The sequence below is a fragment of the Rhamphochromis longiceps genome, linkage group LG2, assembly GCF_057381845.1.
Source record: "Rhamphochromis longiceps isolate RC_006_pf linkage group LG2, R_longiceps_female_GT1.1, whole genome shotgun sequence".
Taxonomy (NCBI): Eukaryota; Metazoa; Chordata; class Actinopteri; order Cichliformes; family Cichlidae; genus Rhamphochromis; species Rhamphochromis longiceps.
Genome location: NC_140558.1, coordinates 34,345,046 through 34,907,771, shown reverse-complemented (window position 1 = coordinate 34,907,771; position 562,726 = coordinate 34,345,046). Strand labels below are relative to the sequence as shown.

Sequence of the window (562,726 nt, the reverse complement as noted above, 5' to 3'; positions counted from 1 at the left end):
AGGTTTTTGGTTTCAGGATTGTTTCCTTGTACCGCTTCCTCAGTTAGGTTACTGTTTGTAGTTTTCTGATTTATGTCTAGTTTACTTGAGCTTCTGTGTATACCAGTATTTATTCTAGTATTATGAGTTTCTTGATATTTTAGATTCTAGTTTTAGTCAGTATATTTACAGTTATTGTTATTGGATTCTTTATATTTTGATTTATTAGTCTTGCCTTCCCTTTGTCATCCTCTTTCTTGTCAAGTCTTATTCTGATTCCCTGTTTAGTGGCGTCCTGGTTTATTTTGATTGTCATTTATTTCTAGTGTCTTGTTTTTTGCAGTTTTTATTAGATGTCATTAGCCTACAAGTCTACAGTGAAGGAGACCGTTGATTGGTCAAAAGTCTAGCCATCATTGTATCGTTGTGTATATATAGGCCTGCCACCACCCTTTGTCAGACTATTTGTGTATCTTTTATCTTGTGTTCCTCATGTTTTCCTACTACTTTTGCATTTCTTTCTTGCTATTCTGAAATCTTGCGAATACGACAACTCAAGAAGTAAGGCCGCTAGAATTTTCAAAGTTATACCATAAGTGCATGTACTAAAAATCTGAGAGGAGTTCAAATTCTGTTGACCTTGACACCAAGGTCAGAGGTCAAGTTTTCTTAAAATTTTGTGAATGCAACAACTAGAGAACGAGGCGACATTTCACACCATAGGTGTAACAACTAGGAGGCAGGGGGATAACACTGGTGGCTGCCAGTTTTTTTAGAGTCTGCATTTTGGGTTGTAATTCAGAATACATGACAAGGTCATTGAGAACATCTTCCAGGGTAGATGTTTGCAGAGACTCGGCTTCTGTGTTTACATGTGGAAAATGGAGAGGTTGTCTTGTATCATCAAAGATTCACTGTATTGCATAAATCAATGCAATGATATCATGTTGGCAACATCCATCTCTAATGTACTATAAGCAGCAGGGGACCTAAGAGATGCAAACTTTGCTGGAAGGCACTTTTCAAAGTTAACGTTGAGTAATTTGTAGTCCATATTGATATTCCAAGACACCAATCCAGGTGTTCCCCAAAGAATTTGTTCTCTGAGCTAGAGAGAGCATGGATAATGAATGAACAGCCCCAGATCATCCATTCAGCTGGGGCAGTGCGTGTACAGCATCCAGGTTCTGAAGAACTGTACTGGCCCAGAGGAAGAAAACATAACAACATGCACCTAGGGTGGTGAGCAGATTTCCTCTGTTCTCCTACAGCAGAGAAAAACAAAACACTACAGCCTTCAGGCCTGTTGTAGCTTCGCTTTTTAATTTCTTTAACCCCTGGGATCTGCCTAACGTACTCTGAAACAACACAACTAAACCCTTCAAAATCCTGACAGATTATGAGTAAGTGAAGTCAGGAGGGAGCGCAAGTCTTCCTTTCTTCGTTGGCTGTAGTGACATTTTAATGAAAACATTAAGATTAATTGTTAAAGGTGCAGACAGGGCAGCTGCATTTAATGAATAGAAATTAGTGGTAATTGTAGTCCTAAATAAACAGAAGGGCCTTATGTTAGAAAATATCATTTATAATGTGTTTTTGGTTTTTTCCATTATTGGCAGATGTGGATGAATATCTCATATTGGATTTCCTCTTGGTTCTCTTTGAGCCCTATCTGCGGGAGTGCAGACTGTCAGTAGGTTGTAAAGCACAATAGAGATATTTCTCCTCTTCCTTATTAATACTGCCATTATCTGGTGTCATACTGACCACCAGGTTTCTCTATGGCCAATTTAAAGTTGCAGAATAACCTTTTAAACTCAGTCCTGTACTCCTATACTTCAGTCTGGAGTGTGAATTTTCAAACAGAACCATAGCCCCGTGACCACAGAGTGATTTCAAACCGGAGTCATGTATCTCATTTATGCAAAAAAGGATGGATTGGGTTAGTGGTGAGGGTAAACGATATGCTGCGAATTCTCATAGGAACTAATAGGACAGCACTGCTTGACTGATTAACAGACTGCTTCACAGTGAAAAATGCTAAGATTTTTCTGGAATGTGTGTGAAGTTGCCAAATTACACGTTGGTAAAGTCAGGTGCACAAATGGAGAAGTGTTGCAAACATTGCATTTTGAAATAGAGAAGCCTCAGCAACCTGTTTGGAAATATGACTCATTAGTTGCGCCCGTGGCAGCAAGAAACACGTCAAATTTATGATCCTCCACTGTGGCTCCTTTAGGTCTCCTGATGGACAAACCAATCAAAAGCACTAACACACAACTCCTGTTATAATAAGTGTTGCCTCTAAAGACATGAAGGTTTTATTAGAGGTGTCACTGTGGTTGGTACTATAACTTGGATGTCATATTAACTAGTGCAACTTATGTGCTTAGGAGACATATTTACATATTTATCTTGAAGACTTGACATCAAAGCTTCAGGGCTGCATTTGCTTAGATGATACTGTGAATAACACACACTAACTATCACAAAAGTCACAAAGTCTAAACACACATTTTCTAAAAGACATAAACAAACCGTAGCTCTTTAAATATTCCCCACAGAGCTGAATCCATCAAGGATAAGTATGGGTGAATTATTTTAAACTGATTAGTTTCAGGGACAGCACAGTTGGACATAAAAGACTCTTTAGTTTATTTAGGATGGCGTAAAATAGGCGGTAAATTACAAATGCACTGTGGGCTTTTCAGTATCTCTCCACACTGGCTGCTGGTGTAGACAGCATCGCTGGGCCTGAGATCGAGGGGCTGTTCCATGCTGTTGAAGCTCGGCTCTGTATCAGTCTGACTGCAGGATGATGGACATGGCTGAGCAGCTCAACTCTGTCAGAATACATAATGAATGAGCAGTTGATGGCAAAGTAATGAAGGTGATAATTGAAAAGCAGTAATTCTGACATCTATTGCAGTCTTGGCAAGCTCATTTGCAACTAATTTCAAGCAAATTAGAGATCAGACAATTCCTTCTTGAGCACTGGCATCGCTGTTGAAATGATGGCAGTGCAAAGATATACTAGCTACTGTGCTTATTGTCACTAGCAGAGGCTGACAGGCTGATGTGAGCGTCAAATGCGGTTATAATCCAAACCCACTAGGGGGCAGTAAAACATTGTTTTAAGGTGTAAACGGTTCAAGTCATATTAATCACTAACCACTAGCGTGGTTTTTGTTAATCCTTTGGGCATGTAAGACCAAACAAGTTTTTAATTCTTAGAATTTTTTTGTTAAAAAAGAAGAAGAAGAAGAAGAAAGTCATCTTCTGATATGGCGCAAGACTAGTGAGGTAAGTCGTCCCATTGGGAATACAGTACAAGTTTCTTGGTTTTCACTTGTACCTGGGATTTCAGCTTCCAGGAAATGACAGAGACTTTCTGCACATTCCCAACATCTTTTGTTTTTTACCCAAGATGGCAGCCATTCAGCTAAGTTATGACAGGTAAATAAACACTAGATAGAGTGATGTGAGGCACACCGTTGTGCACGTATTTCTCTATATTAAGCACGATCACAACAAACACCTTTTAAATGACTGATAACAGAATGCAATATAACATTATAAACTTTTCTTTTGTAGAATGGTGTCTATATACAAAATATCTTACTCTCTGTCTTGTGTTGAACCTTCAGTTAAATGGTTAAAATGAGGTCTGGACTTTTTCCCACTACAAAATAAAACTTTGGCTCAAGGACAGTTTTTCCATTCCAGCAGTTTACCTTTGGTCAGCAGTGTTGTGAACTACTTTTCACCTGTTCCAGTTAAGGTATTTAAATTGAATCCAGAAGTATGCAGTAGTTGGGGTTGAGGTCAGCTGAGGTCAGTGAACACTATGAATATTTGTCACATTAAAGAGTTTGTCCTTGAGAGAGAGCTGTTGTGTGTGTATATATATATATATATATATATATATATATATATATATATATATATATCTCAAGATCCAGTAATATCAACTTCAAACTCCAGCCTGTAGAGGGCAGTGTTGAAATGTACCAGCAGTGAGACCTTTACTGTATTTATTTAAGCTTAAAACACAGAGTGCTGAATAACCTACACAACTCTGTAAATCAAGGCTGATAACATGCTAGTTATCAGCAATCCTTCCCTCCTTTTTACTCTGCGATCTTTTACTATCGCTGCACTTTTCTCCTCCTGTCTCTTTGTAATTGCCTTGCTCTAACACCCCCCCTCTCACTCGTATCAGCCCCCTTTTTGCCCTCTTTCTGATACTCTTGGTAGTCTCTCCATCTCTCTGACAGGTTTTGCAAAGAGCTGATAGGGGAGCAGAAAGTGGAACAGTGCTGTGAGTTTTAATGGGGCTCCCTGATAATCTCTAATCTGACAGCTCATCAAAGGCGACCGTGCTGTTCACATTCTGTCTTTCAGGGATCATTCGCCAGGTTGCATGTTAATGTAATGTAAAACAGTCATCTGTGCCTACAGCCTTGATAGTGTGTATTGCTTATATAGCACATTTACTGTATGATTCACTGCAGCACAGAGGTTTGACTGAAATTGCAGAAGCTACAGTGGTGGAGTTTGATGCTGAAAAATGGGCAGGTGAAAGGTATTACAGTGTTCCAGTATTTGCAGAACAAATGACATATTTCAGACACAGTTTGGTCTCAGCATACTGTAATGATATTTCAGAAGGCATCTCCAGATAAGTAACAGACTAAGGGGAAACCCGAACTAAAGAGTGAGGGGATACAGTGGTTATGCTATGCTAGGTGGGTTTTTTTCCCTTTAATTTGTTACCACCTGTTTGCGTTTATATTTTACCATTTTGCAGACATTTGTAACTATGTCAGGTTAATGTGATTCAGTTTCTCAACTCATTCACAGTACAGGAACATTAAGTGATAACAAGTAAAAGTAGGAAGTGGAAATATTGATTTTTTTTTTCTGTGCAATAGTTATTTCATCCAGTTCCCTGCTAAGGTGAAATTTTGTGTGAGCAAAAGTAAGACAAGAAATCAATGCAAACCACAAGTTACATTTAGCCAAGTGTCAGATGAAGAAAAAAGTAGAGTATGTGTAACAATGATTCAGGAAATTCATCATTATAAAACTTTTTTGGATCTGGTGAGCAGCAGGGGTTAAATGGGCGGGAATGATCATGAGCTTGATTTAATGAGCAAGTCAAGCTGATGAATACATAATAAAAACAAGTAGGTTAATTTGGATGTGCTGGAGCTGAGTATTGCCTCCACCGGATTATACTATACTACAAATAATAAAGTAAAAGCATCTGACTGTCCTGCTTTCTTTCGAATCACTGGGTTGCGTTCATTGTGCAGATATCAATAAAGCTTTGGTGGTGGAACTTAATAGCATCTGTTAAATACCTCAAACCACTTTCATCTGTAAAGTGATGGATCTTGGAGCGTGAGAAAAAAGAGTGATAAAGGACACAAAAACAGATATCATTAATAATTTAATAGAAGAAGCCCAATTAAATGAACTCCATACCCAGACATCATGAAAGTGTTATATTTACAGCACTGGTATCAGAGTAATTATGTAAATACAGAGTGATGATGCTGTGTGAATGTTTTAAAAGTACATAAAATGAACAAACTAAAGCCTGTGTAGAAGAAGACTTGCGGTAGCTGCTGAGAACTGCTGTGATATGAACATCTCTGTTAGCAGTGAGCTGAAACATAGGTGCCCTTGTGAACAGGCAACAGCAGGGGACCAGACAGGAAGCAACCCCTCACTGAGACGAGCGACTTCTTGCCATCTTAGCTGGTTGCCTGGCAGCTTCGCAGTCCCAACAGTGTTTAAAGTGCTAATGAGTGAGCTTTAGTGATAGGTTAGAGTTTTAGCTGTGCTAGTAGCTGTGCTGTCCCATTGAGGTCTGCACAAGGTCCACAGGTCACTTTTTCTATGGAGCCTACAAACTGCTGGGCAGCGTTTGAGCCTTTGAAAACAAAAACAGTCATTAGGAGAACAAGGGCAGCAGCAGAGATAGCTTTATATGGCAGTAGCTAAAGAGGGGTGCACTAATGCTGCCAAGGTGCTTGTTGGGGCTTGTCTAGGTTGCCTGGGTCTGACATTGTGTTTCCCAAAACAGCAACTGACCTCTAAAACATCACTGGCAGTACATATAATGTATCTTTCATCTTTGCTGAAATGGCAGTACATCTGTGCACACCCTGGGTGCTGCAAGTTACCACAATGAGAAGCATTCCTTCAGAGGGAAGAGTGTAAAAACAAGCACTTCACATACATGCAAACACTTCAGTCTTCATACCAAGTAACTTATAGTAATTAATTCAATACCTTAAAATGTGTCATTTCATTTAGGCTGATTCCCCTTCTAAGCAGAGGAAGCCGACTAGTATTTCCTTCAGCTGAACAGATCGTCATACTGCTATAACTGTTTTACTGCCAAGAAAATAACACAAGAGGAACCCAAAAAACAAATGTCCACACACCAGAATTCCTAATTAGGATGGCGTCGGTGGTAGGGGAGTGGATAAATGGTCAGTACTGTTCACATCAAATCTTTGGAGCCGAGTAAGCAACACCGCAGAGTTGCTGAAAATCACTGCTTTTGGGATAATGATGTCGGCTGATCAACGGTCCAGCTCTCAATGGATTAGCACCAAAAAAAGAAAAGAAAAAAGCAAGAAAAGAAAAAGAAAAAAACTTGTTCCCAGTGGTTTAGAGCTATTCTGATTTTACTCTTGACATAAACACAAACATTATCTTAGCTTTATGTTTACTGTACACACGCGAGATACCGTGAGATACCCTCATCTGATTGTAGGGAAGAGAGAAAATGAACATTTTCGCAACTGTTGAGCAATTAAGAGCCAGAGTTATAGAAATATATTTAATCTATCCTGTGCAACTGTGACATGTGTCTTTACATTCAAAGCTCCTTTTGTCTTGTCTTTGGTTGATAAAAATATTTGTCTTAATCAATTTGGTTTCAATTTGCTACAAGCATACTTTAAAACAGCAAGAATAAATGCTTAATGCAGAGTAACATAGAAGAAATAGTTTCACCTCTATTTGAAAAATAAAGACAACATTTTTTTGTTATAAATTATGTGGTTACGAATTTATGGAAGGTATATATCAAGACAAAGGGCATAGATTTTAGCCCATCTCCCCACCCAAACGGTCAGAGCTGTGAGGCTGGCAGTTCCTTCTTAGTTTGATCGCACAGCTCACTGGTGGTTGAAATGAAAGTTTGGTACGCTCAATCCATGTCCTGAAACACGCTTTATAAAAGTTTGACTAACGAGCATGACATTCACCACTAGCAACAGGGCAGGCAGCAGCAGAGTATAATGAGTGAGCTTGACATCGAGCACCTAATTGGTGATGCTGTGAGCTTATTGGATGTCACATGCGATGCCACATTGGTTGTGTGTGTTGTCTGTAGCACTAAATTTGCTATCAGATATCTACTAATGACACACTTTGTGTGCCTGAAAAACAATGTCGGAAAAAGAGGAGACTGGGAAGGAAGCCGGTGGCGGGAGACTGACAGGAGAAGATATATTATCAGAAGAAAGATGTAGCAGGTGGAAAGAGCCACAAGCTGCTTGCTGTTCTTCACATGTCTTTCTTATATATAAACTGCATTTATTTTTTAGTGATGGATCTTGCATGTGTGTGTTTTGTGCTATCATTCAAGGGTTTGACCTCTGCCTCACCCCATGTCAGGGGAGAATCATTACAATAAGCAACAGCACTAAAAATCAGGACCTCACTTTACAAAATTAAAATCCCCGAAGGGCTAAGTGGTGCTAAAACTGAAAGCATCTGGGCTTAGTCACCCTTCGTGTTGCCACAACTGTTAGAATGGGTTTTTTTGTCTTCATTTTAAAGAAGCACATCTAAATGTCTCTCTCTATGTAGCTGTGATGTCAGCTTTTATGGCCCCATCGCAATCAAAAAGTTCTATTGACCTCCGACTTCTGCTCAGGAGATGATAGTGATTTCTAGTGGATGGCTCACTGGGGAATGTGGTGATGGTGGCTTTCACATCACAAAATGACACAGGCATCAGTAACACAAATGACTGTTGCTGCACAATAATGATGCTGCCTGTATGAGTTCACTTTTCAGATTAAAATGTAGCTTTAATGGTTTTCAACTGACCTCTGTTTTATGTACTGCTTTCATTTCCCACCCCATCCCATCTAGCATGAATAGCTATTAGTATAATTTATGAACATCTTTAATTTAGTTTTTTTTTCCATTATTTGTTTTATTGTGAAGTGATGTAACGATCAAATAGAATTCAAAACTCATTAAAAGTAGTTTAATACTATTTAGTAGCCCATTCAACTAATATAGTTTTTTGTTGTTTGTTGTCAGAAACAGTAATGCTACATTTTTGTTAGATCATTTTGAAAAATGATTAGTAAAATATGGAAGCAAACAAATAAATAAAAATTCCAAGCCAATGTTTATTTGCAACATAAATTCATTTTGAGCTCAGAGCACAACCAAATTGTTCCAACTAGGATAACAATCTGCATTTACTATTCAGTTGTAGTTTTGTGGATATATATTGGACATTGGATATTTGGATCATTTGCATAAAATTGTATTTTTTGCATGGTTAATAAATACCCACGCAAGATGCATAGTAAGGTATCTAAAGCAATGCAATGATGATAACAATTACAATAAACAAACAAACAAATAAATACTTTCAATAATAATAATAAAATTCAACGTCATCCCCAACATTGTGATCATCATCTTTTGTGCTTATTTACTTGTCTGCTAATGGTTTTTTGTTTGTATTGCATCTATTATTGTTACTATTATTTGACTATTATCCAGTTCCTCCTTTCTACTGCCACCTGCATTCCCCTGTGGCTGTCTTCATCTTTAGTTTTAGTCTTCATCACATATAGTTACATATAGATTTTGGATTTTACTTGTTGTTTCTTCCCCTCATTTGTCAATGCAATCTCGGACCTCACCAGTTTCACCTATGTTCCCTTTCCACCTGTTTGTAATCACATATACTGCTGGAGAAAGGTACATAACAAATGGCGATGTTAAGGAACACAACGCTATTGTTGATTACTTCTTAGCTTCTGACTTTACATAGTTTCTAAAAATGCCCTGTGCACATATGTAGACATAGGTGTGCCATTCCATTATGAGCAAACTGTGTGATGTGGTGGTTGCAATGGTAACGTTTCAGAGGTACAAACAAAATCTGAGCTATGACTCTAAAACATATCAAATGTCCTGTGTGTACTACATCTACTAAAATTTTAATTTAAACACATTCTTTCCCAGCAGTTTAAACAAAATATTATTTACAAAGTTATATATTATTTTAAACTTTTATCCAGTGTCCGGTGTGTGAGTCAAAAGCCTCTGGGGTTCTTAAGGGATTTTGTAAAAAGTTATTATGAAATAGCTGATCCACTGATCCGCTGGTAGAATGAGCATACATCTCAGGAGAATCACCATGTCCACCGACTGATTAGGCAGTTGTCACATGAGGCCCGGTTGCCAAGGTAACTGTCCTCTGACACCTCCCGTTCTGATTCGCTTCCTGCTGCTCTCCGCTCTCTGCTCGCTCCTGCTTTCACTCTCCTGAAGTCATTTTGGATTTTTTTCTCTTCTGAGGGCAAGAGCTTGCAAACTTCTTGTGCGCTGTGTGTTTGTGTGTCTCCGTGCACGCAACTATCAATGAGTGTGTATGATTCTAAAGTTCAGTGTGTCAGTGACAGGGTGTTTCTGTTATCAGTCACGCAGTGTGGCCACTGTCTCCCCTGGTGACGGACTGTGATACCAATCTGTTGCAACAACAAGTCTGTCAGTACTGAGCAGGACACTCAAAGGGAAAAAAGAGCTGCTCTCAGATCATCCACCCTACCTCCAAGATCTTTACTTCACTTTCCTTTAGTCTTTTCTTCCAAGATATCACAATCCTTCCTTACATATTGTTTTATTTCATATCGTCCTTCATTTCCTTTGCCTCTTTAGTCTCCACCTCTGTTTTCTTCTCATATGTTAAAACTAGAAGGGAAAAGGTAAAAGGTCTGGAAATGGAGCTGATATAACAATTACAGTTTTCCCCACCAGAGAAGGTTAAAAAAAAATTCTCTGGAATGGGGCATAGAGAGATATCTGAACTGTATGTGGACATGAGAGGGAGGGAGACTACTTTTGATAAACTGACACACACTGTTGCAAATGACTGCAACCTGGAGGGAGATAAAGAACAGACAGAGAAAGAGAAGTCTGTGCCTTGGTGTGAGTTCCGAGTCACACCTCATAAAAAAGCTCCAGGGCATCTAGATCCAGGAGCGGCGGTCCCTCAGCCTCAGAGGGCCCCCCCTCCTCTTCCATCTGTGTGTGCTTGGCTGCCAGATGGATGCTGAGCTCTGTCTGCCCTGCATCAGAGCAATACAGACCTTAACTCACGGCTAATCACCTGGAAGTGTGTGCATTGCACACTATATTTCTGCTCTCCAGCTGTTATTTGTTTAGATTATCACCATCTTAAAATGTTATTTGTAAACCTCGCAATAAAATATGCTCGCAATATTACGACATTACAAATGCAACGACATGAATTTGCAAATGCAATGATATGGGGGAAATAATTCAGGATGTTGTGAATGTGCCCATAAAACTTATAATAGCCAGTCTTCCTGCTTTTAACGCGCTTGTTTCCTCTTCTGTTCTTTTCATTTGCATGTACTTCTCTCAAGCAGAATGATCATAAAGGACTGGCAGATCCAACAGGATGGCCACTCCTCTGTATGAGTCTAATTAAACACAGCTTTCTCATTGGTGCCCCTCCTTCTTCTCCTCCTCTAGCTTCTTTCTATTCCTGTGATGCACAGCGGGCTTATTAATTACTCAGGAGTTTACAGATCAGCAGGCTCTGTCTTTTTGTCATCCAGTGTATTAACATACAGGTACACATGGTTATCCATTCTATACAGTGGTGCTGACCCTCTGTTTGTATTTGTATTAATGAAAGGCTGCCAAATGACCTTTTGGTTACGTTTTTATTTTTTTCTAACCAGATGGTCTCCTGTGTTTTCCCGTAAGCGAGAGTGTGGGTACTACTTTGATGTGGAGCGTGGAGCACAAAGGTGCAGTCACTATCTGACTCTGACTCTGTTAGATTGAGAGGCAAGTACACACCCATCTCCTATCTTCCACAACAGTCAGAAAGATAAAAGGAGGAAGATAGAGAACCAAAAAGAAAGGTGCTAACAGACAAAAGCATGAATAGAAAGCACTAAGTCATGGCTTTACATGTTGCAAGATAACATGAATGTTTTATAAAATTTCAGTCAATAGTAATCATATTACATACACTCTTGAATAAAAGGCTAATATCCACTTGATGGATATTAAATTAGAATCACATTAGAAGTGAGAAAAGGGGAACTTCCACAGATTACACTACAGATGTCTCACAGTCCTTTCAGTTTAGATAAGATCAAGTAAGTCTCTGGGGTGCTGTCTGACCTTAGTATGCCTACTGAGTTGAGATCATCAACCGCTTCTCATGTATGTTTGTTAAAACACTCCATGATTTCCTCTGAGCACGTGCTGTGTATCTACAGGACCTTCACAGCAATAATATGCATTATAAACAAAACATCCTTCACAAGAAAGTAGAAGAGTTACTTTATTAGTACTTTAGTTAGTTCATATATAATGTGAATCTCTTGTTCCACCACAATCCAAAGGTGCTCTATTGCAGTGGTTCTCAAACTTTTCACAATGACTATCACTTCATAAAATTTATGGCTCTTAAAGTACCATTGTTATGAGCGACATTAAAGTACAGTAATATAGGCCTATTTAACACCATATACAGTTTACACAAGACAAATTTAATTTCTTTATGTGAATGTTATTTATTTTAACTGTCACTAACAGGATGTGACAAGTGATAATATTAACAACTGTACTGGATTAAAACATTCAGAGCAGCTGGGATATCCGGTCTTTAAGTGATGACATATGTATGCTTCCGGGTCCAAACTAATCTATGTTTATTAAGGCTGTTGTGTTTTTAACTTGTTTTAATGCTTTGTATCTTGTTCCATTTAATCTGAACAAGCCCCTAAAAACAGCCAGTGATCATTGACTCTATTCAACTTCAGCCTCTCTTGGCTTTTATTACCACTATTCATGAATAGCACATTTTAAAGCTCAGTTTTTCAAACCTTACGATGTAACTACAGTCCAGCCCATGCATTTTTCATTTTTCATTAAAGTAGAGGCCTCTCCATGATTTTCCACCTTATCACAGTAGAAGGATTTGTGTATCCCAGTGATTCTAGGACCCATGTTGCCAGGGGCAATTTGCCCCTCCTAGGGTGTCCCATGGACCATATTGGTCCTGGGTGTGAGGCCAGATAAAGATTCACACAACCGTTGTGCAGCAGAACAATTCAAGGGTCCAGCACACCCTGCCTGGAATAGGGTTACCAAGGTCCTACCCTGGAACCAGGCCCAGGGTAGAGTCCAAAGGGCGAGTTTCTGGTGGCCCACAACTCACTGGTAGGGACATAAAGGCTTGGTGCTTAGTGAATCAGGTGGCAGTAGAAGGGAGAGGCCTGGAGCTCCAATCCCCAGCTTCCAAAACTGTCTTATGGTACATAGAATGTTACCTTGATGGTGGGGCTCACCTCAACGCATAGTTTGGGCTCGTAGAGCCAGAGTCATTGAGGTGAGCCAGAGTCATTGAGGTGTGACTCTGCTCCACTCTGAAGTTGCCCTGAGTGAGAGGTGGAAGGCAGGGGTGGTTATAGCTGTAATCCCCAGGTTCACTGCCTGCAAGTTGGGGTTTTCTGCTTTGGAGAAGATGGTTGCTTCCCTGGAACTTTGGGTCGGGGACAGATCCTGACTGATATAGGCCAAATGACAGTTCAGAATACCTACCCTTCTTAGATTTACTGGGTGGTCTGCTGGAGTCTTACGCTTTTTAAGGTTCTTTCCCTGTTTAAGAAGGGGGACCGGAGGGTGTGCTCCAACTATATGTGTATTTTTGAGGGTGTATCGGAGTAAGCCCAACCAGTCTATATGAGCTTTGTGGACTTGGAGAAAGGATTCAACCGGGTCCCTGTGGAGGGCGCTCCGGGAGTACAGGGTGTCAGGCCAGTTGTTACAGGCCATTAAGTCCCTGTATAACGATAGCTTGAGCTTGGTTCATATAACTGGCAGTGAGTCAGAGTCTTGTTCATGAGTGAGGTGAGAATAGAACATGAGATTGACAGACAATGTCAATCTCATGTGGTGTGGATGCTGTATCAATCTGCTGTGGTAAAGACAGAGTTAAGCATAAAAGCGAAGCTGTCAATTTACCTGTCTGTCTGTGTTCATACCCAAAAGAATGAGGTCACAGATACAAGCAGCAGAAATTAGTTTCCTTCAAAGAGTGGCTGAAGTCTCCTTTGGAAATAGGGTGAGGAGCTCTTTGATACAATAGGGAATCACAGTAGAGTTGTTGTTTTCCTCTGACCCCTGGCAACAACAAGGTATTTCCATCCAGAGAACTGTCACGCACTGGATATTTTCTTATTTTGAGTCCATTCTCTGTAAACCCTAGAGATGGTTGCGCCTGATTAAAGCTTAGAATGCATGTGAAATTGAATTCCCTTGATATGATTTATACATACATTTATCAAAACAAATAAATAAATAAATAAAAACCTAAACTCAGAAATACATTTTTTTTGTTTTGCACACATTCCCATTGACGTGATTTTACTTTAGAGTTTGGTTTGGACTTACATTTGCACACTTTAATTTAAATATTATAAATAATATTTGTAAGTAAAAAATTACAGCACCTTGCTATTTTAATTATCTCTTCACGCTATCATAAAAGGAATTATTTTAAATGAGATCTTACTTAGCAAAATTAATTCCTCTAAATAAAACACTGTAATAATTTAGAATAGCAGAATAACTCAGGGAGTTTAAAAACATAAAAAGAAGTTGTTCATGTTGAGATCAGCAGGGGGTCCTCACAGACATTGTCTTTTTTTTCTTGTCTCTTGCTCGGTGATATTGTCTTGGAGCACTTAAAAAGCCGTGTTGGGTGGAGGTCGTAATAGAGCATAGGGCTCTTTTTACACTAACACAAGGAAAAATATGTGTTTGAGCCTAAATGTAATTTCTTGCACCATTTTGCTCCTATAACAATGAATACGAAATCTTCAACAATTTTTTTTGTTACAAAATCCAAATAGTTCTATGTGAATACCAACAGAATCAAAACCAAAGTTTTCTGATGTAATATTTTATCATCTTTCAATCTCTTGGTTTGGTTTTTAAAGGAAAAAACTTGTAATACTCAGTTTTTGCTTTACTTCAGCAGGCAGATGACTTTTTAGATGTTTTGATAAACCTAGTGTACACTATCTGCACGAAGCAGCAAATCATCTTAACTGTGAAAGTGGAAAAAAATGCACTAGTTTTTTCACATATTTATTCAGCAGCGTGTTTGCATTTACTTTTGTTGTTGTTGTTGTTGTTTCTCAAGTGTAAAACAAAAAAAGTAACTTTTTCATTTTATTTGATGTATGCACAGCTTCAGATTTTAAAAAACAAAGCCAAGACTGAGAATGACTGCTGTAAATACATCGGTCAATGTCAGTCACTGCGAGGTCTCACCAAGACCCTTAGACCTGTATTAGTTACACCAGTGTCTTTCTCGCAGTGACAACTTGTTTGCCGTCCAAATTACAGCGACACATACACGTTACATTAAGGGGACCAAAGCGTGGATAAGGGAAGTCGTGTGTCAAATTAAGAAAGCTGAAGTAACAAGTTGAAGTGGTGAGGGAGAGGAGATGAGATGAAAATGTAAGTACCAGAAAGAAAGGAGGTAGGCAGAAAGGCATGAGCTGGAGCTAAACAAAAATGTGTTCAAAGACAAATGACAGTGACAAATAAACAAAAAGCTACGTGTATGTTTACCTGGTGATCTGGTTGGTTGACAAAATCCTGCTGTGACTATAAGACTGAAATTGTGAGTGTCTGTGTGTGTACGTGGACTTTAAGTGTAGCAGGACACTGTTGTGTTTGAAAGCAATTATCTATGGAGCAGGTGTTGTCAGATTGGTGACAAGATTTTCAAGCCCTTGATATCACATTTCTGGAACAGGGGATCAAATTTCTGATCTGCAATGCCCTTCAATTTTAGGCCCCAATAAATAAAATAATAACAGTATGTCAAATAACAAAATAAGATCAGTATAGAAGTAATGAGAGCAGGTGGTAGAGTGCCATGTGGTCATTCAAAAGAAATTCAGCAGAGCAGAACGCTTTCTAGCTGGTACTCAAGGTAGAATGAAAGATGAAAAGAAAAAGAAGAACAACAGACAGTGAAACTCTGAGGAAACAAAAATTTACTTGAGCAGATAGCATGGACAGATGTCCCAAAATCCCATTACTCTGCTGTGTGTGTGAATGTGTGTGTGAATGGGTGGATGACTGCTTGTGTAAAGCGCTTTGGGTCCTTAGGGACTAGTAAAGCGCTATACCAATACAGGCTATTTACCATTACTCTGCTGTAAAACATTTAATTTTTTCACTAAATATTTTAAGACAATTTATGTTGATCAAATTATCCATTTCACTTTCTATTAATCCTATTTTACAGAAAGCGTCTGTTCTTAGATTTATAGTGTAAAGATTATTACTAATGAAGTTTGCACCTCTCCCTTACATTCAATGTCAGTCTTACTTTTACTGTTTTTAGCTAACTTGATTTTTACTTTTCTTTGTTTTGTTTTCATATATATATGTATATATATAGACAATAGACATACTCTAGATAGTGAACTGTTAAACTTATATGATTATGAATTCACCCATGTTAACATTTCCCCTTTTTCTACACTGAATACTTCAAAGTAGAAAGAGTGAGGCCTTAGCATACACTGGTTAGGCTGCTAAATACTGACTGTTTTTTGTGGAGGGATGGGAATGGAGAGTAGTTCAATTCCTTGGAATTGTTAGGCTGCTTGCCGATAAGTATCCTACTTATCGTTTCCACTCGCACTTGTACTGCAATCAGCTGATTTCAGTTTGTGTGCCGGAGGAGGAAAATAGTGACGGAGTCTGTGGAAATATCTTCTATTTTTATTCTACAAAAAAAGTGGAAACTGCCTCCAGGACAGAAAAAACTACATTGTATTTCAAACACAACTTCGTCTTTTCGCAACCATCTGAAAAGACAGCATGCTAACGCTAAGCTAGCCAACAAAGCAGAGTGATGTTAGCAGAGTGAATGCTAATCTCAGCACAGTAGCCAGGCCCTGAACTTCAACAGGTAACACACTGATGAGCAGTCAGGAAGTTTATGTTTCTTCAGTAGAATCACTCCGGCGATCACTTTGAAGTCTCCCTGTGCTGGTTTTCACCTTTACTTTGTGCTTTGTGTTCATAACTAAATACCAAGAGAAAGGGCGTGTGTCCTCATTAGGACAGGGATTTGTTTTGGTGTGTGGGACTGCAGCCTATAGGTTTATATTGTTAAATGGTAATCATGAAACATTAGAGAATGTTTTTCAGGTCATTTTACAGTGAAATGTACTTAATGCATTACTTTAAAGAAAGGTGTTCTATGCATTACATTACTTTTTTGAGTAACGACTCACTGATCACTGATCACGACAAGGAGGGGAAATATCTCTAACGTGCACAAACATCTAGATTTTAGACCAGGTCACACAAGTAATTTATGCCTTTCACTGGTAGAAATGAAGATATAGGCTTGCCATGCTCTAAAAGATCAGAAGCTGATGGCTAGCAAGCCAGGCACGTGTTATATTGTCCTGTTTAGCGTTTTCTCACACGTTGTGCTCAGAGATGTGCACTATTTTTGTAAATAAAACATAACAAAGAATGTGCTCATAGGCTACCTCTTATTGTACCAGATTGAGGTTAAGGTAAATGATGAGTAAAGAAGAAATGATTAATGTTAATCAGTCAAAATAAGTCAAATAAATGTTACACCTATAAAAATAAGCAAGTAAAAATGCATTTTTTTTCTTTTTCTTTTTTTCCCCTTTCTTTCCCTTCTTTCCCTTTTTCTTTTCCTTTTTCTTTTTTTTCCTGCTCATTCTGTTGGTTTTTGTTTTTTGCCCTTCTCCCCCGTCCCTCTTCTCAGCTGTTTCTCTTTCCCTCTTTCTTTCTCCCCTTCTTTCCCCCAGTCAAGTCTGTCCCGTATTCAGTAAATGAAAATAAAATAAACAATAAAAGGTGAATCAAATGGACCATTACGGCAAGGCTGGGATGGTCAATTTGGTAAAGGGAAGGTTACTTTTAAAATGTATTCCATTACAGAATACATGCCCCAAAATGTATTCTGTAACGTATTCCGTTACGTTACTCAATGACAGTAACGTATTCTGAATACTTTGGATTACTTAATATATTATCATGCTTTTTACAACAATGTGAACGTACTATTGCTGTGTGATTTATTACTATTACTGAAGGTCCGCGACTCCGAACTGTAGTAAAGGGACCTCTGACTAATACGGCGGGGTCCCTGTCGGCTCGTAGCCGAAAAATAGCTTTACTTTGTTGTGTGGGTCAACTTTTCTTGCGAAAGACAGAGGCAGGCGTTGAAAGGCTGCTCCAACGGAACTTATTGTTTTCGGAGGAAAACACGAACACGGTGTACAGTCGAGTCTTAATAGCTTACTTACAACTGGGCTCGTAAGGCACTCTTCTTGGCTGAAGTGGTTATTATTATATTTACATGCTTCCAGCTCCCGTTTTTCCTCCATGACAACTCGTACCTTTCCACTCCCCTTTTTCTCCCTCCTCGCGCTCACAGACCCATAACGTGTATGGCAGTCCATTCTCCCTGCAACACGGACTACACTGCCCATGATGCTACATTCTTTAGAGCTATGCTTGTAGCATTCTGCCTGTTAGCTTAGCACAACAACAACAACAACGAAAAGGCGCTCTCTCACCCAGGAAACACACAGTCGCAGAGAGAGAGCGCGTCGCCCTGTAACCATGGCAACCGTAACGCTGCCGCCTGGAACAACAGAACGTAGCTGTCAAACAAAACCCAAACAGTCCTGACCCGCGACAAAATGAAACGGGAAAGTACCGCAGTGTAATCCATTTATTTCAACAAAGTAACTGTATTCTGAATACCACCTTTTTAAACGGTAACTGTAACGGAATACAGTTACTCATATTTTGTATTTTAAATACGTAACGGCGGTACATGTATTCCGTTACTCCCCAACACTGCTAATATGATATGCAGAAATATGTGTTGACTCAAAGGAAAGACTGGATGTAAATAACAGTTTTCTTAAAGTGGCCTGTTACTGACATGAATGAAAATAAACTGATGAGCTTAAAAAAAAAGAAGAAGCATTTTTTAAGATAGATATAACAGATTGCTTCACAAAAAAATTCATAGGACAACAAAAGAAACCCAAGGGTTTTTTTGGTGGGTTTTTTGTTTGTTTGTTTGTTTGTTTTTTAAAGAAACCACAGTCTAAAGATCTCAGACTCAGTGGGAAAAGTAAGGGAGCATTTAAAATTATTTTAAGCGTGTTTCTATATGCTTTACAGTATCTGGCTGTTTGTTTGTACTGTGTCTGCTAGAGCTGGACAAAGCCATAAGTGTTCAGCGCTAATTAAATTTATATGGTTCATGTTACTTGTTTTTCAGCTACACTGGAGATAAGTTGATGAGGAGAGGTCCCAGCTTGTGTAAGCACGTGTGTGCACGTATTGTGTAAGCAGTTTCATACAAAAAGTGTTTCTTTGAGATAAATGGCATTAATGCTTGAAAAGTAGCTGAATCTCTCAGCATACCACGATCGATAACTAATTTGGTTTGGAAATGCACATCCTTGCCTTTGGATGCTAACAGAGTATCTTGGGCAGACTTGGAGCAATAATAAATTAAGGTAAAATATCACATGGATTTGGATTAGGTGTTACACACCCTGCAGATACAAGGTTAGCTCAAAATTATACATTTGAAAAAGGATAATTCAATAAACATTTAACCTATTAAACCCTTGAAAAAGTTTCGCCGACCAAGATTACCATAATCAAACTTTCTCTGTTAGAAATTGTTATGGAAGCAGTGAATGGTTAAGCAAGGGAGTAACATAAGTATGTGTCGATGAAAGACTGCATCCGCTGTAGATCACAGATACCAGCCACGCTGTACTGCACATCAATAGAGCCGATGTTCCTATCCACTAGTGGATCTGAACTGCTGTGACAGTGGGAGGAGATGGAGACAGATTGCATCGTTCCCTCTCCCAACTCCTTATCACAACAGCCACACTTATCTAGTCCCAGTGGAACAATGTTATTAGAAGCCTGAGTGAGCAGCAGAAAGAGAGACAAATGAGTGGAGATGCAGAGAAGGAAAACTATGAGAGGTGGATGGATAAAAGTTCATAGTCAAAGTCATGAATCAGGGATTAAGTGCTGGCAGCGAGAGAGAACACAGTGAACGAGTGTTACTATAAAAATCTATTGCCGGATCTTACAGCAGGTTAGCCAAAGAAGTAAGCCATGGCGACAAAAGGGTGACATTTGCTACCAGCATTACCGCTTTAAGTGCCCTTGCTGTCAAATGAAAAGTATGTGAAAAGCTGGCCAAAATGAAGACGGAGAATCCAAGCTGCACACAAAAACATCCAAGCAATGCCGTGATCAAAACCAACTGGACTTGATTTCCAGTGTTTGTTGTGGTAACATCATTTTACTATCTGCAAATACCTCTCAAAACAATTTAACGCTATTTCATGCAAAACAATTGATGCATACAGTAAACTGCAAATAAACCGCATTTTATTTTCACCCAAATTCTTTCCAGCGCCTTGAATATGAGGGGACCCCCGCCCAACTCAGCACAGCGACACAAGCTGAACATGTCAGCACATTTCTACTCATGACTTTCACTTTATTAAGTCTATCTTTCTACTTAACTGGCACTATTAGTAAAGGCAGAAGCTGTAATAGACTATTTTTGTATTCAAAAATACAAAACCTGGTATAAGGGGGTATAAAAATGACCAGTAAGCATCCAGTGGCTTAAAGCATATGTGCAGTATTTATAAAATACCCCAAAATGCTGCAAATCTAATTCCAGTAGAAAAAAATGTAAAATTGTATCTTAATAAATATGTTACATGGTGTGGTCATCAATCTTTAGCCCACATTGTTTAAAAGCTTCTTGTTTTAATGAAATATCCAGTCTGGGGAATCACATTTTTCCCCGACCCTTGTTAGAACAACACATAGCCATCAAAAACAAGAAAGAACTATTAGCCATAGTAATGCACACTTCATGGGAAAGAAATTGTGGGTGTAGCCAAAGTCCACATCGTTTGGGGTGTTTTTGCAGTATTTTTGCTCTTTCAATATATCATGTGATGTCAAGGAAATAATTGTTATAATTTCCAATTTCTTTTGCAGTAGTTAGTTTCCCTCCGGGCTTTATTGAATTGTTTTGAAAGCTGCAGCGAGAGTTGTGGTTCTGTATGATTTTCCAGCTGACTGTTATTCACGAGAGGATTGTTCTCAGCGGTCTGACAAACAAGCAAAACTTCTGCAGCTTTCCATAATTGGAATATAACTACAGCAGTGACAGAGCACATGTATTTTCTGTATTTTTAATGATTTTCCTCTAGTACCAAAAGGAGATTCAAATAATTTGTATTGCAATGCCCTTTGGGTTTCCCTCCCTTTATGTTTGCATGAGAGAAACTTTATAAATGTGAACCAAAGACCACAATATTTATGTCATTAATGCAAATGAAATTCATCCTCTATGCATGCCAAAGTGAAGAAAGAATAAAGTGCCTTGAATTTCTGTAGTTCTGCCGATGTCAGCCAAGTCAAGAGCCACTCAACAAAGTAGTGCACTCATTTTTTCCTACCTGTCAGTGGGAGGCTTGTGACAACAGAGGTCTGATCGTACTGAGGTAACACCCCCTTTTTAAATCTCATTTATACCCACAAAGCACACCCACAAAGGGGTGTTGGTGTTTCAAGGAAAATCTTTAAGAAGTGAATATATGTCATTGTTTTTCACTTTTTAAAAAAATTTGAAAGTTCTGTATCATTTCTTTTAGGATCAAATCCAGTGTGTCCTTCACTACTAGTAGCACAGCCCATATTGTTTATATTTGTGTATTCATAAAATGCTTTTTTGTTCTATGAGTTTTGTGCTTCAGTACACTGAGGTTGAAAAAAAGGCTACTACAAATAAGGAATACTTGTGCCACATATATGTGTGCATTCATCAGTATAAAAGAAGTATGTGGGGGATGCTTAAAGTTTTGCTCTATGAGTAATTGGCCAGATAGACCTGACCTTAAACACTCATCGCACTGTGGAAAGGCTTTTGCAGTCATAAAGTGTTTGAAGTCTATGACACAGAGACATCACACCACACTTCCATCAAGCCATCATTGCAGCCACCTTCAGATCTTGCTTGTTTTGGAGTCTTTAGTCTTGTCTTCAGCCAGTGGAATACGACTCAGTTGGTGGGGTGAGGTGATTGGTGAGACAGAAAAATTTCAGATTTCATCTGTTATGGCTCGGAAAGGTCTGTGGTAGACTTGTCTGCGTGTTAGTGATTCTTATCCTTGTTACTGAAGAAATTTTGTAAATCAGGAAAAATGCGACAGTCAGTATTTTCTGCATTTGTAGTGTTACTGTGAAGAGATGAAATCATCAGTAAATGGATGTGTGGAAGTCATATCTGTACAAGCAATAGAGGTATAGTCAGTAGATAAGGTGGTTTGTTTTTGGTCATTATGTCCTCCTCCTTTTTTTTCTTGACACTTCTCTTTTTTCATCAGTTTGGCAGATTCCTTTCCACAGCTCTACATTAAAAAAAAAAATCTATCTATCTGCAGTGTCTCTGGGGATTGAAAGAGGTTTGCATTTTAGCTTGATCATGAAGTTTTCTCTTGATTGACAAAGAATGAGAAGAATATCTACGTCCTGGAAAATATGCCTTACTTTCTGTGAAATAATAATTTTTTTTCCACAGTCTAAATTATTTTCTTTTCATTCACAAAGATTGAATGAATAAAAGAAGCAGAATACTTCTCTCAAAAGCTGTCAAAAGCTGCCAAAATATGCGCTTGCACAGAAAATTGAGAAATTACAATCACATGTGATATCTGATCAGAATTGTGCTGCTATAAAACAGGAGATCAGATATGATTCACACGTGTATATAAGTAACCCTGATCTGATTTGAAAAAGAATCTGATTTGTAGCATGTGACAAATGTGTTGAAAGAGCTATATCTAGCACATAGTTGTTGTTTTTTTTACAAAATTGTCAGGCGAATAGTGCAGTCCTGGCCCTTGAGTGTAGAATCTGTTATTATATTAGAAACTATGTCACTATGCATTATGTGAGTTTTCTGAATGATATGATTTCTAAATCTTGTTTTATAAGGTATATTTTTAGACTTTGTATCCTGTGTAAAACAAAGACACTAACATACTGAAGTATATTTTTGCTTTCACCTAAGTTTTATTTATAACAGGAAAGTCTAGTGAACAATTGTTTGTTTATGTGTACAAGCAGTGTGCGTGTTTGTGTGTCTCTGCATGTGTGTATTGGCTACCTGACTGTGGTAATGGCTGTCATAAATTAGCAGTAGGTCTTCATAGGGCCTGATAGCTGGTTAATCAGCTGTTATATTCCTCCCTGGGGGGGTTATGAGCACTTACAAATGATTACTTCAGCTGAGTGTGTGTGCCTGTGTGTTTGTATACACAGAAATGTGTGACTTGTCTATACTGCATGGTGATAACTATGGTGTGTACGTTCAAAATACCTGTTAACCTTTAGATCATGCATACAGTAATAGTGTGTGTGATGTCTTGCTTTCTTAATTATTGCCCTGGTAATTACTTCCTGTTTATATTTCCCTGTGCTTTGCTGCTTTCTCTGCATTTTCATCTAAGTGAATAATGAGGTTGTCAGCTCAGTCATTCTGTCAAGTATGCATGCTTTTTCTAAATGTCATTTATTTATGAATAACCATCTGGAGCATGTAAATATACTATAACACGTCAGTATTATAATCTAGTCTTTTGTGTGCATAGAGCCATTGGCAAATCTGAACAGTCCAGTGATGTATACTGGTTGTCTGTTCACATCTGTGGATTTTCTTCCTTGCCTTACCCATTGTCAGTGGATGCCCGTAGGTAAACTTTGTCTTTGAAAATATGTGTTTACAGCTTGCACTTAAGGTTCTAAGTTTGTTTAAAACATGTACGTTGGCATTCTTCCCTCTTGCACATCTGCATTTGTTCCTAATGAATCTTTTTTGTTTGTTTGCTTGTTTGGGTTTTTGGTTTTGGACTGGTAATCCATCTATGTAACAAGAAATGGAGAAAGAGAAGGCAACGGGTTCAGGTGCAGAAACATAAAGTAGCTTGATTTGTATTCTGCGTGTGTGAGTTTACGTTGCTGATTTTCACATATTTGTTTACACTGCGCACCCTGTGAGTCAGAGTGCTATGCAGGATTTATGCATTAGCAGGAGACTAATGAGCAGTCAACCTAAGAGCTGCTAAGGTTCCTTAACCATGGAGCTGATGTGACATTTACTTTGTTTGTGTTGTCTAATCAGATAGTTTGCCAATACATTGCTTTAGTAGTCTCTCGCATGGTTAATGAATAACTATGGGAGCATATGGGTGAAAGTGAAGCTTATAATTTACAATGAATACTATCACACTTGTTGTGTTATGTCAGTTAGACTGCTATACATGCAGGAGATTATCAAATATTTACTACATACAGCGCACAAAGCCATATATCAGGTACGCTGGTAAATGCGGACAATATGATATTAACTTACAAATGTAGACATGATCGTTTTTGCATGTTATATAGAGATAATTTATCAGAGTAAGTGCTTGGAAATACTCCTACTCGTTAAAGATAAAAGTGCGTGCCTGTACCCACACACATGCTACAGATACATCTTCATTAGACTTGTTATTAAGAAATGAGGCCTGGGGGTGTTATTGGTATCACTGGTACTGCTCTCTGATGTCTTTTCTTTTAAACCGGGAGATATGCCCCTTTCATCTCTGCTAAACTATATCTGCTCCTTGTCTCTCATGTCTAAGTAATACTAATAATAATAATAATAATGGATACTTTATTGATCCCCATGGGGAAATTACTTGTTTTTCTCTGCATTTGACCCATTCACTCAGTGAAGCAGTGGGCAGCCCACTAAGCAGGCGCCCGGGGAGCAGTGTGTAGGGACGGTACCTTGCTCAGGGGTACCTCAGGGTAGCCGTTAAGTGGATTCGAACCGCCGACCTTCCGATCATGGGGCGACCACTTTACCTACTGAGCTATCCCTGCCCCCCAAAATTACATTAACCCTAGCTAACATCAGACCAGATAGAACACATCACTGACTTTCACTGTGGGAGTTGAATACGGCCTATTCATCTTAGAAAAGTTCCCATTCTGTTTTATGCTGGCTTGCATTTCAACCAGCTAAAGCAGACAAATGTTACTGGGGTAGGGAAGGGTAATCAGGAGGACTGGGAAAACTCTGTAGTGCATCTGTCACATTTTGGCCTGATTACTGTGGGTTAACTAACAATATTTCCAAGGCCTGGAGCCAGGAGCTTTATGCTGAGCTGCTGACTCTGGCATAGCTTAAAGACTGGAAACAACGTGCAGCTGGTGTGGTTATGGCCAAACATAAAAAAGCTCACAAATTAAGACATATCATATTAAACGGTTTCTCTTTTCTTAAATCTGTGCAAAATCCAAAGCATAAATGTAAAAAATAAATAAATAAATGTTTTAAAGAGTGCTAGCTGCTGGAGTTTTTCTTGGCCACCTTAATACACTGATTTTGACATGTGTTTAGAAAGTTCAGTAACTCAATGAATAAAAACGTACTTGATTTATGATTGTGATCTTTTGTCAGCCTTTCACGGCAAGAATCTACCTTGTATGTACAGAGCAGAGGTTTTGCATTTATATTCATAAATATATAAATGCAGTAACTTTAAGCCAGGAATACTGACAAATGAATTAAATGAAATTAAATAAGTGATAGTTAATCATCTTGTCACTATGACTGCTGCATTATAAACAAATTGGATGATTTGCATAGGAGCAAATAGCTTTAAAATTGCTTGCAGCAGGCAGGGAAAAAACTGACCAGGAGATAAGGTCCCCTTCAGTGAGAACCTGTTCTGGATGCTAAGATAAAAATGTTTAGATTGTTTCTAAACAATATAGCTCCTTCTTATCTGCTTACCCAGAATCCCTCTTTGTGGGTGCTAGATTATAATATGGTGTGATTTTACTAAAATATTGGAGTGGTGTGAACAAACTGAACTATAAGAAGTCTCAGAGCCAAAATGTCACTTTTATGAAAGTGATTTAAATTGTGTTTTTTAAATTATATAACTAACTGCGTTTTTGCACTGCAGTGGACACTTTAACTTCTCATTATATGTCCTTTCTGGCAAGGACACATTACGCAGTCATAGATGTATCCAAGTTCTAACAAGTACAGACGGTAACGGTATTCTGTTATTGTTCCAAATATTTACATAAATGTATAAGCCAGCAACGGTGGGGACACAAGCCAGTGTACTCTTAGTGTCAGTCCTAAACCTGGATTAATACAGAGGGCTGTGTCAGAAAGAGCACCTGGTATGAAATTTTGGCAAATCAAACAAGCAAACATGCAGATAATCAAGTTAATCATTTGTGCTGTATATTGTATTGCATCTATTTTTTTTTCTTACAGATTATTTTTTACATTTATAAGATTGTGTGTTCTCATATTGTTCATCAGATATACACAGAGTAGACACCTGCTGTGAAGTGGTCGGAACAAAACTTTCAGGGAAACTCAACACAGCAGGAAGCCATCATATCTGTACAAGCATTAAGTGCTGCAGAGTCCCCATGAATGTCCTCTGTGCAATAACAGGTTGTGCCATTTGGGAGAATGGTTACTTTGTCTTTTTATTTGTTTTATGTAGTTTTATGCTGTTTTCACATAGTATGTTATGGCTGTTGTGAGTAATTTTTATACTGTTAAGACCACAGAAAAGATGTTCTATTCTATTCTATTCTATTCTATTCTATTCTATTCTATTCTATAATTTTGTGACTTGTTGCATGGAGCTTTTTCACAGGTTATGATTGGAATGATTAGCTATGATTGAAGAGATTAGAATGAGACTGAGAAAAACAATCTGAAAGTGTCCCAAATGTTGATTCTGTTCATCTGGATGTAGCGTTTTCAGTGGGAGAAACGTTTCGTCACTCATCCAAATGACTTCTTCAGTCTCAGCTGACTGCAGGTTTCCCCAACCTTATAAACAGTACATTTGCATAATGAGCACCATTGATGGACAATGGGCTGGTAGTTTCTTGATATTTAATATGCAAATTGTCATGACTACTGATCACTGATCAAGGGCTATGAGTACCATTGACAAAGAGTTGGGGAATGGCTGAAATCACAGCATGGATGGTGAAAGATGTACCCTTAGGCTCCCTTCTCAATTCAGAAATGGTCTTGCTCAGCATCTTTTTAGTACATTTTGACTGCACATTTGTGAGCTTTTTGTTATACATGAAAATAACATTGTTTTATTTTATTCATGGAGCATTATTATGTAATAAATGCTGATTATTTATTTCTGAGTAATTTTTGATATATTAACATACATGTATATTAACATACATCTACGCTGTATGTTAATAAAAATGCCTGTGTGACATCCGGGACACAGCTTTGACTAAGAACTCTCTTTTTGTTCTTACTTTATGGGTTTAAAAAAATACTGAGATGTATATCGTAGCCAGTTAAAGAATATCGAGATATGAATTTGGGGCCATATCACCCTGCATTAGCGCAGTGTGTTTTGGGGTTTGAAAGCCACAGAGACGCGGTGAAAGTACGTCTCAGCTGTTCTGATACTCCTGACACATAAGGGATCACTAAGGGTTTTTACTTAGGTAGCAGTTGTCTTTCTTCTCTCCTGGATCACCTGGAGCATAAAAAGAGCATTAAGACAAATCCGAAAGTGTAATTTTAATAATGTTTTGTTATCACTGTCTGTTTCTATGGTGGCAAGGTTACTCAAAGGAAACACAATTTGGGAATATAATGGTACCCATGGAGATTTGAGAAACAGTGTTTTTTTTGTTTTGTTTTTTCTAAAAAGATGTGTATTTTAATAAACTGTCAAGCATGCTTGTCTGTTATGAAGTTGAAGAGAATCCACACACAGAGAAACACGCTAATAAACAGTGTGAACCAGTGTAACTATGGCCACTGGCTTTCCTGTACAAAGTGATTTCTGACCTCGTTAATCTCCCTCTTTCTCTCCCTTTCATCAGGCTGCTTTCCCATTTATAAACATGTTTTTAATATGAACACACTCGTGCTTTGTTTGTACAGCTCTGTCCAATTTCCCATTCATATTTGATGACTCTCCTTGCTTAAACGATAAAGGTAATTATGGCCGAAGGCTAGCTTTGGCTCTGGTTCTGCAGTGCAACTGGAGCTGCCTTCAGCAAACAATCCTCTATGAGAAATGCGAGATAAAAGCCCGTTCAAGCCATCGGTACAACACAGTCTTTAGTCTGTTCGCTTTAGAGTTTGTTTCGTCAAATAATCTTTGACGAAAATGAAATGGCCAGATTTATATGCTTGAACGTGATTTTCACCTGCTGTCAACTCACACACAACCAGTGTCCTGTGCAGAGAAGTAAGGTTGTTCATGTTGCTGTTAGAACATTGTATACGCTAATCATATGCATACTGTACCTGGAGAAATATGAACTTTAAATTCATAGACGATGTGGTGATCATATACAGCACAGTGCGCTCAGTCGAAGTCTCAGCTAACCAAAGAGACATGAAAATATTTATATTTAATCGTTTTTTTTTTCCTGCACTAAACTGAAAGTGAAGAAATGATAGTTAGATACCCATCTCCAAGCCACCATTCACTATTGATTATTTGTCCTATTGATCCCCTTGTTTTCCAGTGTCTCTGTGTATTTGCCCTTAAACATAAATTTTGTTGCTGCTGCAGGGGACTGACTGAGTGACAGTTAACTTCAGCAACCGTCATAAATAGAAACATGAGATGAGCTCTTAATGAGAAGGTGCAAGGGTTCAACACCGACAGATACTGGATACTTCCAAGCTTGGAGGTGTTGGATAACACTATTATTGCACTCATGTAGTGCTATTTATCACCGTGGGAGGCTGTGATTGTGGTTATTGGTGTCTTCGCATCGCCTGTGTTTCCTGTCTATATATTTTTTAGATGGTTTCCTAAACTACTTCTCCTTAGAGTGATGATGCTATATATAAAACTGAAGGCCTTGTTTCTTATCCCTTCTCACCTTATCTTCTTTAGTGCAGTGGCTCCCACACAAGCTAGACACTGACACGTCTTTTTCTGAAGAGGCTATTTGTGTTTATTCTCCCATGAGAGAGATCGTACATCTCGTTAATTAAGATATGGGGAGCCTATGTATGCATGTCTTGGAGTAGTTAAAGAAATGTGCAAAAGAGTGGAAATGAGGAAAGGACAGGTTGCCAGCGAATCATAAGTCTGTGATGAGGGCTAATGAAAAGTAATTCCAGCTTAAAATAAGATGGGACTATAGACAAGACACAGCAAGCGCTTGTTTTATCCCCTACCTCTTTTGTCATTCCTCCCATGTTCCCTTCTTACTTCCTTCCTGCCATTATCATAAAGTCCTTCCGTTTTTGTCTCTAGCTCTCTCTTTGAAGGCCAGAAGCAGATAATGGGGAAAGTAGCGGCAAGCACTGAGGGTTTCCTAATACCCCTGAATGTGTTATTATATTTATCAGGCTGGAGACCAAGCTTGACAAATTTAATTAACAGCGAGGAAAGACCCTTTCAGTGCTTAGTATAAATGCTGTTAATGCTATTTTTCTCTGCTTGCATTGAGGAACTGCACTTCACTTTCTCCTTTGATGTGGTTTTAAATCCCCTTTTTGTTTCTCAAAGAAGCATCTACATTATTACATAAGGTAACAATCATAATTCCTGCCTAAATTTCCCACAAGAACAATATAGTGCCTGCCTGCCTGAATGAAACTGCACACTAATGACTACTATTGAAGGTGAATAAATAAAGGGTGCGCAGCAGTGAATAGTAGCAATGGTGTAAACTACCAGAGACATAGATATGTCTTTGGTCGCTTATGTACAGTACTGTGAAATATTCTTGAGCTAACCTGTATTTCTTTGTATTATGCTACGAAATTGGGAAATGTGTGTGATTTATTGAAACATGCAAACATACATGGAAGGACAAAAACAGAATCTGCACAATTTTAACAAACTTGAAGGTCAGTGTTTAGTATGACCACCTTTGTTCTTCAACACAAACTGAATTCTCAAGCCTTCTTTAACACTAGGAGTCCCAGGCTTCTACCTTTCTACCTTTAAAACCCACCACCAGCCAAATGGCTGGTAGGCTTTTAGCTAGGCTTTAGCTTCAGCCAAGTGGAAGCTAAATTGGCTAGTCATTCATATGTAAATTAGGTTGTTAGCTGGGAATTCTGGAGGGAGGGGAGTGGGGGTGTGTGGATGAGGGGGTGGGGGAGCTGCTAAAAGCTGTGAACTTCCTTTTGTGTTTCATCTTGATGCATTCTCAATCATCCAGGGAAATAAATCTCCAAAAGTCACCAACTTGGAGTGTTTCAGTTTGCCATCTTAGGGAGAAATCAACACACATGGGTGTATGTCCTTTGTTGCTGAGATTTATTGATAAAAACAGTACAAAAAACCAACCATTTGTACACATATTTACAAATAATAATAAAAAGTGAGTGAGTACATTTCAACATTTTCAGCAATCACTCACAATCCTGGCACTGCCATGGTATCTGTAGTCTGCATTTACCACATGTGTATCTGTAGCAGTGAACACATCGCACAGTGGCATGATTGTTCTTGCATTTGTGTTTGACCTGACACATGGCTCTTTTTCCAGGACTAGGTGTGGAGGGTTGTGTCCGAAGCAACTGTTCTTTTCTTGCCTTCTTCTCAGCTACATGAGAGTGAGCCAACTCTCTTGCAAGCTCCACCACATTTACATATGAATGACTAGCCAATCCACTAGTGGATTGAGGAATTTCCCTGCGAATCTTGTTGACTGTGCCGAGGATGGTGGTTTTCAGTCTAAGAAGTTTTTGCGCAAGTGAAAGCGATGTGAAAAAATTGTCCGTGGTAACATTTCTGCCCTTGTCTAGGAATGGTTCCATCAGCCTCATTACTACATTTTCAGAAAGTCTCTCCCCAGTGGGACGATTGGGGTCCTTGCCAAGATATGGGAAGACATTGCAAATGTACTTGGATTTTAGGTCGCAAGCCACCCAAAACTTGATCCCAAACTTGTCAGGTTTACTTGCAATATACTGCAGGAAACAGCACCGAGTCTTTGATGGGAAAAGCTGTTCATCAACGGTGATATATAGACCAGGGTTGTAGCACGTGATGCAGTTGGTGACCAATGATCCCCACACACTGGAAATTGCAGCGAACTTATCAGTCTTTGCTCGATTTGCTCCATTGTGGCATCAATCAGACCACTGGTATAATGTTGAAATGTACTCACTCACTTTTTATTATTATTTGTAAATATGTGTACAAATGGTTGGTTTTTTGTACTGTTTTTATCAATAAATCTCAGCAACAAAGGACCTACACCCATGTGTGTTGATTTCTCCCTAAGACGGCAAACTGAAACACTCCAAGTTGGTGACTTTTGGAGATTTATTTCCCTGGATGATTGAGAATGCATCAAGATGAAACACAAAAGGAAGTTCACAGCTTTTAGCAGCTCCCCCACCCCCTCATCCACACACCCCCACTCCCCTCCCTCCAGAATTCCCAGCTAACAACCTAATATACATATGAATGACTAGCCAATTTAGCTTCCACTTGGCTGAAGCTAAAGCTTAGCTAAAAGCCATTTGGCTGCTCTCCGGGTTTTAAAGGTAGAAAAAGCCAAATGGCAGTCCGTGGTGATGTAAGTGTTAAGCAGTCTTCAGAAATTGTTTTCCAGGCCTCTTAAAGGACATTCCAGAGCTCTTCTTTGGATGCTAGTTGCCTTTTAGTCTTTCCTCTGTCACTGCTTAGTAATGTTGAGGTCCAGAATGTGGGTCCAAACTTTCTCTGCATTGGCAACATCCATCCATCCATCCATCCATCCATCCATCCATCCATCCATCCATCCATCCATCCATTCATTCATTCATTCGCTTCTGCTTATCCTTTTCAGGGCTGCAGGGAGTCTGGAGCCCTGGACAGGTCGCCAGTCTGTCACAGGGCTAACTCACAGAGACAGACAACCATTCGTGCTCACATTCACTCCCACATTCACACCCATGGGCAATTTAGATTAATCAGTTAACCTATCCCCACAAACTGCATGTCTTTGGACGGTGGGAGGAAGCCGGAGTACCCGGAGGGAACCACCTGAAACACGGGGAAAACAAGAAAACTCCACACAGAAAGACCCCGGCCTGATGGTGGAAGTGAACACAGGACCGTCTTGCTGTGCAGCGCATTGGCAATGTGTTTGGGATAATTATTGTACCAAAAAATGAAGCCTTTGCCAGTCAGGTACTTTCCAGGCGGTATTTCATGGTGGATCAATCTGTCTGAACTTTTCTGCATATATCTTCTTCAATTTTTAGATCTACAACAACAACAACAGTGGATCTACAACACCACTGGCTGAAATGAAGCTGCAAACCATGACAGAGCCTTGCTTTATAGGTATACAACACGCTGTGACATGTTTTTCCTAACCTCTTCTGTGCATACTGACATCAGCTAGTGAAAAAACATTAGGATTCACTATAGGGCTGGGCCATATCATACCGTTCACGGTAATACTGGTATAATGTTGGGCAACGATAAGAAAATGAAATATCGCGATAGAATATGGGTAAAACCCTCATGCGCAGTGCCTTTGTTTTCATACGCACATGGCGGAAAAAGCATGGCGGCAACGGAGAATAAGAAGGGCGAAAGCAGATCGTTGAATGAAACAGATGAACCAGAATTGGTTTGTAAAAATGCTGCAACTTCAGCAGCTTTCGTCCGTCAGATACACAACAAAGCACTATTTTTGGTAGAGCATACTAGCGGGCCGTCATTATTACCGTGTTTTTTGGAAAACACAGCACACTTAAAATCAGTCCTTTGATTTTTCTGAAAATCGACAGTGCCCTTTTTAATCCAGTGTGAATTATGTATGAATTCTGGTTGTGTTTACTGACTTCGAAATGATTTTATGTGGCACACGGCGCTCGAAAATCTGTCAAATGTTTTAGTACGACTTTGCTAAGCTACAAAGCCGCACCACTTGATGGATTGTTGGAGCATTACGGCTATCTTAGGCAGGAGCCTCGCGGAGTGATACGTACTGTGCTTCAACATAATATTACCGTATTGTGTGTGTGTATAACCTCTTTTTAAGTTTTGTGGATATTATACATGGTTATGCTGAGGATATGTCGGCCAATTTCCACTGGAAATGCCTTTTGATTAAACTGTCAGCAAGGAATTTGCATTTGCACTGTTAAATTTTTATATAACTTTAATGCACATAAAAAAAAACAGCTGCTTGTTTAAGTGAAAATACATTAAGTACATTGCTTTCAGATACTGCTCATGCATTGCAGATGGTTTTTTTTTATTTTTTATTCTTTTTAGACGTGGCACTTCTTTTGTCTTTCACCTGTCCAGTTTCCCTGCAAGTTTAAGGATACACACACACAATGCATTTTGACTCAATGCAATCAATGTCCAAAAAAGGCCTTTAGTGCTATTGCTCACACTTTAAAAAAAAAAAAAGGATAATTGAAAGCAAAATATAAAGAAATTAGAGGTGGCTCAAGACTTTTGCACAGTACTCTATATATCTCAAAGCAGTCCTCTATAAGACTGATAGCTATATTCATATGACATTTTGCTCTAAATCAAGCTTTTCTTACTACCTGTCATCACCCAGACATATAAATGGACAATTGCTGTAAGAGAAATGCATGACTGATATTGCTGTCATTATTGTCATTAAATATGCATGCTGACCCCCACAGGAGACAAAGTAGGATATTTTTTTTACCCTGGTAACATGTCCACATGTTGTTTGTTATATGATAGATGACATGTCATATGCAAAATAAACAGTACCTCCAGGAAAGAACATTTCTGACTTAGTCAAAGTCGTCAAAGTTAGTCTTTTGCTTGTTTGATGAACCTAATTGCTATTCAGTAGTGTAGTATGCAGCTCAGATATTTGGTTTCTTATACTATAGATAGCAACTAAAGAAAAAAAATTACCACCAGCATATTTCTTGGCAACCCTGTACAATTTTCAGTAATCTGTGCTCTGGATTTGATGGGGTGGGGGTGGGGGGGCTTTCTAGTCTTTTTATACTAGTCTTTTTATACTTATCTAGTCAGTTAGCAGTAATTACAGATTACAGATGTAGGTAACTGCATCTCACTTAAAAAAAACCCAGGATGACAATTACCATAATTCAAAGCTCTGAGAATAATGGATGATACAGCCAACTCTCATATGTTTCAGGTTAAAATTGCAAAAAAACAAAACAACTTTTTTTAAATACAATTTTCCTTACATGTGGTAGAAAACAACCAACATGAGGACAAAAAAAAGATGTCAACACAAATCATTAAGAACTTGTGCTGGACTCAAGCTACGTGTCATGAATTTGAGTTTTGTAATTTTCTTTTATCAGAATTTTGTGGTTACCGTCTTTATATTTCGATTCTCAGGTTTTCTTGGTTCATGATCATTGTTTGCATTAATGTCTGTTCCTGCCTCTCCCGTGTTTCCATGCTGTGTGTAGCTTCTATGTGTTAGGTTACATCCGGTTTTTATGTTGGTAATTATTTGTCTCTCCTGCTTTGTTTTAGTTTTACTTCCTTTTGAGTCATTATGTTTGGTGTCCTCAGCTATTTTCCCACCTGTTCCCCTTTTCACTTGTTATCTGGTGTGTCTATATTGTTTGAATCTCCACAGGTACACATGATTGGCTAAATAATATATAATTTGGGTTTTGGCCTATATATCATAAATTGAAACATGAGAGGATATTAGACTGAAGATCTAGAGGATTCTAGTTTGATCCATAAATGTGATGCACATTAAATAAACAAACTGTGAAAGTGCATATCTGTATGCAGATGGCAGATGAGAGAGTCCTTGCCCTCCACCTTCTAATCTTTCCTTGTGTGTTGTAGATAAAAATGACTAATATATGCTGGTTGTCTTTCTGGCTATGAATGAGCTATTTTGGTTTTATTTTTGGATAGAACATCTCGCATGGATAGGACCGGTAATATTATGTCTCCAAACTAGATCTGGCTACAGATGACATCACTAGCTTGAGATGGAAGCACTCATCTGCCAGGAGAGTAAATCTAGAAATGCAACAAAAGGAAAGTCTTTCCTTGTGTAATGGAAAACTAAACATCACCTCATGTCACGAGCCAGAGTGGCAAGTCATTCAGTCTCTCACAAATTGATTGACCTCTCTGAAGGATTTTATTTAGCAACAGGCACCTGGGTCCACCAAGGGCCACTTAACAGTCGGGGTAGCATAGATTATAAAGCATCAGACATTACGTTTGAGGGTTCAGGGTTAAAAACAAACAAACAACCAAAAAAACCCATTGAGGAATTAAAGCTCTTTTCCATAGTATTTAGAGAAATTATTAACTTTATAACATTCCTGCCATACAGATCCACCTCTGTCATTTCACTTGGTGGAGATAGAGATGGGACCAATTTACATATTTATAGCTCTGTGCATACCGAAGAAGGGAGTGTACCGTCTATTAGAAAACATTACACTGGACTTTTTGTTATTGTAGCAGCACACACTGGATTCTTAGAAATATCAGTTTACAGCAGAGCCTGGAGCAAACACTCTTAAAGCCTAAACACTGTTTGCAGCAAGGAAATGTTGCTAGATGATAAATTACTGTGATGGATATTTACCATTAAAGATAAATTGGGATAGATACCGAGTAGGAAGAATGAAGAAGTGGTTCATTATGCATTAGCTACTCTTTATATTCTGGGTTACTTTGTTTAAATCCTAGATGCCAACCATAACAATATCCAATAAGAAAATTGTAATTTTTACATATTGTGTCCTTACACTACCTTGCATTGACACCATAAAGATAAGGTACATTCTGCAAACTTCTGTGCTCTTTATTTGCCTCCTGGCGCTTGGTGTAACTGTAAACTCTATTAAATTCATTTATGTGACCACTTATGTGACAAGAGGCAGAGGATTAGCTGTAGTATTCATCATCTATCTCATCTTTATGTTGAACAAGAACATTTGGAAATGTAATGTTTGAGCATTACTAAGAGGAGACAAAAGAGGAAGCAATGAAAAGGTTTAATTTCCCAGCTTGGCAGTGGCAAACCAAGTTAATTAAACTTTGCGTCCTGTGTAACATTTTAAATAATTTATTAAGGCTATTATAAAATGAGAGACAAATAGAGAGAGGGGCAAGAGGTGCTGCTTCACTTTATTATTCCAACAGTCATTTTATGAGGGTGGGGGTGAGGGGATAGGTTTGTTGGCTCCAAAAAAGAGCAATTTCTGCAAATGTAACAGGGAACAAGCGGTCTTTTGAGCTCAGACAATTCTAATATTGCTTAAAGATAATGACATGCATTATTTTGGGAGGTGTGCAAATAAAGCAGAAGGCCACTCATTTTGTTTGTGACTATATTTTCAATCAAATATTCTTTTTTGAGCAAAATTACAGTTTCAACAGTTCTTAACAGTGTAGAATGAAAGGAGTTGCTTTCAATATTTAATGGATGTGTAATTAAAATACCTTTTGGCATTTAAATATTGATCTTAAAATGAACACTTCATATCAAGGTAAAAAAAAAATATTTTTGGACGTACTGATTACTAAGTACATATTTTTTTTCAAAAACCTTGGAGGTTTCCATTTGTCTATACTGTAGGCTGGTTTGTTATTTCTGGGAGGCAAGAAGATCGTTTAAATGCTGCTAAGTAATGCAGAGGATTTAATAAAAGACTGAAAGCCTGAGCGCTTGTATTTTTGACCACACACTCTTTATCTGGGAACTAAGCTTTTCTCTCTTAAAATGTCAGAAGTTTGATGTCCTACGGTGTCAGCCCCTGGAGTCATTACAGGTTGGCAGCTGCCCACTCTGTAAATCAATACATTTGAAAAGATCACATTGTGTGTGTGTGTGTGTGTGTGTGTGTGTGTGTGTGTGTGTGTGTGTGTGTGTGTGTGTGTGTGTGTGTGTGTGTGTGTGTGGCTGTCATGCAGTGGATATACGTTTCATAACCCTAAATCATGCATTGCTCTCTCCTTACTGGCTTCTTTCACCTTCGCTATCTCTTTGAGAGGGTGTCACTCTTGCTAACTATCTAAAGCGGTGAAAAATGAAGCTGAGCTGAAGGCCCGCTTGAGGTCAAAATGTGCAATTTATCATTTCTCCAGGAGAATTATGTCTACTTTAAGAGTGAGGCTTGGTTTTGGTGCCATTCATTTTCTTTGTGTCATAAAATTATTTCACATTTTTAACTGCTGTGTTTTGAGCTCTAGCTGTGGATACATGTGCTCAAGGTTGAATGACAAAGCCATGCTAAAAAGCCATGCTGGTGGTGGCCAAAATAATGCGCTTTGGTGGTAACTGCTTAGTGCAACATCAAAACACATTCCTCACTTCAGTGTCACTGAAAGACAGCAATAAGAGACAGTTGGATTTATACATGAGGAGACACTGTGACACTTGCAAAACAAAGTCAGGCAGAGAAAGAGAAAATGTGACACAGGCAAGTGAGTGCACTGCACTATGATAGATAAACTATGTAATTCTTTGCCGCATCCCTGTATCTCCGCTTATGTCTGATTGTGGGAACAAAATAACCTTTCGGGAGTATCCACTCTTTCATTTCAGCCTTCAATCTAGACCTGAATACTGAATCTTGTAATACACTTGAGAGCTACTTGGATTTAATTCCTTGTGCCTTAGTCTAGTTTTTTTATGCTGCTCCCAATCAGCCTTTTTTCTTCTTATTGAATTTCTGACAAATGTGTTAAACTAAATCACGAACAACGTGTGAGGCGATCTTATTATCAAGGACCTTGGGGAGAAGCATTGTGGTTGAGGGATCAATGTGTTTGGGCAACTGAGAAAGAGACCGAAATGAGATGATTATTGTAATTCATAGTGAAGTAATCTTCTCCCATTAGTAATTTGCTCTTCTCAAGTTCCTGAAAGTGAAAATAAGACTGAGGGAAGAGAATAATGTTTGTCAGCCAGGATGTCATGGCTTGTGTCCTGTGCGCTGTCATATTTGTGCTTTGCTTGAGTGAGGAATTCAAGTAAAACTGCTGTTAAATGATCTACTGTTAAACAGTAGACCATTTATCAAAAGTCCCCGATTATAAACATTCAGACAGACACCAGAGTTTTTTTTTCTGCATTAAATGAAGCTTTGTTTTCTATAGATTGCATACTTTAAACTTTAGGCCATTGGCATATCTGGTTGTCAGCTCTTTAGCGTTGTTTGATTTGTGCAGGCTATTGGTAACTGTGAGCCACCAGTGAATTAAAAAAAATGGCTGATGAGATTTGCAAGTGGTTGCTAGCAGTCACTTTGAAATTAACTGCAGGCCTAAACCCCTAATAAAAACCTGTTCCTGGGCAAAATGTACATTCTCGATAACCAATTGACACAAGGTTCCTTGCTGTCACTAGGTGAAATTGCTGTAGATTAAACACACAATGCTGCAGCAAAAACAACCTTGTGATTTCTTTGATTCCCAAAAGTCTCACATATTTTGTGTGGAGCACACTAACTTGACTGCAAACACTCACCAATTATTCGCCATTATTAAACTGAAATGGAAAACTGTTACCTTCAAAGTAAAAGCTGCACCTTTCGAAATGTGTTTGCTGTAGTAGTAAGGCACAGCTTTTACCTTGCAAGTAAACTTTCTCCAGTTCCAATTTGAGTCACTAACCTTAAGTTGACAATTAGTGCATGATTGCAAAAGGACAACTTCCATTAAAACTATGGTCAACAGTGGCAATGTGCACTCAACCAAAGCAATGGCAAAGAGATTTGTTACTGTAAACTCTTGCAACCGATTTCACCAAATACCAGCCACCAGATTTGAGATAGAGAGCTGTGAAAAGTTGATAGTTGACACCTTTCTTTGTTTTGGCTTGGAAATGCAAGTGGGCTGTCTGTTAACTATAAATGGTTAATTGCTATATATATATATTGGTATTTTGGTTAATAGGCTCAGACTGGTCAAATGTAGATTTGGTTAAATATGTAAACAGCACAATATATACATTACTTTTCCTATATGTCAGTTAAGATAAGTACTTGGAATGTTAAAGGGTCCAACAATGTGGTGAAAAAAAAGTCCATTTTAAATTCTCTGAAGAAAGATTTGACTCACATTGCTTTTTTGCAAGAAACCCATTTGACAGATGATGAACACAGAAAATACTGTAGAGAATGGGTTGGTCAAATTTTTTTCTCATCCTACTCCACAAATAAAAGGGGGGTTATTACCCTTATACACAAAAATCTTCCCTTCAACGTTATAGCCACTCACAAGGACAATGAAGGAAGATATATATTGGTTAAAGGGATGTTGCATGGGGAAACTGTTCTCCTAGGTAATATATATGCGCCAAATGCACAGGATGGCGAATTTTATACGGTATTATTTAGTCAATTAGTGGACATGGACTGTGCTAATATAATATTAGCGGGTGACTTTAACTGTGCTTTATGCCCTAAAATGGATAAATTTCCCCCACAATCTATCTTGACCAAAAACTCCAAAGCCCTTTGGCAAATTATAAATGAGCTTGACCTTATAGATGTTTGGCGACACTATAATCCACTATCTAAGGAGTACACTTTCCATTCTAACCCTCACTTGTCAGCATCTCGTATAGATTATATTTTTATGTCCAAGTGTATCAGTCAGTTAGTTCAGCAGGTAAATATTGGTCATATAGGTCTCTCTGACCATGCTCCTGTTGTCTTAACCATTCAACCCATGAGACATATTGAGCGCTCTAGGTCTTGGAAGATGAGCACACTGTCTCTTTTGGATGAGAAATTTATACATTTCATAACAGAGCAAACAACAGTATTCCTAGAAATAAATGATAAAGAGGAGATAGACACGAGAACTTTATGGGATAGCTATAAGGCTTACATGAGAGGGATGATTATTTCATACACAAGTCATAAAAGGAAGCAACGATTAACAAGGCAGTTAGAGATCGAGAATAATATCAAAAAGCTGGAGAAACAATACTATGTAACAAAATCAGCTGAAACATTAAGTGAGCTTAATATTGCCAGGACATCTTTGCGTAATTTGATAATGCGAAAGGCTGAAAGAGATGTCCTTCTTGCCAGACAACGGCTTTTTGAATCAGCTAGTAAGCCTAACCGCTTTCTGGCTCGTCTTGCAAGGAATACTCCATCAAGTTCCTTTATCACAGCTATTGTGGATGTGAATGGTGAAAGACAAGTAGGAAACCGTCAGATTAATGAGTGCTTCAGAGAATTCTATACAAACCTATATCGATCTGAGATGGACATAACAAGGCTTAACTCAGGCTTCTTCCTAAACGACTTAGTATTCCCTCAGCTTTCTGAAGATCAGGTAAGCCTGCTGGAGTCACCCATAACAATGATAGAGGTGGATAAAGCTATATCTGCACTCCAGTCAGGGAAATGTCCTGGGGCAGATGGTTTCCCAGTAGAATTTTTTAAGGTAATGAAAATGAAGTTAAATAGTTTATTATTAAGGGTTTTTAATAAAGCATTTGAAGAATCGAAACTCCCAGAATCTATGTACCAGGCTAATATAACATTGATAGCTAAAAAAGATAAAAATCCAGAGTCATGCTCATCTTACAGGCCTATTAGCCTTCTTGGTGCTGATAATAAGATACTTTCAAAGATACTGGCTCTTAGGCTAGAAAAAGTAATGTGCTCTATTGTGCATGCTGATCAGACAGGTTTTATTAAGGGGAGGAATTCTTATAATAATACTCGACGCCTATTTAATATTATTCATTTTTTAAATTTTCATCAGATCCCTGGGGTTGTTGTTTCTATGGATGCCGAAAAGGCATTCGATAGAATTGAATGGGAATATATGTTTGAAATAATGAGAAGATTTGGGTTTGGAAAAAACTTTCTGGGGTGGATCAAAATTATATACAAATCGCCAATAGCATCTGTGTTAACTAACGGCTTGTTATCTTCCCCATTTTCACTGAGCAGAGGTACAGCACAAGGTAGCCCATTGTCACCACTATTATTTGCTTTGGCCATCGAGCCCTTGGCCATGGCCATTAGACAAAATCCAAGTGTTCTTGGAGTTAAAATTGGGGATAGACAACATAAAATTCTGCTTTATGCAGACGATATTCTTCTGACACTGACTGACCCGGTTAACTCTTTACCCGTTCTTATTAGGTGCATCAAGGACTTTGGTCTTATATCTGGATACAAAGTAAATTTTGATAAATCTGTTATAATGACTTTGTGTAGTGGAGGGGATAATGAACCTTTATATGTTAAACCCTTTCATTGGGCACCATCAGGTTTTGTATATTTGGGAGTTAAAGTTACACCAAATGTTGGACACTTATATAGAGAAAATATTAATGGAATGGTTCAAGATCTTCGGGAGATGCTGACAAGATGGAGATCACTTCCGATATCATTTTTGGGAAGAATAAATCTCATTAAAATGGTAATCCTACCGAAAATATTATATCCCACAGGCATGTTGTTTGCAATCTTGAAATCAGAAGATATTAAAGTAATTAACAAGGCTATGGTGGATTTCATTTGGGCAGGAAGAAAACCCAAAATTAAATTGGAGACACTACAGTTACCGAAAGATCTGGGTGGGTGGGGAGTGCCAAACATAGAAAATTATGTCCTCTCAATACAAGCGAGGATTCTTTCTTCCTGGATACATGAACATTCTGATCTGCCATGGCTAAATATTGAGGAAGTATTATGTAAACCATCCTCACCTGTTAACTTCTTAGGGAAACGTCTAAATGACTTACCTCACGTAATAAAGCATAACCCACTGATATATAATGCTATGTGGACGTGGGGAAAACTGAGAAAAATTTTTAACAGTAGTCTTCCGTTTAATATCTTGTCAACGTTTATAAATAATCCAGACCTTCTGCCACAAAACATAGGGTCAAGCTTTGTGGGATGGCATAAAGTAGGTGTAAAGAGGTTTTATGACCTCTTTAAACATGGTGAGTTTAAATCATTTGAATCCTTGAAGTCCCAGTATTCTATGTCAAAGACTGAGTTTTATAAGTATTTGCAATTGAGAAATTATGTGTTAAAAAATGCTAAAACATTACGAATCTCAACTGCCTCTTTTCGGTTGGAGAAATTTTTTTTGGATAATAGGGAGCATAAACATTTTGTATCAAAGTTTTATTCCGAGATTTATGCCCTAATCGAGGATAAACTGGCATGGTTGAGAAAATCTTGGGGGACGCTGCTTAAATGTGAAATAGATATACAGGCATGGGACAAAATCTTGCTCCTTCCATCCAAAATCTCTGTTTGTAACCGATTTAAAGAACTGCAGTACAAAATTTTGCACAATGTGTATATTTCTCCATATATTTATAGTAAGTATAATATGGGAATATCTCCAAACTGTCTCAAGTGTAAGGTCAGAGTGGGCACTAGATTCCACTGCTTGTGGGAATGTGCTATTATTCAGTCATTTTGGAAAGAGGTCTGCGCCAATATTAGTACAGCCATTGGTCATCAGGTGACAGAAAACCCATTAATGTGTATATTGGGATATATTCCTGTCTCACTGGTACAACATGAGCATGTAATTCAGTCACTGTTAATGTTGGCCAGGAAAAGCATTATGTTGAGATGGGGGGGGGCTGAGCCTCCCTCCATTTCTCTATGGAAGTCGCTCATCATTGAAGTTATGACTCTGATCAGGCTGGGACATTATATTGATGGGAGCTCCCGAATTTTTGTTTACAAATGGAAGAGACCACTGGAAGCACTGGGAGTAACCTATAAACTGGATCCTAGAGGACAACAGTTATGGACATAATGTTGTAATATTCTAGTGCTGTGTAGTGTTATTATTTTGGATGTGAACCAGTCTTATATTTGTTGGGGAAAAAAAGTTAAATAAAAGTTTAAAAAAAAAAACAAAACAAAACAAAAAAAAAAACTGCACTTTGTATTTACTCGGGGCGTCTTTGTCCAATATTAAACTCAGTGTGATTATATTAAACATGTAGGTGTCAAAAATATGCAGAAAACTAAGAAATCAGATACATTTTCTCAGCACTGTAATAAGGCAGCAATTATAGTGATTGTTTCTTCAAATTAATCCTGACAGAGCCCAACTCATAAAATCTCACCTAAGTTTAAACAAGTCTTCTTTTAAAAGTTTTGTAAGAGTTGCCTTCTGACGGCTTCAGCTGCTGTCTTTTGCTCCACTGATAAACCTGCAGTGCAAACACGCACTCACAGTCATGTTTAACAAGCAGAAACAAGGCAGCAAGTTGGCAAGATGAACAATGCTGCTGTTTTATGGGGAGATGTTTACTTTGGTAAAACACACTGTGCACAGTGTGTGTGTGTGTGGATATTCGTGCTTTTACTGCCTCAGACAAAGGAGTCTTCATTATGGATTTTTAGACTGTGCTCATAATGTAAAATGGGTACACACATTACAAGCTGGCATATATGTTGTCAGGTATAAAGAGTGGATTTCCACTCTTTCATATGTACCCTTAATGAGCTTTTTATTTATTCATTTTAATATAATTTTGCTGCCATTATTCCAGCTAGTGCTTCTATCCAGATATTTTTCAACTTTTCTATCAAACATCTGTCTACAACTGTGTTCAAAACATTCTTTGTTTTTCGTCTCGGGTCATTATATAATTTTGTTTTTTTTAAACTCTTTTGTCCAAATATAACACTTTATCACTTATCTAACTATGCATGGTCTTCATTTGTGAAGCAACTTAAAAACTGTCCAATAAAATGTATGCATCTTCAAACGATCAACACTTTACAAAAAGGAACGTGTGATGGCAGAGATACAGTTAAATATTTAACTACAATGTGCGATGAAATCCTGCCTGCATCTGCTGATGGAAATCAGAGTCTGAAAAGAACAAAAGCCCTTTTTGTCAAAACTTAGTGTATCAGCATTTTCTATCCTTCAAAAACAGAAGCATGTTACTTCAGTTGCACATTTTTGGACAAGGATGTGCAATTGTCCTGTGTCTGTACTTAAAGGTACATTTTAGTCATGTTTACAATACATTACAGACACATCTCCTCAAAAACTCAAACCTCTGAAGGATCCAGTAGGGATGGCCTTAGAGACTCTGCTGAAGTATTAAATCCTTATTGTTTTGGCAAGTAATCAGATACATCCACATCAGGACATCAAATCATAACATTTGTTTAAAGTGCAGAAATGTTTGAACTAAATACAATAAAAAGGACTTTATAATTTCAGAGATTCACACATCTCTTTGCTTTTTAAATAAAATTCAAAGGTTGCTTTTGACAGATTCAAATGTATTCAGTTGTTCTTGGTGTGCAGATATAGTTGTGGTCAGAAGTTTGTATACATTCATTACGAATGTCATGGAATTTTGAGTCTTTTGATGATTTCATTGAGCTCTTCTTTTTTCATAGTGAAATGACTGAAGTTCTTTGCCAGCATAATACGGATTTATTTGACTGCACTTTGACGGGATTAACCGATACTCAGAACAATGGGAAAGTTCTAGGACCTCGGTGAAGAACTGCAGAGTTACACAAGTTGCAAAGGTCTCTTGGAGCCATTTCTGCTGATTCCGAGATCCTTGGTTCAAACAATTATATGCAAGTACAAGTTATCAGTCCTCAACATTCATCTAGCTATCCAACTTTTGATAACACTGATTAACACATCTCATGGAGTATTAAAGTTTTTCACCTCATTTCATTGATAAATTGGTAACAGTCGGTTAAGTGGCGACTCTCCCATTAATTTGCCCTCAAGCCAGACTGTGACAATATGTACTACTCAGTTATAAAGTATTAGCCTTCGCTCTCTTTCATTAAATGCCTCGGACTACTGATATTGCCATTAGCTGATGGCTTTTCATCTAATTTAAATGCCTGAGAAAAACATGACATCTCGTTTGAATTTCAGTCGTCACCACAAAGTGGTTTCTTTCTGCCAGGTAGGCAGTGGAGCAGTGGCTCATGTGTATATGAAATAATTACTCAAGCTTGACATAATAACGGGTCTTCTGCAGAGAATATTGACTCTGCAGACTTTTGTCACCATATTAATGTACATAAATTTGTGTGACAGTGTGTATGTGAGAGAATTAAAATGATATGGCTTTAATATTTCATCCACTCTTAACATTTTGTTAATTTAGACTGAATTGTCTGTGTTTTGATTGACATCCCTATCAGTTGTGGTAAAAGGAGACTTGCTTTATTTGTAATTAAAGGTCCTTAAATTCCAGATGGTCCATGCGTAGATCGTAGAATGATGAAAAATGCGACAATTTTTGCAAGCAAAACATAGCATTTGTTTGTCTGTTACTTCTTTACTGACTAAAGAAAAAAAATAATCTGTTATTGTGTCATAGCCAGGTGAGGCAACAATCCCTGCAGGGCTATAAAGAAGTAGACTCTCAGCTTTTATTGACAAGGAGTCTCAGAAGACAACAGTCTTTGTTTGTATTTATCTGACCCTGACTTTCAGTTCTGCACAACACTTCCTATGTACCCAGACCTAGTATATGTGTGCAAATGGCAAATAAAAGGTTTTCGCCTTATCCTGTTATAGGCCCGAACGCCACAAAGTGGGGAAGTGAGGGAAGCAGAATACTCCAACCAGAACCACATGAGACCTGGGCATCCCCTCCATAAAACAGCAAGTGAGCAAAATCAACTAAACAGAAAAATAAAACCTGACCACCCCTGGACCATGGTATTTTGTGAAGCAGCAGTTAGTTCGATCTATGGACCTTGGTGACTGTGCAGCTGTCTTCTGGTGCAAGGCATGCTACCCCCTAGTCAGGACATCACTCCACACACACATCCACACAAACTGTCAATTTGGAATCTCCAAGCAACCCAGCAGGCATGTCTTTGGTCAGTGGCAGAACACCCACCAAGGGACACACACATCCTTCTTCCTGTGAGATGACAGTGCTAACTGCTGAACCACCACAACACCCATTCATACTCAGTTGCATGATTTTTACCCCCCGACTGTTGAAATGAAGAGACTATTATAACATCAACATTTTATTTTTACAGCATTTTTTATGAAATTTTGCTGAACGATAGATTTTCATAAGCTCGCAGTTATCTAGAGATATTATCCCACTCATACTTGAGCAGGTGGAAACTATTACATTAGCTGCTTCCTGAAAGGTATACTGTATTTGCAGTGTGTTTGTAGCTCGCCATGCAAGCTGGAATGACCATCATTATCTAGCTATACCCCACATGGTAAAGTTTAATGTAAAGCAAAAATCCACATGCCTCTGGAAACCTGCACTTAGAAATTATGCATGTGTTTCAATTTGAGGATAATTCTGTCATCATTTTGTTGAAATATATTAGAAATTCCTTCCATCCCTTCTATGGAGGTATGGATAAAAAGTATGTTTATGTAACCACAGCCTGATGTAGTTTATGCTTATCATCTGTACCTCAAAACCACATTGTTGTCTAAAACAAATGTAAAAGAAAAAAAAAGCGCCAGTCTACTGAGCTTTAAATATTCTTTTTTCTGAACCATGTCTGCAGCTGCATAAAATGTCAGATAGTAGCTCAGTAGCTGACAGCATCTGTGCCTATCCTCATCAGTATGTTAAATGCAAAAGAAATGAATTGGTAATGTCAATCAGTTGGGTGGGACTCATATTTTTTTCTTTGTGTGTGTGTTTTCTCTAATCTAATAAATGCATTTAGCATGTGCCTTTTTTTCAGTATAAATTATCATGAAAAAGTCCTGTCACAGTTTTGTGTCACTTTTACACTCTAAACAAAGAAGTTAAAGGGGGAAATCTAACCAAGTCCATCATTCCCTCAGGCCCTTTTTCAATTTACAGCATGGATTTCCCATGGTTGTCAAAGCTGGGTGAGACTGAGATGAAGGGGTTTGGGAAAGAAACCTGATGTGTAACAAGGCACTGGTGAGGCTTGTGTGGGTTCACCAGGGGGTTAGAGGTGGATGTACTGTAAAGTCATTTACAGTTCAGGGAGATAGCAAGAGAACCGGCATGCTGCTGTAGGTGGGATATGTTGTGGGGAAACAGAGAATGTTGATGTGGGAAGTTTAAGTAATTCTGCACCCAAATCGATTCCTTTTGGGTCAATAACTCACCCTTCTAGTGCTTAGATTATATATGTTTGTGTGTTTGTAGGCGTACATACTGGTCTCCTGTGAGATTTTAAAACTATTACCCAAGTCATTTATTCCTTTTTTCGTTTCAGGGGAAATAGGCAAGTCTTGTAGCCATTTCACCTTGGTATAACTGTACATTTCTTTATATATGTATGAATATATACAAATGGAAAATGGCCTCACATCAGAAAACTGTTGAATACTGCCTCATTTGCTATTCTTGTTTAAGAAAAGCGGCAACTTTCAGTCTCACTTTTTATATCCTGTCATCAGTTTATGGATTTATGGAGGGTGTGTTTTTGGTTTTTGATGGCAGTATCAGCTTTTCTTTTCTTTTCTTTTTTAAAGTGTTTTATTTATACTTTCATTTATAAAAAAAAAAAAAAGGATGATTTCAGCTGTATTTGCACTACCGCAAGCATTAAGAATTAAAGAGGAGTTATGCTTTCTTCTGAACCTACTGTATTCAAGTGTTCCTCTCAGGCTTTTAGCCTTACACTGGCCTTAACTCTTGCTGTGCAGCCAATAAAGATTTGGAAATTAGTTTTTTACCGAAGTAGACCTCAGAACATTTTCATTTAAGTTCAGCACAGGTGATTTGTTTACTTAGTAGGGGGCCTCCTCTCACTCAAGATGACACAGTGGGTGCATTTGGCTCTCCAGCTGTTAAGCAGAGGGAGCAGAACCAGTGCCAGAGACTGTGTTGATTGTCCCAGCACAGGTCACTGGTGGGGATAATTAATGGCAAGTTCCATGGATCTTCTCTGTATGAGGTAATGACACTGCAGTCCCCACTTTATATGGATTGCTAGTTAGAGTTCGTTACAACTCACAACTTCAGAGGGACAAAAAATCAGTCAGATAAAATGAGAATGTTTCTACTTGTCAGCACATGGTAATGTCAAGGCACATTTACTTTAAAATGATATTTGTAGATAACCTTCATTATTGATTTTTGAACCAAGAAGACACCTTCAGAGGCTCAATTTACCGTAAAGAGCAAGGAAATTCAACTTCGATTGTGTCGGTTCAAATCATTTGTCAGGGGTAGACATTTGTTCAAACACAAGTAAGAGAAATGAGACAACTGCAGACCGACTCAGAGAGTAATTAGAAAACGTGCGCACGGGTGAATGTCTCTGAGAAGACACACACACCGAGGGCAGGCTTGCTTCCTTTATTTATAGGGCAAAGCAGGTTACATAGTACTTCCTTTTTTAACAGAAGTTGAAGAGAGGTTAAACATTAAATCAGCTTATCTGATCTTTCACACACTGGGATAAGAATACAGAAGTATATCATGCTTTATCTGACATCACAGACACTGAAGTAAAGAATGCATCATTATATCATGCTTGTCAAACATCTCAGACACTGAGGTAAGGAATGCATCGTGTTTTCCTTTAACAATAGACTTGGTTAGGTGATTCTTCAACAATAGGCTTGGTTATGTGAAAATATATGAACACACAAAATATAAGGCATACTTGGTTATATTGTATTATAGAGATTTGGTTATAATGTATAATGTAGAAAATCTCTAACATCATTGATTTTTTTTTTAGGTCCTTTGTCTTAGATAATGAGAAAGAGAACTCAAAAGAGAAATGCCAGACTTTGGAGAATGCAGCAAGTATCTATTGACACCACCTGAGACCCAATGTCAGCACCCAGTTTGGCCATGAGAAGGCTCCATTTCCCTTGTCGCAGCTTAAATTAAGATTTTTACTGCTCCCTTTCAGTTCCACCATCTGCCAAATTTGAACCTCCCAAGGCCAGATACTCACAAAAACACACGCACACATACAAATTGTTGAACCACAAAATACTTGCTCCCACTATTCCATAATGACTTAGAGATGGGGATCAAGATGGAAATGTATTAAATGCACTGAAGCATTGAATACATTTCACACAAAGTAACAACCACAAGGCTGTAAATAAATGTATATGTCAGCTAGTTCCATATAGCCTGCATTCTGGCATTACACTCTATGCAGGGAGTTTGGCTTGTTGGGAGCCATGAATATGATTGCTTTTAAATGATAAATAGCCATGAGTACACACAGTATATAAAACTGAAAATTCAGAATGTCTTGGTTAACAATAAGCGTATATTCACAGTGTGCAATAACAGAAGAAACAGACTAGGAGAAGAAATTATTCTTAGAGCATTTATTTGAATTAATTTGCATTGTTTTGCCTGTTTGTGTCCATGCGTGTGGTTTAGACAGCTGCATGCAACTACACAGCATCTGATATCTTTAATAAAGGCTAGTTGGAAGAATATCTCATTAAATGCTCTGTCACAAGTCATTAATCAAACTTCATCAAGCAGACTTTATAAAAGTTTTAAACATTTCAGTGCCTATCCAGCTGCTCTGTACCAATAAAATATGCATAGAGTATGCATTGACTCCATTATCTGCCAGCTATTAACAAACTCAACTGTGAAAGATCTCGCTGGTTGGAGGAGAGCAAGTGAGATAAAGAAAAAGATGTGTCCTTGCTGTGCTGCTTCCATTGATGGAATGGTGGGTGATTGACTCAGTGACCAATAAAACTATCACGAGGTCAATGGAGGGTGTAAGCAGTTGGCTTTTGTGCACTTCCTCCTCTGACACATTAACAGTGTCAATTTTGCCCAGTGAATTCACAAAGACAGGAAGCCTCTGGCAGTCTGGCCTTGTTTACCTGTGACAGACAGCACGATTGTACCACTTTTAGCCCCAATCAATCACATAGACGGCTCGAACAGTGAGGTCTGATTAGGGCTGATGACTTTTATAGGCAATTTCTTCCCTCTTTAACCCATAGATCCAATTTCCTACCACATAGAACAGAATGTTGAAACCAAAAATAAAGGACCTCCAAAAATGACTTTGAACTTTGTGCTTCTTACATTATCTTAAAGTAATTTATTGTGTCTTTCATGTTTTAATCACTTTTCACTCCACTCAACCCAAAGCACCTTCAGCAAATCTGAGAAGTCTAGATTCTAACCAAATGTGACCAAGTCTTATACCCTCAGAGTGGACATAAAAAGTTAACTAAGACAAAAAAAAACCCAAACAGCTGAGAGTGAGCGTGTTTGACAGTGAGGGAATGAGCAGATGACAGGGTGTGAAAAAAGAGGTGACTATTCAGTACACAGGGATGGGAAAAGACACTGAAACCCACTGAATGATTGATGTTTGTCATCGTTTACTCTTCTGTGTGATTTTGATTTTGACTGTCTTATAACAAATACATTTACATGCAGCTAATTTGCATTAGCAAACATGTATAGGTTATGTTTGTAATCAACATGACAAGTTTATATTGAATATATCTTCAAACTGCCTTCCAATGCAAAATGTTCAGACAAACTGTCTCTGCAAAGCAAATTGATGACATATTTAATTTGTATCATCTTCTGGCAGATTAGCATTTAGCTGGTTATGCTCAGGCATCAAAAAGCACTGCAAATGTTGGGGAAACAGCATTCTTTTGCATAAATATTGAGATGTCCAGTGCCAACTTGGAAAATTAATTGAGAAATCTCTAACCTTAAAGTTCCTTTACAGGCTTAGAAACATTTGCAACTGTAGGATGTAAATCATGCTCTCTAGTAGAGATGTCGGTACTTTCAAAAATAAGAAGAATTGCTGCTCTTTTGCTGTCAAACGTTCTTAATAGCTAGCTCGTTCAGTAAATGCAAGTATTTCTTTACTCAAAGATGCAGTATAGAGATGTCTACAAAGATAAAGACACTGTTGATCCGCAGTCAGTGAAACCAGTGGCTGTGTTATGAATTTGACATAAATCGGTGTATTTTATTGATTGTCATGATTTTTTTTTATTTATGAATATTTTAATACAGTACTGATAACTGACCTCTTGCTCTGGCCAAAGCCTTTTTCCGGGTGCCAAAAATGCCTCTATGCATTAAAATGCATAAAAGATGATGGATGGGTGAATGTATATTGTTCACCTGAATATATGTATGTGATGTTCTACCATTGTGTATGAACATATATGTTAAATGTGGACATGTGTTTTTGCTGACTCAGGATCAAATCTTGTGAATGTGCATGTCTAAACAGTATGGATTACCTTTCTATATTTTAGTTTGTGTGCTCTTCTAATTTATATTTATTTAATCTATGGTTTTGCTATTTGTAAGTATACCCAAAGTAAAACATGCCAATAAATGAGAGCTTATGATTTTAAAATGTACAGACAGAAAACGGAGATCCTTAAAAATGTATTCAAACATTCTGAGTGGCAGAAATTAATGTGGTCTGCTACCTTCTAATTATCCGAAGAGGGAGGAAATATTGACCTGATGGGGCAGCAGGGTTGCAATTTACCTTCTTCAGCCAATGCTAGAAGCAGCTCAAGGTTTCGGAAACTATCAACTCTTTCCAGTGGACTTTCTCTCCAGATGTCACGGGTTTGTAGAGGTGAACAGCTGTCAGATGTGGAGCCCAGACTGAGAACATTTATTCTATAACTCAAACACAGTAAGAGATGCCTGGCATCATCAAACTGGCACATCTGTCATCCCCTGTCACAAGAGAATGGAGACTTCCAGACAGCTTGTCCAACAAACTGGACTGACTTGGCTGCTAGAAGTAGTATTTGTTAAAAGTGGAGCTTGTTAAAATTGGGCTGTTGTAACATTGCATCTTAGCTAAGGCGTGTTTGGATAGGTTTATTTCCAGTTTGGTCGCTTGCATAATGTAATGGGAAACATTTTTTCTGTCAGATTTTATGAAGGAAGGAGTTGTAATTTTGCAACTGTGCAAAATGAAAGGAGAGTGTTTGGGCTGCTGGGAGGAACTGGATTGGTGTTTAATATGATCATACTTGGCCTTTGTTCTGTTGCAAGATGTAATTCGATCAAACTTCTGTATTGCTGTCTGTCTGCCTTTCATCTTTGTCTTTGTCTGTTTATCTTGAACATGTGAGGAGATAATCTTAAATCTACACACTGGAGTTTACATAAGCATTTAATATACTGTTAAACTCACTATTAGCGAGTTGTGTCCTTTACTTTGAAATCGTAGTTTCACTCTGAATCAAATGGAACACCAAATCGCTCTTACACAGTTATGTGGCTTTTCGAAACACTCCCAATCAGTGATTTCACAGCAAGAGTTCTGCCTCTGACAGACAATAGAAACACAGTGATTGGGCTGAGGCCAGGCAATTTCAAACCCATGCAGAGGCATTACATCATGCCTCTTTTTTTAAAACCAAAAAGATAATCTACTGTTTACATACGTTAAAATAGTGTTGCATATTTATGTGTTTGTGAAAAGCTGCAGCAGGTTATTTGAATAATCAGCTTTTGTACTTGTTACTTACATTTTTATGCTTGCTCATTTCTTTCTTGAGCATTTTTATATTACAGTAGTGCTTTTTACAATGTGCGTTTACAATGTGTGTTTTGGTAAATGTCAAAACAAATGGAAAAAGTTGTTTTCACTTGTAGCTTAATTTATCTTAAAATGATATGCACACATATTTCAGTGTCATCCTTGTCTAATTAAGCTTTTATTTAACTGCTGAATCAAAAAGTATAGATTAAACTGGAGCTTTATCACTGATAATGCATTATCTATAAAATGTTCTTCAAGGTCATTGTGTTGATCATACAGACTACTTGGTAAAAAAAAAATGTTTTGGTATTTCCAAGAGAGAGGCTTGTGCTGTAGCAGTTCTACACTTTCATTAAAATCTGAATTTCTATGTGTGTAATTACTCTCGCATGGCTGCTTCACTGGCTTTTTTCATTTTAATCCCTTTACTCTAATGTGAAAAAGATGTGGAATCTGACATTAAAATATTTATGAGTCACTTAGTTTCTTAATTTTGTAGAAAAGGAAGTTATGGGTATGTAACTTTTAATTTACCCTATATGACTGTCATTAGGTTGATCGATCTCAACCTCTAAAAGAAGCCAGTTAAACCATAGCATGTGCGAAAGTTATTGGTTATCAAAGGATAAACACATAAATCTCCAGCGTGTGTCTGCTTATCTTCTTGTAACTCACGCTTAAGGAATTCAATCATTAGGCAAATATTTTTATTATTTATAAGTATATATTTAAACTGGCATTGGTAAGTTACTGTTATTTGTATTCTTTAATTTAACAAAACTCAATAACACTTTTATGCAGGATAATTCACAGACTGTAGGTTAACTGTTGTCCACCCAACACCAGAAAAGAGGGCTTGTTGTGTGTGGATGTGTTTGTTGCATGAATACAAGAATGATCTAAGATCAAAGTGCTGGGTTAGAACTGGTTAGTGTCTGTGTGGGTTTGCAGGAAGTCTCCATCGTGACTAATGTGTCTCTGCCACTAATTAAAAGACCGAACATGCACGCACAAATGGACACACAGTAACAGACTGTATATCCCTTATATCTGCCAAACCCTTGAGAAAGTAACGGCTTTTTATATGAAAGTAAAGCTCCCACTGATATTACTTGTAAGCTAAGACTCGCTTGTTTGTTCTCTAAAGCAATAACAAGATGAGATTATGCCAGTGCCAGTAATTGGTCAATAACAGGTGGGCATTCTCATTAACCCCTTCACATCCTAAACAAGCTTTCCCCCCCCTCTCTTTCGCCCGTCTACTCCTAAAATGAGATTTTTTTTAAATTTTTATTTTAATAAACAAATTTAAAAAGCAAAGTTACAGCTTATTTGTACTTGCTAATTAGCAAATGCAACCCTGAGGTGTAATCGTCTGTTTTGGCCGGTGTTATGTGTAAGTTAAGCTACTTTATGGTGTTGCCTCTTCTTCTTTTCCTTCCATTTTGTAAAGGGTTGGCTTTTCCCTGCGCGCGCACTCGCTGCCTTCTAATTAGCGCGCGCACTCAGAGGCAAAGGTGGAGGCTTGGCTCGTCGCCACGGCGCTGCTCAGAAGAAACTTGTGCGGTGGCAACTTTGACAAATACTGTTAAATGTCTGTCACATAGCTTAAATATTTTAAAGTATATGGTGGACGGGAACTCTCCCAATGTGTGACGAGGGCGAGGAAAGCGACAGCGGCGAGAGGGGGCACCTTTCCGAGTCTCCCTCCTCGCCTCTCTCTCTCAGACTTCCCCGAGGATCTCCCTCCTCTCCGCGGCCCCTAGACCTGTTCTCCTCCGCCTCTCCGCTGCTTGGGGACACCGACCCACCTTACCTCGCCTCTCCGGAGTGTCTTCACCCGTCTCCAGAGTACCAGGAAACCGGGGGTTCCACACACTTTACGCCGCCAAAGTTCCCCCAGCGCACCGGGGACACCGGCTCGCCGTTTCTCTCGCGGCCGGGTATACACATAGATGCGGTCTACGACCAGTACGATGACCCGTTTCCCAAGTGGAGGGGACGTGGTGCGGCCAACGCTGAGCGCTTTCAGCACCGCGGACAGAGACTGCACCGGGCTCCGGAGCTCTCGGACTATGGGAACCACTACACTGTTGAGCACATAGACACCGAGTTCAACTCCGAAACCCGGCAAACGTGAGTCCTCCCCCTCACCTTATATAATTAAGCCAGAAAATTAATTCGCGTGCCCTGTGATCACTGGCCTTGTGAAGAGTCCGTGGACTTATTTCTAAACTATAACCACAAACCTTAATCCACCTGGAATGTCAACAAGTAGAGGTCAGTTTTGAAAAGCGTGGAGGCAGGCAGGATTGACACTAAACCAGGTGCACCTAGCTTGTGAGGCACAGACCGACACTGCATAGACAGCACATTAGCAGACTTTTCAAATAAATGCTTTGAGTAATGTTATTGGTGACATATCTGAACTTACTGTGCTTTTAACATCACATGCTAAGATGTGCTGTTATCTGAAATATTAGTTCACTGTAAGTCAGTAAGTGGAATTTCTAAAGCTGCCACTTTCTCTTCCATCTCAACCTCCATTAAGCTGTGAAGTCTTGTATGTGCAAAATGCATATGTGAGGAAGTGAAGCCCTTACTACCTCCTTGTGTTCAGAGATCGTTAAATAGGAAACAGGGGCAGATTAAGGCATGTGACACAGAGCTGGAGCAGGTTGCAGAGATGGATTTCCGCTATACAGTGTACAGAATTATGTTTAGCTGTTTCCTGTATAACTACATATGTATTGAATTGTTTCAAACAAAGGAACACAGTTTTGGTGTATGCAGCCCACTGCATCAATTTAGAAAATGTCCAGAGGAAAAAAGTGGGATATAAATGACAATACTTAATGGATATTAATGTTACACTGCCAGCTTAGCTATGACTATCAGATATTGAGAATAACAGGCCTCAGAGTTTGGACTTTGATCTTCCCTGGTCTGGCTTTTTGATACCAGTGTTCAGCTTAACAGGCCTAACATGGAAGAAGCTCTCTCTGATGGCTGACTAGGTGAAATGTTGGACACATGTGTGCTCAGGTTTTGTGTGAAAGAGCTGGTTAGAGAGGCTGGACATGTCTGTTTCTCATTACCATTAAATTATGTTGAGTAACTCGACTTTGATCTTAAAAAAAATGACAATTTACTGTTTGAACTCTGTGTGTGGTTGACAAAAGCAGAGACAGAGAGCCAAGAGTGTAACTTTTCTCAGATGTGCATGTGTGTTTGTGTGTTTGTGTGTATGTGTGTGTTTGCCCACTGATAAAACACTAACTCATTAGTCATTTCTATAAAATTTGATTTCAAACCTGATTAATCTTTTCTTTCCTTCCTTCTTGCTAGTTCACCGGTAAATGACCTAACCTAATTGATTGCCTGCACAGATTATAAATGACTTAGTGCCTCAACCCTGGAAAGTTCAAGTGTGAAAAGAGGACACGTAAAAAACTGTTCATGCAGTTTACCTGGCTGAAAAGCTCATAGTGACAGTTATCTTATTGTATTTTCATTCTGTGTTAAGGCTTCATTGTACATTTCCAACACATTTTTTTGCTGCTTTGTGAGTAAAAAGCGTAAAAACGCCTTACGTTTGACTGTGAGTGGTTTAGCATATTTACTCCAGAAAGTAGCATTTACATTTGTTTTGTAGAGATATAGTCCAACCATGTATTTTATTTTTATTTTTATTTTTTTAATTTATGTTGTAGCTATTCATTGAGCTTGGCTTCCTGGCTTAGTTTTCCAATAATGCTTGTATAATATACATTTTTTAGCCACATATGATGTTTTTCTTTAAAAAAAACCCTGGTCTGTCCACCTGTGCATCACCCAAACTACGACTGAGGTTGAACTTTTACAATTCAGTGAGCTAGACTCAAGCCAATTAAGTGTCTGAGATCTCAAAAGAACTGTAGTTTGAGACATTTTTTTGAACAAGCACCACTGCTGTGTTAGAGATACTTGCGGCAATGGTGCAAGATTGCTTTTTTCTCTTTTTCTGTCAGTTTTGTTGCTAGTACAAGAGGGAGCTGTGTGATTGGACAGCCGCTCTCAGTGATCTGCAGGAGGCTCATACTGGGATCCACCAGCAAATTGGGCAGACTCAGTAATAGCTGCAGTTTCAGGATTTAAAAAAAAACAGTACTTACATTACTATAGTGAATAGTCTGATCACATTAAATGAAAATAAAATAGGTGCCATCACCACTGAATCTAAGCTTCATGATTTTGAAGCCATGTCCACTTTACAAAATGCAGAGTGTATACTTAGTATGAAACTGAGGTGGGTAGATTTAATAAAATAGTTTGAAACAACATTAAAGTACTCCAGTATAAAGTAAGTCATAGATTGATAACCAAAGCTCTTGGATAAATATTGTACTCTCCAAGAGGACAATTGTAGTCAGATGTTGGTTGTTTTAAAAAGCAGTTTTTCTTCCCTTCTTCTTCTTTTGTTAAATGCAATAAGTCTTTTTTGTCTTTCTTTAGAATTACCACTCTATGACATAGGAATTTAGTCTCAGACCCTAGATATATAAGCCAAAACACATATGTACACATGCCATGCTTTGATAATTTCTCTTCTTGTTCTGTACCTACATGTAGACATGGCTTCTCTCTGCCTGTTTATCTCAATTGTGTCTGGCTCTTCTTGTCTGCGTGACTCTCGTTCCACATTAAAATGATGACGGTAAATTTTATTTCAGAGCCGAATCACAAACAGCCAAAGATGGATGGAGAGGGAGCTAGAAAGGGACAGATAATGGCGATTCATTACCTGACTATAAGGTTATCTAAATGGGCTGGCAGCCAGCCTCTTTCTTCATTTATGAGAAATCCTCCCAATGTTTACAAATATCTCTGTAAGAATATCCCCCTCTGTATGTGTGTGTGTGTGTAAAGGTGGAGAAGACATTAGACACAACTTAGAGCGTAAAGGACTGACTCAACAAAACACACAATGACCAATAGGAAAAGATGCTTTTGTGCAGGAGTTAATAGATAGTACTTTCTTTAGAGCCACTGTATAGTGTCACCTTACATTACATTCTATTGTTAATTTAGGTTTTGTTCATATTCTGGTGCCCTAATGTGTAATTGTTCATGTTTCTGTATGGGGGGTGGGGGTTGCTTACTCCCACTGATTGGCAGTCAAGGACATGCACAACTGATTGTGTCACATTTGACTCTCTCTCTCTCCCCCTCCCTCCCTCCCAAACCCATACACACACTCACATGTACACACAAGATTTGTCCTGGTGAGCTCTCTTCATCTTCTCAGTTCCACATCCTTTGACACCCCTGGGGAATATTTCTACCTTGAACAAGTTTCCATTTTCACCATTTCCTTCAATTCAATGTCCTGCATTCTGTCCATGCACACGCACGCACGCACGCACGCACGCACGCACGCACGCACGCATGCACGCACACAATTACAAATAACTCAAATTCAAAATAACCTCACATGGTATTTTTATTACTTTTTTTCATTTTGCTGGCAGGTCTAATATGAATCTGGACCCCTAGTCATTTATAAGGTCACTGTATCATTTACAGCCATTTAACTCATAATAGCAGCATTATATTGAAAATCCTTTAACAGTCTTGTACATGGATAATACTACCCAATTATGGCTTTAAAAACGGTACCTCACCTCTGCTATCTCTCTCTCTCTCTGGGGAGTTTCAAGGTTTTTTCATTATCTGGGTTTCACCGACTGTCCAATCATACAGCAGACACAGATGCTACGGCGAATTTAATTGCAGTGGGTGGAGTACAATAGTGCTGATTTGGACAATTTGTAACAAAGTAGTTGGAGCTAGAGCAGGGCGATATGGCCAAAAATATTTATCACGATATATATTTGAAAATTTGCGATAACGATATAACCGACGATATAATTGATGCGAGACAAAATACAACTCCACAACATTACTAGCGCAAAAAAACAATCTTCCATTTATTTTCACTTAAACAAGAAGCTGGTTTTTATGTACATTAAAGCTTTATAAAAATGTAACAGTGCAAATGCAAATTCCTTGCTGAAAGTTTAACCAAAAGGCATTTCCAGTAGAAATGGGCTGACACAACCTGAGCATAACCATGTATAATATCCACTGAAGTTAAAAAGAGGTGCTTTGCAACATTAAACTGCAGTGTGCAGTACGTATTTTTCGGACCATAAGGTGCACAGGATTATAAGGCACATTAAGCGAAACAAAGCAGTCAGATAAATCAAACTTTATTAAACTCATTCTTCTTGCTTCCTCCACTTCTGTACCATTGATTCATTAATGGTGAATTCTCTGGCAGCTGCTCTATTCCCATGTTGTTGCAGTATATTAATGACTAACCTCGTATTGTGGATGGATTATCTCAGTTGTTCTCCTGACTGAAGTTTGGTCCGTTTACAGCATCCTGCCATGCGATTGCATTTGTCTCTAACTATCAGGAACTTTAACGTTAACTTTTATAAGTGGAAAAGTGTTAGTGTTCGTCCTCCAGCTTCACTGTTTATGTTATGCTAACATAGCTGTGTCGCTAGCGATCACGTAGCACATCATTATATACCAGCTAGCCCAACTTCAGTAACCCTACAAACGTCACTGCTGTTTAGTTTCCTGTCTTCATTTATGTTGGAAGTGATAGCAGAGCTGTACGTTTGATTTTTTTCAGAAATCTCTCAGTCAGAACATGCAATATCATGCTTAGGTAACTAGCGAAACTAGCGAGCTAACTTCCGCTAGCTTCCTGCTAACTTCTAACTCCGTTAAATGTAATAACTTTTGTTTTCTTGGATGCCTGGAAGTTAAACTTTATAGTTACACCTGGTAAAGCAGCAATGCTGATCGTTTTATTAAAGATGAAAGAATTTATACAGTTTTTAACTCTAAGTGATGCTGCAGTGTTGTTTGACCTGAAGAATACGGAGTTTAGGACCCAGATTACTCCCAGATTTAAGAGCATCTTAGTCCGACAAATATGACAATAACAACGGCCGCTTGCATGTTCTGCAAAAAAATGTGCTTTGTTGTGTATCTGACGGACAAACACCAAACCAGTTCCACATCACGGAAGTTGCACCATTTTTACAAACCAATTCTGGTTCATCTGTTTCACTCAACAATCGGCCATGTGCGTATGAAAACAAAGGCACTGCGCATGCGCGTTTTACTCCCATTCTATCGCGATATTTCATTTTCCTATCGTTGCCTAACATTATACCGGTATTACCGTGAACGGTATAATATGGCCCAGCCCTAGTTGGAGCACAATAGTCCTGATGAAAACTGTTTTGCACTAATGGACATGATTAAAAGCAGTTCTCTTCAATCTACTGGCACTGTGTTACTTCGGATGGTTGGACAAAGGTAGAAACAGACACTGTAAAGAGCAGGATGTGCATTTTTAAATCCATATCCATGCAAATTTCCAAGTGACTAACTCTTATTCACCAGTGTTCAAATGGTCACTTTGGATGACACAGTATAAGTTTGTCATTCTAAAGCTAGTTAAGCTGACAGCTTCATCTCTGCTTTGGCAATCACAGCTGTTGACCTGCCCAACAAAGAGATTTGACAACTGTCCATGGAGGACTTGGTATGATACATCATAGGCAAACAGATTTTAGCAGTCTTTCTGCTTGCCTTCAACATTTGCTTTCTTCCTCTCTAATTTTCAGTCACTTACTCTTCATCACTTTGTTGCTTCTTTCTCTGAGTCTTGAATTCCTTTGTTGTGTTCTACCTCCATTGCCATCTCAATAATCATTGTGGTTTTTAATGATGTAGTGTGTTTAACTGTCTTTACTGTCTCCAGGGTGGAAGCCATGCATCGCCGCCACACAACGTTGAGGGAGAAGGGGCGTCGCCAGGCAGTGCGGGGCCCAGCCTATATGTTCAATGAGCGTGGCTCGGCCCTCACTGCAGAGGAGGAGCGTTTTCTGGATGCTGCTGAATACGGAAACATTCCTGTGGTCCGCAAGATGCTGGAAGAGTCCAAAACCCTTAACTTTAATTGTGTGGACTACATGGGCCAGAATGCTTTGCAGCTCGCAGTGGGTAACGAGCACCTAGAAGTTACTGAGCTGCTGCTAAAGAAAGATGGTTTGGCTAGGATTGGTGATGGCCTCCTTTTGGCCATCTCAAAAGGTTATGTTAGAATCGTTGAAGCCATTCTCGCCCATCCTGCTTTTGGTGGAGGTCTGCGGCTGGCTTTGAGCACTTTGGAGCAAGAGATGCGTGATGATGACTTTTACGCCTACGACGAAGACGGAACGCGCTTCTCGCATGACATCACACCCATCGTCCTGGCTGCTCACTGCCAGGAATACGAAATTGTCCACATCCTGCTGACGAAGGGGGCTCGCATTGAAAGGCCCCATGACTATTTCTGTAAATGTTCAGAATGTGTGGAGAAACAGAAGAAAGACTCCTTCAGCCACTCACGCTCCAGGATGAATGCATATAAGGCCCTGGCCAGTGCAGCTTACCTGTCGCTCAGCAGTGAAGACCCTGTGCTCACCGCCCTCGAGCTCAGCAATGAACTGGCAAGACTGGCCAACATTGAGACAGAATTTAAGGTGAGGTGTCCTATTGGCTTTTCTTCATTCTTCTCTTTCTTCATACTTTACTAGTTTAAAAATAAAGATTTGTTTTGTAGAGATACAGATGTCATACTACAAATGTACACTAGTGTCTATAAGTTCAACCGCCAGCTATGAACCTTATTCTACCCGCTGCTTAAATTTGAAAAATGCTAAAAAGCATGTAAGTGGGTGGCAGGAAAGGGCTGAGGAGGATGAACAGATGTGTGAGCCAGGATTTGTTCAGTGATCCTCAGGCCAGAGAAGAAAAGTGACACAGAATCACAAGGGATCTCAAAGGGCTCTTTTGAAATGAGCGACTGCTCCCCTCCAGAATCCAAAAACTGACATTAGTGCAGTGGAGCACCATGGTGATTCCATGCCATATCAGTTTGAGCAGTTGGCACTAGCCCCAGTAATATTCCTCTCTCACTCTGTCTTTCTCTTGGTATCAAGGGATTGTCCTGCCATCTGCAGCTGTCAAGCCATATAAGGAATTAAAGGGAAAGAATGTAATCCAGTGTTTCTCCTAAAGTGCAACTACAAAAGCAAGAGTCAGACGCACTGCACCAAAACTCTAAAACTAAAGTGGTGTAAACCTTAACTGCTTTGTGGGGCCAAGGGAGAGTGGCCACCATCTAGTCATGAAACTGGGTTTTGCAAGCTTTAGCATACTTTAAGTATTAGATAAGTATTTGAGATATTTTCAACTCATTAACTGCCAGTGTTTAAAGATGAGCTAGAAATGTCAACATTAACCTATTCATGTATCCGTTTTATCACAGAACACAGCAGTTATTTCACAGCTCAGGTTTGTTTAAGCATCCATTAGCTCTTTAATCACCTTGAATATGCCCTCCACAAGTCGATTCAGTAGCATTTATCAACTCTAAATCAAGTGTGAGATAAGTTGACAGTTTTAAATAGTTTAGAAAATATACCTATATTTTTGTTCCACTGAAAGTTTGTAAGCTCTTTATAATAAAATTTATAAACCCTGTCCTGAATTGTTTTTTTTAGTTTTGCTCCAAGGGGAAGCTTCTTGTTGAATGCAGCTGCATCAGTGCAGATGCTTAAGTAAAAACAGCACATTGAACATTATTTTCAGGGATCTATCTTTTCTTGAGCCTGGTATTGTGATTGACTAAGGTATTTTTATTGGTCTATTTTTTTAAAGCTATATAGATCAGGAATATGCTGCTTTAAGAAAATATATGCATCTGACTCTTCCCCGCATTCCTACCAGTGATCACATCTTGAATGTATTTCCTAGGGCACTGTAGATTTTTATTACCCTTTTGAACTACCTGTTAGTAATTCAATGTGCCCTCAAGTTGTTGGGGGGGGGGGGGGGGAAGAGTTTAAAATGGAGCATTTTGCATTGTGAGAGAAAAATTCCTTTCTATGCTGCAGTCACCAAAACACACCTTGCTTCCATGATAATGAAACTGATGTAAAAATACTGATGTGAATGTACGTTAGTATTTGTGTCACTGTCTTGGTGAGGAATAATTTTAATTTCAAAAGCTTGGAAGTAAATATCATATCTCCGAAGGGATATTTGAGGTTTAAAGATTGGACGTTAGGATCAGGGTTAGAGGTGAGTGGCCTCTAAATGGATTATTTTGTGTAATATTTAATATTGTTTCTTAAAAATGTAAAGCCCATATCATTAATGCACTCCAACCCTGAACCTTTCTAAACATTACATGATGGAGATACATGTGGAAACATCAATGTCTGACGCAGTTGGACTGGACAATAAACACCCTTTAAATCCCGAGATCAAAGTCCAAATTCAGAATAGAGCAGCTCATGCTCCTCCTGTGTACACTGCACTGGCAGCTCTCTCATCTAAATCAAAAAGAGTATTTCCACAAGTGATAACATATCTAAAGAGGACTATTATCTTCTGGGTTAAATGTAAGAAAGGAGAACTTCAGACAGTGTGCCTAACTGATATTCCCTTGTTTTCTGTAGCTTGTACGAAAATGATTTGAATTTTTTTTCATTCTTTTTTAAACAAAAAAATCAAACCTGAGTTTGTTTGCTGGCATCTCTGTCAAGGCAGGATCATTGGTTTGTGCTCACTTTACACTGTGTGGTCAGGTGGGCATGCTTTGGGTAGCAGCTTGAGGTAGAGAGAGCTTATTTCCCCCTACTGTGCCAGCTCGTGTACGAGTCCCAAATCAGTTAGCGTTGGATATAATGGGTAAGGCATTCACTGAAAAACCAGAGACACTCATCCATTAGACTCGTACATTATATGTATACATTTATACTTGATCTTTTTTTTTTAAATTTCTAACGATTTCCTTGTTTTGTCAAGTGAGATTCACTTATAAGTGAAAAACTGTCTTCAAAGAAAAGCTGTGAGAACAGTTTTCGCTGCGATATTGGATCTGTCTTGTCTAAGCTTGCTCAGACCTGTGCAAAGGAGCTAGAGGGTATGCAAGTGTCAGTCGACTGTCTTTCTTCAGAGACTGACTGCACGAGTGGCTTGTGCAAGCTATTAGTAATGGCCTATGGGTACATCTTAAAGAAATCCTAGCAGTACTATGAATAACTGCATGTAAAATGTGCACTGGTGTGATTACCATTAGATGGTACTGAAGCATCTGGTGAACCAGAAAATGGCATGCCTTTGTGCACCCATGTAGTGCTTCATTCTCTTACCCTCAACACTCTTGTTAATAACTGTCATTGTTTCTCTGGTCCTTCCGCTTTCTACCCCCCATTTGTGTCTGATATTCAGCCTTTCTGCTTGTCAGTCTGTTCTGTCTCCAGACAAGTTAATGAGAAGGGCTCACCTGAGGGACCACAGTTGTGTTGGAGCTCATCTGTCTCATTACCATCTCATTATCACCCCTCTGTCTTTTTTCTCTTTGTTTTCTTGTCCCTTATCGCATCATCTTCTCATTAATTTAAAATATCAAGTAAGTAAGTAAGCTGTGTGTTTTTATGGAACTGTCACGGCGAGTGAGGTGAGCCGTGTGGAGGAAATGAAGGAGGATCCAAGTGCAGGCAGTCGTGAAGGTGTAAAGGTGGTTTATTGAACATGAAAGTAAATACAAACGGAAAATGGAGCTGGAACTAAACTATACTGGGAAACAACTAAACTACAAAGCACAAACCTGAATGAGAACGAGCAGAGGAGAATGACGATGGACAGCAGGGAGAGCACACGGATGTGACATGGTAGATACACAGATGACGCAGGGTGGAATACACAGACGGACCAGCAACAACAATGACTGAAGACATGACTTAAATACACAGAGAACCACAGGGGAATTACACACAGGTGGTGGACACAGCTGGGAATAATCAACAAGACGAGACAAAGGTAAAACTGAACACACTCACATGAGACGCAGACCTTCACAATAAAACAGGAAACAAAACACACTTTACTAAGACACAGACTAGACAGAGACAGACTTGAAATGACATATGAAACTAAACCCACATCTTAGACCCAGATAAACAGAACATGGAACTCTAATAATAGACATAAACATTACCATAACACGACAAGAGAACAAGAACACAATCCCTGATGCAAACTTAAATCAAAACACAATAAACTCAAAATACTGGGTCCAACGGACCCAGAACCGTGACAGTACCCCCCCCTCAAAGGGCTGGCTCCCGACAGCCCTAAACAAAATAAAAAAGCAGGAAGCACCAAGCCAGGGCGGGCGGAGGGGGTCCAGGAAGGAGGGTCCGAAACAAAAAACAAGGAGCACAGAGTCCAGAACCAAAACACAACTGTTCACTAGTCCATAACACAGTCAGGAGGCCAACTGTGCACACGGTAACGGCGGCGACGGGCAAACAGTTCTGGAGGCCAACTGTGCACACGGCAACGGCGGCGACGGGCAAACAGTTCTGGAGGCCGACCGTGCACACGGCAACGGCGGCGACGGGCAAACAGTTCTGGAGGCCGACCGTGCGTGCAGCAACGGCGGCGAGGAAGCAGGTCCGGGGGCCAACCGTGCAGACGGCAACGGCGGCGCGAATGCAGTTCTGGAGGCCGGCAATGCGGAAGGCAGTGGCGGCGCGTAGGAGGTCGTCCACGCAGAAGGCGGGGGTGGCAACAGAAGTCCGGAGGGCGGCCAAGATGCCAGCGGCGGCGACAAACCTTTTCCGGAGGCCGTCCCCGAAGGCCATGATGCCACCTTATAGGCCTGGAAAATGGCCGGCAGAGGCTAGGCGGAACAGGTCGAGCTGGCTCTGACGGCGGCGTGGCAACCACAGGACCAGGCGAGGCAGGACCAGGCGAGGCAGGACCAGGCGAGGCAGGACCAGGCGAGGCTGATGAGGATGCTGAAGCTGGACCAGACGAGGCTGAAGCTGAAGCTGAAGCGGAGGCTGGACCAGACGACCAGACGAGCAGCAGGCAGCTGAATGGGCCCCTCGGACCCTCCAGCGGAGACGGGAGGCTGGACGGGCCCCTCGGACCCTCCAGCTGACGTGGCATGAGGCTGGTGCGGTTCTCCTGAACCCCCAGCTGACGTGGCATGAGGCTGGACGGGCTCCTCGGGCCCTCCAGCTGACGTGGCATGAGGCTGGACGGGCTCCTCGGGCCCTCCAGCAGACGTGGCATGAGGCTGGACGGGCTCCTCGGGCCCTCCAGCAGACGTGGCATGAGGCTGGACGGGCTCCTCGGGCCCTCCAGCCGACGAGGCAGGACGCTGGCTGGGTTCACCTGAACCCCCAGCTAACATGGCCTGAGCCTGGACGGGCTCCTCTGGCCCTCCAGTGGAAACAGACACTGAAGCAGCAGGTACGGAGACCTCTGCCAGTGTGGACACTGGCTGGGACTGAGCAGCACAGTGGCTAAACTCAGGCAGCAACAGTGGGATGCAGTCCTCAGAGGGCTGAAAGTGTTCCCCAATACGCTCAGCAGAGGACTGAGGCGGACGGGTGAACTCACTTGAACTCCCAGGGGGTGCTGAGAGCTGAGACTGGTCAGGTGAGTTCTCCGGTGAGGCTGCTGGCACTGGCGTCTTGACCTCTAGGGGTCCAGAGTTGGCTGGTGACTGACACCCAGCCTCTGGGGAGGCCCTAGAGGGAGCAACTGTCTCTGACATGGCCAGCGTAAGAGAACCAGCAGATTTTGTGGTGGAGTGTGTTCCCTGCTTGTAATGAACAGATGAAAAACAGTTCTTTTCGGGTTGAATGGACTTAACTTGTTGTGCAGGAGGAGTTGGTGAAAATGATGGCTGAATAGGTGGCTGAGCTGATAATAAGGCTGATGAGTCTTCTACCAACCGAGCTATTGACTGGGCTATGGATTGTAACATAGTGTCTACTAAGTCTGGCTGAGACTGTAACTGGGCTATGGGTAGTGAGGCTGAATGTGATGGAGGTGACGGCTGGGCAGCTAACTGAGCTTCTGGCTGGGAAGCTAACTCAACAAACCCAGCCCCGGTATAAACAGTCACAAGATCTGGCGAAACAGACAGTGTGTCTTTTCCACTCACCACAGCCGGCAACTCAGGAGTCCTAATCTCCGGCTGTGGGGTGACGCGCCGGCGGCGCGATCGTTGCTTCCTCCCGGGCAAAACATCCGGCGGGCCGGGCAAAACATCCGGCGGGCCGGGAAAAACCTCCGGCGGGCCGGGAAAAACCTCCGGCGGGCCGGGAAAAACCTTCACCGCCCGGCTGGGTTGGGAAGCGGTAGCGGCTGGAGGATGGAGGTGAAGTTCGTGGAGAACGTAATCCTGCACGAGCGGATGCAAAGAGTCCAGTAGCCAGGGATAACAGGTAAGGAGGTGTCGTAGATCGGCTTCAACGGAGTGAAGAGGCGCCCCTCCCTCATGCTCAAGCAGCCGGTAAACCAACTTAGAGGCGGAGCGGATAACGGCCTCCTGAAGCTCCCTGGGTGGGGTGACTGCCGCTGGATCCATATCTGGCTGGTCCGTACTGTCACGGCGAGTGAGGTGAGCTGTGTGGAGGAAATGAAGGAGGATCCAAGTGCAGGCAGTCGTGAAGGTGTAAAGGTGGTTTATTGAACATGAAAGTAAATACAAACGGAAAATGGAGCTGGAACTAAACTATACTGGGAAACAACTAAACTACAAAGCACAAACCTGAATGAGAACGAGCAGAGGAGAATGACGATGGACAGCAGGGAGAGCACACGGATGTGACATGGTAGATACACAGATGACACAGGGTGGAATACACAGACGGACCAGCAACAACAATGACTGAAGACATGACTTAAATACACAGAGAACCACGGGGAATTACACACAGGTGGTGGACACAGCTGGGAATAATCAACAAGACGAGACAAAGGTAAAACTGAACACACTCACATGAGACGCAGACCTTCACAATAAAACAGGAAACAAAACACACTTTACTAAGACACAGACTAGACAGAGACAGACTTGAAATGACATATGAAACTAAACCCACATCTTAGACCCAGATAAACAGAACATGGAACTCTAATAATAGACATAAACATTACCATAACACGACAAGAGAACAAGAACACAATCCCTGATGCAAACTTAAATCAAAACACAATAAACTCAAAATACTGGGTCCAACGGACCCAGAACCGTGACAGGAACGTTCAAATGTGGGCGGGAAAAGTTAGAGCATTTTGTTGCTAACACAAAATGTTACATATGAACTTTTGTATGCTATTAGGTGCAATTTTATGACTTCAGAGGTATATTTATCTATTCATACAAATCTCAGTTAATATGCCCAGTCCTCACCATTTCCTTGGTGAATTAATTTAGAATTTATGCCATAAGTTTATATTTCTTTCATCTCACTTCTAAAGCTAGTATCCTGAAAGGAGCTGAATAATCTAATCAACCTGCTTGAAGTGCTGTACAAGTATACATAATGTGTTTTTGAGATTAAGGCAATGACCATGTTAGTGCTTTTGTGAGCCTCTATGACATATGGGAATCTCTAACATATTTCTAAGCGTCTGTGGATTTATTCATGTGTATTTTCAGAGAAGCATAACTGAAGGTACGTGTTTGTCCAAGACTGAGAAATAAGCTGCCAATCAGCAGCCTATTTATTCAAGAAGCCTCTAAATTCACATTATTCAAATCATCAGACCCCATTTTCCTTATTGTTGGTTTTCTCTGTGTGTCTGTTTTCTTTGCACTTGTTTTACTTAAACAATATTCAGAAGCTATTATTAACAGCATTTTCAGTGGCTGTCGTCCCCCCCCCCCCGCTCACATAAGAGAATAAAATGCATTCGGACACCATCACAAACTGACTTAAAGATAAAACTGAAGTCGAGTGCCCCCCCCCCCCCCCCCCCCCCCCCCTCTCCCTGCATTAGGTGTTAGGTTCAGGTATCACTTCTCCTAAAGAATAACAATTGCCTGGCTTTACATCAACTGTCAGTGCTGTATATTTGTATATTGTCATTATCATTCATTTCGCCCACTACATAAGTGACAAGCTGAAATTGAACTGTTTGACAGATTCAAATAAAAGCTTTTTGCTTTGTTGACATATTGATGTTATCTACTAGCTAGCTCCCTGACTGTACACATACATTTTGAATGTAATGTAAGACACAAGTTCATTTGTTTAAATCAAACTGGATGTTCAGTGTGAGTTAGGTTAAAACTTCTCATCCACTGGAGAAGATGCACAACATGTCTCCTTGCAGGAGCAATAGTGTTAAATTCGCCGCATATTGAATTGTTATGTGGGGACTGCTAAGGATCCATCAGAACTGAACCTTACTCCACAAGAAACCCATCAGTTTGTCATCTGAGCCTCTGTAGACACACATAGAAAAGCTCCAAATACCTTTTAGAAAGTAAGTGAGCAGTAAGAGAGGATACAATCAGAGAGTGGAAAGTGTCAATTAACTTTTATTTGAAATATAATTTTGCATGTTTTTTTTAAATAATGAAATATTGAGCAAAGCTGAGACAAAAGACAACAAAAAGGAGAGTGCCTCCATCTTACATTACATTACCTCCCCTGTCCCCTCTCTCTCTCTCTCTCTGATTGTGTCACATTTGACACTCTCTCTCTCTCGCTCTCTCTCTCTCTCTCTCTCTCTCTTTTCGCGTACCCCTCAGTTCACTCATCTGTAACCATTCTCACTCGGTTTCACACCGCTCTGTCTCCAATTTCAATCTCACAACACTGTCCTCAGTCTCAGTTGTCAAGGTAAAAACCCACACAACATGATTGGATTTTCATGCATGCGTACTATCTTTGTGTGTGCATTTTTGATGTCTGTTTAGCAATGAAAATACCACTGTTTAAGAAAATATTTTTTTTTACTTCTTATAGCCTGAAGTCCTATCTTTGAATAGGTTTGAGATAATAATTGATTTCTTTCATCTAGCAGCCTGAAAGAGGAAAAAAAATGTTTTTATTGCTTGTTGCCAAAGGGTTGGCTTCTTTTATTTTTTTAAATAATAAATGTAAGCAACATGGACCAAATTTGAAAATGTATTGATATTTTGTAGCTGAATGGGGTTTAAGAATGTGAACACACGGATTCTACGGAAGGAAGGTCACAGTTTTGTATTCAAGACTGACACTGTCCAGGTTGTGCTAAAAAGACCAAACTGTGGAGGAATATAAATGATGTTCTTGATAAGTATGTATATTAATATAAGGCACAGACATGCACATAAGTACTTTATGCTACCTGCTTAAAAAGTTGCACTGAAAGAAAGTTGAGAAAGGGGAGATGATAATTTCCTACTGTGTTTAATGCTAATTATTTTACTGAAAAGAACAATGTAAAAGCTTTTGCCTCAACACGGTGTAATAGTTTGCTTGAGCAGAGCACAAACATGGCGGTGAATGCATAATGATAATCATTCCTCAGGGACTCTAAATCTGCCAGAAGCTCCAGCCTACTGACTGCTTCCTGTTCAACCAACTGTTGCTAAACAGAATCAAGCAAAAGTGGTTGATAGAAAGAAAGCTAAGAGAGCACAGTGAGAGCCACGGGGTAAGAGATTGAAACTTGAACTTTTATTGAACGAATCAATTGTGCTCATTTTAACGAAGCTTTTAATAAATTGTTTCAGTTTGTAATAAACTGCAACTGAAAGTTAAGAAAAATAAAACTAGCTACTTCAGAGTATTCATTTAGTGTAATTACACAGTTATTAGGGTTTAGCAGCTTTAGGAAATTCATGAACATTTCAGCTTTATCTGAGCTGAGTTCATAATTTTTGAAGTGACTTTTGAAAACACTGAAAAAAGACATTCATCCACAACTGCTATGTAAGAAAGTACAGTAATAACTTTTCTATCATTGTGCCATATTTAGAGCATTCTGTTGTTGCTTCCCAGCTGGGGCAGCACAGTATGGTCACTGAAAGAACAGATTAAAGGAGTGGATTGGCCTACTTTATCCTCATTTATGCTCTTCTTCTGTTCTGTTTTTAAGTTTTTAGTCTTATCTGAAATAAAATTGAAATGTTGGGGATTTATTTAGAAGAATTCTGTTGTTTTTTGGCAGAATTGTGTACAAGTAAAATCAGATGCGTGGGAAGGTACTGACTGAGCATTTCAAAAAATGATACTGCAAAAGGAAACATCGAGATGCCTTCATTCAGTTGTTTGAGGACCATTTTATATATATATATATATATATATATATATATATATATATATATATATATATATAAATAAATCCCCTCTCGCCCTCTCGCCCCTGTTGGGCGGTCTATTCTTCAGCCTCAGGTCCTCTACCAGAGGCCTGGGAGCTTGAGGGTCCTGTGCAGTATCTTAGCTGTTCCCAGGACTGTGCTCTTCTGGATAGAGGATCTTTGATGTTGTTCCTGGGATCTGCTGGAGCCACTCGCCTAGCTTTGGAGTCTCTGCAGCTAGTGCTCCGATTACCACTGGGACCACTGTTACCTTCACCCTCCACATGTTCTGGAGCTCTTCTCTGAACCCTTCATATTTCTCGAGCGTCTCGTGTTCCTTCTTCCTGATGTTGCTGTCATTCGGAACTGCTACATCGATCGCTACAGCCGTTTTCTTCTGTTTGTCCGGTTGGTTAGGACCACCATTTTGTCCATCTGTATCTGAAAGTCCCACAGAATCTTCGCTCGATAACCGCTCAAACTGAAGATTTTTCCATCTGTGTGAAAAGGTAGGAAACGCCAGTTCAAGCCAAAAGATACAATGCTAACAAGCCACGGTTAAACATTGTAAAAGATTTCTAACTACCTGAGAAAACACAAAAAGAGGCAGGTGATTATTATGTAGGGACAGGGATGATTCTCAGGCTGTGAAGAATTGTACATTTTCTGCATCTATTTGTAACACCTGGTCAGAGGGCCCGGTGGCGCCAGTGTCCGGCAGCCTCGCCTCTGTCAGTGCGGCCCAGGGTGGCTGTGGCTACAATATAGCTTGCCATCACTAGTGTGTGAATATGTGTGTGAATGGGTGGATGACTGGTTGTGTAAAGTGCTTTGGGGTCCTTAGGGACTAGCAAAGCGCTATACAAATACAGGCCATTTACCATTTAACACCTATGTGAAAATTAAAATAAAATATTTTCCTTCTTTCCTCCCATCTGAAATACATTCACATCATCCACTCTCATGCAGAATGACTACCGTAAGCTGTCCATGCAGTGTAAAGACTTTGTGGTGGGTGTGTTGGACCTTTGTCGGGACACAGAGGAAGTTGAGGCGATTTTGAATGGCGACGTGGATCAGTGCCCGCCGAGTCCCTACAACCGTCCCTGCCTCAGCCGTGTCAAACTGGCTATCAAGTATGAAGTCAAGAAGGTAAGACAAAAACCGATTAGCTCGTTAAAAAATGTAACGAATTTTACAAATTGCATTAATTTGCAACATTAAAAATTAGTGTAAAAATTATTCAAAGAATTAGCAATGCAGTATGTAATGCCTTTTTTGTGGGATTAAATTATTTTTGCAGGAACTGTGAAAACATTTTCTGTAAGTAATAACTAAACAAAATGCCAACATAATACAAAAGACTACAAGAAAAAACGGTAATTGTTTGTCTCAGCAGCTTTATAGGTCTCTAAAGGTGAAGAGGCTTGTCACACAGTGTGTTTGACTTTGATACCTAATACTGGTGTTCATGTACTATGTCAACTTCTTTTTCTTTAACCTTTTCGAAAGGGCAGTACATCTGAGATATAATTGGAGCTCATTTTTTGGGTCTTTACAGTTCCAAAAATCCATTCGGTGTATGAAGAGTCAGATGTGGACAAGGCTTATGATAATTTTCTAGATATTTTTACTATGTGGTACAATAAACATTGTCCTGTAAACGAACACATGACAAAGAAAAAAAAGATAAAAAGTCCTTGGCTCACAAAAGGAATTATTAATGCTTGCAAAAAGAAAAACAATCTGTATAAACAGTTTATCAAAGTAAAAACAAAAGAAGTGAAACAAAGATATAAAGCATATAGAAATAAATTGACTGATATTATAAGAACGAGCAAACAACTTTATTATAGAAGAAGATTATATGAAAATAAAAACAATATAAAAGGAACTTGGGATGTGTTAAACAACTTAATTAAACAAGGATCTTCTGGAACATCATATCCTGAATATTTTACTGATGCAAATGGTGAAAATCACAACATGAGTAATATTGTCGATGGGTTCAATAAATTCTTCATAAATGTTGGCCCTGAACTAGCAGCGGACATCCCGTGTCATAAAAATGAAAATATCAGTAATATAAAATCAAATCCCTTTTCACTGTTCCTCTCAGCTACAAATGAGCAAGAAGTAATAAATATCACATTAAAATGTAAAAGTAAGTCTTCAATGGATTATCATGACATAAATATGTCTGTAGTTAAACAGGTTATTCTGAATATTGCTAGTCCCTTAACATATATCTGTAATTTATCATTTCAGTCCGGTTGTTTTCCAAAAAAAATGAAAATTGCGAAAGTAATACCACTATATAAAAGTAATGACAAACACAGTTTTACCAATTATAGGCCTATTTCTCTACTGCCTCAATTCTCAAAAATTCTAGAAAAACTTTTTAATTCAAGATTAGAAAAATTCCTTGAAAAACATCAAATAATAAATGTTGGTCAGTATGGTTTCAGAACGCAAAGAACCACTTCAATGGCGATAATTGAGGCAGTAGAAGAAATTACTGATACACTGGATAAAAATAAATATGCAGTTGGTATTTTTGTTGACCTCAAAAAGGCCTTCGACACAATCAATCACTCAATTTTACTGGATAAATTGGAAAGATATGGTATTCGAGGGAAAGCTGGTAACTGGTTAAAAAGTTACCTAACAGGTCGGGAACAATATGTTAGCATAGGGCATTACCATTCAGAGAAACTTGGTATTACATGTGGTGTTCCCCAAGGGTCAGTGTTGGGACCAAAACTTTTCAATGTATACATAAATGATATTTTTGATGTTTCTCAAGTACTTAAACTCATACTGTTCGCAGATGACACCAACATATTTTTCAGTAGCGATGATTATACTGATCTTGTAATGACTGTAAACAGGGAGCTAAAATTAATAAAAAAATGGATGGACATAAATAAATTATCATTAAATATAAATAAAACTAAAGCAATGTTTTTTGGTAATTTAAAATATAATATAGAATTACCAATTATCATTGAAGGTGTACCAATTGATAATGTGAGTGAAAACAAATTTTTGGGAGTTATAATTGATAACAAAATTTCATGGAAACCCCACGTCAGACACATAAAAACCAAAATTTCTAGAAGCCTCGCAGTTTTGAACAAAGTGAAACAATTCCTTGATAAAGATGCACTTCGTACTCTGTACTGTACCCTGGTTCTTCCATATCTTACATATTGTGTGGAAGTGTGGGGAAATACATATAAAAATACAACTAATCCATTAGTCACAGTACAGAAACGAGCACTGCGTATTATTCACAAGGCTGGTTATCTAGATCATACTCACAAATTCTTTCTTCAGGCAAAGTTACTTAAATTCCAGGATCTGGTTAATTACAATACATCCATAATTTTGTATAAAGCTTTTACTAAACTTTTACCGGCAAATTTACAAACTAGATTTGAAATTCGAGAAAAGGTTTATAATGTGAGAGGCTTTGGAGAATTCAAATTACCCAGAACTCGAACAACCCGTAAAGGCTTTTGTGTGTCTGTATGTGGTGTGAAAATCTGGAACAGTCTGAGTTTACAATTGAAACAATGCAAAAATATTCATAGATTTAAATTTCTCTACAAACAGTTGGTCTGGTCACAGTATACTCAATGATGGGTTTTAGTGTGCTCTGTAATGTCTGTCCTCTTACCATTGCTGGTATGGATTCCAAAATAAAAAAAAATAAATAAAGTGTGCGTATGTATGTACATATATGTACTTGTGTGTGTAGATATATATGTATGTATATGTATGTGTGTTTGTTACTTGTAGTTATTACTGCCTGTTACCTGTGGTAATGCAATTTATAATTTATATATTCTGTATTCAGTTATGAAGGCTCTAATTGTTGGTTGTGAGCTGCCGCTTAGATGCTTGTATCTGCCCGGGGCTGTTGATGGGTCTGTATGCAATGATGGGCGTAGCTGCGGGAAGTTTATTGTTTTTTTTTGTTGATGAGTGAGTATAGGGGTGGGATTTAATAAGTTTTCTTCGTCCCACTCCTTTTTCAGGCAAGTTTTGTTTTTTGTTTTGTGTATTTTATGTTCAATATAGGTATTTGTTGTGCCTGAAAATGAATAAATAAATGAAATGAAATGAAATGAATACCCAACCCCCAAAACACATGGGACCACGCAAGAAAACATGACCAATAATCCTCTCGTCATTTCAACTTTAAGGTCCATTTGTTGTTTGGAAGAAGACAGTTTTGTTGTATAATAACTTTGACTGCTTTGTAACTTTGACCTTTTGGACCTGTACATTTCCATTAAGGTTATTACACACACATAGGAATTCGAGTATTATCAGCACTGCCCAGAAGTAAAAAAAAAAAGTGGAATGAGACTCGCCACATACTTTTTAGTTGTTGTGTTAACATGGACACATTAATATAAGTGCAGATTTGTCAGTTTGGCTAAATCAAATTTTATTTATATAGTTCCAAATCACAACAACAGTCGCCTCAAAGCGCTTTATATTTTAAGTTACGGATCAAAGAAATAGTCAGACAACCCCTTTTTGAGCAAGCACTAGGAACTACAAGTAAGCCAGCAGTCTTAGAGCAAAGTGCACTGTTAGCGTGATATTGTATTATGAGGGGCCTGAACATTTAAGACCTTGTATGTGAGGTCCAGGACTATAAATTCGATTCTGGCTTTAACAGGGAGCCAGTGAATAGAAGCCAATATGGGAGAAATCTGCTTTCTCTTTCTAGTTCCTGTCAGTACTCTCACAGCAGCAATTTGGATAAATTGAAATTCAGAGAGGTTTTAGAACAGCCGATAATAATGAATTAGAATAGTCCAGAAATAATAATGCATGAACTAGCTTTTCAGTACCACTCTAAGACAGGATGTTTCCAATTTTAGAGATATTTGTAAAAATGCAAGAAAGTCCTGCATATTTGTTTATTATGGACATTTAAGAACAAATCCTGGTGAAAATATTGGTTTCAAGATTCCTCTTTCTGTTACTTAATGCCAAGGTAATTGTATCCAGAGTATCTGGTTATACATCACGTTTCTAAGATTTTTAGGGCCAAGTACAATAACCTCAGTTTTATCTGAATTTAGAAGCAGAAACTTCAGAGGTCATCGAGGTTTTCATGTCTTTAAGACATTGCTAGCTAACTGGTGTGTGGCATCATATATAGAAATAGCTGGGTATCATCTGCATAGCATAAAAATGTATACTATGCCTTCTAATGATACTGCCTAAAGGAAATATGAGCAATGTAAACAGAATTAGTCCTAGCAAGGAACAGTTTGGAAATCCATAATAAACGTTAGTGTGTGTAGTTGTGTAAAGAAGACTCCTTATTTACATGAACAAAGTGGAGTCTATTAGACAGATATGATTCAACCCAATGCAACACACTACCTTTAATTCCCATGGCATGGATAGAAATACATTATTTATTGCAGTTTAACATGTAACCCGACTTATTTCTAACTAAGCTAGTTTCTCTGATCTGTTTGTGCAGTATATTTCCAGTACAGTATGCTTGAGTGTTGTTTTGAATGTGGACTCACAGGACCCTTTTGTAAACAACTCACTGACCGGTGTGTAAAAGTTAATCCCTGCTGTGCAGAGGTGCTCAGGAAAATGTCAAACCAAATCCCTTTTCCCCATTTGGCCCTGCCATTCTCTCTCACTCACACGTGTTCCTGTCTGATCCTAATGTGCCTCATGTTTTCTTTAATCAGGTAATTCCCTGGTGTAGTTGTGCATGCGCACAGGTGTATTTGTATACATGTGTATATGTGTGTGTGTGTGTGTGTGTGTGTGTGTGTGTGTGTGTGTGTGTGTGTGTGTGTGTGTGTGTGTGTGCGCGCGCGCACACACGTGTGTTTTGGGCATTAAACAGGTTGCTTTTTTGTATCCTGTACAAGAGAGCATGACCAATACCAGGCAGCTAATTACACCAGGCAAGAGGAGAGGGAGGGTGTGATTGCCATGGAAACCAGGTGGAGCGTGACTGCATGTAGAGCATGTAGATGGACACAGGAGGCTTTCATGTCAGGGGTTATTGGTTTGATGGACTGATCAGTGGTAAGTTATAGTAACTGAATGGGTGGTGGTGTATGTATTACTGTTTGAGGCTTTTCAGCCATATGCAAATTGTATGTGTTTGTTTCAATCGGTGGAGGAAGCAGAAAATGTCAATTGTCAGCTCAGATAAATGTTCCTCAAACGTGATGATCAAGGGTCACTGGTGAAGTGATGGATAGGCATTGATTGACTGGGTGAACCCAATAAAGTGAACAGAAATCGAGGGAGAGCACACATGACCAGAAGTGAGGTGTTGCTGAAATCTTAGACGTGAATACAAAACACACAAACACAACGTTTGATTGTTCCACTAGCTGACTGCTGACTGAACATTGATTGCTTGGTTGTCCACATCCTTCCTCCAGCTGGAAGAAAAACATCCATCTTCTCCTGCGTTGTAAGACCTTTGCTGGCTTTCATTTATCACTGCCTTACTTAGAATAAACTCTGTAATTAATGTGAAAATGCACCACTTCTTATTGCCTTATTTATTTTGCACTTTGTATATTAAATTGATTTTCCATCCTGCTTGTTGCCATTTTTCTTTTTAAATGAATTCAAGTGGAAACCATAAACACAAATGTATTAAAGGTTGCCACTTGACTTCGTTTAGGTAGTAATATATTCAGATTTTTATGAATACACAATACTCAAGTACTAGAAATAGATATTCAGAATGGACACTAAGCTACTTGAGATACTTGGAAAAGTAAATTAGCACCAGATGCCCTTTCGCAAATATGTAATATTTAATCATGTCAATTTTACCCTCTTGGCATTTGTTAATTTAGTTGTATTGAAGTATCATGTATAGTATGCATACTTTTCATAATTAAAAACTGTAATTCCCCATAAAGGAAGTGCAGACCACTGCACCTGCTGAGGGGATTTTCCTGTTTGCTGTTGTTTATGTTTCCCTGTGGGTTATAACCCAGACGTTTTTGCTTAACATAATGGGAAACTTGAAGAAAGTTCTCCCCAATACCACCAGCATTTAGCCTTCTCTAAAACACTTTTTGGATTTGAGACATTTGATATTTATTGTGTCCTCTTTAATTTGGTAACCTGTCTCTTTACTATGCTTTCTTTACTTCTTTGTCTTTCCCACCTTCTCATTGGCTATCCAGGCTTAAATATTTCCATCTCCCCCTGTGCAAGTATAGTCCCGACATTCCATCTATCTTTGTTAATTCAATGTGCTAACCACCACCTGTTGCTATTTCTTTGCTGTCTTGTTTTGCATTTTTTAAATTTACCTGTCAGTTCATGTTATATCCTGTGATATACCTTCTTGTTAAATTAAACTTTGTCTGCATCCATTTTGACCTGCATTTAGATCAATTCTAGAACTTTAATAACAAATGAAAGGCTTAAAAACCATGAAAGCACAAAAGCTGGAATGGTGGGAGAATGAAATGTGTATTGCTTGACTAGAGCAATTTTGCTGATACAGTTCCATCAGATTCTGTGTGGACATTAAATAAGCACTGAACTATTTGAAAGCGCATCATAATAAACTTGAATCTTGGACCTTCAAGCTATTCTTAATAACACAATTTCTTTTGGATAATTTGGGATTGGATAATTCTGTCACGGTCTGGAGGGCAGACCGTGGGGGATGTAGGAGAAAGGACCCAAAACGCAGACTTGATGGAATGAACAGTGGGTTTATTTACAGTGAGGTAAATGTACACCACACATTAAATCTCCAAAAGTGCTCCCTCGACTCCCGTGACGTGTCTTCTCCCAAGTGCTGGTATCCCGTGCTCTCTGCCCCTGTGCCTTCACACACCCCGTGTGTCTTGCAGTCCTGTGTTCCACTGTCCTCCTGGGGAAAAACACAGACACAGCCGTTATGGCACCAACTCCGGCAGGCATACACTTTAACAACACTAGAAACACTGACATGGAGTCTAACTCAATGATCCTGCGCCGGAGGAAGCTCCATCGCTCTGTTAAGTAGCTCCCCCGACGATCCTGATCAGAAGCAGGTGTGTGGTAAGCTAGGCGTGACCAGCAGCTGGCAGGGCCACACCCATCAGGCCTGCAGGTGGCTGTCCTTCATCCTCCAGCCTCACACACACACACACACACACCAGCATGGAACACAAGAGCACAGTGCAGCAAACATACATCCAATACACTAATAACAATAAAGGTCCACACTGTTCACGAACCCCGAGTCCCCGGCACCGGGTCCGTGACAAATTCACTGGAGTTGTGAAAAGGTCAAAAACATGGCTCTGCTTTCCACACCTGTGTCCACAGAGAGACACTGACCACAAAGATGTCAAGGAGAATTTTAGATGAAGCTTGAGAAGAATACGTTTTTGTCATCCACACATAAACATGGCTGTTTAACATATTATCCACGTGAGATAGACAATGACCACCCTTCACACTGCATACTGAAATCTGACGGTTTTCATATTTTAAGGTGCTCTATTGATGTTTTAAACCAGGCGAAGAAGTCAGGACATTTATTGTGGACTGTTAGATCAATACTCTGGCTTTAAGTTGCTTTTTAAGTTGACATATTTGGTGACATTTTCAACTATGTAAGGAACTCAAACTGTTCTTCCAAGGAAAAGCAGTGACTGTATTTTATGTCGACAGTAAGACGGAAGCCACACTATGGAAGAGACAGTGGGAGACTTCAGAGCAGCTCTGAGTTCTTTGAAAATAGGTGTGAATTTCTCAGTAAAGAGGAGGGTTAAATCCTGAATTCCCTGACAGATGTCATCTGAGAAACCTGCAAACCCTGAGGGGCCAACTCCAGGAGGACTTCTCTGTGCTCAGTGTGCAATCCAGCTTCATACAGAATCAATTTGCCCACCGTAATGGGCAAGTTTCCATTGTATGCAGCAGGACAGCCAGGTGGAATTGTTTTTGTGGTTCTGCTTTGAAATTGATATTTGTAACTTAAAACATACTGATCTGTCGTCAAGGCATTAATGTCTCTATTACCTTTTACTACCACTGGATTTTCAGCATTTGTCACTTTAAAGACAAAGTATACGAATAATCGAAATGTTGGGCCTGATCTCGCTGATGTCCATTCTGTAATATAACACAAACCCTGTAAGTAATTTGTGTCCAGTGTACTGAGATACACTTTCTACAGGTGGTCTTTCAGAGACTAGAGTAAATCTTGTGTCAAAGGTAATATTTGGACTTTGGACTTTAATTGCCTTGTTTTATGGTTTTAAATGTCAGATATATGTGTTACACAGCAATTAGCCCAGCTGTGGTAGATTGTAAATGGTGTATACAAATGCATGTGTCAAAAGTGCTGGTTCAAATGACGTTTTCAGTTTGGGTTTTTGGGGTTTATATTAGCTTACATGTTGTAAAAATCTATACATAAAGATTTTTGACTTAGTGACTGAACGTTAAGCGCACAAAACACGTGGGCTACAGCGACTTCTTTTGACTCTCACTCAACTTTCTATTTATCATTATATCCTTTCTTTCACTAAGATAATAAGGATTAAAAAATCTTTGAAAGACACATAATTGCCATCAATTCATGATATTGAGGCAAAAAAACATTTCATGTCTTACAATGTTCCTACTTTCTTTATTTTCAAGACCCATTGCTTGAAACCATTTTTTTTATTCCATCCATTAAAGATGTAACATACCAAGAACCCACACTGGCAGAGGAAATTTATTAAAAGCTTGAAAGACATTCACACAGGAATGCTTTGCTGCTGCTTTCCTGGGACTTTAACCGGCTGCTTTTTTAGATATTTACAAACACTTTGTTCATTCTTAAACATCCCTTTTTCCCAATGCATCTAAATTTGGGTTTTCCACTTTAACCAAAGGATCAGTGTTGGCCACTTGTGTGTGCCTGGGTAGCATATTTTTAATATTTGAAATATCGTTTTTAGTTATAGTCATCTTCTTTGTGTGCTAATAAAACAAACAAAACAAAACCCACATTTTATAAACTACATACATCACATCATTGATGTATCCTGCAGTCATTGAATGTTTAACGACTTTCAACATCATACAGCCTGTCCCAGGCGTGGTGAGTCAGGCCTTGGCTGAAACTATGTCCTTCAGCTGTATACCTTTGTTATTGCAGATGCACATTTTGGATGAGAGGATTTTCATGAGTGGGACTTATAACTAGATAACTAGAGCTACTGAGATTACAAGGGGTCCATCCCAGTAGATTCATGTCTAAAGTTGGAGAAAAATATTCAAGGTTTGTTTCTGGTTTAAATTAAAGACGACCTGCCTTAATGTAAAACTTCTATACTTCTATTCGGCCTGACTATGTAAGCAGCTTTTTGTCATATGAAGCTAGTGTGAGTTGTTCCTTGAAAATCCTGGCATCACTAGCTGTTTGCTTTTAGCACCACTCGCCCTTTCCTGTTTGTCTTTCTCATCCTTTAACCATCCTTGCCCTGTACCCAAACTGTCTCATCTTCCTTCGTTCTCCACTGATTTAAGTTTCTTGTTTATTTTCTTCTGTTTCAGTTCGTTGCTCATCCGAACTGCCAGCAGCAACTGCTGACTATCTGGTATGAGAATCTGCCTGGCCTGAGGCAGCAGTCCATTGGTGTGAAGTGCTGGACAGTCCTGGGAGTAACTGTAGGCCTCCCATTCCTGGCTATTGCCTACTGGATAATGCCATGTAGCAAGGTATGGACAGATAGCTACATGCGCAAACACAATTGCAAACTACAGTTAAAATACACACACATATAGTTTAGGGAACTTATTATTGCTGTATCTATGCACTATTGCTTCTCAGTAAAATATTATTTTCTATTCTTGTTCCACCTATTATTTGCAGCCAACTATAGTATTTCAAATTGCACTTGAAGTCTCATCATGCAGCTTATAGGCTCATTACCCATCAGGAAACACAATTCCCAATGTTGTTCTTTGTTGCTCATATGACCTTACCACAAGTTGGGGAGAATCTAAAGTTTGCCCTGAGGTTGGAACGACAGCAAAGGCCTTAATATTAACTTAGGATTAGTTCATTTCAGGACATCTCAGACTCGCTTCTCAGCTCAACATTTAGGCTCAGCTTTTATTATTCTAATCTTAGCTTCATCATCATCATCTACTCTCAGACTGAGCAGAACTTGAAGTGTGACACAAAACACGTGACAGACTAGACAGGAAACAAGACACATAACCAAAGAGACATAGCTGAAACAAAAACTAGAATAAACCTCAACTAAATCTTAGCGAACAATAACACAAGAACTTACTATCATCAACTTAACACAAAAAAACATAAATAAACTCAAAACGCTGGGTCACAGACCCAGCCCCTGATAGAGTCATGTGAAAAAGAACGTACCTCTTTTAATTCTAAATGTTTTTAGGTATCAGAACTTTTAAAATCGTCCGGTGCCCAGCAAGTCTTAAAATCAAGGAAATTTTGGAAGTTTGTTTCATCTTGAGCATTGTTGTGTTTACACAGTGCCAAGGGGTAAAGACATCACCACTGATCTTAGAGATGCAATTGTTACTACCCATGAAGCTAGGACCCCAAGCATGTTATAAGCTCATGCAGTATAAAAAAGGTTTTCTTAAATTGTGTATAACATTACAGACAGATTTTTTTATATTCCCTAATTATTAACTAACAACCTGTATTCTATACAATTATCCTGAATATAAAAATACAATCCTAGGTTATACAGAATTATCACAAATAAACAATAAGCACTTAATATAGGTTTTTCCAATTTCTTAAGCTGTAGTCATCTTGATTCCACCTCATCTCTGTAGTTGTACCCTTTTTACAGACATTGTTGCTACAGACAATAATCCACTTTTTCCCTAAAATACTAAATATGGTTCTACTATAAATGACACAAACCTTATAACCTTGTTAGGGTATTTACAGGAATATATATGCACTAGACTCTAAAGATATGGCCAAATGAAATGTCAAAACTTACAGATTTACAGTTTCAGAACACAATATAGTAACTGTTTGATTATAGGGCATGTGGGACATTTTCTGACATTTTCTTCATTCTCATCAAGCAGATTGTATTTTCTAAAGTGACACAATATGACATCGGCCACACTCAGACACAGGAGCTGAGTAAGCGGTTATGCAAATCTTCTCATCAACCTGAATAATCCTGCACCTCATCATCACCAAGTGGTGTGTGTGTGTGTGTGTGTGTGTGTGCGTGCGTGCGTGCGTGCGTGTGTGCGTGCGTGTGTGTGTGTGTGTGTGTCTACACTCAGATTTGAGGACCTTTGAGCAGTTCATGGTAGGCGTGACTGATGAATTAGTCATTTTGTAGACTAGAGAGCGAGAGCACCGGATGTTAGCCGTGCATGAGAAGCTGGAGAACCATAAAACTTAGAGGTTATGTCACGGTTCTGGGTCAGTTTGACCCAGTATTTTGAGTTGTCATGTTAGGTGTGTTTTTTGCATTATGGATTGTTTTCTTATTCTCTTGTAGTTCGTGTTCTGGTTCATGTTCAGTAGTTAGTTGTTCCCAGTAGAGTTTAGTTCATTCTCCGGTTGCCGTTTGTCTATTTATATTTCGTGTTCAATAAACCACCTTCACACCTTCGCTACTTCCTGCAATTGGATCCTCCTTTATTATTTCCACACGGCTCATCTCACTCGCCGTGACAGGTTATCCACCAATCATGAAGCACTTGTCGCAAAAAACACTTGTGTTATGTTAATGTGTGTGTTTCTGTGTGCGTATTCACATGTGTGCATATGTGTGGATGTATGATTACATCTAATTATGAATCAATCAAATCATGACACTGCATGTGACTGCCTGACGTTTCGTGTCATGTGAGAGACAGCTGAGAAAAAGAAGCAGGGCAGAGAAGCAAATATGGGACGTACAGCTTATAGTTGTGCTGTTACTGTGTCTGTTGCTGTGTCACGTTTATTTAATTTTTTTAATGTGCATGTTGTTTTAACAGACCAGGGACATGTGTGATGTTGATAAAGCAAAACTACAGAGGGTAGAATAATAAAAGCAGCCTAATCAAAAAAAATAGCCAAGAGACAAAACAGATGTTTATGCATGCTTTGTGACCATGTGACCGCAGCTCATCAGAAACAAAAAGTAGAATGGATTTGATAATGAAATAGATAAAGACAGTGTAAATCAGAACAAAAATACAGTTCGACAGACAAACGCAGAGAGAAAGCTTTGATGTGTTCTGGTTGATTGTGTTTAGTGTAGCCTCCTGCACCTGCAGCTAATCATCTAGTTCTTCTCATCTCATCTTATCAATTGCTTGTTTTTTACAGCCCATAATATGCCCCATTTTACAACACTACAACACACAATTATTAAAATCCCACATCATATTACATTTCATATCAGCCTGGGGCGATAAAGACAGTGTTTTTGTTCCTGTAACAGAAGTAGTAAGTCATTGAGAGCAGGCAGAAAAAACATGGATACTGTAATTGCTTTGAAAATCCTCTTTGGGTGAAAAATAGCAGCGATATGCTTCAGAAGTGATGAAAAGCAGATGTGCGATCAGAGATAGAATGCTTCTTATTGATTGAAGAGGTTAAAATATGGTGAGTGACGTGAAATTTTTCAGCCTTCCGCGAGTAACTGAAAATAGATAAAAAGTCAGAAAAAGAGAACAAGTGATGAAGAGGAAAATTGCCTTGGAGACTTGATGAACCAAGTTTCACATGTTAGTCAAGGATTCATTTGTATCACTAACTTTGCAGATTTATAGTGAAAAGGTAAGAGTACGTGTAAGGAAAGCTTATGATTCTGAAACTATGGTAAACCTCGTCCTTATTTTCACAGAGTATTTCAGGCATGACGAGGCTCTTTATTAATGATAATTATACCAACGATGACAATCAATTTGGCAATGATACGCTGACATTTCCAAATGCTACATGTTGCGCCGATATTAAGTAATTATTTTTTCATTAATTACTTTTCTGCAGTCCATCATCTACTTAATTGGTTGAAATATATTTTTGCATGCTATCTCTGACACGGCTGCCTGCGGTTTTAAAATTTTGGACACACTTTGAGATTTTTTGTTTCCGTCCTAGCTTTTCTTGGCCTCCTTTTGTCTCATGGGAGATTCAAATCGAAGCCAGTACCAAAAAAAATCCTTATCAGTATACAAAGGACAGGTTTCTTTTTTTTTTTTACAGCTAATGTAGGTCAGGGTAAAGCAAGCAACATAGCAGACTTCATTTATTTTACCTCCAAGCACTGAGCAAATTCTTTCAAATATTTACTTCAGTCCAATATAAAATGAGGAAGCTATTTGATTAATATTGTATATATTAAGGCTCACTAACCAGAATGCAGTGTAGTTTGCATTGCTGGAAATATCTCTTTAGTTTGAATTAAAGAGATAGCTGCAAAGAGAAACAGAGTATAGACGTGAAAATGTACACATTAGTAAAGGTCCTCTATATGATTATATAGTTAACCCAAAGTATGCAGTGTATTTAATATATTTTAGGAAAAAATAAGATCTTTTCATGTGGCTGTGGGTTCACTCTGGGCACTCCAGCTTCCTCCCACAGTCCAAAGACATGCAGTTAGTAAGGTTAGGTTAATTAGAGATTCTGAAGTGCCCATAGGTGTGAATGTGAGTGTGAATGGTTGTCTGTCTCTCTCTGTTAGCTCTGCGACAGGCTGATGACCTGTCCAGGGTGTAACCTTCCCTCTTTTCCTTTGGTTGCTGGGATAGGCTCTAGTCTATCTAGTGACCCTGAATTGATTAGATGGGTGTAAATTTATAAATTATTCATAGTCTTTCTTTACAAAAATTTCAAAAAGTTCCAGGAAATGTCCAGAAAAAAAACACAAAAGCATTGCCATTTTTGCTTCAAGATCGTTTTCTCTTACACCTCTAAGTGGATGCCATGGTGCTGTGAAAAAGGGTTAGGTGTTTTACAGAAGGTGTTTGCCCCCTTCCTGGTGTCTTTGTTTCTGTATATTACTGATATATAAATGTTTCAAATCATCAAATAATTTTGATGTTGGATAAAGAGACCCCAAATAAATAAAAAATGTAGTTTGTAAATAATCATTTCATTTATTAGGCAAAAAAAAATCTGTCCTTTTTAAATTATGAATTAACTGTGATTAACCATATTTTTTTGAAAGCTGAGTTCAATTTCACCAGTCTGTGCCTGATGACTGATTACTTAAGTGCTTTCTATCTAACATTCACACTCCAGTGAGTGCATCAGAGAGCAACTGTATTTTGCCTATGGATACTTTAACACACAGACTGGTGCAGCCAATCCTCTGATCATCTTCTGCTCTACCTCCTGAGCTACTGCGACCCCTGTCTGACAAAGTAAAACCGGACCAAAGATCTCAAAAAGCAACACATCATGCCACGATCTAAAAAAACTCAAAAACTGATGAGAAGCAAAGTCATTGACATCTAGCAGTCTGGAAAGGGTTACAAAGCCACTTTTTAAAGCTTTGAGACTCCAGTGAATCACCATCTCCACAAATAGAGACTTCATCTGTGACGCATCCAGGAGGTCAAAAAAGAATCCAGAACAGGACTTAAAGAACTGTTGACAGTGAGTAAAGATTATGTGGCTGTGGCCAAAAATCGTATTCGCATTTTCAGTGTGTTTTTAGTAGACGTTACAGTAAAGCTCCACATTGACAGCATCTCCCTGAGGGATCAGTTCACGGTGCAGAACCCTGTGAATGTTTGGGGGAGAAAAGCATCCTTCAGATCTCTTTCCTCATCTAAAGCACTGAACCTTCAGCTAAAAACTGCTCTCAGCTGCTTGGTCGTGGTAAGAGGTCCAGCTATCAACACCAGCAGTGGACCTTCATGGGTAATACACATCAGTTTTAAAAAGAAGTTCTAGTTTGCTGTCTGTGCAGGTTTGAGATGAAATCCCAAGTGATCTTTATTGACATCTTGGGAGCTTCTGCAGCACTGGAAGCTGTCTGGGTATGCCCGAAATGATTATCTTGAACAGGAAATTAGCCAAACTTAAATTGGGTAAGGTTTTTATGGGCTAAATTTTAGAACATTTTGATCACACTTAAGAAACATTATGTATTCTCCCAGGTAAAAAGACCTTATAATAAGAGAAAAAGAAGATCCATCCTGGCTTTAGATGATTTTCACACCAGGCTTTTACTTATTTAATATGCACATACCTCCTGCTAGCAGCTGCCATTTTGTTGGAGGAGACAAGCTCTTATCACCATCACACTAAAGAAACCCATGGAGTCTGCAGTCGCCACACAGCAGAAGGTCTGATCTGAGATGACCATCTTATTTAACCTGAGGAGTGAAATGGATCGGCACAGATGCTGGGAGGGATGAAGGTGTCATGAGGAGGTTTAAAGGAGGTTTTGCAAGGTTAAAAATTACCAGACAACCTCTTCCCCCATGATTTAGCAGTGTGTGTGTGGCATGGGAAGAGCTACTGAATCTGATGTATTATTGTTCATGCAGAGAGTAGAGATATCCTGTGGGTAGTTAATATTGAACACAGCAGGTTCAGAGAGTAGCAAATGTTGGGATCTCAAATGCCCGTATGGGGTTAGAAGTGTGCGTGTGTCTAAGTGTGTAAGTGCATTTGTGTGACTTGGCACACTTATGTGCAATTACAAAAATGCCCCTCTGTGTGGTGGCTTGTTAAATGCTATTTGTGCTGTACCGTCTTGCATTACTTTTGCTTGATGCAGTGCATTTCCACAGGCTCTGCTAATGGTTTGGCATCTAGTTACTCTGGCATAATGTGTGTGTGAGAGTGATCGGTGGTTACGCACATTCATGAATTACAACAGCTGCTGTTTGTCTGCTAAAATGGTGGTGTAGTGGTGCTTTGCAGCATTTTTTGCTCTCTCTGAGGACCAAAGTCTCAGGAACTCTGCAGAAAGCATGATTCATCTCAGTAAATAAAAGCAGATGTTGAGCTTGGCTGCAATATTGTCCGTCCAAAAAGCACTCAAACATGTTTCTTTACTGTAAAACAGAATTTGTTGGCTATTGTAATCACAGATAGACAGTGAAATTTTGCTTAATGTGTCAATACCCCGCTGTTTTTGTTTTTTACAATTTGTTTTCTGATCAGTAAATGCAAATTTAAATTGATATTGTTAATCTATATCTATATTACCATAATTGATTCTTAATATTTGACGCATTGGAATAGTAAACACATTGGAAGTTCCTAAATTTTTTCACTTCCAGCTTGGTCAGATCCTGCGAAGCCCCTTCATGAAGTTTGTGGCTCACGCTGTCTCCTTCACCATCTTCCTGGGTCTCCTGGTTGTCAATGCTTCCGACCGCTTTGAAGGAGTAAAGAACCTTCCCAACGAGACCATCACAGACCATCCTCGACAGGTGTTCAGGGTCAAAACCACCCAGTTTTCCTGGACAGAGATGTTGATAATGAAGTGGGTATTGGGTAAGTCACCCTTTCAATCAAATCATACACACACACACAGTGTGGCTGTGCACAGTTACAGCCAATTAAAATGCACATCAGTTGATTAGATTAGAATAGATTGTCCCTGTCAAAGCAGATTGTCCAACGTGATAAAAAATAACCTTGATGTGCCAAGTAAGCAAGGCACAGCTGAGCGTGTTCTTTTTTTGCAATGCGTGCACTTTATTATGTTATTAACCATGAATATACTTTGTCCTAGGTTTGCACATTTTTCTATGCTAATCCAAAGTTTCTTTTCAAGTTTTTTTCTACATACACCTTCACCATAAATCAGTAAACAGTCTGGAAATAGTCAGAAAACTTTTTGCCCACCTTTGATATGAGGTGTAATTCAAGTTTAATAGAGTGCCCTACCAGGCAAGTGAATGAAAGCCAAGGTTACAGCAACACAACAAATCATGCTCTTTTATCCTCCGAAGATCAAAAAGAAATTTTCTGGTTGGTACAGCGCAGACAGTAGCCCCGCTGAGTCCTAACGATAACCTGGAGGGAAATTGGGAGGTTGACCTGGGAGGCTGTGCAGAGGAAATATAAGAGGGAGGAACGGAATGAAAGAAAAATGGAAGGAAAGTTGGGAGTAGTTGAGGGCGACAAAAGAAAGCAGAGTAGGGTGTGTGCGTGGAATACAGGAAGGCAGGCGTGAGGAATCGAAGGAGATAGAAGAGGGTGACAGACAGGCAGACAAAGACAAACTTGGTGGATAAATAGCCCACAGCAGTATCTGTCAGAGCTCAGCTGCTTCCCATCTGCTTCCGCTCATGCACACACTCTAACAATATTATGTGTGTGGTCTGTGTATGTTGGTGCACATGTGCCTCTGTTTTTATTTGTTTATATGTAATGGCAACATTTTTTTCCCCATCTACAGTAAATTTTTAGCAGCCGCTGCACATGTGACTGTTTATCTACATGAATCTGTGAGTGTATGTGTGTGCATTGAGTGGTGGCTTAGTTAGATGTGGTAATTGTAATTCCGGTAGCATGCTTTGAAGGCCCAGTAATTGTTAGAGAGATGATACTGATCAGGGCGCCTTCTCTCTAGGCAATTTTAACTGTGTTTTGGCTCCAAATAGAGAATGGAGTGTGTATGTGTTTGCATCCACCTGATCTGTAAGTGCCACACGTCTGAGTGGTTCATTTTCAATTACAAGCTTTGTTGTCGACATCTGTTTGTACGTGCTTCATTTATGCATCCCTATATAAGTGCTGGCAATGGCCTCCTTATTTTTGTGTTATTTTTGTCTATATGTGTCTTTTATGTTCAGGCATGATTTGGTCAGAGTGCAAGGAGATCTGGAGTGACGGACCCAGGGAGTATGTCATGCACCTTTGGAATGTTCTGGACTTTGGTATGTTATCCATCTTCGTGGCATCCTTCACGGCACGCTTCATGGCATTCCTGAAGGCATCCAAGGCCCAGCAATATGTCGACATGCATGTACCAGATGACGACCTCAGCAGCGCCTCACTGCCTGATGAAGTGGCTTATTTCACTTACGGTGAGTAGTCAATAAAAAGAATCATGTAAGTTAAATATAAGCTACATTTATATTATAGATATTGTTATCAATATTATATAGAGGTGCTTGAATCAGTGTTGGGCTACATCAGTCACTGATAAGGAATAGCAAATTAGATGAGTGCAAAAACGCCATTAATTACAGAAACCCGGACTGCACATGATACTTGAAGCTGAAAATGTATTTCTTTAGATCCGCAACCGTTTTCCAAAATATATTGGCTCATTTTGAATTTGATGGCACCAATCAAAAGAAGATTTGACAGGGGGTAACAAAAAGGCTGAAAAGGGAAGTGGTTGTAAAAAGAAACAGCTTGAGGAGCATTTTGCATCTAATTAGGGTAACTGGCGACAGGTCAGCAACATGAGTGGGTATAAACAGAGCATCTTAGAAAGGCAGAGTTTCTCAGAAGATGAGCAGAGGTTCACCAATCTGCAAAAAAAAAAAACAAACGCATCTACAAATTGTAGAACAATATCAGAATAATGCTCCCCTGTGGAAAATTGTGAAGATGTCGAATATCTAATCAAAGGAGTCAGAGAATCTGGAAAAATCAGAGATGAGGCTGAAAATCAATATTGGAATGCCTGTGATCTTCAGCCCCTCAGGCAGCACTGCATTCAAACAAGGTGTGATTCTGCCATGGAAATCATGACATGCGTGAGCTCAATAGCCAACTACAATACAGGTTAAAGGTCTGTCATGCAAAGAAGAAACAATATGTGAATAAATGTGCCATCATGTCTGGACCAAAGTGAACTTAAAATGAACATCTCTGATGGTATGAGGTTGCTTTAGTTGTGGTACTGGCAACCTGCACATCTGGAAAGGCACCATCAGTCCTAAAAGGTATATACAGGTTTTAAATCAACATATGCTGCCACCCAGATGACATCTTTTTTCAGGGAAGGCTTTACATATTTATGAGAGAGAATATTAAAGCTATTACAACTTCATAGTAGACGAATCCAGATGCTAAACTCGACCCTCTGTAGTACAGACCTTTCAGGAACTGAAAAAACTTGGCACATCATGGAACAGAAAACTGGTCTTTTCAGTTACCAGATGTTTACTTGTTAAAAGAAGAGTGGTTGCATCCACTCTTCTTTTAATAAGTAAACATCTGGTGGTAAACATCATCCTGTCTCAGCTTTTTTGAGCCATGTTTGTTGGCATCAAATTCAAAATGAGCTAATATTTTTTCTAAAACACTGCATTTTCTCTCTCTAAAATTTGATATGTTTTGTTTGTTCCGTTGTGAATAAAATCTGGGTTAGTTCTCTTTTTAATTACGTTTTATGCAGCATCACTACTCCTTCAGAATTGGGGTTGTCACCTGGAGATCTTCACAGTAATAAAACAATCCCTGCAATGGTTGATTTGCTGCTACACACATGCTACTGCAGTCAGATGACCAGAATGAGTAAAAAAAGAATGACAAAAAAATCAACATTATCTTTAATCCCTGAATGATAAGCATGCATTCAGTTAAACACCAGAACAAAAACATGCCTCCACCATAGCAAACCCTGCCACAGGCTGCAGCCCACTGCACTGTGCACTTAGCGGTCCACTAATAGAACCTTCATCAGTGCTGTCATCTGGTGGCCTGACTCTGTCATGACATATCAATAAATCGATAAAGGTTCTATTACTGCACTCTCACATATAATCCTCATAAACCTTCCCCTAAATGTCCCAATATCTGTAAAGGTGTGAAAATGTTATACTAATAAACTATGATTTTGATAAAATAGTGAAATGGAAGCTCTTTTTCTTTTATTTGACTCATCTCTCTTGTATCTTACATTGCCACCTAGCCACATCAGTCTCCTTTGATATCTCAGTTATTTCCTGATCTCCCTCTCTCTAGCTGTCCTTACTTCTCCTTGGACACACTATCCCTTTATCCCTTCCCTTTGCCGTCCACACAGCTCAGACTAATTTCTTTCCCTCCTCTTGCTCCACTCGCTCTTCTCTTCAAACTTTTACTCTGACTTTCGTTTTTCCATTCCTCACTTAATCCATCTTCTTACTGCACCGTCTCCTTCGTCGAAATCCGTGCTTCTTAAAGCTGAGATTATTCTTCATAGAAACATATCTTACAAACATTTGGATCGCACTACAACCAGAGGTTTACTCAGTGCGTTGTAACCAGAAAGACTTTGAATAGCAAGCAATGGGACGATGAGTGACAAACTGCATGTGCACAGTAGAGTTTAAGGTAACACCGCTTTAACCCCTTCTTATGTAACGTTTAATATTTGGTTTATAAAGTGCTAGTACATATTCAGCATCAGCAACAGTTTGAAACAGTTATTAGCAGATATTTAAATCTTGAATCCCTCCAAGCTGGCTTCTGAATTAAAATATGGTAAATGGCCTGTATTTATATAGCACTTTACCAGTCCCTAAGGACCCCAAAGCGCTTTACACAACCTGTCATCCACCCATTCGCACACACATTCACACACTGGTGATGGCAAGCTACATTGTAGCCACAGCCACCCTGGGGCACACTGACAGAGGCGAGGCTGCCGGACACTGGCACCACCGGGCCCTCTGACCACCACCAGTAGGCAACGGGTGAAGTGTCTTGCCCAAGGACACAACGACCAAGACTGTCCAAGCCGGGGCTCGAACCGAATATGAATATCATTTCAGCACTAATTACAGAGTTTGTTTAACATATCAGATTTTATTTAGTGTAGTTAATTAGGTGAAAAAAAATGGCCAAAGATCCCTTTTAATGTCTGATTTGCTAATAAAATTATAATATTACAAAGCAACCATTCTGTGGCTTATTCTCCCTTCAGCCAGAAACAAGTGGCGCCCATCAGATCCTCAGATCATCTCAGAAGGCCTGTACGCCATCGCCGTCGTTCTGAGCTTCTCTCGCATCGCCTACATACTGCCAGCCAATGAGAGCTTTGGACCCCTGCAGATTTCACTGGGGCGCACAGTCAAGGACATCTTCAAGTTTATGGTCATTTTCATCATGGTGTTTGTGGCCTTCATGATCGGCATGTTCAACCTGTACTCATATTACCTCGGAGCAAAGTACAACCCTGCCTTCACCACGTGAGTTATACCTGGCTGTCGGAGTGGAGTAGTATATGCTGGGAGAATGTGTGTGACTATGTGTGGTCTGACCATCTCTCTCCATTTCTGAAACTTTGTCCCTTTCACTTCTCCAAAACTTTTCAGAAATATGGTGCAGCATTTTAAAACACAACCCCGCACTGATCATTTTACATAAGACGGCAAAAGGGAAAAAACAAATCTGTTAAAGTTAAAGCACCCCAAGGACAGTATAAGACATGCCCTTTTGACTGAGGTCGTTCATTAAATCTGTGGCGTCTTATCAGAAGCAGAGATCGAACTTTAATCTACCCTCAGGCAATCGGTCTATTTGGTTAAATATAATATTGAGAAAGTGAATTGGATACACTGTTACTAAAATCTCAAGACACTGGTGAACTGTGATTTGATTTCATAGCTTTAACAAAATTGTGGATATGACACCAGTCATTTCCCTATCACCATTTTGTGTTTACTGAGCAAACCACTCTGCTACCGTGACCAAAAGAAAAATGAAATGAAACTGACATCACAGTAAGAGATATCAATGTCAGATTCAATCTGAGCTCTGGGAATTGCATCAATATTGATATCATTTCAAGGCCAGTACTGTCTGGAAGGAAAATGATACGGCAACTGGTTAATTATGAGGCCAAGCATTTCGACCTACTACTAAGATTTGAGCATATCAAAGCAACAAAAGCAGCAAGGAGAGCCTGCTCCATATTTGTGCCAGGCAAGACGCAGTGGGCTCTAATAACCAGAAAGTAGACAGTGTTCTGTCTTTATCCTTGTTCTTTATACTATATTCTTCATGCAAAGTAAAATATTTTAAGCTTTTTTGTTTTCATTTTGATGATTATGGCTTATAGCTTCCTGTAAATCATAAATCCAGTATCTCAGATTATTAGAATATTTACTATGATTAATTAAAACTGGATTTACAGTACAAGAATATCCAACTTCTGTATACAGTCAATGCTCTGTTAGGGCTTCTTTACTAAGAGTTCTTGCATTAATGCAGCATGGCATGGAGGTGATCAGCTTGTGGCACTGTTACTGATGTCCAGGCTGCTTTGATACTGGTTTTCAGCTTCTCTGTATTTGTAATTCAGCTGTTTCTCATCTTCCTCTTAATAGTGCCCAACAGATTATCTATGTGATGCCGGTCAGGTGAGATAGTTAGCCAAACAAGCATAGTAATAATATGGTCAGGAAACCATGTGGAAATAGCACCTGCCCAGTGTGCCAAACCTAAGTCCCGCTGAAAATGTTAACGTGCATCTCCATACAGCTTGAAGGATGAAATGCTCTAAAATCTCCTGGTAGCTGCATTGTCTTTGGACTTAAAACACAGCGGACCAACCACCACTAGCACCGGCAGATGACAGGCATCGCAAATCATCACAGACTGTGGAAAATTCACTCTAAACTTAAAACACATTGGATTCTGTGCCTCTCTAATCACCAGACTTTAGGACCTTGATTTCTGAATGAAATGCAAAATTGACTTTCATCTGAATAGAGGACTTCGCCAGCAATTCAGTTGTTTTCATCCTTAATCGACAGACATTTCTGGCTCAGGCTCTCATTCAGGACTGGCTTGATATGAATGCAACAGTTGTTGCCCCTCTCCTGAAGATGTCTGTGTATGGTGGCTCTTGTTGCACTGACACCAGCCTCATCCATCCCCATGAAGCTCTCCAGATTATAGGCTTTTTTTTTTTCAACATTAATATTCTTCGACTGGGCACTCTCTGAACAGCCAGCCTTTTTTCAGCAATTACCCTCACACGGAGGGTGTCGATGATGATCATCATCATCTGGACAGGTATCAAATCAGCAGTCATCCCGATGATTGTGATATGTGGCGTCTACTGAACAAGACCAAGAGAAGTATAGTACTTACACCATCTGAATGAGTTGTAATCATTTAGAAATGAACCCTTTTTTTAAATATGTACAGTATGTACATATCCTCTTGCACCCTCTTGCTATTAGTCCTCATTCTGCACACACAAACTAACCAGGATGAACTCTGATGTTCCATAATTAAAAATCATGCAGTTGAAATTCTGCTTTTTGAATGCACTTCACTTCCTTAAGTGCTGCATTCATGGTATTATCAGGGTCATTCATTTTAAATATGGAAATGCACCATTTAGCTGAACAACTTGTACTAACCATCTGGTGCCATAAACCACCCATACAATTTTTAAAATATGTTTTCACTTCACTTTTTCAGTATCAGCCACCCCTGTTAATTCACTTTCATACAAATCATTTGTTTTGCAGTATAAATCTGCTTATAAAGCAACTGGATGCTTCAACAAATCAGTCTCAATCTTAGTTATTCTGCCTTTTTTTCTTCATTTTAGCTTCTCCGTGTCTCTGCTCACCCATCCTTTCCTATCAGCTGCGATCAAAGTGGCAGCGGATGTTTCACTGTCATTGTCGGATATTTGGAGGAAAGTTATCTGTCTTAGATTACTGACAGAATCATTCTGTTTATCATCACTCATCTGAGAAAGAAAACACTCTCTGAGGTCTCGCTCTGTCACCTATCATTACTCATTTTCTGAGAGAAAGACATCTACAGATTTAAATAGCTCACATTACAATATATCTGCTCAATCCAGTAAAGCAAATCATGTGTTACAAGTTGGTTTGTAATTACTCTGGTATATACTGTTCTCTTATTTACTGAAAATACAGGAAAATTCTTTCATTGCTTTTTTTGTCTTGCTTTATTCACCCTCCTAGTTTAAAGAGAGCCTGGGATATTTGTTGAGTTTTGCTAACGAGCCCAAATCTAATTTGTAGATTTAGTGCAGCATGATTTTTGCCAGCTTGTGCTGTGATCTTATTTGCTGTTGCTTGTACAGCAGTTTATCACCGCAACACAACCACAGATGAAAAATTAGACTGCATATTGTTAGGATAACCTTAGCAGAGTATTATTACCGTTTTCGTTTTGGCCAGCTGTGCAGTGATTATAATTCAGTGTCCCTGGCAGAATCAACCATGTCAGACTGTTTGATATTCATCTGCCTGCCTGCCGTCTAATCTGCTTGTACACCTGTCAGTCCACCACCGTGCTTTTAGGTCTACATGTCCATTTGGTTCAAAAGTATCAGTCTACAAAATCCAGAATGAACACTGCTAAGTGCCAAAAGCAGGTAAAAAATCTGTTCAGGGAGTAAATCTCAATAGGCTACCCTCCTGCCTGCCAGATAAATGTTTTTACCCAAATTGTAATGTAATAAAAGCTACGCTAAGAGCACAGTTCTGCCTTATTTTGAAGTCATTTACTGACACTGTTTTCATCCTCATTTTTCATTTTTTCCCTGTTTTGTTTTTTTTTGACATCTTTTAGTGGCCAGAGCTGCTGACCACTGGAAAGAAAACTATTAAATTCTTCTCAACAAAGTTACACAGTGTGATTAGTATTCACAGCTTAAAGCAACATACCATACAATTTCATCTTTATTTATAGAGAACTTTAAAACAACCACAGCTGACACAAAGTGCTGTACACTGGAACTAAATAATAAAAATGCATAAGCTATAGATAAAACCAAATAAAAACAGTCAAATATCTAAAAGAAAGACTAAAACTAGCTGGGGTCGAAACATAAAAACAGATGATATCAAATACCAGAAGCAGTGATAGGAATTCCCTGTTATTTGTTTACACCCTGTCCTCATATGTCCCTATCAGCCGTGATGTATGTGTACCCGGGAGTAATTACCAACTTTATGGCCCACTGAGCATTTGCCTTAAATGCCTTACCTTAGAATCCCTGATGATGAAAGGTGTGTGTCCAGACTTCTAGTGTGCGGGCTCTGCCTCTCCATGCTGACTCACTTTACACTTCTATGCTGTGCATATACAGTAACCCCTCTGCTGAGCCTCAGCATAGGGTCTCATAAGGCTGTGGGTTCTGCTTGGCTGCATGCATGGAGCCAGAGATTCAGGCAACGTGATGAGCAGGCAGACAGAGCAAAGAGTTAGCTGACAGAAAGGCGATTTCACCTGTAGAAACAGAGTCTAATGGGGTTGAAATGGTGAAAGATGGCCACAACCCGACATGCCGACATAATGTAGACTTCTCAAAAACCCAGGAACAAGTACAAAAAAAGACACAGTCATTTCCTTTGCGAGTGTGTGATCCAGCTCTGTCCATTGTCCTCTTATCACTTCACTCCTCTGCTTTAGAGATCCACATCAAGGCTGATTTTTTTTTTAAAAATCTCTCAACTTCTGCTCATTTTATCAACCTCTGACTGCATTTGGGTGGGTGGGTGGCTGGAAGGGAGCAAGGGGGAGGTTGTCCATGAATTCTGGACTCTTGATTGCATACTCTGGCTGGGGGAGCTGTATAAAGATGCTTTTCAAATGGCAAAAATCTTAAATTCTGTTGTTGTCAGTTCAGCCACCAGAGGTCAGTCTCACATTCTCACCTAGTCCAAAGAGCGCTTGTCAGAGCAATGCTAGGACTAAACTGTGCAGAGAGACACTATTTGTTTTTGTTATTATTATTATTTTTATATATATATATATATATAAATGCCATCTATCTGTGCATTATGTATTTTCTATGCCTTTCTCTCCCTTCAAAAGACACTGCCCCATCCATGTCTTTTGTTCCTCGCCATCCAGCAGAGCACTTGCTGTTTGCAGCAGCTTGTGGGTAGTTTAACTAAATTCATAACCTTTTTTTGGACTTTTTTGCTGTTTAGTGTGTGAGCACTCTTGCTTAGTGCTCACACACTAAACATCGTCATGGATTAACAGTAGCTTGATTATAGTATGACCACCTAAAAGTAACTTAAAACTTTGCAGGGAATAGCATATGATCACCATACGACCAATAGGTGTGGGAAACATTTTAAGAACACAAACAAAACAAGTGTCTTGTGTCATATACTCCCACCATGTTATCTAATATCTATAATGATCATGTCAGTAGTATGGACCCAAATGCAGGAGGCGAAATCGCTTAAACAAAAGCAACCTTCAGTCGCTTATAAGCCCTAAATAAGCAAAGATCCAAAAAACACAAGGGTGTAAAAAGGGCGTCAAAAGGAACACCTCTTAGCAGCACACAAGGGAGTGCACGCAGACACTTTGACAAAGAATAAAGGGGAAGATGGGGCTATTTATACAACAAGGGCTGATTTGAAACAAGAAACATGAGTGGGGCGAGGCACGGGTGAAAACAAAGGAGGGACTAAAACTAATGCAAGGCATGAAAGAAAACCGAGCTTCAAAGTAAAACAGGAAATAACTAAAAACCCCATTCTAGGCATGGTAACAGAGCCAGGAAAAAGAGCCACTAACAGACAGAGAAGACAATGGGAGCCACCAAATTTACCACTAATAAAAATCAAGACGAGAACCAAAACATGAACCAAAACAGCCATTGCTAGAATAACCATACAGTAAAATCAGGAATCAAAGACTCAGTTATATCACAAGAAAAAAGCTCACAATCTGCTAGAATAAATATCAAAATAGGAATCACAAATATGACTAAAAATCCAAAACCCCAATTAACAGAACCCAAGACTTGTAACATTTTTTAAAATACAGTCACCGGCCACTTCTTATATACAGCTTGTTTGTAGGGGTTGAGCCCTGTTTTGCTTCAGAACTGCCTTATTTCTTCATGGCACAGATTCAACAAGGTGCCGGAAACATTCCTCAGAGATTTTGTAACATATTGACATGATAGCATTACATAGTTGCTGCAGATTTGGCAACTGTACTTTGAGAATGTAAATCTCTCATTAGACTCAAATCTGGTGACCTTGTCTAAAAGAGCCATTTCAGTGTATTGAGCTCATTCAAGGATTCAAGGAGCTTTATTGTCATTCGCATCACATGTTTACATGAGGTGGAACGAAATGATGTACACACGGTCCCAGAGGGAAAAGAAACAGAATAACGAAGAAACAGAACTTTTAAAAAGTGATAAAAAATAGTTTTTTTTAAATGGATGGTCATGATTAGCAACAATGCTCAGGTGGGATGTGGTATTTAAATTCTTCAAATGTACTAAGGGCCCATAGTATGCCAAAAAAGCCCCCACATAGTTACACCACCACTGCCAGCCTGAATTGTTGATAAAAGCCAGAATCCATGCGTCCAGGGTCCTTGCAACCAGGCAACATTTTTTCAATCTTCTGTTGCTGAATTTTAGTGAGTCAGTACAAATTGTAGCCTCAGTTTCCTGGTTTAGCTGGCAGAAGTGGCATGCAATGTGTTCTACTTATGTAGCCCATCTGCTTCAAGATTCAACATGCTGTGCACTCAATGCTCTTGTGCATATCTTGGTTGTAATAAGTAGTTATCTGAGTTATTATCTTATCAGCTCGAAGCAGTCTTTCCATCCTCCTCTGACCGCTAGCATCAACAAGGATGCCAAGAGAACTGTCACCCACTGGATATTTCTTTTTCAGACCATTCTGTAAACCATAGAAATGGTTGTGCAGGAAAAATCCCAGTAGATCCGCAGTTTCTGAAATAGTCAGATTAAAAGTCACCTTTCTTCCCCTTTTAGATGCTCGGTTTGAACTTCAGCAGATTGTCCTGATCTTGTCTACATGCCTAAGCGGATTGAGTCACTGCCACATGGATGATAGACATTTGCATTGATGAGCAGCTAAGCAGGTATACCTGGTAAATGAATTTCTGAGGGCATCTCAGCATTTAGATAGTAGCAAGAAAACACTTAATCTATGTTCATATTATTAAGAGATCTTTGGCAAAAATCTTCTCTCCTGTAACTCTACACTACTAAATGGCGAGTTGACAATGGCAGCATCTTCTCCACCACGTGATGAGTGACAAGGATCTCAATTGCCCTCAAAGTAACAGCATTAGCTTTCTAAAAGGGAGCTGTTATACTCAATGGGCCTCTCTGCTTGTGTTGTGAAGCTGTACTTAGTTTACTGGTGCTTCTTAAAAATTAGAAATGGTTCTCTTTCAGCTCTCTCAGCTGGCAGACACTTGTCACCTCGAGATAATTTACATTTCACTGTAAAGTTTCCACTCAAAAACTCTAAAATGAAGCTAATACTTCAACTACATAAATGCTTTTATCTGTCCCATATCACTGGCTGAAGTACACATGTGCGCTGACACAAGAGCAAAATTGGATATCTTCTGCTTATATGGCACTATCTGCCACAAAAGAGACAGGAAAATGGGGGCAAATATTAACAGTAACAGATTTCTCTTTTGAAAAAGTATAAAACTGCTCACTTGAATTGTAAAACTATTGTGTTAGTCGTTACGACGAAAAGGTAATTTAAGTACTCTGCTAGTCTCTGCAGCAAAAGGTGTACTACTCAAGCTGGGACACAGTGGGAGGGATGTGAAAGGAAGAAGCAGCATATGAGAGAGGAGTGAAGCTGAGGATATCGTTTTTCCTCACACATATATACTCAGTGACACTAGAGCAAAAACTGACTCACATAAACACACAGCTTGATAAGGCTTAATGGGGACTGAGCTGTAATAGCCACACACCGGACCCTATCTCCTGAGGTGTGAAGACACTTCTGACTCACACATTTAAAAAAAAAAAAACCCAAAAAGCTCTTTGTTAAGAGCCCACACAGTTATTTTTTCACAAGTGCAAATACACTGTAACACACACACACACACATCCTTGCTGTGTTTGTGTTTACATACTAGGTGCTTATACAGACATTACAAACATTTATGTACAAATCAGTTTACACACACACACACACACACACACACACGCTTTTGATTTGGGCAGTGGTGATAGAGCCCTGGACCTGCCTCTATTTTCCAGTTAGTCATGCATGACAACACTGCACAGACATGGAAGAAAACAGAGGCGAGAAGGACAGGGAAGGTAAAAGCTGAATAAAATGAGATGGATGGAGATGGGATTAAATCTTACGGGAAAACTAAAACAGAAAGACATAGCGGTGTGTCAAGGACCTTGAAAATCAAAATCAAAATGTCGATTACAGTATACAAATGGTGAAGTAAAACAGTGGAATAAATGTAGCAGAATCACAGGGACGGCTAACAGCAGTGCAACAAAGTAAGTGAATGTAGAAGAGGAGGACAGAGGAAGATGGCAGGGATGAGGGATGAGAAGAGAACCATAGGGAACGTTGCAGAGGAGGGTGTTTTTGGCTTGGCTCGTTGTTCAGGCAAAACGCGGGAGACCAGCCAGAATACGTAGACAAAGGAGGAAGAAGAAGAAGGGAGAGAGACAACAGGAGAGAATGAGAGAAGGTCACGCAGACTGAGCAACCACACAGGCTTAGCAGAGACTCAGCATTATCGTTTGACAAGGTGGGAAGAAATCAGAATGCAAGTACTGTGAAATAAATCCTGTTGCCTACATTTTTTTCAGCATTTGATCATTATTGCCAATTCACTTAAATTTTATATACCATAATGACCTTTAAAGGCATGTCACCATATTGAAGTTGCTTTTATAAGAGTGTGTATTTCATTTGTAATGCCACACATAAATACAAGATGAGAGGCATCCGAGACTAAACGTGTATATAAAGTGATAATGCATAAGGTATAATGCAGCGTGAACAGAGAAGAACCAGCAGTGATGAGAATCAGGCCAAAGAGGAGAGTAAAAAATAGCACTTAGATTTACATGCCTGAAGATGCAGGCAGGAGTTTGAAAACAAAGTGCAGACTGGGGGGATTTTTGGAGAGGAAGAGGAAAAAACAAAGGAACCATGAAAGAAGGTCTGAGGTGATGTACGGGAGTGGAGGGGTAGAGAGGAGAGAGGGATCTTTGTGGAAGAAAGGGGATGTGTGTATAGTAGATAAGAGGTTGTGTGAGAGACGTCAGAGTCAAAGTGAGAGCAAAAGGGAGAATTTATTAGCTCTGAAGGCGAGGCAGATGTGTCATGTTCAGCCTTTACCAGTCAAGCACATCTGAATGTCAAAATAAGAAGGGGAGACACAATTATAATTAAGGCGAGCCCGACAGAAAGAAGAGAGGCACAAAAGTAACAGAGAAAGAATTCATTCATGTGCTGTGACCAGTAAGGGATTTGAAATGTCAGTGGCAATGCTTTAGACTTTCTGGCAGTATTCAGTGTTTTTCAGTAACGTCTTCCATTATCATGACAAATTATGTCAAGCATTCAATTTCCCTCTGGTGAGATTTAGTCCATCTGAAATTTTGCTGTCTGACAATAATTGTTTGCAATGAAATTCATTTAATTTCAGCTACATTAAGAAGCTTCATTTCATTAGGCTAACGCTCCAGTATAATTTCCAGACATTTGCTATTGATTTTTAAAGAAGAAGCCCTTTTGAATGATGATGTTTCAGGCTGATTTTTTTAAACAAAGGATGTAATGATAGCAGAAATTGAATGGCCTATATCAATACCAGTAAATACTTGATTCTTTGTTATGACTTTTAAACCCCTAATTTAAAACAACACAACCAAAAGGATTATTTCACATACTTGTACTTGTAGGGTTTATACCTTACTACATAAAGTGCTTTGAGGTGACTGATGTTGTGATTTGGTGCATTATAAAAAATATTCAATTGAATTTGAACAGAAAATTGGACATAAACTCATTGATTTTAAAATAATTTTAAATCAGGTTGTTTATTTAAAATATTAACATTATATTTTATTTAGAAAACACAGACTAAAATGCTGGGATGGTTGCTGAGTAGCCTCCTAATGTTACAATAGGATTTAACATTGGTACTATTATTAGTACAAAGTACTTCCTTTCTCAACTCCACTACTGATTTTTTTGATCAGTGAGTTGTGTAGGTGCTGTCGTGGCAGTTGCATTGGTCTCCATCTTCATTCTGTAGCTTTTGTTGTGCTGGTGGGTTCTCTTCTTCGTCAACAAGGACACATATTTTAATATATACAAATATCCATACTGACTATGCTACTTAAACAAAAAGAAAGTACTGACCAACAAAAATGGCAGGCTATTTTTTCTTATGAAGGTAATTAATTTGCTAGAGTTGTGATCATAATAAATAAAATTCTTTCTCCTAGACCTTTGTCTAATACACACTTCTATAACATGTGGAGAAACTCAAAGCTTGCCTTCTTTGCTAAGCTATGACGAGATATTTGCAGCTTCAGGGAAAGAATTAACAAACGACCAGTTCACATTTTTACTGGTAAATGAAAAGTGCAAAGAAAGAACGTAACCGATATCACACATTTTCATAACCAAACAGTGCCAATGCTTATGAAATAGTATAAACCGTACACTGACACAGAGGCAGAAAAACAGACAGACAGTGAGGGAACAAGCAAATTAAAAAAGTTGATCTTGTGCTTGATTCACTAGCAAAAGCCTCTTAATTGCTCATCTTGTGGTCTTGTATTCCCTGCTTAATAAGATTTCTATCACAGCTTGCCTGAAGATACACACCAGCACATCCCTGTTTTGCATTGCTCACTTTCTGCCTCATTTTGTATCTCACTGTCTGTCACACCAGTGTGAACACACTCATAAACAGACACACAGATTCAGTCTGTGTTTTTGTTTTTGTTCACTTCCCCATGCTTTTTTCCCCACTGCTTTGTTGTTTGTGTATCAGAAACAGCAACAAGCACACGTACACACATGCAGGAATCTCTTAGGAGTGGCATTCGTTCAGTCATTAAAACCTGAGGTGGGAAGTGTCCCACCCTTTTGTCACCATAGTGACAGCTCTTTTGGTGTAATAGGTAGAAAGTTAAACAGAATTTTCTATTTAAAGATGTTTAATCTGTATTTGTCTGAGCACTTATCTGTTTGCAGAACAAGAGAGGATAGGAGAGAAGAAGAGAGGAGAACTGAGGAGGGGAAAGAAGAGGAGAACTGAGGAGAGTAGAGGAGTAGTGATTGGGAAGGAGAATTTAATATATTACTAATGACTGAAGGGCAGACAGAGAGAGAGAGTCAGAGAGATTCAGAGACACAGAAAGGGGAACAGTTGGCTACATTTACATTTATTCATTTGGCCAGTGAAAGTATTGCTGCAGATTAAACAACGATGAGAAATACACGAGGAGAAAAATATTGAAAAAAGAAACGTATACATCAAAAGAATAGATTGAGTGACAGAAATAGCTAAAAGCTGTAGGGATGAAAGATGGAAATAGCGAGTGGGAGGGAGAGAGGACGATGTGGAGAAAGATATAAAAGCAATGGCAATGGCAATATAATGAGAAAATAGGGGAGAGTGATAGAGCAGCTAAACAAGAGACAAAGATGATAGCAGGAGAGGAGGAGCAAAGACAACGAGAGTTCCAAGCATAACGCAAGAGAGACAGAGAGAGAGACTGAGAGCATGTCTCTGGGGCAGAGAGGTTGATTTGGGCCTGCTGGTGATTGGGTTTGGGGCTGCTCCTGCAGAGCCGAGGTGACTCACCAGTCTCCCACACACATATCCAGGCAGCATGAGTGTGGTAAGGAGGGAGAGAGAAAGAGCGAGATTGTGTGTGTGTATGTGTGTGTGTGTGTGTGTGTGTGTGTGTGTGTGTGTGTGTGTGTGTGTGTGTGTGTGTACTTTCACTGCTGATGTTGTGGGGACATAAATCTGATTACATAGTCACACTGCGGCAAATGAGCGTCTTTCTGGGGACAAAAACTCCCGAATTTTTAGATTGAAGACTTAATTTAAGGTTAGAGCACCTCTCCAGGATATGAATGAGGTTAAATGTTAATGTAATGTCTTTTAAAGTGATGGATACAAGTCAGAGAAGAGTGTTGGCTTGATGGAAACACTGTTGTGTGTGAGTATCTGTACATGTGTGGTGTAGTCGTCATGCTGCATGCAGCCTACAGGGAGCTGCCACTCTTAATAACAGATAATAACACACAATTCATAGCCGTTTCAAGATGCCGACTGTCCCTGCTGATTCACTGCGTATTGTACAACCCTATTGTAAAACACACGCACACACACACACACATACAGACACACTGGTTTGAAATGAAATAATCTGATTCTTAGGTTGCTAAAAAATGTTCCATTATCCAGAGCACCAAGCATCTCATCCATCTCCGTAACAGGGTATTAAATAATACACACATGACCGGAACCTTAGCTGACATTAGCGAAACACAAATTCAAATTTATCAGTCCCGTTGATCTCCAAGGATACATTTAAATTCTCCATAATTGCACTTTCTCCCTGAGAGGCATCTCACACAGATTTGAGTGAATTAAATAAGCTGAAAACAAAGCAAGCAAAACAAATGAGGATGCACAGCGACACTGGCTGCCCATGCATCAGTATAATCCAGTATAAAAGAAATGCAGCTCGCTTAAATACTCTACATGTGACTCCATGTTCAATTCACATAAGGGTTGATAGAAGTGAGGGGCATGTATGTAGCCTTATATTTTTACATAGTTGACATGACAAGAAGGGGTTCACTTTCACTGACACTGTCCACTTGTAAATATCACCCACATTTTTGGATGTTATGTTAAACTCACAATCTGCCTAGGCAAACAGATGGACATGGAATATAAATAGTCTACTGTGTAACGAGTGCTAGATTTTAATTGTGTGTGTTCCTGTGAATGTCTGGTATAATGGGGCCTTAATGTTAGCTGGAACAATGCCCTTCATCATTATCTGTACTTGAATTTTAGGGACATGAAAATCTAAATCGAGTGAGCATTTCACAGCGCCAGAAAGGAGACCTGGAAGAATAATTGGAAGAATAATTTGATTTCAAAGATAATTGGGATACAATATGATCTAGAGAAGATAATTGTCCTCCTTTTTGTTTTCTTTCAAATTTCAAAGACAGGAAAGTCTGTGTGTGTGTGTGTGTGTGTGTGTTTTTTTTAATCTTGAAAGAGAGGCTTCAGATAAGTGACAAGCCATTATTAAAAGAGAGAAGGATCAAAATAACAGGTTTTCAAGGGAAGTCCACCAAAATCACCTTCCTCTCCTCTCCTGATTGCACGATTGGCTTCTGGATGTGTGTGACGTGAATAGTGAGTGAGGAGATGATACTGTTGAAAAGAGCCTTCCCCTCAGAGCAATTGCCTGTCTGATGCCTGGAGCCTCTATCGTAACAACACAAAGAAGAAAACCACCTAAGAACTGCTGTAAATGCTTTTCAATGTGTTTCTCTTTACAGACACCTTCAGTCATTGATGCCACTGCAATATGTTGATGCTTATGCCAGTAATTTGTACCCCTCTGTACGATGCACATTTTCCCAAGTACTTATTAAGTATCCTGATGAGATGGGGGCAGATATTTGCATGCTTCCACGTTGTTCCTGATATGTATATTTACATTGAGAGTACAGAGGAAATTGCTTACTTGATGCATAGTGATATTGTCATGAATCGCTGTGCGGCAGGCAGGAGTTGGACCCAAAATGCAGGACTCACAGACTCGGGGAGGTGAACTCAAAACACAGCTTTATTTGCTGGTAGAACAAACATACAAAACTAGACTAAACTGGGAAACCATAAACTAAGAACTCACAGGGAGACACAGGGAGATCCACACACAGCATGAGGGACGACACGACACTGACTCAGAGAAACACAGGGTTTAAATACACTGGGAAGTAACGAGGGGAATGAGACACAGAAGGAGGGCACAGCTGGGAGAAATCAGGACTGACGAGACAAGCAAAGCAGGACGCATTCACATGAGACACGGACCATCAAAGTAAAACAGGAAGTATCACACAGAGACGCGAACTTGACACAGTGGAGACAGCAACTAAGAAATACAGAGACATAAACCATAAGGCAGAGGTCTAAGAACCAAAATACACAGGGAAATACTCAGCTGGGAACACAAGAGACTAGACTAGAGAGAGTAACAAAAAACCAACCATGAGAACATAATGCACAATGCAGAGTGACAGAAAACAAGAAACTCAAACATGCAAAGACACACAATTACACAGAACAGAGGGGGCACAGAGAGACATGAAGGGCAAGGGATCAAAACTAGAAGCCATAGAATAAATCACACACAAGTACAATAATACAAAAATCACAAAGAACTAAAAACGCTGGGTCAGGAGACCCAGGACCGTGACAGTACCCCCCCCCTCAAGGGCTGGCTCCAGACAGCCCAAACACAGAAAAACAAAACCAAACAGAAAACAACCCAGGGCGGGCGGCGGGGGCCCAGGACGGAGGGCTCGGAACAGAAAACAAAAGAAGAGCACAGCAAACACCAGAGCCCAAGAAAACAACCCAAACACAGAGCAGTTCAGGGGGCCGGCCGTGCGCAAGGCAACGGCGGCGACGTGGAAACAGTTCAGGAGGCCGGCCGTGCGCAAGGCAACGGCGGCGACGTGGAAACAGTTCAGGAGGTCGGCCGTGCGCAAGGCAACGGCGGCGGCGAAGGAGACAACGGAGCAGTTCAGGAGGCCGACCGCGCGGAAGGCAGCGGCGGCTCTCCAGTGTTAGGCGTGCTGGCCATGGCCCGGTGGGCACAGGACCAGTCGAGGCAGGACCAGGCGACGACGGGGCCGGACCAGGCGACGACGGGGCTGCAGCAAGCGAAACAGAAGCCAAAGACGAAGCTGGGCCAGACGAGGACGCAGAGGCTGAGGCCGGGCCAGACGAGGACGCAGAGGCTGAGGCCGGGCCAGACGAGGACGCAGAGGCTGAGGCCGGGCCAGACGAGGACGCAGAGGCTGAGGCGCAGAGGCTGAGGCCGGCCCAGGCGTAGCAGAAGCACAGGCAGAGGCCGGCCCAGGCGTAGCAGAAGCACAGGCAGAGGCCGGCCCAGGCGTAGCAGAAGCACAGGCAGAGGCCGGCCCAGGCGTAGCAGAAGCACAGGCAGAGGCCGGCCCAGGCGTAGCAGAAGCACAGGCAGAGGCCGGCCCAGGCGTAGCAGAAGCACAGGCAGAGGCCGGCCCAGGCGTAGCAGAAGCACAGGCAGAGGCCGGCCCAGGCGTAGCAGAAGCACAGGCAGAGGCCGGCCCAGGCGTAGCAGAAGCACAGGCAGAGGCCGGCCCAGGCGTAGCAGAAGCACAGGCAGAGGCCGGCCCAGGCGTAGCAGAAGCACAGGCAGAGGCCGGCCCAGGCGTAGCAGAAGCACAGGCAGAGGCCGGCCCAGGCGTAGCAGAAGCACAGGCAGAGGCCGGCCCAGGCGTAGCAGAAGCACAGGCAGAGGCCGGCCCAGGCGTAGCAGAAGCACAGGCAGAGGCCGGCCCAGGCGTAGCAGAAGCACAGGCAGATGCAGCCGGACCAGGCGACGACGAGGCGGTCGCAGGTGGCGGCTGGACAGGCTCCTCGGGCCCTCCAGCTGATGCGGCGTGAGGCTGAACGGGCCCCTCGGACCCTCCAGCGGAGACAGGAGGCTGAACGGGCCCCTCGGACCCTCCAGCGGAGACAGGAGGCTGAACGGGCCCCTCGGACCCTCCAGCGGAGACAGGAGGCTGAACGGGCCCCTCGGACCCTCCAACTGACGAGGCGTGAGGCTGGACGGGCCCCTCGGACCCTCCAGCGGAGACGGAAGGCTGAACGGGCCCCTCGGACCCTCCAGCGGAGACGGAAGGCTGAACGGGCCCCTCGGACCCTCCAGCGGAGACGGAAGGCTGAACGGGCCCCTCGGACCCTCCAGCGGAGACGGGAGGCTGAACGGGCCCCTCGGACCCTCCAGCGGAGACGGGAGGCTGAACGGGCCCCTCGGACCCTCCAGCGGAGACGGGAGGCTGAACGGGCCCCTCGGACCCTCCAGCGGAGGCTAAAACAAAGCCAACAGGCATGAAGTCCTCTGGCGGACATGAGGACAACTGGCGCTGCACTGAGCACTGACTCTGCCCAGGCAATGCGAACATGGTGCAGTTCTTAGGGGGCTGCTTAAACTTCAGGGGTCCAGAATCAGCTGGGGACTGAGACCTAGCCTCTGGGGAAGCCCTGGAGTGGCCAACTGTGCCAACGGCGGCTAAACCATGAAAAGTACCCTGAGTAGAAATCAAGTTACCTCTCTGCATGGAGTGAATGAGCAAAACTGGCGACACAGGAGACTGAGCAGAGAGAGGCTGCTGGGCAGCTAACTGAGCTACTGGAGACACGGGTGAGAGTGGGAGCTGAGCTACTGGCGACACGGGTGAGAGTGGGAGCTGAGCTACTGGCGACACGGGTGAGAGTGGGAGCTGAGCTACTGATGGTGGTGAAGTAGATAACTGCATGGGAGACTGAACTGAGGGCGTCTGCACTGGCACAGGGGACTGAACTGATGTCTGTTGTAACGGAGGTGGTGAGAGCGGAGTAGGCAGGGGAGTTGATGACTTCACAGGAGAATGAACCAGAGGTGAGTGCACAGGAGACTGAGCTAGAGGTGGTAGTGATAGTTGAGGGGAAAGTGGAGCTGGTGATTGAGTGGATGACTGTGCTAAGGGATGCTGCACTGGGGACACTGGAGACTGCACTGGGGACACTGGAGACTGCACTGGGGACACTGGAGACTGCACTGGGGACACTGGAGACTGCACTGGGGACACTGGAGACTGCACTGGGGACACTGGAGACTGCACTGGGGAAAGCAGGGCTGCAGGAGGCTGCACTGGGGACACTGGAGACTGCACTGGGGATTGCAGTGATGGTTGTAGTGGAGGTGTGACGGGTGGAGGAGTGGCTGAAGTGGCTGCGGGTCGGGCGGCTAGTGGCTCAGCTATAGAGCATATTAACGGCAGGGCTATGGGTTGAATGTCTGACTGAGTAGCAGCCTGAATGGCTGGGTGTAGTGATGGTGGTGGTGGAAGGGAAACAGGTGGTAGTGTGGATGACGGAACTAAGGGCGACTGAGTGGCAGACCGAACTGATGACTGAAGCGATGGTAGAGGTGAAAATGGAGCGTGTGGTGGAGTTAATGGCTGTGCTAGCGGGGACACAGGAGATGGAGCTAGCGCTTCTGGCTGGGCAGCTAAGTGAAAAAACACAGCCCCGGAATAAACAGTCCCAAAGTCAGGAAACTCTTGATTGTCCCTTCCACTCACCACAGCTGGCAACTCAGACGTCTCGGGGTCTGGCTGCGGCGGTGGGTGTCGGCGGCGTGAATGCCGTTTTCTTCGGGAAGCCGGAGGTGCGGTGATGGAGGAAACTGGCAACGACGGAGAGATCACGGCCGGCTCCTCATCCTCCGACCACATTGCTGCGAGAAAAGCAGCGGGTGAGTGACAGTCAGAGTGGAGGGTGGATGGAGAGGAGTCCAGTGGCAGCGGCGTGGAAACGTTTCCCGATTGTGGCGGTCGCTGTTGCGGTATGACGAGCTCGCGAGCTTGTACTGTCTCCTTGGCTTTCTGCAGATTGGACAGTAGGCCCGAAAATCCTGAGAGCTCGCGAAGATGGGGATTCCCCTTGAGAATTGCCTCGATGGCGTTTATCCCAATGGACATTGCTTTAATGTCCGAGGCATGGGAAACTCGCTCCCACAGGCTGAAGATGCGGGCCAAATCGCTTTCCCGGGAGGAGCCTGCTGGGTCCATGTCTGGTCGCGTCGTACTGTCATGAATCGCTGTGCGGCAGGCAGGAGTTGGACCCAAAATGCAGGACTCACAGACTCGGGGAGGTGAACTCAAAACACAGCTTTATTTGCTAGTAGAACAAACATACAAAACTAGACTAAACTGGGAAACCATAAACTAAGAACTCACAGGGAGATCCACACACAGCATGAGGGACGACGCGACACTGACTCAGAGAAACACAGGGTTTAAATACACTGGGAAGTAACGAGGGGAATGAGACACAGAAGGAGGGCACAGCTGGGAGAAATCAGGACTGACGAGACAAGCAAAGCAGGACGCATTCACATGAGACACGGACCATCAAAGTAAAACAGGAAGTATCACACAGAGACGCGAACTTGACACAGTGGAGACAGCAACTAAGAAATACAGAGACATAAACCATAAGGCAGAGGTCTAAGAACCAAAATACACAGGGAAATACTCAGCTGGGAACACAAGAGACTAGACTAGAGAGAGTAACAAAAAACCAACCATGAGAACATAATGCACAATGCAGAGTGACAGAAAACAAGAAACTCAAACATGCAAAGACACACAATTACACAGAACAGAGGGGACACAGAGAGACATGAAGGGCAAGGGATCAAAACTAGAAGCCATAGAATAAATCACACACAAGTACAATAATACAAAAATCACAAAGAACTAAAAACGCTGGGTCAGGAGACCCAGGACCGTGACAGATATGTTCCTGAACCTGTTAAAATTTCCATTTGCTTGAATCATGACAACTCTAAAGTGCCTCATGTAGCTTACTAAAAAGGGTATAATGTTAAATAAATGAGCCATAACAATAACACAGAAAATTGTCAGCAAACTGTAGCTTTAGGGTTTGTGATGAGTGCTCCGTGATAAACAGATGCATACATCAAAAGATCGGTACATGGCTATGACATCAGCATAACAGTGAAAATGAGCATTTATAACACTGAGTCAGACGGTTGATATATAAAATAAATAGGAAGGGGTTAACCCTGGGTACACTCTTGGCCACAACTTTTTGTTCTTAGCTGTCAAGAGTAGCAGGTGGTGTGGTCTGATTCAAGGTTTGACGTGTTGTGTGCTCAGAGACCCTCTTCTGCATACCTTGGTATGCAGAGTGGTTATCTGAGTTATTGTTGCCCTCCTATCAGGTCGAAGCAGTCTGGTGATTCTCCTCCAACCTCTGACATCAACAAAGCATTTTAACCCAAAGCTTTACTGCTCATATTTACTCTTTTTTTTTTGGATCATTCATGGTAAAGCCTAGAGATGGTTTTGTGGAAAAATCACAGTAGATCAGCAGTTTCTGAAATACTCACAGCAGCCATTCAGACACCAATAACCATGCCACATTCAACGTCACTTAAATCACTTTTCTTCCCATCATTCCCATGCCCAGTTTGAACCTAAATATGGCATCTTGACCATGTCTACATGCCTAAATGCATTAAGCTGTTGCCATGTGGTTAGCTGCTCATATATACACTATTCAGCTATCATCAGAGCAGCACAAAACAATAGTGACTGCATGCCAATATTTAGAGGCCAGCATGAAAAAACGAGTCATTAAAGAGGAGCATTTCTAATCAGCAGCAACAATGTGCAAGGTTGATCGACGCAAAACATGATGCAACAATGAGACTGTAACAGTTTCTCGTAGTATTTAAGTAATTCCAGAATGGTTTTCAGGTTATTTTTGCGCACTGGTTAATGTTTTCTGGAAGTAAGTATGGAGGGCAATGATAGAAGATATTCTTAGATATCTTCTATCTGAGTTTAAGAGATAGAGCACACAGACAAATTCACTGATCTGGTGTTGAAGGTTAAAGAGTATGTTTGGCTTTCTTCTTGAAAGGTTATTCCTGAGGTACCCAAAGGAGTCTGTTTTTTACGTGTGATAGAGAGGAGGAAAAAGTCTGTCTGTGTGTGTTTCTGTCTGCTTCTATCTTGGTATGCATGCGAGTGTCTTGTTTGCCACCAGCAGGTGCCATCACCTACCTTTCTGTGTGCCAATGAAACACTGTCTCTTTGAAAGAAGATAATTTGGATGACACCCATAGCTCTCAACCAGGAACCTACAGATCTTCTATTCCACAGCTTCCTCCCACCACCAACCCCTCCAGCAATCCAACCAGGCGTCTCCCTCCTTCCCACTGAGCCCCCCTCTGCCATCTCAAGCCCATGCATACCACTCGTGGAATATTTAACAGCAGACATGTTCATGAATGTCAATGTTCAGAGATCTCACAGCTTTGTGCTTTTTTTTTTTTTTTTTTTTACACCTTGTTTTCCTTTCTCAGCCCTCTGGCCCTTAAACACATATTGGGTCAGTGTGAGAGAATGATCCTCCAGGCAGAACTGAGAGTTTGAGTGTGGATCTCAGTAGAAACAGCAAAGCACTATACGCTTTAAATGAAACATTAGCCATGCTTCAGTTATCATACTTAAATGTCAGAGGTAGAGTCAAGTGGAGTTAAGAATTATACATCAACCACAAGAGTGAGAAGTATAATTCAGTATGACATTTAACGTGAAAAAACTTATTTCACTTCCATTATTCCTAAAAACGTTGAATGCATTTGAGTTTAAATGTTTTCTTTCTAGATATAACCTTGACACCCCCGAAAGGATCACATGCACATTCATCTTAAATCTTTTTTTTTTTTCTATTAAGTGCAGCGACGTTTCTATTTTGAATAAAGGTCGATGAAGGACTAGGCTGAGAATTTAATGAACAGAGATTTATAAACCAATCTTTCAAACTGTGGAGCTGAACTTTTCCCTGCTTTTTCGATGTGTTGCTTTGTGTGGTACATACAGTGCTATATGGTTGTATTTATAGATAAGTGTGTTTGTGTGTGTTTGTGTGTGTGAGAGAGATCTAAATGGGGTAGCAATGTGTTCAAATTGGACATGACTCACCAGGTATTTCATCAGTGCCACCTCACAAATCCCACAACATTAAAATGCATTTCATGTGTTTGCATGTGTGTGACTGAAACAGCAATTAGCTGGTAACGCGTTGGGCTTTGTATGTGTAGTCACTGGCATGTGCTGATTTCCTGACTGCTACAACATCTCTCTCTGTTCCTGCAGGGTAGAGGAGAGTTTCAAGACTCTTTTCTGGTCAATCTTCGGGCTGTCTGAAGTGATTTCGGTGGTGCTGAAGTATGACCATAAGTTCATAGAGAACATTGGCTACGTGCTGTACGGAGTCTATAATGTCACTATGGTGGTAGTTCTTCTCAACATGCTCATTGCCATGATCAACAGCTCTTACCAGGAGATAGAGGTACAAAAACAGGATAGTTGATCAATGGAAAAAGGGTGTAATATTGTAAACAAGTCAATAAGGTTCATTTGTATGAGTGTCTGATTGTGCCTGCAGGAGAATTGCACCATTACTTAAAAAAACAAAGAGATCAATACAGTGGCAACAAGTAAAAACATCAAACGCATAATAAAATGAGTATCCCAGAAAAACCCAAAAGGTTTTAAAATAATTTTTACATTTCTGATTTTTGTCACGCTTGTTCTAAAAATGAATACTTACTTTCTTACCTGAGATATTTAAGATGAAAAAAATCATTCTTCACCTTCAATAAACATTAAGCAATAATTTTGAGTGAAATGCAACTGGAATATATGAAATCAAAGTTTTATTTATTCAAATAATCATCATTCAGACAATTTGGGTTTTCTTTTTACAGTTAAACATTTCATCTGTTCTTGGAGAAAAAAGATTATTGGAATCCACTCGGATGCTTCATAACTTAAAGCCTTGTCGGAAGTTCTAGGATAGGATAGGATAGGATAGGATAGGATAGGATAGGTTCTAGGATTATTATTCATCTGTTTATTGCTAAACTTAGTCTCCTTTTGAGCATTTGGTCTTTTTGATGTTCCCTGCCTTTACTGTAGACCAGCTTGTTGCATGTGTTCGCACTTCAGTTTATACCCTTTATTTTTTTTACACTGCAGTGTTGAAGTGACACACATGCTACAAAGCAAGGTCATAGACATGAAAGGCACTTAGGAGTGAGTTAATAAAGATTCTTTCTAGCAAGGGTATGCAGTCAACTCTCTTTGCCTTCTCTTTTAAAACATCTCAACTGCAGATATTAATAAACACTAAGCCCTAGCCTTTCTTTTATTGCCGTCTTTCTTACCTGAGATAGTTAAGCTGAAAAAATCATTCTTCACCCTCAATAAACATTAAGCAATAATTTTGAGTGAAATGCAACTGGAATATATGAAATCAAAGTTTTATTTATTCAAATAATCATTAACAAAAATGTGCTTGGTATATATTCCCATCGAAAATATTTCATTTGACACATTACAAAAAAAATTAAATAACAGTTATGTAAGTTACATAGTTAAAGTCAACATTTTGGGCAAATTTGATATTTAGGGGTATAACCAAACAAATTTTGATATTTAAAGGTTTTAAAGGTTTCTAATAATTTGAGATACTGGATACCTGATTTCTTTCTGTCTGCCTCTGCAGGAGGATGCCGATGTGGAGTGGAAGTTTGCTCGAGCTAAGCTTTGGCTCTCCTACTTTGATGAGGGCCGCACCTTACCCGCCCCCTTTAACCTCGTTCCCAGCCCTAAGTCCTTCTATTACTTGGCCCTAAGGATCAAGTCCTGTCTGATTCACCTCTGCAAGGCCAACGGCCATCACCGTAATGAGGTGGAGATGGGCATGCTCAACTCCGAGACCAAGGTCAGTGTTTTTACTATATTTGATTATTTTACACATGTTTGGCAAACTGCTAATGACATTGTGATTCATGGTTAATTAATGATTTTCCAAACCTAGCTGCCAAAGCCATTTAATAATAGACTATTTCTTTTAAACTGATTGTTAGTGATATGTCTGTGAAGGTTCTCAGTCATCCAGGTCATCGTAGTCAAAGGAGCTTGCAAAGGATCATCAGGGGGTCCTTTTGTCCCTCTGTGGGGGGATACTCCCACTAGGTTTATATCTGGGACTCTCCACCATTTGATCGTAGAACTGAAGAAGCCTCTCGGATGAGAGGTGAAACGTCTTCAAGTAACTTAAAGAAGTCCAGACGCTTTTCTTTGCAAGCTCCTTTGATTGTTAGTGATACATTTTGTAAGCACCTTGTTTCAGCTTTTTTAACAACTGTAGTCAAGTTTTGGTTTGGTTTGGTTTCTAGCACTAAATTTAATATTTACTGCTACAAATGCAGTGCTTTTTTTATCCATTTTTCTGCTGACAGGATCCTTTCTGGCTAAAGCGCAATTGTTATTTTCCTACATGGAAGTAGTTAAACTGCTAAAAATCAATGAAGGGGCAATAAACGCTGATTACACCCACCACAATCCTCAGTGGAGTTGCCCATATGGGTCAGTTATTTGTATAATGATCATCAAATACTGAATCTTTAGCAACTGTAATTGGAGAATGCACACAGGCAAACCAGGAACCCCAGAGGAAATGTAGGATATTCCCACTGCAAGTCTAGAAATTACATCCAGTTCCGTTTCACACTTTGTTCCTCTTATGATTTGCGCTTCTAAATAAAAATCACTGCAATGACAAAAATGCCTCATGTGACAAAAATATTATAGACCATTTAATGCGCAATCAGTCTTGGTGCTGGTGTTTTCTGCAGGCATTTCTGCTGCCTGATCCCTAAACTCAAATGGCTCACCTCAGCACCTCAGCTAGGCTATTAGGCAGGCTATTAGCTTTACCCGCGTCTGCTCAAATGCTCAGGCAGGACAAGATGGGTTACACCCCGGTGCTTCTGTGAGCGCCTAAAGTTTTCTGACAGTTTCACAGCCGAGCCGAGGAAGTACAGCAAGCGATCGATACACGAGCTTGCACCAGTCTACAGTACTGTGTAAAATGTCAGCTGAGATTAGGAAAAGGCAGCCTGCTCTTTCTGTGTCTGTATCTTCGTAGTGGATGGTGTATGTTTTGGTGCCGTTTAAGAAACGTGAAGCTAATCACTTTAGATTCAAAAAGCATATGCTCATAAATTGTGTGTACTTGTGTTCATTCGGTAAGTGTTTGTTTTGTGGTGGTGTTCATGTTCGTTCTTGTGCTCTTTGGTTAACTGCCTTTCACAGCAGTAGGGATAATTAATTTCAATATGAGGTAGCTGGAGGCAGCAAAAACCCACAAAGCAGGTTACTGCATGGGGACTAGATCACAGAAAACACACCAAAGAGATTTCAGCTCTGTCAGTTGGCCTTTGTAAAACCTCTGCATAAGATATGTGTTTCTCACACTCACTGAGTCTGAAACAATAGTAGATGTCTGGGTGTATGGTACAATAAAGAAATGATAAAAAATACATTAAAAAGATATTTATTTGCCTCACAATAGCGCGCAAAAATGCTATAATAATAATAATAATAATGGATTGGATTTATATAGCACTTTTCAAGGCACCCAAAGCGCTTTACAATACCACTATTCATTCACTCTCGCATTCATACACTGGTGGAGGCAAGCTACGGTTGTAGCCACAGCTGCCCTGGGGCAGACTGACAGAAGCGAGGCTGCCATTTCGCGCCATCGGCCCCTCTGGCCAGCACCAGTAGGCAGTGTTGGGAAGGTTACTTTTAAAATGTATTCCACTACAGATTACAGAATACATGCCCCAAAATGTATTCTGTAACGTATTCCGTTACGTTACTCAATGACAGTAACGTATTCTGAATACTTTGGATTACTTAATATATTATCATGCTTTTTACAACAACGTGAATGTACTATTGCTGTGTGATTTATTACTATTACTGAAGGTCCGCGACTCCGAACTGTAGTAAAGGGACCTCTGACTAATACGGCGGGTCCGTAGCCGAAAAATAGCTCTACTTTGTTGTGTGGGTCAACTTTTCTTGACAGAGAGAGGCGTTGAAAGGCTGCTCCAACGGAACTTATTGTTTTCGGAGGAAAACACGAACACGGTGTACAGTCGAGTCTTAATAGCTTACTTACAACTGGGCTCGTCAGGCACTCTTCTTGGCTGCAGTGGTTATTATTATATTTACATGCTTCCAGCTCCCGTTTTTCCTCGATGACAGCTCGTACCTTTCCACTCCCCTTTTTCTCCCTCCTCGCTCACAGACCCATAACGTGTATGGCAGTCCATTCTCCCTGCAGCACGGACTACACTGCCCATGATGCTACATTCTTTAGAGCTATGCTTGTAGCATTCTGCCTGTTAGCTTAGCACAACAACAACAACAACGAAAAGGCGCTCTCTCACCCAGGAAACACACAGTCGCAGAGAGAGAGAGAGCGTCGCCCTGTAACCATGGCAACCGTAACGCTGCTGCCTGGAACAACAGAACGTAGCTGTCAAACAAACCCAAACAGTCCTGACCCGCGACAATATGAAACAGGAAAGTACCGCAGTGTAATCCATTTATTTCAACAAAGTAACTGTATTCTAAATACCACCTTTTTAAACGGTAACTGTAACGGAATACAGTTACTCATATTTTAAATACGTAACGGCGGTACATGTATTCCGTTATTCCCCAACACTGCCAGTAGGGTAAAGTGTCTTGCCCAAGGACACAACGACCAGGACAGAGAGCCCAGGGATCGAACCGGCGACCTTCCGGTTACAGATACGCTTCCCAACCCCCTGAGCCACGGTTGCTGTTCCTCCAGTTCACAAGATGAACTTCCCTGCAAAAAAAAACAAAACATAAAGTCACTGAGAGCTCAAACTGACAACTGAAGTACCAAGCTTTTCATCTTGATAAATGCTCTCTCATAACGAACATTAGCTAAGGGGTTCTTCTGGTTTGATTTTAAAGGGAACCCATTTTTATTAATTTACAGTAGTTATTTGCATGGTCTTATTTTTATTCAAACAATTTGGGTTGTCTTTTTACAGTTAAACATTTCATCTGTTCTTGGAGAAAAAAGATTATTGGAATCCACTCGGATGCTTCATAACTTAAAGCCTTGTCGGAAGTTCTAGGATAGGATAGGATAGGTTATTCATCTGTTTATTGCTAAACTTAGTCTCCTTTTGAGCATTTGGTCTTTTTGATGTTTCCTGCTTTTACTGTAGACCAGCTTGTTGCATGTGTTCGCACTTCAGTTTATACCCTTTATTTTTTTTACACTGCAGTGTTGAAGTGACACACATGCTATAAAGCAAGGTCATAGACATGAAAGGCACTTAGGAGTGAGTTAATAAAGATTCTTTCTAGCAAGGTTATGCAGTCAACTCTCTTTGCCTTCTCTTTTAAAACATCTCAACTGCAGATATTAATAAACACTAAGCCCTAGCCTTTCTTTTATTGCCGTCTTGCCACTATGATGCCTCCGTTAACACCCTTTTCAAATGCTTCCGTCTGACATGATCCATAGAACCTGAAATATGACATTAACACTCGACTTCTTCTATCTGTTTCTTGCTCTTGTAGGATGAACGCTTCAAGTCTTATCCACGGCCTGGAGAAGAATTCACCCAGAGAAAAGCTAGAAAACACCCCACCAGATACCAGGTAAGATGGAGACCGAACTGGATACAGAGAGCACAGGATGTGTGGAGTGATAAGGAGACAAGACTTAAAATTTTGATGGAGGCAAGAAAGGAATCAAATGGGAGACAAACAGACAGCATAAGGAATATGTAAGAGAATAGTATTAGATGGGAGGGCAAGGTTTGCTGCAGGGTGATGACAGTGAAGGAGAAAGGAGAGGGAAGCAATGAGGAAATTCTGACACAGAAGAAAGAAGAAAGAAGGTGTGAGGAAGACACAGAGATAAGGTAGAGATGGTGGAGAGGAAGAAATCTCTCAAGTTTCAATGGAAGGGCACTGACTGAAAGGAAGAGGTAAAAAGAGAAGAGAGAGAAACAGGGTAAGGCTGAAAATTCCTCTAATGAGCTGTTTGAAAGAGATCGAAGGTAGGCACTCAGTAAATGAGCTCAAAGTATAACACTGAGAAGGGGAAAGATGCTTTCCACCTTAGTCTGTTCTTCACCTCTCCCCTGAGGGAAATCTAGCTTCCTTGATAGGCTGACTCCACTTTTGTCTTAAGCCTCCTATTTTGTGTGTTTTTTACTAGACTACACTACACACACCCACACACAAAAGTGAGATGTCAATTGGTGTGGTGTGCATGTATGCTACATGTGGGGTGACCAGTACTGACCCATGTTCACAGTGCCTACATGCAGAAATTGACAGCTTGAAGCTTGGAAACAGTTGCAGCAGATCCCTGTTGGCCACAGATTTATTCTCAGTGTCTCACTTACTATCTCAAAGGCACAGTACTCACTCACTGTCCTCACAGCTTTGTGCTTATGTTTACACACAAGCGTGGATGAGTTTTGAAATATGCAATCAGAGAAGTTTACTGGGTAAATATAGCATCCGTCGTCACATCCCCTTGACACGTCCTCTTTGTCTAATCTTCTTTTTCTTCTCTTTCTCATAGAAGATCATGAAGCGCCTGATTAAGCGTTATGTGCTTAAGGCTCAAGTGGACAGAGAGAGTGATGAAGTTAATGAAGGTAAAAATTCCCTCTTCATTAAAGCCCACTTTCATTGTGTCATTATGTGCTTAAGGAACACTGGGTTCGGAAAGTTTTCAGACGCTTTCAACTTTTCTGCATATTGGTACAGTGGGGCAAAAAAGTATTTAGTCAGCCACCGATTGTGCAAGTTCCCCCACTTAAAATGATGACAGAGGTCAGTAATTTGCACCAGAGGTACACTTCAACTGTGAGAGACAGAATGTGAAAAAAAAAATCCATGAATTCACATGGTAGGATTTGTAAAGAATTTATTCGTAAATCAGGGTGGAAAATAAATATTTGGTCACCTCAAACAAGGAAAATCTCTGGCTCTCACAGACCTGTAACGTCTTCTGTAAGACGCTTTTCTGTCCCCCACTCGTTACCTGTATGAATGGCACCTGTTTGAACTCATCATCTGTATAAAAGACACCTATCCACAGCCTCAAACAGTCAGACTCCAAACTCCGCCATGGCCCAGACCAAAGAGCTTTCGAAGGACACCAGGAAAAGTATTGTAGACCTGCACCAGACTGGGAAGAGTGAATCTACAATAGGCAAGCAGCTTGGTGTGAAAAAATCAACTGTGGGAGCAATCATCAGAAAATGGAAGACATACACGACCACTGATAATCTCCCTCGATCTGGGGCTCCACACAAGATCTCATCCCGTGGGGTCAAAATGATCATGAGAATGGTGAGCAAAGATCCCAGAACCACACGGGGGGACCTGGTGAATGACCTGCAGAGAGCTGGGACCAAAGTAACAAAGGTCACCATCAGTAACATACTACAACGGCAGGGAATCAAATCCCGCAGTGCCAGACGTGTTCCGCTGCTGAAGCCAGTGCATGTCCAGGCCCGTCTGAAGTTTGCCAGAGAGCACATGGATGATACAGCAGAGGATTGGGAGAATGTCATGTGGTCAGATGAAACCAAAGTAGAACTTTTTGGTATAAACTCAACTCGTCGTGTTTGGAGGAAGAAGAATACTGAGTTGCATCCCAAGAACACCATACCTACTGTGAAGCATGGGGGTGGAAACATCATGCTATGGGGCTGTTTTTCTGCCAAGGGGACAGGACGACTGATCCGTGTTAAGGACAGAATGAATGGGGCCATGTATCGTGAGATTTTGAGCCAAAACCTCCTTCCATCAGTGAGAACTTTGAAGATGAAACGAGGCTGGGTCTTCCAACATGACAATGATCCAAAACACACCGCCCGGGCAACAAAGGAGTGGCTCCGTAAGAAGCATTTGAAAGTCCTGGAGTGGCCTAGCCAGTCTCCAGACCTCAACCCCATAGAAAATCTGTGGCGGGAGTTGAAAGTCCGTGTTGCTCGGCGACAGCCCCAAAACATCACTGCTCTCGAGAAGATCTGCATGGAGGAATGGGCCAAAATACCAGCTACTGTGTGTGCAAACCTGGTAAAGACCTATAGTAAACGTTTGACCTCTGTTATTGCCAACAAAGGTTATGTTACAAAGTATTGAGTTGTATTTTTGTTATTGACCAAATACTTATTTTCCACCCTGATTTACGAATAAATTCTTTACAAATCCTACCATGTGAATTCATGGATTTTTTTTTTCACATTCTGTCTCTCACAGTTGAAGTGTACCTCTGATGCAAATTACTGACCTCTATCATCATTTTAAGTGGGGGAACTTGCACAATCGGTGGCTGACTAAATACTTTTTTGCCCCACTGTATGTATAAAAATGTCTTAATAGATTCAGTTCACTTAAAAAATATAAATGGAGTTGTAACACTTTAAAAAGACAGAGTAAAAATGCTTGTCCGTGTGTGTGTGTATAAATTAAAAAATAAAAGGTTAAAATATGCTTTTAACATAAGTATTCGGAGTGTGGAGAGGTTTGCACAAGGTTGGCATACCATTATTTTGGAAAATTTCCAACAAGGTTGGATGGGGGAGCCACTTTCAGGTGTCTCTGTACTCCTAAGTCTTTGTTGAAGTAGAGCATCCCCACAGTATGATGCTCCCCCATCATGTTTGGCTGTAGGGATGGTATTAATGAGGGAACACTCAGTGCCTGGTTTCCTATACACACTCCACTGGGAATTTCAGCCAGTAGTTTAATCATCCTGTCATTAGACCAGAGGAGTTTGCTTTGCATGGTCAGAAATACATCCAGGTGCCTTTTGGCAAACTCCTCGCGGGCTGCTACGTGCCTTTTAGTGAGGAATGGCTTCTGTTTGGCCAATCTACAACAAAAGCCTAATTGGTGGCTGCTGCATTGAATTTGTCTTGTAAAGTTATCCCATCTTTGCAAAGGAGCTCTGGAACTCATTAATAGTGATCACCTGATTTCTGGTTACGTGTTGCATCGGGGCCCTTTCATCTCTCATTACTCTGTTTGGCTAAGTAGGCAGATCTAAAGAGACTGTTCATACGTTTTCAACTTTTCTCCATTAGAGAACAATGAACACTTTGAATGCTGCAGAAAATTTCTTGGATCCTCCCCCAATTGTTACTTTAGACAGGCTTTTGTGATGATTGTGCAGACAGTTCTGTGAACATAGTGGGTTGGCTTTCACTTTGACACACCATTAACTGTGAGACCTTATGTACTAATTATTTCAGGTGAATTAGGCGCAACTGTCTTCGTTTTAGTTGCAGCAACATTTGAAGCCTAAAAAAAATTCAAAATTTAATATTCACCTCTTAGTTTTATTAGATTGAAAAATGGCTTTGTCACCGTGGAGTATTGTGTGTTTACTGAAGAAAGAAAAACGAGCCTAATAACTTTTTAGATGAAACTGAAGCTTTGAAAAGGTTTTTAAATTTTCTAAATGGACTGGGAGGGACAAGAGTTATGCGTTACTGCGTTTGAGACTGCACTGTGTGTACTTCAGTGTAAAATGATGTCATTGCTCACATGGATCAACAGTTTTTGTGTGATCCTGTAGGTTACTGCCTACCTGCATGCATGTCTTTGATCATTCGTACTAATGTGCCCTAATTCCTGTGCCATACCTCAGCTCTTCTTTTGTACCTGTGTCCGTGTGTGACTGTGTTGTAGGCGAGCTGAAGGAGATCAAGCAAGACATTTCCAGCCTCCGCTATGAACTCCTGGAGGAGAAGTCCCAGGCCGCAGGCGAGCTGGCTCTGCTTATCCAGCAACTTGGCGACAAGTTTGGCAAGAACACCATGAGACACTGACAGGACTTGCAAGAAGAGATGGGGAGAATGTGAGAAAGGGTGAAATCAGGAAGAGGTTGGGGGTGGGGGGGTTGGGAGCAGAAAGCTGGGTGAGCACAGGTATTTTTAAGGCCTTGATAGTACAAGAGGGAGAGAAAAGAGACAGGGGAAGTAGGATGTTTATGAGATAGACAGGATGAATGGAGGACAGTGGAAGAAAAACATGACATAAAGAAACTGGGCAGAGTGAAACAGCTGATTTAGTTATGCAAGGACACAATTAGGGAGGAATGTGAAAAGCAGATTGTGAACACAAGAGGGTCAGAGGTGAAGTAAAGCGAGTCAGAGGGGTTTTGTGCTGACAGTTCAATTCTAATTAAAGGCAAAGTCTTTCACGAGGCGCGAGAAAGAAGAGGAAGAAAGAGCCTCGCAGGCTGGGTGGGAGGCAGAGGGAGACGAATGAGGAGGAAAACACAACTTCCATGAGATATGACGATGCACCACGGGGCATAAGACTGAGGCAGTAAAAGCCCCCACACCCACTGCCAAGATATATCAATGTATCACCAACTCGGAGAGGGAAACCCAGAAACGGGATGACACAGAGAGAGGGCTGGAGGGGGAGAGGAACAAGTGAGAAAAATATCTTTTAAAAAAAAAAACCTGCCACTGTTATTTACACCGGAGAGGCTGGCATTGCTTCTGAGTCCTCACTTTGTTGGGGCAAGCATAGATGCCTGTGAGAATACTGCACACACCTTTATACAGCAGGCTGTCTAATTAATGCATATCCATTCATAGTGCACAACCTATGATCAGGACTCTATGGATTCAGGAAAAATGCACCTATTTAAAAGTCATTAAATAAACCACTGAAATATTAAACATTATCTTATTATCTTAATGTCATTTAGAATTCTATCCTCATAGCACAGACAGTATTAGGTCCTGCAGATCCAGAAGATCCATGCTAGAACAAAATGACTGTAATTTAAGAAAAAAAAATCCACTCGGACAGTTTCTTCTTTACCTCATTCATGCTGCCAGAAAAGAAAATGACAGTTAGGATAAACAGAAACTAATCTGAGGCTTTCACAATACCTCTCTTCCATTCTTTAAAATCGAGAGGGCCATTCTTGTTTCAACAACTTTAAACCAGCGTGTTGAAGTATGGCCGAGATAATTGCTTTAGATATTCCCCTCTCCACTGTGTGTTTGGAGCACTAAGTGTCTCGAGTTTTCTAAAATGGTAACAAAAAAATGACAGGTCCACGATGTTTACAACTCTAAATCCAGAAGGTCAGCACTGAGGTTAAGCCCATGAAGGTAGCAAAACTGAGTCTGCTCCAGGGCAGCCAGACATTTGTGAGGAGAGAAAATCTCCGAGATGCAGAGATATATTTATGTATGCAGTGATCTGGCAGTAAAACTGGAATTCCGCTGCAGAAGCTGTGCAGAGTTATTTTATGGTCTTTATTTTATTTTGGAGACATATTTGACATACAACAGCATAAACTAAAGTGTTGTGTTAGACATTGGTTGTAGCTGAACAATAGTTTAAACAAACAAAATAAAAAAAAGTATAAAACAGTTTGAGAAGTTATTAAATCTGGACATTATTGTAGTATATTATATAAATGGGGTGCTAAAATCGATGATGACCTGTGGGATCAGATACATCATCGTTCCCGTTTGTGACTGAGGCCCAGATTTTGATTTAAAGCAAATATGAACATACTAGGCATCCCAAAGCTGAAAGACACACCAGTAGCTCTAGTTAAGAAGCTCCTGTCCTTAAATTCAAGGTTCTTTCTTGAATCCTTGAAAATTATACTTCATTCAAAACATCAACATCCAGTGCTGGCAGTCACACCAATCTGCACATTTTTCCACATTTAAGTTTAGAGACGCCATGTCATAATCAGTGGGTTAGACTGGTTCCTCCAAGGCTTTTTCTATGAATTCAGAAAATTAGAATATACCGTTCACTTTCATCAATCCTTCTTGAAATTAATCAGATAAAATGTAAATATATTTAAGCTAACGCAGAACTATATTACCATTCTTTTATTGTGTGGCTGGTTACAGTAGTTATTTGCCCTCAGATGGAAGAGTCAAGATGGGCCTATTGCAGCCATCAGCAACAGTGTCATTAGGAATTTTTTTCATGGTTCTAGTAATTGTCCTAGCTAGTATACACTATTTCTCCTGCAAGTAGACATTGCAGAAGTTAGAGGGCTTTTTTAAGGATATTTTCTAATCTCCTGCTACAGAGTAAGTGTTTTTCCTGCTTAAGAACTATAATTGGTTCAGCAGTGTTTATTCACTAGTTCAACACATGAACGCAGCAACTGGCATTAAGAAAAAGAAAGTAAACACTGGTAAATATTAGCCTAGAAAATGTTTCTAGCCTCTATACGAGAGAGGGAATACAGCATGTTTTTAAATTGTCAAAGAAAATCTTTTGTTAGCAGGTCCTCTTAAATTTCTACTTTGCATCCACCACAGAACAAAAGCCACGTAGACAGAAAAGAGGCTGAAACAGGATTGCAGGAAAATAAAAGACCGCAGCAAGAGCTGATGATAAATTACCGACTTGCTGTTGCATCACTTTAGAGTTCCTAATAGTGGTCCAAGTTAAACAAATGCTTGAACAAACAACTTTGAAAGTGGGTGTTTGCCAGGCAGAGCCCAGGTAGTTCCCAAAACCATCAAGTCATCTTTGACAGTAAAACCTAAAACCTGCATATATATGTATAATTAAAATGTACAGTAGTGTATGTATATATACATACACTACTGTATAATTTCATTCTTACAGATAGGACTTCATTCTTATAGATAGGGCTTAAACTCGCTAGTAGGAAAATACGACCAAGTATATTTCTAATTCAAATAGATAGTAAGTATTTAATCAGAAGGCTTTAAACATAATTAAAATGCTGTTTTTACAGATATGATTTTTTAATTTGTTTCAGATACATAAAGGCTTTTCAGACAGATTTTCATTTCAATTAAATGGACTCGACCTTATTTCTTTATTTATTTGTATTAGTTGTTAAAGCTGTTAATTAGTTTCCTTTTTGTAGAACCATGCAAATGATGAAAAGACCCACCACCAGGAAGAGAACATTTCCTCAAATACTGTATTTTTAACTTCTACACAAGAATTAATAATTAAATCAAAATCTTGTATGGTATATTGTCATATTTTTGATCCTTAAATTAAACAGAGTAAGCTCTATATTGACTGTTGTTGTTGTTGTTTTTTATTTATTTACCTTGTATGTTTCTGCTTCTGGAATTTAATTATTCAGCATTTGTCTTTACCTTTACCCACTAGTGGATGAGAGGTGCTGGAGCAAGAAAATAAACATGTGGCTGCTGAATTGTTTTGTGCTCCAACAACATTGTTCACAACACATTGAACAGCTGGGAGTTCCCCAGACAGAATGTACACTTTCACACAGTGTGACAAATGTATAATACACATAATATTTTTAATAAAACATATGTATAATGAAATATATCCATATATTTTGTGTTGTGTTGTACACATATATATGAGCACCTCAACATGATAGTCTGCTTTACATCCATCCATCATCCATTGTGTTGACCACTTATCCAACCAGGGTCATACTGAAGCTGGAGCCTTCCCAGCTGACACTGGGTGAAAGGCGGGGACAAGTGATGGACAGGTTGCCACTCTTTCACAGGGATAACATGGAGAGACAGACAACTACTGGCTCCTGGACAGTGGTAGGAAGGGGTGACAGTGATGAGCACTAACAGTGTGCCACCCTTCTGTTTCCACAATTTTTTGTATTTTATGCAGCTTAGCATGCAAACTCATCTAATACGTATTTAATAGTCTTTGCCCACAATTATAGTTAATTATAATGTGATGTCATGGAAACACTAATAACTTAACTCAAAGTCCCTCTGTCAGGTATTAGAGCTTAGCTATAGTGCCAGATTGAGGACATCTTAGCCAGATTTCCACCCTCATGGTCCTACTGCCCTCAAACCTCTATAAACACCCACCTTGCTGTAATGTTTCTTTTGTGATAATGAGCTGCGCTTCAGGAACAGTTTCTTAAAACGCCAACAAACACCTTTAGTTTTCACTAAAACCTGCCTTAAATGGTCTTCTTTTAGATGACAAACAGCAGATTTTGGTGTCCTTGTTTCCACTGAAATTTATTTTTGTGACTATTGAGACACGACAGGGTTATACAGAAGATGTCATTTCAGGAGAAGAAATATTTTGATTAAAAAGTCTTCCATTCATTTTGCCCTTTTCTGCCTGTCAGGATCCTTGTAAAGATTTGTCCTAGACTTCCTTTGTTTTGGGTGATTTTTTTTGTTTGGTTTTTTGCTTCCTTTGTGATTTTGAAGGTTTTGCTCATTTTATGGGACTCCTGTGTTCCCTCTGTGTGTCTGCTTTACTCGGCTTTATTCTGAAGATTAGCTCCTTAAGAGACCTTCTGTGTTTTTACTTCCCTCCTTTTGTTTTTCCCATCCTCATTAGTGTCTGAGTTTTTGTGTACATGTGTTTTTCCTTCAGTCTTATGTCAGGCTGTCGTTACTAACTTTTGTTGTTAAGTGTTCCCCGTTTTAATTTTCTCCAGCTGGCTCTCTGCATTTAGATGGCTTGTATCGTTTTTACTTTTACCACACCAAGTTTTTCCACAATCTGATTGCCTGCACACTGGGTCCTTTGCTGTCTTGACTACTGGCATTGATACCTTGGATTTTTCCTCGTCTTTGGGAGTCATGATGGTGTAGGCAGTGAAGGAAGTCTGTTATGTGCTCACGCTGGCTATGCTACAGTCCAAAAGAAAGTTTCTGACCGTGACAATACCCACTACTAAAAATCCCACCTCGTGTAATAGGATTTAATCATTTGGGCAAAATCTTTCTAGTAACAATTTTAAACATGCAGAAAAGAAGTAGTTACATAGGAGAATCCATTACCTTGAATTATAACCTCTGACAACTCCTCACTTTGTTTTTTCTGGTCTTTCTGCCTCTTTATGCAGACCAATAAAGCCAAAATTCTTTAAAAAAAAAGAAAAAAAGACTTCCTTTAATCCTGCACAGAAATGCTGTAAAGCACACAAAAACACAAACAGCAGCCCAGACCCTTACTGGACTATCTCCATAGCAACAAAGTCAGTTCAGAGGGATATGTGCTTTTGGACATTCACTGGAAATTCTATTATCTGATTTCCTTCAGTGCTCTCCCTGAGACTTTTGATATGTTTTGGGCCTTAAGGGTATTACTCAATCAGAATCAGAATCAGAATCAGAATACTTTATTGATCCCTGGGGGAAATTATTTTTTGTTACAGTGCTCCATTTTAAACCAACATTAAGACAAGACAGACAATACGCTAACTAAGAATAGTACAATATATACATATATATACATACATACATACATACATAAGTCACTTATAAATAAATATTTGGAAAAGAAACATGTGTAGTTGTAGCAGCAAACAGTGTGTTAAGTGGATGCGTTGTACAGGGAGATGGCCACAGGCAGGAATGATTTCCTGTGTTGTTCAGTGGTGCTTTTCGGTAATCTCAGTCTCTCACTGAACGAGCTCCTGTGACTGACCAACATGTCATGGAGTGGGTGGGAGGTGTTATCCAACATTGTCTTTATCTTGGACAGCATCCGCCTCTCCGACACCACCTTGAGGGAGTCCAGCTCCATCCCCACAATATTGCTGGCCTTACGGATCAGTTTATTAAGTCTGTTGGCATCTGCGACCCTCAGCCTGCTCCCCCAGCATGCAACAGCATAGAGGATCGCACTGGCCACCACAGACTCATAGAAAATCCTCAGCATTTTCTGGCAGATGTTGAAGGACCTCAGTCGCCTCAAAAAATAGAGACGACTCTGGCCCTTCCTGTAAAGTGCTGTGGTGTTTTTAGCCCAGTCCAGTTTATTGTCAATGTGTACTCCAAGGTATTTATAGTCCTCCACAATGTCAACACTGACCCCCTGGATTGAAACAGGGGTCAAGTGTTTCCTGGTCTTCCTGAAGTCCACGATCAGTTCCTTGGTCTTTGCCACGTTGAGCTGCAGATGATTCTGCTCACACCACGTGACAAAGGAGTCGACCACAGCCCGGTACTCTGTCTCATCATCCCTGCTGATGCATCCAACCACCGCAGAGTCATCAGAAAACTTCTGAAGATGGCAGGTCTCTGTGCAGTGGCTGAAGTCTGTGGTGTAGAGGGTGAAGAGGAAGGGGGAGAGGACAGTCCCCTGTGGCTAGGTGTGTATTTATGTGTATCCATGTTTGTGTTTAAACCTGGAGGTAACATTTTATGGAAGTGCGTATGTTGATGCTTGTTTGTGTATGATCTGTAAGCTATCACTGGCCTATCAGCTGGCGTTAATGACAATGAGGACATTTGTGTGTGTGTGTGTGTGTGTGTGTGTGTGTGTGTGTGTGTGTGTGTGTGTGTGTGTGTGTGTGTGTGTGTGTGTGTGTGTGTGTGTGTGTGTGTGCACACATGTGTGTCTTAGAGCAACGCAGTATAACTGACATCCCCTCTGTGGTGTAATTTGTCCCAGAAGCCCAGGGCCAGGAAGTGTTTGTTGTCTGTTTCCCTCTTAACTCCTTTTCTCCCTCACCCTCCATCCTTCTCACCTCCTTCATCAGTCCTTCTCTCTCTCCCGGCAAAGCAATGAACAATGTGACCTCCTGCCTCCGAAAGACAGAGATTCCAGGGATTTTGGAGGAAACATTACACTCTCTCCCATGTTCCCCATCCTACTGCCTAGAAGCCATTTTAGAAGACAGACTTAGCAGCATGCACACACACACACAATGCTTGTATAAATACAAGCTTATGTAGAAGCTTACTCTTCCTCATATGATATAATATTAGAAGCTTGAATACATACGTAGGCGGGCACTAACGCCATCTTTGCCAGAAATCTGCACACATTACACACACTGAAGTATGAATACTCTCACATGCATACACACCAGACTGTCTGTTACAAACACTCACGTTTAAACAGTAAATGCTAGCTTGCTTGTACACAAACAAAAGCTTGCACAAATATATTAATGGGACACCGAAGTGTTGTTGAACTCAAAAGTCACTCTTGCTTTCAAAGACAAGCATGTGTTTGTGGCGGGGTGTGGCGGATGCACCTGCACGGCATCCGCAAGCCACACCCTGCCACAGTGTTGCTCATCATTTTTGCACGATAACGCACAAAGACAGCTCCTGTCCAAGGCACCATTCACACCCATAGGCCCTCTCACTTTCCCATCACAATCCTCATTAGGGGAAAGCCCTCTGGAGAGAAGCTCATCAAGAAAAACCTTTTAAACAAACCAAAGGTCAGCTGTACAGCATGTAACCACAGCCTTAGAATCATACTCACTTCTCAGATAAAAGACAGCATAGAATGTTCTGTGCTTTTTCTCCTGTTTGCTGACATGAGAGTCTGTAAAAATCTGCAGTTTTTTGGGGGGGACCTTATTACAAATTCTCATCATTGGTGAAATCCAAATGTGCAATTTCTAGATAAGTTGAGAGGTCTGACGCTGTGGGGGTGGGCGTGGTGTGTGGGGGTTTCAAAAGGAAAGATTCGCCAAGTCTTTACCAATTCTCTAAAGCAATGTTGCGCTGGTTCAAGATGGATGAGGGGACTCGTTTGACAACTCCGAGGAGCTCTCCAGGTGGCTCAACAGGGCCTTAAGGCGCGTGAGCTGCTGCACTGAGGAATGAGAGTGTCTGCAGCCATGAGTGCACTCATAATTGCAAAGTGAGAAGCATGAAATGCTCTCACACAAGATAAATGTGTCAGGTGTGCATCTCTGTAATAAGAAGATCTTTCCCCCAGAAAGAGCTCTTTCTGTCGACCACATTTGAGGCTCGGGATAGAAATGGGTAGCGAGGGCTTTATTGGTCTGCTATTTAAAATAATCTGAAGGACAATTAAACTAATTTACCGTTCCTGCCCTGACCATCTGACAGAATTTCTCTTTAAGTGCCTACAGACAGATACTTTACTGGGATTTTAATTATTCTGCCTCTTAGTTCAACTAAAGCACTAAATACCATTTAATTGCACCATTTTCAAAGTTTTTGTAGCATTAAAGCTAGAAATCAGTCCGTTTTCTAGGTTTATTATTAAAAATAAAAAGCTACATGTTTGAGAAGAGCCACGGTTTCTGTCCTGAAAAAAGTATTGATCCTGAGAGATTAGCTTAATTCCTGAACACTAGTCACCGCCACCTGTTACCACCACCTTATAACAAATGCTCAACAATATTGTGTAGTTTCAAAATCTACAAGATTTTCCAGCGATCAGAGCGTTTGTTAACTTACAGGGTAAACATTCAACTATCAGAGTCAGCAAAAGGATGCAAAAATATCACTCGACAGTCCACCTGACTTGTATAAATGCTGAAAATCTAACAGCAGTCATATACAGCACTGAACAGTACTTTTCATGCATGACTCTGTATTTCATTATCAACATCATCAGCATCAACAACTTAGTAGTAGTCGGCTCTCATCATTTATCCACTTTGGAATCGTGACAGTGAACAACACCTGTGGAATGACCACTAAGGAGTCTAGTGGACCCGGTGCTACATTTTCTGCAGTGCAAACATTCTCCCATTCACTTTTCTATAAGACTCATTTTCCGTAAGAAAAATGAGTCTTCTGCAAGACTCATTTGTGAGTAAGAAAAGAGTCGTAGAGAGGAAGTTATGTTTATAAAAATCCCAGAGCTGCTGCAGCAACATTTCCCCTCAGTTTATTTATGTACCTACAGCATAGTTTCCCTTTTATGGGCTGGTCATAGCTTTTGCTCTATCATTCATCTTCTGACTCACTTTTCCTCTCCTTCCCTTTTGTCATTTTTTTGTTTGGATCCAGTTTTGTTTTTTTGTTCTTGTTTTCTGTACTTACTCACCCACCCTCGTGTTTTTACTTGTTTGCATTTTTTCAATCTCCCGTTTGTTTCGTCTGTTTCAGCATCTCTTTGTTTGTTCTCCATACAGAGGCCGTATTCCCAGAATGTGACTGTAAACAGCAGAAGTAATACTCAGCTACACAAACACGCTGATGGTGGGATCAAAGTTTATGTCCAGTAAGGAGCACTGGTTCTGTTATTTTCCACTTGATCTGTTTGTTTCTTTTCCTGCTCCCTGTGACACTCTTCTCCACACCTTCATCCTTTTCCTCCGTCCAGATTATTTGTGTTTCAAGTGTGAGGAAGGTGAAACTCTGTTCTGTTGCACAGATATCAGACCAGGGAATAGCTTACCTCAGGTGCTCCCGCTCTTCTGTCCTAAAAGGATTTTTCACTGATCCTAAACACAACTTCCTGAAAATTACTCACATTTGAAATGAAAATTAAAAAGAATGAAACAGCGAGGCTATCTCCAAGTCAGCATCTTTGCATTCTTACATTTCCTAAGATTACACTTTGAAATGACCCGTAAAGGCTGAGTCTGCTTTCTTAGTGCAGCCCACTTGCCCTGGATTAGAATCTGAGTCCACATATAAAATGTTATTGTAATTTCACTGTGGACTTTTATTTTATTTCCTTCAGGCGATGCTCTTCAGGATTGAACTATATTTTGACCTCACAAAGAGGACTGAATGCTAATGTGCTGGTTTTTAATGTATATATAGTTTAAAATGTTGCGATGTGAGAGCCTCTGCTCATGTTGAGTATTTTTGTCCTTTTACTGTAAGACAAGTTAAAACCATCTCTTATAAATTCTCCCTGAAATGAGAAGCAGCATTTGGTGTGCTGGTGAGATAATCAAGTGACTAATTGTGCAGCATCTGATTTCTGCCAAAGGGGGGGCATTTTATCCGCTGGCAAGGAGAAATCCTATTTTGCCTGATGATTTTTCCCTCAGAGGATAAAGAGAAGATAGTTGGAAGAAAATGAATACAATTAGAGCAAATAAAAGTGGGGAGATGTCTGTCATGTCATCTTTTTAGCTTGTTTTAGGTTCTTGTTGGCAATCAATCCCACTGATAATGGAAGTGCATTGACATAAGAGAATAAAGACCCCTAACTACACATGCACCCATCAGTGATCATCTCGTCTGTGCTGTGTTTTCCTTTCTCTGTCTGTGTTTATGTAAGTGTGTAGCTGCATGTGTATTTTCCTCTTTGTGGTTTACACATGCCAGATGTCTCCTACACGTGTGTTTCAGTGTTCTTGTAATCCGTCTCGCTCTGTCATTTCTGTCTTGTAGTCTAGAGAGTGTGTCTGGGAACATCGCCGCTGTCAGGTGTCATGTGGATCTGCCTGTGCCTGTCTTAACTCACAAACGGATGGGGTTTTATTGTTCGGAAATATTGATTATTGATGATTTGGGGGCTTTGCTAACATTGTTTTTATGTGTTAGTGTAGCAGAGATGGATGGCCTCTGCAGACAGTATATGTTTGTGTGGCTATTGGACTCCTGCCATTGCAGCAAATGACTGCACTGCAAATTGAAGCTCCTGCTGTGAAAGCAAGAAAACAATATTACTCTTTCATGAAGCAAAAAATAAACAAAACTCAGCGGAGTCTATTTAGCTGTTTAGCCTCAAAGGAATTAGCAGTAACAGTTGAGTAACGCATCGTCAGGAGTACAGATTACCACCTCATTTGTTAGTGCCCTTTTCTTCACAATCGCTTGACATGGCAATAATTAATAGTGAGTGAGACTTACTGATGTAAAACAGTGGCAGAAAGCTTTGAGGAAGGACTTTATAGAAGTTCATCTTTCCCGCTGAAAATCCAAAAAATAATAACAGCCCGTGAGCAGACCCAATTCTCCAGTTAGCTGACAGCGCAGAGGCGTGTGTATCATTGCGTGTTTTATCTGCGTGTGTTAATGAGAAAGAGAGAGTGGTGTGGCTGGACTGTGTAGGCTACACATACATAATCCCTGTTGACTTGATTGACTTGCCATTTGCCTTTGGTTAGGTTCCCATCAATAGGAACATTAAGTTTCTCTCTTTTTTTCTTCTTCTTCTTGTAAAACAACATTATTAAAGTCAGAAAAATCCCCAAACTCTTAGTTTTCTTGTTTATCTCCATTCTGAGTTCACAGTGCTTCATGGATGAGTCGTCTTTCCTCTCTTTTTTGTGGATTAAAAGGATTAAGAAATAGAAAAAGATGGAGAAAGAGGGTGTAGAGAGGAAAGAAGTTGGACCACACAACAGAGAAATGGAAAAGAGACACGGGGGAATTAGTGAGGCAAAGATAACTCAAAGTGTGGGATGTAAAAATATGATGCATAGGGGCAGTGGTGTGTTATTTAGTGTTTGCGTGTGCATACATGGCTTAAAGGAGCACATGAACAAACACAAAGAAAAAGTTTCATATGCAAAGACACTTAATGAAGTTGGTGGAGGCTTACAATTCAACATTCCTAATGAAAACTCTTTGTGACTCGGAGACTGATAATTATTATATTAGCCACAGAGTGAGACATAATTCAACATATATATTAGAGGATGTCACAACCTTTTTCTCCCCTTTCTTATCCTCCTTTCAATTAAACCACACCACCTGATTAAGTGGTGTTAGTAGGTCACTTGTCAACCTGATGCCCACTTGAAGAGACTCACGCAAAATGGGTCAAATTTCCTTTGTGCTTGCAGATTCACATGTGCATTTGTGTTTGAATCTGTGATGGAGATGAGGTGGCTCATGGAGAGAAAATACAGCATGGATGCAGACTGCCATATATATTTAAAATGTGAAAAATAAACAGGAGTCTTCTGACATAATTACTGCTATCCCTCCACTATGTAAACAAGACTTTAGGCTGTATTTAGATTTCCCATATGACACTAACATTCCATCAAACTGTGGTTCACTGTAATCCGCTTTATCCATGAATACAAAGTTGATGTGGGGCACCAGGACACCTCTGGGTGTTTGTCTTTTATTTGTAGTTTGCCTCAAATGTATGAGTGTGGGTGTGCATGCAAGTTTGTGTCAATGCGGCATCAAAGTCATTTTCTAATTTGCTGTTTGCATACAGTGTGTATGTGCATGTGTGTGTGCCCCTCTGTCCTTGCTCTCGATGCCTGCCAGCCATTCTGTTGTGACGGAACAGGTGCGGATGAATATGAAACAGGTCGGCACAGCTTTTAGGGGACTTTCGCTTTGTATGCACACCCATTTCAGAAACATCACGTAAGAGCAAACTGTCCTTCGATCACCATCTTTAGAACATCTTTTTAGTGTCGAGTACTAATGTCAAACATATTTCATAGACACACACAGGTTTCAAAACAAATAAATCACATTTGAATAAATAGATCTTCTTCGTTTTTTTTTAAACTGTAATAGACCAGCAGTGTTATTTAAATGCATTTAATGTTTACCATTATGGGTAACTCAGGCACTAAGACTGTAAGACAATTGTAGAATAGATGGACCCATCCTACGATTAAATAACCCCGTTAGTTCTTACAGGCACTCTCCAACCTCACACCTTTTTCCTGTTCTCTCATCACCAGTGTGAGACATTCCCCACGCCGGGCCAGAAATGGCACTGAGTCAGATTTGTCTCACCACCGACTAAAATTATACGGAGGGACACTGACGATAGATAGATAGACAAATAGATAGATTTTTACAACACACGTCCTTGTCCGGTGACGTGTCTCTAGCTTTGTCCCTGCCCTCTCCTAATCTCTCTCACACACGCACGCGCGCGCACGTACACACACACTTTCACAAACACACACACTTGCAACCGAGGGAGGAGATGGGAAGCTGTGTGCTGTTGCATTTTGTCTCCCATTAATATCTCCTTTCATTTCATTTTAGTAGCACTGGATCGGAGCACCCGTAAGAGCAGACAGTTTGTAGTGTGAATTCAGCAAATATCGATCCTTTACTGGATAAAAGGAGAGAGAAATAGTTCGACAGCGGGCATCGCTGATTCCTTTGCGCGTTGTACAAGCACAGGCTAAGTAGTTCTAGCCGACTGCGCACAGCGACGCACAAGCACACGTGTGCGCACCAGCGATCGTCGTTGAAGTTCAGCACCTCTGACAGAACCCAGAGTCACTTGGATACTGCTACAGTAGCCAGTCTGTGCGCAACTACATGCGTAGCGAGTCGATTTGGATTTAAAAGCCAACAAGTGGAAACTCGCGTGTGTCGCTTTGCTGTAGATGTCTGATCCACGCTCATACGGATTTAAAAAGTTCGATTCGATGTGACAGGAGACCCTGCGCTATAATCATACCCGTCTGTGGGGGTATATCTGAAACTATCGACCCACCGCTTTTTCACGGCGCGTCCTCGGTGGCGCTGGAGCAGACAGAGCTGGGGACGCTGAGGAATGCGGAGCCGAGATTTTGTCTTCTTCAGTTCACCTGCGGAACTCTTCGCAGCTCACACCAAAGTAAGTAACGTCGCTGTGGGATTCCGCAAAGAGCGAAATCACAATGTCAAGCAGTATTTCGAGAAATCTACAGTGTCACTCCGGGCTACTTTGTAGTGCTTTCGTGATGGCATCACCGTGTACTGATCCTGTGTCCTGCATTTTGTATCCGTGACCTTGTCAGACTAACAGAAGCGCACGTTGATATTCTTATCCTAAAACACTATTTTCAAATTGGCCGCAAAGTGACATCTGCTGATTCTTTGTATCGCTTTGTTGTATCATAAATAGAAAACTGGGCAGGCTGAATAAAGAAAGGGTCAGTAGACTCCATAACCTTATCCACATGTTTTCATTCACCAGAAGACCAACGCTGTCGGTGAGCTCGCAAGGCGCCATGCTGAGACAGATCCTCCTCAACTCCACCGACACCCCAGACTTCGACCTGGTGCTCGTGGCACAATCCACCACACACGCCCCCTCCTCCCTGAATGCCTCCCACGGTGGCTCTGTAAGCGTGGATGCACTCCTGAGACCCACCACGGGAAGAGGGGGAGGAGGACTCCGGGAGGGCGAGCTCCACAAACCGGACCTGATCACCTACATAGTCATGTGCCTGCTGCTTTTCCTGTTGGTGCTGCTTATTGTGTTCTTCATCAACTGTCAGCTCCGGAACTCTTTCTTCGCCTCCATGCCATATGACAGATCACTGAGAGAGGCTCGGACCTCCTACAAGTAGGCCAGATCCCAAAGGTCCAATTTCTTGGATTACTGGTATTTAGAGAGACTCGTGTCAGGGGGGTTAAGGACGACCCATGAACTGCTGCTGCTGCACATACAGTATTGGACAAATGAAGTTGTTGCCTTTGTTAGCTGTCTTGGACAACCTAAGGCCTCAGTAACCTGGAATCTGTTCAGTCAAATACTTGTTTATGTTATATGATGCCACGTGCTTAGTTATAAGACTCATGATACCAAATCAAAAAGATGGCAAAGAGGAGTGCAGGTCTACGGCTGGTGGAAGGATAAGTGGCCAATCATTCCTGTTCTAATTAGAGACCCACAACCTTGTAGTTACTGATAAATAATTGCTGAAACCTTCTTGTGCACAAAGCGTAATCAATACTATTCCTTTACAGCTATGCTCCCAAGCTTGTGTTACCTCATTTTATTGGCTTCACATTTTGGCACTGACTATGTGGAAGTGAACCTCTCTCTTTCTCTCCCCATCTCTCTCTCTCTCTTGATTTGATTTGTCTAATTAAAATATGTTTCACTTTGCCAACATAGAAATGATCTATACAGTAGTCTGTATGTGAAATACTTTGTAAGACTGTAACTTAACTGTCTTGTCTTGTGAAACGAAACAGTCACCAGACGATTTCCAACCTTTTGTCCATTGTAAAATTATCAAATGCCAGATCGTTGACCTATAGCGTCGCATAAAGATATTCAAATGTATTCTGAAGTGGCAATATTCTCGTCTGTACGCCTGTAAATGAATAGCAAAGCTGAAAACGATGCTGCAGCGGCCGATGTGAAGGGCCAACTGTTTATCATCCAAAGCGTCCGTAGAGGGGCTTTTACGAGTGCCACAGGGCTGCTATTCTTATCGTGCACCTTCACTTTTAATTAACCTTTCTCTCGCAATTTATAGCTCTAATATTCTGAAGAATGAAGACTCGAGGCTGAAAAGTATGGCGAGTCCTTTGCGATAAACCAAACTGTTGTCTGCTTCAGTGCCACTGGTAATGCGCAAATCCTCACCAATCCTGTTGTTGGAAAACATCTCTCACATACCAGGACAGCTAAAACGAGCCTATCTCTGTAATCCTGTGCCCGCGCGCGTGTGAGTGTAGGACTTGTGCGCGTGTAATGTGCGCGCAGGTTTCAATTTCAAGTGTTGGGCTTTATATCTCAAAATAACCTAAGCCAGGGAAACTTAAATGTTTATCTTTAGGATATTCAGTCAGTGTTTACTGAATGCTTCGTTTGAGATGCGAAACTGCGCTGGAGAGCTAAACGTGGTGACTATTTTTGTCTGTAGTGCAGCCCTGAAATCACACCATGTAAGTGGGAGACAGAAGGCCAAATTTGCTCAGCGTTGTGCTTATTTGGAAGATTCTGTGAAAAAAAAAAAAAAAGAATAGGGCAATTATTTAGCACACTCAGAAAATTGGTTATATTCCTTCCTTATGCAGTGATTCCCTGCACATGCATTGTGTATCTATTTTCTAATCATTGCCCTGTGTCAATTGCATTTGTGTATGAAAAGAAATCAAAAATCAAAAACAGTACAGGGCAGGAAACACCACAATTGCTTTCTACTAGTCAATTAACTTTCTCTGACTAGCCGTAGCCTATTGACTCTGGTCACACACTACAGCGCCTGAAGTTGACATTTTGTACCGCTAGGTGGAGCTCCTAGTCTGGGTAGTTGTATGCACAATGTGGTTACGAAGCAAAAAGAAAAAGAAAAAAAAAAAGCAACAAGCAGAGGACCAAAAACGACGTCATTAACCAAATTCTGTTTTAGATCCAGCCTGTGGGACTAAGATGAGCTACCTGCGATTAACAAAGAATGTGCATCAATAAAAGAGTAAGTAACAGTTTTTAGGTCAGTCCTACACATAGATTTTCAAAGACTTAGAATTATGATATAAATATAACCCCCTAAAAGAACACTGAGTTTTCAGGCTACATGAAATTCAGTAGATTTTACTGGAGAAAAAAAAGTTCTTTCATACCTCTCTTGAACCGATTTAGTGCTCGACTGTAACGCTACTTACACTTACAAGACACTTCATTCAGAACACCTTGTTAGTGCTGGTTTACATCCCCCTTTTGCTTTTAGAACTGACTGAGCCGTTGGTACAAGGCACGATGGTTTAATTTCCTGTACACCAAACTGGGACTCGACCATCTTCTATAGCCTCGGTTGCCTAAAGCTTCAGTGTGGTACACAGTGTGGTCTTCTGTGCAGGTGTTTAAAGGTCCAGTGTGCTGTGCATTCAGAAATGTTCTTTTGAATACTTTGTAACAAGTGATTATTTGAATTACTGTTTCCTTCCTATCAGCTTCAAGCAGCATGACCATCCTCTGACCTCTAGCATCAACAAGACATTTTCACCCAGAGAACTACCACTCTGACCATTCTCTGGCAATCATGGCACATTCAAACTTCCTTAAATTACCTTTCTTCCAAATTCTGATGCTCAGTTTGAACTTCAGCAGGTCGTCTTTAATATAAATGCATTGAGCTACATTGTGTCACACGCACATACACACAAACACTAATATATATAATTCCAAATGTAATATATAATAATTCCATTATATATATCTTGTTCATATTCTGAGGTAGGCTTGGGTAGCATGGGGGCCTAGTGTTAGTGCTCATACAAGAGGGCCTCAGAGTATTAACTACTCCACCACATCGAAAGGAGCCAGTTGATGTGGTTCAGGCATCGGAGTAGCCCGCCTCTTGGATACCTTCCCCAGATGAAATGGAGAATAGGGTCTTGGCTTCTCTGCTTAGGTTTCTCCCCCCTGTGACACGGCAACAGATAAGCATAAGAAAATATATGTATAATGTCTTTATAGTTTGTTTCCAATAATTGAGGCTTTCTTGTAATGTTTTTTAAAATGGTCATAAACAATAATTCACCAGACATTTTTAATTTCTTTCAAAGATTTCCTTTCGACTTTTTGTATTTTATTTATTTATTTTATTAATTTTTAGTCCACATCATCACCAGACAACTTTTAAGCCACTTAAAGCTGACCTGTGAATCATTCAAGGGTAACAGGCAGCTAATCCAAGGGGTGAAACTGTGTTGTCTACACATAACAGAGAACAGAGAAAATAACTAAAAATTGTATTGTTAGGCACTTTGTTACTTGCAGCCTACTGAAAGAATCTATAAGTTTGTTTTTAGCAACAAGGTGATTTTACCAAGAGCTATTAGTCAAAAACTTGCCGTGTCTAAGAATGGTGTGCAGTGTGTGCTTAAAAAATTTGAGGTAACTGAACAAGTGGAGAAAGAAGTTGCAAAAAAAGAAGTCATCAAAATGATCTCAGTGGAAAGGTATCATTTTTAAGTAAGAAAACACACATAAAAGGCTGAGGAATGTCAAATGTAGAAGTGGAAGAGTGAGTGTCCACATCCAAGTGTAAAAGTCAGTGAAGGCTGTCATGGTTGGGGGATGCATTTCTGCCAGTGGTATTGGAAAATTTTGTCAAAACATTTGTAATTTTAAATGCTTGATTGTGTGATTGCTTCATTACTTCAACATTGTTGAAGCAGTGTGGGATCATCTTGACAGACAATTGAACAAAAGGCAGCCAATCCAAACACAAGCTTTGGATAGCATCCTTTAACAAGCCTGGGACAGAGACTAAATTTAATTTTAAAGAAATTACATAAAGAAAATAACTGTATAAAAGTTAAAGCTGTGTTGAAATATAAAGGTGGTCATACTAAGCATTGATTGTCAAGCTTGTTAGAATTGTACACATGATCGTGTTGCCTTATATACTGTACTTCCATCTACATTTGCACATATTTTAATAGATTTCTGCACATATTTTCCATTTTCCTAGCAAAACATTAAGAACTGACGGTTGGCTAAAGACTTTCGCACAACACTGTATAGAAAAGCCTGAACTTTCTTGCATTCTACAGTATACATAAAAAAGCTAATTAAAGTAATTAGATAAAAGTAAGGTTCCATTTATGACACAAACACAGCTGTGTCTGTTTCTCCCGTCTTTGTCATGTAAATATTTCACCGGTTATTTGTCTCAACTTGCACGGCATGCCTGGAAACTGTCTAGCCGATCAGCTGCATGCGGTGGAGTTAGAGCTGTCAGATAAATCCTCTCAGGTGAAGCGGCAGAACACAGGCTCCTCCCCCCCTCCAACTACTGCAGAGCGGACTGTCAGAAGAACAGGAAGACGCCTTTATTGCTAAAGACGTACTTGCTTCCCCTCTGTCAACCAGGGGTTAAAAAGTTACTAACTTCTAACAGCCATGGAAACAAATTGAGGACACACCGTCGACCTAGGTCATTGATAACACCAATTTAGCGCTCGCGCTGTGGTCGTCGAAACAACTCGTGGATAGCGGAAAGAGTTTTTTTGTTTTGTGTTTTCCTTTACCTAACTGTTACAAGCTAGCCTAGCTGAAGCTAAGGTTAGCTCAGATAGTACCGCATACATTCAGGACCTAAAATCCACGTTTCTAAAAACTTGGACTTGTGTTGCATGTGGGAAATAATAGAGTGGCGTCCTCACTTTGTATTTTATTAACGCAACAGGTTGTTTTCGTACTTTTCGTCTCGAGGAGTTGTGTTGGGCTGTGCTTTGAATTTCCCTCCTCCAGTGATACCGAGAGGCGGCTTAAACAGGGGCTCGTTTTGTCTGTTGGCTTTCTACCAAATTATTAGCAGCACTGCGCTAATTGTGGCTAGTTAGCCTGGGCACTAGCCTAGGCCCCTGGGAATTAGGAGTTGGCATTTTCCATTGACGTTTAAAATCTAAAAAAAGGATTACTGTTCCACTTGTTTATTTTGACATCCAATTCAAGGAAACTGATTAAAAGGTAGAAATATGGATCACCAGACGGGGAGTTCTGCCTCAGCTGCTGGTCCCAAGAAGGACAAGAAATCAAAGAAGAGCTACGATGATGGAGATGGAAAAAAGAAATTTGTGAGTATCCCACTGGTTCAACTTCCTGCACCTTTATCATGTAACCATCAGTGGGGGTGGGCACCAAACTGCTGCAGTAAACCACTGATTGTCTTCCTCTAAAGTTTTAAGTAAAGCTACAAAGCGGCGAGCTGACACCGTACCTGTAATTACTTTCGCCCCTTGGAGCTGGCTTCTCACCAGCTGTCAGTGCAGCTTGAAATGGTGCTCAATAGGATTCACGACTGAGGTCAAAGTACTAGAAAGTCAGCATATGAGGAAGTAACTGGCACTTTAACTCCGAAGACATAAACTCTCCCATAAACCTTATATTTTGCAATCCCGACGAGCTCCCGGCAGCTCAAGCACCAAACCTTTCATTTGCACATGTGCAGTTAATAATTAGTGTTTTCTTCTGCAGTGGGTTTTATATATGGAGTTGCTATGTAAAGCAAAAGTATTTAAATAGAACTGTATAAGCGAATGAAATAACTTTCTGTGATAAGGTGGGGCTAAAATCTTCCCAAGGTGACTTAATCTAAATTACTTTAGGTGGTTTCTATTTGGCTTTGTCAGCATGTATGATTCAGCGTGGTGCGTGCCTGCCAGAGTTACCAGTAGTGATGTCTGTCATCAGCAAACTGTTTTGTAATAGAACACTTGGTCATGTCTAGCAACAGGTGAAACCCGATAAGGTGAAAAACGGTAACCATAGAGAATGCAGAGACCAAGTAAACGGTTAGTTTCAAAGAGTTTTCAGTCCATATTAGAGCCCACGTAATTAAATATTTGGTGTTTTAGAGCCAGGTGAAAGGAAAATGTTTCATAGAGCAGGTGTTCTTCTCCCCCCCCCCTGTCTTTTCTTTAAGACGCGCGCGTGTGTGTGTGTGTGTGTGGGTGTGGAACCAGTTGGATATGTGCCCAGAGGTACAAACGGCAAGCATTTGAACTTTGAGGCCCAGTTTTTTGTGACAAAGACCAGCGTATTAGGGTGTTTTACATTTCCTTGCAAAGTTGCATGCTCAAATAGGTGGTGTAGTGACAAGCTGAATATAATATAGAGCAAATGTTTGGTTTTGTGCCTATGCAGCTTTGGGAAAAATATGTTTCTGTTTGAAAGACAAATCAAATTAAGAAAACTGTTGTGGTCATTAACACCTAGTATTATAGCAGTGTTCATCTATACACAGGGTTAGGTAGGCTAGGCCTACCTAAAGTAAATATGAGTCACAGACAGAAACCAATTGTGCAATCACCTGAGATAACAGTACATAACTGAGTCTATTTTTTACTGAGTATGCCTGAAAGTGTAAGTTAGCTTCTGCATGCCTAGAATAATTTATGTCCTTGACTACAATGCACTTCTGTTTGTGAAATAGGAACCCTTTTTTGGAGAGGCAGAGAATTTGATTACACCGCTGTGAGAGTTTAGAATTCTTTGGTCTACCTGATCTACAGTGTGACATCAGCTTTCTCAACTCTTCCATCATTCGCTTTGACTTGTCTATGACTTCATCATGTTCCGGTTTCTTCTCATTTTAGACATACCAGTGATACATGATGGAGTACGTTAGACTTATGACTAGGAATGCCACCAAACCTTTCAACTCTGTTTAGGAATGCTGGCTTGTTTTACTGGTATTTGGACTTTGAAAATTAAAATCTGACCTACAAAATAGTCAGCTGCATTTGTTTAAGTAAAATAATAGATCCTTTCTGGCCACTTTGTTAGGTACACCTTGCTAGTACCTTTCTGGCAACCTGCTGAAGTTCAGGTTCCTCTGACTAGGAAACTGTTTTTCAATCTGTTGTCCAATTTTTGTGAGCCCATGTGAATTGTAGCCTTAGTCTCCTATTCTTAGCTGACAGTTGCAGGAGTGGAACCATGGTGTGTTATTCTGCTGCTGTAGCAATTTGCTTCAAGGTTTGATTTCCCATGTATTCCTATCAGGTTGAATCGGCTGGCCATTTTCCTTTGGCATCAAGAATGCATTTTCACCCAGAGAATGGACACTCACTTGATAGATTTCTTTTTTTTTTTTTTTTTTTTTTTTTAACCATTTTCCCTAAATACTTGAGATGGTTGTGTGTGGTAATCTCAGTAGATCAGCAGTTTCAACCATGCCAGTTGCAAAGTCATTAAAAATCACTCTCCTTTCCCATTGTGACGTTTGGGTTGAACTTCAGCAGGTCATCTTGACCATGGCCTGTCCTTCGAGCTTGTTTTTTGGTATTCTTATAAATACTTATCTGTTTGTGAATATTTTTTTTGTGTGTCTTCTGGGACGCGATCTCTCAGTTTAATCATGATATAGTTTGCTAGACAGTGTCATGGTTTTTGGAAGAGTCTATATGAACTTTACAAACAACAGCGCCTGTCAAGTGACATCACAACAACAGACACCCACCACACTTTGTTGTCATTTCCACTTGATGTGTGCCTCTTGATCTTTTTGTAACCCAGTGCAACTGGTTTGGAGACAAAATTGTAAAAGAAGTTATGCCTTTACTATCAAGTCAGTGATATATTATTGCAGGACCGTGCAGATTACAGAGAGGGAGAAACTTTGAAAACAACTTCATTATCATATGATAATAATAATACTGATAATGACAATAACAACTAGTAGTAGTAGTAGTATCATTTGGCTCAGTAGTAATGCAAAGGTTTTCTTCTGAGATTTCAGGAGACTGCACCGTGTCTATCATGCTTCGGGTGTCAATATGAATGGTTATGGGGCCGTGGTGATGTCACAGGCATCCACAATAACCAGAGCAGTGACCATAAATGAGGCATTAGTTATTTATTTATTTATTTATTTATTTATTTTTCATGCAGTATGTTATTGGAATAGCTTCAGCTATATTTCACATCTATTCAAGTATACTAAAGTAGTAACAGATGGTTATTTTTTTCATATCTTCAAAATAGAGATCTTTCTATTGTACTCATCACAATAATTTTATTATTTAGATGTTTACTAACCTAGAGCTCAACTTGTGTAATGTTTACTATGGCTTGGCCCACAGATGCATACTGTAGTGATATAAGGCTTGTGTAGGCATGTCTGTAAGCTGAAACATGTGCGTGTGTTTCAGTGGATTTCACTTCACACAGACTGTGTTAGCCATATGTAGCCTGCAGTTAGGTTTATCATTAGTGTTAAAAATATGAGTCAGTGTGCCTACAGTGAACTTATCCAAGGTGTTTTGTTTATAAAGCAGATCATTTTAGCTGTGCTCCCTAAAGAGCTATCTCTGTTCTTCAGGCCCAGAGAGACAGAAAAGAGCAGCATCCTTGCTGTTGACATAAACATGCTTACTCAACCCAGCAGGAAGGTACGGTGAGGATTAGCCAGGGATCACTGCCTTTGGACAGCTGTTTGGAATACAAGGTGAATTCTAGATCAGAGTCTAGCTCTGGCCATTGAGTTTGGCAGTAACTTGCATTTTTTTCTGGGGCTCCAGAGATAGCTCTCTGATTTTTTTTTTTAAATTTTTTTTCTTCATAGATTGTTTGTAGATAACTCGATGTTGGCATTTTGTAGGATCATTTTAGCTAGTTTGATGTTGCAGTGTGTAAAGTGTTAAGACAGAATAATAGTGTTTCAAGTTTCTGAAATTTGAAACTATGTGAGAGGATGTCTTATGCTATAATTTAAATGATTGCTTCCTATTGTGACTTTAATCATCATTGCAAACTATGTAATGTTTTATTAGGTTTCTTTAGTAATTTATAGCATAAAAGAGATGTAGATTTTATATTTTTCCTGAAAGTGAAAAAAGACAGACTTGTTGAATTTAAAACAAAAACGTACTATACTACCAAAATGTACATTCACATCCAATTATTATGTCTACCTCATTTAAAGTGGTGTCGGCCTCTTTTGCCTTTGGAATTGCCTTAAGTCTTTACGGTATAGCTTTAACAAGGTGCTGGAAAATGTCTGTGAAGGTTCTCAGTCATCCAGGTCATCGTAATCTAAGGAGCTTGGTAAGAAAAGCGTCTGGACTTCTTTAAGTTGCTTGAAGATGTTTCACCTCTCAGCCGAGAAGCTTCTTCAGTTCTAGGGTCAAAAGGTGGAGAGTCCCAGATTTAAACCCAGTGGGAGTATCCCCCCCACTGGGTTTAAATGGGTTTAAAATCTGGGACTCTCCACCTTTTCCAGACGCTTTTCTTTCCAAGCTCCTTAGATCAAGGTGCTTAGATATTTTTGTCCTTATTGGCATGATGCTATCATACCTTCCTGCAGGTTTGTTAGCTACAAGTCTCAAGACCCTTTCTTTCAAATCAGATAGCTTTGTTCAAGTATTTTATTATCCAATTTAGATAAGCTCATATGATTGGTAGCTCAGTTTCCTACTCTTAGCTGACAGGATTGACATCAGCTGTGGTCTTCTGCTGCTGTAGTTTATCTGCTTCAGTCGGACAGAGATGTGTTCAGAGATGCTCTTCTGCATACCTTGGTTGTATCATGTAGTTATTTGAATTACCTTCCTATCAGTTCAAAGCAGTTTTACTATTTTCCCCTAAACTCTGGCATAAACAAGGCCTTTTCATCTACGGCCTGTCACTGGACACTTTCACTTTTTCTGATGATTCTCTGTAAACCCTTGAGGTGGTTATGTGGGATAATCCCACATAACCACCTCAGTAGATCAGCAGTTTCCAAAATCCTTAGACCAGTCCATCTGCTACAATCAACCATGCCATGTTCAAAGTTATTAAAACACCTTTCTTGCTTTAATGAATTGAGTCATTTCCACGCGATTAGACATCTGTGTTAATGAGCAGGTGTATCTAAGAATTTGGCTAGTTGGCTTGTATTTCTCTCTTGAGTTGAGGAAGTTGGAGTTTTCCAACCTCAATTGGCCAGCTGATTTACTTGTCATGTAAATATTTATAAATTTTGTTTAAGCTTTAGATATTAGTAGTCATTAAACGTTTCACTTATGAGGAGAAATGTATAGCAATAATGCCCTTAGTCTCTTATTACAAAAATCTATAGCCTCTTACTGATTATTCTGTCCCTTTAACTATATTAACACACTTGTTTCCTATTCTGAGGACAACTGCAATACACTCAACCACTATAACAATAAAGGACTATTCTCTTCTATTCTAGCAATAGAAAAGAATAGAACAATAGAATAGAACAACAAGGTAGTTGTTTGCCACACTGGACATGGGTTTGAAGAGTTGAATGCAAGTTATTATGTTGTTGTTGTTGTTGTTTTTTTATTTATTTATTTTTTAAATTATTAAAAGTCTGATTAATAGCAAAGATAAGTGGATCTTTCTTTTAAGCATAACATCTCATGTCTGCTGGTGCCTTTGTGCACCAGTGCACCAACTTCCTGGGGAAACCACCTCAGCAAATGTGTAATTTACCATAACTGCACAAATTAAGCAAGTCAGGTCATGACTCTTTAGTCTCACACAAAGTCTGGCTCAGTGTCAAGTACAGTAGTTAAGACTGCTTTGGTTTACAGTGGGTCTGCTTTGCCCACACTTTCTTTCAGACATGTAGGTTTTTTTTTTTGTTTGTTTTTTTATATTCATCTCTCTGCATTTAAATGTGATGGATTCAGGTCTGAATGAATATCATGGTCAATTCAATGCAAAAGTCATGACCGCAATCTTAATAGGTTGATTCTATATTTGCATTATCCTATTCACCAGAAAACAGTGTCAACTGTCTGCAGCTGATAAGCTGGCATGCACACGATTACATGTGTGGCTGTAGCTCAGGAGGTAGAGCAGGTCACCTACTGATCGGAAGGTTGGTGGTTCGATCCCTGGCTCCTCCAGTCTGCATGGAGTCAAGTATCCTTGGATACTAACCGCAAGTTGCTCTCCGATGCATCCATCGGAGTATGAATGTGTCTGAATGTAGTTAGAAAGCACTACATATAGAGAAAGTTGTATAGACAATGGGTGTGATTGGGTGAATGTGGCATGTTGTATACAGCGCTTTGAGTACTCCGGGAGAATAGAAAAGCGCTATGTAAGAATCAGTCCATTTACCATTTCCATGTGAACGTCTCCTTGTAAGTAATTTGGTTTACTAAAACCTTTCTTTTATGGAAGCTGCCCTTAACAGCAATAACATGTCGGGGGGGAAAAACAGTTGATTGGAACATGCTCACATTTATTCAGCACATTGTAGGATATGTTTGACCTCATGCATGTTTCCCCATGTTCCTATTGTCTAAAATCATACTTATAGCAAATAATTGTGTGTAATACGAAGTGCTCTCATCACTGACCTTGGGCTCTAAATGATTCTCCCACTTTAATGAATAAATTAAGCCATCAGTGTTGCTTGTCCTATGTCTTAACCCTTTAAGACCTACCATAGAACCAAGTCCGCCAGAGCTTACTTTATATTTTTACATGCTGTAGTGCCATTTTTGGGAGCATTTCAACTTGCTATACATCAATACAACCATTGTATTTTAATAATAAACTTTAATAATATGTCTGCATTAGGTGCATAGTAATTACATAAATTGCAAAAAAGTGCAATACACTACAAAAAAATTGAAAATCGTTTTTGTTTTTTTAACATATATTTCTAGTTAGAGAAATTTAAGAGGCTTATCCCTCAAAACTGTAAATACAAAAAAGTTGCACAAACTAGTTTCCCACCACAGGAAATTTATTTTAAGTGTCTTCATAGTTTTATTTTTGAAATACACCAATTTCTATACACTGCAGGAAAAACGAAAATAAATATTATAGTGCAAATTTGCAAAAAAGCAGCATATGCATCAAAATAAACTATTTCCAGCAGTGCAATATGAGTCCTAAGCATCCCAGAAACGACACAGAAAGTCATAAACTCAAACATAACTTTTAAAAACACAAGTATAGGCTCATAAGGCCCCGATCGTAAAAAACTACATTTCCGCAAAATGATATCACTTCCGGTTTCGGGCAGGTAATGGCGGACATGCGACAGTTCACGCTGATGGACGTAGGAAGTGTTATGAACAGCTGATCGGATCGGCGAAGCGCGTTTCTGGAATATTATGTTTTTTGTTGCTGCAAGTGCTTTTTATGCAGTTTTTGCAAAGCTATATGTGGAAGGAAACTGTGACTTAGGACAAGCTGATGGCATAAGATGTAAGTACAACTCCTCCGGTTTCATATGCAAAAAAAATTATTGCGCTAGCTTACGTGGTTGCAGTGCTACCAGGATTTAAAAATAGTTACGCAAAACAGAGTGTGCCTGCTCTGACCGGCTCTAAAGGGTTAAAAGGGCTATAGGTAAACCCAGACACATGGGTTCCTGTTCCATGCATCTCGGGGGAAGAAGAGCCTACTGTGAGATGAAGAATAGGATGACTGAGTGCCAGCATGAAACTGGAGTGGTTAATGGACTGGTAGTGGCAGGGGCCTCTTGGCTCAGCGTGAACAGCAGTATTTTACAGAGTAAGGCTGAGGAGGGAAAGCAAGTGAGCCATCAGTGAGTGGAGACTGGGGGAGGCAGAAGGAGGGAGAGAGAGAGAGAGAGAGAGACACACACAAACTGAGAAGGAATGAAGGGAGGAGTGACAAAAACCAAAAGGAAGAAGCCAGAAAGGTGAATATATAGATAAGGAGATTAAGTAGGGCAGAAAATGTGCACTGGGTGTGCAGTCAGCAATAATAAGTTACAGGTGGTGTGAAGCTTAAATGAGTCAGTTGATTCTACAAACACAGTTGCAAGGTAAATGGGTGCTGAAAAACTAGGAGCAGAAAATCTCTGCAGCTCCTCTTTATGTGGTCTGATCAACTCAACACAACTCGGCTCACCCAGACAGACACCTCACGATACAATATAGAAATACTTCAAGCACATTATGATATTTTTGTGATTTTTAAACACTAAACAATTTTTTGTGACATGCTTAGTTTTGGAATAATATGGTGCAATTTATCGCCTGTTTCAACTGCAAATTAAGTCCTCAAAGTTGTCGATATCTGTTTTATCCAATAAGATAATAAATTGTGCAGAATGAGATTGTCAAGCATACTAACACTATCACTAAAACTTGATATAAATGTTGCCATGAGACAGTCAGTTTCCTATTAGTGTGATAATCAGTATGCTTTTGAATGTATTTACTTGGTCATCAGATGCAATAGGTTTCTGATAATACAGCAGTTAATTGTATTTGAATGATTGAAAATAACATATCTGTTGCTGATAAATTCACATCTGGAAGCCAGTTAATTCAAGTCCCCTCACTCTTGTGACTTGTGATAGGAATAGGTAATCTGTATACATTCATAAATTAGACAGCAATTATTTGCAAACCTTGGACAATCTCAGAGTGATTGCAGACAGTCAGACTGCAACTGCTTGCAGAAAGTTTACCTCCTATCAGCAGCGATGAGCCATCTTGTTTGTAGTATTCCCAAGTACTTTCATTTATTTGCTAAAATACAGATATTTGGTGTCCCTGTATTGATACAATATCACCAGACAAAATAGTGCGATACTATGTTCTAGCCATTTTTTCACCTCACCCCTAGTATTTATTGGAACAATTAACCCAGTGAAAAGTATAATATTAAGTTAGATTAAAAAAAAAAAAGGACAAAAACAAAGAAGAAGAATACAGAAAGGATAGTTTCTTCTAGAGCAAGCGTGTATATACCAAATACAAACGAAATTGTTAGCACTTTCTCTGATGATTTGGACAAATGCAGAATCTTTGTTTTTAGGCCTACAACTGAGGAACAGCAATGACACTGTACCTTCTGTCAAAATGCATAGTTTTTTTATGCTTAAGAAGCTCAAGTTGACCACAGACAGGTGAGAAACTGAAAGTCTGCCTGCTGTTTACACTGTTTTGTTGACATCAGCCTGGCTATAGGAAGCTTGTTAACTGGTTTAAGCCACACAAAACAGTGAATGAGGTAGAATCTATACAACTCTGGATCAACTACAAGAGAGTGAAATTCCTGTTAACTAACAGATATCCACTCGACGCTGATAAAGAATAAATCTTGTACAACCAAAACTTGACAGATTATTTGCACAATACTAAGAATAAATATTGAATTGTATGTCTGGGTTTGTGGTTATTGGATAACTGCTAATACATAAGCAGCTATGATAATTGTTTAATATTATTAGTTTTAAAGTGTTGTTCAGAGTTGTGAACGTCAACTACTGCTAGTGAAGAGAGAGGTTGTGTGCTTGCCTGGCTGCAACAGTGCTGTGTGCAGTTGTGTGTGCATTCGAGGCAGGGAATGCCTAGTCTGGACATGCCAGACTAGGGTTGTCAGAAAAAAACATTCTAAGGTACTAATCAATACTAAAAATTACTCTATCAATACAAGCAGTGCTGTCTTCCCTGCCTCGAATGCACACACAACTGCACACAGCACTGTTGCAGCCAGGCAAGTACACAACCTCTCTCTTCACTAGCAGTAGTTGATGTTCACAACTCTGAACAACACTTTAAAACTAATAATATTAAACAATTATCATAGCTGCTTATCTATTAGCAGTTATCCAATAACCACAAACCTAGCCACAGGTGGTCATAAGATGGTGTACTCCTGGTGTTCCAAGTCTGGATAATTGGGAAGGCTGCATCCGACATGAAGTCTTTGCCAAATAAAACGTGCTGGTCCATCCTCTGGAGCAAAACCCGTGGAAATAAGGGAGCAGCCGAATGTACCTTTTATCTAACATCCACATTAGCCACATCACTAGACTGATTCTAAAGGGGTGAGCATATATACTGTAGTCCCTTTTTGCTCTGTTGCTGTTGCACTGCACAGATCAGAAAGCAGCTGCTTTCTCTGAAGCCTGTTCCGACTGGATGTGAGAGCTGAGTTGTGTAATAAAAATTCTTTGAAACGCACACACTGGAATGCAAAGCAGGTACACCACTGAAATACAAATACTTAGAACGTAATCTCATCTGGGTTGTTGGGTGTGTGTATTTTTTATTTTTTTATTTTTTTTTTTATTTTTTTTTATAAGTCTCAGTCTTCCACTATCTTTGTTAGACTTTTTTGATTAAAGGTTACTTTTGCAAAAGAGACTTTTCCTGTTAACATGTCTTTTGCCTTAGAAAATATAGGACATAATTAGAGCATGTTAACATAAAACTGCAAAGTAGAAGTGTTACGGATGCATGACCGAATGAGTTTGGTTCAGCATGAAGTGTCTGTCGCGTATGCCCTGTGATAGTTGCTGTCAGAATGAATGCATGTTTATCTCAGTTTTCTGTTTGCATTTTTCAAACAAAATAATATAAAAATTACATGAGCTGGAAAAAAAATTAAACCAACTGCCAAGATATATGTTATATTACACAAATGTCTTATTATCAAAGTGTTTGTGTTGCTCCTCTGAAGACACATGAACATTAGATTACTTTATCTTATTTTCAAAGTTTCTGTGGCTTTGTGTGGCTTTGTCTTATTTTTATGATTTAAGAGTTACAATCACTTCAGACAATGAATACATAATGACAGTAATCTTAAGATGCAGCTTTAAAACAACATGTAGTGGGAGACTTGATCTATATTGGCCACTCATACTGCAACTAAAGATTATTTTGGTAATCGACTAAAAATAAAAATAAGGGGACAATGTAGCTACTCCTGTTTAATTGTTTACTTTTGCATTTTCACGCGGTGTTTGCTTAGTAAGCATCATCAGTAAGAAGTTTTTGATATGTAAGCTAACATTTCTTTTTAAATTTTATTTTATTTGTTTATTGGCCACAAAACTGCAAGGAGAGAATGGTGGTTGTCATCAAGTATTCTTTTGTATTCCATATAGATGTACTAGTTGTTAATCATAAGAGAGAGTGGGGGGAAATGAAGAACGGTCAACTGTCAGTCACAAGAAACAGAAACTGTCATCACAACTCCATCTTGATCTTGTCAGATGGAGTAGGTTTCATTTTTGGGTGTCAGTAGTGTGCATTGTCTGTACAGGAACACGCCTTCCGGTCTGCAGTAGCTTAGAGGTGTGTCTGCTGGTTGCTTGTGTTTTGTAGTATGATCGAAAGAGCCAGTAGGACAAACTGAGCATTCTGTTTCTGTGTCATTCTTTGTCATGCTCATTTTTCCTCACTTATATCACTTCACCAAATGCCGATGTGCACATGCTGCTTACATCTGTTGAATATTTCCAACACTTTAATCCACTGCAACTTGAAGGCTGTTTAGTTGAAACTTATTAAACAGGCTCCACTGTTGCAAGCTACTTAAATAGCCTCATCACAGTTGGTGTTCACGCTTATTTTGTCAGTTGTTACTTCTTACTTCTCCTATTTTTTTTTTTTTTTTTTTTTTTTATTATTTGATTATTTTTGCATGCATGCTCAGTCATATACACGCCACGGAAATGTCAGTGTTTCCACCCTGCTGTATTATTTCTCAAATTCTAAGGGCTGTGGCAGGAAGTTGTGCAAAATAGCGAACAGGATGCTTCCTTATTCGTCCCCATTATAACTTAACCTTATCTCTCTCTTTCCTCCCTTTCCATCAATTGTGCCAGGAGCTACCAGTGGGTTAGCACATATGTTAATGGTCTCTCTCAAAGGCTCTACTGATTTAAAAAAAAAAAAAAAAAAAAATGCAGGAAAGGGATTTATCTATGGAACCAAATTGACATGTTTTACAGGTTTGAGATGGACGAGTAACTGTATGTCCTGAGAAAATTGGGAGGCTTTTCTACTGTTGAGTTTCAAGGTCCAGACATTTTTAATATTCTGGTCTCTACAAAATATAATCCAGTTGAATTTGTTATGGTGTTTTGACTGAAGACTACCCCAAAATGTGCCACATACATAGGAAGTGGCAGTCCCTAACCTTTAACAAAATCTTAAATAGATTTTCAGCTAATAACTACTTTAAAAAGGTGTTATAGTAATACAATAAATTTTCTATTCATTTTTTAATGATGAAGTTCCTGACACATTTTGTTTTGCACTTTGTATATGTGGCGTGTCTAATTAGCTGTTTCCTCTAGTGTTAGTGAAAGACAGAAGTGTGAAAATAGCATACTGTAGAGTTCTTAGATGCTACCACTTCTCATAATGCCTTTTTAAAGCTTGACACATGTTGCTCTTGGCTTTCTGATGGTGTGAATTAGAGCCTTTTCCTTACTTTCTCTCTTTTAATAAGCTTTTAAAAACTTGTTACTATATTAATGTTTAATTGATTTTAAATCTTAAAATATTTCTGGCTGTAGTTGTATTATTATCAGTCAGTCAAAAGCTTATTGTTCTAGTTGTATGATAGGGTTAGGATTGGGACTGGGAAAGATCTAGCTTCTTAAGCTGCCACTATACTTCTTCTGAATTGCCTGTTGGATTGTTGAATAGCTTGCCAGAATTTTTAGAAGGTGTCACTAGATGGTCTTTTCTGGCATTTGTGACACATTGTGAACTACTACTACTGCTTCTCACTAGACAAATTTATTGGCAGTATGTCTCTTAGGATTTTTATTTTTTTTCCCCTTTGTACTATAGTAGGATGCTTTTTGAGTTTGTTGAGCTGAGGATATTGGGGTTGAAAACTCAGATCTCACTAGGACAGTTGTTGTTCTAGTGATCCTGATGAAAATAAAGACGATCCTCTTGAAATATAAGAAGAAATGTGTTTGCCTGATCACAGTACTGTTGTCTGTTAGGCTATGTTCGCACTGCAGGTCTTAACCTCCTAAGACCCGAACTTGTCCACGGCATGCATTTTTAATTTCCCTTTGATATTTGGCCACACTGGGGCCCGATGAATGTAAAAACAAAGAATTACCAGATTTTTTATTTTTATTTTTTGGGTTTTTAAGAAAAATAAGAGCCACATATGAGGATACTCGTTTAAAATTTTGATGGAACAGCAGCAGTGTAATGTCCTCGTGAGCGGATATCTTGTAAATAACCCAAAATGTGATGTCCACATATGTGGACGCCAGGTCCTAGGAGGTTAATGCTCAATTCCGATATTTTTATCAAATACGCCCCGCCGCCCGGTTGTTCACACTACAAATAAAATGTGACAGCAAACGCACTCTAGTGTGATTGGTTCACGGCCCTCAAAGCGGCCCGCATGCGCAAAAGAAGACGTCACACATAATGCGCTCTGTTTACGGAAGTAAAAATGGTGGCTACAGAGCTAGTAGGTGTTGTTGCAGCAGTCTATCAATTTCTGCACAGTAGTAACTGACCGAATTTTGACAAATTAATTAGTGTAAGAAGGACACTGAGGGGAAAAATAAAAAAGAGCCCGTGCTTTAACAATGGCCACAATGATTTCTCGTTTGTCATCTCCGGCGCTGATAATTGGCATCTGTCTTGTGTCATTGACGTAAAAGACGGATTTAATACGACTTGACCATTCAAACAGCAGTCGCTTTCTAAAACATCAGATATGTATCGGATTCAGTACTACATACCAAAGTGGCCTAGGTCGGATTTGAAAATATCGGATTTGTGCTGTTTAAACTGTCATACCATGATCAGATATGGGTCGCATAGGGTCAAAAAAGTCGGATTTGATGCGCTTTTACCTGCAGTGTGAATGTAGCCTTAGTCATACAATGGTAAACATGATCTATGGATAATGGCCTGCATTTGTATAGCGCTTTACTCAGTCGCTAAGGACCCCAAAGTGCTTTATACTACATTCAGTCATTCACCCATTCACACACACTGGCAATGGCAAGCTACGTTGTAGCCACAGCTGCCCTGGGGCGCACTGACAGAGGCGAGGCTGCCGAACACTGGCACCACCGGGCCCTCATGTCATACACAGATATGAATCCTCCCAACTCGTGTCATACCTATCTTATGTACGGGGGGCTTAGTCAGGATTACCATGTCAGTCCTCCTTGACTCTCCCCAGTCTTCACCTAGAGATTATAGCTAATCTCAGACTGCTCTGTGCATCACCATGACTGTAAACAGCATGGGCCTACATGTTGTTCTGACAAATGTTTGTGGAGGACAAAAATGTATGCTAGTTTGAAGACACTGACCAAATAGAGATGATCTGTAAAAGCAGTTTTTCTTCTTGACACTCTGCCTCAGCACCAAGTCAGTGTTTTGCACTCATTGCCTTATTGGGTCGGGGGGCACACCTGCCTCACCTGCCTCACCTTTTTATAAAACCCCAGTGCATACAAAGTTCCCGTCTCTTTGAAACATCAGCAGCATGGGCCAAGGAGTGAGCCAGATGGGCTGCTTACTAGGGCTGCAATGATTCATCGCCATAATCAATGACGCAAATATTATTGTTGACGCGTCATTTGTTACTGCAGTAGACTAATGGAAGCTATGGGGGGAGTATTGCTGTTTATCGTCTGCAAAGACCGCACCCGGTACGGAGTGCTGAAGAATGTTGAATCGTAAAACAGGATGACAGAAGAAAATGGAAAGGGAGATTTAAAAAAGAAAAAGAAAAAAAAAAAGTGAAAGCATTTTCACAAAGTTGAATGCAGACTGTGCAAAGTGGCATTTTCCTTCAATGGCGCTACTGCAGTGCACAAGCATTTAAAACACTGGCACCCTGGAGCAGTGATGTCAACTCTGAAAGGGTTAGTTTTTGAGAGTAAAGTTATTGCGTTGCATTGTTTGAGTTATTGTTTGTACAGTAATGTTTATGTTAATTTACCTAATGATGGTTACGAAGCGAATACTAAGGTTGTGCGATATGACCAAAATCTCATATCCTGATATAAAACATCTATCGTCCCGATAATGATATAAATCACAAAAATTTAACATTTTCTGTGAATCTCGGGCAGCTCGACTTGCGGGAAGTGTTTCCAGCTGGGCGTCGTGTACCTGGAGTCGAGTTTTTTTTAACCGATGCATTAAACTATACATTTTTAGACCTAAGTTGTAACAGCCGCCGTTTTCTTTGTGAGCATTTATTACACGGCGTGCTGCGGGGAAAAGCCTGTTCTAACGTTTGAGTCTAAGGGTTATTTTTTTAGCACCTGGCAGTAGGGCTGCTCAATTAATCGAATTTTAATCACGATTACGATCTGGGCTTTCAACGATCATTAAAAATGACTGAGCCGATTATTAGCCCCTCCCTCATGCTTTACTCTCGCGCTGCTCCATGTGGCAAATCAAGCGCACTGCTCTGCATTTCGAACACGCGTCACAACAATTAAGAGGACCCGAGGGAAGCTCGGAAAGCTAAGCAGAAGTTATTTGGAGAGGAGTGGACTGCCGTTGGTTGAAAAGAGGTAAAAAAAAAAAAAAAAACTTAAGTGGTGTGGAAACATTATGGCTTCGCGGAGTCAGACGTGGATCAAGTAGACACAGTGTGTAAACTTTGCTATGGTGTTGTAGCTGCACCACAGAGCAACACTGCAAAGTTCACATTTTTCATTTATTTCTTATATTGCAAACATTTGCACTGTTATCAGTATTTGCACACTATTTTATATTATTTTTTAAAGTCATTATTCAATACATTGTTATTGTTAAACCTTTAAAGCCGGTCAGAGCAGCATGCTCGTTTTGTGTAACTATTTTTAAATCCCTGTAGAACCTGAACGCTAAGCTAGCACAATAAATTTTTTTCCATATGAAACCAGAGGAGTTGTACTTACATCTTATGCCATCAGCTTGTCCTCGGTCACGGTTTCCTTCCACATATAGCTTTGCAAAAATTGCATAAAAAGAGCTTGCAGGAACAAAAACATAATATTCCAGAAACACGCTTTGCCGATCCGATCAGCTGTTCTTAACACTTCCCATATTGAAAAAGACGTCAACGTGAACTATCGCAAGTGACGTCATTTTTGCGGAAAATGTAGTTTTTTACTTGTAGGCCTTAGAACTCGAATTGCACTGCTGGAGATAGTTTATTTTGATGCACATTCTTTGCAAATTTGCATCATAGGATTGTTTTTTTTGTTTTTCCTGCAGTATATAAAAATTGCTGTATCTCCAAAAATAAAACTATGAAGACACTCAAAATAAATTTCCTGTTGTTGTAAACTATTTTTTGCAACTTTTTTGTATTTAAAGTTTTGAGGGATAAACCTCTTAAATTTCTCCAAGTAGAAATATATGTAAAAACAAAAACGATTTTCAATTTTTTTTTTGTAGTTTATTGCACTTTTTTGCAATTAATGTAGTTACTATGGACTTAATGCATACACATTTTTAAAATATGGGCTATAACAGTTGTATTGATGTATAGCAACTTGAAATGCTCCCACAAATGGCACTACAGCATGTAAAAAAAATAATATAAGCTCTGGCGGACGAAATAAATATCGTCAAATAATCGTGATCTCAATTTCAGTGAAAATAATCGTGATTATCATTTTTGCCATAATCGAGCAGCCCTACCTGGCGGCTCTTTTTTACTTCTCATCCGTAAATACTCTGCATATTCTTTCACGTGATTCAGTTTATTATGAAAAGTGTAAACAGGATCTTGAGCTTTATTTTGAGAGTTTTATGTGGAAAATAAACAAGCGGACATGCTATGGTTTTACCGTCGTTGTTGCTAACGACAACACATAAAAACAGGCGCTTGTCCGTCCGTAGTGTGGTTATATTAAATATAAGAGAAAGAGAGAACTTTAAGAAATTAATATAGCCACTACAGTGACTATCAAAACGACGAAAAAATATTGCCATAAACAGTTTATTTTGTGACACCACGAAACAAACGATAGCGTAAAATGAAACTATAGATGTTTTTATATCGTCATCCGATATAAATCGTTATATCGAACAGCCCTAGTGAAACACTATTTCAGTTTTGTTTTTGTTTTTTTAGCTAGTGAGTGAATGTGATAGTAAACCAGTAAACAGGAGTAGGTATGTCTGTGAAGGGTATCAGTCATCCAGGTCATCATAGTCTAAAGAGCTTGGAAATAAAAGCGTCTGGACTTCTTTAAGTTCAGTTCTTTAAGTTAACTTAAACTTAAAGAACTGAACTTAAAGAAGACCAGACGCTTTGCTTTCTAAGCTCTTTAGATTAAACAGAAGTAGCTACTCTGTCTCCTAGCTTTTGTTTTTTTTCTCTCACATTAATGTTAGCAGTTATTCAGAATAATAAACCTCTTCCACTTAATGTTAGGTAGTTAATCTGTGGGTTGGACCATCTGATATGCAACCAAATTTAGTAATGGACTCTTCTAATTCAGTTTTGTTCTTTTTTTTTTTTTTTTTTTTTTTTTTTTTTTTTGTAGTATCAAGTAAAGACATATAGAGGAGTTTGTCTTGAAAAGGGGTCATGCAAGTCTCAAATGTCATGTCATGACAGTGAGCATCTTTAACATGGTTATCAGCAGTTGGAACATCTCAGTGATAAGCTCAGGCAAACTTTCATGGTCAACATCCTACAGATCTTGAAGATGAGGTCTTGGGATCCGTTTTTAGTGGCTAAGCAAGCAAGGGAGCTAATGTATTGGGGATTGCAGTGTGTGGTTGAGAACCCACTGATTATCACGGTGCTGAGGTTTACCAATAGAGAAACTAAACTAACAGGAGACAAGCTAAAAATGGAAAAAAAAAAATATATATTTTTGTCATACATGAAGAATGAAGTTTAATGAACCACAGTCTTGCAGAAATCAGAGAACGTGAACATTACATGTCTGATAACACAGCACCCTGGGAAGCCAGGGGAACTGGAGTCCGAAGAACTACAGATAAGGCGAACGAGAATTACCTCTTTTTAGCCTCTGTTCTCCTCATCAGAGAGCTTACAGCTACCTGCCAACTGGTGATAACAGACAAATAACAGTTTCACAAGTTAACTTTATTCATTTTGTCTCTGAGCTTAATTATACTTGGGAAGAAAACGTATCACCTGTTGAGAATTCTGAATGTTTATTGGCTGTGTTTACATGTCCTGTAGTGTTGTGGTTACCAGGTGCCTTACACCCATACTTTATTAATCCAATATACAACAATATGTGCTAGTGATGCTCCTGGTGACTAATTTGTTAGTGGACAACATGGGGGGGAAAAAATATTTTTTACACTAGCCGACAAGTCTAAAACTAAGACACGCTCCCATTAAATTTGAGAATGTGTAATGTCAAAAGCTCATTAAACAAAAGTATTTTAAAGCATTAGTCACATTTTCAACAATGAATCATGTTATTTAACTGTGTGGCAGCTTGCATCATCAACATTGCAATTGGCAACAAAGAAGAAAATCACTTAAAATAAACTGATATAACCAGTTTTTTTAATACCATATTTAAACTATAAAAGATGTTAAATTATTATTAAAATGTGACAAATTAACATCCGAAAAAGGAATAAGCTGTCACTGAAAAGTATGGTGCAGCATGCCGTGCATTATGAACGATGCATGCTGGTGGAAAATTCATGACAGCCACTTAAATAAAAGTTGAAATCTAAAATAAAACAAATGGTAAATCATCCATTCATTTTCTTCTGCTTATCTGAAGTCAAGTCACAGGGGCAGAAGCAGGGAAGGCCAGACCTCCCTCTCGCAAGCCACCGCCTCCGGCTTATCCGGGGAAACTTTGACACATTCCCTGGCTGGCTGAATGAAATAATCACACCAGCGGTCTGGGGCTTCCTCCCAGTAGGACATACCCAGTTGGAACAAGTTATACAGGAGGTGTCTGTCTCAGCTAGCTCCTTTCAATATGGAGAAACGGTATTCTACTTTGAGCCCAACCAGAGTGACTGAGCTCCTTACCCTATTGCCAGGTGAAAAGCCCATCCACTTTTTAGAGAAAGCTAATTTCTCCCGCTTGGATCTGTAATCTTATTCTTATTATTATCCATCCATCCATCCATTTGCTTCCGCTTATCCTTTTCAGGGTCGCGGGGGGCGCTGGAGCCTATTCCAGCTGTCATAGGGCGAAAGGCGGGGTACACCCTGGACAGGTCGCCAGTCTGTCGCAGGGCTAACACATAGGGACAGACAACCATTCACACTCACTCGCACATTCACACCTAGTGGCAATTTGGATTATCCAATTAACCTATCCCCACAAGCTGCATGTCTTTGGACGGTGGGAGGAAGCCGGAGTACCTGGAGAGAACCCACGCAAACACGGGGAGAACATGCAAACTCCACACAGAAAGACTGTGGAATTGGTGGAATTGAACTCAGGACCTTCTTGCTGTGAGGCAACAGTGCTAACCACCGTGCCACCATGCTATTATTATTAATTAATTAATTAATTAATTAATTTTAATTTTTTTGTCTTTAAGAGAACTAGCAATAATGGAGTTAACAAAAAAAATCAGGCTGAGAATAACAGATTTATGGCTTTTTCTCACCAATGATGCTCCATCTGGTGGCAGATAACTGCATAACATTAGGACAACTATTTACCAGCCTTGGGTATCAATTAAAATAAAAATGAAAAAATAGATTAAACAACTAGTATGTGTGGTACAGAGTAGTGACAGTAGCAATGATTAGTCAGTCGTGCACAACCCTATTTTATACGCTCTCATTTTTCCTAAAAAGTCCTTTATAAAACATCTGTCATAGGGGATCTTGGTTTGTTTCTGCCAGATGGTGGAGTTTATAAGGAACATCAAAAGTTCTAAATCAAAGCAAGGATGTTAATACGACGAATAAATTTAGTTCTTGCATGGAGCATGATTAACCATCAGTGCAGACAATCCACCACTTAAAGAAAGTGTAAAAGGAAACTCTTAGTTCAAACTGTTGCAAAACCTAGCTGTCTTGGGAGTTCTGCTCAAGCTGAAATGAACAGCCCTAAGCACAAATATGCCATCTGTCTGGAGAAGTTGGCATAATGCTAACATTGTCAATGTGTCAACAGTGTCTCGTGAGCTAAAGGAACACATGGAAATGGAAGCATCTGTTCTGGAGAAGAGAAAAACTCACTGGCCTACTTGAAAAAGTGTTGGTTGTGTGTGTGTGTGTGTGTGTGTGTGTGTGTGTGTGTGTGTGTGTGTGTGTGTGTGTGTGTGTGTGTGTGTGGTATTTTTTTTATTTTTTATTTTTATTTTTTTATTTGAATTGGTCTAATAACACAACGAAGCAGATAATATATTCATCTAGTGATGACATGCTAGATCTAAATGTCTAAATGGTCTCTGAAAAGTGCCTTCTGGCAATATAAGCTAATGAAAAACTGCAACATGATGTGAAATTTGAAATATTGTCTTCTCCTTTTGTTTTTAGGAACAAACAACCACAACCTGAACCACAACTGCATTCTTACAGGGACATTGGAATGTACAGGCCTTTGCATACAGTGTAGTCAGTTATAGGTTTGTCAGTTTGTGCATTGTGCATTTGACATTTGAATATAATTTGGATATCTAACATGATAAATTAATATCAAATGGAGTTATAGCACAGAATTACACAGAACCTACAATTTCCAGAATATGCCCAGGCATATAAAAAGTATTGTATTTAAAATAGGATCTCAAAGATTAAATCAGTTGTTTGGAAATCACGTCCTATATCTCCAAGTAAGCTAATGTAGTATAGGTAGGTTTTATAGGTTTGACAGTTGTCTTCTTGTCATAAGATGAATATTATAGCTTGAGATTTGTAAACAATATGTGAATTAGGGTTTGTGTGTTAGCGGTGCTGTTGTGGGTTCCAATTGACATTCCTTTCTTGTTATGAGTTTAAATGCTCTGTGTGGCAGAGCATTACTTGAGACTTGGTCTGGATATAACTATTACTTGAAGCACTAACATCTTACCAGGGGCTTTTTTTTTTTTTTTTGTCTGTGTTAAAATGTGGTAAGAAGTGCCTCATTCAAGCTTCTTTGCTATAAGTGAGGACAGTGGGTGGGGGGTGGGGAAGTGGGGGTTGCTGCTAATATTGCAGGGTGATCAAGATAAAGTTGGTATTTAGGGGCTGATTGTATTATGTTAGTGCTTTTGGTTTGTTTCTGTTTTGACCCATATGAATGTAGAGTGCCTACCTCCACCCTCCTCCCACTGAGGTCATTGAATTGTGTGCTATTAGTATCTGTGACTCAGAGTTTCTGTCTTTAAATAACTTTTTATGTGAAACGCATTTCTAAAATCTCTGTCCTTTCTAAATTATAGGTTTAATCTTTTTTGTAAATATGAGTTGTTTATTCTCCCCTCCTCCCATTATACCCTACATAGAGCTTTGTATGGCTGCTGATGTGTGTTTTGTCTTTGTATTTCCTCATGTGCACTTGTTTGGCTTAGTTAAATTCTTTTGCAAGAGCACTCAAAGGCCAATGCTACTGCCCAGAAGTAATACTAGGGTTAATTATTGGGAATATTGACTTAAGAACAATGGGATTATAATTTCAGTTGTAACTGTATGAGTTTTATCACCAGTAGGGCAGGGCGATATGGCCAAAAATATTTATCACGATATATATTTGAAAATTTGCGATAACGATATAACTGACGATATAATTTCTGCGAGACAAAACACAACTCCACAACTTTACTAGCGCAAAAAAACCCCAATCCATTTATTTTACTTAAACAAGCAGCTGTTTTTTATGTGCATTAAAGCTATATGAACTTTTAACAGTGCAAATGCAAATTCCTTTGTGAAATTTTAACCAAAAGGCATTTCCAGTATAAATGGGCTGACATATCCTGAGCATAACCATGTATAATATCCACTGAAGTTAAAAAGAGGTGCTTTGCTACATTAAACTGCAGTGTGCCAAATAAAAAAAGTCATATGTATTTTTCCGACAATAAGGTGCAAGGGATTATAAGGCAACAAAGCAGTCAGATAAATCAAACTTTATTCAACTCATTCTTCTTTCTTCCTCCACTTGCGTACCATTGATTCGTTAATGCTGTATTCTATCACAGCTGCTCTATTCCCATGTTGTTGCAGTATTTTAATGACTAACCTCGTATTGTGGATGGATTATCTCAGTTCTCCTGACTGAAGTTTGGTCCGTTTACAGCATCCTGCCATGCGATTGCATTTGTCGCTAACCATCAGGAACCTTCACGTTAACTTTTATCGAGTGGAAAAGTGTTAGCGTTCATCCTTCAGCTTCACTGTTTGTTATGCTAACATAGCTGTGTCGCTAGCGATCACGTAGCACATCATTAAATACCAGCTAGCCCAACTTCAGTAACCCTACAAATGTCACTGCTGTGTAGCTTCCTGTCTTCATATATGTTGGAAGTGATAGCAGAGCTGTACGTTTGATTTTTTTTTTTTCAGAAATCTCTGTCAGAACATGCTGTATTATGCTTAGGTAACTAGCGAGCTAACTTCCGCTAACTTCTAACTCCGTTAAATGTAATGAATTCTGTTTCCATGAATGCCTGGATATTAAACATCATAGTTACACCTGGTAAAGCAGCAACGCTGATCGTTTTATTAAAGATGGAAGAATTTAGACAGTTTTTAACTCTCAGTGATGTTCGTTTGACTTCGGGACCTTAAAGTACGGAGTTTAGGATCCAGATTACTCCCAGATTTACGAGCACCTTAGTCCGACACATACGGCAATAACGACAGCCCGCTTGCATGTTCTACAAAAAAATGTGCTTTGTTGTATATCTGACGGACAAACACCAAACCAGTTAAATTGCACCATTTTTACAAACTAATTCTGGTTCATCTGTTTCACTCAACAATCTGCTTTCCCCATTTTTATTCTCCGTTACCGCCGTGCTTTTTCGGCACTGCGCATGAGCGTTTTACCCATATTCTATCGCGATATTTCATTTTCTTATCGTTGCCTAGCATTGTACCGGTATTACCGTGAACGGTATAATATGGCCCAGCCCCAATCACCAGATATAGCCCAAATTATCAATTGATGTATGGAATGTTGCAGTTGTCTGCTGGAAAACTGTTGGTTGAGTGGGTTCCTCTTCAACCATCTGATGCTGTTTCACTGTATAAGGGCCTGAAGGTCAAGTCCATATGTTTAATTTTCTTACTGCAAGACATTTTGTGACCATCAGGCCTTTGACGCTAATACAAATACAACAGAAATAACTTTGATAGGGGGAAAAAAATGGCAAAGATACAACCCTGTGTATTAAAATTTATTAGAGGTAAATGGTTAGAACCAAGGAATACTGAAACAACAACAACAAAAAACCTATTCATATTTAAAAGTTGGTTAAAATTTTTAAAATTTTGTCTGGTGTTTATGTCAGAGTAATTGCCGTTGAAGCAAGGACTGAGATAATTGTTGGTTTGGCAAATGCATGTCTCGTTAACAGCCCCATCTCACAGGCTATTTTCTGTGTTGCAGTGTTAACTGTATCTAATTAAGTAGATGGAATTGTCCTGGCTGTTTTTAAACATTTATTAAAACTATGTTGAATAATACTTACATTCTTGTTACTTGCTTGGTGGAAAGTGGGTTGGGGTGGTTGGGTTTTGTGTCTCCATTAACACAGTGGGGCAGGGATGAGGAGCAGTCATGCAGTAAACATGCCCCACTTGGACTGACATAGAATCATTATGTCTTCTGCGCATAGCCCATCAGTGCACTTAAATGCATCTTGAGTCTGTTGGTCAGTGAGGCAACTAGGAGCATTAAAAATGCTGACATCCAATTTGACAAGGTGCTGTAGACACTTAACTTCACAGGTTTAGTAAAAATATTATATTTGGGGGCTCCTATTTGCTTTTGCAATTTAGAATGGATAAAAAAACCCCAACTTAACCCCCCCCCCACACACACACACACACACACACACACACACACACACACACACACACACACACACACACCCGCTGTATCCATCTTAACATGCAGACTATTTCCTTTTTCTCTTTCTATAAAGCCATGAGACAAAAATGATTGCTGTGGTGTTAGTGAGTGCATTGTGCATTCAAAGGGCAGACGGCAATAAACCGGTGGTGACCATGTATGTTATATTTTGGTAGAATTATGTTTTTGTGATTTATTTGGTGTATTTATGTTATTTTGCAGTTCTTTCCCCACAGTTACTTAAGTATATTTATTTTTTGCCTTTTTGTTAGATTGAATATAGATACAGGAACATGATAAGTACCTGGCCTGTCCTGATTTCGTTTTTGCACAGGGCAAGATGTTTTATGCAAAGCTATTTAGTTGGACTACATAAACTCAAAGACAAGCCTGAGACACAATCAGAAAAATCAAAATGTGATCCACTAATAGGCAGGGCTTGACAGTGATCCGTAGCTGGTGACCGCTGATAAGTAAATCATGCTGACAAAACAAAAATTATGTAAATCCAGCTTAAGTTTCTGTTTAAGATCCTTAGGCTATTGATTTAAACATATTTAATTGCAAAAGCCTTCCCCCCCCAGTGCTTTCAACGCTTCCAGAATACTGCACCAACTAGTGGCTATAATTCTAGTTTGATAAGAAAATGTAACGTGCCTCACAGATTCTAATCAGTTTGCCTGAGTTCAGTTTGATCCATGCTGGCATCACGCCTACATGCGTAGATGTTGAATTAAAAATAACTTGCTGTTCAACTGATTTATTTAAATGAAACTAACTTACACAATTCACATATACACAGAGAATTCATACCCTGCATTTTTGCACACTTTGTGTGCTACTAGATGGATGCCATTCCTGAGTAAAAGTGGATTGATGTTTAATAGGTAAATTGTATGTAAAGTACAACATGAGCATGACACAGTTTCATCTTAGAGTAGAACTTGTCAGATGGTCAGATTGAAGGTACTGCTGGTCTTTCAATTGCCACTTGGTTATCAAGACTATGGAAAATGTCTTGAACTCTGTAAACAACATGCTGAGCTTATGGCCTCAGTCACTGAGCCAATGAGCATGTGGTTTCACAGTCAGACTGACCCCTCCATGTCACATTCATTTTCAAAAACATTTTTTTTGCAATTGACATGGCTGCAGCAAAAATCTTGTAGCTTCAGGATGGGACTTTAGAAACCAGTATGTGACGGCATGGTTGTTGCATCCTTCTCATATACATGCCTATGTTCAGAATTGATAATTGATTAAGCCCAGTAAAGTTTTGATACAAATCTTCATAATGACCTGAATGGCATTCACCTTTGAGTGCAACTGATTCAAAGTACCTAGCTATGAGAAAATTGGTTTTGCTTCAGGACAAGTATCTGTTCTTGAACGGACCTGTCAAAGCTCACACTCAAAGAACTTCTTTTGAGAGACTTGAAAGAGGGCAAGTCCAAGACCCTAAAATAACTTGATAAATGGTAAATGGCCTGAATTTGTATAGCGCTTTACTCAGTCGCTAAGGACCCCAAAGCGCTTTACACTACATTCAGTCATTCACCCATTCACACACATATTCACACACTGGCAATGGCAAGCTACATTGTAGCCACAGCTGCCCTGGGGCGCACTGACAGAGGCGAGGCTGCCGAACACTGGCGCCACCGGGCCCTCTGACCACCACCAGTAGGCAAACATGGGGTTAGTATCTTGCCCAAGGATACTTGGCATGCAGCCAGGAGGTAGCCTGGGATCGAACCACCGACCTTCTGATTTGTGGCTGACCTGCTCTGCCACCTGAGCTATAGCCTGTATACAGTAATCTTAAGGTTAAGATTACTGTATTTTTTTTTTTTTTTTTTTTTCCAGTGACACGAGTACAATACAGGGTATTCTCATGCCCATATCACATTAGCAAAACCTATCAAAAAAATCTACTTTTTTCCATATCATCTTGATCTTTCAGTTAACCTACTGTCTTAATTCAGAGTGGCCATCTGACACTACTGTTCACTTATCAGTAAAAGTGTCTAGTCTGCTTTCCTTCATTCTGCATTTGCTTGGTTTTTGTTCTTCATCTGATCTACATAATCTTTCTCACCTCTCTCAGTGTCTCCTTAAATGTGCATGGGCAGGTACACACATACACAGAAATGGCAACAGTGTGTGACTGGCTCATTATTTTGCTTTCATAAGCAAAATGCATCTGCTGATTTGATTCTCTCCAGTTGCCTGGTCTCTGAGACAGACACGCAGAAAAAGCTGTATGCCTTTATTTTTGCCACTGCCTTTAGGACTCTATAATATGCGCCCTTTACTATGTATATACTGTAAGCAGTTGTGTTGGCATTTTGTAAAGGGCATTTCATTGAGGGATCACAGAGTGTCTGTTCTGGACTTAAAATTGCAAATCAGCAATCAGTGCAGCACTCTTGACGTCTTGCGTTTGTAAATCTCTCCTCACTTATAACTGTTGAGTTTTCATTTTTGATTGCGCATGTAATCAGAAATGTAGACACCCATACACTAAGTTTTTCAAGTTTTTCCCTCTTTCAGCCTACTCCATATAATTTATAGTTATTTATGATCACACTAGTCGCCATTTAATCAGCTGAATTTGAGAAAATTAGCTGTTTTTGCTGCAGATTTTTGATGGGAGTTAACAACACTGGGGGAATTGCACATGGTAGTTCGCTGGCAACTGTCATCACTGTTGATTAAACATAACTCACAGGATGGGTTGAATAAAGTGTCTTGAACAAAAGGACTTAAATGCCATGCTTTCTTTCATATTTTTTTCCAAAGCATGTGTCCATATTATGACAGTTTACAAAAACTTGCTTAGGGATGTGTTTGCAGCTTAATGCTTTACCCAGACTACAAAAAGAGGAAACCCAAAATGTACTACTTCATCTAATATGCTCACTGTAGGATGATAAGATGAATCAGCTCATTTAACTAGCAGCCTGTGCTTAGGGGAGGTCTTTAAATTATAATTAAGCAGTTTCATTGAGTTTGCTTTTTGATTTACATTAGAGGAAAAAAACTTTAGTGCCCTGTGAGAGGGAGTTCTCATTACAAATTTTTCTGTTAATTCTTGATAATCTAATAATTTTTTTGTATGTTGCAAATTTGTAGAAAATGTCTGTCACAGTTTCCAACCAGATGCCTTGCTTTGGTTGTTTTGTCTGGGCAGCAGGGTAAACCCACAGGTATTACAGTAACAATGCAATAAAATAGCACAAAGTTGGTATATTAATATTTCCGTCATTTGGGTTGTTGATTTAAAATTTTGTTCATCATCAGCAAACACTTCAGTCAGTGTTACTGTCTTAGTGATTATGTGTTTTTCTTTAATTGAATTGCCTTTTCTGTTGATTAATTTGGTGTTATGTTAAGGATTAGTGAGGCACTAGTGGGGCTGTGTAAATAATTGAATCGTTTGCTCTATAATACGTCATGACTCAGATCCACTATTACTCGTAGTATGTCTTTGTCACTTAACACTTGCCTTGCTTATTAAAAGGCGTCCTATTGCTGTGACGTAGTGTGTGATGTTACTGTTACTCATTCATTAAACAGTTTAGTGTTTCCAACTTAGTGATGCTTTTGTTTATTTTGGTCCAGCCCACCTCTTCATGACTCTTCTGGCTCAAAAAAATGTAGTTTGTTGTGTCTGTCATTGCATATTTTCCTAACTGTACATGTGGTTTGTAAAGCGGACCTTACAGTTTGTCAAATTGAAGCTTGGTTTTTGTGTCTCCCTCCCACATGTATCTCTGTTGCTTTCTGCCTGACTACTGTTCAGTTTCCCATGCAATTACCCAGAATCCACTGTGCCTCCTGTCAGCTGTAAATTTCCGTTTTGTGGGCGGAATACTGTAGCACCACAACATTTGTTTGTATGTGTACGAGCTTTCTTTTATGGCATCTTCATGGTGTGTGCCTGTGTGCGTGAGCTGAGGGTCTGTTATTTAATGGCAGCTGTGAAAACGGAAGCATTTTTTTCTTAACTGTCTTCCCCATAATCAATGTGCCTTCTTATTTGTCCTGCTTTGCTCTTTGTTTGTGCGTCTTAAACGAATTCATAAAGGTTAAGCTTTTCTGTGTTGGTCATTGTGACTCCTTTAGCTCAGAACAAAACTGAATGATAAGTAGGATCAGTCGGGCATAAGTAAGCGTTTATGTGTTGTAGGTTAGCAACATAACAATTGGAAGTCCATAATGCTTTTTGTAATTTGTAAAAGAACAAAAAAACCCAACATATTAAATCAGAAATTTGATATCAAGAGCTGAATATTGAAATTGTGTTACTTTGATGCTTTCCAGAATGTCATCAGTATTAATCTTCTTTATGCCTTTTTAGTGTTTGATATTTGATTTATTTTACTGATGTCAATTCAGTTTTACTCATACATAGCTCTTGTCAGGGCTATATAGTCCACTTATTTTGATTTCCTACAGAAACATTAATGGGTATAGCCTGACCTCTAGTGGCAGAGACATGATGATACTTTTCCCTTTCTTTCTAAAATACAAATGTGCTACTTTTTCCTATGTATGGCTTCATCGACTACACACACACACACACACACACACACACACACACACACACACACACGCTTCACCTTTGTTGATGATTGACTGCCTATCACCTGCATGTTTCTAAATGTCCTCCTTACCTTAGCTTAGACTGTCTTTAATTTAGATGCATTGGTCTTTGAGTAGATGCGAAAAGAGCTAATGATTAAGATTTTCTTTCTTTTTTTTTTTCTTTTTTTTTTTTCCTGGGTTTTTCTTAATTGCTTGTGAATTCTGTAGATGATTTCCTGGAGCTGCTTCTTCCCATCATTGATTTCTATCTAATGGGTTCTTTATTTTTTTCCCCCTCCCTCCTCTTTTTCATTTCTTTTACCTGCCATCTGGTTGGTTTTTCTTCCCCCCTTTTTTGCCATTTTTCTCCCCCTCATTCATTCTTCTACAGACACTCAAACGGCTGATTCCTGATGAGGTAGGTTTATTACAGCTTGTCACTGTCAAACGTGTGCTTGACTTGTGTGTCAGATAAAACTGTTATGCATTTAATGTCACCTCACTGTCTGTCACAAGCCTAACCCACCATAACACACTTGTTTGGTATCTGTGTCTTGTCCTGTGCTATACTGAAGTTAAATGTGCATTTTCTCAAGATGCGCATTGACAACATGAAATGCTTGGCACATAAACTAGTGATGCCTTCATGTGCCCGCAGCTAGGATGCCAGATTTTTCTTTGAGTCACTATGTAGGGTCACTGTATTATGTGCCAAGCTGACATGCATGATGAAGCTCATGTTCTTTGCTTTTTTTTTTTTTTTTTTTTTTTTTCATGTATTAAATAACACTCTGTGCTAATACTGAATGTTTACCACTCAAAGTCATTAAAGCCAGAAAGTGAGATATACCAGACTCCTGGAAAATTTGAGTATGCTCTGTTTACAGCATACTTTGTGCGGCAAAACCACTTTTGAGCTCAAGTTTTAAAAAGGTTTCTGCTCTTGTAAAGAATTTCCCTTTTCAGACATGGAATACGTAAGATAGTTGGTGATGTGAGTTAAAGTTAACATTAAGGCTAAGTAAGATTGCCTTCAAGTTATGTGTCCCTTGCATTCACAATTTGTTTTAGTATTTTTACTTTATTTTTGCATCTTGTGCGGCTGGCTGATATTGCACAGTGTCAAGGTTGTGTTTAGATTGAGACAAAGTAAAATTACTGCCTGGTCTTTGGAAAATGGTACATGTCTGAAAGGGGCAATGTAATATCAAAGTTAGGGAGAAATGTCCCTTGAGTTTTTAACACTACATATGGTTTGATATCTAACATTAACATAAGAACAGTGGTTACTCTCTGTAGTTTTCTTCTCTTACCACTTTTCTCTCTGTCATGTTCCTCTGTTATGTTGTTTGCTAATCCAGTTGGAGCGTTTCACCAGCATGAGGAAAAAGGAGAAGGAGAAGCCTGGACCACCGCCAGGTCACCGACACTCTTCAGCTGCCAGCTATGAGATCAGTGCTCAGAGTGGCATGATGAATGATCATTCTGATGAATATGTCCTGGAACTGTTTGAACAGATGCTGGTGAGAAAGACAGTAAAAGAGTCTATACACACTTTTGTGTATAAATGATTTGGCTTTTGAGGTGTCATATAATATTCGTTACCTTGCCTGTGCAGCTACAGAAACTTGGCATATTCCAATCAAAAGTACTGAATTTCTCACAGTTTAAACACCCTTAATGTGGAGTTACCCTTAAGCCTTAAATTTCCTTTGCTGTAATGTCAGAAGAACTGTGAAGTTGCATAAAAGTTTATTCTGTCTTGCTGCAAGTAGGATTTGACAGACATGTAAAAAAAACAAATAACTGATCTCCTGGGACAAGCAAATGGCACCGATTGAAATCCTGAAAGGAAAAAGTTTTTAAATAGTTACATCCAGTAATTCTTTTAACAAGTAAGAAATTCTGTCTTACAGCTGACTCTGAATAGATGGTTATTTCCCCTAATGTAATTAATCAAATATATGGATTATATTTCTGCATTTTATTTTTTTTATTGCTTGAGTACACAAATTGATTTTTATGCTAAATCTCTCAATGTTTATTTCTGTTCCATTTGATTATTTTTCTTTACTCCTGTCTTTTACTCTAGGTGGATATGAACCTCAATGAGGAAAAGCAGCAGCCTCTGAGACAGAAAGACATTTTGATCAAACGAGAGATGGTCTCCCAGTACCTCCACACATCTAAAGCTGTCAGTACCTCAAATATCTTAAAAAAATATAGCAAGTACAGGGTGCTAGAGCGAATGTGCTGGCGGTTTAAAGCAAGTCCTTATTTTTTTTCTTTTTTCTCTTTGGCTAGAATGAATACATTTTCCAAAGCATTTTGGACATTAGTCATTAATAAATAGTAAATTAATAACTAATCTAATATGTATTTACTGTTTACATACATTAAATTGATGGATGGTTATAGTTATGTTGCTGTTGTTGTTTAAACAAACTCAAACTCTGAAAAAATGAGTGAACCTCCATTGACCTTTAGCTGCTGTGTCACATTTACAACAAGAGTAAACAACTTCCAGAAAATGTATCTGGAAGTATGTAGTGGATTTATGAAAACCCAGACCTTTAGAAATGATTTAATAGTCTTTTCTTCCTTTTAAATCCTGGCAATTCCAAAGGGTTCACAAACTCAAAGTGCTCAAAGGCCCTACATAATCATACACAGATGGCTGCTAATACAGTTCATTTAACTGTAAAATAAGCCTATTAGGAGAAAAACCCTACACACAGTACCCTTTAATCCCACATATCAAAATTTCAAATTACTCTTGACTTTTGCCCTTGATGCTCTACTGTTGTGCTTTCATGTAGAAATAATAGCAATTATATCATGTAACAAGAAATATGTAAATGCAGAACACTAAGTGATTTTGTGTTTACGTGCCTGCTGTGTTTGTTTGTGTTTGTCGATTAGGGTCAGAGCCAGAAGGAGAGTTCCAAGTCGGCCATGATGTACATCCAGGAGTTAAAGGCAGACTATCGAGATTCACAGCTGCTGAGCTGTCTTGAATCTCTAAGAGTTTCACTCAATAACAACCCTGTTAGGTAATATGCACGCACACACACACATTTCTGTTGCTCTGTGCTTCAGGTTAAAATAAATTATACTAACTACAATAATATAGCAAGGCTCAGTATAGAATCAGTGTAAGTTTACAGTGATATAATAAGAACTTTGTGGGTTGTGTCAGCACCACTGTCAGCTATGCGTACTCAAGCGATAACAAAATTACCACCATGCTTGCAAGGTAGTTGATGCTTGGTTGATTTTTGCTTTAGTAGTCCATAAAACTTTGTTTTGTAACGCTACACTTTTTCATGTTTTTGTGAACTCCAACTTTAGCTTTTAGAATTTGAAGCTCACTAAGGTTTAAATCTTGCAGTAAATCTTCTGGAGTTATCCTTAAGAAGTCTTATTCTGTGTTATTGACAAGCAAACATGTATGCCTACATCCAGAAGAGCATTTTTTCACTCGCTGTGCAAGCATAAACATTATTTCTTCACCTCACAAGCAATTTTCTGTTATCTAAAACATTTGTGTGCATTTCAATTTCCCAGTCTATCTATCTCTTGCTATTTTGGAAGCCACCCAGCTGTGGGAAAGCAAATACTTGGGTTAATTAAATTTTTTTTTTTTTACCTTGCATTGTCAAATCTTTAGTCTTTGTACTGACGCACAATTTCACCTGAATCTAAATGTCAACCTTTAGTTAACTCTTAGCTATGGCCAGCTCCTTTTTCCATGGCCATTGAATCAAATTGTTACTTAAGAAACATTTTGTAGCATCTCTATAGAGTTTATACTTGGCAATTTGGGGATTTGGTGTAAAGTATCAATATCACACTCAAACTCATATTAATTTTCACATAAATCTACTCAAATTACATCTGAGACTTTGCACTGGGTTTATTGATGCCTGTGGGTTAGCAAGGGGTTTTAAAGGATCTTTACATTCGATTGAAACTCATTCACCATTGAGAAAAATCATCTATAGTTTAGGTTACAAACAACTACCAATTCATCCAAGACTGGCTGCTCCAGAAATCCATTCAAACAGCAGTGTTTTTTGCTGGGGAGCTTCTATATACACACACGCACGCGCGTGCGCGCTCTCTCTCTCTTACTGAAGCACCTATAAAGTTTTAGAAATGAAACCCCATGCCTTTTGTAATATATGCTATCAATATATGCTGTCGGCTAGGATTTAAAGTGTACTGGACAGTGTACTGTGCTTTTTAGGGGGAAAAGCTCATATTCACTATGCACATAGATTTACCCTCTGGATTTGTTCTAACCATGAATTCATGCATGCTGTGACAGACAATTTTTCTTAATGTATGGGAAAATATCTTTCACTTTCAGTTGGGTACAGAACTTTGGAGATGAAGGGTTGGCTCTGCTTCTGAATCTGCTGAGAAAACTCCAGGAAGAGGAATGCACGTAAGTTACTTAAACCAAAAAAACAACAACAACTGTATATTCTAGCAGTGTGTTTGAAATGTCTTTCTGGTCTTTCACCAACCAGGCCAATTGGAACGAAATGCCAACATGAGATAATTCGTTGTCTTAAAGCCTTTATGAACAACAAGGTAGGAAAACTTCTTACATCTAAATCCCTAATCCTTTGTTTCATATCAGAATTAATATAACTATAGAATAATTAATGGCCCATTTTCTTTTGTCATTGTAGCAGAGGGCACTCTAAATTCAATACAGTGAAGGTTGTTTACTAATGTATGTAATCCTAGGAAAAAAGAAATTTTATAGAAACTTCTCCAGATTCTGGAATATATTTTATATTTATCCACCTGCTAATAATACAAAGGTAAAGTCAAAACCAATTCTGGAGAAAACATAACATGTCGAATGGATATATATATTTTTAAAATTTGGCTTAATTTGGTCAAACTAATTTGCGTTGTCTGGCTGAGGATCGATGAAGGTTTATTGAAGATTACTCAATAATAGAACAAAGCATAATTTAGTTATAAATATGACATTATTGGTCTAAAATAATGTTTGAATGTATTAAAGGGTACCGACATAATAAATGTCATTGCCTGTGTGGTTGCTGTCCCTAATAACAGCCTGTAGTAATAATATCCAGATGGATAGCAATTCAGTAACTTGTATTATTTTTGCATGGCTTTCAAAGTGCCAGCTTTTGTCAAATTGTTCCACCCCTTTTGTCAAAGCAAGACGTTGGTATACAATTTCCATAGTTGTTGCAGTCGAGTACATTTCATCTGGACTAAATTCTGATATGAAGACTATAATCTGAAAAATGGAAGTCTTTACCTCAGTCTACTTTCTCTCTTTCCTTTTCTGCTTAGCATGGTCTGAAATCCATGTTGGAGTCACCTGAGGGAATTCCTCTGCTAACCAGAGCCATCAACCCAAAAGTGCCTCATATGATGGTGGACGCTGTCAAGCTTCTTTCTGCCATCTCCATTTTGGAGCGTCCTGAAAACCTGTAAGTATTAGTGAAATGTAGATGCTGTTTCAAAAAAGTGGAATGCACAAAGATAATGGACTGTTCTAGTTTGGATATTAGACTTGTATTAGACCAACTGACAGTGATGAACTGCTCTGCTGACATCAGTACTTGCTTATCATCATATTTCTCTTCATCTGTTTCAATGAAATGACATTCTCAGTCCCCATTCTTTTCTTTTAAGGATAAATGTTGTATTCATGTATTGATTTAAAATGTACCATGTAGTGAAGCTTTATAATGATAACGTATATCATTGTTTGTTTTTTTTGGTTTGTTTTGCAGTCACGAGCGTGTTTTAGAGGCCATTACAGAGGAGGCAGAGAAACAGGACACTGAAAGGTTTCAGCCACTTCTTACTGGAATGAGGAGCTCCAGCATTGCACTTAAGGTACATATTCAAATGCGTACCCATATTTCACCACTTATAGGTTCTCACATGGGCTTTTGTTTGGCAAATGACCCAGCCCGGGTGTCTTTGATCGACAGCACTTTTAAGCGGGTTATGCTGTATAAATACTCTATAAAACTGACTTGTGATGTGTTTTTGGCAGAGTGGCTGCATGCAGTTAATAAACGCCTTGATCAGCCGTGCAGAAGAACTGGACTTCAGAATCCATATTCGCTCTGAACTGCTAAGACTGGGTCTTAGAGATCAGCTGAAGGTACAGAAAACCCACTTGATTTCTTTCAACGGTGACTTTGCAATAACATACATTTTCACAGCTTTAATGTTTGTGTCTCCCTATATTGATGCCTCTGTCTCCCTGATGGGCTAACACACACATGCTGTAAAAACTTTTCCTACAAGCATTCAAACTAAAAATGTTTGACTGTCACTTTCCTCCTGCTATTCTCCATCATGATTTTTCATCTCTCCGCCTGCATCCTATTCCTTTCCCCGCAGGAGGTGCGAAAGATAGAAAATGAAGAGCTGAAGGTGCAACTCACAGTGTTTGATGAGCAGGCTGAAGATGATTCTGAGGACCTCAAAGCACGTCTGGATGACATCCGAATGGAAATGGAATATCCTTCCAATGGGCAAAATTGTTCCTTTGTGCAGCTGTCATGTTTGCTTTTTGTCCTTCAAAACAAAGAGGATCAGCATGATAAAATCTGGGTCTCCTTGTAATTTTCAAGTTTAGTGTTTTATTAGTTTCATTGGAAAGTGAAAACCTTCACCTGCTTTCATTTTCTTAATTACATCCAGTCCACCAGTATATGTGTAAGCAATTGTATTTTTAAATTTTTTTAAAATTGTATTTTATGCTTTTCTTTATTCAAGAAATTCCTCTATTTGTCCTCACTAGGGCAGTTTGTAGGCACATCTAATTTTAAGGGGAAAAAAGGCAATCCTGCCATCCTACCAACCTTGCTCTGTTGCTACTCTTTCTTTATAAATGACTAGGCACTTAGTTGGCTGCCTGAAAGGTACACCACAACAAGAAGTTGATTACCTATTCATTTCTATTAATGTATCTGAACTTGATTGTTAATGCATGAGCAGTAACATTAACCATGTGGGAACATTAGACCTAAGGATTTAGTGCTTGAAAATCTGCATTTTATTTTTTTCAATTTTGGTATAATCTGAATGAACCACATTCTAAAAACACAGGATGTTTATCATCTACCTCTCACAGTGCTTCCTCTTTTCCTTTCTAAGGAGGGTAGCGTCCAGGGTGGATAGTTTGAAAAGAATTCAACCTCACACTTTACAAAGTACACTGTACTTCTCCCTGCTGCTCTTGACATGCCGTTCTGAATTTCAACACCAGATGTCTCCCAGGGGTTACCATCGCAGTGCATACAGAATGTTCTAATGAAGGAAGTGTGCTGGGCTAAGTGTATGAATTAAACACAGGAATATTACAGTACAGACATTTGAAAACGTGAACAAATAAGTCAGAGAACTTAAATGGGTGTTAAAATTGAATCCTATCCTATACACTAGTGTTATTAAGATTAGGGTGCTTTAGAAATGTCAGTTTCTGTTTTTGAAGGGGGGAAAATATCTTAAATAACATTAAATTGATCAGAAATGTTGGTACTGACAGTTAATGGAATCATTAAACGAATCGCGTATGAATTTTAATGGAATGGCTACGTAGGTGTACAGAGACCCATTTTCATCATCCTTAACTGCTGTATTCCAATGGCACATTGTGTTCCCTAATGCAGGTTTATTAGAAAATTGCTTCTAATTGTCCATAAGAAAAAAAACCCATTTGCAATTATGTTGGTGCAGCTGAAAACTGTTGTGCTGATTAAAGAATCAAAAAATGTCTAATTGAGTGTCTGCAGCGACAGCCTTTGTAGGTTTGATTATAGTCTCAAAAAGGCCAAAAAATGATTAGTAACACAATGTGCTTTTGGAATACAGCTGAAAATAGTGCTCTGTACGCAGATGTAGATATTCCATTTAAAATGATAAGTGATTAATGATTCGTTTCATTATTCATTGTTATTTACAGCATTTCTGATCAATTTGTTTTTAATTAAAATAACAAATGTGCTTTTCTTTCAAGGACATTTCTGTGCGCCTGAATGTTTTGCCTCAATAGCCTGGTGGGGAAAAAAAATGCAGCTGATGTTGGTGCAGAACAGTGCACAGTTGTTGACTGTCATCTCTTTAGATGTTGTGTATGTGACTCTCATATTTGTGTTAAATTCTTCTATTGATCGTGTCTGTTGGGCCTTAACGCTTTTGCTTCAATGATGTGAGGGACATATTTGAAATCTTGGTCAACACTGTGAAGGACTCCAAGGCCGAGGGCCACTTCCTGTCCCTGATGCAGCATCTACTACTGATCCGTAATGATTACTTGGCCAGGTAGCACACACTCATATATACACTCACACATTCTCTTGCCCAAATTTGCACAAATTTCTGGCACTTGCCTATTGATGTTCTTTTGTTATGAAAATAACTTGGCATTATGTTTAATGAAATATAAAACAAGCCCCCCCCCCCCCCCCCCCAAAGAATGACTGAGAAATTGAATTTCTTAGTTTATTTTCACTCCCAACAAAGTCCATGGACTTTTTACCCAACATATAGGAAGCTATATAACACGTCTCAAAGTTAATAAATCAGTTTTCCCAGGTGGACAGTGAAAAGCTGCGAGCAAGAGAAACAAAGCTTCCAAAATGCCAGGAAAACAAAGAGCGAGAGGAGCTTTCATTTCTGCTTTTCTCTCCTTTCACGAACGTCTTCCTCCCTTCTGCACCTTCCTCCGTTTCATGTTTGTTTTCTAGACCCCTCTTCTAAAACATGAAAATTAATACAAATGCAAAGAGGAAGTCCAATTTCATTTTAATAGAAATAAGCACCATCAACTCTTATCACAAGAAATATGCTAATGCCTCTGTGTGTTTTCCAAAGCTCTTGGAGTTTTAGCTAAAGAAACTGAATAATTAAATGACAAGACTGGAGTAGAATATTGTTAAAGACAAGTCAGGAGTTGTGCTACATTGTGTATGTCCATCTTAACACTTGGAACAAATGTGCAGAGATGTACCTATTTGAGTTGAGGTGGTGGTGTTTGTCTTGTGTTTTCCTTGATGCTATCAGATAGGCAGGAAATTGTAGTTTATTTTTAACACAGTTTGGGGGATACGTTGCAAAGATGGAAAAGGTAGGCCGGTCCAAACAAATAGTCCCAGCTGGAGTCTTTTCAGCTCCCCCACCATCTCTTCCATCCTACGTTTCTTTCCTATTCAGCTTTTTCCGTCCAGGTGATCTAGAGAAACACAATAGAGGTGGTCTCTAATGGACTCCGCAGAGAGACAGGAAGTGAGGGTGGGAGGGAGAGCTGTAGAGTGCCTGAAAATACAACTTGGTAATTATAGAGACGAAAAGAGGAGGAAGGTGGAGGTTCAGACAATAATCAAGAAGAAATTGAGAATTGAGGTAAAAGGCTGCATAGAGAACCTGCTGCTTTGACAAACCACCAAGAATTTAAAATGGGCAGTTTCAAATGTAGCTAATTACACTCATAGTACTGAGAATACTGTGTATGCAGACTGTAGGGCTTAATATTTATTATTAGTTTATGCTCATTTGATTGTGATTTACCCAAATATAGGTTTGGAACAACCAAAACTGCCTTGTCGGATTAAACCCAATGTCTAAATGTAATAAATTTGACCTCATGAAGAATGACAGAATTCAGATTTATCCAAATACAAATTTATTTCTTTTTGCTTAAACGCTTTTAAGAAATGACACTAGATGTCTCTCTTGCTCCACGGATAAATCTGAGCTTTAAGAAAAAAAATTTTTTAAGAAAAGGAGTGGAATAAGTGTTAGACAAAGGCAGAGTGACTAAGAGAGAGACCAGTGAGGGAAGGAGACAGAATAAATAAAGTATTGAGTTTTGACTCTGGCAGCATCTAATGGGGTCAGAGGATAAGACACCTCCAAAATTGAGTGTCTGTGTGAAGTTGGCTTCATTAGACATGGGGTGCTGGGCATAAACCAGCACACTCTTACGAAAACATTTGAACACAATCAATCTTTGTGACAAGAAACTCAAACTGTCATCCTCACACAGACAGCCAATCTCAGTTGCTAAGACAAAGTGACAAAGGATGTGTGTGCACACATTTGTCTGCACAGATGAACTTATTTGTTCTTTGTCAGTCCAGTCCTAAAACAAATATGTGCCAGATTTCTTATAGAGCAGTTGGTTTGAGACTGGTATCATTAACCACATACATTTGTTGAAACTTATGAAATATGTGTATTCTGAGTGACAGTTTTGTTTTTTCCAAGTATCAAATGTTATCCTCATATGGCTCTCTCTCTCTCTCGCTCTCTCTCCCCCCCCCCCCCCCTAATCCATTTGTCTGTAAACCCATCTCTCCCTGTTTCCCGCAGGCCTCAATACTACAAGTTGATAGATGAGTGTATCTCTCAGATCGTACTGCACAGGAATGGAACAGACCCTGACTTCAAGTGCCGTAACCTCAGCTTCAACATCGAAGGCTTGATAGGTGGGTTGTTAAACAGAAACATACATGTTCATGCCCCCAGTGCCACAGTTGCTGTGTTGGTATCAATGGCAGTATACTTCAACCATTCATTTAGCACAAGTCTCAGAAACACCACAGGGTGGCGCCAAAGAGTGAGTGTGCATTAGTTTGGGGTAAATTGTGTTAGAGGTTTTAGCACAATTTTTCAAGTGACTTTTTTCACTCAGTTGTTCTAAAGTTGGAATTTGCTTACATGGTAACTTTTAGGTTTGATAGGTGTGGTTTTAAATGTATTAATACCATACATTTAACAAAAAACATTAAAATGCAGTAAAATGTCTCAGGAGTTCAGTGCTCTTTATGGCAGGTTTCCTTTGCTCACCGCAGGAGGCTCTAATTGCACTGCTTCTAAATGTGTCCTGAGACACACACAGGCTGGCTGGCCTCCTTTAAGGCTGCCAGAGTTATTATTGGTGGAAAGCAGCCCAATTCTGCCCTGCATGCATTATTTAGTGTTTTTCTTTGAACTCTGAAATTCAGCACAGTTTGTTTTCCTACATTCTGTCTCCCTTAGTGCTCTCTATTCGAAGTTTGTCCCATTTAGCCTAGCCACCATTACACACTCACCCCCCTACCCCCCACACACAAAAATCCATTGCACAATAAACTCGTACACAAATGCACACTGTAATTTTTATGTGGGTGAGTATATTATTGTGAGGTTCTTTCAACTGCGAAAATCGTTTCATTTTGCCTGCCTTGCTTGCTAGCTTATATAGATATGCAGTATCTTTCAAAGATTCAGCTGCTTTTTCTGCAGCCCAATTTTCATTGCAGCTGAAGATTCACACTTCACATTTCCAGTCTGTAGGGTTCACGTTTCAGTTCACATAATTTCTTCAATTTCTATTTTAGCTTTTCACAGCCTTCTATCTTTTCTATCTCTCTGCTTGATCCTCTCCCTCCTGGGCATCATGATTAGCTTTCTTTGATCCTGTGACATTGTGGCATTCATCTTCATGTTAATTAGCTCTTTTACTGCACATGCTTGTTAAGCCCTTCAGCACTGAACCACCTGTAAACCCTGCAATTATTCTGTAAAAGTACCCTGTTGGTCAGTCTGTCCTTCTCACCCTGTCCCCTGCAAAATGGTCTGGAAGTAAGACATTATCTGTCTTTTATTTTATCAGTCTTGGTAACTGTAAGAATTCTAAGCAAAGCGTTGTTTCGCAGAGAGAAATTGATGGGCTATGACCTTTTGTCAAACAAAGGTGTATGTACTAAAGGCTTAGCAGTTAATGTTGGGTAGAAGCAGCATGCATGCAACACAAAGCATCAGATTGTAATGAGATGCCTCCACAATCGTCTCAGATCTTAACTTTGAGTAGTGTGATACGAGGGGAAAAAAATGGGGAGACAGATGGTGTGTGTGTGTGTGTGTGTGTGTGTGCGTGTGTGTGTGTGCGTGTGTGCGCGCGCATCTGTTTGTAAATTCATGTGAACACACAGCATGTGCCAGACTGAAAGGTACAATGTCTTCACGGTCACACACATGCAGGTGTGCTGTCAAGACCCTTATCTTATCTACCACCTCTTTTCCTCCTTATCTTCCCCTATCCTCTGTCCTTAATCTTTTTTGTTCCCAGACAATATGGTGGACAAGACCAAGGTGGAAACCAGCGAAGCAAAAGCCTCTGAACTGGAAAAGAAGGTGAAATAAAAAGAGATTTATACACATAGATAGATGGGAATACCTTACACACGTGTACACACACATACACACTAACACATCAACCCAGAGGCCTGCAAGCGATTACAGTCATATTAGACAGAAAAGAAAATCACACATTGTCAAAGTTAACATTTCCCCTTACACATGCAAACACAATGGGATTGAAATGAAATTCTGTGCACTGTTTGTCTGACAGGGGCTGACAAATGTTTAAAGAAAAAAAAAAAAAGGTGGGTGGTGGGGGTGCAAAAAGTGACTAAGAAAATAAGCATACATATGTCTAACAGCCACCTGACAGATAAGTATTCTTACAGGCAAGCAGAAAACATACACAGCACACATGCATTCACACAAGAGGGGTAAATGCCTTGATAGTGGTGTGCTGCTACCCTGATGTTTCTGTCTCAGTGACAGCATAATTGCAAAGAGAGAGCTCAAACTAGCCTTCATTCATGCACACATAAAGACGTGCAGTCTCACACGGGATCATATCAATTGAATGTGCAACATCCACAAAAGCATCCATTACTTCTACAACATTGGATTCATTTTCATTGACCACACACACACCACAGTTCTAGTTGTGCATGATGGGGTAATTGCAGGCAGTCTCTTTGGCAGGAATTAGGAAAAAGGATGACAGCGGGAGTAACGGATCTGCTGTCTGCAAATTAAACAGCCATGTGTGTCTGTGTGTTCATGTGTTCATCTCTTTAAATACTCTTATCTTGTTTGTCAAGTGTCCTGACTGTAAAATCTGTGCAAATTTATACATGGGAGATTTTTTTTTTTCTTAATGCAAGTAGTTTTTAGTTCTCCCCCATGGAGGTGAATGGTTTGAAATATAAGTGAGTTCATACAAATGCACTCAAGCATCCTAACTCAGTAATTGACACTAATTTGCAGTGTAAATTATACAATGAAACTGAAGGCTCTAGACCATAGGTGTCAAACTGGCCCGCGGGCCAAATTTGGCCCGCGGGCCAAATTTGGCCCGCAGCCTAATTACATTTGGCCCGCGAAGCCATACCAAATTACTATTAGAGCTGGTCTACTGGTATTATACAGTTAATATATATAGTTTAGTATTAAGCTTTGCTTGTTCCATATTCAGTTTTTCAGCAAAACTTGTTTGAGTCCATAAGAAAAGATTCATTCTTATATCTAGAGGAAGATTTTTTTTTTTCAATAAATATTAGCGTTAGCCCGCGACTTTGTTCCAGTTTTGAATTTTGGCCCACTGTGTATTTGAGTTTGACACCCCTGCTCTAGACTAAGAAATGTCTTCAACAGGTCTTTGAAATATGGAGACTGCTGCCTTTTTCATTTGCCACAAAATCCAGGGCATAAAAACTTGTTATGTTGGATGCTTTTTGTGGGTCCACATAAGTGTTAAGTATTCTCTTCTGTTAAGCACAACAGAGAATACTAAAGAATATTCACATTAGAGTTTATGCTTAAGTATGCAACTATTAATTTTGTAATAATTGTCTTCAGTGAAAATTGAGAAAAAAAAGTGAAGATAAAGAACCTTGAAATTGACCACTACATAAAAATTGTAAAGCCATTTATCCAGCGCTTTTTAGGATAACTAAGACGGAATCTGTTTCTAACTATGACCCTTTACATATGTATTAGCTGGATGCAGAATTGACAGCACGCCACGAGTTGCAGGTGGAGCTGAAGAAATTGGAGAGCGACTATGAACAGAAGTTGCAGGACCTGAGCCAAGAGAAGGAACAGCTTGCCACATCTAAGCAGGAGCGAGAAAAGGAAAACCAGGGACTACAGGAACAGCTAGGCAACTTGAAAACACAGGTACACACAAACCTATACACACAATCTGTATAGAGGTGATTTTTAAGCATAAGATGTTTGGATTTTAGTGCATTAACTCCTCTCACATTCACATATGTAAAATTGATGCACTGCAAAGTGGAGTAAAGTCATGTAGAACCCAGTGTCAAACTTCTTTGTGACAGGTTGACTGGCACAAGCACCTCATATAATGTTAGCATCACTGTTTCTTGCCAGTTTGTTTGTAAAAGCAAACAAAACTTAAGGACAGGATAAATAAAGACTGAGTCAGATAATCGAATCAGTGCGCTTTAATGTGCTGGAAGGCCATACACACAAAATGACTGTTAAAGCTGCATGAAGTAAAATATTCAAGGCTTGGAGAAACACAGTATTGTAAGTCTAAGCACCACAAAGTTTTGTAACATCTATGCACACCTACACAAACACAGAAGCCCCCTGGCCTTGAATTATTTTGCCAATTGGCATAAAAAAAGGGGAAAGAACTAAAAGTATATTGTAAAAGTAAGCCAAATCCTTTACAGATTAGGAATTTCAATGAAAAACATGGAAAGTAGGAGAATGAGACTATAAAGAGTAACTTTAAAAAAGAAAGCAGAAGAAAGGGAAATGATGGCGATGGGCAAAACAGAATTTTTAAGTCCAAGATAAACATGCTGTGTGTGTGTTTCTGTGTGTGTACACACACACACACACACACACACACACACACACACACACAGTAGGGAGGCAAAGATGAGGATTGTTTGGCTGTCAGTGTCCTGCTGCCACACCAGCTGGACGCTGCCTCAGAGTGACACCCAAACTAACAAACACACCAAGTGACCCAGAACAGTCTGCCTCTGTGCATGTGTGCTCGTAACCACATGATGATGTTCCTGTGTTTGTGTGTGCGCGCCTGTGTTTATCTGTCGGTTAGAGACCAACACAACTTCCAAAATGAGCTTCATCCAGTGTGGCTGGTGCCAGCAGAGTCATCATCTCACTACACAAAAGCCCAAACATGCACACACAAACACACATACACAGTTGTCCAAAGCATTAACAGCATCACGAGCCAGGCATCAAACAAGCTTCTCATACTAAGATGGCTCACTTTGTCTGTGTTTGAGGTACTGCCCATCGAAGATTTCTTCACATGTAGAGATCTCTCACTGTGCCTTCGTGTGATGCTGTGCCCAATTTTTCATCTGCTGCCTCACTAAGAAATCCTGCCTCAGAGCCTCTTTGTCTGTTACCGTCTTCCTTTCAAAGTCCAAGGGAGTGACATGGACAATTTGTTACACTGCATACAGACATTCTTTCACATACCCATACACATTATGTACACTTGATACACCTAAGAACCTATAAAGGAAATAAACTCCCCGATACTAAATCCATAGATTTCCATCAGAACCATTATCTGCTCTTATTAGCTGCCAACTTTAATGACTTGGGCAGTTTTCTCAAGAATTGTCATCTCACTGATGTAAATACTGTAGTCAGTATTTCAATGTTGAAATGAAAAATTTATTTCAGCTGACTTATAATTCAGAAGTTTGTCTTCCTTTTTAAAAGTTTTTCTTCTGAATTCTTCTGTGGACTTGATTCCCTCCTGCCATGGTTTTCTGAATGTGCCTCATTTGTCTCCATCTCTCATGAAACTTTATCAGACCCAGGCTCTGATCATAATTCCCTATTTTTGTTTCCTTTCTTCAGTTTTCATGTCTTTATATTGGAAGAAAAACTTGCAAATCTGAAAATGGTCAATATTAAAATTAATGTAAATTCCAGGAACTTGTCATCAGGGATACTCGTAACATTCTGCAACGGGCCTACTTATGTAAACAGACAGGAGACTAGGACCCAGTCAATAACAAACAATATTCATTAGGCAAGCAAACAAATATTTCAATGATTTGTTTTATTTTTCGAAATAGTAATAAATAATGTGTTAATGGCATTACTCTGGTAAAGTGTAATATCAGCATTAAATAGTTGTAAAAACCTATATTATTATTTATGTTAAATCTGCTTATTTCCCTTCAGATTGAAAAGCTGTCTAAGGATTTGGAAGAGGCAAAAACTAAGGTGATCACTGTTACCGTTCCTGTGCCAACACCTGTATTTCCCCCTCCGCCACCACCTCCTCCACTCCCAGGCCAAAATGTAGGTATACCTCCACCTCCACCACCTCTACCAGGCCATGCAAACGTACCTGTTCCCCAAGCCCCGCAGGGTCCTCCTTTACCGGGTCATGCTGGTATTCCTCCACCTCCACCTCCTTTACCTGGCATGCCAGGACCCCCACCACCTCCACCCCTCCCTGGCATGCCAGGACCCCCACCACCTCCACCCCTCCCTGGCATGCCAGGACCACCACCACCTCCACCCCTCCCTGGCATGCCAGGACCACCACCACCTGGAGGTCCTGGTATTCCTCCTCCACCCCCAGGTCCAGGGATGCCTCCACCTCCACCATTTGCCATGGGGGGCTGGGGTGCCCCTGCACCACCAGCACTGCCATTTGGGCTCAAGCCTAAGAAGGAGTACAAGCCTGAGGTTCAGTTGAAGAGAGCCAACTGGAGTAAGGTCAGTCTTACAGCAGTTAACTCTGTTTTTAATTTTTAATTTTCCATCACCTATGTCATACTGCAAATTTTGAGTAAAAGGCAATGCAGGTGCTTTTTCACACTTTTTTTTCATTGTAAATGAACCAAGATGACTCAAAATACAAGTTAAAGCGTGGGTAATTCCTTCCACATATGTTTGAATATGGCCCAAAAAATGAAGCACAATTGAAGAAGTTGTCTTTGCTTTTGATCATCATCTTCTGTCTTGATGCCAAAAATCATGCCAATTTTCAAAATGTGTTGCTTGTCAGCTAACATAACATGCTGTTATTCAGCTCCTCATTATCACACAAACTGCTTGAGTAAAAATGGGCAGGGAATCTAAATAATTCAGTTTGTATGTCACAGCGTGCAAAAAATGAAAAGTGGAGCTTAAACAGCGGGATCTTGACCTAAAGTGACTTTCATACATACGTGTATCTCATGACTATGTGCCTCATGTTCTTCTCCTCCCTCTCATCTGTGATGGTTAAAACATCAAAACGGCCCTCTGTCTTTCTTTAGCCTAAAGCTACTGTTTAATGGCTTCAACAGACTTCATCAGCATTTAGCTTCTCTCTCTCTTCCTCGCTCTCTCTCCCTCGCTTTCTCTCTGGTGAGAGTGTTTGACGAGGATGTCACAGAAATTGCTTTTTAATAAGCCTTCTTCTTTTAACTGCACCACTGAAAGATAATTAAATTGCTGCTAGAAAGGACAGTATTCTTTTGTAATTTAAATTAACTTTTTTTTTCCAGGCTTGGTCTCATCCTCCTCTTTGCATGCTCTCTTGCTTTCTTTCTTGCTCCTTAAGCTCATCCCCATATCACATTTCCCTTCCTTACTGTCTTTTCTGTCCTATACCCATCCTTGAGGCTTTGTCCATAATGAAAGGCCTGATATCTGTAAATTTACTACCACTTTTTCTCACTTGCTCTCCATTTCCCTTTTTCTCTTTCTTTTTTAATAAGAGCGTTTAGAAAGTGAAGAAAATGTATGCACAGTTAATTGTGAGAAAGCACCAAATGGAGGAGGGAAAAAGTAGAAGTCTTTGCATTTTTGGTGCACAAGGCTCTGAAGCTATAGATGCTTTGTTGTCAAGACAGTGTGGGACGATTAACGAAAATGAGTACTTACTTGCCCTTTGTCTTTCTTCCTTTCTCCCCTTCTCCCTCTGTTTTCACACTACTGCCGCTTCCTTTTCTTCTAATGAGCTTCTTTATCTGCTCATTGTTCACAAGGTGCATAGATGACCAATTTCTGTCATTATCTAACACAACTAATTTGTTACTCATTTAGTAGCTCTCTGTCTTTCACACCTTAAATATGACCCCTTCCTCTTTTAGATCGGACCTGAGGACCTCTCAGAAAATAGCTTCTGGATCAAGGCGAAAGAAGACCAATTTGAAAATAACGAACTCTTTGCCAAACTTACCTTAACGTTTTCTTCGCAGACAAAAAGTAAGTGTGTGACTTGTCTTTTTAACTGCTCACTTTTATCATATTGTGTTTCATAATAATGAACAATGCCTTACTTTGCTTCTCTCCCCTCCCACATCTGCCCCCTATCTAATGGGCTTCATGTCTATTTTGATCTTCCTGCTCTGCTTCCATCAGCCACCAAAGGTAAGAATAACAGATGCACACTTCCATTTTTCTTTTAGTCCTTTCTTCATACATCTTGTCCAGTGCTTCTCACCTTTTCTTTTTCTCCTTGGAGGAAACACTGCACATATATTATTCATAAATGCCATGTCAAAACAGCATCTCACATTAGTTCATGAATAAACCAATCACACGTTTATCTGTATATGTGTTCATCTCCCCAACGTGCCTGTGACTTGTTTTGTTGAGACTCACTACTGGGTGAGATGCATTGGTACTTGGAGTCATAGAGGGAGATGAACAAAGGGAGAAATAAGGAGAAGGTCACTGATGTCCTTTGACTTGCCACCTGCTGTCCTGGCACAAAGCGCTGACACATGGGTGTACACACACCTGTCCACTCCTATCACCTTGTCCCAGTGTCACAGAGCCTTCTGGTCCAACTCCTCCATATTCAAATCATAACCAAGACACCCAGAACTCCCAGACAGTATGTGCTGTGTGTTTAAGGCCATCTGACCTTCACATTCAGTCTGAGCACATGTCAAATACTCACACACGCGCACATGCGCTTGCTCACATCATATACATAAACAGGAGCGTCCTTGCACGCTTGGCTGATGCTAGCTCATGATGTGGCTTAAATGTCAGCGTTGGCAGCTGTCCCATCTGCAGTCACCTGTATGGCAAGTTCTAACGCCTGCCTGTCACTCCATAATTTGACCCCTCCCCAACTCACTTTGGCCCATGCGCCCATGCCTCCTCTTCTTATTGGCCAAGACAGCCGCCTGTTCTGGATGATGTCTAATAACCTTTTCTGAGTCCTGTGTATAAAGACACCGTGGCCTTTACATAGCCACACACCTGTCTGTATGTCTGCCTGTGTGGGTGAGGGGTGGGGAGTTGTTGATTTCCTGGGCGTGTTTTGATAGTTGTGAATAAAACATTAATTGGCAATAAATTGGGAATTTGTGTGCCCTTTCAATCAATTTATTCTGTGCTGTTTCTTTTCCATATATAGCACATGCCTATCAGTATCACACAACCAACTTAGTGGTCATGTAAATAATCTTCACTCCTTGTCCTTCTTTCGCTTGCTTAAATACACCCCTCAAGATCGACATTCCTTTTGACCTCACCCTTCTTACCCTTTACCTCTGAGACCGCAGATTCACTCTTCCTCATCTGCCTCTCCTTCCTCCTCCTGTGCCGCCCATTCCTCGTTAGCCACTAAAAACTGACTGACACTACACTGAGCCACCGCTGACCCTCTCTGACCCTTTTCTCCATCAGCTGCCCAGCAGCTGGATTTTGCAAGCACACAGACACCCACACAGGAAAAACAACACAGGGAGGCGGGTAGTGTGCTCAGGGCAGGGTCAGAGGTGTTGACCTCTGCTGCATGCTCGAAGAGCAGAGAGCTGATGGTGGGACACACGCCCACTGGCTGCACACAGCTCTCATGGACAAAATTCAATACTTTCACACACTCGTGCTCTTTAACACAGTTGTGTATCCATGACTTTAGAGGACATTACACAAACTAGCATTTATTTCCTGGAGATTTACTCTATGCTTAAGCATTAGTGCTACTTGTCTAACCTTACCCAAAATCCTATCATACACCTAAGCTCAACACGACTTCACCCTAAGATTTAATGCTTTAAAATATGGCAACTAGGGTTTTTTTTTTTTTTTTTTTTTTAACATCCATAACGCATGAGAACAGATTTAGCTCACCTATAAATTGTTTTGTCTGGACAGAAATATGGAAATGTAATTTAACTTTTGATGTTTTCCCTTTTTGTTCTCTATATATCTGTTTACTCGCATTGAAAACAGGGTGAAGTTCAGTAAATCAGCTTAGGACTGTTATCAGTCTTCTTTCTCTTTAGATACTGAATGTCAGAATTTAACTAAATATATGCCACAATGCTGCACAAATTTCAGAGATAAGCAAAAACTCCGTGGTCTAGATCAGGTGATGTGATCTTAATTGTCCACTTTAAATGGATTTTGCTGCAGCAGTATCAGTTATGTTACAATTTATCTGCAGCTAAAGGTAGTTTAAGTGTTTGAGATGCTGCAGTGCCTGATATTATGGTTCGAGGTACATTTAAAGTAACTGGTGTCTTTGTTTCACTAAGAATGCATTCTGCACTTTATCATGTAACTATGGAGTTTGGCTGATCTTGGTACGAGACACTTCACTGTTACAAAAATCAATGTCAAGCTGTACAATGTAAGCTTTATTTAGAATACTGACCAAAATGTACAGGGAGTGCAGAATTATTAGGCAAGTTGTATTTTTGAGGAATAATTTTATTATTGAACAACAACCATGTTCTCAATGAACCCAAAAAACTCATTAATATCAAAGCTGAATGTTTTTGGAAGTAGTTTTTAGTTTGTTTTTAGTTTTAGCTATTTTAGGGGGATATCTGTGTGTGCAGGTGACTATTACTGTGCATAATTATTAGACAACTTAACAAAAAACAAATATATACCCATTTCAATTATTTATTTTTACCAGTGAAACCAATATAACATCTCCACATTCACGAATATACATTTCTGACATTCAAAAAACAAAACAAAAACAAATCAGCGACCAATATAGCCACCTTTCTTTGCAAGGACACTCAAAAGCCTGCCATCCATGGATTCTGTCAGTGTTTTGATCTGTTCACCATCAACATTGCGTGCAGCAGCAACCACAGCCTCCCACTGTTCAGAGAGGTGTACTGTTTTCCCTCCTTGTAAATCTCACATTTGATGATGGACCACAGGTTCTCAATGGGGTTCAGATCAGGTGAACAAGGTGGCCATGTCATTAGTTTTTCTTCTTTTATACCCTTTCTTGCCAGCCGCGCTGTGGAGTACTTGGACGCGTGTGATGGAGCATTGTCCTGCATGAAAATCATGTTTTTCTTGAAGGATGCAGACTTCTTCCTGTACCACTGCTTGAAGAAGGTGTCTTCCAGAAACTGGCAGTAGGACTGGGAGTTGAGCTTGACTCCATCCTCAACCTGAAAAGGCCCCACAAGCTCATCTTTGATGATACCAGCCCAAACCAGTACTCCACCTCCACCTTGCTGGCGTCTGAGTCGGACTGGAGCTCTCTGCCCTTTACCAATCCAGCCACGGGCCCATCCATCTGGCCCATCAAGACTCACTCTCATTTCATCAGTCCATAAAACCTTAGAAAAATCAGTCTTGAGATATTTCTTGGCCCAGTCTTGACGTTTCAGCTTGTGTGTCTTGTTCAGTGGTGGTCGTCTTTCAGCCTTTCTTACCTTGGCCATGTCTCTGAGTATTGCACACCTTGTGCTTTTGGGCACTCCAGTGATGTTGCAGCTCTGAAATATGTCCAAACTGGTGGCAAGTGGCATCTTGGCAGCTGCACGCTTGACTTTTCTCAGTTCATGGGCAGTTATTTTGCGCCTTGGTTTTTCCACACGCTTCTTGCGACCCTGTTGACTATTTTGAATGAAACGCTTGATTGTTCGATGATCACGCTTCAGAAGCTTTGCAATTTTGAGACTGCTGCATCCCTCTGCAAGATATCTCACTATTTTTGACTTTTCTGAGCCTGTCAAGTCCTTCTTTTGACCCATTTTGCAAAAGGAAAGGAAGTTGCCTAATAATTATGCACACCTGATATAGGGTGTTGATGTCATTAGACCACATCCCTTCTCATTACAGAGATGCACATCACCTAATATGCTTAATTGGTAGTAGGCTTTCGAGCCTATACAGCTTGGAGTAAGACAACATGCATGAAGAGAATGATGTGGACAAAATACTCATTTGCCTAATAATTCTGCACTCCCTGTACTAATAAGTAACTACCCACATTCTACTGATGTATTAGTGGAGAACTAGTGCTATTATACTGCCAGATATGTGTAAGAAGAAAGCTATTTTTTGTGTAAAGGCTTGTACAAAGATCAGACTATGACCCATGTTTGGCTTTAAAGTTGTTAGTGTAGTATAAAGGAGTTTTGGCAGGAGACTTTTTGGCACATTTCCCATAAGCATGGTTTCTCACTTTGAAATGCTTATCTTGGTTTTCTATTTGTTTTTATTTCTTTTCTTAATTCGTTTTTTAAACTAATACTATTGGAGGATCAGAAAAAATGTTTTTTTTTTTTTTTAAACAATACTTTTTTTGGAAAAGTACAGGTGGACAGTGACCATACCAGAGCTCAGACACTGTTCATCTAGTATCAGTATATATAACCTGAACTGTCCTTTTTTTCCACTTTTGCAGTCAGCGTGTTTGATAGCAGGTGCCTTTTGAAGTCGGCACCTCAGATAGCCCAATTAGCGAAAGAATGAGAGAGAGAGAGTGGGAGACAGAAAGGAGGTGGTGGGTGAAATAAAAGAAGCTTGAGCAGAGGGAAAGGCTGGCCTAGGGGGAGCGGTGGTGATTAATTTGATTCGGGAGAGAAAAGGGCCAGGAGCATATATAGTTATTAATCCTCATAATAGGAGGATCATTTTCATATCCCAATTCTCCAGCCTTTACACCCTTACCTCTTCTGTCTCAGTCTCGACTGCTGTGTTTCTGTGCACTGTTGTGGTATGTCGTCCTCATTTGTCATTATGGTGGAGATTCTCCCTCCCAAAGGAGGCCCATTGTCATGCTATCCACTGTGTATCGCTGCATAACACACCTACACATATAACTGCACCTTTATGTATCGCATTCACTTTCTATAAATTGCAAAAACGTTTATCGTGTATGTTTGTCAGCACAAGGGTCCCTGTATGCTGGTGTGCTCGACAGAGTGGGTGGGTGAGCTCAGCCACATTTACAGACCAATTATAATAAGCCTTTTGATCTCCCTGTGTTCTGACGAAATCAATTTCCTTCTCTGTAGGTGTGTGTGTGTGTGTGTGTGTGTGTGTGTGTGTGTCCTCTGTAGGTGTTTATGTGTGTCAATGCATGCACGTATTAGCTGAGTTTTAACTTGGGTCTACTCTGTTCACTTTTCACTTTAATGAGCCAGAAATCAGCAAGAAAGTGCATGCTGTGTGTGTCTGTGTGTGTGTGTCTGTTTGCATGCATGCCTGGGGCCCTCACCAGGGTTGTAGACCAATCAGTTAAAGGGATGAGAGATGTAATATATCAGCAATAAAAGACCAAGAGGCATAGAGAATGATGGTGCCATGTTGATTAGATCATTACATCTTCTGCTAGACAGAGTTCACAACATTTGTTACTTGTTTGTGTTACAGTATACAGGCTCAAGGTCATTGCAAGTTGAAGAAATATTTCCATACTAATGAAGTGACTTAAGCAGACTCCTGCCCCTACAGCACAGTTGTTTACAACAGTCTGATTGCTTGACTGGTAGAAAAAATGGCAACTGTGTGATTACATGATTGTCACTCTAAATTTGCCTTTCGGTCCTTTTTGAGAACACAGGCTGGGGGGATGCAGTTTAGTGTCTCTTCTAATTTTAAATCTAATTGGCAAGTAGTCACTGCTTCAGATTTGACAGGCCTCATGACATGAAAATCATTTCAGGTGAGAAGATGAAAAACTGAATGGATACCTTCACTATGATCTCCCATGGTGTCTATATCCACAGAGTATTATAATAGAATGTAGTTATAGAAGATGATTTACTTTTGCACCGCTGCCTGTTCTCTAGGTCAAGGGCAAGAAATGTTCGAGCTGTTCAGTGTATGTGTTTAATTGTATGTATGATTATTTATAATTAGGCAGAGTTTTAGATGATGGTTTATGGGTTATTGAGTGTCAGAGCTGCAGTCTCCTAAGACTGTTTAAAAATGTACTAATAAGCCAGTTAGATGAGTAAATGAGGGATGGGCATACTGAATGAAAACATAAAAGTGTTTGTGCATGCCTGTGTACGCCTGTGCAGTTGTGCTAAATTAGTATTGGCTTTGAAAAGCTTGTGTGCAATATGTTTTAACTTATCTTTGAGTATGGGTATATCTCTGTGTGTATGTTTTCACTTGTGTAGCCTACTACAGGTCTTGTTAATTGTGCAGTGCTCAGGCTGGGGTCACATAAAGAGAAGCGGGTTAATGCAAGGGTCACTAATGCTGTGTATGGAGCACGGGAAAAAATATCACACCACACTTTCCTTCTATTCTTCCTCATCCATTTCATTTCTGGATGTAGCCATTTCTCTAATTATATCTTCTTTCTCAACCTTTTTGCTGCAAATAGTTACATGATTGAATAACTGTGGCTCTTTATACAGCAGTACCTGTGAGGTGCACTAATCTAAACAGCTCCAGTCTGTCCATTTTCTAGTAATTCCCTACAGTCCCACTGGATCTTCAAATTAGACAAAATATTATTCCCCTAACAGTGTTTCCAGTCGGTGTAAGGATAACTCTGTCTCCTTTTAATGTGAAAGGGTACGATGGGTTTGTTTGCCCATTGTTTTGCTCAAAGGGTGAGCCCATCCATCCTGCATAGCATTTGGGGACCAACCACTTTAGTAGGTGAAGGTCTGTGTATATTGTTGCTGCTTGGTACTCTCATCCCAAGTGCTTCACACTCTGTTGCAAACCTTCAAGTCCATGCTGAGGACACATTTTGATATCAAACCACATCATTTGCAGTGACTTGAATGTGGTCATGCTAATCATAGACAGAATTGTCTAAATGGCGCCCATATCCCATATTCGGACCAAAATATTTTCTAGCTTTTCAATGAGCAGGTGTGATCTTCAAATGACGGATTTGATGTTTATAGGTTGTGTTTGTCTACCAGTGCTTAAGTTTAAATCCAAACTATACCTCTTAAGCCCTCAACAGCAGCGGTGCATTAGGTTGGCTTTGCTTGGCTCTAAGCCTCGATGTGTATTCTCAGTTCGTCAATAGCAATCGTTCCCTTATTCATACTCTTTATGGTTACGGAACAGCCGCAAAATGCGGTTTATTCATCAGGCCTTATCAGGTTCAAACACATCTGTGCGTGCTCACGTTGGTTCTCACTGCCAACTGCAACAGCTCACTTGTATGCGCAAACAGAAGCATACGCTTATGCATACACATGTAAGCATGCTCACACAAACATACACACTCTCTTACAGTTTTGTCCCACTCATTCTCTTCATTTCATTCCTCCCTCCATCCCTCCCTCGTTACAGCTCTCTCCCCACTGTTTTACATGCAAATGAGCTAAGTGTACTTATGTCCTAGCATTACTGCTGTGTGTGCCTAATCTCCTTGCTGCCTTTTCTCTTTCCTGGAGATTATCCTGTTTTTAGACAGAATAGGCCTTCTACGCTTCACTCGGCTCCTCTCCCAAGCAGCCAGCCAGCTGGTCAGTTAGCCAGAAGCCAACCTGCCAGCATCCCAGTCTCGCATCCCACTACCATTAGCATTTTAAATTTTCCCAGTGATATGACAACTGTGCAGCAGTTGAAAAAAATCTGTGTGTACATTTGTAATGTTTGTGTGTGTGCGTGTGTTTTTAATTGAAGGATTGGTGATAAGCTCTAAAGCTTGTTACAGATGCTAAGTGTCCTCAGTTGTGCGATTTTTGTCTTTTTTCTTCTCTTTCTTTCTTTCTTTCTTTCTTTCTTTCTCTTTTTTTTTTTTTTAAACTTAGGCCAAGAGGGAAATAAACATGAACAGAAATGGAAGGATGCAGGGATGAAGGCATATATGTATGCACACCTACAATCCTTCCACCTACTCTTCCCTGATGTTTTCCTTCTCTTGGTCACAACAGCATACTCTTGCTCTTTCCTCCGCCTCCATTTCTCTTACATGTGCGTGCCTGTGCATTTGCGATTTCTAAAGCGTCAAGTTGAAGTGCTTTAACTTTGGTGCTGAGGAGGGAGGAAAGTCAAAGTGAGGCTGTATCTATGATTAGAAAGCATGTTAATGAGAAATAAGACTGATAAAGAGAGGAGAAGAAAGAGGCAAAGAGCTGATTATAGTTGACTGTGGCAGCTTCTCCCTCTCTGTTTACTTTTTTGCGATATAAGCTACCTATTCCTAAGGGCCATGGTGCACACATGCACAGACACACACAGGAGAGTTAGCCCACTTTGATGTCACTGATAGCATTCATAAAAAAAATAAAGCTGTATAGAGCAGCAACTTCAAAGATAGAGTTGACAAGATAGGAGCATTAACCCCCATCTGCCTTCTACTTCTCTTTTCTCTTCTGATTTCCTCATCCCTCTTCTCTTATCTCTGCTTGGTAAAAGGGTTCTTATGAAATGAGACAATGAATGAGCGATGGAACAAGAAAAATGATGGAAGACTGGTTAGGGTGAAGATAAACCAAGCAGTAAAATGAGAAAAGGAAAGATAGATTGCAGCAACAGTGGCATTTGAAGGTATCCTTTATAGTCCAAATCTCCTAAGTAGCCTTAAGCAGCTGCTGCTGCTGAAAATTCTGTGTTAGCTAGCTAGTGAGTTATTAGGGTGCTACTAGACTATTAGACTGTTGTGCTTATAGCTCACACCATTTCCTTGGGTTTCTTATACAACCACGCATATTAAGACTATCAATTTAACCCAAACTTTGTACACTTTCTTAAAATGCATAGTACTTGTTTTTTTCCAAATGTGGGTGTAACTGTGTGTGTGGTTTTGCTTTGTTCCTCGGCACAGTGAATGTAAGCTCTGAGTGTGTTGCAAGCTTTTATTTCTACATTTGCTGGTGTAACATGGCCCTCTGGTCTTGAGCTGTGAAGGCTGTGTGTAATATAGATAACCCAGTGGCATTTACACCAGACAACAATGGTATTTAGAAGACTCGGTGGGGTAGGCCATGCTCCACTTTCTGACCTTAATCTGCGTGTGTGTGTGTGTGTGTGTGTGTGTGTGTACCAAAATGTATGTTTATATGTCATGGATGTTGAGGCCAAGAAGTGAGAAACTGTATGCACAGTTTGTGTGTATGTGCTTTTTGGTCATTTCCAGTTGGTTAGGGCTTCTGTCATAGATGTGTGTTTATGTGTATTTGCATGTTGAAACCTTTGCTCTATTAATCGGTATCTGCATGTGTCATGTTCTGTGCAATGTGGGTTCTGCATCGCCTAGCCAGCATCTTAATTTTTCACTATCCCATGCACTGCATGAAAGTTTAGTTCTACACCCTCACCATCTCGATCTTCCTCTCCCTTGATCTGCTCCTCCCATCTTCCCGACTCCCTGTACCGCAACCAGCATGCCACCCTCTCCCCCTCTTGTCACACACATGTGCACGTCTAATCAAAGCTAGGAGCACTCTAGATTAGCACTTGAGAAAACTCCCTAACGACATGCCTTAATTTTGGTCGTTTTCAGGTGCTCTCTTTCCTTCTCCCCCATCACCTCCTCCTTGGCTTTGAATTTTTAACCTCCCCACTGAATAAGAGATGTGGCCATCCTCATGGGGAAAGGAATGTTGAAGACAGGGCAAAGATTGAAGGAAGGGAGGGTGTGGGGGAGGCAGAAGGGAAAACGTTGTCCCTAAACACGCTTTCACATTTATCCCCTAAAAACCCTGTACTGTGTGCTCAATAATGCATGGCCATCTCTCACACCCTGTGCCCTCCCCCTGTTCTTATTCCCTATTTCCTTCATCTCCTTCATCTTCTCTTGTTGGTTCCCCTAGCAGATTAACTCCAGGGTGAAACTGAGACTGACAAATCAGGGTGATGGTAGCAGGACGCTGGGGACTAACAGTAAAAAAAGAAAAGGGAAAAAAATTGAGACAGAGGGAGAGAGGAGGAGAGCAGATGAATCATTTGTCATTTTGTGAATAGAGTTACTAGTTAAAGTATTGATCTGAGCGAGTGGGCTTTGAAGTTGTACTATTTCAGAGAGACTGTAGAGCTTGACTGGGCCTCAAAATTGAAGTCAGGCTCCAACTGAAACCCCCCAAAATTCCCTCTTTGCTTGAACAAAGCTTGTGGAGTCTAAAACCTGATTGAATTCTCTAATCATTTTGCAGCTTGTTTTCATTTTGATAGACAAATCCATCCATGACTAACCCTGAAACTGCCCGTCCCCATTCTTTTAAAACATGAAAACATCAGTGTGGACACAGCACAGTCTTGAAAAGCAGTCAAAAAGTGTTCAAGTTATACAAAACCCCCCAAAAACATTTCAGTTAAGATTAATGAAAGGTATGTTAAATTTCATAATAAGCTAGCAGTATGTGGTGCATACAGCTCCTATAACTAAAGCAAGTCAAATATTTTTGCATGCGTACAGCCTTTGTCTTTTATTTTGTGAGTATTGTTCTGAGAAATGCTTTATCTGCCTGAACTGTTATGTTGTAGATGAGTAGTGAGCAGAGTGAACCATTCAGAACTTGTTGTGCTTTCACATGGCTTCAGCAGCAACTCCTATCTGTTTGGGTGAATGGAGTGGTACGGGAGAGACTTCTAAAGATCTCTCCAAGGAGATTTCTTTTTTTTTACTTAAAAGAAAAAAAAAAAAAAAAAAGCCTAGTTGTGAAAGTGTTTGAACAACCCACAAAGTGCACGCTTTCAAACTTTCATGTTGGTTTTTTATTCTTTCCATCTTACTTTTTTCTTTGTTTTTAGCCTAAAAAAAGACAAGGGTTTAGCACTGTGAAAGCAATGGACCATAAGAGCAAAGATCAGTCAAGCTGCTACCAATAATGACTTACAAATATTATAAAGCTACATTTGTTTTCCTTAAAAAGGAATCTGAAAGGAAAATACACATAAAGATGAATTTTATTTATCAGTTAAATTTCTTTTAATTGATAAATAAAAAATAAATAAATATTCTGTGCTGCACAACATTCTGTGTGGAGCTTCAGAAATGCAGCTTTGCCTTTTTTCCAGACTCTGAGAACCATTGGTAGGACTTGATGTAACAGAGCTTTTAAGACAGAAAGTCGGTTAAAAAAAACATAGCTGTTTGTTGTCTTATAAGGTAGTTGGTTCACCCATGAAAGATAAACGCTTATTGTCAGTATGGAACGGTGCATATTTTGGGAGCTGGAGTAATGGATAAATGATGCTTGATTGAAGCCAGCTGAAGGAAACAAACATGTAGACGACTGCATTGTTTTTCCCAGAAGATGACGACAACAACACTCAGTTAAGGTTGATGGTGGAGGGTTTACACCTGCATTCTGAAAATTTGCTATTAAATAGATCAATATTTGTTGTTTTAGTTTTAACGTATTTGTTTTATATTTGAAACCTGCATGCACTAATTCGGGAGGAGTAGCAGACATTATTGTCAAAGGTATAGGTGGATGGAGACTTATTAGTTCAGTAGATGAGAAGATGGATGGCAGTATTTGGGGGAAGAGGAGAGAGGTGCAGAATGAATGAGGCTCAGAGAAGGCCGAATAGAGGCAGGAGGGATCTGTATACGATTGAAGAGAGAACTGAGGAAGGGAATGAAAGAATGACAAATGATCAAAAGGTGCAGAGACATGAAGCGACTACAGTGATTGAGGAGATGGGTATTGGGGTAAGGTAAAATGAGGAAACTTGAGTCAAGTTAGCTGCGAGAGTGTGAGAGTGGAAAAAAGGTGAAATAAGAGCGCTGGACGGAGGGTGTAGGTGTTCAGGTTGGTCATAATGACATATTGCTTATTGGCTGCTGTAATAGTTGATTGTAGCTCTGACTTTTCAGCTGGGAGAGATGACACCAATGCTCCTAACAAAAGGTGACTTCATAAATGTGTGTATCTGTCCTAAATGCCCTTTTCTCTGTCAGCATACAGTATGTGAGAAAACAGATGTGATGGGCAGAGACCTTTTTCTGCCTTTTAATCTTTTACTGTGTCTTTCTTTGTCTGTGCTTTTTGTCTCTGTGGGGTGAAATACATCATAGCAAGCATTTTAATGCAGCACTCCACTCCCTCCAACAGTGTTTGGCTCTCCACTGAATCTCTCCACTTTCCTTTCCTCTTTCTGTTCTCCAAATAGGTTATTTGGGGCTCTGTACTTAACTGTACATAGTTAGCGGTCAGTCAGCGCGCGCGCGCACACACACACACACACTTACACACTTGCACACTATGCCACTGGGCCTCCTTAGAGATCGTCTGCTTAATACTGCATAGCACTTAGAGGCATCAACAAGCCCCGTGGTGCTCCACTGAGGCGTAGAAGGCATGAAAGCATGCTAATTCCCCGCAACGCACTCAATCTATCCCTCTGTGACCCCCTGCCCCCTTACCCCCCACCACCACCATCCATCCATCCATCCATCACACTACTTCTACTTTCTGCCCCTCCAAATCTTCTCTGTAGCCAGCATGGTTTAATGAGCACAGAGAACTCAACACTGTGCGCACACAGTGACACACAATGAAGTAAGTTGCACAGTACTAATTTATTCTCTGATCTACTTGTAGCTAGTTTTCCTTTTGACTAGTAGCTAAAATCACGCTATTATATTTGTGTACAGTGAGTATACTTAATGTCATATGTGCACAAAGATAAAAGGAAAAGCTATTGAACCATTTGGTATGGTGTGCACTTTACATTTGCCACTCAGGTCTCATCATAATTACCTCTGGTACTGTGAAAACCTTATAACTACTTTACTGTACACCTGGCTCTTAAAATATGAATAACAGATTAATGAGAAACCGTTAAAGTACTACAATAGCTTGTCTACAACAGGCTAATGGTTATAAAGTGGGTCATTGTTTTTTATAACACAATGTCCAATGTTGATACTTTTGCAAAAGTTAGTTCATGACATTATAAACTAAGCACAATACACCATAACAGACTTAATAGCTAAATTTAAATGCGTATGGGGGCATTTTCTATATTTTCTGTCATACGAGGTTTGGGTACAGATTATATAGCTTAGGATTTGTTGGAAGAAGAGACGGGTGGCCAAAAGTTTTGCTTTATTTCATCATGCTGCAAGCAGTATTACTGACAGTTTTCTAGGAATTTCTCTTGGAAGTAACCACAGTCTACTATGATGGCATATAATACGTCTTTCTTGAACAAAAGGAATCAGTGGTACTATTTTACTTCTCAGCACATCAGCAAAGCAGAATAGAACATAAAATTAATTCACTAGCATTAGTGTCTGTAGAGCACTCTGGTTTTATTTCAGACTGCAGTGAAATGCAGAACACATCACATGGGGACAGTTTGTGTGGCAGCTTTCAAACCAAGTGTGTGTGTGTCAAGGGACCTGATTCTGTTATGTAGTAAGCACAAAGGCCCTTGTGAGTCCTCACTTAAAATGTGTAAAGTAATGCTAAGAGTTCTTGCCACTCAAGCATTTTAAGACCTGTGGTCTAGGGACTCCTTGCACATTTGCGCATGTGTGTTTGCTTGTGTGTCTACAAGACTCATTGTTTATGTGTAAGAAATGATGTAAGCGAATATGTATGTGCGTTTGTGTCATAGGGGACTGCAGACACTGTCAGCTTCATTTCCCAACATCATGTAACCGAGGACAGGCCAGCCTTATGAGACCTCAAGCTGAAAAATGGCGAAAATCTCTCTCTCTCACACACACACACACACACACACACACACACACACACACACACACACACACACACACACACACACACACACACACACACTCATCAGGGTGAAGGGTGGAATCCTGGCCTTGTCATGCTCTATGCCATAATCCAGTTTAGAAGGATTAATTAGGAATTAAGGAGTGTAATGTTATCAGTGCATGATCCATTCACGTGCGTGCACATACACTCTCAAACAGAGTAAAATATGTGTATATGTAGGGCACAGATTATTCAGAACTAAGAAAGAAAAGTAAAGTATTTTTTTTAACTTTATTACTTTCTCATTCGGTTTTTCACTTTCTCTCTGCCCTCTCCCTCCTTCTCTGACTGCCTTACTTATTATCCTCCTTGTTACTTATTATCCTCTCTAGCTCTTCATCCATCCTTGCACTCTCTTTTTCCTTCAACTTCCTTCATTTCATATGTTCTAGGAATATCCATAAAATAATTTTTTTTTTTTTCCCTCTTGCCCTTGTTTTCAGCTACTCCTTTCTGCGTTCTGTGCCACCATTATGTGTAGGCTTTCATTCAGTGCTTTCATCCTTCCTGCCTAGCTTTGTCAAAGAGAGAAAGATGAGAGAGATTTCTATTGCTCTGCTACTCTTTCAAGAAGGCTACATTCAGGTGTGCCTCTCCGGATGTCCATTTTGTGTCTGCCTTCCCATTTTTCATAGTTTTTCTTTATTTCTGTAGTGAAGAGCGCGACTGGGGAACCGAGCTACTTACAATTGCTTGACTCAAGTCTCAGCCTCTTTGCTGTATGAAGTAGCTCTGTTTTCAGAGAAGAGTTGAGTGGCTTACCTTTGTCCTTGAGACGATGCTTTCACTCGCTCTGGGTTTTGTTTTTTTTTTTGGTCCCCCCCCCCCCCCTTCTTCTGCCATCTATGTACCAATTTATGAATGTATGTGCAGTACTATGCCCCATCCTCTGTTTGTGCTTTAGCTTGAACACTGATTTTAAGGAGAGATTGGTAGATTAAAGGAACTAAAGTGAGCCTGAGGATGAGAAGGAGAGAAATGGATATAAACTAAAAACAGGAAAAACTGAGGCTGTTTATGTCTGCATTAGTGTTTCAGCGACTGTAATTTTCTGTGTATGCCTGCCTGACAAAATCGGTGAGGTGTGTCTTGATGCTTCCTTAGGCAGACGGTAATGATATTGTTTTTATTAATAGCTGATTAAATTTTTAGTGTGTCACTGTTGGAACTTTTAGTGGTTTTACAATGCTGTGCCTCCTCCTTTAGGCATCCCAGTGTACAAATACAAAAAAAAAGCATCTCCAATTCGCCCCTCTGTTTGTCCCATAACAGACAATCATTTTAATCACTCAAGCAATAGTAGACATGGTATTCGTCATTCTGTAACCACTGTGCTCGCCATTATCCATTATACCCATATTTTCATGCTGGTGATTTATGCTACCTCTCTTTGTCTCCTTTCTCTGGCTGTCTTCTATTCCCTCTATCCCCTTTTCGTTCTCACTGCCTGCCACCTTCCATCTCACTTGTTCCCTCTGGCACTATTGGCAGCACTCTGTCTCTGTCAGGTGTGTGTGAGATAGCCTTCACGCCATTGACTTGGAGGAGATAAGCTTTTGGATGTCTCAGCTTCCATTCAACTGGTTCCTTAACTCTTCCTTTTCCGAGCAGCAAGCAGATATTCATTGTTCTAGTTTTTTTTTTTTTGTTTGTTTTTTAAAGCTGATTTGATTGGAGGTGAAGACATATAGATAATCATTCCTATTATGTGGCTTACTGCCATAACATCAGTTACCATCATCTGTTTTTCACGTTTTTGTTTCTTTTCCTATTTTAGTTGTAATAAAAAAAAAAATAATAAAAAAAAAACTTGATATAGTATCTACTGCACATCAATTTATCCATGGCATATAAGAGGCTTTCAGCAAACTTTGAAGACAAACAATAGGATGAGTGTAATGTACAGGAAATGTAAAGTAATGGGTTAGAAGCTTATTTCCAGTTCAAAAAAACTTTTCACATTTGTAGTTTCATGACACTGTCACTGATCGCCAAAGTGTAACTTCCTCAGAGGGGAAAAAGCATCCGTAATGATGGCTGTGATGAAATATGTATCTCAAGCAAGATTCCAGTCTTAACAAGTTTCCTTTCATCCTGTACTGAATCAAAAAGTTTCAAACCAACTCGGAACACCAAACCTTGCTATACTGTGTACTTCAAACTCTTTGACTATGGGTGATTCTCTCACACACACACACACACACACACACACACACACACACACACACACACACACACACACACTCTATATAAAGTAACATGGGTGGCTAGGACAGGACCACCTGATCCACCTATGTTAAACATGTACTAACCTTAAACAGTATAAGACCATTTATTTTAGGAAAAAAGTGTTCCAGCTCGTCATGTTTAGCCACTCGTTTACTTTGTCTCCACCGATACGTTGTGCTGACGAGATAATGCATAGTTGTCTTGTCAGAGTTTGTAAGATAGCAGAGCTGCCCGTAGTTTTAAGCAGACAGCTGAAAGGATATAGTGACAAAGCGGTGTACTAAAATGAGCTGAAAGCAGTACATAACTGTTTAATATCCTTAAGATACCCATTTAGTAAAATTCTTCATACACCTGAACACATTATTCGATTCCAAAATATTTTAACTCAACTGTTTCTATGTGTTAGTGATAGCATTGTGATCTGAGGTTTGGTGTTTCAAATACTTAGCTTGTTACTGTGGCCGTAGCTCTGTTTGGGTAAAATTTGAGATTATGTCTGTTTTTGTGTGTGAGAGAGGGAGCGTGGGGAGAGTAACAAGGCCAGTTTTGCCTTCAGGCTGTTTGGCCCCAAACTCTCATCAGCCTGCTGGTGCTGAAACAGAGAACCTTCTGCCCCTTGCCACTATATAACCACAAACAGGCACGAGCACATAGCCACACAAAAAGCACTGCAAATACATATGCACACATAAAGATTAAAATAACAAAGAAAAAAAAAACAAGCCACATGCATTCATAACACACACATAACACACAAGTTTGTGCCTAAATCATCTCCCCCATCTTTCTGTCATCGTCACTTGTTTTATCAGTTCATCCCATCTTCCTTTATCCACCTCCCTAATCTGTCTATGCCTCTATCAGACACTTTCGATTCCCATATCTTGCCTCTGAGATGAGCACTCTTTTCTTGCACCCCCACTCCCTTCATGCGTATCTTGTTTCCTCACACACCCATACATCCACCAGCTTTAAATTACTTTGAGAATGTTTCTTGTCCCCCTTCTTTTCCATTTCTCTCTCTGTCTCCCTCTACCCCCCTCCTCATCTTTTTCCTCTCCTGTCTTCTCAGCTGTGGTTTTAATGCATTATGAAAATGGACTGGGGCTATGAAAGCGAAACAGGACAAGTTTGGCTGTTTAATGTGACTCCTTTCACTCCTCATCTGCCTCATTGGCGGAATGCATTTGTGTGTGTGCCTTCTTACTGCCATGTAAAGTTGTGTTTTTTGTGTGAATGTGCATGTGTGCAAGCACACATGCACATTCTTTGCTGGCTTATTTTTTTGCTTTTAACATGCAAACTCAATGTGACCAACCGATCATGTAGTGGTATGTTCATGCCCTTTAACATGAACTTCCAACACTAATGCATACATGCACACTCTTTGGGCAAGCATTAAACTGCATGAATAATAAAACAGACAGGCAGACGGCATGGAACACATGTTTTTCTGAGACATGTGTTAATGGAAAAGTGTGTTAGGATGATGATGGAAGCTAGGAAGGCGTGTTCATGAGACAGAGGATAAGTTCTACCCTACGGGGGAGGGGGAGGGGGGGGGGGGGCATGACCTGGATATGTGTCTCCACATTTCCATCTCTCTCTTTCTCACATTTATCTCAATATCTCCTCCACTTTCCCCCACTTTGTTAATTTGTGTGAAGTTAAACCACCTCATCTCTGGAGAGAGAATGATCATCCTGTGGAGAGATGAAGCCAGATGAGCTGATTAGATGGATAAAGATGAATTTACATTCAATGCAGAGTGGGAGGAATACAACCGAAAGAGAGGGGTTGATATGTGATGTTTGACTATTAGATTAAGTTGGTGAATGTTGGGGTGTGATGAGGTCACTGAGCCAGCCTGTGCCGTAATGTCATCTTAAAATAGATTTGATAAGGCTGATTGTATTTGAACTAGAACTTTAATGAACTTTCACTGTGCTACTTGAGAGAACAGTAGCATTGATTTAAAATAGCCTCAGTCTTTTCTTGTCATTTCTTTTTTACCCTTCCCAGCCTCCCCATTTCTGCCTCTCTGCCACCTCTTCTCGTGCTTGCACTTTCTCTCTAATGTTGTAGAGCAAGTGTATGTGTGGCTGCGTGTGTGTGTCTGGCAGTGGATATTCTGAGCATTGATGGTGTATGTGTGTGCATCAGGGTTTAATTGCGGTGTGCATAGAAACGAGTGTAATTAGCCAGCGCTCGCTTCCCTGCCGCACGGCTAACAACCAGCATCCCCTCTGTGCTTGCTCTTTCTCTCTCTGCCTTTATTCTTTGTCTCCCTCCCTCTCTCTCTTGTCTCATGCCTGTTGCCACAACGACAAGCCCCACTCCGCCATTGTTCCCCGCTGTTCTCCAAGAACAAAGGAGGAGGCTATTAGCTCCCTGAGAGAGGAGTGGTGGAAATGGAGGATAGGGATAGAGAAAAACAGAAAGGATTGCTGTAAGGGTGGGATGATGAGAGTGTGGGAGAGAATTGTTGAACAAGTAAAGGATGGAAAGAGATGGGCATGGAAATAAGGGAGAAGAAAGAAGGGAAAGAAAAGCTAGAGGAAAAAGTGAAAAAGACTTTCAGAGAATTAGAGGGGAAACAGATTAGAGGAGTAGAAAGGCTTGTAGGGCAGTTGGCTTTATTTCAGGAACAGGGCTAAATAATGAAATTATTTAGTGAACCATCCTTTCCCAGCTATGCAGAGATTCATCCCATCTACCATTCTCTTCCCCTTCTCCTCTTTGCCCTTTATCAGTCCATTACAGCCAGAATTTAAGCATTTATGTGTTTGCTTGTACATGACACACATACACTTTTCACTTTTTTCCTTTAAAAAAAAAAGAGACACTCATAGCTTTTGCGTCCTTGCTCCCCGTGCTTGTGTGTGTGTGTGTGTGTGTGTGTGTGCACTCCATGTGAGGGTTATTAGTAGCAAGTGTAGGTGGGTAATACGCTGTCTGTAATACTGGCCATCTGAATGTTAACAGATTGTAACGCAGGACAGAAAGTGAATTTGGTTTCCCGAGGAAAATGGAGCAAATTACACTTTTATAGCTCTCTGCCACTATCCTTTGCTCTCGCCATTACTCACTGGGTGTAGCGAGAGAGAGAGAATGAGGAGAGGGAGAAAATGGGAGAACAAGTGATTGGGAAGATGTCCTTACTGTAGAAGACAGTTGAGGTGTTATGGTGAAACTCTATGGTTTATGGGGAAATGCAGGGACAGCTTTTCACATAGTTGATAGCCTGCCTCGTTGATAGGATCTGTTTTGTCCTTCTTATAGACAATGCAACTCAGGAAAAAATATTCTCTTACCCCAGGAAAAGCTTAGATAATTGTCAACATATCTAATCCTAGTTGAAATTTACAATACCAGTCGCTTAATCCAAATATCTACATGTACTAGGCTGTCATTTTGATTAGGATATCTACATGCGCTTCATATTCACAGCCTTTTCTTTCAAATCTAGTAAAATGTCGTCACAGTTACAAGGGAAATGTGAGTGCTATGGTTAGTCAGACATTTCATTTTGTAATAGTGATGTAATGGCATGCAATCCCCACATGAATAGCTGTCATTTGAATTTATTACATGTACTATAATAGTTGACAGTGATTGACTGAGCGATCACAGCCACTAATTCTGTAGCAGTTTGAGCCTACACTCAGTAGCCAATTTTTTTATTTTTTTTTTAATTTTTTTAAAGGCATACCTTTGCTAGTACTGAGTTGGACCCACTGTAGCCTTCAGAGCTGTCCTCCCTTGTGGCATACATTGGTGACCGTGTAGGTCATTGGAGTACAGCGATTTGAGCTTTGTGACACCTGGTTCTAAAAGGATGCTAATGATCATCAACAACACTACACATGTTCCAAAAACATGGCCCCAACACCACCACTATATTCTTCCCCTGTTATCTGAGTGTTTCAGCAGAAACCAAGACTCAAATGGCAAAGTAATTTTTTTCCAGTCTTCTGTTGTTTAATTTTGGAGAGCCTGTGCAAATTGTAGTCTGTTTCCTGTTCTTAGTGGCACCTGGTGTGGTTTCAGCTGCTGTAGCCTATCTGCTTCAAGGTTTCATGTGCTGTGCATTCAGAGAAACTTTTCTACAAACCTTAGTTATAAAGAATTGTTATTAGTCATACTATTGCTTTCTCCAGGCAAAACAGTCTGGCCACTCTCCTCTGCCTTTTGGCTTCAAAACATTTTCACCCAGAGAACTGCCCCTCACTGCATATATTTTATCTTTTTTGGGTCATTCTCTGTAAATCCTATACATGTTCCCAGTAGATCAGTAATTTTGGAAATATTCAAACCAGTTCGTCTGGCATTAAATATCATGCCACATCCCAAGTCGCATCATCCTCCCAGTTTTGTGTGCTTGATTTGAACTTGAACCAGGTTGTCTTGACCATGTCTATATGGCTAAATGCACTGAATTACGACACGTGATTGGCTGCTTAGATATTTGCGTTAACAAGGAGTTGAACAACTTTACCTAATAGGTTGTCAGATGAATGTATGCATATAAATATTTAAAGTTATGCTTTTTGTTTGTAGTTCATATGCAGACAAAGTTCTGTTAAGCAGTCATATTTGAGCAAGCCTTCTCTGCATGCAAGGCTGCACGGAGAGCAGTCGAGGTGCTGAATAATGTAACCTCAAAACTGTCAGCCATCAATTTCAAAAATCTGAAAATTAAGTCTGAAAATGGATATCAGTTTTCACTATCAAGATATCTTGGCTTTACTGGAAAAATTGACCATTGGCAACAGAGGCGAAGTCAGCAGAGTAGCTTAGTGGTTCCCAGACTGACTATTATATTCAATAAGTTTTAGTCATTTGTTATAATTTTTTAACCTGACTTAGCATAACACAACAATGTAGGTGCGTACAGCTACAAATTTCACAGTTAAATGCTGCACATATGTGAGAATATTTTTAAATGGGTTCAGCAGATATAGTCCTGCTGTATGGTGTGGCTAGCTGTGCAATATTAGGATTACAGCAACAAATACTGAACATCTTTAGACTGTCGGGGTGAATTTCACTTCTGTATAGCATCTGACTGCAATGAAATCTGGAGGTTTTATTTTTCAATAACCCCGGCTCACCTTAGGTTGACTCAAAAGAACAGTTTAACTCATTAAATTTGGATTTCCTTTTAAGATTCACATCACTCAGTCACCCTGACAGAATGCATATATTATCTTAATTCACTATTGGCTTTGGCCTGGCTTCTTGACACTGTTGAGTGTTTTTAAATTTTAAAGTTCATAGTAAAGGTTGAGCCACTTTGAAGTATGTATTGCCATGTTTATTGTACTGAAACACTTCATTTATTAGCTGATGGCTATTTTTAACATTAGTCAGGTCCAGCATGTTTAGAACCTTTTAAAGATCATGCCTCAATTTCTCTAAAGCTGTATCCTTATCCATACAGGAAGTAGGTGCACAGAAAGATATGGATTGTGCTGACTGTACTTTTTAAAATTACATTGACATAATTTTACCTATATGGTCTAGGATGATTTCTGTTTTGATAGTGGGATTGGTTACATTGATGAGTTTCCTCTGCATCTGTGGAAGTAAGATATAAAAGTACCGAAGAGCTTAAGTGAAAAGCTACAAGATCATTCTTAAAGGCTCAGTCTTCTTATCAAGTCATGAAGTAACACTGAAGAGAGAAAGAAATTGCTTTTGATTTGAATTAAAGCAGAGCTTAGCCGAAACCCAATGAAACTGCAGTCAAGGTTGGCTCAAGGGTGGCGTTTTTACAGCCAGGCAATGAAAGTGTTAGTGTAGAAGCACACAAATATACGCACACATGTATACACTCTCATATGAGGATTCACCCGCCTGACCTAGCAGATCTGTTTCCCTCCAGTGGGAGAAGGGGAATATCTTTCCTGGAGATGTTAATTCTTAGCATCAAAAAAGATTGTGTTCCTTCCTTGTGGAAAGGAGAAATGATGATGAAGTGTCTCAATCATTCACACCCCACCTGTCTTATTGTGCATATTTCTTTCCTACCTTTTTTTGTTCCTACTCCCTCTTCCCTTCCTCCCGTATCTTTCTCCCTACCTCTTTCTTATTCTCCTATGCTCCTGCCATCTGCTTCCCTCCCTGAGCTGACATTTGCTGTCAGGCAGCCTTATTATTTTGTTCTTCACATTTCTGATTAGAATTCTATCGTTCTCTCTCTTTCTCTCCATCATGGTCCCTCTCCCTGTCTTTGTCTCTGTCCTCCTCTGTCCCTCCCTCTGGCCCTCCCCCACAAACATCTCACTCCAATAATGTTTCCATTCCTCCTCTTTCTCTCACTTTTTTCATTCCTTTGCCGCATTCAATTCAGCATAATCTAATTCAGTCTATCTCCCACCATCCCATCTTCCATTATACCTCTCATTTCTCACAGTTTCTCTCGTGTCTCACTCTGTTTTTAAAGGTCAGTTTTCTTCTCCCCCCCCCCCCCCCGTCCCTCCCTCCCTCCCTCTCTCTCCTTTCTCCCCATAAAGTTCTTGCTGCAGTTGCTCCCAAGGACTCTGTCTCTAGCTTTTAATTATACTCTGTGGGCCCTCTACCCTCTCCCTGTAGAAACCTGCACACAAGCGAGTTTGTGCACCCACTGATACGCACAGAGGCAGAACGTGCTCACGCAGAGTAAACACAAAAAAACAAAACCTTCACCATAATTTTTCCTGGTTTTAACCCTCTCAGGCTCAAATTAAGCTTTTTGTTGCTAATGCACAACCAAGTCCTGCAGTGGTACTTCTGAGTAAAAAAAACTCATAAAATATGTATGTTGGGTAATCAGGTTGTTAGTTTTTAACTGTTGCAAATCGGCAACGCCTGCCTTGAGAGGGTTAAGTCAAGAACCTTGTATATTCTCCCTTTTAAAAAGACTTTTAATTTGATATTAGTTATTAAAAGCATGTTAGAAAATCTTAGTTATTTGAGATTTATTATTGGGTTGCAAAAGTAAGCAGATATTTTGTCCATGCTGAGGTCCACTAAAGTAGCAGGAGTTCATCATACAACTGGACAGCAAAGGAGAAAGGAAAGGGTTGTCATGGTGATATGAATCCCTCGAGGGTATATTTCCCCCCTCATTTACTCGCTCCACAAGTCTGCATCTTGTCCACTAGCTATATATTACTCTTTCCATCGTTCTTTTTCATTTAATCTTACTACCTTTGTCTAACTAAATCATTTCGTTACCTGCTTGTCATACTTTGCTCTATTTGTTTGTTGTCTTCACATCTCTCTCAGGCTTTTCCGTCTTGTTTTCTTAACGTCTTCTTTTGTTCTCATCTTTCTTCTTGTTTCTTTTTGTCTCTCCTTTCTTCCGTCCCTGTGGTCCTCACCTCTTGTCCAGGCGTCAAGGGAGGGAGAAGCAGAGGAAGGAAAGGAATGCTAATTTTATCACCACAGTGACGGAGTGCAAAGGAGAGACAGAAAAAGAGAGAGAAAGAAAATGTCACACGTCTGAGGAAATGAGATGGCCATTGCACTCTGTATGTGTGTATGTGTCGGTGCGTGTCTCAGGCTGACAGTCTGAGTGACATTTTGTGTATTTTTCCTCTGCTTTGTCTCACTCCCCTGCTGAGGAAATGATAGATACACACATACATATCCAAATATACATATATAAGTGTTCGTTTGTGTTTATGAGCAGGGGGCAAATGCTAATGTATGCATGTTATGCGTCTTATGCATTTCTTTTTCAAACCAGCGCAAGACCTGTTTTCTGCCCTTTTTGTTTTTCAACTCAATCATCTGTCTCTCTCACTTCTACTTCATTCCAGCGCTCCATCTTCACTCCTCACTCATGTCGGAAATGTAATCACGTTCAGGGGCTGCACTAAGGGAAGGAGTGGGAGCCGGGTGGGAGGGAAAGAGGGGGCCAAAAGAGAGAGTTTGAGGCGAATGTAGGGAAGAGGAAGAAAAAGCCATTGGTATGTGTACCCAATTACCACTCCAGCCAGCCCAAAGTCACCTTCGCAGACAACGGACTCACGCACTCTCAAAATAGCTACTTCCATCCCGCCTCCTCTATGTGTATGTATGTGTGTTTGTTACAGTCGTGATGAGGTAGACTGAATAATATCATGGCCTTCCTCTCATCCGTCAGCACAAGGTTTAGTGTGTGTGTGTGTGTGTGTGTGTGTGTGTGTGTGTGTGTGTGTGTGTGAGAGAGAGAGAGAGAGAATGTGGGTGAATGCGTGGGTGTGCCCTGTGTCTGATTGCACTAGCTGATTGAGTCCTAGTCCTGCAGATTTCAACCCAGGTCCTCATCGTCTGATTAGGTGATGTGATATGTGTGTGAGAGAGAGAGAGACTTTAGCACAGCACTCTTTTATAGTGCCTATTGCTTTTTCGTTGAGTTTTGTAAGCTTATTCAGTTCACTTGTTTGTATGTACGTGTGAATTGCTGTGCCTCTGTCTTTGTGAGGCACAAGTTGAGTTCTCAACACTTTTTGCAAAGTAAGGGTTAGGATTTGGATTTATTGTTAATATCTGAACCTAGTCAACATAAGTGTTAGAGGGTACAGGTTCAAGACATGGTTAACTTTCTCACTGAGGCCTGTAGGCAATGTGGGTTCTTACAAGCAAAGCAATGCAAAGGTCTGTGTGTGTGCCCTTGTTAACCGTGTCCTCGTTCCGCCTTGCCTCCTAATTAAGAGACCGTAGGCCTCCCAGCACTGCCTGCTATCCCACACTCCGCTGGGGCAGAAAGGGACAAGAACAGCACAAGAGAAGGAGAGTGGTAGAAGGGCTAGATGGAGAGATGGAGGACAGAAAAATGAAAAAGCTATGTGTCAAAAAATATTAAACTGAAAAAGAGTGATACATTTAGAAAGGAGATGGAGGGAAACAAAATAAGGATTTTTTTTGTGAGGGATTGAAAAGCCAGAGCTGATGAGGGAGCAAGTAATAGAAGGTGTAGAAATGTGGATTTGGTGAGAAGGGATAGTGTGGACTGATAAAGCGTTAGGCCTATACACATTCTCCATTTCCCTTGCTAAATTGATGCCAATCATTTCCATAACTGTCTGTGCATCACGTGCGTATGTGTGCAGTTCTCAAGTGGTAATCTATTCAGTCTTATTCTTTACTTTCCATCTGTATAGGATCTTTCGCTCCATCGCTCCCCATCTTTTGCAATCACATCTGACTGACTCCTTGGAAATTAGTGTGCGTGCATTGATGTGCGCATGTGTGTGCGCCCATATCTGTGGTTAGATACATTCTTGTATATCCTTGTATGCCTGCATGACTATCTGCCATTTTCTCTCCTCTCTCTTGTCAATATGTGGTGAGTGGTGAGATAGTGGGTTAAATTTTAATGGTCCTGCCATCTTTCAGTAGCTTCTGAAAGAGGGCCAATGCAGACTGACACACTCACTGAGCCGTGAGAAGAGACAAGATGGGGAGAGAGCGATAGCTTGCTAGACATAAACACACATGCTAGGTCACAAGTCCACTGTATAAACAACAGGTAGAAGGAAAAAGCACTACATTTTCTTTCTTTTTCTTTTTTTTCTTTTTTAAATAATTTGCAGAGAAGTCTGCTGACTTCCTCTCCTTGGGTACTATTTTTAAAGCACAACATTGCCCTTACTATTGCCATTGTAGAGACTGTGAGCTCTAAATAATAAAACAAATCACCTCCAGGTGACCCTGGAGGTTGAAGCTCCCCGTTGCAGAAGATAATCTTTACATACATTCACTTTAGAGAAGCTTTGATTCAGATTCAAAAGACGCATTACGAGTGTTAAGATTGATTCTTTTCCTGAATATGTCATCCTTGCCGTCAGTCATTTTTTAGTTACAGAAGATCTAGAAGATTTCTCCACATGCAGTCCCTCTAGGAATGTGTTGGCAGAGTAGAGAGTCCGGTCTCTGATTATGTGTATGAATCTGTGAATTCAGTCCAGCAAACACTCGTGCACATAAATACTCATAAACACTCTGAGCCATATTGTGTGTTATTTCTTGATTGTTTTCATTCACCCAGCCTCACATAGCTGTCTGATTGGCAACACGTCCCCTGATGGCTCACTAAGCACATAGAGGGATTAGGTGTGTACTTCTGTGAAATTTGTTTTTTGTTTGTGTCGTTGTGTGCATGCATGTGTGTCTTGCATTTCACCAGCCTCAGCTACAGCCAATTCCTGTGAGAGGCCAGCAGACAGATGTTCTAGGAGAGGATTTGCATGTCTATCTCTCTGTTTAAATATCTATTTCTCTTGTTTTGTTTATTTTGGGGGGTTGGGGATTTTTTTTTTTCCTGTCTTTTGGGGAGGGGTTAAAATGGATTTCACAAACTAAAAACCCTGCAGCACTCCAGTGGATCTTTGGTGAGATAGACTTTTCCCTAGGTTCCCACGCAGAAGTGGAGGTTGCCAGATCATAGTTGTCATCCCCCTCCAGCTACTTAGTTTGACTCTGATCCAGTGTTTTGATGTATTTCAAACACCTGCAGTAGTTTTCCTAAAGTGTGCGCAACAAAGAAAAAGGTTCACATACACAAATGCTAATAAGTGTTCACTGCGCTCTTCACAGTATGAACTGCAATATATTTACCGTTATTCAAAAGGATTGAATAAAATGCACTAAATTCCAGGTCACTGCTGTTTGGGTTGTGTATTCAAAAAATATTCAGACCCCTCACCTTTTGCACACTTTGTTCTTTACAAATAATTTGCATTGGATTTTATGCAGCTTCTTCAATGGACATCACTCTACACTCAGTAATTGTTAATAGAAAAATAAAAACATGTTGCAGATGATTTAAAAATCAGAAACTGAAGTAAAAGAATTCAGACCCTCTTCTGCAGCAGTTAGAATAGTATTCAAGGGCACAATGTTACTTAGGTCTCTGTTTGAGATGTTTAGACTTCATGTATGACAAACTAAACTTGTAAGACGTGAGTTTAAATGTGTACGTAGGTAGGTGCGTGTGTGCATGCGTGTGTGCGCACAATTCAGTAACATGTCTGGGTGAGGGTGAAGCCATAATAAACACAGTTAGGGATGTCTAGGAGTCTTCAAAGACTTGGCCTTCCCAACAAAGTGAGTAACAAGGAGCTGACCAAGAATATGGCAGTCTCTCTATGTAAGAGACTTCTTGCATAGAATGGAAAACCTGCCAAAAGGACTTCCATATTTACAGTGCTGGATCATTCAGGCCTAAAGTGGCTAGGTGAAAACCACTTGTTACTAAAAAAGCTTAAAGTTAGCAAGTCCATATGCTGTGAAAAAGGTTATCTTTTGTAAATAAAACAAAGAAAAATGACCTCTCTGAAATCGGGCAGTGCTCATCATCTGGCTTACAGTATTCCTCCAATGAAGAATTGTGGTGACATTTATATACTGTTTGGTTGCTTGTTAGTGGCATGGACAGGGAAAATAATCAGAACTGAAGGATGAATTCAGGCGAATACAAAGAGACCTTTAATTTAAAAAATAAATCAGATAAGATTGAAATTACATTTCACTGTAACCTGTGATACTGGCCCAAAGCAAACGTCCAAGATGCATATGGAGTAGCTTCTTGAGAAGTCTCTGACTGTTTGCCATTCAAACCCCAAACCCTAGACCTAAGTTCATAATATTTATGGAGGGACCTGAAAATGTTGTTACACAGTTGCTTCTTATCTTTGCAGATTTATTGGGAAGCATCTCTGAGAAGCTTTTGTTGAGGCTAAAATACTGAAGGTTTGAATGCTTTGTACATGAATGTGAGATTTAAGTTCTGAGTTTACTATAAATAAGACAAAAAAAGATTTTTATTTTATTCAATGTAGTTTGGTGCGCAAAAAAGGGGTCTGGTTATTTTCTCAATCATGCATATGGAGACGACTATTTTTTTCCACTGTGTTAATCATGAGAATTGTGACAGTCTTTCTCGAACTGGGATCTTTATTCGTATTCCATTGACAATATCGCTTTCTTTCTCCCCATTCTTCCATCTCATGTTTTTCTCCACTCTCTTCCCCCACAGTACTGTTTCCTTTTGCAATTGCTTGACTTTGTTACTCATCTCCTTTATCTCTCCTCAAGTACTGCTCTTCACATCTTTTCCACTTTTCATTTTCTTTTTTTTCTGTCCTTGCCTCTCCCCTGTCATTGTTTCCTCGGCTTGATCATGTTAATATGTTGGCTGGGGAAAAAAATGGTGACAGACACCAAAAAATAACCCAATTTTTATTTGTTTATTTTTTTTGCCTCGAGACAGACACTCGTGTGTGTGTGTGTGTGTGTGTGTGTGTGTGTGTGTGTGTATGCGCGCGCGCGTGTGTATATGTCCTGCAAGCGGTGGCTGACATTAGAAAAGGCAAACTTCCTTACTCCTTTTCAGCCCCCTCATTGTGCCTTGCTCGAGGGATAATTAGATCTAGCAGAACTGGCCCTCGTCCTCCTCTTTGCCACATTTGTGTGCCTTTTTATATACATATTTGTGTGTACATGCTCCAATGTGCGTGTGCATGTGTGTGCAAGTCTTTCCACCATGTGGTCTAGTCACAATTACTAATCAGGCCTCTAGGCCTTGCCTGCAGAGACCAAGAGAAGGCGACAAGGGAGGAAGGGTGGGCCAGTGATTGAGTGCTTTCCTTTGTCCTCATCACTGAAGCAGAGATAAAGATGAGTAAAGGGATGGATGGTTGGAGACGAGAGGACAGAACTTGGGGATTAACAGGATGAGTGTGTGCACCAGCACAGTTATGCGCTTTTAACTGTCCTCCATGGCATGACACTGTGTAGACCTCCATTTTTCTGTCCTCCTTTCATCTGTTTTGCTTTGCATAAGTCTGAACCGCTTGTATTCATGAAGTGCCTCTCTATCACTCATGCTCCTTTTTTTTCCCCTCCCTTTTTCTTGCTCCTTCTTGCTCCCACTCGCTCTCTGTCTGCTATCTTTCCATAAGGTAATAATGAATATTTGAGTTCTGACAGGAGTGCAGTACCTAATCCTTTTTGCCCGGGGCAGAATACGCCTCATGGGGTGCATGTGTGTTAGAGTTCATCTAACTTTTTAATTGAGATAGAAACCCAATTTTTAAGTTTCCATTTCTACCGCTATGCTCATATAAATGAGACTCACACTGCATGGCCGTGCATACATGATAGTAGCGGTCTAGATGGGCAGAAATGCCTGTACATTAGGAAGGCCACTGGCACTGTACAGAGAGTAACATTAAGCTCCAAGACTTCTGTCTAAGCTTCAGTATCCACGAGCAAGAGCCTCTGAATCCCTCGTTCAGAACAGCTTAGATTTGGGTGTAAATTATTTTTGTACTGGAAATGATGTAGTATTAAATTATTAGCTCTTCTTAATTTCTACTCCTCCACTATATTGAGAATAAGAGGCTGTCCGACCTCCACAGATAGCTGTCTCTAGAGTCACTAATCTCGCCTGTCAGCCCAATACACATGGATATGAACAGTGACTGCAAATGTCACTGCATGCTATCCACAACACTAGGAACAAGGTTGAGAGTTGATTGATACCCAGCATAGAAGCGAGCCTGCTTAATGATGTAATTCACTTTGCTCTCCGTAGAGGGAGCACTGTGCTGTGAAGGCCAGTGTAGCATCAAGGACATTCACACTGTGAATAACAAACACCAAAGCACCACACAAGCTGCCAGAGTAACACAAAAAACTACTTGCATACCCAGTGAGTTACTCAGTTAGTCAGACACACACAGGTGGTTTGTGACTTTAAACAATGAAGCTTTTGTGTTCTCCAGTTATGTCTTTGTACAACATTTGAGGCTCAGGTGTGATGGGCGGCTCAAGGTCGCATCGTCATCATCTTTGTCTTTTAAACTTCTTTCCTTCTCGCTCTCTCTCCTTCATTTGCTCTCTCATCGTCTCAGTTTTCACACCTTTATTTGCTCTCGCTCTTTTCTGATTTGATTTTCTTCTCCCCTTTACACTCTGTAGCTCCCCTACACTCCCTCTATCTCTCCTCCTTGTAATTAGCTGGTGTAATTGCAGTTGTAAATCTTTTCTGATGTCCCAAGGAGACTGGCTGATATAGGACTGATTTAATAAGCACACCATAGCAGCTCACCTCTCTCTGTGCGTGAGTGTGTGTGTTTGTTGAGTGGGAGGGGGGGGATCTCTGTCTGTGTCCTCTGTTATTTGCTATGGGGATTTATTGGGTCTTTGTGTGGTTTCAGCAAGTGTGAATTCAAGTTCAAGGTAGTGCTGTGTCGGTGTGTCGAATGTAGTGCACCTTATCAGCAATGCAGGCAGCGTACTGTGTGTGAGTGTGTGTGTGTGAGAGAGAGAGAAAGAGTGTGTCTCATTACGTGCCATGTGTGCGTCATCACCAAAGACCTTCATGGCCAGAAGAGCACAGAGAGGTCAGATTGGCCCTAAGAGAACAGCATTACCACACAAACCCACACATACAGATCCAGTGACCACACTCACAGACACGTGTTTTGTACGCCTTCCATCGTCGCATACACATAAAACAAAGCAGTATGTTCTTTCTTTCAGCATTTCCTCCTCCTTTGTCCACAAACACATTCATTAACATTCACAAATACACAACTTGGACAGAGTGCGAAGGTAATAAACAAGTGTAGCCAGCTGGATGCAGAGGTGTGCCAGCCTTTTGTCATCAAACTGCAGTTCACTAAGTACACCAATGGAGGGCACTGTGACTCCATGAATAAATGCTGGCCTCACTGAAGGAATCAGACTTTAAGCCTCCATACTCTATTGTGATTTCAAAAAAAGGACCTTTAATTAATGCAAGAATTAAAACTAAAAAATACAGATACGATTATGTTGCTTCCTGCTTATGAGGCAGGTATTGAAAATTAACTGTTCCAGCTGCGAACTCACAAAGTTATCCTAGTTTAAAACGTATTGAGGTATATGAAAATGTCATTTTGTCCCTCTTGTCCAATTTAAAAACAGAAAATGTTTAGAATTTGTGGAGAATTAAAAAACAAACTGTTTTCCTGCTGTTATTCTGACAAAGACACCTTATTTTAAAATTGATGTCATAAATGTTTAAAAAGTTAAAGGTGTTATTAAATTATTATCATTAGTTAAAAGCAACTACTTAAAAGCAATAAATAAGAAAAATATTGTTTGAACTTAAATATACAATGTTCTTCAGCTAGCAGGAAGTAAGAGGAAAGAGTTTGTGAAGTGAAAGGGATGTTAATAAAATTGAGGCCATGCAAGTTGTCTGTTTTTTTTGTGTTTTTTGTTTTTTCTTTTCTTTAAAATGTTTGTAAAGTTTGAGCCAGTGGGTCATTTCTAATGACCAAAAATTAAATGGATAATTTGGGGATTTTTATAAATATTTTAGTCATAAAAACAGTGTTTTATATTGTTTTTAAAGCAAATATAGAATGATAGGAATTATTTCAAAAATCTCAGTTGTAGTTGCAGCATTCATGCACCAGGGGAGCGCAAGGGAGCACAGTCTTAGCCCCTCCCATATGCCCTCCCACTGCTTTTTGGCCCTACCCACATCCTGCCTTGTTCCCCCCCTCCTCACTGCCCCACCCTGCCATCTGGTCCTTTTCACAAAATTGTGCAAACACACACACACACACAGACACACACACACACACACAGTCAGGAATCTTTTCTCCTCATTTCCTTTCACAGTGGAAAAACAGGATGAAGGGGCTCTTTCAGACCCAAGGTTACCGTGGAAACCCCTTATTCTTCTTCTGTCGAACACTCTTACATTGTAACACACACTCTTATGTAGAAAGTGACAGAATGTAGGACATTTAAAGTTTAAAGGGACCATGGCTACAGCTGTCCATCTGTCTGCCATAGTTTTGGCTTTGTTTACTTTGGACAAAGAACTTTATGCTCCCTCTTCATGTTTTTCTTCTTTGTCTCTCTTTTTTTTTTTTTTTTTTTTTTTTTTTTGACTAGTTTAGCATTATGTAAGTAAACTTCTTAAGCTAAAAGCATAATGTTCTCATTACGTTTGCCTGTAATACATTCAGTCTTTGTTGATGTTAGAGATTGGCAGAAGATCTGTTTTTAGTTCTTTCTCTGGAGCACATTCAGCAACTTTTTCCAGCAAAACCGCTCAACTCAGATGTTGATGTTGAAACTATACTCCCTCTCTTCTGTTCCACTTTATTTGATCTCCAACAGCCCTGGAATGCTAAATGGGGGGGGGGGGAGTTAGTTTGAAGCTATATAAAGTTAATTTTTTCTATCTCACCACCAGAGGGACTATGAAAAAGTCTTGATGCCACAAATATACAATGGAGTACATCATCTGAAAGCTTTTAGTGGGTTAAAAATAAACGCCAGCACTCCACAAACAGGGAGTGGTGATGATAGGATGAATAGACCACATGAAAAGACTGAAAAGGCGATAGTAAAGAGAAGAGGCTATGCTTTCTGAGAGTGGGCTAAAGTTATTCTTTGAGTTGAAGCTAAAGGGATCAAAGTGTACTTGGTTCTTTTTCCTTTCTTTGATTCTCTCTATTCCTACTAAGCTTGATCTTTTTCCTTCATTTCATCTTTTTTTTTTTAAATTTTTTTTTTATACATACATACATACATACATACATACATACATACATACATACATACATACATACAAACAATTTCTTTTTCATTCATTCTCCCTATCCTACTCTGGCTACTCGACACCATCTCCTCTACACATTTTCTCCTTTTAAGGAGTGAGGGATGAAGTAGAAGGGAATAGGAAGGGGTGGTGAAGTAGACACTCAGGTCTGCTGACTGATAACAGACTCCCCTTTGTGTAGCTCCGGTCAGACAGACACTTAGTTACATATTGACAAAGACCGCAGCATGACTTGGATTCTCATGATCCTCAGTACTCTTTCTTTAGTTCCTCTCATCCCCCACCTTTCTGCCCCCCCCCCCCCCCCCCCCCCACTTAATTGGAAACAGAAGTCAGAAATGGAAGAATGTATTTTCATTACACATGTGCGTTTGTGCACGCGCATGCACACACACACCACAGCTTTTCCTGGAACTCTCCCCCCTTGTCTCCCCAACAGCTGCTTGGCACTGACAGATGAGGAAAAAGCGTGTGTGTGTGTGTGTGTGTGTGTGTGTGTGTGTGTGCGCGCAATTGGCGGTAGTGTTTTCTTTCCAGAAAAGAGTTCTTCTGTGTATCATGGTTTTAACAAAAAGGCAGCTGGGACAATAAAACATGTGGATGTTAAGATGTCAGCATTCCACAACTGCGTCCATGTGGCTTGTGTATGTTTGTGTGCCTAGTCACACATGTGTGTTCTGCCCCAGTCATCTCCTTTCCTCCCCCACAATGACTAAGAGTAGCACGATGCAATGCTCCATAGCAGCCACTAGAGGTGCCATCTGCTCATAAATGAAAAGAGTGGGCTGTCTGTGGAAACCACAGAGCAGCCATTTTACAATGTGAACACCAGACCCCATTTTATGAATCAGCCATGATGTCAACATAGCTAGGACTGATTCTATTGGCTAGAGCGCAGCTGGCACTGAAGCACTGTAGATTTCCACATGCACAAAGACACATGCTCCCTCACTGGGTCTCTGCTGCTCCCAAAGACAGACACACACACACACAGACACACTGACCTCGTGACATGATGCTGCTACCAGATCACTCGTCTTTTTCCAAACTGAGCTGTTTAGATTACTATCCAGATTAATCTTCTTTGTAGTATATCTATATACGAGTGTCTATTGTACAGGTCACCATATCAGTATTTGCATGTGTAAGGATCTCAGGGATTTGATGTTGTGCTTTAAGCATTAACTTAATTTCTTCCATTTTTAGATGGCATATCTTGAATTATTTCCTGTGACTGTCTGTTTCCTTGTTTGTGTCTCTCTGATGATGTTTATTTGTGTAAGCTTGCAACTTCCTTTCTTTATAACATTTCAGCTGTGACTTTCTCTTTGTGTTTGTGCAAGACAGTCATTTCCGCTCAGATGTCCTGATGGATTTTCCTATCCTGTGTGTGTCTGTGATTCCTGGCTTCCTGCTTTGGTTTCCTGGCCTCAGCAGGGACTAGTAATGAAACACTGAACATGCAGTAGTACTGCTGGTGGTGAAACACACAACTGAATATACTGATATAATGCAAACTATATGACAACACACACAAACAAACATACAAAGTCAAAGCCTAAGATATAAATGGTGGTTGACCATCAGTAGGGAGTTTCATAAAGCTGAAGCTAATACTGACAGAAACAATGGGCCTTTTTAAGGCTGCAGTCAACTGAATTGACTGTTCTGTGTATATCTGTGTGTCCTGAATGAATGGCTAAACTGAGAGACGAGGAGCTCATTAGGAGCCTGGCTCATTAACAGCCTGCTTGGCTGATAGGTGTCTCACATCGAGACAAAGCACTGTTTGACTGGACATATTGATGAGTGGACAGATGAAGGAAAGAACTGTGAAGCTGTTGTTGTCGCCGTTGTCTATGCGGAGAATAGATTACAGTGCCGCTGTTTGACCAAAATCATCTTTTGCTTTTCCTCACTGAGGAAATTAAGAAATTAGACTGCTTATACAGTAGGGGTAGGTAACTGAATGGAACTGAAAATAGATTTTACTAACACTGATAATTAAGCACACATAAGGGTCGGTCCGTATCCGCATTTCTATTTCTGTTTTTGCCCTTCTACTTGCCTTCTCTGTGACATTAAAACCATAACTTTTGATGTCACTGCATCAGGTCATCTTTAGGCAGTTGAAGCAGGTAGTCTGCTGATGATGAAAGGTTTTTGCCGGCACCATTGTTGACTTTTTGCAGTAGCTTCTTTTTGTATATGTGTGGAGTTCTTGTATCTCAGCTTTATAAAGATGAGGCAAGGATGCAGCTATAGACAGGCTGATAAGTCTCAAATTGTGATTTAGTTGGAAAAGATACACTCAGGGTTATAGACCAGCATGCAGCAGAAGGGAAAACCATGTATTTTATGGACTAGTCGGCAAAACAAAATGTGAGTCCCTGCAAACCAGCAAGTTTTGTAATGTATCATCTGGTATATGCAGCTGATGGTTCTGCAATGTGCATACCAAATTTAAAGCAACATTGATGGAAAAACTCTGATGATAACACATTTATAAGACCATAACTATAGATGATTGATACATAGAGTCAGGTGATTTTATTGGTCTGGCTCTATGCACAGCTCTTGATTTGTCTTTCGATAAAATATCAAAAATCTATCCCAAATTTACTTCAACTCTTTTTCTGACCCACAACTGAAAATTCATTTAAACAATATAATGAGATACAAGTAGCTTATAAATATCAAGTACAAATGGTTAGATATTGATGGAAACAACAGTTGTGACATCTGGATCTCTGCTGACCCTAATGTGCCTGGCTATGTGTAGAGTGGGCTGCTATGTGGTCAAACCCGTGTTCATCATTCACTCCTCATTCTAATCTAGTTCACATCCTCCCCCACACTCTGACACATCCTTACAGTCACAATCCTGACCTTGTCAAAAGAAGTTAATGAAAAATGCCTCTGAGTGCGAGTGTGTGCAATAGGTGGGTGTGTCTATGTGCAGCGTGGTGAATCCAAACTTCAAATGCCTTACAGCGAACAACTGTCTGACCATATTTAAAAGGCCCACATGCTCCAGGGACATGTTTCCCCTGGTGCTGCAGCCATTTCATGTTAGTTCAGTTGTACCCCAAACCACTGATGTGATATTCCTGACACCTCCATGACACCATACAGTTTGGAGAAAATGAAAAAAGTAAAAGCTGTGCCAAGTCTGTCAGTTTTTATAGCCATCACATGTGCCTTCTGTCCATCAATCAAATCCACTTTGTCTTTTATCCCACTAATGTCACTACTCTCCCCCCCCCCCGGTGTTATTTCCATTTAAGGGTACAAGTCATTTAAAATTATGAAAGATGACAAGAAAATTTTGTTACAAAGGCTCCTCTTTTTGCTTGCCGTAAGGGAATATAAAGTTTTCCTTGTCTCTGTCCATATCTACAGCTAAAAAGGAGCAGGATGGTGGGGATGAAAAGAAACAGGTGCAGAAGAAGAAGGTGAAAGAGCTGAAGATTCTTGACTCAAAGTCTTCACAGAATCTCTGTAAGTCCACTATCCTGATACCACTATATTCATGACCATGCTTTTTATGTATAAAATGGGGCATAATTAAGTAAGTCATGCTTCTTGTGTTTTTCTCATGAAGCTATTTTTCTGGGATCGTTCCGTATCCCTTATGAGGAGATCAAGAATGCCATCCTGCAGGTTAATGAGAAGGTCCTCACAGAGTCCATGGTTCAGGTATTGACTGAGTGTTGTTATGCATCTGTTCATTTGTATTATAAAATAAAATATAGTTATTTGATAAAAAGGATTTTCTCTTTCCTTTATTCCTATGTGTTACCTCTCATACTAGATTTATAGGTTTAATGTGTTTGACTGTCTGTAGACTGATAAGTGGAAAAAATGAACTGGATGATGGTGTGTGCTTCATCTACACTTTTATTTCAGAGTGCCTGTTTTGTTGATTTTCAGCAAAATGACATTTTTATTTAACTTTATAAGGCTTTCAGTTACCCTGAAGTCCTATTAAGATCCTTATGACATAGTAAATAAAAATCCAACTTTTTCAAGCTTCTTCATGTGTCTTCCAGTATACATTTCTCTCATTGTCACTTAGAACCTGATCAAGCAACTGCCAGGACCAGACCAGCTGGGTGTCCTGGCAGATATGAAGGATGAATACGATGACTTGGCTGAGTCTGAACAGTTTGGAGTAGTGGTAAGGAAACTTGCATATACATGTGCAAATGAAAGCACAGGGAAAAAATAGACACTTCTCTTTGATAAGATGGTTATTGTTAAATTGTCAGCTGACTTGAAGCTGACTAACCACAAACTTGTTGTGGTGTCAGTATGAGTTGTAGAAAGTGTTGAGATGGTTCGTTTTCTAAGATGGTTTGTCAGTAAATTAGACACACAGAATGTCCTCATGCTGTTAAACAAAGGGGCTTTGTTCAACTGTAGATTTCGGTAATGGATGAACTCACTGCACTTACCCATAATTGCATGCTCTCAGACACGTGCAGACACACACACACTCACTGTAGCAACAAACAGGGAATGGTCTCGTATGCCCCTCTCTTGTTTTTCCAGATGTCCAGTGTGAAGCGGTTGATGCCACGGCTTCAGGCCATCTTGTTCAAGCTGCAGTTTGAGGAACAGCTGAACAACATCAAGCCGGATGTGGTGTCTGTGACAGCAGCTTGTGAAGAGCTTAGGAAAAGTGATACATTCGCCAGGTTGCTGCAGATCATCCTCCTTGTTGGGAATTATATGAATTCTGGCTCTCGCAATGGAGCAGCATTCGGCTTCTCCATATCATACCTGTGCAAGGTGAAGTGAAGGGGGATCATATGACACACACCCACAATAAAAACTGAATGAATCTACTGAAAATCCTGTATGTAACTGGAGAAATACTGACTTTTTTGTTGTTGTTGTTTTGTCTTGTTTGGCTCTTCTTCGGCTTCGTCATCATGGCTTCAGGTACAGGATATATACCGCTATTACTAGCATAAAGACTTGAGATAGTAAATTCTTCATCTTTAAATATTGCTACACTGAGTGTATAAACACTATACTGTACTTATAGTTGTACTTTTATCACATGTTTTAATAATAGAAACTGGGCAATAAAAGTCCAGTCAAAATGTACATTCAGGATTAGAAACTACTCACACCTATGTTGACATTGTGTCCTTTTTTAAAATACCTCTTTCTTCTAATTAGCTTCGTGACACAAAATCAGCTGATCTGAAACAGACACTGCTCCATTTCCTTGCTGACGTGTGCCAGGAGCAGTATCCTGATGTCATGAGCTTTGCAGATGAGCTCATTCATGTCGAAAAGGCCAGCAGAGGTGCGTGGGACATGTAACCCATATTATACATATTATTTTAGCAGATCTTTAAATAAAGTGTGCTTATATTGTTTCAGCAAATAGCACATCATACCTGAGATCTATTTAATGCTCTTATTCACTGTATCAGTCACTTCAAGTCAATACCAATATGACAAGCTTCATCTGTGGGTGCTTAGCAATGACAACATTTTCCTTGTCCATGGCAGTTTCTGCAGAGACAGTTCAGAAGAACCTAGAAATGATGGGCCGTCAGATCAAGAGCCTGCAGAAAGATTTGGAAACCTTTCCTCCTCCACAAAATGATAAGGACCTGTTCGCGGAGAAGATGTCGATATCCTTTCTATTCAGCTATTAAATAGAATTGCTCAGTTGGCCTCATTTAGTCAATGAGTTTTGTTTTTTTGTTTTTTAAAAAAAGAAATCAATGGAAATGTCATGTCGTGATGACAGTGCTTTTTGTGTTTTCTTGTGTTTGAATGACACTCCTGTGTACCTTAACACAATGTATTTACAGCTTTGTGAGCCATGCCCAAGAACAGTATGAGAAACTAGATCTGATGCACAAGAATATGGAAAAGCAATACAGTGATCTGGGAGACTATTTTGTCTTTGACCCGAAAAAGATCTCTGTCGAGGAATTATTTGGGGATCTCAACAACTTCAAAAACATGTTCCAGGTGTGTATGTGTAAGTCTAAACGAGTAAGGAAGTAAAAACAAGGTTGTTATGGTTTTCAGTCTTTTTTTTACCAACCTACGAAATGAATGTGTGTGTTACGAACAAAATTAAACACAAGTTCAGTTGCAAATAATGTAATGCATCAAAGGCAAATATCAAAAGGATTGACTGTACATCTGACTGTGTTGACAAAATAATGAGTCACTCCATTATATTATCTGTTTAAACATTTGGGAGGGCTCCACCTTAGATAACTTGTCTGCCAGTCATAAAGAATAATGGCCAGTACTGGTTTTGAAGTTTTGTGTACAAAACTTCATTCATCATATCCATCATACATGGGTTGCTTTATTCACTTTCACTCTTTCAATGTATGTAAGATATTCTTAAACGATTTCTGTGTTGAATTTATGTAGCTAGAACTTAATATATTTTCTACTTCTTTCCCTAACAGCAAGCAGTGAAGGAGAATCAGAAAAGAAAGGAGGCTGAAGAGAAGATCAAGAGGGCCAAGCTGGCGAGAGAGAAAGCAGAAAAGGAAAAAGAGGAGAAACTCAAGAAGAACCAGCTCCCTGACATCAACGCAGGTCACCTTTGCTGCATAATATATATTTATGTGCATGTCAATGAACTGGAGAGACACTTGCCACGTCTCTTCCTTTGCATTTCCCTCAGATTCCTGTTGGGGGCAGTCCGAGTCCACACATCTTGTGTGTGTGTGTGTGTGTGTGTGTGTGTGTGTGTGTGTGTGTGTGTGTGTAAGAGCAGCCCATTTATTGACCAAAGTTAATCTAATGTTGATGACCTGTTTTAAAGTAAACAAGAAACAATGATGCTTCACATAAACTGAGGACAGCATTGAAGTGCCTGACCTCTTTTCACTCCTCCAGTAATCATGAAATTTTCCACCCCCCAAAAGAATACAGAAATAGCTCCCAACTCTCCTTATCAGGAAAAAACATGTTTCCACTCTTCTGGTAATGCTTTTACACTTTAAAAATTGCTGGTAGCATTATTGTTCCCTTTAACAAACACATGCATTCTGACTCTCTCGTCCCTGTCTACACAGTAAGCACTCAAATCCTGCCTTGGAGACGCATATGTATACACAGACTTTTCCCCCTTCTCTCAGTCTGTGACCTACTTTCAGTGCATTCCTCCTCTCTCTGGCTCCACTTATGTTCTGCAGAGCCCCTGCTTTTTCACTGTAGAAATGTGCTATAGCCTTGGTACTCTAAAGTGTGTGTGTGTGTGTGTGTGTGTGTGTGTGTGTGTGTGTGTGTGTGTGTGTGACAAATGACTATGTCATTTTGTTGTGAATGTTTTTTGTTTTGCTTTGCCCATGTGTTGAAGAAACATTATGGTGGCCAAAATATATGTGTGTGTGTCTGCTTTTCAAACTCTTACAAAAAGTCTTTCTGGGCTTTATTCTAGTAGTGCATGTTCCAGCTGGCTTCTTTTCTCTTCTCCCCTTCTTGCTTTTATTTTACCACTGCCAGGTTTTCCCCTTTAGCTCTCCTTTTGTATGCAGTTCATTTAAAGGGCAGTTCAAGCCACCAAGACTCCATTTAGAAAATTTTGCCTCAGTGTTTAAAGTATGGAAGATATATATAATAGAAAGTAAAGTTTCATGTTCAGCCTCTCGAGACGTGCACACATGGAACATAATAGTGCCTCAAAGATTAGTGTCTCTGTGCACACATTTAGTGGACAGGGATCATTTACATACAGGTGGAATATTTGACTGTCCTGTAGCCTGGAGTCCTTCTACACCCCCTATTTGAATTTAACCACACACAAATTTGGCACACCCACCCACCTGGTCTTTGTTCTGTATTTGTTTATAACCCTCATACTGGCTGCTATACAATGGCTGTTTTCAGCAGCTGTGCTTTCACACGCTGACATGTTCCTGGTTCCCTTTTTTCTGTCTCTCACGAATCTACTTGCATACCCTTACTATCTCATGAATTCTCTGAATGTTCCTTTGACTTTCTGTCTCTGTAAACATATAATACCAGTTGTTGGTTAAACCCTGGAAGGTCAGTGTGTGTTTGCAGTTTGTGGCCTTGCCATTCCCATGTGAGTCAGACTTAGTGGAGTCTCAGTTTGCACATATTCTAAGCATGTGATGCTAGTTACTGTGTATAAATCATGTTGAGATTCTTTGGAAATCATTACATGTTGTCGTTTTTATAATTGACTCATTAAGTGCTTTGACTTGCCTTTTCTGACTCGCATAGCAAATATAAATACAGGGGTCAGTATACTAAACTGGCAGAGTATTTTGTTGCCACACCCAGTACTTGACATTCCAAGCTTTTTAGCTTTTTGCTCTAATTTTATCTGTTAAAAACAGTCTACTACTATCCCTAGGCCATCTTTGGCTATACACCAAAGCTTGCTGCTACTATTCCTTATTTCTACAGCTAGGTGTCAGTACAGTCTGTAAAAGAATACCTGAGACCATTTTTTTTTTATCTATGTGGCAAAGGGTGTTTGCATGTCTGGTTTATCCTCACATAGATGCTTGTATGGGAACTACCACTGGGAGTGCCCGTGCTCCACACAGAGAGCAAGTGAGGAAACAGTAGTGTGGGGGAGGGTAGAGGAAGGAGGATAGTAGGGCAGCAGATGCTCTGGTGGGGATTAGACTGCAGTTGTCTCTTTGAAAAGGGGGTTAGAAGAGAAAGGCGCAAGCCACAAGAGGGGATGAGACAGGATAAGCCTGAGTTGCCTGATGTCTTCACTGCAGGTGACTGTGAAAAATGGAGAGATTCATGGCACATTAGAAAAACATTAGAAAAAAGATCTCTCCACTCACTGATTTTCTTTATCATGCTGTCATCTGCACGTTTGTCATCATCAACAGCTAAATTTTTCCAATTCTATTTTCATTTGTTGATGTGTGAACATCCATTAGGGGTGCTATTGATCTACACAAGATTATATGCTGTGGTGACGGAGCTGTGTGTGTGTGTGTGTGTGTGTGTGTGTGTGTGTGTGTGTGTGTGTGTGTGGGAGAGAGATGTGAGACGTGTCAGAGCGTGCGCGCATTTATTGCAAATCGGATCGAAAGAGACATCTTTAAGAGCTCACAGTCTAATGCCATTGCCCTAATTAATCCATCTTATGTTCTTACATGCTTTAGTCAGTAACTTACTGTTTGTGTCAAGCACTAAATATGTGTGTATTCCTTCTGCTTTTTATGGTCAGTAGTATTATTGAATCTTATATTTTTTAGGCTTATTTCAATGTATGATAATTAGTTAATTGACTTTCAAGTACCATTCAGTACCAATGAAAACCAGTGTCTTGTGTTTCCCCTTTATGTCACTTATTGCTAACAAAGTAAACTTGTAAAACTGCTTTTTGATTTAATAGTGTTGCTCAATACTATTGAGAGCACAGGCCCCTAGGCCTGTAAGCTGAATCTTCATTAGTTCAGTAATGTTTTATACACAGCTAGGTCATTGTTTGGTCCTTCAGTGCCTTCAATGCAGTGTTCCAAAACACAGTTGTGTGTTTGTGTGCTTGCAAGCATGTTTTAAGCCAGCCATGTGATTGACGCAAGCGGAAATTTGCCAGATGTGTTTCCCTTGAAGAAGAAAAATCTCTGATTTTGATCCCAGTGTGCAGTTCTAGGACATGGACATTAAGGGGTGTATATGAGCCACGGTAGTCTTGGGATGTGTGTAAGAGAGACTTTCTCTGACGTAACAGGCGAGACCATAGGCCATCTGCTTCATGGCTTACTGCAGGATTAAATATTGTGCGTGTGAGCAGAGCTGTGTGCTGTGTTTGGATGTGGGGGTTGGGGAACAAACAGAGAGACAGCATAAACCTTTAACCCCCAACCCCGCTGGCCCTTCCCCAGACCCCTCTCTCTCCATTCAGGTTCAAACAAAAATAATTAAAGCCATCTGCGTGAGTGCTGAGCCATGCCACTGAATGTTGCCCACAAAATAGTCAAAGTAGTACTCTCACATGTTGCTTTGAGATTGGGCATCCTGCCTGGTTTAACCCACCTTCTTTTATTTATTGCCACCTGACACTGAAGCTCTGTTGAAAATGTAGCTGTAAACAAAAGAGACCACCCATGTAAGCTGTACCTGTAAACTTATACAGATAAAAGGTCAATTTCCAGTTTGTACCAGTTTAACTGGAAGCCACAATTATGCATTCATTCTGTTTATGTGGATTTGGTTTCAGCGGCTGTTTTTCCAATAAGTGTGGGCTTGTGTATATCTGAAGCAGTCTCCCTGAAAATGCATAGTGTAGTCCCTAGCTGTGGAAGTAGCTGAAGTAGGTCACTGCTTATCTGGGTTAATGTAGCTAATTTAACAAAATAGCCACGTGGCTGGTGAAGATCCACACTGTGTATAGTGCTATATTAGAAAAACAGAAAACTCTCTAAAAGCACCAGTGTGTGTGTCTCTCTCTCTCTCTCTCTCTCTCTCTCTCTCTCTCTCTCTCTCTCTCTCTCTCCTGTTATAATGGAGCTTCATTACGTATTAATACTGATCTATCGTTTCTTGATTTATTACTGATTATGTTTTTTGATGGTGTTTACAGAGGATGATGAAACTGGTATCATGGATGGCCTGTTGGAGGCGCTGCAGTCCGGTGCTGCTTTCAGGAGAAAGAGAGGACCACGTCAAGCAGGTACTCACACACAAGCAAAACAGTAAATCTTCACAAAATATGCATATGTTTCCACGTTTCATGCGTTACTTGCTTTACAGATTTCAGTTTACTTCCACAGATATATAAGACTCATTTATTCTATCTCACTTTCCATTCTGTCTCCAATCTTCTCTCAACACAACAACAGATTTGTTTATGTTCCTTTGCCTTTGTTCCATCTGTTGCTCTGCTCACAGGCTGAGTTGTGGTAATATTCTTTCACCATGGTTATAGGGGCAAAGCCAGTGCAATCAGAGGCTGGCACAACAATAAAAGAAGAGGGAGAGTGCCAAGGGTGGGTGTGGACAGTAGGATACTTTAGGGAGAAACAACTGCTGAGGGTGTGGTGGTGGAGTAGGAAAATATGATAAATAATGACTGTAGGAGGGGGATGAAACCAGCCCGTAGGCAGAAAGTTTGTTGACGTGAGTGGGCAATACAAAAGTTGTGGTAAGTTATTGTCGGCAAAAGTATGAGGACACAGGTGCCTTTAGCAACTTCAAGTCAAGATATGTTTTGCTCTTTGTCATTTTGAGATTAAACTCCATTTACACCAAAGGATTTATGAGCAGAGTTGGACCCACATAGTCGTTACAAAATACCAATAGTTTTACAATTTTACACTAAAAGAGAAAATGTAAAAGTTTACATTATTATAGCCTTGGTGCTCTCAATTTCATTGACTTATTAGACATTGAAGTACTTTCTCCCACTTTCCTATTTTGTTTGCCATTCTGTGGCTTGTATGGCCTAGTAAGATCATGCAAATGAAAGTGAGGCAGCAGGAATTGTTAGTATAGTAACTTTGTAACATGATTCCTGGTTGTGAGTGGGAAAGTGTCCCGCTGCCCATTAGCTAAGAAAGAGAAAACTCTAGAGAGACTGTGTGTGTGTGTGTGTGTGTGTGTGTGTGTGTGTGTGTGTGTGTGTGTGTGTGTGTGTGTGTGTGTGTGTGTGTGTGTGTGTGTGTGTGTGTGTGTGTGTGTGTGTGTGTGTGTGTGTGTGTGTGTGTGTTTTTGTTCACACGCACTCTTGTGTGGGTTCAGTTTTCGCACATAAGCAGAGTTGTGGAAGAGTTTGTGCAACCCGATCCCTTTCACAATAGAAGCCAGATGTGAAGCACTGGTCCTGAATTGCACTAAGACCCAGAAGGTAGTCCCTGCTCTTTTCTCTTCCTACTAATCTGTTGTTTTTTGTTTTTTTTTTATACAACTCTTTCAATTCTTTATTTTGGACTCAGAATTGATAATCTTTGAAAACTTTTGGGTTCTTTTTGGACCCCACTTCCATCTATAAAAACTGATGGACCTTCAGTGTATGTTAAACCAAAACATTCTTTAATTTCCTCCAGACATTTTGTTTGTGAAAAGTAGAACGGATAAACATCCTTGGGGCTGAGCTGTTCCTTGTAGAAATCCTACATTTTGTGACTGTTTTGTGACTGTTCCATGTCACCAGAGTGCTAAATTGGACTGCCAGGGAAAAAAGATCTGAAGTCAGGCAGATCCAGCCTCCCTGACTTTAAAGGAATATCTCAAGTCTTACTTACAATGAGAATAGCTTTTTCAAATAAATACAGTTATAGGTATTTGTCCCTTTTTTTCTTTTTTTTTATCTGTTGTTACTCTCTCTCTTTTCCACATTTCAGTTACCTCTCAGATGTAATTTTCAGACTAAAAGGGGGGAAAAAAGCAGAAAAACAAATAAAGTAACAAATAGCTCAGGCTCATCACCACTAAACTGGCTGAGATAGCAGTGAAAATTAAAATGAAGGGAGAAGCAGGAGCAGGGAAGAAAGAATGGGGCCCACTTGAGGACTCAGTCATCCATAATGCTGTTGGGCCACCTCACACTCCCAACAGGAAATACCTGAACATGTGTATGTGAAAGAAAGGGAGGGAAAGAGCTTTCCTCCCTGCACATACTTCTGTGGTAGGAGATTGTCGGAAAATATAAGTGGCTCGATGTATCACATCTCTGCTTAGTCCCTCCCCCCTGTCTCCTCTCTTACCCCATGGTGTCATTTCTGTTTTTGTTCTGCCAAAGTTCAGGCTTTTCCATGGAGAATGTGGAGGGTGTGAAGCAGTGCTGTTTTTTTGTTTTTTGTTTTTTGGTGGCATTCTTATCCTTGTTAGGAGTTTTTCCTGACTGGTATTCAAAGGTTTCTCCTTTCCACTATGCCCACTTTGCTTCTTAATGCCAGGAAGAGCCTTGAGTCTTTCACCTACACAGCAGGAAGTGTATGTGTATGTGTTTGCACACATGTTTGACTAGCCAGTTGAGTCATAAGTCTTAATTTAGTAAAGCTGAAGTAGGAGGCACATCCTGACTCTGGCTCAACACATCTGGCACCAGTGAAGCCACAGGCAGCCTTACAGAGCAGGGAAAAAATATTGTATGTATGTATAACCCCTTCACAGATGTTATGTATAATATCATATGTGTTTAAAAAATGTTGCACACAGGGTAAATTGAAAAAACATAAATACAAGTCAGAGTACAAGTACATTTTTTTCTGTCTCTGTTATGTAGTAACACATCACTAAGGAAACGCAGTTCTGTGAAAAGGTTATTCATAATCTTATCACAGGGAGATAATGTGAGGTAGATGCATCTAAACTGTAAAGACTCATAAAAGTGGCATCATTGAGTTTCTCAAATCCCCCATCCTTTCTTGTTTTGACATTTATTAACAAATACCAGTAGGTGGGGCACTTGGTTGCAGGTTTTGCCTCCAAGTATTTTCTTTTCCTCGCAGTTAAAGCACAAATAGTGTTATTACAGATCGGATGTTATGAAATGGGTCCAATCATTAATGCTCTTAAAAGTATTTTCTCTTGGGTTTCATTGTGACTATATTTTATAACCTAACATTAAAACCCTAAAAAGGAGTTCCTGCTGCAACACACCCTGATTTCATAATTTTGTTGAATGAGAAACGGGAACTGAGGCAGAGCAAACTTGATTAGCTTAACACTGAAAAGTGATAATCAAAACCACAATAAATAAGACAGTATACATGTATGTGTCTACTCACTTTCAGTCTAAATATGCTACTAATACTGAAGTTTTTACTGTTTGTTTATATTGTTTTATATATGCATTATATTCTTCTTGACAAATGTAGCCCTCATCTGCAGATAGACTTAAGCTTTTATAGCCTTCTTATACACACACACACACACACACACACACACACACACACACACACACACACACACACACACACACACACACACACACACACACACACACACACACACACACAGAGAGAGAGAGAACAAAGAGTTATACTTGTATAAAAATATTTAGTTGAAATACGACAGCCTCAAATGTTATTTTTGTTTACTGTTTTTGTCTGTGGAGCTGTTGATTGATTGCTATTGTGGAGACCTTCCTCCCTTCTCTCCTCTTTGTTTCCTACCCTTACAGCTGCTGCAACTGTAGACGTCACGAACTCAGTTTTAAAAGATTACTAAGGGGACGTATTGAGTGTGTTGTCACGCTCATTTTTTCACAGCGTGACTGAATGGGTAGCCACGAGGCTGTGGAAGCTATAAAACTCCTCACCTTTGACCTGCACCTCAGCTCACTTTGTCCATGTGGGAGTGTTGGCTGCGTCGAATGAGCAGACTGTATGGGGGATCCTCAGCTGTCTGCCCTCCGTCTGTCTACCCCCTTCTTCACACACACACACACACACACACACACACACACACACACACACACACACACACCCCAGATGCTCGCATGCCAACAAAGGCACACATGGATGTTTGCATACCCATACATGCACTCAAACTGGCAAATTTCATTCCAGAAGACAGACAGACTTGCATCCAGCACTATCAGTGTTTTGGTTTGAGCTTTAGATTGTTAGCTTTGCGTCTGTCTGTTACTTTGCAGAAACATAGACAGCTTGGATACATCAGGCTAATTTCGTTGTGTTCAGAGCCATTTAAGTAGAGGAATGACGTGTCTATGAACACACAAGAAACCCATCTGCTGGGTCATGACCCCTGCTAGAGCAACCAATCATAGTAGCAACTAGCTGACAAAGCACCAATCACAACAGAGAGACAGACATAAAGGGCTTAGCAACAATAGAGGCACACGCCAGCTCTGCAGACGGTCCACTCCTACTAAAACAGAAAAATACCCCTTCACAGATGTTCACAAACGCACACGCATTCATACTAGTGAGACAATTTAGAACAATGGGAGGGTGCTCATCAATATCAATGTCAAGCCATAACTAGAAAACTGGTGAGGTCACATGCTTGCTTAATACCCACTGAGGCAATAAAGGTCGACGACACCAGTATGCACCAGTTGACAGTGACCTAAAATTAAAGCTTATGCATCAATACTTAACCCACAGACACTAGTGGTGTCAGATGACGTCACTTTTCCCACAGTACTTTATTGCAGAGCAGCGCTGTGTTACACAGTGCAACCTGAGGAGGGCGATACAAGTCCCTGCTAAGTTGGAGAAACTGATGGAGGTCCAGTCTGCATCTGCAAACACACCATCATCCTATATGTGGCACCATGTTGTGTTGTGACTGTGGTTTTTCTAAAGATTCTGTAGAGTCAACAAAGGGTGTGAAGATGGCTGCTCCCTTGTAATACCGCCATATGGATTTCATACTCATTATAGTGGGGCAGTTAAATCTGTGATGAAAGATAAGGGTGAGATTTTTACCTTAACAAAAGAGCTAAGCTAGTTCTTGTTACAGTCTCCTCTCCATCTGTCCTACACTTGCCCGTCTGCAAATCCTCTCATCACTTTCCTTCCTGTTTCTCTATTTTCCCCTCATAAAGGCAGCAGTATGCACTGTACAACAAAGCATTCTTATGTTAATCAGGTAGTCATTATAAAGACTCCTGCGGTGTAATTTGTTACAGATGATCTTTCACTATACTTTTTGTGCCACTGACCAACCTCCTGTGTGCAAACACACAAATTCAATCTCACACTCATCAGTAAATAAACCCCAAAACAGTCTTTGTGTAAGTCCTGATATCTCATTTCCTGTTGTAACAACCAGCCCTCATAACAGTTACATGGATCATTTAGTCAATATCAGATCTAGTATGTTTATGCAACACACATGCTGAAAACTTCCTGTTTGTTTATAATGGCGTTTGGTGAAGAACTGTTGCATTTCTGAAAAGTATGAAGGCTCTTTGATACGTTTCAGGATCAAAAAAATGCTGCGTGTTTTCTCTCAGGCTTGAAACAGCTCCTTCCAGTGATCTATGAGATATCTAACAGCTGTTTTCACAATATTAATCTTTACACATGAAATCAGTTGTTTGCTTTTCATTTGTTGAATGTGATTGGTCAGGGAGAATTGAATATATCTTTGTGTAGTTTGGATCTGAAAGCTTTAAACAGTAAGATCTTTTCACTTTGCCTAAATATGCAAATCTGTGTCGAGATGTATCTGTTGTTTTTGCTTTATACATCTTTATTACTTTATGTGGCAGAAATATTTGCATGTTATGCCATATTGGACCATTTCATAAAGAAAAACATCCATCATGGAAATCTGGTTGAGAAAAAAAAAATCTATATAATTGTGTTGATTTTCTTTTGGCTGTGGGTAAAACCAGAGTGGCATCAGAAGTTCTTCTAAGCAGTGTTCAGTGGGAAGAAAGGGATACCCACTAAACTCATTAGGTGTGGGTTATAATTGAAAACATTTCAATATATCATGTAGATTGCCAGCCTTTATTACTTGTGTTTATGTTATATTTAAAAAATACTTTGATGTTCTTTTTAAAACTTCAGTCTGTTCATGTATTCACTTCTTACACATATTAGTTCACACATGTTAACTATGTTTAAATGTAGTTACCTTCAGAGTTTCTTCTCCATACTTCAATCAGTAGGTTTCTGTCTACATTCATATTTTCTCATCCTGCTTCCAATGTAACAACCTTCTCATCCTGACTTGTATCACCTCTTCTCACCTCCTCTTCTGTTTTCTCTCTCAAGAGGGAAGTGGAGGAGGATGAGAGAGGCAAGGAGCTAGGTCTGACAGCCTTTGAAGAGGCTTTTCTCTGTAGGCTGGAATTTTTAGGACAAGCTCAGCACAGGACACATACTCTCTCTCTCACACACACACGCACACGCGCACACACACACACAGACACAGTTTCTGGATCATTTGCATAATTTCTAATTAGTAAGTTTATAAGTGAGGGACAAAAATAGAGACGGAGGAAGTATGAAAGTACACTGAGGAGAAGATAAAGTGCACCCATGTACCGGTGTTTATGACAGGGGAGTAATCTCTCATAGGAAAGGGTGTAAGGTGATAATTTGATATACTAGCTGTCTGTGTGCTGCTCAGACCAGCTGAGACTCACAAAGAAGACAAGCCTAAATCTACAAATACTCCTTCTCCTCTTTCTCCCCAGACTCAATTGTGTCTTTGTCACAACTAGTTCTGGAGACCTGCTTGGTAACTTTGTGTGTGTTTTTTGTGGTGCTTTTTGTTCTACTCCTGTGAGAACCATACAAGTCTCGATATGTTGTATGTGCTACCATGATTAATTTGCATGTGTGTGTCTGTTGGTGTGCTGGATTAATCTGCATTTTTTTTCTCCTCGACATTCACGTGTGGATTTACTGATGTTTTTTGAGGATTGGAGTTTCTGAATAAACATCAAGCATAAAATAACAGCAAACACAATCTCCCACTGACCTATATAATTCAAAATGGCTGCTGCTGCACAGCTGTCCTCCCACACATGAGAGTGAGGAGTGCTAAAGGATAGATTGAGGGAATGAGAGAAAGCCAGGCTGCTGCTGGTGCCTGTGTGGGAGGAAAGGAAAAGACGGTAAGCAGGTAGAAGAATAAAAACGAAAGCATCCTCAGGGTACGATCTGTCACGCTTGTTCTGTTTCTCTGTCTGTCCATGTGTATCTAATCTCTTCTCTCTGCTTCCAGTATTCCTCATGTATATAAATAATATATACATAACTTCCTATTTGTGTCACTTCAAGTCCTCCCCTTGCAGCTTTTCCTCATCTGACTCAGTTCCTTCTTCTGTCTCATTTTCATTCATCCCTGTCTCTTTAATCTTCCCACAGTATGAATCATCCCGCTTTTCATGGTGTCTTACCCCTTTTTACTCTCCCCTCCTCATTTTACACACACATTCTCCATTTCTGCATTTTATCATCCCGCTTTTCCTTCCTCCATGCATTTCTACACTTTCTCCAGTTTTTTCACTGCTTAAGACCACGTTGTGCGTAATCTGACATTAGAAGTGAGTTGCTCCAAATATGACGCTAATCCACATACATGCACAGCCCCACTACTCGTGTGTGTGTGTGTGTGTGTGTGTGTGTTATTATAGGTACATACTTGTGAATGCGTTTGCATCTTAGTGGCTGGTTTGTTAACTAATTAAACCATTATATTTGAATTGCAGAATGGTTGCAGATTTCATCATAGTATTTATTTGATATGTCACCTCATGGCATGCGCTGATGTTTCTTATGGGTTTGGTATGATTAAAAATGATGTCTGACTTTGTTGCGTTGTCTTTGTTTCTTTGTTCTTGTCAGCCAACCACCGACGAGCTGGAAATGTGGTGACCAACATTCTGGCCAAAGAGCTGATGCAGGAAGATAAGCCTTCATTGGGTAAACCTTCTGCAAAAAAGTTAAAGTCAGATGATAAAGTGGAGCCAAAACTAGAAGAAGCAGAGTCATTAGAGGACTTGCTTGAGTCTGCGACTTCTCGGTCTAATTAGGTACCCAGGTAGAAGTTTGTTTTTCTTTTTTTCTTTGTTTAGTTTTGATTTTTTTTTTAACCTATACAGCCAGTCTAAAGTCAGATTTATCTTTCTTAGGCATTCCAGGGGCCAATAATCATCTGCTATTACTTTACTGAATAAAGGCCTGCTTTCTTTTCCATAAATGTCTTAAAAGGACAGTCTTTTAAAATAACATTGTTTTTTGAGACGACAGAGAGATGCAGAACTTAAGGGCGGGGCTCTCACCTCAGTTTCAACCTCTGCATGGTCTTCACCAGCCTTGAGAACTCTGACACTGTCATAAAGATTGAATTGCTTTTTCCATCACATGCACATAAGGTGTTCATGTTGTTTTTTTGTGTTTTTTTTTTTGTTTTTTTTTCTGTTTCTCTTTATTTCTACATCACTCGGTTCACCTGTCACTCAAAGGACATCTTTAGCCATTCCAAAGACTTACTCAGGAGGATCCACTTTGTTTCTTTTATCTTTCTTCCCCTTCTTTTTTTGGTTATTCCCAGATTTAGACTGAGAATGTGTGGATTTTGGCACATCCTGCATCATCTTGTCAGGATGTTCCAGCCAAGACCACTTTGCTGTTTGTTTTTTGTTGATGTTTTCTGTTTTTAAAGAGATGAAACAATTTTCTTTGTAATTATTTGTTATTCCGTATGTTACTGCTTGTAATCATTTTACTGTATTATTCAAAGTGCCAACTGATAGAAATCCAGTCTTATCATTTCACTTCTGTGTTTAATACGGTCACAGTTTGCACTGGTCCTGCCTGACACCTCATCAACAGCAGTTATCACCTGGGTTTATATTTCAGCATGTTCTTTAGCGAGAAAGGGCATAGCGCACAGGTGTCCGTGTGCTTAAAGGGAGGGATTAATTATATAAACTTGTCTGTTACCATATGTGCCCATATCATTTATATGAAACATGAACATGATTATTCACACAAAATCTAAGGCAAGATAGTCGACAGCAAAAATGTTCTTCCACAGAGTCCAACCAAAACAAATATTGCTTTTTCAGAGGGTGTTTCCATGCACACCCAGCCTGAGCAGTTCACATGCCTCTGTGTTTGTATATGAAAAAGTCTGTGTGAAGTAGCTGCCTATATTTAGTCAGTTTCCTACATGTGTGTTTGTGCTTGTACGTTTGTATGTACTGCCATCTGTAATTACTGTATGGTACCGACCATGCTGTCATAAATGTTAGGTTTCATGAACAGCGTTTTGGTCTTTCTGCTGAAGATAAAGCATACTGGAAAACTGCCCAAAAACTGCTGAGATATACGTGTGCGTGCATGCGTGCACGCTTGTTTCCCGCCCACTGAACTGCAGCAGTAGTTTTTGAATGTCTGGCTGCGTTTCTATTTGTTTTCAGCCATCAGCATACATGTTGCCATGATGTTGTGGTGTACTATTTGACAGGAATCTGGTGAGATGATGCAAGCTGCTCCATGCAATATTTATTACTATGCAAGCACATTATTGTAGCGCGCTCCCCAGACGTGATACCTAGTCAGTCTCAGGATGTACAAACCGCTGGCACACCTCGCACACTCTTGAATAAACCTGCTGGTTCAAGGTCAGTGCTTCATGGCAGTGATGACTGAGAAAAATCCTTTTAGCTCCAAAACTTCATGACATCACCAGTATCGTTATTCCATCTTCCTATAAGAATGTGCCGTCTTTGGACAAAATGATAATTAAACACAAAAGGAAATAAGATGACGCACTGGAGCGCTTCCAGTGATGGTGCATCATTTTTTTTATCAAATAACACTGAGAATAACAAATATTTTGTTGCGCCTCATCTCAAGCACAAATATGTCGTAGCTGTATTTAAATGGTTGACACTGTTGCTGTTTTAATGTCTGCAATATTTTGCCTATGACTTCAAGTGCACACCTGTAGATTGATTGTGTGTAATGCACCCTGAAAAACAAATGTTTTTGAAGTGAGGAGCAAGGGAAAACTAGAGGAGGTAAATGATGTCACTGGAATATTTTTGCAAATTTGAGTTTTTCCTTTTCTCAACAAGTCCTTTTTCTTTTTTTTTTCTTTTCTTTTTTTCTTTTTTTTTTTTTTTTTTAGATATTGTTTTCTATGTAAATTTTAAACGATTATTTTAATGTAATTTTTTCCCCAGAGATTTCTGTATGGCTATATAACAATGCACCCAGTTGTCGTTTGTTACACTGAACTATTATTAAAAATGTCTTAAGTAATTTATCGGTGCGTGTGTCCTTTTGTTTGTTTGTTTTTTGTTGTTTTTTTTCATTATGTCGTTCGTGTAATTTCCAGCTTGGTTCTATTCCTGTATGATTGCCAAAATAAACTCTCTTCGGTGCACTTTGGCCGATGCTACTTTCTCCTCCGCTCCTCCCCTCTCCTGATGTAAACACATTGGGCAGTAAAGCATCAGACAGGCACTGCACTTTGATACTGCAATTTTATTGCCAAAAAGCAGCAAAAGAATGAATAAACAGTGGAGTTAGTTATTTTTACAGACAAGTCTCAGGATTTTCCATGGCTTCAGGGTTTCCACAAAAACTTTCCAACAGTATTCTGCTAAAATTGCCAGTACACGGCAAGATCTCTATGTGCGTGTCTTAAAGATGCAGAGGACAGTTGATGTCATGTTTTGTTTTTTTGGTTTTGTTTTTTTTTTTTTTGGAGGGGGGGGGGGGGTCCCTTTTTGCACCCTGTTTTTATTTGTTTTGACCCACGTGGTGCAGAGTATTTATTTTTTCTGTTCATTCACATGTTAAGGTTTTATTCCACCACAATGCAGCTTAAATTGAATCATTTAGACCTATTTATCATTTATCAGACTTTATACAGTTTTTCCACAAAGACGCCAAGTGACGATGGAAGAAATAAAGTGCCTTTAAACTCTCAAAGTTGGTTAGTTGTTTATTTGCCTCCCCCCCCCCCCCCCTAAAAAATTTTTTTTTTTATAAACTGGTAGATTTTTGCAGGCCATATACAGTGCAAGTCAATGTGATCAAAACTGTAAAGAAATGACCAAAACAGGGTAACCTGGGCAATACTGAACAAAACAACTGAGTGATTCATTAACAATAATCATGATGAATATAATATGGGTGGCATGGCTATCAGCTTTAATCAGTTTTTTATAACTTTTGGACCACATGTGGCAAGAAAAATAACTTCTCCTGAGAAGACTGAGGAAAAGCTTGATACTGTGATAGATGGAAATCTTTGTCAATGTTTAAAATGGACAGTTTGACAGGTTGTGAAATTAGATTGTTGCTCCTCGTGTATGGACATCATACCCTGGGGTCAGTGTTGGGTTCTAAATTTATACATCAACATGTGTAATGTCTCCCAAGTGCTAAAAATGGCACTTTTTGTTGATCATATAAATATTTTCTGCTCAGCTGATGATTTGCAGCATTTACAAAATAATTAAATGGAAGATCTGGCTTGATAAAAATAAATTATCATTAACTACGATAAATTAATGGGGTTGATATTGAACGGGTCAGTGAAACCAGATTTCTAGGGGTACAAATAGATGAGGTTCTGTTTGAAAGCACACATTAAACATACTATTCTGAAGCATTACAGTATTAGACCATACGTCTCTCATGTTTGCTAATTTTACCTGGGACAGTAACTATAAAAGAGCACATTACATTCTCTTTTTATTCTTCGTCTATTTGGATATCTCAGTATTAACTAATAAGTAGTTGAGAAAGGTGTGGGGTGGGGTGGGGATAACGTTACTGAAAACACAACTCTTCACCAAGGTGCACCCTATTTCAGTTGGGCACCTGACAGGACAACCACCGCTTCAACTCGCATCCGTATAGCTATTAGCCCCTCCCACTCCAGTAAACGATAGCTGCTGGCTTTCCTCTGTTGTTGTTGTTGTTGATGAAAAACTGTGGATTTATTAAATTAAATATAATCACAGAATAAACATGATCTCCAACTATTTCTGTTACTCCAAACATAGCCTCCTCCATACCACACTTACACAGGGGTTTGTCTATAAACAGGAGCCCAAATGGGGGAGAACTGTTTTGGCATTGATAGGTATACTCTGTGTCGTGTCAGATGTTCCATGGCCTCAAGACAAGGACATGTGAAGACCTCTAAGCAGACTTTCATGTACGACATCAGTTGAGTTTCCCTCTAAGATGGCGACTCTAAATCCTTGGGAGGAAGAACACCAGCTTGTATCTCCATCTCATTTTCTGTTGGACATCAATACTGACTCATGGAGGTAAACTATAAATTATGACCTCGTGTATGACCTCCCCTATGAGTGGCCTGGTGTGGGGGAATGCCTTAAAAATTCATCTGTATCATACAAGCTATTCAGATGTAGGCCTGCTAAAACAGCTGAAGTAGTTTCCTGTTTGTCCTGTAACACGACTGATTGATTCCCTGTTCTTTCCGTCCATTTCTCCTTCATATTTCACTGACAGGATATCCTCGTCGGTTACAGCCTGTTCAGGTTGAATCCTCAGCATCTGCGTTTTATTTAAAACAAAGAAAAAGGCATAAATCTTATACTATAGTCTTTGCGTTTAAATCCATCTGAAAAGTCAGTTCTTTTTTTATTGCTTTCTTTGTGTACAAGTCAACCTTCCAAAAAAGATGATGAACTTTATTAGTCCATAAATTTTCTAGTAAAAAGTTGAATGGAGCCTTAGTCTGTAGTATACCTCAATATGGAGACTGGAGGAGTTTAGTTCAAAACTCTGAGGCCTTATGTTAAATACCTGGGACCACTGTACTAATATTGTGTAGATCTTTATTTTAATGCTACCAGATGTGGAAAAAAAAAACATTCATCATCTGAACAAAATTAGCTTGCTTTTCATTTTAATTGGAGCATCTGCTGCATGCTGTGTCACAGAGACTTTGAGAATATAATGAGTTCTGTTTTTGGAATTCATTTCACGTTGAAATACCTGGAGAATTCAACTCTCCTGCGCTCTGTGAATGAAAGTCTCTGCAGTTTAACAAACCAGAGCTGACACTGCCATCCTGTCGTCTCATTAACTGACTCTGATAATGTAACCAGAAGGCCTCAACTTCCGTTCATCAGTGATAGCAGTGTTATTGATTATGTAATTATGTCATCCTCATTTCTCCCTTATGTGGTAGATTTTGAAGTTGATATTTTTGGATATATTGTCATCTTATAAGCATTGTCCTATCTGTGTTGAGCTTACAAATGAAGTGCCAGTAAGGAAAAAATAAATTTAAAGAATAATGAGGGCCAGACTAGACAAAAGATTTTCTTGATAGTCTACATCAGAGGTTAATTAGCAATGCATTAAATTAATTGGATGCAACTGAGGATATGATTGTTAACCAAGAAAAAATGGATTCAGTAGTAACAAAGCTTGAAGATGTATATAAAATTGCAGAGGTTTGATTTGGTATGTTGAAAAATGCTACCGTAACTATTATGAAGAGAAGAATTAGTTTAACATTGAGTGTAAGAAGGAATTGTGTTAAGGCAAAGACTTAAGGAAGTGTTAGAAACCTAATAAGTTCCAGATCCTGCTATAAGACAGTTATTAGAAGGTGTAAACATAAGTATAGTAAAGAAATTAATATGCTGTTAACTACACTCAAAAGTAAGGATACTAAAGGGTATTGTAGGATAATAAATAGGAACCGTTTTACTACAGTTACCTGTGATGGAATAACCATAGAGGGGTTCTGTGAACATATTAAACATCTAAATGAGTGTGATATTAATTTGTCTGATTTTATAGACAATACATGTTCACCTAATGAGTTTATTAATGACTTTTTCTCTGAAGAAGAGGTCAAAGTTCAGATAAAACATTTAAAGAATAATAAGGCAGGTGGCTGTGATTTGATTTTCAATTAATATATAAATACTAGTCCTGAAGACTTGATTGCATTGGTCACCAAATTGTTTAACTTGGTGTTGAGGACAGGCATTATACCAACAACTTAGACAACGGGAATAAGTTGTTGTTGTTTAATTGAATTAATTTGAACATTTTAAGTTGCAAAGACAACTGATGGAGACGTTATTTAATGCTAAGGATACTGTTATATTGCGTAAACTTGCAAAATGATATAAAGAAATTGTATCTGTATTTGGACATGGGTGATTTGTTGACAGACATTTATTTATTTTTCCTTTTGATAATGATGATGTGTATTGAATAACACTTTGTTTGTTTGTTATATAATATAATGTCGTATGGTTTGAAAGAAAGTCTCATATCTAATTTAGGATTATTCTTTGTGCACGCACACATATGTAGACCAGAGATCAGTAACAATTCTGACTCAACACAACAGAAGAAAATGAATTTAAAAAACCTGTGCATCCATTCTTTGTTTCCGCGCGTGTGTGTGCGCGCGCGTGTGTGTGTGTGTGTGTGTGTGTGTGTGTGTCTTGGTCACACTTCCTGTCTCTTTGAACACAGAGTTAGGCTCAGCTATTCTAACACATCTGATCCTAATCAAACTCTGACCAGGCCTGTAGCTCTGTTTTTCCAGTAGTATCTATCTTCATGTGTTTGTAACGTTTTGGTAGTTTGTCTGTGGGGATAACTGCACTCTGAATGTTTAATCTTAACTTTAAAACAGACTTTTTTCAATGAGTTCACAAGTTCATACATCCCCCCCAACCACCACCACTTTTAAGCTCTTTACCATTTGTGGTTTATGCGATTGCTTTCATTTGCTCCCCTTTTCTGCACTGTACATTTCCCTGCATACAAGCATGAACCTACTTTAAATTCCGTCCTTATATGAACTGAACCTTTTTCTCTTGATGTCCATTTTATTTCAAAGTGAAAGCATTCAAGTCTTTTGGAATAAGACGATGGGGATAATAAGGCTTTTAAAAGCAATGAGGGGGAAAAGCTCTGTACAAACAGATGCTTTATGTAGTAAGTAGGACACAGCAGCATACCATGTGGAAGACATGGGGGAGTTGGACAAGGAATAAGATGAAGAATGTATAGAAGACCATATGAAAGAAGTTGGGAAACTGAAATAGACATAGTGATTAGGAGTCGAAAAAAAGCAAAAGGTGGCCCGATTAAAAAGCTGCATAAAATGACAGCATTGTAGGAGCGTCTAAGAATAGACAACATGGCTGTGTGTTAGTGTGTGTTGTGGACTTTGGCCCTACTGTGTGCGCATGTTTGTTGACTCTAGTCTGACATATTTGCATCCTAGATAAGAGTGGATGTAGCCTTTAACTGCCGTCTTCTGTGGGTGTGTCTGAATGTGTGTTATGCTCTGTTGCGCTCATGCTTGTGACTGCGTTTATGCATCGCACATAGTTGTATAAACATGCTACCATATTCTGTTCATTTTAGCCATGAGGAGCTACCTTGAGGTACCCCTCAGCAAGGTACCGTCCCCACACCCTGCTCCCTGCTTCACTGGATGAATGGATTAAATGTAATTTCCCTACGGGGACTAACACATTATTATTATTATTATTATTAGACTGATCCACCATGGTAATAAGAGGATGGACATTGTCAGCAGCAATTCTCAGGTGGTGTTTAAATGTGTTCAGTTGATATTAAGGGACCCAAAGTGTACCAAGAAAATATCACCCACATCATCACACCACAACCACCAGTCTGAACTGTTTATAAATGCAGTTTGGAGCCATGCTTTCATGTTGTTTACACTAAATTCCGACCCTACCATCCAAATGTCACAGCAGAAGTTGTGGCTCAAACTAGCAAACATTTTTCAAATCTTAGCTGACAGGAGAGACGCACAGTGTAGTTATCTGCTTCAAGGTTAAAGGTATTGTGCATTATGGATGCTTTTCTGCATACCTTGGTTGTAAGAAGTGGTCATTTTAGTTACTGTAGGCTTCCCATCAGCTCAAGGCAGGCTGTGCATTTGCTTCTGACCTCTGGCATCAACAAGACATTTTCACAAACAAAGCTGCTGCTCAAATTTTCTGCTGAACATTTTTACATAACTGAAATCAAATCAACAATTAAAACTGCTGCTACTGGACACCTATGTGTTTATAAGCTGTTGTGTTATTTTTCCATTAGGAAAACAACATATTCATTTACCTCAACTTTAAGTGAAAATATTTGTATTATTTATTAGGTTAAGAACATATTTTTAAAGAGTTAACTTATTCTAGTTAAGACCAGTGTATTGATATAAGCTTATTTGTGATTTGATCTGTAGTGATGTCTAATTGTTATGAGATTCAAGTCCTCCTGATTCCCAGACTCCCTCAGGCTCTTGTTGTGACATTTTGGGGAGTCGGGGGAGATTTGCATGTGTGTGTGTGTGTGTGTGTGCCTGTCTGTCTATGCCCTTATATGCGTGAAGGGGTTATGCTGGAGAAAAGAGGTCTGAACAAAGAAAGGGGGCAGTATAATTGGCTTCAGCACTGCCAGACGACACAATGACACAGCCATTGATAGTGGAATGGTTTCCCGGAAGCAATGGACCAATTGAGGAGCGGGAGGCTGTTTTTCACAGCCTCTGATTGGCTGGACGACAGAGACTGTCGGTCTCCAGGTAGCAAAGTGAACCTCTGAGCGTATCTGCCACCCCTCTGCCTGCTGTAGGAGGAGGGAGGGAGGGAGTGTTACATAGAAGAGTAGATGTGACCTCGGCTGTGGAGAAAACAAAACAATTAATTTACATTCAGAGAGCACATTAGCTTTTATTTTCTATATCGTCTCCCCCCACTGCTTCCTCATTCCTTCTCTTCTCCTGACCTAGAAGTTTCTGCATGTGTGTGTGTGTGTGTGTGTTTGCATATCTCTGGCTGCTACTAACATCACCATGCCAGGACTCTGAAATAAGTGTTTCATTTGTCTTTAACTTGGCTGTACACTCCACAGCTCCCTCTCTCTGTCTCCAGTTCTGAGAACTGTTATTTAGACTGGCCATTTCTCAATTTTCCTGCTGCTTCAGGAGAGAAGCTCACACTACTGTGGCATTTAAACTCCATAGAAACAGTTTGAGTGACTGGTGAAACGCAAAAAAAACAAAAAGGGCTTCCCTGGTGTTTTTGAATGATGGCATGCGAATGTGTGAGGTTATAGTACATATTTGAATATGGAGTAAAAGTGCCTATTTGCATTATTTTGCATTTGCCTACAACCCAGTGCATAAATACACATCTGTGCATGTAGCTGCTGTCTGCTTCATTCGGCCTCCCTGCTTCAGCTATCATGTCTTAATGATATCCACTTGATCGAATTTCTCGGCTACTTGTATAACACTCTCCATGTGACACACAATTAGCAGACAATTAACATGGGCAAGGGAGTGTCAACCGATTGGCTGTGCCATCACACCGCTGAGTGACATCTCCATCATCACACCTCCTGTAGTCACCCTGAAGCAAATGAAATCTGTGTCGAAACTGGAGTCCCTTTTTTTCTGTTGTGTCTGTTGTTTCTCTTTCCTTCAATGTCCATGCCTTTCAAACAATGTGAATATTCAGTCGCCCCCACCCATTTAGCTTTCTACATCCCATTCCTTTGTTTCTCTCTGTCCATTTGAAGATAAGATACAAGTGAATTTGCTTGTTTTTTTTTTTCATGTTCATCTGAAAGTGATGCTTTGCGCTAAAACAATGTGATGTTTCTGCTAAAAGAACTGTCAGCATGACTGTGTTTGACTTTGGCGTTTGTGTGTGCCGCTCTATTTCCGACCTTAAGACATTGTCCAAATGGAGACAACCTAAGCATTAAATCCCATTATGAAGCAGATGGGGCTTCTGTAAAGAATGCGTTGTCTGAAACTGGCTTCTTTGCTGTTGATAGAGAAAGGTTTTGATATCTGCTCATATTTTAGGCCTCTGTCACACAGACCTAGAGACCACTTGGTAACCACTGGTCGTGAGAGGAAAGATGTGTATGCCCTGAAAGGCGAGTGATTGCTGGAGCCACATTCACGCAGGCCTAGACACTGATCAGTGACCCTCTGACAACCACTGGATGCTGGCTTGGCTACAAACATTAGCAAACTATCTACCAACTACCCACTTTTCCCAGTTTCAACAGCTCGGAGAGGTGAGTATTTTCAGAGTAGTTGGCATCACAAGAAGGGTTTTGGTGTAGAACCCTCATCAACTGGTTGGGAAATACATGTTTCCCTCAAAACTGGTGGTGTCCAGATGGTTGCTAAGCAGTCCCTAGCCTGAGGCGTTACCCAGAGAGAACAACTGTTCTCATTGTCGGATTGTTGGCTTCTTATCGTTCTTCACTTTTCTTGCTTACCATCCATTGCGTCCTTCCTCTTATTATCTTTAGTAATAGCACAGAAGCAAACTTTTTCTGCCATGATAACTAGCAGTAACATCACATGCAATCCACAATTTTCATTTAATTTTGTGCTTGAAATCCAGCGCATGGTTCATCCCTCCAGATCATGATGTCTGTGTGGATGTCTTTCCACCCCAGATTTAAAGGGGGGAGGGGGGGGGGGGGGCACAGAGAGAGAGAGAGAGAGAGAGAGAGAGAGAGACATCTGCTTTGTAGGCAGTGTGAAAAGATGATGCAAACAGAATATTAATAAGCACCAATCTTATACAACCACATGCACTGGCCATAGTGTTCACTCTACCGCCTCGTTTTTTTTTTTAAATTTTCCCTCTCACATGCACATAGGCAGTGGCTATACTTTCACAAATTCCTCTTATATATTTGGTAAAAACTGCTGATGGTAGGGACATTTGTTTTGTTGCTGAAACTCCTTCAGCAGCACTGTTAACACCTGTGCTTCTTATGGGGGCCAGGCAGAGATGTGTTCTCTCTGGGAAAACTGGGTGATAAATAAGGCACGAAACCGTGTGCCCCAGTGTAGAACAAACAGGTACTTAAACAGGTACTAAAATCCTGGATTTCCTTGACTGGGTTAATTTAAATTAATTTTTCTATGATTGTTTATTTTTTAGACACTTGTCATAGTTATTCTTTTTGTTGTTTATTTTTGATGTTGATTTTTTTTCCCCAACAGTGTTTATCATTAGTATTTAATGTAGTCACGTATATTAATAGCACCACAGATATACCAAATAGAAGATATGCGATGTTGAAATACTGGAGGTGTTCTGTGGATCCTACTGGATGTTTATGGTGGGTGAGTAGTATTTATTCTGTAGTAGATGCTACTCAAGATCCGTAAATCCTAGTCTTCTCTTTTTTGGTTTGTGTTGGTGTAATTCTTTGGTTGGGTTAAGATAAGATATCCCAGACCTTCACATGAGAAGTCGGCTGCAGTAAAAGATGACTGCAGTTGAAAGAATATTTGTATCCATGTGGAACCCCTCAGAATCTCTGGACCAGTAATATGTTTTATTCTGTGTGCGCACACATGCATGCTCACCACTCCCTCCTGCCCCCTATATGTCCATACACATTGGTGTGATGTAGGTAAGCTGTCAGTCAGCTGACCTACATTAGCTGATCCTGCAGCACTCTGATTTCCTCTGGGGGCAGTACGTCTGTGGGTGTGGTACATAAGTGTGTTTGTTGCTCATACATCTCTTTTATGTTTATATGTGTGTGCCCATGTGTGTGTCCTACAGCTCAGAGGATGACAATCCTACATCTGCAGTGACATTTACAGGTTAAACGGTCTCACACTCGCACTACTGTTCTTAGTCCAGATGATACATACTGATCTTTATTTACAGACAAATCTCTGGAGTGATGCTTTATATTGTATTTGAAGTTGACAGTGTATTTTTTGATGTTCACCTGGAAAAATAATTGTATGTGCTTTTATTTCTGAGCAAGGTCCAACCAGATCAGACACACAAGTTATTCTTTTACTTTAGTGGTGAAACAATCACATCATAGACCAAAAAGGTTATGCAAATAAAAGAAAAATCAGCTGTTGAAGAAGATGTTTCCAGTCACCTCAGCACCTTTCTTTCTTAATATGTAACAAACTGCTGAGGGTGAAGACACTCATTCTCCCCCCCCAGAAAATCCCACCTCCATGCAAAGCACCTATTAGATACAATGACATCACTTCTTTGACTGGTTACCGTGGTTACTTTAACTTCCTGCTGGCAAAAATCAGTATCCATACCCGATTTTCCTTAAGCCCCCCCATTTCTTGGGTGTCTTATGTGCCGTCCTGACCTCTCACTGCTCTACCTCAATGTTTTCCCTTTCACGTGTCTCATGCCTCTTCTCCTCTCTTCTTTTGCTTGTTTCATCATCCCCATGTATACACTCCTTTGCCGTGTATTTCCAACAGTTCCCCCTTTCTTAAAACATGGGTTTTAAGAAAGTTTATTTTTTCTTTGTGCCTACAAGGGATTGTTCTCATTTTAAAGTGAGAGCTGGAGTAGCATCACAAGAGTAAAGGGAGGGACAAAGAAAACAAAGACAAAAGCAACCATGGCAAACAATGACCCACACAGAGGGAGAGAACACAGATGTGGACAAATGGCTGCAGCTGGAAAGGAATGATATCTTAAACAGGGGGCAGTAAACAATACGGATGATGCTCAGTCAGGCATAGGATAAAGACCAGTGCAGGGGTGATGAGAAGGAAAATATCAGGCCTGTAAACAGCTAAGCTGAGATTGGTGGACGGTTACAGTGCAGACGATATGAGGCACAGCTTTACTAATAATGAAGAGGATAGGGTGGATCAAGTGCTCCATTCAGCAACTACTCCAAATGTGTTCTGTAGAACACAAAGGTCCAGACAAGCTTGATTTTGAAGCATAGGGGGCAGTATGCTGCATTACCTTTCATTTTGCAGTCAGGGAAGTAGGCAGGCAGGGTAGGGGGTAAAGGAGAAGTATTAGGAGCCTTTATGGAGCTGTATTATAGTAAGCTGCTTACAGTCTGTGTGCTGTTCTGCATCTTTATGGGTGGGAGTGCAGAGAAAGGACAAAGAGGGAATGCATAGAGTGAAAGAGAACATAAAGATTTATCTTGGTCATCAGCAGACAGATGTTTGTTTTTGTCATCCAATCCACACCCGTCAGACCTCTTCTTTTTCTTCCTGGCTTCCACTTTTTAAAAATCCGCATTAATTATTTGTACTTTTCCTCTCTCCTCCCTTCTCTTCCATCCCTCACATCCTAGCGAACTACTCCCTGTAATGCCCCCCCCCCCCCTGCATGGTGTCAGAGAGGTAATCATCCCCGCCGCCATCCCTCGCTACCACCCAACTGAGTTGAGAGAGGAGGGGGATGCAGAGGGGAGGGGGAGGAGGGGAATGGATGTTGGAGGTTGCCATGGAAACTGAGAGTCTTTCGCACTCCGACATCATCTGTTGTTGCATGGCGCGGAACGGGCGCATGAATATTTGAGCTTTATGGACACCGACAGACGAGTGACACAAACTGAACTCTGTGGACTTCCACTACCCTCTCAAATGGAAAGAGGAGTGGAGGGAAGCAGTGGATGGATGAATAGATGGATGGACGTCAGGCGGGGTCACAAAGGCAGACTGACAGACCTCAATTTTTATCTAGGGCAGAGAGTCTGGTTATCTGGCTTTAGCAATAAAGAAAGAACGAAAATGGATGTAGTGACAATGATAGAGATAAAAATAATGGGGAAACATTGAAAGAATTTGACCAAATGAATTAGGTTTGTGTGTTGCTAAAAATGTGGAGAATATGATCGGGGGAGAGAACAAAGAGACTGGGGAAGGGAGGGAGAGGGATGGTAGTGACGTATCATGAGAGCAGTAAATTAGGGCACTGGAACTTGCCCCCCCTTCTCTGTCTTCTTCCTCTTAGTTTCCCAGAACATCCTGCAGTATTTTCTAATTAATCCTCTCAGAGGTTTGTTTTCTGCCTGCTGTTGATGCACACACGCCTCCATGCAAACAAACTAGTCACAACTCCTGCAAATTTCTAAATGAGGCAGTGAACCATTTTGGGGAAGTTTAATTGTGCACAGTCTAACTGCACTGCATCAGAAAGCAAAGACAAGAGAACAAATATTTTCACTGGCTTTTAGCTCTTATCTCCCTTTATGAGGTTCTCCTGGCACCTTTGATATATCTTTATAACAGATAATGCACTTTTCCTCTGTAGGAATGTGCTTGGCTTTTTTTCTACATTTTTATCTGGTACAGTGATCACTTAGAACCTCTGGTATGTCTTGTATTTGAATTGATTTCCCATGTTTCCAGAGTAAGTTCCCAGCTTCCTCCTCTGCTGATGGGTTTAACACCTGTCCCAGAGGTCGTGGCGTGCAGCAGAGCGTCCCACCAACACTGGTGACATTTAGATGACGGTCAGAATGTGAGATATGGCTCTTAAAACATTCCCATGATCCCAGTTGATGATTTCAAGTGTTGATGCCCAGTTTGCTTTTCCCTGGGGTTTCACAAATATGCTACATTCTCATAATTTCTGTGTGTTTGTGTGTATGTATTGTAGGCTTTCTGTCTAAAGACTGTGGCTGCATTTCTACTCATTCTGGAGATGCTTGTGGGATTTCCAGAAGGGAAAGCATTCAACCTGATAGCCGGTGCTTGATATTAGTGGGTGAATTTGACACATGGTTTGTGTCCCAGTTAGTTTTAGACAGAAACCATCTGGTTTCACACCTTGTTATTACCAACAGCAATTCAAGAACTGAGCAAGTTATTTTTTGTGTGTTTTTTATGCAAGCTATGTCAGCACGTGTAATGAATTTGTTGATGTGTATGCTCCCTGAAGACCTCGAGATTCTCTCCTAATTGGACGTATTTTCTAAACAATACTGCATGACTCTACTGGAAAGGGGATCAGTCACAGGGGCAGTTTAGGGGACACAGCGGTGCAGTGGGGAGAGAGGGGGAAAGTAGAGACTTGCTTGATGATGCACGCTTATTAGCCTGAAATATCCATGCAGCAGCTGCACCATTTCCGCAGCAACACCTGTCGACATGGTGCTGAGTTGTCGACATGCCTCTGTGTCAATGTCTGCATGTCTGGAGGAGCTGCGCATTCACAGCGTGTCCGACCTTTCAGACCCACCTCTCTCCCACACACACACTTAACCTCCTCGGTTAATGTTCTGGTATGTCTAAAATCTAATACATGCTACACAACATCCTTCACATGCAGCTGTGTCAAATGCACACGCACACACATACACACACGCCCGCGAAAACAACAAAGAGTAAACTGGCGTTCTTTGTTGAATCCTTGAACATTTTATTTTCTGGTTTCCTCTCTGTTCCAGCCTTCATCATGGAAATCTGGAATTTTCTGTTACCATGACAACCGCAGCTGGTGGAGGCAATGGATTAGATCCTCTGCACTGTGCTGGGGGCGTGGTAGCTGCATAGGGAGCGGGGTGGAGGACTGCTCATGGGGTGTATGGTTGTTAAAAGGGATTGGGGTTATGCTAGAGTGTTGTATGTGTGTTTTTAGTGTGTGTGTGTGGGTATTAGAGTGTGTAGAAACAAGGTGGGGGGAGAGGATGCCCTTAAACCACTTTACACCAGATGGAAGCTTTTGATCTCCTAAAAAAATAACACACACATTGTTCCATTCTATTGGGGAAATTAAAACCAAACTGCACTTTCTTATTTTATGTTGTCTGCGACCTTTGACTTGATGCAGTCCTCATATTTTCACTCTTCTCTTTCACTGGCTTACAAAGCAATTAACCCTGTGTCTGTAGCAGCCTAATGTCAGCCTTCTCTTTCCCTCAGTCTGTCTTTCCCTTCTCAATTCCTGTCTCCCCGCTGTCTCATTTCCATCCTCCCAGCTGAGAAAACAGGAGCAAGAACACTTGGCAAAGAAGATGAGGGGAGAGAGAGATGAGGAGAGAGGGGGCTTTTCAGATGAAGAGAAAAAGGGTTTGTGGCTTTGAAAGGGAGCATTGTATTCTTCCTCCACATTGCTACAGCTCCATCTCTGTTATTTAGTCAAGCCAGCAGCCAGCACATTACTGAGTCTCTTTAAATCAGGATAGTGTTAGCCTTAGCAACGTTCAGGCTCCAGCGCTCCAATGCTCTTTCTCAATGACCCCCCCTTCTTCTTTCTGCCTTAGAGCAGCAGATTCCCTGTTAACGCTGCCCTATGAACACATTCCTCTCTGCTGAAATAATAAATGAAAGCAGACTTTTTGAAAATTAGCAGGATATTTGTCTTTACAGAGATACAAAGATGATTTTTAAAGAGCAATGCAGCGTTTGGATATGTGTGTGTTCATATGTGACAAATCGTTTGGTGTTATCCGACGCTTTTGTTCAGGGGTTATTTTTAGAGCTGGCGGAGAGTGCCATCAGAAAACTAACTTTCCATTCCTCTCTGTCAATTAATCTTTTATAAGGAACGTTCATCCTAAAAACAGCAGTTTCTCTCTTTCTCTGGCTCTGCACTGCAAGATTCCTGCTTGATAAAAGTGGAGGTCAGTCAGTTCCTGCTGGATTTAGATTCTGCTTATGATGAGTGGTTGTTAATTTATACACACACACACACACACACATATACATATACATATATATATATAATTTCATGTCAGGGTTATTCCCGACAAAAACCCAGATTAAGGTTTATCCTTTCAGTCTTCCAGTGTGCATATCCACAAAACAGACCTCTGTTCTCCAACATGTGGTGACCCTACATATGCAGAGACAGCTGCTGGAGTGAGAAAGGGGGGGCAGGGAAGGAAGAAGAGAGGAAGCCAGTGAAGGAGGATGGGGGGGAGGAACTCCTTCCTTTGATTTTACTACTGTGAGGTTAAAAAACAGTAAACGGGCGCGGAAACTCACTTCCTGTCCCGCCACTAGCAACCCATTACGTCACATCCTGCTCTTTCTTCACATTGATTAAGTCTTCCTTGGCCTGAAATGAGATCCTTGTTTCCTTGCGCGGGAAGTTTCTGGCAGCTCCCACACTGACGAGGAAGAGAGGAACCTCCGTTTTCTTATGTAGGCGTGTGATGTGAATTATAGCTCAAATTATAATACATTTTAATTATCGTGGGTGCTCGTGGGTGTGTTTTGAATGTCTGGGTGTGTAAGTGTCTCTGTGGGCTGCCACATCTCTGCTTCCATGTGCATGTATCACACTGAGGATATGACGAAGCCTGGTCTTCTGGTTTGTGTCCAGGCTGTGTCACTAATGCTGTTATCGTACACAGGCTGCCCATTGTCAGGTTCTAGTCTGCGACTGCTATACATCACTGATTTGAAGTTTTTTGCCTGTTTGTCACACTATTGTGCATCTCTATGTGTGTATAATCAGTAGGAATGTGCTCAATTAAGCGAGATGGGGTAGGGGACATAAAGGGGGCAACAGAAGAACAATCTCCTCATTCTGTTGGGTCTCCCCTTGGGGAAATTTCTGACACATGGGGACAGTCAGGGCATCAGGAGTCTGTATGAGTCACAGGATGACAAACATCAGCTGACAAAGAGACTATAAAGCTATTTTAAGTCCTACTTGTATATGTATAATATACCCATATGAACAGCACCTCAGTTTCCTTTCATTGATAGAACCAGAATAGGCTCTAAAATGGAAGCTCATATTTTATTTCTCCAAATGGGGACAAACCCACAGTGCCTTATTACCTCTGACTCATCTCCTTGTGTCTGTGTGTGTGGGATATTCTCCAATCAGCTCTGCCATGTTCTCTACATATGGCTCAGTCGGTTGCCAGGTTTGACTAATTGCTGAATATGTTTATCTTTCCGCAGGTCATTGAGCTCAGCCAGGCCCTGAGCAGAGCCAATAATGGCTACTGGATATATCTGTAATGAAGATGTGTTGAACAGAGCAAAGCATCCAGCGCTAGGGCTGATGGTTACTGTGGCAACCATATAACTCAAGAAGAAAGTGGCAAGAGGAGACGGCCATTTTGGGTATGTGAATCTGCAGTGATTGATGGTGGAATGCTGTTGTGTGGAAAAACTGAATTGTTCTTTGTCATTTCAGGTATGATTAAATAGCTCCAGTAGCCGCTGGTCTTGCATAATCTTCAGGCAGTAACCTGGACTCCGAAAACCCACAACAGCAGGCATAACGACCTGATTCATGGCCGACACATCCTCTCTATCCCTCCAGTTTCTCAGTCCCTCCTTCCATCCCCCAACATCTGCAGCAGTGGGCTGCTCCTTTTGTTTTGCTTAGTGACGTCCTGTGGGCTATTTATAGAGTCATGTGTTATTGTGTAAGATCTATTGAAAGGCCCAAAGAGCATGTGCAGGCATGTTCCCTATAGTGGCCCCAACTTCTGCAAGAGGAAAGATAGAAAAGCGTGTAGCTCTAATATCAATGAGTTGGAGAAGGAATCAGTTTATAGAATAAGCTCTATGATTATCTTACATTTGACCTCAGTACTATTTTACTTTCCACCATGCTTTAATTATAACGTTCAGACTTCAGTTTGAGATCTTGGTGATCAGTTTTAGAGCTCTGCATGGTCAAATGTCAGCTTACAATAGTGAACTCTTGCACCCATATGTAACATGCAGGTCTTGTTGGTGGTTCCTCATACTACAGCGAAAACTAAAATAAACAATGGAATCCATTACCATTACGTTTGAGATCAATGGACTCTATTGAAACTTTTAAAGAGCAGTTTAGTACTTATTTGTATAGGCGTACTAATTGTTCTTGTGAAGCATATCCTTTTCTAGAAAGATGCTAAATAAATCAATTTTACTGACTTAATATGCTGTGCCGTGCTTTTTCTTTTTAAACAAAGAATACTTTTTTGGCAGCTGTAGTTCTGAGTCCTATTGAAAAAGGATCAGAACTTATATCATCAATTTAACATGTTTTTGATTAAGACATCCTAGTTCCTGTAAATTATTTGTAGCTTCGTAGTTTGCTTTTTAAAGAAATCTGAAATTAAAGAAGACAAAAGGCTTCTGGGATTAATTAGTGCTGCAGCCACATGGTTAAAACTCCAAGAAGCATTTAAAACTGTTTAGTGAGCACGATTAATATTGTTAACAATGTAATGATGCTCAGAGTTACCTCACTCAGCCTGTGAGAGAAATGACAAATAGCAGCATTAACACAAACCACACGCATAAGTAATTTTAAAATGAATCTTTTTATTTGAAATGTCAGTGTTCAAGAGAAAATAAAACAGCAATATAAATATTAGCATAAAAATAAGAGAGTAACACAGGGGTATAGCGTGGGGTTTAAGCATTTGATAAGAAAGATAATACAGCAGGATAGAGTAGGATTAATTCAGACTTACACATATATAATATTTATAATCATTTGTTCATATGGACAGAAAGAGAATGAGAGGCATTCTTTCACAAATGCACAAGATAAAATCACCGCAAAAGAACATTAAGAGGTTACAGAAGGATAGAAACTTTTCCATATTTTTTTTTCTTTTCTTTTGTATCTTTACAGGGTGATAAAAGATAGTAGAGGGAAAATAAACACAAAAATATGCGCAACACATACCACAAGTTAACTAGTCTACGTGTGTCACTTCTTTTACTTATCTAAAGTTATCTTTATCAGTTATTTACACTTAAGTGTTAGTTGGCTTCCATGGTGCTTAGTTACTACATTGCAACACAAACTGCTGAAGAACATCTCAATTTTTTTTTTATTATTGTTTTTTTTTAACTGTGGTTTTCTTAATTTTTTTTTCTTAAAAACAAAATGCAACACATTCCAGTAGTAAGCCACGCCTTGTGGAGAGGGACTTTTATTTTGAAAATGTTGGACATGGTCCCTACTATACAAACACCTGGCTCATACCATCGACAGGACTCGTGTTTATTTACAGTGGGGAAGAGCCTCACAGGACTAGGGAGTAGAGGGCGGGAGGTGAGGGGTGAAGAGGTTGAGGTTTCCCATTGGTGTCAATGGAAGAGAGAGATTTCAAAGGGCTTGTGAGTGGCATCTCCTCACCAACAGGGACAACTGCGCTTGGCTCTGTTGACCTCTACTACAGTCAGTGCATTTGAGAGAGTTTCTGGGGTGGGCAGGTCAACTGTGGTTCCTCTGTACATTCAGTGGGTAGAGCCAAGGATGTTTACCACCCCCTGATCGATACAATGGTGCCACCTCAGTCTGCTTACCTCTCACCATACCACTTCCACTCTCCCTAACCCACCCTGCAAGCTGCCTTTTTTTTCTTCATGCTGTTGTACGTGTCCAGGAGTTTGACAGAAGGATAGACGGCAATGTAAAAACTTCATATCTTATACAAACACTTTCTCTATGCTATCGAATCGTTATCTCCCAAAGAAAAGACATGATACTGTGCCACATCAAGACGTTTCTTCAGCACTTGAGGATGGTGAAGGAAAATACTCCATCGAGGCCCTAAAGGCCCGCAAGGTGTCTAGAAACTCCTAAGCACTTAAGTTTACCACATCTACATGTTTCCCTAAAGACTGAAGTGATTACAACCCCTACATCATCTTAAGAATACTAACAGTGCATTTCTTTTTGTTTGGCTCTCAATATGGGGGCGGTGAATGAGGGAGGGACACGAGCTGAGTGTGAGGAGGGGAGGGCAGGGGGGTGCGGGGCAGCAAGACATATCTGTGCCCATCTTGGAGGTGTTGCAGAAGAAGCCAGTCTCTGCTGCTGTACCACTGATATGGACAGCATGGCTCGTGACTCCACGACACAGCGCCGTGCAACCCCCACTCTTTGCCAGCCCTTCCTCTGGGTGCATGCTCAGGTCATAAAAATATCAGAAGATTAAAATCTGTTTTTTTTTTAAACTACGATTACAAAAGTAATTTTCATTTTGCGTCAAGTAAATGCTACATGTGCATTATATTGACCTGCGATTGGAGGGACGATAATAGATTCAAGATGTCCTCCTCCTCTGCTTTTGCAATGCATAGTTTGCAATTCTAAACTAGTATATGTGGTTTGAACCTTAATGAGCATGCAGAAGAGTTTGTAATACTTGTCAAACAACAGCCTTAAAGTCAAAGGACTTAACGCTTTAAGACCCAGCAATGCTGACCCTATTAGCAATCTAATGGATGGCAACTAACGTACTTTACAACAGCTGACTTTCCACTTCATGGAAAGTGCATGAAAAAATCCAACGTGAAAGACATTAACATTTCATTTCTGAATACATCACTGCGTATAGTCTTGTCATCCCAGCAAGGTTGCTTACACTGAATCTCTTTGTCCAAGTTTTTGTTTTGTATTTTTGCCAAAAAAAGAGAAAGAAATATGGGCGGGGGACAGTAACCCCCCACACCCAGCCAAATATATCTACCAACAACGGTTATGTGAACAATAATAGACCTTAAGCACAGCACAAGTTAGAAACACTAACAGCTTTCAACACATTCAGATTCTTTGAGGCATTCAAGACACTTTCAAAGAACTTTCAAAATCGCCCATGTGGTCACAAGTGATTTGCTGTCAATATTTAAGATATCTAATGGTGGGGTGTGGAGGGTTAATTTCTCATCAGATCAGGCCCAGGTTGATCATTCCTTCACCTATTCACATCTACTTCTTCTCCTTCTTGGTGGACTTCTTCTTGGAGGCTGGAGTTTGGGCGGCCTTAGGGGGCTCTGGTTGAGCTGAGGCCTGAGGAGGGGGCAGTGCCTGTTGGGTGGCCTGCTGGGCCGTGGCCTGCTGCTGCTGGGGGTTTGAGGTGAGGGTGGCCGTGCTGCCTGGGATGTAGACGTTCTGACGATAGTCTGGCACGTGCTGCAGAGTGAACTGGGGGCTGTAGCGGGTGCTCAAACCCATAGTGCCGGGCCCGAGGGTGGCTGTAGCCTCACTCACTTCTAGGGGGAAGAGAGACAAAGTTGGGGGACAAGGGGTGAGGAGGGAAGAGGACAGAGGGATGAAACTTGTTAGAAAAGCATTTGGAAGAATATCTAGTATAAACAGAAGAGGTGAAATTAAATGGGACATAAAAGGAAATTATAATACTTTGTACAGCAGATTAAAACGAAATTCAGTCTGAACATCAGGTTTAGTTCAAACAAAAACATAAAGAGACAGTAAGTGAACCTAAAAAGTAAAGATATGAACAAGAAGAAATATTAACAAAAGAGTGAAGAGGATTTTCTTTTTTGTTCAACATGGTTGCTGAAAATGTCTTATTCCTCTGTTTATCTGGCGTTCCTTTTCTTAAAAAAATAAATAAATAAATCAGGCATGCCCTGTTTTTGTGAGCGTGCATGACGTAGCTGCTCAGCCCATAATTCTCCCACAGCCCCTGCATTGCAGAGCCAGGGAACAAACCCTCCCTCCCCCATTCTCTAGTTCATCTCAGCCTCCATAAACACACACATGCACATGACATTTGCAGTTCTAACTGTGCTGGAGCTAAAGTCATTAGAGAGAACACTTTTTTATTACCTTCTCCTCTGAAGTGGAACGCTAATTAAATGAATTGTTCCGTGTTTGTCATTGTGTTTATCGGCACAGTGACATTAAGCACAAAGGAGAGATGACCTTCAGTATTTATCACATGCTCAGTTTGTTCCTTCCTCCCTGATGGCTCAAATTGTTCATTCTGTCTAACATGCAGGTTACCACCACATGACCATCTCGCCATTTCCCAGTGATGGAAAAAAAATGTCACACACCAGGGCCCAGTTCCCAGTGTCCAAGAAGGGGGGGACAGATTGGTGGTGAAATAACACTGGAAGTGACGACTTGAATCTGTTTGCCAATAAACCTCGTCACATTCGTCTCTCCATCATTACCATCTTTGTATAATTTGTGTTTGCCTGACGCTACATTTGGTCTTGGTAATCCTGCTGTTTTCTGCGTACTTTTCTATGCGATGACAAAGCCTGAAGATGAGTCACTGTGTGAATTCACCTCAGTGCTGCCTAAGCCGTCACTGCAGGGACAGAAGGGACAGGACAGGAGGGGGAGGATGTGTGTTGTAACATATAGGAATCATATAGGCTTTAATGTTACATAAATGTACGAGTAGCCCTTATAGCTTACTGCTTATAGTAAAACATTAAACATGTGATAAGTGTGTACAGTGGAAACGTGTCTCACTGTTGTGTTATTATATTCAACAAATCAGCTTTACTACATCAAGGAAACTGTGGGTAGTAATACTAGGTTCACGTCCACTAAATGGAAACGCCAGCGTGGACAGACAGAGCTTTATCAATGACTGAGTCTGGCTTGTTGCTCTCCAACCAAACAGGAAGCTAAACAAACCACCACTTCCCACGCATCCTGATGAGAAGAAGAGCAATAAATAGGTTTGGAAAAGAGATGGTGGAACTCATAGGAGGGACGAAAGAGGTGACAAGGTATAGGACCCACCGTTGGCTGCAGCCATCAGGGCTTGGAGCTGCTCAGCTTCAGTAGGGGGCTGGGGCCAGGGGCCAGTTCCCATGGCAACCTCAGGTCCTCCAGTTGCCCTGTGGAAAAAAAAAAATCGGGAAAAAACACATGTAAATAAACTCTCCTCTACAGTGGATCTATGTGTGTTTAGCTTGACAGGATGATGTAAAGCAGAGCAGCTGATGGTGAAATACACAGCCTGAGGAGAATAATACGGGATGTATAGTACGCAAAACAGAGTGTGTCTCTCACACACACACACACACACACACACACACACACACACACACTCACTCACGCTTAAACAGATTATTGTAAAGGCATGTGCAAATGCTGCTGGACACACACATGGTAGCAAGTGTGTTCACACATTAATTGTACAGCGGTCACACACTCGCCAGTATGACCCTGAGCAATGCGCTGTCTAGTAAATCTGATTAAACGTATTTAATGATCCCACCTTTAAAGGAAATAGCTGTCTGCATAGTCGCACATGCAGCGCTCAGTGAGCGCTGAACATTTCCATCTGGACGGGCTTCATGTTCAAAGGCTGGTTTATTTAAAAGCTGTAATTTGCATGTGGGGGTAACAGCGGAGAAAGCAGACTTGTATGCTTTGAGTATGCTCACCTACTTATTTCTATTCCCATGCATGTAACACGGCAACACAAACTCTGCAACTGAGAACTAGGTCACAATGTTTGAGTCTGTTCCCAAAGTGCTAATAAACCCCCAATTTTAGATTTTTAGTGTCAAAAAACAACAGTGTGCTATCTTCATGCTACTGGTAAACTATCATAAAATATAGATAAATGTCATTTCACTTCATTAGAAGCCCTGCATGAGACTCAAACATCATTTAAAACCATTATAGCAGTAGTATGGCTAATTCATCACCAGCACTACATTAAAAAAAAGTAACATTTAACTACTCTCAGCCATGTAAACAGTGGGTCAGAGTGTTGAAACAAAGGCTTTTTGACTGTATGGGCTAATAAAACCCCTCAGGACACTCAGTGGAGGCCATGGGTAAACGATTCTGTTGGTATGTGCAGCTGGAAATGACAGTGACACAGTGAAATTGTGTGCTACTTTCCTAATACAAAGATTTTAGAAATAAAGGGGCAAGGCAAGACAGTCTGTACAGCGTTATAGCACACAAGATGGTTTATAGTACTCAAGATGGTTAAACTTTTAAGTTTAACTTTTTATGCATGAGAGAACAGAGTTGTAGGCTCATCCTACAGCATAATATTAACCTCAAAGCAATAACCAGAGTCATAAAAAACTGTTTACAGTAATGCAAAGGATGCTATGGCCCCCACACAGCCATGAACACCAAATCGGTCTGGCCAGAAGAAAATGAGATAGCCAAGATGTTTGCACTTAGCAGGACTGGTGTTATTTTAAAGGGTGATTATGCCAAATGATTTTTTAATGTTTGGGTTCCTTTTTATGAAAAGTAAATATATTTAAGGATTTGCAGCTTATCTAAAACTTCTGCACAATAGACAGTGTGTTAAATGCATAGGATGTAAACAAGAAAGCTCCTTTCTACTTAAAACCAACTAAAAAAGCAATCAGACAAATTGCCCTGATCTGGGGAATAAAGAGAAAGTAAAAGACACATTAAGAGAAAAAGTGAAAAAGGAGTTTGAACACAAAAGCTTGGCTCTGATTAAGTGCAGGTTGCCAGACTGCACTGCCAAAACACTGAAGTGGTTTTCAGCTCAGTGCCAGAAAGAGACCGAGGAAGAGAAACATGTATGTCTTGTGCCAAGCAGCCAATGAGAAACAGACTGGAGAGGAGCACCCTCGGTAAGGCCAGAAGCAGCCATTTTGTGCCCCTTCATGCTAAATTAGCATTATTTTTCTTATCATATCCTCTAGTTGAGTTAAGTGTTTCCTGTGGTCAGGATTATCACTTCCTATGGGCAAAGTTGTACATTGTGGTCCAGAATGATGTCCTCAGTTGGCCAGTCTGGGCTATCATTCTCCTTCGGTTTCCTTACATGATATGTTTCATCTTAATAGATGCCTTTACTTGTCGCTTTTCAGGGAACCTTCAAGAAATTAAAGCCACAGTAGGAAAAGGTAAAAAATAAAAAAATAAAAAAAACCCTCCTGCAGCTCTTTGCTTCTTTTTAATCCCCTCCAACCAATGAAGCACAGAATCAGTGGTTAATGTTTTGATTTCACACAGAATTCAAATGCCACTCTATTTAACCATTTATTCCACTGTGTCTTACGTTTTTTCCTTTTGCCCTATCACAGGCTATATTTTATAATTTAAACCCATTCCTCTGGTCACATGGTGTACATGCTGACATCTATTATATCTGCATGTTAACCTCTAGTGCTTAAAACAGACTCCCGATTACTCCATCTAGGAACATCTCAACCTCTAACAGGCATTTTAAACTATCAGTCATGACACAGACGTTGTCATTGTCCTCTGGTTTATAAGTCACATGAAAAAGCTGCATGTGGTGGTGTTAAGCTACAACCATCACAGACATACATCAAAGGCAACACTGTATGGTAGGCAAATCTCAAAGGAGAGAAAAAGAAGAGCTCTCAGACTATAACGACTATATGTATAGCACACATACAAGGCATAGCAAATCTACAAAACACTGCACACAAACTGAAAAAAAGTGTCACAATCCTTTCTACGCCACAGCAGGCATTGTGGCCTATGCACATCGATCAACAAATCCCATCAAACTTTCGGGGAGACTAACAGAAGCTATGGGTTAGGTACAGCTACATACAACAGCACAGCACTCAACTGCAGTGCACTAACTAAAAGATTTGAGTCACTCCCTGCCCTTATCAGCTGACCAAGTTCCTCTTTCACTGAACGGCGGCAAATGCGATCCCTGATCAGCTGCTGAGGACATAAAGTGACCATACAGGGCCTACGTCTAAATCGGTACCTTGTCCCATTCTTCGGCGTCCATCGTATCTGTGTACCGTACGGCATGTGGGGACTAAAAACACAACAAGTTATACACCCTGAAAAGAACTACTGTGTATTTGTATATGCTTTAGATCTTGTTTGGAAAATGCTGAGTCAGCCACATACTTTTCAAAAACAGGATGTGAATGACATAGCTGTTGAGAAGTAAAATAAAACCCAGTGGTTTCTAAAAGTGCAGTAGCTTGTGTTTGTGCCTAACATTGCCTGTGTGTTTCAGGGACAAACCTCGACTCATAAGATCTGTCGCACAATCACAACTGCGTACACTACATGGGCAAATATCAGTGACAAAGCAATCAACACAGAATGTAAACTAAACAACACAACTGACATTTAATAAGGCAAGTAACTGATGTCAAGAAAACGTGTTTTCAAGTGACGTGGCAGGAAAAAATGGAGAGAGCAATAAAGATAAATGCACTATCCCATCCCCCCCCCGCTAGCTCTGGTCACTGTTCCTCATCAGTAGTACTGAGCGATGGCGCACAGGCTCAGGGAGCGCAGAGAGGAAAGGAACAGCAGGGGAGGGGGAGGGGGAGTGGAAGCTGCAGCAGCCATTTTATAAAGCAGCCTGGAAACAGGCAGAGATGCTTTTCACAACCTTACTGAGCAGAATCATGCAATCAGGTGGAACAAGAAACTCATCACCACTGGAATAAAATTTGAAGTCACATAAAAATGTTTGCTTGTGATGCCATCTGTATTTTAAAATCAGATGGCACACTGCAGGTAGCAAATTATTATGGTTACAGCGCTCACTACCATCCCCCCTTTTTAAAAAAAAATCCCTCACCCCTTTTACTCTTTTTCCCCTTGAAAAGCAATAACATGATCTAGATATTACTGCGTATTTCAGCTGAATCAATGTGTTACTCTGCTAACTCACCCGCTAGGTCCGGGTCTTTGTCCCTGTGTGAAGCGCCAGTCATTGTTGGGAGGCTTTTGCTGTGAAGAGAACAGAAGATGCAGTATGAAATATATGTTTCATCGCAACAACAGCAAGATGTTTCTAAGGTGCAGTTTAGTGTTTTTATGTATTTGGTTTGTAGTTGAGATGTGTGCAATGACGATGTATGCCTGTGTGTATCATTTGTCTTTACAGTTTTTCACTGAGGCTCATCAAAGCATTACAGATGGCCACGAATAACTGTACCTTCAGGCATCCATGTTGTCCCAAACACTGTGGGGCATAAACTGAGCACGCACACATACACAAAAACTACAGGCCTGATTAAAAAAAAAGGAAAAAAGAAAACCCTCAAAACTAAAATCAAAAGACTGACATCATCAAAAAGAGAACGTGTTAATTTAAGTGGGCAATCGGCTTTGCACCAAAGAGGCCAGAAGCTGAACTGGACGTCCAAATGACTTGCATCTGAAAGGATTATTTCAGTGGATGACAGTACACATAGAGATGTGTCTAAAATACTGAGCTTGCCAGCTCATGAGTGGAAAAATGAAGGCAAACCAAAACTATGACACTGACAAGAATTTTAGGAGACACACAGACAGACTGATTAGCTTCCCACACTGCTTCTTATAAAAATCTCCTTTAAAGAGTCAGAGGACAAAAGAAGTTGGATACCAAAACTTAGAAGCAGTGATAAAAGCCTCTCCCATCTCTGCATGCTTCTGCTGTCTATTAATGTCTTCAACCCCTTTGCGGTTTTGTCCATCTCTACCTCACGGGCCATGCCACCATGTCTCTCTCTAGCTCTTTCCCTCCCTCACTCTCTCTGACTCTCTTGTTGTGCAGTGATGCGGTGAATAGACCCGTGGCTTGGCTCCAGATTCTGCTGCCTAATCGACACAAGAGCTCCCTGGAGAGAGAGGCCAACAGAATGATGTGCTGCATTATTAAAAGAGCTGTTCTACCCAAGGGAATGATGGAAAGAAGCAAGAGAGCAGCAGAGAAAAGTGAAAGACAGCTACACGCAAGGAGCAGTATTGACTGAGAATCTGTTAGAATACAGGTAAATAAAGGAATAAAGGTTAGTGACCACACAGGACCAAACAGGGAAATACAGTTTGTTGAAACAGCCTGAAGACAAAACAAGTGAATTTAACCGCAGGACCTGAAGATACTCCCAACAGAGTTGAGTGTGCATGATGAAGAAGTAATGGAAGCAGTAGTACAGTTGCTGAACAAGCCCATAATGCATGTAGCGTTGAGTGAAAATAGCTGTCGGTGGATTCAGTTTCAGTGTTGTTTTCATGTTGAATACAAGTCAGCTCTCCAGAAGAGAAAAACAAGGTCCGTTACAGACACGGTTGCTTGGTTATTCCTCGTAACAACTCGCAAGCTTTTTATTACAGTGTGAAATGTTTTTAATGGGTGAAGATGAGAGGGAGGGTGAAAAATGAACTCTCATCCTCCTTCACGGCAGAGCTCGGTTGATGGTTAAAGTCTAAAATTGGACACAGAGATGTGTATGTGTGCGTGGGCATGTAAATCTGTCTGGGTTGTAGGGAGAAAAAAAATATCAGCAGTGAGGGGAAGCAAACATCCACAGAGAAAGAGACCCAGCATTCCAGCTGCGTGAGTTGTTCTCACCACACACTTTCACAGACAAACACTGATCGTTTTCAAGGTTAAATCCCAATGCAGGCATGTGGAAAGAAGAATAACAGACTGTACTGGAATATCTTCCTGTATGCTTCCTTATGGAAAGCCGGGTGTAAGCAGACAGATAAAACTAGGCTATTTTATAAATCTCCAATGCTTATCTGCTTGAGTAAAACTGAAGACGTTCAACAAACCGATGTGTGTTGCCGAGGTTTTAAATTAAGGTGGTTACATCAACAACAGTTTCTAGGTAAAACAAATCCCAATAGTAAAACCTATTACCGGCTTACAGAGACAAAATCTAATTGACTTCATCTGCAATTATCTGAGGAGCTTTAGCTGTGCTTGTTTCTTTATGATTTGTTCTCTTTAATGAGTCGGTCACTAAAGAAATATGAATGAGGTTATTAAAAATTCACAAGCTGTTTTTCTTTTTTTGAGAGCAAGCTAAACGTAAGCATGGAGAGAGAGAGAGAGAAGGTCAGACAGACTATCCAGACATGCTGCCAATGAAGAGACAGATTACAGCTCTGTGGGCCCAACTTCTCATCCCACAGAAAGACGATCATATTAAACCTGGAAGATTTAAAAATGGCTCAATGTACTTCCCTTACATCTCTGAGTTGAACCAAAGAGCTTTGAAGGATCTCCAGGTGAATTAGAACCTGGCTGGATTCCTTAGCTACCTCGCAGTAATGTGCATAAAAGCTCAAAAATATAAAGAGAACTGGATTTAGGGACAGGAAGGTCAAAATCATGGTATTCAAATCTAAACTGCCGACTTCAATACTGTTTTAATTTGCACCGTCACAAGAAAGGATCACAATGAGTAGTGTTTGACTATGATATTCCGCTCCTTTAAACAAACATCATGACTCAACTAATCATAACCTCTGAGGACAGTTTTACTGAACCGCATGAACCAGCATGTCCAATGCATAGCTCTGTCATCCATAAAAAAAGCATATTTACAAAAAACACTTGGGCTAACTTTGTGCCAACCCTTATTAACTCACACAAGCTTAAAGACTGAAATACTAAACGGTAACATTCAGATCTTGATGCAAATGAGAAACAAAAAAAAAAGGGAAAAGGTGGGTTATGACTTTGCAGTGAGTCAAAATGCTTCACATCCTTTAATATACTGTAATTTTAACCCAAGTCTTATGTGAAAGCATGTTATTGAAGAGAGTTTGCCAAGAGAGCACACTGCAAATGAATAAAGGATACAAAGAGGGGCAGTGGGAAGGATCTAAGGCCCCAGGGCTCCTCCTGCCTGATGCTTTTTACACACAATCTCATGCATGCAGGCACGCAAACACCCGTAGTGGTACTCTAAAGCTTTATAGCCTGTGCCGTCTGTCACTGTGCCACACATGCATAAAGCCATCCTTCCTTTCCAGTTATCAGTCCCTCTATCTCTTTTGCTCTGCTGTCCTTGTTGCACACGTGTCACCAGAGTAGAGAGACAGATGGTACGCTGCTGACCTCAGGGACAACCTAATTCTGTGCAGTCTTTATAAAACAGAGTTGGTAGAAATATGAGGGTTTAAAAAAAAAAATTAAATAGAGTCAAGGGTAAAAATCATTATCAAAATAACAGAGCAACCTCACGTAGATGTGAAATGCCAGATGAGGAATACTGAGGATAAATTGATTAAAGATGAAAAACAAAACGTTCTATTTTTTTCTACTGAATTCCCCACTGATCACTAAGAGCGACCTCATGTGATGCTGAGTCATGGAACCAATCAAAGGTTCAGAGGACAACAGGAAGTCAGGGTTCAGGCCACTGACCCCACAAATTCCTGTTTTTCAGATACTGCTTTATTCTTTGGCTCTCTCCCTCCACCCATCTTACCATTTTCTTTCCTGGCTCTTTTCCTCCGTCACCCCCATCTCTCTCTCTGTCATCCTGTTCCCCTCTATCTTCCAGCCATTTCACTGAGCCAACTCTGCAGTACCCATCTTCATCTGGTTGTCTCCTCCCCTCCATCTGTTAACAGCACTTATGTTTTACCCCTTTCCCCCTGTTTTGCTATTCCAGCTAGCTTCTTTTTCCTTTATAACTGCAGCTTTATTCTTCATAAATAGCAGCATTCTCTGTCACTTAAAATGCTTCAAGCCAGAGATAGTAACCACATTTGCCCTTGGGTCAGATTAAATATTAAGATGTTTTTTCACTCTTCACAAACCTATCTAACAGAACAATAGCACTCTCAGAGCCCTGTCACCATGTAGAGAGAGACTGGTCCTCTGGGTAAAACAAAACAAATGGAGTAAAAGATAAAATACAGCAAGTCACTGGGGAAGTTTTCAGTGCATAACAAAACAGAGACGTATTTTAGGATGTTTATGCATTTCCACAAGTCTAATGTTAATAGTGAAAAGTATATATGCTCACTCTCCCACTTAATCTCTCACCTCACTGGCTGAGTTCATAAGGTACTTCTTGCTGAGCGTCATGTTGAGTGTGTTGTTGTGACTCAGCATGGGTGATTTCATAAATACAAAGTCACTTCGCCTAGATATAGTGGAGTAGCAGGGCCTATAGGTCCGTGTATGTGGCTCTTGGGGACCTCCCACAACCTCCATATATCGTATGGGTCCATCAGTATTGAGCTGCAGGTGGAGGTCCTTGCTAGGCCTCTGATGGTAGCGGCTGGACCTGTGGTGACCATAGCAGCAGCATTCAGAGCCTCCCAGCCCTGGGCCACGGTGTCTCAGGCAGCGCACCATGAGAACAACAAATGTGATAAAGGACACCGCTGACACACAGGCTAGAGAGATGATAAGGTACAAAGTGATATCTGGCATCCCATTGCGTTGGTAGAAAGGTATGTGGTGAGGAATAATCGGAGCATCGTTGGCTGGTGCCTTCTCATCCACAGTTATTGTAACGTTCACAGAAGTGGACTTGGGTGGGTCGCCATTATCCTGAATCATGACCACAATGTCATAAGTTGAACCACTTTCCTCCTCGTCCCACTTTCGAGCTGTGCGGAGGTCCCCAGTGTGTGCCCCAATACGGAACATACCAGCATTTGGTCCAGGAGCAATTGAGTAAAACAACCAAGCATTGTGCCCACTGTCTGCATCCACTGCGACCAGTTTATTTATAAGGTGCCCTGGACTGGCAGATGGGGCCACAGTGAACTCTAATCTTTTGTCTTTTGAGTAGGAGGGGTGTACAATCACTGGTGCATTGTCATTCACATCCACAACAAACACGTGCACAGTGACGTTGGATGTCCGTGGGGGCACTCCAGCATCCTCAGCCTGCACCTCAATACGGAAAGCTTTAAGCTGTTCATGATCCAGAGAGCGCATGCTGTAAATGTGACCGCTCTTCGGGTTGATGTAGACATAAGAAGATATGGGTGAGCCCTGCACCATGCTTGTAAGGATTGAATAAGAGACGTGTGCATTTTCACCAAGGTCTGGGTCAGTGGCAGAAACGACAGCGATGGGAGAACTGGGAGCGTTGTTTTCTGAGATGTCCACAGAGTATGAAGGCTGAGAGAAAGTGGGGGCATTGTCATTTACATCAGACACCTTCACCACAAAGTTGATTTGTGATGAAAGGGGAGGGGAACCAGCATCAGTGGCCTTGATGATAACTGAGTACTCTGGGACAGTCTCACGGTCCAGGTTGCCAGCTGTGACCAGGCGGTAACTCATGTCAAAAGTTGACATGAGTTTGAATGGTAAACCTGGCGTGATAGTCAGCTTAACATTTCCATTCAGACCAGGGTCTGGGTCCCGTGTGTTTATGAACGCTATAGCGGTCCCCGGTGCTGAGTCCTCTCTGATAGACTCAGTCAGTGACACCAGTTTCACCTCTGGTGCGTTGTCATTCACGTCAGTGATGGTCACAATGACGTTACAGGAGCCCTCCATAGCGGGAGAGCCACCATCTCTGGCCTGCACTGTTATGTGATATGCATTCATCTCCTCATAATCCACAACACCCTTTACACGGATTTCCCCGCTTTTAGAATCCACAGTGAATAGATTGAGAACGTGCTGTGGTGTGTATTTACTAAAAAGATACGATATGTCCCCGTTGCTACCCGAATCGGCGTCTGTGGCGTTTACTTTCGTTACTAAAGTGCCCAGTGCAGCATTTTCTAATAATGTAACTTTCTTTACAGGTTCGTCAAAGACGGGCGCATTGTCATTTACATCCAGAATGTCAATGAGCAGAAGTGTTGAGCCAGATTTCTCTGGCTGACCCCCATCCACAGCAGTGAGCAGCAGGCGAAACGAGGCCTGCCTCTCTCTGTCCAAAGCTTTATCCACCACTAGCTCTGGAAACTTGCGGCCGTCACTTTTAGTTTCCACATTCAAAGTAAAGAAGTCATTTGATGCGAGATGATACGTGCGTAACGAGTTGGTACCCACGTCAGGGTCGTGCGCGCTCTCCAAACGAAATTGTGTGCCAGGTGCGGCTGCCTCAGAAATCTCCAAAGAAATGTTAGTGGTTGAAAACTGCGGCGCATTGTCATTCACATCCAGAACGTTCACCACGACGCGATGGATCTCTAAAGGATCATCCATAAGTATTTGAAGGTGTAGTGAACACGCTGAACTTAAATCGCACAGATTCTCTCTGTCAATTTTTTGTTTAATAATCAAATCGCCAGTCGTCTGCTTCACCTCAAAGTACTGCACTGATGATTCGGAGACCACCCGCAGCCTCCTCTGAACAATCCGCTGAGCAGTGAGAGTCAAGTCTTTAGCGATATTCCCCACGACAGAGCCTGGATTTAGTTCCTCCGATACGGAATAGCTGAGCTGAGCGGACGCACAGGAGACCCATGCTAGATAAAAGTAAACCCTCCACAGCCTCCCTCCTCCCGAGTACTTTGTCTGCGCGGAGTCCATTGTACTGCGCTCCGAGGATCAGGGAACGGCAACGTTTCTAACTTCTTTCACTGTAGCGTATCCATGATAGAATTAAAACGCGACGTCCACACTCCTAAACATTTCCATTTTAGAAAAAGGGCGATATGATGTTTTGATGTGACCATGACGGCCGTCTTTAAAGAAAAAAAATAAACGAGAGCGAAAACTCAAAGTTTTTTTCTGCCTCCACTCTCTGCTTGTGTCTCCTCCGCCTGATTCCCCTCATGGGCGGAGAGAGGCAACTCAGGCCTTCCCTCTCATTGGAAGACAGGGTTGGATCAGTGTTGTCATCTCTCTCTCTCACACGCACCGAAAACTTTTTAGTGACTTCACTTCCACATACGAGTATCAACTCGAAAAAAAAAAAATTGGTTTCAAAAGTTTGAGATTACACCGAAAGACAAATAACACAGCACGCCAAGAGTCTGTTAAAACCTATAACGGAGATCGAAGCCATAAATGCAAAGGATAAGTCATCTTTATATAGAACCCCCCACCCACGTGGTTTTCTTTGATAGTTCTCATTGTCAAAACAGTGGGGTATCAGCCTTATGTCATATAACGCAATGCTATTTGCGCCCGCATGGGGGCGTGGTTTCCAAACCGGATTTTCCCCTGAGGGCAAACAATACAGTTTATCAGAAGAAGATTAAAGGTTAAAAACAGGCTTCATTGTAAACCTCAGTAATTCTAGACAAATAAAAATCAAATCAAATAAATACACATTTTTTAAACTATAAAACGACACACGGCAGGCATTTTGAAGATCCTGGCAATTTGAATTAGAGGGGATTTCTATATTTGATACGCCTCATTAACATAAAGACCGAAAACTAATAACTGATTATACTTATTGAAAACGCTAAAATATATTAAGAGTGAATTAAAATAATTGTTGCAACTGAATTGTAAGTTTGCCTTAATTCTATTAAAAACTAGTGTTTTTTTAAAGTAAGAAAAAACATGAAACTGATAACATTTTTTGGAAAAAAAAAAGATATGCAATAATAAATTGAAACCAATAGTAGTGGTAAAATTTTACTTTTACCATTATAGTTGTACCACACAAACACACACGCATTGCATGGTAGAGAGACTGAAAGCGATTATGTATATTATCACTTAATTAAATATATACCCGGATTTGTTAAAGTTACTACATTCCATAGTGATAATCAAATAAGAAAGTGTAGAAACAAAAAACTGCGAGCAGGAGAACTTGTTGCACTACACTCATTGCTAGACATAAGCAAGGAACTGCAAAATGAAAATCAGGATAAAAAAAAAAAAATCAGGATACGTTAATTTTAAATTCAGGGTTAGGGATATAATTTTACTGAGTTCCCTTCGGATTTTGTTCTCACCTGCTGGCTCTCAAAGGTCCAGGTGCTGTCAGGTAAAGAAGCATCCAGAACACTGATCACCTCCTTAAAGTCTGTGGTGCTGCTGGGTTTAATCAGAGTGAAATCGCTGTACTCTGACATTGGAGACATACAGGACCTGAAGGACTGACTCTGAGACAGCATGTCTCCTCCCAGGACCTCCACGTATTTTATAGGTCCATCAGTGTTGAGCTGAATTTGCAGGTTTCTGTTGGGGTTCTTGTAATTATCAGAGTCGGTCCGTCTCATGCAGCACGTGCTGCTGCTCCTGCTGTTCCTGATGCATTTAACCGCTAAGATGAGGAAAGTGACCAGAGACAGCACGGACACCGAGGCCAGAGAGAGAATCAAATAAAGGGTGATTCTCCCAGTTTTCTTGCTGGGCTCGGCCGCTTTATGTCGGAGGTCTGAGATGGGCTCATGGAGGCCGTCCTCCAGTATGATGGACACCGTGACTGTGGAGGACTGGATCGGTTCCCCGTCGTCCTTGATCTCTATAAGCAGCCTCTGAGAGGAGTCGTCCTGCTCGGACACAGCGCGTTTAGTCCTCACCTCCCCTGTGTACAGATTGACGGTGAAGAGAGAGGCGTCTGTGGCCTCCGCCAGTCTGTAGGAGATCCAGGCGTTATGGCCCGAGTCAGCGTCCACGGCTGTCACCTTGGTAACCAGGTGACCCGCTTTCGCGGAGCGAGGCATCCTCTGATGAGAGAGGGAGCCCATGGCAGCGGAGGAGGGGTAAATAACAGCGGGGGCATTGTCGTTCTGGTCCAGGATAAAAACATGGACAGTGGCGTTGCTGCTGAGAGACGGAGAGCCCTGATCCTTTGCCTGGACCTGAATCTGAAACACCTTCAGTTTCTCATAGTCAAACGAGTGCATGCTGTAGATGCTGCCGTTATCTGAGTTAATGTAAACATACGATGAGACAGAAACGTCCTGCACTTTAGAGTCCAGTATAGAGTAAGAGACCTTTGCGTTTTCACCGAAATCCAGGTCAGATGCTGATACTGAGTACAGGATAGAGCCTGGTACTCCATTCTCTTTTAAATACACATTATAGGTTTTCTGAGTGAATACAGGAGGGTTATCATTCACATCAGTGATAATAACAGGTATATATTTTTTACTGGTCAAGGGAGGAGAGCCTGAATCAGTGGCTGTAATTTCAATATTATATTCTGAAAATCGTTCTCTGTCTAAAGTCCCACTGGTAACCAGCGCATAATTATTAGAAAACGACGGTTTCAAAGCAAAGGGAGGGCCCTTGGTAATTTGCAACGTTACTTTACCGTTATCAGCAGAGTCAAGGTCTCGCGCACTGATCAAAGCCACAACTGTCCCACTTGGTGCGTCTTCACGCAATGGCTTGGGCTGAGAAGTGAAAACTATTTCGGGAGCATTATCATTGAAATCAGTAATATCAACCTGCACGCGGCAGTGACCCTCCATCTGAGGACTACCTTTATCTTTTGCAGTCACATCAATGTCATATGACTTGGCAGTTTCATAATCTAACTCCCCTTTCAGAATGATTTCACCGGTTGAAGGGTTAATATCAAAGACTGACAACACCGAGTCTGGCGTCCGAGAGCCAAACGAGAATGTAATTTCGCCATTTAAACCTTCATCTGCATCTGACGCTTTGGGTTGAATAACAACAGTTCCTTGTACACTTTTTTCACCCAGGGACACTTTATAAAGATTCTTTTCAAAAACCGGAATATTGTCATTATTGTCAAGAACGCTTATGGTTATTTGTGTGGTTCCGGATCTTACTGGATTTCCCCCATCTAATGCTGTTAGCAATATTTTGTGGACTGATTTTTTCTCTCGATCTAGAGGCTTTTCTAATACAAGTTCCGGGACGGTCTTCCCACCCTCGATTTCTTTTATTCTAAGGGAACAACATTCATTTTTACTGAGTGTGTATGATTTTAGGGAATTGCTTCCAACGTCTGGGTCAGATGCGCTCTCCAAAGGAAAGCGTAGTCCCACTGCTGCTGACTCGGCTATGTTCAAAGACAATTCATTTGATAGAAAACGTGGAGAATTGTCATTAATATCTCGTATTTCCACCTCAATTCGATGTAACTGTAACGGATCTTCAATGACCACTTGCAAAGGCAACACACAGCTGGCGCTTTGTCCACATAAAGCCTCTCTGTCTATTCTGTCATTCACCACCAGCTCGCCCTTCCCCGCATCCACGCTGAAATACTGCTCTCCAGCCTCAGAGGCAAAGCGCAATTTACGGTCATAAATGTCCGAAAGTCCCAAACCCAGATCTTTGGCAAGATTTCCTACCACAGAGCCCTGTTTTAGCTCCTCTTGGATACTGTAACGAGTCTGTGCGTTTACTGTAGTCCACAAGAGGAAGAAATGATGCCACCAAAGCGCCTGCCATCTCCAGTCTCGATATTCCTTTCTCTTTGTCATCCCTGGATTAACAAAAAACACAATATCCACAAAGAACGGAGCCCATAAAGCAAAAATCCGTATTCCAAAAGCGCGACATATCCCATTGGAATGATACGTTTTTATAGCTAAAGATATGATTAAGATTTAACCTTATACTCAAAGTGTATGAACCATTTGCCTACTCTCTATCCTCTCTGAGCATTGTGATGACTGAAGCTGCATGGGGGAGAGAGTAGATCTCTTTGTACAGTTCTGAATGCTATTGGTGCACAGCATCCATCGCTGGCATCCAATGAGAAGGCAACGGTGCAGCATCGTTAAAGACACAATGAGGCTTTTGCACTGCCATGATAGAAGGATTGAAAACACTCGAAACTCCTTATATCATCACAGCATTTTCATCATAGAACATATTAGTCACAACAAATTTAGGATGTCTGTGGGAAGATAAATAATTCTGGAAAATGTAAAACAAAACAAAGATAAAACATCTACTAACAGATAAATATGTTATATAAATGTTTAGGTATTGTTATTTGTTACCGTCTTGAGGAAATGTCTTTTTTTTATTTTTTCAAAATCGATTAACGTGGCCTATGTGGGAGTCGCTGTCCACTTGAGCGGTGCTGAAACGGTCAACTCGAAAACCTGCACACTATCAGACACAGTGGTGAATGATAAAACCAGCCGAGGACCACAACTTATGGAAATAACTTAAAAGTTAAGTGATCGGATATTTAAAAATAAATGTAAATTTAGTGCTTTAATTTAAATACACAAGTTATTTATAATTGCAGTCGATTTTGAGTTCTCGTTATGATTTCACACAAAAAAGCTATAATTTTAATTCTGCTGGAGCACAATCAGTGATATTTGAAATGTAGTTTTATTTGTCACATCTTTTAATACTCTATGCTCACCTGCTGGCTCTCAAAGGTCCAGGTGCTGTCGGGTAAAGAAGCATCCAGAACACTGATCACCTCCTTAAAGTCTGTGGTGCTGCTGGGTTTAATCAGAGTGAAATCGCTGTACTCTGACATTGGAGACATACAGGACCTGAAGGACTGACTCTGAGACAGCATGTCTCCTCCCAGGACCTCCACGTATTTTATAGGTCCATCAGTGTTGAGCTGAATTTGCAGGTTTCTGTTGGGGTTCTTGTAATCATCAGAGTCGGTCCGTCTCATGCAGCACGTGCTGCTGCTACTGCTGTTCCTGATGCATTTAACCGCTAAGATGAGGAAAGTGACCAGAGACAGCACGGACACCGAGGCCAGAGAGAGAATCAAATAAAGGGTGATTCTCCCAGTTTTCTTGCTGGGCTCGGCCGCTTTATGTCGGAGGTCTGAGATGGGCTCATGGAGGCCGTCCTCCAGTATGATAGACACCGTGACTGTGGAGGACTGGATCGGTTCCCCGTCGTCCTTGATCTCTATAAGCAGCCTCTGAGAGGAGTCGTCCTGCTCGGACACAGCGCGTTTAGTCCTCACCTCCCCTGTGTACAGATTGACAGTGAAGAGAGAGGCGTCTGTGGCCTCCGCCAGTCTGTAGGAGATCCAGGCGTTATGGCCCGAGTCAGCGTCCACGGCTGTCACCTTGGTAACCAGGTGACCCGCTTTCGCGGAGCGAGGCATCCTCTGATGAGAGAGGGAGCCCATGGCAGCGGAGGAGGGGTAAATAACAGCGGGGGCATTGTCGTTCTGGTCCAGGATAAAAACATGGACAGTGGCGTTGCTGCTGAGAGACGGAGAGCCCTGATCCTTTGCCTGGACCTGAATCTGAAACACCTTCAGTTTCTCATAGTCGAACGAGTGCATGCTGTAGATGCTGCCGTTATCTGAGTTAATGTAAACATACGATGAGACAGAAACGTCCTGCACTTTAGAGTCCAGTATAGAGTAAGAGACCTTTGCGTTTTCACCGAAATCCAGGTCAGATGCTGATACTGAGAACAGGATAGAGCCTGGTACTCCATTCTCTTTTAAATACACATTATAAGAGGGCTGTGAGAACACAGGGGGGTTGTCATTTACATCAGTGATAGTGACATTAATAGTCTTCTTAGATGATAGAGAGGGTGAGCCTGAGTCAGTGGCTGTAATCTCGATATTATACTCCGAGAATGTCTCCCGGTCTAAATTACGGCCAGTAACCAGTGCGTAATTGTCAGAAAAAGAGGGTTTCAGTTTAAAAGGAGAGCCCTTTGGGAGCCATAATGTCACTTTACCATTGTCACCGGAGTCAAGGTCTCGAGCTGTAAGCAGAGCTACTACTGTACCACTTGGTGCATCTTCTGGTACTGGGCTCGGTTTTGAAGTCAGAACAATTTCTGGAGCGTTATCATTTATATCTATTACCTCCACCTGTACGCGACAGTGACCTTCCATTTCAGGAATTCCTTTATCTTTTGCACTGATATCTAACTCGTGAGTTGCAAAGTTTTCATAATCCAATTTTCCTTTAAGGAAAATTTCCCCTGTTGCAGAGTTGATCTGAAAAATAGAGCGCAATATCTCTGGTGTATGGTCAGCAAATGAATATTCAATTTCTCCATTCACACCCTCGTCTTGGTCAGTTGCTTCTACCTTTGCGAGCATTAAGCCACTTTGACTGCTTTCAGGCACCGTAATTTTATATAACGGTTTTTTGAAAACAGGAACATTGTCATTATTGTCTAAAACGGTCACTGTGATCTTTGATGTTCCCGTTTTGACAGGATTCCCTCCGTCTAATGCTGTTAACAGTAATTGGTGAATACCTTGTTTTTCTCTGTCAAGCGTTTTTTCCAGTACAAGCTCCGGTACTTTTCTGCCATTCGCAAGTTCTTTAATTTTTAAACTAAAGCATTCATCTTTGCTAAGACTGTATGATTTTAGGGAATTAATACCCACATCGAGGTCTTGTGCTGTCTCCAAAGGGTAGCGCGCACCCACCGCTGTCAACTCCGCAATTTTCAAATGTTTTTCTTTGCTAAGGAATTTCGGTGCATTGTCATTAACGTCTCTAATTTCCACTTCTATACGATATAGATGTAGTGGATTCTCTATTACTACTTGAAGAGGCAACACACAGCTGGCGCTTTGTCCACATAAAGCCTCTCTGTCTATTCTGTCATTCACCACCAGCTCGCCCTTCCCCGTATCCACGCTGAAATACTGCTTACCAGCCTCAGAAGCGACACGCAGCTTACGGTCAAAAATGTCTGATAGTCCCAAACCCAGATCTTTGGCAAGATTTCCTACCACAGAGCCCTGTTTTAATTCTTCTGGGATACTGTAACGAGTCTGTCCGTATATTGTACTCCACAAAGCGAAGAAATGATGCCACCAAAGCGCCAGCCATCTCCAGTCTCGGTGTCTGATTCTCTTTGTCATTCCCGATCCGTTAGGATGTGTTATTTCCCATCGATATATTGTTCACATAACCACCTCGACAATAATTCCAGCGCCAGAATGAATATGATGTTAGAGATAAATCCACAAATGCACGTTAATAACAAAGGTCTAAATTTTGGACATTTGTGTATACGCACATCTCCTCTCCACCTCCATCTCGGAGCATTGTGCCAGTTACTGTGACGCGACTGAATGGGGGATGGAGTAGATCTCTTTGTAGAGATCTGTATGCCATTGGTTCAGAGCATACATCTATACTATCCAATGACGGAGCACTAACATTGCTATTTGGGTTTTGCACCACCTTTCTCACAATACAAACAAGAGAGGGGAATACAATTTGGTGTTATACAAGCACAATAGAGTGGAAAGACACAAAAAATGCCCTGTTTCCAAAGTAAAAGAAAAAAAAATACTTTACATTAAATTATTGTGTACTGCTGTCGCAGAGAGAAGAGAACGTTATGAACGAACTAGATCGTGATAAGAAATAATTCGATTCTTTAAGTATGTTGCCATCATTACGTTTTCAGTGTTTGTGATATTTTCTATCACAGTAGAAAGATGTCGGAGAAAAATGAAACAATTGTGAATATTTCAAGATCCTCAGAGAGTACTTATGGAAAGAAAATCACGACTGAGTGGAAGGAAAAAAATATACAGACGCAAAAACAAAAAACAAACCAACAAACAAAAAACCCACAACATTTTTTTGAAAGGGCGTTATTATTTTAGGGTGATTCAGACAGGAAAGTAAATTAAGTGGTTTTCGATTGAAATGGGAACGCGGGTTTTAATGCTAATGGATCACGAGTTAAAAGGACAACAGTAATAACCCTTAACGGAAAGCTAAGTTGCAATAAATTCCGATTCAATACCACAATTTTAATAATGCTAATAGAAAAAATTCTATACTGAAAAAGAATATCTGCACTGTGCAAAAAAAGCAACATTTCAAGAATTTAATAAACACCGCTGATTTTTCAAAGTGACTTAAAAACGACGATAAGAATAATAATGATCTAAAAGCTTAGATCTACTGTTTTTTTGTCCTCACCTGCTGGCTCTCAAAGGTCCAGGTGCTGTCGGGCAAAGACGCATCCAGGACACTGATCACCTCCTTAAAGTCTGTGGTGCTGCTGGGTTTAATCAGAGTGAAATCGCTGTACTCTGACATTGGAGACATACAGGACCTGAAGGACTGACTCTGAGACAGCATGTCTCCTCCCAGGACCTCCACGTATTTTATAGGTCCATCAGTGTTGAGCTGAATCTGCAGGTTTCTGTTGGGGTTCTTGTAATTATCAGAGTCGGTCCGTCTCATGCAGCACGTACTGCTGCTACTGCTGTTCCTGATGCATTTAACCGCTAAGATGAGGAAAGTGACCAGAGACAGCACGGACACCGAGGCCAGAGAGAGAATCAAATAAAGGGTGATTCTCCCAGTTTTCTTGCTGGGCTCGGCCGCTTTATGTCGGAGGTCTGAGATGGGCTCATGGAGGCCGTCCTCCAGTATGATGGACACCGTGACTGTGGAGGACTGGATCGGTTCCCCGTCGTCCTTGATCTCTATAAGCAGCCTCTGAGAGGAGTCGTCCTGCTCGGACACAGCGCGTTTAGTCCTCACCTCCCCTGTGTACAGATTGACAGTGAAGAGAGAGGCGTCTGTGGCCTCCGCCAGTCTGTAGGAGATCCAGGCGTTATGGCCCGAGTCAGCGTCCACGGCTGTCACCTTGGTAACCAGGTGACCCGCTTTCGCGGAGCGAGGCATCCTCTGATGAGAGAGGAAGCCCATGGCAGCGGAGGAGGGGTAAATAACAGCGGGGGCATTGTCGTTCTGGTCCAGGATAAAAACATGGACAGTGGCGTTGCTGCTGAGAGACGGAGAGCCCTGATCCTTTGCCTGGACCTGAATCTGAAACACCTTCAGTTTCTCATAGTCAAACGAGTGCATGCTGTAGATGCTGCCGTTATCTGAGTTAATGTAAACATACGATGAGACAGAAACGTCCTGCACTTTAGAGTCCAGTATAGAGTAAGAGACCTTTGCGTTTTCACCGAAATCCAGGTCAGATGCTGATATTGAGTACAGGATAGAGCCTGGCACTCCATTCTCTTTTAAATACACATTATAAGAGGGCTGTGAGAACACAGGAGGGTTGTCATTCACATCAGTGATAGTGACAAGTACAGATTTCTTACTGGTCAAGGGAGGTGAGCCTGAATCAGTGGCTGTAATTTCAATATTATATTCTGAAAAACGTTCTCTGTCTAAAACACCACTTGTAATGAGAGCGTAGTTGTCAGAAAATGAAGGTTTCAAAGTGAATGGAGGCCCACTTTTTAATTCTAATGAAACTTTTCCATTATTACCAGAGTCGAGGTCTCGTGCACTGATTAATGCTACAACAGTGCCTTTTGGTGCATCCTCGCGTACTGGGTTTGGTTTTGAAGTCAACACTATTTCTGGAGCATTATCATTCATGTCTATGACAACTATTTGCACGCGGCAGTGACCTTCCATCTCAGGGACACCTTTGTCTTTTGCAGTAATACGTAGTTCATGCACTGCATTGCTTTCATAATCTAAAGGCCCTATCAAAGAAATTTCACCTGTGTCTGGATTCAATTGAAAAACAGATAACAGTGATTCTGATGTGTGTTCAGCAAATGCGTATTGAATCGCTCCATTAACGCCCTCGTCTGCGTCTGCTGCTTCGACTTTAACGAGTACAGAACCAGAAACAATATTTTCATGTACTGATACATTATACAAAGCTTTTTTAAAAACAGGAACATTGTCGTTGATGTCAAGTACAGTAACTACGATTTTTGTCGTTCCAGTTTTTACAGGATTACCTCCATCTAACGCTGTCAGTAATAGCTGATGTACACTTTGCTTCTCTCTGTCAAGCGGTTTCTCTAGGACCAGCTCCGGAACCTGTCGGTCGCCAGACAACTCTTTCAGTTTCAAACTAAAACACTCGTTTTTACTTAATGTGTACGATTTAACGGAATTACTTCCAACGTCCTGATCCTGCGCGATGTCTAAAGGGAAGCGAATGCCTGTGGCAGTAGATTCTGCTATCTTTAAATATTTCTCCTCTGTTATAAAAACCGGAGAATTGTCATTTATGTCCCTTACTTCAATTTCTATACGATGCAGCTGCAAGGGATTCTCTGTTACAATTTGTAAAGGTAACACACAGCGGGCGCTTTGTCCACATAAAACCTCTCTGTCTATTCTGTCATTCACCACCAGCTCGCCCTTCCCCGCATCCACGCTGAAATACTGCTTACCAGTCTCAGAAGCTACACGCAGATTACGATAATAAATTTCAGATAATGCCAAACCCAGATCTTTGGCAAGATTTCCTACCACAGAGCCCTGTTTTAGTTCTTCTGGTATGCTGTAACGAGTCTGTGCGTCTATTGTACTCCACAAGAGAAAGAAATGATGCCACCAAAACGCCTGCCATCTCCAGTCTCGGTATCCTATTCTCTTTGTCATCCTTGGTCCGTTAGAATATATTATTTCCCATCCAAATATTCATCGACAGAGCCCAGCATATAAAGCCATCACCAGAATGGATACTGTATAGAAAAATCCTTAAGCTATTTGTAATAAAATATATATTCCGGACGCCATTGGATAAGCGCATGTCCTCTCCACCTCCGAGCACAGTGAGGGTTACTGTGATGCGAGTGAATGGGGGATAGAGTAGATCTCTTTGTACAGTTCTGTATGCTATTGGTTCACAGCATCCAGTTTAAATATCCAATCACAGAGAGCTAAGCCTATTCATGAAACCAGTACACACTGCCAGAAGCGAAGCTGTACAAATGAAGGTTCAAGTCCGGTCTGTGTGATAATTTTCTCTCGAAAATTAAATATAAATAAAAAATAAATATAAATAAGAATATTAATTTAAAAGGGCAAAAGGTTTTCTAGTGATTACTGCAATGAATTAAGACCACATAAAAGATGCATTGTCTGTTCAGCTTAATATCAGCTCACAAATTGTACATCTCTGGTGTTATAGAAAAAACAACAACAATAAAATATGTTGTCGGTAGGCTTAAAAAAGATACATTTTGAATACGAAAAAATCACTTCGAGCTCATGCTTTGGTAAAAAAAAGAAGTTCATAAGATTTTTAGATGCAATTCCGACAATCTTATTCTGAACAATATTTTAAATAGCTTATTTTAAGCCACAAAAAAGATTTGTTTTCAAAGTTGCACTTCGGTGTCATTTAAAATATATCAGGCGCAGGCAAAACAGTTCAATAGTATCAATTTATTCTCCCCTAATCATACTAGAGTCAAAACACACGAAGAATAAATTACTGCTGTCACTTGAAACCAATTTGATGTTAAATTTTCATTTAAAATGATGTATTTTTTAAAAGATTATTTTGGAAATGTATGACAGCAATAATGAAAAGTGTATGCAGGTTATTTCTTCAATTTTCGCCTCACCTGCTGGCTCTCAAAGGTCCAGGTGCTGTCGGGCAAAGAAGCATCCAGGACACTAATCACCTCCTTAAAGTCTGTGGTGCTGCTGGGTTTAATCAGAGTAAAATCGCTGTACTCTGACATTGGAGACATACAGGACCTGAAGGACTGACTCTGAGACAGCATGTCTCCTCCCAGGACCTCCACGTATTTTATAGGTCCATCAGTGTTGAGCTGAATTTGCAGGTTTCTGTTGGGGTTCTTGTAATCATCAGAGTCGGTCCGTCTCATGCAGCACGTGCTGCTGCTCCTGCTGTTCCTGATGCATTTAACCGCTAAGATGAGGAAAGTGACCAGAGACAGCACGGACACCGAGGCCAGAGAGAGAATCAAATAAAGGGTGATTCTCCCAGTTTTCTTGCTGGGCTCGGCCGCTTTATGTCGGAGGTCTGAGATGGGCTCATGTAGGCTGTCCTCCAGTATGATGGACACCGTGACTGTGGAGGACTGGATCGGTTCCCCGTCGTCCTTGATCTCTATAAGCAGCCTCTGAGAGGAGTCGTCCTGCTCGGACACAGCGCGTTTAGTCCTCACCTCCCCTGTGTACAGATTGACGGTGAAGAGAGAGGCGTCTGTGGCCTCCGCCAGTCTGTAGGAGATCCAGGCGTTATGGCCCGAGTCAGCGTCCACGGCCGTCACCTTGGTAACCAGGTGACCCGCTTTCGCGGAGCGAGGCATCCTCTGATGAGAGAGGGAGCCCATGGCAGCGGAGGAGGGGTAAATAACAGCGGGGGCATTGTCGTTCTGGTCCAGGATAAAAACATGGACAGTGGCGTTGCTGCTGAGAGACGGAGAGCCCTGATCCTTTGCCTGGACCTGAATCTGAAACACCTTCAGTTTCTCATAGTCAAACGAGTGCATGCTGTAGATGCTGCCGTTATCTGAGTTAATGTAAACATACGATGAGACAGAAACGTCCTGCACTTTAGAGTCCAGTATAGAGTAAGAGACCTTTGCGTTTTCACCGAAATCCAGGTCAGATGCTGATACTGAGTACAGGATAGAGCCTGGTACTCCATTCTCTTTTAAATACACATTATAGGTTTTCTGAGTGAATACAGGAGCATTGTCATTAACGTCAGTGATAGTGACATTAATAGTCTTTTTTGTCGACAGAGGAGGGGACCCTAAATCAGTAGCTGTTATTTCTATATTACACTCTGAGGAACTCTCTCGGTCTAAAGGACCGCTAGTAACCAGTGCATAATTATTAGAAAAAGAGGGTTTCAGTTTAAAAAGAGAGCCCTTAAGGAGCTGCAGTGTCACTTTACCATTGTCACCGGAATCCATGTCTCTTGCACTGATTAACGCTACTACAGTCCCACTTGGTGCATCCTCAGGCACAGGGTTAGGTTGGGAGGTCAGAAATATATTTGGAGCATTATCGTTAACATCTAATACTTCAATATGGAGAGAGCAATGCCCCTCCATTCTCGGAGTCCCTTTGTCTCTAGCGGAAACATCTATTTCATAATTAGCATTTGATTCGAAATCTAAACTCTCTGTCAGACTAATTTCCCCGGTTAATAAATCAATATCAAACAAAGAGAAGATACTGTCTGGTGTGTGCCCCCCAAATGAATACTCAATTTCTCCATTGAGACCCTCATCAATATCCTTTGCTATCAGTTTAATAATGGGTGTACCCTGCACACTATTTTCGCTTACAGAGACTTTGTAAACATTTTTCTCAAAAACAGGGAAATTGTCATTATTGTCCAATACATTTATTGTTATCTGAGATATCCCAGATTTCACCGGGTTTCCTCCGTCTATAGCTGTTAGTTGGAGGTGATGTGTAGGCTTTTTTTCTCTGTCGAGGGATTTAGAGAGGACTAACTCTGGCACCTTCCTTCCACCGGAGACATCTTTAAGCTTTAAAGTAAAATAATCGTCTTTATTTAAACTATACGATCTCACTGAATTCACTCCGACATCAAGATCTTGCGCAGTTTCCAAAGGAAAACGTGCCCCTGCCGCTGTCGACTCTGCTATCTGCAATGTTGTTTCTGGAGATGGGAATGTAGGGCAATTATCATTGATATCTTGTATTTCCACCTCCACTCGGTACAACTGTAAAGGTTTATCAATGACCACTTGCAACGTCAACACACAGATGGCGCTTTGTCCGCATAAAGCCTCTCTGTCTATTCTGTCATTCACCACCAGCTCGCCCTTCTCCGCATCCACGCTGAAATACTGCTCACCAGCCTCAGAAGCAACGCGCAGCTTACGGTCAAAAATCTCAGACAGTCCCAAACCCAGATCTTTGGCAAGATTTCCTACCACAGATCCCCGTTTTAGCTCCTCTGGGATGTTGTAACGAGTTTGTCCGTCTATTGTACTCCACAAAAGAAAGAAAAGATGCCACCAAAGCACCTGCCATCTCCAGTCTCGGTATCCTATTGTCTTTGTCATCCCGGATCCGATATAATTATTTCCCAGAGAAGTAAACAAAAAACCGAAATTTAACATCCATGGCTATAACATTTTAATCCAAGGTAAATATCCGAAATCTCCTCACAGAAGAACAAAATTGATTTAAATCTGTTAAGAGCATCGCTTCTCCTCACCCAGCTCATTGCAATATAACTGTTTCGGGTGCTGTGTGTGCATGGGGGAGGGACTAGATCCCTTTGTATGTTTGCACGATTCATTGGTGCACACAATTCATCTATGCTACCCAGTAAGAAGGGAGGTGAGGAGTGCTTTTAAAGACACAGCCACATTTGGGGAAAAATTCTATATAAATAAGTAACAGTTTGTGAAAGGAATAACGGGATGGTAGAATATCCATGTTATCATTAATCTTCATGCGAGTAAATAAGCTTTGACAACTACAATATTAAAGTTGTCTTCTTATTAAAACTCTTTGTGTTTTATGATTTGGGTGAAAATGCTTGCAGTAAATGAAAGACGTTTGGCTCCTTTGTAAAAAAATTTAAAGCGTCGCTGTCCGCTTCTGTGGTCCTGAAATGTCATTCCAACAACTGTAGGAAGAGCAATATACAAACGCAGTCTAATCCCAGTAAATGGTTTGTTTACAAACACTCAGTCTCAAACGCTTTCTGTTTTTTATTTAAACTTGACATCACAAACAAATATTAGGCAGGAATAAGATCTGAATTCGCTGGCTTAAAGTATTTAAGCAGAGCAAGTGATGATGATGGTGTGTTGCTTAAGGAAATTTGAAAAACAAAACAAAGAAAAACAAACAAACATATTTGCACTATTTAATAATGAAATTAAATTTTTTTGGTATACCAGTATAAATATGTTGCCAAAAAGCCAAACTATAGGTACTGATACACATAAAAACATTAAACAAACCGACGGATAACTTGTGCGTAAAATTAAACTAGCCAGTAAAGCACAAAACGGGTAAAAAGAACGATTGCTTTCTTCTCACCTGCTGGCTCTCAAAGGTCCAGGTGCTGTCGGGTAAAGACGCATCCAGGACACTAATCACCTCCTTAAAGTCTGTGGTGCTGCTGGGTTTAATCAGAGTGAAATCGCTGTACTCTGACATTGGAGACATACAGGACCTGAAGGACTGACTCTGAGACAGCATGTCTCCTCCCAGGACCTCCACGTACTTTATAGGTCCATCAGTGTTGAGCTGAATTTGCAGGTTTCTGTTTGGATTCTTGTAATTATCAGAGTCAGTCCGTCTCATGCAGCACGTGCTGCTGCTCCTGCTGTTCCTGATGCATTTAACCGCTAAGATGAGGAAAGTGACCAGAGACAGCACGGACACCGAGGCCAGAGAGAGAATCAAATAAAGGGTGATTCTCCCAGTTTTCTTGCTGGGCTCGGCCGCTTTATGTCGGAGGTCTGAGATGGGCTCATGGAGGCCGTCCTCCAGTATGATGGACACCGTGACTGTGGAGGACTGGATCGGTTCCCCGTCGTCCTTGATCTCTATAAGCAGCCTCTGAGAGGAGTCGTCCTGCTCGGACACAGCGCGTTTAGTCCTCACCTCCCCTGTGTACAGATTGACGGTGAAGAGAGAGGCGTCTGTGGCCTCCGCCAGTCTGTAGGAGATCCAGGCGTTATGGCCCGAGTCAGCGTCCACGGCTGTCACCTTGGTAACCAGGTGACCCGCTTTCGCGGAGCGAGGCATCCTCTGATGAGAGAGGGAGCCCATGGCAGCGGAGGAGGGGTAAATAACAGCGGGGGCATTGTCGTTCTGGTCCAGGATAAAAACATGGACAGTGGTGTTGCTGCTGAGAGACGGAGAGCCCTGATCCTTTGCCTGGACCTGAATCTGAAACACCTTCAGTTTCTCATAGTCGAACGAGTGCATGCTGTAGATGCTGCCGTTATCTGAGTTAATGTAAACATACGATGAGACAGAAACGTCCTGCACTTTAGAGTCCAGTATAGAGTAAGAGACCTTTGCGTTTTCACCAAAATCCAGGTCAGATGCTGATACTGAGAACAGGATAGAGCCTGGCACTCCATTCTCTTTTAAATACACATTATAATTTCGTTGAGTGAATACAGGAGGGTTATCATTAACATCAGTGATAATAACAGGTATAATATTTTTACTGGTCAAGGGAGGAGAGCCTGAATCAGTGGCTGTGATTTCTACATTATACTCTGGGAAACTCTCTCGGTCTAAAGGACCGCTTGTAACCAGCGCGTAATTATTAGAAAATGATGGTTTCAGAGTGAAAGGAGAGCCTTTAGGTACTCTCAGTGTTACTTTACTATTATTACCGGAGTCAGCATCACGTGCATTGAGCAAAGCCACAACTGTCCCACTAGCTGCATCTTCGCGAACTGGCTGCGGTTCAGAGGTGAGAACAATTTCTGGAGTGTTGTCATTTACATCCACAATATCTATCTGTAGACGACAGTGACTTTCCATTTCAGGAACACCCTTATCTCTTGCCGTAATTTCAATTTTATAGGACGATGCTTTTTCATAATCTAGGTCTCCTTTCAAATGTATTTCTCCAGTTAGTGGGTTGATTTCAAATACCGACAACACGGAATCTGGAGTCCGCGAACCAAAAGAGAATTCAACTTCTCCGTTTGGCCCCTCGTCAGCATCCGTCGCCGCAATTTTAACTACAAATGTATTTTGTGCAGTATTTTCCTGTAAAGAAACTTTATACGTGTTTTTTTCAAACATTGGAAAATTGTCATTGACGTCTAGCACTGTGATTGTTATTTGTGAGGTACCAGACAATACTGGGTTACCCCCATCTAATGCAGTCAGCAGTAGCTGATGAATGGCCTTCTTCTCTCGATCAAGAGGTTTCTCTAATACTAACTCGGGCACTGCTTTGCCATCTTCAACTTCCTTCATTTTCAATGTAAAACACTCGTTTTTAGTCAACGTGTAGGATTTTACTGAATTACTCCCAACGTCTGCATCCTCTGCGCTTTCCAAAACAAATCGAGTTCCCACTGCTGCCGACTCCGCAATTTTCAAAGACAGCTCCTTTGTCTGGAAGCTTGGAGAATTATCATTCATATCTTTTATTTCGACCTCAATTCGATGTAAATTTAAAGGCTTTTCAAGAACTATCTGTAAAGGTAACACACAGCTGGCGCTTTGTCCACATAAAGCCTCTCTGTCTATTCTGTCATTCACCACAAGCTCGCCCTTCCCCGCATCCACACTGAAATACTGCTCTCCAGCCTGAGAGGCGACACGCAGCCTGCGGTCAAAAATGTCAGATAACGCCAAACCCAGATCTTTGGCAAGATTTCCTACCACAGAGCCCTGTTTTAGTTCTTCGGGGATACTGTAACGAGTCTGTCCGTCTATTATACTCCACAAGAGAAAGAAATGATGCCACCAAAGAGCCAGCCATCTCCAGTCTCGGTATCTCATTCTCTTTGTCATCCCCGATCCGTTACAACATGTTATTTCCCATCAAGTAAAGCAAAGTGAATATCCAGTTCCAGTGAGTGTTAGTTATATCCGTAAAAATATAACACCCAATGTTTTTCATGTCTGACGCTTAATTTTCTGTTTTTTCTCAACATTCGAAATACGAGCGCATCACACCGTCCTCCAGCTCGTTGCATTGTTAACGTTTACGATGCTGAGGCTGTAGGGGGAGGAGGTAGATCTCTTTGTACAGTTCTGTATACTATTGGAGCAGAGCGTCTCACAGTAACATCCAATAGGAAGACAGCTGAGCAGTGCCGTTAAAGACACAGCAACAACACTGAGATTAAATCCGTACACCAATATGCACTGCTGGTCGTGTGACCTGTTAATCCAACGTCATCTCTCTGGATTTAAAATTGATTTTGAGGCTCATTATGTTATTTATATTTTCACAGAATTCTTCCATCCATTCATTTAAAGAAAACGGACATTTACAGAGAACAATTTCCAACAAAGAAATAAAACAAAGCGAAATTAATCTGCCCATTCTCTACATACAAAGCATGCAGGTGAGATGTGTAAAGCACACGAACACAAGCATGCCACTTAGAGCTTTTATACCACGAAACGATGAGTATTAAATAAAAATAAAACATCACAGTATGTTATGTTAACTGTGTGTCTCAGAATAAACGATTGTGGGTCATCGTTTTGACTCGTGTTGAAATAAAATCATAGATGTAAAGCTACTACTATTACTATTAATACTCCTACTAATAATATAAATAATAACAACAGCTTATCGCAATATTGTCCTGCAACAAGTCGATAAATATAGTTCACAATTTAAATTATATATTCAACAGTGACCTAACACATTTCACTGAATATCTGCTGTTTTCTGCTCACCTGCTGGCTCTCAAAGGTCCAGGTGCTGTCAGGTAAAGAAGCATCCAGAACACTGATCACCTCCTTAAAGTCTGTGGTGCTGCTGGGTTTAATCAGAGTAAAATCGCTGTACTCTGACATCGGAGACATACAGGACCTGAAGGACTGACTCTGAGACAGCATGTCTCCTCCCAGGACCTCCACGTATTTTATAGGTCCATCAGTGTTGAGCTGAATCTGCAGGTTTCTGTTGGGGTTCTTGTAATCATCAGAGTCGGTCCGTCTCATGCAGCACGTACTGCTGCTCCTGCTGTTCCTGATGCATTTAACCGCTAAGATGAGGAAAGTGACCAGAGACAGCACGGACACCGAGGCCAGAGAGAGAATCAAATAAAGGGTGATTCTCCCAGTTTTCTTGCTGGGCTCGGCCGCTTTATGTCGGAGATCTGAGATGGGCTCATGTAGGCCGTCCTCCAGTATGATAGAAACCGTGACTGTGGAGGACTGGATCGGTTCCCCGTCGTCCTTGATCTCTATAAGCAACCTCTGAGAGGAGTCGTCCTGCTCGGACACAGCGCGTTTAGTCCTCACCTCCCCTGTGTACAGATTGACAGTGAAGAGAGAGGCGTCTGTGGCCTCCGCCAGTCTGTAGGAGATCCAGGCGTTATGGCCCGAGTCAGCGTCCACGGCTGTCACCTTGGTAACCAGGTGACCCGCTTTCGCGGAGCGAGGCATCCTCTGATGAGAGAGGGAGCCCATGGCAGCGGAGGAGGGGTAAATAACAGCGGGGGCATTGTCGTTCTGGTCCAGGATAAAAACATGGACAGTGGCGTTGCTGCTGAGAGACGGAGAGCCCTGATCCTTTGCCTGGACCTGAATCTGAAACACCTTCAGTTTCTCATAGTCAAACGAGTGCATGCTGTAGATGCTGCCGTTATCTGAGTTAATGTAAACATACGATGAGACAGAAACGTCCTGCACTTTAGAGTCCAGTATAGAGTAAGAGACCTTTGCGTTTTCACCAAAATCAAGGTCAGATGCTGATACTGAGTACAGGATAGAGCCTGGTACTCCATTCTCTTTTAAATACACATTATAGGTCTTCTGAGTGAATACAGGAGCATTGTCATTAACATCAGTGATAGTGACCGGTATGATTTTCTTACTGGACAGAGGGGGAGAGCCTGAATCAGTGGCTTTGATTTCTATATCATACTCTGAGGATCTCTCTCGGTCTAAAGAACCGCTTGTAATCAATTCATAATTATTAGAAAACGAAGGTTTCAGAGCGAACGGGGAACTTTTGGAAAGATGTAAGGTCACTTTGCCATTTTCACCGGAGTCCAGGTCTCTTGCACTGATCAGTGCCACGACTGTGCCACTCCGTGCGTCCTCGGGTACAGGACTAGGACCCGAAGTTAGCACAATCTCCGGAGCGTTATCGTTTATATCCTCTATGTCCAGCTGCACACGACTGTGACCCTCCATTTCGGGAACCCCTCTGTCTTTAGCAGTTATATCAATAAGGTAATATTTATTACTTTCATAATCTAATGGGCCCTTTAATATAATTTCTCCTGTTTCCACATTGATTGCAAATGTTGATAACACCGAGTCAGGAGTGCGGGACCCGAAAGAATATCTAACTTCACCATTAAGCCCATCGTCGGCGTCTGTTGCTGTAAGTTTAACTAGAAACGTCCCGGTGGTGATATTCTCCTTTAGAACAACCTTGTACTCGTTTTCACTAAACACTGGAAAGTTATCATTATTATCAAGTACAGTAATTGTGATTTTACATGTTCCCGATGTGACTGGGGTTCCTCCATCTAAAGCTGTCAACAGCAGCTGATGGAAAGCATTTTTCTCGCGGTCTAAGGGTTTCTCTAACACTAATTCTGGGACAGCTTTACCACTCTTTGTGTCCTTGAATTTCAATGAAAAATGATCGTTTTTGCTTAAAGTATACGTTTTCAAAGAATTGCTCCCAACATCGGGGTCCTCTGCATTTTCTAAAGGAAAACGTCTGCCGGGACCAACTGACTCTGGTATTTTAAGATTAATTTCTTGGGTAAGAAAACTAGGAGCATTGTCATTTATGTCTCTTATTTCCACCTCAATTCGATGAGACTGTAAAGGATTTTCAACAACTACTTGCAGAGGTAACACACAGCTGGCGCTTTGTCCACACAAAGCCTCTCTGTCTATTCTGTCATTCACCACCAGCTCGCCCTTCCCCGCATCCATGCTGAAATACTGCTTACCGGCATCGGAGGCAACACGCAGTTTACGGTCAAAAATTTCAGATAATCCCAAGCCCAAATCTTTGGCAAGATTTCCTACCACAGAGCCCTGTTTTAGTTCTTCTGGAATGCTGTAACGAGTTTGTCCGTCTATTGTACTCCACAAGAGAAAGAAATGATGCCACCAAAGCACCAGCCATCTCCAGTCTCGACATCCCTTTCTCTTTGTCATCCTTGGTCCGTTATAAAAGATTAATTCCAATTGACATAATGCACTGAAAAATTCTGAAATCCATCATCGCAGGTATGATTCCCATAGAACCATTCCCACATATTATTGAGGACACATATAAAACCGTAACATTATAAAATATGAGCGCATTGCTCCTTCGGTCCTCTGCCCCTCTTCATTGTAAGTGTTCGAGTACCGAGGATGAATGGGGGCAGGGACTAGATTGCTTTGTACAGTTCTGAATCCTATTGGTGCGCATCAGCCATCTCTGCCATCCAATAAGAAGGAAACCAATCGACATTCTTAAAGGCACAGCATCTATTTTCTCTCTCCGGATTCACTTTGATCACAGGCAGTAATCACGAATTACTGGACTTCACGCAATGCAAAGCATATTATCCCACTAACTAATAAATCACTTAATATACTAAATATTTTTTATTTCGCTATTCCATTATTAATTAATCCAGTCAACGAAATTTAGTGGAAGATGTGTAAATAATGGGCATCCCATTTAACTGCATGTCTGCATGTGCCACGTGTAAAATGTATGTGTTTCAAACAGAGCATGCATTCCAATAAGCGTCGCTGTCCACCTTCGCGGTGCTGAACAATTTGGAAGAGCCTTTGTGCACTGTAGAGGGTTTACTGAAAGACTTTAATCTAATCACGAATATTAGATGGAAATAAAACCCAGTGTGTCATTTAAATATGCAAACCTTAAAATAAATTGTTGTCTGCCCGCATGCGGCTTTATTATCTATATTCTGCTCAAAAGAACTCAAAGCCAACATCTAATGTTGCCAGTAGACTGAAAAAAAAATCACCGTTGGTTTTCTACACTACTTAGTACAGTCTATAAGTTTACAAGAAGCTATTTACTCATTCAAAACTTGTAAGTAAAACATGACTCTTTTTTTTTTTAATTCTGCTGCGGCACAATCAGTGATCTTTCAAATTTTTACTTATCACTTCTTTTAGTATTCTATGCTCACCTGCTGGCTCTCAAAGGTCCAGGTGCTGTCGGGCAAAGAAGCATCCAGAACACTGATCACCTCCTTAAAGTCTGTGGTGCTGCTGGGTTTAATCAGAGTAAAATCGCTGTACTCTGACATCGGAGACATACAGGACCTGAAGGACTGACTCTGAGACAGCATGTCTCCTCCCAGGACCTCCACGTATTTTATAGGTCCATCAGTGTTGAGCTGAATTTGCAGGTTTCTGTTGGGGTTCTTGTAATCATCAGAGTCAGTCCGTCTCATGCAGCACGTACTGCTGCTCCTGCTGTTCCTGATGCATTTAACCGCTAAGATGAGGAAAGTGACCAGAGACAGCACGGACACCGAGGCCAGAGAGAGAATCAAATAAAGGGTGATTCTCCCAGTTTTCTTGCTGGGCTCGGCCGCTTTATGTCGGAGGTCTGAGATGGGCTCATGGAGGCCGTCCTCCAGTATGATGGACACCGTGACTGTGGAGGACTGGATCGGTTCCCCGTCGTCCTTGATCTCTATAAGCAGCCTCTGAGAGGAGTCGTCCTGCTCGGACACAGCGCGTTTAGTCCTCACCTCCCCTGTGTACAGATTGACAGTGAAGAGAGAGGCGTCTGTGGCCTCCGCCAGTCTGTAGGAGATCCAGGCGTTATGGCCCGAGTCAGCGTCCACGGCCGTCACCTTGGTAACCAGGTGACCCGCTTTCGCGGAGCGAGGCATCCTCTGATGAGAGAGGGAGCCCATGGCAGCGGAGGAGGGGTAAATAACAGCGGGGGCATTGTCGTTCTGGTCCAGGATAAAAACATGGACAGTGGCGTTGCTGCTGAGAGATGGAGAGCCCTGATCCTTTGCCTGGACCTGAATCTGAAACACCTTCAGTTTCTCATAGTCAAACGAGTGCATGCTGTAGATGCTGCCGTTATCTGAGTTAATGTAAACATACGATGAGACAGAAACGTCCTGCACTTTAGAGTCCAGTATAGAGTAAGAGACCTTTGCGTTTTCACCGAAATCCATGTCAGATGCTGATACTGAGTACAGGATAGAGCCTGGTACTCCATTCTCTTTTAAATACACATTATAGGTTTTCTGAGTGAATACAGGAGCATTGTCATTAACGTCAGTGATAGTGACAGGTATGATTTTCTTACTGGACAGAGGAGGAGAGCCTGAATCAGTGGCTTTGATTTCTATATTATACTCTGAACATCTCTCTCGGTCTAAAGGACCGTTGGTAACCAGTGCGTAATTATTAGAAAACGAAGGTTTCAGAGTGAATGGAGACGTTTTGGGAAGTTGTAACGTGACTTTGCCATTATCACCGGAATCGAGGTCACGAACGCTGAGCAAAGCCACCACAGTGCCGCTGCGAGAGTCTTCGGGCACAGAAGTTGATTTTGAAGTGAGTACAATTTCTGGTGCGTTATCATTTACGTCTAATACATCCACCTGGACAGTACAGCGACCCTCCATTTTAGGGAAGCCTTTATCTGTTGCACTAATATCTATACGATATGATGTCTGAGTTTCGTGGTCTAATTGCTGTTTAAGATATATATCCCCGCTTACAGCATCAATATAAAACAACGAGACCACTGATGGCGGTGTGTGTACACCAAGCGAGTACTCAATGTCTCCATTCGGACCCTCATCTATGTCTGTTGCTTTTGTTGTAATAACAAAAGAACCATTTGCAATGTTTTCTTCAACAGCGATTTTATAAAAACTGTTTTCGAATAATGGCACATTGTCATTGAAGTCAAGCACAGTTATAATTATTTTGGAAGTTCCGGTCTTGACAGGATTACCTCCGTCTATGGCAGTAAGAAATAAATTGTGAGTGGATTTTTTCTCGCGATCTAAAGAGTTATTCAATACTAATTCGGGTATTTTCCCTCCATTTTCAATTTCTTTAACTTTTAGACTGAAGCACTCATCTTTACTTAGTGTGTATGTTTTTAATCCATTGCTCCCTACGTCGGGATCCACTGCCATCTCTAAGGGAAAACGAACACCTACAGCTGTGGATTCGGCTATTTCAATTATGTGATCACTTTTGAGAAAACTAGGGGCATTGTCATTTACGTCTCTAATTTCCACTTCGATCCGGTGTAACTGTAGCGGATTTTCTATAACAACCTGCAGAGGTAACACACAGCTGGCGCTTTGTCCACACAATGCCTCTCTGTCTATTCTGTCATTCACTAAAAGCTCACCCTTCCCCGCATCCACGCTGAAATACTGCTCACCAGCCTCAGAGGCGACACGTAGATTACGGTTAAAAATATCTGACAGTCCTAAACCCAAATCTTTAGCAAGATTTCCAACCAAGGAGCCTCTTTCCAGCTCTTCTGGGATACTGTAGCGAGTCTGTCCGTTTACTGTACTCCACAAGAGAAAGAACACATAATGCCACCAAAGCGCCAGCCATCTCCAGTCTCTGTATCCCATTCTCTTTGTCATCCTCGATCCGCTAGAATTCAGCGTTATTCCCCATGGAAACATCATTTAGAAAAAAAACAGACTGGTGAGAAATCCATAAACGAGGCACTCGTGGAACGCGAAATAAATAGTCGTTCATACATCATGAGAAGTGTAATAATGGTATATTATTTAATCCCAGTGTTTAAACGCATCCTTTTCTCATCCCGCGCTAGAAGCACTGGCTATAGTGAGCAGGATGGATGGGGGAGGGAGTAGATCTCTTTGTACAGCCTCCCATGCTATTGGCTCACAACACTGACCCCGCATCCAATACGAAAGGGAAAGACATATTATAGACCCAGCACAAAGACTATAACACAGAACACACACACGGGTGCTCACAGATGAAAAATTCAACAATACTGAACAGTTAACTCAAAAATACGCACCTTTCTTCTTATTTTAACGCGTTCTTACAATAATTAATCTTATTTAATTTATATTGCAGTTTCTACAATAACATTAACTTTAAATTGGCAAGTTGTTTAAAAATTAAACCTAAGAAATAACATTAAATATAATATTCACTACAGTAAAATGTTAGATTAAATTGAAACATGTACCACTGCTGTATTCTGAAAACAAACGTACATCTTTTTGCACTGTTTGTGAAGCTGTTCAATTGCTTGTCACTGTCCTATATCGAACATCCAAACAGTCAAATCGCGCTGAGTATTCAACAACTCTAATACTGAAATATGTCAAATATCCTATGAGGATTAAAAGTTATTAGCAGTTCGCATGGTTTCGATATGTGCATAATACTCAGACAGCTCTGTCTAAAGAATGTGCTTGTATTTCAGTCTTGTGAAGAAAAAAAAATATATCATGACAAATATATAAGCATACGATTTTTCTTTGAACCACTTAAAACATCATATCAAATCAACTGCTTTGATGGTACAGACTTCAAATGGTGAGGTTTTAAAGATTATGAGAAAAAAGTATTTCATTTTCTTCTCACCTGCTGGCTCTCAAAGGTCCAGGTGCTGTCGGGTAAAGACGCATCCAGGACACTGATCACCTCCTTAAAGTCTGTGGTGCTGCTGGGTTTAATCAGAGTGAAATCGCTGTACTCTGACATTGGAGACATACAGGACCTGAAGGACTGACTCTGAGACAGCATGTCTCCTCCCAGGACCTCCACGTACTTTATAGGTCCATCAGTGTTGAGCTGAATTTGCAGGTTTCTGTTTGGGTTCTTGTAATCATCAGAGTCAGTCCGTCTCATGCAGCACGTACTGCTGCTCCTGCTGTTCCTGATGCATTTAACCGCTAAGATGAGGAAAGTGACCAGAGACAGCACGGACACCGAGGCCAGAGAGAGAATCAAATAAAGGGTGATTCTCCCAGTTTTCTTGCTGGGCTCGGCCGCTTTATGTCGGAGGTCTGAGATGGGCTCATGGAGGCCGTCCTCCAGTATGATGGACACCGTGACTGTGGAGGACTGGATCGGTTCCCCGTCGTCCTTGATCTCTATAAGCAGCCTCTGAGAGGAGTCGTCCTGCTCGGACACAGCGCGTTTAGTCCTCACCTCCCCTGTGTACAGATTGACAGTGAAGAGAGAGGCGTCTGTGGCCTCCGCCAGTCTGTAGGAGATCCAGGCGTTATGGCCCGAGTCAGCGTCCACGGCCGTCACCTTGGTAACCAGGTGACCCGCTTTCGCGGAGCGAGGCATCCTCTGATGAGAGAGGGAGCCCATGGCAGCGGAGGAGGGGTAAATAACAGCGGGGGCATTGTCGTTCTGGTCCAGGATAAAAACATGGACAGTGGTGTTGCTGCTGAGAGACGGAGAGCCCTGATCCTTTGCCTGGACCTGAATCTGAAACACCTTCAGTTTCTCATAGTCAAACGAGTGCATGCTGTAGATGCTGCCGTTATCTGAGTTAATGTAAACATACGATGAGACAGAAACGTCCTGCACTTTAGAGTCCAGTATAGAGTAAGAGACCTTTGCGTTTTCACCAAAATCCAGGTCAGATGCTGATATTGAGTACAGGATAGAGCCTGGCACTCCATTCTCTTTTAAATACACATTATAATTTCGTTGAGTGAATACAGGAGGGTTGTCATTAACATCAGTGACAGTGACAGGTATGATTTTCTTACTGGACAGAGGAGGAGAGCCTGAATCAGTGGCTGTAATTTCTATATTATATTCCGAGACTTTTTCTCGGTCTAAAGGACCGCTGGTAACCAGTGCGTAATTATGGGAAAAAGAAGGTTTCAGGGCAAATTGAGAGGTTTTAGGGAGCTGTAATCTTACTTTACCATTATCACCAGAGTCAAGATCTCTTGCACTGATTAATGCCACGACTGTTCCATTTGGGGAGTCTTCTCGCACCGGCTTAGGATGAGAGGTAAGCATAATTTCTGGCGCGTTGTCATTGACGTCTATAACTTCCACATGAACAGTACAATGCCCCTCCATTCTCGGAGTGCCTTTATCTTTCGCACTTATGTCTAATTCATAATTTGCATTTGCTTCGAAATCTAACTTTCCTTTAAGAAATATGGTTCCAGATATATGATCGATAATGAAAATAGACATCATTGCATCTGATGTGTGTGCTCCAAACGAATATTCAATCTCACCGTTTTGGCCATCATCCATGTCTGTCGCTTTTGTTTGTACTATTAACGCACCTTCTACAGCATTTTCACTAACAGATACTTTATATGACGTTTTTTCGAAAGCGGGAACATTATCGTTATTGTCAAGAACACTAATAGTTATCTGTGCAGTCCCAGATCTTACCGGGCTTCCTCCATCCAGAGCGGTCAAAAGAAGCTTGTGAACAGCCTTCTTTTCTCTGTCTAAAACTTTTGCTAAAATCAATTCAGGGACCTTCCTTCCACCAGCAACCTCTTTCACTCTAATACTAAAACATTCGTCTTTACTAAGAGTATATGACTTCAGGGAATTACTGCCAACATCCGGATCTATTGCGCTTTCTAGTGGAAAATGAACCCCCACAACTGTCGATTCTGCAATTTCCAATGTAATTTCATTCGATGGAAATTTCGGTGCATTATCATTAATGTCTTGAATATCGACTTCAACTCGAAAAAGTTGTAGCGGGTCTTCAATTACAACCTGCAGAGGTAACACACAGCTGGCGCTTTGTCCACACAAAGCCTCTCTGTCTATTCTGTCATTCACCACGAGCTCGCCCTTCCCCGCATCCACGCTGAAATACTGCTCACCAGCCTCGGAGGCGACGCGCAGCTTACGGTCAAAAATTTCAGATACTCCTAAACCCAGATCTTTGGCAAGATTTCCTACCACAGAGCCCTGTTTTAGTTCCTCTGTGATGCTGTAACGAGTTTGTCCGTCTATTGTACTCCACAAGAGAAAGAAATGATGCCACCAAAGAGCCAGCCATCTCCAGTCTCGACATCCCTTTCTCTTTGTCATCCTTGGTCCGTTATAAAAGATTAATTCCAATTGACATAATGCACTGAAAAATTCGTAAATCCATCATCGCAGGTATGATTCCCATAGAACCATTCCCACTTATTATTGAGGACACATATAAAACCGTAACATTATAAAAAATGAGCGCATTACTCCTTCAGTCCTCTGCCTCTCTTCATTGTAAGTGTTCGAGTACCGAGAATGAATGGGGGCAGGGACTAGATTGCTTTGTACAGTTCTGAATCCTATTGGTGCGCATCATCCACCTCTGTCATCCAATAAGAAGGAACCCGATCGACACTCTTCATGTCACAGCATCTGTCCTCTCTCTCTCTGTGGATTCACTTTGATCACAGGCAATAATCACGAATTACTGGACTTGACAGAATGTAAAGCAAGCATGCGATATCATCAATGAATGAATAACTGGATGAATGACTGGATGTAAGAATGAAAAAACAAAGCCAGTCTTATAAACTTAATATAAGAATAACATTTTCCCTCACAATAACCTAATTAATTAATCCCATAAAATAATTTAGAGAAAGACATTTATTCGATAGACATCCCATTTAACTGCATTCTTTTTTTTTTTAAACAGAGCTTGCGTTCCAGTAAGAGTCGCTGTCCACCTTCGTGGTGCTGAACTATTTGGAAGTGCCTTTGTGCACTGTTCCAGGTTTATTGAAAGACTTTAACAACGAATAATAGATGGGAATAAAAATTTAATTATGGAAACCTTAAAATATATTGTTATCTGCTCGCTTGCGTTTTGTTATCTATATTTGTGCTCAAAAGAACTCTGAGCCTACATCTAACATTGCCAGTAGATTGAAAAAGAAAATCACCGTTGCTTTTCTACTATTCCATTATCAATTAATCCAGTCAACGATATTCAGTGGAAGATGTGTAATTAATGGGCATCCCATTTAACTGCATGTCTGTACCACATGTGCCACGTGTAAAATGTATTTGTGTTTCAAACAGGGCATGCATTCCAATAAGCGTCGAACAATTTGGAAGAGCTTTTGTGCACTGTTAAGGGTTTATTGAAAGAGTTTACTCTAACCACGAATATTAGATTTGCATTATCCATATTCTGTTCAAAAGAACTCATAGCCTACATCTAATGTTGCTAGTAGACTGAAAAAACAAATCACCGTTGGTTTTCTACAATATTTGGTACAGTCTATAAGTTTACAAGAAGCTATTTACTCATTCAAAACTTAACTTAAATTCAGTGATATTTCAAATTTTTACTTATCACATCTTTTAATACTCTATGCTCACCTGCTGGCTCTCAAAGGTCCAGGTGCTGTCGGGTAAAGAAGCATCCAGAACACTGATCACCTCCTTAAAGTCTGTGGTGCTGCTGGGTTTAATCAGAGTGAAATCGCTGTACTCTGACATTGGAGACATACAGGACCTGAAGGACTGACTCTGAGACAGCATGTCTCCTCCCAGGACCTCCACGTATTTTATAGGTCCATCAGTGTTGAGCTGAATTTGCAGGTTTCTGTTGGGGTTCTTGTAATCATCAGAGTCAGTCCGTCTCATGCAGCACGTGCTGCTGCTCCTGCTGTTCCTGATGCATTTAACCGCTAAGATGAGGAAAGTGACCAGAGACAGCACGGACACCGAGGCCAGAGAGAGAATCAAATAAAGGGTGATTCTCCCAGTTTTCTTGCTGGGCTCGGCCGCTTTATGTCGGAGGTCTGAGATGGGCTCATGGAGGCCGTCCTCCAGTATGATGGACACCGTGACTGTGGAGGACTGGATCGGTTCCCCGTCGTCCTTGATCTCTATAAGCAGCCTCTGAGAGGAGTCGTCCTGCTCGGACACAGCGCGTTTAGTCCTCACCTCCCCTGTGTACAGATTGACGGTGAAGAGAGAGGCGTCTGTGGCCTCCGCCAGTCTGTAGGAGATCCAGGCGTTATGGCCCGAGTCAGCGTCCACGGCTGTCACCTTGGTAACCAGGTGACCCGCTTTCGCGGAGCGAGGCATCCTCTGATGAGAGAGGGAGCCCATGGCAGCGGAGGAGGGGTAAATAACAGCGGGGGCATTGTCGTTCTGGTCCAGGATAAAAACATGGACAGTGGCGTTGCTGCTGAGAGACGGAGAGCCCTGATCCTTTGCCTGGACCTGAATCTGAAACACCTTCAGTTTCTCATAGTCGAACGAGTGCATGCTGTAGATGCTCCCGTTATCTGAGTTAATGTAAACATACGATGAGACAGAAACATCCTGCACTTTAGAGTCCAGTATAGAGTAAGAGACCTTTGCGTTTTCACCGGCATCAGGATCAGTTGCGGACACAGAGCACAAAATTTTCCCAGGAGGATGGTTTTCTTTTACATAAATGAGATAAGAGGGCTTGGAGAAAATTGGTGGGTTGTCATTTACATCTGACAATTCAACGAGTATTATTTTTTCACTTGTTAATGCGGGGTTTCCTGAGTCAGAAGCACTTATTTTAACTCTATATTGGGCGTTTTTTTCACGGTCAAGTCGCCCATTTGTCACTAATGAATAATGGTTAGAAACGGAAGGGTTTAACTTAAAGGGAGATTTGGGGGATAAGGTCAGTAAAACTTTGCCATTGTCACCAGAATCTGGGTCTTTTGCACTTATTAATGCAATAACTGTCCCTACTGCAGAGTCTTCTGGAACAGGCGATGTTAAAGATGTAACAATGATTTCAGGATTATTGTCGTTAATGTCAAGTATTTTAATTTCGATCCCACAGTGCCCATCCATCTGAGGATTTCCTTTGTCTTTGGCAGTAATATCAAATCTATGTAAAGAGTTTGTTTCATGGTCTAAATTTCCTCTAACAACTATAGTTCCAGTAGAAGATTCAATGGCAAATAACGATAAAATCAAATCCGATGTTTGTTCTGCAAAAAAATATTCGATTTCTCCATTTACTCCTTCGTCTGCATCCGTGGCCTTAACGTGCAGTATTTCAGTCCCGGGTGTTGCTTTCTCACTAACATTAGTCTCATACACTTGTTTTTCAAACTGGGGCGCATTGTCATTGATGTCAAGTACTATAACTGTAATTTCAGATGTCCCTGAACGCACCGGATCTCCACCATCTACAGCGGTGAGGATGAGATTATGTACAGGCATCTTTTCTCGATCAAGAGGTTTTTCAAGCACTAATTCAGGGATCTTCCTTCCGTCCTTGTGATTTTTAACAGTCAGTTTGAAATTGTCGTTTTTGGTTAGCATGTAAGAACGCACAGAATTAACGCCGACATCGGGATCCTGCGCACTTTCTAAAGGAAATCGAGCACCTGGATTTACCAGCTCTGCAATTTTTACCACCTTTTCTTTTGTAAGAAAACTAGGAGAATTATCATTGGTGTCCTGTATTTCAATTTCGACTCTGTGCAGCTGTAGAGGGTTATCAATAACTAGTTCCAGAGGCAATAAACACGATGGTTTTTGCCCACACATTTCCTCCCTATCTATTCTATCGGTGACCACCAGTTCTCCCTTCCCCAAGTCCACACTAAAATACTGCTTACCAGCTTCCGAGGTTAACCGCAATTTACGCCTATGCAGTTCAGACACAACCAAACCCAAATCTTTGGCTATATTTCCTACCACAGAGCCCTGTTTCAGTTCTTCTGGTATGCTGTAGCGAGTCTGTCCGTCTATTGTAGTCCATAAAAGAAAGAAATGATGCCACCACAAAAACACCTGCCATGTCGGTAATCTGTTCCACATCATTTCACGTTCAGTATATCCCATATCTTTTCACTCCAGTCCCAACTTTTCGACCGATTAAGTATAGAAGGTTTATAATCCAAGGTAGATGCGTCCTCAGACATAACAGTGAAAGTCATGCTTTGTGTCTGGATATGCATCCTCCCCCTCCAGTGCAGAACATTGTAACGGTTAAGAGGGTGATGCTACTCGGTGAGACGGAGTAGATCTCTTTGTACAGCTCGGGATTTCATTGGTGGGAGCAGTACAGCTATTTCCACCAATCATGGCATCACTGAACATCTTCAAAGGAGTGACGCAAAAGCAAGAGCCACAAAAAAATAATCGAATTTCCCATTATTAAACACATTATCAAACATCGTTAGTTACTATGAATGAAACCGTATATCCAGCATCTGCAGTCATCTTTACAATGTTTTTTGGGGGCTATAAATATAATTCTACATAATCCAGTGATTATATTTCTATCTTTTTATGCTATTATTAATAGCTGATAGATGAATATGTATAGCGTCATCGGAGCTACTCAGTGAGTGATCACTTCAAAATTATTAATATAATGATTTGCATTAATCCATTGATACATGTATCTTACTCTTGTTAATCATCTTGCCTGTATGTACCTGCCTGCATGCACTAGCTTTTGTGGCAGACAAGGCTCTTCGTTGCCTTCCTGTGGCCAGAGCAAGCTAGTGCAGCCTGCAGACAGTAACTCACGCCTCAGAGAAATAATTCTGACGGCAGCCAACGTAAAATACCCGTATGGAGGTCGGTAGAGCAAGTGCGAGGGGAGGAGAGCGTTGATGACGTGGGAAGCCGCTCTCTCTCTCTCTCTGTCTCACCATATGAACACAGCCTGATCCTCTCTCTCTCACACACACTAATAGAGAGCGAGCATCATGCTACACTCATACTACACTTAAAACTATTCACAAATAATTTTAGAGATTTTTATAGACATCCCTATCTATGTGCGCCATCCCTTTACTGAAAATAGCCATTATGCGCTTAAAATACAACCCTCAATATTAAATATTGTACAAAACTTAACAAAAACTGCAAACACATCAATTAAAAATACCTACAGATACGAAAAACAAGAAAGAGTAAAGCTGTAGTATTGGAAGTAGTCGTGTTCTCTAATAAGAAGTGGGCGACAGAGGGAGATGTAGAGAGTCAGTGTGAGAGAGAAGGAGGAGGGGGAGCTCTTTGGAGCTATTTTCAGCACCACCAGTGTGGACAGCGCCACACAGGCGGCCAACTGCTGCTGCTGCATGCTGCTGAAGAGACAGCCAGCTTACAAGGCTCCCACTGAAGACGGGCCTGGAAAATAAAACCTCAGCCTACTCGATATTTTTTTCAGCTGTACACAAAAATACACAGGACTAGACTGCGTCACAAGCACAACCCATGAAATTTTACTGCTGTAAACACACATGTAGATAATGTGTGTTTACAGCACACATTATCTACATGTGTGTGTGTTTTTTGGCTAACTGTTATTTGGCATTGATGTTATCTGATACTTGTCACTTAGTATCAATATTTTAAGTCATTTTAACCTGTAATTTGTATCTTTGTACAGCACTTTGGCTAACACTACTGTCGTAATAAAATGTCCTATATAAATAAATAAATGTAAACATAAACATAAAAGGTGAAAGAACAGTAAAATAAAAAGCTTAAAATGTATGGTTAGATGTTTATTTAAAAAATATCTGGCCACATAAAGTATTAAATGTTATATTAATATTATGGTATTTAGTCATGGGGCAAAACCAAGGCTCGGAGACATAAGATAACTTAAAAATTCTGAAACCAGTTCTTGTTCAACAAAAGTTAAATTATTGTGGTTGGTATTAAGCTGCTAGTAAATTCAAGTTATTGAATCAAATCTGCAAGGACATTTATTAAAAGTGAAATTGTGATTTACACAACTGGAAGCAAAGTTCTGCAAATGAAATCACTCTTAAAAATCCCCATATTCCATGTGTTCACTGTCCAGCACACAGTACACAGCTAATGCTGATCAATGGATCAGTTTCTACATCACACACAGGATGGAAAGCTGGATACTCTCCTATATAGTCACTATATAAATATGGAAATATTACCTCAGGTTTCATTAAATAATACCAGTGAAAGACTAATGACAGTAGTAGTATACCTACTACTATGAATCTACATTGACTAACTGTAGCTTAATGAAATAAAGTTCAAGTTTTCAATTCCATTTATTTTACGTTAGTTTCCAAAGTTTCTCCTTTCAGTTTATTGTTTACTGATTTAAGCTTAAGATTTAAGCTTAGTTCTCAGTAGCTTCATTCTTACTTTTAGTCTTCTGAAGTATAATAATATGGAGGGCATTTAACAGAGGTATGATTTAAGCTATTCAGAACAACTATTACAAATATAATACAACACTTTTTGAAGGTAGTTGACTCACTGGCATGTAGATGTACAAAGTCTTAAAAAAGCACATGCATCTCGGACTGTAATGACAAATTTCAACAAAAACAAAAACTTAACAAAAAGAAAAACACTGACATCTGCTCAGTTGTTTTATTTCAGAAGTGTAGTTTTTATTTTTATTTGAGAACTTAAATGTTTTTAATGCAAAGTTTTTTTTTGTTTAGTTGGAGTTCACTATAATATGTAATTTTCAATAGTAGTTTCAGATGTACATATATGAACATTTCTTTACACTTTTAAAAAGTAAAAATCACCAAATGTGAATAATATACATCTGTGGAATCTTCCAAGGCACTTCTCCTTATGTCAAAACATGATACTGTATGTTTTTATACTTATTGCAGAACTTCTCTATACTTAGAGTTGCAGACACATTCTATTAAAGCCCAGTATATTCAGGTTTCTGAGACCATTTTCCATTTTTAAATAATCACTCTTAAAACACCATATTATTTTTATTCATCCTTTGTTAATCAGGATTACATTAACTAGATTATTAATAAATGCAGATATTTGCTGCTGAATTGTTTTTACTCATGCCATCAACTGCAGATTTGACAACAAAGAAGACTTGAACATGATTAATATTTAGAAATCATGACTAAAATCCTTTACATGTTGTATTGATCAGTGCATTGTTCTGACATTTAGAGATATGTGAGTATATTATTAATTCATGCCCCTCTGATAGATCATGTGACCCCACATGAAAAAAATAATGCTTTTTAATGCATTAAGTCATGTAAATACCATTACTGTAAAGCAGCACCTTTAATTATTTGTAGGCAGGTGTTGTGACAACTTTATAGTCCTTTTGGCGGGAACAGTTTGTGACCCTGTGGCATATTTCTCTTACTTTGGACCCTCTTCTATATCAGAAGAGAGGCAAGCCTGCGTTCTATAACCTCCTAAGACCCGAACTCTTTCATGGGATGCAATTTTAATTTCTCTTCGCTATTTGGGCTGATTGGGACCTGATGAATGTAAAGACAAAGAATTACCAGATATTTTTTTTTACCTGATTTTTGTTTCTAGGAAAAATTAGATCCACATATGAGGATATTCGTATGAAATTTCGATCGAACAGCAGCAATATAATGTCCTCATAAGTGAATATCAGACCCTTGTGGAGCAAAATTGAGTATTTTGGTCTAAATAACCCAAAATGTGTTGTCCAAATATGTGGACGCCAGGTCCTAGGAGGATAAGGCAGGCTTGATAAAAGCCATACCTATCTGTGTAATGCAACATAAACAGGACACCTCATGAAATAAAATCCAATACACCCACTCCAGGCGCTGAATCAGCAGAACAGTTTATTGATCTTTATTTTGATATCTCCTAACTAAGTTTGAGTGAATTTCTGGTAATAGAATACTGAAAACAAGCTAGTGATAATTGATCATTCTAAACAGACAGACATTGCCATCATTAGTAGGTTATTGTCCTATTACTTGAGCTATACTTCATCATTTGGATTGCAATATCCTATTTAATCACTATGATGCAATGGTTTCTTATTTATATAGTGGTTGATGGTCCAGAGTATCAATCCAGTAACTAAAGTTCTTGGTACTGGACAGCATAATCCGTGCACCTTCATTCTGGCATGAGATCTGTAGCAGCTGGTCTTCCCTGCTAATACATTCCTTAAACCAAATTAACTTGTTTACAGTGAGAGATACTGAGCTTACACAAATATCCTATTTAAATGTAAAACACTTTGAGGCCTTTAAAATCTATAACGGAGCTGATGGCTTACTAATCTATAGTGAGATCTTAAATTATGAGCGCATTAATGTAATTAAGTGTTTGCCCCCAGTCAACAATCAAATTATGTTTTATTGATAACCTACTTAAGCAATAAACCAGTCACACCGTCACACGTGCTCAGATGTCACAAAAGCCACATCCATGGATGCCTGATTGAATCAGTGGAGGTAAATGTTTTGTGAGGTATGCAAAGAGATGTGTTGCTTGTAAAAACCCCCAAAAACAAACAAACAAAGAATGATTATCTGCTTATGTGGTGTTTGGACACTGCAGCAAAATAAGTTATTGTTCCATTTTGTGTTTAAAGTCTGTTTTTGTATGTGATTGAAAAGATGTGCCTGTGTGAGTGCATCAGTACTCTGTCCTGCTTGTTTAATCAGAATAATTTGCACTGATGTATGTCTTTGATGGCAATAGTGTACAAGAAGAATAAAAAATATTTCTTACCTTATTTGGTGAGTCATGATTTGACAGGATTGAGGTAGGAAACAGGAACAGCGCAGCGCAATGAGTGGAAAGAAAACATGAAAGAGAAAAACAAGAGAGACAAGATATCAGTTAGACTGGTGTCTTTATCCAGAGTTTGGCTGTGGGGAGAACGGTAACCAGCATACTTACCATTACAAAAAAAAACAAAAAAAACAAAAAAACCCAAAAAAAACAGGGTGAAAAGATTGTGTGGTGAGTCATAAAGTACTAATCGTACTAACTAACTAACTATAAACTGGTGTTATAATGATGTGCAGTGAATAACAGTGTAATAACTATTTATTCAGATAGACTGTGTTATCTGCTCTGTGTGTGCACAAACTATTAAATTTCTACACGGGAAGTAATGATATGATTAAATGCTCATCACAATGTACTGTACCAAACATCAAAAGACAGAAAAAAGAAAACAAATACAAAGCATGATACAAGTTTTCCTCATACCATCTTAAAAATGTATAAAAATAAGTGCCGTATTTTCAAACAGTATTAAGCATTAAGGAGGCTGTAACCTTAAATGATAAAAGACTGGAACATGGTATCAATATAATACTCAGAGTCTGAAGTATGTATTAATAAAAAGATCCAATGTGAGTATGAAAGTGAAGGAGAGAGAAGGGATATTCACAGATACAATCTTAAAGTATATATATATTGTTAGTTTAACAAAAATCAAAACCAAAACAGATGATACTATTGTAAAAAACAGAAAATAAATCAGGTGATATAACATAAAAATAATCTCTGTTAGATATGTAATAACAGTAAACAGACCATTGTCACAGCAGTTTTAGCTAAAATATCCATTTTGATCAGTATTCATGAAACAATTTACAGGTAAAACAATCAGCTAACCTCTTTCAACAGAAGCACATACATGCTTGGATACTACAACAACCATTTTAGCCCAAATAGGAACACCAGTGTGATCATTACTGAGGGATAATAGGTCAAAGGAATCAAATCACATCACTGCACTGGTGGAAAAACTGCCACTACCCCCATAACAACAGCAGAGGGCCTCAAGGCGATGGCGAGCTAAATCCATGCCATATTAATGAGATTCTTTGCACTGTGCCCCATGTTTGTCACATCTGACATGTGTGATGAGTATCTTAGCGGGGGAGCTCTGAGCTTCTAAGACAAAGCAAAGCATAAACTGCTTTTCATTACACTGGGATTATACATTAAACTGTACATTATATAACCTTGCCATTTATGCATATGAACACATTTCAGGAAGTAATACATGATCAGTGTTGCTTAGAAACACAAAACAGCTCAGCCAGTGCACAAAGAAATGACAAAAGGACACCAAAATGCTGTTGTTCCTTTTAAAAAGCCATACAAAAAAAAATAAAATAGAAATCAGGTCATTCAGTGGGTCATTCACAGTTGAATTACAGTCATCAGAGACAACATTTTGCTGAAACGGGTTGTGAGAAAACACACAGGGTAGCACAGATTAGAAAAAATATCACAAACAGCCATGACAGCCCAATCTCCCTCCCCTTTCTCCATCATTAGCCACCCAAGGTCTGAGGATGCTGCACCTATTTTCCCATAACAGGGGTGTTTCCTTTCCTCATTCTAGCCACAAATCTAAAAAGCCAGTAAGTACCAGAGGGTACATCTGCTGCTGAACCCCTGTGGCATCATAAAAAATGGTACAGTCCTGCCCGTGAGTCAGCTTGTTGCTATGGTAACACATCCCACCTCCTTTACTTGCATCCCACCCTGCTTCCTGCAGCCTAACAGGGATAGCAAAAAAAGGAGCTAGAAAAAACAATATGGAGGATGAATAGCCAGCAGAAGAGGAGATGGGAAATGATGCTCTCACACACGTGCACATTCACACTCATAACATGTTCAGATAAAGCAGACATTTATAGACTGCTGGGTACAAACAAATCTCTTGGCAATTGGCAGAAAAGTGGGACAAAAGAGATTTTTCTTCTTGTCACAAACATAGCAGCCAAACACAGAGATGAAAAAACACCCAATGGTTTGTTATTCCTTTTTATAGACTGGACAAAATGTCCTACATTGAGCAATCTTCCTCTCCCTTTCTCTGTGTGTCTTTTTTCCTCTCTCTGCAGCAGAGTGGTGCAGCTGGAGAGGGGGAGGGGAGGGATGCAGAAAACGAGATCAGGAGGAAAATGAAAGAGTGCTGTAGACAGAATAACTGATAAAGAGTGGCGTCCAGCTACAATTTCACACCACTTTAACTTAAGTTAATAATTAAATTTGAATGGTTAAAATAAATATATGTACACTTTATGTGTGCTTGCTTTTTAATATATTTTCTCAAATTTCTTACCCATATACTGCAAATTTTAAAGGTGTATACTTCCATTAAGCAATAAATGAACTCTCTCACAGGGACAGAACACACTGGGTTTTTTTTAGCATTATTTTTGAGAGATCTGTAGCTTTTATCTTTTCCCTGTTAGTATCATGTTCAATATATTACACTGTCTGCCCAAAGGATATTATGACATACTTATAAGTCCCCAATATCTCAGCTATCTGGCCAATACTGTAAAAGAAATACAACAGGGGACTTAAATATATACATCCTCATCTTCAAAGACAACACACAATGTGTTGATAGTCCCCAGAGGCATAAACATGAGCACACAGCTGCTCACCAGACAGCCTGGCAAGGAAGTCAGGACACATAGAAACAGCTTAGATCTGTGGGAACCAAGAGCTTCTGCATGTGATTAAAGTTTTGTGGCTAGTAGGAAGTTTAACAAAGTAATAACCAAGGGTTTGTGTAGGTTTGAAGGTTCTAAAATGGCTGATGGCAGCTTCAAGGGAGGGTTCTTAAAAAGGAGAAGGATAAAAGAACATACGGATTTAGTAAATGGTATAAAACTCATTGAATGATTTAAGTGGTTGCAAAGACATTTCTGTGAGCTTTGACCCCTAAGGAGACAAAAGAATTTATGGCACTCAGTAAAAAATGCCACCAGCATAAACAGGAAAGACATAATGGAGTAAAGACAGTTAAAAACAGGTAAAGCAGACACAGATGTAGGCGTATAATAATGGCAGACTGCTTCCAGAGGGTATGTGGGTTAACACAATTAACCTCATGGTTTGAGATTTTTGAACTTGGATTTTTATATGCACAAACCCTGACCTCAAGATATAAGTATATATAAATAACAATATATATTTAAAACAAAACAGACTATAGACACCAGACAATAAAGATCCACAACTTTCATTCAAAAGTGGAGAACATGAAACAAACAGAACTGCTGAAGGATTATCTTTAATTACGTTATGCCAATAGTAAGTCACCACTCATGCAATAACCAGAATATTAAAAAAAAAAGCACTATGAACCTTACATCTAAAGTGAAGTCTAATTTTCACCAAATGTGGAGAAAAGAAAAGTCAGTTATTATTTTTCTCATGACAGGCGCTGCAATAATAACAGGGTTATTTGTGCCAAAACAGCACAGAACTATCATATTTAAAAAAAAAAAAACTTACATAGGATCATGTGGAAAGAAGAAAATCCACTCAGTTGCTATGTAATGCTCACAAGATACTGAATAATTAATTACAGATTAATTAGATTTCAATATAATTTAGTTCAGTTGTCCTGTGTAACTGCATTTGTTGTTCAGTCAGATTCAGCCTCTAGTTGTTTGTTATACAACATTTATCTCTAGCTTTATGGTTTTGCTGGTTTTCTACTTATTTTTTCTACATACTTCAGTCTCTCTGTCTGTGTTACTTACAGTGCACTTAAATGTAGCCTGACATAATAGTTTCAGTTTTCTATTTTCACCTTTTTACAGCAGACAAAGAGGGCTGCAGACCAAAATGGCTGCTGTGCTTCACAAACACAAATGCTGCACAGAGGATGATGAGACTGTGCTGGTTACCACGTGCTTCTTCCCTTCCCCCTCCTGCCTCTCTCTTTCTCTCCATCTCCTCTCAACTTCCTTAGGATAAATTGTGACTGTTCCCTTTACACCTACAGTACATTTTAAACAGTTAAACCCCAAAACACTGTATCATTCTTTGACCATATTTATTGAATTGAATGAACTAACTTTGTTATATTCAAGAGGAATTCCACACTGGCTTTTGTATTGCAATCACAACTGCTGCTGTAACATGTGCAGCCCAAAACCCACGCCTGTAAACTGTTATGAAGGGAACTAGGTCACTGAAAAGTAGTCCACTGCATGGTTGTGTTTTTCGCAGTGAGAGCAATCTGTAGCAAAGCTTTAGCAGGGATGAAGCCCTGAATAATTTTTATTCTACTATGGCAAGATAGTAAGAAGACTATCTCTGATAGTCATACAGCACATTATAACTCCTCTTTGCATTTTTCAGAGTAAGAGGTCTCAACATGGAAAGCACATTGTTATGTGTTTCGTCAGCACATAACATCAAGTTTCACTGCAAGATGAGGCAAACATTTGCCAGCACTACTATATGACAAATTTAACAAATAATTAATATGATAAAGAAACAATGAAAACAAGATGGAAATACTAATTCAATAAGATGACTGTAGTGTCATAAAGCAAAGACAAAAGTACACCCTTTGTACCGAGCATGAATCAGCATAAGAGAATGTGCAGTAACAAAAAATACTGATTCATTTTCAAAATAACTGAAAAGTATCTGTTAGGCTTGTAGACTATACCAGTCAAGAAAAAAAAGAAAAGAAAAAAAAATCCACCGTTAAGCATGTCTAAATAGTAAGTTGTGGTGGGAACTAATGAACTAATTTATTCAGTATAGTTTTAAATTCACATTTTCTGAACCATCCTATTGCATTTTTTAATTTTTATACCCCTGAACAACTGTCTATAATCTTAACTTAGATAGATACCTGCAGACTACTTTTGGAACAGTAAGGACTGAAACTGAGTAGACTTGATGATATAAATACATTATGAGATAATAAAAATAATGACTGATCAGTGACTTAACTAATGTGTGTGTGTGTGTGTGTGTGTGTGTGTGTGTGTGTGTGTGTGTGTGTGTGTGTGTGTGTGTGTGTGTGTGTGTGTGTGTGTGTGTGTGTGTGTGTGTGTGTGAATATAGATTTTCAGGAATTTATGACCTCACCTCCGTGGGTATATTCTCTGACTCGGTTTTATGCCTTTGAACTGTCCTGGTAGCACTTTGGTCAATACTCATAGTGCTTTGGCTGAAGGGTCGGGAGTTCTTCACATCACTCATTCGAGAGTCAGTAGTACCATAGACCTCATAACTGAACCCCTGCTTCAGCGTACCGGTGCCGCTTACGTCTGCGTAAAGGGGAGGATAATATGGAATAACAGGAAGATTCCCGCTGGATTTATAAAACAACCTCTCGCGTCTCCACCTGTAGATTCTGACTGATATAATAACCACTAAACACGTGATGAAGAGGAAGGAAACTACAGCCAGAGCCAAGACTAAGTAAAAAGTCAGGTTGTCATTGTACTCCTTGTCGTGCGTCAACTCAGTGAACTCCGACAGCACTTCAGGGAAGCTGTCCGCCACCGCCACGTTAACAATGACTGTAGCAGAACGAGAGGGCTGCCCGTTGTCCTCCACTATAACAGTCAGTCTTTGCTTTACAGCATCTTTATCAGTGACTTGGCGGATAGTTCTGATTTCTCCATTCTGTAAGCCCACTTCAAACAGCGCCCTGTCTGTGGCTTTCTGCAGTTTATAGGAGAGCCAGGCATTCTGTCCAGAGTCCACATCAACAGCCACCACTTTAGTCACCAGATAGCCCACATCTGCTGAACGAGGCACCATTTCAGCCACCAGAGAGCCACCTGTCTGGACTGGGTACAGAACCTGAGGGGGGTTGTCGTTTTGGTCCTGGATCATTATTTTCACAGTCACGTTGCTGCTGAGTGGAGGAGAGCCTCCATCTTGCGCTTTTACGCGAATATGGAACTCTTTTGTTTGCTCATAGTCGAAGGAGCGCACAGCAACTATCTCCCCCCGCTCTACATTCACTGAAAAATAAGCAGAAGCTGACATCCCATTCAGCTGACTATCCTCAAGAAAATACGAAATGCGCGCATTGCTTCCATAGTCCATGTCGCTGGCTTTGACGGTGAGGAGTGACATACCAGGTGAATTATTTTCATTGACGAAAGCGGTCAAAAACTGTTGCGGGAACGTTGGTGCGTGGTCATTTACGTCCGATATTCTTAAATTAATACTCTTGTTTGTGGAAAAAGGCGGGGAACCCTCATCTACTGCTGTAATAGTTATATTATATTCTGGTACTGTTTCACGATCCAAAATATCGTCAGATATCAGACTATAGAAATTAGGTGCGGAGGACTTGATTTTGAAAGGCAAATCTTGGCTAATATAACACCTAACATGACTATTTTTACCCGAGTCCAAATCTTTAATATTGATCATTGCTATGACGGTATTTAGAGGGGAATCTTCTGGTATTGCATTGGAGAGGGAAATGATGCTAATTATAGGGGCATTATCATTTAGGTCGGTCACTTCAATTAGCACCTTGCTTGTGTCTGTAAGGCCCCCTTTGTCCGTGGCTTCAATGTTTATTTCATAATGTTTAGCTTTTTCATAATCTAAAACACCAGTTACACTTATTTCTCCGCTGTGGGGGTCTATAATAAACAGGGAAGATGCACTGCTGGTATGCTGTGAGAACGAAAATGTTATCTCTTCATTTGTTCCCTTATCATTATCAGAGGCACTGACTCTTAAAATAACGGCGCCCTTCGGTGCGTTTTCAGGAACGGTAACCCTGTAAACGGACTGGCTGAATACTGGCGCATTGTCGTTAGCATCCAGAACAATGACGTTTATTTTGACTGAACCCGATTTCTGAGGATTACCTCCATCAAATGCTGTCAGAGTTAATTTATGCTCTTCTTGTTTTTCTCTATCAAGCGATGTGTGAAGAACCATTTCAATATATTTTGTACCATCGGGAAGAGATACAACGTTCAGTTTGAAATTATCTGAAGGGTTGAGTTTGTACGTTTGAATGGTGTTCATTGCTACATCAGGGTCACTGGCACTCTCTAAGGAATAACGAGCCCCCGGTGAGGCAGATTCAATAACCTGGAAATTGTATTCCTTCTTGGAAAAATACGGAGCGTTGTCATTGATATCTAAAATCTCTACATCGATTCTGTGTAGCTCCATTGGATTTTCAAGGATTATTTGGAAATGAAGAGAGCACGGAGACACTTGCTTGCATAATTCTTCCCTGTCTATCCTTTTAGCCACTACTAAAGTCCCTTTTTCTGAATTCAGACCAATGTACTCACTGTCGTCCTCGGTAAATATCCTAGCACGCCCAGATTTCAATCGCTTAATATCCAAACCTAGATCTTGAATTATATTCCCGACAACAGAGCCCGTCGCCATCTCCTCTGGTATAGAATAACGGACCTGACCGACAGCCATTTCTGCGACGCAGATGCAGACAAGCAGCGGCAACAATGAAACAATTTTCTTTTCGGCGAAATAACAAAAAACACCCATAGTGACGAAATTGTTCACAATATCTGAATGAGGAAAAGAGAAAAAAAACACGGTGGGAAAACGGACCAAATATTTGGTCACAAGTTAACAACTGAGTACGGGGAGTGTGGTTTGTCAGTCTAGCTCCGAATAAAGCAACAGAATGGCGAGGGAGGACCTCGACTAGAAAAAAAGCTCTGATTTTACTGATACTACCCAACAGCGGCACTTAGGGACATAAAAGGGAAATGCAGAAATAGGAGAAATAGCAGGATAGATAGATAGATAGATAGATAGATAGATAGATAGATAGATAGATAGATAGATAGATAGATAGATAGATAGATAGATAGATAGATAGATAGATAGATAGATAGATAGATAGACGGATGTTGTGTCTCTGTCCAAGGTACTGGACATTATATAAAGTATTGTAATAATAATTCTAACCTCCAGAGGAGAGTCTGGTTCATCCAGGAGGCTCTTTTCACTCTGTATCCGCTGCATCGTTCCTGTAGAACTGGGGTCCATTATCAGCACGTTCTGACTACCAGCTCTGCCGAACTTACAGTCACTCTTTCTGGAGTCAGTCGTCCTGCACACCTCGTAATTGTACACATGTGGCAGAGTCCCTGTCCCCAAAGTGTCTGAGTAACGTGGTGGATAATATGGAATGACAGGGAGGTTGGAGTGATACAGGATGCGAGACTGTCTCCACCTGTAGATTTTGACTGATATAATAACCACTAAACACGTGATGAAGAGGAAGGAAACTACAGCCAGAGCCAAGACTAAGTAAAAAGTCAGGTTGTCATTGTACTCCTTGTCGTGTGTCAACTCAGTGAACTCCGACAGCACTTCAGGGAAGCTGTCCGCCACCGCCACGTTAACAACGACTGTAGCTGAACGAGAGGGCTGCCCGTTGTCCTCCACTATAACAGTCAGTCTTTGTTTGACAGCATCTTTATCAGTGACTTGGCGGATAGTTCTGATTTCTCCATTCTGTAAGCCCACTTCAAACAGCGCCCTGTCTGTGGCTTTCTGCAGTTTATAGGAGAGCCAGGCATTCTGTCCAGAGTCCACATCAACAGCCACCACTTTAGTCACCAGATAGCCCACATCTGCTGAACGAGGCACCATTTCAGCCACCAGAGAGCCACCAGTCTGGACTGGGTACAGAACCTGAGGGGGGTTGTCGTTCTGGTCCCGGATCATTACTTTCACAGTCACGTTGCTGCTGAGTGGAGGAGAGCCTCCATCCTGCGCTCTTACGCGGAAGTGGAAATCTTTGATCTGCTCGTAGTCAAAAGAGCGCACTGCATGGATGACTCCACTATCAGCACTAACGGACACATATGAGGAGACTGGCACTCCGTTAACGGAGGAGTCCTCCAGTATGTAAGAAACACGGGCATTCTGGTTCCAGTCAGCGTCTGTGGCTTTGACTGTGAATATAGAGAGACCTGGTGTGTTGTTTTCTACAATGTAGGCCTCATATGAGCTCCTCTCAAAGACAGGTGCGTTATCATTAACGTCTGAGATCTGTAAGGTGAGAGTGACGCTGCTGGAGAGGGAGGGCACTCCCTCATCAGAGCAGGTCACGGTGATGTTATACTCAGAGGCTCTCTCTCTGTCTAAATCACTGTCTGTCATCAAACTATAGAAATCACTGGTTGTAGACTTCATCACAAAAGGAATATTTTCATTCATTGTGCACTGGACCTTTCCATTTTCACCTGAATCTGCATCCTTAGCATGAATCATTGTGACCGTAGTACCGGGCTTTGCGTCTTCTGTTATTACATTCGATTTAGACATGATATGAATATCAGGTTTATTGTCATTCATATCAATCACGTCAATCTTCACTTTACACGAGTCAACTAGTCCTCCGTCATCACTTGCACGAATGTTTATCTGAAATGTTCGAGCTTTTTCATAGTCAACATTTCCTATAAGCCGAATTTCACCACTTTCACCGTTTACTTCAAATAAACCACGGGCATTGTCTAATATACTGGAAATTGAATAAGTTATTCTACCGTTAGACCCATGATCCGCATCTGTTGCTGTAACTCTCATTACAGTAGTTCCGACTGCCAAATTTTCTCTTATCGAAGCTTCATAAATTGACTGCGTAAAGACGGGAGCATTGTCATTTACGTCTAAAACAGTGATTAGAATCTGCATTGTTCCTGTCATCTGCGGCTCTCCCCCATCCAGCGCCGTCAGTATCAGAGACAAGTGTTCATGTTTTTCTCTGTCAAGAGGTTTGTCTAAGATCATTTCAACGTTATTCGTTCCATCTGCCTGATCATGCAATTTAACCACAAAATTCCCTGACGGTTCAAGTTTATAGGTTTGCAGTCCATTTAAGCCTACATCAGGGTCGACGGCACGATCTAAAATGAATTTAGCCCCACGGACGGCGGATTCGCTAATTTTAAATTTGACGTCATTCTTTTCAAAGGACGGCGGGTTATCGTTAATATCTGTTATCTCAACTGTCACACTGTAAAATTCCATTGGATTTTCTAGTATAATTTGAAAATGCAAAGCGCAAGGCGTTGTTTGCCCACAGAGCGCCTCTCTGTCGATCCTATTCTTGATGAGGAGGACTCCTCTACCGTTATTCAGCTCAAAATATTCATCGGTGTCTGGAGAAAAAATACGAGCTTTACCCGATTTTAATCGTCTAACATCTAAGCCGAAATCTTTTGCCATGTTTCCAACTAGAGAGCCTTTCGACATTTCTTCAGGAATCGAGTAGCTGACCTGTCCGAGTACCAAGCTGAGAGAGAGGACCGAGAAAAACAACAGTACTTGCCCTCCCATTGTTCCCTCTGAAGATATCCCGATGACAAGCAGGTATGGATGCGATTGATTTTTAATTCCAAATGAAGAGGTTAAAGCTGATTTTCAATCATATTCCCAAAACATAAAAGAGACACGACGTCCTGTGTCCAGTAAACTGTAGACAATGAGGGTTGCTTCTCCCTCTTTCTCTCTCTAAAATAAAGGCATGATGGGAGGTACAAGAGTCGCCGTTAAAATAGAAACGGACTGGGCAACAGCGGCACTTTGAGTTCATGAACTATCATTGCATTTTAAATGTTCAAAATGAAATAACATACATATACTAAACATGAAAACTAAACATTTACTATATGGGAAACATTCGAAGAGTTTACGGTTCAAAAATTTTACTCAAAGTAATACAGATATCTGAATTACAAGATTGTGTGACGTGAATTCCTCGAGCTGTATTGATTGCATGAAATAATCAGTTAAATTATGAACTGTAAGTTACTTTTACTATGAAAAAAAAGATCATGTCGCTATCCGAGGTGCTGAAAATAAGATGACAAGCATTAATTCCTTGATATTAATTTTGAACGGTTGGGAAATTCTAACCTCCAGAGGAGAGTCTGGTTCATCCAGGATGCTCTTTTCACTCTGTATCCGCTGCATCGTTCCTGTAGAACTGGGGTCCATTATCAGCACGTTCTGACTACCAGCTCTGCCGAACTTACAGTCACTCTTTCTGGAGTCAGTCGTCCTGCACACCTCGTAATTGTACACATGTGGCAGAGTCCCTGTCCCCAAAGTGTCTGAGTAACGTGGTGGATAATATGGAATGACAGGCAGGTTGGAGTGATACAGGATGCGAGACTGTTTCCACCTGTAGATTTTGACTGATATAATAACCACTAAACACGTGATGAAGAGGAAGGAAACTACAGCCAGAGCCAAGACTAAGTAAAAAGTCAGGTTGTCATTGTACTCCTTGTCGTGGGTCAACTCAGTGAACTCCGACAGCACTTCAGGGAAGCTGTCCGCCACCGCCACGTTAACGATGACTGTAGCTGAACGAGAGGGCTGCCCGTTGTCCTCCACTATAACAGTCAGTCTTTGCTTGACAACATCTTTATCAGTGACTTGGCGGATAGTTCTGATTTCTCCATTCTGTAAGCCCACTTCAAACAGCGCCCTGTCTGTGGCTTTCTGCAGTTTATAGGAGAGCCAGGCATTCTGTCCAGAGTCCACATCAACAGCCACCACTTTAGTCACCAGATAGCCCACATCTGCTGAACGAGGAACCATTTCAGCCACCAGAGAGCCACCAGTCTGGACTGGGTACAGAACCTGAGGGGGGTTGTCGTTCTGGTCTTGGATCATTATTTTCACAGTCACGTTGCTGCTGAGTGGAGGAGAGCCTCCATCCTGTGCTCTTACGCGGAAGTGGAAGTCTTTGATTTGCTCGTAGTCAAAAGAGCGCACTGCATGGATGACTCCACTATCAGCACTAACGGACACATACGAGGAGACTGGCACTCCGTTAACGGAGGAGTCTTCCAGTATGTAAGAAACACGGGCGTTCTGGTTCCAGTCAGCGTCTGTGGCTTTGACTGTGAAAATAGAGAGACCTGGTGTGTTGTTTTCTACAATGTAGGCCTCATATGAGCTCCTCTCAAAGAGAGGTGCGTTATCATTAACGTCTGAGATCTGTAAGGTGAGAGTGACGCTGCTGGAGAGGGAGGGCACTCCCTCATCAGAGCAGGTCACAGTGATGTTATACTCAGAGGCTCTCTCTCTGTCTAAATCACTGTCTGTCATCAAACTATAGAATTTTTCTGAAACTGACTTCAATATGAAACTATTACTGTCATTGATGTCGCATTGCACTTTTCCATTTTCAGATGAATCTGCATCTTCTACATTTATCATTGTTACAACGGTGTTAGGCTTCGCATCTTCTGATATAACATTTGATTTAGACATGATATGAATGTCGGGGCGGTTGTCATTCGTGTCTATTACATCAGCTATTAATTTGCATGAACCACTTAAACCTCCGTCATCACTCGCTCGAATATTAATCTGAAAAGTTCTGGTTTTCTCATAGTCAACCTTTCCAATCAAAGTGACCTCACCACTTCTTTTATTGATTTCAAAAATACCATAGGCATGATCTAGCATAGCTGAAATTGAATAAGTTATTCTGCCATTAGACCCGTCATCTGCATCAGTTGCAGTAACTGTCCCTACAACAGTTCCGACTGGTGCATTTTCCTTTATAAATGCTTTATAAACGGGCTGTGTAAAAACGGGAGCATTGTCATTAGCGTCTAAAACATTAATGTGAATCTGCATCGTTCCAGTCATCCGCGGCTCGCCACCATCCACCGCCGTCAGAACCAAACGTAGGTGTTCATTTCTCTCTCTGTCCAGCGGTGCATTCAGAACCATCTCCACGTTTTTACTACCCTGTCCCTGATTATTTATTTTCAGAGAAAATATATCACTTGGTTTAAGAGCATATGCTTTTAAACTATTTTCGCCCACATCAAGATCGGTCGCCCGATCTAAAACGAATGCTGTGCCACTCAGCGCAGATTCGCTTATATTAAATTGTGCCTCGTTAGTGATGAAAGTCGGAGGATTGTCATTTATATCTGTGATTTCAACAGTGACACTATAAAATTCCATCGGATTTTCTAATAAAATCTGAAAATGTAAAGCGCAAGGCGTCATTTGTCCACACAGCGCCTCCCTGTCTATCCTTTCTTTAAGTAGGAGAATTCCCCTTTCGCTGTTTAGCTCGATGTAAGCTGTGTTGTCTCGAGTAAAAACCCGAGCCCTGCCGGATTTCAGTCTTTGGATGTCTAAACCTAAATCCTGAGCTATGTTACCAACGAAAGAGCCTTTCGCCATTTCCTCAGGAATAGAGTAGCTGACCTGTCCGACAGCTGCACTGAGGGAGAGGACCGAAATGAACAATAGTACTTGCCGTCTCGCTGTTATTCCTGCCATCATCAAAATATCCATATGTAAACCCTTTGTCCCGATTCACGTTAACTGAACAGAAATCCGTAACAGAAAGCCCAAGGTTTATGTATCTGCGTTCGGTTACATTCCCACAAACGGTTTTTTATTGAATCTCTCCGCTGTGCTTCTCGACAAAATAGAAGGAGATGATGGGAGGTACTACTACATATCAGCGACGAACTGATACATCCTGGTCAACAGCGTCCCTCTGAGTTCAAAGTAAAAAATACATAAGAATTACTCATGAAAACTGAAGAGTAATGTTTAGGTAGAAATGAAATTGCTGTATAAGGACTGATTGATTTTAATACGATAAACAAAACTTAGAATGAGGAAATCCATCTCCATTAAATAAGAAAGAGCAATGAGCGAGCCTATTTTGAACAGGTGATTGAGATAGAAATGAGAATGTTTTCAAATACTTAAAGATGTTTTGAACCTAGAGTGAGAATAGGCGAGAATAATATGTTTCCATCAATAAAACTCTGTATACCTGAAATTACAATCAATACCGAGAACTAGAAACAATATAAAGGCTGGACATTAAAAACAAACAAACAAAACAAAAAACAACAACAAACAAATTAAATGAAAACGAAAATCTCCTTAGGTTAAATCTATGAAATAAGTTACAAAGGTAATCTCTATCCATGGTTCTGACTGAAGACGGAAAAAGAATCACAACCACGTTACATATTAAAACGGGCCTGCATTTGCTACGGAAATGAAACTAAAATAACCAACCTCCAGAGGAGAGTCTGGTTCATCCAGGATGCTCTTTTCACTCTGTATCCGCTGCATCGTTCCTGTAGAACTGGGGTCCATTATCAGCACGTTCTGACTACCAGCTCTGCCGAACTTACAGTCACTCTTTCTGGAGTCAGTCGTCCTGCACACCTCGTAATTGTACACATGGGGCAGAGTCCCTGTCCCCAAAGTGTCTGAGTAACGTGGTGGATAATATGGAATGACAGGCAGGTTGGAGTGATACAGGATGCGAGACTGTCTCCACCTGTAGACTTTGACTGATATAATAACCACTAAACACGTGATGAAGAGGAAGGAAACTACAGCCAGAGCCAAGACTAAGTAAAAAGTCAGGTTGTCATTGTACTCCTTGTCGTGGGTCAACTCAGTGAACTCCGACAGCACTTCAGGGAAGCTGTCCGCCACCGCCACGTTAACAACAACTGTAGCTGAACGAGAGGGCTGCCCGTTGTCCTCCACTATAACAGTCAGTCTTTGTTTGACAGCATCTTTATCAGTGACTTGGCGGATAGTTCTGATTTCTCCATTCTGTAAGCCCACTTCAAACAGCGCCCTGTCTGTGGCTTTCTGCAGTTTATAGGAGAGCCAGGCATTCTGTCCAGAGTCCACATCAACAGCCACCACTTTAGTCACCAGATAGCCCACATCTGCTGAACGAGGCACCATTTCAGCCACCAGAGAGCCACCAGTCTGAACTGGGTACAGAACCTGAGGGGGGTTGTCGTTCTGGTCTTGGATCATTATTTTCACAGTCACGTTGCTGCTGAGTGGAGGAGAGCCTCCATCCTGCGCTCTTACGCGGAAGTGGAAATCTTTGATCTGCTCGTAGTCAAAAGAGCGCACTGCATGGATGACTCCACTATCAGCACTAACGGACACATACGAGGAGACTGGCACTCCGTTAACGGAGGAGTCCTCCAGTATGTAAGAAACACGGGCGTTCTGGTTCCAGTCAGCGTCTGTTGCTTTCACTGTGAATATAGAGAGACTTGGTGTATTGTTTTCTACAATGTAGGCCTCATATGAGCTCCTCTCAAAGACAGGTGCGTTATCATTAACGTCTGAGATCTGTAAGGTGAGAGTGACGCTGCTGGAGAGGGAGGGCACTCCCTCATCAGAGCAGGTCACAGTGATGTTATACTCAGAGGCTCTCTCTCTGTCTAAATCATTGTCTGTTACTAAGGTATAGAAATTACTAGATGTGGATTTCAACACGAAAGGAATATTATCACTTATAAAACATTGAACTTTACCATATTCATCTGAGTCTGGGTCTTGAATGTTAATCATTGTAACAACTGTGTTGGGCTTTGCACTCTCTGATATAATTGTTGATTTAGACATAATTTTAATCGTTGGTTCATTGTCATTTATATCAACGACATCGACAATAACTTTGCAAGAATCAGTGAGTCCTCCGTTATCCCTTGCCCGTACATTGATTTGGAAATGTCTTTTCTTTTCATAATCCAACCGCCCAATCAATTTAACTTCACCGTTTTCATCGTTTATTTCAAACATATGTCTGACGTCATCCAAAGTATTTGTGATTGAATATGTTATTTTGCCATTCAATCCATGATCAGCATCTGAAGCACGAACAGAAGTCACAGTTGTGCCTTTTGTAGCATTTTCGGATACAGTGCCTTTGTATACCTGCTGCGTAAAAACGGGTGCGTTGTCATTGGCATCTAACACTGAGATAAAAATCTGCATTGTTCCTGACATCTGTGGCTCTCCTCCATCTACAGCGGTCAACACTAACGCAATGAAATCATTTTTCTCTCTGTCCAAGGGCTTTTGTAAGACCATTTCAACATTTTTTGTGCCGTCAGCTTGGTTGTGCAATTTAAGCATAAAATTATCGCTTGGTTTGAGGACATAACTTTGGAGAGTGTTTATACCCACATCCAAATCGACAGCTCTTTCTAAATCAAATATAGCCCCAACAACAGCAGACTCACTAATGATGAATTTAATTTCATTTTTTTCAAACGTTGGCGGATTATCATTAATATCTGTTATTTCAACTGTAACACTGTAAAACTCCATAGGATTTTCTAACACAATCTGAAAATGCACAGCGCACGGCGTCGTGTCACCGCATAACGCCTCTCTGTCTATTCGCTCTCTGATTAGAAGGACTCCTCTCTCGGCGTTTAACTCGACGTATTCTCTGCTATCACCGGAATAAACACGAGCGTTGCCCAGCTTTAGCCTTTTAACATCTAAGCCTAAATCCAGAGCTATATTTCCAACTAAGGTACCTTTCGCCATTTCCTCCGGAACAGAGTAACTGACCTGCCCGAAAGCATCACAAACAACCAGAAGTAAAATAAACAGCTGTACTTGCCGTCTCATTTTGTGTATGTGGGTCGTTAAGATTAAAAGAAAGATTCCTAAAAATCCATTTGGATGGCAGACAGACAATCACAATTAATACGAAGAAAAACAATCCTCAGAACGGAAGGAAAATTGTTAAAATTTGCGTCGCCTTTGTGCATATCCGCCTGACAAACGAAGACAATGCGGTCGGTCCTGCCGTTTTTCTCTAATACACCGAAAAGGAGAGGCGGCTCAGCAGAAAATATACCACAACTGCAACAAAGAAGGCAACAGCGGCCCATTGAGTTCAAAAAGCAAAATTACAGGAGAAATGATGACATATAACAAAAGCGTGAATACCCAGAAAGTCACTCAATTTTAAATGTTGTGTATAACATTTTTGTTTTATAAAAACTGTCTAAAATACAAGACAAATCCCACAAAAGTTGAAAACGAGCCTCAAATCATGTTAAATACGTAAACTAAATGATATACTTATACATGTTGCTCTCCAAGGTGCTGAAAAAAAGACTAACGAAAATAACAAGTTATATTGCGTCGTTTGTGATGTAATATTAATTCTAACCTCTAGAGGAGAGTCTGGTTCATCCAGGATGCTCTTTTCACTCTGTATCCGCTGCATCGTTCCTGTAGAACTGGGGTCCATTATCAGCACGTTCTGACTACCAGCTCTGCCGAACTTACAGTCACTCTTTCTGGAGTCAGTCGTCCTACACACCTCGTAATTGTACACGTGTGGCAGAGTCCCTGTGCCCAAAGTGTCTGAGTAACGTGGTGGATAATATGGAATGACAGGCAGGTTGGAGTGATACAGGATGCGAGACTGTCTCCACCTGTAGATTTTGACTGATATAATAACCACTAAACACGTGATGAAGAGGAAGGAAACTACAGCCAGAGCCAAGACTAAGTAAAAAGTCAGGTTGTCATTGTACTCCTTGTCGTGTGTCAACTCAGTGAACTCCGACAGCACTTCAGGGAAGCTGTCCGCCACTGCCACGTTAACAACGACTGTAGCTGAACGAGAGGGCTGCCCGTTGTCCTCCACTATAACAGTCAGTCTTTGTTTGACAGCATCTTTATCAGTGACTTGGCGGATAGTTCTGATTTCTCCATTCTGTAAGCCCACTTCAAACAGCGCCCTGTCTGTGGCTTTCTGCAGTTTATAGGAGAGCCAGGCATTCTGTCCAGAGTCCACATCAACAGCCACCACTTTCGTCACCAGATAGCCCACATCTGCTGAACGAGGCACCATTTCAGCCACCAGAGAGCCACCAGTCTGGACTGGGTACAGAACCTGAGGAGGGTTGTCGTTCTGGTCCTGGATCATTATTTTCACAGTCACGTTGCTGCTGAGTGGAGGAGAGCCTCCATCCTGTGCTCTTACGCGGAAGTGGAAATCTTTGATCTGCTCGTAGTCAAAAGAGCGCACCGCATGGATGACTCCACTATCAGCACTAACGGACACATATGAGGAGACTGGCACTCCGTTAACGGAGGAGTCCTCCAGTATGTAAGAAACACGGGCATTCTGGTTCCAGTCAGCGTCGGTGGCTTTGACTGTGAATATAGAGAGACCTGGTGTGTTGTTTTCTACAATGTAGGCCTCATATGAGCTCCTCTCAAAGACAGGTGCGTTATCATTAACGTCTGAGATCTGTAAGGTGAGAGTGACGCTGCTGGAGAGGGAGGGCACTCCCTCATCAGTGCAGGTCACAGTTATATTATACTCAGAGGCTCTCTCTCTGTCTAAATCACTGTCTGTTATAATGCTGTAAAAATTACTGGATGTAGAAGTAATTGCAAATGGTGTGTTTTTATTAATCGTACACTCGACTTTACCATTTACGTCGGAATCAGGATCATTAACACTCATTACAGCTACCACTGTGCCCGAAGGCGAATTTTCTCCTATTGAAATTGACGACGATATTATTTTTATAACTGGACTGTTGTCATTAATGTCTCCTACATCAATAATGACTTTGCTCGAATCAGACAGTCCTCCTCTGTCCACTGCCTCTACGTAAATCTCATACTTTTGGGCTTTTTCATAATCAAGAGGGGCATTTAGTACAAGATGCCCGTCTTCCGTAATGACGAATACATTTGAAAGGCCCCTCATGCTATTTCCAATTACGTAGCTAACCTCCCCATTAGAGCCTTTATCTGCATCGGAGGCGCTCACTTTGGTAATGACTGTCCCGTTGACTGAGTTCTCTTTGATTTCAGCTTTGTAAACGGTTTGTGTAAAAACAGGGGCGTTATCATTAGCGTCTAACACTGTAATATGAATCTGCATAGTCCCAGACCTTTGAGGCTCTCCTCCATCAACAGCTGTTAACAGCAATGATGCATACTCCTGCTTCTCTCTGTCTAGAGACTTCTGTAAAATCATCTCGACCTTTTTACCACCATCAGACTGACTGTTCATTTTAAGTATAAAATTGTCGTTGGGCTTCAATGTATAGCTCTGAAGACCATTTAATCCTATATCTGGATCTATTGCTTTTTCTAGCATGAATTTAGAACCGACGACTGCAGACTCGCTGATTTCAAAGCGCCTCTCTTCCCTTTCAAATACGGGAGCGTTGTCATTAATGTCTGTGATTACTACAGTGACGGGAAATATTTCTATTGGATTTTCTAAAGCAATTTGAAAATGTAAAGCACAAGGCGTCGTCTGGCCACAGAGAGCCTCGCGGTCTATTTTTTCTTTGATGACGAGTAGTCCCTTTTCCTTGTTAAGCTGAAGATACTCTGCATTGTCTCCGGTGTGGATACGAGCTCTGCCGGCTTGTAATCGTTTAACATCTAAACCCAAATCCTGAGCTATATAACCGACTAAAGAGCCTTTCGCCATTTCCTCGGGGATAGAGTAGCTGACCTGGCCGAACACAAAACGAGGAAAGACGACCAAGAAAAACAACAGTACTTGCCCTTTCATTGTTCTGTTAAGCACATCCGTTGAACAGAACTAATGTTCTCTCTTTGTTTCGCAATCCGCGTTACAGAGCAAAAATTAAATGTACAGCTAAGTTTTGATGAATTAAAATCCAACGATATGGTTATTCCATGAAGATTATTCGTGCCTTCTACCTTACGCACTACAGTGTATTCCGCATGCACACGAGTCCTTCGCTCTTTGAGAGGACGGAGGATGTGCCGTGTTTCAAATAATTTAAAAACATGCTGGCGCTGGTCAACAGCGGCCCACTGAGTTCAAAACTCGAAAGTGCAATTTTCAGGATTTAAAAGTCTCTCTAACACTACACCTATAAATTTTAGCGAAAATACCAGACAAAACACATTAATGATTCCGTTTTAATTACAAATAAGATAATACTAAAATAGACAACGAGTTCCCTTATTGATAAAATATTAATTCAATACGAAACTACTCAACTGAAGTGTAAGCAAAATAGGACAAGGATTAGGGAAAAAAAAGATACAATAATAAAAGCGATAATCCCTTCGCTATCCAAGGTACTGAAATTACTTGGACAGGTAGTAAAAACAGGGGGGAATAGTATTGTATAGGTTTATCAGAATTTAAAGAGTCTAACCTCTAGAGGAGAGTCTGGTTCATCCAGGATGCTCTTTTCACTCTGTATCTGCTGCATCGTTCCTGTAGAACTGGGGTCCATTATCAGCACGTTCTGACTACCAGCTCTGCCGAACTTACAGTCACTCTTTCTGGAGTCAGTCGTCCTGCACACCTCGTAATTGTACACATGGGGAAGAGTCCCTGTCCCCAAAGTGTCTGAGTAACGTGGTGGATAATATGGAATGACAGGCAGGTTGGAGTGATACAGGATGCGAGACTGTCTCCACCTGTAGATTTTGACTGATATAATAACCACTAAACACGTGATGAAGAGGAAGGAAACTACAGCCAGAGCCAAGACTAAGTAAAAAGTCAGGTTGTCATTGTACTCCTTGTCGTGGGTCAACTCAGTGAACTCCGACAGCACTTCAGGGAAGCTGTCCGCCACCGCCACGTTAACGATGACTGTAGCTGAACGAGAGGGCTGCCCGTTGTCCTCCACTATAACAGTCAGTCTTTGTTTGACAGCATCTTTATCAGTGACTTGGCGGATAGTTCTGATTTCTCCATTCTGTAAGCCCACTTCAAACAGCGCCCTGTCTGTGGCTTTCTGCAGTTTATAGGAGAGCCAGGCATTCTGTCCAGAGTCCACATCAACAGCCACCACTTTCGTCACCAGATAGCCCACATCTGCTGAACGAGGCACCATTTCAGCCACCAGAGAGCCACCAGTCTGGACTGGGTACAGAACCTGAGGGGGGTTGTCGTTCTGGTCTTGGATCATTATTTTCACAGTCACGTTGCTGCTGAGTGGAGGAGAGCCTCCATCCTGCGCTTTCACGCGGAAGTGGAAGTCTTTGATCTGCTCGTAGTCAAAAGAGCGCACTGCATGGATAACTCCACTATCAGCACTAACGGACACATATGAGGAGACTGGCACTCCGTTAACGGAGGAGTCCTCCAGTATGTAAGAAACACGGGCATTCTGGTTCCAGTCAGCGTCTGTGGCTTTGACTGTGAAAATAGAGAGACTTGGTGTATTGTTTTCTACAATGTAGGCTTCATATGAGCTTCTCTCAAAGACAGGTGCGTTGTCATTAACGTCTGAGATCTGTAAGGTGAGAGTGACGCTGCTGGAGAGGGAGGGCACTCCCTCATCAGAGCAGGTCACAGTGATGTTATACTCAGAGGCTCTCTCTCTGTCTAAATCACTGTCTGTTACTAAGGTATAGAAATTATTTTCCGTTGATTGTAATATGAACGGAATATTTTCATTTATTGTGCAGCTGACTTTGCCATTCTCGCTGTCGTCTATGTCTTGAATATTAATTATTGTCACTACAGTGTTGCTTTTGATATCTTCAGATATAACATTTGTTTCAGACATTATGTTAACAATGGGGTGATTATCGTTCACATCTATAACGTCAACTATTACTTTGCATGTGTCCGTTAGTCCTCCGTCATCACTTGCACGCACATTTATCCGATAATTGTTTGACTTTTCGTAGTCAATATTTCCTGTTAATCTAACCTCGCCCGTGTGTTCATTTACCTCAAACAACTGTCTGACATCGTCTAAAGTATTTCTGATCGAATACGTTATTCGTCCATTTGATCCGTAATCCGCATCTGATGCACTGACTATAGTTACAACTGTGCCTCTTGGTGAATTTTCTGCGACATTAGCTTTGTATACCGACTTCGTGAAAACGGGTGCATTATCATTAGCATCTAACACCGTGATCTGAATCTGCATTGTCCCTGACAGCTGAGGTTCTCCTCCATCTACGGCCGTCAACACTAAAGATAAATGTTCATTTTTCTCTCTGTCAAGAGGCTGTTTTAAAACCATCTCAACATTTCGGGAGCCGTCTGCCTGATTGTGTAATTTAAGATCAAAATTATCAGTCGGTTTGAGGATGTAGTTTTGGAGACCATTAATTCCCACATCCAAATCCACCGCCCTTTCTAAATCAAATTTCGACCCGAAGACTGCAGACTCGCTTATTTTAAATTTAATATCCCCTTTTTCGAAAAGGGGGGCATTATCATTTATATCCACAATTTCAACATGTACTCTGTAAAATTCAATAGGTTTCTCTAAAATAATTTGGAATTGTAGAGCACATGGAATCATCTGACCACAGAGCGTCTCTCTGTCTATTCTTTCTTTGATAAGGAGGACTCCCCTATCTTTATTTAGCTCAATATATTCTCTGCTATCACCAAAAAACACACGAGCCTTGCGTGATTTTAGTTTCTCTACGTCCAAACCCAAATCTTGTGCTATTCTTCCAATTACGGAACCCACTGACATTTCCTCGTTAATGGAGTAGCTGACATGCCCTAAAACGGAGCTGACAAAAAGGAACGAGACAAAAAACGGTACTTGCCGTTTCATTGTTCTCCTCGGTAATATGACACCGGCAGAAACACACGTTTTTTTCTGCTGAATAAAATGCGTCAACCTTTATTCCCAAGGAACGCCAGAAAGTCAATGCATATTCCTCGACAAAGAACAAAACAATAACCGAGACATGTTTTCCCGTCCACTCTAAAACGTCGTGTCCTCTATCCAGTATGTGCCTCCTGTCGCTGGGGTTGTAAGATTGGGGAGGAACTGTTGACAACGTACGCTTGCAGAGTAACATGCTAGACTACAGCGTCCCTCAGAGTACAGACGACAAAACTACAGGAGAAAAGATGAATAAAAAAAACAAACCAAAAAAACATTTGGAGAGATCTCAAAAATATTAAAGTTAAACGATTTTATACTGTCAACTGGTATTCTATGTCGTTAAATGCAATTGAAAGTGCATTAAAGATATCGCAAGAAAAAAAGGTTGGTGTAGGGAATTCCCCAAGATTGAACCCTCCCGAAAAAAACAAAAACAAAAAACAGAAGACATTGACGTTCATGTACACAGATATAGAATAAACACGCTGTCAGCGATTGAATACAACATGGTGAGCAAATGCAACAGAAATGGGGCTTATGTGTTGTAACATTCTCATCTTTACAGGAAAGCTTGTTATAACTGATATGACTTTTTCAGGCCTAAAATGCCGTTTTCAATAACTATTCCAATACACTATTAAAATGTCCTAAAATATTTAGACTACTAATATGAAAAATAAGTATGGCTTAGTTGGGTTTGGAATACCCTGGTAAATATAGATCAACACAGCAATATTGCTTAGTTTTGCACACAAATTACAACATGTAAATTGGTTTCTAATACTTTTCTCAAATTATGAAATGGCTAAAATGATTGAAAGAAGATAATGGGAGAAAATACAAGTGTAGGTTTATCTTTCCAACCACTTTAGTGTGCAACATAACGATTATTCAGAAACGTATTATTCAGAAATGCTAACCTCTAGAGGAGAGTCTGGTTCATCCAGGATGCTCTTTTCACTCTGTATCCGCTGCATTGTTCCTGTAGAACTGGGGTCCATTATCAGCACGTTCTGACTACCAGCTCTGCCGAACTTACAGTCACTCTTTCTGGAGTCAGTCGTCCTGCACACCTCGTAATTGTACACATGTGGCAGAGTCCCTGTCCCCAAAGTGTCTGAGTAACGTGGTGGATAATATGGAATGACAGGCAAGTTGGAGTGATACAGGATGCGAGACTGTCTCCACCTGTAGATTTTGACTGATATAATAACCAATAAACACGTGATGAAGAGGAAGGAAACTACAGCCAGAGCCAAGACTAAGTAAAAAGTCAGGTTGTTATTGTACTCCTTGTCGTGTGTCAACTCAGTGAACTCCGACAGCACTTCAGGGAAGCTGTCCGCCACCGCCACGTTAACAATGACTGTAGCTGAACGAGAGGGCTGCCCGTTGTCCTCCACTATAACAGTCAGTCTTTGCTTGACAGCATCTTTATCAGTGACTTGGCGGATAGTTCTGATTTCTCCATTCTGTAAGCCCACTTCAAACAGCGCCCTGTCTGTGGCTTTCTGCAGTTTATAGGAGAGCCAGGCATTCTGTCCAGAGTCCACATCAACAGCCACCACTTTAGTCACCAGATAGCCCACATCTGCTGAACGAGGCACCATTTCAGCCACCAGAGAGCCACCAGTCTGGACTGGGTAGAGAACCTGAGGGGGGTTGTCGTTCTGGTCCTGGATCATTATTTTCACAGTCACGTTGCTGCTGAGTGGAGGAGAGCCTCCATCCTGCGCTTTTACGCGGAAGTGGAAATCTTTGATCTGCTCGTAGTCAAAAGAGCGCACTGCGTGGATGACTCCACTATCTGCACTAACGGACACATACGAGGAGACTGGCACTCCGTTAACGGAGGAGTCCTCTAGTATGTAAGAAACACGGGCATTCTGGTTCCAGTCAGCGTCTGTGGCTTTGACTGTGAATATAGAGAGACCTGGTGTGTTGTTTTCTACAATGTAGGCCTCATATGAGCTCCTCTCAAAGACAGGTGCGTTATCATTAACGTCTGAGATCTGTAAGGCGAGAGTGACACTGCTGGAGAGGGAGGGCACTCCCTCATCAGTGCAGATCACAGTGATGTTATAGTTAGAGGCTCTCTCTCTGTCTAAATCACTGTCTGTCACTAAACTATAGAAATTGTTAGATGTAAATTTAATTTCAAATGGAATATTGTCATTCATCACGCAATTCACTTTCCCATTATTTTCAGAATCAGGGTCATTTACGCTCATTAAAGCTATTACTGTCTTGCGGGCTGAGTCCTCCGGTATTGAGCCTGACGCTGAAATCATATTTACAACGGGTCTATTGTCATTCACGTCAATTACATCGATGATTAGTTTACTTGAGTCAGAGAGTCCACCTTGATCGATTGCTTCTATGTCTATATTATAAGTTTTTTCAATTTCGTAGTCAATCAGACCATCTAATATCACATCACCTTCATTATTAATATGAAATAACTTTGAAACTGTATCCATGCTATTTCCGATTACATAGGTCACCTCTCCATTTGTGCCTTTGTCTGCGTCAGAAGCCGTGACCTTAGTAACAAGTGTTCCCTTAACAGAGTGTTCCGTAATGCTTGCTTTGTAAACGGGTTTACTAAAAACAGGTGCATTGTCGTTTGCATCTAATACGGTAACATAGATTTTCATTGTTCCTGTCATTTGCGGTTCACCTCCATCTTCCGCAGTCAAAACTAAAGATATATGTTCTTGTTTCTCTCGGTCCAATGGCTTCTGTAAAATCATTTCTACTTTCTTGCTTCCATCACTTTGTGCGTGCAATTTAAGAACAAAATTGTCACTCGGCTTAAGAATGTATCTCTGCAGACCATTCAGTCCGATATCTGGGTCTATTGCTTTTTCTAGCATAAACTTAGAGCCGACGATCGCTGATTCGCTGATTTCAAACACTCTCTCCTCCTTTTGGAAAACTGGAGCATTATCATTAACATCGGTAATTTCAACCGTAACTGGGAATAATTCCAGTGGGCTCTCTAACGTTATTTGAAAATGTAAAGCACAAGGCGTTGTCTGTCTGCACAGGACTTCGCGGTCTATTTTTTCTTTAATGAGGAGGACTCCTCTTTCTCTATTCAGCTCGATGTACTGAGCGCTGTCTCCGGTATAGAGACGAGCTTTACCTGACCTAAGACGTTTGACATCTAAACCTAAATCTTGGGCTATATTGCCCACCAAAGATCCTTTCGCCATTTCTTCTGGAACTGAATAGCTAACCTGCCCGACCACATAACTGAGGCAGAGAATGGAGATTATCAGTACTTGCCGTTCCATTGTTTTGTCCGACACCGCTGTCACACCACGGCTATGTTGTTTTATTCCTTTTAACGATTAAAATTCCAACAAAATGAATAGAAAAGATAAAAGGGAATCTGTTTTAATCCACCCGTTACAGTAGGAATCCGTTTTAAGCTGCCCGTGAATTTGATCTGATTCCCAAACCGTGTGCTCTACGTCTGAGTGTGCTTCGTCAGGATGTTGACTGGGTGGATGTGTTATTAAAGAAATTCAATAACTCGACAGATTGTGCAACAGCGGCGCGATGAGTTCACAATGTGAAAGTACACGAGACAAACAGTAGAAGACGAAGGACAAAAAAGAAGTAGAAAAAAGCCAGCGCACGTCTATAATGAAAATGAGGAGGATGACAGAAAAAAGAAACGGAGTTTTCTCATCTTGACCGATAATGGAATGAACGTAACTATAGAAATTCATTCACACAGAATGGAAACGAGAGATTGTTGAAAAAAAGAATTTACTCCAGGCATATAAATATATAAAAGAAGCGCATAAAAAAGGAACAACGTAGAACTGTGCCCTATTTGTCACTGTCCAAGGTGCTGAATCAGTGTCGGACTCGCGTTTTTTCACAAAATAGTACCTCATGCATGCACACAGGTTTTAATTTTTTTTTTTTAACCCAAATGACAAACCTGTATAGAACAGTCTGGTTCAGACAGTAAAAAAGTTAACATTTCAAAGTTGGCTAGATCATTATATAACTAACCTCTAGAGGAGAGTCTAGTTCATCCAGGATGCTCTTTTCACTCTGTATCCGCTGCATCGTTCCTGTAGAACTGGGGTCCATTATCAGCACGTTCTGACTACCAGCTCTGCCGAACTTACAGTCACTCTTTCTGGAGTCAGTCGTCCTGCACACCTCGTAATTGTAAACATGGGGAAGAGTCCCTGTGCCCAAAGTGTCTGAGTAACGTGGTGGATAATATGGAATGACAGGGAGGTTGGAGTGATACAGGATGCGAGACTGTCTCCACCTGTAGATTTTGACTGATATAATAACCACTAAACACGTGATGAAGAGGAAGGAAACTACAGCCAGAGCCAAGACTAAGTAAAAAGTCAGGTTGTCATTGTACTCCTTGTCTTGTGTCAACTCAGTGAACTCCGACAGCACTTCAGGGAAGCTGTCCGCCACCGCCACGTTAACAATGACTGTAGCTGAACGAGAAGGCTGCCCGTTGTCCTCCACTATAACAGTCAGTCTTTGTTTGACAGCATCTTTATCAGTGACTTGGCGGATAGTTCTGATTTCTCCATTCTGTAAGCCCACTTCAAACAGCGCCCTGTCTGTGGCTTTCTGCAGTTTATAGGAGAGCCAGGCATTCTGTCCAGAGTCCACATCAACAGCCACCACTTTCGTCACCAGATAGCCCACATCTGCTGAACGAGGCACCATTTCAGCCACCAGAGAGCCACCAGTCTGGACTGGGTACAGAACCTGAGGGGGGTTGTCGTTCTGGTCCTGGATCATTATTTTCACAGTCACGTTGCTGCTGAGTGGAGGAGATCCTCCATCCTGCGCTTTTACGCGGAAGTGGAAATCTTTGATCTGCTCGTAGTCAAAAGAGCGCACTGCGTGGATGACTCCACTATCAGCACTAACGGACACATACGAGGAGACTGGCACTCCGTTAACGGAGGAGTCCTCTAGTATGTAAGAAACACGGGCGTTCTGGTTCCAGTCAGTGTCTGTGGCTTTGACTGTGAATATAGAGAGACCAGGTGTGTTGTTTTCTACAATGTAGGCCTCATATGAGCTCCTCTCAAAGACAGGTGCGTTATCATTAACGTCTGAGATCTGTAAGGTGAGAGTGACGCTGCTGGAGAGGGAGGGCACTCCCTCATCAGAGCAGGTCACAGTGATGTTATAATGAGGCGCAACTTCTCTGTCTAAAGCAACCTCTGTCAGCAAACTGTAAAAGCCATTGATGGTGTTCAGTATTTTAAAAGGAACGTCATCATTCATATTACACTTCACCTCTCCATTCCTGTCAGAGTCAGGGTCATTTACGCTTAGCATTGCAATTACAGTACTCTCAGGCGAGTCTTCTAAAATGGCATCTGACTTAGAGAGTATTTTCAGCTGAGGGCTGTTGTCATTCACATCAGTAACATCTAAGAGAATCTTACTTGAATCAGAGAGCCCACCATTGTCCGTAGCTTCTATATCTATTTGGAAGAGCTTCGTTTTTTCATAGTCTATTTGACCGATCACGATAACCTCTCCAGTTTTTCTATCAATCTGAAATAAATCTGATAAACGACGTTTGCTATTGGAAATTGCGTATGATATTTCCCCGTTAGAGCCTCCATCTTTGTCAGATGCTCTAACAGTTATAACGCTGGTTCCAGCCGGTGAATTCTCGGTTATTGTTGCTTTATATACTGGCTTAGTGAAAACTGGTGCATTGTCGTTTGCATCCAATACGTTAACAGTGATCTGCATTGTACCTGACATACGCGGCTGCCCACCATCCAGAGCAGTTAATAATAACAATATATGTTGTTCTTGCTCTCGATCCAGAGGCTTCTGTAGAATCATTTCCACCTTCTTACTCCCATCCGCTTGGTTCTCTAATTTCAGCGCAAAGTTTTTTGTTGGATTAAGGGAATAGCTCTGGAGACCATTTGTACCGATGTCAGCATCGATGGCTTTCTCCAGCACAAATTTAGACCCAATGATGGTTGACTCGCTGATTTCGAAGCGCTTTTCGCTCGATGCAAAGCTGGGAGCATTGTCATTAATATCTGTGATTTCTATTGTTATTCGAAACAGTTCAATCGGATTTTCCAGAATCATCTGTAAAAGTAAAGCACAGGGCGTCGTGTCGCCACACAGCGTTTCTCTGTCTATCCTTTCTTTTATAAGGAGGACACCACGGTCTCTATTCAGCTCAATATATTCGGCACTATCTCCAGAATGAACGCGCGCTCTGCCGGATTTCAGCCTTTTAATGTCTAAACCTAAATCCTGAGCCACATTACACACTAAAGACCCTTTCTCCATTTCCTCAGGAATGGAGTAACTGACCTGCCCGAACACCGAGGTGAGAAAGAAAACCAAGAAGAACAACAGTACTTGCCGCCTCATTGCTTTGCAGGGATAATCCTGTGTCCTTTTAATAAAACTGCAATCCACACGAATCATGATAATAATTCCCACCATATCTCAAACACAGTTTCAGCGAAAAAAGAATACGTTTTCGATCTCCGTAAGCGGTATTCCTTATAAAAGAGAACAGGCGGTTACTGTGCGTTTCATTGTCTACCAGTGTGCAAATCTAAAGGGGAGGTACAATTTTCAGCGTTGACGAATGCTGCCATACTCGGGCCAATAGCGGCCCTTTCTGTTCAACAGACCAAACAGCAAAATCTGGAATGAGGATGATGATGATGCTCATAGAAAACAAAAACAACAACTATTATTATTATTATTATTATTATTATTATTATTATTATTATTATTACTAGAAAACTTTAAAGCTATTAGATAATCTAACCTGTTACAGATTAGATTATATTACACAACTGACAATGTAACCATTTAAGTGTTTTAATAATTAAAACTAATGCGTCATACCTCATGCCTAATAGGTTCAAAGGTTAGTGACTTTATGTAAGCATATTCACTGGTGGGGTTGTGGCTCCTCCAACACCAACGGCCGTGGCAGGCTAAACATGAGGATACTGACTACACGCAACAATAAACACATAAAATGCACCTCTGAGCTATTTGTTCCTTTTATTCCACATTGTACTGTCCAAACCCACAACTCAGTACATTGGATCAAATGTATTACAAATGCAGAGACTGCACAAACAAACATGACTGCAACTGACAAAATATTACACCAATTGTTATGTCAAACTGCAACATCAGACTATGGCATCAACTAGTGCATTAAACTATACATCAAGCTGCGGTCAATAGAAAGTTTCCCGTAATGCTCACCCTACCTTTCTGCTCATCAAACAGCAGGTGCTGTGAACAGGTGAGTGCAACGACATTTATCATCTAATACACACCCATGAGTCATGCCCCACAACCGTGCACCAATACAGTGTGTGAACTTAAACCAACCCTCTTAATCCAAAAAAGGAAAGACTAACATATGGCTCCTACAGGTAGTAATGCTAAAACTCCAAAGACAAGCACATGGAATATATGCAGTCTGTACTGATTGACACTGACATGTGGTAACAAAACAAATAAGAAAGCACAAATGAACCTAGATACTGAAAAAGTCATAAGCCACTTGACAGATCGAAAACAGTGCAAAGATTCCAAAAGTATGAAATATCAGCATGTAAGTCTAACCTCAAGAGGAGAGTCTGGTTCATCCAGGATGCTCTTTTCACTCTGTATCCGCTGCATCGTTCCTGTAGAACTGGGGTCCATTATCAGCACGTTCTGACTACCAGCTCTGCCGAACTTACAGTCACTCTTTCTGGAGTCAGTTGTCCTGCACACCTCGTAATTGTAAACATGTGGCAGAGTCCCTGTCCCCAAAGTGTCTGAGTAACGTGGTGGATAATATGGAATGACAGGGAGGTTGGAGTGATACAGGATGCGAGACTGTCTCCACCTGTAGATTTTGACTGATATAATAACCACTAAACACGTGATGAAGAGGAAGGAAACTACAGCCAGAGCCAAGACTAAGTAAAAAGTCAGGTTGTCATTGTACTCCTTGTCGTGGGTCAACTCAGTGAACTCCGACAGCACTTCAGGGAAGCTGTCCGCCACCGCCACGTTAACAACAACTGTAGCAGAACGAGAGGGCTGTCCGTTGTCCTCCACTATAACAGTCAGTCTTTGTTTGACAGTATCTTTATCAGTGACTTGGCGGATAGTTCTGATTTCTCCATTCTGTAAGCCCACTTCAAACAGCGCCCTGTCTGTGGCTTTCTGCAGTTTATAGGAGAGCCAGGCATTCTGTCCAGAGTCCACATCAACAGCCACCACTTTAGTCACCAGATAACCCACATCTGCTGAACGAGGCACCATTTCAGCCACCAGAGATCCACCAGTCTGGACTGGGTACAGAACCTGAGGGGGGTTGTCGTTCTGGTCCTGGATCATTATTTTCACAGTCACGTTGCTGCTGAGTGGAGGAGAGCCTCCATCCTGCGCTTTTACGAGGAAGTGGAAATCTTTGATCTGCTCGTAGTCAAAAGAGCGCACTGCATGGATGACTCCACTATCAGCACTAACGGACACATATGAGGAGACTGGCACTCCGTTAACGGAGGAGTCCTCCAGTATGTAAGAAACACGGGCATTCTGGTTCCAGTCAGCGTCTGTGGCTTTCACTGTGAATATAGAAAGACCTGGTGTGTTGTTTTCTACAATGTAGGCCTCATATGAGCTCCTTTCAAAGACAGGTGCGTTGTCATTAACGTCTGAGATCTGTAAGGTGAGAGTGACGCTGCTGGAGAGGGAGGGCACTCCCTCATCAGAGCAGGTCACAGTGATGTTATACTCAGAGGCTCTCTCTCTGTCTAAATCACTGTCTGTTACTAAGCTGTAGAAATTATTAGATGCTGACTTAATAGACAAATGTGTATTATCATTGATAAAACAGTGGACTTTACCGTTTTCATTTGAATCTGGGTCTTGAACATTCATCATCGCAACAACAGTGTTAGGTTTAGAGTGTTCAGATATCATATTTGATTTTGACATTATATTAATCGTTGGCTTGTTGTCGTTTATATCCACCACTTCAACGATAACTTTGCACGAATCTGTAAGTCCACCATCATCACTTGCACGTATGTTAATATGGTAATTTCGTGCATTTTCATAATCAATGTTTCCAATTAATTTTATTTCTCCACTTTCTTCATGTATCTGAAACAAGGCATGCGCTTGATCTAAACTGTTTGTAATGGAATATTTTATTCTACCATTTGATCCATGATCTGCATCTGACGCACTAACACTCGTGACAACTGTCCCTTCCGGGGCGTTTTCAAAAACAGTGGCTGTGTAGGTGGACTGTGTGAAGACAGGCGCATTATCATTAACATCTAATACCGTGATGAAAATTCGAATTGTACCTGACATTTGCGGATCTCCGCCATCAAAGGCTGTTAGAACTAGTGATATCGACTCTTCCTTTTCTCTGTCAAGAGGCTTCTGTAAAATCATTTCAGCCTTTTCCGTTCCACTACCTTGACTGTCCCCTTTCAGTACAAAATTATCGGTAGGTTTAAGCTCATATTTCTGAAGACCATTTTTGCCGACATCAAGATCAATTGCTCTGTCCAGAACAAATTTTCCTCCGATTACAGCAGATTCACTGATTTTAAAGGTTACCTCGCTTTTCTCAAAGGTGGGGGGGTTGTCATTTATGTCTATAATCTCGACTGTGACACTGTAAAACTCCATAGGGTTTTCTAAAATGATCTGAAAATGTAAAGCACAAGGTGTTGTCTGCCTGCAAATCGCTTCTCTGTCGATCCTCTCTTTGATTAGAAGAAGTCCGCGTTCCCCGTTTAGCTCAATATATTCCACACCGTCTCCCGTATAAACGCGAGCTCTTCCAGATTTCAGTCGTTTTGTATCCAAACCCAAATCCTGGGCAATATTACCGACTAAAGAGCCACTCGGCATCTCCTCGGGAATAGAGTAGCTGATTTGGCCGATGACTGGACCGAGATAAAAGACCAAGGAAAACAACAGCGCTTGCCATTTCATTGTTCTGTTCGAACTGTTCCCCTGGAAAATTAGCAGGAAAAAACTATTATCCACAATTACCGAATGTCCCTTACAAGTGATAAAACACAGACATCACTCCGAAACCATTTGAATCGGTTAAAGAAAGGTTGAAAACGGCTCTAGTTAAAATGATCTCCGACGTTTGAACACGACGTCTTTCTCTCTGTGATATCATTATGGCGAGCGAGGTTTCTCTTTAAATGTGCCCTGAAATATCAACACACTGGCCAACAGCGGCCCTACGAGTACATAATTAGGAACTACAGAAAACGCCTGGGAAACTAAAGGAAAACTCTGTTGTGCACGAAGGCTTATTGTTTTTACAAATACCAGGATAACACAGCCCATAAAAGAGTTAACGTCTGCAACACTAGAGAATACTAGTTCCCTTATAAAGTATTTTAGTTGAACAGATAACAGAGTCTATATTCTTTACGTATACCACTGAACTGAACTATTAAGTCATGATGATATGTGACGAGTTGCTTAAAAATACTGTCACAAATTCAACAAAGCGAAATACATGACATAGATAGCTCCCCCACCCCCGCCAAGTTTATATTGAGTTACAGTCTTTCGACGTGTATTGGCAAAAAGAGACGAAACGATTTATGTTCAAATTTTACACCATCACCAATAACTAAACGTCAAATACTAACATACCTTCACATGTTGACAAAACATCAATACGTTAAGATAGACACCCATTGTCAAAAGCGATGGAACAAGTAACGTGCCTCTGTCCATGGTGCTGACTCTTGACTAGCGCTAGTTGGTTCTTAGTAAAAACTATGAGGAACAGAAAAAAAAGTTTACGCTTCAAAATTGGCAAGATCATTATATAACTAACCTCTAGAGGAGAGTCTGGTTCATCCAGGATGCTCTTTTCACTCTGTATCCGCTGCATCGTTCCTGTAGAACTGGGGTCCATTATCAGCACGTTCTGACTACCAGCTCTGCCGAACTTACAGTCACTCTTTCTGGAGTCAGTCGTCCTGCACACCTCGTAATTGTACACATGTGGAAGAGTCCCTGTCCCCAAAGTGTCTGAGTAACGTGGTGGATAATATGGAATGACGGGCAGGTTGGAGTGGTACAGGATGCGAGACTGTCTCCACCTGTAGATTTTGACTGATATAATAACCACTAAACACGTGATGAAGAGGAAGGAAACTACAGCCAGAGCCAAGACTAAGTAAAAAGTCAGGTTGTCATTGTACTCCTTGTCGTGGGTCAACTCAGTGAACTCCGACAGCACTTCAGGGAAGCTGTCCGCCACCGCCACGTTAACAACAACTGTAGCTGAACGAGAGGGCTGCCCGTTGTCCTCCACTATAACAGTCAGTCTTTGTTTGACAGCATCTTTATCAGTGACTTGGCGGATAGTTCTGATTTCTCCATTCTGTAAGCCCACTTCAAACAGCGCCCTGTCTGTGGCTTTCTGCAGTTTATAGGAGAGCCAGGCATTCTGTCCAGAGTCCACATCAACAGCCACCACTTTCGTCACCAGATAACCCACATCTGCTGAACGAGGCACCATTTCAGCCACCAGAGATCCACCAGTCTGGACTGGGTACAGAACCTGAGGGGGGTTGTCGTTCTGGTCCTGGATCATTATTTTCACAGTCACGTTGCTGCTGAGTGGAGGAGAGCCTCCATCCTGCGCTTTTACGAGGAAGTGGAAATCTTTGATCTGCTCGTAGTCAAAAGAGCGCACTGCATGGATGACTCCACTATCAGCACTAACGGACACATACGAGGAGACTGGCACTCCGTTAACGGAGGAGTCCTCCAGTATGTAAGAAACACGGGCGTTCTGGTTCCAGTCAGCGTCTGTGGCTTTGACTGTGAATATAGAGAGACCAGGTGTATTGTTTTCTACAATGTAGGCCTCATATGAGCTCCTCTCAAAGACAGGTGCGTTATCATTAACGTCTGAGATCTGTAAGGTGAGAGTGACGCTGCTGGAGAGGGAGGGCACTCCCTCATCAGAGCAGGTCACAGTGATATTATATTGCGAAGCCATTTCTCTGTCTAAAGCAACCTCCATAACTAGGGTATAAAACCCATTTATAGTAGTCTGTATTTTGAAGGGAATGCTATCATTTATATCACACACAACATTCCCGTTATTCTCGGAATCTGGATCGTTTATGCTTAACATAGCAATTACAGTATTTGTTGGTGAGTTCTCTGATATGGACTCTGATTTAGAAACGATGTTTATTTGAGGACTATTGTCATTTACATCAATGAGATCAACTATCACTTTCGCTGAATCAGAGAGCCCACCGCTGTCTACAACTTCAATATCAATTTGATAAGAGTTTGCTTTTTCATAATCTATTTCCCCGACTAGGATAATTTCACCAGTCTTTGGATTGATATTAAACAGTTCAGATAGAACACGTTTGCTTGTAGATATCAGATATGATAATTCTCCGTTTGAACCGATGTCTTTATCAGATGCACTTACAGTTGTAACACTGGTGCCTTTAGGAGAATTTTCCTGCAGTTTTGCTCTATATAACGGTTTGGCAAATGTCGGTGCATTATCATTCACATCTAATACAGTGACAAATATCTGCATTGTCCCTGACATCTGCGGCTCTCCTCCATCCATGGCAGTTAACAGCAGGGACAAATAATCCTTCTTTTCTCGGTCTAAAGGCTTCTGTAGAGCCATTTGCACCTTTTTACTGCCGTCTGGCTGACTTTCTAGTTTTAATACAAAATGATCACTTGGAGCAAGTGAGTACTGTTGTAAACCATTCATCCCTATGTCGGAATCTAATGCTTTCTCTAACACGAATTTCGATCCTATCACAGCGGACTCACTAATTTCAAAACGTTTTTCTGAATTGGTAAACGTGGGGGTATTATCATTTATGTCCGTAACCTCCACTGTTACACGAAACAGTTCCATTGGATTTTCCAAAATTAGCTGGAAATGTAAGGCACAAGGCGTCGTCTCTCCGCATAAAGCCTCTCTGTCTATCCGCTGCTGGACAAGCAGGACCCCCCTTTCTTTATTCAGCCCGATGTATTCTACACCGCCGCCCGTGTAAACGCGAGCGTTACCTGATTTCAACCTTTTAAGATCTAAACCTAAATCATGAGCTATGTTTCCAACTACAGAGCCTTTGGCCATTTCTTCGGGAATGGAGTAGCTGACCTGCCCGAGCACGTATTTGAGACATAGGGCTGAGAGAAACAACAGTACTTGCCGTCTCATTGTTCTGCACGACCCGATTTCCGTTCCTTCTCCACTAAAAAAAGAAGTATTTGTCATGGAGAGAATATGAAGACAGAAAAAAAATCGTTCGCATTCCAATTATAAGAATCAAATGGTGTAAGCAGGTATAGAATTCCTTGCAGTGCTTCTTATAAACCCGAACAGTCTTTCTGTCTGTACGTCGAATATTTCCACGCAAAAGGGAAGACACAGAGGAATAAAAAACATCCAGCCAAATCGCAACACCCTTGCCAACAGCGACCCTTTGAGTTAAAAATACAAATTACAACATTCATTCTCAAAAACAATGAATTCAGTGTAAAGCCACGCTATTAAGGCTCATCTAAACCTCGAGTATCCTAAATTTAAAGATTTTAGGATATCTGCAACTTACAGCATATATCGTTTAATTATATATTGAAACATCTTAGTAAAAAATTACATTGTGCAATTACAAAATAAATATATCCTAAATTAAAGCTGACACGAATTACAGAAATTAAGTCCAGTCTTAATGAAAAGGACTCTGGAATGCTGAAGTTGAAAATTTAAGGTGTCGCTGTCTGTGGTGCTGAACTGCGATGTAAGTTGATAAAAACTTTGCAACGCATCAACGCTAAAAGATACTGGTTATGTTTAAAATTGTAACTGTAACTGATGTAGTTTCCTAACATCTAATGGAATGTCTGTCTATTTACCTCCAGAATATCATGAAGCATAAAAGGCAGAAAAAAACATGTATCATTTCATGAAGCTAACCTCTAGAGGAGAGTCTGGTTCATCCAGGATGCTCTTTTCACTCTGTATCCGCTGCATCGTTCCTGTAGAACTGGGGTCCATTATCAGCACGTTCTGACTACCAGCTCTGCCGAACTTACAGTCACTCTTTCTGGAGTCAGTCGTCCTGCATACCTCGTAATTGTACACATGTGGCAGAGTCCCTGTCCCCAAAGTGTCTGAGTAACGTGGTGGATAATATGGAATGACAGGCAGGTTGGAGTGATACAGGATGCGAGACTGTCTCCACCTGTAGATTTTGACTGATATAATAACCACTAAACACGTGATGAAGAGGAAGGAAACTACAGCCAGAGCCAAGACTAAGTAAAAAGTCAGGTTGTCATTGTACTCCTTGTCGTGCGTCAACTCAGTGAACTCCGACAGCACTTCAGGGAAGCTGTCCGCCACCGCCACGTTAACAACGACTGTAGCAGAACGAGAGGGCTGTCCGTTGTCCTCCACTATAACAGTCAGTCTTTGTTTGACAGCATCTTTATCAGTGACTTGGCGGATAGTTCTGATTTCTCCATTCTGTAAGCCCACTTCAAACAGCGCCCTGTCTGTGGCTTTCTGCAGTTTATAGGAGAGCCAGGCATTCTGTCCAGAGTCCACATCAACAGCCACCACTTTAGTCACCAGATAGCCCACATCTGCTGAACGAGGCACCATTTCAGCCACCAGAGAGCCACCAGTCTGGACTGGGTACAGAACCTGAGGGGGGTTGTCGTTCTGGTCCTGGATCATTATTTTCACAGTCACGTTGCTGCTGAGTGGAGGAGAGCCTCCATCCTGCGCTTTTACGCGGAAGTGGAAATCTTTGATCTGCTCGTAGTCAAAAGAGCGCACTGCATGGATGACTCCACTATCAGCACTAACGGACACATACGAGGAGACTGGCACTCCGTTAACGGAGGAGTCCTCCAGTATATAAGAAACACGGGCATTCTGGTTCCAGTCAGCGTCTGTGGCTTTGACTGTGAATATAGAGAGACCCGGCGTGTTGTTTTCTATAATATAGGCCTCATATGAGCTCCTCTCAAAGACAGGTGCGTTGTCATTTATGTCAGAGATCTGTAATGTGAGAGTGACGCTGCTGGAGAGGGAGGGCACTCCCTCATCAGAGCAGGTCACAGTGATGTTATAGTTAGAGGCTCTCTCTCTGTCTAAATCACTGTCTGTAACTAGGCTAAAGAACTTTTTAGATGTTGATTTGATCAGAAATGGCACATGTCCTTCGATATTACATGCTACTTTGCCATTTTCACCAGAGTCGGGATCTTGAACATTGAAAATTGTTACAACTGTTTCTGGCCTTGAATTTTCCGATACGGAATTTGTTTTAGACATTATATTAATAGATGGGTGATTATCGTTTATGTCGGTTACTTCAACAAGAATTTTAGCTGAATCTGTTAGCCCCCCATCATCACTACCCTGTATATGTATTTCATAGAGCTGTGCCTTTTCATAATCAAGGTTTCCAGTTAGGGATACCTCACCACTTTCTTCGGCAATGTGAAACATTACAGGGACACCGTCTAACGTGTTTGTTATTGAATAAATAACCTTCCCATAAGAACCTTCATCTGCATCTGTAGCACTAACAGTACACAAAATTGCACCCTTTGCAGCGTTCTCCATTATAGTGACCTTATAGACTTCCTGCGTAAATACTGGAGCATTGTCGTTGGCATCTAGCACGGAAATTTCTATTCGCACTGTTCCCGACAGCTGAGGCTCACCACCGTCAGCAGCTGTGAGAATTAAAGAGAGATGCTGTTGCGCCTCTCTGTCTAGATGTTTCTGCAGCACCATCTCCACCTTCTTACTCCCGTCTTGCTGATTTTGGAGTTTTAGATTAAAACTGTCCGTAGGTTGTAGCGAATAACTCTGCAATCCGTTCACACCTACGTCTGGATCCATTGCTCGCTCTAGCACAAATTTTGCTCCAATCACAGCCGACTCACTAATCCTAAATTTTATTTCATCCTTTTTGAAGCTCGGAGCATTGTCGTTAATGTCGTTAATTTCGACAGTAACGGTATAGAATTCAATCGGGTCTTCGAGTGTAATTTGAAGATGTAAAGCACAAGGTGTCGTCTGCCCGCAGAGCGTCTCTCTGTCAATTCTTTCTCTAACAAGCAGGACGCCTCTGTCTTTATTCAGCTCGACGTATTTTCCATTGTCTTCTGTATATATACGCGCCTTACCCGATTTTAGTCTCTTTACATTTATACCTAAATCCTGCGCTATATTACCAACTACAGAGCCTTTTGACATTTCCTCAGGAATCGAGTAAGCGACCTGCCCGAAAACTGTGCCGAGGGAAGAGACCGACACAAACAACAGTACTTGCCATCTCATTGTTCTGCCCGACATTTTCTCTTCGTTAAAAGCTGGAGAAAAAAGCCTGCTGTACTCAAAAGCGCCTGGTTTTCCCGAATAGATAGTACTCCAGAGGAAAACTGATTCTGTCCGCGTTTCTTGAACTCGAAATAAATAAACCACAGCGCGGATATCTCCAGTGTTTATCAGCTACGCCTGTGTGCTGCATGTGCGTCTCTTTCTGTGTTTAACGTATCAAATGAAGGGAAATTCTCTACACTAGTCAACAGCGGCCCTGAGAGTCCAAACATGTGCACTGCAGAAAATTACAACATCAGCTAGCAGGTCCAAAGTGAAAAAAATAAATAGGAGTTTAATTCATTACACAATAATAAAATATTTGTCTAGGGTACTTATAACTCAAATACAAAATAATACAGAGGACAACCTCCCCACCTGCCTTGACATCTTATTCTGAAGGGTATATTTTGATTATTGTACAATGTCAAGTCATCTTTAATGACACAATACACTTTCCCTTGTAATATGACATGAGATTCTAAGGAACAGTAAAATAAGGTAAAGATCTAGTAACAATATATATCTGAAGTAAAGAGAACTTTATAAAAAAGATTACAAAAGTGATAGGGTGTATTTCTTTGCCTGTTACACTTGCACCTTTTAAAATCTTCCTGTATAGATAGTGATTTGTGATAAAGCTGTCAAATACAAAATTACTTTAACCATGAAGTAAGGCTCCAAAATGATAAATACAGATAATGGAAAAAATGTAGTGATTACAAAGGAAAAAAAGGCCATTTTTTGCAAGTAATCATTCTACTTCAAGGGCTTTCCTGATCAATGAATGTGTATGCAGTTCCTGCTAAAACACACCAGGGTGGAGACAGCTTTAGAAGAAGCACAAGACATAAACTGGTAATTATTTGATGAAGTTAATCTTCTCCTTTAGTAAACAATAAGAATAAGTAGTAATTTTCAAAACTGCATTGCACAGATCTCAGATGAAAGTAATTATTTGCTTAACACAACTTGAAAAGTATAAGTTTTCTGGAAGAAAAATTAAAACCAAGTGGGAGAATAGGTGATGATTAGCTTGTAATAAATAGTTTAAGTCTAAAAAGTATCAAAGGGAAGACCACCAGTAGACATTTTGTTGCTTCTGGTATTCCAAGCTGCCTGCTTTAATTTTTTGATCATAGTGTTTTAAGTTTTGTTTCAATAGTTAACTAAAGCTTGTTGTTAAAAAGTTGCTTTCAGAGCCGAAAGTTGCACTCTACTGCAATGTAAACAGTGCTGGTAGACATTTCAGTGAAACACAATCTGCAACTACAATGTTCGAAATACTTAAAAGGTTAACATATTATTGAATAATTGTCAATAATTAATCCTGCTTTCTTGAAAAAAAGTGCTGGAACAGGATGCTGATTATGGAGACTCTTTTCATATACTTAAACTAAAACTAAATTAGGGCTAAGATGACTTTGTTAGGTTTAGATAAAAGAGGGGGAACACATATAGATTATGGGATGAAAGGCTGATTCTGTTAAAGTGCAGAAGTGGTTTAATGAACAGTGAATTGTCATGGAAGAAATAAAATGTGCATTGCTAGCTCTCTGATAACCTCCAGAATACCATGCATGCAAAAATAACAGGCATTTAAAATCATTTGTAATTTCATGAGGCTAACCTCAAGAGGAGAGTCTGGTTCATCCAAGATGCTCTTTTCACTCTGTATCCGCTGCATCGTTCCTGTAGAACTGGGGTCCATTATCAGCACGTTCTGACTACCAGCTCTGCCGAACTTACAGTCACTCTTTCTGGAGTCAGTCGTCCTGCACACCTCGTAATTGTACACATGTGGCAGAGTCCCTGTCCCCAAAGTGTCTGAGTAACGTGGTGGATAATATGGAATGACAGGCAGGTTGGAGTGATACAGGATGCGAGACTGTCTCCACCTGTAGATTTTGACTGATATAATAACCACTAAACACGTGATGAAGAGGAAGGAAACTACAGCCAGAGCCAAGGCTAAGTAAAAAGTCAGGTTGTCATTGTACTCCTTGTCGTGTGTCAACTCAGTGAACTCCGACAGCACTTCAGGGAAGCTGTCCGCCACCGCCACGTTAACAATGACTGTAGCTGAACGAGAGGGCTGCCCGTTGTCCTCCACTATAACAGTCAGTCTTTGTTTGACAGCATCTTTATCAGTGACTTGGCGGATAGTTCTGATTTCTCCATTCTGTAAGCCCACTTCAAACAGCGCCCTGTCTGTGGCTTTCTGCAGTTTATAGGAGAGCCAGGCATTCTGTCCAGAGTCCACATCAACAGCCACCACTTTAGTCACCAGATAGCCCACATCTGCTGAACGAGGCACCATTTCAGCCACCAGAGAGCCACCAGTCTGGACTGGGTACAGAACCTGAGGGGGGTTGTCGTTCTGGTCCTGGATCATTATTTTCACAGTCACGTTGCTGCTGAGTGGAGGAGAGCCTCCATCCTGCGCTTTTACGCGGAAGTGGAAATCTTTGATCTGCTCGTAGTCAAAAGAGCGCACTGCATGGATGACTCCACTATCTGCACTAACGGACACATATGAGGAGACTGGCACTCCGTTAACGGAGGAGTCCTCCAGTATGTAAGAAACACGGGCATTCTGGTTCCAGTCAGCGTCTGTGGCTTTGACTGTGAATATCAAGAGACCTGGCGTATTGTTTTCTACAATGTAGGCCTCATATGAGCTCCTCTGAAAGACAGGCACGTTATCATTAACGTCTGAGATGTGTAAGGTTAGAGTAACGCTGCTGGAGAGGGACGGCACTCCCTCATCAGAGCAGGTCAAAGTGATCTTGTACTCAGAGGCTCTCTCTCTGTCTAAATCACTGTCTGTTACTAAACTGTAGAAATCATTTGAGGCAGCTGTAATAGTAAATGGTATGTTACTATTTAATCTGCAGTTTACCTGACCATTATTACTTGAATCTGAGTCATAGACACTGAACATAAGTATAACTGTATTATGGGGAGAGTTTTCAGGAATAGAATCTGATTTCGAAAGTATACTGATTACAGGCTCATTATCATTAATGTCAATAACATCAACTATAACCTTACTGGAATCAGAAAGACCACCACTGTCTTTGGCCTCAATATCAATTTGGTAATACTTGGCTTTTTCAAAGTCAACTTCACCAACTAATATTACTTCACCATTTTGATTTACTGTAAATATGTCAGATACACTATCAATTGTAGCTGATACTAAATAAGAAACATCCCCATTTGTCCCTTTATCTGCATCAGAAGCGCTCACTGTTGTCACTGTTGTTCCTTTCTGAGAGTTTTCGGCTATAGTCGCCTTGTAAACCGACTTCGTGAAAACCGGAGCGTTGTCATTCACATCGAGTACGGTCACATAAATCTTCACCGTACCCGACATTTGAGGATCCCCTCCGTCTACGGCGTTTAACAACAATGATATTTGTTCCTCCTTTTCTCGATCTAGCGGCTTTTGTAAAACCATTTCAACCTTTTTCTGTCCATCAGCCTGATTTTCGATTTTCAGAACAAAGTTATCCGTAGGTCTCAGGCTATAATTTTTCAGGCCATTTATTCCAATATCTGCATCGACCGCTCTTTCTAACACGAATTTCGATCCTGTAACTGCGGATTCGCTTATTTCAAAACGTTTCTCATCGTTTTTAAAACTTGGACTGTTATCGTTTATATCAGTGATTTCGACCGTTATTCGAAAAAGCTCCATTGGGTTTTCTAGAATAATCTGCAAATGCAAAGCACAAGGCGTCGTCTGTCTGCAGAGTGACTCTCTGTCGATTCTCTCTTTGAGGAGGAGGACTCCTCTCTCCCTACTCAGCTCGATGTATTCTGCGCTGTCGCTCGTAAATATACGAGATTTACCTGACTTTAGTCTCCTCACATCTATGCCCAAATCTCGAGCTATATTTCCGACAACAGACCCCTTTGGCATTTCCTCCGGAATAGAGTAGCTCACTTGACCGACAACATAACCTACATAGAAGATCGAGATAAAAAACAGTACTTGCCGTCTCATTGTTCTGTTCAAAATATACGCTGCACCACAGAACATCTTTTGCAAAGGGAATCACGACAAAAAAAATAATGTTTCCACACGAAAAGATATAGATAAAGGAACATATATCACTCCCAAACAGTGAAATAATAGTCCATCAGATCACTGTATCCATCTAAAAGATTCCCGGTCAGTGAACAGTGCTTTGTCTCCCTTCCTTTCTCTAAAATACGGACATGAAATGGGAGGATCTGCTTCAAATCCTGTCTACAGGATTGCAACACGTTGACCAACAGCGGCCCATTGAGTCCATAGAGCAGAACTACAAGAACAATAAAATTATTTAACTTAATATATTTCATAAAAATGTTATGAAAAAACACCTTAGAAGCTAAATATCTAGAGGCCTGCACTGACGAACTAAAAAAGTCAAACAAATATATAGAAGACATCTTTTGATATATGCAACAAACAAAGGAACAAAAGATGGAGCAAGTATTAAATCTATTTTAAAGAGAAATGCGAGGAGGGACAAATGCTGTCTCTATCCGTGGTGCTGAAATCAGTAATAAACGATCAGATTATAATTGAAACAAGATATTTTGAAATAGTGATGTACAATTTCAAATGTGCTGTAGTTATCTCCATCCTATAAGCAGGAAAGTTGCATGTATTACAATAATATCACCGCATGAAAGCCGTTCACAACAGCAGTTAACTGACCTCAAGAGGAGAGTCTGGTTCATCCAGGATGCTCTTTTCACTCTGTATCCGCTGCATCGTTCCTGTAGAACTGGGGTCCATTATCAGCACGTTCTGACTACCAGCTCTGCCGAACTTACAGTCACTCTTTCTGGAGTCAGTCGTCCTGCACACCTCGTAATTGTACACATGTGGAAGAGTCCCTGTCCCCAAAGTGTCTGAGTAACGTGGTGGATAATATGGAATGACAGGCAGGTTGGAGTGATACAGGATGCGAGACTGTCTCCACCTGTAGATTTTGACTGATATAATAACCACTAAACACGTGATGAAGAGGAAGGAAACTACAGCCAGAGCCAAGACTAAGTAAAAAGTCAGGTTGTCATTGTACTCCTTGTCGTGTGTCAACTCAGTGAACTCCGACAGCACTTCAGGGAAGCTGTCCGCCACCGCCACGTTAACAACGACTGTAGCTGAACGAGAGGGCTGCCCGTTGTCCTCCACTATAACAGTCAGTCTTTGCTTGACAGCATCTTTATCAGTGACTTGGCGGATAGTTCTGATTTCTCCATTCTGTAAGCCCACTACAAACAGCGCCCTGTCTGTGGCTTTCTGCAGTTTATAGGAGAGCCAGGCATTCTGTCCAGAGTCCACATCAACAGCCACCACTTTCGTCACCAGATAGCCCACATCTGCGGAACGAGGCACCATTTCAGCCACCAGAGAGCCACCAGTCTGGACTGGGTACAGAACCTGAGGAGGGTTGTCGTTCTGGTCCTGGATCATTATTTTCACGGTCACGTTGCTGCTGAGTGGAGGAGAACCTCCATCCTGCGCTTTTACGCGGAAGTGGAAATCTTTGATCTGCTCGTAGTCAAAAGAGCGCACTGCATGGATGACTCCACTATCAGCACTAACGGACACATACGAGGAGACTGGCACTCCGTTAACGGAGGAGTCCTCAAGTATGTAAGAAACACGGGCGTTCTGGTTCCAGTCAGCGTCTGTGGCTTTGACTGTGAATATAGAGAGACCTGGTGTGTTGTTTTCTACAATGTAGGCCTCATATGAGCTCCTCTCAAAGACAGGTGCGTTATCATTAACGTCTGAGATCTGTAAGGTGAGAGTGACACTGCTGGAGAGGGAGGGCACTCCCTCATCAGAGCAGGTCACAGTGATGTTATATTCGGATGCTCTCTCTCTGTCTAAATCACTGTCTGTTATAATGCTGTAGAAGCTATTTGATGTACTCTCAATATTAAAAGGTACATTGTCATTTAGGAAACATTTAACTACTCCATTATCGTCTGAATCAGCATCATGCACGTTCATAACTGCAACAACGGTTTTTAAGGTGGAATCTTCTGGAACCGATTGAGTAGTCGACATTAAATCTATTATTGGGCTATTATCATTTACATCAGTAATATCAAAAATAATTTTACACGAGTCACTGAGTCCACCCTGATCTTTGGCTTTAATATTGAGCTGATAATGTTTCGATGTTTCATAATCTACATTTCCGATCAACCGCACTTCCCCGCTTGTCTCATGTATTTCAAATAAATCAAAAATTCCATCAATGTTATTTGATATCGAATATGTTACGAAACCATTTGTTCCTTCATCTTTATCGGTGGCTGTAACAGTAATCAGTTGGGTTCCTCTTGGAGAATTTTCCATTAAACTACTTTTGTACGTTGACTGTGTGAAAACAGGTGCGTTGTCATTGACATCTAATACAGTTACATGAATTTGCACTGTCCCCGAGAGCTGAGGTTCACCTCCGTCGACGGCTGTTAGTGTAAGAGTCAGCTGCTCCTCTTTCTCTCGATCAAGAGGTTTTTCCAAAACCATCTCTACTTCTTTCCCCCCATCAGTGTTGTCGTTGAGTTTCAAAGCAAAATTATCTGTTGGGTTAAGGGAGTAGCTTTTAAGCCCATTTATTCCAACGTCAGAATCCAGTGCTTTCTCTAATATAAATTTTGACCCCTTTACAGCCGACTCGCTTATTTCAAATACCATATCTTTCATTTTGAATATAGGGGCGTTGTCGTTTATATCTGTTATTTCTACAGTAACACGGTAGAACTCGATAGGATTTGCCAAAATCATTTGAAAGTGTAAAGCACAGGGAGTAGTTTGTTTGCATAAAGCCTCCCTGTCGATTCTCTCCTTGATAAGAAGCACCCCCCTTTCTTTATTCAGCTCAATGTATTCAGCGCTGTTTCCAACATGCAAGCGAGCTTTTCCCGTTTTCAACCGTTTTAGGTCCAAACCTAAATCTTGTGCTATCTTACCGACTAACGAGCCTTTTGACATTTCTTCTGGAACAGAATAGCTTACCTGCCCGAACACATAACAGAGAGAGAGCATTGAGAAAAACAGTATCACTTGCCATTTCATTGTTTCGGTCCAACGGCTTTGTAATATCATGACGAATCAAAGCAATCGAGAAAAAGAGCTAAATTCCACACACAGCTGGAGTAAAAATGAAAAAGCCACACAATAAAGGTCGATCAAAAAAACCGACTGCTAAAATGTCCGTGTAGGGTATATTATTCTCGGAAACCTGAAATGTCTACTGTGTCGACAATACTTCCTCCGATCTAAATTATCTGGGAGGTGCTGCTGTAATCAGCAGCAAAACTACCACAGACTAGCCAACAGCGTCTCTAGGAGTACAAAACATGACACTACACTACACTGATTTATGACAAGAAAATCAGTGCAAGGTTAAACAAATATTTGAGGTTTGAAAAACAAGCAAACAGACAAAAAATAGTACTGCTAAACCCAACTCGTCGAAGACAATTAAAAAAAAAATACTGAAATTGTTTAAAAAAGAAAAACAGAAGGGAAAACGCAGTGACTACGTTTAAATTTTAAAAACAAATAAAAAACCCTCTGGTCTTCAAGCTATTTGTTTTTTTTTAGATGTCGGATAGTAGTCAGAACGGCACCACCACGACCAAAAAAGAGAAATAAAAGAAAAAAGAAAGAGAGAAAAAAAATCAAAAACATAAACACTTAAAATAAGTACATATATAAGTACATACTAGTGCGCCATTGTTCCCTAGGGAAGGAAATCATAAAGAAATGAAATAAATTCTGCATGTTTGGGGTTCAGGCAGAAAGGTTCTTATTTCCGCTGTCTGTGGTGCTGGAAATGATCACTACGACAGTATTGAACGTTGATGCGCAAATTTTAACTATCATTTTATATTATTTTAATTTTAATTGTAAAGCTTAAAAAACACATTTTTATGTTATTTTATTTTATTTTTTACAACAGAAGGACTAACCTCAAGAGGAGAGTCTGGTTCATCCAGGATGCTCTTTTCACTCTGTATCCGCTGCATCGTTCCTGTAGAACTGGGGTCCATTATCAGCACGTTCTGACTACCAGCTCTGCCGAACTTACAGTCACTCTTTCTGGAGTCAGTCGTCCTGCACACCTCGTAATTGTACACATGGGGCAGAGTCCCTGTCCCCAAAGTGTCTGAGTAACGTGGTGGATAATATGGAATGACAGGCAGGTTGGAGTGATACAGGATGCGAGACTGTCTCCACCTGTAGATTTTGACTGATATAATAACCACTAAACACGTGATGAAGAGGAAGGAAACTACAGCCAGAGCCAAGACTAAGTAAAAAGTCAGGTTGTCATTGTACTCCTTGTCGTGGGTCAACTCAGTGAACTCCGACAGCACTTCAGGGAAGCTGTCCGCCACCGCCACGTTAACAATGACTGTAGCTGAACGAGAGGGCTGCCCGTTGTCCTCCACTATAACAGTCAGTCTTTGCTTGACAGCATCTTTATCAGTGACTTGGCGGATAGTTCTGATTTCTCCATTCTGTAAGCCCACTTCAAACAGCGCCCTGTCTGTGGCTTTCTGCAGTTTATAGGAGAGCCAGGCGTTCTGTCCAGAGTCCACATCAACAGCCACCACTTTAGTCACCAGATAGCCCACATCTGCTGAACGAGGCACCATTTCAGCCACCAGAGAGCCTCCAGTCTGGACTGGGTACAGAACCTGAGGGGGGTTGTCGTTCTGGTCCTGGATCATTATTTTCACAGTCACATTGCTGCTGAGTGGAGGAGATCCTCCATCCTGCGCTTTTACGCGGAAGTGGAAATCTTTGATCTGCTCGTAGTCAAAAGAGCGCACTGCATGGATGACTCCACTATCTGCACTAACGGACACATATGAGGAGACTGGCACTCCGTTAACGGAGGAGTCCTCCAGTATGTAAGAAACACGGGCGTTTTGGTTCCAGTCAGCGTCTGTGGCTTTGACTGTGAATATAGAGAGACCTGGCGTATTGTTTTCTACAATGTAGGCCTCATATGAGCTCCTCTCAAAGACAGGTGCGTTGTCATTAACGTCTGAGACCTGTAAGGTGAAAGTGACGCTGCTGGAGAGGGAGGGCACTCCCTCATCAGAGCAGGTCACAGTTATGTTATACTCAGAGGCTTTCTCTCTGTCTAAATCACTGTCTGTTACTAAGGTATAGAAATTATTTGAAGATGCTCTTAATTCGAAAGGTACGTTATCACTCATAAAACACTGCACTTTTCCGTTTTCCCCCGAGTCCTTGTCTTCAATGTTTATCATCGTAACTACTGTGTTGGGATTAGCATCCTCTGATATCACAGCTGACTTCGACATTATGTTGATTTCAGGTTTGTTGTCGTTTACATCTTGCACATCGACAATTAATTTGCACGAATCCGTGAGTCCACCCTCATCACTAGCAAGTAAATTTATTTGATAGTTTCTTGACTTTTCATAGTCAATTATTCCAATTAATACAACATTCCCGTTTTCCTCATTAATCTCAAATATTCTGGTGTCATCATCTGCTGCATTTGTGATTGAATATGTTATTTTACTATTCGAACCTTGATCTGCGTCTGACGCTGTAACAGTAGCAACAACTGTTCCTTTAAGTGAATTCTCAGTGACTGTAGCTTTGTATGTTTGCTGTGTAAAAACCGGAGCATTATCATTAGCGTCTAAAACTGTAATGAGAATCTGCATTGTTCCTGACATCTGTGGCTCCCCTCCATCTACAGCTGTTAACACGAGGGATATCTGCTCTTGTTTCTCTCTGTCCAAAGGTTTCTGTAGTACCATCTCAACATTTTTATTTCCATCAGAGTTGCTGTGCAGTTTGAGAGCAAAATTGTCACTTGGTTTTAACTCATATGACTGAACACTATTCATTTCAACATCCAGATCCACAGCCCTTTCCAGAACAAATTTTGCCCCGATGAGCGCCGTTTCGCTAATTTTGAAAATGGTTTTAGTTTTTTTAAAAGTAGGTGCATTGTCATTGATATCTGTGATCTGCACTGTAACCGTATAAAATTCCATCGGATTCTCCAAAATGATCTGAAAATGTAGAGCACACGGCGTCGTCTGTTTGCACAGCGCCTCTCTGTCGATCATTTCTTTAACGAGGAGGACTCCTCTTTCTCTGTTCAGCTCGACGTACTGATCGGTGTCTCGAGCATAAATCCGAGCCTTACCTGAAGTCAACCGTTTGATTTGTAAACCCAAGTCTTGTGCTATATTACCAACTAACGATCCTTTAGTCATTTCCTCTGGTATTGTATAGCTCACTTGTCCGAGCACCGAGCCGACGGCGAGAAGAGAGATAAACAGGAGTACTTGCCTTGCCATTGTTTTATGCGATTTTGCCAATGGATGTTCACTGTGATAATATCCTACAAATCACGCTTTAAACGTCAAACTTCAATTTCGCACGTTTATCATCCACACATGAGAAAATGTACTAAAACGGTCGATGTCCTTTGCATCCAAATACTGTGTATATCTCGAGGCCGTCCTTTGTCGTTCTGTTCTTTCTTCGCTATACCGACGTTACGAGGGAGTTGCTGTTATAACCCTACTCGGCTGTTGACAATTTAGTCAACAGCGGCCCTAAGAGTTCACCTTAGAAAACTGCAGACAGCCAACATGAAGGTTTTTTCTTTTTAAAATAAGTCACAAAAATACCAAGTCAAATGGTAATATTTATACTGAAAACGCACACGGAAATCCATTACCAAATAATACGGATCATATTCACGCCTCTGGAAGGTTGGTTTAGAGACATTTTTAAAGTAACTTTAACCTTGGGCTGCTCAGTCGCTCTCTCTCTCTCTCACACACACACACACACACACACACACACACACACACACACACACACACACACACACACACACACACACACATTATATATATATATATATATATATATATATATATATATATATATATATATATATATATATATATATATATATATATATGTAAAAAATTAAAACTATGAAGATTTGAGAGCATTGAATGAAACACCTGGTAGGCTAAAGCGGTTATAATGTTCAGAAAACATTTGTTCAGTCCTGAATCACATTGAAACAAAACTCAGGACACAATGGGGAAACACTAACGGGGTAAATAGATGGCGATGGACTTAAGTTGCTGTCCAGCGTTCTGAAATGGACAACGCCAGATTTGTGGCGCTTGCCTCTACGTCAGTGAGGCAGGCACCACGAAAGAAATCCTGTCAGATGAGGGGCATTTATTTGCAACAATTAAAACAAAATCTATAAAATGAGTGGACATGAAATATTGATCTCCTCAACAAAAAAGCTAGATTGAATCACAATAAGAGATTACTGACAATTCCCAAAGTAACGGAACATATACATGTACAGAGAAGTGAGTACTGAACTGGAAAACACTTACACGAAATATGCAAAGTCAACATGTAATAAACATGAGGTCGGTATTTGTCATTCCTAAAATGTAAAATATGAAACGAAAAAAATTCCAAATCTTAATAAATAACAGTTTGTTTAAGTGGAAATATAAGCCACTGGAAATACAAATTTGAGATCATATGGACGATAACGTTATTTTAATTGTATTATATATGATCTATAAGGCTTGAAGGCAATCTGATATTTGTATGATGATGTAGAAAACATTTAAGGGCAGTCTAACCTCAAGAGGAGAGTCTGATTCATCCAGGATGCTCTTTTCACTCTGTATCCGCTGCATCGTTCCTGTAGAACTGGGGTCCATTATCAACACGTTCTGACTACCAGCTCTGCCGAACTTACAGTCACTCTTTCTGGAGTCAGTCGTCCTGCACACCTCGTAATTGTACACATGTGGCAGAGTTCCTGTCCCCAAAGTGTCTGAGTAACGTGGTGGATAATATGGAATGACAGGCAGGTTGGAGTGATACAGGATGCGAGACTGTCTCCACCTGTAGATTTTGACTGATATAATAACCACTAAACACGTGATGAAGAGGAAGGAAACTACAGCCAGAGCCAAGACTAAGTAAAAAGTCAGGTTGTCATTGTACTCCTTGTCGTGGGTCAACTCAGTGAACTCCGACAGCACTTCAGGGAAGCTGTCCGCCACCGCCACGTTAACAATGACTGTTGCTGAACGGGAAGGCTGCCCGTTGTCCTCCACTATAACAGTCAGTCTTTGTTTGACAGCATCTTTATCAGTGACTTGGCGGATAGTTCTGATTTCTCCATTCTGTAAGCCCACTTCAAACAGCGCCCTGTCTGTGGCTTTCTGCAGTTTATAGGAGAGCCAGGCATTCTGTCCAGAGTCCACATCAACAGCCACCACTTTCGTCACCAGATAGCCCACATCTGCTGAACGAGGCACCATTTCAGCCACCAGAGAGCCACCAGTCTGGACTGGGTACAGAACCTGAGGGGGGTTGTCGTTCTGGTCTTGGATCATTATTTTCACAGTCACGTTGCTGCTGAGTGGAGGAGAGCCTCCATCCTGCGCTTTCACGCGGAAGTGGAAATCTTTGATCTGCTCGTAGTCAAAAGAGCGCACTGCATGGATGACTCCACTATCAGCACTAACGGACACATATGAAGAGACTGGCACTCCGTTAACGGAGGAGTACTCCAGTATGTAAGAAACACGGGCATTCTGGTTCCAGTCAGCGTCTGAGGCTTTGACTGTAAATATAGAGAGGCCCGGTGTGTTGTTTTCTACAATGTAGGCCTCATATGAGCTCCTCTCAAAGACAGGTGCGTTATCATTAACGTCTGAGATCTGTAAGGTGAGAGTGACGCTGGTGGAGAGGGAGGGCACTCCCTCATCAGAGCAGGTCACAGTGATGTTATACTCAGAGGCTCTCTCTCTGTCTAAATCACTGTCTGTTACTAAGGTATAGAAGTGATTTGTTGATGATTTCAAAATGAAAGGTACACTATCACTAACTGAACATTGAACATTCCCTCTTTCTCCAGTGTCCCTGTCTTCAACGTTTATCATTGTAACAACTGTATTGAGTTTAGCATCCTCCGAAATCACAGTCGACTTAGACATTATGTTGATTTCAGGTTTGTTGTCATTTAAATCCAGAACATCAACAATCAGTTTACAGGAATCTGTTAGTCCTCCAACATCACTAGCACGTAAACTTAACTGAAAACCTCGTGAATCCTCGAAGTCAGTATTCCCAATTAAAGTCACTTCGCCGTTCTCCTTGTTTATGTTAAAGACTTTCCTGACGTCATCCACTTTGTTTGTGATTGAATATGTTATTTTACTGTTCGAACCTTGGTCTGCGTCTGACGCTGTAACAGTAGCAACAACTGTTCCTTTAGGTGAATTCTCAGTGACTGTAGCTTTGTATGTTTGCTGTGTAAAAACCGGAGCATTATCATTAGCGTCTAAAACTGTAATGAGAATCTGCATTGTTCCTGACATCTGTGGCTCTCCTCCATCTATAGCTGTTAGCACGAGGGATATCTGCTCTTGTTTCTCTCTGTCTAAAGGTTTCTGCAGTACCATCTCAACATTTTTATTTCCATCAGCATTATTATGCATTTTAAGAACGAAATTGTCAGTTGGTTTTATTTCGTACCTTTGAAGATCATTGGTGCCAACATCAAGATCCACAGCCCTTTCCAGAACAAATTTTGCACCAATTACCGCAGACTCACTAATTTTAAATTCAATATCAGCTTCTTCAAAGGTTGGTGCATTATCATTGATATCTGTGATCTGCACTGTAACCGTATAAAATTCCATCGGATTCTCCAAAATGATCTGAAAATGTAGAGCACACGGTGTAGTCCGTCTGCACAGCGCCTCTCTGTCGATCCTTTCTTTAACGAGGAGGACTCCTCTTTCTCTGTTCAGCTCGACGTACTGGTCGCTGTCTCGGGTATAAATTCGAGCTTTACCTGATATTAAACGATTGATTTGTAAACCCAAATCCTGTGCTATATTACCGACTAACGATCCTTTAGTCATTTCCTCCGGTATTGTATAGCTGACTTGTCCAGTTACCGAGCCAAAGGAAAGGAGAGCAAAACACAACAGCGCTGGCCCTTTCATTGTCCTACCCTAGGATTTTATCAACGATGCTCCACAACGAGAGCATGCATCCAGCTGAGTGAAAGGAGTTCCAAAGTCAGACGTCAGTCTTGTAGCTTTACAGTCCTCTGTACATCGAATAGTCTTAAATCGTCGTATTTTTAATCTGAAATTCTGCGGATCGAGAATGCCTGGTCTTTCTCGTAATACCCCGTCCTCGTTATGCGGGCGTATATGGGAGGTACTCAGCTGCTATAACCCTGCTCCCATCCGTCAAAACTCTGGTCAACAGCGGCCCTAAGAGTTCATAACAGAAAACTGCACAACAGCTCCCTAAATTACACTGTTCAAAAGACTTGCTGTTAGCGAAGTGTAACAAGTAAGACTTTAAGTAAATAATACAAGAAATTGAAGCGAGAGAGCGAGAGAGTGAGGGAGAGAGAGAGAGACAGAGACAGAGAGAGCTGGAGAGAAACAACACAATCCACGTTGTAATCGCCGATTGCACACTACAACACAGTTTACGGTTCAAATGTATTTCTATTTTGTTTTTTTTTCTCCTTTATAATCAAAAAATCAGTCAAAGCACCCTGTCAATTACTGCAAGAAGTACATTTTCACAAAAAACTACAACAAGAATAAACGTACGTTAAAATGTATAAGTACCTCACTAAAAATATAATTGGGCATGGGAAGGACAAAAGAAAGTTTTATTAATATCGCTGTTCGTGGTGCTGAAATGATGACGTGCCAATCGATGGGAATGATTTATAAAATGATTTACCGTGCATTCGTGAGGAGATAATGAATGTGCAAAACCAGGCAAAACTAATTCTGTTCTTTGGGGAAACCGTACTATCTATTAAGATATTGAAGTGATTACTTAAAAAAAGTGAGGTGATGATTCAGCCTGTTGTCACGGAAGAGCAAGAAATCGGTGCATGAAACATTGTTGCCGATGAAGGGACTAATGAAATTTCTCAGTCAGAAATTTTTAAAGAGATAATCTAACAATATTTTATATGGAAATCGTAACAGCTGCATTAGAAAAACTCTTTCAGGGAAAACCAGATTGCCCACTGAAAATGTGCTCAATGTTTAATGCACTGAATTAATAAATAAATAGGCAATGTACCTTTGCAGTTATCTTAAACCATCAATGATTGAAAATGTATATTATATATAATCTATGATCTTTTAAAATACCTTAACATGCCGTGAAACCAGATTTATAACTGACCTCTAGAGGAGAGTCTGGTTCATCCAGGATGCTCTTTTCACTCTGTATCCGCTGCATCGTTCCTGTAGAACTGGGGTCCATTATCAGCACGTTCTGACTACCAGCTCTGCCGAACTTACAGTCACTCTTTCTGGAGTCAGTCGTCCTGCACACCTCGTAATTGTACACATGTGGCAGAGTCCCTGTCCCCAAAGTGTCTGAGTAACGTGGTGGATAATATGGAATGACAGGCAGGTTGGAGTGATACAGGATGCGAGACTGTCTCCACCTGTAGATTTTGACTGATATAATAACCACTAAACACGTGATGAAGAGGAAGGAAACTACAGCCAGAGCCAAGACTAAGTAAAAAGTCAGGTTGTCATTGTACTCCTTGTCGTGGGTCAACTCAGTGAACTCCGACAGCACTTCAGGGAAGCTGTCCGCCACTGCCACGTTAACAATGACTGTAGCTGAACGAGAGGGCTGCCCGTTGTCCTCCACTATAACAGTCAGTCTTTGTTTGACAGCATCTTTATCAGTGACTTGGCGGATAGTTCTGATTTCTCCATTCTGTAAGCCCACTTCAAACAGCGCCCTGTCTGTGGCTTTCTGCAGTTTATAGGAGAGCCAGGCATTCTGTCCAGAGTCCACATCAACAGCCACCACCTTAGTCACCAGATAGCCCACATCTGCTGAACGAGGCACCATTTCAGCCACCAGAGAGCCACCAGTCTGGACTGGGTACAGAACCTGAGGGGGGTTGTCGTTCTGGTCTTGGATCATCATTTTCACAGTCACGTTGCTGCTGAGTGGAGGAGATCCTCCATCCTGCGCTTTTACGCGGAAGTGGAAATCTTTGATCTGCTCGTAGTCAAAAGAGCGCACTGCATGGATGACTCCACTATCAGTACTAACAGACACATATGAAGAGACTGGCACTCCGTTAACGGAGGAGTCCTCCAGTATGTAAGAAACACGGGCATTCTGGTTCCAGTCAGCGTCTGTGGCTTTGACTGTGAATATAGAGAGACCCGGTGTGTTGTTTTCTACAATATAGGCCTCATATGAGCTCCTCTCAAAGACAGGTGCGTTATCATTAACGTCTGAGATTTGTAAGGTTAGAGTGACACTGGTGGAGAGGGAGGGCACTCCCTCATCAGAGCAGGTCACAGTGATGTTAAAATTAGAGGATATCTCTCTGTCTAAATCACTGTCTGTTATTAAATTATAGAAATTATTTGTAGATTTTTTTAGCATGAATGGTATGTTTTCGCTTACTGAACAATAAACTTTTCCGTTTTCTCCCGAGTCCTTATCTTCGATATTTATCATCATAACGACTGTATTGAGTTTAGCATCCTCTGAAATCACGGTCGCCTTCGTCATTATGCTAATTTCAGGTTTGTTGTCATTGACATCGAACACATCAACAATAACCCTAGAGGAGTCTGTTAGTCCTCCATCATCACTAGCAAGTAAATTTATTTGAAAATTTCGTGACTCCTCAAAGTCAATATTCCCAATTAAAGTCACTTCGCCATTCTCTTGGTTTATCTTAAAGACATCCCTGATATTATCTAAAGTATTTGTGATTGAATACGTTACTTTACTATTCGAACCTTGATCTGCGTCTGACGCTGTAACAGTAGCAACAACTGTTCCTTTAGGTGAATTCTCAGTGACTGTAGCTTTGTATGTTTGCTGTGTAAAAACCGGCGCATTATCATTAGCGTCTAAAACGGTAATGAGAATCTGCATTGTTCCTGACATCTGTGGCTCTCCTCCATCTACAGCAGTTAACACGAGGGATATCTGCTCTTGCTTCTCTCTGTCCAAAGGTTTCTGCAGTACCATCTCAACGTTTTTATTTCCATCAGCATTATTATGCATTTTCAGAACAAAATTGTCAGTTGGTTTTAGTTCGTACCTTTGAAGATCATTGGTGCCAACATCAACATCCACAGCCCTTTCCAGAACAAATTTTGCCCCAGTTACCGCAGACTCACTAATTTTAAACTCCATCTCTGTTTTCTCAAAGGTTGGTGCATTGTCATTGATATCGGTGATCTGCACTGTAACTGTATAAAATTCCATCGGATTCTCCAAAATGATCTGAAAATGTAGAGCACACGGTGTCGTCCGTCTGCACAGCGCCTCTCTGTCGATCCTTTCTTTAACGAGGAGGACTCCTCTTTCTCTGTTCAGCTCGACGTACTGGTCGCTGTCTCGGGTATAAATTCGAGCTTTACCTGATATTAAACGTTTGATTTGTAAACCCAAATCCTGTGCTATATTACCGACTAACGATCCTTTAGTCATTTCCTCCGGTATTGTATAGCTGACTTGTCCAGTTACCGAGCCAAAGGAAAGGAGAGCAAAAAACAACAGCGCAGGCCCTTTCATTGTTCTATCCTAGTATTCTATCAACGAGGCTCCACAATGCGAAAATATATTCCATTAAGTGAAATCAATTCCTGGTAGACACAACAATCTTTTAGCGTTATATTCCTCCCAGAACAACGGAAAATTAAAAAAATAAATGTCGTCTTTGTCATCAGATATTCTGCGCATCTAGAATATCCGCTCTTTCTCGTCGTACCCCGTGCTCGTTATGTCGTCGTTTATGTGAGATACGCTGCTGTTGCAACCCTACTGTCAGCCATCAACACTCTGGTCAACAGCGGCCCTAAGAGTTCAAAAAACAAAACTGCAGAACACTACCGTCAGGCAATCCGTAATAGAAGACTTGCAATCACAGATGTTTATCACGGGAAACGTAAATTAAATAAAAAAAAAAACAACAACCCACAAACAAAAAACAAAAGTTTTCTTCAACGGTGTTGATTCCTCACTTCAATATAAATTAGATCAAATGTAGTGTGAATGGTAAATATACTGGTTTCTACAAAACGCTTAAAAAACACCTGCTTTAAGACTCAAACGCCTTGTCCAGCATGTTTCATTCACACATTTATTCATTTTTTCTTGCGCTAAGACATTTCTAACAGTCACACTCCAATGAACGCATCGGGAGAAGCTCAGGGTTCAATATCTTGTCCAAAGGTAATTTTCACTCAGACCGGAGATGCTATTGATCCAACACCACACGTCCCACTGATACATGAGTTCCCCTACCTCGTGAGCTACAGCCAAACCAACTAACAGTGTTTTCTTTCTTAAAATTATCAGTCATGAAAATGATTCCGTGAAAGCATACTCAAAGTATTAAATAAGCAAATTTTGTGAAGACAAAATCCCACAGGAATAATAAAAAGATATGTAAAATACAAGAAGAGTACAAATAAGTTCAATAGTGTCGCTGTCTGCGGTCCTGAAATCACTATCCTAGACGACCAGGATGAGTGGGGGCACCACTGTTTTACATTAAGGAAAACAAAACAAAAAATAAATGAATGAAAAAAAAAAAGAATAAATAAAACGCTATGCCCTTTCTGGACATGATAACTAAATTATAACATTGTCAGTGCTGAGTATTTAGTCAAATGTCTTTAGCAAAATCTTATGAAAGAGTGAAATAAATGACTGAAAATTCTGGTACCGATAAGAAAAGAGGTCACTAAATAATTTTAACTAAAGTTTAATTACATCACATTTTTAGAGGAAATTTTAACGACTAAGTAGAAATTGATTCACCGTTTCATATAACAATATGTAATATAGAAACAATTTAAAATAATTAGCATTAAAACCTTTTGCACGAAAACTTAGAGAAGACCTAGCGGACAATTTCACAACGGTAAAACAATTCCCCTTTATAGTTCTAATAGGTCATCAGTGAATAAAAATGTAAATTATATATAAGATCGATGGTTTGGTAAAATAGCAGGATAATTTCAACAGTATAGCCGGATACTGAATCATTTAAAAAGACATTATGACATAAAGTTGAAGCCACATTTATAACTGACCTCGAGAGGAGAGTCTGGTTCATCGAGGATGCTCTTTTCACTCTGTATCCGCTGCATTGTTCCTGTAGAACTGGGGTCCATTATCAGCACGTTCTGACTACCAGCTCTGCCGAACTTACAGTCACTCTTTCTGGAGTCAGTCGTCCTGCACACCTCGTAATTGTACACATGTGGCAGAGTTCCTGTCCCCAAAGTGTCTGAGTATCGAGGTGGATAATATGGAATGACAGGCAGGTTGGAGTGATACAGGATGCGAGACTGTCTCCACCTGTAGATTTTGACTGATATAATAACCACTAAACACGTGATGAAGAGGAAGGAAACTACAGCCAGAGCCAAGACTAAGTAAAAAGTCAGGTTGTCATTGTACTCCTTGTCGTGTGTCAACTCAGTGAACTCCGACAGCACTTCAGGGAAGCTGTCCGCCACCGCCACGTTAACAACGACTGTAGCAGAACGAGAGGGCTGTCCGTTGTCCTCCACTATAACAGTCAGTCTTTGTTTGACAGCATCTTTATCAGTGACTTGGCGGATAGTTCTGATTTCTCCATTCTGTAAGCCCACTTCAAACAGCGCCCTGTCTGTGGCTTTCTGCAGTTTATAGGAGAGCCAGGCATTCTGTCCAGAGTCCACATCAACAGCCACCACTTTCGTCACCAGATAGCCCACATCTGCTGAACGAGGCACCATTTCAGCCACCAGAGAGCCACCAGTCTGGACTGGGTACAGAACCTGAGGGGGGTTGTCGTTCTGGTCTTGGATCATTATTTTCACAGTCACGTTGCTGCTGAGTGGAGGAGAGCCTCCATCCTGCGCTTTTACGCGGAAGTGGAAATCTTTGATCTGCTCGTAGTCAAAAGAGCGCACTGCATGGATGACTCCACTATCAGCACTAACGGACACATATGAAGAGACTGGTACTCCGTTGACGGAGGAGTCCTCCAGTATGTAAGAAACACGGGCATTCTGGTTCCAGTCAGCGTCTGTGGCTTTGATTGTGAATACAGAAAGACCCGGCGTGTTGTTTTCTACAATGTAGGCCTCATATGAGTTCCTCTCAAAGACAGGTGCGTTATCATTAACGTCTGAGATCTGTAAGGTGAGAGTGACGCTGCTGGAGAGGGAGGGCACTCCCTCATCAGAGCAGGTCACAGTGATGTTATACTCAGAGGATCTCTCTCTGTCTAAATCACTGTCTGTTACTAAGGTATAGAAATTATTTGTTGATGATTTTATAATAAATGGTGCATTTTCGTTGATAAAGCATTTCACGATCCCACTGTCTCCGGAATCTAAGTCCTCAACATTTATCATTGTTACTACTGTGTTGAGATTAGCATCCTCTGATATCACAGTCGATTTGGACATTATGTTGATTTCAGGTTTATTGTCGTTTACATCCAGAACATCAACAATCAGTTTACAAGAATCCGTGAGTCCCCCCTCATCACTTGCTCCTATATTTATTTGGAAGCGTTTTGTTTTTTCAAAATCAATGGTTCCAACCAATGAAACTTGCCCGTTTTCTGTGTTTACTTCAAACATTTTCTTTACGTTACCTAACGTATTTGTGATTGAATATGTTATTTTACTGTTAGAACCTTGATCTGCGTCTGACGCTGTAACAGTAGCAACGACTGTTCCTTTAGGTGAATTCTCAGTGACTGTAGCTTTGTAGGTTTGCTGTGTAAAAACCGGCGCATTATCATTAGCGTCTAAAACTGTAATGAGAATCTGCATTGTCCCTAACATCTGTGGCTCTCCTCCATCTACAGCTGTTAACACGAGGGATATCTGCTCTTGCTTCTCTCTGTCTAAAGGTTTCTGCAGTACCATCTCAACGTTTTTGTGTCCATCGGGGTTACTGTGCAGTCTCAGAGCAAAATTGTTGGTCGACTTTAAATCATAGTTTTGAACCGCATTAATACCAACATCAAGATCCACAGCCCGTTCCAAAACAAATTTTGAGCCGGCAGTTGCAGACTCGCTAATTTTGAAATTCATTTCGCTTTTTTCAAAGGTTGGTGCATTATCATTGATGTCTGTGATCTGGACTGTAACCGTATAAAATTCCATCGGATTCTCCAAAAGGATCTGAAAATGTAAAGCACAAAGCACTGTCTCTGTGCACAGCGCCTCTCTGTCTATTCTCTCCTTGATGAGGAGGACTCCTCTTTCTCTGTTCAGCTCGATGAATTGGTCGCTATTTCTGCTATAGATCTTGGCTTTTCCTGATATTAAACGTTTAATTTCTAAACCTAAATCCTGTGCTATATTTCCAACTAAAGAGCCTCTAGTCATTTCCTCCGGAATCGAGTAACTGACCTGCCCGAAGACTGGGCCGAGGGAAAGGAGAGAGACAAACAGCAGTACTTGCCGTTTCATTGTTCTTTCAGATTTCTCACTCAACGTGGATTCACAATCTATATTCCACACAACAGAAGATATGTATTCCAAAGTCAAAACCTAAGTGTATATTCCGGTCAGCGAAAGCAAATCGCTCCAAAATAAAAATCTTTCTTCAGTATTTATCCTCCTTGATCAGAATCGCTCGATCTTTGTGCGTCGTGTTCCCTCTTCATAATGTCGATGTTACATGGGCGGTGCTGCTACAAACATGGTCTCAGTCCTCAACACTCTGGTCAACAGCGGCCCTAAGAGTCCGCACTATAAAACTGCAGAATATCATCTAAAATTCATCCGCAGGACAACTTACTGTCAAATATGTGCAAATTCGGTAATATCAGCCTACAGAATCTTTAACACTGTCATTTGGACTTGAAAAAAGAACAATCGGGAATCTATTGTGTTTAATTTCTAGGATCACAATAACAGTATATTAAGAAAAACAGGCAGTGACTGTGATGTGAAGATATCAATGGCGTAAGAGAGTTAGCCCGGATAAAACAAGTCAGCTGACCGACCGAAAGGGAAAATGCATCGGGAAAACACAAGTTTACTTAAAGATGGATAACTGGTAAACCTTGGCGCTTGAATTGTGGAAACAGCACAAAATGGACACGAGGTAACATGAATTAATATTGCTAATGCTGCTGTCCGTGGTTCTGAAGTGAATGCGGTTAACATTTGAGGTATATTAATATTGATTAGATGCCATTAAGATTCTGTTTAGAAAAAAATTATTCCTCAAGCATATTAACATTGTTTTTGTTTTGCGCGTGTGTAAAATTGATGTACTAGTTATTCATTGTTGAGCTATGTTATGATAGCGCCTGTGTTTGGCTCTGCCGCTGCCGGGTGCAGTTTGTTGCGCTTTACTACTTTTGTGTTGTTTTCTTCTACTCTACTGTTCTCACTTAGTTTTAACGATGTATTGGCTGCCTTGGTGTATGCTAGCCTGGCTTTGCTATCCATCCGATCCTCACGATCTCTCTTCGTCCTCCTTCTGCATTTTCCACCCTCCACTATTAGCTGGATCTTCGTCAGACCATTTCGGCGGTCCCTCTAGACCACGGAAAAGGAGAGGGAGAAGAGGGGGTATTCAGGTAAAGCTCAGGCTTACCTGGCGGCGGGGTTTGGCTGGTAAGCGACGTGGAGCGTGCCTTGTCTCCTGTGCTCAGAAAAGCTCCATGGAGGGGGACTTGTTTTCCACGTCCCTGTTTGGATATGCTGGGCCCGGCTCTTTGAGACCGTGCTGCCTTAGGAGGGTTTATCCAGACTCTCCTGCCGGCTGGCTCTTTATTCGCTCAGTGAGTGGATTCTACGAGCGTGATGGCTCAAACCCTGTGTACCTACGTCCTTTAACTTGAGCCTTTGCAAATAATGAGGCATCTACCTCGATGAATATGGCACTTTTAACGTGCGATCTCTGTCTAATAAATCATTATTGTTGAATGATTTTATATTATCAAAAAAACTCGACTTTTTTCCCCCTGACTGAGACCTGGCAGCGGGACGTAGAATACGCGTCATTTGTTGAACTCTGCCCGGATGGCTATACTTTTATAACCCAGCCTCGGGTATCTGGCCGGGGTGGTGGGCTTGCGGCGGCTTTCCAGGACCGTTTCTCCTGCCGCTCCGTGAAAATTGGACATTTTCTTTCGTTTGAGATGCAGCTGCTTAAAATTGGAAACAAGGATCCCTTTTACCTTGCTGTGGTATATCGTCCACCTGGCTCTAATGGGCTTTTTTATCAGGGCACAGTGACTTCTTATCCTCTACTATAAAGCTGTCTAGGTTGCTTATAGTTGGGGACTTTAATATACACGTTGATGATGACTCCGACCCCTTTGCCAGAGACTTTATCAACATTAAGGATTCTTTTCATTTTGCTCAGCATGTGTCCGGTCCTACACATAGCAAAGGTCACACACTGGACCTTGTTCTTACTTTGGGTTTGCTCTGAGGACATTTCTATTTCTGATCACCATGTTATTGTTTTTAACATGTCTTTTAATCCCTGTTCAACGGATGGTTAGCTCTCGCATCTTAAACTCCTCCACAGCGGAGAAATTTGCGCATGCGCTTAACTTACAGTTATCCCCTCATAATGGTGTCGATTCTCAACCAATCTTTTTCTTAATAATTATTGCCTTTCTATTTTAGATGAAATTTGCCTAGTTAAAATGAGGAGAGTTTCTGCCTCCAAATCTCCTCCTTGGCTAAATGGCAGTATTCCTTGTCTAAAACGTGATTGTCGAAAAGCGGAGCGCAGGTGGAGGAAAACTCATCTAAATGTTCATCTCCTCTACCTAAAGGACCTTTTAATTTCTTTTAATAATGCGATCAGAGATGCGAGGGCTGCCTATTTCTCACACTTAGTTACACGGAGCAGAGGTAATCCTACACTGCTATTCAACACCATTAGTGACATTGTTACTCCTGCTCTACCTGCGGCTCCTATTTCATCTAATAAGGACTGTGAAAATTTTCTTTCTTTTCTGCTTGCAAAAATTAATAACGTGAGAATAATTTTTTCACATTCAGCACCTGTTATGTCTATCTCCACCCCATCTTGGCCGTCATCTTGGATACTTTCTCTTCTGTTTCACTACCTGAGCTGGTAAAACTAGTGAATTCAGTGAAAGCATCCTCCTGTTCACTTGACGTTGTACCTGCATTATTATTCAAAAATGTCTTTCAGTCTATTGGTCTATGTGTGCTCACTTTAATCAACTCTTCACTGGCATAGTTCCGGTTTATTTTAAAAATGCTGCTATTCTCCTACTTTTAAAAAAACCTCAGCTAGACATCTCTCTTTGGAACAGTTACAGACCAATTTCTAAATTACCGTTAATCGCTAAGTTTCTAGAAAAGGTTGTGGCTAAGTAACTTATAGCGGGTCTGGACAAACATAGCATTTGCGATAAGTTTCAGTCCGGCTTTCGTAGAGGTCACTCCATGGAAACAGCCCTTCTTAGGGTCTCTAGTGACATTTTGATGAGTAATGATGCAGGAAAATGCTGTGTTCTACTCATGCTGGACCTCACGTTGGCGTTTGACCACCACATTCTCCTTGAACGGTTAAAACATTGGGTTGGTCTATCTGGAACTGCCTTAGAGTGGTTCTGCTCATATCTACATCACCGATCCTTTTCTGTGGTGGTCTCCGAGTTTAGGTCATCCTCTACATCCCTTACTTATGGTGTCCCTCAAGGTTTGGTTTTGGGGCCTTTATTGTTTTTAATACATCTTCTCTCGGCTATCGGCTCTTTTGAGGACATTTCTTATCACTGTTATGCTGAAGATATTCAGTTGTACATTTCTTTTAAGCCCCGTGATTTATCTATGCTTCAGCTTCTGAATGACTGCTTAGATTTGATGAAACGTTGGGTGGCTGCAAATTTCCTCCAACTCATCGAGGGGAAAACTCAAGTCCTTGTATGTGCTCCTGACAGATTTTTATCCCAGATAGTGAAACCCCTGGTCCTCTCTCAGTTTATGTTAAATACTCTGTCAGGAATTTAGGTGTCACCTTTGACTCGACTCTCACATTGGATGGTCATGTTAAATTTCTGGTTCAGTCTTGTTTTTATCATTTAAGAAATTTGGCTAAGTTATGCCCTATTTTATCTCACTCTGAACTGGAGATTGCTATACATGCATTTATTTCCTCATGCTTGGACTATTGTAGCTCACTGTTTATGTGTCTAAGCAAAGGTTCTCTGGACCGTCTGCAGGTTGTGCAAAACGGTGCAGCTAGGCTTTGGACAAAATCCTCTAAGCATTCACACATGTCACTGTTGCTATCTCAGCTACACTGGCTTCCTGTTGAATTTAGAGTCCGATTTAAGATCCTGGTCTTGACTTTTAGAGCTTTGTACGGATTGGCACCAGCCTACATCTCTGATCTGCTACAGCCCTATGGCCCTAGCAGGTCCCTGAGGTCATCTGATCAGGGCTTACTTGATATAAAACATACTAAAATGAGAACTAAGGGTGATAGAGCTTTTGCCATTGTGGCCCCTAGACTTTGAAACTCTCTCCCCCAAACCTTAAGAACTCTGGACTCAGTAGCTGCTTTTAAAAAACAACTCAAAGCTCACCTTTTTAAAACTGCTTTTGGTTAATTTCTCCCTGTTTTATATTGTCTGTTTTACCTTTTTATGATTTGCTATCTTATGTGCAGCAATTTGTGATTCTGTTTTGAAAGGTGCTATAAAAATAAAATTGTATTTATTTATTTTTATTTTATGTTAAGTAAAGATTAAGTAAAACATAAGATATTTACCAACAAATTCAATATAAGACTCTAGTCCCACAATGGAAAACTTCTCTCAAAACAAACAGATTTCAGCATTATTTAAAATGTAATAAATACACTGACACCATATTAAAGTGGTCTAACCTCTATCGGAGAGTCTGGTTCATCCAGGATGCTCTTTTCACTCTGTATCCGCTGCATTGTTCCTGTAGAACTGGGGTCCATTATCAGCACATTCTGACTACCAGCTCTGCCGAACTTACAGTCACTCTTTCTGGAGTCAGTCGTCCTGCACACCTCGTAATTGTACACATGTGGAAGAGTCCCTGTGCCCAAAGTGTCTGAGTAACGTGGTGGATAATATGGAATGACAGGCAGGTTGGAGTGATACAGGATGCGAGACTGTCTCCACCTGTAGATTTTGACTGATATAATAACCACTAAACACGTGATGAAGAGGAAGGAAACTATAGCCAGAGCCAAGACTAAGTAAAAAGTCAGGTTGTCATTGTACTCCTTGTCGTGCGTCAACTCAGTGAACTCCGACAGAACCTCAGGGAAGCTGTCCGCCACCGCCACGTTGACAATGACTGTAGCTGAACGAGAGGGCTGTCCGTTGTCCTCCACTATAACAGTCAGTCTTTGTTTGACAGCATCTTTATCAGTGACTTGACGGATAGTTCTGATTTCTCCATTCTGTAAGCCCACTTCAAACAGCGCCCTGTCTGTGGCTTTCTGCAGTTTATAGGAGAGCCAGGCATTCTGTCCAGAGTCCACATCAACAGCCACCACTTTAGTCACCAGATAGCCCAAATCTGCTGAACGAGGCACCATTTCAGCCACCAGAGAGCCACCAGTCTGGACTGGGTACAGAACCTGAGGGGGGTTGTCGTTCTGGTCCTGGATCATTATTTTCACGGTCACGTTGCTGCTGAGTGGAGGAGAGCCTCCATCCTGCGCTTTTACGCGGAAGTGGAAATCTTTGATCTGCTCGTAATCAAAAGAGCGCACTGCATGGATGACTCCACTATCAGCACTAACGGACACATACGAGGAGACTGGCACTCCGTTAACGGAGGAGTCCTCCAGTATATAAGAAACACGGGCATTCTGGTTCCAGTCAGCGTCTGAGGCTTTGACTGTAAATATAGAGAGACCTGGTGTGTTGTTTTCTATAATGTAGGCCTCATATGAGCTCCTCTCAAAGACAGGTGCGTTATCATTAACGTCTGAGATCTGTAAGGTGAGAGTGACGCTGCTGGAGAGGGAGGGCACTCCCTCATCAGAGCAGGTTACAGTGATGTTGTACTCAGAGGCTCTCTCTCTGTCTAAATCACTGTCTGTTACTATACTGAAAAAGTTATTTGATGTGGAAGAAACTAAAAATGGAATATTCTTGTTAATATTACATTGAACGTTTCCATTTTCGCCTGAGTCTGGATCTTGGATATTTATGATTGTCACAACAGTGCCAGGTGTAATGTCTTCTGCTATTATGTTAGACTTTGACATGACATTTATAGCAGGTACATTATCATTTGTATCAAGTATTTCTACAACAAGTTTACTGGTATCGGCCAATCCTCCTTCATCACTGGCTTGAACATGTATTTGATATTGTCGCTTCTTTTCAAAGTCGGTGTTTCCAACCAGTGTAATTTCACCAGTTTCTCGGTTCACGTCAAATTTTTCCGAAGCATCGTCCACGGAGTTTAATATTGTATATGATATCTTTCCATTGGATCCGTCGTCTAAATCAGAAGCACTAACTGTAATCAGAACAGTTCCTTCGGGCGAATTTTCTTTTAAGGTTGACTTGTATATTTTTTGAGGAAAAACTGGAGCATTATCATTACTATCAAGCACATTTACGTTGATCTGTACTGCCCCGGAGAGCTGCGGTTCACCGCCGTCTACTGCAGTCAAAACAAGCGACAAATGATCCTGTTTTTCTCGATCTAAAGGTTTCTGCAAAACCATTTCTACCAGCTTACTTCCATCCGCTTGATTCTGCACCTTCAAAACGAAGTTATCAGTGGGCTTTAACAGATAACTTTGAAGGCCGTTTACACCCACATCGAGATCTATTGCTTGTTCGAGCATAAACACAGTTCCTGTATTAACTGATTCACTTATTTTGAATTTCATCTCACCTCTTTTGAAAATTGGGGCGTTGTCATTAACATCTGTCACTTCCACGGTAATGCTATAAAATTCCATCGGATTCTCTAAAATAACCTGGAAGTGTAAAGCACAAGGCGCCGTCTGCGCACAGATTAGCTCTCTGTCTATTCTGTCTTTGACGAGGAGGACTCCTCTTTCTCTGTTCAACTCGATGTACTCTGCGCTGTCTCCGGTATAAATCCGAGCTTTCCCTGATTTCAGCCTTTTTACATCCAAACCAAAATCGTGTGCAATATCACCCACAAAAGAGCCTTTCGACATTTCCTCTGGAATGGAGTAACTGACCTGCCCAGTCACTGAGCAGAAACAGAAAAACAAGGTGAAAAGCAGCACTTGCCGTTGCATTGTTCTAACCGCCATGTTGCAGTAAAATAAGCCGTGTAATATTGCCGTAAAAATGGATTCCACTTGAAAAGTAATCCTGTTTATATCATCATGTTGTATGTAGCCACTTTTCAAATCGAAAATTGCAACTTTAAAATAACAGCTCCAGTCCAAACTGACGCTTAATACGCTGATCTTCGTGTCCTGTACTGCTCATTGTGTCTTTCTCTCGTTCTGTATTGTAAAGGATGGGGATGGCACTGCTGATTTCTTTTCCTATATAACAAAGGATGGTCAACAGCGGCCCTAACAGTTCATCTTCCTGAACTACAGAATATTATGAAGGATTGAAAATGAGAACAAGTGGGTTCTATTTTAAAATGATTACATTTCTTTAAATGATCAACGTTTGCTTCTTTCATAACAACAACAACAACAAGAACAACAACAATAATAAAGATAATAATAATAATTTCGTTTAAAAGAAAAAAAAATACAGTAAGGTGATAAACTCAGCTGCTTCAAATTGTTGAACTACATTGCGTCAACGCCTTTTTATATGCCATGAACTGCCCTGATGTGTCATTGTAATTAATGCACTGAAAAAAGGAGACACGTTTTATGTAAGCATCTTGGGTGTTTTTAAAACAATTGAGTCATGTTTTAAAAGTGAACTGTTAATTTAACTCAATTGTTTAAGTTGCTGCCAGAGCAAAACATCGGTGTGCAACCAATGTCCACTACTAAAATAAGTAAATCCAATCCATTTTTTTCAGTGCGGAAAGAGGAGCTGTTCGTAGTGCTGAATATGGACAGCTCCCACCAGAAAAGAGGAAAAAGATCACCCCCCTCCTTGCTCATGACTGATTTTTGTATTATATACATAATATTATATAGGCACGGAGAGGTAAAACATAGAAAACTAAAAAAAAAAATACACGAAACCTGGGCTTTTAAGAGTTGGCGAACCCTCACCAATGAACATTAAAAAGCCCCCCACAGAGGTTCATATTTAATACATGAATATTGATTACTATAATATTGTGGTTTATGGAAGACTAACCTCTAGAGGAGAGTCTGGTTCATCCAGGATGCTCTTTTCACTCTGTATCCGCTGCATCGTTCCTGTAGAACTGGGGTCCATTATCAGCACGTTCTGACTACCAGCTCTGCCGAACTTACAGTCACTCTTTCTGGAGTCAGTCGTCCTGCACACCTCGTAATTGTACACATGTGGCAGAGTCCCTGTGCCCAAAGTGTCTGAGTAACGTGGTGGATAATATGGAATGACAGGCAGGTTGGAGTGATACAGGATGCGAGACTGTCTCCACCTGTAGATTTTGACTGATATAATAACCACTAAACACGTGATGAAGAAGAAAGAAACCACAGCCAGAGCCAAGACTAAGTAAAAAGTCAGGTTGTCATTGTACTCCTTGTCGTGTGTCAACTCAGTGAACTCCGACAGCACTTCAGGGAAGCTGTCCGCCACTGCCACGTTAACAATGACTGTAGCTGAACGAGAGGGCTGCCCGTTGTCCTCCACTATAACAGTCAGTCTTTGTTTGACAGCATCTTTATCAGTGACTTGGCGGATAGTTCTGATTTCTCCATTCTGTAAGCCCACTTCAAACAGCGCCCTGTCTGTGGCTTTCTGCAGTTTATAGGAGAGCCAGGCATTCTGTCCAGAGTCCACATCAACAGCCACCACTTTAGTCACCAGATAGCCCACATCTGCTGAACGAGGCACCATTTCAGCCACCAGAGAGCCACCAGTCTGGACTGGGTACAGAACCTGAGGGGGGTTGTCGTTCTGGTCCTGGATCATTATTTTCACGGTCACGTTGCTGCTGAGTGGAGGAGAGCCTCCATCCTGCGCTTTTACGCGGAAGTGGAAATCTTTGATCTGCTCGTAGTCAAAAGAGCGCACTGCATGGATGACTCCACTATCAGTACTAACGGACACATATGAGGAGACTGGCACTCCGTTGACGGAGGAGTCCTCCAGTATGTAAGAAACACGGGCATTCTGGTTCCAGTCAGCGTCTGAGGCTTTGACTGTAAATATAGAGAGACCTGGCGTGTTGTTTTCTACAATGTAGGCCTCATATGAGCTTCTCTCAAAGACAGGTGCGTTATCATTAACGTCTGAGATCTGTAAGGTGAGAGTGACGCTGCTGGAGAGGGAGGGCACTCCCTCATCAGAGCAGGTTACAGTGATGTTATACTCAGAGGATCTCTCTCTGTCTAAATCACTGTCTGTTATTAAATTAAAGAAATTATTTCTTGTCAATTTTAAAATGAATGGTACATTGTCGCTGATAAAGCATTTCACGTTCCCGTTGTCTCCGGAATCTAAATCCTCAGTATTAATCATCGTAACGACCATATTGAGTTTAGCGTCCTCTGAAATCACAGTTGATTTGGACATTATGTTGATTTCAGGTTTATTGTCGTTTACATCGAGAACATCAACAATCAGCTTACATGAGTCTGTTAGTCCTCCATCGTCATTAGCACGGAGATTTATTTGAAAACGTTTTGACTTTTCAAAGTCAATGGTTTCAATTAATGAAACTTGCCCGTTTTCCTCATTTACATAAAACATTTTCCGGACATTGTCTAACGTATTTGTGATTGAATATGTTATTTTACTGTTAGAGCCTTGATCAGCGTCTGACGCTGTAACAGTAGCAACGACTGTTTCTTTAGGTGAATTCTCAGTGACTGTAGCTTTGTATGTTTTCTGTGTAAAAACCGGCGCATTATCATTAACGTCTAAAACTGTAATGAGAATCTGCATTGTTCCAGACATCTGTGGCTCTCCTCCATCTACAGCTGTTAACACGAGAGAGATCTGCTCTTGTTTCTCTCTGTCTAAAGGTTTCAGCAGTACCATCTCAACATTTTTGTGTCCATCAGGGTTACTGTGCAGTTTTAGACCAAAATTTTCAGTTGGTTTTAGTTCGTATTTCTGGAGATCATTAATACCAACATCCAGATCCACAGCCCGTTCCAGGTCGAATTTTGCTCCTGTTGCGGCTGATTCGCTAATTTTGAAATTCATTTCGCTTTTTTCAAAGGTTGGTGCATTATCATTAATATCTATGATCTGGACTGTAACCGTATAAAATTCCATCGGATTCTCCAAAAGGATCTGAAAATCCAAAGCACAAAGCGCTTTCTCTGTGCACAGTGCCTCTCTGTCTATTCTCTCCTTGATGAGGAGGACTCCTCTTTCTCTGTTCAGCTCGATGAATTGGTCGCTATTTCTGCTATAGATCTTGGCTTTTCCTGATATTAAACGTTTAATTTCTAAACCTAAATCCTGTGCTATATTTCCAACTAAAGAGCCTCTTGCCATTTCCTCCGGAATCGAGTAACTGACCTGCCCAAAGACTGGGCCGAGGGAAAGGAGAGAGACAAACAGCAGTACCTGCCGTTTCATTGTTCTTTCAGATTTCGCACTCCAACGTGGATTCACAACCTATATTCCACACAACAGAAGATATGTATTCCAAAGTCAAAACCTAAGTGTATATTCCGGTCAGCGAAAGCAAATCTCTCCAAAATAAAAAATCTTTCTTCAGTATTTATCCTCCTTGATCAGAATCGCTCGATCTTTGTGCGTCGTGTTCCCTCTTTATAATGTCGATGTTACATGGGCGGTGCTGCTACAAACATGGTCTCAGTCCTCAACACTCTGGTCAACAGCGGCCCTAAGAGTCCGCACTATAAAACTGCAGAATATCATCTAAAATTCATCCGCAGGACAACTTACTGTCAAATGTGTGCAAATTCAGTAATATCAGCCTACAGAATCTTTAACACTGTCATTTGGACTTGAAAAAAGAACAATCGAGAATTTATTGTGTTTAATTTCGAGTATCACAATAACAGTATATTAGGAAAAATAGGCAGTAACACAGACTATGATATTGAGTTATTAAAGCTATCAAAATAGAGTGTTGAAAAAAACAAGTCAGCCAACTGTCTGAACGAGGAAAATGAGAAGGGAACTAATGCGTTTTCTGAAATACTGATAATTGTGAACAAATAAAGAAATAGGAACTGAAGACGATAAAATACTCTGGTATTTAAAGTATGGACACCGCACCGAATTTTTAACATATGGAAATGAGGCTATAGGAAGCAGTACTACTAATGTTGCTATCCGTTGTTCTGAAGTTAAAGAACTCGATATCTGAAGCACACTGACTACCATCAGATGCCTTAAAAAAAGTCATTTATAAGACCTGTTAGGGTTGTTCTTTTTTGTTGTGAAGTTAAGCACGAAGGCAGTGATAACATGTGACATAAACTGAAACGTATATTAACACATCCAACATAGCAGCTACCTTTGAGATCTAAAATGTCATTATCAGCAAAGAGATTTTTTTAGTGAATTTAAAACATCTTACACACACTTAAAATATATTAAAGCCATCTAACCTCTAGAGGAGAGTCTGGTTCATCCAGGATGCTCTTTTCACTCTGTATCCGCTGCATCGTTCCTGTAGAACTGGGGTCCATTATCAGCACGTTCTGACTACCAGCTCTGCCGAACTTACAGTCACTCTTTCTGGAGTCAGTCGTCCTGCACACCTCGTAATTGTACACATGGGGAAGAGTCCCTGTTCCCAAAGTGTCTGAGTAACGTGGTGGATAATACGGAATGACAGGCAGGTTGGAGTGATACAGGATGCGAGACTGTCTCCACCTGTAGATTTTGACTGATATAATAACCACTAAACACGTGATGAAGAGGAAGGAAACTACAGCCAGAGCCAAGACCAAGTAAAAAGTCAGGTTGTCATTGTACTCCTTGTCGTGGGTCAACTCAGTGAACTCCGACAGCACTTCAGGGAAGCTGTCCGCCACTGCCACGTTAACAACGACTGTAGCTGAACGAGAGGGCTGTCCGTTGTCCTCCACTATAACAGTCAGTCTTTGTTTGACAGCATCTTTATCAGTGACTTGGCGGATAGTTCTGATTTCTCCATTCTGTAAGCCCACTTCAAACAGCGCCCTGTCTGTGGCTTTCTGCAGTTTATAGGAGAGCCAGGCATTCTGTCCAGAGTCCACATCAACAGCCACCACTTTAGTCACCAGATAGCCCACATCTGCTGAACGAGGCACCATTTCAGCCACCAGAGATCCACCAGTCTGGACTGGGTACAGAACCTGAGGGGGGTTGTCGTTCTGGTCCTGGATCATTATTTTCACGGTCACGTTGCTGCTGAGTGGAGGAGAGCCTCCATCCTGCGCTTTTACGCGGAAGTGGAAATCTTTGATCTGCTCGTAGTCAAAAGAGCGCACTGCATGGATGACTCCACTATCAGCACTAACGGACACATACGAGGAGACTGGCACTCCGTTAACGGAGGAGTCCTCCAGCATATAAGAAACACGGGCATTCTGGTTCCAGTCAGCGTCTGTGGCTTTGACTGTGAATATAGAGAGACCTGGTGTGTTGTTTTCTACAATGTAGGCCTCATATGAGCTCCTCTCAAAGACAGGTGCGTTATCATTAACGTCTGAGATCTGTAAGGTGAGAGTGACACTCTTGGAGAGGGAGGGCACTCCCTCATCAGAGCAGGTCACAGTGATGTTATACGCAGACTTTGTCTCTCTGTCTAAATCACTGTCTGTTATTAATGTAAAGAAATTATTTGATGTTGATATAATTTTAAAGTGATCATAGTCATCCAAAAAGCATCGGACTTTGCCATTTTCATTTGAATCTGGATCTTGGACGTTCATCATCGTCAGAACAGTGCCCGGTTTAACATCCTCAGCTACAGTGGAAGACGCTGACATAATATTAATTGCTGGTGGGTTATCGTTTGTGTCCAGCACCTCAATCAGAACTTTACACACATCAGCGTTACCGCCTTCATCTGACGCTTGCACATCTATTTCAAAATGGCGAAATTTTTCGTAATCTAGTTCTCCCACTAATGTAAACATCCCACTTTTTTCGTCTATATTGAATAACTCTAGTGCTCCCTTTGGAGCATTAGAAATTGAGTATCGCACCTGCCCATGTAGACCTTCATCGGCATCAGATGCGGTCACGGTCGTGAGAATAGTCCCTTTAGACGAATCCTCCTTTACATTTGTCTTATATTCTACTTGAGAACAAACAGGCGCATTGTCATTTGCATCCAGAACGGTCACAATAATTTCAATGGTTCCGGAAAGCTGCGGATTACCACCATCTAAAGCAGACAACACTAAAGATACACGGTCCTGCTGTTCTCGATCGAGAGCCTTCTTTAAAACCATTTCAACATTTCTACTGCTACCGATCCGATAAGGATTTAGAATGAATATGTCACTTTGACTCAGCGAATAGCCCTGAAGCCCGTTAGTGCCCACGTCATCATCAATAGCTTTTTCTAAAACAAATTTCGACCCAATTTGAGCCATCTCGCTTATATCAAATTTCATTTTGCTGTTTTTAAAAACTGGAGAATTGTCATTAACGTCAGTGATCTCAACAGTGATGCTATAAAATTGCATAGGATTCTCCAAAATTATTTGAAAATCAAGAGCGCAGGGCGTCGTCTGCCCACAGAGCGCTTCTCTGTCTATTCGCTCTTTTATTAGAAGGACTCCCTTTTCTTTATCGAGCTCGATGTGTTCTGTACCTTCTCCTGTATATATACGAGCGCTTCCTGATTTAAGTCGTTTCACATCTAAACCTAAATCTTGTGCTATGTTACCGACCAAAGATCCTTTTGCCATTTCCTCAGGAATTAAGTAGCTGACCTGGCCAAAAACCATGCAGAGAGAAAGAATCGAGAAAAATAACATTAAACCGACTTGCCGTGTCATTGTTCAGTCAGACAGTTTCCCTTCCAAACAAAGAAATGTGGAATCCGTTATCCAAAAAAACAAAAAACAAAAAACCAAAAAGATTTTAGACACAAACTTCAGCAAATAGAAACAATAAAAACTCCAATGAATGCTGAATAGATCCCTGGTGTCTCCGACTTTGATAAAATCTTCATCCAAACTGCGCCTTTCTGATATGTTCTCCTTCCTCTGTGACATAACGAGGTGGTGGGAAGGTACTGCTGTAATATGCACTAAAATCTCAGCACACTGGTCATCAGCGTCCCCGTGAGTCGGATGCACGGAACTACATAAACTATTATACACAGACATTTTTTTTGGCTCATGTTTCATGCGATTGATTACTATATTTGGTTAGATATGTGAACACTAGAAAGAAATAACTTGGTCCATAAGACAGTGAAATGTCTTATTTGTGTTGCAGAAGAAAAATTTGGGTATTTTGATTTCCTGCTTTATATTCAGACAGAAACGAGAGCAAGCCAGCTATTGAAACAGATCAAAACAGGACGAGAGACAATAAAGCAAAACACCAACAAAGTGCGCTGAATTTTGCTTTCTGTGGTACTTACTGGCACAAAACGGAGAGACAACAAAAAAAGCATGTTTAAACTTAAATCCACATGAGCAATTATTAGTTTATAACATTATTGTTTTCAAGTGTTCATTCTAAAGTCCATAGCAAAAATTATGTAAATATTAAGTAAATGGCTTATTATTGTGATTCACAAAAAGTATCAACGGAAAAAAAGAATACACAAAAATCTTTAGACTGTTATAATGCAAAAAGTGCAACAAAGATTTGACTATAAAATGCAGGACTAAGTGCAGCAGGTGGATTGCAACACATTCCATGTACATCTACCCCATAACGAATTAAGCAGCACTTCAAATGGGACGATTAACTTTTAATTAAAGGAGCTGTCAACGACTTATGTTTCTGAAAACATCTGATGAATTACCATGACGCAATTGAATCCATTAAAATACGCAGACACAGGTTATGGTCAGTATTTCAGGACCTCACCTCTAGAGGAGAGTCTGGTTCATCCAGGATGCTCTTTTCACTCTGTATCCGCTGCATCGTTCCTGTAGAACTGGGGTCCATTATTAGCACGTTCTGACTACCAGCTCTGCCGAACTTACAGTCACTCTTTCTGGAGTCAGTCGTCCTGCACACCTCGTAATTGTACACATGTGGAAGAGTCCCTGTTCCCAAAGTGTCTGAGTAACGTGGTGGATAATATGGAATGACAGGCAGGTTGGAGTGATACAGGATGCGAGACTGTCTCCACCTGTAGATTTTGACTGATATAATAACCACTAAACACGTGATGAAGAGGAAGGAAACTACAGCCAGAGCCAAGACTAAGTAAAAAGTCAGGTTGTCATTGTACTCCTTGTCGTGGGTCAACTCAGTGAACTCCGACAGCACCTCAGGGAAGCTGTCCGCCACCGCCACGTTAACAATGACTGTAGCTGAACGAGAGGGCTGCCCGTTGTCCTCCACTATAACAGTCAGTCTTTGCTTGACAGCATCTTTATCAGTGACTTGGCGGATAGTTCTGATTTCTCCATTCTGTAAGCCCACTTCAAACAGCGCCCTGTCTGTGGCTTTCAGCAGTTTATAGGAGAGCCAAGCATTCTGTCCAGAGTCCACATCAACAGCCACCACTTTAGTCACCAGATAGCCCACATCTGCTGAACGAGGCACCATTTCAGCCACCAGAGAGCCACCAGACTGGACTGGGTACAGAATCTGAGGATGGTTGTCGTTCTGGTCCTGGATAAATATTATTACAGACGCATTGCTGCTGAGTGGAGGAGAGCCTCCATCCTGCGCTTTGACTTTGAATTTAAGTTGTTTAATTTGTTCATAATCAAACGAGCGTACTGCGTGTATCACTCCAGTTTCAGAATTTATTGACACAAAAGAAGAAACTGAGCTTCCACTGACTTCAGCATCGTCTATAAAATATGAGATTCTCGCGTTTTGATTCCAATCATGATCTCGTGCGCTGACTGTGAATATTGACCCCCCCGGGACGTTATTTTCAACGACATAGGCCGAATATTTAGGTTTGGTAAAGAGCGGCGCATTATCATTCACATCAGAAATTTTTAGATACAAATTTGTTTGTGTAGAAAGGGGTGGTGACCCTGAATCGGTTGCAGTTATTGTTATATTGTATTCAGGTTTTGTTTCTCGATCAAAAGCTACATCTGAGAGCAAATTGTAATAATCGGTCAAAGAAGACTGGATTTTAAATGGGAGATTAGAATCTATTGAGCACGTTATATGACCATTTCTTTCTGAGTCTGCATCTTTAACATTAAAAACAGCTATAGTTGTACCCGGAGAAACATCCTCTGAAATGATGCTCGAAAATGACATTATACTTATAAGAGGCGCATTATCATTTATGTCCAGGACCTCAACGACAACTTTGGTTGCATCACTCAGTCCTCCCTGGTCTTTGGCGATCACTCTTATTTCATACTTCTTGTCTTTTTCAAAATCAATGTTATCAACAACAGTAATTTTTCCGGAGGAACTATCAATTTCAAATTTTTCCGCGGATTTCCCCTTTACGTTAGAAAACGTGTAGGAAACCAAGCCATTTGAACCACTGTCTGCATCTGAAGCATTCACTGTAGTTATATAGGTGCCTATTGGCGCATTTTCTGCTACAGTAGCTTTATATAGCGATTGATTAAAAACAGGAGGATTATCGTTGGCATCAAGAACAGTGATCTCTATGTTCACTGTACCAGATCGCCGTGGAGTTCCTCCGTCTACTGCAATCAGCTTTAAGGAGAGGTGTGGGTTCAACTCTCTGTCTAAAGGCTTCTGTAAAATCATTACAGCGAATCTAACTCCGTCGGCGTTAGAGAGCTGCTTTAAGACAAAATTATTATCAGGGGACAAAACATAATTTTGCAAGCTGTGAATTCCTGAATCGGGGTCATATGCGCTTTCTAAATCAAAATGAGAACCCACTGTAGCAGATTCACTAATTTCTAGTTTAATCACGTTACTTTTGAACGTCGGTGCATGGTCGTTTATGTCTAATATTTCTACTGTCACTCTGTGCAGTTCAATGGGATTTTCTAAAATAATTTCAAAGCTTAAACTGCATGGCATTACGTCTCCGCAAAGCTCTTCTCGGTCAATTCTCTCCTTCACGACTAGAATCCCTTTGTCTGCCTTCAGCTCTGTGTACTGACTGGTTTCTCCGCTCACGATCCGGGCCAGGCCAGAACGGAGCCTTCTCAGATCTAAACCGAGGTCTTGTGCTACATTACCGATAAGAGAACCTTCCTTCATCTCCTCTGGTACTGAATAACGGATTTGGCCTCTGATGGTGGAAATCATGAAGACAAAGATGAAGAGAAGCCATGTCGTTGTTTCACACATCAGCCGTTTTCGGAATGGCTGCTGCTGTATCCCCATGTTGCTACTAAAATAAATCCAAAACACGACTTGAGATCAGTCGGTCACACATAAAAAAAGCAAATTGGATCCCAGTTCAATGGCGATGCGCCTTTAACTGTTAAAACGGTTGGATTGCTATTAAACAGGCAGATTCACTGCGACTCTCTCCAACGTCTCTCTGAATAAAGATTGGTTTTAGACCTCTCCTCTTTCTCTCGGCTGTCTGTAACAACACCACAGCGTTTTCCTGATCAACAGCGTCCCTTAGAGTCCAAACCGAGTAGAGAAGCGAATACACTGCAAATGCATAAAAAACAACTATGCAACATACTGCGGGAACAGAACAACTCAACTATAGATTAGTTGCAAATAATATTAACAGAAGAAATATATAGCACCAGATGTAGCATAAAGACACATACTGTATATCAAATGAGACCAAAGGCGATATATAACAACTTTAGAAGAATAAGCTTTAATTAGCTCTAAACTTCTAAACACTTTAAAGAGATAGTGAAATAAATACAAAGGTTAAAGAAGAGCAGTGATTACAAGGAAAAGCCGGTATATTTAGTAGACAAACCTCAAAAGAACAAAAACAGGAGGAAACTGTAAATATTTATGAATAATATTTAGTACATTTAAAATGTGGAAAAACATCGGCATAATTTGTGTATCCCACTTCGCTTGGCAGTGTAATAATTATAATCAAAATACTGATAATATGTTAATAGAAAATATAACATCACGATATTGTTTGAGAATATAGATAGGATAATCATTTTTAAAGTTCTTCACGTGAATGCAAAAACTATGTCAACTGAGGGAAAGTAAGTGTACTGTCCATGGTGCTGAAAACGAAAACTTACTGTGCCACTAAGCTAAAGCGCTGAAAAGGAAAAACTAACCTCTAGAGGAGAGTCTGGTTCATCCAGGATGCTCTTTTCACTCTGTATCCGCCGCATCGTTCCTGTAGAACTGGGGTCCATTATCAGCACGTTCTGACTACCAGCTCTGCCGAACTTACAGTCACTTTTTCTGGAGTCAGTCGTCCTGCACACCTCGTAATTGTACATATGTGGAAGAGTCCCTGTCCCCAAAGTGTCTGAGTAACGTGGTGGATAATATGGAATGACAGGCAGGTTGGAGTGATACAGGATGCGAGACTGTCTCCACCTGTAGATTTTGACTGATATAATAACCACTAAACACGTGATGAAGAGGAAGGAAACTACAGCCAGAGCCAAGACTAAGTAAAAAGTCAGGTTGTCATTGTACTCCTTGTCGTGGGTCAACTCAGTGAACTCCGACAGAACTTCAGGGAAGCTGTCCGCCACCGCCACGTTAACAATGACTGTAGCTGAACGAGAAGGCTGTCCGTTGTCCTCCACTATAACAGTCAGTCTTTGCTTGACAGCATCTTTATCAGTGACTTGGCGGATAGTTCTGATTTCTCCATTCTGTAAGCCCACTTCAAACAGCGCCCTGTCTGTGGCTTTCTGCAGTTTATAGGAGAGCCAGGCATTCTGTCCAGAGTCCACATCAACAGCCACCACTTTAGTCACCAGATAGCCCACATCTGCTGAACGAGGCACCATTTCAGCCACCAGAGAGCCACCAGTCTGGACTGGGTACAGAACCTGAGGAGGGTTGTCGTTCTGGTCCTGGATAATTATTTTTACACTCGCATTGCTGCTGAGTGGAGGAGAGCCTCCATCCTGTGCTCTGACCAAAAACGTAAGCTCTTTAAGTTGTTCATAATCAAATGAGCGAACTGCGTGAATATTTCCAGTTTCGGCATTAATGGACACATAAGAAGAGGTTGGAATGCCACTGATCTGTGTCTCTTCGAGAAAATATGATATTCTAGCGTTTTGATTCCAGTCACTGTCTCGTGCGCTGACCGAAAATATGGACATTCCCGGGGAATTGTTTTCTGCAATGTAAGCAAGGTAGCTGTTTTTATCAAATAATGGCGCATTGTCATTAACATCAGAAATTCTCAGTCGTAAAACTGTTGTGCTTGACAAGGATGGCGTTCCTGAGTCACTCGCCCTTACAGTTATGTTATACTCAGGTTCAAGTTCCCTGTCAAAAGCTGACACTGTTATTAATGCATAGTAATTAGTTATTGTGGATTTCACTTTAAACGGGAGAGCGCTGTCTGTTGCGCAGCTAATTTGACCATTTTGTTCTGAGTCTGCATCTATTACGTTTATTATTGCGACTGTGGTGCCAGAGGGAGAATCTTCCGGCACAGGACTGGAGAATGACATCACATTTATAACAGGTGCGTTATCATTGACGTCTATAATCTCAATTAGAACTTTGCTCGAATCTGTTAGACCTCCTTGGTCCGTAGCTTCAATCATAATTTCGTGTTTCTTTTCTTTTTCATAATCTAGGTGCCCTGCGAGTGTTATAGTTCCCATAGCTTCATCTAAATGAAATATGTCAGCCAGCTGTTCTTTCATGTTTGAAAATCTATATGTAACAAGACCGTTTGACCCGATGTCTGCATCGCTTGCATTCACTGTCGTGATGTAGGTACCTCTTAATGAATTTTCCAAAACGGCAGCCCTGTAGAGAGACTGGTTGAACACTGGAGGGTTATCATTAGCATCCAGCACTGTAATATCTATATTTACAGTACCAGATCTATGCGGAGTTCCACCGTCTATAGCGATGAGCTTCAGTGATATTTTTGGCTCACTTTCTCTATCTAACGGTTTTTGTAACACCATCTCAGCATATTTTCTACCATCTGGACTTGAGTGTTGTTTCAGATCAAACATGTCATTTGTGTTTAATATGTATTTTTGTAGACCATTACTGCCCACATCTGCGTCCTCGGCGCTGGCCAATAAAAATCGCGATCCCAGTGTCGCAGACTCGCTAATTTCAAATTTCATTTCTTCCTTCCTAAATGTCGGAGAGTTGTCGTTTATGTCAGTTATCTCTACTGTTACTCGGTGCAGATCCATGGGATTTTCTAAAATAACCTCAAAGCTGAAGCTACATGGTGTTACGTCTCCACAAAGCTGCTCTCGGTCTATCCTCTCGTTCACGACTAAAATGCCTTTGTCTGTTTTCAGCTCCGTGAACTGGATGCTTTGTCTGGTCACAATACGGGCACGGCCAGAACGAAGCCTTTGCACATCCAGACCGAGATCTTGAGCTACATTTCCAATAAGAGAGCCCCTTTTCAGCTCCTCTGGGATTGTATACCTGATTTGTCCAAACACGATGTGACTGAGACAGCCCAGAAACAGCAGAAAGGGCCATACTGACCTGAAATTCAAACGCCATTTTACACACGACCGAGGCGAGTTTTTAAACGCCATTGCACACACAAAAAACGAAAATTGCACAAAATCCTTTTGTAAACGATCCACAAAGAACAAAGGCTGTTATATCCAGTATCCTTTGATTTTTAAGTCCTTGCTCTTAACGGATTTGTGACTGCAGCTCTGAATGCGAAGCCCACCGTTTATTTTCGATCCTCAGCAAACGGGAAAAAGGAAGCCTCTGCCTCCACCAAATCAGCGCTGAATACTAGTTTCTCTGACCAACAGCGTCCCTTACTGTCCAAATACACGAATATCACAAACACGAAAAGGAAAAAAGTGCTTTCAAAGCACTTTGCTGATTAAAAAATGTAAAGCAGAAATCACACATCTGTCTTTTAACTACAATGCAATAAAGTCTTATGCAGAAATACCAGTGAGACAGTTGTTTTAAAATATAACAATAACTACTTAAATTAAAACAATAGATCTTGCTCCCCTTTTCAAAGTGAATTAAGCAGCACGTTAAAAGGGGAGTGTGAACCTTCAAGCAGTTGAGCTGTCCAAGAGTTGTGGTTCTGAAAACGCACCATGGGTTACCAGAAATGTGAGCGATGAAATGTGGTATAACGTAGAATAAACCTCTAAAGAATGTAGGCATAAACTTAATTATGTCAAAGTCCTCACCTCTAGAGGAGAGTCTGGTTCATCCAGGATGCTCTTTTCACTCTGTATCCGCTGCATCGTTCCTGTAGAACTGGGGTCCATTATTAGCACGTTCTGACTACCAGCTCTGCCGAACTTATAGTCACTCTTTCTGGAGTCAGTCGTCCTGCACACCTCGTAATTGTACACATGTGGAAGAGTCCCTGTGCCCAAAGTGTCTGAGTAACGTGGTGGATAATATGGAATGACAGGCAGGTTGGAGTGATACAGGATGCGAGACTGTCTCCACCTGTAGATTTTGACTGATATAATAACCACTAAACACGTGATGAAGAGGAAGGAAACTACAGCCAGAGCCAAGACTAAGTAAAAAGTCAGGTTGTCATTGTACTCCTTGTCGTGGGTCAACTCAGTGAACTCCGACAGCACTTCAGGGAAGCTGTCCGCCACCGCCACGTTAACAATGACTGTAGCTGAACGAGAGGGCTGTCCGTTGTCCTCCACTATAACAGTCAGTCTTTGCTTGACAGCATCTTTATCAGTGACTTGGCGGATAGTTCTGATTTCTCCATTCTGTAAGCCCACTTCAAACAGCGCCCTGTCTGTGGCTTTCTGCAGTTTGTAGGAGAGCCAGGCATTCTGTCCAGAGTCCACATCAACAGCCACCACTTTAGTCACCAGATAGCCCACATCTGCTGAACGAGGCACCATTTCAGCCACCAGAGAGCCACCAGTCTGGACTGGGTACAAAACCTGAGGAGCGTTGTCGTTCTGGTCCTGAACTATTATTTTAACTGTAGCCACTGAACTCAGAGGAGGGGATCCAGCATCACGTGCAGTTACATTAAATTCAAACCACTTGATCTGCTCGTAATCAAACGATCTCACTGCATGAATAACACCGGTATCTGAATTTACTGAAACCAGCGAAGACACAGCCAGCCCATTAATGTCCCTCTCCTGCAAAAAGTAAGAAACTCTGGCATTTTGGCCCCAGTCTGCATCATTAGCACTCACGGTAAACACAGAAAGTCCAGGAGAGTTGTTCTCTGCGACAGTTTTAGTGTATTCTGAATGATCAAATTTGGGTGGACTGTCATTGACATCAGATACTTTTACGTTGATGTTCTTACTGCTTGACAGAGGCGGGGAACCCTGATCAGACACAGTTATGGTGAGATTATACTCAGGGATACTCTCTCTGTCTAAAAAGTCTTCAGTTACTATGGTGTAGTATCCCGTTAGTGAAGACTCGATTTTAAAAGGTACATCAGAGTTAATGGAGCACTTGACAGCACCGTTACCATCAGAGTCTTCGTCATCCACGTTAAGAACAGCTATCGTTGTACCTGGAGGAGAATCCTCAGATATCGAGTTCGAAAATGACATGAGCTGTATTGTAGGGACGTTGTCATTTTCGTCAGTTATTTGAATGATGACTTTACATGTATCTGAATAACCTCCGTGGTCACTAGCCTGCACGTTCAGTTGATAAGTCTTAGATTTTTCAAAGTCGAGTTTACCTGCGACTTTAATCTCTCCAGTTTGAACATTTACTTCAAAAAGTTGTTTCGTTTCTTTGGCGACATGAGCTATAGAATATGTTACCTGTCCGTTTACTCCTTTATCCGGGTCATTTGCACTGACAGTGGTTATCACGGTTCCTTCAGGAGAATTCTCTTTGACTTCTGCTTTATAAACAGCCTGGCTGCATACAGGTGCGTTGTCGTTAGCATCCAGCACGGTAATATGAATATGCACTGTCCCTGATCTCCGTGGCTCCCCGCCATCTGAAGCAATCAGCACGAGACTGTGAGTTTCCTCTTTCTCTCGGTCTAACGGGTTTTGTAAAACCATTTCAACAAATCCTACTCCATCCGGCTGGTTTTGTACTTCTAGCTTAAAATGATCAGAGGGTTTAAGTGTGTATTTTTGAATATCATTGTTAGCAACATCAGCGTCATCTGCACTCTCCAATGAGAAGCGGGTCCCTGATGCTACACTTTCAGCAATTTTCAAGCTAATTTCGTCTTTTGGGAACAACGGACTGTTATCATTTATATCTGTCACCTCCACTGTCACACGATAAAGCTGGATAGGATTTTCTAAAATCACCTCGAAGCTGAAGCTACAGGGCGTCGTCTTTCCACACAGTTCCTCCCGGTCGATTCTCTCTTTAATAACAAGGATGCCTTTGTCTTTGTTTAAATCCACATACTGTCGGCCTCCTTTTGTAATAATACGAGCTTTACCTGAAATCAGCCTCGCAACATCCAAGCCTATATCTCTCGCAATGTTTCCGACAAACGATCCTTCGGCCTGCTCCTCCGGGATGGAATACCGAGCCTGACCAGCCACTGCGCGCAGCTCGATGAGACAAAGAATCAACACCAGCGCTTGCCGTCGGCCTCTGTCAGCCATTATCCACATGGAGGCCATCATAAATAAAACGGTGCAGTAACAGTGACTCTTCTTATTTTCAAACAGATGTATTTTAAAAAAAAAATCACATTTCCATATTTCAGGCAAGGATATTCCAGCAGGAATTCTACACCCTACCGTAACGGATTAGAGCAGCGTCGTTCAAGCAGAGAAACACTGAGTAGGGGAGGACCGCTGTATCACCGATTTGGACGGAAAGTCAGTGATGTATCAACAGCGGCACTTAGAGCCCATTTACGGTAATGTCTGTGTTATAAACATGATCAGGACACATGTAATCGTTGTATCCAACAGTGAAGGCAAGTTTAGATCCATTTGTAAATTGAAAAAGAATAATACACCCCGTATTATTTAGCAATATCAATAAAGCCTGTGCTCTTACATTAACAATATTGTGCGCCACAGAATCATTTTGCAAGTCTTTTTTTATTTCAGTTCAGCTATATTTTTTAGATCACTGCTGATATGTCATAAGAAATTTAAATGACTAAAACTAAATGGAACTAAATATGTAATCACTTCTATTTAATGGTAGCTGTGTTCAGCACAGGAAGTGAGCTGTGCTATTTCTGTTTTCTACTGAGCGTCAGATATTATTTTTTTTATATTTTTTTCATTTTATAACGAAAGTTGAAGTGTTGCCTCATTTCTTATTGTACCACAGTTGATTGTAATAAAGATATGAAGTTTATTATTTTATTTCATAGAGTATTAAAGTTGCAAAACTTTATGTATTTTTAAATGCTCCCCTTTCGAAACAAATTTCAAAACTGACCACCGACCGTTTCAGCACAAGGGACAGCAACACTAAAGGCGAGTGAAAGACAGTAAAGGAATGTGACGTTCAGGAGCAAAATTTAAAAAAAGAAGCGGGGGAGGGGGGGTTAAATAAGAAGAGGATAAGACAGAGCGGGAGCGAGAGAGAGAGAGAGAGGGCCAGAGATTACTTGATTGAAGTATCACTCACCAAAGTAGACATTTGGGAAAAGTTGCCTGACCGTTGCTTATCCACTTGCGGTACAACGTCTCCACATCCATCCACACTCACTAAACTTTGACTCATCGGTTGCATATATTTCATGTCACTTTTTCTGGAGTCAGTTGTCCTGCACACCTCGTAGTTGTACACATGTGGAAGAGTCCCTGTCCCCAAAGTGTCTGAGTAACGTGGTGGATAATATGGAATGACAGGCAGGTTGGAGTGATACAGGATGCGAGACTGTCTCCACCTGTAGATTTTGACTGATATAATAACCACTAAACACGTGATGAAGAGGAAGGAAACTACAGCCAGAGCCAAGACTAAGTAAAAAGTCAGGTTGTCATTGTACTCCTTGTCGTGGGTCAACTCAGTGAACTCCGACAGCACTTCAGGGAAGCTGTCCGCCACCGCCACGTTAACAACGACTGTAGCTGAACGAGAGGGCTGCCCGTTGTCCTCCACTATAACAGTCAGTCTTTGTTTGACAGCATCTTTATCAGTGACTTGGCGGATAGTTCTGATTTCTCCATTCTGTAAGCCCACTTCAAACAGCGCCCTGTCTGTGGCTTTCTGCAGTTTATAGGAGAGCCAGGCATTCTGTCCAGAGTCCACATCAACAGCCACCACTTTAGTCACCAGATAGCCCACATCTGCTGAACGAGGAACCATTTCAGCCACCAGAGAGCCACCAGTCTGGACTGGGTACAGAACCTGAGGGGGGTTGTCGTTCTGGTCCTGAACTATTAATTTCACAGTCACATTGTTACTGAGTGGAGGAGAGCCTCCATCCTGCGCTTTCACAACAAAAAACAGCTGTTTGATTTGTTCATAATCAAAGGAGCGCACAGCGTGCACGACTCCGCTTTCTGCATTTACTGAAACATATTCAGAAACTGGAGTTCCACCAATATTAGTGTTCTCCAGTATATAAGATATCCGGGCGTTTTGGTTTTCATCGGGATCTTTTGCTCCCACAGTAAGAAGAGAAACGCCGGGTGAGTTATTTTCTGTAATAAACGCACTATAAACACTTTGAGAAAATACTGGAGAGTTATCGTTCACGTCAGAGACCTTTAAATGAAAGGTTCTTTTTGTTGAAAGAGGAGGTATTCCTGCATCTGTCGCAACAACTGTGATGTTATATTCTGAAACGCTTTCACGATCTAATACAGTATCTGTTACCAACGTATAGTAATTTCTTAAATTAGATTTAATTTTGAAAGGCGCGTTTTGTTCTATTCTACAGTTTACTTGTCCGTTATCACCCGAGTCCAGATCTTTTACATTTATGATGCCAATAGTGGTACCAGGAGGAGAGTCCTCGGACACGGGACTAGTGAATGACATAATGCTTATGATAGGGTCGTTATCATTAACATCAGTTACTTCAATTATCACTTTGCTTGAATCTGTTAGTCCACCCTGATCTTTTGCATCTATCCTGAGTTCATATTTTTTATCCTTTTCGAAATCTATGAGGCCTGAGACAAACAGCGAACCAGAGAACTGATCTATGGACAATAAATCAGCTATATTGCTCTTCACGTTTGAAATTGAATATGTGACATAACCATTTGATCCACTATCTGCGTCTGTAGCATTCACCGTGACAATATTAGTACCTTTTGCTGCATTTTCTATCACCGTCGCCTTATAAACAGACTGTTTGAAAACGGGAGCGTTGTCATTTACATCTAAAACATTAATGTCTATATTTACGGTGCCAGATCTCTGAGGATTTCCACCATCGATTGCTATAAGCTCCAAAGATAGATGTGGTACCTTCTCTCGGTCCAACTGCCTCTGAAGCACCATCTCTGCATATTTACTCCCGTCTGGATTCACATGCTGTTTTAAAACAAAGTTGTCGTTCGAGGTTAAAACATAATTTTGAAGTCCATTTACTCCAACATCAGGATCCTCTGCACTATCTAACACAAATCGGGCACCGAGATTTGCGGACTCGCTAATGTCTAGCATAATATTTGCTTTCTTGAATATCGGAGAATGATCATTAACATCTAAGACTTCTATTGTTATGGGGTGCAGTTCCATCGGATTTTCTAATATCAGTTCAAAGCTGAAACTACACGGCGTTACGTCCCCACAAAGCTGCTCTCGGTCTATTCTCTCATTCACGACCAGAATCCCTTTGTCTGTCTGCAGCTCGGTGTAGTGAACGTTTTCTCCGGTCACGATACGGGCCCGCCCTGAGCGGAGCCTTTTCAGATCCAAGCCAAGATCCTGCGCCACATTACCGATAGCAGAGCCTTTCTTCATCTCCTCGGGTATAGAATACCGAATTTGACCACCTACCATGTTAACCGCAAGAAGCAGCAACAGAAGGAGTTCTATGCGACGTCGCAGTTCATAAAATAATCGGCATTCTGAAGAAATGCAGGTCAGAGATCTTAATGTCGCCATCACTCCGATGGAAATAATCAAAGGATGGAAGCTTTTTCCTTTGTATGTAGTAGAAAACGTCCCAATATATAAGCGCCGGCGTTACATTTACAACTGTCCTCAAGCTGTAAATGCTTCAAATGAAAGTCTGTGAATCCGCACTGGACAACACACGGAGAGCCTTCCTCACGTCATGATCACCGAGAGGATGGACTGAATGAGAACGTAACGCAAAAAAAAAAAAAAAAAAAAAAATCATCTTACTGGCCAACAGCGTCGCTTAGAGTCGAAAATGTGAAAAATCTCATGAGGCTTGAATAAAACTAAAAATAACAATTGTTAAACCGGAAATGAATGCATTTTATCTAGTATGGAGATTAATATGAAACGAGTTGAAAAAGACAATACTATCGACTGACTGAAATACTTTAACTTCAGCATCAATGTTTTAACACATTTCACAGAAAGGGAATTAAAATCTATCCAGATTCAATTGAAAATGTTTTTTTAATCAAACATCTGCTCAAAAAACTGTGCCGCTCATTATTTAAATAAAATAAAAATATTACCTGATTCATAAGAAAAAGCTACTTTTAAGGGAAATATACAATTATGCACCGGTACAATGAAATCACATACATAAGATGATTGACTAATTCGGTTGTTGTAAGGTCTGATGAGAACTTTCGTATGAAATGAGATGAAGCATTTGGAAATACGTAAAATTAAAAAAAGAAGGAAATTATTAAGATATGAGTATATGACTGGGTTCTGCTTTAGACTAATATTTTGTGATAGCAAACGTTTGTAGAACTGCTCATTTCCGTGTCAAGAACACCAACACAGCCTGGACAACAAATAATAACAGTGATAATGATAAAAGGGAAAAAAAAGGAATGCGGACCAACTCTGTCTGGGGGTATGAACGAAAAAACTGACCATGGATTTATCCATATAATTGAAAGAAACATACGACCAGGCGAGTGATTACTTCAGAGGATGTGATAGGGAAATTATAATCGTGGGTACATTACGAAAACATAGGCGCTGTCCATGGTGCTGGAAGTTATTTGATACTGCAATATAGGGAAAAAAGTATATATTTTTGAAAAAAAACATATACGTTATACGGAAAAACTAACCTCTGGAGGAGAGTCTGGTTCATCCAGGATGCTCTTTTCACTCTGTATCCGCTGCATCGTTCCTGTAGCACTGGGGTCCATTATCAGCACGTTCTGACTACCAGCTCTGCCGAACTTACAGTCACTCTTTCTGGAGTCAGTCGTCCTGCACACCTCGTAATTGTACACATGTGGCAGAGTCCCTGTCCCCAAAGTGTCTGAGTAACGTGGTGGATAATATGGAATGACAGGCAGGTTGGAGTGATACAGGATGCGAGACTGTCTCCACCTGTAGATTTTGACTGATATAATAACCACTAAACACGTGATGAAGAGGAAGGAAACTACAGCCAGAGCCAAGACTAAGTAAAAAGTCAGATTGTCATTGTACTCCTTGTCGTGGGTCAACTCAGTGAACTCCGACAGCACTTCAGGGAAGCTGTCCGCCACCGCCACGTTAACAATGACTGTAGCTGAACGAGAGGGCTGCCCGTTGTCCTCCACTATAACAGTCAGTCTTTGTTTGACAGCATCTTTATCAGTGACTTGGCGGATAGTTCTGATTTCTCCATTCTGTAAGCCCACTTCAAACAGCGCCCTGTCTGTGGCTTTCTGCAGTTTATAGGAGAGCCAGGCATTCTGTCCAGAGTCCACATCAACAGCCACCACTTTAGTCACCAGATAGCCCACATCTGCTGAACGAGGAACCATTTCAGCCACCAGAGAGCCACCAGTCTGGACTGGGTACAGAACCTGAGGGGGGTTGTCGTTCTGGTCCTGAACTATCAGTTTCACAGTCACATTGTTACTGAGAGGAGGAGAGCCTCCATCCTGCGCTTTCACAACAAAAACCAGCTGTTTGATTTGTTCATAATCAAAGGAGCGCACAGCGTGCACGACTCCGCTTTCTGCATTTACTGAAACATATTCAGAAACTGGAGCTCCACCAATATTAGTGTTCTCCAGTATATAAGATATCCGGGCGTTTTGGTTTTCATCGGGATCTTTAGCCCCGAGAGTGAGAACAGAAATGCCCGGAGAGTTATTCTCTATGATAAACGTATTGTAAACACTTTGAGAAAATACTGGAGCATTATCGTTCACGTCAGAGACCTTTAAATGAAAGGTTCTTTTTGTTGAAAGAGGAGGTATTCCTGCATCTGTCGCAACAACTGTGATGTTATATTCTGAAACGCTTTCACGATCTAATACAGTATCTGTTACCAACGTATAGTAATTTCTTAAATTAGATTTAATTTTGAAAGGCGCGTTTTGTTCTATTCTACAGTTTACTTGTCCGTTATCACCCGAGTCCAGATCTTTTACATTTATGATGCCAATAGTGGTACCAGGAGGAGAGTCCTCGGACACGGGACTAGTGAATGACATAACGTTTATGATAGGAGCGTTATCATTAACATCAGTTACTTCAATTATCACTTTGCTGGAATCTGTTAAACCTCCCTGATCTCTGGCGTCGATTCGAAGTTCGTACTTTTTGTCTTTTTCATAATCAATAAAGCCTGTTATTGAAATTATACCATTTTTTTCGTCAATCATAAACACATCACTGAGACCACTGTTGAGATCTGAAAAATAATAAGTCACAATGCTATTTGACCCGAAATCTGCGTCACTGGCATTAACAGTGGTAACGTAAGTATCTCGGGGAGAATTTTCCATGACTGTGGCTTTATATACAGATTGATTGAATACTGGAGCATTATCATTTGCATCGAGAACAGTTATATCGATATTTACTGTACCAGATCTCTGCGGAGTCCCACCATCTACAGCTATTAGCTTTAGAGACAGATTAGGATTTGTCTCCCTGTCCAGCGGCTTCTGAAGCACCATCTCTGCGTATTTCTTCCCGTCTGCATTCGAGTTTTGTTTAAGAATAAAATTGTCATTGTCGGTCAGAAAATATTCTCTAAGTCCGTTAACACCCACGTCTGGATCTTCTGCACTGGTTAAAGAAAATCGAGCTCCAGCACTGGCTATTTCGCTGATTTCGAAATTGATGCTCTTTCGTTTGAAGGTTGGCGAATGGTCGTTTATATCCGTTATTTCAACTGTGATTTGATGTAGCTCCATAGGATTTTCTAAAATCACTTCAAAGCTGAAACTGCACGGGGTTGTGTCTCCACACAGCTGCTCTCGGTCTATTCTCTCTTTGACGACTAAAATCCCTTTGTCTGTCTGCAGCTCGGTGTACTGGATGCTGTCGCCGGTCACGATACGGGCCCGACCCAAACGGAGCCTTTTGAGATTCAAGCCGAGGTCCTGTGCTACATTACCGATGAGCGAGCCTTTCTTCATCTCCTCTGGGATAGAGTATCGAATATGTCCAGTGACCATATGAATCAGACAAAAAATGAGCAAGAAGAAATGCCAATTGCGTCCACAGCCAAAGCGCCATTTTATACACCGGGTGTATCCTTTTAATCCACAATCCATAGTTAAAGGAAATTGTAAATCGCTTCACTTATTCTGGGTTCTAAAGTTAATATATCACCAATGATAAACTACTGTATTCTATCTTTTAGATATAAAGAAGGAGATGTGCGTTTTCTTCGATTGTGAGCCCATATAATGAATAATATCGGCTTTTCTTGACGAGCAACGGCGGTAAGGGAGGAGATTGTGTCATAGTGTTTTAGAAAAAAATGTTATATTGACCAACAGCGTCCCTTAGAGTCCACAATCAGTAACACCGTGCGCTTTCTTTCTTTCTTTGGCAATGTCATGAGACATTTAGTGCAATCAAAAAAATACAAATATGTCCAAGATGTTCTGCTACAACAGGTGTTCAGAAAAATACTTCCGCTACTACTACTACTACTACTTCTAATAATAATAATTATAACAAAGGTTCCCAAAAATGTATATTAAAATACTATATGAATTACATTTGAATATGCATTGTCAAAACAGAACACACTCCATGAAAACACAAAAGTACAACAGTAAAAAGAGCTGTAAAGCTAAAAGGCACGACATTTAAGGTTGGCAAAGCCAGCTGACGGTGAAAACTCACATAAAGACGATGTTTTAATTACAAATGCAAGTAATATTGGTACTAGTGTTCCAACCATCTCGAATAAGTCACCTCACATAAGTTGATTCAGGAAATACGTCACTGTGTTCAGGTATGGATGTACTGCTACAGCTACACACTTAACATTTCGCATATTTCATAAAAAGTAGGACAGGGTCGGAAAAACATGAATGCGAACTAACTAAATACGAGAAACGTAAACCGCCAAAACATATCACTGACTGTGGGGGGTAATATTTAATTTCTCATATTGTCAACATTCTGCTTAATGAAGACCTTTTTCAAGTAGGAATATAGATAGATAAAAACAACAACAACTACAAAATGCTAAGAGAATTTGAAACGAACGACCTAACAGAAACCGCAGTTTCAACAGAATTTTTAAACGGCAGAGTCCAGACCAAGAATACCGGGACTCGGACAGGAAAGAAGAACACAAACAAAACAAAAGAAAATTAAATTAAATAGAAGTGTTGCCTTAGAGTAAACTATAGATGTATAAGTCCTAATGTAGTGATTATCTGATTCTGACATAATCCAGTGAATGCAAAGTCTTACGGTGACTCAGGCAGCATCGAAAGCATAAGCACTATAACATAAGTGGGTATGAAAGAGTCGAGTAATTGAATAGACATTGGATGAGCATATGGACTCCACAAGAGAGAAAGAATGCTTTTAAGAAACACATACCGTCTTTCTACTTTTGTTAATATTTTACCTTTCCAGGGTCCCCTTGAAATATCTTCATAACTATGGCAAGCGAATGGTAAGCAAGTAAAACACTGCCAGGAAACATTGCACAAAAACATGGCGTGTGATCATCAATACTCTATAAACAAAGACATTTGGATATAGAAAACAACTGGAAACTATCAGTCACTTTATAAGAAAACATTCCTTTAAAAAGTAACCATGTAAGACCTTTTACAAAAGCTTTGTAGGCCTACCTATATGCAGAGGAAAACTGAGACGCTGTCCTTGGTGCTGAGAAATGTATAATGCTGGGGAGCTTTGCATCAGAGTAATTAAGTAAAGAACGAGAATAGATATACAAATATCCTCTAACTGACCTCTAGAGGAGAGTCTGGTTCATCCAGGATGCTCTTTTCACTCTGTATCCGCTGCATCGTTCCTGTAGAACTGGGGTCCATTATCAGCACGTTCTGACTACCAGCTCTGCCGAACTTACAGTCACTCTTTCTGGAGTCAGTCGTCCTGCACACCTCGTAATTGTACACATGTGGCAGAGTCCCTGTCCCCAAAGTGTCCGAGTAACGTGGTGGATAATATGGAATGACAGGCAGGTTGGAGTGATACAGGATGCGAGACTGTCTCCACCTGTAGATTTTGACTGATATGATAACCACTAAACACGTGATGAAGAGGAAGGAAACTACAGCCAGAGCCAAGACTAAGTAGAAAGTCAGGTTGTCATTGTACTCCTTGTCGTGGGTCAACTCAGTGAACTCCGACAGCACTTCAGGGAAGCTGTCCGCCACCGCCACGTTAACAATGACTGTAGCTGAACGAGAGGGCTGCCCGTTGTCCTCCACTATAACAGTCAGTCTTTGCTTGACAGCATCTTTATCAGTGACTTGGCGGATAGTTCTGATTTCTCCATTCTGTAAGCCCACTTCAAACAGCGCCCTGTCTGTGGCTTTCTGCAGTTTATAGGAGAGCCAGGCATTCTGTCCAGAGTCCACATCAACAGCCACCACTTTAGTCACCAGATAGCCCACATCTGCTGAACGAGGCACCATTTCAGCCACCAGAGAGCCACCAGTCTGAACTGGGTACAGAACCTGAGGGGGGTTGTCATTCTGGTCCTGAACTATCAGTTTCACAGTCACATTGTTACTGAGAGGAGGTGAGCCTCCATCTTGCGCCTTCACAACAAAAACCAGCTGTTTGATTTGCTCATAATCAAAGGAGCGCACAGCGTGCACGACTCCGCTTTCTGCATTTACTGAAACATATTCAGAAACTGGAGCTCCACCAATATTAGTGTTCTCCAGTATATAAGATATCCGGGCGTTTTGGTTTTCATCGGGATCTTTAGCCCCGAGAGTGAGAACAGAAATGCCTGGAGAGTTATTCTCTATGATAAACGTATTGTAAACACTTTGAGAAAATACTGGAGCATTATCGTTCACGTCAGAGACCTTTAAATGAAATGTTCTTTTTGTTGAAAGAGGAGGTATTCCTGCATCTGTCGCAACAACTGTGATGTTATATTCTGAAACGCTTTCACGATCTAATACAGTATCTGTTACCAACGTATAGTAATTTCTTAAATTAGATTTAATTTTGAAAGGCGCGTTTTGTTCTATTCTACAGTTTACTTGTCCGTTATCACCCGAGTCCAGATCTTTTACATTTATGATGCCAATAGTGGTACCAGGAGGAGAGTCCTCGGACACGGGACTAGTGAATGACATAACGTTTATGATAGGAGCGTTATCATTAACGTCAGTTACTTCAATTATCACTTTGCTTGAGTCTGTTAAACCTCCCTGATCTCTGGCGTCGATTCGAAGTTCGTACTTTTTGTCCTTTTCATAATCAATAAAGCCTGTTATTGAAATTATACCATGTTTTTCGTCAATCATAAACACATCACTGAGACCACTGTTGAGATCTGAAAAATAATAAGTCACAATGCTATTTGACCCGAAATCTGCGTCACTGGCATTAACAGTGGTAACGTAAGTATCTCGGGGAGAATTTTCCATGACTGTGGCTTTATATACAGATTGATTGAATACTGGAGCATTATCATTTACATCGAGAACAGTTATATCGATATTTACGGTGCCAGATCTCTGCGGAGTCCCACCATCTACAGCTATTAGCTTTAGAGACAGATTAGGATTTGTCTCCCTGTCCAGCGGCTTCTGAAGCACCATCTCTGCGTATTTCTTCCCGTCTGCATTCGAGTTTTGTTTAAGAACAAAATTGTCATTCTCGGCCAGAAAATATTCTCTAAGTCCGTTAACACCCACGTCTGGATCTTCTGCACTGGTTAAAGAAAATCGAGCACCAGCACTGGCTGATTCGCTGATTTCAAAATTGATACTGTTTCGTTTGAAGGTTGGCGAATGGTCGTTTATATCCGTTATTTCAACTGTGATTTGATGTAGCTCCATAGGATTTTCTAAAATTACCTCAAAGCTGAAACTGCACGGGGTTGTGTCTCCACACAGCTGCTCTCGGTCTATTCTCTCTTTGACGACTAAAATCCCTTTGTCTGTCTGCAGCTCGGTGTACTGGATGCTGTCGCCGGTCACGATACGGGCCCGACCCAAACGGAGCCTTTTGAGATTCAAGCCGAGGTCCTGTGCTACATTACCGATGAGCGAGCCTTTCTTCATCTCCTCTGGGATAGAGTATCGAATATGTCCAGTGACCATATGAATCAGACAAAAAATGAGCAAGAAGAAATGCCAATTGCGTCCACAGCCAAAGCGCCATTTTATACACCGGGTGTATCCTTTTAATCCACAATCCATAGTTAAAGGAAATTGTAAATCGCTTCACTTATTCTGGGTTCTAAAGTTAATATATCACCAATGATAAACTACTGTATTCTATCTTTTAGATATAAAGAAGGAGATGTGCGTTTTCTTCGATTGTGAGCCCATATAATGAATAATATCGGCTTTTCTTGACGAGCAACGGCGGTAAGGGAGGAGATTGTGTCATAGTGTTTTAGAAAAAAATGTTATATTGACCAACAGCGTCCCTTAGAGTCCACAATCAGTAACACCGTGCGCTTTCTTTCTTTCTTTGGCAATGTCATGAGACATTTAGTGCAATCAAAAAAATACAAATATGTCCAAGATGTTCTGCTACAACAGGTGTTCAGAAAAATACTTCCGCTACTACTACTACTACTACTTCTAATAATAATAATTATAACAAAGGTTCCCAAAAATGTATATTAAAATACTATATGAATTACATTTGAATATGCATTGTCAAAACAGAACACACTCCATGAAAACACAAAAGTACAACAGTAAAAAGAGCTGTAAAGCTAAAAGGCACGACATTTAAGGTTGGCAAAGCCAGCTGACGGTGAAAACTCACATAAAGACGATGTTTTAATTACAAATGCAAGTAATATTGGTACTAGTGTTCCAACCATCTCGAATAAGTCACCTCACATAAGTTGATTCAGGAAATACGTCACTGTGTTCAGGTATGGATGTACTGCTACAGCTACACACTTAACATTTCGCATATTTCATAAAAAGTAGGACAGGGTCGGAAAAACATGAATGCGAACTAACTAAATACGAGAAACGTAAACCGCCAAAACATATCACTGACTGTGGGGGGTAATATTTAATTTCTCATATTGTCAACATTCTGCTTAATGAAGACCTTTTTCAAGTAGGAATATAGATAGATAAAAACAACAACAACTACAAAATGCTAAGAGAATTTGAAACGAACGACCTAACAGAAACCGCAGTTTCAACAGAATTTTTAAACGGCAGAGTCCAGACCAAGAATACCGGGACTCGGACAGGAAAGAAGAACACAAACAAAACAAAAGAAAATTAAATTAAATAGAAGTGTTGCCTTAGAGTAAACTATAGATGTATAAGTCCTAATGTAGTGATTATCTGATTCTGACATAATCCAGTGAATGCAAAGTCTTACGGTGACTCAGGCAGCATCGAAAGCATAAGCACTATAACATAAGTGGGTATGAAAGAGTCGAGTAATTGAATAGACATTGGATGAGCATATGGACTCCACAAGAGAGAAAGAATGCTTTTAAGAAACACATACCGTCTTTCTACTTTTGTTAATATTTTACCTTTCCAGGGTCCCCTTGAAATATCTTCATAACTATGGCAAGCGAATGGTAAGCAAGTAAAACACTGCCAGGAAACATTGCACAAAAACATGGCGTGTGATCATCAATACTCTATAAACAAAGACATTTGGATATAGAAAACAACTGGAAACTATCAGTCACTTTATAAGAAAACATTCCTTTAAAAAGTAACCATGTAAGACCTTTTACAAAAGCTTTGTAGGCCTACCTACAGTGGGGCAAAAAAGTATTTAGTCAGCCACCGATTGTGCAAGTTCCCCCACCTAAAATGATGACAGAGGTCAGTAATTTGCACCAGAGGTACACTTCAACTGTGAGAGACAGAATGTGAAAAAAAAATCCATGAATCCACATGGTAGGATTTGTAAAGAATTTATTCGTAAATCAGGGTGGAAAATAAGTATTTGGTCAATAACAAAAATACAACTCAATACTTTGTAACATAACCTTTGTTGGCAATAACAGAGGTCAAACGTTTACTATAGGTCTTTACCAGGTTTGCACACACAGTAGCTGGTATTTTGGCCCATTCCTCCATGCAGATCTTCTCGAGAGCAGTGATGTTTTGGGGCTGTCGCCGAGCAACACGGACTTTCAACTCCCGCCACAGATTTTCTATGGGGTTGAGGTCTGGAGACTGGCTAGGCCACTCCAGGACTTTCAAATGCTTCTTACGGAGCCACTCCTTTGTTGCCCGGGCGGTGTGTTTTGGATCATTGTCATGTTGGAAGACCCAGCCTCGTTTCATCTTCAAAGTTCTCACTGATGGAAGGAGGTTTTGGCTCAAAATCTCACGATACATGGCCCCATTCATTCTGTCCTTAACACGGATCAGTCGTCCTGTCCCCTTGGCAGAAAAACAGCCCCATAGCATGATGTTTCCACCCCCATGCTTCACAGTAGGTATGGTGTTCTTGGGATGCAACTCAGTATTCTTCTTCCTCCAAACACGACGAGTTGAGTTTATACCAAAAAGTTCTACTTTGGTTTCATCTGACCACATGACATTCTCCCAATCCTCTGCTGTATCATCCATGTGCTCTCTGGCAAACTTCAGACGGGCCTGGACATGCACTGGCTTCAGCAGCGGAACACGTCTGGCACTGCGGGATTTGATTCCCTGCCGTTGTAGTGTGTTACTGATGGTGACCTTTGTTACTTTGGTCCCAGCTCTCTGCAGGTCATTCACCAGGTCCCCCCGTGTGGTTCTGGGATCTTTGCTCACCGTTCTCATGATCATTTTGACCCCACGGGATGAGATCGTGCGTGGAGCCCCAGATCGAGGGAGATTATCAGTGGTCTTGTATGTCTTCCATTTTCTGATGATTGCTCCCACAGTTGATTTCTTCACACCAAGCTGCTTGCCTATTGTAGATTCACCCTTCCCAGTCTGGTGCAGGTCTACAATACTTTTCCTGGTGTCCTTCGAAAGCTCTTTGGTCTTGGCCATGGCGGAGTTTGGAGTCTGACTGTTTGAGGCTGTGGACAGGTGTCTTTTATACAGATGATGAGTTCAAACAGGTGCCATTCATACAGGTAACGAGTGGGGGACAGAAAAGCTTCTTACAGAAGACGTTACAGGTCTGTGAGAGCCAGAGATTTTCCTTGTTTGAGGTGACCAAATACTTATTTTCCACCCTGATTTACGAATAAATTCTTTACAAATCCTACCATGTGGATTCATGGATTTTTTTTTTCACATTCTGTCTCTCACAGTTGAAGTGTACCTCTGGTGCAAATTACTGACCTCTGTCATCATTTTAAGTGGGGGAACTTGCACAATCGGTGGCTGACTAAATACTTTTTTGCCCCACTGTATATGCAGAGGAAAACTGAGACGCTGTCCTTGGTGCTGAGAAATGTATAATGCTGGGGAGCTTTGCATCAGAGTAATTAAGTAAAGAACGAGAATAGATATACAAATATCATCTAACTGACCTCTAGAGGAGAGTCTGGTTCATCCAGGATGCTCTTTTCACTCTGTATCCGCTGCATCGTTCCTGTAGCACTGGGGTCCATTATCAGCACGTTCTGACTACCAGCTCTGCCGAACTTACAGTCACTCTTTCTGGAGTCAGTCGTCCTGCACACCTCGTAATTGTACACATGTGGCAGAGTCCCTGTCCCCAAAGTGTCTGAGTAACGTGGTGGATAATATGGAATGACAGGCAGGTTGGAGTGATACAGGATGCGAGACTGTCTCCACCTGTAGATTTTGACTGATATAATAACCACTAAACACGTGATGAAGAGGAAGGAAACTACAGCCAGAGCCAAGACTAAGTAAAAAGTCAGGTTGTCATTGTAGTCCTTGTCGTGGGTCAACTCAGTGAACTCCGACAGCACTTCAGGGAAGCTGTCCGCCACCGCCACGTTAACAATGACTGTAGCTGAACGAGAGGGCTGTCCGTTGTCCTCCACTATAACAGTCAGTCTTTGCTTGACAGCATCTTTATCAGTGACTTGGCGGATAGTTCTGATTTCTCCATTCTGTAAGCCCACTTCAAACAGCGCCCTGTCTGTGGCTTTCTGCAGTTTGTAGGAGAGCCAGGCATTCTGTCCAGAGTCCACATCAACAGCCACCACTTTAGTCACCAGATAGCCCACATCTGCTGAACGAGGCACCATTTCAGCCACCAGAGAGCCACCAGTCTGGACTGGATACAGAACTTGAGGGGGGTTGTCGTTCTGGTCCTGAACTATCAGTTTCACAGTCACATTGTTACTGAGAGGAGGGGAGCCTCCATCTTGCGCCTTGACAATAAAAACCAGCTGTTTGATTTGTTCATAATCAAAGGAGCGCACTGCGTGCACGACTCCGCTTTCTGCATTTACTGTAACATATTCAGAAACTGGAGCTCCACCAATATTAGTGTTCTCCAGTATATAAGATATCCGGGCGTTTTGGTTTTCATCTGGATCTTTAGCCCCGAGAGTGAGAACAGAAATGCCTGGAGAGTTATTCTCTATGATAAACGATTTGTAAACACTTTGAGAAAATACCGGAGCATTATCGTTTACGTCAGAGACCTTTAAGTGAAAGGTTCTTTTTGTTGAAAGAGGAGGTATTCCTGCATCTGTCGCAACAACTGTGATGTTATATTCTGAAACGCTTTCACGATCTAATACAGTATCTGTTACTAACGTATAGTAATTTCTTAAATTAGATTTAATTTTGAAAGGCGCGTTTTGTTCTATTCTACAGTTTACTTGTCCGTTATCACCCGAGTCCAGATCTTTTACATTTATGATGCCAACAGTGGTACCAGGAGGAGAGTCCTCGGACACGGGACTAGTGAATGACATAACGTTTATGATAGGAGCGTTATCATTAACATCAGTTACTTCAATTATCACTTTGCTTGAATCTGTCAAACCTCCCTGATCTTTTGCCTCGATTCGAAGTTCGTATTTTTTGTTTTTTTCATAATCAGTAGAGCCTGTTATTGAAATGACACCAGTTTTTTCGTCAATCATAAACACATCACTGAGACCACTGTTGAGATCTGAAAAAATATAAGTTGCGATAGCGTTTGATCCGAAATCTGCGTCACTGGCATTAACAGTGATAACGTAAGTATCTCTGGGAGAATTTTCCATGACTGTGGCTTTATATACAGATTGATTGAATACTGGAGCATTATCATTTGCATCGAGAACAGTTATATCGATATTTACTGTACCAGATCTCTGCGGAGTCCCACCATCTACAGCTATTAGCTTTAGAGACAGACTAGGATTTGTCTCCCTGTCCAGCGGCTTCTGAAGCACCATCTCTGCGTATTTCTTCCCGTCTGCATTCGAGTTTTGTTTAAGAACAAAATTGTCATTGTCGGTCAGAAAATATTCTCTAAGTCCGTTAACACCCACGTCTGGATCTTCTGCCATCGTCAAAGGGAAACGAGCGCCGGTACTGGCTATTTCGCTGATTTCAAAATTGATACTGTTTCGTTTGAAGGTTGGCGAATGGTCGTTTATATCCGTTATTTCAACTGTGATTTGATGTAGCTCCATAGGATTTTCTAAAATCACTTCAAAGCTGAAACTGCACGGGGTTGTGTCTCCACACAGCTGCTCTCGGTCTATTCTCTCTTTGACGACTAAAATCCCTTTGTCTGTCTGCAGCTCGGTGTACTGGATGCTGTCGCCGGTCACGATACGGGGCCGACCCGAACGGAGCCTTTTGAGATCCAAACCAAGGTCCTGTGCTACATTACCGATGAGCGAGCCTTTCTTCATCTCCTCTGGGATAGAGTATCGAATATGTCCAGTGACCACATGGATCATACAAAACATGAAGAACAGAATCTGCCAATTGCCTTTGCAGGAAAAGCGCCATTTTACACACAGGGCGTAGGTTTTATATCCACAATCCATATTAAAAGAAATCGATCTTGGTACGATTCTTATTCGGGAAAAAAGAACTGAATATGCAAAGACAGCCTAAAAGTTTTTTTTTTTCATTCAGTCAATGTAAAATGAAAGACATCTATTCTATTCCACTGCCACCTATATAATGAACGTTAACACCCTTTCTTTTGGAAGCAGGGAGAAAAGGGAGAGGATCCTGACATAATAGGTTACAAAATATGTGAGTTAACCAACAGCGTCCCTTACAGTCCATAGTCAGTAAACACCGAGTAATACAAAGCAAATTCTTCTGCAAATAATAATACTTAAAAAAATGTATAATAAGGTGAACTTAAAATGATGATTCTTATATTATTCTTAAATGCAAAAATAATAAATGAGTAGAACTGCTACTGGTGCAATTATGTTGTTATTATATTTAATAAGTCAGAATATATAGATGAAAGTATAATACATTCAAAACCTTGAAAAAGATGAGATTTTGAGTACGCTTTAATAAAGAAAGGTTAAAAAAAGTCTGCGCAGTCAAACAGAGATATAAATACCACAAAAATGTAGAACATCAAAGTAATACAAAGGTGCAATAAAGATGTTGCTCATGGTGGTTTAAAAGAAATATAAAAATCAGTTAGAAATCAGAGAATATTATGGGGGAACAAAGGCAGAAAGCTACACTAAGTTGCTTTTGATAAACTTTCACCAACATTTAACCTCCTAGGACCTGGCGTCTATATATGTGAACATCACATTTTGGGTTGTCTAGACCACAATACTAAATGTTCCTCTACAAGGGTCAGATATCTTTATCCATACTTTGTTACAGACATACATCTTCCTGCAACTGTTAACAGCACTTCCAGTGAGCTATATTGCTCATAGGGGCACAATTGTTGTTTCTCAGTTTGTTTTTGTACTCAGGAAAAATACTGCTGTGTTCAGACACCAAATAAAGAGTTTTGCAGCATTACTCGATTATGACTTTATAGTGTTCTATCGAAATTTAAAACGAATGTCCTCGTAAGTGGATATCATTTTTCTCAGAAACTACATGACGTAAAAAGATGATTCTTTGATCCCAATCAGCTCAAATAGCAAAGAGAAATTAAACATGCATGCCATGAATGAGTTCGGGTCTTAGAAGGTTAAAGGTGAGTGCTGAGTTCAGGAAAATGGAACCGAAAAGATTAGATTATCACTCACCAAAGTAGACATTTGGGAACGGTTGCCTGACAGTTGCTTGTCCACTTGCGGTACATCGTCTACAGCTCCATCCACACTCACTAAACTTTGACTCATCGGTTGCATATATTTCATGTCACTCTTTCTGGAGTCAGTCGTCCTGCACACCTCGTAATTATATACATGTGGTAGAGTCCCTGTCCCCAAAGTGTCTGAGTAACGTGGTGGATAATATGGAATGACAGGCAGGTTGGAGTGATACAGGATGCGAGACTGTCTCCATCTGTAGATTTTGACTGATATAATAACCACTAAACACGTGATGAAGAGGAAGGAAACTACAGCCAGAGCCAAGACTAAGTAAAAAGTCAGGTTGTCATTGTACTCCTTGTCGTGGGTCAACTCAGTGAACTCCGACAGCACTTCAGGGAAGCTGTCCGCCACCGCCACGTTAACAATGACTGTAGCTGAACGAGAGGGCTGCCCGTTGTCCTCCACTATAACAGTCAGTCTTTGTTTGACGGCATCTTTATCAGTGACTTGGCGGATAGTTCTGATTTCTCCATTCTGTAAGCCCACTTCAAACAGCGCCCTGTCTGTGGCTTTCTGCAGTTTATAGGAGAGCCAGGCATTCTGTCCAGAGTCCACATCAACAGCCACCACTTTAGTCACCAGATAGCCCACATCTGCTGAACGAGGCACCATTTCAGCCACCAGAGAGCCACCAGTCTGAACTGGGTACAGAACCTGAGGGGGGTTGTCGTTCTGGTCCTGAACTATTATTTTCACAGTCACGTTGCTGCTGAGTGGAGGAGAGCCTCCATCCTGTGCTTTAATTACTAACTCAAACTGTTTGGTTTGCTCATAATCAAAGGTGCGAACCGCGTTAAGAAATCCAGTTTCTGAGTTTAAAGACACATAAGTAGAAACTGGACTCCTACTGACCTGTGTGTCCTCTAAAAGATATGAGATTCTAGCATTTTGATTCCAATCACAGTCCCGCGCACTCACAGTAAATATGGAAAATCCAGGAGAGTTATTCTCTGTGATATAAGCAGTATAGCTGTTTTTATCAAACAATGGTGCGTTGTCGTTGACGTCAGAGATTTTTAGATGCAATTTTGTTGAACTAGACAGAGGGAGAGACCCAAAATCGGTGGCTGTAATTGTTATGTTATATTCTGAGACGGATTCTCTGTCAAAGTGTTGATCTGAGACCAAATTGTAATAATTTGTCAGAGATGATTCGATTTTAAAGGGAAGTTTACCATCAATCCAACATTTAATTTGTCCATTTCTCTCAGAATCTGCGTCTTTTATATTCAAAATTGCAATTGTTGTACCAGATCGGGAATCTTCTGACAGGGGACTAGAAAATGACAATACATTTATAATAGGAGCATTATCATTAACATCAATAACATCAAATATAACTTTACTTGTCCCAGTTAGTCCACCGTGATCCTTTGCCTCTACCCTCAACTCGTATTTTTTGTCTTTCTCGTAGTCAATCTGACCAGATACATAAATTGTTCCGGTGTTTTCATCAATTCTAAATGTATCCGCTGCACTTTCCTTCATTTCGGATAAACTGTATGTAATGTGTCCATTTAATCCACTGTCTGCGTCTGTGGCATTTACTGTAATGATACTAGTCCCTGTTTTCGTGTTTTCCAACACAGATGCTTTGTACACTGATTGATTAAAAACTGGAATATTGTCGTTGGCGTCTAACACAGTCACATCTATATTTACTGTACCAGATCTCTGCGGTGTTCCTCCATCAACTGCGATTAATTTCAAAGAGAAATGCGGGTGTCGCTCTCTGTCTAAAGGTTTCTGGAGCACCATTTCAACATATTTTCTTCCATCTGGATTTGAATGTTGTTTCAATATAAAATTGTCGTTTGGGGACAGAATATAATTTTTCAGAGCGTTTTGGCCTACATCTAGATCCTGCGCGCTCTGCAGAGGAAAACGTACTTCAACTGCAGCTGATTCGCTTATTTCAAAACTGATGGGTTTATCTTTGTTTGGGAAGACAGGTGCGTGATCATTTATATCCAAAACCTCGACAGTTATTCTGTGTAGTTCCATCGGGTTTTCTAAAATCATCTCAAAGCTGAGACTACACGGCGTTACGTCCCCACAAAGCTGCTCTCGGTCTATTCTCTCATTGACGACCAGAGTCCCTTTGTCTTTCTGCAGCTCGGTGTAGTGAACGTTTTCTCCGGTCACGATACGGGCCCGCCCTGAGCTGAGCCTTTTCAGATCCAAGCCAAGATCCTGCGCCACATTACCGATAACAGAGCCTTTCTTCATCTCCTCGGGTATAGAATACCAAATCTGACCACCTACCATGTTAACAGCAAGAAGCAGCAACAGAAGAAATCCTATGTGACGTCGTACTCCATAAAATGATTCCCATTTTGATGGGACGCGGGTTTGACGCCTTACAGTCGCCATCACTCAGATAAAAAAGAAAAACCAAATTTAAAAAAAAGATATATCTCCTTAGGAATTAGAAAACAAAAAAGCTCCCGGTATATCAGCGTCCACATTACATTTAATTCAAGCGGTAAATGTACCTCCGAGAGACCTTGTTCATACGATCTATGGACAAAACACAGAGCGCCCACTTCACTGCATGATTACTGGGGGATGAACTAAATGGCAACGTAAGATATTTTACTGGCCAACAGCGTCCCTTAGAGTCTAAAAGGTGGAAATCATACGAGATTTGACAAATGAGTATTGAACAACTGTTATAACTCTAAGTGTGTGTGTGTGTGTGTGTGTGTGTGTGTGTGTGTGTGTGTGTGTGTGTGTGTGTGTGTGGTGGTGGGGGGGGGGGCATGTTTAATTTCTTTTATTGTCACCATTCTGCTTAATGAAGACATTTATGAAGTAAGAATATATATAGTTAACAACAACAACAAAATACTAAGAAAATTTGAAATGACAGACCTAAAAGAAACCGCCGTTTCAACAGAATTTTTAAACGCCAGACCAACACTACCGTGACTCACACAGGAAAAACAAAGAAAAAGGAAATTAAATTAAATAGAAGTGTTGCCTTAGAGTAAACTATAGATATATCAGTCCTAATGTAATGATTATCTGATTCTGACATAATTCAGTGAATGCAAAGTCTTACGGCGACTTAGGCAGCATCGAAAGCATAAGCACTATAAAATAAGTCGGTATGAATGAGTTGAGTAATTGAATAGACATTGGATGAGCATATGGACTCCACAAGAAAGTAAGAATGCTTTTAAGAAACGCATACCTTCTTTCTACTTTTGCTAATATTTTACCTTTCAAGGCTCCACTTGAAATATCTTCATAACTATGGCAAGAGAATGGTAAGCAAGTAAAACACTGCCAGGAAACATTGCACAAACACTTGGAGTGTGATCATCAGTACTCTATAAACAAAGACATTTGGATATAAAAAACAACTGGAAACTATTAGGGACTTTATAAGAGGATATTCCTTTAAAAATTAACTATATAAGACCTTTTACAGAAGCTATATACGCCTGCCTTTATGCAGAGGAAATCTGAGACGCTGTCCTTGGTGCTGAGAAATGTGTAATGCTGCAAAGCCTTTCATCAGAGTAATTACATACAGTACGAGAACAGATATAAAAATATCCTCTGACTGACCTCTAGAGGAGAGTCTGGTTCATCCAGGATGCTCTTTTCACTCTGTATCCGCTGCATCGTTCCTGTAGAACTGGGGTCCATAATCAGCACGTTCTGACTACCAGCTCTGCCGAACTTACAGTCACTCTTTCTGGAGTCAGTCGTCCTGCACACCTCGTAATTGTACACATGGGGAAGAGTCCCTGTCCCCAAAGTGTCTGAGTAACGTGGTGGATAATATGGAATGACAGGCAGGTTGGAGTGATACAGGATGCGAGACTGTCTCCACCTGTAGATTTTGACTGATATAATAACCACTAAACACGTGATGAAGAGGAAGGAAACTACAGCCAGAGCCAAGACTAAGTAAAAAGTCAGGTTGTCATTGTACTCCTTGTCGTGGGTCAACTCAGTGAACTCCGACAGCACTTCAGGGAAGCTGTCCGCCACCGCCACGTTAACGATGACTGTAGCAGAACGAGAGGGCTGCCCGTTGTCCTCCACTATAACAGTCAGTCTTTGTTTGACAGCATCTTTATCAGTGACTTGGCGGATAGTTCTGATTTCTCCATTCTGTAAGCCCACTTCAAACAGCGCCCTGTCTGTGGCTTTCTGCAGTTTGTAGGAGAGCCAGGCATTCTGTCCAGAGTCCACATCAACAGCCACCACTTTAGTCACCAGATAGCCCACATCTGCTGAACGAGGAACCATTTCAGCCACCAGAGAGCCACCAGTCTGGACTGGGTACAGAACTTGAGGGGGGTTGTCGTTCTGGTCCCGGATCATTATTTTCACAGTCACGTTGCTGCTGAGTGGAGGAGAGCCTCCATCCTGTGCTTTTATTACTAACTCAAACTGTTTGATTTGCTCATAATCAAAGGTGCGAACCGCGTTAAGAACCCCAGCTTCACTGTTTAGAGACACATAAGTAGAAACTGGACTCCCACTGATCTGTTTTTCCTCTAAAAGATATGAGATTCTAGCATTTTGATTCCAATCAGAGTCCCGCGCACTCACAGTGAATATGGAAATTCCAGGAGAGTTATTCTCTGTGATATAAGCAGTATAGCTGTTTTTATCAAATAATGGTGCATTGTCATTGATGTCAGAGATTTTTAGATGCAATTTTGTTGAACTAGACAGAGGGGGAGACCCAAAATCGGTGGCTTTAATTGTTATGTTATATTCTGAGACGGATTCTCTGTCAAAGTGTTGATCTGAGACCAAATTGTAATAATTTGTCAGAGATGTTTCAATTTTAAAGGGAAGTTTACCATCAATCGAACATTTAATTTGCCCATTTCTCTCAGAATCTGTGTCTTTTATATTCAAAATTGCAATAGTTGTCCCGGGAGTTGCATCCTCTGACAGGGGACTAGAAAATGACATTACATTTATAATAGGAGCATTATCATTAACATCAATAACATCAAATATAACTTTACTTGTCCCAGTTAGTCCACCGTGATCTTTTGCCTCTACCCTCAACTCGTATTTTCGGTATTTTTCATAATCTATCTGACCAGACACGTAGATTGTTCCCGTCTTTTCATCAATCGTAAATATTTCTGCTACACTTCCTTTCATTTTGGACAAACTGTATGTAATGTGTCCATTTAATCCACTGTCTGCGTCTGTGGCATTTACTGTAATGATACTAGTCCCTGTTTTTGTGTTTTCCAACACAGATGCTTTGTACACTGATTGATTAAAAACTGGAATATTGTCGTTGGCGTCTAACACAGTCACATCTATATTTACTGTACCAGATCTCTGCGGTGTTCCTCCATCAACTGCGATTAATTTCAAAGAGAAATGCGGGTGTCGCTCTCTGTCTAAAGGTTTCTGGAGCACCATTTCAACATATTTACCACCATCTGGATTTGAATGTTGTTTCAATATAAAATTGTCGTTTGGGGACAGAATATAATTTAGCAGAGCGTTTTGGCCTACATCTAGATCCTCCGCGCTCTGCAGAGGAAAACGTACTTCAACTGCAGCTGATTCGCTTATTTCAAAACTGATGGGTTTATCTTTGTTTGGGAAGACAGGCGCGTGATCATTTATATCCAAAACCTCGACAGTTATTCTGTGTAGTTCCATCGGGTTTTCCAAAATCATTTCAAAGCTGAAACTACACGGCGTTACGTCCCCACAAAGCTGCTCTCGGTCTATTCTCTCATTCACGACCAGAATCCCTTTGTCTGTCTGCAGCTCGGTGTAGTGAACATTTTCTCCGGTCACGATACGGGCCCGCCCTGAGCTGAGCCTTTTCAGATCCAAGCCAAGATCCTGCGCCAAATTACCGATAACAGAGCCTTTCTTCATCTCCTCAGGTATAGAATACCGAATCTGACCACCTACCATGTTAACCGCAAGAAGCAGCAACAGAAGCGATCCTATGCGACGTCGTACTCCACAAAATGATTCCCACCCTGGTGATATGTAATGTAGACGTCTTACAGGCGCCATTACTCATACAAAAAAGATACAAAGAAAGAAAAAATCGTCTCTTTAGGCAGTAACAAAAAGACCCTAGTATACCAGTAGCTGGTTGGCTCATAAAATTGTTCTCCACCGTTAAACGGAAATCTGTGAGACTTCGTTCACATGAACCCTCGGCAAAACACAGAAAGCCGTCCTCGCCGTGTGATTTCTGAGAGGATGGACTGAATGACAACAAAACAGAGATATTATTTCAGCGGCCAACAGCGTCCCTTAGAGTCTAAAAGGTAGAAATCACACGAGACTTGAATCTTTGTAACAACGATCTAAGCCGTGGGGATCAATATGAAATTACTTTCATTAATAAAATAATTTTTCACTGAAGAGTGTATACAACTAATAGTGAGTGGAAAAGTTAAATTGAGAACGATCTACCACAAACAAGAGAAGTTTTAATTACATTATCTACCAGCTGAACAACAGTGCTGAGAACCAGGGGAACAAAATCACTAGAATAGAACTGCTACTCTCAGAAAAGAAATATAGATACACCAGTCGAAAGATCATGATAACCAGAAACTAAAATAATTCCCTGGCTTCAAATTCTTAGAAAGAGTAAAAACGATATCAGCATAACTAAACAGGTTAAGCAAGTAGAGATGAGTAACAGAAAACCTTTTTTTTTGTTTCTTCGCAGGCTTCAGGAAAAATAACGTTGCTCTTCAGAAATACGTGGCTGACTTATTTCTGCTTCTTTTTAGTATTTTACTTTGACAATGTCATTTTTATCGTCTTATGGGGATGCAATAAGCAAGCACAAAACATTGCACAAACACTGGGAGTATGATCATTAATCTTTTCTCCAGCACAGCTTCAGTATATGAATTACTGGAAACTATTAGGGACTTTTAGGGAGAACTTTCTTTTAAAAATTAACTATGTAAGACCTTTTAAAAAAGCTTTTTAGGCCTACCTATATGCAGGTATATAGTTAGGCCTAAAAACTGAGACGCTGTCCTTGGTGCTGAGAAATGTGTAATGCTGCCAAGCTTTTCATCAGAGCAATCAAACAAAGAAGGAGTATAAATACAGAAATATTCTTTGACTGACCTCTAGAGGAGAGTCTGGTTCATCCAGGATGCTCTTTTCACTCTGTATCCGCTGCATCGTTCCTGTAGAACTGGGGTCCATTATCAGCACGTTCTGACTACCAGCTCTGCCGAACTTACAGTCACTCTTTCTGGAGTCAGTCGTCCTGCACACCTCGTAATTGTACACATGGGGGAGAGTTCCTGTCCCCAAAGTGTCTGAGTAACGTGGTGGATAATATGGAATGACAGGCAGGTTGGAGTGATACAGGATGCGAGACTGTCTCCACCTGTAGATTTTGACTGATATAATAACCACTAAACACGTGATGAAGAGGAAGGAAACTACAGCCAGAGCCAAGACTAAGTAAAAAGTCAGGTTGTCATTGTACTCCTTGTCGTGGGTCAACTCAGTGAACTCCGACAGCACTTCAGGGAAGCTGTCCGCCACCGCCACGTTAACGATGACTGTAGCAGAACGAGAGGGCTGCCCGTTGTCCTCCACTATAACAGTCAGTCTTTGTTTGACAGCATCTTTATCAGTGACTTGGCGGATAGTTCTGATTTCTCCATTCTGTAAGCCCACTTCAAACAGCGCCCTGTCTGTGGCTTTCTGCAGTTTGTAGGAGAGCCAGGCATTCTGTCCAGAGTCCACATCAACAGCCACCACTTTAGTCACCAGATAGCCCACATCTGCTGAACGAGGAACCATTTCAGCCACCAGAGAGCCACCAGTTTGGACTGGGTACAGAACCTGTGGGGGGTTGTCATTCTGGTCTTGGATCATTATTTTCACAGTCACGTTGCTGCTGAGTGGAGGAGAGCCTCCATCCTGCGCTTTAATTACTAACTCAAACTGTTTGATTTGCTCATAATCAAAGGTGCGAACCGCGTTAAGAAATCCAGTTTCTGAGTTTAAAGACACATAAGTAGAAACTGGACTCCCACCGACCTGTGTGTCCTCTAAAACATATGAGATTCTAGCGTTTTGATTCCAATCAGAGTCCCGTGCACTCACAGTAAATATGGAAATTCCAGGAGAGTTATTCTCTGTGATATAAGCAGTATAGCTGTTTTTATCAAATAATGGTGCGTTGTCGTTGACGTCAGAGATTTTTAGATGCAATTTTGTTGAACTAGACAGAGGGGGAGACCCAAAATCGGTGGCTGTAATTGTTATGTTATATTCTGAGACGGATTCTCTGTCAAAGTGTTGATCTGAGACCAAATTGTAATAATTTGTCAGAGATGTTTCAATTTTAAAGGGAAGTTTACCATCAATCGAACATTTAATTTGCCCATTTCTCTCAGAATCTGCGTCTTTTATATTCAAAATTGCAATAGTTGTCCCGGGAATTGCATCCTCTGACAGGGGACTAGAAAATGACATTACATGTATAATAGGTTCATTATCATTAACATCAGTAACATCAAATATAACTTTACTTGTCCCAGTTAGTCCACCGTGATCCTTTGCCTCTACCCTCAACTCGTATTTTCGGTATTTTTCATAATCTATCTGACCAGACACGTAGATTGTTCCCGTCTTTTCATCAATCGTAAATATTTCTGCTACACTTCCTTTCATTTTGGACAAACTGTATGTAATGTGTCCATTTAATCCACTGTCTGCGTCTGTGGCATTTACTGTAATGATACTAGTCCCTGTTTTTGTGTTTTCCAAAACAGATGCTTTGTACACTGATTGATTAAAAACTGGATCGTTGTCGTTGGCGTCTAACACAGTCACATCTATACTTACTGTACCAGATCTCTGCGGTGTTCCTCCATCAACTGCGATTAATTTCAAAGAGAAATGCGGGTGTCGCTCTCTGTCTAAAAGTTTCTGGAGCACCATTTCAACATATTTACCACCATCTGGATTTGAATGTTGTTTCAATATAAAATTGTCGTTTGGGGACAGAATATAATTTTGCAGAGCGTTTTGGCCTACATCTAGATCCTCCGCGCTCTGCAGAGGAAAACGTACTCCAACTGCAGCTGATTCGCTTATTTCAAAACTGATGGGTTTATCTTTGTTTGGGAAGACAGGTGCGTGATCATTTATGTCCAAAACCTCGACAGTTATTCTGTGTAGTTCCATCGGGTTTTCCAAAATCATCTCAAAGCTGAAACTACACGGCGTTACGTCCCCACAAAGCTGCTCTCGGTCTATTCTCTCATTCACGACCAGAATCCCTTTGTCTTTCTGCAGCTCGGTGTAGTGAACATTTTCTCCGGTCACGATACGGGCCTGCCCTGAGCTGAGCCTTTTCAGATCCAAGCCAAGATCCTGCGCCACATTACCAATAACAGAGCCTTTCTTCATCTCCTCAGGTATAGAATACCGAATCTGACCACCTACCATGTTAACCGCAAGAAGCAGCAACAGAAGCGATCCTATGCGACGTCGTACTCCACAAAATGATTCCCACCCTGGTGATATGTAATGTAGACGTCTTACAGGCGCCATTACTCATACAAAAAAGATACAAAGAAAGAAAAAATCGTCTCTTTAGGCAGTAACAAAAAGACCCTAGTATACCAGTAGCTGGTTGGCTCATAAAATTGTTCTCCACCGTTAAACGGAAATCTGTGAGACTTCGTTCACATGAACCCTCGGCAAAACACAGAAAGCCGTCCTCACCGTGTGATTTCTGAGAGGATGGACTGAATGACAACATAACAGAGAAAATATTTCAGCGGCCAACAGCGTCCCTTAGAGTCTAAAAGGTAGAAATCACACGAGACTTGAATCTGTGTGACAACGATCTAAGCCGTGGGGATCAATATGAAATTACTTTCATTAATAAAATAATTTTTCACTGAAGAGTGTATACAACTAATAGTGAGTAGAAAAGTTAAATTGAGAACGATCTACCACAAACAAGAGAAGTTTTAATTACATTATCTACCAGCTGAACAACAGTGCTAAGAACCAGGGGAACAAAATCACTAGAATAGAACTGCTACTCTCAGAAAAGAAATATAGATACACCAGTCGAAAGATCATGATAACCAGAAACTAAAATAATTCCCTGGCTTCAAATTCTTAGAAAGAGTAAAAACAATATCAGCATAATTAAACAGGTTAAGCAAGTAGAGATGAGTAACAGAAAACCTTTTTTTTTTTGTTCCTTCGCAGGGTTCAGGAAAAATAACGTTGCTCTTCAGAAATACGTGGCTGACTTATTTCTGCTTCTTTTTAGTATTTTACTTTGACAATGTCATTTTTATCGTCTTATGGGGATGCAATAAGCAAGCACAAAACATTGCACAAACACTGGGAGTATGATCATTAATCTTTTCTCCAGCACAGCTTCAGTATATGAATTACTGGAAACTATTAGGGACTTTTAGGGAGAACTTTCTTTTAAAAATTAACTAAGAAATTAACTATGTAAGACCTTTTACAGAAATTTTGTAGGCCTACCTATATGCAGAGGAAAACTGAGACGCTGTCCTTGGTGCTGAGAAATGTGTAATGCTGCCAAGCTTTTCATCAGAGTAATCAAACAAAGAAGGAGAATAAATACAGAAATATTCTTTGACTGACCTCTAGAGGAGAGTCTGGTTCATCCAGGATGCTCTTTTCACTCTGTATCCGCTGCATCGTTCCTGTAGAACTGGGGTCCATTATCAGCACGTTCTGACTACCAGCTCTGCCGAACTTACAGTCACTCTTTCTGGAGTCAGTCGTCCTGCACACCTCGTAATTGTACACATGGGGGAGAGTTCCTGTCCCCAAAGTGTCTGAGTAACGTGGTGGATAATATGGAATGACAGGCAGGTTGGAGTGATACAGGATGCGAGACTGTCTCCACCTGTAGATTTTGACTGATATAATAACCACTAAACACGTGATGAAGAGGAAGGAAACTACAGCCAGAGCCAAGACTAAGTAAAAAGTCAGGTTGTCATTGTACTCCTTGTCGTGGGTCAACTCAGTGAACTCCGACAGCACTTCAGGGAAGCTGTCCGCCACCGCCACGTTAACGATGACTGTAGCAGAACGAGAGGGCTGCCCGTTGTCCTCCACTATAACAGTCAGTCTTTGTTTGACAGCATCTTTATCAGTGACTTGGCGGATAGTTCTGATTTCTCCATTCTGTAAACCCACTTCAAACAGCGCCCTGTCTGTGGCTTTCTGCAGTTTGTAGGAGAGCCAGGCATTCTGTCCAGAGTCCACATCAACAGCCACCACTTTAGTCACCAGATAGCCCACATCTGCTGAACGAGGAACCATTTCAGCCACCAGAGAGCCACCAGTCTGGACTGGGTACAGAACCTGAGGGGGGTTGTCGTTCTGGTCTTGGATCATTATTTTCACAGTCACGTTGCTGCTGAGTGGAGGAGAGCCTCCATCTTGTGCTTTAATTACTAATGCAAGGTGTTTGATTTGCTCATAATCAAAGGTGCGAACCGCGTTAAGAACACCAGTTTCAGAATTTAAAGACACATAAGTAGAAACTGGACTCCCACTGACCTGTGTGTCCTCTAAAACATATGAGATTCTAGCATTTTGATTCCAATCACAGTCCCGCGCACTCACAGTAAATATGTAAAAACCAGGAGAGTTATTCTCTGTGATATAAGCAGTATAGCTGTTTTTATCAAATAATGGTGCGTTGTCATTGACGTCAGAGATTTTTAGATGCAATTTTGTTGAACTAGACAGAGGGGGAGACCCAAAATCGGTGGCTTTAATTGGTATGTTATATTCTGAGACGGATTCTCTGTCAAAGTGTTGATCTGAGACCAAATTGTAATAATTTGTCAGAGATGTTTCAATTTTAAAGGGAAGTTTACCATCAATCGAACATTTAATTTGCCCATTTCTCTCAGAATCTGCGTCTTTTATATTTAAAACGGCTATGGTTGTACCAGGTCGGGAATCCTCGGACAGGGGACTAGAAAATGACATTACATTTATAATAGGAGCATTATCATTAACATCAATAACATCAAATATAACTTTACTTGTCCCAGTTAGTCCACCGTGATCCTTTGCCTCTACCCTCAACTCGTATTTTTTGTCTTTCTCGTAGTCAATCTGACCAGACACGTAAATTATTCCGGTGTTTTCATTAATTCTAAAAATGTCCGCTGCACTTTCTTTCATTTCGGATAAACTGTATGTAATGTGTCCATATGATCCACTGTCTGCGTCTGTGGCATTTACTGTAATGATACTAGTCCCTGTTTTTGTGTTTTCCAACACAGATGCTTTGTACACTGATTGATTAAAAACTGGAATATTGTCGTTGGCGTCTAACACAGTCACATCTATATTTACTGTACCAGATCTCTGCGGTGTTCCTCCATCAACTGCGATTAATTTCAAAGAGAAATGCGGGTGTCGCTCTCTGTCTAAAGGTTTCTGGAGCACCATTTCAACATATTTTCTTCCATCTGGATTTGAATGTTGTTTCAATATAAAATTGTCGTTTGGGGACAGAATATAATTTTGCAGTGCGTTTTGGCCCACATCTAGATCCTGCGCGCTCTGCAGAGGAAAACGTACTCCAACTGCAGCTGATTCGCTTATTTCAAAATTGATGGGTTTATCTTTGTTTGGGAAGACAGGTGCGTGATCATTTATATCCAAAACCTCGACAGTTATTCTGTGTAGTTCAATCGGATTTTCTAAAATCATCTCAAAGCTGAAACTACACGGCGTTACGTCCCCACAAAGCTGCTCTCGGTCTATTCTCTCATTCACGACCAGAATCCCTTTGTCTGTCTGCAGCTCGGTGTAGTGAACGTTTTCTCCGGTCACGATACGGGCCCGCCCTGAGCGGAGCCTTTTCAGATCCAAGCCAAGATCCTGCGCCACATTACCAATAACAGAGCCTTTCTTCATCTCCTCAGGTATAGAATACCGAATCTGACCACCTACCATGTTAACAGCAAGAAGCAGCAACAGAAGAAATCCTATGTGACGTCGTACTCCACAAAGTGATCGCCATTCGGATACGCAACTCAGGCATGTTAAAGTCGCCATCACTCAGACAGAATATATATATGTATAGAACGAACGATTTTTCCGTTCAGGTAGTTTAAATAATGTCCTAGTCTATCATCCCTGAAGCTACATTTACAATTGTCAACAACCTTTATAAAGTTGTGAGTCCTCGTTCAAACGAAATCTTGACAAAAGACAATGAGCTGCCCTTAATGTATGATCACTGAGGGGATGGACTGGATGACAACGAAAGACCGAAAATATTTAACTGGCCAACAGCGTCCCTTAGAGTATAAAACGTGGAAGTCATATGATTCCTGAATTTCAGAAGCAACACCGCAAACCCAACATCAACACATTTTATCTTGCGTGGAAATCAATATGAAATGATATCAAAACACCATGTTCAATAAAATATTTTCACTTCAGCATGTATGTCGCAACGAATTTTGTGAGGAGATATAGTTAAAATGGACCCACTAGAATAATGAGAGATTATCATTCAAGTAATTTCTAAACCCGGTAAACAGAAGAAACCGTTGCAACAAAAAATAAAAAAAATAAAAATAAAAAAAAGGAAAAAAGAGAAAGAAAATGGAAGTATTACTTTTTAAGGAATATATGTATAAATCTATATATCAGTTGCTAAAATAATTCATGTGTCCTCAGGATCTTATAATGACTAATTTAGAATCACTAGAAAATATTTTGGCACTCAACTGTCTTGTCATGAAATGTTTTCATGGGAAAGACATAACATAAGAATGCTATTAAGATATGTGTGAATGATTGCTCTGCTTAACATTAAAATGTTTTTTACTAAACTTTCAGGGTAGTCTCGTTCTTTAGAATGTTGTGGAAACCAAATAATATCATTAAACAAAATGTCAGAAGACACTGCAAAGACATGTTTAGAACATTAAAACCCATTTATTTATACTAAAAGAAAAATATTGGCCTCTACCCCTGATTACTCTGGAGGATGTGTGGAGAATGTGTCAATTGTGGTAACCTAGAATTACCTGACTGCTAATGTAAACTAAGACTCTGTTCTTGTTGCTGGAAATTTTGCAACATTAAGAAGCTATTTCATTGAAGCAATTACATAAAGGATAAGGAACAGATGTGTCTATATGAAATGACAAACCTCTAGAGGAGAGTCTGGTTCATCCAGGATGCTCTTTTCACTCTGTATCCGCTGCATCGTTCCTGTAGAACTGGGGTCCATTATCAGCACGTTCTGACTACCAGCTCTGCCGAACTTACAGTCACTCTTTCTGGAGTCAGTCGTCCTGCACACCTCGTAATTGTACACATGTGGCAGAGTCCCTGTGCCCAAAGTGTCTGAGTAACGTGGTGGATAATATGGAATGACAGGCAGGTTGGAGTGATACAGGATGCGAGACTGTCTCCACCTGTAGATTTTGACTGATATAATAACCACTAAACACGTGATGAAGAGGAAGGAAACTACAGCCAGAGCCAGGACCAAGTAAAAAGTCAGGTTGTCATTGTACTCCTTGTCATGTGTCAACTCAGTGAACTCCGACAGCACTTCAGGGAAGCTATCTGCCACCGCCACGTTAACAATGACTGTAGCTGAACGAGAGGGCTGCCCGTTGTCCTCCACTATAACAGTCAGTCTTTGTTTGACAGCATCTTTATCAGTGACTTGGCGGATAGTTCTGATTTCTCCATTCTGCAAGCCCACTTCAAACAGCGCCCTGTCTGTGGCTTTCTGCAGTTTATAGGAGAGCCAGGCATTCTGTCCAGAGTCCACATCAACAGCCACCACTTTAGTCACCAGATAGCCCACATCTGCTGAACGAGGCACCATTTCAGCCACCAGAGAGCCACCAGTCTGGACTGGGTACAGAACCTGAGGGGGGTTGTCATTCTGGTCTTGGATCATTATTTTCACAGTCACATTGCTGCTGAGTGGAGGAGAGCCTCCATCCTGCGCTTTTACAATGAATAACAGTTGTTTGATTTGCTCATAGTCAAACGAACGCACTGCATGCACCACTCCACTTTCTGCATTAACAGAAACGTATTCAGATACTGGAGACCCATTAATCTCACAATCTTCCAAAATGTAGGAAACGCGGGCGTTTTGGTTTTCATCGGGGTCTTTAGCATTAACAGTCATGATAGAAAGACCAGGAGAGTTATTTTCCACAATCCAAGCCCTATAAAAATTTCGAGGAAATTTTGGGGAATTGTCATTAACATCTGACACCTTTAGATTAAAAGTTTTTCTGGTTGACAGCGGAGGGGAGCCCGCGTCTGAGGCAATAACGGTGATGTTAAATTCTGGCAAACTTTCACGATCTAAGGCAGCATCAGTTATCAGTGTATAATAACTTCTCACATTGGATTTAATTTTAAAAGGAACACTGCCTTCGATCGTGCACCTTACCTGTCCGTTTTCACCCGAATCAAGATCTTTCACATTAATAATGCCAAGAGTGGTACCCGGAGCTGAGTCTTCTGACACAGGACTAGTGAATGACATCACGTTAATGACCGGTGCATTATCGTTTATATCCAAGACCTCAATTTCAACTTTACTAGAATCTGTCAGTCCCCCTTGATCTTTCGCTTCAACTCTGAACTCAATCTTTTTGTCCATTTCAAAGTCGATTTCCTTTGCCACATATATTCGACCAGTAGCTTCATCTATATCGAATAAATCAGCTATCCCTGCCTTTGATTTTGAAAAGTAATATGCCACTTTTCCATTTGAACCGGTATCAATGTCGCTCGCATTCACTGTAACAACATGCGTGCCTTTTGGGGCATTTTCAATCACCGCGGCCTTATATAAGGATTGATTAAACACCGGAGCATTGTCATTCGCATCTAATACGTTTACCTCTATATTTACTGTCCCAGATTTCTGTGGATTTCCACCATCAACGGCCAACAGTTTTAAAGATAGGCGTGGCTGTACCTCTCTGTCTAAAGGCTTCTGAAGCATCATTTCAGCATATTTACTTCCATCCGGATTAACATATTGTTTCAACACAAAATTGTCTGTCGGAGTTAAAATGTAGTTCTGCAGACTGTTTTGCCCAACATCAGCGTCCTCCGCACTCTCCAGCACAAAACGGGAACCGAGCGCAGCAGATTCGCTTATTTCAAATTCCAAGTGACTGTTCTGAAAAGTGGGAGCGTTATCATTTACATCCAATACCTCTATCGTCACAGGGTGCAGCTCCATCGGTTTTTCCAATAAAATCTCAAAGGTAAAGCTACATGGAGTCAAATCCCCACAAAGCTGCTCTCGGTCTATTCTCTCATTCACAACTAAAGTCCCTTTGTCTGTTTTCAGCTCTGTGTACTGAATGCTTTCTCCCGTAACGATACGGGCCCGTCCAGAACGAAGCCTTTTTAGATCCAAGCCAAGATCTTGTGCCACATTTCCAACAAGGGACCCTGTTTTCAGCTCCTCTGGGATCGAATATCGGATCTGTGCCTCCGCTCGATAAAGAAAAAGGACGTGAAAAACAAACAGGCTGGCTGTAAGTCGCGTTCGCCATCTTACAACTCGGTCTCGATGTTCTACTCCAAATGCCATTTTTGAAAACAGGTCTTAAAAACCAAAACCGAGCAATGGATCGAGGGCTTTAACTTAGAGAGGAAGACTCACACACCCTAGGTCGATATATGACGTTAAATAAAAAAGCAGGTGTGTATTCTATTTGATCCAGCTCCTATGAAAAGCAGATCATCTGCCGTTACAAAACGCAGTGATGGGGGTGGAAACAGCCCTGTCTCGAAATGCATGGCAGAATAGATTTACCAGGCAACAGCGTCACTTAGAGGGTATAATATGAAACTAGAAAAGCCAATGACCACGTTCATCACTCTGCACACTATCTCTGTAGAAATAACGTAATGATTTCACTTTGAAGGCACGTACGTCTGTTAAGTGAATTAAAGAATGCAGAAAATACTGACTTTCACTGTTAGAAAAAGATTAATTCAACTGGAAAAAAGCAAAAAGTGTGTGACACAAAGCAAAAAGACCACTGGCACTTTCTTCTCTTTTTCCTCTTTCTTTTTCTTTGTAAAACATTTTTTGATAACAGCGGATTTCAAAGTTACTGTCACATGTCCCCTTATGACATAAAAAATACACATTGCTAGTGACCTGTAAATTTTAAAGAAGAACGAATGATAATAACGCAAAACTTGCTTGCTATTAAATGAATCTGAAGTTATGGGTTGTCGTTTTTTATTATTTATTTATTTATTTGTTATTATTTATATAATTAACTGCATCATAAATAAAACATACAAGTGGATCCTAAATGAATGGCCTCTTCAAAGTCTTAGAAATCTCAACGATAATAATGACGACTGCATCTCAGAGAAAAGCACTTCAGCACCAAGGACAGTGACAGGACAGTGGAGCCGTTTCCATTTCAGAATGTAACTACTACAGTATTTAGACGTAATTATATTAACCCTGCATAAAAACAAACATTGTCATTTGATGAAAAAAATATATATATATTAGTGTTCACACAAGCCAATATAATCAACCGGAGACGTGATGCTTGCACTGTATCCTACAAAGTTTCCAGCGTCATCCATACTAACCAAGGTCTGAGTTATTGCACTTATTTGATGTCACTGGAGGGGGGGGGGGGGGGGGGGGGGGCTATTCGCTGATTATGTATAACGCAAAGATAAAGTTTTTGTCAGTGTGTTTACTTTGTCTTGAGTGGAGTCGGTGAAATTGTATAACCATCTTCAAATGAGGAGCTATTGTTACACTTTGTTTTACAGACAGATACTGTTTACAGTCGGAATGATAGAAGAAATTCTCTTCATGACTGTTAAAGCAAAAGTGTAGTTTAAAACTATTTATTAGCAATGCTAGATTACTGACACACAAGCGCCCAAATGTAAAACATAAACAAACCTCTATCGGAGAGTCTGGTTCATCCAGGATGCTCTTTTCACTCTGTATCCGCTGCATCGTTCCTGTAGAACTGGGGTCCATTATCAGCACGTTCTGACTACCAGCTCTGCCGAACTTACAGTCACTCTTTCTGGAGTCAGTCGTCCTGCACACCTCGTAATTGTACACATGTGGAAGAGTCCCTGTCCCCAAAGTGTCTGAGTAACGTGGTGGATAATATGGAATGACAGGCAGGTTGGAGTGATACAGGATGCGAGACTGTCTCCACCTGTAGATTTTGACTGATATAATAACCACTAAACACGTGATGAAGAGGAAGGAAACTACAGCCAGAGCCAAGACTAAGTAAAAAGTCAGGTTGTCATTGTACTCCTTGTCGTGTGTCAACTCAGTGAACTCCGACAGCACTTCAGGGAAGCTGTCCGCCACCGCCACGTTAACAATGACTGTAGCTGAACGAGAGGGCTGCCCGTTGTCCTCCACTATAACAGTCAGTCTTTGTTTGACAGCATCTTTATCAGTGACTTGGCGGATAGTTCTGATTTCTCCATTCTGTAAACCCACTTCAAACAGCGCCCTGTCTGTGGCTTTCTGCAGTTTATAGCAGAGCCAGGCATTCTGTCCAGAGTCCACATCAACAGCCACCACTTTAGTCACCAGATAGCCCACATCTGCTGAACGAGGCACCATTTCAGCCACCAGAGAGCCACCAGTCTGGACTGGGTACAGAACCTGAGGAGGGTTGTCATTCTGGTCCTGTACATGTACAATAACTGATGTGTTACTACTTTGTGGGGGTGACCCACCATCTTGTGCTTTAACTCGTATTTGATACTCTTTGACTTGTTCATAGTCCAGTGAACGCAGAGACTGAATGACTCCACTTTCTGTATTAATGGAGAAATATGTGGATACCGGATTTCCATTCAGCTCGTCTTCAAAAAGAAAATATGATATACGTGCATTCTGGCCCTGGTCCAAATCAGTAGCACTAATCTGCAACAGAGGGACACCTGGAGAATTGTTTTCCGTTACCTGAGCGCTGTAAAGACTTTGACTAAAAACTGGAGCGTTGTCATTAATATCGCTAACTTCTAAATAGACGGATTTTTTGTTCGATAATACTGGGAAGCCCTCATCAGTGGCAGTGAGAGTAATGTTGTACGTGGGAAGCTTCTCTCGGTCGAGAGTTTGCGCAGTGATTAATGTATAATAGTTTCTGAGGGAAGATTTAATTTTGAAAGGCAGATGTTCATCTATAGTTAAATGCACCTGTCCGTTTTTCCCAGAATCTTTATCTTGGACACTAATTAACGCCACAACTGTGCCAGGAGGAGAATCTTCTGAAATCTTCCCCGAATAGGAAGCCATTGTGATTACTGGACTGTTATCATTTTCATCTACTATTTCGATCACTAACTTGCTGGCTCCTGTGACACCCCATGGATCTTTTGCTTGGAGGTTTATCTCGTAATTTGAAGAAGCCTCATAATCGATATCCCCGACTAGTTTAATCTTACCCGTGTTGGAATTTATTTCAAAAGGACAAGCGGAACCATCTTCTAGGTGTGTGAATGAATATGTAACGTTACCATTGTAACCTTGGTCAGCGTCTACTGCACTGACTGTGGCAATAATTGTGCCTCGTAAAGCATTTTCCAATACAGAGGCTTTGTATATGGACTGTGTAAAAACGGGCGAGTTGTCATTTGCATCCAGCACAGATATGTGTATTTTTACCGTTCCGGACATCTGCGGCTCGCCACCATCGACAGCCGTTAATATGAGCGCATGTTTGCTTTGCTTCTCGCGGTCCAAACCACTCTGAAGCACCATTTCGGCATATTTACTCCCATCTGCTCGAGTATGTTGTTTGAGAACAAAATGTTCGTTTGCTTTTAAAGAATAACTCTGCAGTGAGTTTGTCCCTACGTCAGGATCAGCTGCACTATCAAGCAAAAACACAGTCCCAGTCGGCGTCGATTCGCTAATTTCTAATTTAATTTCTTTTTTTGGGAAAACGGGAGCATGATCATTTATATCTTGTATTTCGATAGTAATGGAAAACAATTCGAGTGGCTCTTCAAGAACAATTTCCAGACTAAAGCTGCACGGAGATTTCTTAGCGCATAATTGTTCTCTGTCAATTCTTTCATTGACAACGATATGGCCTTTGTTCTGGTTCAGCACGACATATTGATTATCATCTTCTATTACCAGTCGAGCTCGACCAGATACCAACCGTCTGACATCCAAGCCCAGGTCTTTTGCAATGTCCCCGACAAAGAGTCCTTTCCTCATCTCTTCTGGTATAGAATAGCGGATTTGTCCATTGACAGCAGCAACCACAAAGAAAAGCAAAATGGAGACGTTCCACTGACGCAGGGTACCGTTGTGCTTCATATTATCCATTTCTTCCCAGTAATATCAGGTCCAAAACAACACAGTCATCGGTACAGAAAGCTCCAGCTATTTATCATAGAGGCTTTGCAGTGTGTACAGTCTTCTTTTAAATTTACCCAAAGCCACGACAGCTTAATAGCCATCGCCTATCTCCTTTAAAGACGGGTGGTGACTTTGTGTCTTTAATACGCATTGCACAAGTCTGCTTAGGCAACAGCACCACCAGCAGTGATGAACTAAAACGGCAGGTGTCTGAGCACTGATGCTCCACTGTTTAGCCTTTCCTGACTACTACATACATTGTTTTTTAGCAACACCCATGCAAAAGAAAGCAAAATCTCGATAAGATCTCGATAAGCATAAATAAAAAGATAAACGAATAAGTTAAATAAATGAAGCATATTTTTTCCATAACGGGTGATTAATATACTGTCTGTTTTATTATTATCTCTGTTTACAAGTCATCTTATGACCACCTAAGTAGGTCCAAAATTTGCCGTGAATGGAGTGGGCTGACAGCAACAACAACGTTTTCTGATACAATATATGCAGCAGACTAAAAAGTATAAGAGATTGAGCGAATTCATTTGACAAACATTATGTTGAGACTGAAGTGTGGACAAACACACAGATTCTGTGTAAAACCATACTGAGCTGCATATCTGCAGAGAGAGGCAGGCTGACAGATGGTTACATAGATAAATGAACAAATGTATACAAAGATACAGTAGAGAAGGAGTGGGTAGATAGATTAGATCAGATTATCTATCCGTCTAACTGATGAGTCCAATGACCTAGATTTGAGCAGTGGAATCAACATTGAAAGTACTGCTACACTCATCCAGAGGCATGAAAAAATAATGACACATTTCAGAGCAGTATGTTTTTGTTTTGTTTTTTTTTTTGGTTTGTTTTATTTTTTGTAGAGCTGAAAGGAATGGATAAATTTGATAGGTTTTGATACTTTCTTGCATGTTTCCCTCCTCACACATATTAGCATCCTGCTGAAGAGCAAAATATTTTGTGCACCATGATTGAGCATTATTTAGGCAAAGACTCCACAGCAGAAGCCAGAAATATTCACATTAATATTCATGTAGCATAAAGCCTAGGGTAGAACTACACAACGCACACAAACTAGAGTAATGTTGCTGCTGTGTTTCAAGACTGCTACCTGCAGTCTCAGTCCTGCACCAATATGACTTTCAATGAAACATTTCTGGAGATATTTGTTGTATAAACACTCATAACATTTCATATCTAGTGTCAATGTAGATCATGGGTTGTGGTGAAATACTATCATGTACTGTGTAAAGGGAACTGTGAATTTCATATTAATTGTGGCTGTATATTGCAATGATAAGGATTTTAGTGTTTGGGGTGAGATTTCAGGGAAAAGGGGAAATCAAAATAATCTTACCTATTAGATTGAAGTGGAAGATTCATCCAGGAAATGCACCAAGAAAAGAAAGAAGAAAAAAGACAGTAGTTAGTATGTATCCTGAAGAACAACAGCAATAAAATAAAATAAAATAGAATTCATGCATATTTATTGGTTTTACACACTGCAAGTGCAATACCGATACAATGGAATACCATAATTTGATCTTTTGAGTTTTTGAAGCAGCATTTTACCCAGACCAAAATATTTTAGATTTAATAATCTAGTGTTTGAGAATTTAATTGCACTGATTGTTCCTCCTCATGTTTAGAACACTGTTGTGCAACTACTGTGCACAAAAAAAAAAAAAAAAAAAAACTGTGACAATTTATCACATAAAACACTAAGGATTTGGTGCAAAATCTAGATATTTTAGTGACAGTATGTGATAACATTTAAGAAGGTCATGATTTAAGAACCTGGTGAAAAAAACAAAAACAAAAACTAATCAACTAAAACGTTGATGTCCCCTCTGGACAAGATGATTCTGAAAGCCAAAGCAAGACAAAACAAGATTACCCTCAGTTTTTAGAATCACTGAATCTTAGTGAGACTTTCAATATTTAAAGTAAGCACTTATGTAAACTGGAAATTCTTTCCTATCTTACAGCAGCACTGCTGAAACAGAGCTGTTCTTGTGACCTAGATAGAATTAAACCAAAAAATATGCGCTGCATTTAGAAGAGAATAGAATAGCTTTTTATTGTCACTGTTACAAGAACAATGAAAGGCAGTTTGGCATTACTCTGTGTGTGTGAAGTACACAACAGCGTAAGTATTTACACAATAACAGACAAATTTACATTTACACAAGAAAGATATGTACGTTATACATGCACCTGCAAAAATGCGGATACACCCATACAAATATACACACACATACATACATATATGTATATATACATATATGCATGCGTACATACAAACACACACATATTTCCACATAAACGCTTACATATATATAAATACACATACATGCCATCTGAGGAGCAGGTGCATTGAGAGGTGCAGTAAGATCAATGATATTGCACATTGAGTGTGTGTGTGTGTGTGTGTGGGGGGGGGGGGGGTTGCTATACTAAATAAGGTTATAATAAAGAGGTAGGGGTGTTGGTTGCATTGAAGTATAAATACAAATATGGTTTATAAATAAGGTGTAAGGTCCATGAGTGTTGGCAGTGCAGTTATCCTCCAATCAGGGTGGAGGTAGGGCATGTTTGACAGCCTGTGGGTAAAAACTTCTGTTTAGTCTGTTTGTCTTCGACCTGATGGACCTGTAGCGTTTACCAGAGGGAAGGGGGGGAAAAAGTGAGTGTCCAGGGTGCGAGGGGTCTTTGATGATGATACTGGCTTTCTGCTGAAGTCTGCCAGTATAGATGTCTCTGAGGGAAGTTAGTGAAGTGCCGATTGCCCGCTCTGCTGTCCTCACCACCCGCTGCAGTTTCCTCTTGTCCTCCGCGGTGCAGCAGTTGAACCAGAGTGTGCAGCAGTAGGTCAGAAGGCTCTCAATGGTGGAGCAGTAGAAGTTTACTAGCAGTCTTTGGGGTAATTGGGCCTGATGTAGTTTCCTGAGGAAGTACAGCCTTTGTTGTGCTTTCCCTACCTGGTGGGAGATGTTTGTGGACCAGGTAAGGTCGGCCGAGATGTGGACTCCAAGGAACTTAAAGCTTTCTACCCTTTCTACCTCCTCCCCATCAATGTAGAGGGTAGAGTGCTCAGATCGCTTTGTTCTTCTGAAGTCGATTACCATCTCCTTGGTCTTGGCTGTGTTCAGATGCAGGTTGTTGTCGTCACACCATTGCTTCAGATGCTGAACCTCCTCTCCGTAGGCTGAATCATCATTGTTGTGTTAAAGTGTTCCTCGATGCGCTGTTTGTATTTGAACTTGGCTTCTTTTATGCCTTTAAGCAGAGATTGGCATGCCTCTTTGTAGACTTGTTGGTCTCCTGATTTGAAGGCGCTGTCACGTGCTCTTAGTAGGGCTCTCACCTCACTGTTGAGCCATGGCTTCTGGTTCGGGAACACATTAATAGTCTTTGTTGTTGTTACACTCTCAGTACATAAGCGTATGTATGAGAGTACGGCACATGTGTGGCCCTCAAAGTCTGATCCTTCTGCAAATACACTCCAATTCGTGTTATCAAAAATAGCCTTGTAGGGCCGTGGTGGCTTCCGCGGTCCACACTCGTACTGCTTTTACCGATGTTTTTTTACCTTTGAATTAGAGGTCTATAAGCAGGGATCGGGGACAGAGAGAGATGGTCAGAGAGTCCGAGATGAGGCAGTCGGGTTGCTTTGTAGGCATCTGGGATGTTGGCGTTGACCTGGTCTAGTGTGTCGTTTTCCCTCATCGGAAAGGTCACGTTTTTAAAGAATCGAGGCAGGACAGATTTCAGGTTTGCGTGGTTAAAATCTTCTGCCACGATCACAGCGCAGTCCGGGTGCTTTGTAAGCTGTTTATTATTGGAGCGCCCGAGTAGCTCCATGGCTGACTTAGCATTAGCTTGCAGCGGCACATAAACTGCTATTATTGTGATCGCTGTGAGCTCTCTCGGCAAGTAGAAGGGTCTGCACTGCACCATCATATATTCTATGTCCGGGCAGCAGTGGACGACTTTAACTGTGTTGCTGGTGCGCCAGTTATTGTTTACAAACACTAGCAGACCTCCTCCACGTTTCTTACCAGACTCTTTGTTCCTGTCCGCTGTGAATGTAGCGTGGCCCGCTAGCTCAATCGCAGTGTCTGGGTTAAAAGAGTCCAACCAAGTCTTTGTGATGATCATAACACAGTAATCCAAACAGCGTGAGGTGATCCGCAGTCGTAGCTTATCCATCTTGTTATTTAGTGACCGTGAGTTGGTGAGGAAGAGGCTCAGAATAGCCAGTGGGTGTTTCCTGTGCTTCCGTCGCCTACGCCACTTTAGCGGTGGAATTGGAGTCAGTGACCCCCCGGATCTCAGGGGGAATTGAGTCCCAGTCATTGTCAGCGAAGGTGTGCAGGTTTTTGTGGTTTAGAACCGCAAGCAGTTCAGTTTTGCTGTACTGCATTTGTGCTCCTGCATGTCGGAGAAAAAGTGAAACAAAAATACACTAAATAAAAAGAAAACCCTTAAGTTGAGGAGACTGCCGGGTCGCCATCTTGGGTACTCCTCCACTCCTAGCACAGATGAAATTAGGAGCACAAATGGTAAATGGACTGGTTCTTATATAGTGCTTTTCTCCTCTCACTGAGCACTCAAAGTGCTTTATACAACTTGTGCATTCACCCAATCATACCCATACACACAAGCACTTTATCTAAGGTTTTTAGTGCTTCTATCTAACATTCACTGGCATTCACACTCCGATGAATGCATCGGAGAGCAACATGGGGTTAATATCTTGCCCAAAGGATATTTGGCATGTAGACTGGAGGAGCCTGGGATCGAACCGCCTACCTTCCGGTGAGTAGGTGACCCACCTGAGCTACAGCCACCCCCTTACGACCTCAGATCCTGCTGAATTATTACTAAGCGGAGGGGGGGAGAGCACAAATGGGCCTGGAGCTATAACAGAAACACATATGAATTCATGAGGGTACTCTTTTCACGACAAAACCTCTTTGCTTCATCATCATGGCACTCTGTAGTATGCAAGAATAGGCACACTCAGGCACCTTATGCGACACAGAAACACATGCACACACTTCACAGTTTAGGTGTTGTGTAAGATTTTAACTACTGACCTGAATAAAGCTTACAGCCAAACACACACACACACACACGTATATATATATATATATATATATATATATATATATATATATATATATATACACTTGTTTTTTAATGTAGGAATAAATATGATTTGCTTTTACTGTTGCGTGTTTACTGTTTTATGTCCTAAATTTAATGTTAAGTAGGCCAGGGTAGAGTCTAATAACAAAAGGAAGGGGGGGGGGGGGGGAGGAGAGAGAAAAACACCACTAACACTACTTTGTTTAGGTATAACAGGTATAATATGGTCACCGATGACTACTGATGATCTTTCACACTGAGAAATAACTGTCACTAGACAATTACCAAATCATTCTAATACATCCAATTAATGTCTAAACTATAACAGTATGTAGTTATCCACATGTATTTTATTATTAAATTTGCATTTAACTTTTAGGAATATAGTAATATTATTTTCTCCAGTCTACCCGCTTGTGCCCAAACCCCCCACTTCCTTCTTTTACAAGTTCCTGCACTTGATATACTGTCTACCAAAGGCAATAAAGAACTATGAAAGGCAACTATAAAGCTCTTACATAGACTAATGCACATCTGGTAGACAAAGGCACAGGAGAGAAAAAAAGAGTCACACAAAAAAGGCAGGCAATCTCCCATAAACTAAATTTAAAATATGTGACTATGTTCTCATGAGTTCTGAGAGTGTGCAAGCGGTCACCCCCTTCCATTTAGAGGAGTAAATTAAAAAGAAATTAAAACGGGTTACCTGAAAGCAGAAGTTAAGAAGCAACAAATCAGGAACTAGTTATTCTAGTGACACACAAAGGGAATTTTCTTTCTTCTTTCACCTCACTTGTGACCACTATAAGCAGGAACTGCTCTGTTATTATTATTGTTATTGTTGTTTATGGGGGAAAAATTAGTCAGAAAGGAAAAGGGATGCTTTTCTAAAAGTTTATTTTTCATCAAATGCACAAAATCTATTGACATATGGTTCAATAAAAGGTATGTAGTGCAAAGCTTTATTTGATTCCCCCCCCCCCCCCCCCCCCCCCCCCCCAAATAAATAAAAATACTGACAACCTCACAGGGGTGTACTATGTCAGCTGGGATTGGTTCAAGCCCTGAGACCCCAAGCTGGATAAGTGGTAACATAATAGATGGGCAAATGAAGGATGAAAACAATGACAAAAGTTGGCTACAGTAAAGCAAAGAGAAAAATAAAACAGGCTGAATATGGAAAATTACAATTGCAATTAATGTTTTTACTCAGGCAAAAACAAAAATACCACAGACAGAGCAAAAGACTTAGACCTAAGACTACTTCTCTTCAACTATATCACTTTCAGAAGACATAGGGATGAATGAAGAAGTCATAACGGTCTGCCCTGCATTTTGAATGCAGAAAATGAGACATTTCAACTAATGTATTTAATCAGTTATATGTTTTTCCACACTGAAAGGTATTACAAATATTATGTTGTGTCTGTTACTTGTTCAGATAAGATAAAGGGGATCAACCATAGAATATTTTTTTCTTAGATTAAAAACAGAAAATAAATGTAAAAAAATGACAGAAAATTTATAAAGTTACTAAACGCTACATTTAACTGTCACAGGCAATATAAATAAATACAATACATACTTTAGTTACACTTCTGTGATACTATGTCTAATAATATGTCAAAAGATCAACACCTATAAGTTTGAGACTACCTGTGTCCAATGTGTCAATGTGGCGGTGAAGTTGAGGTTATATATAAAAGACAACATATTCGTGCACAAATACATCCATATATAAGACAAAATATTTTAGAACCACTAGATCCATTACGTGTATATTTAAAGTAATTATATAGAAGCATTAATTATTTATTTAGTTTTTAAAGAAACCCCAGTTACAACATTTTTGTTAAAAAGGTCCATCTCAAATCCAACATGTTAAAACATGCTATGGCACACTCTCATTTGATCACATAACAGGGATGCGGTGCACCTGCCCTCACCTTCAGCGTTGCCCTGTCTGCACTGAGGCGCCTCAGTGTGTTTTTCTGATAAGCCGCACTTCTTTTCTTAAGAGTGTCGGTGTCTGTATTTGATGCGAAACGAAAATCACCTCTCCACGACCCGGTGGTCATAAAGGAATCATATCGCTCATCATTCAGCAAGGTGCCGCAACGGCTAAAATCTGCAAAACTAGAGGGGCAATAGGTCGTGGGGAAAACGGGCAGACTGGCTGTGGTTGAACGGTAAACGTAGCCACGCCGACAGAGTTTAAAATAAAACACTCCGCTGATTAGAAGGATAAACATAGAAGACACGGTTGAAAGAGCGATTATCAAATAGAGCGTTAAGTTATCGCTCTCTTGTGACTCATCTGCAAACTCTAAAAGTTCGCTTAAAACGGGGAGCCCATCACCAAGCATTATGCTGACTGTCGCAGTGGCAGAGAGAGATTCGAGCCCGTTGTCCGTTACTAATACAACAATAGTATGTTTTGGTTCATCGTCCTCTATAAATGTTCTCGTTGTTCTGATTTCCCCTGTATGCAGATCTACCATAAACACGTTAGGCCGTGTTGCTTTGATTATTCTGTAAGAAAGCCATGCGTTATGACCTGAGTCAGCGTCCACAGCCACCACCTTAGTAACCAGGTAACCTCTAGGCGCTTCAGCTGGTACCATATCTTCAGCAATGTAACCGCTACTTTGCACAGGATATAAGACCACAGGTGCGTTGTCATTTTGGTCCTTAATAAACACATTTATAATGCAGGTGGTGGAAAGTGAAGGCCCACCGCCGTCTCTAGCTGTCACTTTAATTTGGAAGTAAACTGACTGTTCGTAGTCAAACATGCGTGAGGTAAAGACCTCCCCCGTGTCTGAGTTGATGCTTAAGAAAGATGACACTTCTGAGTTTCTGTCCTTTGATATTTGGTATTGGATTTTAGCGTTAGACCCGTCGTCAACGTCTTCCGCTTTGACTTTAATGACAAACGTGCCAACGGGTTGGTTTTCCAAGATGTTGGCATTGTACTCGCTTTGCATAAATGTCGGGGGGTTATCATTTATATCGCTAATCGCGATTGGTATAACTTTTACACTAGTAAGTGGGGGAGAGCCCGCATCAGTGGCAGTTACTGCGAGGTTATACTCTGGTTGCACTTCCCTGTCCAATATTCCATCAGTCACTAGCATGTAATAGTTTTTGACCTCCGATACTAATTTAAAAGGAACATTTTTTGAGATCGTACAGGTGACACGCCCACTGCTCCCAGTGTCCATATCATATATATTAATCAGAGCAACCATAGTCCCTGGTTTGGAGTCTTCAGCCACGTTAGAAGAGGCCGACTTTATTTCTATCACGGGCTTATTGTCGTTCACGTCAATCACATCAATTATAAGTTTACAGTGTGAGGCCTGGCCACCGCCATCTTTAGCCTGAACATCTAGCTCGTGTGAGCTAGCTTCTTCATAGTCAATGACACCTGATACGCGAACTTCTCCGCTTAAAGGGTCAATTTCAATAACACCTCCCAACTTGTCAGACAGATGACTGAAGGAATAAGTTATCTCCCCATACACCCCCTCATCCAGGTCCGTGGCCTGTAGCGTGGTTATGATAGTCCCTATGGCTGAGTTCTCTGGCACAGAGGCTTTGAAAACTCGCTGGCTAAAAACTGGGACATTATCATTGGCATCTAAAACACGGATAAGGATAGAAGCAGTTCCTGATCTAGCCGGATTTCCCCCGTCAATTCCATTGATTTTCAGTACATGTTCAACTTGTGCCTCCCGGTCCAATGCCTTTTTAAGAACTAGCTCAGGATAAGCATTTCCGTTCATTTGGTTACCCATTTCCAGTGCAAAATTGTCATTCTGGCTCAGTGTATATTGACGGACAGAATTCGTGCCGAGATCGGGGTCATGCGCGCTCTCTAAGGGAAAGCGCCTCCCTAGAACTGTGGATTCCACTAAATCCAGTTTTATCTCCCCCGTAGGAAACACTGGGCTGTTGTCATTTATATCTGTAATGTCCAAAACTATGCTGAATGCTTGAAGGGGCTGTTCAAGTAAAAGCTGATACTGTAAAATGCAGGCAGTGGCTTGTGCGCAGAGCTCCTCTCGGTCTATCCGTTGGCTGATCAAAAGATTGCCTGACGCAGTGTCCAGTTCACACAGCTGGCTTGTTCCTTCTGCAACAACACGGGCTCGACGAGCATCAAGCTCTTTCACCTCCAGCCCCAGATCCCGCGCAACGTTTCCAATCACAGAGCCCCTCTGCATCTCTTCTGGAAGAACATAACGGACTTCTCCAAACGAAACAGCGGAAAGGAGACTAAGAAATGAAAAATGCAGCCACCACTTTAACTGAGGTCGACGCATCATCAATAAACATTTTTTCAGAAATGGATGCACTGTCGACATTATAGCTAAGTCGTTAACATACATCCAAATACCGAACTGAAAATGCAACTGCAATCCTACGATTTCCTGCTTCTCTGGCTGAGTTAATCATGCTCTATTAAGAAAGCTGTCAGCTCGGATTTCTCTCTCTCTCTCTCTAACCTCTTTTTTCATCTCTCTCTCCCCCTCTCTCTAACTCCCTCTCTCAGACAGCTCCACATACAGCCTCTCTCCTTTTCTCCCCTCATACACACACACACGATAAAAAGAGAAATGCGCATGTATACACAGCCGCCGGTCCTAACCCAATACTCTAGTTCCACTGACACAGATAGAGGTAGACATGAGCATCCATGACTCAGACTTTATAAAAGAGCGTCACCAAGAGACTGAGAGAATAACTGCAGCTGTCTGTAATATCACTTTCCAGCACGTAACCAAAGTGAGCTCAAGTTGGGAGCTGAACATTAACTGCTATAACTACTAATAAGACAAATACGATCATTGTATTTTAAACAACACGATATGGACACAGTTAAAGCAATATTTATATAATGTAACAGAGTCTAGTATGGGATCCAGGATCTGATGTGGGCCCCGATTGATTATGTGATTGATTTTGATAGACAAAGTAGTTCTGACCTACAACCACTCAATTTATTCTCTATTTATTAAACACATTGTCCCAAAAGGACAGGGACAGGAGTTATTTCTACACAAAATGTTATTTATGCCAAGTCATTTGGACTTAAACAGACAGACAGACAGGCACGCACACACACGCACGTACACACACACACGCACGTACACACACACACACGCACGCACACACACACACACACACACACACACACACACACACACACACACACACACACACACACACACACAAAGTCATGAAATGAAAAGCAGAAGAAGTTATTGATGATCTCGCATGCTTGGCTTTACTTTGTTCAACATAATCCCTCTAGTGGCTGCTACGGAGCACTCCAGAATCCAGTTTATTTCCATAAGTAATGACACTAAGAGACAGATGAATCACTCTATCACTCTACTTCCTCTTGCTGAAACAGCAACACCATCCAGCAACAGACACATAAATATATCCATGGCACTGCAGCTCTAGCTACAGATTAACAATAATATATCCACATATGAAAAGAACTGTGACTAAGTGATTATCCATACATCAGAGAACAGTAGCTATGACATGCTTATCTCAGATAAACAGGGAAGTCTAATATTAAAAGGTGGCAAGTCTGAGGGGAATGCAGTGGCAAAGGGCCTTTTCCCTCTCTGCACTGTTAAAAATATGACAGCTTGATACATGAGGATTCATAACGGGTTAAAATATTTCAAAAGAGAATTTGGCTTCATGGGGCATAACACAAAGGCATATATACAAAATAAAATAATCTCACAAAAAGTAGCTGGATAGGGGGATCATGCAGCTATGAAGTCTCAAACTAAATAACACTAAAACAATGCCATTTCACGATGTACAGGTTTAGTCGGTGTAAATTAAATTAAATTAAATTAAATTAAATTAAATTAAATTAAATTAAATTAAATTAAATTAAATTAAATTAAATTAAATTAAATTAAATTAAATTAATATTAGTGAACAGTGTTGTGTCAGTGGGCAAGACATTTTGTGAAGTCATATTTTCATAAGTAACTAACTTGTGTTATTCTATAACACAGGTGTCAAACTCCAGGCCTCGAGGGCCGGTGACCTGCAGATTTTAGATGTGTCATTGATCCATCACAGCTGATTTAAAAGGCTAAATGGCCTCCTCAACATGTATTGAAGTTCTCTAGAGGTCTGGTAGTGAACCAATCATTTGATTCAGGTGTGTTGACCCAGGGTGGTATCTAAAACCTGCAGGACGGACTGCAGGACACCGGCCGTCGAGACCTGGAGTTCGACACCACTGTTCTATAACATTTTTTTTTTTTTTGTGCAGCTGAAAGCCTAATAAATTAAAAAATAAACAAAAGAAAAGAAATAAAAGAAAATGAAAAATAAAGACAATAACATAAAATAAAATATAATGATGAGATGAATTGAAAAATAAAGTAAAATAACGACATAACATAAAAAAATACGAGTAAACCATAGCCAAGAAATTACGTAGCGCCAAGGAGATGGAAAAAAGCAACAGTTTTCAAACATTTTCCTACACAGAGAAAAAAAACATTGGCCAAGTGTGTGTATAGAAACCGAATACTAAATACACTTTGCACAAAATATATTCTCTAAGTTTAACTATTGGGTAAGGAAATTATGCGAGAGTTTAAAACGATTATTTTAAATGTTAACTATTTATATTCTTTTTTGTTTGTATATTTTTATTTTTATTAAATAAAGGCTATTGATAAAATCATTGCTATATTAACTCATACCTCTGTGCACCCGTCCAGGTCTCCAAACACATCAGCAAAATCTGATGGACTTTTCTTCAGAGTCTGGTCAGCAGGCAGCGTGTCGTCATTGTATGATGTCACAAACTTAAAGTCACTGGTTCTAGAACCTGTGGTCAGGTACGCATCGTAATTGTAAGTGCTGCGTAAAGTTCCTGTGCCATCAACATCTGCGTAATTAGGAGGGAGATAACCACTGGGGATGGCAACTGCTCCATCAAACAACAGTCTGGGCTTTCTCCTGCGACAAAACCTCAAACCCAGGATGATGATGATGAAGGTCAGGAAAAAGGTGGACACAGACACCAGCGCGATGATCAGATAAGAGGTCAGTTTGGAATTGCTCTCATTAAAAGACAGATCCTTCAGTTCTGGCACCTCAGCCAAGTTATCAGAAATGAGTAAATACATGGAACAGGTGGCAGACAGAGAGGGCTGTCCGTTATCTTTCACTGCCACTACAAGGTTCTGTTTCATGCTGTCAGATTCAGAAATGTCCCGCAGTGTCCTGATCTCTCCGCTGTGGACACCAATAGTAAAAAGTCCCGGATCTGTGGATTTGACTATTTGATAGGACAGCCAGGCGTTCTGTCCGGAGTCTGCGTCCACCGCGATCACTTTTGACACCAGAGAGCCTCCGTGTGCAGCTTTGGGGACCAGCTCGGTCATGAAGGAATTGCCCTCTGGGGAGGGATACAGGATCTGAGGAGAGTTGTCATTCACATCTGAGATGAACACACTCACGGTCACGTTGCTGCTGAGAGGAGGAGAACCGTTGTCTCTGGCCATCACGTGGACTTTAAAACTCCTGAACTGTTCATAATCAAACGACCTCACAGAGTGGATCACACCCGTGTCTCCGTTCACAGACAGATAGGAGGACACCGGGGCACCGTTCACCTCACCAGCTAACAGAGAATAAACCACTGTACCGTTCTGTCTCCAGTCGGGGTCTCGAGCACTAATGGAACATAAAGTGGAGCCCGGTTTGTTATTCTCACTCACATATGCGTTGTACGACTGTTCCTCAAACACAGGTGGGTTGTCGTTGATGTCAGCTACAGATAACTGAACACTTTTAGAAGAGGACAGAGGTGGAGAGCCCTCGTCAGTGGCAGTGATTGTAATGTTGTAATTGGACACTAGTTCACGGTCCAGTTGTCCTGTGGTCACCAGAGAATAATAGTTTTTAATAGAAGGAACCAACTTAAAGGGGACACCTTGCTGGATGGAGCAGCGGACCTGTCGGTTATTCCCAGAGTCTCTGTCCTGCACGTTAATGATGCCCACCTCTGTACCAGGCGGGGTGTTCTCTGGTATCGGATTGGTCAGCGAGTTCAGATTAACTACAGGGGCGTTGTCATTCACATCAGTGACAGCAATTATTACTTTAGCGTAGGATGACAGCCCCAGCCCATCTTTTGCTTTAACGCGTATTTCAAATGATGTAGTAGTTTCATAGTCAACAGCACCAATTACTCTTATGTCACCTACTTTACGATCAATACTAAATATCTTCTTCACTTCTTCAGTAACATGTCCAAAGTCATACGTCACATCTCCATTAACTCCCTCATCTGCATCACTTGCGCTTACTGTAATCACTACAGTGTCTAGAGGAGAGTTTTCAGGCAGGCTGGCTTTATAAACGGCTTTGCTGAACACTGGGGCGTTATCATTAGCATCCAACACAGTGACGTGTATCATTAATGTACCTGATCTCTGAGGAGATCCACCATCCAAAGCTGTGAGAATTAAATTCATTTCCTGTTGTTTTTCACGATCAAGTTCCTTTTCAAGAACGACCTCTATTGTGTTTCCATTTACAGACAGAATAAAATTTTCATTCTTTTTAAGGTTGTACTGCTGCACTGAATTTTGCCCCACATCCGCATCGTGCGCTTCTTCTATCACAAAACGAGCTCCTCTGTCAGCGGATTCTCGAATTTCTATATTAATCCGTTCTCCATTGAATTGTGGTGCGTTGTCGTTGATATCTTGAATGTGAAGGCTGATACGATGAAGCTCGAGCGGATTCCCCAGCACAAGCTCGTGTTTTAGGATGCACGAAGCCTTGTCTCCACAAAGCCCCTCGCGGTCAATCCTGTCTGCAACAATCAACTCTCCGTTATTCATGTTTATGTCACAGTAACGTTTGTCGGTTCCGTCGGTGTCGATGCGGGCTCTCCTGCTGGACAGCGCGCCCGTTTTCATCCCGAGGTCTTTGGCTATATTTCCAATAACGGATCCTCGTTTCATTTCCTCTGGTAAAGAATAGCTCATGTCTCCATGAGCGACATGGAACAAAAGAAGGAGGAAAGAAAACCGACGCGAATGAAACCCAAATATTTTCGAACCCATCATACGCGATTAGTTATTAAAATCCTGAAGAATAACGAAAAAAAAAGAAGCTGAACCCCACAACACAAATGACAACTGCAATTCTCGGGAGGTCTCTTGGGATGCCGTCCTAATTTAGTCACAAAAGCGCAAGAATGCGCGTCCACACCGCTGAATGCAGGAAATAAAAACTCATAGGGTTGGTGTTTAGCGCCACCGTGAGTTAGGTTATGCAGAAACACCTAAATAGAAAGTGTAAGCAAACGACAACAAATTTCAATTGCTTTATTTGTGCATGTACTTATCCGCGAAGTTCAAATTGAGAGAAGAGTCCTACAGTGTGCATTAGATAGAGTTTTGTTTAAAAAAAAAAGTAGCCTGTGAGAGTACTCTGAATGTCCTTATTTGTCTTCACAAAAAGTTTTTGAAAATGTAATCTCATGTATTGTTACTAAGAGGATTCAGACCGCTTTTGTGTGCTGTGGACTGTTCTTCACATAGCGATCATCCAGTCACACTACCTTATAATCACCAACACACTTACACACAGCCAGGTAGTTAAGATAAATTTAGTAGCTACTGTATTCCAAGTGACACTATTATGATTGTTTTAGTTTTCATTCAGCATGTTATGCTAATCTGCTGTTCTGAATTAATATTTTCACACTGCTCAGTCTGGACCTAAATATTCAACCTCAGGCATTTGCCAAAAGAGAGTATGGAAACATGTTTATGTGCTTTTAGGGTGTTTAAAAAAAATAATCACTGTTTAAAACACTATAGAAATGATACCAGTTGACTATTTTTCTTTTCTACATTTTTGCCTTTGTTGCACTAAAGCCAGTGAATTATTACAAAAAAATATATACAGACTCAGAGACATTCAGTTCGGTGTCTCTCTTGTTTCAATTCATTTTAAATTCCTAATAGGAAAAACATTTACAGATGCCATGATGTATATAATTCTATGCATATGCATAAAGCATGACCTCAAAATAGTCTGAAAAAATAGATCATGCATACTACTCTTTAATTATAGAAGAATCCATACTGCGCCTAGAGACTGCAGGGGCCAAACTGTTTATTAAATACACAAACTGAATGTATGTTTTCAATCAATGGCATCCTTAAAGCTTTGAGGAGACATGTGTCACATTGTATTTTCTAATGCATTTTAAAAATTGCCACAAATCCTTATGATAACATGTATTAAGGTTACTATGACACACTTGCTTATTACTACATATCTTTTTTTTTTTAAACTATGGCGATTAAAAGTGATTACAACACCTTGCAGTACCACATACAGTGAAGGATGCCCTGAACCACACTTTGCACTACTTTGAAAAGATGAAGCAACATCCTCTCAATTAATGGCAACAGAGATACATCATACAATGTGTCACTGAGTATGACCAAGAAAGCAACTATGCTTTACATCCAGCAATTATTGTCAGAATGCAATAAGCAACCAGACAAAGCAGCAAGGCACTGACACACACACACACACTGAAAAGCAATCACTTTAGATCAAGTTAATCCAAAGAACATACACAATATCATAAAAGTAAAATTAGTCTAAAATCAGTCTTTAACAGACATGTTATTTGGATTACTTGTAATAAGCGTAACAGTTTTTTTAATAACACACATCTAGACTGTATTTGTGAAAAATCAAACTCAGTTATGATAAACAATATGACCAATATTCTGGTAAAATCACAAGTTAAAGAAAAAAGTTTTTCGTGGACAGCAAAAGTCAAAGCAGGAATCTTTTCTGTTAAAACAGCGAACTCGTAATTAATGCTAAAGTAAAACAGAAGTCATTTATAAAGTGTATCTCTCAGTGCAATCACTACAGAGATCACCATGGCACAGTCACAATGGGTGCACATTGAAAAGCTGCAATTAACGCTATATATTCTTTGTATTTTTCCTCTCAAGCAAAATCTCCTTTTTACAATCACAGAAAGCAGGTGAGACTCAAATCAGCTGTCACAAAAACTCAAATAAAGACCAAGTGCACACCTGTTATAAAATATTGCTATTAATAAAGTGCAATGAAATGTGCAAAAATATAAAGACCTACATTCGGATGGTATCATCTTTCGAAGAAACACCAGTGGGAAACAATGGTATTCACATTTTCAGTCATTTAGGGGATACATCAGTGAATCTAAAAATATAATTACACAACATATTTGAGGTGCTCAAATGTAAGATGAATTGCGTTCCATCATATGACAAAAACGTCTGTCCAAATCAAAGGATGAAAAATGACATCCAAAAGATTCACAGCAACACAGCAAATGTCACAAAGACTTTCAGTCTGAATCCCAGTAGCACAACATTGCAGGTGGAATACATATGAATAACATGTGCAAGCAAGCTGTTACAGCTGCTTTTTAGGCATATGTTATTTTTGTCATGAATCGCTGTGTGGCAGGCAAGCAGGAGTGGTGGACCCAAAATGCAGAACTCAGACACGGAAGTGAAACTTAAGGCGCAGCTTTATTGCTGGGAAAAACCTCGTACAACTAAACTCACCAAAAGAAAACCAAAAGTCAGAACAGAGGAACCAAGGACTGAAACACTGGAAAGAAACACTAAACTGGAGCAGGAGACCAAACACTAGGAACATAGAAGCAGAACACACAGCTAGTTGAGGGTACAACGCGACACTGACACAGAGAAACACAGGGCTTAAATACACAGACGGCAGTAATCAAGGGATGAGAGACAGAAGGGGAACACACCTGGGAGAAATCACAGCTGACGAGACAGGGGAAACGTAACTGAGCACACTCACATATGACACAAACCTTCACAATAAAACAGGAAACTCAGACACATGGAACCAGGCAAGACATTGAACTAAACAGACAGATTCACAAACAGATGGGGTGACACCATAGACAGAGACAGACTCAAAGGCAGACCAAATATAACACACAGAACTCAAACAATAATAATCATCATCATCATAAACTAGAAAATGATAACTAAAAGCGCTGGGTCACCGACCCAGGACCATGACAATTTTAGATGGGCTAGACTTGAAGATGGATACAGTTTGGCACACAAATCTCATGCTGAAATGACACGTTAGCAAGAATGGCCAAAGATGTTCACTGCTAGTGTAATAATGTTGAGTTAAAGATCAAGATGTGGTTAATCAATAAGAGTAACTTACACTATGAAATGCAGCTCACATGTGTAATGGTTTTTAAGTCAACACTTAAATTCTGCAGCATTGAACCTGTTTTGCTCCAAAACACAACTAAATTGCATAAAAACAATAATAACAACACAGCTAAAGCACACCATGCCTTTTATGTATTTTTTTCCCCAAATAGTATTATTTAATAAACAACATTAGCTTAAAGGTTAAGATTGAGGTTTTGATTATAATATGAGAATAATATTCCTGAAAAAAAGGCACTTTCACAAATTTCAATTAACAATAAATGTAGTTATAACTGACTAACAATTGAAAAATGACATGGATGGATAAAAACAAAAGTCCAAGCAAGATGCAATAATATACCTTATGTGAATGAAAATATGTCAGGACAGAATGCGAAATTACACTAAACAAGACTTAAATCTAAAGTATGAAAAATATGATCACACACCCAGTATAGAAGAATGACCATGGTGAAATTAAACCAGTTTTAGCCACTTTAAAGGAAGATAAAAATGGGAAAACTTTAAGACAACTTGAAATGTAATGAACTACCTCTTGTACGAGTCAAACAAAAGGACAATTGTGTAAAGTTGAAGTACAAACAAAAAAATGATTTTCAGGAAGGAAGTGGGCACAAGATTGAAATATAACTGGGTTACTGCCAACAGCTCATACCTCTGTGCACCCATCCAGGTCTCCAAACACATCAGCAAAGTCTGATGGACTTTTCTTCAGAGTCTGGTCAGCAGGCAGCGTGTTGTCATTGTATGATGTCACAAACTTAAAGTCACTGGTTCTTGATCCTGTGGTCAGGTACGCGTCATAATTGTAAGCGCTGCGTAATGTTCCTGTGCCATCAACATCTGCGTAATTAGGAGGGAGATAACCACTGGGGATAGCAACTGCTCCATCAAACAACAGTCTGGGCTTTCTCCTACGACAAAACCTCAAACCCAGGATGATGATGATGAAGGTCAGGAAAAAGGTGGACACAGACACCAGCGCGATGATCAGATAAGAGGTCAGTTTGGAATTGCTCTCATTATAAGACAGATCCTTCAGTTCTGGCACCTCAGCCAAGTTATCAGAAATAAGTAAATACATGGAACAGGTGGCAGACAGAGAGGGCTGTCCGTTATCTTTCACTGCCACTACAAGGTTCTGTTTCATGCTGTCAGATTCAGAAATGTCCCGCTGTGTCCTGATCTCTCCGCTGTGGACACCAATAGTAAAAAGTCCCGGATCAGTGGATTTGACTATTTGATAGGACAGCCAGGCGTTCTGTCCGGAGTCCGCATCCACCGTGATCACTTTGGACACCAGAGAGCCTCCGTGTGCAGCTTTGGGGACCAGCTCGGTCATGAAGGAGTTGCCCTCTGGGGAGGGGTACAGGATCTGAGGAGAGTTGTCATTCACATCTGAGATGAACACACTCACGGTCACGTTGCTGCTTAGAGGAGGAGAACCATTGTCTCTGGCTATCACGTGGACTTTAAAACTCCTGAACTGTTCATAATCAAACGACCTCACAGCATGGATCACACCCGTGTCTCCGTTCACAGACAGATACGAGGACACCGGGGCACCGTTCACCTCACCAGCTAACAGAGAATAAACCACTGTACCGTTCTGTCTCCAGTCGGGGTCTCGAGCACTAACGGAGCATAAGGTGGAGCCCGGTTTGTTATTCTCACTCACATATGCGCTGTACGACTGTTCCTCAAACACAGGTGGGTTGTCGTTGATGTCAGCTACAGATAACTGAACAGTTTTAGAAGAGGACAGAGGTGGAGAGCCCTCGTCAGTGGCAGTGATTGTAATGTTGTAATTGGACACTAGTTCACGGTCCAGCTGTCCTGTGGTGACCAGAGAATAATAGTTTTTAATAGAAGGAACCAACTTAAAGGGGACACCCTGCTGGATGGAGCAGCGGACCTGTCGGTTATTCCCAGAGTCTCTGTCCTGCACGTTAATGATGCCCACCTCTGTATCAGGTGGGGTGTTCTCTGGTATCGGATTGGTCAGCGAGTTCAGATTAACTACAGGGGCATTGTCATTCACATCAGTGACAGCAATTATTACTTTAGCGTAGGATGACAGCCCCAGCCCATCTTTTGCTTTTACGCGTATTTCAAATGATGTAGTAGTTTCATAGTCAACAGCACCAATTACTCTTATGTCACCTACTTTACGATCAATACTAAATATCTTCTTCACTTCTTCTGTAAGATGTACAAAGTCATACGTCACATCTCCATTAACTCCCTCATCTGCATCACTTGCGCTTACTGTAATCACTACAGTGTCTAGAGGAGAGTTTTCAGGCAGGCTGGCTTTATAAACGGCTTGGCTGAACACTGGGGCGTTATCATTAGCATCCAACACAGTTACGTGTATCACTAATGTACCTGATCTCTGAGGAGATCCTCCATCCAAAGCTGTGAGAATTAAATTCATTTCCTGTTGTTTTTCACGATCAAGCTCCTTTTCAAGAACGAGCTCTCTGGTGTTTCCATTTACAGACAAAATAAAATTTTCATTCTTTTTAAGGTTGTACTGCTGCACTGAATTTTGCCCCACATCCGCATCGTGCGCTTCTTCTATCACAAAACGAGCTCCTCTCACAGCCGACTCTTGAATTTCTATATTAATCCGTTCTTCATTGAATTGTGGTGCGTTGTCGTTGATATCTTGAATGTGAAGGCTGATACGATGAAGCTCGAGCGGATTCCCCAGCACAAGCTCGTGTTTTAGGATACACGAAGCCTTTTCTCCACAAAGCCCCTCGCGGTCAATCCTGTCTGCAACAATCAACTCTCCGTTATTCATGTTTATGTCACAGTAACGTTTGTCGGTTCCGTCGGTGTCGATGCGGGCTCTCCTGCTGGACAGCGCGCCCGTTTCCATCCCGAGGTCTTTGGCTATATTTCCAATAACGGATCCTCGTTTCATTTCCTCTGGGAAAGAATAGCTCATGTCTCCATGAGCGACATGGAACAAAAGAAGGAGGAAAGAAAACCGACGCGAATGAAACACGAATATCTTCGAATCCATCCTAAGAGATGAATTATTAAGAGGCTGAAAAATAAGGAAAAAAATGACCTGAACCCCAAAACACGACTCACAACTGCAATTCTCGGGAGGTGGCCCTAACTGAGACACAAGAGCGCAAGAATACGCGTCCACACCGATGAATACAGGAAATGAAAACTGTTAGGGCCGGTGTCTAGCGCCACCGTGAGTTAGGTTTTGCGGAAACACCTTAACACTAAATCTAAGTAGACTACAACTAATGCTCAGTGCATGATTTTTATCTTCTTTTAAAAATATATTTTTATGTAGAATAAATATGTAAAATCTCAGTTACTATAAAGGAGACAATGGGAGAAAAGAATTTTACATTGTGAATCAGGTAAACAGTTGTAAAATCAACCAAAAAAAGAAGAAGAAAGCCATTCAGTCAGTAAGACAACTATAAATGTGCTTTTTTCTCTTCATAAAATTATGATATCTTTAATTGTATGTTGTTGTTGTTTCTACTAAGAGGATTCAGACTTGGCTGTGTACCTGGAACTGTTCTTCACTGCCTTGTTCTCATCACCACACACACATATGCAGGTTGTTTAGTTACACTGAGTCACTTACTGTACTCCAGGTGACTGTTTTATGTTTTTTGTCTCCATCCAGTAGATACTGCTAATTTGCTGCTCTGCATGACTGTTTTCATACTAGACCCTCTCAACCCAAAGGTTCAAATGTAGCTACGTTTATAATAAAGAATTAGTATAATAAAGAATTGCATTTATATTGCACTTTTCTAGACACTCAAAGCGCTTCACAGTTCCACTATTCATTCACTCTCACATTTACACACTGGTGGAGGCAAACGACAGTTGTATCCACAGCTTCCCTGGGACAGACTGACAGAAGCGAGTTTGCCATATCGTGCCATCAGCCCCTCTGGCCAACACCAGTAGGCAGTAGGGTGAAGTGTCTTACCCAAGGACACAGCGACCAGGACAGACAGAGCTGGGGATCGAACCGGCAAACTTCCGGTTACAACATGAGCTTCCAAACCACTGTTGCGTTTACAAGACTGGTGCAGGAAAATGTTCATGTGCTTTCAGTATGTTTTTACTCTTATGTCTACTACTGCTATGTTGATATTTTTGGGATTAAATCCTGTTATCCAGTAAGTAGGTGTCACAATTGGATTTCAGAATTACACCTAAATTTACAGTCCAATGGTTTATGGTTTCATTTGTTGCTTTTTAAAAAATTAACAAGTGTGCCATGCGGTCACCAGAGTTGCTAAAGAAATCTCAGTTGAGACAGTGCAAACTCAAGAGCTCCAATTAAACTACACACTGCCTCATTTTACAACTCATCAGTCACATGAATTAGAAATCAACTTTCACGTATTTTAAAATTAAGATCAAAGACAAAGCTGTTAAAGAAACAGTCCTACTAGTCAAGTGTGATGGAATGTGTTTAAATATAAATACCTACAAACAGATAGTAATACATGTTTGCACTCATTTAGTGTGAAAAAATATAATTATAATCTAAATTGCTATTGCTTGCAATTAAGATGAATTGCATTCCATCACTTGACAGCTACTTCTGTCCAGTGCTAAGAATATATAATGCAGCCATCAGATTACAAAATTCACCAAATTACTCAGTCTGACATATGATAGGAAAACATCACAGGTATGAGAAGTATGAAATAAATGTAGAAGTGAGCTTTTATAGATGCTTTTTGTGCATCTCCTATTTTAGATAGGAACAAATCCAGGTTGGGACATAAGTCTCATACTTAAAATGTGACATGACAGCGAGAATGGGCAAAGATCTTTATTACTACACTGATAATATTGTGCTAAAGACAAATATGTGGTTTAGCACTAAGATGAACTTACAGTATGAAATGTAGCTGACAAATATACACTACTTAAAAAGACCAGTTGTAAAATTCTGCAGCATCTGACCTTCTGTGTATCAACTAACCAGAGGTGTAGAACTACTGACAAAATATCAGTAACAACACAGCTAAAGCACTGGGCATATATTCACAAAGTGCTATTTAATAAAAAATAAATTAAAATGGTAGTACCGGAAAAAATACGATGAAAGTTTGATTACATTATACAACTATATCTTCCTAAGAGTAAAAGTTGCTCTCACAGCTTCAGATAGAGGATAAAAGTAATCGATTAGTGAAAAAACAAAACAAACAACAAATAACATGTACAGACAAATAACACTGCAAGCACGATGCAGAAATACCTATTGTGTTGATGAACAAACGTCATATGAGCTTGCAAAACTACAATAAATTGAACACACATATATAAAATATCACACTAAATCTATAAGTATGAAAGTATGAAATGTATCATGTTGAAATTAAACATATTTTAGCCACTACCAGAGAAAGACAGCTACACCTCTAGGAAACACTTTAGAGGAAAGAAGAAAATGTTAGAATTAATAAACCAACTTTTGCTCCAAGCATTTAAAAAAAGAATTTTGTGATGATAAAGTTGAAGAAAACTGAACTGTTGATATTCATCTGGCACAAGATTAAAACATGACTTGCTTATTGCGAAGGGGCCATACCTCTGAGCACCCATCCAGGTCTCCAAAGACATCAGCAAAATCTGATGGACTTTTCTTCAGAGTCTGGTCAGCAGGCAGCGTGTTGTCATTGTATGATGTCACAAACTTAAAGTCACTGGTTCTTGAACCTGTGGTCAGGTATGCATCATAATTGTAAGCACTGCGTAAAGTTCCTGTGCCATCAACATCTGCGTAATTAGGAGGGAGATAACCACTGGGGATGGCAACTGCTCCATCAAACAACAGTCTGGGCTTTCTCCTGCGACAAAACCTCAAACCCAGGATGATGATGATAAAAGTCAGGAAAAAGGTGGACACAGACACCAGCGCGATGATCAGATAAGAGGTCAGTTTGGAATTGCTCTCATTATAAGACAGATCCTTCAGTTCTGGTACCTCAGCCAAGTTATCAGAAATAAGTAAATACATGGAACAGGTGGCAGACAGAGAGGGCTGTCCGTTATCTTTCACTGCCACTACAAGGTTCTGTTTCATGCTGTCAGATTCAGAAATGTCCCGCTGTGTCCTGATCTCTCCGCTGTGGACACCAATAGTAAAAAGTCCCGGATCTGTGGATTTGACTATTTGATAGGACAGCCAGGCGTTCTGTCCGGAGTCTGCGTCCACCGCGATCACTTTTGACACCAAAGAGCCTCCGTGTGCAGCTTTGGGGACCAGCTCGGTCATGAAGGAGTTGCCCTCTGGGGAGGGGTACAGGATCTGAGGAGAGTTGTCATTCACATCTGAGATGAACACACTCACGGTCACGTTGCTGCTGAGAGGAGGAGAACCATTGTCTCTGGCCATCACATGGACTTTGAAGCTCCTAAACTGTTCATAATCAAACGACCTCACAGCGTGGATCACACCCGTATCTCCGTTCACAGACAGATAGGAGGACACCGGGGCACCGTTCACCTCACCAGCTAACAGAGAATAAACCACTGTACCGTTCTGTCTCCAGTCGGGGTCTCGAGCAGTAACGGAACATAAAGTGGAGCCCGGTTTGTTATTCTCACTCACATATGCGCTGTACGACTGTTCCTCAAACACTGGTGGGTTGTCGTTGATATCAGCTACAGATAACTGAACAGTTTTAGAAGAGGACAGAGGTGGAGAGCCCTCGTCAGTGGCAGTGATTGTAATGTTGTAATTGGACACTAGTTCACGGTCCAGTTGTCCTGTGGTCACCAGAGAATAATAGTTTTTAATAGAAGGAACCAACTTAAAGGGGACACCCTGCTGGATGGAGCAGCGGACCTGTCGGTTATTCTCAGAGTCTCTGTCCTGCATGTTAATGATGCCCACCTCTGTACCAGGTGGGGTGTTCTCTGGTATCAGATTGGTCAGTGACTTCAGATTAACTACAGGAGCGTTGTCATTCACATCAGTGATAGAAATCATTACTTTAGCGTAGGATGACAGCCCCAGCCCATCTTTTGCTTTTACGCGTATTTCAAATGATGTAGTAGTTTCATAGTCAACAACACCAATTACTCTTATGTCACCTACTTTACGATCAATACTAAATATCTTCTTCACTTCATCAGTAACATGTCCAAAGTCATACGTCACATCCCCATTAACTCCCTCATCTGCATCACTTGCGCTTACTGTAATCACTACAGTGTCTAAATGAGAGTTTTCAGGCAGGCTGGCTTTATAAACGGCTTGGCTGAACACTGGGGCGTTATCATTAGCATCCAACACGGTGACGTGTATTACTAATGTACCTGATCTCTGAGGAGATCCACCATCTAAAGCTGTGAGAATTAAATTCATTTCCTGTTGTTTTTCACGATCGAGCTCTTTTTCAAGAACGACCTCTATTGTGTTTCCATTTACAGACAAAATAAAATTTTCATTCTTTTTAAGGTTGTATTGCTGCACTGAATTTTGCCCCACATCCGCATCGTGCGCTTCTTCTATCACAAAACGAGCTCCTCTGTCAGCTGACTCCTGAATTTCTATATTAATCCGTTCTCCATTGAATTGTGGTGCATTGTCATTGATATCTTGAATGTGAAGGCTGATACGATGAAGCTCGAGCGGATTCTCCAGCACAAGCTCGTGTTTTAGGATGCACGAAGCCTTGTCTCCACAAAGCCCCTCGCGGTCAATCCTGTCTGCAACAATCAGCTCTCCGTTATTCATGTTTATGTCACAGTAACGTTCGTCGGTTCCGTCGGCGTCGATGCGGGCTCTCCTGCTGAACAGCGCGCCCGTTTCCATCCCGAGGTCTTTGGCTATATTTCCAATAACGGATCCTCGTTTCATTTCCTCTGGTAAAGAATAGCTCATGTCTCCATGAGCGACATGGAACAAAAGAAGGAGGAAAGAAAACTCACGCGAATGAAACACGAATATCTTCGAATCCATCATAATAGATGAGTTATTAAGAAGCTGAAAAATAAAATAAAAAATGACCTGAACCCCAAAACACAAATGACAACTGCAATTCTCGGGAGGTCGCCCTAATGTTAACACAAGAGCGCAAAAATGCGCGTCCACACCGATGAATACAGGAAATGAAAACTGTTAGGGCTGGGGTTTAGCGCCACCGTGAGTTAGGTTATGCGGAAACACCTTAACACTAAATCTAAGCAAACTACAACTAATATTTCGTGCATGACTTTTATCTTCTTTTAAAAAAAAGTATTTTTATGTAGAATAAATATGCAAAACTTCAGTTACTATAAAGGAGACAATGGGAGAAAAGAGTTTTACATTGTGAATCAAGTAAACAGTTGTAAAATCAACCAAAAGAAGAAGAAGACAACTATAAATGTGCTTATTTCTCTTCATAAAATTATGATATCTTTAATTGTATGTTGTTGTTGTTTCTACTAAGAGGATTCAGACTTGGCTGTGTGCCTGGAACTGTTCTTCACATAGTGATCACTGCCTTGTTCTCATCACCACAGACACATGCAGGTTGTTTAGTTACACTGAGTCAGTTACTGTACTCCAGGTGACTGTTTTATGCTTTTTGTCTCCATCCAGTAGATACTGCTAATCTGCTGCTCTGCATAACTATTTTCATACTAGACCCTCTCAACCCAAAGTTTCAAATGTAGCTACGTGTATAAAGCTGGTGCAGGGCAATGTTTATGTGCTTTCAGTATGTTTTTGCTCTTATGTTTAGTATTGCTATGTTGATATTTTTGGGATTAAATCCTGTTATCCAGTAAGCAGGAGTCGCATTTGGATTTCAGAATTACACCTAAATTTACAGTCCAATGATCTATGGTTTCATTTGTTGCTTTTTTTAAAAATTAACAAGTGTGCCATGCGGTCACCAGAGTCGCTAAAGAAATCTCAGTTGAGACAGTGCAAACTCAAGAGCTCCAGTTAAACTACACACTGCCTCATTTTACAACTCATCAGTCACATGAATTAGAAATCAACTTTCACGTATTTTAAAATTAAGATCAAAGACAAAGCTGTTAAAGAAACAGTCCTACTAGTCAAGTGTGATGGAATGTGTTTAAATATAAATACCTACAGACAGACAGTACCCCCCCCCCCCCTCCCCACTGGGCAATAATGGTATACATGTTTTCACTTCCTTAGTGTGAAAAAAAATGTAATTATAATGTAAATTGCTATTGCTTGCAATTAAGATGAAATGCATTTCATCATTTGACAGCTACTTTTGTCCAGTGCTAAGAATATATAATGCAGCCATCAGATTACAAAATTTCACAAAATTACTGTCTGACATGTGGTAGGAAAACATCACAGGTATGAGAAGTATGAAATAAATGTAGAAGTGAGCTTTTATAGATGCTTTTTGTGCATCTCCTATTTTAGATAAGGCAGACATAGGAACAAATCCAGGTTGGGACATAAGACTCATACTGAAAATGTGACATGATAGCAAGCATGGGCAAAGATCTTTATTCAGTGTTGAGCAAGTTACTTTGAAAATGTAATTAATTATAGTTACTAGTTACTTCTTCAAAAAAGTAACTGAGTTAGTAACTGAGTTACAAGATTCTAAAAGTAATTAATTACTTGAAAAGTAACTATTGCGTTACTTGAAAAAAAATGTTTAATCCTCTGGGGTCCAGGGTAAATACGCCATTTTTAACTACTTTTGATTTTCCATCTACATTTCACCTTTAAAAACTATTTACTTTGCCGTGTTTGGTTTCATTCTTTTCGGCACAAACTCACGTGTTTGAATTTACAGTTATGTTTTCATTTTGAAATACTGTATTAACACAATTGATCTAAAATCAGACAAAAACATAAAATCCAAGTAGAAAAAGTTATATTTTTACGGTAACAACCACAAACATGTTTAATGAATCATATTTCACAACTTTAAATGCAAATATAAATTGTTAATTTTAAAATCATAAGCACAAGTTTTGCAAACAACAAAGTTATTTGCAGCCATTTACCTTTTACCCTTTGTTATAACCATTTCAAACTACATAACAATCAGGTGTTCTGTATTCATTAAGACGCCACACAAATTATTTGTGTCACTCCAATAATTTCTGTCCACTATAAAGGAGAACATCACAGCCTGATACCTGCAGGTCTGACAGCAGGAGGTGTATCACTCGTGTTTTCTACGTGGAGACAGCAGTCGCCTCATTGTTCTGACACACAACACAAAACTATCCACAACACTACACATGAACTACACAAGACAACACATTGACTACATACTTTAAACACGCTAAACGTCACAAATCTCTCACATCTCAAAACTCGCTCTCTCTCTTTTTCTGCTGTCTTTCTTTTTCTCTCGCTCTGTCTCGCTGTCACTCCTAAAACTTCCCCCTCTTCCTAAACAACCAAATGTCATGTTGCCATATCATTTTTGATTGGTCGACATGGTGCAATTTTCCACCAACACCAACGGTCTTTTTAATTTTTTTAGGTCTTAAGCAGAGAGTGCTTGCTAGCGCCATCCTTAGACAGTAAACGTGACGAAACTATACAGGAAAAAACACTGCGTATATATTTTTTATCATGACTCCGGTTTTATGTGGCCTATCAACACAATTTAAAAACTGGTATATATCACCTTGTTGCTTTGTCATCTTTAAGTAGTCATGTGACCTGCTTACCATGACTATTTTATTCTTCCTCAGTCAAACAGCAGCACTAATGCGATTGTTTTACCCCCTTAGCTCCAGGTGTTGTGCCAGAAAGTGATTGCCACCCGCGGGAGCGCACGGGGCTGCTTAAAGCTGTAGCGCCCAGATTACTTATGTAGACAGCTACTTCCGTGCAACTGATATAAGGCTGAAGACAGATTCAACCGTGTTTGTTGAAAAATAGTAACGTGACTGCACCGCATGTTCTTGTTAGTAACGGTAACGGCGTTGTAACGATAGAAATAGTAATTAGTTAGACTCATTACTGAAAAAAGTAAAGCCGGTAATAACGCTGTTACTTGTATCGCCTTTATTCCCATCACTGTCTTTATTACTACACTGATAATATTGTGCTAAAGATAAATATGTGCTTTAGCATTGAGATAAACTTACAGTATGACATGTAGCTGACAAATATACACTACTTGAAAAGACCAACTGTAAAATTCTGCAGCATCTGACCTTCTGTGTATCAACAAACCAGAGGAGTAGAACTACTGATAAAATATCAGTAACAACACAGCTAAAGCACTGGGCATATATATATCCAAATTATTATGCAAATGATATTTTTCTCTGATTTTCCTAAATAGTCGATTCAAATGACAGTCAGCATAATTTTCGAGTCATCAGCCATTAGAGTATAATTCAAATGTTACTCAACAAAACTGCCAATGAAAACAGTATGTTTTTCAAAAATAAAAAACTTAAAATGGACTGTTCCAAATTATTATGCACACAGATTTTCAAAACATTTTATAGGTTGTAGAGAATTGAAAATGGTCATTTGTTGAATTTGCAGCATTAGTAGATACATTTTACTGAAATCAAAAGCTATTTCAATCAAAAATGTTACAGCCCTAGCAGGGCCTCTCTCTCCTGAAGGTGCCTGTGTGGGCGTGTCCTACTACCTCCTCTGCCTGACGTGCCACCTTCCCTCCTGTACAGCTGTCCCCCATCAGCAATTAAGGGTATTTAAGCCCAGAGCAGGGTGAGCTCTGGGCCAGAGTTCCATTTTGTGTGGGTACAGCTAGTGAGCTGAGTGTTTGCGGTGTTTCCAGCTAGTGAGCTGAGTGTTTGCGGTGTTTCCAGCTAGTGAGCTGAGTGTTTGCGGTGTTTCCAGCTAGTGAGCTGAGTGTTTGCGGTGTTTCCAGCTAGTGAGCTGTGTTTTGTGGTTTCCAGCTAGTGAGCTTTGTTTTCCGGTTTCCAGCTAGTGAGCTGTGTTTTCCGGTTTCCAGCTAGTGAGCTGTGTTTTCCTTTAGTTGAATTACTTCAATAAAACTGTTTTATTTAACTGTTTCGCCTCCTTGAATCCTTTTTCTGACCCGGTTACTTTTGTTACTTCCCCTTTAACGCCTAGACACCCCCCCCCCCCCCAGGGGAACGTAACAAAAAAATCCTTAACAGGTCAAGTTATATATTAACATAGGACCCCTTATTTGATAGCAGTTTTACAATTCTTGCATCCATGGAACTTGAGTTTTTGGAAAGTTTCTACTTGAATGTCTTTGCAGGATGTCAGAAAAGCCTCGCAGAGCTGCTGTTTGGATGTGAACTGCCTCCCACCCTCATTTTTTTTTGTTTGAGCAGCCAATTATGCAGAGGTGTTACTTGTAGCATAAGATGGTGCATTGTCTTGCATGAAGATGGTTTTGTTGCAGAAGGCACAGTTCTTCTCTTTCTACCATGGAAGAGAGTGGTCAGTCAGAAACTCCAACACGTCCTTGCTGACGTTGCAACCAACCATCCACCACTGCATCCATCTGGATCATCCAGGGTTGCAATGCACTCATCAGTGAACAGGACTGTTTGAAAATTAGTCTTTTTGTAGTTCTGGGCTCAGTGCAGCCATTTCTGCTTGTGAGCATTGGTTAGCAGTGGCCAAATATAAGGTTTATGGACAATTGCAAGTCTCTGGAGGATACTACACCTTGATGTTCGCAGGGCTCCAGCGGCACCAGCAGCTTCAAATATGTGTTTGCTGCTTTGTAATGGCCTTTTAGCAGCTGCTCTCTTAATCTGATGTATTTGTCTGGCTGAAACCTTCCTTATTGTGCCTTTATCTGCACGAACCCATGTGTGCTCTGACTCACCCACATTATGGTGATCACGCTTAAGTTTTGTGAAATATCTAAGGTTTTCGTTATGTGTCCAAGGCATTCAACTATTTCATGCTTTTCAGCAACAGAGAGATCATTTTTCCTTCCTATATTGCTTGAAAATCGTGGTGTGCTTAATAATGTGGAACATCCTTCTTTAGTAGTTTTTCCTTCATTTGGGCTCACCAGGCAAACTAATGATCATAGGTGTCCGAGAATGATTTCAATCAACCAAAGAGCCCTGAGACACAATTCCATCCATGGGTTTAATTGAAAATCAACTTATTTAATTTTTATGACACTTAAACACAATTTGCATAATAATTTGGAACGTGGTGTATTCACAATGTGTAATTTAATAAATGGCAGTAGGGGAAAAATAAGATGAAAGTTTGATAACATTATACAACTATATCTTCCTAAGAGTAAAAGTTGCTCTCACAGGTTCAGATAGAGGATAAAAGTAATCGATTAGTTAAAAAAACAAAAACAAACAACAAATAACATATACAGACAAAAAAACCACCGCAAGCACGATGCAGAAATATCTATTGTGTTGATGAACATACATCATATGAGCTTGCAAAACTACAATAAATTGAACACACACAAATAACATATCACACTAAATCTATGAGTATGAAAGCATGAAATTTATCATGTTGAAATCAAGCATATTTTAGCCACTACCAGAGAAAGACAGCTACACCTCTAGGAAACACTTTAGAGGAAAGAAGAAAATGTTAGAATTAATAAACCAGTTTTCGCTCCAAGCATTTAAAGAAACAAATTTGTGATGATAAAGTAGAAGAAAACTGAATTGTTGATTTTCATCTGGCACAAGATTAAAACATGACTTGCTTATTGCGAAGGGGACATACCTCTGAGCACCCGTCCAGGTCTCCAAACACATCAGCAAAATCTGATGGACTTTTCTTCAGAGTCTGGTCAGCAGGCAGCGTGTTGTCATTGTATGATGTCACAAACTTAAAGTCACTGGTTCTAGATCCTGTGGTCAGGTACGCATCATAATTGTAAGCACTGCGTAAAGTTCCTGTGCCATCAACATCTGCGTAATTAGGAGGGAGATAACCGCTGGGGATGGCAACTGCTCCATCAAATAACAGTCTGGGCTTTCTCCTGCGACAAAACCTCAAACCCAGGATGATGATGATAAAAGTCAGGAAAAACGTGGACACAGAAACCAGCGCGATGATCAGATAAGAGGTCAGTTTGGAATTGCTCTCATTATAAGACAGATCCTTCAGTTCTGGTACCTCAGCCAAGTTATCAGAAATAAGTAAATACATGGAACAGGTGGCAGACAGAGAGGGCTGTCCGTTATCTTTCACTGCCACTACAAGGTTCTGTTTCATGCTGTCAGATTCAGAAATGTCCCGCTGTGTCCTGATCTCTCCGCTGTGGACACCAATAGTAAAAAGTCCCGGATCAGTGGATTTGACTATTTGATAGGACAGCCAAGCGTTCTGTCCGGAGTCCGCGTCCACCGCGATCACTTTGGACACCAAAGAGCCTCCGTGTGCAGCTTTGGGGACCAGTTCGGTCATGAAGGAGTTGCCCTCTGGGGAGGGGTACAGGATCTGAGGAGAGTTGTCATTCACATCTGAGATGAACACACTCACGGTCACGTTGCTGCTTAGAGGAGGAGAGCCGTTGTCTCTGGCCATCACGTGGACTTTAAAACTCCTGAACTGTTCGTAATCAAACGACCTCACAGCATGGATCACACCCGTGTCTCCGTTCACAGACAGATACGAGGACACCGGGGCACCGTTCACCTCACCAGCTAACAGAGAATAAACCACTGTACCGTTCTGTCTCCAGTCGGGGTCTCGAGCACTAACGGAACATAAAGTGGAGCCCGGTTTGTTATTCTCACTCACATATGCGCTGTACGACTGCTCCTCAAACACAGGTGGGTTGTCGTTGATGTCAGCTACAGATAACTGAACACTTTTAGAAGAGGACAGAGGTGGAGAGCCCTCGTCAGTGGCAGTGATTGTAATGTTGTAATTGGACACTAGTTCACGGTCCAGCTGTCCTGTCGTGACCAGAGAATAATAGTTTTTAATAGAAGGAACCAACTTAAAGGGAACACCCTGCTGGATGGAGCAGCGGACCTGTCCATTAGTTTCGGAGTCTCTGTCCTGCACGTTAATGATGCCCACCTCTGTACCAGGTGGGGTGTTCTCTGGTATCGGATTGGTCAGTGATTTCAGATTAACTACAGGGGCGTTGTCATTCACATCAGTGATAGAAATCATTACTTTAGCGTAGGATAACAGGCCTAGCCCATCTTTTGCTTTAACGCGTATTTCAAATGATGTAGTAGTTTCATAGTCAACAACACCAATTACTCTTATGTCACCTACTTTACGATCAATGCTAAATATCTTCTTCACTTCTTCAGTAACATGTCCAAAGTCATACGTCACATCTCCATTAACTCCCTCATCTGCATCACTTGCGCTTACTGTAATCACTACAGTGTCTAAATGAGAGTTTTCAGGCAGGCTGGCTTTATAAACGGCTTGGCTGAACACTGGGGCGTTATCATTAGCATCCAACACAGTGACGTGTATTACTAATGTACCTGATCTCTGAGGAGATCCACCATCTAAAGCTGTGAGAATTAAATTCATTTCCTGTTGTTTTTCACGATCAAGCTCTTTTTCAAGAACGAGCTCTATTGTGTTTCCATTTACAGACAAAATAAAATTTTCATTCTTTTTAAGGTTGTACTGCTGCACTGAATTTTGCCCCACATCCGCATCGTGTGCTTCTTCTATCACAAAACGAGCTCCTCTCACAGCGGATTCTCGAATTTCTATATTAATCCGTTCTTCATTGAATTGTGGTGCGTTGTCATTGATATCTTGAATGTGAAGGCTGATACGATGAAGCTCGAGCGGATTCTCGAGCACAAGCTCGTGTTTTAGGATGCACGAAGCCTTTTCTCCACAAAGCCCCTCGCGGTCAATCCTGTCTGCAGCAATCAGCTCTCCGTTACTCTTGTTTATGTCACAGTAACGTTTGTCGGTTCCGTCGGCGTCGATGCGGGCTCTCCTGCTGGACAGCGCGCCCGTTTCCATCCCGAGGTCTTTGGCTATATTTCCAATAACGGATCCTCGTTTCATTTCCTCTGGGAAAGAATAGCTCATGTCTCCATGAGCAACATGCAGCTGAAGGAGGAAACAAATGTTCCAAGCCTGAAACACGATAAAATTCAATTCCATCTTCAAAGATACGCCTCTAATATGTTAAAGCAATAACGCAGCAAAGATAGCACACAACTATGACAGAAATAGGAACTGCAATTCAGCGCGTCTCGGGCTAAACCTAGAGCAGGCAGCGGGCGTGCAAGACAGAAAGTCCACAAAGAAAAGAGGAATTCAGTCTTTTAGAGCTGGTGTATAGCGACACCGTGAGTTCAAAAATGACACTGACCCAGGCTTATCCAAGTTAAATGCCTAAATGCACTCAATAGATGCTGCAAGATCGGAGTGTTTTATTTTAATACTGTGGAGGTATGTAATAACGACAGAAGACGTTTAGTGACTATATTATTACGTAATGGCATATGGCATAAATCTATGTCTGTAGGGCCTAGAAATACTGATATCACTATATGTTTACGACTGAACAACAAACTGTGGGTTCCCCCTCTTTGTAGCCTTTCGGAAATCAGCCTAATTGTGTATTAACAAAAAATCAATGTTGCTGGTTCCAACGTAATGACACGCATTGAGTTTACCTATTTAAATTATGACCAAGGTTAACGTTGTTAATGTCCCATAGGACACAAAGCACAGAAAAAATAAAATAAAATTGGAAATGACATGAAAAATCAAGACAGAAAGATTAAAAAACCCATATTATCCAAGTTCAGTATACTAACATCAAACTGAATTTTTATGACTGCTTAAAAAAACCTATTTAAAAAAAAGTACATTGAAAAGGAAACTGGCTGATGCACCTGTTTCTTTTCTTCTCAGACAAAAGAACATTAATGTTTTTTTGTTTGTTTGTTTTAAATAACTGAATCAAGACTGAGGATGCAGTCTGAAATTTAGTATCCTTTCATAATAAACTAGTTTTGTGTTAGCAACTAAGCAATTATTCAGTAAATTTTTCTGTTGGAAGTCAGATTTCTTTCAGTTGTATCCCAGCTACTATTGCATGCATTAAGGTGAAATTTATGTGGATTTTACTGAGTCATCTGGACTTTTTAAAATAAACTAACAAATTCCCTGCAGCCTTTGCTAATCTCATAAATGTGATGTTACTTCAAATTTACATTAGGCCAGAATTTACTTATTAGTACTGTGATTTTGAGGTAATATCAGAACTGAGTAAAAGTGTCACAAGTCAGACTGAAATTCTAAAACAAAGTGGGCATTTAACTGCACTGAATTGTTGCTAGGCTGAATGTTTTTCTAGAACAGTTAACTACACTCAAAACCACTTTGAACTAGATGTTAACAAGTTGCATATGAAGCCTGATCACTAAACTGACCGTATCATCAGAAGCTTATTACACTCAGCTGAGAGACAGAAAAGAAACTTCATCAGATGCAGAATTGCTAAGTAAAACACAAGCGTACAGTCAGAGAGAGAGAGAGAGAGCAAGTGCAAGACAAGGATACACAGTTTGGGTCTGTTTCAAACATAAATATATTTTGTATTGGGCAACTGGCAAAAGTCCTATTTTTAAGTTAATTTAAGTGTGATATTTCTTTCAGGAAAAGAAGAGTGTGTAAGTATCACAATAGGAGAGAAAATGATAATGCAATACAGTACAATATGAGTGAGAATAATATAAACTCTGTGGGAGTGCCTACTCTGGGGTAGGACACCTGTGATGAACCAACTTCACGCCGACAAAGGAGAAATATTAAGCCACTCTCAAGAGAAATGTTAATAACTATTTTTGTCAACACCAAAGCTTTGAAAGACCACTAAAAGACCAACTTTTCCTAACAAAAAAGAAGGTGTATGCATCCATCTTTTGGACCATGCTGTATATAACAATGTGCTACACAAACAAAACAAAACATAATTCTCAGGATTATGGTTCTATAAAATAAGTAAATAGAATGATTATTAACTGTGTCCTCTATGAGAAATAATATACTTTTGTAAACATGGCCAATGATAATATTTTCTATTCAACAATGATCAAGGACTATTGAGGAGAATGTATTAACAATTTTAGCAGTATAGTGAGGCTGATTACTTACACTGAGTTGCATTGTATGGTGTTACTAAGCCTATTAATCACTAGTTTATATTGTTATTAGAGAAGCCTTTCTTTCTGTCAAGTCTTCGGACCTGTTGAATTTGTTTTTTTCCTAAACATGTGATTCTAATCTTTATTCTTCTAAGTGATTGTCTTTATCATTTTACTGCTCAAACTGAAAACAATATGAAAACATGTCAAACTTTAAAAAGTGACTGTCAACTTGTCAACTTTTATGTAGGCCAAAGGTATTAAAATAATAAATTCCATCATCTATATGAGAAAAAAACTTATATAGAACTTAATGTTTCAACCACATAACCTTAAAGTCTCTAATTAGATAAAAAATAATACCTGTGGAAGTCCAAACACACTTGATCAGTAAAAAACTGCTGGACTACCAGGAAAATGAATACCAAGACAGAAGTCAAGCCTATAGATATAATGCAATATGATGAAATTTTATCTCAAGGTAGGTTTTGTGGGAAGGAGGAGTTGGACCAAAAATGCTAAAAACCAGCTTTATGGCTGTGCTTCGACCAAAACACCAAAATAAAGCAAAACATGAAAATGTTAACTGAAAATGTTACTCTTCTACAAAATTGTACCACAGGGAAGGACACATCTGTGAGGGAGAATGCAACAAAGAAAGACAGAGACAATATGAAACACACAGGCTAAATAACAATGAAAGTAGAACCAAAATAAAGGATTGTAGTTTTTTGTACATTAACACTGTTATTGTTAGGAAAGAAAGTTGGCTTATTTAAATATCCATCAACAAAAACTTAAAACAAGTGAGAGAAGAAAAATAATGAAAATAGGACAAAGGGTATCCTCCTACCTCAGGAGTCCTATCACTATCTCCAAACACATCAGCAAAGTCTGATGGACTTTTCTTCAGAGTCTGGTCAGCAGGCAGCGTGTTGTCATTGTATGATGTCACAAACTTAAAGTCACTGGTTCTAGAACCTGTGGTCAGGTACGCATCATAATTGTAAGCGCTGCGTAAAGTTCCTGTGCCATCAACATCTGCGTAATTAGGAGGGAGATAACCGCTGGGGATGGCGACTGCTCCGTCAAATAACAGTCTGGGCTTTCTCCTGCGACAAAACCTCAAACCCAGGATGATGATGATAAAAGTCAGGAAAAAGGTGGACACAGAAACCAGCGCTATGATCAGATAAGAGGTCAGTTTGGAATTGCTCTCATTATAAGACAGATCCTTCAGTTCTGGCACCTCAGCCAAGTTATCAGAAATAAGTAAATACATGGAACAGGTGGCAGACAGAGAGGGCTGTCCGTTATCTTTCACTGCCACTACAAGGTTCTGTTTCATGCTGTCAGATTCAGAAATGTCCCGCAGTGTCCTGATCTCTCCGCTGTGGACACCAATAGTAAAAAGTCCCGGATCAGTGGATTTGACTATTTGATAGGACAGCCAGGCGTTCTGTCCGGAGTCCGCGTCCACCGCGATCACTTTGGACACCAGAGAGCCTCCGTGTGCAGCTTTGGGGACCAGCTCGGTCATGAAGGAATTGCCCTCTGGGGAGGGGTAGAGGATCTGAGGAGAGTTGTCATTCACATCTGAGATGAACACACTCACGGTCACGTTGCTGCTGAGGGGAGGAGAACCATTGTCTCTGGCCACCACGTGGACTTTAAAACTCCTAAACTGTTCATAATCAAACGACCTCACAGCGTGGATCACACCCGTGTCTCCGTTCACAGACAGATAGGAGGACACCGGGGCACCGTTCACCTCACCAGCTAACAGAGAATAAACCACTGTACCGTTCTGTCTCCAGTCGGGGTCTCGAGCACTAACGGAACATAACGTGGAGCCCGGTTTGTTATTCTCACTCACATATGCGCTGTACGACTGCTCATCAAACACAGGTGAGTTGTCGTTGATATCTGCTACAGATAACTGAACACTTTTAGTCGACGACAGAGGTGGAGAGCCCTCGTCGGTGGCAGTGATTGTAATGTTGTAATCAGACACTAGTTCGCGGTCCAGCTGTCCTGTGGTCACCAGAGAATAATAGTTTTTAATAGAAGGAACCAACTTAAAGGGAACACCCTGCTGGATGGAGCAGCGGACCTGTCGGTTATTCTCAGAGTCTCTGTCCTGCACGTTAATGATGCCCACCTCTGTACCACGTGGCACGTTCTCAGGTATGGGGTTAGATAGTGATTTCAGATTTATAACTGGTGCATTATCATTTACATCCGTAATCTCAATTAACAGAGTAGCATATGATGCTAATCCCAAACCATCTTTCGCAGTAATCTGGATTTCATACGACGATTCCTTTTCATAATCAATTGCTCCAGCCACTCTCACTGCTCCTGTTTTAGGGTCCAAAGAAAAATCTTGTCTTTCTTCAGAGACGTGGTCAAACCCATAATTAACTTCACCATTTACACCTTCATCTGCATCTGTGGCGCTAACTGTGAGAACAACAGTATCCAGAGGGGAGTTTTCGTGGAGACTAGCTTTATAGACATTCTGACTAAACACCGGGACATTATCATTAGCATCCAGTACAGTGACGTGTATGACCACAGTGCCTGATCTCTGTGGAGAGCCTCCATCGAAGGCGGTAAGTAACAGCACAATCTCTTTTTTGTCTTCCCTGTCTAGTTCTTTGTCTAAGACTAGTTCGCCATATTTTCTCCCACCACCTTTGGATTTAACGTTTAATCTGAAGTGATCATTTTGCTGAAGTGAATAACCCTGAACAGCATTTTCTCCGATGTCTGCATCGTGAGCTTCATCTAGGGGAAAGCCTGTACCTTTGACTGCCAGTTCGTGTATTTCAAAGTTGAGTGACTCCTCCTTAAACTGAGGCGAGTTATCGTTGATGTCTTGAACGCGAATATGAATGCGGTGCAATTCCAAAGGATTTTCCAGCACTAGCTCCTGTTTCAGAACACACGACGCCTTTTTCGCACAAAGCCCCTCTCGGTCGATCCTTTCTTGTACAATTAACTCGCCAGTATTGAGATTTACGCTGCAGTACTTGACACCACTATCCTCTGTATCTATACGAGCTTTTCGAGCGGACAGTCTGCCCAAATCGAGTCCCAGATCCTTAGCGATATTTCCAATTATAGATCCACGTGTCATCTCCTCCGGGATAGAGTAGCTCATGTCTCCGATGACAAAGCGGAGAGAAAGAAAAATAAAAGCAAGGCCGCAGTGCAGCGCAAATATGGTGTATCCCATTGTTACCATCAGAAATGGCACATGAGAGATAAACATAAAGTCAAGACAGTAAAAATGTCCAAAGAATCTTTAAAGTCACTGTGAAACTGGAGTCATACGCGAGGAGATATTTTCCAACTGCGTTACAAAAGGAGAACCGGGCTTTGAATTCGCTGAGACAGAAGGGTGGAGAATGATCAGGTCTTCACGTTTACTGGCGCACACTGACACCATGAGTATTTACTGAGGTATGGCAACGTGAAGTTTTTTTTTTAATTTAATATGTAATACAATTTGATATTCTGTAGAGCCATTCACTGTGAACGGGCGAGTAAAAAATATAAAGATAGTTGCTTTGCTATTTTATTATTACTTTTAATGGCTGAAAATATAGGTAGTTATAAAATATATAATGAAATTAGGTAATGATCCAGCTGCAATGGAAACTAAAAAAAAGGTAAAATAACCGTTTCTCTGTTTCCAGACAGCTTTGACGAGTCAAAAGAATGATCCTAGACACAGACTCTGCACTATGATTTAAGTTGAAAGGGGAGAGAGCTTTTTCTCTCTCGTTTTTTTTTCTTTTTTGTTGTTATTCCTGTTAGTTTCTCTTTTATCAAAATTCTAAGTTCTTCGTGATGTTTTATGTGCAAAAACGTAGCGTTACTTTTTGATGACTTGCTGTGAAATCGTTTTGTATTTCTGAAGAGTCCTGGGATTCTCATTGTAATAGATAGAGAGGGTCAAAAAAGGCTCAAATGTATTCGTCCAATTAACTGAGGGTGAACAAACGGTGATCCACACAGTGCGCTTTCAGAAGGATTAGTAACCATTTTAAAATTGATACAACGAATAGATAACGAAAAAAAAACGACAAAGTGACTATGAACACTGCTGCAAGAATTTTGAAAGACCGTTGAAGGGTTCGATTTCTATCAACGCTGAGAACTTAACGTAAAGGATTCATAAGAACAATTATGACTGAAAGAAGATTTCTTTAAATGAAATATGTAAAAATTTAAAATGTAAGACAGTTAGAACAAAGAGTAATAGAATGTGCGCTCTTTATCACGTTCATTTAGAACATGAGCAATAGAGACATGTCCATACCTTTTTCTTTTCAGTAACAATTAAAGAAAAATGAAAAAAGAATTACATTTTTAATGGCCAACACAAACGTAAAAGGAACAGCTTTATTATCAATTAGACATCCTTATTTATGCGAAAACTATTATCACACCTAAATACTAAAAATATTGTATTTAGGTGTGCTATAACGGTGGCAGTGTTTCTAAAACAAAGAAAGAAAGAAAGGTAAAGAGAAGAAGAAAGCACAAAACAAAAAACTATCTTTAGAAGAGCATTAAAATGTCAAGCCGAGTTCAGGACCAAGGACAGACAAGAATGATGTAAATAAGAAGGTGTTTATACTACTACACAAACCAGAAACAACGCAACTTTGGACAAACCAAATCGGTGGTCTCTCAAATTTCGAAAACATGCATTAGGAAAAAAAAAAAAAGAGAGAAAAGTGGACTTAAAACTCACACAAAACGATTCCAGGAACAGCGCAAAAACGCAGTTCAGAACCAAGGACAGAGAAAAAAAATAATGAAATTGCAAGATGCTTACGTTACTAATGAACAAAAGCAACAAGGTAAATCAAATGAGGTTGGAGAATCATTCAAGTTTATTTTTGGGACGACGAAAAGATTTTTTTGGTGACAATGAAATGATCCTACCTCAGGAGAACCATCGCTGTCCCCAAACACATCAACAAAGTCTGATGGACTTTTCTTCAGAGTCTGGTCAGCAGGCAGCGTGTTGTCATTGTATGATGTCACAAACTTAAAGTCACTGGTTCTAGAACCTGTGGTTAGGTACGCGTCGTAATTATAAGCACTGCGTAAAGTCCCTGCACCATCAACATCTGCGTAATTAGGAGGGAGATAACCGCTGGGGATGGCGACTGCTCCATCAAACAACAGTCTGGGCTTTCTCCTGCGACAAAACCTCAAACCCAGGATGATGATGATAAAAGTCAGGAAAAAGGTGGACACAGACACCAGCGCGATGATTAGATAAGACGTCAGTTTGGAATTGCTCTCATTATAAGACAGATCCTTCAGTTCTGGCACCTCAGCCAAGTTATCAGAAATAAGTAAATACATGGAACAGGTGGCAGACAGAGAGGGCTGTCCGTTATCTTTCACTGCCACTACAAGGTTCTGTTTCATGCTGTCAGATTCAGAAATGTCCCGCTGTGTCCTGATCTCTCCGCTGTGGACACCAATAGTAAAAAGTCCCGGATCAGTGGATTTGACTATATGATAGGACAGCCAGGCGTTCTGTCCGGAGTCCGCGTCCACCGTGATCACTTTGGACACCAGAGAGCCTCCGTGTGCAGCTTTGGGGACCAGCTCGGTCATGAAGGAGTTGCCCTCCGGGGAGGGGTACAGGATCTGAGGAGAGTTGTCATTCATATCTGAGATGAACACACTCACGGTCACGTTGCTGCTGAGAGGAGGAGAACCGTTGTCTCTGGCCATCACGTGGACTTTAAAACTCCTGAACTGTTCATAATCAAACGACCTCACAGCGTGGATCACACCCGTGTCTCCGTTCACAGACAGATAGGAGGACACCGGGGCACCGTTCACCTCACCAGCTAACAGAGAATAAACCACTGTACCGTTCTGTCTCCAGTCGGGGTCTCGAGCACTAACGGAACATAAAGTGGAGCCCGGTTTGTTATTCTCACTCACATATGCGCTGTACGACTGTTCCTCAAACACAGGTGGGTTGTCGTTGATGTCAGCTACAGATAACTGAACACTGTTAGAGGAGGACAGAGGTGGAGAGCCCTCGTCAGTGGCAGTGATTGTAATGTTGTAATTGGACACTAGTTCACGGTCCAGTTGTCCCGTGGTCACCAGAGAATAATAGTTTTTAATAGAAGGAACCAACTTAAAGGGAACACCCTGCTGGATGGAGCAGCGGACCTGTCGGTTATTCTCAGAGTCTCTGTCCTGCACGTTAATGATGCCCACCTCTGTACCAGGTGACGCGTTCTCTGGTATCGGGTTAGACATTGATTTAAGATGTATTACTGGTGCATTGTCGTTAACGTCAGTGACTTCAATATTTAATGTTGAATATGAAACTAACCCTAATCCATCTTTAGCGCTTATCTGCATTTCATATGATGATACTTTCTCGTAATCAATTGCTCCAGCCACTCTCACTTCTCCAGTTTTGGGGTTTAATGAAAACACATCGCTGTTTTCATCTGAAACATGATCAAATCCATAAGTAATTTCGCTATTTAAACCTTCATCTGGATCAGTGGCACTCACTGTGATTACTAATGTTTCCAGAGGAGAGTTTTCAGACAGACTTGCTTCATAGACATTCTGACCAAACACTGGTACATTATCATTAGCATCCAGTACAGTGACGTGTATGACAACAGTGCCCGATCTCTGTGGAGAGCCTCCATCGAAGGCGGTAAGTAACAGCACAATCTCTTTTTTGTCCTCCCTGTCCAGTTCTTTCTCTAAGACTAGTTCACAGTATTTACGACCACTCGCCTTTGTGTTCACATTTAGTTTGAAATGATCATTCTGCTGAAGTGAATAGCCCTGCACAGCATTTTCTCCGATGTCAGCGTCGTGAGCTTCGCCGACAAGAAAACGTTCGCCTTTATCCGCTGACTCCCGTATTTCAATCTTAAGTGATTCCTCTTTAAACTGTGGTGAGTTATCGTTGATATCTTGAACGTGGATATGAATGCGGTGCAGTTCTAGAGGATTTTCCAGCACTAGCTCCTGTTTCAGAACACACGACGCTTTTTTAGCACAAAGCCCCTCTCGGTCGATCCTTTCTTGTACAATTAACTCGCCAGTATTGAGATTTACGCTGCAATACTTTACACCGCTATCCTCTGTATCTATACGAGCCTTTCGAACGGACAGTCTCCCGAAATCAAGTCCCAGATCCTTAGCGATATTTCCAATTATAGATCCACGTTTTATCTCCTCTGACACAGAATAGCTCACGTCTCCACTAACGGTCCCGAAGGCAATAGACATAAAAGCAAGGCCGCAGTGCAGCGCGAATACGCTGTATCCCATTGTTACTGCGGGGAAAAAAACAAATTTTGCTAGCAGTTTTGCAAGTAAGATCTACAATGACCAGTATCCTTCCATACGCGAAACATTCACCAAACCTTTTCCGAAAAATAACTCCAACTACAGATCCGAGGTTGAAAGTCATAGACAGTGAAGGGTGGGGTATTATTGCAGTCTCTCATTTGCTGGCACACACTGACCCCATGGGTATTTCTCTAGGTATAACAACACAACAGTATGATTTAATTTCAAACAGAGACATGTTCAGAGAAAATTGCCAGTCGAATCTACAAAAACGTTGTGAGAACAAAGAGATAAATTAAGTTTGCCAGATAATTATATACAACTGCTATACAGGGTAGGTCAACACCAAACTAAACCATGTTTCCTTCAAGAGCTTCATGTTTTCAAATTAATTTTATATTTCAAGTCATTCCACAAAAAACTATAAGCTGGAGCATTTAAATTATAAATATTGTATGAAGTGCCAAACCTATATTCCATGATGTCATGACTCTCTCTCACTAATGAAACTATGATCGTTATTTTCATTCTTAGCGCACTTTCCTGTTTTACATTTCCACCTTCCTGTTTAAAAATGTATTAAGTAAAACTGAGAAAAAGCTGTATTGAATACATTCATGTATAGCCTGTAACAGTTACATTATTTAAAAAAAACAACACTTTTCTCGTTTTAGAGGTGGAAAATGTCAAAAATAAAACGTAAGCATTTTCCTTTTAAAGTAAACTTCCTGAATTATTCTGTTTTTTAGATTGTAAATTCTGACTTTATATTTTCACCACTGCAGTTTTTACTCTGCTAAAACACTGCAGTTAAAGACAAATTTCTTTTAAGTAATTACTGTTCAGCGAACATTTTAAGAGTGTGGAATCTGTGGAAACATCGGTAATACATTTGTGTGGGGAAAAAGTATTTTCTCTGATTGCTTAAATCTGTCCTGATGAATAAAATGTTTAAGCTGTTGCGGATTTTTCTGACAGCAGACTGTGTTTGTAAGATGAAGGTTTACATGTGGTGAAACTACGAACCGATTTAATGCTGATGCTAGACATAATTAAAGACAGACTGATCAATAATCTTTATCAAGTCTAAGCAAAGAGACCATACCATTTCATTAAACGCGTGGATACAGCAAATGCCTCACATAAGATGTTTAGTTTAACTTAACCAAAAATTACAGTGCATTTGTGAAATTCATATGCCGGCTGGAAGTTTCTTCATTTAAGGTACCGGCTGGCTGTCAGTGAAATTTGAGGTCGTAACATGTTATTTAACACCATAAAAAAACTTTCAAGTTCTGTAAGACAAAACTTTTGGTTGAAACGTTCATTTATAGAGCGCAAAGGGCATGATATATGTGGGGAGGGTCTTTCTGGTATTTCAAATATCGCGTAACATACATAGGAACGACATGCGCGAAGAAAATAAATAATTAGGAAATCATCATGCAATGTACAACTGGCACCTATTAAAAGAAACAGACTCACTGGAGGGAGGCAATTTCTTTAACAAAATCACAGATAAACGAAGCCAAACTACACCGAAGCAAACAAAGACATTCAGTCTTCTTGTTGAAGATGCACAAAGACTTATGTATAACAATCAGCTATGCTCAATGTCTACTAATATCAAACAAACAAACCAAAAACTTCAGCACCATGGATAGAGTAAGAGAGACGCAAAAGACATTCTCTAGTCAAACTTAAACTGTATGGCAGCAGAAATTAATTTTAAAATAACATAAACACCATGAATTTCTTCCGCGTGAACACTATCAAATAAGTGAACAAAAAGTCTGAAATGTGTAAGAAAATCGGAAACCTTGAGTCAGCAAAGCGAATTTTCAACGAACAGTCCTCGAACGTCTCAAAGTAAACACCAAAATAAAACCTGAATGGCAAATAACAAGATTGAGAGAAGCGTGGCTGTCTCATTGGAACTAATGTGAAGGGAATAATTATGCATCATACCTCAGTGGCAGTATCGCAGTCCCCGAATACATCAGCAAAGTCTGATGGACTTTTCTTCAGAGTCTGGTCAGCAGGCAGCGTGTTGTCATTGTATGATGTCACAAACTTAAAATCACTGGTTCTTGAACCTGTGGTTAGGTACGCGTCATAATTGTAAGTGCTGCGTAAAGTTCCTGTGCCATCAACATCTGCGTAATTAGGAGGGAGATAACCGCTGGGGATGGCAACTGCTCCATCAAACAACAGTCTGGGCTTTCTCCTGCGACAAAACCTCAAACCCAGAATGATGATGATGAAAGTCAGAAAAAACGTGGACACAGACACCAGCGCGATGATCAGATAAGAGGTCAGTTTGGAATTGCTCTCATTATAAGACAGATCCTTCAGTTCTGGCACCTCAGCCAAGTTATCAGAAATAAGTAAATACATGGAACAGGTGGCAGACAGAGAGGGCTGTCCGTTATCTTTCACTGCCACTACAAGGTTCTGTTTCATGCGGTCAGATTCAGAAATGTCCCGCTGTGTCCTGATCTCTCCGCTGTGGACACCAATAGTAAAAAGTCCCGAATCAGTAGATTTGACTATTTGATAGGACAGCCAGGCGTTCTGTCCGGAGTCCGCGTCCACCGCGATCACTTTGGACACCAGAGAGCCTCCGTGTGCAGCTTTGGGGACCAGCTCGGTCATGAAGGAATTGCCCTCCGGGGAGGGGTACAGGATCTGAGGAGAGTTGTCATTCACATCTGAGATGAACACACTCACGGTCACGTTGCTGCTTAGAGGAGGAGAACCGTTGTCTCTGGCCATCACGTGGACTTTAAAACTCCTGAACTGTTCGTAATCAAACGACCTCACAGCGTGGATCACACCCGTGTCTCCGTTCACAGACAGATAAGAGGACACCGGGGCACCGTTCACCTCACCAGCTAACAGAGAATAAACCACTGTACCGTTCTGTCTCCAGTCGGGGTCTCGAGCACTAACGGAACATAACGTGGAGCCCGGTTTGTTATTCTCACTCACATATGCGCTGTACGACTGTTCCTCAAACACAGGTGGGTTGTCGTTGATGTCAGCTACAGATAACTGAACACTTTTAGTCGACGACAGAGGTGGGGAGCCCTCGTCAGTGGCAGTGATTGTAATGTTGTAATCGGACACTAGTTCGCGGTCCAGTTGTCCTGTGGTCACCAGAGAATAATAGTTTTTAATAGAAGGAACCAACTTAAAGGGGACACCCTGCTGGATGGAGCAGCGGACCTGTCGGTTATTCTCAGAGTCTCTGTCCTGCACGTTAATGATGCCCACCTCTGTACCAGGTGGGGCGTTCTCAGGTATGGGGTTAGACAATGATTTCAGATTTATAAATGGTGCATTGTCGTTCACATCAGTTATATCAATAATAACTTTTGCTTCTGAAGACAGGCCATAACCGTCTTTTGCTTCAACAGGCAATTCGTATTTCGACCCCTCTTCATAATCGATATCACCTGTAACAAGAATTTCTCCAGTTTTGGGATCAAGTGAAAAAAGCTTTTCTAATTTATCAGAAGGTCGACTAAATTCATAAGTAACCTCTCCATTAACTCCCTCATCTGCATCTGATGCGTTTACTCTGATAACTGGGGTTTTCAGTGGTGAGTTTTCCGGTATACTGGCTCTATATACGGCCTCTGTGAACACGGGGGCGTTATCATTAGCATCAAGAACAATTACGTGTATGACCACTGTCCCTGATTTCCGAGGGGAGCCACCATCCATGGCTGTGAGCAGTAATTTCATTTCCTGCTTCTCTTCTCGGTCTAACTCCGTATCTAAAACCAGCTCACCGTATTTACTGCCAGAACTTGTCGTCTGAATGCTGAACACAAAGTGAGCGTTTTCTTGTAAAATGTAGCTTTGAACGGAATTTTGACCTACATCTGCGTCATGTGCTCTATTAATGCGATACCTGGCTCCTTTGTCCGCTGATTCTCTAATTTCCAGCTTTATAATATCTTTCGGAAAGATTGGCGCATTGTCGTTTATGTCCTGCACCTGCAGGGACAACCGGTGCAGCTCCAACGGATTCTCTAACAGCAAGTCGAATTTGAGAACACACGAAGGCCTTTCTCCACAGTGCTCCTCTCGGTCTATTCTCTCCGCAACGAATAAATCTCCGCTTCTCTGGTTTATTCCACAATACTGTCTTTCGCTTCCTTCCAAGTCAACACGAGGTTTTCGAGCAGACAGTCGACCAAGATCCAGCCCGAGATCTTTAGCGATATTTCCAATAACAGATCCGCGTTTCAGCTCCTCTTGTACGGAATAGCTCAGATCTCCGTTTGCGTATTGCGCCATAACAAAGAGAAACACAAAACTGAGGCTTTGACAAAGACTTCGGCTCTGCATCATCCTGAGAAAGCACTAAACAGTTTAAAACACGCTATTTGAACCCTTAAGAAATACGTCCCTAGATCAGTATATGAGCCTTTCAAGCAACTGTCGATGCTGTTGATGACTAGATAAAGCAGTGTGCTCGTTCTGATGGGTGGTGTGCAACATGGGTTCAACACTAAGTCCATAGCTGGTGTATAGTGACACCGTGAGTGCAAAGGATATATAATAATATCAGAAAGTATTTTTAAATGCCTTTTCTGTTGTTGTTTTTGTTGTTGGTGTTGTTTTTGTTGTTGGTGTTTGTTTTTTTTTTGACAAAGTGGTTGTTCAAAAGTAAACTTTAATAAAATCGTAAGAAAGTGTAATAATGCGCTATTTTTTATTTTTCTTTGTTATTTATTTATTTATTTATTTATTTATTTATTTATTTTGTGCTATATGTTTAATTCAACGGCGATGCTCATATCATGTGTTACAAGGTTTTGAAAATAATGTCTCTCTAAGGTGGTCCTTCTAAAGAATGCGATAATCATAGAAAACTTTGACGTGCGATACAACATTTTCAGCAGATCATTTCCTCTAGTTTTAATGTAAGGCATTTCAAAATCACATCGAAGTCAAAAACTCTCCAACCTTCTTTAACACTTTCTCTCTCTATGTCTTGCAACAATTTTTCTTTCCCTTTCTCCCCCCCAAAAAAGTTCCAATAAATTTCCAATGACAAGTTTAAAAAAAATGTTTAACCGATATCACCGAAGGCCACGACTATGACCTAACAGATAATTAAAATGAGTGATAAATTTCAAACTGACCTAAACGAGGGCTATTTTGGTGTTTATGTTTCACTCCGTATAAAACGGTAAAGGAGATGTTTACATTATGATTCCTGAGGGATCTTAAATAGTAACAGACAATTATAAACATTCAGAAAAGCGCGGTTAACGGCGTAGAAAACAAAATAGACATGTAATACTTCAGTTACAGACGCTTAAACACTAGGCCGCCGATAACCATTTTACTTTAGTCACTCCAATGATATGATCTGTTTTCCTAATAATAAAAGGTAATTTATTTAAAAGACAAACTGCAACACAATAAATGAGGCACATATGTGTTGGTGAAAATAACTTCACTGTAATCTAAAGTGTTTTCAAAATGGAAAACAAATCTAAAAATCCAGAAAGTTTTTCCTGAATATTAATACCACGCGCAGCCAGTTCAGTTTGTTCAGCAACAAGGTCAGAGACAGGATGAAGAAGCGGATATAGTGCTCAAAAGTTTAAACCAGAGAAAACGCAATAAGCTAAACAGTTTTACTGAAGAGAATTAAAATAATAAAGTATATAATTAATTAGTAATGAACTATCACATCACGCACATTTAGAACACGTGAAAGACACAGTGAAGCGTGCCCAAACTGCTAACGGAACTTACCCAAGGAATTTTTGTTTACTCTGGCATGTGATATGTTACTTAAAATAAATATTTTAAAAAGCGCAAGAAAAATAGATTGATTGTGTTCATAAAAGTACTTTCTGCATCGCTGCAAGACTGTGAGGAAGACAGAAAATGAATGTAAAACGCCTGTTCCTACCTCTGGTGAAGGATTGCAGTCGCCGAATACATCACCAAACTCTGATGGACTTTTCTTCAGAGTCTGGTCAGCAGGCAGCGTGTTGTCATTGTACGATGTCACAAACTTAAAGTCACTGGTTCTAGAACCTGTGGTCAGGTACGCGTCATAATTATAAGTGCTGCGTAAAGTTCCTGTGCCATCAACATCTGCGTAATTAGGAGGGAGATAACCGCTGGGGATGGCAACTGCTCCATCAAACAACAGTCTGGGCTTTCTCCTGCGACAAAACCTGAAGCCCAGGATGATGATGATAAAAGTCAGGAAAAACGTGGACACAGACACCAGTGCGATGATCAGATAAGAGGTCAGTTTGGAATTGCTCTCATTATAAGACAGATCCTTCAGTTCTGGCACCTCAGCCAAGTTATCAGAAATAAGTAAATACATGGAACAGGTGGCAGACAGAGAGGGCTGTCCGTTATCTTTCACTGCCACTACAAGGTTCTGTTTCATGCTGTCAGATTCAGAAATGTCCCGCTGTGTCCTGATCTCTCCGCTGTGGACACCAATGGTAAAAAGTCCCGGATCAGTGGATTTGACAATATGATAGGACAGCCAGGCGTTCTGTCCGGAGTCCGCGTCCACCGCGATCACTTTGGACACCAGAGAGCCTCCGTGTGCAGCTTTGGGGACCAGCTCGGTCATGAAGGAGTTGCCCTCCGGGGAGGGATACAGGATCTGAGGAGAGTTGTCATTCACATCTGAGATGAACACACTCACGGTCACGTTGCTGCTGAGAGGAGGAGAACCGTTGTCTCTGGCCATCACGTGGACTTTGAAATTCCTGAACTGTTCATAATCAAACGACCTCACAGCGTGGATCACACCCGTGTCTCCGTTCACAGACAGATAGGAGGACACCGGGGCACCGTTCACCTCACTAGCTAACAGAGAATAAACCACTGTACCGTTCTGTCTCCAGTCGGGGTCTCGAGCACTAATGGAACATAAAGTGGAGCCAGGTTTGTTATTCTCACTCACATATGCGCTGTACGACTGTTCCTCAAACACAGGTGGGTTGTCGTTGATGTCAGCTACAGATAACTGAACACTTTTAGAAGAGGACAGAGGTGGAGAGCCCTCGTCAGTGGCAGTGATTGTAATGTTGTAATCGGACACTAATTCGCGGTCTAGTTGCCCTGTGGTCACCAGAGAATAATAGTTTTTAATAGACGGAACCAACTTAAAGGGGACACCCTGCTGGATGGAGCAGCGGACCTGTCGGTTATTCTCAGAGTCTCTGTCCTGCATGTTAATGATGCCCACCTCTGTACCAGGTGGGGCGTTCTCAGGTATGGGGTTAGACAATGATTTCAGATTTATAAATGGTGCATTGTCGTTCACATCAGTAATATCAATAACAACTTTTGCTTCTGAAGAAAGGCCATAACCGTCTTTGACTTCAACAATTACTTCGTATTTCGACCCCTCTTCATAGTCGATTTCACCTGTAACAAGAATTTCTCCAGTTTTCGGATCAAGTGAAAAAAGCTTTTGTAATTTATCAGAAAGTCGACTAAATTCATAAGTAACCTCTCCATTAACGCCCTCATCTGCATCTGATGCGTTTACTCTGATAACTGGAGTTTTCAGTGGTGAGTTTTCCGGTATACTGGCTCTATATACGGCCTCTGTGAACACGGGGGCGTTATCATTAGCATCAAGAACAATTACGTGTATGACCACTGTCCCTGATTTCCGAGGGGAGCCACCATCCATGGCTGTGAGCAGTAATTTCATTTCCTGCTTCTCTTCTCGGTCTAACTCCGTATCTAAAACCAGCTCACCGTATTTACTGCCAGAACTTGTCGTCTGAATGCTGAACACAAAGTGAGCGTTTTCTTGTAAAATGTAGCTTTGAACAGAATTTTGACCTACATCTGCATCTTGTGCTGCATTAATGCGATACCTGGCTCCTTTGTCCGCTGATTCTCTAATTTCCAGCTTTATAATATCTTTCGGAAAGATTGGCGCATTGTCGTTTATGTCCTGCACCTGCAGGGACAACCGGTGCAGCTCCAACGGATTCTCTAACAGCAAGTCGAATTTGAGAACACACGAAGGCCTTTCTCCACAGTGCTCCTCTCGGTCTATTCTCTCCGCAACGAAAAACTCTCCGCTTCTCTGGTTTATTCCACAATACTGTCTTTCGCTTCCTTCCAAGTCAACACGAGGTTTTCGAGCAGATAGCCGACCCAGATCCAGCCCGAGATCTTTAGCGATATTTCCAATAACAGATCCGCGCTTCAGCTCCTCATGTGCAGAATAGCTCAGATCTCCGTGTGCGTATTGGATTATATCAAAGAGAAAAAAAAAGCAAAGGCTTTGACAAACACGCTGTCTGTGCGCCATCCTATGACAGCACTACAGAAGTTAAAACACGTTAATTTAAATCTTTAAAAACAAGTCACTGGATCAGTATATTTCTATTTTTTGTCGCTGGTATTGTAGACTGCAAAAAATAGAATGGTCGAACCCACTGATGGGTGGTGTGCAAAGTAGGTTGAAATTCTCCTGCTTTGCTGGTCTATAGTGACACCCTGAGCATAAATAGCACATAACAGTTTTGGAGAAAACGTTTTTGCTTGATCCGTGAAGATATCATTTCTCTTTTATACTTTAACAAAAACATTTCAACGCGGGTATTCAAACACAGCTGTATGAAGGCAGGATTCTGTAATTTTTTCTTCACTACTCTTTATGTGACTTTTTTTCATTGATGTTTAAAGGCTCCATTAAATTGCATTATCTCTCATCCGAATCAAAACTTTGAAAACACACAAAATGCTTCGTATATTTTTCCACGCATCATTTACATTTTGGCTGCATTTTTAACATTTTGCCGTTGCTTGAAAGTCAGTCTTGGTTTTCCTGTTTAAGTCTCCCTAAATAGTCTGGATAACTTTTAGAATTTTGTCTTGAGACGCACAAAAACCCTGCCCTTAACTTATACGAAGACCATTAAAGAAACATTAGTTCACTAAAAATATGCAATGAATAATAACAGAAAATAACAAAGAACCAAACCAGTGCTTTCAGTGTTTCAGTAAAATATGTCAATACAAGCATTACCTCAGTTACCACGAGATTTAAGATAAAGGAGGGATATTACTACTTCTTTCATGAAGAAACAACTTCTATAAATATGTACAATTCGCTACCGATAGTCATGTATAACGTGAATTGTCACTATGTGACCACAAACATTTTTATCCGGTTACACTTGTGATTCTACTTTTCCTTATTTTTAATCATACTTAGGAATAGATGTGATGTCATAGCAAAATCTTGTTAGGAAAATGGAACACACGTCTCCATAAAAACAAATGAAACTGTTAAACTGTAGCCTAAAAATTAAAAAATAATTAAAAAGTTATACATAAAACATAGCAGCATAGCAGCGCATTCCCCATGAAAATACGTCACAAGAGGAAACAAAAGGTTCAGCACCAAGGATAGCATGGACTAGGCCTGCTCAGCACCAAGGACAGAGACACAGAGTACCAGCTGCATGTCGGCTCCAAAGACACAGACAAGGGCAACTGATAAACTCATCGCAAAGTGGAAAAACAGCAATTCCAACCGCCTCTCTGCCTCTCGAACAGAAGAACAAGAAAAGTATTACAACTCTGACCCACGCTGGCTAACTTTAATTGAAACACAGATACTTTTGGCCAATTAAATAAACAAATAAACAATAAAACAAGACACCATAGACTGTGTTTCAAAGCTCTTGAGTCAACATGTACCAACAGTATAAGTTCAACGAAACCTGCCATTCATTAGACAGGTTTGTAGAATTGTTCTGTTGTCAGAAAACACATATTTTACAAAAGTTATTCTTTTATTTATTGTTGTGATGGAACTGTCTAAAATATACTAAATGTCCTGCAGGAGATCTAAGATGATATGTGATGACAACAGAGGACATAGGCACGTGTGATAATCTGTTTAATACTGAAGGTGATAAGTAAGAACATTAGAGCATTTTTGGGATCTTTCCTCTAAGAAACCCTTAACAGCTTAACTGCCCAAGGGAATCTTTTGTTTGGCCTTTGAGCAAAATGAACAAAGAATGCCAAACCAAACTTTTCATTTAATACTATTCACTTTAATACTATCATACACATACTCAGAAACCTGTCAAGTAAAGAGTTCACTTTTTTAACTCTTCTATTGAATACGTTATGATGGACAGACCGTAACTCTCAAGAACATAACACCACACCATGTAAGTGTTAAGAAAATCAAGGTACAAGTACAAGATTAAAAACTAACAAGAAAAAACACGATCATATCAAGAAACAGAGGATTAACATCAAGTGAAAGTATCTATTTTTTACTTGTACAGCGGTCTGTTTCTTATTTAAAAGCAAAGTTTAAGAACCACGTGCGAAAAAAACCTGCTCAGTATGAGTGTTTTATCAAAAAGAAAAAAGAAAATATTCAATTTCCTTAATTGGCAGAAGTATCACAGCCTCCAAACGCTTTGAAATTAACCAATATTTACAAGCTGTACAGTTATTGAAAATAGGACATGCGATATCTTCCTACCTTAGGAGACATATCGCCATCTCCAAACACATCTGTAAAGTCTGATGGACTTTTCTTCAGAGTCTGGTCAGCAGGCAGCGTGTTGTCATTGTATGATGTCACAAACTTAAAGTCACTGGTTCTTGAACCTGTGGTTAGGTACGCGTCATAGTTGTAAGTGCTGCGTAAAGTTCCTGTGCCATCAACATCTGTGTAATTAGGAGGAAGATAACCACTGGGGATGGCAACTGCTCCATCAAACAACAGTCTGGGCTTTCTCCTACGACAAAACCTCAAACCCAGGATGATGATGATAAAAGTCAGAAAAAACGTGGACACAGACACCAGCGCGATGATCAGATAAGAGGTCAGTTTGGAATTGCTCTCATTAAAAGACAGATCCTTCAGTTCTGGCACCTCAGCCAAGTTATCAGAAATAAGTAAATACATGGAACAGGTGGCAGACAGAGAGGGCTGTCCGTTATCTTTCACTGCCACTACAAGGTTCTGTTTCATGCTGTCAGATTCAGAAATGTCCCGCTGTGTCCTGATCTCTCCGCTGTGGACACCAATAGTAAAAAGTCCCGGATCAGTGGATTTGACTATATGATAGGACAACCAAGCGTTCTGTCCGGAGTCTGCGTCCACCGCGATCACTTTGGACACCAGAGAGCCTCCGTGTGCAGCTTTGGGGACCAGCTCGGTCATGAAGGAGTTGCCCTCCGGGGAGGGGTACAGGATCTGAGGAGAGTTGTCATTCACATCTGAGATGAACACACGCACGGTCACGTTGCTGCTGAGAGGAGGAGAACCATTGTCTCTGGCCATCACGTGGACTTTGAAATTCCTGAACTGTTCATAATCAAACGACCTCACAGCGTGGATCACACCCGTGTCTCCGTTCACAGACAGATAGGAGGACACCGGGGCACCGTTCACCTCACCAGCTAACAGAGAATAAACCACTGTGCCATTCTGTCTCCAGTCGGGGTCTCGAGCACTAACGGAACATAAAGTGGAGCCCGGTTTGTTATTCTCACTCACATATGCGCTGTACGACTGTTCCTCAAACACAGGTGGGTTGTCGTTGATGTCAGCTACAGATAACTGAACACTTTTAGAAGAGGACAGAGGTGGAGAGCCCTCGTCAGTGGCAGTGATTGTAATGTTGTAATCGGACACTAATTCGCGGTCCAGTTGCCCTGTGGTCACCAGAGAATAATAGTTTTTAATAGACGGAACCAACTTAAAGGGGACACCCTGCTGGATGGAGCAGCGGACCTGTCGGTTATTCTCAGAATCTCTGTCCTGCACGTTAATGATGCCCACCTCTGTAGCAGGTGGGACGTTCTCGTGTATAGGGTTAGTTAATGATTTCAAATTGATGGCTGGTGGGTTGTCATTGACATCAGTTATATCTATAACTACTGTACAATAAGAGGTAAGACCCGGTCCGTCCTTTGCTCTTACTCGCAGCTCTATTGAACTCTCCGTTTCATAATCAAGTGACCCGATAACTTTTATCTCTCCTGTCTTATGATTCAGTGAAAACAAAGATACATGTTCATCAGAGACATGATCGAAGTTATATGTAATATCACCATTTGGGCCAGTGTCTGCATCGGTTGCGCTCACTGTAACAACTACGGTATCTAAAAGAGAGTTTTCAGGCACACTGGCTTCATAAACGGCCTGGCTGAACACTGGGGCGTTATCATTAGCATCCAGCACAGTGATGTGAATAATCGCAGTACCTGATCTCTGAGGAGATCCACCATCTACAGCTGTAAGCACTAATTTCAGCCCTTTCTCCTTTTCTCGGTCTAGTTCTTTTAACAAAATCAATTCGGAATGTTTCCTCCCACTAACATCTGTATTTACATTAATGGTGAAATGCTCATTGTTTTGTAAATTGTAACGTTGGACAGCATTTGTGCCTATGTCGGCATCGCGGGCTTCCGTAAGTAAAAATCTCGCTCCTTTGTCTGCCGATTCTGTTATTTCAAGTGAAATCAGATTCTCACTAAACTCTGGCGCGTTATCATTTATATCTTGCACATGAATACTGATGCGATGAAGCTCTAAAGGGTTTTCCAGCACAAGCTCCTCTTTTAAAACACAGCTGGCTTTTTTACCACAAAGACTTTCCCTGTCGATCCTGTCACTGACAGTCAAATCTCCGGTGCTCAGATTAATATCACAATACCTTTTATCGTCCCTGTCTGTGTCAATGCGGACTTTACGCGAGGAAAGAGTCGCAATCCCAAGACCCAGATCTTTGGCGATATTCCCTATCACAAATCCGACTTTCATTTCCTCTGCGATAGTGTAGCTCACGTCTCCATGGGCGAAATGCAAGGCCACGAAAAGGAAAACCACACAATAGCAATTCATAGCCAATCTTCCGTATACTGCACTTCCCATGATCGATCAAGGTTTAATCCTTTCCTGGAAAATTCCTTGGAAGTGATCAAAAATAGTGCTCTTTTTAAATATTCTAAATAATCCCAGCGTTTGCCTTTTGTAACGCCCTTAACCTAGACACGCTACACCAAAAATAAGACTTCGCAATGGCAGAAAAGAATAGATGAAGAACAGAGACCTCCTGTCTTTGTTGGTGCACAGTGACACCAAGAGTTTCGTTAAATTATAGCACTGCAAACCCAAACAAGAGGCCAGCTTCGAGTTATAACGCCCTTATTAATCAATAAAATTATTGACACTCTAGGGACTTCGGTGTTATTTTGTCATTCATACTGATTTCTTAAGGGATAGTGGCAATATACTATTTTCATTATCAACCATCTCTCAAGCACACTTCAAGGAAGACCTCTAGTATTCATTTCTACATCAGACATAAAATAAGTTCCTGAGAAATCAATAAAAGGGAACCACAAATATTGTCATAATGTAAACTGCTCTACTTATTCAATCAATGCTGCATTTTTCTTTTCTTTTTTTCCATCATTTTTTGCATATAGAAAAATAAGACATTTGATTCACAAATGCCAAAAACAAATATTATAAGTGATACCCTTGGATAATATACAGCAGAATCAAATTCAGTAGCTCAAGGATGTTCCATATAACTTGTTTCATTGAGTTTCTTTAACAAACAACCTGAAATATCTTCAAAAAGAACAATGACTTTCCACTATCACCATCCGAATAAGGTGAAACTTAGAGAAACAAATATCTCGCATAAAGTGCATGATTTAGGAGGGTATTAACTCTTAAATCCACTTCTAATTTCAAGCAGGTAGGAATGAACCAAAGCTGTTGCCATGTGTATTCAACAAAGAAAAGACCAACAAGTAAGAGAAATACATCCTTATTTTTTGTAAATCTTAAATTACCAAGAGAGATTAGATCATGTAATAACTAAAGTATCTTCTTTTCTTAGTAAACACAGATTGTCTCACTCAATGTCTGGTAATAACCTAATGTAAAAACACCAAGCATTAAACAGTAAAATAATGTCTGCAGGTCTGAGATGAGTTAAGACTTTTGTATGTTTGTTTTTTTTTTCCCTGTGCTGTTAATGATGAAAACCTTCCTATGCAAGAATTTGGTGTAACATCATAACTTACCAGTTTATATGTATAAAAAATAAAAGTTTCACAACATCAAAGTATTATTTAACAGCACCAGTGCTATTCAGTGGTCTGAATGTCAGGGTTGATCACTGAGTAGAAAAGGAAAATCTGCTATTGAGAATTCCAACAGGGATTAACTTGCAGCATGTAATTTGAAATTATATTATTTAGCAGTTTGCATTGTCTTATAGTTCTCCAACCACCAGACAAGACTGTGCATTCTCAAAGTATGGCATGCTGATACTGGAATTATGCATCTGTTGTTTTTAATTTGTTCTCTCAGTTAGAGGTTACAGAATAGAGAAAAATATAGAGGAATACAATTGTTGCACTTTATTTGTAGCATAAAAGTATGAAAAACTAATGCACTGATAGCTCAGCTTCATCTGCATTGCGGTGATTAGTAGTTTGGGTGAAAACTGAGACGCACAAAGTCAGGTAACACCACTGGTAATGGCATAAGTTTGACCCCACTCATTGTACCCAGAGGTCAGAACTTTTATGCACCTGCTGTTACAGAAGTGAATACTGGATGACTGAGTAATCATCAAAAGCCAATTTTGGCATGTAAAGACTTTAAATTGGCAAGGCATAAAAAACTACCCCTAAATATTTGCTATGAGCATTTATGCAGCCAATAGCAATTGTATACTGTAATACTGTTAAGGCCAGTGGCCTGGAAACAAAAGACTTCGTAAGCCATTTTGAAGCTACTACAATATTCGATTGTATAGACTAAGTTCAATTATATGACCACTGCGTGGTGAGTTAGGTTATAAGACTAAATCAATAGCACAATTTTGAAATGGCTGTTGCTGTATGTACATGTCATATATAACCAAGAAATGAAAAACTAGCACAACACCTAACATACTTTGTGGATCAGGAGCTATTTTTTTCTCCAGGGATGATCAAAGCATGAACAAATAGCTTTTAACTGGGTGGATTTCAAATAAATAAATACAGGGAGAGCCTATTTAAAACAACAGAGACCTTGTATTTGTGAAATCTTAACAAAAAGTAACCCTTGAAAATAGATTTAGTATAGTGAAGAATAGGAATAATGCCTCAGTACTAGGAATCTAATTAAGAATATTATACTATAAAAACACATGTTGGAATATCAAATATTCAGTAATTTAAGAATGATTTCTCTCATATGTATTTGAAAACTGCTCCTGCAAATAAGACTCTAATGTAGATGCATATTAAAAACTTGTCTCATAACCTCTTAACTTTCTGAGCAGAGAGGATAAACAAAACATTAACATCAAATTAATAAACACCATGAAATGATACCAGAACAGTATTCTAGAGGATCATCTAAATGGTTGTATAAAGTCAGAGAGTTCAGATCAATAGAGAATTATAAAGACGTGTCATCAATCACAAAAACATAACAGGGCCCTACTTTTAGGAAATCTTGTTCTTAACCAAATAATTTACAAACTCTGATGGACTTTTCCTCAGAGTCTGGTCAGCAGACTGCAGTTGTAACACATGAAAAATCCAAATTCTAAAGTCAACCAAATCTCATGTCTCAGGTGCATATGAAACAATTCTGAATCCAATTTACATTCAGTAGTAACTTCAACTTTAATTTGTCGATTTTGAATTAAAAACCAAATTTCAGGAGCATAATCTGCCTGGTGTCATACTACCCTTTTAAACTGGTTATTTAATATGGTATTTGATGGTGGAAAAAAGTTGATATGAATTAGTAAGGCTGGAAGACAGGAACACAAGAGCCTAGTTCAAAAACATGTCCTCCTACCTCAGGAGTCTCCAAAGAATCTCCAAAGACATCAGCAAAGTCTGATGGACTTTTCTTCAGAGTCTGGTCAGCAGGCAGCGTGTTGTCATTGTATGATGTCACAAACTTAAAGTCACTGGTTCTTGAACCTGTGGTCAGGTACGCGTCATAGTTGTAAGTGCTGCGTAAAGTTCCTGTGCCATCAACATCTGTGTAATTAGGAGGGAGATAACCGCTGGGGATGGCAACTGCTCCATCAAACAACAGTCTGGGCTTTCTCCTACGACAAAACCTCAAACCCAGGATGATGATGATGAAAGTCAGAAAAAACGTGGACACAGACACCAGCGCGATGATGAGATAAGAGGTCAGTTTGGAATTGCTCTCATTATAAGACAGATCCTTCAGTTCTGGCACCTCAGCCAAGTTATCAGAAATAAGTAAATACATGGAACAGGTGGCAGACAGAGAGGGCTGTCCGTTATCTTTCACTGCCACTACAAGGTTCTGTTTCATGCTGTCAGATTCAGAAATGTCCCGCTGTGTCCTGATCTCTCCGCTGTGGACACCAATTGTAAAAAGTCCCGGATCAGTGGATTTGACTATTTGATAGGACAGCCAGGCGTTCTGTCCGGAGTCCGCGTCCACCGCGATCACTTTGGACACCAGAGAGCCTCCGTGTGCAGCTTTGGGGACCAGCTCGGTCATGAAGGAGTTGCCCTCCGGGGAGGGATACAGGATCTGAGGAGAGTTGTCATTCACATCTGAGATGAAAACACTCAGGGTCACGTTGCTGCTGAGAGGAGGAGAACCGTTGTCTCTGGCCATCACGTGGACTTTAAAACTCCTAAACTGTTCATAATCAAACGACCTCACAGCGTGGATCACACCCGTGTCTCCGTTCAAAGACAGATAGGAGGACACCGGGGCACCGTTCACCTCACCAGCTAACAGAGAATAAACCACTGTGCCATTCTGTCTCCAGTCGGGGTCTCGAGCACTAACGGAACATAAAGTGGAGCCAGGTTTGTTATTCTCACTCACATATGCGCTGTACGACTGTTCCTCAAACACAGGTGGGTTGTCGTTGATGTCAGCTACAGATAACTGAACACTTTTAGAAGAGGACAGAGGTGGAGAGCCCTCGTCAGTGGCAGTGATTGTAATGTTGTAATCAGACACTAGTTCACGGTCCAGTTGTCCTGTGGTCACCAGAGAATAATAGTTTTTAATAGACGGAACCAACTTAAAGGGGACACCCTGCTGGATGGAGCAACGGACCTGTCGGTTATTCTCAGAATCTCTGTCCTGCACGTTAATGATGCCCACCTCTGTACCAGGTGGCACGTTCTCAGGTATGGGGTTAGTTAGTGATTTCAAATTGATGGCTGGTGGGTTGTCATTGACATCAGTTATATCTATAACTACTGTACAATAAGAGGTAAGACCCGGTCCGTCCTTTGCTCTTACTCGCAGCTCTATTGAAGTCTCCGTTTCATAATCAAGTGACCCGATAACTTTTACCTCTCCTGTCTTATGATTCAGTGAAAACAAAGATGCATGCTCATCAGAGACATGATCGAAGTTATATGTAATATCACCATTTGGGCCAGTGTCTGCATCGGTTGCGCTCACTGTAACAACTACGGTATCTAAAAGAGAGTTTTCAGGCACACTGGCTTCATAAACGGCCTGGCTGAACACTGGGGCGTTATCATTAGCATCCAACACAGTGATGCGAATAATCGCAGTACCTGATCTCTGAGGAGATCCACCATCTACAGCTGTAAGCACTAATTTCAGCTCTTTCGCTTTTTCTCGGTCTAGTTCTTTTAACAAAACCAATTCGGAATGTTTCCTTCCACTAACATCTGTATTTACATTAATGGTGAAATGCTCATTGTTTTGTAAATTGTACCGTTGCACAGCGTTTGTGCCTATGTCGGCATCGCGGGCTTCCGTAAGTAAAAATCTCTCTCCTTTGTCTGCCGATTCTCTTATTTCAAATGAAATCAGATCCTCACTAAACTCTGGCGCGTTATCATTTATATCTTGCACATGAATACTGATGCGATGAAGCTCTAAAGGGTTTTCCAGCACAAGCTCCTCTTTTAAAACGCAGCTGGCTTTTTTACCACAAAGACTTTCCCTGTCGATCCTGTCACTGACAGTCAAATCTCCGGTGCTCAGATTAATGTCACAATACCTTTTATCGTCTCTGTCTGTGTCAATGCGGGCTTTACGCGAGGAAAGAGTCGCCATCCCAAGACCCAGATCTTTGGCGATATTCCCTATCACAAATCCGCCTTTCATCTCCTCTGCGATAGTGTAGCTCACGTCTCCATGGGCGAAATGCAAGGCCACGAAAAGGAAAACCACACAATAGCAATTCATAGCCAATCTTCCGTATACTGCACTTCCCATGATCGAATAAGGTTTAATCCTTTCCTGGAAAATTCCTTGAAAGTGATCAAAAATAGTGCTCTTTTTGAATATTCTAAATAATCCCAGCGTTTGCCTTTTGTAATGCCCTCAACCTAGACACGCTACACCAAAATAAGGCTTCGCAATGGCAGAAAAGAATAGATGAAGAATAGAGACCTCCTGTCTTTGTTGGTGCACAGTGACACCAAGAGTTTCGTTAAATTATAGCACTGCAAACCCAAACAAGAGGCCAGCTTCGAGTTATAACGCCCTTATTAATCAATATAAATAATGACAATCTAGACTTCGGTGTTATTTGGTCATTCATACAGATTTCTTCTTTTTTCCTTTTCCACCTGTGGTGCGCCTTTCAATGAAATAATAAACCATATGTTAAACAAATCCATGTGTAATCCTGCAAAAGACAAGTAAGAGCTATAGTTGCTTACAAATTCAAACCGATACTAATCCATCTGCAAGGGCTGTTACTAAATCTATAGAAAGCAACTTGTGTGCACATGAGCCAAAATCAAAGACCTTAAGGAATAGTGGCAATATACTATATTCATTATCAACCATCTCTCAAGTACACTTCAAGGAAGACCTCTAGTATCCATTTCTACATCAGACATAAAATAAGTTCCTGAGAAATTAATAAAAGGGAACCACAAATATTGCCCTAATGTAAACTGCTTTACTTATTCAATCAATGCCTCACTTTTTTTTTTTAATCAATTTTGTGTATAGAAACATAAGACATTTGATTCAAAAATGCCAAAAACAAATATTATAAGTGATACCCTTGGATAATATACAGCAGAATCAAATTTAGTAGCTCAAGGATGTTCCATATAACTTGTTTCATTGAGTTTCTTTAACAAACAACCTAAAATATCTGAAAAAAGAACAATGACTTTCCACTATTACCATCGGAATAAGGTAATGCCTTAGAGAAACAAATATCTCACATAAAGTTTATGATTTGTGCGGGTATTAACTCTTACATCCACTTCTAAATTCAAGCAGGTAGGAATGAACTAAAGCTGTTGCCATGTGTATTCAAAAAATAAAAGACCGACAAGTTAGAGAAATACATCCTTATTTTTTGTAAATCTTAAATTACCAAGAGAGATTAGATCCTGTATCATGTAATAACTTAAGTATCTTCTTTTCTTAGTAAACAAAGATTGTCTCACTCAATGTCTGGTAATAACCTAATGTAAAAACACCAAGCATTAGACAGTAAAATAATGTCTGCAGGTCTGGGATGAGTTAAGAATTTTGTATGTTTGTTTTTTTTTCCCCCTGTGCTGTTAATGATGAAAACCTTCCTATGCAAGATTTTGGTGTAACATCATAACTTACCAGTTTATATGTATAAAAAAAATAAACGTTTCACAACATCAAAGTATTATTTAACAGCACCAGTGCTATTCAGTGGTCTGAATGTCAGGGTTGGTCACTGAGTAGAAAAGGAAAAGCTGCTATTGAGAATTCCAACAGGGATTAACTTTCAGCATGTGATTTGAAATTATATTATTTAGCAGTTTGCATTGTCTTATAGTTCTCCAACCACCAGACAAGACTGTGCATTCTTAAAGTATTGCATGCTGATACTGGAATTATGCATTTGTTGTTTTTAATTTGTTCTCTTAGTTAGAGGTTACAGAATAGAGAAAAATATAGAGGAATACAATTATTGCACTTTATTTGTAGCATAAAACTATGAAAAACTAATGCACTGATAGTTCATCTTCATCTGCATTGCAGTGATTAGTCATTTGGGTGAAAATTGAGACTTTACACAAAGTCAGGTAACACCACTGATAATGGCATCATTTTGACCCAACTCATTGTACCCTCAGAGGTCAGAACTTTTATGCACCTGCTGTTACAAAAGTGAATACTGGATGACTGAGTAATCATCAAAAGCCAAATTTGGCATGTAAAGATTTTAAATTGGCAAGGCATAAAAACTACCCCTAAATATTTGCTATGAGTATTTATGCAGCCAATAGCAATAGTATACTGGGATAGTATTAAGGCCACTGGCCTGGAAACAAAAGACTTCGAAAGCCATTTTGAAGCTACTACAATATTTGATTGTATAGCCTAAGTTCAATTATATGACCACTGCATGGTGAGTTAGGTTATCAGACTAAATCAATGAGGACAATAGCACTATTTTGAAATGGCTGTTGCTGTATGTACATGTCATATATAACCAAGAAATGAAAAACTAGCACAACACCTAACATACTTTGTGGATCAAGAGCTATTTTTTTCTTCAGGGATGATCAAAGCATAAACAAATAGCTTTTAACTGGGTGGATTTCAAATAAATAAATACAGGGAGAGCCTATTTAAAACAACAGAGACCTTGTATTTGTAAAATCTTAACAAAACTTAACCCTTGAAAATAGATTTAGTATAGTGAAGATTAGGAATAATGCCTCAGTACTAGGAATCTACTTAAGAACATTATGCTATAAAAACATATATTGCAACATCAAATATTCAGTAATTTAAGAATGATTTCTCTCATATGTATTTGAAACCTGCACTTGCAAATAAGACTCTAATGTAGATGCATATTAAAAACTTGTCTCATAACCTCTTAACTTTCTGAGCAGAGAGGATATACAAAACATCAAATTAATAAACACCATGAAATGATTCCAGAAAAATATTCTAGAGGATCATCTAAATGGTTGTATAAAGTCAGAGAGTTCAGATCAATAGTGAAGTATAAAGATGTGTCATCAATGACAAAAACATAACAGGGCCCTACTTTTAGGGAATCCCGTTATCAACCAAATAATTTACAAACTCTGATGGACTTTTCCTCAGAGTCTGGTCGGCAGACTGCAGTTGTAACACATGAAAAATCCAAACTCCAAAGTCAACCAAATCTCATGTCTCAGGTGCATATGAAGCAATTATGAATCCAATTTACATTCAGTAGTAACTTTAACAGACAACTTAACAAGCAGTGTGATGTTCATAGAGAACACTGAAAAGTCAGTTAAGTGTTTAGATAAGTATGCTTAACATTTAATCGAAGATGGAATATAATCTCTATAGAAACCATATCCTATCCTCTTCAACTAAAATTTAATTGTTCTTATGCATAAAATAATCCAGCCAGAAGCCACACAGCGTAAGAAATTATAACTGCATGTTCCAGAAACGTTTATAGTCCTCTTAACATTTTTCTTTTGATTTTAAGAGAACACAAACTCAGTTTAGGGGTATTAATTTGTCCATTTTGAATTAAAAAGCAAATTTCAGGAGCATAATCTGCCTGGTGTCATACTACCCCATTAAACTGGTTATTTAATATGGTATTTGGTGGTGGAAAAAAGTTGATATGAATTAGTAAGGCTGGAAGACATGAACACAAGAGCCTAGTTCAAAAACATGTCCTCCTACCTCCAGAGTCTCCAAAGAATCTCCAAAAACATCAGCAAAGTCTGATGGACTTTTCTTCAGAGTCTGGTCAGCAGGCAGCGTGTTGTCATTGTATGATGTCACAAACTTAAAGTCACTGGTTCTTGAACCTGTGGTTAGATAAGCGTCATAATTGTAAGTGCTGCGTAAAGTTCCTGTGCCATCAACATCTGCGTAATTAGGAGGGAGATAACCGCTGGGGATGGCAACTGCTCCATCAAACAACAGTCTGGGCTTTCTCCTGCGACAAAACCTCAAACCCAGGATGATGATGATGAAAGTCAGAAAAAACGTGGAGACAGACACCAGCGCGATGATCAGATAAAAGGTCAGTTTGGAATTGTTCTCATTATGAGAGATGTCTTTCAGTTCTGGCACCTCCGCCAAGTTATCAGAAATAAGTAAATACATGGAACAGGTGGCAGACAGAGAGGGCTGCCCGTTATCTTTCACTGCCACTACAAGGTTCTGTTTCATGCTGTCAGATTCAGAAATGTCCCGCTGTGTCTTGATCTCTCCACTGTGGACACCAATTGTAAAAAGTCCCGGATCAGTGGATTTGACTATTTGATAGGACAGCCAGGCGTTCTGTCCGGAGTCCGCGTCCACCGCGATCACTTTGGACACCAGAGAGCCTCCGTGTGCAGCTTTGGGGACCAGCTCGGTCATGAAGGAGTTGCCCTCTGGGGAGGGGTAGAGGATCTGAGGAGAGTTGTCATTCACATCTGAGATGAACACACTCACGGTCACGTTGCTGCTGAGAGGAGGAGAACCGTTGTCTCTGGCCATCACATGGACTTTAAAACTCCTAAACTGTTCATAATCAAACGACCTCACAGCGTGGATCACACCCGTGTCTCCGTTCACAGACAGATAGGAGGACACCGGGGCACCGTTCACCTCACCAGCTAACAGAGAATAAACCACTGTACCGTTCTGTCTCCAGTCGGGGTCTCGAGCACTAACGGAACATAAAGTGGAGCCAGGTTTGTTATTCTCACTCACATATGCGCTGTACGACTGCTCATCAAACACAGGCGGGTTGTCGTTGATGTCAGCTACAGATAACTGAACACTTTTAGAAGAGGACAGAGGTGGAGAGCCATCGTCAGTGGCAGTGATTGTAATGTTGTAATTGGAAACTAATTCGCGGTCTAGTTGCCCTGTGGTCACCAGAGAATAATAGTTTTTAATAGAAGGAACCAACTTAAAGGGGACACCCTGCTGGATGGAGCAGCGGACCTGTCGGTTATTCTCCGAATCTCTGTCCTGCACGTTAATGATGCCCACCTCTGTACCAGGTGACAAGTGTTCGGGTATGGGGTTCGACAGTGACTTTAGATATATTACAGGTGGGTTGTCATTCACATCAGTAACATCTATTATGACTTTAGCATAGGAAGTTAATCCTAAACCATCTTTCGCAGTTATGCGAAGCTCAAACGATCTCACTGTTTCATAATCAACTGTGGCGGACAATTTTATATCCCCTGTTTTATAATCTATGGCAAATATTGACTTAACGTCTTCTGAAACGTGTCCAAAATCATATGTAACTTCTCCATTTAGTCCATCATCTGCATCAATTGCTTTTACTGTCAGCACAACAGTACCCATGGGAGAGTTTTCTGACAGACTGGCTTTATAAACGGCCTGGCTAAACACTGGCACGTTATCATTAGCGTCCAAAACAGTAATGTGAATGACCACGGTACCTGATCTTTGAGGGGAACCACCATCTAAAGCGGTCAGAAGTAGATTAATTTCTTGTAATGTTTCACGATCGAGCTCTTTGTTAAGAACAAGTTCCACAGAATTGGTTCCAACTCCAAGGAAAAAATTTTCATTCGTCTGTAGGTTGTATGATTGAACTGAATTTTTACCTATGTCGGCATCGTGCGCTTCTTCTATTGGAAAACGAGCACCTTTTGACGCAGATTCTCTAATATCTATATGGATCAAATTCTTATCAAACTGTGGGGAGTTGTCATTTATATCCTGGACATGTAGGCTGATTCGCTGCAGTTCTAATGGATTTTCCAACATGAGTTCTTGTTTTAAAACGCAGGATGCTTTGTCTCCACACAGGCCCTCTCTGTCAATCCTTTCGGCAACAATCAGATCTCCGTTACGGAGGTTTATTTCACAGAATCGTTTGTCGCTTCCTTCAGTATCAATACGAGCCTTTCGAAGAGATAGTGTATTTGCGTCGATGCCGAGGTCTTTGGCGATATTTCCGATCACAGTCCCGTGTCGCATTTCCTCTGTAAAAGAGTAGCTTATATCCCCGCTGACAAAATACAAACAAAAGAAGAGTAAAGCAACGACAAGGGTGTGTATTCCAAATGTCGCGTTAACCATCTTGACATGTATATCTTTCCTCTGTAATGCGCAGGAATACAACAAACACACAAATATTATTTAAGCCAAAATCAGCACAATCTAAAACCACGTCTGCCTGTCCTTCGATGACCAACTGCAGCACATTAAAACACATTTTGCCTCGACAAATAGGTGTGGATTTTAAGATAGGCAAGGTGGACAGCGACATCGTGAGTCTAATTTAAAGATTGCATTGAGCAGCAGCCCTGTACAAGGCGCATGGAAGCGTTTATGGACGAAAGTTGAACCTTAATTTAAAAGTAAAAGTGTATATTGAAGTGTGCAGACAGATAAAAAAAAGAAATAAAAATTGCATTAATCCGAAAGGTCGCTGTATACTGAGCAATGCTGCCGATGAAAACTCATATCTGCGAACGTTTAGATCATTATTGTATACAAAATGTGATACAAATTAAAGTTTAAATATCTGTGTTCACCGAAAATGTGTGGCCACGATTTACATGATAACTTTTGAAAAACAATTAAATGTTTGTAGACGGGAAAGCGTTAAAAATGCTTCAAACTACAGAAATAGTTTTATTTTATTTGTTTTTTAAGCTACTAAAAATGCTTGAGTAATTTTCGAAATATTTAAATTAAACATTAATCTCAATTGACATTTCTGTATCAGAACAGAGACTCGAGAAGGAAAAGCAAGAAGATTTTAACGGCCACAACGTTTTATAATATTCAAGAACTTTACCTCTGTGATCAGTTCCAATAAAAATGTGAACATGTAAGTCAATAATTGCAACATTTGAAAAAAGAAAAGAAAAGAAAGAGGAGAAAGTTAAACAAAGACCTGCACTTCCACTATTCGTGAAAGCAACTTGACAAAGGTGTGAGAGGTGTGACCTGAGTCTGGGAACCGACCCTGGGAGGCGGGGCTGGGGCAGGTGCAGGTAATTAGTCGATCTCTTGTGTGAACCTGGAGCTGTGTGACTCCCTGGTCTAAGCCGTGTTGTTTCTCTTTTTTAACTTTTCAGTGAAGGCTAGATGTGGGTCCATAGCCTTGTATATGAGTGGTAGGTCACAGAAAATGTTCCGCTTGAGTTTTGGTAGTTTGGTAGAGGTTTAAAGTTATTTACCGCTTTAGGAGGAAAACACTGTTTTATTCCTATGGAGAAACTTTTAGCCGACTCCGCCTCCGCTTGCCAATACTTATTAGGGTGCGACCCTAACCTGGAGACAGGTAACTGAAACACATACATGAAGAGAAGTGGGGGGATATTCCTTCTGAGGTAGATTTTTCTGTGCAAGTGATGTCCTGTTACAAATTACAGATAATTTGTTTTAAAACTGGTTTAACTTGACAGCAAAGCGCTGAGGACTATTTTGACGGTTGTGGTTGTTTGTTTATTTTGTTTATTTGTTTGTCTTTCATTGTAAGAGTGACTAGTTTTTAATAGATTCCCCGCAGCGCTTATCCTGTCTTCCACTTACAATCGTACAATTTTATAGTTTTAAATGTATTTAATAAAGTAGAGCTTTTAATTGTTTTGGGTGCTACTGTTACATGTTTAGAAAGATTTTATTTTGTATTAGCATTAAAAACCCTGTAAACTGACTGTATGCCTACGGCTAATCCCTATTGAAATGGGTGCATACCTCGGGTCACAAATGGTTTGCTAAAATATGGGTGACATATTATTTAGCTCATATATATGTAGGTTTAAACACAAGAAAACAAGTTCAAAAGAAACTTTGAGAATATGTTACACACGAAGACTCGAATCTGAACAGCATGTGTACATTAGGAAGCAACTGTAGATAACATGTGAGCGACTGCACTTTTAAAATTAGATCTGCGTAATATACGATGACAAAAGAAACAGAAAAGCTGAAACAAAGGGGGCGCGTGTCTAAACACAATAGTGCTATCACGACTTGTTTTTGTAAAACTAATACTTGCTTTTGTAAGACATACTAATTTTCCCCTATGTCAAAATGTAAACTTTTCGTTGATGTAGAGGACCGTAAAGACAGCAACCCATTAAAACAAAACCAGGAGAAAATGATTTCAACAACATCAAGAAACTTTCCCTTCAAAAGTAGCAGTAAAAATAATGTCAGAGGCAACAGGCAAAGTGTGATAAATACTATAACGGGATTTTAGAAAAAGCGAAAAAAGATTGACTGGAGGAAAGAGTGAACGTTTTATCTGTTAAAATAATGTATCGAACATTTGACACCCTTACCTCAGGAGAACCACCACAGTCTCCAAAAACATCAGCAAAGTCTGATGGACTTTTCTTCAGAGTCTGGTCAGCAGGCAGCGTGTTGTCATTGTATGATGTCACAAACTTAAAGTCACTGGTTCTAGATCCCGTGGTCAGGTACGCATCATAATTGTAAGTGCTGTGTAAAGTTCCTGTGCCATCAACATCTGCGTAATTAGGAGGGAGATAACCGCTGGGGATGGCAACTGCTCCATCAAACAACAGTCTGGGCTTTCTCCTGCGACAAAACCTCAAACCCAAGATGATAATGATGAAAGTCAGAAAAAACGTGGAGACAGACACCAGTGCAATGATCAGATAAGACGTCAGTTTGGAATTGTTCTCATTATAAGACAGATCCTTCAGTTCTGGCACCTCAGCCAAGTTATCAGAAATAAGTAAATACATGGAACAGGTGGCAGACAGAGAGGGCTGTCCGTTATCTTTCACTGCCACTACAAGGTTCTGTTTCATGCTGTCAGATTCAGAAATGTCCCGCTGTGTCCTGATCTCTCCGCTGTAGACACTAATAGTAAAAAGTCCCGGATCAGTGGATTTGACTATATGATAGGACAGCCAGGCGTTCTGTCCGGAGTCCGCGTCCACCGCGATCACTTTGGACACCAGAGAGCCTCCGTGTGCAGCTTTGGGGACCAGCTCGGTCATGAAGGAGTTGCCCTCTGGGGAGGGGTACAGGATCTGAGGAGAGTTGTCATTCACATCTGAGATGAACACACTCACGGTCACGTTGCTGCTGAGAGGAGGAGAACCGTTGTCTCTGGCCATCACATGGACTTTAAAACTCCTGAACTGTTCATAATCAAACGACCTCACAGCGTGGATCACACCCGTGTCTCCGTTCACAGACATATAGGAGGACACCGGGGCACCGTTCACCTCACCAGCTAACAGAGAATAAACCACTGTACCGTTCTGTCTCCAGTCGGGGTCTCGAGCACTAACGGAACATAAAGTGGAGCCCGGTTTGTTATTCTCACTCACATATGCGTTGTACGACTGTTCCTCAAACACAGGTGGGTTGTCGTTGATGTCAGCTACAGATAACTGAACACTTTTAGAAGAGGACAGAGGTGGAGAGCCCTCGTCAGTGGCAGTGATTGTAATGTTGTAATCAGATACTAGTTCACGGTCCAGTTCTCCTGTGGTCACCAGAGAATAATAGTTTTTAATAGAAGGAACCAACTTAAAGGGGACACCCTGCTGGATGGAGCAGCGGACCTGTCGGTTATTCTCAGAATCTCTGTCCTGCACGTTAATGATGCCCACCTCTGTACCAGGTGGCACGTTCTCAGGTATGGGGTTAGTTAGTGATTTCAAATTGATGGCTGGTGGGTTGTCATTGACATCAGTTATATCTATAACTACTGTACAATAAGAGGTAAGACCCGGTCCGTCCTTTGCTCTTACTCGCAGCTCTATTGAAGTCTCCGTTTCATAATCAAGTGGCCCGATAACTTTTACCTCTCCTGTCTTATGATTCAGTGAAAACAAAGATGCATGCTCATCAGAGACATGATCGAAGTTATATGTAATATCACCATTTGGGCCAGTGTCTGCATCGGTTGCGCTCACTGTAACCACTACGGTATCTAAAAGAGAGTTTTCAGGCACACTGGCTTCATAAACGGCCTGGCTGAACACTGGGGCGTTATCATTAGCATCCAGCACAGTGATGCGAATAATCGCAGTACCTGATCTCTGAGGAGATCCACCATCTACAGCTGTAAGCACTAATTTCAGCTCTTTCGCTTTTTCTCGGTCTAGTTCTTTTAACAAAACCAATTCGGAATGTTTCCTTCCACTAACATCTGTATTTACATTAATGGTGAAATGCTCATTGTTTTGTAAATTGTACCGTTGCACAGCGTTTGTGCCTATGTCGGCATCGCGGGCTTCCGTAAGTAAAAATCTCGCTCCTTTGACTGCCGATTCTCTTATTTCAAATGAAATCAGATCCTCACTAAACTCTGGCGCGTTATCATTTATATCTTGCACATGAATACTGATGCGATGAAGCTCTAAAGGGTTTTCCAGCACAAGCTCCTCTTTTAAAACGCAGCTGGCTTTTTTACCACAAAGACTTTCCCTGTCGATCCTGTCACTGACAGTCAAATCTCCGGTGCTCAGATTAATGTCACAATACCTTTTATCGTCTCTGTCTGCGTCAATTCGGGCTTTACGCGAGGAAAGAGTCGCAATCCCAAGACCCAGATCTTTGGCGATATTCCCTATCACAAATCCGCCTTTCATTTCCTCTGCGATAGTGTAGCTCACGTCTCCATGGGCGAAATGCAAGGCCACGAAAAGGAAAACCACACAATAGCAATTCATAGCCAATCTTCCGTATACTGCACTTCCCATGATCGAATAAGGTTTAATCCTTTCCTGGAAAATTCCTTGAAAGTGATCAAAAATAGTGCTCTTTTTGAATATTCTAAATAATCCCAGCGTTTGCCTTTTGTAATGCCCTAAACCTAGACACGCTACACCAAAATAAGGCTTCGCAATGGCAGAAAAGAATAGATGAAGAATAGAGACCTCCTGTCTTTGTTGGTGCACAGTGACACCAAGAGTTTCGTTAAATTATAGCACTGCAAACCCAAACAAGAGGCCAGCTTCGAGTTATAACGCCCTTATTAATCAATATAAATAATGACAATCTAGACTTCGGTGTTATTTGGTCATTCATACTGTTTTTATTTTTTCCTTTTCCACCTGTGGTGCGCTTTTCAATGAAATAATAAACCATATGTAAAACAAATCCATGTGTAATCCTGCAAAAGACAAGAGCTATAGTTGCTTACAAATTCAAACCGATACTAATCCATCTGCAAGGGCTGTTACTAAATCTATAGAAAGCAACTTGTGTGCACATGAGCCAAAATCAAAGACCTTAAGGAATTTTGGCAATATACTATATTCATTATCAACCATCTCTCAAGCACACTTCAAGGAAGACTTCTAGTATCCATTTCTACATCAGACATAAAATAAGTTCCTGAGAAATTAATAAAAGGGAACCACAAATATTGCCCTAATGTAAACTGCTTTACTTATTCAATCAATGCTGCATTTTTCTTTTCTTTTTTCATCATTTTTTGCATATAGAAAAAAAAGACATTTGATTCAAAAATGCCAAAAACAAATATTATAAGTGATACCCTTGGATAATATACAGCAGAATCAATTTTAGTAGCTCAAGGATGTTCCATATAACTTGTTTCATTGAGTTTCTTTAACAAACAACCTAAAATATCTGAAAAAAGAACAATGACTTTCCACTATCACCATCGGAATAAGGTAAAACTTAGAGAAACAAATATGTTGCATAAAGTGCATGATTAGTGAGGGTATTAACTCTTACATCCACTTCTAAAATTCAAGCAGGTAGGAATGAACTAAAGCTGTTGCCATGTGTATTCAAAAAAATAAAAGACCAACAAGTTAGAGAAATACATCCTTATTTTTTGTAAATCTTAAATTACCAAGAGAGATTAGATCCTGTATCATGTAATAACTTAAGTATCTTCTTTTCTCAGTAAACAAAGATTGTCTCACTCAATGTCTGGTAATAACCTAATGTAAAAACACCAAGCATTTAATAGTGAAATCTGCAGGTCTGGAATGAGTTAAGACTTTTTTTTCCCTGTGCTGTTAATGATGAAAACCTTCCTATGCAAGATTTTGGTATAACATCATAACTTACCAGTTTCTATGAAAAAAAAATGTTTCACAACATCAAAGTATTATTTAACAGCACTATTCAGTGGTCTGAATGTCAGGGTTGGTCACTGAGTAGAAAGGAAAAGCTGCTATTGAGAATTCCAACAGGGATTAACTTTCAGCATGTGATTTGAAATTATATTATTTAGCAGTTTGCATTGTCTTATAGTTCTCCAACCACCAGACAAGACTGCATTCTTAAAGTATTGCATGCTGATACTGGAATTATGCATTTGTTGTTTTTAATTTGTTCTCTTAGTTAGAGGTTACAGAATAGAGAAAAATATAGAGGAATACAATTATTGCACTTTATTTGTAGCATAAAACTATGAAAAAGTGGCACTGACAGTTCAGCTTCATCTGCATTGCAGTGATTAGTCATTTGGGTGAAAATTGAGACTTTACACAAAGTCAGGTAACACCACTGATAATGGCATCATTTTGACCCAACTCATTGTACCCTCAGAGGTCAGAACTTTTATGCACTTGCTGTGACAAAAGCTAATACTGAATGTCTGAGTAATCATCAAAAGCTAAATTTGGCATGTAAAGATTTTAAATTGGAAAGGCATAAAAACTACCCCTAAATATTTATTGTGAGCATTTATGCAGTTAATAGCAATAATATACTTTTATAGCATGACGGCCACTGGCCTGGAAACAAAAGACTTCGTAAGCCATTTTGAACCTACTACAATATTCGATTGTATAGACTAAGTTCAATTATATGACCACTGCGTGGTGAGTTAGGTTATAAGACTAAATCAATAGCACTATTTTGAAATGGCTGTTGCTGTATGTACATGTCATATATAACCAAGAAATGAAAAACTAGCACAACACCTAACATACTTTGTGGATCAGGAGCTATTTTTTCATCAGGGATGATCAAAGCATGAACAAATAGCTTTTAACTGGGTGGATTTCAAATAAATAAATACAGGGAGAGCCTATTTAAAACAACAGAGACCTTGTATTTTTGAAATCTTAACAAAACGTAACCCTTGAAAATAGATTTAGTATAGTGAAGATTAGGAATAATGCCTCAGTACTAGGAATCTACTTAAGAACATTATGCTATAAAAACATATATTGCAACATCAAATATTCAGTAATTTAAGAATGATTTCTCTCATATGTATTTGAAACCTGCACTTGCAAATAAGACTCTAATGTAGATGCATATTAAAAACTTGTCTCATAACCTCTTAACTTTCTGAGCAGAGAGGATAAACAAAACATCAAATTAATAAACACCATGAAATGATTCCAGAACACTATTCTAGAGGATCATCTAAATGGTTGTATAAAGTCAGAGAGTTCAGATCAATAGTGAAGCATAAAGATATGCCATCAATGACAAAAATATAACAAGGCCCTACTTTTAGGGAATCCCGTTATCAACCAAATAATTTACAAACTCTGATGGACTTTTCCTCAGAGTCTGGTCGGCAGACTGCAGTTGTAACACATGAAAAATCCAAACTCTAAAGTCAACCAAATCTCATGTCTCAGGTGCATATGAAGCAATTATGAATCCAATTTACATTCAGTAGTAACTTTAACAGACAACTTAACAAGCGGTGTGATGTTCATAGCCAGCACTGAAAAGGTAGTTAGGCGTTTAGATAAGTGTGCATAACATTTAATCGATGATGCATTATAAACATCTATAGAAACAATACCCTCTACTCTTAAACTAAAATGTAATTGTCCTTATGCATAAAACAATCTAACCAGAAGCCACACAGCATAGGAAAATATAACTGCATATCCCAGAAAAGTTTATAGTCCTCTTAACATTTTTCTTTTGATTTTAAGAGACACACACAACTCACTTTAGGGGTTTTAGACTGTCGATTTTGAATTATAAGCCAAATTTCAGGAGCATAATCTGCCTGGTGTCATACTACCCCATTAAACTGGCTATTGAATATGGTGTTTGAAGGTGGAAAAAAGTTGATATGAATTAGTAAGGCTGGAAGACATGAACACAAGAGCCTAGTTTAAAAACATGTCCTCCTACCTCCAGAGTCTCCAAAGAATCTCCAAAAGCATCAGCAAAGTCTGATGGACTTTTCTTCAGAGTCTGGTCAGCAGGCAGCGTGTTGTCATTGTATGATGTCACAAACTTAAAGTCACTGGTTCTTGAACCTGTGGTCAGGTACGTGTCATAATTGTAAGCACTGCGTAAAGTTCCTGTGCCATCAACATCTGCGTAATTAGGAGGAAGATAACCGCTGGGGATGGCAACTGCTCCGTCAAACAACAGTCTGGGCTTTCTCCTGCGACAAAACCTCAAACCCAGGATGATGATGATGAAAGTCAGGAAAAAGGTGGACACAGACACCAGCGCGATGATCAGATAAGAGGTCAGTTTGGAATTGCTCTCATTAAAAGACAGATCCTTCAGTTCTGGCACCTCAGCCAAGTTATCAGAAATTAGTAAATACATGGAACAGGTGGCAGACAGAGAGGGCTGTCCGTTATCTTTCACTGCCACTACAAGGTTCTGTTTCATGCTGTCAGATTCAGAAATGTCCCGGTGTGTCCTGATCTCTCCGCTGTGGACACCAATAGTAAAAAGTCCCGGATCAGTGGATTTGACTATTTGATAGGACAGCCAAGCGTTCTGTCCGGAGTCCGCGTCCACCGCGATCACTTTGGACACCAGAGAGCCTCCGTGTGCAGCTTTGGGGACCAGCTCGGTCATGAAGGAGTTGCCATCTGGGGAAGGGTAGAGGATCTGAGGAGAGCTGTCATTCACATCTGAGATGAACACACTCACGGTCACGTTGCTGCTGAGAGGAGGAGAACCGTTGTCTCTGGCCATCACATGGATTTTAAAACTCTTGAACTGTTCATAATCAAACGACCTCACAGCGTGGATCACACCCGTGTCTCCGTTCACAGACAGATAGGAGGACACAGGGGCACCGTTCACCTCACCAGCTAACAGAGAATATACCACTGTACCGTTCTGTCTCCAGTCGGGGTCTCGAGCACTAACAGAACATAAAGTGGAGCCCATTTTATTATTCTCACTCACATATGCGCTGTACGATTGTTCCTCAAACACAGGTGGGTTGTCGTTGATATCAGCTACAGATAACTGAACACTTTTAGAAGAGGACAGAGGTGGAGAGCCCTCGTCAGTGGCAGTGATTGTAATGTTGTAATCAGACACTAGTTCGCGGTCCAGTTGTCCTGTGGTCACCAGAGAATAATAGTTTTTAATAGAAGGAACCAACTTAAAGGGGACACCCTGCTGGATGGTGCAGCGGACCTGTTGATTTTTCCCAGAGTCTGCATCCTGCACATGAATGATGCCCACCTCTGTACCCAATGATATGCTCTCGGGTATGCGGTTTGATAACGAACTGATATGGATGACTGGGGCGTTATCATTGACGTCAGTTATATCTATTACAACTTTTGTTTCTGTAGAAAGGCCATAACCATCTTTCCCTTCAATTAGCATTTCAAACTTCGACTCTTCTTCATAATCAACATTTCTTGCAAGTATAATTTCTCCGGTATTTTCATTTAAAGAAAATATTTCCTTTGCTATATCACTTATTCCGCTGAATTCATATGTTACTTCACCATTAACTCCTTCATCTGCATCTGTAGCACTCACTGTTGCAACTACTGTATCTATAGGGGAGTTTTCAGGAAGAGAAGCCTCATAGATTGTATGAGTGAAAACTGGGGCGTTATCATTAGCATCCAGTACGGTGATGTTAATGACTACTGTGCCTGATTTCGGAGGATTGCCACCATCGACAGCTGTCAGCAATAAAGCCATATCTTGCTGCTCTTCACGATCTAATTCCCTGTCTAAAACTAACTCGCTGTATTTTGTGCCGACGGCATTCGTTAGTACGTTCAGAGCAAAATAATTATTCCTTTGCAAAATGTAATTCTGAACAGCATTTTGTCCTATGTCTGCATCGCGTGCTGCATTTATTCTGTAGCGAGAACCTTTCGGAGCTAATTCACCAATATCCAATTTAACGACGTCTTTAACAAAAACTGGTGGATTGTCATTTACATCCTGAATTTGCAAAGATATCCGGTGCGATTCGAGTGGATCTTCGAGTACTAGTTCACATTTTAAATTGCAAGAAACCTTAGCTCCACATAGCTCCTCACGATCAATCCGATCACCAACAACCAGTTCTCCAGCATCAACATTTATCTCGCAGTAACGTTTACGGTTTTCTTTGAGAGCAATCCGAGCCTTCCGAGCGGAAAGACTGCTTACTTGAAGCCCAAGGTCCTTGGCTATGTTTCCAATCACCGATCCTTGTTTCATTTCCTCGGGGAAAGAATAGCTCACATCGCCACAACACAGCTCTACTGCCAGAAGAAAACACATGAAAGTGCAGACAAGGTTCACCGAAAACACGAAATATGCCATCACTCAAAAAATAAACTGAATGAAAAAGAAGGAGGTGGTCAGCATTCCTCAGAAACACAAAATCATGTGTTCATGTGCGAGTACTTCAAGGAGTACAGTGCAGTGGCAAACAATAAGCTTTAACACTGTGGGTGGAGACGCTTGATTGTCTCATCTGTAGCCTGTTTTACAATTTTCGATTGGTAGACAGCGACACTCGCTGCATCCTACAAGGACTACAAAATAGCCTCAAGTTGACGAAAAGCAAGAAACTTAGCTAATCGAAAGAGACTTCATCCCGAGAAGAATGGCAGATGACAAAAGGCGCTTTCTATTGATTAATTCGGTTCTGTTTTATCTGTTCAATGCCATCTACCCCAAGGTACGTTAGCAATAAAATGTAGTACTACATTGTTTGATACTGTTGCTACAAACATGTATTTCTTGTTTATAAATGTAATTGAGCAAAAACCTGTAAAAACTCTTAACTGAAAGCGTGAACCTGAAACAACATCCAAGCAAAAATTCAGCCTAAAAGAATGAGTCGCTGAATACCGAATTCAGCTCTGTAACAAAAGTCGAAACTATTATGAAGGAAAAAACATTTTTTTCTCATTATTCTATTAAATTATTCTGCAACGTTTTTTGTTTTGCTTAATTCATTTATTTATTTATTTATTTTTAACGAATGGGTAAATCCAACTGCAGAATTTCGTTGAATAATTAACACAACATATTTGACTGTGAGTAAATTCAAGAAAAAATTCTAATAATAATCACAACAAACAGAACGGAGTTTTATGATGTATGAAGGCAAACCTTTACAGGTATTCGCTCTACAAAACTAAGAGTTGAACCTTAGGAACATCCACAGTGAAAAATCCAGTATTCAATCTGCAGGATTTCATATCGTTTATCTCTGTGATTTTTTGTTTCTTTTTTCTTAATTAATTAATTAATATATTCATTCAGTTGAAATAAGGCCAATGACACGAACTGATATTAAAACAAAAACGACGAATTTTTAGTAAAATTCTCGGTTAATGATGTTATTCGGAGCTTTACTAACTCAAGTTCATAAGTACAGTAATATACAATATTTTCATCCATGAAAAAAAAGTTTTATGAAAATAGTTGATTTGATTAAAAGAAAGTAACACCGAAGATGTGTTTCCGAAGAAGGGTTGAATTTTTTTTGAATGACGTAGGTGTAATGACGTCAACGTGGTATTCTTACCTGGGGAGGGTCGTCAGACTCCCCAAACGCATCGAGAAAATCTGATGGACTTTTCTTCAGAGTCTGATCAGCGGGCAGCGTGTTGTCATTGTATGATGTCACAAACTTAAAATCACTGGTTCTTGAACCTGTGGTCAGGTACGCGTCATAATTGTAAGTGCTGCGTAAAGTTCCTGTGCCATCAACATCTGCGTAATTAGGAGGGAGATAACCGCTGGGGATGGCGACTGCTCCGTCAAACAACAGTCTGGGCTTTCTCCTGCGACAAAACCTCAAACCCAGGATGATGATGATGAAAGTCAGGAAAAAGGTGGACACAGACGCCAACGCGATGATCAGATAAGAGGTCAGTTTGGAATTGCTCTCATTATAAGAAAGATCCTTCAGTTCTGGCACCTCAGCCAAGTTATCAGAAATAAGTAAATACATGGAACAGGTGGCAGACAGAGAGGGCTGTCCGTTATCTTTCACTGCCACTACAAGGTTCTGTTTCATGCTGTCAGATTCAGAAATGTCCCGCTGTGTCCTGATCTCTCCGCTGTGGACACCAATAGTAAAAAGTCCCGGATCAGTGGATTTGACTATTTGATAGGACAGCCAGGCGTTCTGTCCGGAGTCTGCGTCCACCGCGATCACTTTGGACACCAGAGAGCCTCCGTGTGCAACTTTGGGGACCAGCTCGGTCATGAAGGAGTTGCCCTCCGGGGAGGGGTACAGGATCTGAGGAGAGTTGTCATTCACATCTGAGATGAACACACTCACGGTCACGTTGCTGCTTAGAGGAGGAGAACCATTGTCTCTGGCCATCACGTGGACTTTGAAGCTCCTGAACTGTTCATAATCAAACGACCTCACAGCGTGGATCACACCCGTGTCTCCGTTCACAGACAGATAAGATGACACCGGGGCACCGTTCACCTCACCAGCTAACAGAGAATAAACCACTGTACCGTTCTGTCTCCAGTCGGGGTCTCGAGCACTAACGGAACATAAAGTGGAGCCAGGTTTGTTATTCTCACTCACATATGCGCTGTACGACTGTTCCTCAAACACAGGTGGGTTGTCGTTGATGTCAGCTACAGATAACTGAACACTTTTAGAAGAGGACAGAGGTGGAGAGCCCTCGTCAGTGGCAGTGATTGTAATGTTGTAATCAGACACTAGTTCACGGTCCAGTTGTCCAGTGGTCACCAGAGAATAATAGTTTTTAATAGAAGGAACCAACTTAAAGGGGACACCCTGCTGGATGGAGCAGCGGACCTGTCGGTTATTCTCAGAGTCTCTGTCCTGCACGTTAATGATGCCCACCTCTGTACCAGTTTGCGCGTTCTCGGGTATAGGATTAGACAGTGATTTTAAATAAACTACAGGGGCGTTATCATTTTCATCAGTTAGCTCTATGTAAACTTTTGCAGACGAACTTAATCCCAGACCGTCATTGGCTATGACTGGCAGTTCAAATGCATTCTTTTTCTCAAAATCAGTTGCGCCAATTACTCTGATTTCGCCAGTTTTAAAATCAATAGAAAACACCTTTTCATCGATATCTGACACGTGGCCAAAGTCATAGGACACCTCGCCATTCACTCCCTCATCAGCATCTGTAGCGCTGACTCTAACCACTACAGTATTAAGAGGAGAGTTTTCGGGTATGCTGGCTTTATAGACGGCTTGGCTGAATACTGGAGCATTATCATTAGCATCCAGTACGGTGACATGTATCATAACAGTGCTTGATCTCTGTGGTGAACCACCATCAACAGCTGTGAGAGGTAAATTAATCTCTCGCTGTGTTTCTCTGTCGAGTTTGTGATCAAGAACAAGCTCGACGTTGTTTGCATCAACCATTAAAATAAAGTTATCATTTTTTTGTAGACTGTACCTCTGAACAGAATTTTTGCCTATATCCGCATCGTGCGCGCCCTCTATTCGGAAACGAGTCCCCTTTTCTGCTGACTCCCTTATTTCCATTTTAATGGAATTTCTTTTGAATTGTGGAGAGTTGTCGTTTATATCTTGAACATGTAGATTTATACGGTGTAGTTCTAAAGGATTCTCCAGTACAAGTTCCTGGATTAAAATGCATGACGATTTCGTGCCACAAAGACTCTCTCTGTCAAGCTGCTCGGCAACGCTCAAATCTCCCGTTTGTAAACTAACGGCACAAAATCGTTCGTTATCTCCTTCTGCGTCAACACGGGCCTTGCGAGATGACAATGTAGTAATATCCAGACCGAGATCCTTAGCTATATTTCCAAAGACAGTTCCTGGTTTCAGCTCCTCTTGGATAGAATAGCTTACTTCAGTACACACTGATTGCAGCGCAAGTATACAGACGACAAAGAGGGTAATCAGGCCAGGTTCTAACAATCCACCGTATTCCATAATTACAAAAACAGAAACATCCGCCAGCAAAGAAAAGATACAACGGAGTTAGTTCACCTCTCGAACGCGTTTGCGATGGAGTGAATTAAACAAATCCAAATACAGAAATCAGCACTACAATCCAATGGTTCCTTCCAACACAAAGCGCAGGAACAATGGGTGGAGACGATGGCGTTGACGTTACAATGTTTCAAAGTAATCTGGTAGACAGCGACACGATGTGTTCATTTCAGACAGAACATCAAGTAAAATACCAGATTGACAGGTTAATGACGTCATGCAACTATTTCCCATATAAACACAATTAAGCACCTTAATATGTTAAATTGTATTAATTTCATTAAAGCAAGTAACTACAGCCACAGTTTCTGCTAGGATCAAAGAATCTGTTAAGTGCTGTGATGGAAGTAAGTAAAACCATGTTGCAGTGCACACTTATAACGTTGTTTTAACGCCAGTGAACGCAGTATTTAGCATTTATCTACAAAATTGCAATATTGTGTTATTTAGCTTAAACTGCGATTAAACTTAACATTTTCTCTGCAAGTAAATTTTAATGAAAATAGCAGCATGTAAAATTTGTCTCCAAACTGCTTTCCGTATGGTTGCCTTCTATGTGTTCAGCACCATGGACAGAGTCTACTCAAACAAGTCCTTACGCTCAGTTTGTATAAAAGAAAAATACAGTCTTTGTCAGTATGTTACAACATTTTAAATGAAGAAAAGTAAAAGTAACAAATCATTAGTCATATGGCAGCACCTCTAGTCCAAAGAGCATGCACATTACTGTTGGTCGCAGTTAAAACATAACTTTAATAAACTTGGAAAACTGCACTAACTTGGAATCAAACTATTCAAGGGATGCATGTAGCTATAGGGCAATTTTAGCAGACTTGCCAAAAAAGAAACACAATATACTTGTATTAACCAATGATCCTCCTCTGAAAGCACAATGACTATTGTTTTAAACATTTCTCCATAAACAGATGAACTAAAGCTTTCTGGGAGAATCCTTTTGGCTTTTCTTATGTCTGTTTATGGCCTTACGGTATGTGTTCAAAGTGAGTTATTACTCAGATAATTATCTACTGAGAGTGCAATAATAATTAATCTGAAGATGAACCATTGCTGAAAGGAAAACAAGTAACGTCTTAAAGAAGGGATGGGGTTCTAAAAAGTAAGTAGACAGTTCAACTTTTTCATCTTTCAATGAGAAAAATATTAGGAAGACAAAACAATATAATTCCACTATTTCTAATTGACATATAACATACTAAGTTATTAGATAAAACAGTAAATTGATGCCACTGGAGCAACAACACCTAAAAGAAAACTGATCTGATAGATAAGAAGATTAAAAATATAATAATAATCGTTGAGTATTTTCTGACAATATGTTCTGGCAAGTTAATTGTGAATGGGGTGTTAACTAAACATTTGCCTTTGATGAATGTTAGTTAAGAACATTTGATATAATAGCATTTAAAAAAATGTAACTGAAATAGACGGTTGCTCGAAATTGGCAAATATCATGTAGAGATTGACATCACACGTTTCTCAAAAAGAAGCTTATTTCAGTCTTTTCTTACCTGGGGAGGGTCGTCCAACTCCCCTAACGCCTCGAGAAAATCTGATGGACTTTTCTTCAGAGTCTGATCAGCGGGCAGCGTGTTGTCATTGTATGATGTCACAAACTTAAAATCACTGGTTCTTGAACCTGTGGTCAGGTACGCGTCATAATTGTAAGTGCTGCGTAAAGTTCCTGTGCCATCAACATCTGCGTAATTAGGAGGGAGATAACCGCTGGGGATGGCAACTGCTCCATCAAACAACAATCTTGGCTTTCTCCTGCGACAAAACCTCAAACCCAGGATGATGATGATGAAAGTCAGGAAAAATGTGGACACAGACGCCAACGCGATGATCAGATAAGAGGTCAGTTTGGAATTGCTCTCATTATAAGACAGATCCTTCAGTTCTGGTACCTCAGCCAAGTTATCAGAAATAAGTAAATACATGGAACAGGTGGCAGACAGAGAGGGCTGTCCGTTATCTTTCACTGCCACTACAAGGTTCTGTTTCGTGCTGTCAGATTCAGAAATGTCCCGCTGTGTCCTGATCTCTCCGCTGTGGACACCAATAGTAAAAAGTCCCGGATCAGTGGATTTGACTATTTGATAGGACAACCAGGCGTTCTGTCCGGAGTCCGCGTCCACCGCGATCACTTTGGACACCAGAGAGCCTCCGTGTGCAGCTTTGGGGACCAGCTCGGTCATGAAGGAGTTGCCCTCCGGGGAGGGGTACAGGATCTGAGGAGAGTTGTCATTCACATCTGAGATGAACACACTCACGGTCACGTTGTTGCTGAGAGGAGGAGAACCGTTGTCTCTGGCCATCACGTGGACTTTGAAGCTCCTGAACTGTTCATAATCAAACGACCTCACAGCGTGGATCACACCCGTGTCTCCGTTCACAGACAGATAGGAGGACACCGGGGCACCGTTCACCTCACTAGCTAACAGAGAATAAACCACTGTACCGTTCTGTCTCCAGTCGGGGTCTCGAGCACTAACGGAACATAAAGTGGAACCCGGTTTGTTATTCTCACTCACATATGCGCTGTACGATTGTTCCTCAAACACAGGTGGGTTGTCGTTGATGTCAGCTACAGATAACTGAACACATTTAGAAGAGGACAGAGGTGGAGAGCCCTCGTCAGTGGCAGTGATTGTAATGTTGTAATCAGACACTAGTTCGCGGTCTAGTTGTCCTGTGGTCACCAGAGAATAATAGTTTTTAATAGACGGAACCAACTTAAAGGGGACACCCTGCTGGATGGAGCAGCGGACCTGTCCGTTATACTCAGAGTCTTTGTCCTGCACGTTAATGATGCCCACCTCTGTACCAGGCGGCACGTTCTCTGCAGGGGGGTTCATTAGTGACTTTATATATATTACTGGTGCATTGTCATTAACATCGGTGATATCGATCATTACTTTAGCGTCGGATGAAAGCCCATAACCATCTTTGGCCTCTATACGCATCTCATATTTTGAATTTGTCTCAAAATCAAGCATTCCTGTGACCTTTATCTCTCCTGTTTTACTGTCCAGTGAAAAAACCCTTTTAGCTTTTTCTGTGATGCGATTAAATTCGTACGACACCTCTCCGTTCACTCCTTCATCTGCATCAATTGCGCTTACAATTACAACTAAAGTGTTAAGATTTGAATCTTCAGGTAGATTGGCTTTGTAAACGGCCTGGTCAAACACTGGCGCGTTATCGTTAGCATCCAACACAGTAACGTGTATAACGGCACTTCCTGACCTCTGTGGATTTCCACCATCGACTGCAGTCAGGATGAAATTTAAATCGTGCTCCTTTTCGCGGTCTAGCTCTTTATCTAGCACCAGCTCGATGCTCTTAGTCCCATCAGCATCTTCTCGAACAGATAAAACAAAATGGTCATTCTTTTGTAAACTGTATTCTTTGACTGCGTTCTGCCCAATATCTACATCATGTGCTTCATTGACGCGGTATCGAGCTCCTTTATCTGCTGATTCTCTTATTTCCAACTTAACTGTATCTTTGGGGAAAACTGGTGAATTGTCGTTTACATCCAGAATAAGCAGTGAAATACGGTGCAGCTCCAAAGGGCTCTCCACGACTAATTCAAATTTAAGCATGCACGAAAGCCTCTCCCCGCACAGCTCCTCCCTGTCAATCTTCTCCCTGATGACAAAATTTCCAGTCTTGAGGTCAATGTCGCAGTAATGCTGGTAGTTTTCCTCTGTATCAATCCGGGCTTTACGAGTGAACAATTTTGCTACTTCCAGGCCGAGATCCTTGGCAATATTCCCAACAATGGATCCCGGTCTCATCTCCTCCGGTGCAGAATAGCTGAGGTCCGCAGCGGTTATCTCGAAAAACAGAGCAAAACCGAACACAAAACAGAGCGAGGCTTGTCTTTTTAGGGCCATTTTTTCACCCAAAATGACACGAATACAAAAATGCCCCTTCCGCTGGGAATATTACACAAAGTAATAACAAAACAGCGTATACCGCGACTACAACAATGGTAGCTCTAGTTTTAGACTAATATCTTCGTTGGTAGTGGGTGGGGAATTGAACCTCTTCACATCTGCTAGTGAGCAGCGACGCTGTGAGTTAATTTGAGATATTACAAATAAACATGTTATAAGCTAGTATAAAATGCCACAGTTACAGCCACAACGACCACCGTAATCGTTTTGTTGCCAATTTTAATTCACAAAAGAAACCGATTTTTCCTGCAAGTTTGGACTTTGATTTTGTGTTAAAGTACAAAAAAGCACAAAGTTTCATTCAGCACCACAGACAGCGCTTCAAGGGTGAGGAAAAGACATACATACTTCCCTCATTTAAATTTTCTGAAAGTGACAACATGATGGACTTTTCTAAAAACACATTAAAATAACACTAGTCCTATGTTTTTAAAAAACAAATATTTATTGGAGAATCTAAAGTCCCGCAAAAGAAAAAAACAGGATGTTTAATCATAGGGCATAGAAAATGAGTGAAAGAAATTTTTAACGAAGAATAAAAGAATAATAATTTCATTTAGTCTATTGTTTGATGATTAAAAAACGCCTGGAACTACAACATCTAATAGGCGTTTGCAGTAGACACACAATTTACACGGACAAAATTAATCATTATTCTAAGTGGTCTTGAAATTTGAGAGATAATTTGTTTATTTTTCCATTAATTAACTAAATGTGCCGTGTGTTAAACGTAGTTAGTAAACATCACTTAACAACAGTTTCTATAAATGTACTAAAATTATTTTTAAAAACATTTTATCTGTAGCATAAGTACAAGTTTAACGAGCTCGTGATTACACGAATTACATTCAAAATATCAAACTGACTAGTGGAACTTCACATCTAACAGCAAGCAATGGACTTATTAGGCACACTGTCCTACAGAGAATTAACTGATAATTAAATTGATAAATGTTATTGACCACTCAGTATTTCAGAATGTCAATTTGTGATGACTGACAATTTTCACTTAAACATGACTAAAGTTATAATTCAACAAGTTGCAGACAAGTAATAATCGTAAAATATTTTTTAATCATTTAATATCTTTTTAAAATGGCAAAAGCCAGTAAAATAACTGCATAACTAGTGACATTTGGAAACAAAACGTGCACATCAGTCACTTCAAAAGGGCTGTGCCAAAAAAAGGAATATCAAGAAAATGCGTGCCAGTGAATGCCTTCCTATGAATCAACACCTCTAAAAGGTTTAAAAACTGAGAAGAAAGTAGCTGAAGTGCATAACATTACACTGCAACGTTAAATTAGATTATTTTAAAAAAAAAACATGTCCTACCTCTACAGACTCATCTGGATTATCAAACATTTCAGCAAAGTCTGATGGACTTTTCTTCAGAGTCTGGTCAGCAGGCAGCGTGTTGTCATTGTACGATGTCACAAACTTAAAGTCACTGGTTCTAGATCCCGTGGTCAGGTACGCGTCATAATTGTAAGTGCTGCGTAAAGTTCCTGTGCCATCAACATCTGCGTAATTAGGAGGGAGATAACCGCTGGGGATGGCAACTGCTCCGTCAAACAACAGTCTGGGCTTTCTCCTGCGACAAAACCTCAAACCCAGGATGATGATGATGAAAGTCAGAAAAAACGTAGACACAGACACCAGCGCGATGATCAGATAAGAGGTCAGTTTGGAATTGCTCTCATTATAAGACAGATCCTTCAGTTCTGGCACCTCAGCCAAGTTATCAGAAATAAGTAAATACATGGAACAGGTGGCAGACAGAGAGGGCTGTCCGTTATCTTTCACTGCCACTACAAGGTTCTGTTTCATGCTGTCAGATTCAGAAATGTCCCGCTGTGTCCTGATCTCTCCGCTGTGGACACCAATAGTAAAAAGTCCCGGATCAGTGGATTTGACTATTTGATAGGACAGCCAAGCGTTCTGTCCGGAGTCCGCGTCCACCGCGATCACTTTGGACACCAGAGAGCCTCCGTGTGCAGCTTTGGGGACCAGCTCGGTCATGAAGGAGTTGCCCTCCGGGGAGGGGTACAGGATCTGAGGAGAGTTGTCATTCACATCTGAGATGAACACACTCACGGTCACGTTGCTGCTGAGAGGAGGAGAACCATTGTCTCTGGCCATCACGTGGACTTTGAAGCTCCTGAACTGTTCATAATCAAACGACCTCACAGCGTGGATCACACCCGTGTCTCCGTTCACAGACAGATAGGAGGACACCGGGGCACCGTTCACCTCACCAGCTAACAGAGAATAAACCACTGTACCGTTCTGTCTCCAGTCGGGGTCTCGAGCACTAACGGAACATAAAGTGGAGCCAGGTTTGTTATTCTCACTCACATATGCGCTGTACGATTGTTCCTCAAACACAGGTGGGTTGTCGTTGATGTCAGCTACAGATAACTGAACACATTTAGAAGAGGACAGAGGTGGAGAGCCCTCGTCAGTGGCAGTGATTGTAATGTTGTAATCAGACACTAGTTCGCGGTCTAGTTGTCCTGTGCTCACCAGAGAATAATAGTTTTTAATAGACGGAACCAACTTAAAGGGGACACCCTGCTGGATGGAGCAGCGGACCTGTCCATTATACTCAGAGTCTTTGTCCTGCACGTTAATGATGCCCACCTCTGTACCAGGCGGCACGTTCTCTGCAGGGGGGTTCATTAGTGACTTTATATATATTACTGGTGCATTGTCATTAACATCGGTGATATCGATCATTACTTTAGCGTCGGATGAAAGCCCATAACCATCTTTGGCCTCTATACGCATCTCATATTTTGAATTTGTCTCAAAATCAAGCATTCCTGTGACCTTTATCTCTCCTGTTTTACTGTCCAGTGAAAAAACCCTTTTAGCTCTTTCTGTGATGCGATTAAATTCGTACGACACCTCTCCGTTCACTCCTTCATCTGCATCAGTTGCGCTTACAATTACAACTAAAGTGTTAAGATTTGAATTTTCAGGTAGATTGGCTTTGTAAACGGCCTGGTCAAACACTGGCGCGTTATCGTTAGCATCCAACACAGTAACGTGTATAACGGCACTTCCTGACCTCTGTGGATTTCCACCATCGACTGCAGTCAGGATGAAATTTAAATCGTGCTCCTTTTCGCGGTCTAGCTCTTTATCTAGCACCAGCTCGATGCTCTTAGTCCCATCAGCATCTTCTCGAACAGATAAAACAAAATGGTCATTCTTTTGTAAACTGTATTCTTTGACTGCGTTCTGCCCAATATCTACATCATGTGCTTCATTGACGCGGTATCGAGCTCCTTTAACTGCTGATTCTCTTATTTCCAACTTAACTGTATCTTTGGGGAAAACTGGTGAATTGTCGTTTACATCCAGAATAAGCAGTGAAATACGGTGCAGCTCCAAAGGGCTCTCCACGACTAATTCAAATTTAAGCATGCACGAAAGCCTCTCCCCGCACAGCTCCTCCCTGTCAATCTTCTCCCTGATGACAAAATTTCCAGTCTTGAGGTCAATGTCGCAGTAATGCTGGTAGTTTTCCTCTGTATCAATCCGGGCTTTACGAGTGAACAATTTTGCTACTTCCAGGCCGAGATCCTTGGCAATATTCCCAACAATGGATCCCGGTCTCATCTCCTCCGGTGCAGAATAGCTGAGGTCCGCAGCGGTTATCTCGAAAAACAGAGCAAAACCGAACACAAAACAGAGCGAGGCTTGTCTTTTTAGGGCCATTTTTTCACCCAAAATGACACGAATACAAAAATGCCCCTTCCGCTGGGAATATTACACAAAGTAATAACAAAACAGCGTATACCGCGACTACAACAATGGTAGCTCTAGTTTTAGACTAATATCTTCGTTGGTAGTGGGTGGGGAATTGAACCTCTTCACATCTGCTAGTGAGCAGCGACGCTGTGAGTTAATTTGAGATATTACAAATAAACATGTTATAAGCTAGTATAAAATGCCACAGTTACAGCCACAACGACCACCGTAATCGTTTTGTTGCCAATTTTAATTCACAAAAGAAACCGATTTTTCCTGCAAGTTTGGACTTTGATTTTGTGTTAAAGTACAAAAAAGCACAAAGTTTCATTCAGCACCACAGACAGCGCTTAAAGGGTGAAGAAAAGACATACATACTTCCCTCATTTAAATTTTCTGAAAGTGACAACATGATGGACTTTTCTAAAAACACATTAAAATAACACTAGTTCTATATTTTTAAAAAACAAATATTTATTGGAGAATCTAAAGTCCCGCAAAAGAAAAAAACAGGGTGTTTAATCATAGGGCATAGAAAATGAGTGAAAGAAATTTTTAACGAAGAATAAAAGAATAATAATTTCATTTAGTCTATTGTTTGATGATTAAAAAACGCCTGGAACTACAACCTCTAATAGGCGTTTGCAGTAGACACACAATTTACACGGACAAAATTAATCAATATTCTAAGTGGTCTTGAAATTTGAGAGAGAATTTGTTTATTTTTCCATTAATTAAGTAAATGTGCCGTGTGTTAAACGTAGTTAGTAAACATCACTTAACAACAGTTTCTATAAATGTACTAAAATTATTTTTAAAAACATTTTATCTGTAGCATAAGTACAAGTTTAACGAGCTCGTGATTACACGAATTACATTCAAAATATCAAACTGACTAGTGGAACTTCACATCTAACAGCAAGCAATGGACGTATTAGGCACACTGTCCTACAGAGAATTAACTGATAATTAAATTGATAAATGTTATTGACCACTCAGTATTTCAGAATGTCAATTTGTGATGACTGACAATTTTCACTTAAACATGACTAAAGTTATAATTCAACAAGTTGCAGACAAGTAATAATCGTAAAATATTTTTTAATCATTTAATATCTTTTTAAAATGGCAAAAGCCAGTAAAATAACTGCATAACTAGTGACATTTGGAAACAAAACGTGCACATCAGTCACTTCAAAAGGGCTGTGCCAAAAAAAGGAATATCAAGAAAATGCGTGCCAGTGAATGCCTTCCTATGAATCAACACCTCTAAAAGGTTTAAAAACTGAGAAGAAAGTAGCTGAAGTGCATAACATTACACTGCAACGTTAAATTAGATTATTTAAAAAAAAACATGTCCTACCTCTACAGACTCATCTGGATTATCAAACATTTCAGCAAAGTCTGATGGACTTTTCTTCAGAGTCTGGTCAGCAGGCAGCGTGTTGTCATTGTACGATGTCACAAACTTAAAGTCACTGGTTCTAGATCCCGTGGTCAGGTACGCGTCATAATTGTAAGTGCTGCGTAAAGTTCCTGTGCCATCAACATCTGCGTAATTAGGAGGGAGATAACCGCTGGGGATGGCAACTGCTCCGTCAAACAACAGTCTGGGCTTTCTCCTGCGACAAAACCTCAAACCCAGGATGATGATGATGAAAGTCAGAAAAAACGTAGACACAGACACCAGCGCGATGATCAGATAAGAGGTCAGTTTGGAATTGCTCTCATTATAAGACAGATCCTTCAGTTCTGGCACCTCAGCCAAGTTATCAGAAATTAGTAAATACATGGAACAGGTGGCAGACAGAGAGGGCTGTCCGTTATCTTTCACTGCCACTACAAGGTTCTGTTTCATGCTGTCAGATTCAGAAATGTCCCGGTGTGTCCTGATCTCTCCGCTGTGGACACCAATGGTAAAAAGTCCCGGATCAGTGGATTTGACTATTTGATAGGACAGCCAGGCGTTCTGTCCTGAGTCTGCGTCCACCGCGATCACTTTGGACACCAGAGAGCCTCCGTGTGCAGCTTTGGGGACCAGCTCGGTCATGAAGGAGTTGCCCTCCAGGGAGGGATACAGGATCTGAGGAGAGTTGTCATTCACATCTGAGATGAACACACTCACGGTCACGTTGCTGCTGAGTGGAGGAGAACCATTGTCTCTGGCCATCACGTGGACTTTAAAACTCCTGAACTGTTCATAATCAAACGACCTCACAGCGTGGATCACACCCGTGTCTCCGTTCACAGACAGATAGGAGGACACCGGGGCACCGTTCACCTCACCAGCTAACAGAGAATAAACCACTGTACCGTTCTGTCTCCAGTCGGGGTCTCGAGCACTAACGGAACATAAAGTGGAGCCCGGTTTGTTATTCTCACTCACATATGCGCTGTACGACTGTTCCTCGAACACAGGTGGGTTGTCGTTGATGTCAGCTACAGATAACTGAACACTTTTAGAAGAGGACAGAGGTGGAGAGCCCTCGTCAGTGGCAGTGATTGTAATGTTGTAATCAGACACTAGTTCGCGGTCCAGTTGTCCCGTGGTGACCAGAGAATAATAGTTTTTAATAGACGGAACCAACTTAAAGGGGACACCCTGCTGGATGGAGCAGCGGACCTGTCCGTTATTCCCAGAGTCTTTGTCCTGCACGTTAATGATTCCCACCTCTGTACCAGGTGACGCGTTCTCGGGTATGGAGTTAGATAGTGATTTTAAACTAATCCCAGGTGGGTTGTCATTTACATCTGACAGCTCAATTATTACTTTTGAGTCTGAGGTAAGACCATATCCGTCTTTAGCATCTACACGCATTTCATAAACGGACTCTTCTTCAAAATCCAAAGGTCCGATTACCTTTATTTCTCCTGTGATGTGATTTAAATCAAATGCTCTTCTGCCAGTCTCTGATATACGACTTAGCTCATAAGTCACCTTACCATTTAGACCTTCATCTGCATCAGTTGCAGCCACTTTAACCACTACAGTATATAAAGGAGAATTTTCAGGAAGACTGGCTTTATACACAGGTTGACTAAAAACCGGAGCGTTATCGTTAGCGTCTAAGACAATTACATGCACGGTAGTCGTGCCACTTCTTTTAGGACTGCCCCCATCCAATGCAGTAAGCAGTAATCGGAATTCCCGCTGTTCCTCGCGATCCAATTCCTTTTGCAACACTAGTTCAGCAAATCTGCCTCCATCTAATTTAGTCTGCATTTTCAGCACTAGATAACTGTTAGTCTGCAACACATATCTTTGAACAGCGTTTTGTCCAATATCGAGATCGTGTGCTTCCAAAATACGGAAACGGGATCCCTTTACAGCCAATTCATTGATTTCTATTTTTATTTCGTCTTTCGCAAAAACAGGTTGATTGTCATTGATATCTTGTATTTGTAATGAAATTCGATGTAACACAAGTGGCGCCTCTAAGACCAATTCAGATTTGAGGATGCAAGATGCCTTTTCGCCACAAAGAGCCTCTCTATCAATCCTCTCAGCTACAATTAAATCGCCAGTGCTTGGATTTATGTCACAATACCGTTTACGGTTCAGATCGCTGTCAATGCGGGCCTTTCGAACAGATAATTCCCCCACGTTCAGTCCGAGGTCCCTTGCTACATTTCCTATGACAGATCCGGTCTTCATTTCCTCGGGAAAAGAATAGCTCACATCTCCATAGCCGAAGAGAAAGGATTGAAGAAAGAAAGCAAAGCTGTATAGCAGGCCCGCCACCGAATTTCTACTGTGTGCCATCTTTGGACAAAAAATACAAAGAAAAACACTCGAAAACGTTTAACAGTCCAAACTGTATCAGTGCGACAACAAGTGCGCTCTTTTCACATCAGTTATAATCGAAAATATTTCCAGAGAATGGTGGACAAAAGCACACCCAAAGGGACAGTTTGACAATGACAAGACTGCATTAACACTAACAAACCAAGAGCTATGGATGGAGGTATGTTTCCACTGCTGGTAAACAGCGACCCTCTGAGTTCATATGCGTTGTCTGCACGTGAAATATTTAACTTGCAGACAACGCATTGATTTCCTTTATGACCACAGCACACACAGCACACTTCTTAAAAAAAAAAGGGGGGGGGGGGGGGGGTTACAGCTAAATGTATTGTCAATTTATATTTTAATACCGATCTGGGTAGGCAACATTTTTCGACTGGTAAAAACATTAATTACTAAAGAAAATTAGTAGTCCCAGTAACGTCCACGTTCAATTACCATTTCACTGGTGCGCATTCTCCCTAAAAAAATGGAAAATGCATAAGTAAAGTAAATACAAACATAAGCACTAATCTTCGGGTAGAGTAAGAAGTATAAAAACATGAAAAATCAACTTAAGAAGCTTTAAATATCATCCACAAATCACAAGCCAGGGCAAATATTCATCAGAGAAATAAAATGAATGACAATATTGAGCTTAATCAAGTGTTTTCCTAATTCGTGAGGGTCCATTTATCAGTACGGGCAAATGTAACCTCATTGGAAAGGAAATAACCCATGATTACTATTGAGAATTACCATCTGAATAATACCGTAGATTTTAAAAACAACAAGCATTCTTGCACTGTAAGTGAATCTCTAAAGGACAGGGTGATGACACTTTTTCAACCTGGTGGAAGGTTATGAAGTCCATGGAAAGGTGAGTGTTTGTTACTTTGTTGTTTTTTAATTTGTTGAGTTAAGAACCTAAGAAAACCAAACAAACAGCAATTTGAACTTTAACATGTCAATCTGAATTATGATAGTTCATATATCAGCAATATCTTCTGCATAGAATTTTGTGCTTTTGATATCTATTACTAACTTCTATTAACAGTATAATGCCAGAGAAAGACTCCATCACTTTGGAGTCTCTCTCTGGCATTATATGGTTAATACATCTTTTGAAATGGGAAAAGTTCATTTCTAATTCTGGACTTGGAAAAAGTAAAACCTGACAAATAAAGTCAATTCTTTTTCCATTTCTATAGCCGAATGTTTTTTTCTTAATTATCATTCGCCTAAATCTTTCTATTGTGTAATGAATTGCAGCTTCTAATACACGTGCTGAAGTTCATAGTTCAGAAGAGAAAATTAAAATGCATTATAGTGACATAAAAATAGATTTAAGGACACTGTTTCTACTAAGGCAGTATCTGACTACAATATGACTGCTTTCATTAATATTAAATGAAATAAAATATATGGAATTAAAAACCTAAAAAAGATTCCGAATATCTATACAAGAAAGTTTGATTGGTTAAGGTGCAAATTTATCCCCAACAGATTTATAAATTTAACGCCAGTAAGTAAGTCATACCTCTAGAGACGCATCTGATTCTTCAAATGCATCAGCAAAATCTGATGGACTTCAAAGACAATACTATAAATGTAAAAACTTAAAGACATAACAAAACACTGCGATTTTGATAACCCAGTTATTTCAGCATCCTACCTCTATTGGAGTTTCGAGATCTTCAAACGCATCAGCAAAGTCTGATGGACTTTTCTTCAGAGTCTGGTCAGCAGGCAGCGTGTTGTCATTGTATGATGTCACAAACTTAAAGTCACTGGTTCTTGAACCTGTGGTCAGGTATGCATCATAATTGTAAGTGCTGCGTAAAGTTCCTGTGCCATCAACATCTGCGTAATTAGGAGGGAGATAACCGCTGGGGATGGCAACTGCTCCGTCAAACAACAGTCTGGGCTTTCTCCTGCGACAAAACCTCAAACCCAGGATGATGATGATGAAAGTCAGAAAAAACGTAGACATAGACACCAGCGCGATGATCAGATAAGAGGTCAGTTTGGAATTCTTCTCATCATAAGACAGATCTTTCAGTTCTGGCACCTCCGCCAAGTTATCAGAAATTAGTAAATACATGGAACAGGTGGCAGACAGAGAGGGCTGTCCGTTATCTTTCACTGCCACTACAAGGTTCTGTTTCATGCTGTCAGATTCAGAAATGTCTCGCTGTGTCCTGATCTCTCCGCTGTGGACACCAATGGTAAAAAGTCCCGGATCAGTGGATTTGAATATATGATAGGACAGCCAGGCGTTCTGTCCGGAGTCCGCGTCCACCGCGATCACTTTGGACACCAGAGAGCCTCCGTGTGCAGCTTTGGGGACCAGCTCGGTCATGAAGGAGTTGCCCTCTGGGGAGGGGTAGAGGATCTGAGGAGAGTTGTCATTCACATCTGAGATGAACACACTCACGGTCACGTTGCTGCTGAGTGGAGGAGAACCGTTGTCTCTGGCCATCACGTGGACTTTAAAACTCCTGAACTGTTCATAATCAAACGACCTCACAGCATGGATCACACCCGTGTCTCCGTTCACAGACAGATAGGAGGACACCGGGGCACCGTTCACCTCACCAGCTAACAGAGAATAAACCACTGTACCGTTCTGTCTCCAGTCGGGGTCTCGAGCACTAACGGAACATAAAGTGGAGCCAGGTTTGTTATTCTCACTCACATATGCGCTGTACGACTGCTTATCAAACACAGGTGGGTTGTCGTTGATGTCAGCTACAGATAACTGAACACTTTTAGAAGAGGACAGTGGTGGAGAGCCCTCGTCAGTGGCAGTGATTGTAATGTTGTAATCAGACACTAGTTCACGGTCCAGTTTCCCTGTGGTCACCAGAGAATAATAGTTTTTAATAGAAGGAACCAACTTAAAGGGGACACCCTGCTGAATGGAGCAGCGGACCTGTCCATTATATTCAGAGTCTCTGTCCTGCACGTTAATGATGCCCACCTCTGTACCAGGTGGCACATTCTCAGGTATGGGATTTGACAGTGTCTTCAGGTATATAAATGGTGTATTATCATTTACATCAGTCACATCTATTAAAACTCTAGCATAAGATGTTAGTCCTAAACCATCTTTGGCTTTTACCCTCATTTCAAAAAAACTTCTTTCTTCATAGTCAATTACACCAGTTACTTTAATTTCTCCCGTTTTGGAATCAATGGAAAATACATTTATGTCGTTGTCAGACACATGGCCAAACTGATATGCTACATCTCCATTCACTCCTTCGTCTGCATCTGTGGCACTGACTTTAATCACTGTTGTATCTAAAGGAGAGTTTTCAGGCAGACTGGCTTTATAAACGGCCTGGCTGAACTCTGGGGCGTTATCATTAGCATCCAGCACAGTGACGTGTATGGCTACGGTACCGGATCTCTGAGGAGATCCACCGTCCAAAGCTGTGAGGAGTAAATTAATCTCCTTTTGTTTCTCTCGATCAAGTTTATTCTGTAGAACAAGTTCAACTCTATTGCTATCAACAGCCAGAATAAAGTTGTCGTTCTTATGTAGGCTGTATCTTTGCACATCATTTTGACCAATATCTGCGTCATGGGCCTCTTCAATTGAGAAGCGGTTACCCTTCTCTGCTGACTCCCTTATTTCCATTCTTATCAAATTTTCGTTAAATTGCGGTGCATTGTCGTTCACATCTTGAATATGCAGACTTACATGGTGAAGCTCCAAAGGATTTTCTAACACCAGATCTACTTTTAGAACACAAGAAGGTTTCTTCCCGCAAAGGCTTTCCCTGTCAATTCTCTCCGATGTGATCAAATCTCCGGTTCTCATATTAATTTCACAGTACCTTTTCCGAGATCCTTCAAAATCAACACGGGCTTGTCGTGAAGCTAAGGTTCCAAAATTAACACTGAGGTCCTTCGCGACGTTTCCAATGACATAGTCTCGTTTCATTTCTTCTGGAATAGAGTAACTCAGGTCCCCATAAACCAGGCGCAGCGTTACAACAAACAAAGCAGACCGGAGAATCAGTCTTAACCCTGAAAATCCTTTGTCTCCCATCCTGATACAAAAACGTGACCGCAGTGCTTCTGATGCACTTTCCAGAGCAAAAACAACAACGTGATTCGTAAACGATTCAACAATCCAAAGTGTAATATCACGATGAAACACGGAGAAACATGTCTGCAAACGTAACTGGTTCTCAGGGAATTACAGTCGACATCTGTGTAGTAGCAGTGGGTGGAGTGGTGTGTGTGTCAGTGTGCTATCAGCCAACAGCGACACCACGAGTTGCCTTTTATCCTTACACTAGGTGATTAAATATGTTTGTCGATGTCTGAAAACACAAGTCATGTTCACTTATCGTTAAATAAACGTTGAATTGGTGTTTCAAAACACAAGCTAATTGAAAACACCAAAACTACGAGAAATCGCTAACTAAAAGAAAAAAAAATAGTGTTTCACGATTTACTGATGACAATTAACATCATAGCACTTGTGCATGAAGAACAGTAACAAGTACCTCCCCAGTAACCATTTTATAATCAGTTTGTAACTACAAACAATTAACGAGTGTATATAGTGGCAAACAAGAAATGTCTACACACATGTGATAAAATGTCATTCGTTTACCTCAGGCACATAACCTATACACAGGCTCATCATATAACACATCTTGTGTTCTTCGTTCACAGAACACAACTGAACTGAAGAGCATTTGATTTGCGGGCCGAACGTTCTAGATACAATTAAGCTAATGTTTCTTCATCGTTGTGAAAGGAAGAAGAAATGAAAAAACAAACTGTTTTATGTAGATATTGCTATTATTTTGAAGGTCACATAGATAAATCTGACAGAAAATTCTGTTAAGACTGTTTTACCTACGCTAATACCAGGTTAACAATCACTCAATGTAAAATGGTATACCTGACTACTTCATATTCAGAGCTGAGCTAGGCAAAAATAAAAAGAATTCAGTAAGTAACAACACGAATGTCTATTATAATTATTATCAATATTATTAATAATATCAATGGTCGCAGACAATTACTAGAAATGACGTCGATTTAAATGAAAGAGCACAACTATAGAGAGAGTGCGCGCGAGAGAGAGGGAAAGACAGGGAGACAGAGAGAGGGGGAGAGAGAGAACAATTACAGTGAGTGGGTCTCTGGGGCCCTGAGGAATATTTCAGCACCAAAGAAAGTTAATTTGAGATTTGGCAGGACCAACCACGCAAAGATACAAAATGTGTTTCTGCTATACGCGCAGCCACGTGCTCTTCAATAGTGTGAATTAGTTATTTTGATAAAAGCAAACAATTACAATAAGTTAACCATGGCATAAGTCCGCATTGTTTTATACTGTATAGTTTGCTAAAGAATGAGTTATTTCATTAAATCTTTTTGCCACAAGGACCCAGAAAAACATGTAACAACAATATACAAAATTACGAAAAATAGCACCCGCAAATAACAAACTAAGATGTAAGTTACACGATAAGTAAAGAAAAAAGAAAAATAGTCGAGATCAACATGCCGTAAGGTATTTCTGAATGAAAGTTTTCATCATATGATAAGCAATTCATGGTAAACGACAATACTACCTGTGCAAGATAAAGACATAAACAACGGTCTTACAAATATTTTTTTTTTAAAAACAAAAAGAAACACAACAAAAAGTGTAGGAACCAGAGGAAAGATTTGTGAGTGTCTTACCTCAATAGATTGACCCAGAGTGTCAAATGGATCAGCAAAGTCTGATGGACTTTTCTTCAGAGTCTGGTCAGCAGGCAGCGTGTTGTCATTGTATGATGTCACAAACTTAAAGTCACTGGTTCTTGAACCTGTGGTCAGGTACGCGTCATAATTGTAAGTGCTGCGTAAAGTTCCTGTGCCATCAACATCTGCGTAATTAGGAGGGGGATAACCGCTGGGGATGGCAACTGCTCCGTCAAACAACAGTCTGGGCTTTCTCCTGCGACAAAACCTCAAACCCAGGATGATGATAATGAAAGTCAGAAAAAACGTGGACACAGACACCAGCGCGATGATCAGATAAGAGGTCAGTTTGGAATTGCTCTCATTATAAGACAGATCCTTCAGTTCTGGCACCTCAGCCAAGTTATCAGAAATTAGTAAATACATGGAACAGGTGGCAGACAGAGAGGGCTGTCCGTTATCTTTCACTGCCACTACAAGGTTCTGTTTCATGCTGTCAGATTCAGAAATGTCCCGCTGTGTCCTGATCTCTCCGCTGTGGACACCAATGGTAAAAAGTCCCGGATCAGTGGATTTGACTATTTGATAGGACAGCCAGGCGTTCTGTCCTGAGTCTGCGTCCACCGCGATCACTTTGGACACCAGAGAGCCTCCGTGTGCAGCTTTGGGGACCAGCTCGGTCATGAAGGAGTTGCCCTCCGGGGAGGGGTACAGGATCTGAGGAGAGTTGTCATTCACATCTGAGATGAACACTCTCACGGTCACGTTGCTGCTGAGGGGAGGAGAACCGTTGTCTCTGGCCATCACGTGGACTTTAAAACTCTTGAACTGTTCATAATCAAACGACCTCACAGAGTGGATCACACCCGTGTCTCCGTTCACAGACAGATAGGAGGACACCGGGGCACCGTTCACCTCACTAGCTAACAGAGAATAAACCACTGTACCGTTCTGTCTCCAGTCGGGGTCTCGAGCACTAACGGAACATAAAGTGGAGCCAGGTTTGTTATTCTCACTCACATATGCGCTGTACGACTGTTCCTCAAACACAGGTGGGTTGTCGTTGATGTCAGCTACAGATAACTGAACACTTTTAGAAGAGGACAGAGGTGGAGAGCCCTCGTCAGTGGCAGTGATTGTAATGTTGTAATCAGACACTAGTTCGCGGTCTAGTTGTCCAGTGGTCACCAGAGAATAATAGTTTTTAATAGACGGAACTAACTTAAAGGGGACACCCTGCTGGATGGAGCAGCGGACCTGCCCGTTATTCTCAGAGTCTTTGTCCTGCACGTTAATGATTCCCACCTCTGTACCAGGTGGCACATTCTCGTGAATGGGATTTGACAGTGACTTCAGGTATATATCTGGCGAGTTGTCATTATTATCAATAACATCTATTATAACTTTGGCATAAGATGTTAACCCTAAACCATCTTTAGCCTGCACTTTCATTTCAAAAGAACTTTTTTCTTCATAGTCAATCAAACCACACACTTTAATTTCTCCAGTTTTAGGATTAATAGAGAAAACTTTATCATCGCTGTCAGATATATGACCGAAGTCATACGTTACATCTCCATTCACTCCTTCGTCTGCATCTGTGGCACTGACTTTAATCACTGCTGTATCTAAAGGACAGTTTTCAGGCAGACTGGCTTTATAAACGGCCTGGCTGAACACTGGGGCGTTATCATTAGCATCCAGCACAGTGACGTGTATGACTACGGTACCTGATCTCTGAGGAGATCCACCGTCCAAAGCTGTGATGAGTAAATTAATCTCCTTTTGCTTTTCTCGATCGAGTTTATTTTCCAGTACAAGATCGACGTTGTTGTTGTCAACTGATAAAATGAAATGGTTGTTCTTTTGTAAGATGTACCTTTGCACAGCATTTTGACCTATATCTGCGTCATGGGCCTGCTCTATTGGAAATCGACTTCCCCTTTCTGCTAACTCGCTTATTTCCATTTCAATTAAATGATCTTTGAATTGTGGAGAGTTGTCATTTATGTCTTGAATATGAAGACTAACACGATGAAGCTCCAACGGATTTTCCAAAACTAGATCTGCTTTTAACACACAGGAAGGTTTCTTGCCACAAAGGTTCTCTCTGTCAATTCTGTCCATCGTAGTAAAATCCCCAGTACTAATGTTAATGTCGCAATACATTTTACGAAATCCTTCAAAATCAACACGGGCCTGTCGTGAAGAAAAACTTCCACGGTCAATACCGAGATCCTTAGCTATATTTCCAATAACGAAGTCGCGTTTCATCTCTTCGGCAAAAGAATAACTCAGATCCCCGCTTACGAGGCGCATCGTTACAATAAACGTAGCAAGGCAATAGATCGGGCCTGAAAATCCTTTGTCTCTCATTCTGAAATGAAACGTCTTCCGCTTGTTTATCTGGCTATTTAGAGCGAAACAACATATGTATCCCAAATCAGTCAGAAATCCAATAGTCCACACCAGTTTATACAGAACTATGTCCCAGGATTTAGCGTTTCTGATAAATGAAAAAAAAAAACTGAATTCATGATGGGTGGAGTGCTGCATGTTCTTTTTCTTCCAGCCAACAGTGACACCATGTGTCTTTTTAACTTCACATCCGCGTTTGAATAAAACTTCAAGTCAAAAAAGAAAGAAAGAAAGAAAGAAAGAAAGAAAGAAAGAAAGAAAGAAAGAAAGAAAGAAAGAAAGAAAGAAAGAAAGAAAGAAAGAAAGAAAGAAAGAAAGAAAGAAATCGCATGAAGGTAGTGTTTACTCCTGTCGATACACTAAATTGGAATAGCGAATTATGTTCTCGGTATATTATAATGAAAATAAACTAAACAGTACATGAAATATCAGCAATTATAGCTACAGAATACAAATGACAAGGCTCAGAACCATGGACAGCGGCAGAGAAAATACTTAGACCGTTTTTATACAGAAAAGACAAATGCTGCAACAGTCGCACACACACACAGTTAGAAAAAAGCAATTGAAATGGCAATTTCAATCATTTATTTCCGATTTATAGCAACTACGTTCATTAAAATATAGATAAGCAACAAATCAGAAGTAGACATAGTCTTTTTGCGGAAAGTCGGTCCTTATACTAGAGTAGACATTATTAGAATGATGCATCGATGTACAAGTGTCATCTTACTGCTGATGGACGTGACTATAATTAAACACATTACATGCATTTTTGTACATTGACTCACAGCTTTATAACATATGCTCAACACCGTTCGGGAGGTCACGAGATAAACCTGAGGTCGTGTAACTTAAAACGGAAACGCACGCACGCGGTCGGACATCTATATGTGAACTTGGTGTTATGTTTGACTTTTTAAATGCTGAAGTGATGACACCACTTTGAACACAAACAACATGAAGCGTTGAAAGGGAAATCTCTTAATGGCTAAACTCCAGCTATTCATAACCATGAAGACAAGACAGTACCTTTATGAAATCTGCAACAATACACTGCGTTGTACAAGCTTCATATGGTATTTCTTTATCTGAGACAAAAAGCAAACAAAGTACTACTTGTCCAAGTATGGAACGCCAGGACTGACATAATAAATTAATTATACCATTAAATAATTGATTAAATGTGGCAGTAATTAATTACAATTGGAAATAATTAATTAAATAAATATTTTTGACACATTTAATTAATTAAATAATTATTGCCACATTTAATTAATTATTTAATAGTATAATTAATTTATTATGTCAGTCCTGGCGTTCCATATCCAAGCAGCAAAGGAAATATCAAAGTAAAGTACAAGTCATTCAACACTGCACTTCTTTGAATTTGAAACTGAACTTCTTTCTTAATGTCATCCATGAGTTGTGGACTACAACAGTCTCACCGGGAACACACGACACCTATTCATTTTTACAGAGTCAGTACTGCAAATGTTAGTAGCTAACCAGTATTAATGAGCTCGCTGGCATTTGACAACCACCTAACAAATCCGTATGTTTGTTGGTTTTAAGTTTCATGTTAGTGTAGTGGGTTAGATTTTGTAGAAGATGTTTTGTTCCTACATGGTGTCTGTGAACGCAGCGTGAACATTTAATGGTACCCTAGCGATCTAATCAGAGGTTAGCTATGAGGAGCAGCTGTGGCCTATTCACTGATTTAGCGTTTGGTACTCATTTCTCCCATATATGGTGACGATCACAGCCTGATCTTAACGTTGCAGATCAAATTCAGTCGAGTGGTTAGTAGGATCCTCGTATGAAGTCTGCAGTTTAGTTAATAATAGCGTGGACCAAGGATAACTGTTCTTTTCTCTTATTATAGGTACCCTGCTGCCATCTTGTTGAGTCTTGTTATTTCTCGTTGTTGTTTTCAGTGTCCTCTAGTGCCTTGTTTTGTTTTAACTTTGCTTTTTTTTATCATGTTTAATCTTGTCCTGTGCCGTTTGTGCCACACCGCACTTTGTTGGGGCCAAGCGTGGGTGCGCCTGATGCTGCATTTCTGTGGTATTTTAAAGGTTTTATATGTAGATGCATACACTCCTCTTCTGTTTATTTTTCCCTGAGTAGTTCCCTATTTCTTGCTTGCTTTATCGGTTTATTTCACTATAGGTTTATTTCACTTTAGGTTTAGAGACGGACGCTTGCTGGGGGGCTAGGCACATTTGGTCAGGTTGCCTCTTATGCATGCGAGTGTAAACGCCGGGATACGATTATAAAGCGCCTTTAGTTGCAGTGACAACTGCAATGCGAGGTGACGAGTGAGTAACTGGTGGAAGTCCTTGGGCACTACTCCCTGTAGGTTGCCTCCCAAAGTGACCTGTATTTAACTATATTAATTGGCTTTTTGTTGAGCTGCTATTTTACTTGGAGCAACACAGTGAGTCTTGTAGTTTTAAGCCATGTCTGGTAGTGATGTTTTAGTTAAAGGTACAGTGGTATTGGAAGTCCTGCCACTAAATTTGCTGTTGTCTTTGTATCTCCACATTATTCAGATAATGCATTAAACAAACCTATTGACAATGACTTGCCACGCCTCTTCTTTGTCAATAACAAGCCCGTGTGTCTTTGTAACTGATAAAACCTTTGCACTGGTTAATGTGAAATTTCCTGGGGTGCAACTCCAACACCAGGTGGCGTTATCAGTTTAGTTACATTGTCAGTTTCCTTCTCTGGCGCCACAATGGGATAGAAATAAACATGTAGCGCTCACCATCCAACAGACTGTCAACACACCTTTGAGAACAACATTATAACATGCGGTAACACTAATGTATACCGAGGTACAATGTGGATGTACATGAGATGACAAAGAATTGAGCACAAGAAATGAGATTATCAATACTGACAGCAGGAAGTGATGAATATCTGACAGCTATTGTTTCGGTAGTTTAAAAAGTGATTTAGTCATTTTAATGCTACATTGATGGTGATAATAATACCCATTAAACATAATTGTGATTTACGCACAGAACGTCCCTTCGACTGGTCACTTACTTCCCCGACTATCGCTACCGTAGGCGGCTAAACGTTTTGATTTGACGTCGGATGCACTTCCTGGCGCAAGCCCGGGGTTTCCCCTCTGTGCCTCTTTAAAAATAGGAGGGATCCGTTCCTTAAACAACGAATGCGTTAACCACTTCACCACAAAATTAACACGGGGACTTTCGAAATTACATGAACTAATAAGTAAATCTTGAGTATAGGACCTTTGTTCGTCTTTCATGTGAAAGATCATTAACAGTACTGGTGCCGCCATCAGTAAATCAGATGGTTTATGCGACAAAGTGTATCATCAATTTACTAATCATTACTTGTTAATTTAATGCCGTTGTTTATTTCGAGGTACTTTGCAGTGTTGTAAAAGCTGACCAGAAATCAGAGTGAAACTTGACTCGTCGTCAGAAGAGTCTAAAAAAATACACTGAAAGTTTCGGGTTGGAAATAAAAGGAAGTTGGTTACGTTCCAGTTTAATATTAATAGCTACGTTTCGCTATAAGCAACCCCCCAAGATTGACTTTGTTTGTAATATGATGAAAGGCGTTATTTTGAAAAAAATTTAAATTCATACACAAACACACAAAAAAATGCAAGAAAGGGGAGGTACTATAGGAAAGACCCTGTAAATAACAAGAAGCCTCAGGTTCTACTTATCAAAGACAATACTATAAATGTAAAAACTTAAAGACACAAAACACTGCAATTTTGATAACCCGGTTATTTCAGAATCCTACCTCTATTGAAGTATCGAGATCTTCAAATGGATCAGCAAAGTCTGATGGACTTTTCTTCAGAGTCTGGTCAGCAGGCAGCGTGTTGTCATTGTATGATGTCACAAACTTAAAGTCACTGGTTCTAGAACCTGTGGTCAGGTATGCATCATAATTGTAAGTGCTGCGTAAAGTTCCTGTGCCATCAACATCTGCGTAATTAGGAGGGAGATAACCGCTGGGGATGGCAACTGCTCCGTCAAACAACAGTCTGGGCTTTCTCCTGCGACAAAACCTCAAACCCAGGATGATGATAATGAAAGTCAGAAAAAACGTGGACACAGACACCAGCGCGATGATCAGATAAGAGGTCAGTTTGGAATTGCTCTCATTATAAGACAGATCCTTCAGTTCTGGCACCTCAGCCAAGTTATCAGAAATTAGTAAATACATGGAACAGGTGGCAGACAGAGAGGGCTGTCCGTTATCTTTCACTGCCACTACAAGGTTCTGTTTCATGCTGTCAGATTCAGAAATGTCCCGCAGTGTCCTGATCTCTCCGCTGTGGACACCAATAGTAAAAAGTCCCGGATCAGTGGATTTGACTATTTGATAGGACAGCCAGGCGTTCTGTCCAGAGTCCGCGTCCACCGCGATCACTTTGGACACCAGAGAGCCTCCGTGTGCAGCTTTGGGGACCAGCTCGGTCATGAAGGAGTTGCCCTCTAGGGAGGGGTACAGGATCTGAGGAGAGTTGTCATTCACGTCTGAGATGAACACACTCACGGTCACGTTGCTGCTGAGTGGAGGAGAACCGTTGTCTCTGGCCATCACGTGGACTTTAAAACTCCTGAACTGTTCATAATCAAACGACCTCACAGCGTGGATCACACCCGTGTCTCCGTTCACAGACAGATAGGAGGACACCGGGGCACCGTTCACCTCACCAGCTAACAGAGAATAAACCACTGTACCGTTCTGTCTCCAGTCGGGGTCTCGAGCACTAACGGAACATAAAGTGGAGCCAGGTTTGTTATTCTCACTCACATATGCGCTGTACGACTGCTTATCAAACACAGGTGGGTTGTCGTTGATATCAGCTACAGATAACTGAACACTTTTAGAAGAGGACAGAGGTGGAGAGCCCTCGTCAGTGGCAGTGATTGTAATGTTGTAATTGGACACTAGTTCACGGTCCAGTTGTCCTGTGGTCACCAGAGAATAATAGTTTTTAATAGAAGGAACCAACTTAAAGGGGACACCCTGCTGGATCGAACAGCGGACCTGCCCGTTATTCTCAGCGTCTCTGTCCTGCACGTTAATAATGCCCACCTCTGTACCAGGCGACACGTTTTCAGGAATGGAGTTAGACACCGATTCCAGAGAAACTGCTGGTGCATTGTCGTTTATGTCAGTAATCTCTATTATAACTTTGGCATATGATTTTAGTCCTAAACCATCCTTGGCTTGCACTGGGATTTCAAAAGAGCTTCTGTCTTCATAGTCAATTACACCAGTTACTCTAATTTCTCCCGTTTTGTGTTCAATAGTAAACACATTCATATTATCATCAGATATGTGCCCTAAGTCATACGTTACATCTCCATTCACTCCTTCGTCTGCGTCTGTCGCACTGACTTTAATCACTGGTGTATCTAAAGGACAGTTTTCAGGCAGACTGGCTTTATAAACGGCCTGGCTGAACACTGGGGCGTTATCATTAGCATCAACCACAGTGACGTGTATGACTACGGTGCCGGATCTCTGAGGAGATCCACCGTCCAAAGCTGTGAGAAGTAAATTCATTTCTTTTTGTCTCTCTCGATCAAGTTTATTCTCTAGTACGAGTTCAACCTTATTGCTGTCAGCAGCCAGAATAAAGATGTCGTTCTTTTGAAGCTCGTACCTTTGCACAGCATTTTGACCTATATCTGCGTCATGGGCCTGCTCTATTGAGAAGCGGCTACCCTTCTCGGTTGACTCGCTTATTTCCATCTCAATCAAATTTTCTCTGAATTTTGGCGAGTTGTCATTCACATCTTGAATATGAACACTTACACGATGGAGGTCCAAAGGATTTTGTAACACCAGATCCACTTGCACAACACATGAAGGTTTCTTGCCACAAAGGCTTTCTCTGTCGACTCTCTCCGATGTGATCAAATCTCCCGTTCTCAGATTAATGTCACAGTAACGCTTACGAGATCCATCAAAATCAATGCGAGCCTTTCGGGAAGACAAAGTCCTCAGATCAAGCCCAAGATCCTTAGCTATATTTCCAAGCACGGAGTCTCGTTTCATCTCCTCTTGAATATTATAACTTAGATCTCCATGAGCGATGCGCAGCGTTATAATAAAGGAGGCAAAGAAGATCGGCCCTGGTATTGAAAATCCTTTGTCTCCCACCCTGACTCGAAAAGAGCCCATCTTGCAGCAATTATACTGTCCACAGTTGCAAAGTGAAATCTATTCCAAAATACACAGCAATCCTTACAGCTTTACAGCAAGGTACGGGGTCCTGAAGGTTCGGATATATGCGTTTTTCCAGCAGTCTGCATTTGATATCTAATCAGTAAGTGGAGTGGGTGGAGTGGCAAGCGTTTATTTTCCGTTAGTCAACAGCGACACCACGAGTCACCTTTTAATCTCCTTAGTATTCAATTATTCACAAAAAAGTAAATCACTCCAAGACCGCTCTCGGCCATATTTAACAGTTGTGAATATTATTTAAAACACATTAAGCATTCCTTGCTAACTGTGCCTGAGTAAGATGCCGATGTCATGCCATAACAGTCATTTAAAATGATATTTGGTTTGTTACCCTCAAATGTATACTGTTTGAGCCTCAACAAACCCTAACATTCTTGAATTTATTTTACATTTTTGTAATACACAAAAGTTCTAAGGTTCTCCTTTTTGAGACAATAAGCTGAGGTAACTGAATTACACAAACCTACAGTTTTGATTATTGAAATTCACATGGAATTTCGGAGATACCAAACAAGTCTCCAGATCCAGTTACTCCAAGAAACCCTGGATCGTATTTCAGGACCATGAACAGGTACTGTAAGATTTGGCATGGTTATTGGGCAATGTTGTCTCCTAAAATCAATGAGAGATAACTACTGTAAAGACTAATTTATTTTTAAAACTCTACCCAAAGCTAACTACTGCAAGGCTGCATCCGAAACTGAAGCTTTGTTTCCATCACATTGCCTAAAAGGTGCACCAGTTGACCCTGTCGAGACCTGGAAACGACATTATAAAAGAATGAGCAGGCTACTGCTGCACTCTAAATACACTTTTCCACTTTTCTTTAAACAAAATGTCATTGGCGCTCAATGCCACTGCTCAAAAGTTTCAGTGTCATGTTGAAATGTCGTTTTGCTTGAATGAAAAGCAAATTATTTTCATTTAATATATTTTTAAATTAGAAATGTTACAAATGTTATTTTATTTTTAAAAAACGAATTATTGGAAATAATTAGATTTTTTTTTGTTGTTGGAATTTCTGTGTAGCTATTCAGAGGTCCATTTCCTGCAAGTAAAATATCTGTTTCAATTGCATGTGTTCACCTGTTGCTCATAAATCCCAGTTCAAATTCATCCCAAATTCAGTTATGTTAGCAAAGCCAAAAACTGTTAGATTACTTGGAAAATAAATTGAGTTATTTGTCTGTGGGTTTAATTAATGCTAAAATGGCCCCATTTTTTTCTTAAACACTGAGTTGTTGTTCTTAATGACTGTTGCATAATGACTGAAACTAGCACCACTGAAGGAACAATGGGCTGGGAGTTGACTTTTGAAGTCCAGATGTAGTCTCCCATGTCTTAGCTGGTATGGTTCTCTATGCCACCAAATTTAGGGGAATGGTGGATGTGCAGGGGGTTACCTAGGACGTTGACACGTAGCAGGGGAAACTGTAGCCAAGAGAACTAACACTACACATAAAAAGGTTTAAGAAGAGGTGATTGTGTTTTAACAGTCTGTTTGTAGAGTTGTCATGGTGATGATTAGACCTTGCGTTTTGGGGGTACACCGTCCCTTTAAGAGCCACCTTAAGCCAGACCATGCTTGTACTCAGGTTCGCGTCACGCTGCAAGCGGGAACACTAGAGAGTTAGAGGCTGCAAAAGTTTGCGCGGCTATCTACACGTGAGGTAAATGTGCTAGAAAAGTGTAAAATACTGCAAAATATTGTCGTTGGTGTTGTCGGAGACGGTAATTAGCCTAGGAAACTAAGTTTATTATGCGATGACTCCGTGTTTGTGATGATTTTTGTAGAATTCTGAACGTGCGACGGGTGTATGTTCAAGGGTTACCTGCTGTGAGCAGGATTGAAGAGCGGGTTGGTGTGAGTAATGACAGAGTGTCCTAACAGATTTCAGAGTTGTTAAGTTTACACTGTTGTTCACTTTGCACAACTTTTTATTTTTCTGTTTGATTCAGAGGGGAGATCACTTTCTGTGTGATTCCTGTGTGTGTACTTCGGCTGTGTAGAGAAATCAAAGTGAGTTCATGATGTTCTCCCTTAAAAAGTTAAAATGAAAGTTTACATTGTACTTTTTTGTCAGTTGAACTGTGAATTATGGGTTCCAAAGAACAATTTGTTTTATTTTTGTATATTTGTTTCTTGACAGGTCACTACTGTTGTCTATACTGATTGAGTTCTGATAGGAACTTTGATGTTGCTGTTGTCTCAGACCCTGAAAGGCAGTTTTAAGTTGAGCCAGTGGAATAGTTAAATGTGACTGTTTTCACTCAAAAATATAAACTTAAAACTATGGTTTCCTGAACACAGTTGGTGGAAAAAAATTATAGATAGATAGATAGATAGATAGATAGATAGATAGATAGATAGATAGATAGATAGATAGATAGATAGATATTGCTTTTGTTCTTTGTACATTGTTTTCTTTACTTGTTGCACTTTGTGGTCTTCCTACCTAATTTTGTTGTGCAAGAAACTGGACAATGACAATAAAAGTTCTAAGTCTAGGTTTATATGTTTATATATGTGGGAAAGAAGTTGCGTTTTTCTACCTCAGAGGATGTTGTGATGTCTTCAAACGGATCAGCAAAGTCTGATGGACTTTTCTTCAGAGTCTGGTCAGCAGGCAGCGTGTTGTCATTGTATGATGTCACAAACTTAAAGTCACTGGTTCTAGAACCTGTGGTCAGGTATGCATCATAATTGTAAGTGCTGCGTAAAGTTCCTGTGCCATCAACATCTGCGTAATTAGGAGGGAGATAACCGCTGGGGATGGCAACTGCTCCATCAAACAACAGTCTGGGCTTTCTCCTGCGACAAAACCTCAAACCCAGGATGATGATGATGAAAGTCAGAAAAAACGTGGACACAGACACCAGCGCGATGATCAGATAAGAGGTCAGTTTGGAATTGCTCTCATTATAAGACAGATCCTTCAGTTCTGGCACCTCAGCCAAGTTATCAGAAATAAGTAAATACATGGAACAGGTGGCAGACAGAGAGGGCTGTCCGTTATCTTTCACTGCCACTACAAGGTTCTGTTTCATGCTGTCAGATTCAGAAATGTCCCGGTGTGTCCTGATCTCTCCGCTGTGGACACCAATGGTAAAAAGTCCCGGATCTGTGGATTTGACTATTTGATAGGACAGCCAGGCGTTCTGTCCAGAGTCTGCGTCCACCGCGATCACTTTGGACACCAGAGAGCCTCCGTGTGCAGCTTTGGGGACCAGCTCGGTCATGAAGGAGTTGCCCTCCGGGGAGGGGTACAGGATCTGAGGAGAGTTGTCATTCACATCTGAGATGAACACACTCACGGTCACGTTGCTGCTGAGAGGAGGAGAACCGTTGTCTCTGGCCATCACGTGGACTTTGAAGCTCCTAAACTGTTCATAATCAAACGACCTCACAGCGTGGATCACACCCGTGTCTCCGTTCACAGACAGATAGGAGGACACCGGGGCACCGTTCACCTCACTAGCTAACAGAGAATAAACCACTGTACCGTTCTGTCTCCAGTCGGGGTCTCGAGCACTAACGGAACATAAAGTGGAGCCAGGTTTGTTATTCTCACTCACATATGCACTGTACGACTGCTCATCAAACACAGGTGGGTTGTCGTTGATATCAGCTACAGATAACTGAACACTTTTAGAAGAGGACAGAGGTGGAGAGCCCTCGTCAGTGGCAGTGATTGTAATGTTGTAATTGGACACTAGTTCGCGGTCCAATTGTCCTGTGGTCACCAGAGAATAATAGTTTTTAATAGAAGGAACCAACTTAAAGGGGACACCCTGCTGGATCGAACAGTGGACCTGCCCGTTATTCCCAGCGTCTCTGTCCTGAACATTAATAATGCCCACCTCTGTACCAGTTGGCACGTTCTCCGGTGTGGGGTTAGACACTGAATTTAGATATATAACTGGTGCATTATCATTTACATCAGTCACATCTATTAACACTTTGGCGTAAGAAGTTAGACCTAAACCATCTTTCGCTTCTGCTCTCATTTCAAAAGAATTTCTGTCTTCAAAGTCAATCACAGCAGTTACTTTAATTTCTCCCGTTTTAGGATCAATTGAAAATACATTTATGTCGTCGTCAGACACGTGACTTAAGTCATACGTTACATCTCCGTTCACTCCTTCGTCTCCGTCTGTGGCACTGACTTTAATCACTGGTGTATCTAAAGGACAGTTTTCAGGCAGACTGGCTTTATAAACGGCCTGGCTGAACACTGGGGCATTATCATTGGCATCCAGCACAGTGACGCATATGACTACGGAACCGGATCTCTGAGGAGATCCACCGTCCAAAGCTGTGAGAAGTAAATTCATCTCGCTTTGTTTCTCTCTATCAAGAGTGTTTTCCAGTACGAGTTCAACCTTGTTGCTGTCAACAGCCAGAATAAAGTTGTCGTTCTTTTGAAGCTCGTACCTTTGCACAGCATTTTGACCTATATCTGCGTCACGGGCCTGCTCTATTGAGAAGCGGTTACCTCTGTCTGCCGACTCGCGTATTTCCATCTCAATCAAATTCTTTTTGAATTTTGGCGAGTTGTCGTTCACGTCTTGTATATGAAGACTTACACGATGAAGCTCTAACGGATTTTCTAACACCAGATCCACTTGCACAACACATGAAGGTTTCTTGGCACAAAGGCTTTCTCTGTCGATTCTCTCCAATGTGATCAGATCCCCCGTTCTCATATTAATATCACAGTAACGCTTATGAGTGCCCTCAAAAGTAACACGAGCCTTCCGGGAAGATAAAGTCCTCAAATCAAAACCGAGATCCTTTGCTATATTTCCAATTGCTGAGTCTCGTTTAATCTCCTCGGGAAAGGAATAGCTCAGATCTCCACAAACGAGGTGCAGTGTTACAAAAATGGAAGAAATGCAGAAGATCGGGCCTTGCGCTGAAAATCCTTTGTCCCGCATCTTGACAAAAATCGACCGTCAATTTCAAAGAAAATGTACTGTGCAGCACAAAAAAGAAGGTCGGACCAAGACAACTAAATGTTCGGTTATTTGGTAACAATTTGCGACATCTCTATCCGGGATTTTACCAGATTATCCAGACACTTTACAACTGATTTCGATGCAATAGTGGGTGGAGTGGCGAGAGATTATTTTCTGTTAGACAAGGGCGACACCACGAGTTACTTTATCATCTTCACACCAGAACGTATTGAAATATTTTCGCAATTTAAATCCGGATTGTGGCAGCAATTCATCATATTTAAATTACCTGTGATTATCAGCTTAAAACTTCCGTGTGATTTCTGCAATATAATAGACTAAGCACAGGATGAAGGTCTTCACTTCACAGGTATACCGTATGCCTGTCCGTGCAAACGAGATTTGGATTGTAACTTATACATATAATGCCTTTGCTTTTGCTAGGTAAAAGTTTGCATAAACCGTATTCCTAAACATTATTATTGCGAAATGTTTAAATCTCCAAAAGAGAGGGCCAACATAACTTTGAGTGTATAAACACTGTACATTTTTAACAGTAAAAGAACACATTGTCCTAAAGTGCGTCAGGGCATTTGGATGAGTTACAATACATTATACATTTTGTTACATATGAAAATAATTAATATAACAGAAATGCGTTCTGAATAACCGAGACACAAAAATACATTTTCCTACTGGGCTGCGCGAGAACACCAGAAGAGCCTTTCAGTGCCACACAGAGCTGTTTTTGCATTTTATCTTGTTAGGGCCAACTGTTTCAAGAGTATGTAACAATAATAATAATAATAATAATAATAATAATAATAATAATAATTCGTCCATTCATAGTCATGAAACGAAAACCATGCCTGGGCTGACACAGAGACAATATCCCGTTTTTAATTACACTTCCTAAGACCTTACCATCGATTAAACGTGGCAAAGTCTTGTAAGAATGTTCCATCAGTCCAGAAGCCTCTTACTTGTGGCGTCTCCTTTTTGTGCTGGGGTGTGAAGTTAACCACAGTTAACCATTCCACCTCCCAGGCGAGCATGATACAACAGAAGAGGTATGTATCGCGCTCTTCTCAATATTGGTAGTTTTGGACATAAACTATTCTCTGCCTCGAACTGTTTGCAAGGTAGAAATTGCTGGCATGTTGTGTCATCTGTTGCTGCTGGGTTGGGAAGCGCTCCTCTCCTGTCTAGGTGGAGTAGTTCAGTGGGCCTGGTATGTATTAGCTAACCTGTCCTCTGGGTTCGGCTTTGCATTTAAATTGCCGATTTATTAAATGTAATATGTCACTTTTCATATATGAAAGCTGCTGCCTCTCTTCAGGATAACTCGCTGTTGTGTTTCTCCGTTTTGTACTTCTCTTTGGTTCTCGTTTATGCTGCTTTATTTCTTTTTTTGTTATGTTATGATTTGTTCACTGGCATTGTTTGCGTCAGGGGTGCTTCGCTCATCGCTCTGCCACTTCAGCTGCGACCGTGTTCGACATCCTAATTGAGACCTTAATTATTTTAATTTATGTAAGTTTCTGTACATGTCTGATGTAAGGTTAATGTTGCAATTATATTTATTTCACCAAGAATCGTTTAATTTATTTCGCTAGAACTGTTGTTACGTTAATGTAGCCTATTATAGGATTCCTTGGTGTAAAGTTACATTAAAGCATTAACGCCACCCCCATGGTTGAATGTATAGAAATTTAAAAACTAGCTTTGTTTTGTTTTGGTTTGTGTGTGGTGGGGGGGGGGGGGGGGGGTATTGCTTTGTTTTAGAATACTAAGGTTGCATTTCCGAATTTCGGAACCTTGTCTCCTGCCACATCTTTAGTGGAACGAACCTGTGCGCCTTACTGGTGCTTTTAGTTATTTCGTTGAGTGAAATTCCCGAGCTGGCGATGGTGGCAATTTTTTCCTGCCATAACTATTGTGGGAATAGTGAATTTAAGGGGCAAACACTAAATACACTGTTTCATACCCTCGTGTTGCGACAAACAACTTCGATTGACCGTGTAACGATGCCTCTTAGATTGTAATTAGTGAAAGAACAATGTAGCCAGAGAAATATTAAAGACGTTTAACTTAAATGGAAAGGTTCTGAGCATCCCTACCTCATCAAAAGCCTCCACAACTTCAAACGGATCAGCAAAGTCTGATGGACTTTTCTTCAGAGTCTGGTCAGCAGGCAGCGTGTTGTCATTATACGATGTCACAAACTTAAAGTCACTGGTTCTAGAACCTGTGGTCAGGTACGCGTCATAGTTGTAAGTGCTGCGTAAAGTTCCTGTGCCATCAACATCTGCGTAATTAGGAGGGAGATAACCGCTGGGGATGGCAACTGCTCCGTCAAATAACAGTCTGGGCTTTCTCCTGCGACAAAACCTCAAACCCAGGATGATGATAATGAAAGTCAGAAAAAATGTGGACACAGACACCAGCGCAATGATCAGATAAGAAGTCAGTTTGGAATTGCTCTCATTATAAGACAGATCCTTCAGTTCTGGCACCTCAGCCAAGTTATCAGAAATAAGTAAATACATGGAACAGGTGGCAGACAGAGAGGGCTGTCCGTTATCTTTCACTGCCACTACAAGGTTCTGTTTCATGCTGTCAGATTCAGAAATGTCCCGCAGTGTCCTGATCTCTCCGCTGTGGACACCAATGGTAAAAATTCCCGGATCAGTGGATTTGACTATTTGATAGGACAGCCAGGCGTTCTGTCCGGAGTCTGCGTCCACCGCGATCACTTTGGACACCAGAGAGCCTCCGTGTGCAGCTTTGGGGACCAGCTCGGTCATGAAGGAATTGCCCTCTGGGGAGGGGTACAGGATCTGAGGAGAGTTGTCATTCACATCTGAGATGAACACACTCACGGTCACGTTGCTGCTGAGAGGAGGAGAACCATTGTCTCTGGCCATCACGTGGACTTTGAAGCTGCTGAACTGTTCATAATCAAACGACCTCACAGCATGGATCACACCCGTGTCTCCGTTCACAGACAGATAGGAGGACACCGGGGCACCGTTCACCTCACCAGCTAACAGAGAATAAACCACTGTACCGTTCTGTCTCCAGTCGGGGTCTCGAGCACTAACGGAACATAAAGTGGAGCCAGGTTTGTTATTCTCACTCACATATGCGCTGTATGACTGCTTATCAAACACAGGTGAGTTGTCGTTGATATCAGCTACAGATAACTGAACACTTTTAGAAGAGGACAGAGGTGGAGAGCCCTCGTCAGTGGCAGTGATTGTAATGTTGTAATCAGACACTAGTTCACGGTCCAGTTGTCCTGTGGTCACCAGAGAATAATAGTTTTTAATAGAAGGAACCAACTTAAAGGGGACACCCTGCTGGATCGAACAGTGGACCTGCCCGTTATTCCCGGAGTCTCTGTCCTGAACATTAATAATGCCCACCTCTGTACCAGGCGGCACGTTCTCCGGTGTGGGGTTAGTGAGTGATTTTACAAATATCCCTGGTGCATTATCATTTACATCAGTCACATCTATTAACACTTTGGCGTAAGAAGTTAGACCTAAACCATCTTTCGCTTCTGCTCTCATTTCAAAAGAATTTCTGTCTTCAAAGTCAATCACAGCAGTTACTTTAATTTCTCCCGTTTTAGGATCAATTGAAAATACATTTATGTCGTCGTCAGACACCTGACTTAAGTCATACGTTACATCTCCGTTCAGTCTTTCGTCTGCGTCTGTCGCACTGACTTTAATCACTGTTGTATCTAAAGGACAGTTTTCAGGCAGACTGGCTTTATAAACGGCCTGGCTGAACACTGGGGCATTATCATTGGCATCCAGCACAGTGACGCGTATGACTACGGAACCGGATCTCTGAGGAGATCCACCGTCCAAAGCTGTGAGAAGTAAATTCATCTCGCTTTGTTTCTCTCTATCAAGAGTGTTTTCCAGTACGAGTTCAACCTTGTTGCTGTCAACAGCCAGAATAAAGTTGTCGTTCTTTTGAAGCTCGTACCTTTGCACAGCATTTTGACCTATATCTGCGTCACGGGCCTGCTCTATTGAGAAGCGGTTACCTCTGTCTGCCGACTCGCGTATTTCCATCTCAATCAAATTCTTTTTGAATTTTGGCGAGTTGTCGTTCACGTCTTGTATATGAAGACTTACACGATGAAGCTCTAACGGATTTTCTAACACCAGATCCACTTGCACAACACATGAAGGTTTCTTGGCACAAAGGCTTTCTCTGTCGATTCTCTCCGGTGTGATCAGATCCCCCGTTCTCAGATTAATATTACAGTAGCTTTTACGAGATCCTTCAAAATCAACACGAGCTTTCCGGGAAGATAAAGTCATCAGATCAAAACCGAGATCCTTGGCTATATTTCCAATCACGGAGTCTCGTTTCATCTCCTCGGGAAAAGAATAGCTCAGATCTCCGTAAGCGAGCTGCAGTGTTACAACAAAGCAAGCAAAGCAGAAGATCGGGTCTACCGCCGGAAATCTTTTGCCGTCTGCCATCATGGGACAAAAGACCCGTAAGAAGGAGAAGAAATTGCTGTGTACAAAAACAAAGTATTATTGCAAAAACATTAAAGATTTCTTAAAGGATGGAAACAAAATAGAATTCGTGCAACGAGCGGATTCCTCTGAACAACTATAACTGATATTTATGCAGTAATAGTGGGTGGAGATGAATGTGCTGCTTTTGTGCTAGCCCACAGCGGCACCAAGAGTTGTTTCTATCTAGTTACACTTACATGTCATCATATCAAGAGTCTCTAAACCCATATTTATTTATCATACGAAAAACAAATCTTCATCGGAATGGTATTTTATCATTGATGAGCATCGCATACATTATGGTGTCAAATATTAAGTTTTAATTATGGCGCAAAACTAAACGTTTCAGCACCACGATTACAGCTCTCTCTATTCTGTAGGTTTGACTGATTACAGATCCGGAGACAATCATGTGCAAAATGTGCTCACTTTGAATCATTTTGTTACAAGTGTTAACTCTTGCAAAATCTATGAAATCATATTGTGTTGCTGAAATGTAATCTAGGTAATATATTTATAGTAAAAATCTTCTGGTAAAAGATATGTATGATGTGCTTAAGGAATTCTACTTTTCCATTTCCATTTTTTAATAAAGTGTTCACATGACTTGATTGAATGAACATTTAAAATATTAAACGATTATTACTACAAGCAGGAACAGCAAAGGACTTGCATAATAGAACCGAGTGGAAGTAGTAATATCAGAGATAAAAACACATTTAGAAAAGAAAAAAAAACGTGCCTAGTTGTTTCAGGACCATGGACAGAGACAGCAGCGTGCTGAGTAGCAAGTAGCACTGGCAGCCACTGACACTATAAAAATATCAGTACTGCTTTTTCTGAATTTACACTTTGTCCCAGTTGGGGCCCTTAGCTGTTACAGAATGCCAGGTTCCATAATGAGAAATGAGATTTGCTCGCTCTGTCTCTCTTTCTACAGAAAACAGTGTGTGAAACAATTCTCTGAGCTGCTTCTAATGCCATGTCAGCTTCACCACACCAAAACATTTCTTCTTCCTCCTTCCCCTAAATACTAGTTGTCATCTAGTAAATTTAAAAACAGAAAACTAAACTCTGACAGCACTGAAATTGCCTTTGGAGAGTCTGAAGATTCCTTTGAATACTAGATAGCACTATGGACTCAATTAAAGGGTGATGCGAACTATTTTGTCTTTAGTATTTAGGTTAACCTTTCAATCTACCCCTTTCTTATTTCTTACTTTTTGCATTCTCGATTGCGCTTGTGCATCTTCTCTTATTTAGGTCCCTCGCACTAGATATGTGAGCAGAAGGAGCCACAAAGTGAGACAATGAGAAAGGAGTAGATACTACAGCTTTAACAGAGACACACATACACACAAAGATTCAAGGAGAAAACTTTGATCTGAGGTCAAATAACTGAAACTACTTTTGAATACAAAGAAGCAGTAGTATGAAGAGTCCTCCTTCCATCATGGATTGTCTATTTCAGTTGTGTGTCACACCTATTTTATACACTCCTGGTATCCAGTGCAAAACACTTTGCAAATGGATGCATGAATGCCTCCTCTCTTCTGTCTTCCACATGCATTTCAGGAACTGAAACATTGTTTGTCATGGTGTACTAAGAATAATCACAGGATGGAGGAAAGAGGTGATGAGGAGGCAAAAATAAATTCAATAAATATGAGATGTTTTAGCTCATTTTACTTCCTGCCGCTGTCTTTGTCCAACTGTTCTCTTTCCGGATTTGCATTGTTCTTCTGTTTGAATCACCTTCACTGGACTCTTGTTTGGACTCATTCTTCTCCCCCTCGGTGACTTTTTTCTGTCATCCATAAGTTCAATGAAATAACCTTTTGTTGCAACCTTTTTGTTTGCCTCCTTTCTGTGCTCCCTTTTGTATCCTCCTTTGAACAGATTCTAAGTCATTTAAATAAAAAAAAAGATATATATTTAGTTAAAACAAAAGTTAAATTTAATGGAATCTGATCAAATAAACTTTGATTGATATAAATTTAGTTTATACCAGACACATTTTCCCCAAACATTAAGTATTTGGATAAATAAACCCTTGATTTTATATATTTTACTGCATTTTATTCAAAATTATTGCTTAATGTTGCTTATTGAGGGTCAAAAAAATATTTTCTTTGAATCTTAAATTCTGGTGTTAGCAGCTACATAAGTTTTAAGTAAAGATGAGTCTGGCAACCTTACTCACTTTCTAAGTCCACCCACTGACAGATTTGTTTTTTTCAGATTTATAGTTTTCTACAAGCCAACAATGAATCATTTTTTGTAGCTTTTTATGAAAATAGAACTCCCCAACACTCCCCAAGTTCCCCTTTAACAGTATTTAAGGTTATAACAAAGGACAGCAGACAGTAAGCCTCTCTGGTATCATATGGCAGTTTCAGTTTGTGCAGTACATGACCAATTCACCTGTTCATTGGGGTTTTTTTTTCTGTTCTTGCTTCTGGATGTCACAAGTATGCCCTGTGACTGTCTTTCATACTGCTTACTAGAGTTAAACTCAGTGTACCAGTTTTTCTACCATATCCACTCATTACTTTATATTCTAGCTTCGGTACAAAAAAAAAAAAAAGAAAGCAGCTCATTCACTTTCTCATAGTTATGTTTTTGTTACATTTCTCTGTCAATCCCTCAGGCTGTGCAAGTTCCCTGAATAGCACTGTTGTATTCATAATGACCTTTGAATGCCAAAATAAGAAATTTCACCACATGGTTGTTTCAAATGTAAACAGTATTTCTATATATAAGTCTATATATCTGTTGAGTTTGTAATCAGGTAGCGGAGGCCAAGTCTGGGTTCAACACTTTATTTCAGGCTTTACAGCAGCACTCCATCTTTTTTACCTCTCTCTACTTTCTTCTTCTCCCCTCTCTCTTACCCAGCCTCATTAGCGGCCCCCCTGGTCTGACAGGGTAACAGCATGTTCTAATTTTCTTCCTTTATTATAGAACCTTGTAAACACAACATCCCCCCTTTTCTCAAATAATACTCTCTCCCTTGCAGCACAACATGAAACATTCGACAGCCTTTTACTTTTGAGGCAATTAGTAACTTCAGAACAGTATTATATATATCCTGATAAAAGAACTGTAATGGCAAAGTAAACGTGCCCCAGATCAACCCTGAATCAAAAGGAACAACCGTGTGCCTTCTTCTCAGCTTATCAGAAGTCACAGCTGGAATTAAAGAGAGGTAATGAAACTCAAATGCACTTTCCATTCAGTCATTTCTCACATCTGCATATTTCTCCTTTCTTTTTACCTCTGAACTATTTCATAACAAAGTCTTTTTTCCATCTTGGTGGTTGTCTGTCCCTCTGCAGGGTGGGACGTGTAGCTGTCTGTGCTGAGCTGATGTTTTCCGCCTCTGTCTCAGCTCTTTGCGTGTGTTGAGTTCTCTGGGACGAGTGAGAGATGCGCTGCATTCCATCTTCTCCCATCGCCGAGGATGAAAGAACTCTCACCCATCTGCTGCTGTACCTCCAGCGGCTTGGTGTATTGTGGCTCTCCTTTTCCCACATGGAATGGCATACTCTCACTGAAGCACCCACAGTCACTTTAGTAGGTTTAGCACCTCTCTGTCTGTATAAAGTGCACTTCTTTTCTGTGTCAATTAGAGGTGGGAATCACCATACATCCCACGATACGATATTATTGCAATTTTTTAAAAATATTTTGCGATATTCAGATTCTGTACATAAAGGTAAACTTAATCAATATTCATTTTATCTAATAACAAAGTCTCACACTCAGTTTTATTGTTGACAAACTGAACGGTTTGTATTACAGTCTAGTCCAACTTAACTGAATGCAACCATCTGGTACAATTATAGCTATTCTGAACTATGCATTTTATGAAAACTATGCAGCCCATTCAGCAACTGAAGAATTTGAAAGTAAATGAAAACAAAATATAATTTTACATTAAATAAAAAAGTTTTAAACTTAATTAAAATAAAACATGTCTTAAATTAAAATAAGTAAACTGTCATGTTTATTGCTGCCAAAAAAAAAAGTTAAACACATTTGGACAGTGTCAGGATTCTTGCTCAGAAAAAGGAGCTGATCAACGTGCTCTGAAGTCAGAGCATGTTCCAATCCACAAAAACTTTTTTTGTAACAAAATATCGATTTCTGCTGTCCCTGTATCGATACATTATTAGCAAACAAAATATCACGATACTACACAGTATCGATTTTTTCCTCCACCCCTAGTGTCAATGTCACTTTGGATCTGATGTGGTCATATTGTCCAGCATCCTTCGGTGGTGGCAGAATGTTGAGTTTAGTCCGCAGAGATTTGGGAACGATCAGCCGTGTTCCTCTAAATATCAGCGGTGACTCTGCTGCCAGTTCATGTCGGACCAGGAAGTAGGGTTTGACATCATCTGGTAAGGATTTGCTTTCTTTCGGCCAGCCCGAAAGAACGATCTGTCTTAGTTTTGTTAATTCAGGATAGTCTTCACATTCTGCTTTGAAGTCTGCCAGTGGAAGCGCTGTTAGCTGAGGAGAAATTTCAGCAATCTCTGTGATTAAGTCCTGTTCAGAGTCTTCACTTGTGTTTGTGGTATGCAGGGTAACACGGGACATACAGTCAGCTATAACATTTTGGCTTCCTGGACAGTACTCTAAGTCATACTGGAAACATCAGTCTGGCTGACCAACGTGCCATCCTCATGCCAGCTCTGTTCATCCCCTTAGTACTTAACAGGGTGGTGAGGGCCTGGTGATCAGTTCTCAGAGTAAATCTAGGTCCCCATATGTACATCCTCCATCTTTCGACAGCCCATACGCAGGCGAGGGCTTCTTTTTCAATTGTTGAATATTTCCTCTCAGCTGGGGACAGGGTGCGGGAACCAAAAGCAACAACCCGTTCCTCATTGTTTGAGTTCATCTAGGTCAGAACAGCTCCAAGACCAATCTGACACATCAGCGGTGATGAACGTTGGCAGATCTGGGGTCCGTTCTTCGTACCTCGCTTACTACATCCAAGATCAAATGACACATCCAAGATCAAATCATCGCGCTAACTTTGAGCTCGCTATTCCGGTTCTCCGAACACATCTGTTGTTGACGATTAGTATAGCTGGATGAAGTAATGTGAGATCACTGGGTGGCTTAACAGGGCTACGCATCGATAGTAGAAACATTGATCGGCAACCCTTTGATTGGTCGGCGAAAAGGTCGGTATTTTTCGGCAGCAGAGCAAGGACTCTTGATTGAGGGATTTCAGGAGTTTCAGAGTTTAATTAAAACGCAAGGGAACACTGCAAAGGCTGCAAAAGCAAGGAGAGAGGGCTGGCAGAAAGTTGCTGACAAATTAAACTCGTAAGTAATTTAATAATAACAATAATAATGGATTGGATTTATATAGCGCTTTTCAAGGCACCCAAAGCGCTTTACAATACCATTATTCATTCACTCTCACATTCACACACTGGTGGAAGCAGCTACGGTTGTAGCCACAGCTGCCCTGGGACAGACTGACAGAAGCCAGGCTGCCATATCGCGCCACCGGCCCCTCTGGCCAACACCAGTAGGCGGTAGGGTAAATTTATTATATTATATTACATTATATCCTCTTTCACATTAGAGCCACAACAGGACCCACTAGAACATGGGAACAAGTAAAAGTGAAATATAAGAATATTCTACAGAATGGTAATATTTATCACTTATATTGCTTTTAGTCTCTTGAAAAGAGACCCTGAAATAATCTGTTTGTTTGTTTATAACAGCAACCAAGAAAAGTGCAGAGCACAAAAAGACAGGTGGTGGTCCTGCACCCCCTCGTCAACAAGTTGGTTAAGTAAATAATACCCTCACGGGAAAATCGATATCTCTCTATGATCACACTGTCGCGCTGAGCTAAAGGATCCTGTCTATCCCGCAATATACGCTGAATTCTGAAAACTCTCCTTATCAATCTTGCACCTTCCGCAATGGGTGGCTCGCGTATAAGGACAGGACATGGCTGCGACAGACTTCCCAAATCCACCTTCGCTTTTATAGCCGTGGTCTCTCATCTTGATTACATGAAGTAATTTACAATTACTACTCTAAAATATGAATTACATCTGTAATAATCAAATACATGAAATAGAATGATTAACTCATTCACTGCCATTGACGTCTATAGCCGTCAATTGCAGTGAATGAGTCAATGGGTTTAACTCATTCACTGCCAATGGCTGGCAGTGAATGAGTTAATAGTACATTTCCCTTTTTTTAGGAAATGACCTGTATGTATCTGTATGGAATCAATAAAAGGATCAAGTACTGCATTATCTTTAGTTACATTGATAATATTTATTTATGGTAAAACAGTGGTAAAATATTGCTGTTGCTTTCGTATAAATGAAGCGGACATACCTGAGTGGCCGCGATCTAATCCTGTTTACATAAAGTAAGCCTGCTCCCGAGCAGGTTTATGCTTACGGATCTGTTGCTATGACAGCAAGTCCCGGATGAGCTTCGGAGAACCGAACGATCCAAGATCACGCGAAATCGTCAACAATCAAATCCAGCTAACTTACTTAGCGAGGTACGAAGAACGGACCCCTGGGTTGAAGATTGCCAGTGCTGGGCTTTTTAGTAGCATTTCCTTCAGTTTGTTGACGCTTTCATTTGCTGTATCAGTCCATTGAAGTTCAGCCGTCTGACTTGTCCGAAGTAGCTCATGAAGTGATTCAACCACAGTTGCATAGTTTGGTAGGAATTTGCTGAACCACAAAGTCAAGCCTAAGAAGGAATGAAGAGCAGCCATTTCCTTTGGTGCAGGGCCTTTGGCAATGGCAGTCAGGTGGTCTGGGCCGGGGCTCAGGCCATCCTTGGAAACGACGAGTCCCAAGAACGGAATAGATGTCTGTCCAAATTGGGGCTGGGACAACGCGTCGACGTAATCGATTACGTCAACGCGTCGATGCTTCGTCACTTTCAAAAAAAGACATGGCGGCAGCGAGTAGCGGAATCATGAGTGAGGCAGTTGCAATCAACTTAAATCACTCCACCCGAACACGCAGTTCTACAGTATGGGGATATTTTAACAGAAAAGGAAGTGATTCAGTCGTTTGCCGGCTTTGTGAGGTGGAAATGGCCTATCATAAAAGCACGACGGCTATGCACCAGCACCTCAAACGACTGCATCCAGGAGCAGCTTCTGCAAAGGACAAACCACCGTAAGTTTTCAACTTTTTTACTAACGCTAGTTTTTACTCGTTAATTCATCCAGACACCCCCCCCCCCCACGTGGACATACACTCGCTCATAGACACAGATAAACACCCAACCTCCGTAAATGCAAAACTCATTTAAGCTGCTTAGCAGTAACATATAGCAGCTGCTGTTTAGTTGTTATTGTTTTTTTGGTTTGTGGCCCATGCTGGCAAAATGAGTCGGAATGCACGCAGGCTGATTATCAGAATCGGCGAAAGACAAAAATGTGAGACAGCGAATTGGCCGCAGGAAAAATGTTAACAATGATAATGCACCACCTGCTAAACGTAGCCGTCGTGGACACTATTACAACATTGTTAAAGTGCTTGCAAAAGCAAAATGACAATGAACTCTTGATTTGTCAAATTTAATGTGTTTCATCCTATTTGAACGCTGTTTTTATACATAATGCTTCTCCAGCTTGAACTTATAGGTCAAAAGTTATGCCATCTAATGACTAGAAAGCAGTGCACCAGTAAAGGTGCCATCAGCTATGGCTGTTTAAACGTTATCTTTTCCAGCCATCATGATTACTGCATATCATATGTTCAACATTGGGGATTATTATTAACCTCTTACTGTTATGCTATGAAAGCACATGGCATAACAGTATGTGTGTGTATATCTATCTATCTATCTATCTCTCTCTCTCAACCAGATCCTTATCAAATTATTTTGATATTATGCTTTCCATATAATTATTTAGTAATTATTCAAATTCATCTGTGTGCTGTGTGTGATTTATGATTTCAGGAATAAACAGAAAAGTCTGGAGGACTACTGTCAGAGAAGAAGTACACCATGCACCCCCCAGGAGGTGGCTGTACTTACTGAGAGCGTCTTATCTATGATTTTAAAAGACAAGAGACCACTTGCTGTGGGTGAGGGATTCAAAGAAATGCTGACCACTTTCCAACCAGGTTACACTCTGCCGTCTAAGCGTCATTTTACAAGCATGATGAAGAGAAAGTATGAAACTTCAGTGGAGAAACTAAGGAATGAACTAAAAAAAAAGCCACATCCAAAATCTCCCTTACCACTGATGCTTGAACAAGTCTGGTCACAGAGTCCTACTTAGGGGTAACTTGTCATTTCATTATTTGTTCAAAGACGCCATTGCTGCTGTTTGTATATTATTAATTTTTTGCTATGATTTCCTTTGTTATATTTGTTTTTCGTTAGATTAATTGATGCATCGAAAAATTAATCGCTAGATTCATCGATTAGGAAAATAATCGTTTTGCCCAGCCCTAGTCCAAATCAACTTTTGTTGAAGTTGATCTGCAGACCGACATCCTTCAGGCGTTGGGAGGACAGCCTGTAACCGTTCATCATGCTCTTCTCTGAAATGTCCATACACTATTATGTCATATTATGTCTCCTCTTTTAGGACTGTTTGCATCATCTTTTGGAAGGCAGAAGGGGCTGAAGCAAGTCCAAATGGGACTCTCGTAAACTGGAAGAGTCCTTCATGGGTTATGAATGCTGTGAGGCTTTGGCTATCAGGGTGAAGAGGCAGTTGGTGATAAGCTGAACTTAAATCAATCTGGCTAACATGTGTAGCCCCAGCCAGCTGTGCAAACAAATCCTCCATGTGAGGAAGAGGGTAACAGTCCATGATCACACTCTTGTTAGGTTCACACAGATCCACACAAAGTCTTAAGTCTCCCTTATTTTTTCTTCCAACCACTAGAGGACTCACCCATTCAGCTGCATCCACTGGTTCGATGATGCCTGCTTGGAGTAGACGTTTCAATTCAACTGACACCTCACGTACCTGAGTGGTAGACGCCGCAGTTTTTGACGAACCGGCTGTACTGTCTTGTTCACTTGACCTTTGTGGACGAACCCTTTAACAGCTCCGAGATGATGGGAAGAAGAAGAATCAATGTTATTCACCATGCATGTTTGTTTACTGGCTGGTGATCCTCTTGCAGGATCCTCTCCTTTGTTGATGACTTTTCCAGCAATGATATCAATGTTAAGTGCTTTATTTAAGTCCAACCCCAGAAAAGGTGATCCATCTTTAACTATGAAGAATGATCCTGGGACTTTTCTGTCATTGTTTGCAATCCTCACTGAAGCCTGTAGGCAGCCAATGACAGGCAAGTCACCTTTTGCATAAGTGACAAGCTTAACTTTCGGTTCAGTCAAAGCACAGGGTGCAAAATGTTCTTTGTAGATGGCTTCTGGAAGGATAGATACTGAAGCTCCTGTATCCACAATTAACTGCAGAACCTCAGAGTTTCCCTGTGGTGTTTCAATGTTCATTTTGCATATAATCTTATCACATGATGCAGTCATTGGTTTGTGATCATCAACACATAAAACTGTAAACTCGGGAACAACTACTTCCCTGACCACTGCTACAGCTGATTTACAAACTCTGGCGAAGTGCCCTTTTTTGTTGCGATCATGGCTCAAGAGTTGGGAGTTCGCCTTGTAATCGGAAGGTTGCCAGTTCGAGCCCCGGCTCCGACAGTCTCGATCGTTGTGTCCTTGGGCAAGACACTTGACCTGTTGCCTACTGGTGGTGGTCAGAGGGCCTGATGGCGCCAGTGTCCGGCACCCTCGCCTCTGTCAGTGCGCCCCAGGGTGGCTGTGGCTACAATGTAGCTGCCATCACCAGTGTGTGAATTTGTGTGTGAATGGGTGGATGACTGGATGTGTAAAGCGCTTTGGGGTCCCTAGTAAAGCGCTATACAAATACAGGCCATTTATTTTTACCATTTACATTTTACTTTTGCTGCTGGACAGTTTTTATCATTAGCCAGGTGTTTCTCGGATCCACATCTGAAACAATGACGCTGTTCCTCTTTATCACTTGCCTTTTTGTGCCATTCTTTAGATGTAGGTCTCCGAGCTTGAGCTGGTCGCGTTCCTCTTTTTCCCCGAAGACGTGTGTCCTTCACCTCCACAGCTTGTACTGCAGCAGTCTGGGCTGTGGGCGCAGAAGAGAGGAGTGTAGCATTCTTGACCGCAGCCTCCACCTGAAACGCAAGTAACTACCTTGTCCAATGTAAGGTCCTCCTCCAGCAGCAATTTATCTTTAACAACACTGAGATTAGCATTAGCAACAAGCTGATCCCGAATCATTTCACCCTCCATTATTCCAAAACCACATGGCACAGCTAACGCTCTGAGGGCGGAAACATACTAGGTCACAGTTTCATCAGCCCGCTGAACTCGCTGTCTGAATGTGTGCCTGCATGCCACTACATTCACTTTAGGGGCAAAGTGGTTTTCAAGCGCAGTCATGGCGTCAGCAAACGTTGTACCTTGATTCGGCAGTGTGTAGAACAGTCGTTGTCCCTCTGGTCCCAAGCAATAATAAGACGGCTCGTCGTCTCGCCTCCGGCCATGCATCTCCCGTAGCATTTATCACTAGCATGTAGTTCTCAAAGAATTTGCGCCACGTCATAACTGGTATACCCGGCTCACCCGCATGTTGCAAAAAGGGCGGTGGGCTCGGCACTGAAGCGCTCATCCTCGTCGCCAATTTGTTGAGTTTGTAATCAGGTAGCGGAGGAGAGGACAAGTCTGGGTTCAACACTTTATTTCAGCCTTTACAGCAGCACTCCATCTTTTTTACCTCTCTACTTTCTTCTTCTCCCCTCTCTCTTACCCAGCCTCATTAGCGGCACCCCTGGTCTGACAGGGTAACAGCATGTACTGCTTCCTTTATTATAGAACCTTGTAAACACAGCAATATCTACTATAAAATCCTAAATCTAAATCAAAAGCAGTCCTATACTCATGAGTCATTTAAAACTTTTCACAATAACTCTATCAAGGCATTACAATTTTTTTTATTATGTAAATGATCACAATTCAGCAAATTAGCCCATGTTGCCTCAAAACAATGTGGTCATTAAATTACACTGTATTCGAACCAATTACGCACTTATTTGTAAGGGTCTTTCAGGCTGAGACTGAGACAGAAAAAGACTGAACAGGGTGATCCAGAGGGTCAGCTCTGTTCTAGGATGTCCTCTGGACCCAGTGGAGAGAGAAAGAAATGACATAATTTAAACACAAATCAGCGTGATGAGAACTACTGATAATGAAAGTAAGCATCTTTGCGGAAAAAAAATATCTGAGGAGAACTTTTTTTATCTTAGTTTGTCCCCGGTCCCATCCGAGGAGGCGGGGTTTATGACCTATACTGTAGCCAGACACCAGTGGGCGATAGAGACATTTTATGATTATAATTTCATCAGTGTATATTGTGCTATAAATATAGTGTCAGTTATATGGGTGAAAGTTAGCATTGTTAAAATGTTATATCACGACTGAAAGTGAAAAAGAGACTTACAGATCATGGAGCTGGCCAAAGTACCACTGTCACTATAGCAGAATTATGAAATGTGCATGCTTCCTGGCAGTAGAAGGGAGTATATGGGTCAGAAGTGAGAGGCAGATGCATGCACAACAACCCCCCCCCCCCCCCCCCCCCAAAAAAAAAAAAATTAAAAAAAATTAAAAAGAATTAAAACTAAAATTAATGATATTATCTATATTAGTAGACATTGTGCTTGATTTTACACTAAATACGTGCATTTTGATCCAATCTTTTTCTTAAAATATTTTCTTTTTTTTGTTTATTTGCTTGTTTCTGCTTGATATTCATACAATACACTAACAATAGATGGCAAATTGATCAAAAGAAAACAACCACATTTTAGGGGGGATTTTTTTATTCAATAAGAAAGAAAAAGGTAACAGCAAGTGAATAATTTAAATAATGATTTAAAATCAAAACTGAACTGAAACCCTTCAGTTGCATGAATGTTAGGAATACTAACAATTATCTTTCCATAATGAATGCCAATTTTGATTATGAGAGGAGTGAAATTTCAAATAATGTAAAAATGCCTAGCTTTATTTACCTGTCTGGTTGAATTGTGGTCAAACGTGCTGTCATATTTTAACCAGTAGATGGCGCCTTTTACTTAGTACTCTTGCCTATGAAAAGAATGCAACACTGATGAATAAGTGGCAAGTGCAGTGGGTTATTCGTGTAGTGTTTCCCCACTATGTGTTCATATATGTTTCATATGTCCTCACTGTAAAAAAATCCTGGAAATGTCTGACATTGCCAAGATATAATACTCTATGCATTTAGGTGAAATTAACACTTTCATGCTGGACTTTCTCAAGCACTGACACGTTCTACACGCACTGCATGATGGTTAGTGAAGTCCAGCAGTTCTGTTTAAGCTCTGCACATATTTCACATATGAATTGCTTTCTGCTTCTGCATATAGCAGTAATGTTGATTATATACTCTTGCTTGTTTTTATTAGAAGGTGAATCAGGCTCCTACCCTCACAAATGTACAGAACATAGAGCACAGCTGTTGGCATATTAGCCCATTGTGTGATCTATGATTGTCTGTGTCCTGTGACTGATGGGGATCAGTTATTTCCCCCCCATTATTACACTTGCAAATCGCTACAGTTTCTGATAGGAGCTCATGTAATGTTTATATGCTTTTTATGGTAAATGGTAAATGGCCTGTATTTATATAGCGCTTTACTAGTCCCTAAGGACCTCAAAGCGCTTTACACATCCAATCATCCACCCATTCACACACACAGGTGATGGCAAGCTACATTGTAGCCACAGTCACCCCGGGGCACACTGACAGAGGCGAGGCTGCCGGACACTGGCGCCACCAGGCCCTCTGACCACCACCAGTAGGCAACGGGTGAAGTATCTTGCCCAAGGACACAACGACCGAGACTGTCCAAGCCGGGGCTCGAACCGGCAACCTTCCGATTACAAGGCAAACTCCCAACTCTTGAGCTCATTTTATGAGATTCAGTGCTGGCCCTGGATGACTGATTTCGACTTGTGGTCTGTGCATGTGAGCCATGTGTAAGGTGCAGGACTGAAGGATAAATAAATTAAATTAAAGTAAAAGGGTAAATGCTGTGAGAAACACAGCCCATTAAGGACAAATTGCAACTTGGGTGCTATAAATGTTTCAGCTACCAATAAGCCCTTCAAGATCATTTGTCTTAATCAGGCTGAAATTTTTTTCCTAATTCTCAACCTACTGTCTAATCCAGTTTCCTTAACTCTTTTGCACTTTCTCAGAGGAACTGCCTTTCCAAGTTATAACTTGTATCTCTGTTTTTGCCACAGGCCAAAATTATTCCTCATATTAATCTCACTATCTTAACTCAAGTCACTCAATTTTGCTTCCTTGACAGGATGATTTTCCTGAGTCACTGCAGTTTCAGTGCACATTTATATGGCATTTCGTTTCTGTTATGTTTTTGACATTTTTTTGTTCTGGCCTTCATCCATTAGTTCCTTACATGTCCTAAAAAAATATTGTGTAGTCTGTGTTTATGTTGTGTTTTAATTTGTTCACATTTGTGTCTGAAAGGTACAGTGTGTAAATAGTGTCAGCAAGTGGCCCTCTGTTGTGCTTCTTTCTGTTTGCTATGTCATGATATATATCCATATTCATTAGCCAGAGATTCACTGCTCTGCAGACCAAACACTGTGGGCTACTTTTCTGCAACCAATCCAATTGTTTTGTTTGCTAATTTGTTTGTATACCTCAAATGAGCTAAAATATACAAATACCACAACATATCTTGTAAATCCTCATGGGAATGTGTTACTGTAGGGATTTTGAATGTGTGGGCGTAGGTCTTTTGGTTAAAGTGTTTTCTTATCTGTTGTTCCTGTTAGAAAAGGAATTTGAGATACTGTATTGAATCTTCAAATCAGTAGCTATAGTCATTTGTGAAATGCTGTCTGTGGCATATAAAAGGACACACCCATCCAGGGCACCCTGCTGTTTCAACCCTCCTGTGCTTGCTAAGTATATAAGGCTGTTGCTATAGAGACTATTCCCCAAATAGCCGTAACCATGGAAACTGTCTCCAGGAGAGAATGAAATAAAGAAACGGATGTTGCATCTTTGCAAGCATTTTTTTTAAACATGAACTCTTGAACCTCTCTCATCACAGTCTCCCCTCTTTGGATGAAAACTGGAAAGAAGGAGACTTTATTAGGATTAGTATTGGGCTATTAACTCAGCATTGAAAATGTCTTACATTTTGTTCAACCGAGACTACAGATAAAAGCAAAGTAGGAAATTTGATTTTTTTAAACAGTCTAAAGTAGGAAACTATTGAATTTCCTGACAAACTGGATAAATGTATTGATTATCAATGCGGCATTTTATCTAGGCCAGAATGAGTAATGGCTCACTACTGTGTAGGTGTTTCGACAAACTCACACACTGGGATACATCAAATCTACTTAGCCACTCTATTAAATTATGGTGCATCTGGAAGCTTACTTTCACATGGGACCATTTGGATCATCTGTGACCATGCTTTTAATGAGGAGAAATTAGGCACCCAAACTAAGTACCTCAATGTGCTTGTCTTTCATCTCTGCAGGGAACAAGTCTTTGTACCTAACTGCATGTCAGTTCAGAGAAAGAAGGATGTGAGCATGTGTGACAGAGA

General features: G+C 40.6%; 35 protein-coding genes, 1 long non-coding RNA gene and 8 pseudogenes across 85 annotated transcripts; 6 read left to right on the top strand and 38 right to left on the bottom strand.

Moving 5' to 3' along the window:
• Positions 1-53,497: 53,497 nt before the first annotated feature.
• Positions 53,498-92,472, top strand: trpc7b (transient receptor potential cation channel, subfamily C, member 7b). The gene is made up of 7 exons (XM_085425332.1): positions 53,498-54,115; positions 59,808-60,570; positions 71,169-71,351; positions 80,778-80,942; positions 87,480-87,696; positions 89,004-89,237; positions 92,075-92,472. Exons 1-7 carry the CDS (start codon positions 53,628-53,630, stop codon positions 92,341-92,343), a joined length of 2,319 nt encoding a protein of 772 aa, XP_085281458.1. The 5' UTR covers positions 53,498-53,627; the 3' UTR covers positions 92,344-92,472.
• Positions 92,473-112,735: 20,263 nt separating this feature from the next.
• On the top strand, positions 112,736-125,957 carry LOC146677719 (short transient receptor potential channel 7-like). Its single transcript, XM_085380076.1, has 6 exons — positions 112,736-112,740; positions 112,947-113,142; positions 114,361-114,579; positions 118,281-118,361; positions 119,299-119,374; positions 122,424-125,957. The coding sequence occupies exons 1-6, from the start codon at positions 112,736-112,738 to the stop codon at positions 122,561-122,563; spliced, it is 717 nt and encodes a 238-aa protein (XP_085236202.1). The 3' UTR covers positions 122,564-125,957.
• Positions 125,958-135,293: 9,336 nt separating this feature from the next.
• smim32 (small integral membrane protein 32) lies at positions 135,294-137,450 on the top strand. The gene is made up of 2 exons (XM_085382577.1): positions 135,294-135,977; positions 136,320-137,450. Exon 2 carries the CDS (start codon positions 136,354-136,356, stop codon positions 136,693-136,695), a length of 342 nt encoding a protein of 113 aa, XP_085238703.1. The 5' UTR covers positions 135,294-135,977; positions 136,320-136,353; the 3' UTR covers positions 136,696-137,450.
• A 3,447-nt stretch (positions 137,451-140,897) lies between these two features.
• LOC146677717 (protein diaphanous homolog 1-like) lies at positions 140,898-212,668 on the top strand. The gene is made up of 19 exons (XM_085380063.1): positions 140,898-141,667; positions 170,297-170,323; positions 171,267-171,428; positions 171,998-172,099; positions 172,828-172,958; positions 174,278-174,355; positions 174,441-174,504; positions 175,249-175,388; positions 175,695-175,800; positions 175,964-176,074; positions 176,317-176,435; positions 178,126-178,242; positions 180,292-180,407; positions 182,033-182,097; positions 183,757-183,936; positions 185,968-186,510; positions 187,875-187,989; positions 188,146-188,154; positions 212,580-212,668. Exons 1-19 carry the CDS (start codon positions 141,569-141,571, stop codon positions 212,666-212,668), a joined length of 2,373 nt encoding a protein of 790 aa, XP_085236189.1. The 5' UTR covers positions 140,898-141,568.
• An 11,210-nt stretch (positions 212,669-223,878) lies between these two features.
• LOC146677716 (protein diaphanous homolog 1-like) lies at positions 223,879-241,196 on the top strand. Its single transcript, XM_085425321.1, has 10 exons — positions 223,879-223,998; positions 224,102-224,196; positions 224,576-224,677; positions 225,052-225,291; positions 225,688-225,817; positions 226,027-226,152; positions 226,334-226,497; positions 226,953-227,085; positions 231,074-231,163; positions 238,770-241,196. Exons 2-10 carry the CDS (start codon positions 224,188-224,190, stop codon positions 238,955-238,957), a joined length of 1,182 nt encoding a protein of 393 aa, XP_085281447.1. The 5' UTR covers positions 223,879-223,998; positions 224,102-224,187; the 3' UTR covers positions 238,958-241,196.
• Positions 241,197-255,728: 14,532 nt separating this feature from the next.
• Positions 255,729-257,591, top strand: LOC146677715 (uncharacterized). The gene is made up of 3 exons (XR_014907630.1): positions 255,729-255,858; positions 256,630-256,794; positions 256,868-257,591. It is a non-coding gene; the product is annotated as an uncharacterized LOC146677715 (long non-coding RNA).
• Positions 257,592-257,974: 383 nt separating this feature from the next.
• On the bottom strand, positions 257,975-543,450 carry LOC146677678 (protocadherin gamma-C5-like). Of its 50 annotated transcripts, none has more exons than XM_085425025.1 (5): positions 541,045-543,450; positions 266,085-266,143; positions 265,155-265,208; positions 262,196-262,293; positions 257,975-260,682 (listed from the first exon to the last, which is right to left on the bottom strand). In XM_085425025.1, exons 1-5 carry the CDS (start codon positions 543,427-543,429, stop codon positions 260,399-260,401), a joined length of 2,880 nt encoding a protein of 959 aa, XP_085281151.1. In that variant the 5' UTR covers positions 543,430-543,450; the 3' UTR covers positions 257,975-260,398. The 50 variants fall into 50 exon arrangements, with proteins under 50 accessions (XP_085281151.1, XP_085281105.1, XP_085281161.1 ...); XM_085424979.1 differs by lacking the exon at positions 541,045-543,450 and adding an exon at positions 517,884-520,390; XM_085425035.1 differs by lacking the exon at positions 541,045-543,450 and adding an exon at positions 510,121-512,581.
• On the bottom strand, positions 276,919-280,195 carry LOC146677714 (protocadherin gamma-C5 pseudogene; annotated as a pseudogene).
• LOC146677713 (protocadherin gamma-C5-like) lies at positions 280,846-283,636 on the bottom strand. The gene has a single exon (XM_085425241.1). It carries the CDS (start codon positions 283,376-283,378, stop codon positions 280,904-280,906), a length of 2,475 nt encoding a protein of 824 aa, XP_085281367.1. The 5' UTR covers positions 283,379-283,636; the 3' UTR covers positions 280,846-280,903.
• LOC146677712 (protocadherin gamma-C5 pseudogene) lies at positions 287,693-290,498 on the bottom strand (annotated as a pseudogene).
• On the bottom strand, positions 291,110-293,837 carry LOC146677711 (protocadherin gamma-C5 pseudogene; annotated as a pseudogene).
• On the bottom strand, positions 294,000-297,237 carry LOC146677710 (protocadherin gamma-C5 pseudogene; annotated as a pseudogene).
• On the bottom strand, positions 301,714-304,663 carry LOC146677709 (protocadherin gamma-C5 pseudogene; annotated as a pseudogene).
• Positions 322,659-325,914, bottom strand: LOC146677708 (protocadherin gamma-A7-like). The gene is made up of 2 exons (XM_085425264.1): positions 325,101-325,914; positions 322,659-323,813 (listed from the first exon to the last, which is right to left on the bottom strand). The coding sequence occupies exons 1-2, from the start codon at positions 325,412-325,414 to the stop codon at positions 322,982-322,984; spliced, it is 1,146 nt and encodes a 381-aa protein (XP_085281390.1). The 5' UTR covers positions 325,415-325,914; the 3' UTR covers positions 322,659-322,981.
• LOC146677707 (protocadherin beta-16-like) lies at positions 332,310-334,892 on the bottom strand. Its single transcript, XM_085383416.1, has one exon. It carries the CDS (start codon positions 334,704-334,706, stop codon positions 332,310-332,312), a length of 2,397 nt encoding a protein of 798 aa, XP_085239542.1. The 5' UTR covers positions 334,707-334,892.
• On the bottom strand, positions 341,792-345,130 carry LOC146677706 (protocadherin beta-16-like). Its single transcript, XM_085425212.1, has one exon. It carries the CDS (start codon positions 344,747-344,749, stop codon positions 342,149-342,151), a length of 2,601 nt encoding a protein of 866 aa, XP_085281338.1. The 5' UTR covers positions 344,750-345,130; the 3' UTR covers positions 341,792-342,148.
• On the bottom strand, positions 345,434-349,495 carry LOC146677705 (protocadherin gamma-A11-like). Its single transcript, XM_085383415.1, has one exon. The coding sequence runs from the start codon at positions 347,849-347,851 to the stop codon at positions 345,434-345,436; it is 2,418 nt and encodes an 805-aa protein (XP_085239541.1). The 5' UTR covers positions 347,852-349,495.
• Positions 352,278-355,183, bottom strand: LOC146677704 (protocadherin beta-16-like). The gene has a single exon (XM_085425276.1). The coding sequence runs from the start codon at positions 355,002-355,004 to the stop codon at positions 352,581-352,583; it is 2,424 nt and encodes an 807-aa protein (XP_085281402.1). The 5' UTR covers positions 355,005-355,183; the 3' UTR covers positions 352,278-352,580.
• On the bottom strand, positions 355,627-358,563 carry LOC146677703 (protocadherin beta-16-like). Its single transcript, XM_085383414.1, has 2 exons — positions 355,874-358,563; positions 355,627-355,644 (listed from the first exon to the last, which is right to left on the bottom strand). The coding sequence occupies exons 1-2, from the start codon at positions 358,256-358,258 to the stop codon at positions 355,627-355,629; spliced, it is 2,403 nt and encodes an 800-aa protein (XP_085239540.1). The 5' UTR covers positions 358,259-358,563.
• Positions 359,525-361,493, bottom strand: LOC146677702 (protocadherin gamma-A2-like). The gene has a single exon (XM_085383413.1). It carries the CDS (start codon positions 361,460-361,462, stop codon positions 359,525-359,527), a length of 1,938 nt encoding a protein of 645 aa, XP_085239539.1. The 5' UTR covers positions 361,463-361,493.
• On the bottom strand, positions 363,149-365,957 carry LOC146677701 (protocadherin gamma-A2-like). Its single transcript, XM_085425302.1, has one exon. The coding sequence runs from the start codon at positions 365,577-365,579 to the stop codon at positions 363,162-363,164; it is 2,418 nt and encodes an 805-aa protein (XP_085281428.1). The 5' UTR covers positions 365,580-365,957; the 3' UTR covers positions 363,149-363,161.
• On the bottom strand, positions 377,281-380,154 carry LOC146677700 (protocadherin beta-16-like). The gene has a single exon (XM_085382548.1). The coding sequence runs from the start codon at positions 379,723-379,725 to the stop codon at positions 377,326-377,328; it is 2,400 nt and encodes a 799-aa protein (XP_085238674.1). The 5' UTR covers positions 379,726-380,154; the 3' UTR covers positions 377,281-377,325.
• LOC146677699 (protocadherin gamma-A2 pseudogene) lies at positions 380,715-383,718 on the bottom strand (annotated as a pseudogene).
• LOC146677698 (protocadherin gamma-A4-like) lies at positions 383,712-387,000 on the bottom strand. The gene is made up of 2 exons (XM_085424788.1): positions 386,222-387,000; positions 383,712-384,934 (listed from the first exon to the last, which is right to left on the bottom strand). Exons 1-2 carry the CDS (start codon positions 386,590-386,592, stop codon positions 384,154-384,156), a joined length of 1,152 nt encoding a protein of 383 aa, XP_085280914.1. The 5' UTR covers positions 386,593-387,000; the 3' UTR covers positions 383,712-384,153.
• Positions 387,256-389,931, bottom strand: LOC146677697 (protocadherin gamma-A7-like). Its single transcript, XM_085424773.1, has 2 exons — positions 389,539-389,931; positions 387,256-388,251 (listed from the first exon to the last, which is right to left on the bottom strand). The coding sequence occupies exons 1-2, from the start codon at positions 389,916-389,918 to the stop codon at positions 387,456-387,458; spliced, it is 1,176 nt and encodes a 391-aa protein (XP_085280899.1). The 5' UTR covers positions 389,919-389,931; the 3' UTR covers positions 387,256-387,455.
• LOC146677696 (protocadherin beta-16-like) lies at positions 390,531-393,255 on the bottom strand. The gene has a single exon (XM_085424761.1). The coding sequence runs from the start codon at positions 392,967-392,969 to the stop codon at positions 390,531-390,533; it is 2,439 nt and encodes an 812-aa protein (XP_085280887.1). The 5' UTR covers positions 392,970-393,255.
• LOC146677695 (uncharacterized) lies at positions 397,063-405,513 on the bottom strand. The gene is made up of 2 exons (XM_085383412.1): positions 401,599-405,513; positions 397,063-399,957 (listed from the first exon to the last, which is right to left on the bottom strand). The coding sequence occupies exons 1-2, from the start codon at positions 404,043-404,045 to the stop codon at positions 397,479-397,481; spliced, it is 4,926 nt and encodes a 1,641-aa protein (XP_085239538.1). The 5' UTR covers positions 404,046-405,513; the 3' UTR covers positions 397,063-397,478.
• Positions 407,315-410,019, bottom strand: LOC146677694 (protocadherin gamma-A7-like). The gene is made up of 2 exons (XM_085383411.1): positions 409,387-410,019; positions 407,315-408,099 (listed from the first exon to the last, which is right to left on the bottom strand). Exons 1-2 carry the CDS (start codon positions 409,760-409,762, stop codon positions 407,315-407,317), a joined length of 1,161 nt encoding a protein of 386 aa, XP_085239537.1. The 5' UTR covers positions 409,763-410,019.
• On the bottom strand, positions 414,130-417,441 carry LOC146677693 (protocadherin gamma-A3 pseudogene; annotated as a pseudogene).
• LOC146677692 (protocadherin gamma-A7-like) lies at positions 417,684-421,003 on the bottom strand. Its single transcript, XM_085424741.1, has 2 exons — positions 420,201-421,003; positions 417,684-418,907 (listed from the first exon to the last, which is right to left on the bottom strand). The coding sequence occupies exons 1-2, from the start codon at positions 420,587-420,589 to the stop codon at positions 418,094-418,096; spliced, it is 1,203 nt and encodes a 400-aa protein (XP_085280867.1). The 5' UTR covers positions 420,590-421,003; the 3' UTR covers positions 417,684-418,093.
• LOC146677691 (protocadherin gamma-A7-like) lies at positions 421,567-424,485 on the bottom strand. Its single transcript, XM_085382536.1, has 2 exons — positions 423,735-424,485; positions 421,567-422,441 (listed from the first exon to the last, which is right to left on the bottom strand). Exons 1-2 carry the CDS (start codon positions 424,118-424,120, stop codon positions 421,628-421,630), a joined length of 1,200 nt encoding a protein of 399 aa, XP_085238662.1. The 5' UTR covers positions 424,121-424,485; the 3' UTR covers positions 421,567-421,627.
• On the bottom strand, positions 424,988-428,015 carry LOC146677690 (protocadherin gamma-A3 pseudogene; annotated as a pseudogene).
• On the bottom strand, positions 428,064-431,755 carry LOC146677689 (protocadherin gamma-A7-like). The gene is made up of 3 exons (XM_085383409.1): positions 431,055-431,755; positions 429,015-429,767; positions 428,064-428,072 (listed from the first exon to the last, which is right to left on the bottom strand). The coding sequence occupies exons 1-3, from the start codon at positions 431,424-431,426 to the stop codon at positions 428,064-428,066; spliced, it is 1,134 nt and encodes a 377-aa protein (XP_085239535.1). The 5' UTR covers positions 431,427-431,755.
• LOC146677688 (protocadherin gamma-A11-like) lies at positions 461,885-465,208 on the bottom strand. Its single transcript, XM_085382511.1, has one exon. The coding sequence runs from the start codon at positions 465,027-465,029 to the stop codon at positions 462,618-462,620; it is 2,412 nt and encodes an 803-aa protein (XP_085238637.1). The 5' UTR covers positions 465,030-465,208; the 3' UTR covers positions 461,885-462,617.
• On the bottom strand, positions 471,872-474,470 carry LOC146677687 (protocadherin beta-15-like). Its single transcript, XM_085383398.1, has one exon. The coding sequence runs from the start codon at positions 474,374-474,376 to the stop codon at positions 471,872-471,874; it is 2,505 nt and encodes an 834-aa protein (XP_085239524.1). The 5' UTR covers positions 474,377-474,470.
• On the bottom strand, positions 476,353-478,758 carry LOC146677686 (protocadherin gamma-A12-like). Its single transcript, XM_085382501.1, has one exon. It carries the CDS (start codon positions 478,754-478,756, stop codon positions 476,360-476,362), a length of 2,397 nt encoding a protein of 798 aa, XP_085238627.1. The 5' UTR covers positions 478,757-478,758; the 3' UTR covers positions 476,353-476,359.
• LOC146677685 (protocadherin beta-16-like) lies at positions 495,942-498,598 on the bottom strand. Its single transcript, XM_085382491.1, has one exon. The coding sequence runs from the start codon at positions 498,495-498,497 to the stop codon at positions 496,062-496,064; it is 2,436 nt and encodes an 811-aa protein (XP_085238617.1). The 5' UTR covers positions 498,498-498,598; the 3' UTR covers positions 495,942-496,061.
• On the bottom strand, positions 506,428-509,131 carry LOC146677684 (protocadherin gamma-A11-like). Its single transcript, XM_085382479.1, has one exon. It carries the CDS (start codon positions 508,902-508,904, stop codon positions 506,451-506,453), a length of 2,454 nt encoding a protein of 817 aa, XP_085238605.1. The 5' UTR covers positions 508,905-509,131; the 3' UTR covers positions 506,428-506,450.
• LOC146677683 (protocadherin gamma-A11-like) lies at positions 513,758-516,842 on the bottom strand. The gene has a single exon (XM_085425310.1). It carries the CDS (start codon positions 516,483-516,485, stop codon positions 514,080-514,082), a length of 2,406 nt encoding a protein of 801 aa, XP_085281436.1. The 5' UTR covers positions 516,486-516,842; the 3' UTR covers positions 513,758-514,079.
• LOC146677682 (protocadherin beta-15-like) lies at positions 520,954-524,195 on the bottom strand. Its single transcript, XM_085425288.1, has one exon. It carries the CDS (start codon positions 524,068-524,070, stop codon positions 521,650-521,652), a length of 2,421 nt encoding a protein of 806 aa, XP_085281414.1. The 5' UTR covers positions 524,071-524,195; the 3' UTR covers positions 520,954-521,649.
• LOC146677681 (protocadherin gamma-A11-like) lies at positions 525,755-528,245 on the bottom strand. The gene has a single exon (XM_085383385.1). The coding sequence runs from the start codon at positions 528,149-528,151 to the stop codon at positions 525,755-525,757; it is 2,397 nt and encodes a 798-aa protein (XP_085239511.1). The 5' UTR covers positions 528,152-528,245.
• On the bottom strand, positions 529,660-532,159 carry LOC146677680 (protocadherin beta-15-like). The gene has a single exon (XM_085383374.1). It carries the CDS (start codon positions 532,129-532,131, stop codon positions 529,660-529,662), a length of 2,472 nt encoding a protein of 823 aa, XP_085239500.1. The 5' UTR covers positions 532,132-532,159.
• Positions 535,920-538,582, bottom strand: LOC146677679 (protocadherin gamma-A12-like). The gene has a single exon (XM_085382467.1). The coding sequence runs from the start codon at positions 538,426-538,428 to the stop codon at positions 536,014-536,016; it is 2,415 nt and encodes an 804-aa protein (XP_085238593.1). The 5' UTR covers positions 538,429-538,582; the 3' UTR covers positions 535,920-536,013.
• Positions 543,451-545,495: 2,045 nt separating the features above from the next.
• On the bottom strand, positions 545,496-547,993 carry LOC146677677 (protocadherin beta-15-like). The gene has a single exon (XM_085380052.1). The coding sequence runs from the start codon at positions 547,959-547,961 to the stop codon at positions 545,496-545,498; it is 2,466 nt and encodes an 821-aa protein (XP_085236178.1). The 5' UTR covers positions 547,962-547,993.
• Between the last annotated feature and the right edge of the window lie 14,733 nt (positions 547,994-562,726).

Bases quoted from the DNA above. Each gene is read 5' to 3' on its own strand.
- LOC146677713 (XM_085425241.1), bottom strand. From the start codon at position 283,378: ATGACAAAGAGAATAGGATACCGAGACTGGAGATGGCAGGCGTTTTGG.
- LOC146677694 (XM_085383411.1), bottom strand. From the start codon at position 409,762: ATGGATTGTGGATATAAAACCTACGCCCTGTGTGTAAAATGGCGCTTT. The intron at 408,100-409,386 runs AAATCACAGTTG...GTAACAATGTGA, and splicing joins AAATCCTATGGAGCTACATC to CTGTGAAACTGATAGTTCAG.
- LOC146677719 (XM_085380076.1), top strand. The intron at 113,143-114,360 runs GTACAAAAACAG...CTGCCTCTGCAG, and splicing joins GCTCTTACCAGGAGATAGAG to GAGGATGCCGATGTGGAGTG. The intron at 118,362-119,298 runs GTAAGATGGAGA...TCTTTCTCATAG, and splicing joins AACACCCCACCAGATACCAG to AAGATCATGAAGCGCCTGAT.
- LOC146677680 (XM_085383374.1), bottom strand. From the start codon at position 532,131: ATGCGCCTCGTAAGCGGGGATCTGAGTTATTCTTTTGCCGAAGAGATG.
- LOC146677703 (XM_085383414.1), bottom strand. From the start codon at position 358,258: ATGGCAAGGCAAGTACTCCTGTTTATCTCTCTTCTCGCCGTCGGCTCG.
- LOC146677700 (XM_085382548.1), bottom strand. From the start codon at position 379,725: ATGAAACGGCAGGTACTGCTGTTTGTCTCTCTCCTTTCCCTCGGCCCA.
- LOC146677692 (XM_085424741.1), bottom strand. From the start codon at position 420,589: ATGGCGCCTGTAAGACGTCTACATTACATATCACCAGGGTGGGAATCA. The intron at 418,908-420,200 runs TGTCGAGGTTTT...CGTGACTGTGAA, and splicing joins ATGGAACTACACAGAATAAC to AATAATGATCCAAGACCAGA.
- LOC146677698 (XM_085424788.1), bottom strand. From the start codon at position 386,592: ATGGGGATACAGCAGCAGCCATTCCGAAAACGGCTGATGTGTGAAACA. The intron at 384,935-386,221 runs AGTAGAAATATT...TGCGTCTGTAAT, and splicing joins ATTGAACTGCACAGAGTGAC to AATATTTATCCAGGACCAGA.
- LOC146677691 (XM_085382536.1), bottom strand. From the start codon at position 424,120: ATGGCGACTTTAACATGCCTGAGTTGCGTATCCGAATGGCGATCACTT. The intron at 422,442-423,734 runs TGTCGAGGTTTT...CGTGACTGTGAA, and splicing joins ATTGAACTACACAGAATAAC to AATAATGATCCAAGACCAGA.
- LOC146677682 (XM_085425288.1), bottom strand. From the start codon at position 524,070: ATGGCACACAGTAGAAATTCGGTGGCGGGCCTGCTATACAGCTTTGCT.
- LOC146677684 (XM_085382479.1), bottom strand. From the start codon at position 508,904: ATGGCATATTTCGTGTTTTCGGTGAACCTTGTCTGCACTTTCATGTGT.
- LOC146677696 (XM_085424761.1), bottom strand. From the start codon at position 392,969: ATGATGGCCTCCATGTGGATAATGGCTGACAGAGGCCGACGGCAAGCG.
- smim32 (XM_085382577.1), top strand. From the start codon at position 136,354: ATGCTGAGACAGATCCTCCTCAACTCCACCGACACCCCAGACTTCGAC.
- LOC146677685 (XM_085382491.1), bottom strand. From the start codon at position 498,497: ATGGTTAACGCGACATTTGGAATACACACCCTTGTCGTTGCTTTACTC.
- LOC146677683 (XM_085425310.1), bottom strand. From the start codon at position 516,485: ATGGCCCTAAAAAGACAAGCCTCGCTCTGTTTTGTGTTCGGTTTTGCT.
- LOC146677695 (XM_085383412.1), bottom strand. From the start codon at position 404,045: ATGGATTGTGGATTAAAAGGATACACCCGGTGTATAAAATGGCGCTTT. The intron at 399,958-401,598 runs GAGGATATTTGT...GAATAAGTGAAG, and splicing joins TCTCCTCTAGAGGTCAGTTA to CGATTTACAATTTCCTTTAA.
- LOC146677677 (XM_085380052.1), bottom strand. From the start codon at position 547,961: ATGATGGCAGACGGCAAAAGATTTCCGGCGGTAGACCCGATCTTCTGC.
- LOC146677689 (XM_085383409.1), bottom strand. From the start codon at position 431,426: ATGGATAATATGAAGCACAACGGTACCCTGCGTCAGTGGAACGTCTCC. The intron at 429,768-431,054 runs ATAAATGATCAT...CATGTACAGGAC, and splicing joins TTACTATCGAAATACAAGAT to CAGAATGACAACCCTCCTCA.
- LOC146677702 (XM_085383413.1), bottom strand. From the start codon at position 361,462: ATGCATAATAATGCTGATGGAAATAAAAATGTTGAGATGGTACTGCAG.
- LOC146677687 (XM_085383398.1), bottom strand. From the start codon at position 474,376: ATGGGATACAGCGTATTCGCGCTGCACTGCGGCCTTGCTTTTATGTCT.
- LOC146677705 (XM_085383415.1), bottom strand. From the start codon at position 347,851: ATGTCGGGCAGAACAATGAGATGGCAAGTACTGTTGTTTGTGTCGGTC.
- LOC146677701 (XM_085425302.1), bottom strand. From the start codon at position 365,579: ATGAAAGGGCCTGCGCTGTTGTTTTTTGCTCTCCTTTCCTTTGGCTCG.
- LOC146677717 (XM_085380063.1), top strand. From the start codon at position 141,569: ATGGATCACCAGACGGGGAGTTCTGCCTCAGCTGCTGGTCCCAAGAAG. The intron at 171,429-171,997 runs GTGAGAAAGACA...CTTTTACTCTAG, and splicing joins AACTGTTTGAACAGATGCTG to GTGGATATGAACCTCAATGA. The intron at 180,408-182,032 runs GTGGGTTGTTAA...TTTTGTTCCCAG, and splicing joins CAACATCGAAGGCTTGATAG to ACAATATGGTGGACAAGACC.
- LOC146677679 (XM_085382467.1), bottom strand. From the start codon at position 538,428: ATGGGCTCTTTTCGAGTCAGGGTGGGAGACAAAGGATTTTCAATACCA.
- LOC146677697 (XM_085424773.1), bottom strand. From the start codon at position 389,918: ATGGCGTTTAAAAACTCGCCTCGGTCGTGTGTAAAATGGCGTTTGAAT. The intron at 388,252-389,538 runs AGTAGAGATAAC...TGCGAGTGTAAA, and splicing joins ATGGATCTGCACCGAGTAAC to AATAATTATCCAGGACCAGA.
- LOC146677678 (XM_085424799.1), bottom strand. From the start codon at position 286,860: ATGTTAAATTTCGGTTTTTTGTTTACTTCTCTGGGAAATAATTATATC. The intron at 265,209-266,084 runs GTGAGTTAGCAG...TTGTGTTTTTAG, and splicing joins CAAAGACCCGGACCTAGCGG to TCCCCACATGCCGTACGGTA. The intron at 260,683-262,195 runs GTGGGTCCTATA...TCTTCCCCCTAG, and splicing joins CCTGATGGCTGCAGCCAACG to AAGTGAGTGAGGCTACAGCC.
- LOC146677707 (XM_085383416.1), bottom strand. From the start codon at position 334,706: ATGGAACGGCAAGTACTGATAATCTCCATTCTCTGCCTCAGTTATGTG.
- LOC146677716 (XM_085425321.1), top strand. The intron at 224,678-225,051 runs GTAAGGAAACTT...TTGTTTTTCCAG, and splicing joins CTGAACAGTTTGGAGTAGTG to ATGTCCAGTGTGAAGCGGTT. The intron at 227,086-231,073 runs GTCACCTTTGCT...TGGTGTTTACAG, and splicing joins GCTCCCTGACATCAACGCAG to AGGATGATGAAACTGGTATC.
- LOC146677704 (XM_085425276.1), bottom strand. From the start codon at position 355,004: ATGATATTACAAAGCCGTTGGACCGAAACAATGAAATGGCAAGTGATA.
- LOC146677708 (XM_085425264.1), bottom strand. From the start codon at position 325,414: ATGAGACGGCAAGTACAGCTGTTTATTTTACTTCTGGTTGTTTGTGAT. The intron at 323,814-325,100 runs GTTTTACAGTGT...TCCACTCAGCAG, and splicing joins GTGTTAGAAAATCCTATGGA to CAACGTGACTGTGAAAATAA.
- LOC146677706 (XM_085425212.1), bottom strand. From the start codon at position 344,749: ATGACAAATACTTCTTTTTTTAGTGGAGAAGGAACGGAAATCGGGTCG.
- LOC146677686 (XM_085382501.1), bottom strand. From the start codon at position 478,756: ATGCAGAGCCGAAGTCTTTGTCAAAGCCTCAGTTTTGTGTTTCTCTTT.
- trpc7b (XM_085425332.1), top strand. From the start codon at position 53,628: ATGTGTGACGAGGGCGAGGAAAGCGACAGCGGCGAGAGGGGGCACCTT. The intron at 71,352-80,777 runs GTAAGACAAAAA...CTTCTGTTTCAG, and splicing joins TCAAGTATGAAGTCAAGAAG to TTCGTTGCTCATCCGAACTG. The intron at 87,697-89,003 runs GTAAGTCACCCT...TTTTATGTTCAG, and splicing joins GATAATGAAGTGGGTATTGG to GCATGATTTGGTCAGAGTGC.
- LOC146677681 (XM_085383385.1), bottom strand. From the start codon at position 528,151: ATGGGAGACAAAGGATTTTCAGGGTTAAGACTGATTCTCCGGTCTGCT.
- LOC146677688 (XM_085382511.1), bottom strand. From the start codon at position 465,029: ATGGAATTGAATTTTATCGTGTTTCAGGCTTGGAACATTTGTTTCCTC.